Source organism: Manis javanica, chromosome 8, assembly GCF_040802235.1.
Source record: "Manis javanica isolate MJ-LG chromosome 8, MJ_LKY, whole genome shotgun sequence".
Classification (NCBI taxonomy): Eukaryota; Metazoa; Chordata; class Mammalia; order Pholidota; family Manidae; genus Manis; species Manis javanica.
In genome coordinates this window covers 108557761-109134476 of record NC_133163.1, presented here as the reverse complement: position 1 = coordinate 109134476, position 576716 = coordinate 108557761, and the positions used below count along the sequence as shown (strand labels likewise).

Below are 576716 nucleotides of genomic sequence, written 5' to 3'. Positions count from 1 at the left end.
TTCCTATACACTACACTAACAATGCACTAGCAGAAAGAGAAATCAGGAAAATAATTCCATTCACAATTGCAACAAAAAGAATAAAATACCTAGGAATAAACCTAATGAGAGAAGAGAAAGAACTATACTCTGAAAACTACATGACACTCATGAGAGAAATTAAACAAGATACCAATACATCCCATGCTCATGGATAGGAAGACAATATTGTCAAAGTGGCCATCCTGCCTAAAGCAATCTACAGATTCAATGCAATCCCTATCAAAATACCAATAACATTCTTCAGTGAACTATAGCAAATAGGTCTAAAATTCATATGGAACTACAAAAGACCCTGAATAGCCAAAGCAGTCCTGAGAAGGAGGAATAAAGCTGGGGACATTATGCTCCCTGATTTCAAACTCTACTACAAAGCCACAGTAATTAAGACAATTTGGTACTGGCCAAAGAACAGAACCATAGACCAGTGGAACAGACTAGAGAACCCAGATATAAACCCAAGCACATATGGTCAATTAATATATGATAAAGGAGCCATGGATATACAATGGGGAAATGTCAGCCTCTTCAACAACTGGTATTGGCAAAACTGGACAGCTACATGCAAGAGAATGAAACTGGATTATTGTCTATCCCCATACACAAAAATAAACTCAAAATGGATCAAAGACCTGAATGTAAGGCATGAAACCATAAAACTCTTAGAAGAAAACATAGGCAAAAATCTCCTGAATATAAACATGAGCACCTTTTTCTTGAATGCATCTCCTCAAGTAACGGAAACAAAAGCAAAAATGAACACATGGGACTACATCAAACTAAAAGCTTCTGTGCAGTAAAGGACAGCATCAATGGAACAAAAAGGCATCCTACAGTATGGGAGAATATATTTGTAAATGACATATCCAACAAGGGGTTAACATCCAAAATATATAAAGAACTTACACACCTCATCAACCAAAAAGCAAATAATCTGATTAAAAAATGGGCAGAGGATATGAACAGACAAATCTCCAAAGAAGAGATTCAGTTGGTCAGCAGGCACATGAAAAGATGCTCCACATCACTAATTATAAGAGAAATGCAAATAAAAACCACAATGAGATATTACCTCACACCAGTTAGAATGGCCAGTATCGATAAGACTAGGTACAACAAATGCTGGGAAGGGTGCAGTGAAAGGAGAACCCTCCCACACTGCTGGTGGGAATGTAAGCTAGTTCCACAATTGTGGAAAGCAATATGGAGGTTCCTCAGAAAACTAAAAATAGAAAAACCATTTGACCCGGGATTTCCACTCCTTGAAATTTACCCAAAGAATACAATTTCTCAGATTCAAAAAGACATATGCACCCCTATGTTTATTGCAGCACTATTTACAATAACCAAGATGTGGAAGCAACCTTAGTGTCCATCAGTAGATGAATGGATAAAGAAAAGATGGTACATATACACAATGGAATACTATTCAGTCATAAGAAAGAAACAAATCCTACCATTTTCAACAACATGGATGTATGTACCTGGAAGATACTATGCTCAGTGAAATAAGCCAGGTGGAGAAACACAAGTACCAAATGATTTCCCTCATTTGTGGAGTATAAGAACAAAGCAAAACTGAAGGAACCAAACAGCAACAGACTCACAGAGTCCAAGAAGGGACTAGCAGTCATCAAAGCGGATGGGTGGGGGAGGGCAGGTGGGAGAGGGAGGGAGAAGGGGATTGAGGGGTATTATGATTGGCACACACAGTGTGGGATCATGGGGAAGACAGTGCAGCACCGAGAAGGCAAATAGTGACTCTGTGGCATCTTACTACGCTGATGGACAGTGACTGCAGTGGGGTAGGGTGGGGACTCGATGATATGGGTGAATGTAGTAACCACATTGTTTTTCATGTGAAACCTTCATAAAAGTATGTTTCAGTAATACCTTCAGAAAAAAAGAATAATTAAAAATACTAATAAGACTGAAATAATTAGTAGTATTGCCAGAGTACACAATATCTCATTTAGCAAACTCTAAAAGAATTTAAGATTCTTGTAGAATACAGCATTGAAAATGTACACAAAGTGCACTTTTTTTTTGCATGAAACCTTAAAAAAAATCCCTGGGTCAATTAAGCTGAAAAAGAAAATGAAGAGAGGGCCTTTGCGATCTTAACCCTGGATGCACACGTGTATCTCCAATTCACTGAAACAGGAATTCCCAGCATGCTTGAGTGAAGAAGATCTTTAATCATTTCATTGTGTTTTGGCAGGTTTTTTTAACTACGTAAGTCAGAATGTTATATTGTGAGACCAGAAATGTTAACAGCAGAGACAAGTCAGAGATACAGAATTCTAATATCCACTTTAACACCCCCTCCCTGCATAGGTCTCTAGAGCACACTCTCCCCTTACTTGTCAGAACTGTACAACAGAAGCAATATTAACCTTGTGCAGTGAGAGAACCAGTTGAACTTGGCTTTTAAAAATTAAGTTATATATGGCACATAAGCACACAACCCAATAATGCCTCTGCTACACCAGATAGCTACTCATCTCCTACACTCCTCAATCCAAAGTCTCAATCAGAGAATGATGCTAGGTGAATGGAGTTGGTCTTACAAATACCAAGAGCAATAATAGACTAAAGCCATGAATTTAAAGATTATATTTAAATTTAGGATTATGTTAGCTGCAAATATAGAAAACCTAACTGAAAGTGACTTAAGAGATCATTTATATCTCACCTACGTGGTGTAAAGGTAGTGGCTTTAGGGAGGCTACAATAAAGGTGAATTCAGTACCTCAGCAGTGACATCAATGACCCATCTTTCCATCTTAACCCTCAATGATCTTAAATGTGTTGTCTGTCATCCTCAGGCTCATCCCCTCATTGTAGCAAGGTGGCTGCTGCTATTCCAGACATCAAGTTGGCAACCATGTGCAAATGCAAAAAGGACAACGTTTCTCTTTTTATCAGGAGGAAAACATCACTAACTTACCAGCAGACTTCTCCTCAGGTCCATTGATCAAGACTTAATGGGTCACATGTCAGTGTCAGCTGCAGGGAAGCTGAGAAAGTACCTTCCTGACATGGCAGCCTCTGAAATGAGAATCAGCTCTGCCAGCAAGAAAGGGGAAGATGGAATGGCTTTTGAGTAGGCAACCAGTAGGGTCTACTGCACTATGAGCTTTCTGGGCAGAGTCTTTTCTTTCCTTTTTAAAAGAAAAATTGGACTTTTTATATAGCTTCAAGTAAGCATTAAGTAAACATGGCAGTTGTAATTTATCTGCTGCTGAATATGATACATTTATGAGACCTTGTTTCTTCTTAACTTTGCAACTATAAGGAGGACTTTTTTAGTGGCACCCTGCGTTTTCAGTGGACTGAATAAAGAGAGCTGTATTTCAGCACCTCTTGATAACATCTTGCGTGTATACCTGGGGCCCTATCTTCTTATGATAATAATTAGCATTTATATAACACTTTATAAGTGGAAGAGCCACCTGCTCATGTATCTTGCAAACCTTACTGTCTACTTGCAAACCTTTCTATGATGTCAATGCTTGATATGTATGTCAGTTGAAATCTCTCCCGTTTAAAATTAGTGCTGTCACTGGAAATGACCACTTTTAGGATGCTCACAGAGAGTGACTTACTGAAGAAGTTATGATTACTCACCAGCTTAATGCCAAATGATTGCTCCCATTTTTAAATGGGAACTGGGGGCTGAATGGCTCTATAATTAGGGATCAAATGCACCATCTTGGGAATGAAGGCAGAATGAAGCCAACTGGGACTTTTATTAATTCAAAGTTTACTGAGAATAAAAGTTATCTGGGAAGCTTCCTAGTTATGCAGATTCTCAACCACCTCCCTTAGAAATTCTGATTCAGGAGGTCTTGTGTTGAGCACAGAAATCTTTAACAAGTACCCTAAGGTGTTTCTATGGTCAGTAGAATCATTTTATATTCTTAATTAAACAGTAAGCCCCCTAAGAACCCACAGTATGCCTTATATTCTTCTTGTATCCTCCATAGGTTCTAACTTTATGCTGTAAATGCTTAATATACATGTCAATTGAAATCTCTCCCATTTAAAATTAGTGCGGTCACTAGAATTGACCACTTAGGATGACCACAGAGAGTCACCTACTGAAGAAGTTATGATCACTCACTAGCTCAATGCCAAGTGATTACCCCATCTTTAAGGTGTGAAACAGTGTAAGGGAAACAGGTAAGCAAAACACAGAGCCTGCATTTGAGGTTATTACAATCAAATGCAGCAACAGATTTTGTCCAGAAGTAACGTAATACAAAACAGAAGGAAAGAAGGAAGGTAGGAAGGATAGAAAAAAAGAAGGGAGGGAGGGAGGAAGGAAATCAATGGCTATTAGTAGTTGATTCTAAGCCAAATTTCTGTGAATGCAATCACCTTGAATATTCCAAGGGATTTTACTAATGTTTGATATAAACATGTTTGGTGTAAAATAATGGGCAGGCTCTAAAAAAGACCAGAAATTCTCATTTACTGAAATGTTACTTAACATTTTACAGATGATAATGTACTTTCACACATATCTCACTGGTCCTGAAGTTTAGCTGCCAAGAAGCTAATCCTGTAATACAAGATTGCTATTACCTTGATTTTTACAGATCAAGAAACAACTGCATGAGGTCAAGGGACTTGCCCAAGGTGATACTACTTCGATTGCTGGGCACAAACTCTAGGTTTATTTCTTTAAATCCCTCTAAATTAAATTTCTAAAATGTTTTGATCTTTTAAAATGTCCTTCTTCCCTCCCTTATTTATGTGAATAATAAATCTCAATTTGTACATACTGAGTGTGCTTAATGCTAGACACAACTAATTTTCATATAGATAATTATCTCTTCACAGTACCAAAGGACTTTCTTGACAAATATACAGCTGGCTGTGTTAATAAGGAGGCTATGCCAAGAGGTTATTGACAAGTTAGTCAAACAGTTTTCACACTATTCAAGCATGCCTTTCTTTATACATGATTTTCCAAAATGCACGAGAGGATTTTGTTATTTAAAGACATCCTCCTTTCAATAGTGAATTCTTTACCTAAGGAAGTAATCCTGGATAATGTTATAATTACATTGCCTCCATGAAGGTTTTCAGTTGTAAGCCATCAAGACCAGTGCTAGATATCTTAAGCAAAGAGAGAATATAGTGGGAGGGTCTTTGGGACTCACTTAATCAACAGGAGGCTAAAGAATCATGGTGGAAAACTGGAATACAAGGGAGCCATACAAACCAAGGCCACCCACAGGAACAGTCTGGCCCACTCATGAGAAGGATCCTGACTGCCAACCTTCCCCTTGTCTGTGTGGCACTTGGTCAGGATCCAAAGTCCTGGGAGTAAATGCCTGACTGGCCGAGCACACCATGGCACTACCAGGAAATGAGTTGAGGAGGAATCTGGTTCCCTTAATTTCTGTTCATGCTCACCGGTGGGGTGGGGGGAAGCCCTGGGGGTCGACCTCTCACTAAGACTAGCAACAATGTTGAATTCCCCCAAAAGGAAGCTCCAGATACTAAAGGAGGAGGGGTGGGAGTGCTGAATAATGAGGGGGGGGAAAAACCCAGCCCAAAACTGTTGATCACAGAATTGTTTATCATATTTAGAAGAGGCAGGGGCATGGGAACAACCTTCTCTGACAATAAGAGATTTAGTTAAATAAATCACAGTTTGATTTATAAAATGAAAACCCAGAAGCCATGAAAATGATGTTAAGGAAAAATAATGACCTGAGAAGATAGCTATTAAATATTATTAAGAGAAAAATAGATTATAAAGCAATATTTAAAACAGGATCCTACTTGGAAAATAGGAACAATAGAAGGATTTGTGCCCCAGAGTTAATAGTTGTTATCTCTGGGTACCAAAATTAACAATGATGTTTATTTCTTTTCAGCGTTTATCTGTACAATAGCATTGTATTATTTAAAAAAATTTAAGAGCTAGTTTAACGTGTGTATTCTTTCATTAAATAGATAATTCTTAATTTCTTTGCATAAATATTAATAGCTATTATTTGTATTTACTTTAAATAATATGTGTGTATGTGAATATGTGTGTGAATATATATATATTTATGTATAAAAATGGGTGTTTGGGGGTGTATTTATATTCCATAGCTTCATATTCTTCCTGCCTTGCAAGATTTTACTAAAACTCCTCAGTTGTAAACTCCCCAAGGAAAATGGCCAAGTCTTTAATCCTTTGTATTCTATAAAGCACTTGCCACACACATTGTACATATTTAAGTACTCAGTTATTTATTATTGATGAAAAATCTTATTAGCCAGTAAGAGCAATGTGGAAATTTACAAAAAAAACACAAGTGCTGTTAGAATCCTGACCTCAGTGTTTAATGACTATGTGTCCTTGCGTGAGTCACTTCACTGCTCTGAGCCCTCTTATGTGTGAAATGGTGCTGTGGTTGAAAATGACCTGTGGGTGCATATACTCTGACCCAGGTAATGCAGTTCTCAGAATTTTTCTTACAGGTAAACTTGCATCCTTAAGAAATAATTATTTATAGGTTTATTCATTGCAGCATTCTTTGAAGTTACAAAAGATTTAAAATAATCTAACTGTCCAGCAATTAAGATCTGATTGAATAAATTGCTACATGCGTACAATGACATCGTAAAAAAGATTGCAAAGGATCTTTTTTTATTGATAGAGTACAATCACTAAGATATACCATTAAATGCAGAACCATTATCTTTAAAAGGGTAGGGAAAGAATGTAATCATTTACATATATATATATGCATAAATTATCTCTAAAGAAACTGATAACACTAAGTACCTGTGAAATATAATATCACAAGAAACCGGTAACATTGTTGCCTGTGGGAAGGGTAGCTAAGAGGCTGAGGGACAAAAGTAGCAGGGAGTTTTCACTGCATACTCTTACGGACTTTAAAAAGTTTGGAACTTATGAATATTTTTAAACTTAAAAATAAATTTAAACCTCAGGGATTAAAAATAAAGAAATAGTGTCATAAATACCTAGCTGGCACTTAGAGATCACCCTCTAATAGGTGAGGTCTCCCTCCCGGCTGTGAGGTTTGACAAGGCTGCTTGCTTTTTAGCTCCCAACATTAACCTTGATCACTCTGCTGGAGAAGCCGAGGAGTGACACTAAGCGGGAGAATAAAAATTGATTGAATTGTTGGAATACCTACCTTCATCTTCCCTAACCAGTTAGTCCGCGCCTTTCTAAGGTAGTAGCTCCAACTTACCTTGACACATCTGAGTGCTTCCCCATGGCACACACAGTTAAGAATATAGGTGATTGCAGAGGCCAGGGGATGTGACTCAGTTTACACAAACCAGCAGATGCATCTTATAAAACTCTTAAGGCAGCACATTTTACTAGAAATAAGTGTCCAACTATTGTCCAGTGATTGAGGTAACTCAACTACCACTGTTCAAACCAAAAGCATGATCTTTGATGAGGATAACTAATTCCAGTAGCTTCCAAAATTCAAGAAGTCCAAGGCAGTTGTGCTATTCTGTATTAGCTGATATTTGTGTTGTGACAAGGAGTGATATCTCCATCTATGTCAAAATTTTCCCTACCATGGGCCCCAGTGAAACCTCAGGAATGTTTACATGCCATTAGAACTGCCCCCACTGGAAGAGCAACTTAATTAATTGGGTATCAGTACACATTTTACTCCTCTTTGGGAGAAAAATCTCAGGACCTGGGTGTGATGAACAGAAACAGCTGTGTGTAGCCTATGAGGAATGATGAAGCTATAAATTTCACCTTTGTTTGCAAAATGAGAAACGCTGTTTTCTTTTTAAATGTGATCCACTCTTTTCCCCCCAACATTATCTGTCTAGGTAAATATAATTAGGTAATGGATGATGGTTTGTTAGCATTTTATTTCCTGTGTTTGCAAGGGTATTAACAGTGATCATAAAGCTCACAACAAATATGATCAGTTTCTGATTTTCAGAGGCAAGAACGTGACTTTTGAGAATCCGATGGGCCAGAAGCAGGCATCCTTCCAAATTAACTCTTCCTGTATTCTGAACAGGATCAGAGACTTTTGTCTTAGCTGATTTGCATGCACTAATTGCTAGTTCTGAGTAAATGTGGAGTGATCACCTACACAATTACATTCATAAATTAATACTTTTACTTCCGTTATTTACACACAGGAAGAAACAGTACAAATAATTTGAAGGCTGTGTCTACACTTACATAATGAAGTGGTTAATTAAAGTAATGAGCTAGTTAATGACAGGCCTAGAAATTTTTCATGAAATATCCATATAAGGGAGGAAGAAATGTCTCTGCCTGAATAATTCTCATAATTGCCTCAACATTTGATTTCACTTTCTACACACACAGAGACATGCCCTAAAGGAGACTTTGGTAGTGAATCTGAATTATCCTTCATTTTCTCCTGGGTGGTATGGATGGCAAAGCTAACTGCCAAGGGTAACAGGGTTAAACCAGGGATATCACACAGAAAAGAGATAGCCCTGCCCCCGAAGAAGTGGACACAGGCTGATTCAGGTAAGCAGGTATCACTGAATACACAGAAACAGAGGCTTAAGCTGAGTCTAGAATAAATCAGTCATCAACCCTCAGTATCAAGAGGCTCCTTTATCACCCCCAGCCCAGAGGGACATATTTCAATTTTAGAGGGGCTTCCTTTTAGGGAGCTCTATCCTTTGGTGCTATAGACCTCTGTCCTTAATGTTGGAGACCAACTTCCCTCTAATGCTTGCTTCAAATCTGGAGTCAAGGGCCCTGCAACAAACCCAAATCACCTAGGTTTGGACCTCAATCATTTAGGAAAAGATCTGACTTTTTCCCTATTTCAGTGAATAACATCCCTGTCCACTCAGCCATTCAAAGCAGAACGCTAGCAGTCATTTGATGCGCTGCTTTCCCTTGTGTTGGTCTGAGCCACCATCCTCACTGACGGGGATCATTACAACCGCTCGTCCCAGGTCTCCTTGCCTCCACTCTTGTTCCCCTCAGCTATAGCACCAATCCCCAAAGCTTATTCCCAATGAAGTAGCCAGAATAATTCTTTTAAACATATATCATGTCAATCAACCCTCTGCTCAAAACCCTGCAGTGGATGGGGTGAAGCTGTAGATTACACTCTGGGTCTGGAAGATACATAGAGCAGGTCAAGAGTTCAGCTTCTGAGGGACAACAGGGAGTAAAGAACCCAAGAAGAGGTGGGGGACTAGAGCCCCTCTTACCATTTGGAGTCATGAATACGAGTGGAGCTCTTCTACTTAAGCTCAAAGGAGCTTTGGCACAGGTATGTGTTATGAGAAAATGAGCATCTAGGGAGATGGAAGGCTACAGACCTTGGCCTAACCCAATATTACCTTGGATATTATTAGTATCCCCTAGGATGGGAGCTACAAGCAGCTGACAAGGATGCAGATGCAGCTTTATTTGAAATCATCAGACAATGGAAACAACCCAATTATCCATCAACTGATGGATAAACTATGATATATCCATACAATGGCATTCTACTCAGCAATAAAACAGAACCAACTTCTGATATTTGCAACAACATAGAAAAATCTCAGAAAGCATTATGCTAAGTAAAGAAGCCAAACTCAGAAGACTACATGCTGTATGATTCCATTTGTATGACATTCTAAAAAGGGCAAAATTATAGGGACCATTTTTCAACCATAGGTCAATGGTTGTCAGGGACTAGGATGGGGCAGGTAACAGGGAAGTACTCAGTATAGTAGAAATATTCTGCACCTTGTTTGTGGTGATAGTTTCAGGACTGTATATATTTGTCAAAATTCATGGAACTGTACATATCAATGGAGTGAATTTTAATATATTCAAATTATACCCTGATAAGCCTGACTTAAGGAAAGAAAGCAAAAATTACCATACACCAAGAAGCACTCTATAGTAGCCTTATTACCTTGTGAAGTAGGCCCCCATCCAGCTCGTTAGAGCTTTTCAAGGCTGTTGGCCAAGCACAGTATCTAATACCCTTCTCCCAGTTCCCCCACAAACCACCTGCCTGCCGACCTTGGCAACAAATATATATGTATAAAATTACGTAAAATAATTAATATTTACACAGAGAAATCTCACATAAAAAGCAACAGTAATGGTTGTAATAGAGGGGGAAAAGAGAAGAAAATATTTCAGTAGGTCATGTTTAAGATGATGAAGAGGTCTGAAAGCAGGAGGGCCTGCCAAACCCAGATAACATAAATGCAAATGTGTACTAGGGCTTCCACTCTGATTTAAGCACCAGCTGGTAGCATTTCTCCATCCCCCACTCTCTTTGGTACCATGTAGCAACAGCTGAAATCCTGAAAGAGTTTAGAACCACTCTAAACACAGTACTCTGCGCAAGTTTATCCCTACTTCCCAGACCTGAGAGAGGTCTCTGCCTATAGACTTACACAGGTGTCTGTCTACGACAGGTCAAGTCTTTGGAAGGTCTGTGCAGCATTCTCATGTTCATATATCTACTGATACAAAATGCAGACATAACTGGTAGTTTCCTATTATGATTTGACCTGACTTGAATGTAATTTCTGTATGACCAGAGGGAGTAGACTACTGAAAAACCCATCCCTAATCCTAGGGAAAAGGGGGAAGATTTACCCTATTCTCTTCTTGTAATTTCATACACAGACACACAAAGCTTCCCCAGGCACCCAAATGACATAGTTTAGGAAAGCATGTCAAATGAGAAATTGATTTGTGGTAGGACAGGAAGGAACAATAATAGTACTAGAACTGGTGAAAGCATTAATTCTGAGAAGACATCAGAAATGAATGGTAAAAAAGTTCTCTTTTAGCATGATGGCATTTACACCTTCAGAGAGATGTAGGCATTTCTATTTTACTATATTGGCTGTCTTTCTTGAGTTTCATCTTTAAATTCAAAACAGGGGTATACATTTACTAGACACTGCTCCCTTTGAGAACAGAGGAATTTGAATTTGAAATTAACAATATTTCCAGTCTGTTAAAAGTTAACTATATCTCATGTTCAATATTTTCTTAGATAATGATTGCATATAGCAGGCCATTCTAAAGTATAATAAATGATGTCTTCTAAATTCTAATAATGGCTGATATTACTTATGACCCTTTCTATAGCAATAGCCAATAAAAAAGATCATATTTTCAGAATATACATATCATTTTGAAGACCCTTACATGCAGAAGTGAGTCAATTTATTTAATTTATAGGAATATGAAAGCCATTCTAGGAATTACACTTTATGATTCTACTCTCATCAATATCTGTTACTCTAAATTTTCTTTTAAAGCATCTCCATTTTCTATTGTCATGTCTGAATTACTTTTATTATTGTATTTTACCTATTTCAATGTCTATTTCTTTTCTTTAATAAATGGATTTAGCAGTTGAATTCAAAATGAGTCTAGAGACTTAAGATTTAAAACATTTTAATTACCGTATATTATGCCATTAAGAAAAATCAGATATAGCTTGCTCTCTGATAAGAATTGTGTTTACATTTATCTCATCAATGACTTACTAAAAATAATTTTTAACAGCAATAAAAATGGAAACAACATACTAAAAATCGACTTATTTTATTGTCTTACATTTTTTAAACAATTGAATGCTGCTATAATCATATTTCCATCATTCCCTTTGCTTGTTTTACTTAAGAAAAAAATGTAATAGAACTTATACATAAATATATATATAATGAATATATATACATATGTATATCAGCAGACAAAACTGTAAAATGATTCTGTAAAGCCTATATACTATTAAAGATGCTTCAAATACCAACGATCAGAAAATTATCAGCGATTTCTTTAGTTTAGAGACCAGCATAATTAATTTCATATAAGCCTTGTCTGGTCAATTAAGTCCATGAAAACCTCTTCTGGTTTTCCATTCATCATTTATGTTTCCCCATTTGGCATTTTATAACAAACCAGAAGAATAAATCCTGTTTGTTATGATCCAAGCATTGTGAGTATTTACAGTATCATATTTAACCCCCACACATTTGCATTCCATTTGAATTTATGCTGAGAAAAATGAGAAAGAGAAATATGGCTTTGTTTCATAAAGACTAAATAACATCTAAAAAGTTAGTTTATTGTCTGTGGTTAAATACTTGACCCTCATAAAGAAATTACATAATATGCTTTTGAATCACTCTGTATTATTAATTGCATTAAACCTGAAGGAAGCTTTCACTACTGTAATTACTTTCAATTCTCACCTATCCCTTCAATTACTTTGTCCCTTTTACTAGTTTATTTTAATCATCATGTTCACTTTTCCCAAACTAAATTTGCATTTTCCGTTATAAATTTTGTATGTCCATAGAATAAATAAAATTATTCTTGCCTGAATAACCTAAATATGTTACAAGGGCAGATATTATTAAATGTGTTGTAGAGTTTTTAGGATTAAATTTCAGAAACAGAAATTGATGACAAGTTTTAAGAATTTTACTGGGAATTTTTGTGACACTATATTTTGGTCCTAACTTAGGGTTAGGAACTTACAGCAAAATAACCCAATGTACATATCAACAAATAAATAACCATGCCTGACGTAAATGCCTTATTTCTTATTAATGTGTCTCATCTCCCCTACTAGATGATCAACCTTTCCAGGAGAGACCCAAAGTAATGCCCCAAGCATCTAGCATATATCTAGAAAATATTAGGAAATACATGTTTGAGTTGGTTTTGCAAAACCAGTGAATCTTGGTCATGTGTATTTATTTATCCCAAAATGAAATCTTATGCCATTTAATATGTACTGCTACTAAGGTACTTACACATCTTACAAGTTCTGCACAAGTCTAACAAATCAATTAACTTCATTTTCTATTGAGGTCCTGAGTTTACATTTCTTCAATATACCAATCATTGGGGATTGTATTATTGCCCTTTTCTTAGATTTTATGTCAGTCTTCACAGTATTGTACAAAGCAGAACATTTCTTTTAGAAAATGTTTGTTTCTGACTTACCCTTTTAGCTTAGGACATTGTTTGACATTTTATGCTAGTAGAAAAAATTAAAATTTAATCGTGCAAATGAAATAAAGGCCCACAAAAAAACTGTTCTCTGCATTGAATAATAGAGTTTTAATGTATTTCTGCTGTCGGGTTGGTGTATTTATGTGATAATTTCATGTGACAGTGTAATTAAATTGTAAAACAATTCCCATTTCCTATGTATTTTATCTATTTATCATCATTTATTTCTTTACCTTCTTTTTCTGCAATAAATATTATTGTAAGGAGAGTTAAATAAGTTAAACCAATGCAATTACTTTTACAGATTGAAATTAACTTCATATATCAATTTGTATACATTTATACAAAGTACCTACAACTTGCCTGGTATAAATAAATGTGTTTATTGCAGTATATTTATGATGTCACTGTGGTTTCCATGTTTGCCTTCCTTTTGAGTAATGATCTATATGTTTAAATTTGACAGTTTAACAGTATTTTCAAACAATTTCATTCATTATCAAATAACCATTTATTACACTATGGCAATTTCATACCATTTACTGAACCCTTTAGACACTCCTAAACAATGATTTATCAACCAATATACAGATTTTAATGCTTATCACAGCAAACATAGAAAATAACATTAAACAGTGACTTAACAAGAGATAACTAAATTGTCTTTTTAAAAAAATCTTGATGAGTCATGTTTAGTAATAGCCAATGTGTATTTATAGCTGCACTAGAAATTAAGTAGATTGTCATATTCCTCGTGCATTAAAATGGTTAATTATAAAACCTTTATGGACGTCAACCACATAGCCACAAATGGTGATTTTAAGGGAATGAAAGAAGAAAAGGTATTTTAAATGTTTTGGATGCTGACCTGCTTGGTAGCTTTTTGTGTCTGGGCTTCTCAAAAGGAGGCACATTTCTGCTCAGAAAAGTCATCTCTGGGTGACAAAGCTGGGAAGATCCATGTGGAACATGTTATATGAAACCAATGGCTACTTCAAATAATCTTATATGCTTGCTGCACACAAGACATATTCAGGTCATCCTCATGAGATCTGACCACATCATCCTCGCTGGAGCTGAAGTTATATGGTTGTGAACTTTATTAGGGGAGAAATTTAATGTCTCCACCCAAAAGAGTCAAATGAATGGCAGAATGTTATCTTTAGAAGATCACACATTTGATCCAGTAGAAGACCATAGTCCTCACAGAAAGTTGAAAGTTTAGGTTTAAAAACAAACAATTAACAAGGATGGAAAGGGAGGAGGTAGAAACAAGACAAGCTTCCTTTCAAGTAGGATCATTTCCATAAAACATTAAACCTGATAAAGGTTTCTGTCAGTGTGTGGGAGGGTCTGTATTTCTTTAGTTATCCACATCCGGAATGAATTAATTTGACACTAATTGCAGAAGGATTAAATTTATTCCATCTCTATAGACTGCTCCTTGACTATTAAAATTAAATGAAGATAAAAATGAATTATTATTTCCTAGATCAAAAATTAAACACCAAACCAATTTATGAGGATGTGGGGGAAGATGGGCAGTATGAAGACCACAACCTATGACTTTTTTTCTAAAGTTGAAATAAAATTATTTTTTGAGAGATTTATTAATTTAACAGAAAGATCCCTATTTAGGAGGTCCCTGGAACACCTTTAGAAAATATACCCTAGCTTATACTAGAACCTAAAAGTGTTGCCGGACAGCTGCATCTGGGGAGGTGTCTCCCTGCACACTAGGTGAAACCGCAGTTTGGATGGGGGAGAGTTCTTTACTATGGACAAGAAAGAATTCTTGAATAGGTCACACAGGTAAGGGAGGAGTTCATTAAAGGGAGAATAGCAGAGAATGGCAGCTGTTTTGCAGGCAGCAGAAAGCAAGAAAGAACAGAGGGAGGAAAGGGAAGTTCATTGGACTCCTGCTCCGCATAGGGCAGATCCCTTGCCAACTCCTAAAGCCAGGGTCACCTACCACCCGAGGATTTGGGGGAGCCACAGAACACTAGATGGAATGAGATTATGTTCTGAGAATTTCCCAAAGGCAAAGAGAGGTTTTCAGGCAGGCTACTAAAGAGCATGATCCTACAGCTGCAGTCCTGTCTGGGTCACCCAGGTGATGGGAACATGCAGGCCCAAATCAGAGCCCTGGGTATCCCCTCCCTACTTATCTGGAGTAGAACAGAGACAGAGTGAAGACTTGTGCTTAAGTCTGAAAAATAGAATGAAATAGCAAAGTGACGAAGACACAACTGGAAGAGCACAGAGACAAAACACAGTAAGTTGAGCAGGGAGAAGGCTTTATTTAAAAAATACACACTGGAAGAAAGGGGAGTGTGGGCAGCCTCAGACAGGAGGCACACTTAAGGGCTTAGGAGTGTCTCTTTTAAGGCTTTCAAGAATGGGGCAAAAAAATTAAAACCACAATGAGATGTCACCTCATACCAGTTAGGATGGACAACATCCAAAAGACAAGAAACAGCAAATGCTGGTGAGGATGTGGAGAAAGGGCAACCCTCCTATACTGTTGGTGGGAATGTAAATTGGTGCAACACTTGTAGAAAACAATATGGAGGTTCATCAAAAAGTTAAAAACAGAAATACCATTTGACCCAGAAATTCTACTACTAGGAATTTACCCAAAGAAAACAAGATCCCTGATTCAAAAAGACGTATGCACCCCTATGTTTATTGTCGCACTATTTACAATAGCCAAGACATGGAAGCAACCTAAGTGTCCATCAGTAGATGAATGAAGAGGTGGTACATATACATAATGAAATATTATTCAGTGATAAGAAGAAAACAAATCCTACCATTTGCAACAACATGGATGGAGCCAGAGGGTATTATGCTCAGTGAAAAAAGCAGGGTGGAGAAGGCAAATACCAATCATTTCACTCATTTGTGGAGTATAACAACAAAGCAAAACTGAAGGAACAAAAAAGCAGCAGACTCAAGAGACTCCAAGAAGGGACTAGAGGTTACTAAAGGGGAGGGGTTGGAAAGGGTGGGTGGGGAGGGAGAAGGGGAATAAGGGTCACACAATATAGGTAGGTCAAGGGGAAGGCAGCACAGCATGGAGAAGACAAATGATCACTCTATAGCAATGACTGCAATGAGCAGTGAGGACTTGATAATATGGGTGAATGTTGAAACGACAGGGTTGTTTATGTGAAACCATCATAAGATTGTATATCAATGATACTTTAATAAAAAAATAAAATAAACAAAAGAATGGGGCAAAAGGCAGGGTGGAGAGGTTGTTGGGCATAGGCTTGACTTGTAGTCTCATGATGTCTCTCTCCAGTGAGAGACATTATGTCACTATCCACAGTCAGTCCTCCAGATAATTCTATGAGATAAAATTAACACAAGGAATTTATTAATCCTGTTCTTCTTCAAGATAATGATTTCCCTCAAGCACTGGGAACAAATCAGGACTGCTTGCCCTGCCCTAAAATGGGAGCATTATTGTCTGACTACCAAAGAATATGTTAGGAATCTTACCTTCTAACTCCCTGGCTTTTAAAATGGAATCTTAGCCTTAGGGTGGAGTCCCTCCTGTTACTATACTGCTTATAGCTTCTCATTTTTCATCATAGGCAGGAAAAGTTAATCACGATGCTTGTCCCATGTCCCTGCCCTACCTCAAAAGTATATACATTTTTTATCAATACTTAAAAAATATGTAACTCCACCAAGAAATTGATTTGCTGGAGAACAGCTTTTTAATTATCAAAACACAAGAATTATTAAAATGAAAAAGAGGAAAGAGTTTCAAGGGATTTCATTTCAGCGCATATCCTTTATACCTCCAGGTCAGACAAAGAATTAAGCACAAACCATTATAAGAGGCCTATCATAAACTAGACTTTGAAGGAACTCATCATTTTCAGAATCGTATTTAAACAAAAATGATCAATTCAGCACAATCCTTGAGACTCCCTTAGACTGCCATCTGTTTCTTCATTTAACTGTTGCCTGTTTCCTGGTGTTAGAGAATGCATGTTGCATATTGGAAGTGGAGAAAGTGGGGAGATCTATAAATTCAATGGTCAAGTTGGAATTTTAAAGGAAATTTGCTGATACTGAGTTCAGGGCTCTATTTACTGTATTGTGAATACAATACAAACCTGCAAAGTGGGAATACGAATATGCCTGGTAAACACCCAGATTCTTTATCTTTCCCATTACCTGGCATGGATCTTACGTATGTATTTGGATTGTTCTATTTTTTATGCCATTTCTTTTAAAGATAGGTGATAACATGTAAGTCATGTTATTTTCTGATGTTTGTACTTAAACATCCATGTAACATTTTAGTGAACTCCTAAAAGTTAAGGAAATAATGAGGCCTGTGTTAGGGAAAATGCTAAATTAGGTAGAGTCTTTGGTACTTCATGAATTACTAACAGAGAAACTGTAAGTCTGGTGAAGCTAGGTAACTTGTCCAAGGTCACAGAGTTTATAAAGACTACCATCCCCTAATCCCAGTCTAGTCCCCAGCCTTCCATGTGAGAATAAGGTTTATGCGTTAAACCCATCTGTAAAAAATAATTGCATTTTAACACAATCAGTGTCATAAGCTAATTAAGGAAAGACTAATAATGTAATTTCAGATATTAGTCCCTTTATTTATTCAAATTCACCCCCACGCTCTCTCATATCCCAAACTACACAAAAGGCATATAGTCCTTAAATATTAATGCATATCCTGCTGAAGAGTTAGTATTCCACTTAAAAAAAAATCTAGAATTCTAAAGATTAAGGATCTTTTAAAGATGATAATTCATGCTTAATTTCTGTCATTGCCTCTCTTTCCATTACATAAAAACCTGAAACTGGAAAGTGCTCTTTTATTTAGTAAGTATAATTTGGGGCTTTAGCAATTACATTTAAAAAAACTGTTTGTCTTTAGATATAAGGGAACCATGCAGATGAAAAATAATGTTACAATATTAAATATTTTCTCCTCACTTGCACTGAAATTCATTTAAAAAGAATTAGTATATTTTACCTGTGTATGAAGTACCAGTAATCCCCTAGATTCTCTCATTTAAGGTCGTTATTTTTAGGCACTGAAGTATTTTTGGAATTACATTTGTAGAACCTTTAGTGCATTGGAGTAGTGACCTATATGATATCACCTTTTAATTTTTATATGTGCATTAAATAAAAATGTATTTGGCTTACATAGAGCCATGTTAGCACTTTGTCTTGTTAAACAGAATGAAATTCCCAGTTGACTCAACAACTGCTTGTGTATTTGGAAATGCACTTGTTTTCCTGAAGCAAGTTTGTACTTTAAAGATGCAAAATAAAGGGTTAATGCTTTGTTGAATGACAGCGTTACATCTAATGTTGTGTTAATCTGGATGCAGGGACTATAACTGACTGCAAAAGAGTTCACCTTAACTAATCAGTTCTCATTTTTATTTATCCAAACCAGGAAGAATCAAAAAAGCATTATCACTGATAAAAATCATCATCATTATTACCAATCAAACAATCAACAGCTTTTTCCTTTTTTTTAAATTAAAGTTTCATGGACATACAATCATATGTTGATTTCAGATACACAACACAGTGATTCAACATTTACCCTATATTATCAAGTTCTTACTCCCTGCATTGTGGTCACTGTCCCCCAATGTAGTAAAATGTTACAGAATCATTAACTGTATTCTCCATGCTGTACTACCATCCCCATTACCAACCTATATTGTGATTGCTAATTATTGTGCCCCTCAATCCTCTTACCCCTCCCCTCCCCTTTGATAACTTTCTTGATATCTGTGAGTCTACTGCTATTTTGTTCCTTCTGTTTTGCTTTGTCTTTATACTCCACAAATAGGTGAAACAGTTGGTATTTGTCTTTCTCCACCTGGCTAATTTCATTGAGCCTAATATCCTCTAGATTCATCCACGTTGTTGCAAATGGTAGGATTTGTTTTCTTTTTATGGCTGAATAATATTCCATTGTGTATATGTACTATCTCTTTACCCATTCATCTATTGATGGACACTTAGGTTGCTTCCATGTCTTGGCTATTGCAAACAGTGCAGCAATAAACATAGGGGTGCATATGTCTTTTTGAATCAGGGATCTTGTTTTCTTTGGGTAAATTCCTAGGAGTGGAATTACTGGGTCAAATGGTATCTCTATATAGTTTTTTGAGGAACCTCCATACTGCTTTCCACAACTGTTGCACCCATTTACATTCCCACCAACTGTGTAGGAGGGTTGTACTTTCTCCACATCCTCTCCAGCATTTGTTATTTCTTGTCTTTTAGATGTTGGCCATCTTAACTGGTGTGAGGTGATATCTCAGTGTGGTTTTGATTTGCATTTCCCTGATGATTAGTGATGTGGAGCATCTTTTCGTGTGCCTGTTAGCCATTTGTATTTCTTCTTTGGAGAATTGTCTGTTCACGTCCTCCACCATATTTTAATCAGGTTGTTTGTTTTTTTGAGTGTTGAAGTGCATGAGTTCTTTATGTATTTTGGATATTAACTCCTTATGAGATAAATCATTTATGAATATATTCCCCAAACTGTAGGATGCCTTTTTGTTCTGCTGATGGTGTCCTTTGCTATACTCAATCTTTTTAGTTTTAAGTAGTCCCACCTGTTCATTTTTTATTTTGTTTCCCTTGCCTGAGGAGATATGTCCAGGAAAAAGTTGCTCATGTTTATATTCATGAGATTTTTGCCTATGTTTTCTTCTAAGTGTTTTATGGTTTCATGACTTACATTGAGGTCTTTGATCCATTTTGAGTTTACTTTTGTGTATGGAGTTAGACCATAATCCAGTTTCATTCTCTTACATATAGTTGTCCAGTTTTGCCAACACCAGTTGTTGAAGAGGTTGTCTTTTTCCCATTGTATAGTCATGGCTCCTTTATCATTTATTTACTGACCATATATGCTTGGGTTTATATCTGGGCTCTCTATTCTGTTCCATTGATGTATGGGTCTGTTCTTGTGCCAGTACCAAATTGTTTTGATTACTGTGGCTTTGTAGTAGAACTTGAAGTTAGGGAGTGTAATACCACTAGCTTTGTTCTTCCTCCTCAGGAATTGGTTTGGCATTACAGGTCTTTTGTGGTTCCATATGATTTTAGAACTATTTCTTCTAGTTCGTTGAAGAATGCTATTGGTATTTTGATGGGGATTGCATTGAATCTGTAGATTGCTTTAGGTGGGATGGCCATTTTGACAATATTGGTTCTTCCTATCCATGAGCACAGGATAGATTTTCATTTATTTGTGTCTTGTTTAATTTCTCTCCTGAGTGTCTTGTAGTTTTCAGAGTACAGGTCTTTCACCTCCTTGGTTAGGTTTATTCCTCAGTATTTTACCCTTTTTGATATAGTTGTGAATGGAGTTATTTTCCTGATTTCTCTTTCTCCTAATTCATTGTTAGTATATATGAATGCAACAGTTATCTGTGTATTAAATTTGTATCCTGCAACTTTGCTGAATTCAGTTATTAGTTCTAATAGTTTTTTGGTAGGGTCTTTAGGGTTTTTTATGTATAATATTATGTCATCTGCAAACAGTGACAGTTTAACTTCTTCCTTACCAATTTGGATGCCTTTTATTTCCTTGTGTTATCTGATTGCCATGGCTAGGACCTCTGGTACTATGTTGAATAAAAGTGGAGAGAGTGGGCATCCTTGTCTTATTCCTGATCTTAGAGAAAAAGCTTTCAGCTTTTTGCTGTTAGTATGATGTTGGCTGTGGGTTTGTCATATATGGCCTTTATTATGTTGAGGTACGTACCTTCTATACCCATTTTGTTAAAACTTTTTGGATGTTAAATTTTTTCAAGTGTTTTTTCAGTATCTATTGAGATGATCATGTGATTTTTGTCCTTCTTTTTATTGATGTGATGTATTATATTGATTGATTTTTGAATATTGTACCATCCTTGCATCCCTGGAATATATCCCTCTTGGTCATGATGGATGACCTTTTTGGTGTATTTTTGAATTTGGTTTGCTAATATTTTGTTGAGGATTTTTACATCTGTGTTCATCAGGGATATTGGTCTATAATTTTCTTTTTTTGTGGTGTCTTTCTCTGGTTTTGGTATTAGAGTTATGCTGGCCTCATAGAAAGAGTTTGGAAGTATTCCCTCCTCTTCTACTTTTTGGAAAACTTTAAGGAGGATGGATATTAGCTTTTCTTTAAATGTTTGATAAATTTTAGCCGTGAAGCCATTCTGTGCCAGTGGGGTTGGTCTTAGGCAGTTTTTTGATTACCAGTTTGATTTCATTGCTGGTAATCACTCTGTTCCTTCCTGGGTCAATCTAGAAAGGTTGTATTTTTCTTGGAACTTGTGCATTTCTTCTAGTTTGTCCAATTTGTTGGCACGTAATTTTTCATAGAATTCTCTAGTAATTCTTTGTATTTCTGTGATGTCTGTTGTGATTATTCCTTCTTCATTTCTAGTTCTTTTTATGGGTGTACACTTCTATTCTTGATATATCTGCCTAGGGGTTTATCTATTTTGTTTATTTTCTCAAAGAACCAGTTCCTGGTTTCATTGATTCTTTCTATTGTTCTATTCTTCTCTATTTTGTTTATTTCTGCTCTGATCTTTATTATGTCCCTCTTTCTACTGACTTTGGGCCTCATTTGTTCTTCTTTTTCTTATTCCTTTAATTGTGAGTTTAGACATTGATCCACTGATTATTTAGAAGCGTGTTGTTTAGTCTGCCTGTGTTTGTGGGTTTTTTTGTTTTCTTTGTATAATTCAAAACATACTATTGTAGTCTGAGAAGCTGCTTGATACAATTTAATCTTTTTGAAATTATTGAGGCTCTTTTTGTGTCCTTGTATGTGATCTATTATGGAAAACATTCCATGTACACTTAAGAAGAATGTGTATCCTGCTGTTTTTGGGTGGAATTAAACAGCTTTTTTCTACTTGGAGGCTTTTATTGGTCTGTTTCTAAACATAGATGGTCACACTGCTACTAATATTTTATATTTTAAAGGAAAAAAGGAAGTGTGAAATCTATATCCCTCTTCAAAATTAATCTTTATTTTAGTAATAAACCAAGTGTGGTGATATCATGTCTCAGTAGTATTGCAAGAGCATCAATTAATAAGTGATTTTTTTGTAATGACTCCTATCAGGGTAGATGGATCTGAACATCATCTTCTTTCCAAATGATAACCATGATCTCCAATCTACTTTTTGCTATGATTTTGCCACATTTTGTGCTTTCTTATTATAAAATGTATAGCCTCAGATAGTTTTAAACTCATATGTGTTGTATTTTACATGACATTGCAGAAATATGTTCAGAGAGGACTTGAATATGAACTCTAAGACTTGTTCATAGTATTTTTTTGCTAAGAACTCTGAGGTAGTATTGGTCTTTCCTAACTTCTATTGAATGAAATGCACAACACCTCTAGTCCTCACCAAACATGGTTTTCTCCAGATCTGAACTCTTGTTCTCACATGACTTCAACCCAAAACCTTGCTATTTCTCAGAATGAGTTGAATCCTTAAAGTCCTGTGGACTAAAATTCTCCACCAAATAAGCCTGGTTTTCCTCCTGAATCGCCATAATCTAACTCTGCATATGGAAATTTCTTAGAAATGTGTGCTGCTGTTTGCTTCTATGTACCTTGTGGAATATGCAAGCATCACACAACAGTGATGTGCAAAACATGTGCAGCCCAATTTGATTTTCTGAAGGAGGAAAACAGAAATTCTCTCTGTAACAATTTTTTGTATCAGTTCATTGTAGGAAAGAAATTGTCATCATGCCAAAGATGAAACTGTTGCTGGGTTTAGCTTTGAATTTTATAAAGTGAATAAGTGAAAAATATATATACATTCATTCCAGACTCAAATTATGAATAATTAAGTGAATATATAATTGTATCCTGTTTTATCCTCAAGCTGAACCAACAAAGACATCTTAAGCCCATGTAAAAAGGATATGTCACATTTTTTTCAAAAATTATGAATGAGTTGCCAAACATCACTGAATTTATATGCTCATGAACGAGAACAGTAATCTGTGCATAAAAATATACAGTGGAGAGTGCAGAAGCATTCAAGAGTTTAGTTTAATGTACTTATGTTTCTGAAATTTGAATTTACACGGGCATTTTCTTAGAGTTGTCTCAAATGTCTTCATCATCTGTCATTTACCTCTAATCCAAGGTTGGGGTAGGATGAGGAGTAGGTACATACTCAACACCTCTTCAATTCTGTTTTGGCTAAGTGCTTTTGTTTCAATGTATAAAGTATGACAAAGTAAAATGAATGATTTAAATACACATATTGAAGCATATATTCAAATGAACTTTGTTCCTCTCAAAGTTGTTCTCTTAGAACTTATCCTAATGATGGAGTTGTACAGGGCATGTTTAAATCTCTTCTTTTGGAGCATGATTATAAAGTAATAATTGACTGCTTTTCTGTGTTGCTCATTATATTGGCTCTGATGAATCCCTGGCATTAAAAGAATTCATTTTAATCTGGCCTTGACTACCTATTTTTGTTACTGGCTGTTCACACTCACTTATCCCTCCACTGCTTGTGCTCTAGTCATGATGAACAATCTGTGGTTCTCAGAAGCCTCTGTGCATTTGCATATGCCATTCCCTCGCCTTGGAAGATCCTCTTACTACTCAGCTCCAGATCACCTCCTTCAGAAATGCTTCCCTTATTGACCCCAACACTTCCCCCAACCCCAGACTGTTTAGCTCCCTTCTATTTAGCTGTACCTTGGAAGTACCAAGGTCACCTCAATCCACTAAATTGTTTACTGCCTTTATTTGCCCCTCGCCCTGACTAGTCTGTGAGCTCCTTGAAGGCAACATTGTCTTTTCATCTGTACCCTCAGAGCCCAACAGTCTTGACTCATAATACTACTTAATCAAGGTTTGCCCAATGGTAGTTTGTGATTAGAGTAAATAGATACAAAGGTTTGTCAAAAGATTTGTGAATAGAGACTTGAAGGAAGTGGATAACCTAAGATAACAACTTTGAAGGTAAACATTAATTTGATTGTATCCTAGTCAAGTTCAAGAATTACTGGATTATTCAATAAATGTTAGGTAAACTGTTTCACCAGTTCAGTAAAATCATAGTCTCTGTCTCATATCATAAGCATATACAGAAAATTCCAATTGGATTTAATGTTCCTATTTTTAAAAAGATGAAATTATAAATAATTATGACTACTTGTATAATTTTAGAGTGAGGAGGGCCTGTTTAAACATAACTCAAAAACCACAATGAGATATCACCTCACACCAGTAAGGATGGCCAGCATCGAAAAGACTAAGTACAACAAATGCTGGCGAGGATGTGGAGAAAGGGGAACCCTCCTACACTGCTGGTGAGAATGTAAGCTACTTCAACCATTGTGGAAAGCAATATGGAGGTTCCTCAAAAAACTAAAAATAGAAATACCATTTGACCCAGGAATCCCACTCCTTGGAATTTACCCAAAGAATACAACTTCTCAGATTCAAAAAGACATATGCACCCCTATGTTTATTGCAGCACTATTTACAATAGCCAAGATATGGAAACAACCTAAGTGTCCATCAGTAGATGAATGGATAAAGAGGTGGTACATATACACAATGGAATATTATTCAGCCATAAGAGAAAAACAAATCCTACCATTTGCAACATGGATGGAGCTAGAGGGTATTATGCTCAGTGAAATAAGCCAGGCGGGGAAAGACAAGTGCCAAATGATTTCCCTCATTTGTGGAGTATAACAACGAAGCAAAACTGAAGGAACAAAATAGCAGCAGACTTAGAGACTCCAAGAAGGGACTAGTGGTTACCAAAGGGAAGGGATGTGGGAGGGTGGGTGAGGAGGGAGGGAGAAGGGGATTGAGGAGTATTATGTTTAGTACACATGGTATGGGGGATCACTGGGATAACAGTGCAGCACAGAGAAGACAAATAGTGAATCTGTGGCATCTTACTACACTGATGGATGGTGACTACATTGGAGTATGGGTGGGGACTTGAAAATATGCGTAAATGTAGTAACTACATTGTTTTTTCATGTGAAACCTTCATAAGAGTATATATCAATAATAGCTTAATAAGAAATTTTTTTTAAAAATATCACTCAAAAGCCAGAAACCACAAAGGAAAAATTGATGGTGGCTCTGAGCTAATGTATCTTTTTCCAAATGATAGCTTCTATTTAGGGTCTGCAAACCACACTTTTGCCCCCCTCTGAATTATTTTCCAATTTTTAAGAATCTAAATATCTGCCTATTCAAGGAGATACATAAAAGAAACGAGTGATTGTAAAAATACACTGAAGATTGTCCAAAAAGTCTGGGAACACAGGGAAAACAGTGTCTTTGTCACACTTTTCCAGATTAACAGTTGGACCCATTGTTCAGAGGTACTTCACCTAAAAATTTAAGGAAAATACATTGAGTGTATTATTTGAAAACAAAACTAGTATTTTATTTGAAAGTAAGTCCTGTGTTTCTGACATTTTGGACAATCTTTGCAGTGTGGTTCTTAACTACAAAAAAAAATGGAGCAACCTAAATGTTCAATAAGGTATTGTTAGTACATAAATTATCCATAATAAAAATGATGATGTCAGAACATACTTATTGACCTGAAAAGGAGTTCATGATATTTTTAATGAAAAAAATTAGATCATAAGCAATTAGGTACATTATTCCATTTTATAGAAACATATATGTGCTATTATATTGTTATATGTGTACAAAAATCTTAAAAGGATATACATAATGAATTAATAGTGACTTTTTTTGCCTGATCTGTAGTTTTTAATGTTTTGCCTTTCCTGTAGTATTTTAATGTTTTAACGTACAGATAATTCATGAAACGGGGATAAAAAGACAAATAGTAGAATGGTTTATTCAAACCCAAAGCAACCACTGATCCAACTTAATAAATTTACTGATATGAAAAAGAAACTAAAGATTACACAATCACATAACTGTATATGATTTCAAATGATATTCTGCCACCCTGTGGGGAATACTACTCATTGCAGGACTGAAATAAGCAAAAGACGGAACTATGAAAAATCTGTAAGTGAATGTAAAATTGTTTATGGGAACATGGCCCAAGAAGTTGTTTAGCTAAAGCTCAATTTATCAGTTGATTAGTTTTGTTTTCTCTGCCAGCTATTTAACAAAAGTGTTAGACTGGGGGGAAAACAATACCAAACGCACATCTGATTACAATATACCAAGCACTGTTTTAATACACATACGTGACTTTACCTCACAAAAGTTTTCTACTTTTTCCCTATTTTATAAATGAGACACAGAGTTTAACCCCTTGACAACACTGAATAAATGTTGCCAAAGCAATGTCACCTCTGGGAGCTGCATTTGGGGTCAATTGTTAAAATTTTGAGTTTTTCAAGCCCTACCATTCCCGAATGCATTAGCTAAATAATTGACTGCTGGGCTTTTGTATGAATTGAGTGGATGAGAATTCTTAGAGGAATTACTGCGTTCTCCAAACTAATCTCAGTTCCTTTAAGTTGTAGGGCAGCATTGCTACTCAAAGTGTGGTCCACAGAACCGGGCCCTTCAGAAAACTGTTACTGGTCCATGGTGAGACAAGTCGAGAAATTAGGAGTAACAGTTCACAAATCTTTATTGCAATGTTCTGGTAATTTTATGGCTGTTGACTCTAATGATAAAACGTTTCTAGTATTTTCATTCTATCTTACCAAGCATAGTCCACAACTTATTGGAAATTTTAAAAAATAGTAGGTTGATCGTTCGTTCCCTCGTTTGAGAAGCACTGCTGAAGAGCTAGCTATTCACCATCAAGAAACCCAGGATTCTTCTCAGTTTAGCCCCCCAAATTGAGGCCTCGGGTATTTTTGTTACCCTCTTTTCATGCATTTTATAATACACAATTATTGTAATGATGAATGAAACCAACACAAAGAACGTAAAAATGGCTCTTGGAGACTCGAGGGCAGCGTCCGAAGCGGAGGGAGTGGAAGCACCTGCGGCCTCGGAAAGGCCGCGGATGAGGAGGTCGACGCGCCCCGCCAGCCACGAACACTGGCCGGCCCTCGCGCGCATGCGCGAGCCTCCGGCCCCCGCCGGCTGGAGGAAAGAGGGAAGGGACTCGGGAGTGTCAATAAAATGCCACGCCTCCGCCCCGCCCCCGCCCGCTGCCGCGCCTGGGAAACTCGGCCTGTTGTCACTTCCGCCGAGGCAGCCCTGTGCATCCGGGTCACCTGCTGCGGCTGTCTGCCGCTGTCGCTGCCGCTGTAACCGGGGTCCTGGGCCTGGGTCTCCACCGCCGTCCGAGGGGAGCGGGCTCCGCTCGGCGCTACTTTCTACGACCTGGCCGTCAGCCCCACATCGCCAACCTGGAGGGGCGAAGACGACGAGGAGGCCAAGGGTTCCTCCGGGGTGAGTGTTGCTCGGCAACGCCGGGCTCTCTGGGTCTGGGCTGGGGGCAGGCCCGGGGCGGACGTCGGAGGGTCGCGGGCCCCCGGCCGGCCCGAGGGAGGAAGCCCGGACGCTCATCCGTGTAGGGGGCGCCGCAGAACCTGCCCGGCCGGCGCTTGCGAGATCCCCGCCTAGTTTAGGCCCCCGCCCTTGGCTTGGCTCCCGTTCGTATTTGCCATCCTTGCCTCTGTACTCCGCCCCTTCCCCTTTCCCGTCTGTGATGGTTGTGCTCGGGGTGGAACCGGCCCCTCTTCGCCCCCCTGCACACACCCCGGTCTGGGTGCGGTGACTGGGCCACAACGTTGGTTTCGCGTTTATGGCAGCGTCCGTCCTGATGCAGAACAAAGAAACTTGGACGTTTGAAGTGCCTCATACCCTCGGGGAATAGACAGGGAAGATGCATTCGTAATGAGAGCTTTAATAGACTTTGCCAAGTTGCAAAAAAGCCAAGCTGCGGCCTGGATTCAGACACTGCAGTCTGTCTGCTTAAATACCTGGCAGAAATGGTTTGAATTACCTGGATGCATCTGATGCCACTGGAGATACAGATCGACCCATGTTAAATAAGAAATGTATTTGGTTTTATTAAGTTGTTTTGAAACTTCCCTTGTGTGCCTGTTCCGGGAGTTAGGGGCATAGTTTCTGTCGCGTTCATTCAGGTCGTCCTAGCACCTTCCATGTAGTTAGTTGAGTGAAGTGTGTGATTGGATTTTAATGTTGCTTTTTTTCATCATCACCTGTTTTGATAGGATCCTTTTTTTCCAAAAACTTAATAACTTTTAAAAAATTGAATGTGTTCTTTCTCTCAAATTTTATTAGAATTGCTGCAATTTGTGAAGGAATGTTCCTCAAAATTATGTACCCAGTTTAGTTACCCTGCAGACTATTTTCTTGATGAGTTTGCACATCTTAATTCTTGACATTTTACATTTTCTCTAAAGTCCCTGCTTAGTCTTCAGAATTTCCTCTGTTGCAACCTAATATTGTAGGACTCAGACAGCCAGTTGACAGATCCACTTCTGCGAACACAGAACTTGAACTAGATCACCTAAGTCAGGCTATTGTAGACTTTAGCCATTACAGGACCTTTGAGGCTAAGCAAATCTGGTATTATACAGGCTTACTCTGTATCAAGTTGCCAGGGAACTGGAGGCAGTGTGCTGTATTAGAAACAGTCTGTGTCTGGGAACCAGAATGTAGCGTCATTTGCCTCATATGATAAAATGGAGGTAACACCCATATTCTAGACCTCACAAAATTCTTGGTTGGAACATGAGATGGTTAGTGTACAAGTGGTTAATATGAAAAGCATTCTTTGGGAAAGAGTTCTCTTTTTTTACAAGGTTGGCAGCTCTAGGGGCAGATACTTTAGGCCAGCCTGTATGTTTATGAAGATCACCAAAACACCTCCGGAAAAACCTTTAGAGCAGGGTCATGTAGGCTTTTAAGAATGAAATGACACAATGAGCTACACACCTGTTACTCCATTTGGAGTGATGCTGGTAAAAGGAGCAGCAATGGAGGAAGGCATCTAAGAAATGAAGTATATCTAGCGATCTGATAAAATCACCTTGGCTGTCAGCGAATTAAAAGATGTCTTTTAAACTTACATCCTATAAAGCAGAATAGTAGTATAATATGATGGTAATGATCCAAAATTATAATTTTGTTACAACAAACATTTGTAACTCTATACTAAAGTGTTAGAGATCAGTTATTAGACTTTAATCTTTACAAAGGTCTCAGAGCTTCTCCAGTATGTTCTGCATACTGATAGTAACTCTACCTTTTATAGGTAGCATAGCTATCCTTTGCTTTGTTTTCATAATTTTGAGAGAAGTCAGCACCATTTGTAATTTCTCTTGAATTTTATGTTAAAATTTCTGATAGAGTATGTCATTTCATTCTTTTTTAAATTGAGGCATAACTGATGTATGACATACTTGTTTCAAATGTACAACATAATGATTCAATATATGTATATATTGCAAAATGATCACCACAAGTCAACATTCATCACCACATATTGTTAACAGATTTTTCTCTTGTGATGAGAACTTCAAACATTTATTCTCTTAGCAATTTTCAAATATGTACTATAGTATTATTAACTGTAGTCACCATGCCATATATTACATCCCTAGAACTTATTTTACAAGTGGAAGTTTGTACCTTTTGACTTCCCTCTTATTTCACTGCCACTGCCTGTGGCAACCAGCAGTCTGTTCTCTGTACCTATGAGCTTGGGGTTTTTTGTTTTTAAGATTCCACATACAAGTGAGATCATAATGGTATTTGTCTTTGTCTGACTGACTTATTTCACTTAACATAAAGATGTCAAGGTCCATCCATATCGTCACAAATGGCAAGATTTCATTCTTTGTTATAGCTGAGTAAATATTCCACTGTGTGTATACATCACGTTTTCTTAATCCTTTCATCCATGAATGGACACTTAAGATTGCCTCCATATCTTGGCTATTGTAAATAATGCTGCAATGAGTGTGAGGGTGCATATATTTTTTTGAGATAGTGATGTCATTTTCTTTAGGTAAATACCCAGAAGTGGAATTGCTGGATCATATGTATGGTAGTTGTATTTTTAATTTTTTGAGGAATCTCCGTAGTATTTTCCATAGGGGCCACACCAGTTTACATTACCACCAACAGCGCATGAGGATTTCCTATTTTCCACCTCCTTGCCAGTGCCTGTTATTTCTTGTATGTTTGGTAATAGCCATTCTAACAAGTGTAAGTCTCGTTGTGTCATTTCATTCTTAAAAACCTGCACAACCCTGCTCTGAAGGAAACAACACAGGCAAGCATAAGGATTTCTCTGGAGCTGTTCTGGTACTCTTCATAAACATATAGGCTGGCCTGAAGTATTTTACTGTAGCGCTGCCAGTGTTGCCAACCTAATAAAAAAAAGTCGTCATAAATGTTTAGGATGAAGCCCTTTTGTTTAAATAGAGAAATGAAAGCCTTGCCTGGGCATTTCCTTCTGCCAACTGTAATTGATTTCAGCATGGGTAGTGGTTACTAGCACCTACTCCTGTAGCAGCATTGACTACATAATAGTAAAGTTGTCCTGTAAAGTTGTTAGTTATTTAAATATATATAAATAAAGAGAGGTTGTAAGTATAATTCAGACAGTCCTAAATATGATCCTAATTTTTGCTTATATTGCTAAGCTGCATGGGGAAATCCCCTTCTTATCTTGGTTGAATTTATCACCACACCTCCCTTCTGAAGTTATGTCAGGAGATCCGTTCTCCTTGATTTTTAACCTCGCTGAGATAAGTGACTGTTTAGAATTGATTCTATGTCCTCCACCGATAACTAACATAAGTAATGATGTGCCACCACAACACGTCTGTTGAGAAATCAGGTTATTCCTGTTGCATTAAGCTATTTTAACAAGTAACATCTTAAAGTGTTATTTCCCCATTCTAATGTACCTAATCTATGAACAAAAAATGGGAAACAGCCAGTTTACTTGTGAGTCAGCACTATCCTGATTTCCTCCAAAGTGGTTGTGCTTATACTGCTCCTTTCTTGTTTGTTTCCTGTTCTTACAGCTGCTGCTGATAAAGTGCTTCCAAGAACAGTACTCTCAATTGTTTAAAATTTTTATCTACCTAGTGTACTTTTCCCCTTAAAATCCGTAATGAAATGGTCAAAACTGAATCAAACTTAATTTTTCCTGCTAGGTTTTGTTTAACTAGCTTAATTCATTGTCCTCAAACTAAATATCCATGTCCACATACTGTGGTGTAATAACATCACATGATTCAATATGATATTAAAGTAAAAATTGAGTGAATTAAGCTAGAGAGCCAAAGGACTTGGGTAGGCCGTCTGTGTTTAAAGGAGCTATTTTTCAATTGATAGACTTACTCAAGTGGTAAAGCAGCTAAATGACATGGTTTGTCTTCTAGAATTTTACCAGATATACATTTTTTCTTACAGATAAGCAATAATTTTACCAAGAGAAGTTAATATTGCATGCATATAGGTTGCCCCAAATATTTTCATTATACTTTTTGGGGATAAAACTAACAGGAAGTCCATTTATGTAGCTTAATAAGAAAAATAAGCCTTAAGAGGTTGAGTGAAACAAAGGTTTGCTATCTAGTGTCATACTGTACAATTAAATATTGATTTGTTTAACTGATGTTTACAGGCCTGTAATGTCCCAAGCCCTGTGTGAGATGTTGGCAATAGAATAGTAGCAACTTTCAGTCACTGCTTCTATTTTTTTAATTTTAAATACTTTCTGAGAATGTAGGATATTTGAAAAAGACACCCAGAACATCCTGGGTTTCTACAACACTCAGTATAAAGGTGAGACAAAATAATGGAAAGCTTTTCTGATTATTGAATTTAGGAAAATATGTTAGTTCACTTTAGAGTGAATAGCAAAGACTTGAGAAAACACCAAGGTATGGTGAATTAAAAAATTTGAAACAGATTTAGTTCTCAACCTGCAATAGCAGAATGTATCAGTTTCACATGAGCATCAATTCTAGAGTAATAAGGAATCAGCAGCTGGGTTTGTTGGCCATAATTTTGGGATCTTTTCTACTAGTTCTGTGTTCTAAATAGAAGATGTTTGTCAAGGTAAGTATCTCCTTTTTTTTTTTCCACTCTATAGAGAGGAAGAGTTGCTGCCAGAGAAGAGTCTGTGGAGTGATCACTGAAGATGTTTGTTAATTACTTAAAAATATAGACTATGTATTAGAAACAGAGGTGTTAAATAAGTCAAGATTATTGTATTTTAAGTGTGTTTTCCATTAATTTCTCTACATTGTCTAGCTTGTGTTTTTCCAGATAATTAAAAATACCTTACTCCTACATACCAATTAACTGACTTTTCAAAGCAAACATGTTTGTGAGGAAAAGACAGCATTTGCCATTTATTCTGTGCTTATGTAAGTGGGTGCTCATAAGTTTAAACCTTTTGAGAATGTTTGAAACCTTTTGGGTATAAGAGAATACAAACTGGGAAGAGAGCTTTCCAGTTTGGGGAGAGATACGAATTTAGTTTACCTTGTGAAATCTAATAAATTTGAAAAGTTCCAATGTGATTTTGTTGTTCTAGAACATTAATGCTTTTTTTGTACAACTTAGTGCATCTTTTGAATATAATAACATAGCAGATAAGGCAACCATAAAACAAGACCATGTCTTTAGAAGACTAGCTGAAGTAAATGTGAATGACTGATACCATTTGTTTGATTTAATAAGTATTTCCAAAACTTATACATGCAGGATTTTAAAATCAAATAGTTGAGAAGGATTTAATGTGAAAAGCATTAGTCATTCTCCCCATCCCACCCTCTTTCTTCTTCTACTGGGGTCAACAACTTGTAACTTTTAGATTTTAATGCATCCAGTGACATCTAGTGATACTTTCTTAAGAAATATGTTTTAACTGCTTTTCAAAAAAATAACGTAAGTCGTCTATTAACTTACTGTAATGTAAGCAAGCTAAATATTCATTTATACCTCTTGCCCCCTAAAGTTGTCACAATTTTTGTTACATTGTTAACAGGTTGATTTTTCATGACTTCTTAAAAAGTATTTTAAAAAAAACCTCTCTTTCTTATCCCATCAACCAAACCGATTTCTAGATTCTTCATTTTCTAAAATGAGGATATTGTCATCCACACCCTTCCTTGGAACAACTGAAATTTATAGCCTAAGTTAAAACATGTAGTTTCATTAATAGAAGTATTCACTAAGGTCAGTGTCTGAACACTTAATGCTGAACTTTATGAGGAAAGCCTGATATAGATATGAAGTAAATCAAAGTAGCATAATTCATTTACTGGACAATTGCTGTATAGCCTTTTTTAAATGGCTTAGGAATTGTGGCTCTGAAACTGTAGAGAAGGAAACAAAAGTACACCATTTGCCTGTGCTGAAGCTTGATAGTATAAATACTATTTACTAGTCAATTTCTAGGATCAACCTCTGTCCAGAGGACAGAATATTTAATTATGGGTCTAGAGTAGAGAATATATTTATTTGCTTGTATTCCTAATATACACCCCTCCCAAATTGTTCTACATAATTAGCAATAACAAATTTAAAATCACAACTTGGGAAACACAAGCATATATGCAAATAAAAACATACTTTCAATTGCAAAATACCCTTCCTACAAATAGTACTTAACTTTACTGAGAATGTATGTATAGTTTACCTTTGAATAACACAGGGTTTACAGGTGCCTGACCCCTGTGCAGTCAAAACCTGCATATAACTTTTCACTTCCCAAAAACTTAACTACTAATAGTCTACTGTTAACTGGAAGCCATACCTGTAACATAAACAGTAGATTAAAGCATTTTGTATATTGTATGTTTTATATATTGTCTCCCTATAATAAAGTAAGTTAGAGGAAAGAAAATGTTAAAATCATAAAACAAAACATTTATTGTACTGTATTGAAAACAAATCTGCTTATAAGTGAACCCACACAGTTCAAACCTATGTTGTTCAAGAGTCAACTGTACTGTTTTTTTTTACAATTCTTTAAAAAAAAAGTGGTAGTTGCAACTCAGTAAACTGATTTCATGACCAGTGTGGAGGTGTGAACTAAGGTATAAGATCAGTACCTTTCAGCAGATAAGAAGTAACATAGAAAGTAAGTTGTTATAAATTTTTCTCTTTACATAGGACATTGGCTCTTTGGATTATCAGCAGTTGGTAGTTGACATTGAGTCTAAACTGAGGATGGAAGGTGTGGAACTTAAGGAAGAATGGCAAGATGAAGATTTTCCAATGTGAGCAATACTTTTAAATGAAAACAAATTTAAAACAAAACATCAAAATTTCTTTATCAAGGTGTCACTTATTATATTGGGCTTTTTAAAAGAACCCAGTATTGCAAGGTATTCATTTGATACTAGGATATCAAAGTTCCTTTCCAACAGCTAGACTAATTATCTTGTATCTTACTCTCCAACCAAATATATGCTTGATCTTCTGTAATCTTTCATTTTGATTTGAACATTTAAGTTTCACAATTTTTGCTGTTACAGTGTTTTAATGTGCTATTTCTTAAAACTAGAGTCTGAGGGGTTCCTGGGAGAAAGGGACCTTTATGTGTAAAGATTGTTAAAATTTTGTGCTTTTAAGAAAAAAATCTTATTGAATGAATAAGCAAGGATTTCTAGATCATCTGGCCAGCTACCCTGACATATTTGCATATATATTTACAATTTTGTTGGCATAGTTGACTTAAGAAAAAGAGCAAAGGCGGGACTTGTATTTAAATGATGCTCCCATGCTACCATGGTCAGAAGACCATCAGAGTGCTCAGGAATGCCCCTCAGCACCTGGAATGTGGACAGCTGGTGAGAGTACTGAGTCATTGCATAGCACATGATGATAATAGTAATACAGAAATGCTGAGGTCCAAAGAATTTTAGTCATCATAACTATATTACCATTGTGAGGGATAATTTACCTTCCTTATACACCACATTAAATTTGTGCATTTTAATTATGTTTGCTTTGTAGGTTGTTTATAGTTTCTATATTTGTTTTCTACTTGTACTTAACAGCATTTACATAAGGAATTTTTATTTGCTTTTAGTTGTTACTTATAAGAATATGTAAATCAACTCTGATAGCCTGAAAATTTTTTCTTTAAAAATGGCTTATAAATTAGTAAAGCTTCAGAAACACTGCTTTATTCAGTTCCACATAACTGTTTCTATAAGCTATTTTTAATAGATATTTGAACATCAAAAAACTTTTTTTTTAAATTTCTGGGTTAAAAAGTATGTCTATATCTTTTAGACCTTTACCAGAAGATGATAGTATTGAAGCAGATATATTAGCTGTAACTGGACCAGAGAGCCAGCCTGGTAAGAATTTGACACTTTTAGTTTTGTTGAAATAATAGACTTTGTACTATTTTTTAACATATTTCTTTTCAAGGAAAAAAATAATACTGTTTTCATTCCATTGTAGGGAGCCAAAGGGTAAGTTGAATGTTTAGGAAAGCATTTTTTGAAATGCTTTGGAAATTTTTGGAAATGTAACTTTCCGAAAATATACCATTAGTTTTTGCAAGTTTCTGTAATAAAAGGCCAGAGAGGAGATCATTTTTAGTAGTAAGAGGTGACTATAAGGTCTACCTCTAATTATTAAAAAAGACATATTCTTTCTGGGATACATCATCTTGCCATGAAGTAGAAGCAATGGTGATTAGAATCAAAAGTTTCTAAATTAGTGCTTTGGGTTATGTTTAATTAATGTTACTTTTCTCAAGAGTAAAATGGTTAAACTTTTTTTTAAATTCAACCTGAGCATCTAAGCATTCCTTCAGTATATCTTTCACTTTGTTCACTCATTCCAGGCTCACTAGAAGTTAATGGAAATAAAGTAAGAAAGAAACTAATGGCTCCAGACATTAGCCTGACCCTGGATCCTAGTGATGGCTCTGTGTTGTCAGATGATTTGGATGAAAGTGGGGAGATTGACCTAGATGGCTTAGACACACCGTCAGAGAACAGTAATGAGTTTGAATGGGAAGGTAAAAGTTCATTGTGTTTATCTGACCTTTATTAATGAATGTTTGTCTTTATATACATACATGTTTTTACAGTGACATTCTCATATTAGGATAATTGAAAAAACTTAAAACTTATCATGAAACCAATTAAAATCAGTAATTAAGGGATGTTGAAATATGTTATTCTTTCTAAAGTTTAGATATTTGTTACTCAGATATGAAATTCTGGTAACACTAAATATTCTCATGGCTTTCAAAATTGTTTATAGTAGATTACACAGGTGGTTTTATTTTCTTAATTGCCTAATACTCTTAAATATGTCCTTTCATATTGCTTCCAAAATACTACTTGATAGTTATGGCATGTTCTTTTATTCAATTCAGTCAATCAGCTAAGAAAAAAAAGCTTTGAAAAGACATATAGTTTAGGGAATGTGCTAAAAGTAGTTAAGGGTTTGCAGAGAGGGAGTTCTGGAGGTAGGGTTTTTTTTGGTATCATTAGTATACAATTACATGAGCAACATTGTGGTTACTACATTGGAGGGAGGTGTTTTAGGGTGATTTTTTTAAGTAGGTTTGCCTGAAAGTGCTGCACTTTGTAAACAACCAACTTGAATTAATGTATACTCTTAACCCCAAACCTTATATTCCTTATCATTAGTTGTTTGGAATTCACAGGAATTGGCATATGTTTTGCTTTGCATACTTTCTTTACTTAGATAGTTGCTGTCAACAGTATCTTTATATAGTTGTTAATAAGTTATATGTGTGTGTGTGTGTGTGTATATACATATATATATATATATATGTATATACACATATATATGTATGCATATATTCCCATCTTTAAAGTGATTTTTAATTCAAAGCAGTGTTTAGCATTAGTTATCTTTCCTGCAGTAAAGACTAAGGTCCTTAATATGCTGTATCTTCTGTTCATTTCCTTTTTCCCATTTTACCAGTTCAGTAAGCAGTCCAGTAATGAGCAATATTTTATAAAGATACTGAAATAGTTTTCTGCCTATGTGTTTTGTCTCTCCTTTCTTTAATGCTGCTGTAGTCATTTCCTGGAAGGATATTTTCCGTTAACAGCTTTGTCTTGGAAACAACTAACATGCAGTAGGTTTCCCCTCCCCCCATCTTTTGGTAAGACTATGATACTAAAATTTTGAAAATCATTATTTCTTAAAAATCAGCTAAAATGCGATCTTGAAATATAAATTACACCTAATCATTGGTGCTTATGCTTTGGTTAATGACAAGTTAAAATAGACTTTTGCATGTACACTTCAGAATATTATTAATAAGTTCCTGCTTTATAAAACTGATCAAATGAGGAATAATCATTGACTCGTTAACCACTTTCTATCTGGTATTATAATGTTTGGGGAATAATTTATGTGCTCAACAACAACAAAAAGCAATTGGCTCCCAGATACTTATTATTTAGCCTATGGTGGTAAAAATGTTGTTAAAAAAAACCTGGAAAGGCATTGTAGAGCCAATATAGTAAGATTTTGATGGCTGTATGTAGTATCTTTTCTGGATACAGGGATGTACATTGCACTATAATTAGATGCTATTTGAACTAGGCAGTGCAATCAAAATTAAAGAACCGTGATTTCCAAAAACATAAAATGCCTTAATATCAAGAGCAAGCCTTTTCTTCTACTATAGAAGAAATATTTAAAATCCACAGAAGATACAATAAAAAAATTCTCTAAACAATCTAATTAGATGGTAAAGTGGTTAACATGTAATTTGATTTTTATTGTATAAATAACAGTTTGATTCAAAAACCTCTTATTTTCACAGATGATCTTCCAAAACCCAAAACTACTGAAATTATTAGAAAAGGTTCAATTACTGAATACACAGCAGCAGAGGAAAAAGAAGATGGACGACGCTGGCGAATGTTCAGAATTGGAGAACAAGACCACAGGGTTGATATGAAAGCAATTGAACCATATAAAAAAGTTATCAGCCATGGAGGTAAGAGTTACTGAGGATTGTTCAGATTTTTTAATGCAATATCTGAAACCATTTACTTAAAGAAACTCTCCCTTGAGATACTACATAATTTGGAAAGTATGTTAATTAGGTTATTTTAGAAACATAACAGGTTTGAAGTAAAAGGATGAACTCAGCATTTAAAAAGTCATTCATACGTGCATACATTATGTTCAAAAGGTACAAGAAGGTGCAGTGAAAACTATCTCCTTGCCCCTATCCCTTAGCCTCCTAAAACTAGGACTTTACTTTGTCCCCTTTTTATCCATTTATAGTTTATATAAGTAAAATGATCTAATCCCTTTTTTTAATCTATCTTTAAAATCTCTATCTGCTTTTTTGTAGCCATTTGCAAATTTCTTTCTTTTCCAGCTTCATTGAGATATAATTTATATATAATATTGTGTAGGTTTAATGTGGTAAAATATGTTGATCTGTTATGTTATATATTGCAAAGTGATTACCATTATACTGCTAGCTAATACCTGCATTATGCCACATAATTACCATTCCTTTTTTGTGGTAAGAACATTTAAAATCTACTGTTAGTAACTTTTCAAGTATGTAATACAGCATTATTAACTATAATCACCATGTTGTATTCCCAGAATTTATTCACCTTGTAACTGGAAGTTTGTACCAGACCTTGGTAACCACCATTCTAGTCTCTGTTTCTATGAGTTTAACTTTTATAGCTCCCACATAAAAGTGATATCATATAGTATTTATCTTTCTTCTGACTTAATTTCACTTAGAAATGCTCTAATCTTAAGTGTATGGCTCAGTGAATTTTGACAAGTGTCCGTATAAATATATATATATATACCCATGTATTCTACACTACTAGACACAGCATGTTTTCACTGCCCCCCTCAAATTCTCCAGTACTCCCTCTCAGTGGATACCCCCTCTCCAGTACTTCTATTCTAATGTCTACTCCCATGATCAGTTTTACCTGTTAACAGGATTTCATGTAACCAGAGTCATAGTACACAGACTTACCTACTTCCTTTTGCTCAGCTTAATGTTTTTGAGATTAATTCATGTTGTTGTATGTATCTGTAGTTTATTCCCTTTGTTGCTGAGAGGTATTCCATTGCATGGATAAACCATAATTTGCTTATCCATTCTTCTTTTGATGGAGATGTGAACTGTTTCAAGTTTGGGCTAGTATGATTAAAACTGCCATGTACATTCTTCTACAAGTCTTTGTCGATATAAGAACTGGCTTTTTAAAAGGTGGCTCTTAACTTACCTTAAACCCTGAACAAATCACTTAGCTTTACCACAAAGCAGAGAACTAACTCATTTCACATTTTTATGGAGCAGCTACAATGTGATTTATCCCTTTCCCTAAGAAATTTACAAATCTTATAGGAAAAGCTATGAAGTGCAATTATATCAGTCTGTGCTGTGTATAGAAGCTTATCCAGGCACTATATAAATAGTACCAGAATATTAATGACAGTCAAAGCGCAACTTACTCTGTAGAGCACGTTATATTACCTGAAATCCTTCTAACACAGGACAGGAGACCAGTTTGGCCAAGCAGATTGGTTTTTTTTCCATGTACAGTCATTTCCACTTACTTTACTCTCTGTCAAATGCCTTCACTGCTTATTGCTATAGTCTTAATTCATCTGAAAGCAAATCACTTGAATATTTGCAGTTACATTATTCCACCTAATTTAATCTTATTCAGATGAAGAAAACAGGATAAACTGGATCAGGAAGTCCACAGGCACCCATTAATTCAGCTAGTTCATAGGAAGCAAGTTGTGAAACCTGCCTCATGGTTTAAACCTAATGTCTCTCAGGAATAACACTTTTTCTTAGGGAAATATAATTAGGGCCATTTTAGTCTATGGAATTATCACAGTATGTTCTGTGACTCAGGTATTAAGAAAAATAGTAAAAATTTTAATGTACCTAAAATAGTTCAAACCTTTTCAGTGCATGTTTATAAATAATAGAAATGAAAAGTTAAAGCAAAATGGTTTTTTACTGGATACAGCTTAATATCTAGAGATTATAACTGAAGCACACATTTTAGCACTGTTTTTCTTCACTTAAAATTAATGTCAGAAATGTAATCTTTTCTTAGTTTTTAGTACTGTAGTATCTACCAAATGTAGGCATTTTGAATGTAAAACTTTTTTAAAAAGCACCCACTTTAACTATAAATTGCACAGGAATATTTTTATTGTAGAGGTTGTATCTGCTTTAATTATATAACTGTATTTGTCTACTTGCTAAAATAAGGCCAGCTTTCAGTTTAAGTGGCTTTCTGGTTTTTATGCCCACCATTTACTCTTCAAAATTTATTATTCTCTTTTTGAGAAGAGAGGATTTAAAGATCTCTATATAAGGCAAATAAAGCTTAAAATAATACTCTGATCAGAAATTTGTAGAAGATAAACCACTATAATCTATCAACCATACAGATGTCCTTTGAAAAATCTTCAGAGTAAAATGCTGGTGATTTTGTCTTTGGTTTCCTTTTCAGGATATTATGGGGATGGATTAAATGCCATTGTTGTGTTTGCTGTCTGTTTTATGCCTGAAAGTGGTCAACCTAACTATAGATACCTGATGGACAATCTCTTTAAGTAAGTATATCTTCACAAAAAGGTTTGGACAGAATTCTGAGTTAATTAGATCTCTAATTTAAGGAAGTACACTTTAGTTGGGTAAAAATGATAAATATCCCAGTTCTGGGTCTCTTAGTCCTTACTATTTGGCATTATGAAACTATCCCATTTTTCCACTCAACAGAAAAATTGTCATTTTAAAAATGAAAGGGATATTTCAGATTATCTGTTCCAATTTCTTTATTTTACATTTGAGAACACATTAAATGTAAAGAGTGACTGTATCTCAAAATCATATGGCAAAGTCACATTTGCTCCCAAGAAGCCAAATATAACTGAGCTGATTCAGTTCTGTTGTATTTCCATGGTCATTAACTTAGTGCAGCTTTTTAAAACTTTATTGTGGAAAATTTCAAACATACACAAAGGTAGAAGTAAGCTGAATCTTTATGTACCAATCACCCACTTCCACAATTATTGATTTGTACTTCATTCCCACAATTTATATCCCTCTTCAATTTATTTTGAAGCAAATCCCAGGCATCATGTATCATTTCTTCTAGAAACATTTCACCAAGTATTTCTAAAAGATAGGCACTCTTTTTTCTTTAAATAATCATAATACCAACTAATGCAGTTTTAAAATGTTAATTGCTCTCACTGAAGGAGAGAGAAGGGAGTTGCATGCTTTGGATAACCTAGTTTTGTTCTGCAAAGTGATATTTAGTACTTAAACTTAATTTGTTTTTACAGGTATGTTATTGGCACTTTGGAACTATTAGTAGCAGAAAACTACATGATAGTTTATTTAAATGGTGCAACAACTCGAAGAAAAATGCCTAGTCTGGGATGGCTCAGGAAATGCTATCAGCAAATTGATAGAAGGTATTGTAAGTACAAGTTGAAAGCTAGGCTGAATAATTTTTACAGTGACATTATAAATCAAGTTTTATTTTCTATTGCCGCTTTTAAAGGCACCATGTGTCCACTTAAATTATGTTAATTTTGTAACAAATTTCTATTTTCTCAAGACTATTTTAAATGTCATGAAGGAAGTCAGCTTTGATATTTTTATAAAAAATAACTTCAATTCCTTAAACAAGCTTATAAAATGGCTTTTTTCCTTACTTGCACATTTTCTTATAATTTACATTTTAGGAAAGGATGGAGGGCTTATTACATTTCCTGTTTTATTACATTCTGAATTTTGCCTTGTTTATAATGCTTAGCATATTTTATATTTCTTAAGATGCTTAGGTCATCTTTCTTTGGAATAAGCTCTAGAAGTGTATTCTCCTGGGAGGTAGTAGTCATCCATGCTAATGGAAGGAACTTTAAACTTACAGTTGGTCTGGCTTGACTATAGATAATTTGAACTAGTTTAATCAACTCAGACCCATTAATAGGTTTTTCATTCATACCTAAACATGACACTGAGTAGTTCTTATGATTTAAAAATAAAATCCTTAATCACTTTATTAATTGTAAAATATGTATGATAAAACAGCAGCTTTTATTTAGTCATTGTAAGTTATGTAGGATGATGCCTTTAATTTTTATTTAAAATTTTAGACTGTAGGAATGCATTAGATCTGATTTCTGTTGCCTGATCCTGTGGTGATCTCCATGGCTACTCTTCTGCCTGCGCGGTGCCTTTCATCATAATGAAGAAATTAGTATCAAAATGAAAATAGTTTACTTCTATATTCAGTATTATCCTCTACTGTTGGTTGACAGGGTCCTGAAGACAACTGAATGTATGCCATCACACGTTTAATAACAGGTTATACAGTGACATAAATTTAACCAAATGAATAAAGTTCATTTCATAGCAGTATGAGGGACCATTGGAATTCAAAAATGCATATTCTTGTCTATAGGAATATCACATCCAAGTGAGAACTCTTGGATAAGAGTTTTTCATTTAGTTTTTTGCTTAACCATGCACATACTTATTGATGCCTTAACTTCTAACATTAGAATTTGTAGAGCTTTTTAATGTTTTTTTTTTTAAACTCCAGGTTACGGAAAAATCTAAAATCTCTAATCATTGTACATCCCTCATGGTTTATCAGAACACTTCTGGCTGTTACAAGACCCTTTATTAGGTAATTTTTTGAGAGCCATTGACTTCTAAGAAAACAAAAATACAAACTCCTTGTTTGAATTTCTTGTCAGTTCTGTTGGTCACAAACATTAAGGTAATTATTTTTATTTTCTTCCATAGCTCAAAATTCAGCCAAAAAATTAGATACGTCTTTAACTTGGCAGAACTAGCAGAACTTGTCCCTATGGAATATGTTGGCATACCAGAATGCATAAAACAGTATGTTTTGTTTTATTTCTTTAATTATATTGGATCTTTATATTTTGATGTGCAAGAGGTAAATATTTTTCAATACTTAATCTTTCTCAACTCATACGTTATAAATATTTTGTAACTTGTTTTTGTAACAAAAACAAAGGGGAAGAAGCCATTTTCCAACACTTTCCCCATTAATCACCATTTTCATGAGGCTCGCAGTTGAAGGAATAAAGGAATTATTTCTAGTTGTTTCATTTATATTGTTGAAGACTTGTTGCAATTTAAGATAATTTCACGGTTGGTATATACTAATAAACATTCTCCAAACTTAAACATGCTGCTCTCCAAATTTGAGTAAGCTCATCATGACATCAGATAGTCATATTACTAGAAAAATAAAATACTATTTATAGCAGCCTAATCTTAATACTTTCCAGTGACTGGAATTTGTTGTGTTTATCAAATTTACTTACTTCCATTGAAGGACTTGGTAGAAGGGTATTAACAAATACTTGAATATTATAGTGCTGTAATACAGAAAAAAAGTTTCTTTGTTAATCTGAGGTTTTCGTCTGTTTAATGTGTCAAAGCCAGATTTCTTAAGTTGGTTTTGACTTGCTACATAGTGTATTAAATAGTTTTGATTTGCCTACAGACTTTATGAGTTTATTTTTAGTGCCTTTTTTCAAGTTTTTGTTCATCTTCATAACATCTATATTTACTGAAATAACTCTTCCCTACCAAGGTATGAAGAAGAAAAGTTAAAAAAGAAACAAAAAAGGTATATGCACACCTTGACTGGGTTGCATCTAGACTAGTCCATTTGCATTGCACAGACTAACTCTTCCTTATTGGTTGGTTAGCTTGTAGACAAAGATAATAGCATTTGTAAATATAAATATACCCCAGAATCCAAATACAGAGTGAGTCCAAAGTTCCTGATGCTGAATATGGCCTGGATTCACCCTGTTTCATCACCATGTATAATGCTAATTAGGAATTAACAGCCACAGCCGCTCCTCCCTCCTTTCTGATATAAAAAACAACCGATGGTTAAAACCAGAGAAATTACTAAAAATGCTATTTGAAAAACCATTTACGTTTAAGACTTTGTTTCACCACATTCTTTATTAAAGCTCTAACTTGTGCTTTTGAAATATTTATGCACTTTTTTAAGAAATCAATTAATTTCCCTGGGGTTGATTATATTTGCAGTGCACATATTCTTTGGCTAACCAACATTGATTTCCTTATTTGCTTAAATGGCCTGCTAACCAGTCAAATTCTACATGTGGAAAAATACCTAAAAGTTCAATGTACTATTTAATAATTAAACACTGCTTTCCATCTTAAATTTAATTTTAAATACTTCTGCTTTGAGCATAACAAACTATTACCTATTAATGTCTTGGCATAGAAGATGAAAGGCAAGGGTATAAAATAGTTACCATTTCATATAGTAATTTAGAAAAGCATGGGATTTAGATCTAACTTATTAATACATTTTAAAAATATTGACAAATGAGCAAAAACAGTTTATTAAAGTCTGAAGAATTAGGGTGAAAGGTTTATGTGCAGTTACCAATTTTGACCATTCTAAGGAGCAAATTGTAAGGTACTGAATTTGGAACATTCTTAACTGTGAAAAGACATTTTGGCTCTGTTAATGATCAAGAATTCAGTTGACCGCGTGATAGAATCATAGCTTTACATTTCTGTATTGCACTTTACAGTTTAACAAACATTTTTACATGGATGTGGACAGTGATTTTAACTCTTGCTAATTTCTCATTCCTTTGTCACCATTGGTGTGCATTTGCCAGACAACTGTCTGAAATTAAAAATATGTGTAATTATAGAATATTTTGAAGCCAGCTGCTTCATGGATTTCAGAATGCCTTTACTGATAAAATTGTGCCTTTTAACAAAGTTCTTAGTGTTTAATTACCTGTTAAGTAATTTAGGCATCAAAAAAGTAGAACTGTACTTTTCATTTAAATGTAGTGTTTGCAACCTACCACAACTGTTTTATCTTGGTTTTTTTCCTAATTTTTGTTCACTTTTGTTTTACCTTGAGTAGATCATTATGTATTTCTCCGAGGCACTTCTTAATTTTTGTACAAAGTTTCTTTAGCCTTAAAAAAAGAAATTTTTTTGATAGCTTTAAAATGAAAGCATTATGTTTTAAAAATAGAGGGACATGTTTTTCAAACCAAAAGTTAACAAAGGCTGCATGTAGAGGAGCTTACTTAAAGTGAAGTCTCTATAATGAGCACTGGTCATAAGGAGGACACGGAACTGTCGGAAGTATAGCATTTTTAAATATTTTAGGTGTTTCTTTCAAACAAGTCAGTTCAAGTGTGGCTAGGCAGATAAGGATTGTTAAAATGTTTGCAGTTTAAAAATGAAGTAATTGTGTAATTCGTTGATAAGGATATTTCAGATCTTGGAAAGATTGGATGTATATTGCATGCCTTGTCAAGAATATCTACCTTTCAGATTTTTTTATACCAATATAAGAAATATTTTAAATGTTGTTAATCAGGCTTTACCACAGGCCAGAGCTTTTAGGTTTGATTTACTAATGTTTAGGCGATCATAGTATCTTCATACCAAATTGTTTTAAGTACCCTCCATCAGTAATTCAAATTACTACAAATATAATAGTAATAGACTGTATTATCTTTGACGAGTTTTCTGTAATTGTGATAATTACATAATTCTTTAATTCCCTCTTGCCCAAATTTTAATATGATCTCTGTACAACCCACTACTAATCCAGTTGCATTTTTAATCCACATCTAGATATTCCTGATTACTAAGTTCTGTGGTTTCTTACTGTCAAAGTAAGTGAAGGGCATTCACATACTAAGTGTACCAGTACATTTTGGAGAATAATATGGTTTTAGTAAATTTTTATCACTGAATTTAAAAAATACTAATTGATCAATTGGGGCATTATTGGCATTTTAATATTTCAGCTAACAAAAATCATTTTTAAGGGAGTTCTTCCTGTCAGCTCCTCTCTTATCACTTAGAGCCCTGCCCCAGCCATGCTGCAGTTCAACATTTTTGTATGCCTGTTGTAATTTGAACTTTTTGTAAAATTTATGTGTGCATTCATATGTAAAGTATACAGTCATATTTCTTGCCAGTGTCCTCTTGTCTTTAAAATTTATCTTTTCTGGTTGGGAAAATGTTTGGTAATCTTTTTACTGTGCTTCTTTGCAAAGCTTTGTTTTTAACAATAATACGCTATCCTAAAAGTAGTCATTATTTTTAGAAAGAAAATGGTGCAGTTGCTAGTGTCTTATTTTCTATGTTGTTTTTCATTAAACAGAGTTGATCAAGAGCTTAATGGGAAACAAGATGAACCAAAAAGTGAACAGTAAGTTTGGCATCTAGTCCAAACAAGACTGAAGAATGTGCTGATGAAGCAGTGCTCTTTTTTGCATTTGTATTGCATTATTGGCTCTGATTTTTATGTAACCTGTTACAAAATTGATTTGGCATTTTCTTAATGGACTTTTGTATAAGGGACTGTTCACTGCTGTATTGGTTTTCAAAACTCATGAATTTAGCTCTTACTAGCTAATTATATTGTAATCATTTTATATTTTATATTGCTAAATAGAGAACCATACTTTATATAAAACAGTTTTTGCATTTGTTTATTGAATGATGCATCTTCAGTAAAATATTTATATACCTAAATGGTAAAGGAAAGAGATAATATATATTTTTATGTTTTTGAGCAATATTGTTTAATGTATACCTACCTGTCTTGTGGAAGAATATGCAGGTAAATAAGACCATGATTTTGTAAAGTGCATGTTAGAACTTTTGTTTTTGTAAATGGTTAAATACATTTCCTGGGTAGCTTCCAAAATAAAGTTGCTCATAAGATGAGGAACAGTTAAACTGGTTCTCACGAATGCCCAGAGGTCATGTACATAGTCTAAGTAGACTAGTGCCATCCTATGCTTTTTTCCCACTTAGCATATGTTGTTTCTTATTTCAGAAGTACAAATATAAGTGTGTTGCACACTTCTTCCTTTTTAAGCTTAAAGACAAGTCAAAAAGCCATTTTTAAAACTAGGGTATTTAAGAAGTTAATAATTGCTATTTGTATATGTATATATATGGGACATTCTATCTTCTGGCCTAAAGTCAGAGCTTTATAAAAATCTTAGGTTTGTTCACTAATGTGAAATAAGCTATGTAAGGGTTTCACTCTCCTGTATCTGTGTGAGTGCAGGGTAGTATTTAGAGAGTATGATGAGTTACTCACTGTCACTACTTTTCTATAGAAAACAGGATGCTTTTTAAACTGTTCTCAGTGTGGGCACCTCATCAGAATATACCTCCCTGTCAGTTATTTGAACTTGGTAGGTATTGACCTAGTCAGATATGGTTTGTGTTCACATTTTCTGTTGAATCGTTTTACAGTGCTGTAAAGGAAGTTATTTTGTTAAGTCTCAGAGCATCATTGGATTACATTGTTTTACATGGCACATTTGATATGAACATATAAACTCCTTGTTTAATTTGGTAAGTATCTTGACTCTACATTAAAATAGAATTTACTCATTCCTCAAACAAAGCTTAATTACCCACAAAGTCATCCTAATACAACAGATTGGTCTAATATTGTATCATATACTTGTGTGGCTCATATACATTTAGTCTAATATTGTGTCATATACTTGTATGGTTCATATGCATTGTTGAATACATAATTTGAGGGTCATACCACACTCCAGCCTGTCCTATAAGGTAATTTACAAGACCGTCCCAGAGTGGCAAAATTGAAGTGGATGAGAGCTAAACTTACACTGAATACACATATGGCTTTTACTATTGACATTTTTAGTATAAAGTTTCTATTACAAAAGAGAATTCACACTGAATACACATATGGCTTTTACTATTGTGAGCAAGACATTTTTAGTATAAAGTTTCTATTACAAAAGAGAATTTTCCTTTACCTTTTATCCTCCTCAGTCATTAACCTAAGTGCAGTTATGGAAGGTGCTAGAGGATTCCCAGGATGAGATTTCCTCCAGTAGCCTCCTGAAGTCACTTGGATCCAGCAGCTGTAGGCAGATCCTGAACTCATGTCATTATAGCAAATAAAGCCAAAACCATTATCGCTTCCTCAAATCTTAGAAACACTTTGTGTTGAAAAAGCAAACTTACTATAATAACTTAGGCATTCCTTCTGAATTTACCATATGGGGATTATGGATATTAAATTGAATTGTGATTAGAGTCTATATGTGTAGAGCTCTTTAAGCAGTCTTTCATCTGTAAGTCTGTCTTGCTCACAATGGGCTGAGCTTTTTAAATAGGTGGTTTCTTCCACATAAAGTACCCAATTCTTTAGTTTCAATGCTTTATTGTGTTTGTTGACTTTTGCCTTTGCAAGCGTTCTTCCTAACAAAAGATGTAACTTATTGCAAAAGCGGTTCATTTTCCTAATTTTTTTTTTAAGTAGAAGTAAGTAGCCTATATTTTGTTAGAACATTAAAAGTCAGAGGAAATAGTTATAACACTTAGGATATAATGAAAAGGATGTGCTTTGAATCACTAGATTAAAACATATGTGCCCTAACCTATACCTTAACAGAAGCTGGTATAGGAACATGTCCCATAATAAATATTTCATAACTGTAAGACTTAAGATCATAACTAGTAGGTTAGAGGGAAGGGGCTTATTAAGTTTGTAATTTGTAGCTATGTGACATTTTCCCCATATTCAATTTAATTTTCTATTACTGGTTGATGTGAAAGTGCTTATAATTTTTATCTTTCTGCTGCGGTCATGAATCTAACAACTGATTTGATGCTTCTGTCACTTTTTTGTTATACTTGGGCTCTGAGTGCCTCTTTTTAATCACAGGTTACTTGTATAAAGTAATTCGATTGTGTCCTGGTTAGTCATATTCCCAAGTAGTACCAAGAAAAGACTCTTGACTTCATAGTTTAAGCCTAATAGTCTTTAACTCGGGATGTGGGAGGTGGGGTAAAGAAATAGGATTCTAAGTACGGCCGAGAAGCGTAATTGTAAAGGAAGATAACAAAACAAGAAAGTAAGAGAAAGAAAACTACATAGGGATGTCAGCTGTTATCTAAGGTACCACTGAACATGTCTCTGTTAAGGGAAGGGCTGTGCATGGGAGCTTTTGGTACCATTTCTTGTATCCAGCAGGAAAATCTGCAGGCTATACACACATTATGTAAGGAGACTGTGGAGCGGAGGGAGGAAAAGCTGATAATACCTATAATGAGAATTCATATTTTCCTCTCCTTTGTCTCTTCATACAGAAGCATGTTTCAACAAAGAGGGTCAGCAATTAACAGTGCTCAGATTAAAGTTTAGGGCTAGGTTATATCTCATATATCATGGTTGGTAAACATTAATGTAGTCTTCCAAAGTAGACATCATTATTTGGTGACTGCACTGAATGCTGGTATTTGCTAACTGACGAGTACATGTATCTAGCTAGAGTTACTTCAGCTGCAGTTCCAGGGTTTAAAAAAATAAGGAATCTGCTTTTTTGTTAGAGACTTCCTGAAAATGACTATATGGCATTACTGTTTGGCTGTTTTTATGTGAGTGTTTACGAATTTGGAAGTGTTTGATTTAATGCAGAAGTGGCCTTTTAGATTTCTTCAGTTGATAAGTAATCATTGGGATATTTTGGGCAGAAAAGGCCGGTTTCCTGATGAGATTGGTAAGGGTGTATATAAGGTGACAGTAGTTTCATCCTACATTTTTTCCTATGTTGTATGTGGAAAATTGCTAACATTGCTCAAACAGAAGGGAGGAAGAAAGAGGCTGAAAATAGAAATTGCTGCCCCATTCCATTTTGTTTTATGCCTGTTTTATCCTCATCCTATATATAGATCACAAATCTCAGAAAGATGGGAATAGAGGAATTAAAGTACTTATGTTAGACCAACTATTCTGTTTATCGTGTCATAGTGAACAGGAATTGTATAATTGCTGGGAAAAAGAGTCAAAACAGACTTGCATGGGAAGATCAGCTGGCAAGGAAGTGGGAGATTGTCTACTCAGTATTCTAGTAGTGCAGAAGAATTACCTAGGGAGCCTTTTATCTGCCTCTTCCTGTCTCAGGAATCTGAATGGACTAGGATCAGATCAGTGGTGAGTCCCAACCATGTAACGTTCCTTTAAAGTTTTAAATGATAACTGAAAGTAAGGTCATATGTTGAACAGTAAGGAGTGACACTAAAATTGGAACAGAACTATTTATTACTTTGTTGCAACTATATGTGATAGATGTACTTAATTTCTTATGTTTTGAGAACTACTTTGAAAATGCTATGAAGAGCTCACATAAAGCACTTAATAACATTGAACACTAGATGAACAAGGTTTAATGCCTTCAAGTTAGTAAGAGTTATATTAAGCTGTTTGCTTCTGGTGTCTGAGTCTCTTAAAAGATATTCTACAAGGAGTTAAAACATTTGCATTTAAAATTTTTTATGTGTTTTTACATTCTGTGTGGCTAAAGAGGAACTTGGACAATATTAACTACTCCACTGCACTTATTGTATATGGGCTTCGTAAATCATGTTCCTTACAGTTTATTTACATAAAACTAGCCGGTAAATATTGGTGGTGTTCAGGGCCACTGATTTGCACAGCATTTGGAGCATCATTCACATAGAACACAATTCAGAGTTTGTTAGACACTAACACTTTGATACATGTTTCAAAAATTCAAATATTTTTATTACCTTAAATTCACACACTGCCATTTGGACACAGTTAATGTACTGTGGTCATTTCACGACTATTCAAATGTTGCCTAGTGCTCTCATTTTACAGTGTGCGAAATTCAGTTTGGATGACTGTGTGCAAGACGTTATGTGGTCCCTGTAAGAAATACTAGTCATAATTTACCATTTCCCCTTGACTTATTAGGAATATAATAACTATGTCTGGATTTGTTGCATATAGTATTTTTGCAACGTTAATGAATTAAAATAAATTAATTGGAAAGTTTGATTTTGACTCATTTTATCACATTCTCCCATTTCGCTATTAAATTTTTACACTGTCATCTTGTCTTTCACAGTTTTAGAGCTTTACTTTTATTTCTCTTCTATAGGTGCTGCTTCTTGTTCTTTAAGGAGTGAAGAGTTCATCCTGCTTTAGTTTTAAACATCCCAACTATAATCAAACTTTTAATTTTATAGTTTAGTTATTTTAGTTAGGGGGAATCCATTGGTGAAATCAGTTAAGTGGCTGAGAACGGCATAAATGAGAACCTGTTTATAGAGCTGCTCAGAGGCTCTAGTTTGTAGCACTTGTTTTTGCATTTACTCCATAATCACTATTCAGCTATTTAATGGCAAACAGCTATACACATTACTGCTGCCTTTAATCCAGTTAGAATACCATTTGGGATTATGTACACTTGACGTACATATTAAATTGTATTAGGCATAAATATTAGGTAAACTAAATTAAAATTATTCATAAATCAAACTAAAAGGTTTCTGGGCTAAATGAATTGCAGCCCTGCATTTAGTGGTAAAGAAATACTTGTTGTAATCTCTTCAGAATTTGTCAATTTAGTATTGCAGGGTCTTAAGTATCAACCCGAACACAGTCAGGCATAAAATGTGACTGTCCGACATTTCTTAATTGTGCATTTTACGGTAGAGAAGATGAGTCTCTAAATTATCGTTTCCTTATGAGTGACTTAGTAAACCTGGTGAGTCACTGGAAAAGTGAGGCTGTGCACGGGGTGGGGCTCGAAAGGCCGGGCCCCACGCCCCTGCGTTGTCCACACCTTCCCTGTCGTGGTTTGAGTGACGAGGGAGCAGGGGTGGGCGGAGCCGCCGGCCCACTGGCGTGTTGTCACTTCCAGGTTCTGCGAGCACTTCCGGGTTGTGGGTCGAGCTTGGCGGGTTCTGCGGCGCCCGAAGAGCCAGTTGGGGAGGTAGGCAGCACCTTCAGGGCTGCTGGCTGCACCCCTTCTGTCCGCTCGGCGGCGGGAAGCACCTTCCCCAAAGGTACTGGGTGAGCGGGGCCCGCGCCGCTTCCCGCCCCCGACAGCTGCGGCCGCAGTCGCTCGGGTCTCCTCCGAGGCCTGAATGGACAGTGAGGCCCCTTCCCTCCCGGCGCCCGGGGTTGGCCCGTTACCGCCTCCGCCGCCGGGATGGCCCCGCGGCTGGTACTCGGGAAGGGCAAGCAGGCGGCGGGAGATGGGTGCGGCCTGTGGCGGGAGGCTTGACCGCGGGGCGCCACCGGAACGGTCCTAGGGGGAGGTCCTCAGCCCAGCCCCGTTTTTTTAGCCAGGTGAATTATCTTAAAGTGTCCAGGGATTGTTTTGTTGTGTTTTTGCTTATTTCTGAATATTGGGGAACGCATTCCTTAAGTGTCTCCTTCTTGTACTGCTTTGCTTTTCTGAAGTCACCCCTCCAACTTAACGCGAACTCCTAGGGAACGAATTTAAACTGAATGGTTTGATAGAGGAGGAGGATCATTGAGTTACTTCCGAATGTGGACCCTTTAAAATTTCTAACCTGCGGAATGGAGTACAGAATCATATGGATGATACCACATCTAACAGATTTGAATATTTCACAAGGAATTTTTAAGAGTATCTTTAAAGCAAGTTATTTCAACAAACATTTAAAAAACAGCTATTTATTTTAAACTTACTGAGGTATAATTGACACGTAACATTTCAGTTGTACAGCGTAATGATTCGATATTTGTATATACTGAATAACGATCACCACATGTCTAGTTAATATCCGTCACCATACATAGTTTTTTTTTCTTGTGTTGAGGACTTTTAAGATCTCTGTTAGCAACTTTCAAATAAGCAGTACAGAATGATTAACTATAGTCATCATGCTATACATCTCATTCCCAGGATTTACTAATTTTATAACTGGAAATTTATACCTTTTGACCCCCATCTCCCATCCTTGCCTTCAAACTCCCAATTACCAGTCTGTTCTCTGTATCTATGGGCTTGGGTTTTTGTTTTGTTTTTTAGATTCCACATACAAATGAGATCATAGGGTATTTCTCTTTCTCTAACATATTTCACTTAGCATAATGCCCTCAAGGTCCATACATGTTTTCTCAAATGGCAAGATTTCTTTCTTTTTTGATGGCTGAGTAAATTCTATTGTGTACCTACCACAGGTTCTTTATCCATTCCTTAATTAGTGGACACTCAGGTTATTTCCCCTATCTTGGCTATTGTAAATAATGTTGCAGTGAACATAAGGGTGCATATATCTTTTAAAGTTAGTGTCTTGGGGTTTTTTGGATGAATACCCACAAGTGAAAAGCTGAATCATTTGGTAGTTCTATTTTTAATTTTTTGAGAAACCTCCGTACCAATTTCCATAGTGACTGAACCAATTTGCATTTCCAGTAACAGTGAACAGAGGTCCCCTTACTCCCACAGCCTCACCAACACTTGTTATTTCTTGTCCTTTTGGTAATAGCCATTCTAACAGTGTAAGGTGATATCTCATTGTGGTTGTGATTTGCGTTTTCCTAATAGTGATGTTGAGCACCATATCCTGTCTTGTTGGCTATCTGTATGTCTTTGGAAAAAAGTCTATTGGTCATCTGCCATTTTTTTAATAAAATAGTTTCATGTTTTGCTGTTGAGTCGAAGGAGTTCTTCATATCTTTTAGATATTGGCTCCTTATCAGATAGGTGATTTGCAAATATTTTCCCATTCAGTAGGTTACCTTTTCATTTTGCTGATGCTTTACTTTGTTTTTGTGCTGAAGCTTTTCAGTCTGATGTAGTCCCGCTTCCGTATTTTGCTATTGTTGCTTTTACTCTTGGTGCTAGATTAAAAAGTCATCACCAAGACCTGTGACAGAGAGCTTCCCATCCTAGGAGTTTTATGGTTTCAGGTCTTATGTTTAAGTCTTTATTCCACTTTGAGTTATTTTTTATGTGCAGTGTAAAGTAGTTGTCCAGTTTCATTGTTTTGCATGTGGTTGTACAGTTTCCCAGCACCATTTTTTGAAAAGACGTCCCTCAATTGTCTGTCCTTGAGTCCTGTTGTGAGTTAATTGACCATATATGTTAGGTTTATTTCTGGGCTGTGTATTCTGCTCTGTTGATTTATGTATATCTATTTTTATACCAATACCATAATATTTAATTACAAGAGCTTTCTAATCGGTTTGAAGTCAGGGAACATGATGTAGAGAAATACAACAGACTTCTGTGTATTTTGTATCCTGCAATTTCACTGAATTTGTTTTAACAGATTTTTGATGGAGTGTTCAACATTTTCTATATATAATACCATGTCACCTGAAAATAGTGACAGTTTAAATTCTTCCTTTCGATTTAGATGCCTTTTTTTTTTCCTTTCCTAATTGCTCTGGCTGGGACTTAAAACTACTGTGTTGAGTAGAAGTGGCAAGAGTGGGCATCCTTATCTTGATCTTAGAGGAAAAGCTTTAGCTTTTCACCATTAAGTATGGTGTTGACTGTGGGCTTATAATATATGGCCTTTATTATGTTGAGTTACATTCCCTCTATACCCACTTTGTTGAGTTTGTATCACAAATTTATGTTGAATTTTCAGATGCTTTTTATGTATCGAGATGATCACATAATTTTTACCCTTCATTTTGTTAATGTGTTACATCTCATTGACTGACTTGCAGATATGGAATCATCCTTGCATGCCTGGAATAAATCCCACTTAATCATGATGTTTGAGCCTTTTAATGTATTGTTGAATTAGGTTTGCTAATATTTTATTGGGCAGTGTTACATCTGTCTTCATCAGGAATCTTGGCCATTAATTTTCTTTTCTTGTGCCTCCCTTAATTTTTGTCTGTGGTCTAAGATAGTAGTCTGGTTTGATTTTTGCATGTGGCTTTCACAACATGTTTATTGAAGAGACTCCTTTCTCCATTGTATATTCTTGGCTTCTATGTCATAAATTGTATACATGTGGGTGTATTTTTTGGTTCTCAATTCTGTTGCACTGATCTAGGTATGTTTTAATGCCAATACCATACTGTTTTGATTACTGTAGCTTTGTAATTAGGTTGAAGTCAGGGATCGTGATGCCTCCAGCCTGTTCTTTCAGGAAATTACTTTGGCTATTTCAGGGTTTTGAGGTGGTCTACATAAATTTTAGGACTGTTTGTTCTATTTCTGTGAAAATTGCCTTTGGAATTTTGATAGAGATTGCACTGAGTCTGTAGATTGCTTTGGGTAGTAGGGACATTTTAACAATATTGTTCTTTCAATTCATGCACTTGGAATAGCTTTCCATTTATTTGTGTCTTCAATTTCTTTCAGCAGTGTCTTGTAGATTTCAGTGTACAGGTCTTTGACCTTGATTACATTTATTTGTACATATTCTTTTTGATGCAATTGTAAATGAGGTTGTTTTATTAATTTCTCTTTCTGATAGTTAGTTGTTAACATATAGGTATTTTCTAGATAACCCTTAAAGTTTTGTTAAATGGATATGACACAGATTCTGTACTCCTACTTTGTTAAGTTTATATCTCTCTATAGAGACTTCTCCTTGCCCTTTTTAAAAAAAAACCTGCAAACCCCCTTCCCCCCCACACACAAACACATCATATTCAGTGGTTTTTGCTTTCATTAATTCAATGAAGAAACATTTATTTGACTCCTATTATGTGTCAGGCACTGTTTGTTCTAGATCCCTGGTTTGCCTCTGTGAACAAAACAGACAAAAGACCCTGCTCTGTTGGATCTTACATTCCTTTTGGAGGATGCAGAAAATAAACATAAAATAAGGAAATTATATAATGTATTAAAAGGCACCATCAAAAAAACATAGAAGAATAAAGAGGACTGATAAGTTCCAGAGTGGAGGTGGGAGTTCTTTTGTAAATATAGAGGTCATTTTAGACCTCACTGAGTATGTGCTATACTTGGAGGAATTAAAAGAACCAGCTGGATATCTGGGGAAGAGCATTCCAGACAGAAAGAACAGCCTCTACGAAGACCTACATAGACCGCCAAGGAAGCTAGTTTGGAGAAGGGCAAGAGTAAGGCAAAGATAGTAGATAAAGTTGGAGCGATAAAAGGTAGCCAGGTTATTGTAAGGACCTTAAGAAATAGAAACCATAGGAGGTTTTGAGCTGAAAAGATGTATGTTCTAACCGATGTTGTAAATATCATCTGGCTGCTGGATTGAAATGAGTGTAGGGGCCAAGTGTTGGAAGCAGGAAAACCAGCTATGAAGCTGTTCCCTGATGCAAATGACAGATGATAGTGGCACAGAACAGGGTGATAACAGAAGGAATGGTGAGAAATGGTTGGATTCCGAATGCATTTTAAAGGAAGACTCTACAAAAGAGTGCTAGGGATTGAAGGTAGAGTTTATAGGAATTGCTAAGGGTAAGACTGGGGGCAGGGGAGAGTGGCTGATAACTTCGAAGGTTTTTGCTTAAGCCCAACTTCCAAGTGAGACAGGAAAAAGAACAATTAGAGATGTTAAATAAGTGGTTGAATTCAGGATTGAGTTTAAGTGTGATGTCTGTGCTAGTATATGAATTTGGGGATCATCAGCAATGGTATTAAAAGCCATAAGACTGAATGTTATTACTAAGGATAAGCATAGACAGAAAGCAGCAGAGGATCAAGGAGGGTGTCATATGACATTAAGAGTTCAGGAAGAAAAGGATCAACCAATAAATGATACTGAGAAAAATGAACCAGTGAATTTCAGAGAAGAACACAAAATATGGTGTTCCAATAGCTAAGCCAAGATCCTTCATAAAGAGGGTAATCAGCTGTGTCAAATACTTAAGTCTGGTAAGGACATTAGCTTTAGCAATGCCATTGGTGACCTTTATCATCTGCCTCATTTAAATGAGTGCAAACTCTTACGAGAAGTGAGTTTAAGAGAAAATGGGAGAAGAGGAATGAGACAATGAGTTGTCTGGACTCATTAACTCTTAGGAGTTTTGCTTCAAAGAGGAACATAGAATTAGAGTATAGCTGATGAGGGGAGTAGGTTGAAACTTTTTTCTTTTGAATGGAAGAGTAGCCACCTGGTTGCTGATGGGAATGATCCATAAAGATGGGAAATTTGATATAAAGGAGAGGAGGAATAATTGAATTGTTGGAACAATATCCTTGAGTGTATTAGAGAGGATAGGACCTGATGCGCAGGTAGAAGGATTGTACTTAGACAAGAGCATGGATAGTCTGACCTATAATAATAGGGAGGCCAGAGTATAAAGGTATAGCTATATTGGTAGGTGGCTAGATGTAGTTTTATGAGTCTAGAAGAAAATATTCATTACTTTAGTTGCCCCAGTACAGTAGAAAACATTGTATTACACTTAGATACTTTTGTAATATTTGATACTTGAGTTTGACTTCAAATACTGTATGCCTGCTACATACTAGATGTTGTTTCAGATATAACTGAACAAAAGTCCCTACCTTCATGGAACATCCATTTTAGTGGATGGAAACAGAATAAACATTACATGTCAGCCTCATTTAGTGGTGTGAATGGAAATAAAGCAGTATATGGGAGAAGGAGCTAGTTCCTTTTTATAGTTCAGTCACAAAAGTCCATTCTGATGCAGTGACATTTAAGCAGGGGTCTGAATCAAGTGAGGGAGGGAACCCTGCAGGTAATCTAGGAAAAACATTCAAAACAAAAAGAAAAGCCATTGTAAAGGCAGGAAGGCAAGAACTTCTTGCCATAATGAAGAATATCAGGGGTGAGAGAGAAATAATGAAGAATAACAAAGTGAGAGAGAAAGTAAATGGAAGAAGATAAGTTCAGAAGGTAGTGGAGCACCCTGATCATGTATGTAGGCCTTGTAAACCATTAGAAGGACTTTGTTTTTTACTCTGAGATAAGATGCTGCCATTGGAGGTTTTGAATAAATGAGTGATGTGGTTTGCTTTATATTTCAAAAGGCTCAATGTGGCTACTCTGGGAGTGGGAGTGGAGTGAGTGCAGGAGACCCCTTACTGAGTATTCACAGTAATTTTGGTGACAAAATATGGTGGCTTAATGCCAGCAGTGAAGAAGTCAGATTCTGGTTAAATGTAGGAGTCACTGAAAGGACTGGCTGACAGATTGGATGCAGGGTGAGAGAGAAATTAATATTGACTAAGGTTTTGGGGCTGTCTTACTGGATGACTAGATTTACTGTTTACTGAGGCTGAGGACAGAAAAGATTTGGAGGGGTTGTATCAGGAATTTGGTTTTTGACAAATTTAACATGAGCTGCCTACTTGGTATTTCCCATCCAATGTCAAGTAGGCAACAAGGGGAAAAGTCATGAATGGAGATATAAATTTGGGAGTCATCAGCAGATAGTATTTAAAGTCATAACTCTGGATGAGGCAACTAAAGGAGTAAAGCGTATAGAAAAGAGAAGAGTAAGAAGTCTTAAGGCAACTTATGCAGTTAAGAGTGAGGTTGCTGAGGAGGAACCAGCAAAAGAAAACAAGAAATGGAGTAATATCCAGTGAGTTGAGAGAACTGAATGTGGCGTCCCAGAAGCCACAGAAAATGTTTCAAGAAGGCAGAAATGATTGACTGCATCAAATTCTCACAAGATGTGTAATGTGAAGACTGATGACTGATCATTATTTTTTTGAGCTTTACTTGATGATTATTCCTTGAATGTGTGTATTTCTATCCATCTCCCAGTGGAAAGTGTCATGAGGTCAGAGATCTTGTAATTGACATATAGTAGAAGCTCAGTAAATATCTGTTGAATCTGTACTACTGCCACCCTCTTCAAGCACTCATCCATCCCTTTCTAATCTCGCACTCAAGTACATTCTTCACATTGCTGCCCATTTGTCTGAGGTTTCCTGCCTGGAATGCTTTATTGACTCCCCATTTAGCTGTACCATAAAACCCTCGCATCTCTCCTGAGGGAACCAAACTATCCATGCCATCTTTTTCAGCCACATCTCACACCATGTCCTTTTCATACTTACACCCTAATAATATGGAACAGCTTATGATTCTCTTCACAAACTATGTTATTTCATCTTTCTTTGGCCTTATTCATTCTGTTCTTTCAGCCTAAAATGACTTTCCTCCTTTGCTTGGCTAAAGTCTTGCTTGAGAACTCAGAAACTTTTTGTGAGCCAACTCATACAGTCCACAGGCAACCTCCATCATACACTGTGTATATCTCTATTACGGTTATTATTTTCTGTATTTAACTTGTTTTGTATGTTTGTTTCCCTCTTTAGAGTATAAATTTTCAGGGTCAGGAGTGTATCTTCATCTTCCTCTCCCTGGTAATACCTATCACAGTGCTATCTTCTTCGTATGCCCTCTATAAATACTGAATTTCCGAGAATAGGAAAATGAAGGGGAAGGCATTCATGTTTTGAGCTGCAGATTGTCTGATTCATTGACTTGAAAATAAGTAGAAAGAATTGGTACCTGGTACATTCCAGACCAGGTCAAAGGCAGACTTTGAAAGAAATGATAAAGATGTGCACCTTAATAAATATATCTGCACTTTGTGTAAAGGAGTATAAATGCCTATGCCAAAATAACAAAAATAGAAAGCTCATTTTTAACCATTCCTTGTAATTTTTCCTTCATTTTTCTTTTATTGAAGTATAGTGGATATAAGTCTCAGGTGTACAACATAGTGAATTGACATTTATATGCATTAGAAAATGCTCACCACAATAAGTGTAGCTACCATCTATCTGTCACCAAACCAAATTATTATAATATTATTGATTGTATTCCCCATGCTGTACCTCTTATCCCCATAATTTATTTCCTAACTGGAAGTTTGTACCTTTTAATCTCCATCTATTTCATGTACTTTGTTACCCCCTTTCCGCCCATATTCTCTGGTAGTCACCAATTTGTTCTCTGTATTTATGAGTCTCTGAGTTTTTGTTTGTTTTTTAGAATCCACACATAGATGAAATGATGTGATACTTGGCTTATTTTAGTTAGCACCATATACTCAGGGTCCATCCATGTTGTTAGAAACAGCAATATTTTATTAATTTTTATTGCTGAGTAATATTCCATTGTGTGTATGTACATCTTTTATCCAGTCATCTGTTGATGGACACTTAGATTACTTCCATATCTTGGTTACTGTAAATAATGGAATAAGCATAGGGGTGCATATATCTTTTCAAATAAGTGATTTTGTTTTCAGGTAAATACCCAGAAGTGGAATTACCGAATCACATGGCATTTCTATTTTGAGTTTTTGAGGAGCCTCCATACTGTTTCCATAGAGGCTGCACCAATTTACATTCCCACCAGCAGTGCACAAGGGTTCTTTTTTCTCCACATCCTTGCCAACATTTGTTATTTCTTGTCCTTTCGTACTAGCCCTTTTGATTGGTATGAGGTGATAGATACCTCATTGTGGTTTTGTTATGCATTTCCCTGACAATTAATGATGTTGAATAGCTCATGTGTCTGTTAGCCATCTGTGTGTCTTTAGAAAAATGTCTATTCAGTTCCTCTTCCCAGTTCATAAATTGGATTTTGAGGGTATTTTTTGTGTTGAGTTATATGAGTTCTTTGTTTATTTTGAATATCAGCCCCTTATCTGATATATCATCTGCAAATATATTCTCCCATTCAGTAGGTTGCCTTCTCATTTTATTGAATAGGTTTCCTTCATTGTGCAAAAACTTCCTAGTTTGGTGTAATCCTACTTGTTTATTTTTGCTTGTGTTTTCCTTGCCTGGGGAGATATATCCAGAAAAAAGTTAGTAAGGTCAGAGTCCCAGTGTTTAATGCCTAGATTTTCTTTTAGGATTTTTTTATTTCAGGCCTTACATTCTTACATTTAGGTATTTAATCCATTTCAAGTTCATTTTTCTATATGGTGTAAGAAAAATGTTCCAGTTTCCTTCTTGTGCATAAAGCTATTCAGTTTTCCCAAAGCCATTTATTAAAGAGACTTGTCTTTTCCCTGTTATATATTCTTGCCTCTTTTGTTGTAGATAGGTTGCTCATATAAGTGTGGGTTTTTTTTCTGGTCTCTCTGTTCTCCATTGATTTGTGTGTCTATTTTTGTGGTAGTAACATAGTGTTTTGATTATTGCAGTTTTGTAGTAGTTTGGAATTGGGGCACGTGATACCTCCAGCTTAGTTCTCTCTCAAGATTGCTGTGGCTATTCATATCTTTTGTGGTTCCATACAGATTTTAGTATTATTTGTTGTAGTTCTTTAAGAAATGCTGTTGGTATTTTGATAGGGATTGCATTGGGTAGTATGGCCATTTTAACAATATTCTTCCAATCCATAAGTATGGTATATCTTTCTATTTGTATCATCTTCAATTTCTTTCATCAGTTTCAGAATACAGGTCTTTGACCTTCTTGGTTAAATTTATTTCTAGGTAGTTTATCCTTTTTGATGCAATTTTAAATGGGGTTGTTTTCTTTACTTCTCTTTCTACTAGTTCATTTTTACTATATAGAAGTACAACAGATTTCTCTATGTTGATAATTTGGGTCCTGCAACATAACTGACTCACTTAAATTCTTAAAGTTTTTTATGAAGTCTTCAGAGTTTTTTAAATATAGTATCATGTTACCTGCAAATACAGTTTTACTTCTTTACCAGTTTAGATGCCTTTCATTTCTTTTTTTTGGGTCTCAATCCTGAGACTAGGGCTTCCAACACTGTGTTGGATAAGAGTGGTGAGAATGGACATCCTTGGCTTGTTCCTGAACATATAGGAAAAGCTTATAGCTTTTCACCATTGAGTATGATGTTAGTTACTGAGTATGATTTGTCACATAAGGGCCTTCATTATGTTTCCTCTAAACCCACTTTGTTGAGAGTTGTTATCATGAATGGATATTAATTTTTGTGAAATGCCTTTTCTGCATCTATTGGGATGATCGTACGGTTTTTATCCTTCCTTTTGTTAATGTGGTATATCATGTTGATTGATTTGTGAATGTGTTATGAGAATTTCCCAGGGAAATGTAAAAGAAATGTCTTTCCCCAAATTGTGAGGGAACCAACAGGCCAAGGAACAACTCTAGACAAGTCCAGCTTGACAAGTAAGTGAATTTCATTAAGGTTTAACTTACAGAACAGTGGATGGCATTCAGGCATCTGCTCAACTGAAGTCACTGTCTCCTGCCCATTTGGCTAGCTTTTATTAGTAAGCAGGAAAGGGTGCTACATGCAAGCAGGCAGGTAAGTGTGGTGGTCCTTTCTCTTATCTTGAGATTCAACAGACTCAGTAAACATTCTTGCAGTCGTAGGTCTCACACCTGCATCAGGAGGCAGAGGAAGTAGTCCCCCCTCCCTTTCCCTTTGAATGCAGCCTAGCAACTTGTTATAAAACGGCTACTTTAATCAAAATGGCTTTACTTTGGTCAGGTTTCAGAAGGTCATCTATATTATAGGATATTGCACCATTACATCCCTGCAGTAACTCCCACTTGACGGTGGTAAATGATCCTTCTAATGTATTTTTTAATTTCGCTTGCTAATATTTTGTTGAGGATTTTTGCATCTATGTTCATCAAGAGTTTTGGTCTGTAGTTTTCTGTTATGTCTTTGTCTGGTTTGTATCAGGGTAATGCTGGCCTTTTAGAATTAATTTTTCAAATTCCTTCCTCTTTTTGTTTTTTGAAATAGTTTCAGCAGGATAGGTGTTAACTCTTCTTGAAATGTTTGAGGTGAAGCCATCTAGACCTGCACTTTTGTTTGATAGGATTTTTTTTATTACTGATCCAATATCATTACTAGTAATTTCTCTGTTCAGGTTTTCTATTTCTTTCTGATTCAGTCTAATAATATTGCATGTTTCTAGAAACTTATGTATTTCTTCTAGGTTGTCCAGTATTAGTGTATAATTTTTCATAGAATTCTCTTTAAATCTTATGTGTTTCTGGTGTCAGTTATAATGTCTCCTTCATTTCTGATTTTATTTACTTGAGTCCTCTCCTTTTCTTGATGAGTCTGGCTAAAGGTTTATCAATTTTACTTATCTCTTCAAAGAACCATCTGTTAGTTTCATTGATCTTCTCTATTGCTTTCTTAATCTCTATTTCATTTGTTTCTGCTCTGATCCTTATTATGTCCCTTCATCGGCTAACATTGGGCTTTGTGTTTTTTCTAGTTCCTTTACCTTTAAAGTTAGATTGCTAATTTGAGATTGTCCTTTTTTCTTCAGGCAGGCCTGTGTTGCTGTGAACTTCTCTCTGAAAACTGCATTTGTTGTATCCCAAAGATTTTGAACAGTTTTCATGTTTCCATGTATTTTTTACTTTGTCTGGTTTGTTGTTTAGTAGTAGCATGTTGTTGAGCCTCCATGTGTCTGTTTTTTTTCCATTTTTTATTTTACGACTGATACCTAGTTTCATACTGTTGTGATTGGAAAAGATACTTCATACTATTCTATTCTTTTTTAATTGTATTGAAACTTTTTGTGGCCTAACATAACCTATCCTAGAGAAACTTCTATGTGCACTTGAAAATAATGTGTATTTTGCTGATTTTGGATGGAATGTTAAGATTATCTGTCTGGATAATCTATTCATTGATGTAAGTGGAGTATTACTGTCAATTTCTCCCTTTACGTCTGTTAACATTTGCTTTTTATATGTAGATGCTCCTATGTTGGGTGTATAGATAGTCACAGTTGTTACAACCTTTTATTTGGACTGAGTCCTTTTTCCTTATGTCATACCCTTGTCTCTTGATACAGTCTTTAAAGTCTATTTTGTCTGATGTAACTATTGCTACCCAAGCTGGTATATTTTTTTCCAGCCCTTCCCTTTCAATCTGTGTCTCTTTAGGTCTGAAGTGAGTCTTTTGTACATGGCCTATAGATGGGTTTTTGGGTTTTGTTTTGTTGTTCATCTGTTCAGCCCTCTGTTTTTTGATTGGATCATTTAGTCCATTTACATTTAAGGTAATTATTGATAGTTATGACCTTTTTGCCATTTTGTTGACTATTTCTTAATTATAGTTCCTGTCTGTTACCTCTCTTCTTTTGCTTTCTTCCCTGGTGATTTGATGACTTTCTTTAGGGTAATGCTTAGATTCCTTTCTCTATTTTTTGTGTATCTGTTACAGGTTTTTGGTTTGTGGTTACCATGAGCTTGACACATAGCATCCTGTATATATAGCAGTCTCTATTAGGTTGACGGTTACTTAAACTTGAACATATTTTAAAAGCACTTTTTAAATCTCCCCTCCATGTCTTATGTATGTTAAAATTTACAACTTTTTATATTATGTATCTATCCCTTGACTAATTTGTTTGTATATAATTGATTTGCTACTTTTGGCTTTTAAATTTAATATTAGTTTTATAGTGGTTTTCTACCTTTACTGTATGTTTTTACCACTAAATTTTTTTTCTTTTCTGGTTTTCTTCTGATTATGACCTTTTCTTTCTACTTAATCAAGTTCATATAACATTTCTTGTAAGGTTGATTTAGTGGTGATGAACCACTTTCAGTTTTGTTTGTCTGAAACTCTTTATCTCTCCTTCAATTCTGAATTATAACTTTTCTGGATAGAGTGTCCTTGGTTGTCAGTTTTTTTTTCCTTTCAGCACTTTAAATATATCATGCCAGTACCTTCAGGCCTGCAACATTTCTAATAAAAAGCAACTGATAGCCTTATGGGATTTCCCTTGTCTGTAACTGTCTGCTTTTCTCTTGCTGCTTCTAAGATTTTCTCTTTATCTTTAATCATTGCCATTTTAATTGCTGTGTGTCTTAGTGAGGATGTCCTTGGGTTCATCCTGTGTGGGCCTTTCTGTGCTTCCTGAATCTGGGTGTCAGTTTCCTTTCCTGGTTTATGGAAGTTTTCAGCTACTATTTCTTCAAATAGGTTTTCTGCCCCTTTCTCTCTCTCTCTTCCTTCTGGGCCCCCCTTTAAGCAAACATTGTTTTGCTTAAATGATCTCTTAGTGTCTTTTAATTATTTTTTTAACTCATTTTTCTTCTCTTCAGCTTGAGTGCTTTCCATTACCCTGTCTTCCAGATTGCTGATCTGTTCTTCTGCATTCCCTATTTTTGCTGTTTAGTCCCTCGTGTATTTTTTTCATTTCAGTAGTTGTATTCTTCAGCTCTGACTTACTCTTTCTCATATTTTCCATCTCTTTGTTGAAGTTGTCACTGAGTTCATCTACTTTTTTCTCCAGTCTGGTGAGTATCTTTGTGACCATTACTTTGAACTCTTTATCCAGTAGATTATTCATCTCACTTAGCAATTTTTTGGCATTTTGTCATGTTCTTTCATTTGGAATATACTTTTGTCTGGCTTTCTTTGTATTAGATAAGTCAACTATGTCTCCTAGTCTTGAAAGCATTGGCATTACATAGTAGGTGTTCTTTGGTGCCCAGAAGTGCAGTAACCTCTGATCCCCAGAACCAGGCTTCCCAGGGGAGTCCCCTGTATAGGCTCTGTGCACCCTCCCATTGTGTCTGAGCCACAAATGCTGCAAATGGGCTGGTGGGCAAGGCCAGCTCTCTGCCTGGCTGTCAGCAGTGATCAGTGTGACTACTGTGGTTGCACTAACTTTACAAGGCTCACTCCAGGTGTGGCTAGCTGACAGGCTCAGCTGCAGCCCCTGCTGGTGCACTGGTGGGCAGGCCACCATTAGCAATGGCTGACAGGACTATGGCAAGGATGCTTGTGGATTGAGTTATCTTCTTCCTTCCGAGGGATGTAGTTTTTTTGGATGGGCACCTGCTGGGCAGGGCAAGTCCCCAGTGTAATGCCAGTCCCCATAGATGGAGAGTGTCAGAATTGCCTCCCACAAGCCTTGGGCCAGCTAGGCTGAGTAGAGCAAGAAAAATGGTGTCTGCCAGGCTCTCCTCCCCCAGGGAAATCTGCAGATCCCTGCCCTCTGGCACATGTCCCAAAATTAATCAACAAATCTCCTTCACTTATAACTCAGGCACTTTTCAAACTGGCTGCTTCTGTGTTGAGTCTCAGAGCAGTTTACACAGTCCAAGAGTGGAGATCAGCCTCCTGCAGCCCTCTGGCTCTCCCAGCATTAAGCCCTGCTGATTTTCAAAGCCAGATGTTATGGGAGCTGGTATTCTTGGTGCAGATCCCCAAGACCAGGAGTGCTAAGTATGGGGCTTTACCCCCCCACCCCTTATAACCTCACTTCTACCCACTTACGGGGTGGGGTTTGGATCTCTCTGCCCTGTTGCCCTTTTCTCATTGTTGCCTTCTCTTTGGCATTAACTATTGAAGGTCTGTTCTGCCAGTTTTCAGAGTGAGTTGTATTACATTTAGTTGCTGCTTCAGTGTGTTTGTGGGAGGAGTTTTATCACAGGGATCTCCTATTCTACCATCTTCCCAGAATCTGTTTCTTGTAATTCTTAAATTCTCATATGGTAATTTACAATTAGTAAGAGTATATATTATATCTGGTAGTATATATTAGTATATATGAAGACTGTATTACATACGTGATTTGTAATTTTTCTTGTAACACTTTTATATTAAATTTTTAGGACATCAATGCAAGCCTGAATAAGAAAAACAATTTCTTCCTCCTAAGCCATGGCATATCAGTTATATAGAAATACCACTTTGGGAAACAGTCTTCAGGAGAGCCTTGATGAGCTCATACAGGTGAGAGACGAAAAATCAACATTTAGATGCATCTGTAATTATTATTGTTATGTCCCTTCTCCCAGGCAAAGAGATACAGTTAAATATCTTAGACTCTTTGACCCAGCAAGTCAGTACTCAGATAAATAACCTCAAAATCCTGTGCATTATCCCATCTTGACAATTGGGCAAAATATAATCGTGATTGAATGATATAGTTTGATATATCAAAATTTTCAGAGATTTTTGTTAAACATAAAAATTGAGATTTGTATATATTGTTTTCCCCTCACGTCTATAACAAAGGCATATTCTATGTAGCTTTAAGATAATTTTGGACAATTTAATAAAGTCTTGAAATTTAGAAATTTGAATTTATATTTCAGTTTCAAACTTTGTATATAAACCTCTCATCTAAGAACACTAAATTTTTCCATTTGTTTTCTTATACCTTATGAGTTTTAATAAGAGTTATTAGATTTTTTTAAACATATTTGTCCTATGTGTTTTATTTAAAGGAACTTGTTGGTTCCTTCAATTTATTGAATACCTCTGTCCTTGAATATCTTCAAGAATACATCTTAAAGAAATGATAGGAAAGTTTTGTCCTGGCATTCTAAACTCACTGCATATTTTCATTTCAGAATTATGTTTGTGTCAAAATAGTGAAAGAGTATTGCCAGGCTTTGCTTCTTAATTGTCAGTTATGGTAAAGAAGAATAAGGGATCCTGGTTTAGAGACTGTGGTTAACCTCAGCTAAATTTTAGACAATAATCTGTGTATATTTTTACTTTAATGTTCTTTCTGAAGAGGATTTATGACCTTTACTTTTTCTCAGTCTCAGCAGATCACTCCCCAGCTTGCCCTTCAGGTTCTACTTCAGTTTGATAAGGCTATAAACTCAGCATTGGCTCAGAGGGTCAGGAACAGAGTCAATTTCAGGGTAAGAATATTTTCTTAAATCTCAAAGTATGTGCCAGTAGTTGTTACAATAGTGCTCTTTTTTATTTACCAATAATATTTAAAAAAAATTTTTTGCATATTTACTAAGCCATTAAAGTAAAAGATGATTTAAACTTTGGAACTTGTTTTATAATAACTAAATTATACTTTACATTTAAGTGATCTACATACCAAGCTTATTTCCTTAATATGAGATATGGAGTTGTTTTCAGAATTTATTCCATTGTTTCACAAATCAGCCTATGTGTTTGGCTGCCTTCCTTGAAGAGTTAACTGAGATTTCACATGCCTAAACCATTATGTGCAGAATTGAAGGTAAAAAAATAATTCCTAAGGCTCAGTTATATTTTTCAAACTCTGACCTTCACCCTTTCTAGTGGTAGTCTGTGGTCTGTTCTGTTAGCTGGGTCCCATTTGAGTCATTTATACTTTGAACAGTCATCCAAAACTGAACAAAATTATCTTTTTCCATATGATGGTAAATTTAAATTAATAGCCTATTGAAAAGAAAGATCATGAAAGAAAAAATTTTAATATATCATGATATTGATGGGAGTCATTGAGGGAGTCATAAGTGTATAATGATGTCACTTGATATTTATGCTTATGCTATAAGGGATGACTATAAAATATAAATTAAAAGGCTAAAGTATGTGAAAATCAATATATGAAAACAACATAGAGGTTAATTTGCATTTAAGATAACCTCAGTGTTTGAGGATGATGAAAACACAATTTATCATTTATTCAGTGAACATTTCAATACCTATTACATACCAGGCATTGTTCTGGGTATTTGTTTTACAGAGGAGAACAAGACAGACAAGGCCCCATTTGACTTATTTTTAGTGAAGGGATAAAAGCTGCATGTATTTACATTCATATAAATAAGTCTTTTGTCAGTTTCTTGTGCCTAAAACTTATATGGGATAAAATGTGACTTTGAAACTATAAAATTTTATCAGTGCATTCTTGAATTTAACACTGTTGATTCTGGCAAAATTAGTTCGTATAACCATAATGTACAAATTTGCCCATCTTGTCTTTCAGAATGCGATCATTTAATTCTAAATTGAACTGTGTAAATACATAAGCTTTTGCCCATGCAGAAAATTTGTTTGACTGCTTATCAGAGTCAATAGGGTTGACAAGGCCTGAATGGTCTTCTAGTTGTATTTATTTTAGGTTTCTAGTTTGGATCTATTTGGCTAAAGTTAAATGTAATCTGACATTTGCATTTCTCTTGCATAGTGTTTTGTAAGTTTGACTATATTCCAAAAGCAAAAAATAATATACTCTCAGTCTTTGACCAGATCTGACTTTTCTATTCTTGCTTTTTCTTTTCTACTACTCCTGCTTAAGCTCAGGCTCTCATTACACACCCCTTCCCAAGCCCCATTACAGCAGACTTGATCAGTTTTAAGTTCAGAAAATGTTTGGAAATAGCTAAACAGAAGTTAAGTTTAGTGGGGCTGAGTATTTAGCCTTCCAAAGGCTCAGACCATTAGGCAGGGAGCTGATATAATTAAAGAAACCATTTTTTTTTTTACATTTACAATTGTGTGCTTTTTTCATTTGACAGTGTAAATGGTTTTCCATGCATTAATCTCACCACTCCACTGGAACTTCTTGCCAAGTTATTGCTAAATCTAATGCAGTCTCTTTTGAAACCCTTACTTCCCTTGAAACCATACTAACCTAGCTTCTTTTTTATTCTCTGGCCTCTCTCAGCTACTGCTGTCAGTTAATTTTGGTATTCCTTTAGGAATCTCTAGGGCTCCACAGAATCTCTTTGAATCGTCTCATCCAGCTACTTACAGACCAAGGTGACTTAGATCTCAGACTCAAGTTCCAAATTTAACTTGCCTCCCAAACTAGCTTTTTCCATGAATGACATTGTTACTTAAGCTAGAAACTCGGGTGTTACCAACATTTCTCACTTCCCACCCTGCCCTACCCTACCCAGTTGGTTGGCAAGTCCTGTCAGTTCTGCATTGTAATTCTGTTGACCTTGCTACTGCTTTAGCAGAGGTTCTTTCACCTCTGACTCAGCCAGCTAAGAGGCTTTGGTCAGACTCCCCTCTAATCCGTTTTTCGTGTCATCATCAAATATGCAAATTTAATTGTGTTACTCCTGTTGCTTAAAAATCCTTTGTTGATATCCTGATACGCTTAAGATAGGGCAAAGCTTTCTCCAGGATCTCCTTCACCTTCTGTTTTTCTGGAACTTACTATCCCTTTCCCAGTATTTACCTTACTTTCCATTGTCCCCAGTAACCTACTCTTTCATGGCCCCGTAATACTGCGTACTTATTTTAATGCTCTTTCCTACTAATCAAAGCTCATGATGGCAGGGATCATATGTATTGCTAACCATTATATTCCCAGAGCCTAGCACAGTCCAACAAATAGAGATTATTCATATTTACTAAGTAATCCATCTATAGCCACAGTTTCCCTAATGATTCTCATTTGATAGAACATTTAGATAGATCCCAATTTTTGCTGTTACAAGTAACTACAGGGAACATGTTTGTGTTGGATGCTTTTTTTCTGAATTGAAAGCTTTAAGCATATAAAATGTCTTATCAGATAACTCAGTTTCATATGTGAAAATGCACGTGTATATATCTCAGGTTTTGTTTTTTGTTGGTGTCTATCCTTACACCGTCACCACTCTTCAGAAATGTCCTTCTAATGTTCAAGAAGCATTATTGCTCTGTAAAAAAATATTTTTTTAATAAGAAGAATTTAGCTGCACAGAACAATAATGCTGTTCTTAATACCTGATACAGTAATTCATCTGAGCTAAGTCACAGATTAAAATTAATTCCCAATTACTTTGAAAAATGTATTTAAAATGAACTTCCATAATTTAGCCACATGAGGGCAGTAAATACACAGATTAAAATTTCCGTTCAGCTTTTCTTCAGATTTCAGGTAATTTGCAGAATCTTACAGTGTTGAAAATAGTCTGCTAACTACATATGTTTTAATTCTTCCCTTAGCAAATTTAGCTAAGACTTTCTTTAATGATAAGATGAAAGTTAAGAGAAGTCTTAAGCCAAGTTTCAAATAAATAACCCATACCATTTTAAGAATTATATACTTGCTAGTGGAGTTCTCAATTGCTTTGGGGGAAAGAATGACTTTTCATAGTATGTCTAAATGTTTTGTTTTAAAGGGCTCTCTGAATACATACAGATTCTGCGATAATGTGTGGACTTTTGTATTGAATGATGTGGAATTCAGAGAGATGACAGAACTTATTAAAGTGGATAAAGTGAAAATTGTAGCCTGTGATGGTAAAAGTAAGTGTTCACCTAATTACTGTGAAAGCAAAGCTATTTGAAATCTTGTTATTGTGAGTCTAGAAATTTTTCATCTGAAGTTAAGGGGGAAAGTGGCCACTGATCAACCAGATGGAGGTCTGGCTTCTATCTGGGCTAGGTAATGAATTCCAGATCTCAGACAGTCCTCATATTGACTAGGAATAAACATTTCGTAGGATTCAGACTATTGTCACAGATTGGATTTGTGTGAGGAAAAATTGTAAGGAAATTAATAATTTTTCTTCCCTGTGCCACTTGGAGATTTTTCTCTAAGGAGGTGGTTAACTTTAAGAAGTTATCCTATAGTTTCTGTGTTACTGGGGTCACCTATGCATTTTCAGTTTTAGAGGTGATTATTTACAAGAGTTTAAGTGTTTCAAAAACTATACATCTCTGCTTTTAGTTCCATGATTACTTATTTACTTTTTGATAATTATATTTTAAATATATACTCTTGACTATATGGTCTCTACCATTTGTGTTTAAAGCAGCTATTCCTGAAATTAAATAGAGAAGACCATCACTCTCCACAAAGGGGAGTTTTGAAAAAGTGAAAGACAGAAATGTAGGAAGTAATACCCTTAACTTTAAACAGAAATGACTCTAACGTAGTCATCAAATACTTTGTTCCTTACTGTAAGAAGACAGGTCTATGTTTTATAGTTTATGGTTCACTAGAAAACATTTCTGTCAAATAATGTATACTTGTTAAATATTTTTCTTATAATTTAGGCTAATAGCATCCTTATAACCCTTAGGTGTTTGAGTTTTTTTCTAGGCTGTGGAATTTGGGCATTAATTTATAGTTCCTAGATGTCTGTCAAAATGAGTTGATGATACAGACATGTACACCTTCAGCACAGTGTAGTAAAAAATTGTTGAGTATTCTGGAAAAGCATACAATCTTAGAATTTTTTCTTTCCAAAATCAAAATATAAATGGTTTGGTATTTAGAGGTAGAGTTTAAGTAATTAAGAAAATACCATTCCTTATGACCAGATAAATGCAGTGCTACTATTAAATAAGCCCATTTTTCCTGACAGTCAGCTTTCTGAAATAAAGTTGAGTTCCTCACATAGAAGCAGAGAAAAAGTAAAAAGTGGCTACAGTTTTGATCTGTTTCTCACCAAGAATTAAATACAATTCTATTATCATTATTATTATTATTATTATTATTATTATCATTATTATATGCTATGGGCTTTTGTGGTTTTTAAATTTGGGGACAGTAGAAAACCTGAAAAAATACGGTTATGTAGCAGGTACAGGAACCAAATGTAATATAACTTTTTTTTTCTCTAAATGAAAGCTAAGCATTGTCTTTCTACGTTGTAAGTTCTCAGGGTCTTTCCAAGGTCCGCCTTCCGCTTCAGCCCTGCTCCCTCTTCTCCCGCCCCTCAGCCAGCGCCGCCTTTAAGATAGTCTCAAAATATTTAACTTGAAATTTAAATTGCTCTTTGAATTTACTCTCTCTCTTCTGTTTCCTAGATACTGGCTCCAGTACTACAGAATGAATAGAAAAAAATGCCTTTTTTATGCCATCATGTTATTATTCATCACTTTTGAAGAGAAGCATTGAAGAGACTTTTTTTTATTTGTTGTAGCATTGCAGCAGTGACTACTGTGCTGTCAGAGAATTCCGCTAGAAAGAAGCTTGCAGCTTTGCAGCCTCTCACATTATCTCCACTAAACTGCATGAAGAAACAGAACTTTTTTTTTTAATGACAAATCAAACCTTGCCTAAGAACATTCTTTAATAAACTCATTTTAAAACTCAGTGTGAATGAATATTAACTGGTAGAGTTTTCAAACTAGCAATATGAAGACATTAGGTAATAAAATTAGAAAATATGTTCATCAGCTTTGACAACAGAAAGTACATCAGCAGGGGCAACACCAAATTCTGGATAGTAATTTTACTTAGAAAATACCTTTTTTAAAGGTACAAAACCAACCGTTGCTATGAAGAACCTATTAAATACAACTCAGGAAAAATTAGATACAGGCAGCTTCTACAGCCAAAACGAATTTAAAAATCTCTTTCTAACAATAGCTTTAAATGACATGTAAATGATTTGAGCCATATTACTCAACTTTCATACATTTTTAAGTGATCTACTTCTTACCAGTTATTAGACTTGCACTAAAAAATCCTACTAAATGTACAACATGCTCGAAGAAAAAATTTCCTTTGTTTGTCAATCTGAGAGTATGTAATAATGTGCCATTTCTGAAATATCAGAGGAAAGAATGTCAGGCACCAGGTAGTTGAGTAGCTAGAACTTCGCAGCTAATATAAATGAATCAAGACCAACTATTTTTAATAAGGACCTGGCCCTGTTTATCATTTAGTAAAACTCCTGTGGTTAACCCCTGTTCAACCCTAGTTCAGTGTAGTAAAGCTACCACATAAGGATGAAAAATCACCTTTCTCTCTCTCAAGGATCCTGCTACTGAGCGATAATAGAGTTGGTAGTAATTTCAGCAAAATGGCTTTTCTTAAGCCTATTAAAATGTTAAATGCCTTTATATTGCACATGGTCGCCCCCATTTTCAATTGTATAAGCATGTTATATAAATGTCATCATTTTTAAGCAGCCAGTGCTCACGTTTGATGCTTTTAGCAACACAGAAATGAGACTTGTTTATAAGATAACAGCCAACATAACTATATTATGGGTGAGACCAAGTGCTCTATGTGTGACAGATATTCTGGATAATCCTCACAACAGCCCTGGATGAAGTTTCTTTCCTTTTACAAATTAAGAAATTGAAATTCAACTACCAAAGGTTACATAGTTAAGATTTTTCTTAATTGCAATTAGTCAAAACTGAGGCCACCCTGCTTTGGGGATTCAACATAGCAGCTAGGAGACAACTGTGTTAAGATAATCAAGTAAACCTAACAATGGTTGTAGAAATTTATATTTTTTCAGGAGTCATAGTCTAAACTTTTTACCTGTTGCTCACAGTCACTGAGCTCTTAACAGAAGCATAGGGCTGGAGTTGTATACCTGTTTTTGTCAATTTAAAATTCTGTGAATGATGTCAATACATCATACTTGAAAAAGACACAGAAGCACGGTACCCTAAAAAGACAGAAGCACGGTACCCTAGGTGAGGAGTTTGTTATAAGGTGGTTGGCATGACCTCCTACCTTGACCATCTACAGACTGGACCAGTAGTGACTACGCCATTCTGTGGGTGATCCTGCAATGTTGCCTCAGCATGTCAAGTGTAGTCCTGGGTGCTCACATTAAAACTCATCTTTGCAACCCATTTTGTGTGATCTATTCTGGTGTTCTCTTCATAACCTTCCCTACCAACCGTCACATAGTCTGCTCTGGTTAGGTTTGAGAAAGAAAAAGTCAAGAGACCTAAGATTTCTGTTCTTTGGTTATGCTGTTTTCTCCATTTCTCATGCCTTTCCTTTCAGAATCAAAATCTTACCCATCCTTCAAAACTTAAACCCAGTTGTATCTGGGTGTAACACGAGACATTTAAATACATGAGAAAAAAACAGCAAAGGACAAGAAGGACTTAGGTCAGTTCCAATTCTCACTCATGCTCATACAGGTATCGGTTAAGAAATGCCTAGGATTTATGCCAGTAGTTGAAACCAGTTCTTGTATTAGATTAGCCACCACACACACCTCCGCTGTTGCCTGGCGGGGAGCACAGAAGTCACAGCCTGATGTTTCCTCCTGGCAGTTCTAATTACTTGCATACACATCACACAGCTGTCGATTGTGGTGGAAGTGTTCTAATCTTCCCATAGTGGTTCTTGGACTTGGCTGGAATTACAGAAAAGGATCACAGCAAGAGCTCACACTACTTTGTGCTCTCCCACGGGCCACAGGCTCCAGAGATGATAAACTGATGTGCCTGTTAGCGTGGAGGACCGGACATCCATTAATTCATCTACTGTTAACAGTAAAAGCTGGTATCTGTGGTGATAATGTAGTCAGTCCTCTCTAGATTTATTACCAAATGCTATGTTAACACACAATAGAAGACAGCCTCTGGATTTAATGCAATATTGGTCGTTGGCTGAATTGTGATCAGCTAATTTTGGGAAAAATTTTCTCTTAGTAGATATCAATCACCGTCACCCAAATTTTGAGTGGGTCATAAATTGCTACTAAAGCTTAAAATGCATATGAATATTTGAATATAATATATCTCAACAGTGAGGAGGCAATTAGTTTGAAAGCATAGTTATGAAATTTGGATTCACAGGAAAGTGGAAATACAATTGACATGGTAAAATGAGCATATTACCACAAGTCGTGAAAGCTGGGCAGGGAATTTTTATTGGGCCTTTATATGGTCTGTGAGGAGGGGAGACAAATGAAACAAAGCTGAAATATTCAGGAAAGATCAGAGTATCCAGTGTAGGAGTTAAAAACGACTAGAAGAGTAATTATGGGAATGAGAGAACCTCAGATCAGGGAAATTTCATTGAAAACAAAAGAGCCCGGAATTCAAGTTGTTAAATGTGGACATTTGTCAGGACCTGCTATCCAAGATGCCATCTCTTGGTCATGTGATGAGGCTTACAGCTCAGAAACATCAAAACTGATTGGAACCTCAAAGATGACCCAATAAATCCAAATTCATTCAATGCACAGGAAAGTTAAGACCCTAAAAGGGATCTACTTTTACAAGACTAAAAAGCAAGTTGGGAGGAAAGCTAAGTGTAAAAACCTATGAATGCTGTGAAACTAGAATGCATGAAAATACAAGCTTCCTTCATGGCACTGCTAATTATCAAAGCATCTTTGGATAAATAACTCCCCCAGGAGTGTATTATACTAAGTTGTCCAAGTGAGAACTCAGTGGATAAAAGATCCATGCTTCCTGCTAAAGTATTTGAATGAAAAGATACAGTGACTAGCACTTAGTTCAAAAATAAATGAAGAGGCTTATGGGGGAGGGGCTATTGATAAAATTGACTGTGCGTTGGTAGTTGTGATAAAAAGTAATAGGTAAATGGGATTCATTATATTCTTCGACTTAAATATGATACAAAATTTCTTATAAGTTTTTTTGACATGGTAGAATGAGAGCATATTACCTACCATTCAATGCCTGCAATGTGTAGTAGGATTTGGCCCGAAATGTATTTGGGACTTGTTACATCATCTTAACATCATGGTGCATGGGTCTCACATAGCAACCTCATAACTCAGTTTCAGCTGCTTTGGACAGTGACTTGCCATCTCCTGGTGCCTTCCAGGACTCCTCTTGGAGACGTTTAGAAAGTCTTTGTCTTGTTAACCCATTTTAAAGATGCTCTCGAATTTGGTGAAAATTAATCCAGCTTTTTTTTTACATGCTTTATTAATAACAACCTTATTTTCCTACTGCATAGGTACATAGAATCTGCAGGGGTTTAGGGAAAGGCATTTCACCTTCTAAGAGGTACAGGAAATTGGCAACATGCAGCAAAGGATTAAGTGGGATTAGCTCAAGGGATCATTGTGCAGAAAGACTGTCAACAGTAGTCTCTGTTGAATGTTCCAACTCATTCTTTCCTAAAGTTCTGTTCCAGCATAAATTAGCTTCAAAAGTGGCTCTTCTACCGTTGGACAGAGATCTGGAATTATTCTTTCCAATTCTAGAGGCACAGGCAGCACTGATCCTTTGCCTGAGTTAACAGACTGGACACACATGCTGTATGCTTTTTCTGCCTCAGCTTTTATTCATTCTGTTCCACAAGATGAAGTACCACAAAAGACCCCAAAATAGCCAAAGCAATCTTGAGAAAGAAGAACTAAGCTAGAGCACATCACACCTCTGGATTTCAAATGACATTAAGAAGCTATAGTAACCAAAACAGTATGATACCCTTATAAAAACAGACACAGACATCAATGAAACAGCCCATGAATAAACCCATACATACAGTCAATTAATTCACAACAGAGGATCCAAGATACAATGGGGAATGCATTGTCTCTTCAATAAATAATGTTAGGAAAACTTGTCCACCATCTTACACAATACACAAAAGTCTACTCAAAATGGATTAAAGACTTGAATATAAGACCTGAAACCATAAAACTCTTAGAAGCAAACATAGGCAGTAAGCTTCTTGACATCTGCCTTGGCAATGATTTTTTGGATCTGACTCCAAAAGCAAAAATAGTAAGTGGCACTACATCAAACTAAAAAGCTTCTGTACAGCAAAGGAAGCCATCAACTAAATGAAAAGGCAACCTATGGAATGGGAGAAAATACTTGCAAGTCATATAACTGGTAGGAGATTAATATCCAAAATACATACAGAACTCAAGCAACTCAATAGAAAAAATCACCCTATTATAAAATGGACAGAGGATCTGAATAGACATTTTTACAAAGAACATGTACAGATGGCCAGCAGTACATGAAATAATGCTATATCATTAATCTTCATGGAAATGTAAATCAAACCCATAATAAGGTATCATCTCACACCTATTAAAATGGCTGTCATCAAAAAGACAAAAAGCATTGGCAAGATGTGGAGGAAAAAAAACCCTTGTTCCCAGTTGGAGGGAATGCTAATTTGTGCAGCCATTATGTAAAACAGTATGGAGGTTCCTCAATTAAAAGCATAACCTTAGCAGTTCCTCAAAAATTAAAACTACAACTATCATATATTCTAGCAATTCCACTTCTGGGTATTTACGCAAAGGAAATGAAATCACTATCTCAAAAAGATATCTGCACCCCCATGTTCACTGCAGCATTATTTACAATGGCCATGACATGGAAATAACCTACGTGTCCATCAGTGAGTGAATGAATAAAGAAAATGTGACATACATACACACACTGGATTATTATTGTCATTCAGCCATGAAAAACAAGGAAATCCTGCCATTTTTTCGACAACATGGGTAGATGGATCTTGAGGACATTATGCTAAGTAAAATGCATAGAAAGACAAAAATCTTTTCGTTATTTGTTATGGTGGTCAGTGGTTTCTTGAAATGAAATCTGCTCTGGGTGAAGATGGCTGTGAAGACTGTTGAAATGACAACAAAGGATTTAGAATTGTACTAAACTTAGTTGATACAACAGGCAGCAGGGTTTGAGAAATGGACTTCAATTTTGAAAGACATTCTACTGTGAGTAGAACACTATCAAACAGCATCACTTGCCGAGGAGAAATCATTGATGAAAGGAGTTAACTGATGTGTTAAACTTCATTGGTCTTACTTAAGAACTTGCCACAGCCACTCCAACCTTCAGCAACCACCACCCTGATCAGTCAGCAGCCATCAACATGGAGGCAAGACCCTCCACCAGCAAAAAAGACTGACTCACTGAAAGCTCAGATGATTAGGATTTGTTAACAACAAAGTTTTTTAAAATTAAGGTATGTACATTGTGTTTTTAGACATATTGCTATTGTGCACTTAAGAATACAGTGTACTGTAAACATAACTTTTCTATGCCCTTGGAAACCAAAAAATTTGGCTCACTTTACTGTGATAATTTGTTTTATTGTGGTGGTCTGGAACCAAACCTGCAATATCTCCAAGGTATACTTGAATATGCAATGAAATATTGGATAAATTAACAGGTTTAGGACCAGAAGGATTCACCACTGAATTTTAACAGACATTTAGAGAAGACATAATACCCATTCTCCTTAAAGTTTTCCAAAAAATAGAAGAGGAGGGAATACTTTCAAACTCATTCTGTGAAGCCAGCATCACTCTGATACCGAAACCAGGCAAAGACCCCACCAAAAAAGAAATACAGACAAATATCCCTGATGAACATAAATGCAAAAATACTCAACAAAGTATTAGCAAACTGAATTCAAAAATACATCAAGAGGACCACATACCATGATCAAGTGGGATTCATCTCAGGGATGCAAGGATGGTACAACATTTGAAAATCCATCAACATCATCCACCACATCAACAAAAAGGACAAAAACCACATGATCATCTCCATAGATGCTGAAAAAGCATTCAACAAAATTCAACATCCATTCATGATAAAAACTCTCAACAAAATAAGTATAGAGGGCAAGTACCTCAACATAATAAAGGCCATATATAACAAACCCACAGTGAACATCATACTTAACAGTGAGAAACTGAAAGCTTTACCCTTAAGATCAGGAACAAGAAAAGGATGCCCACTCTCCCTGCTTTTATTCAACATAGTATTGGACATCCTTAGCCACAGCAGACAACACAAAGAAATAAAAGGCATCCAGATTGGTAAGGAAGAAGCCAAACTGTCACTGTTTGCAGATGACATAAAAAACCCTAAAGAATCCACTTCAAAACTACTAGATCTAATATCTGAATTCTGTTGCATTCCTATACACTAACAATGAGCTACCAGTAAGAGAAATCAGGAAAACAGTTTCATTCACAATTGCATCAAAAAGAATAAAATACCTAGGAATAAACCTAACCAAAGAAGTGAAAGACCTATACCCTGAAAACTACAAGACACTTCAAAGAGAAATTAAAGAGGACACTAATAAATCAAAATTCATCCCATGCTCTTGGGTAGGAAGAATTAATATTGTCAAAATGGCCATCCTGCCTAAAGCAATCCACAGATTCAATGCAATCCCTATCAAAATACCAACAGCATTCTTCAACAAACTGGAGCAAATAATTCTAGAATTCATATGGAACCACAAAATACTCTGAATAGCTGAAGTAATCCTGAGAAGGAAGAATAAAGCAGGGGGTATCTCACTTCCCAACTTCAAGCTCTACTACAAAGCCACAGTAATCAAGACAATTTGGTACTGGCACAAGAACAGACCCATAGACCAGTGGAACAGAATAGAGAGTCCAGATATTAACCCAAGCATATATGGTCATTTAATATATGATAAAGGAGCCGTGGATATACAATGGGGAAATGACAGCCTCTTTAGCAGCTGTGTTGGCAAAACTGGACAGCTACATGTAAGAGAATGAAACCGGATCATTGTCTGACCCCATACACAAAAGTAAACTCAAAATGGATCAAATATCTGAATGTAAGTCATGAAACCATGAAACTCTTAGAAAAAAACATAGGCAAAAATCTCTTGGACATAAACATGAGCAACTTCTTCATGAACGTATCTCCCTGGGCAAAGGAAACAAAAGCAAAAATGAACAAGTGGGATTATATCAAGCTGAAAAGCTTCTGTACAACAAAGGAGACCATCAGTAGAACAAAAAGGCATCCTACAGTATGGAAGAATATATTTATAAATGAAAAATCCGATAAAGGGTTGACATCCAAAATATATAAAGAACGCATGCACCTCAACAACCAAAAAGCAAATAATCCAATTAAAAATGGGCAGAGGATCTGAACAGACACTTCTCCAAAGAAGAAATTCAGATGGCCAACAGGCACATGAAAAGATGATCCACATTGTTGATCATCAGAGAAATGCAAATTAAAACCACAATGAGATATCACCTCACACCAGTTAGGATGGCCAACATCCAAAAGACAAACAACAACAAATGTTGGCGAGGATATGGAGAAAAGGGAACCCTCCTACACTTCTGGTGGGAATGTAAATTAGTTCAACCATTGTGGAGGGCAGTATGGAAGTTCCTAAAAAAACTCAAAATAGAAATACCATTTGACCCAGGAATTCCACTCCTAGGAATTTACCCTAAGAATGCAGGAGCCCAGTTTGAAAAAGACATATGCACCCCTATGTTTATCACAGCACCATTTACAATAGCCAAGAAATAGAAGCAACCTAAGTGTCCATCAGCAGATGAATGGATAAAGAAGATGTGGTACATATACACAATGGAATATTATTCAGCCGTAGGAATAAAACAAATACTACCATTTGTAACAACATGGATGGAGTTTGAGGGTATTATGCTCAGTGAAATAAGCCAGGCAGAGAAAGCTAATGATCAAATGATATCAGTAATCTGTCTAGTATAAGAACAAAGAAAAAACTGAAGGATCAAAACAGCAGCAGACTCACAGAACCCAAGAATGGACTAATAGTTACCAAAGGGAAAGGGACTGGGGAGGATAAGTGGAAAGGGCGGGATAAGGGGGAAAAAAGGACATTGCAATTAGCACACATAATGTATGTGGGTGGGGTTGGGGAAGGCAGTACAACACAGAGAAGACAAGTAGTGATTCTATAGGATCTTTATGCTGATGGACAGTGACTGTAATGGGGTGTGTGGTGGGGACTTGATAATGGGGGTAATCTAGTAACCATAATGTTGCTCATGTAATTGTACATTAATAATACCAAAATAATTTTTTAAATTAACAGGTTTAGACACTGTAGAAGAATGGCTAGTGAAAGTTAAGACGTAGCAATAAAATCTATCCAAAATTACAGCATTTTTATCCTCACAAAGGGGAAAAATTTTGAGGAGCTAATAACCAAATTTTTCTATCTTTGATGAAAATTACAAATTGACAAGCTTAATAGACTCCAAGCAAGGTAACCATGCACATATAAATCTAATTGTTGAAAACCAGTGTTAAAGAGAAAAATTTTAAAGCTTCAGAGGTAAAAGACACTTTATAATCACAGAAACAATGATAACAAATTCCACAGATTGTTAGAAACAATATAGGTAAAAGACAAAGAAACAAAGTCTTTACAGTCCTGAAGGCTACCTAACATACCTCACACCCAATAAAATGACTACTAACAAACCCTAACAAAATAACAGGTGTTGGTGAAGATGTGGGAATTGAAATGGTACAGCTGCTATAGAAACCAATATGACAGTTTCTAAAAAAAAAAAAAACAGAATTACCATATGATCCAGCAATTCCATTTCTGGGTTTATACCAAAAAGAAAACAGAGACTCAAAGAAATGTGTGTATACACATATTCATAGCAGCATCATTAACAATAGCCTAAAGGTGGAAGCAACCCAAATGCCTATCAATGGATGAATGGATAAGCAAAATGTTACATATACATAAAATGGGACATCATTCAGCCTTAAAAAAAAAATTCTAATAGATGATACAGTATGGATGAACCTTGAAGATATTATGCTAAATGAAATCAGCAGAAGTAGTGTATGGTTGTTTTTATATGAGATGCCTATAACAGTCAATTTTAGAGAGACAGATAGTGGAATGGTGATTGTCAGGGGCTGAGTGGTGGGAGAACTGAAGACGTGTTCTTCAGTGGGTACAGAGTTTTGGTTTTACAAGGTGAAAAAAGTTCCAGAAGTTGGCTCCACACAATGTGAAATAAGATGAATTGTACACTTTAAAATGGATAAGATAAAGATGGGGTAAATTTAATGTTAATCTTTAAAAAAAAACTGCTAAGGAAAAAATGTGCCGCCTTCTCCCATCCTACCCCAGGATATCTGCTCCACTCAAGCCCCACCACTGTTCCCTCATCCTTCCTATTTCCCATGTTTCTCAACCTTCCCTGAACTCCTGTACCACCCCAACTTAGTAATGAATTTTCTACTTCTTTTGACATTTAATTTGTAGGGCCGTTGAAGAAAGGATTGTTTTCAGCTTGTTTGGGTCCCTTTCAGTGCCTGCCTTAAAGTATTTCAGTCAGTATCTCAGGGAAACCACACTAAGTATTTCAATACTGGGAGTTTGTTACAAAGACATTACAGGCGCAAAAGAGGGAAGGTAAGTGTATCTAAATAGTGACTAAGGAAGCAGCTGGCATCCCTCCTGCAGGAGGGAGTGAAGAGGAAATGGCGCGGCTCAGAGCCCGCGGTCGCTGCTGTTGACAAACTGCCTGGTGGGAACCCAGCCGGGCCGCCCTGTGCTGATGGCTGTCGGCGCTGGCGGTTGCTTCAGCTGATGTCACTGTCATCGTTGTAACACTACCAGAAGGTGTACGAAACTGCTTTCTTCATCCCTCTCCCCTTCACTATCCCAGTTATGCCTCAAAAGTAGAACTAAACAGAAATCCAGTGTCCGAGAGTCTGGGAAGATCTTGCGGATCTCCTGCCACACCAGTGAAGCGGGAAATGCAGAAGAGTTGACACGGAGCTAAAAGAACAGAGGATTTCCAGCCCCCTCCTTTGGCTACTTGGGGTATACACCGATTCGCCCACTTGGAGATTTACATGTAACAAATAACTACCTTTTGTACAAAGTATGCTTAATCTCCTCCCCAAAAGAAAGACGCAAAGTCACACCAGTCACTATGAGCACCTGCAGGATGTTAATTCGTCTTCTAGTTACGTCAAACACCCTGGATAATTTGTGATCTTCAGACTAAATTGTAAAATTTGTTTTCTTACTAATTAGCTTTTTTTTTTTTTACTAGTTTTTTACCACTTAAAGTTTTATATATCAGAAGACAGAGAGGGAAGTTATTAACATGTAAAAATATGTATATAAGAAAGGAAGAAATAAACAGCTGGCATTGTCCTTATTTTTATAAATCAAATGGTCATCCGTGATCTTTTTTTCACAGCTCGTCTTCATTTTCCTGTTAGCTGACTGGAGTTCTGTACCGGTTGGGAAGATCCTAAACTTCATTTCTGAAGTGTGTAAGTCCTTAGTGATTCTCCCATTAGTGAGTTGCTGTGACCTTTCATTAGCTTCTACAACTGAACGTGGCGGCACTAACGAGGCACTCAGAGAGTTCCACCGTCGCTCACGCTCAGCAGCAGCCAAGCTCCCCTTGATAACTGGAATCCAGCACCCAGTCACTCCAGTAACCCCCTTCTTTTCCCAGTGGTTCTGTAGCACAAGAACCATAAGTGGCTAAATGAGAGCCTCAGTTTCCAGGTCAGCAGGAGCACTGCTGGTTTCCTCGTGAACACATTCTTCCCTTGGGACTCAACCAGCAGAACCCAGCAGAAGCAAAATTCTATGAGTGGACTATTGGATGTAACACTGAGAGACACATGCTCACCCTGGCCTTGATTCCTGAGCCCTTTGATTCAATGGCAATCCATTAGCTAGGAGCACCCCTAAGGCCCAAACTGTAGTTTATAAATACCATTCACTCTTAAAAACAAACAAACAAAAACTTGGAGAATGGCTAAACAGAGGTAAGGGATGAGAAATATAACAAGCCTGGAAAGGTTTCTTGTTTCAGAAAGTAAGGAAATTATCAGAAATTAGTCAGGACACAGGAGTAAGGACAGAGGAGCCAGCTTTAAAGGGCCCTCACTAGCTGTAATAAACTGAAAAATGGCCCCCAAAGATATCAGGTCCTAATCCTTGGAAAATACGTATGTTTCCTTAAGTGGCAAAGATTTTGAAAATGTGATTAAGTTAAGAATCTTGAGGTGGGGTGAGTATAAGATAATCAGGGTGCATCCTGAATGCAGTTCTTTGTAGGATGCAGATTTGACACACAGAAGAGAAAGCCAGGTTGTCCTCTTTCTGCAAATCCTTTGATTTAAAATTTTCTACCCCATCAGAGTGAGGTAGCTACAAGCCAAGGAATGCTGGAAGCCGTCAAATGCTAGAAGGGACAAATTCTCTCCTAGAGGCTCCAGAGGGAGCACAGCCCTGCCAACAACTTGATTTGGGGCTCTGAGCCTCCAGAACTCTGAAATGATAAATTAAGCCACAAGGTGTATGATAATTTGGTGCAGCAGCCATAGGAAAATGATACAGTAGCCAAAGATGGAGCATTTTGAGCATCAAAATAAAAATTTCAGTGAATCCCAGAATATAAATTACATTTTTAAACAATTCATGAGTTCAAAATGATACTAACAACCCTTCTACACACATAAATTCATTTTAGATAACCAGTTCAATGTTCTGAAAATTGATACAGGGAACTACCTATACTTCAGTGTTAAAATACAGTTGATAAACGTTTTGTTTTATAGAAAATTTTAAATAAAAGATTTGCAGAAAGAGGACAACCCCATTTTGTAAGACACTTTGAAATAATAAAACTAAGCAATATCATAAATGGCTACTACTAAAATGATTAGGTAAAAAGGTTATGGGAAATTTGTAATTAGTCTGACAACCTCTGACCCCTAGTCATTCCCAACATTAAAAAAAAAAGAAACAGACATATGTACCTCCCGATCAATAGGAAATGCAAAATACCAACTAAGAAATTTTTTTGACAAAAATTCAAACCTGAATCTGATCAAGCATCTAGATCTAAGTACCAGTTTAAAAGAAATATTGGGGCCATTTAACAGAGGATATGTTAAATGATACTGCTGTGATCCTATCAGCAGAATCCAAAATATAGAGAACTGGAGAGGAAAAAGACCTACCTTCTCCAGTAAGGAAATTGCCAAAAAAAAAAGGGTAGAGAGATGAATCTATAATTAAAAGAGATTTAAGACAGTTTTCAACCCAACTGTTCCTGATCCAAATAACCCAATTGTAAAACATAATTATGATGCAGGAGGGAAATTAAAAACTGATTTGGTATTTGCTTAAGGGATTATTGTTACCATTTTAGATAGGATATAGTTGGCTGTATTTAAAAAATGATATATATTAGCTCTCTTATTTGAGAGATACACACTAAAGAATAAAGAATAAAATAATTAGGATTTATGAAATGAAATGTGAAATATAACTGGGATTTATTTCAAAGTAGCTGCTCAGCTGGGGTTGGAAAATTAGTAAGAGTGTACATAAAACAGGATTGCTCAGAATTAATCATTTTTGAAGCTGGATGATGGGTACATTGGAAAACCATTATGCCATTCTTTCTCTAATGTTTGAAGATTTCCTTACTAAAGGTTTCTTTTATAAATATCCTACAGATCCTCACTAATTACAGATGAAGTCCAAACTCCCTGACAAAAGTGGAACACCAAATTTTATGCAATCTGACCATCTTCCCAGCTCATCCTCACCTCATTCCCAGCTACCTCTTAGCTAGGAGGAGCTACCTTCTGTTCCCTGAAATATACCCCACACTTTCATAAATTTGGCAATCCTATTTGTCTGCTTGGAAACCCTTCTTTCTCACTTTCATTATTTGGTGAACTCCATGGCCCAGTGTAATTGTCACTTTTTGTCAATCTTTAATATACTCGTTGAAATAGAACTAATCCGTCACTTCAAAGCAATCCCACACGTTGTGGACGTGACACTACCCTAGATTCCTTATATCATCTCTGCATCATTCCCTCCCCTCTCCCCTTATCCAGCTTAAATCCCAGGGCCCATCATTATGATCGCTCCCTTGCACGTAACTTCAACTCCTTTGCTCCATCAGACTGGCTTGGATAAATCACAAACCTGAGTGAATCCTCCTCTGCCCATACCCCTGCAGCTGAATGTGGATGAGAGGCTGATTTTTTTTAAAACTCACTTTCTCAAATATCAATAGATCCTTAATGCTGCCTGGCATCGTTTTTTTCCCTCTTGGTCTGAATTCTTTTCCAGTTACCGATCTGCAGCAATTATTTTTCCTTTCTCCTCTTCCCAAACCTCCAGTGCTTCCTCCCGCTTCATCTCATAGAGTCCTCTTGCTCTTTATTTCGCTGAACAAAATCAAGGTGATCCCAACAGATAATAAGTATATGAAAAGCTCTAAACAATCACTAGTCCTCAGGGAAATGCAAATCAAAACCACAATCTGAGAACCACCACCAACCAGAATGGTCAAAATGACAGACAGACAACAGAAATGCAGGCATGCCTCAGGAGAGTATAGGTCTGGTTCCAGACAACCACAAAGTGAATATCACAGTAAAGTGAGTCAAGTTTTTTGGATTCCTAGGGCATATAAAAATTACGTTTGCACTGTAATTATACTGTAGTCTATTAAGTGTGCTTTATGTCTAAAAAACAACATACATACCTTAATTAAAATTTTTAAACAGTTTTTTTCTAATTCTTTCAAGTAGAATGGCAAGAACTTAAAATAAGACAACAATGAAGTTTAGCCACAATGATTGACTTTTCCTTTCAACAATTTCGCTCTTGCAGGTAATGCTGTTTGATAGCATTTTACCCACAGTAAAACTTCCTTCAAAATTGTAGTCCATCCTTTCAAACCTTGGCTGCCTGCTGTATCATTTCAACAATCTACACAGCATCTTCACCAGGAGTACATATCATCTCAAGAAATTACTGATCACCAGAACAAATAATGAAAAGGTTTAAGATTTGGCAAGAATTGGGAGATGGGAAAAAAGATGACAGATAGGAAGGCAAGGCAAAAACCTCCGAAAATCACATAAATCATGACAATACAGCAAATACAACTAGGCCTGAAATCAACCTGAAGATGGCAGAACTGACCATCTACATCTGGGGAAGAAGAGAAGACCCTACAAAAAAGAGTAACGCAGCAAAGATATGATCTGGGGGGACCCAAGCCCTCCATCCACCCCAGCCCACAGGCAGGAGGAAGAGGAATAGAGTAGACAGGGAGTAGGACTTCTGAACACCTGGCCCTGGAGATCTGCTCCAGGAACATAAGCCCACATTGCATGGTGCCCTGGTGATTGGTGGGGCTGGACAACAGACACACGCAGAACACTTAGGGAGGCTGCGGTCCCAGGCCCCTGTGGAGAACAGGCACACTCAACTGGCCCCTGAGAAAGAAAGCAGAGCAGGCAGTTTTAAAGACTTCCCAGCAGTGAGATGGGGGCCAGAGAGGCAAGGATCGCACAGAGCTCTCTGTTTATGAGAAAGTCAGGTGGACAATACCTCCCCAGCCTGCCTTCAGCTCAACAGGTTGGGAGCCCTCAGGAGATTCAGATGCTCCATTCCCCTCACTGACAACACAGCCTAGAGACTCCTCAGTAGCACAGGGCCTGCCAGCCAACAGTAAAATCAGAGTTTATTCCCAGGTAGGCAGGGGGAGAGCACCCAGCCTGCTCAGCCCTATTTTGTGCCAGCCAGGCAGCTGCATGCAAGCCAGCCCTGGGAGCTTTCCTCCTGATAGTCACCTGCCATGTTTTCCAGTGCCTCCATCATTGCAGGAGGCTGGATGGAGGGCAGCTCTGCCCACAGCAGCTCCAGAAAGTATTCTCCCTGCTCCTATGATCAGCTGACAGCCCACACAACTCACCTGAAATCAGAACACTACGAGCAGGGCAGACAGGTGCTACACCCACTGCTCGCCAACAGCTAAGGCTCTGGCACAGAAAATTGAGCTTCTGGGCACTAGAGGGCTCCTCCTACATAAGTCTATTGTCCCATAAGAAACAAAAAGAAATGAAGAAACAGAGGAATTTGGTCCAAACAAAAATTCAAGAAAAAACATCATAAAGAGAGCTTAGTGAAACTGAAATCACAAATCATCTTGATAAAGATTTCAAAATAAAATTCACAAACATGCTCATGATTTACAGAAAAGTATTCAAGATCTCACAGAGGATTCAACAATGAGAGAGAAATCCTCAAAAAAAACCACTCGGGAGCTGAAGAATATGGTATCTGAAATGATTAGATGAGGTAAAGGAGACAGTAAATGAAACAGAAATTAGAGAACAGGAAAACAAAGAAACTGAGGAAGAGAGAGAAAAAAGGGATCTCTAGGAATGAAAGAATATTAAGAGAGCTGTGTGACCAATCCAAACAGAACAATATTCACATTATAAGGGTACCAGAAGAAAAAGAAGAGAGAGACAAAGGGATAGGAAGTCTTTTTGAGGAAATAATTGTTGAAAACTTCTCCAATCTGGGGAAGGAAATAGACACTCAGATCATGGAAACACAAAAGAACCCTAGGAAGACAACACCAAGACATATAATAATCAAAATGGCAAAGATCAAGGACAAGGAGAGAGTACTGAAAGCAGCCAAAGAGAGAAAATAGATCACTTATAAAGTAAAGCCCATCAGGCTTTACTTCTCAGACTTCTTACTTCTCTGCAGAAAACTTATGGGCCAGAAGGGAGTGGTAGAATACATTTAATGTAATGAAACAGAAAGGCCTCCAACCAAGAATACTGTACCTGTCAAGATTATCATTTAAATTTGAACCAGGGATTAAACAATTGCCAGATAAGCAAAAGTTGAGAGAATTCACCACCACCATACCATTTCTGCAAGAACTCTTAAAGGAACTGCTCTAGATGGAAATGCTCCTAAGGCACCAGAGAAAATAAACCCACAGTAAAGGTAGTAGACAAATTAATTACTAAGCAAATGAAAATTAAATCAACCACTCACAAAGTTAGTCAAGGGATACACAAAGAGTACAGAATATGATACCTAATATATAAAGAGTGGTGGAGGAAGAAGAAGAAGGGGAGGGAAAAAAAAGAATCATTAGATTGTGTCTGAAATACAGTAATAAGCAATTTAAGATAGACTCTTAGATAGTAAGAAAGCTGTCTGTGAACTTTTGGTAACCATAAATCTAAATCCTACAATGGCAATAAGTACATATTTATTGATAATTACCCTAATGTAAATGCACCAATCAAAAGACATAGAGTTACAGAATGGATAAAAAACAAGACCCATTTAAATGCTGCCTACAAGAGACTCACTTCAAACCCAAAGACATACACAGACTAAAAGCGAAGGGATGGAAAAAAATATTTCATACAATAGGGAGAAAAAAGCAGGTGTAGCAGTACTTGTATCAGACAAAATAGACTTCAAAACAAAGAAAGTAACAAGACAAAGAAAGACATTATATCATGATAAAGGGGTCAGTCCAACAAAAGGATATAACCATGATAAATATCTGTGCAACCAACATACAAGCACCTAAATATGTGAAACAAATACTAACAGAATTAAAGGGGGAACTAGAATGCCAGATATTCATTTTAGGAGACTCCAACACACCACTCACACCAAAAGACAGATCAACCAGACAGAAAATAAGGAGACACCGAACAATACATTAAACAGACAGACCTAACAGACATTTACAGAACGTTCCACCCAAAAGCAGCAGGATAAACATTCTTCTCAAGCGTACATGGAACATTTTCCAGAATAGATCACATACTAGGCCACAAAAAAGGGAGCCTCAATAAATTCAAAAAGATTGAAATTGTGCCAACCAGCTTCTCAGACCACAAGGTATGAAATTAGAAATAAATTATGCAAAGGAAACAAAAAGCCCTCAAACCCATGGAGGCTTCATAACATGCTCCTAATTAATCAATGGATCAGTGACCAAATAAAAACAGATCAAGCAATATATGGAGTCAAATGAAAACAACAACTCAACGGTCCAAAGCCTGTGGGATGCAACAGAGGCAGTTCTAAAAGGAAAGTACATAACAACACAGGCCTACCTCAGGAAACAAGAACAATCCCAAATGAACAGTCTAAACTCACAATTAATGAAACTAGAAAAAGAGCAAATGAGGCTCAAAGTCAGTAGAAGGAGGGACATAATAAAGATCAGAGCAGACATAAATAAATTTTAGAGGAACAAAACAATAGAAAAAAATCAATGAGACCAGGAACTGGTTCTTTGAGAAAATAAACAAAATAACCCCTAGCCATATTATCAAGAAAAAAGAGTGTACACACATAAAAAGAATCAGATATAAAAAAGGAAAAACCACAACAGACACCACAGAAATACAAAGAATTATTAGATAATACTATGAAAAATTATGCTAACAAACTGGACAACCTAAAAGAAATGGAGAACTTTCTAGAAAAATATAGCCTTCCAAGACTGATCCAGGAAGAAATAGAAAATCTGAACAGACCAATTACCAGCCATGAAATCAAACTGGTAATCAAAAAGCTACCTAAGAACAAAACGCCTGGACCAGAGCTGAATTTTATCAAACATTTAAAGAAAAGTTAATATCCATCCTCCTTAAAATATTCCAAAAAGGAAGGAATACTTCCAAACTCATTCTATGAATCCAGCATCACTCTAATACAAAAATCGGGCAAAGATGCCACAAAAAAAGAAAATTACAGACCAATATCCCTGATAAACATAGATACAAAAATACTCAACAAAATACTAGCAAACGGAATTAAAAAATACATCAAAAAGATCATCCATCATGACCAAGTGGGATACATTCCAGGGATGCAAAGATGGTACAATATTTAAAAAATCAATCAATATCATACACCACCACATCAACAAAAAGAATAAAAATCACATGATCATCTCCATAGATGCTGAAAAAGCATTTGACAAAATTCAACATCCATTAATGATAAAAACTCTCAACAAAATGGGTATAGAGGGAAAGTACCTTGACATAATAAAGGCCATATATGACAAACTCACAGCCAAAATCATACTTAACAGCAAGAAGCTGAAAGCTTTCCCTTTAAGATTGGGAACAAGACAAGGATGCCCACTCTCCCCACTTTTATTCAATATAGTACTGGAGGTCCTAGCCATGGCAATCAGATGACACAAAGAAATAAAAGGCATCCAAATTGGTAAGGAATAAGTTAAATTGTCACTATTTGCAGATGACATATTATACATAGAAAACCCTAAAGACCCCACCAAAAAACTTTTAAAATAACTGAATTGAGTAAAGTTGAGGGATACAGAATTAATATACAGAAATCTGCTGCATTCCTATATACTAACAATGAACTAGCAGAAAGAGAAATTAGGAAAACAACTCCATTCACAACTGTATTAAAAAGAACAAAATACTGAGGAATAAACCTAACCAAGGAGGTGAAAGACCTATACTCTGAAAACTACAAGACACTCATTAGAGAAATTAAAGAAGATACCAATAAATGGAAACACATCCCATGCTCATGGATAGGAAGAATTAATATTCTCAAAATGGCCATCATGGCTAAAGCAATCTACAGATTCAATACAATTCCCATGAAAACACCAACAGCATTCTTCAATGAACTAGAACAAATAGTTCTAAAATTCATATGGAACCACAAAAGACCCTGAATAACCAAAGCAATCCTGAAAAGGAAGTACAAAGCTGAGAGGATTATGCTCCCTAACTTCAAGCTCTACTACAAAGCCACAGTAATCAAAACAAGTTGGTACTGGCATAAGAACACACCCATAGATCACTGGAACAGAACAGAGAGCCCAGATATAAACCCACACATATAGGGTCAATTAATATATGATAAAGGAGCCATGAATATACAGTGGGGAAAAGACAGTCTCTTCAACAACTGGTGTTGGCAAAACTGAACAGCTATATGTAAAAGAATGAAACTGGATCATTGTCTAACTTCATATCAGAAAAGCAAACTCAAAATGGATCAAAGACCTGAATGTAGGTCATGAAACCATAAAACTCTTAGAACAAAACATAAGCAAAAATCTCTTGAATATAAACATGAGCACCTTTTTCCTGAAAACATCTCTTTGGGAAAGTGGAACAAAAGCAAAAATGAACAAGTGAAACTACGTCAAACTAAAAAGCTTCTGTACAGCAAAGGACACCATCAGCAGGACAAAAAGGCACCCTATAATATTGGAGAATATATTTATGAATGACTTATCTGATAAAGAGTTAAAATCCACAAAATATAAAGAACTCACATGCCTCACCACCCAAAAAACAATAATCTGATTTAAAAATGGGTGGAGGATCTGAACAGATACTTCTCCAAAGAAGAAATTCAGATGGCCAACAGGCACATGAAAAGATGCTCCACATCACTAATCATCAGGGAAATGCAAATTAAAACCACAATGAGTTATCACCTCACACCACTTAGGATGCATGGAAAAGACAAGAAACAAATTCTGGCAAGGATGCAGAGAAAGGGGAACCCTCCTACACTGCTGGTGGGAATGTAAATTGGTTCAACCTTGTGGAAAGCAATATGGAGATTCCTCAAAAAACTAAAAATAGAAATACCATTTAACCCAGTAATTCCACTCCTAGGAATTTACCTGAAGAAAACAAGATCCCTAATTCAAAAGGACATAAGCACCCCAATGTTTATTGCTGCACTATTTACAATAGCCAAGAAATGGAAGCAACCTAAGTGTTCATCAACAGATAAATGGATAAAGATGTGGTACATACACAACAGAATATTATTCAGCCATAAAAAGCAAAAAAAATCCTGCCATTTGCAACAACGTGGATGGAGCTAGAGGGTATTATGCTCAGTGAAATAAGCCAGGCAGAGAAAGACAAATACCAAATGATTTCCCTCATTTGTGGAGTGTAACAACAAAGCAAAACTGAAGGAACAAAACAGCAGCAGACTCACAGACTCCAAGAAGGGACTAAGAGTTACCAAGTGGGATGGGATGGGGAGGGTAGGTGGGGAGGGAGAAAGGGAATAAAAGGGCATTATATTCACAATCACAATATAGGCAGGTCACAGGGAAGGCAGTACAACACAGAGAAGACTAGTAATGACTCTATAGCATCTTACTACACCAATAGACAGAGACTGTATTAGGGGTGGGGGTGGGGGTGAGCAGTTAATAATATGGGTGAATGGTGAAACCACAATGTTGTTCATGTGAAACCTTCATAAGATTGTATATCAATGATACTTTAATAAAGAAAAATATAGCAAAAATTACCAACATGTGATACAGAGACATGAAGTGAGCAAATGCTGTTGGAAAAATGGTACAAATAGACTTGCTTATTCAGAAGATTGGAGACTGACGAGAATTAGGCTTGAGATGGATTAATGATTGTACATTGAGCATTGACCCCCCTATACTGAATTTTATTGTTGTTAACAACCATTTGATCAATAAATATGAGAGATGCCCTCTCAAAAAAAAAAAAAAAAAAAGCCATAAGGGGTACATCTAAAACATATAAAACAACCTGTTAAAAAGTTTAAGATTATTTTTACCCTGCCTGCTTGTTAGGCCATCATACATAGCATCGTATAATGTCAAGTCCGAAGCTCTGAGTGTGACTTAAGTTCCCCGAAATTAAATGACTGTACTTATTTAAAATAAAAATAAAAAAAAATAAAAAAAAAAATAGACTTGCTTAATGCAAGGTTGTCACAAACCTTCAATTTGTAAAAAATGCAGTATCTGCAAAGCACAACAAGATGAAGTATACCTGTATTAGGAAGGAAGCAAATGGAACTCTTACACTTTGCTAATGGCAGTTAAATTGGTATATTTTAAAACTACATGACAATATTCACTAATGGTGAAAACAGGTACACCTTATGGCTCAGCAAGGTCACTCCTGAACCCAACTGAAGTGTGTGTGTGTGTGTGTATATATATATATACACACACACACACACACACACATATGTTCCCTATAACATAGGTTCAAGAAGGTTCACAGGAGCACAAGTCATAATAGACAAAAGCTAGAAACAACTCAAATGTCCATTAACAATCAAGTGGGTAAACAATGGTACATTCACACAGTGGAGCATTACACAGCTGTGAGAACCATTGAACTGCTACAGATGACCACAGAGATGAAACTGAATGCCGAATTGAAGAATCCGTAAACAAAAGGGAATGTGATGCTTATAAAAAAAAAATGAATAGTATCAGGACAGCAGTTATCTGTGCAGCAGCTTGGGACATTATTGGAAAGGGATACAGGGGCACCCTGGGTTGCTGGTAATGTTCAATTTCTTGATCTGAGTTCGTTACACAGGTGTTTTCATTTTGTGAACATGACAGAGTTACGTATTTGGGGTTTTTTCCTTTTCTATATATATCTCCAATGAAATGTTAATTTAAAAAAAGAAAGAAAAGAACTCCACCAATTCCTCTGTTGACCCATCTTTGTACATTGCGCCCATCCACCCTGCCTCACTCCTGTCACTGTGGGTAAACTGTTCATGCTTCCCTCAAACACAGGCCCTTTCTCCTGTGTACTACATAATTATCTCTCTTCTTCACAAGGTTGTCACTCTAGCACATCTGCCATCTCATTCCTACATCTTTTCTTCTTGACTAGATCTCTCCCATCAACCTACAAACATGCTATCATTTTTCTAATTTTTAAGACAACCTTCTCCTAACCTTCAGTTACTGTTGTTTTTCTCCTCTGGGCTTAAAGCAAAATGCAAAAGATTATACTTGCTAAATCCAGATTCGTTCTAATATTGTTTGACCCCACCTCTGGTCATGTTATCTCACTTCCACACTTCACAAAAACTGATCTTACCACATGACTTCCTGCAAATGCAGCCGTCATGCTTCACCCTCATCTTCTGTGATTTTCAGTAGCTTTCGATGTCATCATCAACTCCCTCTTTCCTGAATTACCTTCTCCTCCAGGCTTCCTCTCTTTCACAGATTTCCGGTCTTGGTTAATGCTGACCCTACCCTTCTAACTGATTATGAGGACAAAACATTTGGTGTCAGTCTTGACTCTGCCAAGTCTCCCAAAAACAAACTCAATCTGTCAACAAATCCTCACACTGAACCTTCAAAACACTTTCACAGTCTGACCACTGTCACCATTTCTCCTGCTGCTACTCCAGTGTAAGTCCCCAGTGCTAATGCCGGGGCCTCCTAACTGGCTTCCTTGTTCCCGCCCTCACCTCCCAACCAGCCTGTTCTCAACGCAGCACTACAGTGTTAATCAGATCAGCCCTCTGCTCAAAACCTTCTGGTGGCCTCCTATTTCACTCAGGGAAGACTAAGCCCCTGTAATGGGTTACAAGGACTCCCCTCCCCAGTGCCCATCTTCCCTCCTTTGTTCCATTTACAGTAGCCTCCTTGCTCCTGACTGTTCTCAAACATGGCAGGTGTGGTCCTGCTTCAGGGCCTTGGAAGTTTTCCTCTTGACCTAGAATGCTCTTGCCCCATTTATCTCCATGGATTATTCCTTAAAATTTAGAATTTTAACTATTCTCCCTCCCCACCCTGCTTTCCTAAGGTCTCTGTTGCTTCCTTCAGTTTCTCTGTTTCTGATACACGTGTCTATTACTTATCTATTTATGGTCAGTTTCCTGCTTGCACGTGAACGTGAGCATGGGAATTTTTGTCTGTTTTGTTGATTGCTATTTCCCTAGTGTCGAGATCAATGCCTAGAAAATAGTAAGAGCTTAGTCAATAGTTGTAGAATGAATGAATGAATGAGTTATTTTCATTGCTGTCATGCACTCAAGCCTTATAGAGACAGGAACCATATCTTAATCATATTTGTAATAAAGCACTGACTAAATAGAAGAACAGACCTTTCCATTCAGTTAAGGAACTCAAGGCAACGTCTTTAATATTCTTTCCCTTTTTAATCCAAATGCTTGATCTCCCCAGATGAATTATGTCATCTGTTCCTAAACAGGTTATCAACTACCATTTCTTTCTTTCTTAAAAAATTTTCAGAATAGGGAGCCAAGATGGCGGCGTGAGTAGAGCAGTGGAAATCTCCTCCCAAAAACACATAGAGCTATGAAAATATAACAAAGAAAAATCTTCCTAAAATAGAGACCACAGGACACAGGACAACATCCAGACCACATCCACACCTGCAAGAACCCAGCGCCTTGTGAAGGGGTGCTTTTTGGAAATCTTAAAGGGGCAGGACAGGTCACTTAGACCAGAAGCAGGGAATCTGGGGATCTCTGGGCACTCTAACCCCCTGGGCAGCAGGGAGCACAGAGGCCCCTTACGGAGATAAATAGTCTCCTGGATGCTCCCCCTCTAACGGGGCTCCACCATTTTGGAGGAACAGCCCCAGCCAGGCCAAGCCCACAGCAACAGTGGAGATAAACCCCAAAGCAACTGGGCAGGAAGCAGAAGCCCTGTCTGCGCACAGCTGCCCAGCACAAGCCACTAGAGGTCGCTATTCTCCCAGGAAAAGGCTACAAACCAACAAGAAGGGAAGCTCTTCCAGCGGTCACTTGTACCAGCTCTGCAGACTATCTCTATCACCATGAAAAGGCAAAACTACAGGCAGACAAAGATCACAGAAACAACACCTGAGAAGGAGACAGACCTAACTAGTCCTCCTGAAAAAGAATTCAAAATAAAAATCATGAACATGCTGACAGAGATGCAGAAAAAAATGCAAGAGCAATGGGATGAGATGCAGAGAAAAATGCAAGAGCAGTGGGATGAGATGCAGAGAAAAATGCAAGAGCAGTGGGATGAAGTCCGGAAGGAGATCACAGATGTCAGGAAAGAGATCACAGAAGTGAAACAATCCCTGGAAGGATTTATAAGCAGAATGGATAAGATGCAAGAGGCCATTGAAGGAATAGAAGCCAGAGAACAGGAACGTATAGAAGCTGACATAGAGAGAGATAAAAGGATCTCCAGGAATGAAACAACACTAAGAGAAATATGTGACCAATACAAAAGGAAAAACATTCGTATTATAGGGATACCAGAAGAGGAAGAAAGAGGAAAAGGGATAGAAAGTGTCTTTGAAGAAATAATTGCTGAAAACTTCCCCAAACTGGGGGAGGAAATAATCGAACAGACCATGGAATTATACAGAACCCCCAACAGTAAGGATCCAAGGAGGACAACACCAAGACACATAATAATTAAAATGGCAAGGATCAAGGACAAGGAAAGAGTTTTAAAGGCAGCTAGAGAGAAAAAGGTCACCTATAAAGGAAAACCAATCAGGCTAACATCAGACTTCTCAACAGAAACCCTACAGGCCAGAAGAGAATGGCATGATATACTTAATGCAATGAAACAGAAGGGCCTTGACCCAAGGATACTGTATCCAGCACGACTATCATTTAAATATGATGGTGGGATCAAACAATTCCCAGACAAGCAAAAGCTGAGGGAATTTGCTTCCCACAAACCACCTCTACAGGGCATCCTACAGGGACTGCTCTAGATGGGAGCACCCCTAAAAAGAGCACAGAACAAAACACACAACATATGAAGAATGGAGGAGGAGGAATAAGAAGGGAGAGAAGAAAAGACTCTCCAGACAGTGTATATAACAGCTCAATAAGCGAGCTAAGTTAGGCAGTAAGATACTAAAGAAGCTAACCTTGAACCTTTGGTAACCACGAATCTAAAGCCTGCAATGGCAATAAGTACATATCTTTCAATAGTCACCCTAAATGTAAATGGACTTAATGCACCAATCAAAAGACATAGAGTAATAGAATGGATAAAAAAGCAAGACCCATCTATATGCTGCTTACAAGAAACTCACCTTAAACCCAAAGATAAGCATAGACTAAAAGTCAAGGGATGGAAAAACATATTTCAGGCAAACAACAGTGAGAAGAAAGCAGGGGTTGCAGTACTAATATCAGACAAAATAGACTTCAAAACAAAGAAAGTAACAAGAGATAAAGAAGGCCACTACATAATGATAAAGGGCTTAGTCCAACAAGAGGATATAACCATTCTAAATATATATGCACCCAATACAGGAGCACCAGCATATGTGAAGCAAATACTAACAGAACTAAAGAGGGAAATAGACTGCAATGCATTCATTGTAGGAGACTTCAACACACCACTCACCCCAAAGGATAGATCCACCGGGCAGAAAATAAGTAAAGACACACAGGCACTGAACAACACACTAGAACAGATGGACCTAATAGACATCTATAGAACTTTACATCCAAAAGCAACAGGATATACATTCTTCTCAAGTGCACATGGAACATTCTCTAGAATAGACCACATACTAGCTCACAAAAAGAGCCTCAGTAAATTCCACAATATTGAAATTCTACCAACCAATTTTTCAGACCACAAAGGTATGAAAGTAGAAATAAATTCTACAAAGAAAACAAAAAGGCTCACAAACACATGGAGGCTTAACAACATGCTACTAAATAATCAATGGATCAATGAACAAATCAAAATAGAGATCAAGGAATATATAGAAACAAATGACAACAACAACACTAAGCCCCAACTTCTGTGGGATGCAGCGAAAGCAGTCTTAAGAGGAAAGTATATAGCAATCCAGGCACACTTGAAGAAGGAAGAACAATCCCAAATGAATAGTCTAACATCACAATTATTAAAACTGGAAAAAGAAGAACAAATGAGGCCTAAAGTCAGCAGAAGGAGGGACATAATAAAGATCAGAGAAGAAATAAACAAAATTGAGAAGAATAAAACAATAGCAAAAATCAACGAAACCAAGAGCTGGTTCTTTGAGAAAATAAACAAAATAGATAAGCCTCTAGCCCAACTTATTAAGAGAAAAAGAGAGTCAACACAAATCAACATAATCAGAAATGAGAATGGAAAAATCACGACAGACTCCACAGAAATACAAAGAATTATTAAAGACTACTATGAAAACCTATATGCCAACAAGCTGGAAAACCTAGAAGAAATGGACAACTTCCTAGAAAAATACAACCTCCCAAGACTGACCAAGGAAGAAACACAAAAGTTAAACAAACCAATTACAAGCAAAGAAATTGAAACAGTAATCAAAAAACTACCCAAGAACAAAACCCCGGGGCCGGACGGATTCACCTCGGAATTTTATCAGACACACAGAGAAGACATAATACCCATTCTCCTTAAAGTGTTCCACAAAATAGAAGAAGAGGGAATACTCCCAAACTCATTCTATGAAGCCAACATCACCCTAATACCAAAACCAGGGAAAGACCCCACCAAAAAAGAAAATTACAGACCAATATCCCTGATGAACGTAGATGCAAAAATACTCAATAAAATATTAGCAAACAGAATTCAACAGTATATCAAAAGGATCATACACCATGACCAAGTGGGGTTCATCCCAGGGATGCAAGGATGGTACAACATTCGAAAATCCATCAACATCATCCACCACATCAACAAAAAGAAAGACAAAAACCACATGATCATCTCCATAGATGCTGAAAAAGCATTTGACAAAATTCAACATCCATTCATGATAAAAACTCTCAGCAAAATGGGAATAGAGGGCAAGTACCTCAACATAATAAAGGCCATATATGATAAACCCACAGCCAGCATTATACTGAACAGCGAGAAGCTGAAAGCATTTCCACTGAGATCGGGAACCAGACAGGGATGCCCACTCTCCCCACTGTTATTTAACATAGTACTGGAGGTCCTAGCCACGGCAATCAGACAAAACAAAGAAATACAAGGAATCCAGATTGGTAAAGAAGAAGTTAAACTGTCACTATTTGCAGATGATATGATACTGTACATAAAAAACCCTAAAGACTCCACTCCAAAACTACTAGAACTGATATCGGAATACAGCAAAGTTGCAGGATACAAAATCAACACACAGAAATCTGTAGCTTTCCTATACACTAACAACGAATCAATAGAAAGAGAAATCAGGAAAACAATTCCATTCACCATTGCATCAAAAAGAATAAAATACCTAGGAATAAACCTAACCAAGGAAGTGAAAGACTTATACTCTGAAAACTACAAGTCACTCTTAAGAGAAATTAAAGGGGACACTAATAAATGGAAACTCATCCCATGCTCATGGCTAGGAAGAATTAATATAGTCAAAATGGCCATCCTGCCGAAAGCAATATACAAATTTGATGCAATCCCTCTCAAATTACCAGCAACATTCTTCAATGAATTGGAACAAATAATTCAAAAATTCATATGGAAACACCAAAGACCCCGAATAGCCAAAGCAATCCTGAAAAAGAAGAATAAAGTAGGGGGGATCTCACTCCCCAACTTCAAGCTCTACTACAAAGCCATAGTAATCAAGACAATTTGGTACTGGCACAAGAACAGAGCCACAGACCAGTGGAACAGATTAGAGACCCCAGAAATTAACCCAAACATATATGGTCAATTAATATTTGATAAAGGAGCCATGGACATACAATGGCAAAATGACAGTCTCTTCAACAGATGGTGCTGGCAAAACTGGACAGCTACATGTAGGAGAATGAAACTGGACCATTGTCTAACCCCATATACAAAGGTAAACTCAAAATGGATCAAAGACCTGAATGTAAGTCACGAAACCATTAAACTCTTGGAAAAAAACATAGGCAAAAACCTCTTAGACATAAACATGAGTGATCTCTTCTTGAACATATCTCCCCGGGCAAGGAAAACAACAGCAAAAATGAGCAAGTGGGACTACATTAAGCTGAAAAGCTTCTGTACAGCAAAAGACACCATCAATAGAACAAAAAGGAACCCTACAGTATGGGAGAATATATTTGAAAATGACAGATCTGATAAAGGCTTGACGTCCAGAATATATAAAGAGCTCACACGCCTCAACAAACAAAAAACAAATAACCCAATTAAAAAATGGGCAGAGGAACTGAACAGACAGTTCTCCAAAAAAGAAATACAGATGGCCAAGAGACACATGAAAAGATGCTCCACATCGCTAATTATCAGAGAAATGCAAATTAAAACTACAATGAGGTATCACCTCACACCAGTAAGGATAGCTGCCATCCAAAAGACAAACAACAACAAATGTTGGCGAGGCTGTGGAGAAAGGGGAACCCTCCTACACTGCTGGTGGGAATGTAAATTAGTTCAACCATTGTGGAAAGCAGTATGGAGGTGCATCAAAATGCTCAAAACAGACCTACCATTTGACCCAGGAATTCCACTCCTAGGAATTTACCCTAAGAACGCAGCAATCAAGTTTGAGAAAGACAGATGCACTCCTATGTTTATCGCAGCACTATTTACAATAGCCAAGAATTGGAAGCAACCTAAATGTCCATCTGTAGATGAATGGATAAAGAAGATGTGGTACATATACACAATGGAATACTACTCAGCCATAAGAAGTGGAAAAATCCAACCATTTGTAGCAACATGGATGGAGCTGGAGAGTATTATGCTCAGTGAAATAAGCCAAGCGGAGAAAGAGAAATACCAAATGATTTCACTCATCTGAGGAGTATAGGAACAAAGGAAAAACTGAAGGAACAAAACAGCAGCAGAATTACAGAACCCAAAAATGGACTAACAGGTACCAAAGGGAAAGGAACTGGGGAGGATGGGTGGGCAGGGAGGGATAAGGAGGGTGGGAAGAAGAAGGTGGGTATTAAGATTAGCATGCATGGGGGGGAGGGAGAAAGGGGAGGGTGGGCTGCACAACACAGAGAGGACAAGTAGTGACTCTACAACATTTTGCTAAGCTGATGGACAGTAACCGTAATGTGGTTGTTAGGGGGGACCTGATATAGGGGAGAGCATAGTAAACATAGTATTCTTCAGGTAAGTGTAGATTAAAAATTAAAAAAAAAAAAAAAGAAAGAAAGAAAGAAAAGGGGGATTACTCCTTAACAGGATAAAACTATTGGTAAATCAAAGATCAACGCATGCTTTAAATATCCTTAATGTTGATCACTTAAAGGGTGTCAGATGATCAGCTATGGAGGTACTCTTTTCTGATAATATTCCTTTCTCTTAATTAAAAAAAAAAAAAAAAAGCAGTTACTGTGTGCTGACCTCCAATGAGTTCTGCACAGTGGTATAGAGGGCATGTCAAAGTGTGGGCAAAGGGTCTGTTTGTTTCTACGCAGAAGATCAAGGCCTAGCTTGGATACCCAGAAAATGAACTAAGATACGATATGAGGAGGAGCTTCCGGCATCAGCACTCTCTGGAGGACTCGTGCCGGGGGATGATCATCAAAAAGCCTCCACAGGGATCCGGACGATGCTGCGGTTGTGGCTGCATCCAGCCCACCATCTCCTGGACTTTCCATGAGAAGGAGGAGGGAGATGTCTAGGCTGGCATGTGCATACAGTGAGACAACGAATTTGACTGGATCTGTACTGTTGGAACTCAACCAGGAGTTGGGAGGGGTGCAAGTTGTAGCACCCCAAAATCTCATGACTATAGACTATCTATGGTTAAAAGAACATATGGGATGTGAACAGATCCCAGAAATGGGCTGCTTTAATTTGTCTGATGGTTCAAGTACAGTTGGAAAATATCCATCATATCATAGATAAATTTTCACAAATGCCTAGGGTGCCTAAATGGTTTTCTTGGCTTCACTGGAGATGGCTGGTAATTATAGATTTGCTTTGTTTATGTCACCGTATTCCTATTATGTCAATATGTGTGTGCAAATTAGTTAGTAGTTTAAAACCTATACATACTTAAGGTACTATACAAGAAGATATGTCAAAGAAATAATCAATCCTCCCAAGTTTCCTTCATATGCTACATCTATAGCTTTTCTTCTTCCTTCCTAATTACAAACTTTAAATAGAATTCGTGCCTCATATCGAATTTACCAAGTATCATAATTCCTCCAGGTGGTAAAGATACCTCGAGACAAGTGCTGGGCATAGAAGCCACAGGGCATAAATCTGCAAAGAAGTAAAAAGCTAACCTTTGCAAACAATATGGCTTCTCTCTCACTTACCAACTTTACATTTCCCTGTATGGCCCCGGAAGATGACTGGTTAGCCAGAGACGGGTAAGATTCCTCAAGGGAGGAACAACCTAAGACAGGCACAGTCGCAGGGGGGCCATCAGGTGAGAATTTGGGGATCAACAGAGGTGAGGCTCAGAACCTCACCCCCCCTGCTTTGAGAGAAATCTTCTGCATCCGTGGATGTCTTGCTGCCCTTGTCTAGCCTGGATTAATACTTAGTCCATAGGCACACACCTGATCATCTGATCATCTACATTTGCCTTCTTACAGCACTAAACTATGTTTTCTACCTTTATCTTGCATCTACCTACCACTTCAGCATTTTATTAAAAATAAAAATAATAATAATAATAGGAGAAATGTGGGATCAACATATAAATCAAGTACAAAAATCAAATGAATATTCATATTTGACCTGATGGTTTATAGGTCATATTGCATGATCAAAACCGAAAGTTTCTGTGATGAATGCCCTTGTACTGTTCACCATGTAAGAACTTATTCACTATGTAAGAATTCATTCACCATGTAAGAACTTGTTCATTATGCTTCAGAAGATTGGACACTGATGAGAATTAGGCTTGAGATGGATTAATGATTGTGTATTGGGCATTGACCCCCTTATACAGAATTTTATTGTTGTTAACAACCATTTGATCAATAAATATGAGAAATGCCCTCTAAAAAAAAAAAAAAAAAAAAAAAAATTTTCAATCAAGAGTAAGAGTACAATAGGCAGAGTATGCAACAAAAATTTTATTATTAAAACTTACCCATGCAGGTATATGGCTATGTGAATGGAAGGGTCATTCTCTGTGTGACACACACAGTCATCCCCCCACGAGGAAATGCATAAGCCACAGAACCATAGTGACCTTTCCATTCACATAGTCACGTATTTGACTATGAGGCCCAATACCAATGTTTAGCAATAGTCCACAAATCAAAAGAGGAAATTCAAACTGTGAGAGGTAATATGAACATAGTTACTCAATTCATTTATAAGATTTTTTTTCTGTCCAGAGAAAGGTTAAAGAAACAGGTATTATTCAGAGGGAAGGAAAATATATATTGGTTTAATTGTATGATTTCTAAAATGTACTCAACAAATAAGGAAGAAATTGGACCCTTCTGTTATGAAGAGCTTATATTATTACATAAACAGCACTTCCTATTCACCTGAATCTATTTCTAGATAATATTTCAATGCTTGGAAAATTCCAGCAACCTGTTCCCCCAAAAGGACAAGTTCTCATTTTAATCTTTTTAGTTTAATTATGTAAAAATTATAATGTATTTCACATGAAAACTAACAGAAGAAGTGACTATGAGTCCAAATTCTGAGTTTTTTCTCAGAACCCTTACAGTCAGGGAAGCTTCTCTGCCCACCTCCAACAGCTGCTGTGTGCCCCTGTCCCCACCCTCTCAGGAGCAGGACCAAGGACAGTCCCAAAGGCCAGCAGACAGAGAGATCCGTGGCCACCACTGCAGGGAAAAGGCCTTACAGGGCTCCTCTGCTGAGCACATGACTCCATCAACCATCTCCCTGTAGGGCTGGGAGCCAGGCGGAGAGAGCTCACTATTTACAGAGCAGGGCAAGTGGTGGAGGCACTGCCCGTATCCTGAAGGAGTGCATGCAGTCTTACGACAAGCAATCAGGGACTCACAAATAGAAAATTCTCTGTGTCAGACACAGTGATAACTATGTCAGAATACACAGGCGGCAGGGAAAGCTGATGTGAGGGACAAGTTGGCTAACTGAATCACAGTCAGAAATGAAGAAACATCTCAATGACATCAACATGTAGTGATGGGAACATCACTCATATGAGTGCGGAGAATGACTGAACTATACAAGATACTCCTATCTTGTTTACATACCTTGCCCATCACAGATGACTATGACTAATAGCCAGTTACTTTCCAGCTGTCTGACAATTATTTCTAGAACTTCAGAAAGGAACCTTTTTCACTGGCTAATATTTGTTGAGGGGTGGGGAGAACACACACACAAACTCACAACTGTCCCTCCATGAGGAGATGTATAGGCCACAGAACCACAAATAATGACCCTTCCATTCACATACTTCGAAAAGAGTTTTGACCCAAGAGTCATAACTGTGGGATAAACAGACTTCCTGGTTGAGCTAGACAGTCCTAGTTTATTCCTGTTTTCCGACATAATTATTAACAGCACTGCACTCACCTACACTAGAATGTGTTTCAGTGTCAACAAATTATATGGTAACCTTACCTAAATGGCTATTATCTTGGTTACAGAACATTAAACTTCGACTATGAAGCTGGCAAAACAGTGCTATAATTTTCCCATAAGGACATGGGTGGTCAAATTGGCTAAATCACCCTGCTTTGTCCCTTACAGAAAAGTACTGAATCTGGCAATGTAAACAAAATGAGGAGGGCTTTCACTAATGAAAGAAGCAGCTCTGTTCTATATTCTTTTGAATTTCTCATTTATACAGGCTGCCATGATCATTTTGGAATAATGGAGATTCTTTTCCTATATCTAGACAAAAAGTAGAGGTGTGGCTTTGTGTCAGTAGTATTTATTTAGTTAATAGTACAACAGAGAAGGCTCTCTTTCCCCACTACCAAGCCTAAAATTATTAAGAACAGCATTTATGGAAAAGCTGATACCAAGCATTCAACTGAGATCCAGGTTCTCCCACCACGCTTCCCTCCCCTACTCTCCCCAATAACTGGTTCTTGTTTTCACTCCAGGAGAAGTCAGCGGAGGAGCTCTTGGAGTGGAGTAAGAGAACAGTCAGTGTTCACCCAGGGCAGCAGGCCTACTTACCCCACTCTTAATGGCAGGCCCCTTACCCTGAGGCCGCCATGGATTCCAGAGCCCTGGTCTCCCACCCCACACCACCCCAGCGCATCTTGGACATGTTTGCACATTTCCTGCCCCACAGGTAGCAATTCTGTCACAGTGCATCTCAGAGTTCTGTCCCATAGACAGCCTTATAACGTAGGTGCTCCTCTAAACACTGAAGAACATTATCATCCACCTTTGGGTCAAACTTGTTGGCCAACAGGTGATGGTTCTGAAGAATCCAGCTCAGGTCCCCAACCCCATAAATACAGACAGACCGCTGGTGGATTCCAGAGCAAGGTGCATAAGGTGCCCCCATACTGAGATCTCCCTCGTGGCCCTGCCACTTGACCAGCCTGGCAATGGCAGCCATGTCTGAGATGTGAAACTTAGGGTGGTAGGGAACAGAGCCAGGCATCCACGGAACACGCTGGAGGGTGGCCCAGAGGTGTTCATCAGGGCTATAGGTGTCTTTTACCCATTCAATCAGCCGTTGGGATTTGGGATTCTCTAAGACATGTTGGACAAAGCCTCGAGAAGCCACAATATAAGCATTCCCTGTAAACATAGGTAAATTACCAGGGGGAGGGTCCTTCATCTTGCTGGTTTGGGACAATGTGTCTGTCACCTCATAATGATATTTCCAGCGAGATTTTTTGTACTCAGTAGGTACCTCTGACTCCATACTGTTCTTCCCATTCAACAACTTGAGGGCCAGGACCATCTCTGCATTGGTCTTTATAGGAAAGTCTGTCCCACATGTATTCAGTAAGTATTTCCATGGCACTGAGCTCTGGAGTAAGTCCTCCATACAGTTTAAGTCAGCCTGCACCCTGGACCAGGAGGCATAAATCACCCGAACCAACTTACTGGCCATGAAGACATTTGGGAAGCATGAGATAATTGCCTTGACTGCCTCTTTGAAAGTGTCTGTGGACTTCTCATCCACATGGATGCAGTATATGTTCTGGGGGGCATACACAGCTCGCAGCAGCCTTTCAAAGTTTTCAATCTTCTCGTGGACCACCATAGAGTACGCAATAGGGAAGTCTAACTCTTCTTTGCTCAGTGGGAACTGGATGAACTTCCTTTCAGCCTTAAAGTGCTCACAGTTGCTCGTCATGTTAAGATAATCTGTGTCTGTGAGAAGTTCCCGCTGCTTCTTGCTCTCCAGGTTGTCCAGAAGGGCCTGGACCACTGCTTCTCGGTCCCCTCGGATGATCCCAGAACAGTTGATGGATCTCTTTGCTGGCAGCTTCAGGGACTGGTACAAGATGTCCTTACAGCGTGGGCTTCGAAAGTCCCTGAACTCCAGATCCAGGGAACCAAAGTTACATTTCAATCTGAGAGAAAGTTTCAGAGCAACAATGGCCAGCAGCATATAGCAGCCCAGGGCCCACAGGCAATGCCGCCGGCAGAGCTTCTTCCGCCACCAAGTCATCTTCATGAATGGGAGACCCACTGGGGTTGGGGCACGGGGAAACAGGAAGAGGATGGAATCCTTAAACAGAACAAAACGCCTTCAATTACAAACTGACTTTGAATGTATTCACAGGAACATCATGTTCAACTCCAAAGTGATGGCAAAATATATTTCTTCTCTAGACATATGTTCTCAAACACCTGCCTAGGAACTTCTTACACTGGGCTTGCTGATAGAGGTCTAGAAACTGACCCTACAAACCAGCCGGCACATGCTGGGATTGGGATCTGGCTCTTACTAACGTGCGATTAGTAAGAGGAAGTCCCCACCTTTCACTCTTTCCTCATTCTTCCCCCCATCCCTTACCTCTCTGTTTCTAATGTAGCTGTTACCTGGGGCTTAGGATTTCTGATCAGTCTGAAGCACAATCCATGAAATTCAGAGTCTCAGTATCAGTTGTAGAAATACAAGGGCTCTTTTAAAAGAAAGTATATTTCATGCCCTTATTTGGCAATTTGTATATTAGGATGCTTTCACCACACATGATTCATTAGTTACATGTGGTATCAAGCCACTCTTAAACAATAAAGTTCTTAAAGAAGTACAAAAAATTGGATATAATAAAAAATGCATTGTAATCATTCATATAAATAACTCAGTCTACCCAAATTTAAAATATATACACAGAGACATACAGAGCTATGCATATATAAGATTTAATGAGTGCTTTCTATGGGCCAGAAATATTTCTTCACATTTCCCCATTTACCATTCACAACATACCTGAAATGTAGTGTTACTAAGCCTCTTATAGATCGGAAAACAGGCTAAATAACTTGCCAAATACCACAGGCATTATAAATTGGACTCCCCACAACTCCCCCTTCCCTCCAGTTTTTTTATCCACAAGCCTAAAACTTGTTCCTCCAAACCACAGCTGCCTTTTAAATATGATACAATGTACTGAGTACCATCAAACAAAACCTGATGATACAGAAAATTCCTAAAAGGACACAGAGTCACATCCTGCCAGCACTGACTGTGCCCCTTGTTGCATCCTCTTTCCAAGCATAAACTAGTTTCCTCTTTACTAATAACTTGTATGGGAATCTAAGAGGAAGAAAAAAGTTTTTTAATTCTCACCTTTAGTAGCTTCTTTCCTTACTGGGGAGGTCCGCTTGCCATTACGTATTTGTTTCCGGGAGAAGGCTGGTTGAGCTCCAGGGAAGCGCCTGTGAGCACCATATCCCCTGGTCTTCTCTTAACTGCTCCAAATTCTATTTTCTGATATTCACAGGATGTCCAAGAAACTGCCTCAGGCTCCTCCTTAATCTCTGAAAAGAGAGAGCAGCAGGTGGCTCTATCACCTGCCTGATTTCCTGCTCTCACATAAGAGAGCAGGCTCAAACCTACCATTCAGGAGCCTATTCTCAAGCAAGCGTCATTCAGGGAGGTGAGAGAGGCAGGAAAAAAATCCTGGTAGTATCTGAGAAGACAGCAGGTATTGCAGCCAGAACAACCCAGTTTGTGCCCATGCTGAGCTGCCCCAAAACCATTCATAAAAACCCATCAGGGCTCATACAAGTTGAAAGCTTTTTCCCCCCCTTAACAAAGAACCAAAGAAACATACAGGTGAGCCCATGCCTTCTTTTGGCCTGGAGTCCAAGGGTCACTCCTCTTTTGTTCCCGAACATTACAAGAGCAAAACAATACTAGTAACACCCTTCAAGGATTGGTTTGTCTTTACAAAAAAAAAAAAAAAAAAAGTCAATGGAAACCAGTTTGTTCTTCAAGTGGCAAGTGCTTGAAAAAATCCATTTGCCTGTCTTTCCACGACTTAATCATCTGTAGGTTGCAGAAACACCCACAGGGTTCCAGCTGGTAGATCTTCCTCACTAACGTCTGTGAGTCTAGGGTTCTCGGCAGTCGAAGGAATGGATGTAACACCACGGGCGGCCAGACTTCGCTGAGAGCCCCGGGGTGGTTTGGCAACAGTGTGGGAATCCCTTCCTCAAAGCCGCGGGCATTGTTTGCCTCCTCCCCCAGCTCCTCCCAACCAAATGCATTAGCTTTCCTGGCCAAATACTTGAAAGGGCAAATTTAATATAAAGAACTTAACTAGGTATAAAATTAAGTAAATAGCTGAATGGGGGGAGGGGGGTGGCACCCCTAACCTGGAGGAATAAAGAAAAATAATAGGAATTAAAATTTGTTAATTTGGAAAGAGGGGTGCAGCAGGGTGAAAACTCAGACCTCTGAGATGGGGGCACTACTTAGTTGGTGCTGGGGTCTCTCAATCAGTGGAGGGCCCCCCCATGCTGAGATGAATATCCGAGGAGGCTGAGGTCTCTGCCCGCCGCTACTAAAAACCGGATTCAGTGCAGCTACACAAAGGAACCATCCCTGTGAGGTACATGGACGTTGACATGGTAACGCTCATAGAGGAAGGAAGTAGACGGGAAGCAAACAGGAAGTCCTGCCTCCAGCCTCGCTGTCTCCTTTTGGCGCCCCCTGTTGGCAGAGTCCAATAGGGAGCAGCTGGCAAAGCAGCTTGCCGTTTGTCCGGTTTCCCTCATGCTGAGTATACATATACTCACTCTTATTTGCTAACTACATGCTAATATAACATTAACAAATTGTGGATGTATTTTACATACCAGTAATACCAAATGAGTAGTAATTATGCGCATGCCTGGGATTTGGCAGGACAGAGCTGGGTCTGAGTTTTGGCCCTCTTGCTTTCTAGGTGTGTGACCATGGGCTAATTCCTTAATCCTCTGTGCTTCAGTGACTTCCTTCGTATAATTGGAGCCTACGCTAATACCTATTTTACAGGATTGTTATGAAGATTAAATAAGATAACACATAGGAGATGCTTGGCTTGGTACTTGGCATATGCAGCCCTTTGATGAAGGTTATTGCGAATAGGCTCCAGCGCCAGCCCACAAAGGCCTATTCACAGCACAGCTCAGGGTACAAACAGCATTCTTTAACTCTGGACCAAGCGGAAGTATTGATGCTGGAATGCGGCCTAATGGGTAGTCCAAGGGAAAGAGCTAGAATGGTTCCCCTGTTTGAGCTCTAGAAAGAGACTCATCTGTAAGTGGTCAACGCTAGCACTGCAGAGTTGAGGGATGGGCTGCAAGTGACCCCAGGCAAGTGCAGGGGAGGGAACAGAACGCTGGGGAGAGGCACAGAAAGATCACGAGCCAGGCAACCTGCAGAGATCACACAGGCATTCAGAAAGATGGTCGGCAGGTTCCACACCTTCACTGCATGCTGGCCTTGAGGAGATGGGGCACTGGCAAGAAGAAGGCAGGGCCCAATCCCAGAGCATCTGGGAAGCAGGCAAGTTTCCAGGCACGAACCCACACCTGGGGCACGGGGCCTTCATTAGAACTTCTTATACCCCTGTGAGGCCAGATGAGCCTGAGGCAAATGCATCCATGCATCCAGAATTACATGCAGATACTCAGAAGTCACAAGCCCTGAGAATGATGAGGGCACTTACCTCTCTCAAGTATTGAAAATAAAAGCAACTTTAAACCAGATAATAAGTACAAGAGAGTCCACACAGTCCTGAGCGCCCACAGTAAGTACTGCTATGGTGCAGTTTCTGAAAGAGCAAACTCTTCCTGCCCAGAACCCTCAGTCCTTTTCTCCTCATCGCCAGTTTAGCCTGCTTATTGGGCAAAAAGCTTTGCCTGCATCCCTGAGTTTTAAACAACAAACTCTCGTATGTTTGTGGGAGAGGCTAGGAGTTCCAGCATGGGAAACAGAGAAATTAAGCCAGGCTCATCAGGGTAAAGCTGGAAGAATACAGTAGAGCTTAGTGCTAATGTCAGTGCAGGTTCAGGGGACCCCACAGTCCCAACACCAGAGGATGGTCCAGGCAGCAGGGGTCCAACCATTTTAAGCTGAATTTACAAATTGGCAAATATACCCTTTTACTTATTTTATTATGTGGCGTTTACCTCTAGTGAAGTGTCACCTTTGTCCTCTCATTAGACTGGCAGCTCCTGGGAGTCCTGTTCTTTCTCTCAGTACCCAGTGCGGTAGAGATGAGCAGAATTCTAAGGCGCGCAGAGTAAGATACGTTGCCTGCGGTCATGAATGGCCAGGGCAGCCCCACTGACTGACAAGAAGAGACTATGACGTAGTAGCAGGAAGTGAGAATAGATGACCAGACTTAAGCCAAGTTAATGTGTTACTGGATGCACTGGAGCTGGAGTTGAAGGGACGGGCGGGACTGAGGAAGGCAGGGTGGAGGAGCTTTGAATCCCAGCCTTATTTGATGAGCTATGTCAGTGAGCTCTGGGCAAACACGGGCCTACGACCTCTGGCCACAGAGAAGTGGTTAAAAGACCCAGTATGATCAACCTTACGTCCCATCAGGACTGAGTCAAGCTCATGCTTGGCTGCAAGATGCTGGCTGCAGGGCCCTCGTTAGCCCCTCCTGAGAGCTCCGCGGCTTCAATGCACCCACAGCTCCCTCTCCCCGTGGACACACTCCACAACCTGGAGTGAAAGGGAGGAGAAACTCAAGAAAGAGAAAAAACACACAGAACTCAGAAAGTAGTCATTCAATAATGAGAGGGAACTTCTGAAGTAGGAAAAGAAAGGATCTTCTCAAGCAAAGTAATCCGACTTGGTCTCCTTTCCCCTCCCATTCCCAGGGCAGGTCGCTGGCTAAGCGGTAGAGAAGCCTCATTTCCTCACGGCCGCCCTCTCCCTTTGGGCGGTGCCCCGCTCTCTGCAAGGCGGGGCTGCCTGCTCCTGGGCACCACAGCCGACAGGACAGCCAGGGCACTGCTTTTACTATCCCTGCCTCATCAACCTGTCCTCAGGGTTGTGTCATGAGCTCTTGAGGGTAGGGACCATGACCGATTCAGCTTTGCCTCGTCACAGCCGCTGGCGTGACAACTTGCAGATTGTAGACTCACCACGAACGTTTCCTGAATGAACAACTACCTCGGGGCCCCCGGGAGGGCCCTGTAAGTCCTGCCGTCTTGGAACTGTGATTGATATAAATAGTTACTGGAGTTTATGGCAGAGGCTCCCTGAAGGTATACACACCAAATACAAGGCTGGAGAGCTAAGATCGCTGAAATCCACACGGCATTAAAGCGATTAATTTTGCTTAACAAACTTTCCAGAAGTAACCTTCCAAAAATGAGATTTGAAGGTATGGTAACAATGAGATTAAAGCTGCCTCCTATTATGTCATTAGGGAGTAGCTTTCTAGAAGGCACCAGTTACAAATGGCATATAACATGGCGGTGTTTCATTCATTCATTCACTCTGACTAACAATTGTTGATTAAGGAAGCTGTTAAGTTTAAAATGTTAGATATGCAAAGTTGATTGAGACAGTCCCTACTCTCAAGGTGAGCATGGTCTCATGTGGGAGAATATTTGAAAACAGATTATAATGATATGCATTTATGCAAAAAGAGATATGCTTTGGATATAATGGAAGCCCAGAAATTGAAACAAAAAAGAAAATGGTTAGAAATGCAAGTGCAAACAAATGAGCATGGACCTTAAGGAAATCGTGAAAAAGCAGAGTAAGTTTTTCTTTACCTCCTGCATTGTCTAGGGAAGGAGTCTTGGCTAGTGTCTACAGGAGCAACAGAAATATGAGTTAAAGAAAATGTCCCTTTGGGGCAGTCATTTGGAAAAAAAACAACCCTACCACATATTATAAACATAAATTTCATGTTTAAACCTAAAAAGAAAACACAGTTCTAAGATGTGCAGAAACACATAGAATATTTTTATGATACTTAGGATGGGAAGGTCTTTTTAATATCACACCAAGATCAGAAAATTGTAAACAAAAAAAGACAGATTTGACTATATGGAAACCATACACAAAAATACAATTGAAAGTGTGAAATGGGACTTCTGAGAAAGCTCCTGAAAAAGAAGCTAATCCTTTCTTCCCTACTGTCTTTCATTATTATAAATGCAGACATAATGGTTGGCACTCCAGCAGCAATATAGAACCTTGAGGCAACATTGAGAATGGAAGCCCTATGTGGAAAGTAATACCATAGAGCCATTTCGCCAGTTCTGGGCTGCCTAATTCTGGGCTTCATTTGTATGAGAAGTAAATTTCTACCTTATTTACCCACTATTTTTTCAGGGCTCTGACATAAGCAGTCATTCACAAGTTTCTAACTCACATACAAGCTGTTTCCTAATTCAGAGACATTTAAAATCATACATGAGAAAAAGGCACATGTTTCAGGGGAGTAAAAAGAAGTTATCCTGAAGCCTGTAGAGAACAGAACAGAACAGAACAGGAACTCTAATTCCCATTCCCTCTACCACCACCTCCTCCTCCAATTCCACACCACCACCATCACCTCTTGTTTCTTTTCTAAAAACACATTTCAGGGAAAAATCTGGAAGTGAATATACCAAAACATTAATTACAGTATTCTGGGTTGTGTTGTTAACTGCTGGTTTTCAGTTTCCTCTTTTTGTTTCATTGATTTTCTAATTTATCTAGAATTCACATGCATTATATATTTTTAATTTTTTTTTTAAAGCTAATTTAGAATCATCTTAGGAAACAAAATAAGCAGTGCCCTCTTTGTAGAAATCATGTCTTTTCTTTATTGCACCCTTTTGCAGGCTTGTGTGAACAGATACAGGCTTTATTTTATTGGGGAAAAGTAGGACTCATGTCTGTGTGTGTGTGTGTGTGTGTGTGTGTGTGTGTGTGTGTGTGTGTGTGTGTGTGTGTGTATTTATGTCCATGTCCAACTGGATACTACCAGAAAAACCATCTTATAAATGTAAAATTGGACATTTCTATAATAAGAGCAACTTCAACAAGGTAATTCAAACACTCGCACCACCTAACACTTGCAGAATGCCACCTTACTTAGTCATGTTATCTTCTAAAGGAAAATAACCACCATGCCAACCATTATATGAAAATTCATTCAATGACAAAACAACATGGAATACAGTTTAGTTCTATATTCCTGATCTTAAAAAGCAAAACAAAAACAAAAAAACTGGTGGCTCTTCGTGCTATCCTTTTTGGGAGTAAATGAGGAAAGTATTTCTAGCACCCTTTCTACACTGTCCAAGCCTATCAGGTCCCAGCAACTGTGTACACTCTGGATTCCTAGCAAGTTTCATGTGTACAGTGTGGTCATTGCCATCTTTCAGGCATGCCTCATTGAGACATGGTGCTGGGCCCTGGCCAGGGGAAGTCTTTACCTTCCTGGGTGGGGAGCAAAAGAAGGGAAGGGGGTGAACACAGGCCTGTAGGAACCAGAGGTGAGTCTCTGACTTCTCTCCCTCACACACATCTGTCAGGAAGGCACAGACAGACACCTGAACAGGTGGGAGGCCAAAGGGTCAGAAGCTGGGCCTCAGTGCTGTCCAGGCCTCAAATACCATAGCTCCAGGTCATCAGAGAAGAGCTCTGCCTTTGGGCTTTGTTTTCCACAGCTGCAGCCCGCATCTGGCCTTTGTACATACCTGCTTCGGGTGATTGACAGTGGATTAGGACCTCTTGGGGAGTGGTTGTGGAATTCAAGAACCTGAGTGAAAAGTCAAGCCTTTTATCCTTGGGAGGCTCCTGGGTCCTCTCCCTGCCTCTGTTATCCCGTCCACAGCTTAAGCACACTTATAGGTGTGCACTGGTACCAAGAGCCGTGCAAATGCAACCGCATAGGAGTCCCTAGTTGAGTAGAGAAGAGCTGCAAAGAAGCAGTGAACAGGAAAGTGTGACAAGGACCAAGAGCATCTATAGCAAGCAGACCTCGAGTTCTGTGGGACGACATCTTCCTCTAACTCTCCTTCCTTCCTTCTTCCTTTCTTTCTCCTTTTTTTTTCTTTTTTTAAAATTTTGTAACTGGAAGGTTGTACCTTTTAATCCCCTTCACCTCTGTCTCCTGCTTTTCTTTCCACTTCTGGAAATAACCTGGCTTTCTCTCACATCTGGACTTTGACACAGGCTGTTGCTTCCTCCCAGAAGGAATGTCCCCTCCTGCCTCCTCTAGGTCCTGTCTTCGCTGTGACTTTCCTTAACCCTCCAGCCTGGGTTAGAGGCCCCTCTTCCCTCTCTCATTAACATCCTGAACTGTTTCCTCATCACTGTTTCCCACACTCTATTCACTACGCTGTAAATTCCTTCAGTACAGGGACTACACTTTCTTGTCCGCATTCCAACCCTAGGCCCTTGCAAACAACAATAACCAGCATATACTGAGACATTTGCATGCCAGGCACAGTTCTAAGCACCTTAAGTTTAATCCTCCCAACAAATCCGGTAAGCACAGAAACACCGAGTTAACTTTCTCAAGATTTTACACTGGTAACTGGCAGGGGCCAAATTTGTGGCCTGGCAGTCTGGCCCCAGTCTCAGTCCCCTTCTACTCCAACTCAGCTGCCCACAGTAGGAGCACGATTCCAATGCAAGCTACAGGTACAACAGGGCAGCCTCTACTACTCCCTGTCTGGGAAGCCACCTAGGACGCCGCTGCTCTCTTCCCTGGGCCTCAGTTTCTCCACGCATAAAAGGAGATAGAATAGATCAGGTGTAAGGGAAGAAAGTAACTTGGCCGAGATAAGAGCTGCCTGTGCTGGCTGCACACTCAGGCTCAACCTCACATTCACTGCCTCCAATGCATGACAATGTTTGTGGAAAGAGTGGGGGCGCACGTGTAGTTGGGTGGATGAACCCTGCCCAGATTTGAAGGGACAGAGGATCACTGGATTCAAAGAGATATTAATCCAGAAACCTAGTGATTGACTCCTCCTTGTAGGAAACTTCAAGAAGAATGCATATCAATAGCAGTCAACATATATTACTTTGCAAAGAATTGAATGGTTTATCCGCCCTTTTGAAACTTGCTTTTACTCTTTACAATTTACATGAAAAATCATTCAATGATAGTACATTTTTATCAATGTAAATGAAGTTATGATGCATTTCTAATTATAAAAATTGCTGCATTAAGAAAAGTATACATAACTTTGTGCATTTATATAACCATTTTTCTAGTATAAAATTTAACATTTTTTTAATTGGCCTCACTCAAAGGGTTTCATCCATTTACAACAAATATACCTTCCTCCCCCTTGTGCTCACCTGGTATTTTATCTTTTGTTTTTATATTTTCCACAATCAATAGATAAAAATCATATCCCACTATGGTTTTCATCCACATTTCTTTGATTATTAGTAAGCTTAAGTCTCTTTCCTATATTTTGGCCACTCGCATTTCTTCTTATATTTCTTTCCTATTTATTTTTTCTATTGGACTATTAGTTTTTCTTATCAATTTGTAAGAGCTCTTTGAATTAACAGTGATTTGCCCTTCATACTGGTTTCGTGGTTCTTTCATCCAGTGTGTTGTTTCACTATGTGTTACTATGTCTTGAGGGGTTAGGAGCAGTACTTGATAGAAGTTTGCAATTATTTCATGGAATCAAATTTATCTATATTTTCCGAGTCTTAGAAAGCCCACCTCCACTCCAGGGTTATACAAATAAATATTCACTCATATTTTCTTTTAATAATTTTTACAGGTTTTTTTACATTTAAAGTTTGGGTCCATCTGGAATATATTTGCACATATAGAATGAAGTAGGGAAAGCCTACATTGATACCTGTTTTGCCAGCTGAAAGAAACCCAAAGAGGATTTTCACTTTTATTTTTAAAAAAAGCTGTTATGGTACTAATGTAGGTTTTCTGTGAAAATAAAGTGGAGTGACATGAACTTTCAGGAAACGGGGCATATTCTTTGCTTTGTGCTGCCTCTGTTTACAGAAGAACTCAGAGGAATGCTGTTTTCAGCTAAAAGGAAACCTGTACTCTGGCGGGCTCTCAGTTCCCATTCACAAGCAAATTGCTATGCTACTTACCATAGTCCTTGCACTCATACAAAGATGATGGCATCTAACATCAAGCTGATCCAGTTATACTTGTGGGGAAAATGTTTTTAATTAGGGAACTAACTTACTGGTTGGTTCTCTGCAGAAGAACCAAAAAAGAAAAGGAGAGGTTAGAAGGTGGTGTTTAAAGAGAAGATGGAAGTGCCAGTAGGAGGCCAGAAGGCTGGAAGAAAACATAAACAGACAGTGAAAAATCAAACAGAATTAATTATGGGAGTGTCAGGAAAAACTAGCTACACAATCAAATGAGTGGCAGAATAAGGAAGCCAGACCTTTAAAGCAGGCAAGGTACCAGTGCCAAAGGAAAGGCATCGATACAGCCATTCCGGAGGGTGTTGATTGAGGCCTGTATTAATTGGCACACTATTCTCCATGCCCACTAAGGGAAACATTTTCTACCCTATACTTTGCAGTGGAAATGAATGGGGAACAGGATAATAACCAGGATATATGCACAAAGTCAATTTCCAGGGACTGTCCAGGGCATAACCTGATACAAACCTCTTTAAAAACATTCGTCTCCCTCCCTGTGTGAATTTAATCATCCACTTGGTTTCTCTGGGCCTCAGTTTTCCTCACTGTGTCAGAACACCAACCTTAACCCAAACCCCTAACCCTAAATCGGAAAGTCCAGTTCTTTCAATTCAATTCAAAAATTATATAACCCTGCTGCTTGGTATCTTTGTCCTGGAAGTATCATGTCCAAGCTTTGGTTCAAGAATCCTTACTAGGAGGCAGAGCTCACCAGAGATAGAAGGAAGGAACAAAAGACTAGAAGTGAGGGGCCAGCTGGGAAGATATTGTAATAGTCCAAGCGGAAAAGATAGGACCCACCTAGGTCAGTGACAATGGGATAAGAAGTCAGGGCTCTGAGAGACAGGGAGAATTTTAAAGCACCACAGAGATAGATTTAAGATTTGGAAACCAAATCTGAAAGCTAGGAGCCTTCTGACCTAAAGTTCCCAACAGTGACCCCAGGTCATGCCAGCCCAGAAAGGAAAAGTCAATCATATGAAAGTATAATTGTCACAGAAGTTAAAAGCATGTCTTTCCACAGCACATACTTAAACAAACTAACTCAACTCAGTAATTAAAGAGAGGGGCAGTGAGACGGAAAAGCTAGAACATCTTAGAAGATTGGCTACTTGTTGACATTTATAAAGGAATGTTAGAATAGAATTCCTGGGTTAGATACAAAGCTGGTCAATGCCCTACAAGATGACACAAAACCATAGCGTTTGGATATCTCTTCTAACTGGGCCAAAGTTATTTGCACCTCTACAGAAAAAGAACTGCAAATTACCACCTTAATTAGTGGCACATAAAGTCAAACAAATATTCATTCTTCTAAACCAGTGGTTCTCAACTAAGGGCAATTTTGTCTCCCACGAACATTTGACATTATGTGGAGACATTTTTGGTCGAAACTCAGCAACTCAGAGATATGGGGAGGATGAGCATCTGACAAGTAGAGGCTAGTGATGCCACTGAACATCCTACTGTGCACAAGAAAACTTCCCACAGCAAAGAATTATCCCACCCCAAATGTCAATAGTGTGAAGTTGAAAAGCCCCACCTAGATCATTAACTAACCCTTGGAAGGGCTTGTTAAAGAATGCCCTTGTACGGTAATGTTATCATTGCAAGGAAATACTGCAAGCCTTTTTTTTTCCTTATTTCCAAGTTTTAAATAATTTTTCTTAATGTTAACTGTGAACTGTCTGCTTTCAAAGAAGTAAGCTTCTTTACACAAATAATTACCCAAGTAATTAAAAGAGGTTTTCTCTGTAACCTGAAGGACATCAGAAAAATTCAATTAAATGAACACCACTCCCTGTCATCCTAAGTGAAATAAGTCGGACAAAGACAAAGGCCGTATTGATTTCCCTTATATATGTGTTTAAAAAAAAATACAAATAAAACAGAAATAGACTCATAAATACAGAGAACAGACTGGTGGCTGCCATAGGGAAGGGGGATAAGGGAAAGGACAAAATAGGTGAAAGGGATAAAGAGGTATAAATCTCCAATAATGAAATTAATTAGCCATAGGGATAGAAGTACAGAAGGAATAGAGCCAACAATATTGTAATAATTTGTATGATGACAGCTGGTAACTACACTTACTGTGGTGAGCATTTAATAATATATATAATTGTCAAATCACCAAGTTGTACACCTGAAACCAATATAATATTGCATATCAACTATACTTCCATTAAAAGACAAGGAAAAAATGTGTATGATAGCTATCACCAATTTTTCTTTAGGAATTTTGCACCAATTTATACTTCCATTAATAGCCTAGAAGAATACGCATTTCCCAGAATCCTCACCAGCACTTGGTATTATCAAAACTCGTTAGATTTTGCTAACCTGATGAGTAAAAGTATAAGTTAATATTTTTAAAATTCCTCACAGAGTCTGGTAATAGTCTACATCTATCTTAGATGGTAGTCACACAAGTATGCACACACGTAAAACTTAATTGAGCTGTTCACTTAAGATTTGCTTAAGTTTACACAAGAGAAGAAATTTAATCACCATGAATGCCTTTGCAGAAAGACAAGAAAAATCACAGGATGGTTAGCTATTCCTCAAGAACAGAAACCAGAAATAAAAATCAAGCATCTCTCCATCATGCTAAATGAAATAAGTCAGTCACAAAAAAGACAAATACTATATGATTCCCCTTATAGGAGGTCCCAAGAAAAGTTAAATTCAGAGACAGAAAGTAGAATGGTAGGTGCCAGGAGCAGGGGAAGGAAGGTGGGGAGTTAGTGTTTCTTGGGGATAAAGTTTCAGTTTGGGACGATGGGAATGTTCTGGAGATGGATAGTGGGGATTGTTGCAACACAGTGGGAGTATACTCCATGCTGTTGCATTGTATACTTAAAAAGGGTAAATTTTATGTTACATTTATTTTACCATTAAAAATGTGGGGGTGAAGAAAACACCACTCCTCATTTACTGAACATTTTGTCTTATTAAGATATTAATGCACTTGTTGTCCAAAGACTATGGGATTTTTCCAGGGAGAATGGAAGCACACATAAAATTCTTAAAAATGCAAATACTCAACTAATAAGAAAGCAAAAATAAAAAACCCAAAAGATGGTCTGGTGTAATTGAGGGAAGCTGGTAGAAGCAGCCAGAGATATAAGTCACAGGAGAAACAGAACTGAGAGAAGACAGACATCAGTGACCACCTCAGCTGACCCAGTATGAACACATCTTCTTTCCTATGCCTGTGCCAGCAGTGTAGTCCTGAATGTCTGCCAGCATGTCCACCCAGGAACCCAGGACAGACTTTTCAATGAAATCTTAGTCTCCTTTTCATTCCTTCCCATCTACAAGAATGCACTCATTCAGTAAAATATTTATGGAGCAATTATTGCCAGATCTTGAGTACATACAGAGCAAGGAGAAAAACTGTTTTAGCTTGTTGCCAGGTGCTTAGATTCCTTCTCAATGAGCTCTCTATCCTCAGCATGAACATAGAGGCAAAAATCCTCAACAAAATATTAGCAAACAAAATTCAACAATACATTAAAAGGATCATACACCATTGTCAAGCAGGACTTTTCCTAGACATGCAAGAATGGTTCAACATATGCAAATCAATCAGTGTGATATACCACATAAACAAAATGAAGGATAAAAATCATATGATCATCTCAACAGATGCAGAAAAAGCTCTAGACAAAATCCACCATCCATTCATGATAAGAACTCTCAAAATATTGGGTATAGAAGAAAAGTGCCTCAATATAGTAAAAGCCATATATGACAAACCTATAGCTCACATCATGTTCAATGGTGAAAAGCTGAAAACTTTTCCTCTAAGATAGGAACAAAACAAAGATGTTCACTCTTGCCACTTTTATTCAATATAGTAATAGAAATCCTAGCCAAAGCAATCAGGCAAGAAAAAGAAATAAAAGACATCCAAATCAGAAAGAAAAAAGTAAAATTATCACTATTTGCAGATGACATATTATATATATAGAAAACCCTAAAGATCCCACCAAAAAATAACCCTGTTAGAATAAACAAATAAAGGACAGGATATAAAATCAATATATAAAAATCTGTTGTCTTTCTATATACTAATAGCAACTTATCAGAAAAAGTGATTAAGAAAAGAATTTCATCACAAAGAATAAGAAGCCTTGGAAAAAAAATTAACCAAGTAGGTGAAAGGCCTGTATGCTGAAAACTATAAACACTGATGAAAGAAACTGAAGACACAAATAAATGAAAATTTATTTTGTACTTACAGATTGGAGGGATTAATATCATTAAAATATCCAACTACCTAAAGCAATCTGTAGATTCAATGCAATCTCTATCAAAACTCTAATGGTATTTTTCAGAGAAATAGAATAAGCAATCCTAAAATTTGTATGGAACTTCAAAATAATCCAAATAGGCAAAGCAATATTGGGAATGAACAAAATTGGAAGCATGGAAGCATCGTGCTTCCTGATTTCAAACCACACTACAAAACTATAATAATCACAACTGTATTGTGTTGGCATAAAAAGTGACACATGGGTCAATGGGAGAGAATAGAGAGCCCAGAAATAAACCAACACATATGGTCAATAAAGGAGCCAAGAATATACAATGAGGAAAGGACAGTCTCTTCAATAAATGGTGATGGGAAAACTGGAGAGCCACATGTAAAAAATGGACCACTATCTTATCCCATATACAGAGATTAATTCAAAAAGAATTAAAGACTTGAACATCAGACCTGAAACCATAAAATTCCTAGAAGAAAATATAGGTGGTGAGATGATTCTTGGCAATTTTTTTTTTGGATTTAACACTAAAAACAAAGGCAAGAAAAGCAAAAATAAACAAGTAGGCCAAATCAAACTAATAAACTTCTAAACAGCAAAGGAAATCACCAATAAAATAAAATGAAGTGAAAATGAAAAGGCAACCTACTGAATGGGAGAAAATATTTGTAAATCGTGTACCTGATAAAGGGCTCATATGTAAAATATATAAAGAAAGAACTCATACAACTCAATAGACAAAAAATCCAATTAAAAGTGGACAGAGGATCTGAATAGACATTTTTCCAAAGATGACATACTGATGGCCAATAGGTACATGAAAAGATGCTCAACATCATTAATCAATAAGGAAATGTAAATCAAAACCACAATGAAATATTGCCTCATAATAGCCTTAGAATGGCTATTATCAAAAAGACAAGAAATATCCAGTGTTATGAGGATGTGGAAAAAAGGGAATACTTGTGCACTGTAGGTAAGAATGTAAATTGGTGCAGCCACTATTGGAAAAGGTATGGAGGTTCCTCTAAACTTAAAAATAGAACCACGGTATGATCAAGAAATTCCACTTATGGGTATTTATAAGAAAACAAAAATTCCAACTTGAAAGGATATATGTGCACTTCTATTTATTACAGCATTATTTACAATAGCCAAGACAACAAGAACCAACCTAAGTGTACATTGATGAAAGAATGAAGAAATTGTGGTACCAATGAAATATTACTCAGCCATAAAAAAGAATGAACTCTTGCCATTTGTGACAACATGGATGGAACTCAAGGGCATTAACTTAAGTGAAAAAGACAGAAAAAGAGAGACAAATACCATATAGTTTCACTTATATGCAGAATCTAAAAGAAAATAAAAGCAAAAAAAGCCAACCAAACTCATAGATACAAAGAACATAGTTGCCAGAAGAAGGAGGTGGGGGTTTGGCAAAATGGGTGAAGGTACTCAGAAGGTACTTATCTTAGACAAAACTTGCACTTATAAAATAAATGAATCATAAGGATATAATATACAGCATGGCAACTATAGTTAATAATATTGCATTTCTGAAAGTTGCTAAGAGAGCAGATCTTAAAAGTTCTTACTACCAGAAAAAAATCTGTAACTATGTGTGGTGATGTATGTTTACTAGAGTTATTGTGATGAACATTTTGCAATGCAAATATTGAATCATTTTGTATACTGAAATTAACATAGTTATATGTCAACGATATCTTAATGAAATAATAGCACCCAATCTCCACTTCCTAGCTGTGAGATCCCAGGCAAGTTGCTTACCTCCTCCAAGGGTCAGTTTCCTCTTCCCCAAAATGTAGGGGTAGGGAGTAAAATAGAAACTCTTCATAGAGTTTTGAATATTAAGAAGATCCAATGTCTTGAGCGTCATAGAGGCTTCAATCAATAAAATGCAAGTGTTGATTATTAAAAAAATAGTATCTAAGAAGTTCAGTCTAATCATTATCTTTACTTATTTTTTCCCCACTCAGTTGATCTTAATGAAGACAACCTTTCCACAGGCAATTGCCAGTTAAAACTCTCTATAGTACCATAGGCCCAGAATAAAGCAGGATTAAATGAACCTACATATTTACCATCTCTTTCTTAAGAGCAGAAATGAGCAAGGCACCAAATATTTATGGGTGTATGAGGAAGACTGAACTTCTACACAGCAGTTGAAAAGCATGAAGACTTGCTTCTTTCATTTCTGGGAAGACCCACAAAATGTTCCAAAACCAGTTCTCAGACAATGATTTGTACCCGTGAGAAATAAACAAGAAAGTCTCAGCTACAAGTGTCCTGATCACTCAGGTGTTCCTCTACCTACACAAGGCAGGCAAAAAAGTACCACAAAAGGGAATGGTTTAAGACAAAGGAAATTGTGTAAGTGAAGTCTGAAGTGATAGCTCATATGTATTTGAAATGTATCAGCTCACACTAGTAGTAAAATACAAATCGGACTGTTTAGAGCTGGTCGACCAGGTGAATGAATCTTCAGCCCAGGTGGGATCCCATTCTGCTCTGGCTCTGGCCTACTTCTCCAAAGACCCAGGGGAAAGGGACAAATGTGTCTCAAGCAGAACCAGAAAGATCTCACTTACAAGCTTGAAACTACTTTCCACATCTCTTCCTAATCACCACATTTCTTCAAATCTAAGATGTTATTGATCATAAGGTATACATCATTGCATTATCAGCCACTAAGGAAGAAGAAATACTGCCACCTCAATCTGGACACAGCACTTTCTGTCACTGAGAATATTTGTGCTTATTGAAGGAGCTTCTTCAGACTTAGACACATATGACCTACAACCTGTGCTCAAAATCTTGCTCTCTCAAACTTCTAACACTGACAGTGTAATTTTGAGGATGTTGAAGAACCGTGGAGTTTAGTCAGCATTTCGTATTTGGCTACCTTTGTAGGTTTGATTTTGGCTCTACTGAATCACCTGTCTCTAGAAACTGAACAGCGGCTGTTCAATCTCAGTAGGAAGTTTCTAGCAAATAAATGATCAACTCTAGAAATAGTTAAGCATGATTCATGAATCAGTCCATAGACACGTCAGAGCTTTGAAATTTGTTTTGAGGAATTTGGAAATTCTTCCTGCCTTCTGGACCAGGGCTTGGCCTATGAAATATCAGTAATAAAGTACATGTTTTTATGGCCATATAGCTAACTTGCTTTCCTACCTCTTGTAGAATAGAGTTCATTGGTGTTTTGCAAGAAATACAGATTTATGGTCATTCCTCCAACAAGGGACATTTTATTCTCTAATATGTCATCAATGCACTTCTTGTACTTTTTGTTTTAATGCCATATCATAAAGTAATTTTTTATTGTGATGATGATTTTATGAAGAATGAAAGAGAATATAGTTGGAGTACGTGCAGTTCACCGTACGTCAATTAGACCTCAGTCAAGCTGTTTTTTTAAAAAGCATTGTAAATTATCAATGGATGAAGGGACAAAGTGTGGTATGTACATACAATGGGCTATTATTTAGCCTTAAGGCTGAAGGAAATTCTGACACATGCTACAACCTGGATGAACCTTGAAGACATTATGCTAGTGAAATAGGCCAGACGCAAAAGGACATAAATATATGATTCCATTTGCATAAGGCACCTAGAGGAGTCAAATTCAGAAGCAGAAAGTGAACAGTGGTTACCAGGGGCTGGAGGGAGGAAAGAATGGAAGAAGTTCATTGTTTCATGGATAGAGTTTCCGTTCGGGAAGATGAAAACATTCTAGAGATGGATAGTGGTGATGGTTACACAACAATGGGAATAAACCTGATGCTACGGCACCATACACTTAAGAGTGGTTAAAATGGTAAGTTTATTAAACTCAACCGTTCTAGCAGTGCGCTTATCTGGGTTGAAAGAACAAGTTGAATAACGATGCCCATGTTCATCTGCATATGTCAACAATGCCAGCTCTATCAGGACCGCAGCCAGGCCAACAGGAATCAACAGATGCTGTTCCTGGTAAGAGATCTGACACTGGGAACAAATATGCATCTTAGAATTAATTAAATAGGATTTTTAAAAGTGCAGTGGTTAATATATCTTATGTGAAAGAACTGTTGATCCCCAGTTATTTCAAATATTTCTGCAAGATCTGGTCCAGCCCCTTGCACACAGTACACATCTAATTTATATTGGTCGAATACACAAAGGAAAATTTGTTAACACTGCCAGAAAAACATCTTACACTGCCAGCATATTTTTACCTAAAATTTTTATGGGTTTTCCCAATTCGTGACTGCAAATAGTTATTGACAGCTTAGGGATATGTGAAGAAGGCAACATTTTCCTGCCTTTAACCTGATGTTTAATACTAGATCAATATAATGTATGTTCTATTATTTTCTCATAAAGATCCCCAAATTAACAAAGACAATTCTTCACAGTATCCCTGCTACTCATGCTTGTCTATGAACAACAGAAGGAGGTTACTGCTTGAGAGGAAGAAATTTCCCCTCTACAATAATACAGTGGCTCGAGTAGCTAAGAGTAGTGAGTGGTTAGAGAAAGCAAGATAAACATTTAGAAATACATGGATCCTTAATGACTTAATTGGATAACACTTGAACTTTTTCAAATGCATGTTAACTGCTTTTTTTCAAAGAGCACTTCTGAAGTTTACTGACTCAGAAATATGTGGTCTGCATTTCCCTGCCCTATGGTGCTGACCCATCCGGGCTGGGCTGGAGGACAGGCACTAAGGGTCAGTCAAGGAGTCCGTTTGAATCATTGGAGAGACTCAGGAGGAGGAATAATTATCCTCATGGAAGGTGGGGAGAGGGACAGTTATGCTTTGGAAAGAAAGTCAGAGTGAAAAATGACATGGTTTCCAGCTGGAGCCATTTTAAGTAAAGAAAAGAATCAGTTGGTCAGTTTCAACCACCTCAAATGTTAGTTCAGTTCCTCTAACAGTTGCAGGCACTAAATGAGGCTGAACATGCAAGGTGACTACTGGGAAAAGTACCTGTGGAGGATGAAGGGAGAGAGTGTGAAAGTGGACAGGGGTGCTTTCAGACAGCAACCTAGGTCTGGCAGGGGAGCAAAGGAAGGACTCTAAGCCTGCAGTGCAGTTCCAATGAACTTTCAGCCAGGATGGTAGTGAGTCCCCAAGCCAACGTTGCTGGCACTCACCAAGAATGGGGGGCACACATAGCCCCATCAAGTTGGCTGGGAGCAACTACGGGGAGGTGTAGCCTCCGTGTTCACAGGGTAGCGAGGCTGCCAGTTAACTATGCTCCCGGCACCTTCTCTTAGAGGTGATGTGAGTGGGGCGCTCATGGCCACTACATAGCTACTTCTTCAGTTTGTTCAGGAAGCAGCCTTCCCAGTTTCCTGTGGGCCTCTCTTCCTGAGGGGCAACTTAGAAGAGAAAGATTGGTGGAATGAATTATAGCCCTGCTTGGGCTCAGAGGTGGACCTGGTACTCACTGTCTCCCTTACCTACAATTACTCTAAATTATCTTCACCCTTACCTATCAACTCATAGGCATTGATGGCTTATTGGTGTGACCCAAACCTTCACTTTTGAGGGTTTGAGCCCTTAATAATCAGACCCTTCTGTGCACATGTGGGTTCAGTTTCAGGGAGGCAAGGGAGTACCAAGAGTTTCCACACATATTTCTCCCTGCCTGCATTGTGTGAAAACAGTCCTAACTCCTTCTGACAATTAGGGTCAATATCCCTGCTAAGATAATGACTCCTCTTCTTACCTACGGTCCTTGGATGTGAATAATTCAGTGTCCTGGTGACAGATGTAGATTATAGGCCCTGTCTCCTGGCAAAAGTATATTGCCATTGAGAACAAGGACCACCAGCCCGAAGAACCCAGAATTGTGGGGATAGAAGCACTGTTCCACTGCTCTTCTGTTAATACCTATGCCAGTTGGAGTCCATCAAGAAACTGAAATAACACAAGATTAGACACAGAAGAGCTTCACTGGAGGAAATGCCTATAAAGCATAAAGGGGGAGGAGACAGAAGTAGGCAGGAGAGCCTTCAGACCACAAAGCAGGTCTGATACCATTGAAAAGACAAGGTGATGGAAATCATCTGTGCCTTGATATACATTTATCAAAGTTGATGGAATGATACACTTGAGAAGTAGGCATTTCACTGTATATTAATTATCCCTCAATAAAATAGTTTTAAAATATAAGATCTACTTGTGAAGAAATGAAGCTATACACATGGTAAAATATGGATGAATTCTTCTACAACCTGGCTATACAGAAAGACTTTCTAATAATAACTCAGAATCTAAATGCCATAAAAGAAAAGACTGGTACATTAACTACATAAGAATAAAAAGGAAGGGGCGGAGCCAGATGGCAGCATGAGTAGTTCAGTGGAAATCTCCTCCCCAAAAACATATCTATTTATGAAAATATAATAAATACAACTATTCCTAAAAGAGACACCAGTGGATACAGTACAATAGCCAGGATACATCTACGTCTGCAAGAACTCATCATCACATGAAGGGGGTAAGATACAAGCCACAGCCCAGCAGGACCTGAACAACCCCCCCACTCCAGAACCCAGAGGGAAGAAAGGAGTCAAAACGGATATGGAGTGAAAGTCCAGGACTGCTTAACAACCAGCTCTAGAAATCCGCACCTGGAGCACAGACACAAGGTGCATGGGGAGCTGGATATTAGAGAAACGGAAAAGCAAAACCTGCAGGCAGGTCCCCGCAATCAGCACTCCTGAGACAAAAGAAAAGCAAGTGCTTTTTGCAAGTTTTAAAGAGACAGGGACCCCACAGCTGTACGAAGTCGTCCCGGCACACTTAGCTAGCAGCTGGGAATCCCAGGGAACTTTCGGCGCCCTAACCCCTTGGATGGCAGTGCAACTCTGAAGCCCCTCACTGCACTAAGCAGCCTGCCAGTTGTTCCCCCAACTGGCACGGACCCCAACACACTGGCCCAGTAGTGGGAGAGCAGCAGCGTGAGCAGGGGGCGGCAGCGCCGGAGGGGAACGGGAGCAGCCTGTGCAAGCCCGCTGTGGCAGCGACTGAGCAGCCCGGGAGCAGCCCACATGTACAGGTGGGAGCAGTGACAGAGGGGCACAGGAGAGGTCCATGTGCACCTGCAGCGGCACCAGAGGGGCCTGAGTGAGGCCCGCGTGCACCAGCGGAGGTGGCACCAGAGGGGCATGGGAGCGGCCCACGGGAGCCAGTGGTGGTGGCAGAGGAGCAGCCCAGAAGCAGCTGCACTCCCAGAAGTAGACCGAAATCCCAGCCCAACGTGCAGCCGCCCAGGCCAGACCCAAAGACCGCTGCTGTCACACAGCTGCCTGGCAGGGTAGCTGCTATCATGGAGGAGTGCACCCGGTGTGCCTGCCACTCCCCGCAGGGCTCTGTGCTGCTCTGACGGTGACCCTGCCCATAGCAGCTTAGGGGATTAACCCGGTGGCTGCTCCAGGAGTGCGGGTAACCAACACAGGCAGTGCAGAAGGGCAAGGCATACAGCAAGCAGGAAAGGACTTCCTTCTCCCAGCTGGCACACCCACAACCTGCCTACAGCCACCTCTATCACCATGAAAAGGCAGAAAAATTTAGTCCAGTCCAAATTAGTCCAGACAACCCCTGAGAGATGATCTGCAGAGACAGATCTAACCAGTCTCCCTGAAAAAGAATTTAAAATAAAAATCATAAACATGCTGACAGAGCTGCAGAGAAATATGCAAGAGCTAAAGGAGCAAGTACAGAGGGAGACGACAGAAATAAAACAATCGCTGGAAGGACTTAGAAGCAGAATGGATGGGATGCAAGAGGCCATTAATGGAATAGAAACCAGAGAACAGGAACGCATAGAAGCTGATGCAGAGAGAGATAAAAGGACCTCCAGAAATCAAACAATATTAAGAGAACTGTGTGACCAATCCAAAAGGAACAATATCTGCATTATAGGGGTACCAGAAGAAAAAGAGAGAGAAAAAGGGAGAGAAAGTGTCTTTGAAGAAATAATTGCTGAAAACTTCCCCAAACTGAGGGAGGAAATAGTTGCTCAGACCACAGAAGCACGAAGAACTCCTAACAGAGGGGACCCAATGAGGATAACACCAAGACACATAATAATTAAAATGGCAAAGATCGAGGACAAGAACAGAGTTTTAAAGGCAGCCAGAGAGAGAAAAAAGATCACCTACAAAGAAAAACCCAGCAGGTTATCATCAGACTTCTCAAGAGAAACCTTACAGGCCAGAAGAGAGTGGCATGATGTATTTAATGCAATGAAACAGAAGGGCCTTGAACCAAGGATACTGTATCCAGCACGATTATCATTTAAATATGAAGGAGGGATTAAACAATTCCCAAGCTACAGGGTATTTTAGAGGGACTGCTCTAGATAGGAGCACTCCTAAAAAGAGCACAGAACAAAACACCCAACATATGAAAAATGGAGGAGGAGGAATAAGATGGGAGAGAAATAAAGAATCATCAGACTATTTTATAATAGCTCAATAAGCAAGTTACCTTAGACAGTAAGAGAGTAAAGAAGCTCACCTTGAACGTTTGGTAACAAACTAACCTAAAGCCTGCAATGGCAATAAGTACATATCTTTCAATAATCACCCTAAATGTAAATGGACTGAATGCACCAATAAAATGACACAGAGTAATAGAATGAATAAAAAAGTAAGACCCATCTATATGCTGCTTACAAGAGACTCACCTCAAACCCAAAGACATGTACAGATTAAAAGTCAAGGGATGGAAAAAAGATATTTCATGCAAACAACAGGGAGAAAAAAGCAGATGTTGCAGTACTAGTATCAGACAAAATAGACTTCAAAACAAAGAAAGTAACAAGAGATAAAGAAGGACATTACGTAATGATAAAGGGCTCAATCCAACAAGAGGATATAACCATTCTAAATATATATGCACCCAACACAGGAGCACCAGCATTTGTGAAACAAATACTAACAGAATTAAAGGAGGAAATAGAATGCAGTGCATTCATTTTGGGAGACTTTGACACACCACGCACTCCAAAGGACAGATCCACCAGACAGAAAATAAGTAAGGACACAGAGGCACTGAACAACACACTAGAACAGATGGACCTAATAGACATCTATAGAACTCTACATCCAAAAGCAATAGGATACACATTCTTCTCAAGTGCACATGGAACATTCTCCAGAATAGACCGCTACTAGGCCACAAAAAGAGCCTCAGTAAATTCCAAAAGATTGAAATCCTACCAACCAACTTTTCAGACCACAAAGGTATAAAACTAGAAATAAATTCTACAAAGAAAACAAAAAGGCTCACAAACACATGGAGGCTTAACAACATGCTCCTAAATAATCAATGGATCAATAACCAAATTAAAATGGAGATCAAGCAATATATGGAAACAAATGACAACAACAACATAAAGCCCCAACTTCTGTGGGACGCAGTGGAAGCAGTCTTAAGAGGAAAGTATACAGCAATCCAGGCATATTTAAAAAAGGAAAAACAATCCCAAATGAATAGTCTAATGTCACAATAATCAAAATTGGAAAAAGAAGAACAAATGAGCCTAAGGTCAGCAGAAGGAGGGACATAATACAGATCAGAGAAGAAATAAACAAAATTGAGAAGAATAAAACAATAGAAAAAATCAATGAAACCAAGAGCCGGTTCTTTGAGAAAATAAACAAAATAGATAAGCCTCAAGCCAGACTTATTAAGAGAAAAAGAGGGTTAACACACATCAGCAGCATCAGAAATGAAAAAGGAAAAATCATGACAGACCCCACAGAAATACAAAGAATTATTAGAGAATACTATGAACACCTATATGCTAACAAGCTGGAAAACCTAGGAGAAATGGACAACTTCCTAGAAAAATACAGCCTTCCAAGACTGACCCAGAAAGAAACAGAAAATCTAAACAGACCAATTACCAGTAACAAAATTGAATCGGTAATCAAAAATAGACCCAAGAACAAAACCCCTGGGCCGGACGGATTTACCTCGGATTTTATCAGACACACAAAGAAGACATAATACCCATTCTCCTTAAAGTTTTCCAAAAAATAGAAGAGGAGGGAATACTCCCAAACTCATTCTAAGAAGCCAACATCACCCTAATACCAAAACCAGGCAAAGACCCCACCAAAAAAGAAAACTACAGACCAATATCCCTGATGAACATCCATGCAAAAATACTCAACAAAATATTAGCAAACCAAATTAAAAAATGTGTTAAAAGGATCATACACCATGACCAAGTGGGATTCATCCCAAGGATGCAAGGATGGTACAACATTCGAAAATCCATCAACATCATCCACCACATCAACAAAAAGGACAAAAACCACATGATCATCTCCATAGATGCTGAAAAAGCATTTGACAAAATTCAACATCCATTCATGATAAAAACTCTCAACAAAATGGGTATAGAGGGCAAGTACCTCAACATAATAAAGGTCATATATGATAAACCCACAGCCAACATCATACTGAATGGTGAGAAGCTGAAAGCTTTTCCACTGAGATCGGGAACAAGACAGGGATGCCCACTCTCCCCACTGTTATTCAACATAATACTGGAGGTCCTAGTCATGGCAATCAGACAAAACAAAGAAATACGGGGAATCCAGATTGGTAAAGAAGTCAAAATGTCACTATTTGCAGATGACATAATATTGTACATAAAGAATCCTAAAGACTCCACTCTAAAACTACTAGAACTAATATCAGAATTCAGCAAAGTTGCAGGATACAAAATTAACACACAGAAATCTGTGGCTTTCCTATACACTAACAATGAACTAATAGAAAGAGAAATCAGGAAAACAATTCCATTCACAATAGCATCAAAAAGAATAAAATACCTAGGAATAAACGTAACCAAGGAAGTGAAAGACCTAACCCTGTAAACTACAAGACACTCAAAAGAGAAATTAAAGAGGACACTAACAAATGGAAACTCATCCCATGCTCCTGGATAGGAAGAATTAATATCGTCAAAATGGCCATCCTGCCCAAATCAATATACAGATTCGATGAAATCCCTATCAAATTACCAACAGCATTCTTCAATGAACTGAAACAAATAGTTCAAAAATTCATATGGAACCCCCAAAGACCCTGAATAGCCAAAGCAATCCTGAGAAGGAAGAATAAAGTGGGGGGGAATCTCGCTCCCCAACTTCAAGCTCTACTACAAAGCCACAGTAATCAAGACAATTTGGTACTGGCACAAGAACAGAGCCACAGACCAATGGAACAGAATAGAGACTCCAAACATTAACTCAAACATATATGGCCAATTAATATACGATAAAGGAGCCATGGACATACAATGGTGAAATGACAGTCTCTTCAACAGATGGTGCTGGCAAAACTGGACAGCTCCATGTAAGAGAATGAAACTGGATCACTGTCTAACCCCATACACAAAAGTAAATTCGAAATGGATGAAAGACCTGAATGTAAGTCATGAAACCATAAAACTCTTAGAAAAAAACATAGGCAAAAATCTCATGGACATGAACATGAGTGACTTTTTCATGAACATATCTCCCCGGGCAAGGGAAACAAAAGCAAAAATGAACAAGTGGGACTATATCAAGCTAAAAAGCTTCTGTACAGCAAAAGACACCATCAATAGAACAAAAAGGCATCCTACAGTATGGGAGAACATATTCATAAATGACAGATCCAACAAAGGGTTGACATCCAAAATATATAAAGAGCTCACACACCTCAACAAACAAAATGCAAATAATCCAATTAAAAAATGGGCAGAGGAGCTGAATAGATAGTTGGCCATTCAGATGGCCAACAGACACATGAAAACATGCTCCACATCACTTGTCATCAGAGAAATGCAAATTAAAACCACAATGAGATATCACGTCACACCAGTAAGGATCGCCATCATCAAAAAGACAAACAACAACAAATGTTGGTGAGGTTGTGGAGAAAGGGGAACCCTCCTACACTGCTGGTGGGAATGTAAATTAGTTCAACCATTGTGGAAAGCAGTATGGAGGTTCCTCAAAATGCTCAAAATAGAAATACCATTTGACCTAGGAATTCCACTTCTAGGAATTTACCCTAAGAATGCTGCACTCCGGTTTGAAAAAGACAGATGCACCCCTATGTTTATCGCAGCACTATTTACAATAGTCAAGAAATGGAAGCAACCTAAATGTCCATCAGTAGATGAATGGATAAAGAAGATGTGGTACATATACACAATGGAATATTACTCAGCCATAAGAAAAAAGCAGATCCTACCATTTGCAACAACATGGATGGAGCTAGAGGGTATTATTATGCTCAGTGAAATAAGCCAGGCGGAGAAAGACAAGTACCAAATGATTTCACTCATCTGTGGAGTATAAGAACAAAGGAAAACTAAAGGAACAAAACAGCAGCAGACTGACAGAACCCAAGAATGGACTAACAGTTACCAAAGGGAAAGGGTCTGGGAAGGATGGGTGGGAAGGGAGGGATAAGGGCAGGGAAAAAGAAAGGAGGCATTATGATTAGCATGCATTGTGCGGGGGGTGGGGGCGGTACGGGGAGGGCTGTGCAACACAGAGAAGACAAGTAGTGATTTTACAGCATCTTAGTAAGCTGATGGACAGTGACTGTGAAGGGGTATGTGGGGGGCACTTGGTGAAGGGGGGAGCCTAGTAAACATAATGGTCATCATGTAATTGTAGATTAATGATAACAAAAAAAATACCAATAGTATTTTTCACAGAACTAGAACAAATAATCCTAAAATTTATATGGACCCACAAAAAACTTTAAATAGCCAAAGCAATCTTGAGAAAAACACAAAGCTGGACTTTCCATACTCCCTGATTTCAAGCTGTACAACAAAGCTATTGTAATCTAAACAATATGATACTGGCACAAAACCAACACATAGATAAATGAAACAGAATAAAGAGCCACCAAGTAAGTGGTCAATTAATCTATGACAAAGGAGGCAGGAATATACAATATAGAAGAGACTCTTCAATAAATGGTGTTGGAAAAACTAGACAGCTATATGCAAAAGAATGAAACTTTTAATAATTCTTACACTACACGCAAAAATAAACTTGAAATGGATTAAAGACCTAGATTTTACCTGAAGCCATTAAACTCCTAAAAGAAAACATAGGTAGTAAACTCTTAGACACTGGCCTTAGCAACATTTTTGTGAATATGTCTACCCAGGCAAGGGGAACAAAAGCAAAAATGAATAACTGGGACTACATCAGACTAAGAAGCTTTGCACAGCAAGGGACAACATCAATAAAACAAGAGGCAATCTACTGAATAGTAGACTATATTTGCAAATGATATATCCTGTAAGGGGTTAATATCCAAAATACATGAAGATCTCATACAACTCAACATCAACAAACAAATAATTTGATTTAGAAACTGGGCAAAGGGCCTGAATAGATATTTTTCTAAAGAAGACATGAAAAGATGCTCAACACCATTTATCATCAGGGGAATGCAAATCAAAGCCACAGTGAGGTATCTTGTCACACTAATCACTAATCAAGCTAGTATTAAAAAGACAAAGAAAAATAACAAATGTTGGCAAATATGTGGATAAAAGAGAGCCCTTGTGTACTGTTGGTGGTAATGTACATTGGTGCATCCATCATGGAAAACAATACAAAGGTTCCTCCAAAAATTAAAAATGCAACTACCATATGATCCAGTAATTCCACTTCTGGTATTTCACCAAACAAAATAAAAACACGAATTCGAGAAACATATGCACTCCTCTGTTCATTGCAGTATTATTACAATAGCCAAGATATGGGAGCAACCTGATTGTCTGCTGATAGATGATGGATAGATAAAGAAGTAATGTGGAATATTACTCAGCCATTAAAAAGAATGAGATCTTGCCATTTGTGACAACATGAATGGACCTACAGGGTATTATGCTAAGCAAAAGACAAATACCATAAGATTTCATTTATATGCGGATCTAAAAAACAAAGCAAACAAAAAACACAGAAACAGACTCATAAATACAGAGAACAGTTGGTTGCCAGAAGGGAGGGATGTGGGGGATGAGTGAAATAGGTGAAGGGGATTAAGAGGTACAAGCTTCCAGTTGTGAAATAAGTCACAGAGTTGAAAAGTACAATACTGGGAATATAGTAAAAAATATTACAATGTTGTTTGGTGACAGATGGTAACTACACTTATCATGGTGAGCATTTTTTGAAGCATATTGTTGTCAAATCACTATGTTGTACACTAGAAATTAATAAAATACTGTATGCCAACTATAATTAAACATATATAAATAAAAATAAAAATGGACTTAAAATATGTGAAAAAGTATTTAGCTTCACTCATAATAAGAAAAATACTAATTAATAATTCTAAGCCTTGATAACACATATATTGTTGAAGCTCTGGGGAAACAGGGCCTCTCAAACATTTCTGTTGGGAATTCAAAATCCTGTAGCTTCTACTGGGAATTTGGTGATATCTAGTGAAACTGTATATGTATTTGTCCTTTGACCTAACAATTCCACTACTAGGAATTTGCCGATGTTATACACTCAACAATTCAAAAATACAAATGTACAAAGTTATTCAATATAGTATTATTTATAACTGCAAAACACTTGAAACTATGTAAATGACTGAGCAGGAGATTTTTCCTCCTGTGGTACATAAACAAGATGAAGTACTCTGCAGCTGTCAAAAGGAATGAGGAAAAACTCCCTGAACTGATATGAAATGATTTCCAGGTTATACTGCCAGGTAAAAAGCACAGTACAAAGGAGTATATAATTGCATACTACCACTTCTTTGTAAGAAAGAAAGAAAAATAAGAAAATATACACTATCTGCTTTTTTATTTTGCAAAGAAATACAGAAAAGACAAACCAAACCAGGAATTCCACTTCTAAGAATTTACCCTAAGAATGCAGGAGCCTGGCTTCAAAAAAACATATGTACCCTTATTTTTATCGCAGCACTATTTACAATAGCCAAGAAATGGAAGCAACCCAAGTGTCCATCAGTAGATGAATGGATAAAGAAGATGTGGTATATATATGCAATTGAATACTACTCAGCCATAAGAAGAAAACAAATCCCACCATTTGCAACAACATGGATGGAGCTAGAGGGTATTATGCTCAGTGAAATAAGCCAGGCAGAGAAAGACAAGTATCAAATGATTTCACTCATCTGTGGTGTATAAGAACAAAGAAAAACTGAGGGAACAAAACAGCAGCAGACTCACAGAACTCAAGAATGGACTAACAGTTACCAAAGGGAAAGGGACTGGGGAGGATGAGTGGGAAGGGAGGGAAAAGGGGAAAAGGGGGCATTATGATGAGCACATATAATGTAGGAGGGGGGCACAGGGAGGGGTGGGGAGAACTACTATAAATACAGTACTGTGACTACCTACCTTTAGGCAATCTACAGCTATTTTATGCAAATTGTAGGTTTGAGCAACTGAGCAATATGAAAGATATGTTGAAGTTGTTAGGAGCCAGTGTTATTGCTGTGGTAAAAAATGAAATATAAATGTGGAATGAGAGAAGACAAAGAAGAACCCTGTGGGGTAAAATTGGAATTGAAGGTATCAAAGTGAACTCATGGCTTCTAAAATTTTGTATAGTTGATATGTTTTATATATGTATTTTACATATAACACATAAATTATATATTATATATAAAATATGTAAAATACATAAAAATTTAGAAACTATGAATCAAATATATATATACATACATACATATACACATATTGATGTATATACATATGTACATGTGTCTACCTACATATATTTCCTCTAGCTCAATCCCCTGACAGAGCCTAGGAACAATCACACCTGAAGAACTCTAAGCACACCTAGTCACCAGATTTTGGCTTCTAAGTGTCATTCTCCCCTAAAAGGAATCAGGGCTCCTTGGAAAAGTGGATAATTCTAGGGCTGGGTTAAAAAACGTACAAGATGAGACTGGATTGTCTTGCTATGGCAGAAAGGAAGTGCTCCAAAAAATGATGGAAGCATGTCAAACGGACACAGGAGCCAGCTTACAGGGACTGATCTAAAACAATTGAGCATTCAAATATATTAGAGCAGTAATAGGTCAAAACCAGTTAATTAAAAAAGGGATCCAAAGGTTCATGCTGATAAAACAGATAGATGATATGATAGACGAATCAATAGATGATGGATGGACGGATGGATAGTCACAAGTATGAGAAAGAAGGGAGTGCCCTTCCTTACAGCAGAATACCTGGTAAGTGGGAAGGAGGTGGTGGAGTTGGAAAATCATCATTTCACAAACATAGTAAAGACTGGTTCTTGCAGGGGTCATCAATGGATTCTAAATGCAGCATGGAATGTTTGACGAGGGGCAAGATACCTGTATGATCGTCAAGTGCCCCCACAGATTAGTTATGAACTGCAATGGGTAAAATACTAACAATACAGTGGAGAAACTGGACACCACCTTCACCTAGTGGTTAATGATCGTTTCACCAGTGAGGGGCAGACAGACATTATGTGCTTGAAGATGTCACAACCTGGAAAGGACACATACTTTCTTGTATTAAGTTCCAGCCAGATTTGAATCTAATGATAAGGAAATATCAGGCAACCGCAAATTGAGAAAACATTCTATAAAATAGACTGTGTTCTTTAAATATGTCAGTGTCTTGGGAAATCAAAAAATGGCTGAGCATATATTCCAAATTAAAGCAGGCTAAAGAGACAGGACTGGGACAGGAGAAATGCTGCATCAAAAAATGTACTATAAATAAAAACATGCCACAAAGAACGCTACATTCTTTTTTGTCAATTGACCATCAACAAAATTAGAATGTGGACTATAGGTTAGATTAAAGTGTGGTATCAAGATCAATTTCATGAATTTGGTAACTGTAAGAGAGAACTGGTCACATAAGAGAACATGCTTATTACAAAACACACACTGATGTCTTAAGGGGTAGAGATAAAAGATATGAATATGTAACCTAAAAAGGATTCAGAAAAAAAAACCTGGTTTGAGGGAGTTGGGGAGAGAAAGGGAGGGAGGGAAAATGAAAAGCAAAGTGGTAAAATGTTCACATTTAGAGAATCTGAGTGAAACAAAAGGGGATATTTTTGTACTGATTTTGCAATTTTTCTGTTTCATCTGAATATATGTTTTATGGAAAGATAAAAGATGTCTAAAATCCAGTCAGTAATACACAGTGAGGAGAGAGAAAGTGGGGAGGAGAAGCAGCAGACGGGGGAATGGCACAGACCCCCACAGAGTCTGGAGAGAGCCCCCCACTCCTGCCTACCCTCCAGGCCTCTCTCACGCAGAGGGGCAGAGGGACAGTGGGCAGTAGCAGGACGGGGGAATTGTGAAACCACACAGTTTGATTTGATGATATTGGTGATAATTTATGAAGAAAAAGGAAAATGAAAAAATTATGCAGTTCTAATAAGCTGTGCATGAATTTTTACAAAACTCTTCACAACTTAAAAATATAGTGCTTAGTGAGGGCTTCTTTCATCTGGGCTGTGGAAACCCAAGGTTGTCCAACTTTGCTCTCCAATACGAGAACCTAAAAAGGCTGTGTGCAAAGGCATTGGGTAGAGCAGGGCATTGGAACCCAAGATTTTGGAGCAAGGATTTACTATTCCTAGCATTTACGCCAAAAGCAGTTTTGTAAATGGAGTTGGACCTCCAGGGCCCTGCCAGCCCCAGGCAAAGCTTCAGAATTTGGCCTCACAGGACTGGGGGGCAAAGCGGCTGGCTGTTGGCCTCGGTGCTTCAATTCCAGATTCCTCCATGGGTTTCACAAGCCCTCGTTCACCCGGCTACCCACTTCTGAGAAGGGTGAAATTCTTCCTGGAGTGATTTATCAGTCCCACGGGGACGGCAGGTTAGGCCGACCGAATAATCCCTTCTGTGTGTGTTCAGTGCTTGCCTGCCCTGCAAGTTGCCGTAATCCCTGTGAGATGGTGACACCACCAAGAGGCCGAGTGGCTAAATGCCACCGCGCTGGTGGGCTGGAGTGCCAGCACTCGGCCAGAGGTTTTCTGGCTCCGGTCTCAGTGGTTTTGACCTCTAAGGTCCCTTTAACCCTTTCTACTTCCGTTACTATCCACGGAGCACCTACTTTTTCCGGCTTTACAGAGGTGGGTGGGAAGTTCGCAGGCATTTTCCCCATCGATACCCCTTTCCTCCCTTTTGGGATCCCTACCCATTCCTGGGCTTCTCAATTCCCTCTGGCACACCTGTGCAAAGATGTAGCCTCTCTGCAACAGCAGTACGCTGGGAACAACCTAAATATCTCTCTACATCTAAATGTCTAAAACAACTTAAATATCTACAGAGAGGTTAACAAATTAAGCTACATCATTATGAAATATTAAACAACTGAAAATGATCATTGTGAGGGCTAATTAGACTCAGGAAAGTGTATATGATAATTAGAAAACAAAGAGATTACAGGTAGAAAAAATACCTATTATAAAATTGTAGGCACACTGCAATTATGACAATGTAAATTGCATACATCTAGGCAAGGTCAGGAAAAGAATCTGAAAAAATGAGAATCATTCCCTTTTGTTATTTATTATTGTTTACTTGACTCTTGCCATGTGCCAGGCTCTAAGGGCTTTAGAAAAATTACTTAATCTTCATAACAATCTAATAAGGTAAGTATTCTCATTTCCCCTGTTTTATGGATGGGAACACAGAGAGGTTAAGTGGCTGAAGGTTACGCAGCACCCTAGTGATAGAATCAGAACTTGACCCGCATGTGATCTGGTCCCATATTTCCCTTACTGCTCTAATTCTTAGACTATTATAGAGTAGTTCCCCAGAACATTCTGGTCTCTCTCTTTAGTTAAGTAACTGAGATAATTTCCTTTTTCTGTCCCCCCCCCTTTTATTACCCTTATTCTTTGTTACATACAAATTTAAAACAACCAAAACTTCAAAATCATAATGACCATTTTTGATGTCACATGTATATGTAATGCATGGTTTTAATATCATGTCCCTTTTAAAAATTAATGAATTTTTGCTAGGCAGTGTTTTCTGATGACAGTGAGAAATATTTTCATGTCATGACAATAAAAGGACATTTAGCTTCAACTGAGAAAACTTAACTCTGTATGTGATTGTGATTATTTGATCTATTTACAAGAAATTTCCCCCCAATGACTTGATTAAGAATTCATGTTTTGCTTATGTGTTCTAATTTAAGGATATATTTATAGATACATAATATGATGTCTTGGAATGCTTCAATTTAACAGTAAGTGTTGGCCAATGGGTTAATCATTATTGAAGCTGTATGATGGGTTCATGGAGATTCATTTTACTATTCTATCTACTATTGTATATATGCAAACTCCTTCATAATGAAGATAATTTAAAGTACATTTACTATGAAAAATAGTGACATCCAATGCTACTAATGCAATACTGATGTGATCATAATCCTTAAAAGATTCTTTCTTGGGAATTTATAATCATGTATCAGAATAGAATAGTAAGGAACAAATCTGTTTTTTTTACAGTAGTTGTTGCATTTTTTTAAAATCCAAAATGTAAAACTTACTCCAACTGAAATGTTCATAATATAGGTTTGAACTACCAAACCATAGGTTTCAAAAGCTTAAAATATGATTCATAAATTTACAACAAGCTTATATCAAAGATGTACTTAACTCACCAATAAGGGAATCAGCAGGACATCAGAGCCAGTTCTAAGGAAGGAAGGAAAGTTGAGTAAATATATAACTAAAGGAAAAAAGAATACAGAGCTAGACCCTGGCTAATGTTCTACTCAATAAGTTGTAAGCTTTCAGGTTATCTTTTTCTAAGGGACAGAGTCTTTTGCATCTATTCAGGACAAAAATCCACAAGTTAACATTAGCTTTATGGAGCCTGGCCCCTAATCAAGTATAAATAATAAGCTAAGATCACATCTCTTGAAACCAGATAACCTGGCAGGTGTGTGAGACAATGATTTAGTATCTACTATGATTTTGACTTATTTCCTCATTTCCGAGTCTCAGATAGCTTTAGGTAGGAATTTCTTCCCCAACAGCCATGAAGCATTACAGTTCTTTGTATTGTCAAGTCTACTAAAAAATTATGTATTGGCTTCTACATGTTATCACTTCACTTAGAGCTGAGTGAAATTGGCAAGGATTTCTTAAATGCCTTCTTTGTGACCCAGGTTTCTACACTAGGTTCCAGGTTGCCAGAATAAAGAAAGCACTTCCTTAATCAGTCCTGCAAGGCCGGAACATAGACCCACAAACCTTCTACCTGCAGTGTCCCAGTATGCAGCTCAGTTGATGTCTTCAGTCTCATTGCTTTCATCTGTAAAGGGGGAATAATTCCTACCTGACCTATCCCCTAGATTCATTCTCTTGCTCACTTAAGTCAAAGTATGTGAAAAACACTTGAAGCAATAACAACGTATTTAGTGTAAATGGATAATCACTCTTGTCATTTTTCATTTTGGCTTAGAGTCTAGACCTATGTTTATATCCACTTTTACAAATTACAAAATTACAAATACAGGAATTGGATCTTAGGGTTCCAACCCTGACCTAGGGTTTTACCTCAACTGCAGGATTTGGTGAACCGATCGAATTGCAATCTACACTTTTCATGGATAATCTGTTTCTTGAGCTGTACCAGTCTTGAAGGAAAAGTAAAAAAATCAATGTCTATATCTGGCTCCAATCCCCACAGGATTTGTGGACCAAGACCACCTCTCCTGTCCTTTAAAACCAATCATAGAAATGTCTCCTGTGCTCACTGGAATGCCATACTCTCTTTTCCTCAGTGGCTCTTTTGAATCCTCTGCCAGGTGGAGAGCTACCTGAGGGAACTTCCCAGCTGCCACTGAGCTGGTGTCTGCTCTGAACAGCAGTGTTATCCATGCCAAGACCATGTCACCAACTGCTCCTAAAGTTATTTGTGCAAATTAGAGCCATAGATGCCTTGGTGGTGCTGAGCTGAAATCATGCCGAGCCATGATGATGCTGTCTGTGGCTGGAGTTTCCAATATTCCAAGACAGCTCATGCCCGCTGCAACTCGCAAATGGAGTGACAGGTACCATCTCTTATTATCTCTCAATGACACCCAGGACTGGCTACATAATTTGCTGGGCCCAGTGCAAAATGAAAATACAGAGCCCATGTCAAAAAATCAAGAATTTCAAGATGGTGGCAAGAGAGCATTAAACGAAGCACAGGGCACTTCTGAGTGCAGTGCCCCGTATGATAGCAAGTCACATGGCCACAAGACTGCCAGCAGTTTTATGTTTAAAGGAGAGCAGTCTTCAACTTCAGTGCTAAAATTATTCTTTTATTTTGGAATACTTCATGGCTGTTTTGGAGTTGCAAAGGAAAACAGCCAGAGCCTGTTATGAATCTGAAGGGGTGTCATCCTCTAAGATGGAGATACATATCTGCAGCGATGCTGAGGAGGTGAGGGGATGATTTCCTCTTTCCTGGGTGTGAGACTGTGATTTATAATAAGAAATATATATTTGGTCTTTATCCCTGTTTCTAGTACCTAGCTCCTAAAACCCTTGGAATTTTCTGAGTTATGAGAGCCACAAAGGTGTCTTTTGATACATTAGCAATGTGACTTTGGAATACACCTAAGATTGAGGGCTGGTTGCCAGGAGAACCGACCATATTATTAGAAGTTAGGAACTTTCAGTCCCACCTTCTAAACCTCCAAGAAAGGGAGAGGGGCTGAAGGTTGAATCAATCTCCAAAGCGGATAATTTAATCAATCATACTTACGTAATGAGGCCTCCATAAAAACCCAAAGGACAGGATTCAGAGAACTTCCAGATTGGGGAACACATGAAGATTTGGGGGAAAATGGCATACTCAGAGAGGGCATGGAAACACTGTGCCTTTTCCCCATATCTTACCCTATGCATCTATTCCATCAGGATGTTTCTGAGTTATAATTCTAATACAGACGTAATTCTAATAAATTGATAATCAAGTAAGTAAAATGTTTCTGAGTTCTGTGAGCTGCTCTAGCAAACTACTCAAACCCAAGGACACGATCATTGGAACCTCCGATCCACAGTCAGTCAGTCAGAAGCACAAGGCTTGTGATTATCATCTGAAGTTGGGTGGCAGGGAGAGGATTGCAGTCTGGTATGACTGAGCCCTTAACCTGTGAGATCTGACACTATCTCCAGGTAGGTAGTGTCAAAATTGAGTTGAATTGTAGGACACCTAGCTGTGTCTGCAAATTGCTTGGTGGTGTGAGGAAGAAAACCCACACATTGAAAATTGGCATCAGAGTCATTACTGGGCAAAAGAGAGATGAGGGACTGGATCCAAGGAAGCAAGCTGGCCCCCCTGTAGCAAAGCGGCAAGCAGGAGGCAAGGGAGAGAGTGAGTCTTCAAGTGACCCTTCCTATTATTCCCAAGGTTTTATTTATTAGGGGAAGAGCCTATGTCCTTGCTTGGGGGCAGGGGTGGCAACTGCTTAGAGGGCTTTTAAGTGATGGCTAGAGTTTCCTTCTAGGGAGTGTCTGAAGCAAGAAGCATGGATGAGGCAAGCACAACCCCATGATAGACAGGGAGGCTGGTTCACATTTTCTGGGTAGTCTCTGAAATAGTTGCAAGTGAGAGATTGCGTCTCCCATACAGAGGTGAGAACTGTATTATCTGGTGACCCCTGCTAACTGGAGAAGTTGGGGTATTTGGATTGCATGTGTTTTACCAAGCTCAGACGTCCCTTTCAAGGTGGTGCCTACTCCCTGTCCTAGGATTTCTGGCCCCAGTTCTCTTGCTTTTCCAATCACATAATTTCTGTCCAACATAATTAGGAGAGACCTCCAGAGCAATGGCAAGTAAGTGAAAGCTTCAGATGATTCTTCTCTTGAGATCCTGTTAAAATTCATGTGTCCATTTCTAAGATGAAAATATTCTGCTCACAGCACTTGAAAGAAATGAAGAGGTTAAACTGAGAGGAGATATTACAACCATACCACAGAAACACAAAGGACTGTAAGAGACTACTATGAATAGTTTCATGACAACAAATTGGACAATCTAGAAGAAATAGATAAATTCTTAGAAACACAACCTGCTAACAGTGGATCTTGAAGAAATAGAAAATCTATACAGACCAAGTATTAGTAAAGAGATTGAATCAGCAATCAAAAACCTCTCAACAAATGAAATCCCAGGACCAGATGGCTTCACCAACCATTTAAAGAAAAATCAATGCCAATCCATTTCAAACTCTTCCAAAACACAGAAGAGGAGGGAATGCTTCTAAACTCATTATAGACCAACAATTACCCTGATACCAAAACCAGACAAGGTTACTGTAAGAGAAGAAAAATATAGGCCAATATCTCTGATGAACATAAATATAAAATCCTCAATAAAATATTAGCAAATCAAATTCAAAAATACTTTAAAAGTGTCATACACCATAATCAAGTGAGATTTTTTCCAAAGATGCAAGGATGTTTCAATATTTATAAATCAATCAATGTGTTATGCCACATTTAAAAAAGGAAAGATAAAAAAAATCACATGAGCATCTCAAAAGATAAAGAAAAAGCTCTTAACAAAATTCAACATCCATTTATGATTAAAAAAGAACTGGGTATAGAAGGAATATACCTCAACCAAATAAAAGCCATATATTACGAGCCCATAGCTAACATCCTACTAAACAGTGAAAAGCTGAAAGATTTTTTTCTGAGATCAGAAGAAACAAGGATGCCCACTCTCACAACTCCTATTTGACATAGTATTGGAAGTCCTAGCCAGGGCACACACCAACATTCCCCTGGTCTACACCCCTTTGGCCTTCAACCACTCTGCTAAGGCCTCTCCCAAGCCTAGGACACACTGGGACTTCCCTGACTCACAAGCACCTGGCCTCCAACCAGCAAGAGGCACCAGGCACACAGACACTACAAAAGGGATGTTCCTACACCCGGCTACTCCTTCAAGACTGGGTGAGGTGGCTGGATCACCCAATTCACTGAAACAAAGTCCAGCAAAATAAGACAAAGATGTATGTTCCAAACCAGAAAACAAGACAAACTTCAGAAAAAAGATCCAAATAAAACAGAATTAAGCAATCTACTTAGTAAAGAGTTCAAAGTAACAATTATAAGGATACTCCCTAGACTTCAGAGAAGAATGGATGAACTCAGGGAGGACTTCAACAAAGAGATAAAAAAATTTTACAAAGAAACAGAGTTGAAGACTATAGTAAATGAAATTAAAAATGCACTTGAGGGAATCAACTGCAGATGGGAAGATGCAGAAGAATGGACCAGCATTCGGGACAACAGACTAAGGGAAAGCATGCAAGCTGAACATCAAAAAGAAAAAAGAATTTATAAAAATGAGGAAAGGTTAAGGGATCTCTGAGACAACATCCAAGATACTAACATTTGACATAAGGAGTCCCAAAAAGAGAACAGGGAGAGAAGTATGGAAAACTTATTTAAAGAACTAGTAGCTGGAAACTTTCCTAACCTGAAAAAGGAAACAGACATCCAAGTCAAGGAAGTACAAAAATCCCCAAGTGATATGAACCTAAGGAAGTCCACACCAAGACACATAATAATTAAAATGTCAAAAATTAAAGAAAAATAGGGAAGCATAAACACAGCAAGAGAAAAGCAGTGAGTTGCATACAAGGGAAACTCAATAAGGTCACCAGCTGATTTTTCAGCAGAAACCCTACAGGCCAGAATGTGGAGCAGGGCTGGGGTGGGTGGGGGTCAATATATATTCAAAGTGCTGAAGGGAAGAAAGCAACAACCAAGAAAACCCAGCAGGATATCATTGAAGGACAGACAGTTTCCCAGATAAATAAAAGTTCAAGAAATTACCACACTGAACCAGCCTTACTTAATGTTAAAGGGACTTTACATTTAAGAGGAAAAGAAAAGGCCATAACTAGGAGCATGAAAGTTATGAAAGGAAAAAAATTCACTGGTAAAAGTAAACATAGAGTAACAGTAGTATGAATATACTAGTATACTTCCTACCAGTATAATGCTAGTATGAAGGTTAAAAGACCAAAGTAGTAAAATCAATTGTACCTTAAAAAAATCAGTTAAGGGAATCAGAAAATAAAAAGGTGTAAAATAAGACTCATATATGTAAAATGTAGAGAAGGAGGAGTAAAAATGTAGTGTTAGAATGCATTTGAACTTAAATGATCAATTTAACATAGACTGCTACATATGTAGGATTTCATATATAAAACTCATGTCCCCACAAGCCAAAAACCTATACACAAAAAATAAAGAGAAAGAAATCTAAGTAAAACACGAAAGAAAGTCATCATTCCCAAAGGAAGAGAGCAAGAAAAGAAGAAAGGATCAGAGAACTACAAGAACAACCAGAAAACATTTAATAAAATGGCAATAATTACATACCTTCCCATAATTACTTTAAATGTAAATGGACTAAATGCTCCAAGGTGCATTTAAGGAGGCTGAATGGATTAAAAAAATAAGACCCATCTATATGCTGCCTGTAAGAAATTCACTTCAGACCTAAAGACACATACAGATGGAAAAAGATATTCCAACAAATGGAAATTTTTAAAAAAATCTGGGGACACAGTACTTATAACAGACAAAATAGACTTTAAAACAAAGACTGTAACAAGAGACAAAGAAGGACATTCATAGTAGCAAAATTTTCAATCCAGCAGAAAGAGATAACAATTGTAAATATCTATGTTATCCCACATAGGAATACCTAAATATATAAAGCAAATATTAATAGATATAAAGGGGGAAATTGACAGTAATACAATAATAATAGGAGACTTTAACACCCCACTTACATCAATGGATAGATCATCCAGACAAAAAATCAGTAAGGAAACAATGGCTTTGAATGACATACTAGGCCAGATGCATTTAAAGTTTATATACAGAACATTCCATTGAAAATCAGCAGAATACACATTCTTTTCAGGATAGAATAACATTCTTCAGGATAGAAAACATGTTAAGCTACAAACAGTCTCAATAAATTTAAGATTAAAAACATATCAAGCATTTTTTCCAACAAAAGCAGTGTGAAACTGGAAATCAATTACAAGAAGAAAACAAACACATGGAGGTTAAACAACATGCTACTAACAATCAATGGGTGAATGAAGAAATCAAAGAGGAAATCAAAAAATAACTGGAGACCAATAAAAATAAAAACACAATGTTTCAAAATCTTTGGACACAGCCAAAACAGTTCTAACAGGGAAATTTATAGCATTACAGGCCTATTAAAATACCAATGGCATTTTTCACAGAACTATAGCAAATAATCCCAAAATTTGTTTGAAACTAAAAAAGACCCTGAATAGCCAAAGCAATGTTGAGAAAGAAAAACAAAGTTGGAATTACCATGCAACCTGATTTCAAACTATACTACAAAACTGTAATAATGTAAACAGTATGATACTAGCACAAAAGCAGCACATAGATCAGTGGAACAGAATAGAGAGCCTAGAAATAAGCCCATGCTTACATGGTCAACTAATATATGAAAAAGGAGGCAGGCATACACAATAGGGAAAAGACAGTCTTTTCAATAAATGATGTTGGTAAAACTGGGCAGCTACATGCAAAAGAATGACACTGGATCACTGTCTTACACACAAAAAAAATAAGTTCGAAATGGATTAAAGACTTAGATGTAAGATCTGAAACCATAAAACTCCTAGAAGAAAATATATGCAGTAAACTCTTAAACATTGGCTTAGCATCTTTTTTCTGGACATGTCTCCCCAGAAAAGAGACAAAAGCAAAAATAAACAAGTGGGACTACATCAAATTAAAAAGCTTTTGCACAGTAAAGGAAAACATCAATAAAATAAAAAGGCAACCTACAGAATGGGAAAAATATTTTCAAGTTATATATCTGATAGCAGGTTAATACCCAAAATAAATAAAGAACTCATACACTACAACACCAAAAAATATCCCAAATAATCTGATTTAAAAATGGGCAGAGGACCTGAATGACATTTTTCTAAAGAAGACATACAGATGATTAGCTGAAGGATGAAGAGATGCTCCACACCACTAATCATTAAGGAAATAGATGCCAAAACCACAGTGAGTTACCACCTCACACCAGTCAGAAAGGCTAGTATCAAAAAGACAAGAAATAACAAATGCTGGTGAGGATATGGAGAAAAAGGAATCCTTGTGCACTTGGTGGAATGTAAATTCATACGGCCACTGTGGAAAACAGTATGGAGGTTCCTTAAAAAATTAAAAGTAAGAATATGATATGACCCAGTAATTCCACCCCCAAGAAACAAAATCACTAATTTAAAAAAATATACATATACATCCCTATGTTTATTGCAGCCAATAGCCAAGATATGGAAACAACCTAAGTCTGAATGATGAATGAACGTGGCACCTATATATGATAGAATATTACTCAGCCATAAAAAAGAATTAAAGCCATTTGCAACCACAAGGATGGAATGTGAATACCTTACACTGAGTGAAATAAATCAGAGAAAGACAAATATCATAAAATCTCTCTTATATGTGGAATCTAAAAACAAAAAAAAACATATATACAGAGAAATTCATTGATACAGAGAAGAGACTACCAAAGGTTCAGGGGAGGCGCATAGGGAGGAATGAATGAAGGAGGTCAAAATGTTCTTTAAAAAGAAACTAAATAACAAGTGTTGGTGAGGATGTAGAGAAAAAAGAAACCCTATGCATGTTAGTGGGACTATAAATTGGTGCAGTCACTATGGAAAACAGTTTGGAGGTTTCTGAAAAAAATTAAAAATAGAAATAGCATTATGACCCAGCAATTCTACTTCTAGTTATTTATCAGAAGGAAACAAAAACTCTGACTCTAAAAGATACCTGCCTCCCTGTGTTCATTGAAGAAGTATTTACAGTAAGCCAAAACATGGGGACAACTTAAATGTCCATTGACGGATTAATGGATAAAGAAAACACGTGGGGCAAGTGCATGTGTATGTGTGTGTGTGCATGTGTGGACCTAGAGGGCATTATTCTAAGTGAAATAAATCAAACAGAGAAAGACAAATACAATTCTACTTACATGTGGAGTCTGAAAAAAAAAAAAACCCAAACTCATTCAGAGAACAGATTGATGGTTGCCAGAGTGGGAGGTGGGGGTTTGGCAAAATGGGTGAAGGTGGTCAAAAGGTCTAGACTCCTAGTTACAAAATAAATAAGTTCTGGGCATGTGACGTACAGCATGGTGACATAGCTAATAATACTGTATTGAATATTGGAAAGTTGCTAAGAGATTGAATCTTGGAAGTTCTCATCACAAGAAAAATATTTTGGAATTATGTGTGGTGATGGATGTCAACTAGACTTACTGTGGTGATCATTTTGCAACATTACATGTATCAAATCAATGTTGTATACATGAAACTAATATAATGTTATATCTCAAATTAAAGATAGGTTTTTGTGTGTCACTGGATCCTATGAGAGCTTATTTAAGTGTTCGGTTCAATAGAACAGGATTTGGAAGTAGCACCGATGGCTGATCTAACTTTGGATGGGGGAGAAAACAGTAAAACTATTTGCCCTCCATCTTCTGTTAAGAAAAGGCCATATCCAGGAACATTATGAATAAACAAATAGTTATTTTTGATCAGGTAAGTTACTTATATCCAAATTTTGAAAGTTAAACTCTAAAGTACTCCATGGTGATATAATAAATGCAGACTCTGCTAATCAGTTAAACTTTTTACCAAATTTAGCCACTTGCTTGAGGATGAGATGGCAGTGGGATGGGCAGAGAGCAAGGCTGGGCCCTGAGTCTGGCCTCTTCTCCTGCCTTGGAAACATCTCTGACGCCTGTCTGCAGTCCTTCCAGATGCCAGGCCAAACCTCAGTGGGTGCCTGCCAACCCCAAAGAGGGTTGACCAGACCAGGAGATGCACTTGCCCACTCTCTTTCCACATCAGCAGATTCATGCTCTGGTGATATTTTCTGCAACAACTGTGGTACAAGTGCCCACTCGTACCTGGGAGTGCTGTCTTCAGACCAAGCAGAGACTCAAGGACATCACCAATGCTGCCTCCAGCACCCAACCGTAGCCCTCCCCAATGCCTAAGCTCAGGGACTGCACATGTGGTTCTTGGGCACCCAGAGAGTGGCATGGGCCCCATTACAGAGCTTGGGCTTGATATGGCTACCCTAACTCAGTGCCCCCCTGGCTGGCCTGCACCAACAGATCCACACAAGTTCTAACTCAGGACGGAGAAGGAAATCAATCTCAGGTGAGCAGATCTGCCCTTATATTTGGAAGCGCTACCCCTAGGCCAAGCTGAAGTTTGGGCTCAAGAAACTGACAGAAGAGACATTCAGGCTGTCTGAGCTGCAGCCCTAGACTCGCCCACCAAGCCAGCAGTACAGGACCAAGATATGTGCTGGCTGCTGTGCGTCTGTCAGAAGGGAAGCCAACAGCTTCCTATTAAAGAGTGGATCTCCAAAGAGTGCCCAGGTAACTGTGAAGAAATAACCTGGCCTGTCAAGTTCTACAAGAAAAGAAAAAAAAGAACTAAGAAAAGACAAGAAGGTGAAAGTCATTCCTAAAGTAGCTCTTCAGGACACACATCTTGCAGGTGTAAGGTGGATAAGAAGGCGGTGTTGCCCTCGCTGGTGAGGAAACTCTGCTCCCCTACCTAGGCTGCATTGGCAAGCTGGCTTTTGCTTGGAAGAATAGGGAGGTCTGGGAAGGCTTCCTGGGGGGAGCTGAGACCTGAAGCATTGACCAGGTAAAGGAGGACAGGGGAAGAGTTTTTGGATAGAGGACAGCACATGGAAATCTTTGAAGGTGAGAAGAGAAAGGGGAGCCACCAACAGGACAGAGTACAGGATATTGCAGATCTCAAATTGGGACAACAGCAGATGAGGCTGAAAAGGTGCATAGGTGGCCAGTATATGAAAAAACCTTTCTAAGCTAAGCTCAGGAGTTCGAAGTTTCCTCGCTGCTGAGTGCAGTTAGAAGGAGAGTGACACAATACAAGCTTTAGAAGTATACGCCTGTTGGCTGGGTGGGCTATAGCCTGGGGTAAAACTAGAATCAGGGTGACCAGGGGTAAGAGTGTCTTAGACTAGCTCACAGTAAAACAAAATGACATGAAGAGCAACTCTATCCGCACTTGCCTGACACTTAACACTTGCATAGCCAGCCACGGTTGCACTTGACACGTACTGATCATTCACTTCTACCGCAAGCCCATGAGGAAGTCACTATTACTACAGCTGCCCCCTGAACAACATGGTTTGTACTGCACGGGTCCACTTGTATATGGATTTTTTTTCAATAAATATATTGGAAAAACTTTTGGAGATTTGCAACAATTTAAAAAGGCATTTTGTTTAGAGAAACTACAGTCTGTGTGGCAATAGATCAAAACATAGATAGGTGAGAGGGAAGGAGGGAAGGAAGGAGACAGACAGGCTTGTAAAAACTTGGAAAGGACAATTAAGAACAAAATTCACCCACCTCCTCATACCACAAAATCACACTGGTCTTTTTTAATGCATAAAAAGTCCTACTGTGTATTTATTGTGTATAATACTTATGCAAAATATGTGTCTATTGACTGTTTATGTTATTGTACTTCCAGTCAAGAGTAGGCTATTATTAGGAGCTAAGGTTTTGGGAAGTCAAAAGTTATACACAGATTTTTCAACTGTGCAGAGGTTGGCACTCCTAACCTCTACATTTTTCAAGGGTCAACAGTATTTTTCTTTTATATTTGAAGCAGTAAGAAGTTGAAAAATTTGGCTGGAGCTAAAGAGCAGTGAGGATAGAGCCCTGATACATCCATTGTGCTCTTAACCATTAATGTCTTCTCTTGAAGTTGGAAAAAGAGTGGACAGCAGGTTCTGGAGACAGTTAGGAGGCAGGATTGACAAGACTTTGTGGTAGGCTGGGTATGAGAAATGGAAGATCAAGAATGACTCCCAAATCTCTAGCTGGGGTAACTTGATGGGTGGCAATGTCTCTCACTGAGGCAGATGACACAGAAGATGGTCAACATCTTGTGGCAGGGATGGCAAGCACTGCTTTGGACGTGCTGAGCCTCCGATGACTGTGGAAAATCCAAGTGTAGATGATGCTCAGTGAGTGATTGGACATACAGTTTTGGAGTTCAGGAGACGGATCTGGACAGGAACTGTAGAAATGGGAGCCACTGGGTAAGAATGCTCAGGGAGAGTGTGAGAGAGAGTGAGAGAAAATGGCATGAGGTAGAAGGAACACCAACTGATTTGAAGAAGGGCTGAGAAAGAGGAGAACCCCAAGAAACTTCTGAGAAAGTAAGAAAATCATGTGATGTCATGGAAGCCCAGAGAAGGCATTTCAATGAGGGGATGGTCAAAACAGCAAATGCTGCCAAATACTGGCAAAAGTCACTAAAGAAAGTCTGAAAGGTTTGTGGATGATCTCAGACCAGACATAGTGGATTCGTTAGCAGTAGTTTAAGGGGCCAAAGCAAGGTAGGGAAGTAGAGGTGTGTAGACAGCTCCAAACAAGTTGGGCTGCGACGTGGAGGAGGGAGAGAAATGTCCTCTCAGAAAGGATTTTGGTTTTGCTTTGTGTTAATATGACAGAGACCCGAGCAGCTCCTACGACGTGACAGGAGGGACTATGAAGAGGGTAGACTTGACTCTAGGTCACTGAAGTGGGCTCAGTAAAGAGCTATGGGATTTGGTAGCTGGTGGCTCCTATTTACCTGGGTTGTGGGGCGGGAAGCAGAAGAAACAGAGCATTTCACAAATTTGTTAGCTGGCCTGCTCAACAGGATGCAGGCTTTCACTGGCCAAGTCAGAACTTGGACCCGGAGCTCCCAGCTTCTTGTCCTGTTTTCTTTCTGTTGCACAACTTTTTAAAAGTATTTTTCTGCTTTTTCTCAAACAAATAGTCTTAAAATGTCATTTTTTCTTAAAAGGGAAATTACAGTAGTCAACATTTAAGTAACCCTGTTTAATAAAGTGCCCTCTCTTTCAACAGAGGACTTTACTTGATAAGGATTTGTAGAGAAAACAGTATTGGGCCGTATTTCCTCGCCACCTGCTTGTTTGCACAGTCAGGCAGGGACTAGGGGCTTGGAGCTAAGAAGAGAGGGGCCTTGTCTTCTGGATAATATAATTTCTTTAACTGGCTGGTCTTGAATTTTACTGTTAGAGCAGTAAAATAATCAACCAGCAGGGAGGTGCTAAATTTGATCATTCAAGGATTACAGCTTCTCTATTTATTCTGTTTTCTAGGTGTCTGAGACAATTACTTGTTTAAGCTCCCTTGGGCTTGGCTGGGAGTTTTGGACAAACTAAGGTGTTTCACTTCACAGCCTTGAGCAAATAAGTTAATAGGCTAAATGTGTTTCTGTTGTCCAACAGGAAGAAGATAGATGGACAGGCATTCCCTGGTCAAATAATAAATTAAAAGACACTCATCAGATGCCACCTCCCACAATGCTGTAGGAATTCTTCCCTATTCCCACCCAAAAGAACAAGAAAGGCTATGCCTAAACCATCCTAACCATTCAGGCTATGATGCCAGCACTGGGCTGTGGACATGCTTGGCCACCCTTCCTCTCTCTCCTTCCTCTCCACATCGCAGCCTTCCTGAAAGTCCAGCTGAAGTCCTCCCAGTGCAATTCCCCCCAGTCCAAAATGTCATCTAATGCATTTCTGGGGAGGAACTTCAGCTTCTTAATCTGTAAAATGGGGAGAATATTACTTAGTTACACAGTTCTAGGGGATATCTGAAATATTGTTGACTTCAGCCAAAAAGAGAAGTAAAGATCATGAGAAGTAAATGTTTCCACAAAGAAGTGACCTTGATGCTCTCAAGGGAAGGAAGCTGATGTATCTGGTCACGTTGGTTTCAGGATGCTTTGCTTTACAATGCTGAGTAAAGGCCCTGGACCATTAAAAAAGTCATTCAGCATTAGCTAGAGGGCCCCGCCCTTTATCAGGAGTGAGTAATTCCAGTCAGGAAGGAGCAGTAACTTCTGATGTAGCAACTGCAGGGACTCCAGAGCCCTGGCCACCCAGGCCACCACAGTGCTTGCACTGCTTGCTCAGTACAACACAGTCTCACAGGCACTGGTGCAGGAGCAGGAAGCCTGGGTTCAAATCCCAGCCCTGCTACTTCTCAGCAGTATGACTTAATTGGATGAGTTATTTAACCTCCCTGTGCCTTGTTTTCCTCATCAGGAATGAATTCCTATTTCATAGAGTTTTAATAAAAAATTTATGTAGCAGCAGCCCAGTTTGAAAAAGACATATGCACCCCTATGTTTATGGCAGCACTATTTACGATAGCCAAGAAATGGAAGCAACCTAAGTGTCCATCAGTAGATGAATGGATAAAGAAGATGTGGTACGTATACACAATGGAATATTATTCAGCCATAAGAAGAAAACAGATCCTACCATTTGCAACAACATGGATGGAGCTAGAGGGTATTATGCTCAGTGAAATAAGCCAGGCGGAGAAAGACAAGTATCAAGTGATTTCATTCATCTGTGGAGTATAAGAACGAAGAAACAAAACTGAAGGAACCAAACAGCAGCAGAATCACAGAACCCAAGAATGGACTAACAGTCGGAAAGCGACTGGGGAGGATGGGTGGGAAAGGAGGGATAAGGGGGAAAAAGGGGGGGAGGGCATTACTATTTGCAGGCATAATGTGGTGGGGACATAGGGAGGGATGTGCAACACAGAGAAGACAAGTAGCGATTCTATAGCATCTTACTACGCTGGTGGACAGTGACTGTAATGGGATTTGTGGGGGGGACTTGGAGAGGGGGGAGCCTAGTGAACATTATGTTACTCATGTAATTATAGATTAATGATACCAAAATAAAAATAAATCAATATATATATGTATATATATATAAAGCCCTCACAGCAGGACAACCGGTACCTAGACAAAAATAATCCTCTATAGATTTTGTTATTAATCAGATGCAGTTTTCAGACCTAACTCAACTCTTTTCCTTTCCCTTTGAAGAAACTTCTGATGCTTGGGAAGAAGCAACATGTGAACCATTGTCCCAGAGAAACCACCATTTATTCGGTCATTCAACAAATCATTGCTGAGTGCTGAGTGCTGAGTGCTCTCAAAATCTGCATGCATGGAGGGGACTACTGCCCTGCTAATAAAACCTGCCCTGTTAGATGACACTTGCTTGGTGCTTTTTATGGGCTAGCCATGTTAAGTGTTTCACTCATTTAGTTCCACGGCAATCCCATGAAGTAGCTGTCATTATTATTCCCATTTTACAGATGAGAAAACAGAGGCTTGGAGTTACAATTGCCCAGGTCAGCAAAGGAAGTGAGAAAGAAAGGTACCTAAAATTGCATACCCATCTTTAGCAAAGGGAAGCACACTTTATCCCTGTTTGTATCCTTCACAGAGCCTTGCATTTAGCAAGTTTTCAAAAGTATTTTGAGACTAATTTGTTAGTGTGCAGTTTCATGGACCTTGACAAATATCTGAACTTCAGTATTTTTCACTTATGAATAATACAGATCCATAATTCCAGTAAGACACTTATTTAATAAATAGCTCTGGCACAACGGGCTATCCACCTGGAAAGTTAGATCTGTACCTCACACCATACATTTTTTATCTATTACAAAATAAATTCAAGTTGACTAAAACTTAGAATTATTTTCTGCTCCCTCCCTGCCCTCCCAGAGGATTTCTATATCTAAAACTTAGTTTTAATATAAAAGTATTAGAAAAATAGAGGATAATATTTGTATTGCTTAAGGGGAAAGGTGACCTTTTAAAGCAAGACAAGAAACACATGCTGGGAATAAAACAAAAATCCTTGAGAATTATCAGCCTAAAAATTAAACATTTCAGCATGGCAAAAGATGCCACAAGCAAGGTCAAATGAGAAACAGTAACAGGGAAAATAGGTGTGCTTAGTATTCATAATAAACAGAGAGGTTCTATTTGGCAATCAGAGGTGAGTGTGTTCTGCTGAAATTTGCAGGGCTATGTCTTATGACCTGCCCATGGGGTCTTATCAGGCGGACACAGGGGTTGTAGACACAGTCTCTTACTTTAGTGAATATGTAAGTAAACAGAATAAATCAATTCTATTTATTTTAAATAATTCAGTAAGTTAATTCTATTTAAATCCTTTTAGCAGCAACTGGGACTTTTGAAGTGCTGTCCTTAGTCAGGACAATAGGCCCAGCTGGGCTCCTCTGGCCAGGCTTTCAACAACATTCTTCCTGGTCCTTACTCTGCTGCTCCTTCACTAGTCTCCTTGCTATTATTCCTCAAGCATTCTAATACCTCCTGCCTCAGGACCTTTGCACATACAGTTTCTTTCCTTTGGACCCTCTTGCTCCATACACATGCTCCATATACCTCATGCTTGACCCCACATTTCATTTGGGTTTCTCCTGGAATGTCCCCTCCTCAGCCAGGCCCTCCCTAGCCATAAGCTCAGGGACTCAGTTTCTCCTCTCCAGTGTCCTCAGAGCCCAAAGCAGCACTCTGCCCAAAACAGGAAATCGAAAATCTGTTGAATCATAAAACCAATTATTTCATTTGAGTCTCATAAATATACCTGTTTATCCAGGATATTTACATGTCTTGATTTGAACACAATCCATGACTTTTGTTTTGTCTGATATCTTTCCAGCTCAACACACTTGCCTCCCTGAAGCAGTTAAAGGTTCATCCTTTCCAAATGTGCTAACATATTCCCACTACAGAGATTTCTGTCTAAACAACTCTTGTGAAATGAATGCTTGCAACAAAGAATGCTGCAATATGATTCATTCCTCTTTCCTCTGACTAATGACAAAAAGCAGTCAGCATAGAAACTGATAGCCGTCTCACAATTTGACAACAGTCACCAAGTCACTCTGCAGCATTCCTGTCCTGTGATGCTTCCAGGTTAAAGCAGCACTTCATTTCAGTGCCCTGCAACAATTTCTACCCAAACATGAAGCTGTCCTGCTACTCGATGGGCAGGTCTCAAGTCAAAACTCAGCAGGCTCTGGCAGGACACAGTGACCTGACTGTTTTACATCAGGGCCACACTCAATGGTTCAGTGATTCATGGAGAAGGATAAATGTTATTTCCATCACCTAGTATGGGGTAGGGGAAGGGGTGATAAATAAAATACAATGTTGATTTAAAATCCTTGCACTCAGTAACCTAAAATATGAGATTAAGGCAGGAAACTAGCTTATTGTAATGAATAAACTTTTGAATGAAATAGGTATTAAATAGAAGTCCAAGCAATGTGCTGTGGAAAGGCACATTAAGAGGAAAACAAGAGAAAAAGGTGCTTCATTTGTGTTTAAGAATGAGGACGTTTGGATTAAGTTGTGGCCGACTTAGTGGGGTGGGAAGGAGTTTGAGATAAAATAGAGACGGGAGGGTTATTGGTGAAGAGGATGCTAATGAATGAGTGATTCGGATGGTCTTACTGAGGGCCAGGGAAGTTTATGCCACAGTCTTCACAGAGAAGTAGAAGGCTAGATGACTGAGTGAGGAAGGCACAGGGGGGTTTGAGGTTTCAAATGAAAATAGTTCCAAACAGCTGGAGGGAATGAGAAAGACAATAACCAGGGGTAAATTAAAAAGCCATCAGACAGCATTTGGGGGCCTGCTATAGGTGGATCACATAAATTTGTAATGAAGTCAAGCAACGCGGTTCTATGTTTTTGTTGCTATTGTTTTAGCAGCGCTGTTTTAACAGCTTGTGTGCACTCATACAGGAAATGCGCAGCACGGTTTACCTGCGGTGAGAAACCGAATAGGCTTCTGAAAAGAAAATCAAGAGTAGGAAGAAAGGAGGAGAGCAGAGAAATAGTTGAACACATGGTCCGCCCTGGATGGGGACAGCCATGAAGCCAGTGGGACTGAGGCATGGAAAATAAGTAAAAGTTGAGGAACCAGAGGTTGAAATGCTGTCTGTATAGAGCAGGTGTAAGGGGAAGGAGGATATAGGAAAGGTAAAAGGTCACCACTGAAAGGTGAGGAAGGAACTTCAGGGTTTATCGTTTCACGTTCTGCACAGGCACCTGTCCAAGCAGACTACAGAGTGGAGAGGAAGAAGACACAGGGGGGCCAGATGCTGGATGAGTCACTCACCCTGATAACAGAGGCGCCCTGGCTGCCTGCCAGGGACTGAGTGCTGGGCAAGCCCGAGGCTCAGGGGCCAAGATACGAAAGTCATCTCGAGGAGACCTGGAGGACCAAGAAGCAGGCAAGCTGGCTGGCAGGTGGAGGCTTAAGGGGGGTGATGGAGAAATGCAGAAACGGAGAGCAGAGCGGTGCCCTACTCCTGGCTCCAGCACGCAGGGATTATGAGGGTGTGTGGAGGGATGTTAAAAAAATAAAATAAATTTTTAGAAAGCTGAGCCCATAGGGAAGCGTGAGGACGATGACAACAGCAGGGCTTCCCAGTGCAACTTCAGTTATTCCTTGCTGCATGACTTAAGAATTGCTGGGCAACAGTTCTTAAGGAGTTGACTTTGAAAAGGAAATGTTGGTGAGGATAAAGCCGAGTCAGGAAAGAATCTAAGAACCAATTCTCAAACCCCTCTCTCCCCTCACTCCTCTTGTCTCCCTCCCTTCTCCTCTCAGTCCCCATAACCAAGGGCTGGAATCCAACACAGTCAAGGCACTACTAACAAGCTCAAGGAGGCCACATTGGTGGTTATAAGCACCAGTTTTGGTCTCAGATGCAGTGGTGCCCAGTCCAGCTCTACCACTCCCCAGCTCTCCAGCAATGACATCATTTCTATAAGCTTCAGTATCTGTACCTCTAAGATAAGATGAGATTATTACTTATGTCATATAATTTTTCCACTCTTAGTTAAGTGCACTTCCAGAGCCTGTCATATATATGGTAAATATTTAGCAAATGTTAGGTATTATTAGATACTGATGCTAATCATATTAATATCAGCATTGCTAATATTAAAGTATTATACATAATACATATTAATATATTATGCATATGTCTATATGCATTATATCACATAGCAGGTCCTCAGGAACTGTCTGTTGAATGAATACCCATGTACTTCTCCCAAGTTTCATTCATTTAGTTAGAGATACATTAGAGATACTGAGAAATTTGGTTTCCTCCTTCTTGCATATGAAAATTAAAAGACGACAGATGACATTTCTCTCTTGGATGGAAATGTTGAATAGGTCTCCCCTATTTGCCCTTACAACTAAGATGTATAAAGTCCACCACAGTTGCCTGCTGCCTCACTTTCAATACCTCTGGACTAGCCACCATTCAGCTCACCTTCCGTGCTGCTCAGGTACCAGGGCTTCTTTCTGAAATGGCAGTGGTCTCAGATATTTCTCTCCAGTTCAGTGCTGAATAAGAGCAAATACCCTTGACTTGTTCCTAATCTCAAGACTAAAGCATTCAATCTTCCATTACTGAGTATGATATTAGCAATAGGTTTTTTATAGATGTTCTTTATCAGATTGGGGATTTCTACTATGCTTAGAGTTTTTAAACAGGAACAGATGCTGGATTTTGTCAGATGTATTTTCTGCATCTAATGAGATGATTTTGCTTTTTCTTTAGTCTTTTAATATAGGGAAATAGGTTGATTTTCAAATGTGGAACCAATCGTGAATTCCTAGATAAAATCACATAGTCACAATGTGTATCCTTGTTAGTCACTGTTAGATTTATTTTGCTAAGAATTTTTGCATCTGTGTTCATGTGAGATATTGCTGTATAGCTTTTTCTTGTAATGTCTTTGTCCTGTTTTGGTATCACAGAAATGCTAACCTTATAGAAATGGCAAGTATTGCCTCCTCTTTAATTTCCGTGTTTGTGTAGAGGTGTTATTCCCCTACATGTCTGGTAGCATTCACCAGGGAAGCCATATGGGCTTGGAGATTGCTTCTATGTGTAAGAGTTTTTAACTACAAATTCATTTTGTTAATACACGCAGTGTTATCCAGTTATTTATTTCTCCCTGAGTGAGCATCAGTAACTTGTGTTTTTCAAGGCATTCATTCATCTTGTCTTAGTTGTCATATTTATTGGCATAAAGTTGTTCGTATAATTCCTTTATTCTCCTATTACTATCTGTAGAATCTGTACTGATGTCACATTTTTCATTCCTGATTAGTAATTTATATCCTTTTTTCTAATTTGTCTAGGGGGTTAAAAATTCTCTCAGTCTCCTCAAACACCAGTTTTTAGCTTTTCATTTTCTGTTATTTTTTGGTTTCCTCGTTGAATTTTGTTTTGATAATTTATCACTTCCACCTTTATGCATACTTTGAGTTTCATTTCCTCCTCTTTCTAGTTTAAGGTGGAAGCTAAGGAAATTGATTTTGTGACCTTTGTTCTTTCCTTATATATAGATGCTTACTTACAGCTGCAAATTTCTCTGGAGTATAACTTTACATTCCAGATGTATTTATATGCTATTTCCATTTTCATTTACTTCAAAAGTTTTAATTTTACTTTTAATATTCTCCTCAACCCAAGGATTCTTTAGAAGTGTTTTATCTACTTTCTAAGTATTTGCAGATGCTCCAGTTGTCTTTCTACTGGTTTCTAATTTTACTATCATCAGAAGACATACTTTAATATTTGAATTTTTAAGTATATTGAAAACTTTTATGATCTAGCCTATGGTCAGTCTTGATAAATGTTTCATGAACACCTTAAAAACAATGTGTATTATGCTGTTGTGAGGAAGAGAATCCTATAATCATCAGTTAGATCAAGTTGGTTGATAGTTCTGTCACAGGGAAGGGAGAGCTGTGGGGTCCTATGCCAGTTCTTAAATGCTTAGACCATTACATAATCAGTTCACTGACCAGAACTGGTCATATGGGCATAATTAACAGCATGGAACTGGGAATTGTTGGAGACCACATGGATATAACAGTGGCCTTGCACATTTCTTAGAATGGAGGCAGAAATGACCTCCCTGAATGCAAACCCAGGAGAGAAGATCTGGAACCATAATGTAAATGCACTATCTCCTGAAATTTTTTAGAATGAAAGTGAATCTTGGTTTGCTATAAAGGATGACACCCGGGAATAAAATGTCAGTTCTTTCGGTCTTTAGTTCCTGCTCATTTCTAGTGTATGATATCTAGTACAAATTAAGTAGAAATATTTTACTATTTCTTAGACTGGATTTTGTTTGTATATGCTTTAGTGATCCATCTGTCTGAGAGATTACAGCTATTATGTCATCAAGTATACTGAGTTAATTGGGGGCAGAAAAAATAGTAGATGCCTCAGAGCAAAGATCATTGCCTTTTATTGGTCTTACTTTAGATAAGAATTTCTGATAATGAAGAGATGCTTATTATCCTTTCTGGTAAGTCTTTTAATATATTTGCACATGTTCACTTTGGGATATTGACCTGGGTGCCTGATATAGACCAAGATCCTGCCCTCTATCACAAGTTCAGCAAAGTACAAATTTATGGCAACTGCTGGGAACCTGCTGCCAAAAATCAGTTTTGCTCCTGTGATTCTCTCCCTTTGACCCTCCCAAAGAGCATCCCAGGCCTCAGTATAGAACCAAGGGGGAGATAAGGACACAAGGCTGCCCCACAGAGCTGCAGTCAGAGTACTGAATCCTTGAAAACCTATCAATTGGAACAATGGACATTTACCACAGTGTTCCATTCTTCTTTGTTTCATGACACACAAATACACCAAGCATTCTGTGACTAGGTAAGAGACAAATTTCTTCAACTTGAACCTCTGGAGTTCAGATCTCCATGTTCCTCTCCCCTCTGATGTCAGATTTAAAAACACCTATTCAGGCTCTTGATATCTCCTCCACTAAACAGCCCTGCTCCCAACCACATCAGCTTCTCTGCCAGCTCTCCCTGCAGTAAATGGTACCAGCAGCTCTCATGAAAAGCCCAGGAGTCGTTCTTGGCACCAGCTTTTTCCTCGGGCCCTTATGTCACCAGATCCCATCAATATCAGTGCCATATTTCCTTAACTCTAAAACACTTAGATAGTCCCCAAAGCAGAACTATTTTATGAAGGTTAAACTAAATAACAGAAACTGTTTAACAAGGTAGGTGCTCAATATCCATGACTATTATCTTCTTACAATCTACATCAAATGGCCATTAGGCAAAGAGGTGGAATGTGGCACAGATGCTGTCACATTTCTGCATGTATAAACTTGGCTGGGTGGCACAGGAGTCCCTACATCCATTGCCGCATTTGTGGGACACCTCACATGGATTTTAATTTGGATTCTTCATTCTTTTCTAAAATACCTTCAAAGGGCTTACATCATAATGCAGTTTTCCTTTTAACTTTTTATTTTGACATAATTTCAGACCTACAGAAAACTTACAAAAATAGTGCAAGGAATCCCTTATATTCTGCACTGAGTCCCCAGATTTAATATTTTGTCTGTCTTCTGAACCATTTGAAAGTCAGCAACGTAGTGCCTCTTTATACCCCTAAATACTTCATTTCCTAAAAATCAGAATACTCTCTTAAATTACCAGAGTACAACTACCAAAATCTGAAGACTAACATTGATACAATGTTAAGTTTTTTTATTTTTGAGAGGACATCTCTCATATTTATTGATCATATGGTTGTCAACAACAATAAAATTCTGCACAGGAGACTCAATGCACAATCACAAATCAACCCCAAGCCTAATTCTCAACAGTCTCCAATCTTCTGAAGCATAACGAACAAGTTCTTACATGGTGAACAAGTTCTTACATAGTGAATAAGTTCTTACATGGTGAACAGTACAAGGGCATTCATCACAGAAACTTTCGGTTTTGATCACGCATTATGAACTATAAACAATCAGGTCAAATATGAAGATTTGTTTGATTTTTATACTTGATTTATATGTGAATCCCACATTTCTCCCTTATTATTATTATTATTATTTTTTAATAAAATGCTGAAGTGGTAGGTAGATGCAAGATAAACGTAGAAAACATAGTTTAGTGTTGTAAGAGAGCAAATGTAGATGATCAGGTGTGTGCCTGTAGACTATGTGTTAATCCAAGCTAGACCAGGACAATAAAACATCCACGGATGCAGAAGATTTCTCTCAAAACAGGGGAGGTGAGGTTCTAAGCCTCACCTCTGTTCATCCCCAATTTCTCACCTGATGGCCCCCCTGCAACTGTGCCTGTCTTAGGTCGTTCCTCCCTTGAGGAATCTTACCCGTCTCTGGCTAACCAGTCATCTTCCGGGGCCATACAGGGAAATGTAAAGTTCGTAATTGAGAGAGAAGCCATATTGTTTGAAAAGGTTAGCTTTTTACTTCTTTGCAGATTTATGCCCTATGGCTTTTATGCCCAGTATTTGTCTTGAGGTATCTTTACCACTTGGAAGAATTATGATACTCGGTAAATTCGATATGAGGCATGAATTCTATTTAAGGGTTGTAATTAGGAAGGAAGAAGAAAAGCTATAGGAGTAGCAGATGGAAGAAAACATGGGAAGATTGATTATTTCTTTGACATATCTTCTTGTAGAGTAACTTAAGCATTTATAGGTTTTAAACTACTAATTAAATTGCATACACACATTAACATAATAGGAATACAGCTACATAACCAAAGCAGACCTATAATTACCAGCCATCTCCAGTGAAACCAAGAAAACCAGTTAGGCACCCTAGGCATTTGAAAACTTATCTATGATATGGTGGATATTGTCCAACTGAACTTGAACAGTCTGAGAGAAATCACACGTATTAAAACAACCCATTCCTGGGGACTGTTCACATCCCATATGTTCTTTTAACAGTAGATAGTCTGTAGTCGTAAGATTTTGGAGCGCTACAACTTGAACTTCTCCTAATTCTTGGTTGAGTTCCAACAGTATAAATCCAGTCAAATTTGTTGTTTTACTGTATGCACAGGCCAGCTTAGATATCTCCTTCTTCATTCCAATGGCAAGTCCAGGAACCGGCAGGATGAATGCAGCTACAACTGCAGCATCACCGGATCTTTGTTGAGGTTTTTTGATGATCATCTTCTGGTATGACTCTTCCAGAGATTGCTGATGTTGGAAGTTCTTCTTCATATCGTATCTTAGTTCATTTTCTGGGTGGCCAAATTAGGCTTTGATCCTCTGTATAAACACAAACAGACCCTTTGCCCACACTTTTATATGCCTTTTATACCATTGTGTAGAACTCATTGGAGGTCACCCCACAGGAACTGCCTTTTTTTTTTTTTAAGGGAAAGGAATATTATCAGAAAAGTGTACCTCCATAGCTGATCATCTGACACCCTTTAAGTGATCAAAATTAAGGATATTTAAAGCATGCATTAATTGTTGATTTACAGTTAGTTTTATCCTATCAGGGAGTAATCCCGCTTCTCTTTCAGTCTTTTTTTTTTGTTATATTTAATCTACACTTACATGAAAAATACTATGTTTACTACGCTCTCCCCTATACCAGGTCCCCCCTATAAACCCCTTTACAATCACTATCCATCAGCATAGCAAAATGTTGTAGAATCACTACTTGTCTTCTCTGTCTTGTACAACCCTCCCCTTTCTCCCTCCCCCCATGCATGCTAATCTTAATATGCCTCTTCTTCTTCCCCCCCCTTATCCCTCCCTACCCACCCATCCTCCCCAGTCCCTTTCCCTTTGGTACCTGTTAGTCCATTCTTGGGTTCTGTGATTCTGCTGCTGTTTTGTTCCTTCAGTTTTTCCTTTGTTCTTATACTCCACAGAAGAGTGAAATCATTTGGTATTTCTCTTTCTCTGCTTGGCTTATTTCACTGAGCATAATACCCTCCAGCTCCATCCATGTTGCTGCAAATGGTAGGATTTGCCCTCTTCTTATGGCTGAGTAGTATTCCATTGTGTATATGTACCACATCTTCTTTTTTTTTTTTTTTTTTTTTTTTGAGAGGGCATCTCTCATATTTATTGATCAAATGGTTGTTAACAACAATAAAATTCAGTATAGGGGGGTCAATGCTCAATGTACAATCATTAATCCATCTCAAGCCTAATTCTCGTCAGTCTCCAATCTTCTGAAGCATAACGAACAAGTTCTTACATGGTGAACGAATTCTTACAGAGTGAATAAATTCTTACATGGTGAACAGTACAAGGGCATTCATCACAGAAACTTTCGGTTTTGATCATGCAATATGACCTATAAACCATCAGGTCAAATATGAATATTCATTTGATTTTTGTACTTGATTTATATGTTGATCCCACATTTCTCCTATTATTATTATTATTTTTATTTTTAATAAAATGCTGAAGTGGTAGGTAGATGCAAGATAAAGGTAGAAAACATAGTTTAGTGCTGTAAGAAGGCAAATGTAGATGATCAGATGATCAGGTGTGTGCCTATGGACTAAGTATTAATCCAGGCTAGACAAGGGCAGCAAGACATCCACGGATGCAGAAGATTTCTCTCAAAGCAGGGGGGGTGAGGTTCTGAGCCTCACCTCTGTTGATCCCCAAATTCTCACCTGATGGCCCCCCTGCGACTGTGCCTGTCTTAGGTTGTTCCTCCCTTGAGGAATCTTACCCGTCTCTGGCTAACCAGTCATCTTCCGGGGCCATACAGGGAAATGTAAAGTTGGTAAGTGAGAGAGAAGCCATATTGTTTGCAAAGGTTAGCTTTTTACTTCTTTGCAGATTTATGCCCTGTGGCTTCTATGCCCAGCACTTGTCTCGAGGTATCTTTACCACCTGGAGGAATTATGATACTCAGTAAATTCGATATGAGGCACGAATTCTATTTAAGGTTTGTAATTAGGAAGGAAGAAGAAAAGCTATAGATGTAGCATATGAAGGAAACTTGGGAGGATTGATTATTTCTTTGACATATCTTCTTGTATAGTACCTTAAGTATGTATAGGTTTTAAACTACTAACTAATTTGCACACACATATTAACATAATAGGAATACGGTGACATAAACAAAGCAAATCTATAATTACCAGCCATCTCCAGTGAAGCCAAGAAAACCATTTAGGCACCCTAGGCATTTGTGAAAATTTATCTATGATATGATGGATATTTTCCAACTGTACTTGAACCATCAGACAAATTAAAGCAGCCCATTTCTGGGATCTGTTCACATCCCATATGTTCTTTTAACCATAGATAGTCTATAGTCATGAGATTTTGGGGTGCTACAACTTGCACCCCTCCCAACTCCTGGTTGAGTTCCAACAGTACAGATCCAGTCAAATTCGTTGTCTCACTGTATGCACATGCCAGCCTAGACATCTCCCTCCTCCTTCTTATGGCAAGTCCAGGAGACGGTGGGCTGGATGCAGCCACAACCGCAGCATCGTCCGGATCCCTGTGGAGGCTTTTTGATGATCATCCCCCGGCACGAGTCCTCCAGAGAGTGCTGATGCCGGAAGCTCCTCCTCATATCGTATCTTAGTTCATTTTCTGGGTATCCAAGCTAGGCCTTGATCTTCTGCATAGAAACAAACAGACCCTTTGCCCACACTTTGACATGCCCTCTATACCACTGTGCAGAACTCATTGGAGGTCAGCACACAGTAACTGCTTTTTTTTTTTTTTTTTTAATTAAGAGAAAGGAATATTATCAGAAAAGAGTACCTCCATAGCTGATCATCTGACACCCTTTAAGTGATCAACATTAAGGATATTTAAAGCATGCGTTGATCTTTGATTTACCAATAGTTTTATCCTGTTAAGGAGTAATCCCCCTTTTCTTTCTTTCTTTCTTTTTTTTTTAAATTTTTAATCTACACTTACCTGAAGAATACTATGTTTACTATGCTCTCCCCTATATCAGGTCCCCCCTAACAACCACATTACGGTTACTGTCCATCAGCTTAGCAAAATGTGGTAGAGTCACTACTTGTCCTCTCTGTGTTGTGCAGCCCACCCTCCCCTTTCTCCCTCCCCCCCATGCATGCTAATCTTAATACCCCCCTTTTTCTTCCCCCCCCTTATCCCTCCCTGCCCACCCATCCTCCCCAGTTCCTTTCCCTTTGGTACCTGTTAGTCCATTTTTGGGTTCTGTAATTCTGCTGCTGTTTTGTTCCTTCAGTTTTTCCTTTGTTCCTATACTCCTCAGATGAGTGAAATCATTTGGTATTTCTCTTTCTCTGCTTGGCTTATTTCACTGAGCATAATACTCTCCAGCTCCATCCATGTTGCTGCAAATGGTTGGATTTTTCCACTTCTTATGGCTGAGTAGTATTCCATTGTGTATATGTACCACATCTTCTTTATCCATTCATCTACAGATGGACATTTAGGTTGCTTCCAATTCTTGGCTATTGTAAATAGTGCTGCGATAAACATAGGAGTGCATCTGTCTTTCTCAAACTTGATTGCTGCGTTCTTAGGGTAAATTCCTAGGAGTGGAATTCCTGGGTCAAATGGTAGGTCTGTTTTGAGCATTCTGAAGAACCTCCATACTGCTTTCCACAATGGTTGAACTAATTTACATCCCCACCAGCAGTGTAGGAGGGTTCCCCTTTCTCCACAGCCTCACCAACATTTGTTGTTGTTTGTCTTTTAGAAGGCAGCCATCCTTACTGGTGTGAGGTGATACCTCATTGTAGTTTTAATTTGCATTTCTCTGATAATTAGTGATATGGAGCATCTTTTCATGTGTCTGTTGGCCATCTGTATTTCTTTTTTGGAGAACTGTCTGTTCAGTTCCTCTGCCCATTTTTTAATTGGATTATTTGATTTTTGTTTGTTGAGGCATGTGAGCTCTTTATATATTTTGGACATCAAGCCTTTATCGGATCTGCATTTACAAATATATTCTCCCATACTGTAGGGTTCCTTTTTGTTCTATTGATGGTGTCTTTTACTGTACAGAAGCTTTTCAGCTTAATATAGTCCCACTTGTTCATTTTTGCTGTTGTTTTCCTTGCCTGGGGAGATATGTTCAAGAAGAGGTCACTCATGTTTATGTCTAAGAGGTTTTTGCCTATGTTTTTTTCCATGAGTTTAATGGTTTCATGATTTACATTCAGGTCTTTGATCCATTTTGAATTTACTCTTGTATATGGGGTTAGACAATGGTCCAGTTTCATTCTCCTACGTGTAGCTGTCCAGTTTTGCCAGCACCATCTGATGAAGAGACTGTCATTTCCCCATTGTATGTCCGTGGCTCCTTTATCAAATATTAATTGACCATATAAGTTTGGGTTAATGTCTGGAGTCTCTCATCTGTTCCACTGATCTGTGGTTCTGTTCTTGTGCCAGTACCAAATTGTCTTGATTACTATGGCTTTATAATAGAGCTTGAAGTTGGGGAGTGAGATCCCCCCTACTTTATTCTTCTTTCTCAGGATTGCTTTGGCTATTCGGGGTCTTTGGTGTTTCCATATGAATTTTTGAACTATTTGTTCCAGTTCATTGAAGAATGTTGCTGGTAATTTGATAGGGATTGCATCAAATCTGTATATTGCTTTGGGCAGGATGGCCATTTTGACGATATTGATTCTTCCTAGCCACGAGCATGGGATGAGTTTCCATTTGTTAGTGTCCCCTTTAATTTCTCTTAAGAGTGACTTGTAGTTTTCAGAGTATAGGTCATTCACTTCTTTGGTTAGATTTATTCCTAGGTATTTTATTCTTTTTGATGCAATTGTGAATGGAATTGTTTTCCTGATTTCTCTTTCTATTGGTTCATTGTTAGTGTATAGGAAAGCTACAGATTTCTGTGTGTTAATTTTGTATCCTGCAACTTTGCTGTATTCCAATATCAGTTCTAGAAGTTTTGGAGTGGAGTCTTTAGGGTTTTTTATGTACAATATCATGTCATCTGCAAATAGTGACACTTTAACTTCTTGTTTACCAATCTGGATTCCTTGTATTTCTTTGTTTTGTCTTATTGCCATGGCTAGGACCTCCAGTACTATGTTAAATAACAGTGGGGAGAGTGGGCATCCCTGTCTAATTCCCGATCTCAGAGGAAAAGCTTTCAGCTTCTCGCTGTTCAGTATAATGTTGGCTGTGGGTTTATGATATATGGCCTTTATTATGTTGAGGTACTTGCCCTCCATTCCCATTTTGCTGAGAGTTCTTATCATGAATGGATGTTGAATTTTGTCGAATGCTTTTTCAGCATCTACGGAGATGATCATGTGGTTTTTGTCTTTCTTTTTGTTGATGTAGTGGATAATGTTGATGGATTTTCGAATATTGTACCATCCTTGCATCCCTGGGATGAATCCCACTTGGTCATGGTGTATGATCCTTTTGATATACTTTTGAATTCGGTTTGCTAATATTTTATTAAGTATTTTTGCATCTACATTCATCAGGGATATTGGTCTGTAATTTTCTGTTTTGGTGGGGTCTTTGCCTGGTTTTGGTATTAGGGTGATGTTGGCTTCATAGAATGAGTTTGGGAGTATTCCGCCTCTTCTATTTTTTGGAAAAGTTAAAGGAGAATGGGTATTATGTCTTCTCTGTGTGTCTGATAAAATTCCGAGGTAAATCCGTCTGGCCCGGGCGCTTTGTTCCTGGGTAGTTTTTTGATTACCATTTCAATTTCTTTGCTTGTAATTGGTTTGTTTAACTTTTGTGTTTCTTCCTTGGTCAGTCTTGGAAGGTTGTATTTTTCTAGGAAGTTGTCCATTTCTTCTAGGTTTCCAGCTTGTTGGCATATAGGTTTTCATAGTAGTCTTTAATAATTCTTTGTATTTCTGTGGAGTCTGTCGTGATTTTTCCATTCTCATTTCTGATTCTGTTGATTTGTGTTGATTCTCTTTTTCTCTTATTAAGTTTGGCTAGAGGCTTATCTATTTTGTTTATTTTCTCAAAGAACCAGCTCTTGGTTTCATTGACTTTTGCTATTGTTTTATTCTTCTCAATTTTGTTAATTTCTTCTCTGATCTTTATTATGTCCCTCCTTCTGCTGACTTTAGGCCTCATTTGTTCTTCTTTTTCCAATTTTGATAGTTGTGATGTTAGACTATTCATTTGATATTGTTCTTCCTTCTTCAAGTGTGCCTGGATCGCTATATACTTTCCTCTTAGGACTGCTTTCGCTGTGTCCCACAGAAGTTGGGGCTTTGTGTTGCTGTTGTCATTTGTTTCTATATATTCCTTGATCTCTATTTTAATTTGTTTGTTGATCCATTGATTATTTAGGAGCATGTTGTTAAGCCTCCATGTGTTTGTGAGCCTTTTTGTTTTCTTTGTAGAATTTATTTCTACTTTTATAGCTTTGTGGTCTGAAAAATTGGTTGGTAGAATTTCAATATTTGGAATTTTGCTGAGGTTCTTTTTGTGGGCTAGTATGTGGTCTATTCTGGAGAATGTTTCATGTGCACTTGAGATGAATGTATATCCTGTTGCTTTTGGATGTAGAGTTCTATAGATGTCTGTTAGGTCCATCTGCTCTACTGTGTTGTTCAGTGCTTCTGTGTCCTTACTTATTTTCTGCCCAGTGGATCTATCCTTTGCGGTGAGTGGTGTGTTGAAGTCTCCTAAAATGAATGCATTGCAGTCTATTTCCCTCTTTAGTTCTGTTAGTACTTGTTTCACATATGCTGATGCTCCTGTGTTGGGTGCATATATATTTAGAATGGTTATATCCTCTTGTTGGACTGAGCCCTTTATCATTATGTAGTGTCCTTCTTTATCTCTTGTTACTTTCTTTGTTTTGAAGTCTGTTTTGTCTTATATTAGTACTGCAACCCCTGCTTTCTTCTTGCTGTTGTTTGCCTGAAATATGTTTTTCCATCCCTTGACTTTTAGTCTGTACATGTCTTTGGGTTTGAGGTGAGTTTCTTGTAAGCAGCATATAGATGGGTCTTGCTTTTTTATCCATTCTATTACTCTGTGTCTTTTGACTGGTGCATTCAGTCCATTTACATTTAGGGTGATTATTGAAAGATATGTACTTATTGCCACTGTAGGCTTTAGATTCGTGGTTACCAAAGGTTCAAGGTTAGCCTCTTTAGTATCTTACTACCTAACTTAGCTCGCTTATTGAGCTGTTATATACACTGTCTGGAGATTCTTTTCTTCTCTCCCTTCTTATTCCTCCTCCTCCATTCTTCATATGTTGTGTGTTTTGTTCTGTGCTCTTTTTAGGAGTGCTCCCATCTAGAGCAGTCCCTGTAAGATGCCCTGTAGAGGTGGTTTGTGGGAGGCCATTTCCCTCAGCTTTTGCTTGTCTGGGAAATGTTTAATTCCGCCATCATATTTAAATGATAGTCGTGCTGGATACAGTATCCTTGGTTCAAGACCCTTCTGTTTCATTGCGTTAAATATATAATGCCATTCTCTTCTGGCCTGTAGGGTTTCTGTTGAGAAGTCTGATGATAGCCTGATGGGTTTTCCTTTAGGTGACCTTTTTCTCTCTAGCTGCTTTTAAAACTCTTTCCTTGTCCTTGATCTTTGCCATTTTAATTATTATGTGTCTTGGTGTTGTCCTCCTTGGATCCTTTCTGTTGGGGATTCTGTGTATTTCCGTGGTCTGTTCGATTATTTCCTCCCCCAGTTTGGGGAAGTTTTCAGCAATTATTTCTTCAAAGATACTTTCCATCCCTTTTCCTCTCTCTTCTTCTTCTGGTACCCCTATAATGCGGATATTGTTCCTTTTGGTTTTGTTACACAGTTCTCTTAATACTGTTTCATTCCTGGAGATCCTTTTATCTCTGTCTATGTCAACTTCTATGCATTCCTGTTCTCTGGTTTCTGTTCCATCAATGACCTCTTGCATCTTATCCATTCTGCTTATAAATCCTTCCAGAGTTTGTTTCATTTCTGTAATCTCCTTTCTGGCATCTGTGATCTCGCTCTGGACTTCATCCCATTTCTCTTGCATATTTCTCTGCATCTCTGTCAGCATATTTATGATTTTTATTTTGAATTCTATGTCAGGAAGACTGGTTAGGTCTGTATCCTTCTCTGGTGTTGCCTCTGTGATCTTAGTTTGCCTGTAATTTTGTCTTTTCATGGTGATAGGAATAGTTTGCAGAGCTGGGATGAGTGACGGCTGGAAGAACTTCCCTTCTTGTTGGTTTGTGGCCTTCCTCTCCTGGGAGAATAGCGACCTCTAGTGGCTTGTGCTGGGTAGGTGCACGCAGACAGGGCTTCTGCTTCCTGCCCGGCTGCTATGGAGTTTATCTCTGCTGTTGCTGTGAACATGCCCTGGCTCCAGCCGCTGCTCCAAAATGGTGGAGCCACGTTGGACGGGGAGCAGCCGGGAGGCTATTTATCTCCGTAAGGGCCTCTGTGCTCCCTGCTGCCCAGGGGGTTAGAGTGCCCAGAGATCCCCGGATTCCCTACCTCTGGACTAAGTGTCCTGCCCTGCCCCTTTAAGACTTCCAAAAAGCACTAGCCAAAACAAAACAATGACAACACACACACAAAAAAAATGGCCGCTCTTTTTTCTTTATTCTCTGGCACCAGTCTCAGGCACCCGCTCACTGGTCTTGCTGCCATGTTTCCCTAGTATTGGGGTCCCTGTCCCTTTAAGACTTCCAAAAAGCACTTGCCAAAACAAAACAACAACAACAACAACAAAAAATGGCCGCTCGCTTTTCTTTTGTCCTCCGGCGCCAGCCTCCGGTACCCACTCACCAGTCTTGCTGCCCTGTTTCCCTAGTATCCAGGACCCCACGCATGCACTGTGTCTGCGCTCTGGTCCAGATGGCTGGGGCTGGGTGTTCAGCAGTCCTGGGCTCCCTCTCCCTCCCTGCTGACTCCTCTCCTCCCGCCAGGAGCTGGGGGGAGGAGCGCTCAGGTTCCACCGGGCTGGGATTTGTATCTTACCCCCTTCACGAGGCGCTGGGTTCTCGCAGGTGTGGATGTGGTCTGGATGTTGTCCTGTGTCTTCTGGTCTTTATTCTGGGAAGAGTTGTCTTTGTTATATTTTCATAGATATATGTGGTTTTGGGAGGAGATTTCAGCTGCTCTACTCACGCCACCATCTTGGCTCCGCCCCCGCCAATGTTAATTATTTTTAATAAAAGAGATTTTTTCTTCAGAGAAAAGGCAAAGGTTTGTGCCCAGCGTACCTCCCGATGGGCCCTCATCTTGTTTTGACATCAGTTGTAATGCTGTCACTTTGAGGCAAAGCAGCATGCTATGTTGTCAACAGCTACCATGGAGAGAAGACTGTGTCACTGATGTGGGAACAGAACACTAAGGGTTGGACAGGTTATTGCCCACATAACCCTGGCTGTGGCCCAGTCCAGCCTCTCAAGAACAGGGTGTGATGTGGCTCATGTCCAGCATGGAGCTGGGCTCAGCAAGGAGGAGGGGCTTGGTTTGACTAAGTGCATGTAAAATGCCTCCCCACCAACCAGTCTGAAACAGAATATGGCAATACTCAGATTTTTATTGTCTATAGACCTTATTCACATTTTGCCAATTGTCCTAATGAAGACTTTAGCAAAGGAAAGTTCTGGATTATACACTGAGTTAAGTTGTCACAGCTCACATCTCCTTCCATCTTAAGCATTTCTTTAGTCTTTTTATTTAGTGACACAGATATGTTGGAAGAGAGCAGGCCTGTTACTATCTTCACCTTAGATTTACCTGATGTTTCCTCATGACTGCATTCACATTAGGCACTTATGTTAGGAATGCCACGAAAGATTGTATTCTTCTCAGTAGCGAAACAGTTATAAAATGAAAACCTAGTAGATACATGGAAGATCACCTGCCCATGCAAAGAGTAGAAATTGTCTGTTCTTTTCAGGCGGGTGTAATTGGAAAGATCTTAAAGGACTGTCACTCAGAGCTGAACATCTGTTTAAAGGATCCAGGTGACTTTGAAGAGAGACCATTCAATTTTCAGTGTTATATAATTCAGTTAGAGATAAAAACCAAATCTGACATACGTCAAATAGAAAATGCAGATGACATCCCCCACACTTTTCACTATCCCTTCGATTTTATACTTTTGATTCATAAAGGTGCTAAAGAGACCAAGATCGCAAGCATGGGTATTTTGGTGGGGGCTGGGACGCAGTGACAACCTGAGCTGTTAATGGCTGAAAGTGACTAAGCATCTTTAGGCTGTGAATGTTTTAAAATCTTCAACTCAGATTTTGTGATACTTAAGAAAATATTTGTAATTATGTGAGTAAGTGTATGCTACTGTCAATGTATAACTGGTACATTTAATGTGCAATCTCTTCTGCCCATACAAGCATACCAGTGCACTTATATGCGGCTCACATTTGTACATGCATACATCTAATCAATAAAAAAAATCATTACTATACAACTTTAGATAACTTTTAAATTTTTATATTTTTACAAATAGTATTACTAAATACAGCTAGCACCTTTTCCTAAGTTCAGACAATTGACATAGTCCTTAGAGAACAACAACAAAAAATCAGAATGAAGTGGCAGAAAAAAACCTGTGACTATCTCCACTGAACCAGGAAGTTTACCTCCCTAAGGTAACGTTTCCAATATAGAAATTTGAAATATTTCCAATATAGAAAACAATGGTTTATTTTCCAACTTCCAGGAAATTGCCAAGTTCAAGGTTTATTGTGAAATCTAAAGTTCATTTGGCATCAGTAATGTCAGTAGCAAGGTAATACTCAGATTTTTATCATCATGATTATCAGCTCAGCAGCCATATAATATTGATTTTTAAGTTGGCACATTCTCATTTATTTAGAATAAAATAAAAGGTAACATTTCCTCTCCCCTGCACTTCCCCTCTCCACAGCCAAACCATGTTCTCTATTCTTTTAAGATATAACAAATGAGAAGATGATATAGGGATTTTTCTATGAATTAAAAAAACTCAGCCATGTCATTAGGGCAGAGCTCATTCAGCCCAATCTCCTACACCATTTTCAGTTACAGCTTATATGATGACAGTTGATTTAACAAAGATTAGGATACATTATCAAATTCAAGGAAAGCAAGTTATATGCCGTGTAATTTTATTGTAGTGTCATTTTATAGTTACAGGTTTATTGCTTGAGAATAAATTACCCATGTGTAATAAGCATAGAAAATCTCTATTAAACAGAATTTTCAGTAAACCAAGCTATACGTGGTTTCCTGACCTCTTTGAATAAACAGATTAGTGTACTTACAAAGCTATGCACCGAGCAGAGATGAATAGGGAAACCTATTCATTTAGTGTTTCCAATTTCCATCATGTAAATACTCCTATCATGTCCCATTTCAAATTATCAGCGGTTTAACATACAACTCATAAATTTCCTTCATATACAATTTAACAGTAGGTTCTTGTAAGTGGGTGCTAGCTGGCTCCAGAACACTAGCAGTTCTGAAGAAATTATCTAAATGGAGCACAGAGTCAAAGAATCTAAAATGCAGATGGGAAGAGAAAAGGATATAGTAAAAAGTCTCATTTGTTTAATTGCAGTCCCAGAGGAGAGAAAACAGGGAACAATTAACCTGTGACTAAGAATCCTCCAAAACTGAACAGTCTACAGATAGGAAAAGACTTATAAACCCCAAGCAGAGTGAATTTTTAAAAACCCTTTCTTAGACACATGATAGGAAAACTGCAGAGAACCAAAGGTAAAGAGAAAATCCTAACATCTAAAAGCAGCCCAAGGAAAAAAGCTTATTGCTTTCCAAACAGTTAGACTAAGAGCTAACATTTCAAGTGATAGAAACCAGAAGATGAAAGATAGCACCAAACTTCTGAAGTTATTTTCTATAACTGCCAAACTATAATTCTGTAACAAGGAAAATTGCTACTTTCATTCATGAAGGATATGTAGACAACCACTACGAATGATACCATATAACCACACAAAAGGAAACAGGATGATCTTCACCCTGGAGAACTCAGTTACAGGTGGAAATGCAGAAACGCAGGAAGGAAGAACAAAAACAGTAAATCTAAATGAATATAAAATAACAGCAATGTCTTCTGCGGTTTAAAATGCATATGAACTAAAATACTTGACGACAATGTTAACAGACTCAAGAGTGTCCTAAGGTCCTAAGATTATCACAAAAAATGTAAAAGCACCAATTAATATTAACTTTTTCCAAACTGATATATAGATTTGATGCAATCAAGCCCAATCTACATCTCAGCTGCTTTTTTTTTTTTTTTGAGAGGGCATCTCTCATTTATTGATCAAATGGTTGTTAACAACAATAAAATTCTGTATAGGGGGGTCAATGCTCAATGCACAATCATTAATCCATCTCAAGCCTAGTTCTCGTCAGTCTCCAATCTTCTGAAGCATAACGAACAAGTTCTTATATGGTGAACAAATTCTTACATAGTGAATAAGTTCTTACATGGTGAACAGTACAAGGGCATTCATCACAGAAACTTTCGGTTCTGATCACGCGTTATGAACTACAAACAATCAGGTCAAATATGAATAATCGTTTGATTTTTATACTTGATTTATATGTGGATCCCACATTTCTCCCTTTATTATTATTATTTTTATTTTTATTTTTAATAAACTGCTGAAGTGGTAGGTAGATGCAAGATAAAGGTAGAAAACATAGTTTAGTGCTGTAAGAGTCAGCTGCTTTTTTTGTAGAAATTATCAAGCTGATTCTAAAATTCATACAAAGGACTCAGATTAGCCAGAACAACTGAAGAAGTAAAGGGCTACACTATCTGGTTTCAAGACTTATGAAGCTACAGTGACCAAAACAGAATATTGGCATAAAGATAAAATCAGTGGAACAAAATGTAGACCAGAAAAACTCCATATATATATATGAACTAATTTTAAAAAATCCACACAACATGCCAGACCAATGCATTGGAGAAAGGATAGTCTTTTCAGCAAATGATCCTGAAACAATTGCATGTCAATATGCAAAAAAAAAAAAAAAAAAAAAATACTTTGACACATACTTCAAGTTAACTCAAAATCATAAATTTTTCATTTAGTTCTGTGCATTTGTTCTAAAACTATCATGTCTAGAGGAAATAATAGAAGAAAATCTTAGTGACCTTGAGTTGGGCAAAAATTTCTTAAGTATATCAAAAGTACAATACATGAAAGAAAAAAATTGCTTAATTGGACTTCATCAAAATTAAATGGCCCTGCTCTTTGCAAGATACTGGTAAGAGAATAAAAAGACAAGCCACAGACTAGAGGGAAATCTTCACAAGTCCTTTTCAAATAAATTCTTTGTGTTCAGACAGAGAACTATCAGAAAAGCATTAACAAAACAACCCAGTTTTAAAAATGGACTAAAGATTCAAACACACTGCATCAATTAAAGTATACGAGTGGCAAAAAAGGACATGAGAAGACGACCAGCATCATTGATCATTAGAGAAATACAAATTAAAACCACAAGGTACCCCTCTATATCTATTAAAATGGCCCAAACTTAAGAAACTGGCCATGCCAACTGTTTTGAAGAATATGGAGAAATTGGAACTCTCACAATCTCCTGGCGGGAATGAAAAACCATATAGCTACTTTGGAAATTTTGGCAGTTTCTTATACACCCATGATGTAACCTAGCCATTCTATTCCTAGGTATTTACCCAAGAAAAAGGGAAATATGTCCATACGATGACTTGTGCATGGATGCTTATAATAGCTTTTTTGTAATAGTAGAAAAAAAGGAGCCTCAAAACAACCCAAATGCCCATCAGCAGGTAAATGGACAAATTAAAAAATGCCAACACCCTAATCTAAGGTAAGAGCAAAGAGGTAACTGGTTGCTTAGGGAAAGGAGGGGAATGATGGGGAGAAGAACAGGAAACAGAATACAATGGGAGAGGAGGGTTTCAGGGATGATGGGTATGTTTGTTATCTTGATTGTCATGGTTTCACAGATGCATACATACGTCAATATCAAGTTGTGTGATTTAAATATGCACACTTTTATTTTGTGTCAATCATACTGCAGTAGAGTTTTTTTTTTTTAACTACATTGAGGCACCACTTGCTGCCTATTAGATGTGAGAAAATTTAAGTCTGGTAGAACCACATAGGTGAGATAGTGCAGAAAAAGGCATTCAAGTAAATAAGGCAGCCTCTATGGAGAGAGATTTGACACTATGAAAAATAATGTCAAAAGAGCACCTGCTCTCTGACCTACAATGCTACTTCTAGGAACTTATCCTACAGAAGTACTTAAATCTGTACAAAACCATATTAGGATAGGATTATTTCTTGAAGCACTGTTTACAAGCAAAGTAGTAGAAATAACTTCAACACCCACCAATAGGGTTCAATTAAAGCTAATTAAAATGAATTATGCTAAGTTCATGTAACAGAACACAAGATACTATGAAAAGGGGGAAGAGCTTATCATGTACTGATAATGGAAAGAATCCCAGGATGTATTTTTTTGAGGGTGTTGAGCAGTATGAATAATATGCTACTACGTGAAGAGAATGTGAGTGAGAAAGCTGACGTGGAAAAGCTGGCCAGAGTGTACACATTTGTAACAGGCATGTTCTCTCTGCAGTAAGAAACAAGAAACTAAGAAACAAATGACAAGAGACTGAGACGTTTATGAGAGAATACCCCAATGGCTAATAAACATGAAAGTGCTCTGAACCTTATTAGTAATGAGGAAAATGCAAATTAAAAGCACCACGAGATACAAGTACTGATCTGCTGAATAGCTAAAGTTTAACAATACCAAGTGTTAGTGAGGATGTGAGGTAACAGAAACTCTCCTGTACTACTGTTTGGAGTATAAATTGGTTCAGCCGCTTTGAAAACAATTGGGTAGTGTCTACTGTCTTTAATGGCCCCTAGAAGTTGCACCCACTCAATCTCAATGTGTGTGTGTTTGTTAGGGGGTGGGGAGGTTCCCACCCTACCAAGCAGTTCACCAGCACCAGCTGGGTATCCTACAATTCAACTCAATTTTGATACCATCTCCCAGAAACAGCATGAGATTCCACGGGTTAAGGGCTCAGTCCCACAAGACTGCCTACTCACTGCTTCAGATGCTAATCACGAGCCCGGACTGTCGCCTGTGCTTCCGCATCAACCGCCACAGATGGGTTCCCCCAGGCCCCCCTCCTTCGCCTTCAGATGCCAGGGCTGGTGTTACCTGTCTTACTGACAGACCAGCTAGAAATCAGAGGTTCCCACTCCAGTAATTGGGTTTGATTAATTTGCTGGCTCACAGAACTCAGGAAACTTATTTACTCACTAGAAAACTGGTTTATTACAAAGTATTTTAGAGGAAACAAATCAATAGGCAGATGAAGAGATATGTAGGGCAAGGTCCTGTACAAAGGAGCTTCTGAATTCATGGAGTTTGGGGCCCCCACAGTGGCATGTGGAGCATTCTGGTTCCCCAACCTGGAAGCTCCCCAAAACCCCTCCCTTTGGGTTTTGTGGGGTTTTTTTGGAGGTTTCATTATATAGGCACAACTGATTAAATCATTGGCTATTGGTGATTGATTCAACATCCAGGCCCCCCTTCCCCTCTCTAGGAATCAGGGGCTGGGACTAAAAGTCCAACCCTCTCTGCACAGTTGGTTTCCCTGGCAACCAGGCCCCATCCTTAAGTGTTTTCCCAAAGTCACCTCATTAACAAATCCAGTTGTGGTAGAAAGGGGCTTGTTATAAACAAGACACCCATTTCACTATGGCTCTGAAAAGATTTAAGGATTGGATGTCAAGAGACAAAATTATAACAAAAAATACTCCTATTGCTCTCATCTCTTAGGAAATTCTAAGGGTTTTGGGAGCTATGAGCCAGGAACTTTGGACAAAGACCAAATATTTATGAGAAATACATTCTGGTCATCTGAATGACCAAATACGTATTTCTTACAAATCACAATATTGCAGCCCCACACTGGAAGCAATCTGAATGTTTGCCAACAAGAGAATGGATATATAAATTGTAGCATATCTACACAATGGAACAGTACTGCCAGGAATAAAAATGATGAACAAACTACATACAATAACATGGATGAATCTAATAAAATGAGCAAAGACGTGCATTACAAAAGGATATGTAAAATATGAATCCAGTAATATGAACCCAGTGAATTCTGGGACAAACACCAGCACTTAAGAGATACATACTTAAGTGAAAAACTAAAGTGAGGTGGGGGTGGGGAGGTTGACCATAATAATCCAGGTAGTGGTTACCTTTGGGGAGAAATCATGATGGGGAGGAAAGGGCTTATGGTACGATACAGCGTTCTGTTTCTTGACCTGGCTGATAGTTTCAGTGCTCACTTTAAAATTTATTGAGCAAAGCAGTGATGGCCTGTTCTTTCCTATGTGTTCTATTTCATTGCAGAACTGTTAAAGGTATACAATGAAAAATCCTGCTCCTACCCACCCTTTCCCTCTGCCACCCAGTTCCCACATCTTCTCTAACGTAAAGCCACTTTTTGGTTTCCTGCATATCCTTCTAAAATGTTTAACGCATATACAAGAACATGTCAATATATATATACACACACACACACACCCTTTCTCTGACAGAAGACAAGTATATTGTTGCTTTCCACCTTGCTCTTTGTTGGATGGACATCTTTGTCTATTAGTTAACAACGGATCTTGGAGATCTTTACACATAAATATGCTCTTCTACAGCTTCATAGTTTTCTATTATATCTATGCAACATGACTAATCCTCTACTGGAAGACATTTATGTGGTTTCTAATCTTCCATTGTTGCAAAGAATATTACACCAAACAACCTTGCACATATATAATTTTATATGAGCACACATATCTGTAGGGTGAAGCCCTAGAAACTGGATTACATAACTAAATGTGCATTTGTAACTTTAATAATGTCAATATAGAATCAATTTGCACTTTACCAGCCATTTAGAAAATGCCTATTTCCGACAGCCTTGCCAACAGTATGTCTTATCAACCTTGGCAATTTGCCAATCTGATTTCTCAAAGAGTGCTAATTTACATTTCTTTTACTATGTGTGAAGTTGAGCCCCACCTTCCCATTTTTAAGAGCCATTTTTGTTTCCTTTCCGGTAAACTGTTTGTTCATGTTCTTTGCACATTTTCAAGTTTTAATCCTTTTCTTCTCAGTTTCTAGGAGATCTTTCCATATTAGAGATTAGTCCTTCACCTCCTCTGTGATAAGAGTTGCATAATAGTTCTGATAATCTTTTCTCCTGAATTGCCACTTGAGTTTTTTCACCTTTTCTTATGGTTTAGGTTCTGTTTTGCCAATTGGAGGACTATTTTGTTTTTTAAATGCAGTCAAACTTATATGCTTTCTCTTTTGGGATTCTGACTTTTGAGTCGTAGTTAGAAAGGCCTTCCCACTCTAAGCATATAGAGGAATTCTCCCATGTTTTCTTCTAGGACTTTTATGACTTCAATGTTTATACTTAAATCCTTGATCCATTTGGAATTGACCTTGGCCAACAATGTGAGATGTGGATCCAACTTAATACTGCTTTCTGACCCTTTATTGAATAGTGTGCGTTGTTGCCTATTAATTTCGATGAGTACTTTAAATTGAATTCCCCAAGAGCAGGATAAAGAATTTGTTGTCCAGAGGAGAGTATTCCCAGTTATCTTCATCCTGTACCTATTATTAAAGATACAAACAGTATCTCTCCACAATTGCCATGAAGTCTGCTTTAATGAAAGGAAGGAGAACCACACTAGTATCCTTGTTAAATATCAGGAAAGGTGTAGCCCAAGTAATACATTAGCCTCCAAAGCCCTAACAGTGACAAGTCAGTACCCTGTTCCTGGCTCCCAGATTAGTCAATGGAGCTTGCATCTTCCTTTCACCAAAAAGGCCTGCTTGTAAGGTTCTACTGAATTCTAAGATTATGTTAACCAAGAAACTTGTTGCAAGTAACACCAAACGACTTGTTTGTTTTTTTCTTGCATCACATCCCTTAACCTACACTGAATTAATTTGCCCCAACCAAACACAAGGGCCACATATTTCAGTTGAAAGTACAGGTTATTAAGAAAGATTGTGATGGCATTGTGAAACATTTTCCCAGTGAATTTGGTGGGCAAAACCAAGTAACAAAGGCATATAAACAGGATCAGATGTGCAGATTGGGAAGGAATGCAAGAAGCACACAAGTTGTAAAGAGGCTAGAGAGACAGGTGGTTTACTTTCTCCAAAAAAATTTTTTTTCACTATCTCCCTCTCACTTAATCCACAACGTTGAGTACCTCCTATGGGGCAAACCATGCCAGCACCTACTTGGGTGTGGGTAGATCTCATTACAAGGATTTAAATTAAACAGATAGCTGAAGGGAAATGATTTTCCTTCAGTGGTGTGGTGTAGGAAAGGGTACTGGAATAGGAGTCCAAAACTTGGGCTTGGCTCTTTACTCATTGAGTCATCTAGACAAGTCATTTAATCCTTCGCTAAACCATCACTTCCTCATCTGTAACATCAGCTAACATCTCTTCCATCCACATTCACAACTGGGTTAAGAATTAAGTGAGCCAGTATGTACAAAAGAGCCTTTCAAAAGGCACAGAAGTGTGATTCAGACCGCCAGGGTGGGCAAAAACAAGCCATATACTATAATCCAACATCTTCAATTTACTGCATGGAAATTGCCAATCTGGGATCGTCTGGAAGCCTCAGCGGGGGGCAGAGATGGAAATGGAAGCCTGACCTCCCAATGCCAAGCTCAGTGCTTTTTCAAAGCTGCCATGGTGCAGGCCGCCAGCAGGTTGACAGTGAGACTAGAGTATCATGCAGCCCCCTGGCGCAGGTGGGTGCCCACAGCTGCAGGTACCACCAGCAAGGCTTCCCCTCCCTCCAGCTCTTGGTCACATTGTCAAACCAAATTCACTGAGCTGGATGAGTCTATGTGCTCTTGGCAGTTATATTCTAAGGTTTTCAAGGCAAATTCAAAAACATACACACACACACACCTACGCCTTATACCTATTGTGCAAACCAGCGTCACAGAGCAGGCATTTTGATTATACAAGGCCTAACCCCACCCTCATCTTCCAGAACTTCTCGTTGCCTTTGGATCAAGTCCAAATTTCTTTCGACATTTGAAATCCTACCAAACTGCCTACTTCTGTCGCTAACTCGCCTAAACTTAACCCACTGTGCTCCTCACTGTCCCCAAATGCTCCTGCTACTTTCCCACAGCTCCACTTTCGTTTATGTGGTTCCTGAATGACCTTCCTCTTTGTCAAAACCCCACCTGTCTTTGGGGTGGGAGGATTCCCCTGGCCTACCACCAGGAGAACGGGCCAGGCCTCCAGTTCTCATGCTCTTCGGAACGAGGTCCTTGGTTTGTTCTTGTTTCCATGATGTGCTCAGTGATGGGTCCATGCACGTAGCAAGAGCCCCACTACAAGCTCTTTCTGCTTGTGAGTTTGTTTTTAAGTTTTCTGTGTACCTGGGAAAAAAAGTTCCAGAGAGGTGAAGGGCTTGGTCTTACACCACATAGCACAGTGAAGACACGAAAGACAGCAGAGCAGGAAAGGAAGCCTGGCCCCCCTGCTTTCTAGCTTACAAGTCTGATCTAATTTTCCCCAAAGGGATGAGTTGAACCACAGAGTATTTAAAATGTGTGCATGTATGTTTGTTCAGATTCCACTTTTAAGAATGAAAAATTGAAACCACCGACATAACCATGAATATATTACGGCACTTCCATCCTGTAAGAGATTTAAAAATCAAAGAATTATAAAGATTAAAGTAGCCACTAAAACATTTTAACGGAGTCATTCCAAATCTTTTAAAAAATGAGTTAGAGCATAGAAAGATTGAGATAGCCTGGAAAACAGCCATGACAAGTTGTCAGTCAATGAGAACCGGAGTGAGGGAATATGAATAACAATTCATTTTATAAGAAAGCAGTACATACACTCATATACACTCACACATGCAGACACACATAAAAAGCTTGGAAAGCTAGACCTACACTGTTAACAGTGCTTCACTGCACTGGGAGAATGAACATGAAAAACTTTCTTTTTATATTTTATATCACATGTAGTATATGCATGCATGTGTTTATAATGTAGTATGAACATGCACTGTCTTTATAATCAGAAAAAAAACAGGATCCATCCATCTTAAAAATATAAAATGTGTAGAAAGACGAGAACTTCTTTGCCAGGCACCTTCCCTTCTGCAAAGGAAGGCCACTGTGGCCAGCACATCCCACTCAGCTGAGGGATGACACATTGAAATGCAAACAGGGGAGTGGCTCAGGATTGTGACTGTAGGAATCCTTGAGGAGGTGGTCCCACACCTGACAGCTTAATAGTTCTGGTTGAAGAGCTTCCCCATTAGAGCCTTATCAAGCGGATGAGAAGATAAAAGCAAGTTATTTATTGACAGGAACCTGAGGATGGCAAACAGGAGAGGCTGCAGGAGATTTTTCTGTGTGGCCCTGCAGTGGTCTCAGAGCCCATCCCACCCCGTTATGAAACAGCTGAACTTGCTTTCTCTTCCTCTCACTTCGAATGCTTTCTTGATTATGGTAGAAATAAGAAATGGAGCTAAAGAATAAAATGAAAAAAAAACCCACCCAGAAATAGGCTCATAAATACGGAGAACAAACGCGTGGTTGCCAGAAGGGAAGTGGTGGGGAGATGGGTGAGGTAGGTGAAGAGGATCAGGAAGGGAAAACTTCCAGTAAAAGTAAGTCACAGGGATGAAAGTACAGCATGGGGAATATAGTCAGTAATATTGTAATAACTTTGTATGGTGACAGGTGGTAACTACCCTTACATACGTTACAAAATGCTCTCCACGGTCATGGTCAAGTCACCATGCTGTATACCTAAAACTAGTGTCAACAATACCCCCAATAAAAAATATTTTTAAAAAGGAGCAGAGACAGAAGACCTGGAGGGCTTAGCTTGGTTCTTAGCAAGGTATACAAGTATAAGAATGCCTTGTATTACTGGTCTTAAAGCATAATAAATTAAAATGGAGAATGATATCTACCTCATGGGCTAGTTGAAAAGACTAAATGAAGCAGTCTGTACAAAACATTTCCATAAAGGGTGACACACCTCACTGACAGTGCTTTTATTATTCTAACCAGAGCCAAACACCCATTTATTGAATATACCCTAAAATAAGAATCACCCAATTTAGCTCTTCATCTTTACTATTTCTGGTGGTTTGAAATGAGACCAGCCACCTTCTGAGGGTGCAGTGCAGGCCACCACCCAGAGCTTCGCCCACCCCTCTGTGTTGCGGCCCTGAGGCTGTGCTGCCATTTAACAGAGGTCCTTGCTTCCAGCCTTGACCCTAGCTGTTCCCCATGTTGCAGTTATATGGAACAAGCAAAAATATAAGCTGGGTTATGTCATTCTCTGCTCATGACTTTCTAATGACTCTTAACTCAACTAAAGCCAGATTCCTTACAAGGCCCTTCGAGGCTCCACAAAACTTTCCCCACCTGCTCCCTCCCGGCCACCACCTCCCTTCCCCAGGGCCTCTGCACTCGCTTGTATTCCATGACCTGAACACTCCTCCCCCAGTTATTCACATGGCTCATTCCAAGTCACTACTCAAATGTCCCCTTCTCAGGGGAACCTCTGCTGATCACTCATGTTCAGGTTACGTTTCTCCACAGGTACACACATCCTACCCCGCCCTTTCCTAGCTGATTTACCTCCACAGTGCTGGGCACCATATATTTGACCTATTTTGCTTATTTCCCATCTACCCCCAGTGCAAGGCTTGCTCCATGAGAGCAGGGAGAGTTCATTTCGTTCACTGATGTATCCCCCCATCCCTAGACTAGTAGGTGGCACATAGAAAGTACTTGATAAATATTTTTTGACAGAATTCTGGTACCACAGAGATGGAATAATGAGTTGAACTAGCTTACTCAGGGACCTTCCAAAATGATAAGCAGAAAGGTAAGCAGGTGAGCCACCCACCTTTTGGGGGTGCTTCTTAAAATTGGAGGGGTGCGTGTAGGGAAAACAGGAAGGAAACCAGTCAGCAATGGAATCATTCACTTAAATTGACAGGAATTTACACATTGACAGGAGGGGTGCAATTGCTCATTTTCATGAAGGGCTTCCCACTGACAGGCAGGGTTCAGGGTTACAGCCCTCCAGGAGGGAGATAAGAGAACTTCCAACAACACAGGCTCAACATGGGTATCAGGATACAGACAATGATAAAGCAGGCAAATAATACGTGCTTTCGATAAATGCATTCGATCGTGGAGCCTGGGAGACAATGGGGCATTTCCTGGGTAGATTCAGATAAAAAGTAGGAATGACTCTCCACTGATAACTCCACGGGGCTCTACCCTAGTGCTGGGGTTGCTATCAGTCTCACCACTGCTTACCCAGCTTGAGACTCAGGCATGTGCTTGCCTTTATCTGACCACAGAAATTCCTGAGAGTTAATGGGTGGGCCTATAAGAATCAATAAGGAGTTACTGGAATGGCATAGTCAATAAACGCTGGGCGGGACCCTCACTCTTCTGTGAGTCATGAGGAAACCAGAGGGGACCAGAGCCTGAACATGAGAAAGGACCGTTTCACCCTCCCAAACAACCAGATAGGAGAGGCTGAACTTCCTCCAACACACCTGTGGTCAGCCAGGTCACTCTGGGAATGCTCTTTGCATCACGTGAGGTCTGCTCTTCTAGAAGAAGAGTTGGAGGCTAGTTCTTGGAGAAGAGAGATTTCATTCTGCTTTGGGACGAGCTCTGCCCCTCTCTCACCACCTATTTCCAACTTCTCTTCAGCCTCTTCCCCTTCCCTCCTCTCCTCCCCTCCCTCCATCCCAGATCCCAGTTGCGTTTCTCCCCCAGTCTCCAGTGACTATGACAGCCTGTGATGCCTTCAAGTAGGGGGGTGTTATTGAGGGGGTCGGGGGAGGAAACTTTTCACTTTCTCCTTGGATGTGTTTCGTTCCTGGAAGCCTGAGCAAGTTGGTATTCATTTCTTTATTTACTTACACCCACACCTATCCTAAAAAATATTCACGTAACATATTCTAAAGTAACAAAAATCAAGAATAAGTAAGAAAGATGAGGCAAAGGAACAAAAAGGACAGGATGTAAAATGGAGTCAGGGATGTACCAGGTAGTCTTGGTCCTATAAGAGGGTTACAAATTCTCAATGTTGCTTTTTGGCTAGAAAAACTATCAACAACATGAATCCCAGAGGTCTGATTCAAGAAATAAAGTGGTTTGAGACACACATGCCTGACGTGATACCAACAGGCAAAGAGGTTTCTTCTACAGATGTCACGCAGGGAACAATGTCTAAACAATATCTTTAGAAAGGACAAAATGACGGTTTCACAGAACTACTTCTTTAGAAGCTCCCTCAAGGAAAATCATGAGCATCTCTCCACAGTCATTTATTGACAGCTGCTCCAGGGAAGTCCAGGTCCCAGACATCTGGTAGTCCGGCAGACCTCGTTGCAATTTTGTACCCCACAGATGAACTTGGTTTAACTGGGACTGTTGTGTGATCGTTATTGCTATTGTTTTAAAGTGAATGCCTTTAGGAGGGGCGTGCCTGCTCCACTTCTGCCCTCTGTTGTTTTTACTCCAGGCACTTCATGCATCTGTGTTGCCTAACTGGCCCCAGAAGGCATTGCCTTGGAGAACCAATCATTCATTTACTTATTCAACAGATATTTTCTAGCACCTGTTATTGCCTGGCACTATTCTCTGCAAGCAAGCAAACAAAAGACATGTTCCTGCCTCAGGAAGCATAAATCCTAGTGGAAAGAAATAAGCAATAGAGAATTAAGGAGAAGGAGAAGAAGAAGAAAAAAAATATATATATATATATATATATATATCAGGTATATCACATGGATAAATGTTATGAAAAATAAAGCAAGAAAGGGAGAGGAAATGCTGGAGGAAGGAAATTTTTATGGAGTCACCAGGGAAGACCTGCCTGCAAAGGTTACATTTGAGTAATGACTTGAAAGAAGTGAGGAAGCTGTGGATACCTGGGGGCCAGCAAGTGCAAAGGCCCTGAGGTAGGGAGGAGCTGGTCTTGTTGGAGAAACAGCACACAGCTAAGGGTGGCCAGAGCAAAAAGCAAGGGTGAGCCAAGAAGCCATAAATGGTGAGAAGAAATGGTAGCACTAGGCAGAAAGGGAGACATGAGTGGGGCTGGAGAGAGAATCAAGTCAATAAACCCTCTAAAAGGGACTCAAAGAGTTAACCAGATAAAACCCAGAGAGAGGACTCACAGAGTTAATTAGTTGGAGTTTCAATGACCAGGAGTGACTTGGAGTTTTGTCCAGACATTTCCCAGAAGAAAAACAGCTCCCTAGATAATAAGTTTCCAAGCACAGGCACTCCCCAGATAAAGAAAACATCAGAGCACAGGCACAGCAAACATCAGAGCGCATCCCATGTCTTCATTTACCAGTTAGATTAAGCTTCCAAGGCCAAAGATTGTCAATCAAGGACTTCTCTGCCCTGCCAAAACCCCATAGAAGAAGCCCCAGAGTAAACAGCCTGCCTGTCTGACCTCAGGCAGGCCCGCTCTGTTACTCTGATACAGAGTATGATAAAACTTTGCTTTCTTGACTTTGGTTTCATGTCTCACTCTGACTTCCCTGCAACTCCAAACCGAGTTCCTTCCCAACAGTGGAAGGGCAGGGCAGATAACATAGGACCTGGTAGATCACTGTAGGTACTTCAGAGGAAGTGATGGAAGGGTTTTAAGTGAAGAAATGACATATCTGACTTAAGTGTTAGAAGGACTGATCTGACTGCTGGGCACAGTGGGAGATCAGACTATTGCAATCATCCTGATTTTGAAAAGGGAGTTACTATATATTCTTCAAGATGTTCCCTGTTAGCATGGTTTCTTGCATACTTTGCCATGGTATACCTGGCAAATAGCAGGCATGCAGCCAGTTCAGGGTGAGCCATGGGATTGAACGTCAGCAGAACTGAGAGCAAGAACTAAAGAACCAGGCCAAGATGGGTCGGGAGACAGTTACCACTCCCTATCAGAGGTGAATTGACAAAGTCCTCAAAAGTCAGTTTGATTCAGCTCAAGACCCAGGGTGGACTAACATCCCCCAGGGCCAGGCTACAGCACCTGTTGGCTGGAAAACAGTCAAGTAGCAGGTACAACAGAACTTTCATCTCAGTCATTAAAAAAAAAAGTCATTAAAAAACCGTGGAACACTTCCCTGTGAGCCAAGTCACTTCCTGGTGAGTCCTCCAAGACAAACGGCCACAGACCAGGCAGGAAGGGACCTGGGATCAAAGACCTGCTTCCTGGGATGACAATCAGCTAAAAAATGATTAAAAGCTAGGGGGCCCAGAACATGGGTTAAGGGCCTGGAGAACAATAGCCCTTTTTTTCTGGTCTGAAATGAGTGTTTCCCCGTGTCCTAGCAGTTAGGGGCCCCTGTGTGCAATGGAAGACAGCCCCAGGGACACCCCAGCTCTGCCGTTCACTGGGTGAGCAACCTGGTGCAAGTCACTTCTGGGAGCCACAGTTTCTCACCTCTAAACTTAGAGTTTTATGAGGCTTCAATGAGATTATAAATGTGAGGAACGTAATGTAGTTCAAATATGGACTTACTCAGAATTCGTGCTAGTTCCCTCCCCCTCCCTCCCTCTTCCCCCATATAGGACGGCCAGGACAAGGTCCCAAGCAAGTTCCCCTACATTGCTCTGGCGGTTTTGACTGCTGTTTTGTGTGCTTTCCTTTTCCCAGGTGTGACACTAAGGGTGTCTGAAGCTCTCCTGCCTACCAGTAAGGCCTGAGAAACCTGCCCCTTATACTCCTCCACGCACTGCCCTTGCCCAAAGGTCCCTGCACCAAGGAGGAAGCCCTGGGCAAGCCTCCATGGTGGAGGGTGGGAAAAGCTCCACAGACAGGCTCAGCCAGCCCAGCTTCAGGAGAACCCAGGCTCCTGGAAACTTGGTGCAAATTTCTCTCTGAACGTCTTACACCACCAAATAAAGAAAAGGCAAGGTTGCCCAAGAGGGCTTCGTGTTGCAAGAAGGATAGAAAAGAGGAAGTTCCTTTGTGGAAGAGAAGAGTTTCCCTAGGTGTCCATTATGTAAATGAAGTCTGTCCAGTTTGAAGGAATGCATCCTGCCCATGGTCTACATCTGGGAGAACTAGGAATTAGCTAAGGTCCAAACACAGGATCCTGACACTGCAGCCGGGCATACTCTGCTCGCCCGTGTCTCTCTCCCAGCTTCCTCTAAGGACTGTGGAAGCTGCAAAGAGACTGGGAGCCAGCTGACAGCCACAAGAAACACACAGATACAAAGAGGGGAACTGAGTCACATCAAAGACCTAGCGTGAGAAACAGGGGCTAGAAAGTCATGCTGCTGGCATCTGTGGAGCCCCCCGGGGCCCAGACCTCTCCACCCAGCCCTCCCTGGGTGGTGTTGCCCAGATTCTCCTTGATTCACAGGCCCACATCCTCAACAATAAATCCACATGGCTTGAAATAACTGGACTCCAGTCCTTCCACCTATGGAGGTCACAGGGCTACTGTCCCCACTGGCCTTTCTAGATTTGTTTCTGTCTAAAGGACCAGCACCAGGCCACCCAAATCTGAGCTCCTCTCCTCTGGCTGGTACAAGATAACTGAGGTAGAGCAGGGACATGGGACAAACATCATGATTAATTTTTCCTGCCTATGATGAAAAATGCTGAGCTACAAATAGAATAGTAAGAACAGGAGGAACTCCATCTTAAGGCTAAGATTCCATTTTAAAAAGCAGAAAGCTAGCAGGTAAGATTCCTAAGATATTTTGTGGTAGTCAGCCAATCACTTATTCTATCTTAAGGCAGGGCAAGCAGATCTAAATGATATGTTTCCACTGCTTGAGGGTAACAATTTATCTTGGAGAAGAACAGGACCAATACATTCCTTGTGTTAAGTCTATCTCACAGAATATCTAGAGGACTGATCACGTTATGTCTCTCCCACCAGAGACAGACATCCTGAGACCACAGGTCAAGTCTAGCTCCCCTGGCCCTTTACCCCATTCTTGAAATCCTTAAAAACCCAAATCCTAAACCTGTTTTAAACGTGCTTCCTCTCTCAGGCTGCCCACACTCCCTTTCTCCAAGTGTGTACTTTGCCTTAAATTAAGCCTTTTTGCTCCTCAACTTGTGCTTTGTTTCCATGCTCTTCTAAGCCTCTTGGGAGATCAAATAAGAAACATCTTTTTCCAGTGTTGCATCTCTGTTACTTTGGTATTTCATTCAACTTTTTAGACTTAAGCACAAGTCTTCTCTCTCTCTGTTCTACTTCGAACAAGTGCCTGGGGAGGGAAGGGCTACTGAGAGCTCTGATTTGGGCTTGCAAGTTCCCATCTCCTGGGTGGCCCAATGGGACTGCAGCTGTACAATCATGCTCCTTAGGAGCCTGCCTGAAAATCTCCTTTCTTTGCTTTGGGCAAATTCTCAGAACATAATCTCACTCCGTCCAGTGCTCAGTGGCTCCCCCAAATCCTGAGGTGGTAGGGGCTTAGTCTCCACACCATGCAGATTCCAGTAGACACTGGGCACCAGGTGACCCTGGCTTCAGGAGTTGGCAGGGGATCTGCCCCACGCTGAGCAGCAGTTCAACCAGCTCCCCCTTCCTCCCTGTGGTCTTCCTCGCTTTCTGCGGCCTGCTCGGCTGCTGCCACTCACCGCTACTCTCGCTTTAATGAATTCTTCCTTACCTACACTCCGTGAACCTGTTCTTGAATTCTTTCTCTATCAGAGGCAAGAACCCTCTCCCAGGCTGAGGCCTCCCCAGGCACACAAGGAGATCTCCCTACCCTGGACTGCCCAACAACATAACCACCCTCCTCACCCCATCGAGTCCTTGGCCTTCTCTCCTGTTTTCTGTCTCTTCACAGCCCCCCAGTCTTCTGGTCCTTACTTCAGATACCAGATCTCAGCATGACATATGAACTTCTGGGTCATCTCTGTTAGATTTGGGGCTTCCAGTCTCCTCCCATACGTGCTTGTGTGAGACACACGCCTGCGGGCCCCATCCTGGGCTATCCTGGGTCAGCTGCAGCCCAAGGCTCTGCACCCACCCTCACCTTGACATGTTTCATCTCAGCTCCCCAGGCACGGACTCCAGCCCCGGGGAGCCCACAGTCCTGCCACTTCACCCGAATAGACTCAGAAACTCAGAGTAGCAGGAGAGCTCAAAAGCCCTTGAACCCTTGCAAAGCTTGAATGCCCTCTGCTGCAGTGGCGGCACGTGTGTTCCTTGGCGGGAGGAGAGGCGTAGGCAACACAGCCCCCAGGAACCCACCGGCCCCTGCCGGATGGAAGGGAGTCCTCCTGACCCCTGCTTCTTCCCCTGGGGCAGCGCTTCTGGAGTCAGGCCCTTACCTGTCTCCTCTTGCTCTTTTTTTCTTTCCTCCCAACTAAACGTCTTCAGTTTCTCCTGCCTGCTCAGATGCGTCACGTTTGAATCTCCTCACTAGCTGAATGGCTCTTACTTAAACATGCTTCTCACACCTTATTGTGCACAAATGCCACCTGCGCTCTCACCATTCCTTCTTGGCGCAGTCGGTCTGGGGAAACCCGCGAGTCTGAGTTTCTAAGAGGCTCTAGGTGATGCTGACATTGCTGGTCGCCTCTTTGGGTAGGACGACTTCCACCTGGATGGCCTTTCCACTTGGGATCCCCCGGAGCATGTTAGAAACATGACTCTCAGGCCCCATCCAGATATCTTGAATCAGAATCTGATTTTAACAAGATCCACAGTTGCATAGTGTCCCCTTTAAAGTTCAAAGAAAACAGAAGCTGGTGACCATGGCTGCACATTAGAATCACCTGGGAAATTGGAAGATAATCCCATGGCCCAGAAGCACCCCAGACCAATTATACCAGAGAATGGGATCCAGGCATCAGCAGTTTTAAAGCTCCCCAGGTGGTTGTAGTGTGCAGCCAGGGTTGAGAAGTCAGCTGTTGAGTGTCTTAAAAGCAGGCCCTACCTTGGAGACCACTGCCAGACAAAGGCAGGATGTACTCTGTTGCCTTTAAATTCTCAGGCACAGCCAAGGTCCCGTTCACTCTGGGCAGTCATCCACAGTATTAACTCCTTTTGAGGCAGTACAAAGCAATTAAAGCAATGAGCAGGAGCTCCACTCTGGAGTCAGGCAACCTGGATTTGAATACTTATTCTAATATTTGTTAGCTGCATGACCTCAGAGAATTTACCTAATTTCTCTGTTCCTCATTCCATTGTGTGTAAAGTGGAGCCAAGATAGTAACTACTTCCTAAGGTCATTGTAAGGGTTGAATGACATGGGAAGAAGCATATAGAGTTCTTATCACAGCACAAGCCCCACGCAAGTGCTCTTTGATGCTGAACCTTCAGGTGTTTTTCAAGTGCAGCTGCAAACCCACATTGACTCATTTTATCAGTTGAGGCTTCCCTTTGCAAGAAACTCTTCTTTATCCAATTCTGGCACCTAGGCAGAAAAGCATATTAAAAGATCGTGCCCAAAAGTAAGCACAGAAATGGGGCCAGCTCCAGGGATCACAGTTAGACACTTGCAAGTGCTGTCCTGGGAATGAGTCACTCCCAGTACCTTCTATGAGCCCCTTAGCTCAGGGTTCAAATTGCCAAGCCAGAATCAGAACTGGCTCAACTGAGGTCATTTGCCCCCTTTGTGGAATAACACTTCCAAGAGGACCACTAGCAGGAAGCTAGTTCTCCGGAGAAACCAGAGGCTGTCCCCTAAAAGAAGGTGGAGGCTACCCCACATTTATTACTCATTTTTAAATGCAAGTTTTTATTTCTTCTTTAATGACAGCTTTATGGAGATCTAATTCACATACAATAAAATTTAACCTTTTAAAATGAGCAATTCAGTGGGTTTTGATATATTTACAGAGTATCATCCACCATCTGATTCCAGAAAATTTTCATCACCCCAAAAATAAACCCCATCCCTACTCCTCATTCCTTCCACCTGAGAGCCCCTGATGACCACCAATCTGCTTTCTATCTCTATAGGATCCACCTACTCTGGAAATTTCATATAAGTGGAATCATACAATACTTGTCCTTTCATATGTCAAAATTTCTTTCCCTTTTATGGCCAAATAATATTCAATTTATGGATATAACACATTCTCTTTATCCATTCACCAGCTGATGGGATTTCAGTTGTTTCTACCTTTTGGCTATTGTGAGTAACAATGCTATGAGTACTCTTGGACAAAATTTTATGTGAATATGTGTTTTAAATTCTCTTGGGCATATACTTAGAACTACTGCGTCACCAGGTAACTCTAGGGTTACCTTTCAGGAACTGCCAGACCGTTTTGGCTAGCAGCTGCACCATTTTACATTCCTACCAGCAGTGTAGGAGTCCCAGATTTCTTCATACCCTCATCCATACTTGTTACTGTCCATCATTTTTACTTTAGCTATATTAGTGGGGTTGAAGTATTTCATTTGATTTGCATTTCCCTGATGCCTAAAGATGTTAAGCATCTTTTCATGTACTTATTTCCTCTTACATTCCACTCCCTAAATTCAGTTGATCATCTCAACTGATCACACATTTGGATCATGCACCTAACTTTGCAATTCTTTCAGTTCCCAGTCAACTACAGATATCATGGGAGTGCCCTCTAGAGATGTTCTCCAAAAAATATAAATACATATTGAACCTCTTGGGACAAGTGACAGAACCCTGCAGTATGCCACAAAGGATCTCTTAGGTTGGCATTGACGTGGTGAGCCATCTCTGAGTAAGAATGAGGTCTGCCCTAACCCCAGCTGGCTATCTGCAAAAGTTATAGGATTCTTTTGTCACCATCTGCACTGGGGCTGCTTCTCTGCCCCTCTGCACTGTCAGCAGGTGCTCTGTCCACCACCGGGGCCTCTTCTTTCCTACATTTGCCAGCCTAGCCCTCAAACTATGAAGCCTCAAGACCACATCCATGGAGAAGAAACCATACCTGGTTTCTCCAGAAATACCCAACACCTCTCCTTTTGTTTGGTTGGCCTGTTGCTCCCTAGGTTCTTCCTTTTCCAAGGAGGTACGGTGCTAAGGAAGGTGAGAAGACCGTTCCTCCTCCCAGGCCAACACTGGCTTATTAAGTGACAGGGGCTCCCGAATATACAGCCACTCCAGCACCTTGCTTGGCCAGGGCCCAGCTGAGCAGCTGGAAAGAGGATCCTCAGTTGGGATGCACTTGTCTCCTGTTTTTAGTTCCTTCATCCAGAGCAGGGAGTTTTAAGATGTAATCCATGGACTGAGTCAGACTCACCTGGGTGGCAGGGAGACCTCCAGAAGTCTAAAGCTGAATCTCTGGGGTGGATCCTGAAAAGCCTTCATTTGGAATGCCCTCAAGGATTCAAACATACACCAATGTGTGAAAGACAGACATCTAGAGGTATTCTTACTAATTTATTGTTAATCAACATACATGTATACATAGAGATCTTTAAAAACTGGTGTTTCAGTCCCAGGACACACATCCCGTGATCCACAGTGTGAGGACTAAGCACAGGCCTTCTCACTCTTCGTCCTGCACCCCTTCCCCTGTGTGTCAGTTGCCTTGTCTTGTCTGTGGAAGTCTAGGGCTAAAGCCTGACTCTATAGGACCTACCAGGTCCTAGGGAGTTTTCCTGGGAGGTAAGGGGTCCCTGGAACTCTTTAATTTTCTCTCCCAGTCCCTTCCAAGACATAGGTTTCAAATCACGAGTCCTAGAATGTATGCTAAGCTTTAGGATAAATATCCACGTAACCCAGATACAAACTAATGTATGCCAACTTTCCTCAGCACCTCATCCCCTAACAAGCAGAAGGGACTACATGCAAGTTTAAATAACTATAGACACAACTCAGTTTCTGCACCAAATCATACCAGAGATTACTAGCCCAACTATGACTGGCTGTCCTTGACGGGGTGTCCACCTTGGTCCGATTAGCTGTGAGCAGGGTCATTTAAAGAGTTGTGGGCAGAAGTCACCATTAGTGATATATCTAGAATAGTCCACAAGGTAGCCCAGTCACAGAAGGGCTACTGCAAGTAAATTTTATGATAATAACTAGTGTGCCATATAGTTTAATGTTCTTTGCTGGTTCACTGACGCCTCAAATAGAAACGCCACACTCCTATATTTAATACATGTTCAGGAATGATCATTGTTCGATGATACTTATTAGTTACCTGTTAACAATTGGTCTCTTGTCTAAACATTAGAACACAGTTTATATTTTGAGAGGGATTCAGCGTCCAGAGGGGTCACAATGTAAAGAGAGAACTCTCACCACCAACAACCATTTTCTCTCAGAGAATAATGAACACCCATGGGGCTTTATTCAAAGGGCCCGGGAACCTACAACTGCCTGCAGTAGATGAGAACTACTAAAGGAGGTGTCACCAAAACAAGGTGGCAAGAAAAGCTATGAAAGGGAAGAGGGATTTTTTTTCAGTCTGAAACTAATGAGTCTTGTACACTGATGCTGTAATGCCAGCTTCCACTCCTCTCTCACCCTCCTTCTTCCCCTTCTGCAGCTTTAAAGGTCTGTGAAATGCCCACCTGCATGGATCTGTGCAAAGGACGGCTCTGGCACAGGAATTCCTTCCCAGGAGTTTTAGGAATGTTATATGGTTGTAGCAGGAAATGAACTAGAACTGGAAATCAAAGAATCTGGGTGCTTGGCCTTGCCTCCCCAGCGATAGGACCTTGTCCAAACATGCTTGAGCCTTAGTTTCCCTGTTTGCAAAATAGAAACACTAATTTCTTACTCACTGGGTTGTCCAAATTAAATGAGAAGAATTTTTAAGTGTCTGGCACGTAATAGGGGTTCAATGAAAATTGGTAACTTTGGTTTCTTCACCTGAGAATGAAAATAAGAATAACAACATGGGGTGTTATAAGGGCCGAATATTTTTGGTAAAAGTAGTTTGTTAATTATGAAGTGCTATACATGTATCGGATCATCGTTATTTAAGAAATTGTAAAGTGGGTGTGGGTAGGAGGTACATATAGGTTTTTCTTCAATCTGTCAAAAAAATCTAGCGTATTGCTCCATCTAGTGGTAGAATTTATAGTTCAATAGTTTAGTTCAAAAGCCAAAATGAGGTTAACTGAAATGACTTCTTCCTGAATGTTATGAAGCCAGAGAATTCTACACCATCTAGCTTTTAGAACCCCCGTTGAAAAGAGGTCTGTCATGAATTTTATTTTTCACACTGCCCAGAAATAACATGTGCATAAAAGAAAGAAAGGGCATAAAAGCTCTTGGCAAAGAGTAAGTGTTCCATGAATGACTAATTCCTGGTGCCTGATATTTTTACCCTCCTCTTGGCATTTTATCCCCAAACATAGACCCTTTAGAAATATTAGTTAATAAAAGTTCATTAATTAAACAATTCATTTTACTTGTCATTAATCAAAGACAAGTAATCAGGAACTATTAATTAGAGCTTCTAATTAATCTGGCACAGGAAGCTGCACTCGCAGGAGCTGTTACAATATAAGACAATAGAAGGAAACCTGAAATTTTAGTTCATCCACCAGTCCCTTTATGGTTAGCATCTGACTTCTGTTAGACATTTTTGAAATATTTGGGGAAATGTGACCATGCCTTTAAGTAGGTCACAGTCTCAGGATGTGCAGGTATACGCAATGGGGAGAGTATTTTTTAGAATAATTTGCTTGTGTCATTTGTATTTGCATGTCCCTGCCCCCACCTGCCCCCTTACCCTGCAGAAGCATCCATTTGCCCAGAGAGAGAATTAGAATGGTAACAGCAGGAATGCCAACAGAAGGCAGTCCCCATTCAGTTTTGAAACCCAGAATAGATATCTTGAAAACATAGGAAGACAAATCTTTAAAGTCAGGCTTTGTCAGGAGAAAAAGAATTTTCTAAATTCCTTTAGCTCCAGCCACTGTCAAAGGCCACCGACTCCGGGCCAGGGCATAAACCTGCGTCCACCGCACAGAGAGAACTCCCCTTCCGCCAGCAGGGCTAGGCTCCCCCATCCCCAGGAATGAGGAGGAGAGGACTGAGCCGACTGCCGCCCCAGAGAGGAAGCAGAAAGAGCCCAGCCCCTTGACCCCAGTGGGGTGTGAGGAGGGGAAAGAAGCTGACAAACTTGGCCCCGCTTTCCTTCCTCTTGGGGTGAAATCTGGAGCTGGAAAAACTGGCAGGAATGCCCGGGTAGGTTTGAGGAAGCTGAGAACAGTGTGGGGAGGGGGGAGAAGGCTGAATTCTTAAGAAAGCAGCATTCCTTCCTGTCCTGCAGGGCTTGCGCGCCAGCACAGCAGCTGTGAGACATGTTAAGGTCCTGGCCAGACTCTAGGGAGCCCTCCTGAGGGCCCTGCGCGGGCCTGCGCCGTCCTGGGCTCCGGCGGAAGCGGGCATCAGCGCCTAGCACAACGTGAGGCACCCTCAAAAATCCTTGGCTAGAAGGGGTGCTTCTGGTCAGTAGAGAGCGCTGGCAGGAAGTTCCAAGGGGCGCGGACCACAGGCAGGTGTGTGGATGGAGAGTGATAATCGTGATAATCCCAGGTGCACTTCATCTCCTTAAGCATTATGTAAATTGGGGTCCATTCTGGAAAGCAGAGATCTCCCTGGTATTTCAAACAGCTATTTCATGCAGGGACTATGGGTATGGAAACTGAGAAGCCAACTAGGGACCACGAGGCTTTCAGATTCCAGGAGCAGGAAGCCCCTACTGACCGTGTAGCTGGAAGAACAACACATTAGCAACGAGATGGACACTGAACGCCAGAATTGTTAATAGCGTTATTTCATAAGGACAATACGATGTAGGGAATTCTTCCCCCAGATCGCCTGGCTCCCCCTTAACTCATTCAGGTCTTTGTTTCTCAGCAAACCCTTCGGCCCTCCGGTGCTGACGGGTGCCTCCGCCCGGGGTTCTCCCAAGCCTCTGCCTCTGCTTTACTTTCCTTCAAAGCACTTACCATCAACTGACCCCCCTGGTCATTGCTTGTTTTCTCTCCTGCCCCAACACACACTACAATTAAAACTCTGGACAAGGCAGAAATCTCGATCTGTTCGTTCACCTGCTGCACCCAGCCAGTGCCGAGCTGGCACTAAATCACTGTTATGGTCACAGTCTGCCTATCATACTATCGTGAATCCTCCCCTGCAAGCCCGCTTCTAACTTCTCTGGCGCTCAGTTTCCTGTTCCAGAAAATGCGAGGATTGAGCTCAAAGATCTCCAAGGCCGCTTACATTGAGGCACTGCTCCCTTATTTTGGGTTCTTCCTATTGAAGCGGATACTGTAAGAGTTTCTGCTCTCTCCACACGGGGGCAGCAAAGAACAGTGAAGCTCAGAGGGCTGGCCCGGCGTTGGGGAAAACACTTCGGGGATGGCAGCAAGGGAGGGGAACACGCAAACCCCTTCCTCCCCTCCGTCCCTGCTCCCTGCGCTCTTCCTCCAAGCCTCAAAGAGGCGTCAGATCTTTGCCTTGTGTCCCAACCTATTTCCAAGAAGAATCGAGTCACAAGTTTGAAAATTAAACAAAGCATGGCAATTAGGGATTAAAAACAGACCAGAGACCCTCTGAAACGAGACACGCCTGAGATAAGCTAATTACAATAATCGAGTACTTCGTTTAGCTCCAAATATCTAGACATGTGAACAGGGCCGGTATTAGGGGGACTGAGGCACTCACCTCAAATGCTGAATGTAAGGCGAGGAGCAGCCAGAATCTTGTGAAGATAATACTTTTGAGCAACGTTTCTAAAAATCTCAACCAACCAAATGAATAAAAAGCCCTAATGAACAAAATATCAAAATTTTAAATGAAATTACACAAAACACGTATATAGGGACACACATTTTTCTCTTCACCTCAGTTCCAAAATGGCCCCACACAGAACGGCTGGATCTGGTCTTTTTCTAAGGTTTGATATGTTGTTCATCATGCATTTCTGTACAGCTTGCAGTTTGTACCTCTTTATGCCCTTCACCTTTTTCACCCATCCATCCACTCCACCTCCCTATGGTAACCAATAGTCTCTTGTCTAATTTATGTTTACATTTAAATGGCCACCTGTGACTAATGGCTACTTTAATACAGTGCAGTTACAAGTCAGTGATTTCCAAGTTTAACTTGCACTAGAAACTGCAGGACTTGTTAAAGCAGATTTGCTGAGCCAATCTCGGTTTCCGATTCAGTAGGTCTGGGATGGGGCTGAGCGTTTACTTTCAAGTTCCCAGGTGATAACGATGCTGCTGGTCTGGGGACACTTTGAGAACCACTAAGCCGGACAGTATTGATTCCAAACAGCGGTAGGGTATTGAACAAATCACTCTATGTGTTGGGCATTGGCTTTCTTATCTTGAAGCAAAATGGCAGCCTGGCCTTTGGAGACAGATAAGGATTCCTGCATTAATTAGCTATATGACCTGTGTCTCAATTTCAACTTCTTTATAATAATTAATGCAAAATGGAATAGTACTTATTAAATAGTGTAATACAAAATCAAATGTGATATGGTCTATATGCCATTTTGTACAAGTTTTTAAAGTAATTTCCTGCTTTAATAATGTAATATTAAATTACATTATATATGAACATGTAATTTGTAACACAAGAAATGAGCATTTCCACAAAATAATTCAGTCAAGATTGCCCAGTGTCAGTGATTAGTTATCTATTGCTATGTATAAGGTTACCCCAAAATGTAGTGACTTAAAACAACAAATATTTGTTATCTCACAATGTCTGTGGGTCAGAAATGTGGGCATGGCTTAGCTGGGTGTCTCTGGCTCAAGGTCTCTCATGAGGTTGCAGTAAAGTTGCCAGGACTGTGGGCTCATCTGAAGGGCTGGCAGGATCCACATTTTTTTTTTTAATTGTAGTATGATATACATCAAATTTGCTATTTTAACTATTTATAAGCATGGGTCATTGAGTACATTCACTCTGTGCAAACATCACCACCATCCATCCCCCCAACTTTGTCATCTTCCCCGACTGAAACTCTATACCCATTAGATCCTAATCCCCCATTCTCTACCCCACCCACCAGCCACCAGCAACTATCATGCTACTGTCTCTGAACATGACTATTCTAGGTAACTCTTGTAATTGGAATGATACAATAGATGTCTGTGAGTGGCTTATTTCACCTGGCACAATGTTCTCAAGGTTCATCCAGCCTATATAGCATGTGACAGAATTTCCTTCCTTTTTGTGGCTGAATAGTATTCCATGGTGTGTATATACCACAGTGGCTCATCCATTCATGTTGATGGACACTTGGGTCACTTCAACCATTTGACTATTGTGAATGCTGCTGCTCTGATCATACAACCATCCAAGTTTCTGCTTTCATTTCTTTTGGGTAAGGGGATTCACTTCCAAGGTCACTCACATGAGTGCAGAAAGGGTCAGTTCATTTCACGCTGTTGGGTTGAGGGCCTCAGTTTCTTGCCACATCACACAACCCTCTCCATAAGGCTGCTTATGACAGGACAGCCTGCCTCCCCCAGCACAAGTGATGAGAAAGACCAAGAAGGAAGCCACAGTGCTTTTATAACCTAACCTCAGAAGTGACAACCCATCACTTTTGCCATTTTTCACTACTTGATACCCAGTGCTGCAAACACTAGCATTTTGAAAATTATAACCTAGACCCTCTTTTAAATTATAGTCTCCATTCTACAGATGAGAGAACTGTGACTCAGAGAGGTTAAGAGGACTTCCCGAGGTAACACAGCTAGAAGAGGGCAATGTCAGAAAAACTCCATATAGTTACAGTTGAGTTTCCTGGGAGTCACGAGTGGTTTGTGATTTGTTTCAGGCTGAAAGCCTAGTGGGTTAACCACAATTTCGAGGGAACCATATTTTCTGTTCTGCTATGGCCTTACATGCATCTCCCAATTCACAGAACCACAGTCCACTGCCTAGGACAGCCCAAACCAGGGATGCAATGCCGGTAACCCTACAGCCCTGAGACACTGACTGACCTGCCTCCCTTGCCTCCACTGATAAAACCAGAGAAAGACATCCGACTTAAGCAAGGCCGATATGTTTGCTTCTCTTAGGTACTTGGAGTTGGGGCGTTAAAAAGCAAAGGGACCCAGAGGGGGCCACTATGCAGCCATGCAGAGATGGGTAGGTGTCAGTGGCATAGCAAGTGAGTTAGGTGGGAATTAAAGAAGGTATCTTCAGGGACAGCATGGTGGACTGGGTGGGCGCCCCGACTGTGGAAGGAAGCTGCCTGTTTCACCATGGCTCCCACGTACTGGCTGTGGCATTTCAGGCAAGTTGCTCAACCTGTAGGTGACGCAGCTTTTTCATTTGTAAAATGGGAAAACAAACAGTACTTAAGTCACTGTTGTAAGGAAATGAGTTACCACACACCAAGGCTGCGGCCTGGGCACCCAGCACTCACTAGGAGCCACCAGCTGGCATTGCTCCAGAGGCAAGAAGGTGCTCTTGGCCTGGGAGACCCACCGAGGGAGCAGCTCCCTGTGGCTTCTCAGGCCCCAGCAGTTCCGCCAGGACTTGGAGCACTTTATTCAACCACCAAAGGGTTTCCACGCAGACGTAAAAGGATTTCCCATGGCATCTTGCCAAATTAAATTTTGCCTCATGCTTAGGGTCTTGAAATTTAAAAATCATACACATTTATTTGGAAGCTTTATTCTTTTTATTGAAAATTTCTGGTAATGGAAAGACCATGGCAGCTGATCCTCATTTAAACTTAGGTGATAACAGTGCGCTGAAGCTCAGCGGCACGTGAATCACCCAGGGGCCTTAACGCGAACTGATGCCTGCGTCCCACCACCCAGAGGTTCCAACCTAACTGGCTTGGGGTAGTCCGGGCATCAGCAGCTTTTTGGGCACCCCAGGCAATTCCCACATGTAGCCAGGTGGAGGCCCCCTGCGGGAGCTCATGATGTGGGGCTGGCAGAATGGGAAGCACCTGAGCAACGCAGCGGACGGCTCCCATCCCAGACCTGCTCACGTCACCCTCTCGGCCCGAGCCCAGCGTGTGTCCGCTGACTCCCTCTTCCAGGTTGTCACCCGTCCTGACTCCCTCCTCAGAAATCACAGAGGGGAGAGACGCTGCAGGGGCCGCAGCGCTCTGTGCTGTGGCTTGTGCCTAAACGTGGAGACCTATACTAAACATGGTTACTCTATCACAAAAAGAAATTCCCTTTCTGATTGCAAAAGAGCATAGTCTTTTTCTTCAATTATTAAGTGGAAATAGTCTTCCTATATAGAGTTGTGACAAAATAAGGAAACGTGTTGGATGACTATTCCTTACATAACTTCTCAGGTTTTAATTTTGTCAAGCCATTGGAGGTCAAATATATACTTTAGCAGCATATTTTATATGGGTAAACATTAACAGCCAGTTAGATAATTCATTTATGATTTATCCTAAAAATAAAAAATGCTTTAATTTTCCTGAGTCCTTGGCAAACAAAAAAAGAACTTTGTATGGTTTTAAAATGTTTAAAGTATTCCCGTTTTCCTTTCCCTGGGTACCCTCACAGTTTAGAACGGTGTGTGTTGCACTTTCCATTTTTACATACATCGGTGAACAAAACAACACTGGTGCCAATTTTCAATGTCCACTCAAATATGGCAATTGAAAATAAAACACCTATCAACCATCTACAAAGTTGCTCAAAGTGAGTTTCTTGACAGTGTTATAAATGCAATATCAATTTGCTTCTCCGTCCATACAAAAGTATGAAGGTCTAGTCCATTAATGATACTGAATGAGGAGTGTCTTAACAGTGATAAAATTCTTAGAACGTCTAAAAAATACATAGGATCCCATTTTCACATCATAATTCTGATGTATTTTCATGCCTTCTATTTTGTCTGCAAAATTGTATAGGGTACAGTGCACCAACGTTATAAAGCCAAGGCACAGAATACAGTTACAATAAGTATATGCAAACCGTAGCACTTTGTGCCAATTATGGAAACATTTAGAGAGGAGATCATAAAGTTTTGTGAAAAACTCTCACATTCTAGTTTGATTAATGAACTGTTAATTACACAATAGACTATTAACCACCATACCATTATTAAATATATGGCTATCACTGCACAGGCTGTGGATAATTGAAACATTTTCAATATTAAAACCTGGTGTAACTAGGTGGTCAGTGTAGATGTTGTGCCTTGCGTTATGTAGATAATTGTCTTGAGTTTCCATTTGAAATTATAATCTATATGGCAGTCATCAATTTTAAAACTATTTTCATTATATAAATGATGGGGTTTTTCCCAAATGTTAAATCCCTTCCCCCTACAAAAGACAGATTACAAGAAGATAAACAAACAAGAAATGTACAGATAACAATAACAATAATAAAATCCAAATATGGACTCAAAGGTTGAATTTTAATCTAGCCGGACATTCTCTTAATTTAGGGTAAGGAGCAACACATTCCTGTGACAATTTATTATTTTCTTAATTTAAAAAATCACCATGACATTATTTCGGAATAGTAAAGTCTTGGCTAGAGCGTCAAGCATTGAAGGAAAATTGTTAAGTCTTTTCATTCATAAAATGAAGGGGACAGAAGCCTTTCAAAATCCAGGCTGGTCGGGGGTGGGGCGGGGCAGGGGGGTGATTCCATTGAATTTAGAGAAGTGGAATAAAGTGATAAAAACCGTATTTAATACTTTTAAAGAAAGAGTGTTTTCAAGACTCAAGGCAAACATCAAGACCCATGAAAACACATTTCCTGGCACATGCAGCCATGGCGAGAGCCATCTGAATGCTGCGGCGGCCTCGCCACGGAGGCATCGGGCTCCCAGTCCCACCGGCAAAACCACCTCCGAGGTCCTCGTCGCCCCCTTCACAGGGGAGCTTCCGGCTTCTGCACCTGCTGGATCTGCTTCTGTAGCTGGTCCTTGTCCAGCTTCATCCTGGCTTCAAGAACTTGCCTGAGGGATCCTATGCTTTCATAGATGGCTGTAAACCCTTGAACAAGAGGTAAATTTCACACAAGTTAATATTAAAAAATAATGCTGTGTCAAAGTCTACAGCATAGAGTAATAGTTACTTTGGACAGAACTTATCAGTAGATACTAAAGGTACTGAAGTAATAGTTTGATGGGAAACAGGGTAGTTGCATAGTTTCACAGTATCTCCCTACAGACTTTTTTTTTTACAAAGGAGGAAAGGAATTATTACAACAGAGACTCTGACAGAAGCACTTTAACCAAGTGACAGAACTAACATTCAGCACCAGGAGACACGGACATCATGTGCCCGATAAGGCACCTGGGAAACACCAACACTTCTGCGCAGTCCTGTCCAACATGCACCACCTGAATCTGATCAAGAGGAAGGAAGCACAGACTACCCACAAAATGCTAGCCTGTGTTCTTTAATGGTGTCAGTATCACCGAGGAACTGATGCAGATTAAGAGGCTAAATCAAATAATGTTAACAAATATGATCTCTGATTCTGGATTAGAACCTAAAGCAGGGAAGGTTTGCTATAGAGGAAACAATGGCAAAACTGAAAAGTGGACATTGAAAAATATTTCACTGATACTACACCATACTGTAGTTGTTGGAGGATGTCCTTGATCTTTGGGTATATAGAGTGAAACTTTAAAAAAGGGGAAAAAGGCATCATGAGTTCTGCAACCTACTCCTAAATGATTTAGAAAAAAAAACATATTCACACCCACACACCCACACACAAAAGGATTAAACAAATTTCCACAATGTTAACAATTGCTTAATCGAGATGGAAGATATATGAAGTTTGGGGACTATTCTTAAAGTTTTCCTAAATATGTAATTATTCCCAAATAAAAGGCTAAAAAAAGAAATAATTCCCCATCAAAACAACATTTCATATTATTCTGTATCCCTATTGGTTTCTAAAATAAATGTTTAAAAGGTCTTCATTAGTAAATTCAGAATTTTCTCTCACGAAATTTTCTTTGTATGATAATTCATGAAAAAATTATTAAAATATAATGATCTTATTGAATGGGAAGATAAAACATATTATTAAATAAAAGAGTATATTACAAACCATCATGTATAGCATGAACTTTCATTTGAAAAAGCACATATATATCCTATATGTATAGAAAGATAGAAATAAAAGTGACCACTGGGTGAGAAACTTTCTGGGAATTTTTAGAAAATATTTTATGCCTTATGATTTTCCATTAAGAAGTGTATTGTTTTTGTAATAAAAACTATAGTTGACCCTTAAACAGCATAGGTTTGAGCTGCACAAGTCTACTTATATGCAGATTTTCTTAAATAAAATACATTAAAATTTTTTTGAAGATTTGCAACAATTTGAAAAAATATTTTCTTTTTTCTAGTTTATTGTAAAAATATGGTAGGTAATACACATATGATACAACATATGTATTAACTGTTTATGTTATCGGTAAGGCTTCCAGGCTATTCATGGATTTTCAACTGCAACAGGGGGTTGGTGCCCTTGATCCCCAAGTTGTTCAAAGGTCAACTATATTTGGCATTTTAAAAGGGCTCATATACATTTCTTAGTAGGTACTAAATATTAACAATATCAATGGTATGTTGAATAGACAATAGGAAATCCACTCAGGAAGTGATGCAAAGTTAAATATCAATGAAATATTAAAATACCATATTCTAACAGCCCACAGACAGAGAAAGAAAATTCATTTTTATCTTCACAAGTTCTTCAATTCATAAATTTAATCGTGGCTTCCAGTTAAATAAAATAATAAACTTTTGGTAGTAACAACAAAACTCTTCTTGGCATAAATATTTTTTTTCCATATGGCCAAAGTAGAACAATTCCACAAAAGAAAATGATGGAACCACAGAATTGGAAAAAGCTGGGAGAGAATTTCATCTCCAGTCTCACACTATGTAAGACTGTCTTCTCTTCCCTGACCATGGTCAACCAGTCTCTGCTTGAATACTTTCAGTAACAAAAGTTCTCAAGCTCAGAAAGCCACCAGTGTCTTTTTAGGACCCATTAATTAAAGATACTTCTGCCTTATATTAAGTCGAAAATATTCTTTGGGTAACGTCCACTTATTGGTCCCAGTTCTGTATTCCTGAGCTCAGAGTATAAACCTAATCTGTCCTTCATATGGTAGCACGTCAGAACTGGAAATCGGCTTTAGCTATTTCTTCTGACCAAATGTGAATTCATGAGCCCTGTGGACTTCTGATAGAGGAAAATCATTCATTACCATGGTGGAATCCTGCCAGCAGCCTAAATAAGCCTGCATAAGCCCCTCAAAGATATATGTTTATTTCTGAGACATAATGACCTTGGCTACAAACAGGAAAGAATCCACAGATGGGACTAAAGAAAATGCATTATCAGTTGCAAGCTAAGCAATTCTAGTTTTGTTTGCCTGTGCCTCATGGTGGCTTTTCATGTCCTAGGAACTGAAACATTTAGCTTCATACAGCACAGCTACTTAGAAAACCACCTAAGGACATGTCACTGTTACTACCATTAGCCGGGTTCATAGGTAGTTGTAGGGCGGTACTAATTAATTGGGCTTTGGGTCAAATAGAATATAAACCAAGAGAGCTGTTTCCTTTTGGCCTACCAGCATCAACTTCTGCTTTCATTTCCTTCATGTCCTCGTTCATCTGTGATTCCAGCTTGGTGATTCGCCCGTGCACCTTCTCCTCTTCTTGTTTTGCTCTCTGCACTTCCATAGTCTTCTTTTGACTCTCTTCTATTTTGTCAAGTCTGGCTGACATCTGGCTGAGTTTCTTTTCCACATCCCTTTCACTGGCTCCCTGAGATCCATGATAAGAAGTGCACCTGATTACTCCGAAAACAAAGCCTGCATTGCATTTGCATCGGTCATATCATTTAACAACAATCTGCAGAGAACAGAATCACAAAGGTTGCTTGTTGCTCACTCAAATATCCATTCTCCCTTTCTTCCTTAACAGACCCTGATTTTCAGCTGGTATCAGGTTCATCCAGACTAAAGACTACCTTTTCTACCGTCTGCTGAGTATGGTGTGGCTGTATGATTAAGTTCCGGCCAATGAGATGTAAGTACAAGTCTATGTGGCAGGTTCTAAGAAAGGTTAAAAGGCAGTTGAGGCATATACTCACTGCCTTCCTTCCTTCTTCCTCTGTTCCTGGAATTCATTCATAATGGCTGGAAGTCTAGCAGCCATCTTAAACTATGAGGACAAGGGTCACTCTCTAGGACTGGCAGAGTTAAGGCAGAAGGATCCTGGGTTGCTGAGGTTAGACAAGCTAGCACATCAGCCCTGCATTCCCTACACCCAGACATACGTGAAAGAGAAACAAGATTCTATCTTAAGCTACCATTATCCTGAGATGACTGTTAGTGTTCAAACCAATCCACATGCAAAAGTAAACAGGGATCTAAAGACCCAGAAGCCTACAAATGTAGTGGTATGAATCTAAGTAAATCAATCAGTAGATGTGATAATATAGAACACTTAAAGAAATATTTGGAATATTAAAAATTTCCTTTCCCTTCCACCATGCTTGGTTTACGGGTCTATCTGTCTGCAGGCAGCTCTGGGGGCCAGGACTATAAACACCAAGCTGTTAGTAGTCTGTGGAATAACAAAGCTCCCTTGATGTTTTTTAATGCAGAATCTGCTACTCTACTGTTCAGCAGTAACAGAGAGGCAAACTGCACCAATCACTTCTGCTCCATCAAAGTGCAACAGGAGAAAGCAGTGCAAAAAAAAAAAAAACTGAAGAGAGAGTAAAACGGCCAGACTAAAAAACCAAACCGAAAAATCTGCTTGCCAAGTACTGGTTTCAGAGCCTGATTGTGAATTATTATATATGCAGAGCTTTCCTGATACGGGTTTTAAGCAGTTCTGCAAACCTCAGTTCTATGGGAGAGTGGGGTAAAAGGAGAAGGAAGATGGAAAAGGGAATGGTGGATTTTGTTGGCATTTGCACCACGAGTCCTCATACTGTGGCTACAGTATGATGGACGGACCTGGAGGGAGAAATTTAGCCAACACTGTTAACTAGATCATGAAATTAAAACAAACTAGGGTGAAGTTTGTAGTTGTTAGTTTTATTTAGAAATGCAGATGGACAATTTGGTTCATTTTTAAGGTCTTGATTTAAATTCAACACAGCTGGATGTATTATAATTTTCTACTTAGCCTTTGCTAACCAAAACAAGTCCAAGTGCTGCATCTCTTTATAATGAATACAAAGAATCAATATAACCATGGAAATGGATTCTAAGGCAAGAAACAATTGAACAGCTTAATGTGGTACTAAATAAATCAGTAATTAGTTACTAGGTATTATTCATCCATATTGCAGGTCCCCACTGAATAACTTTACTGTATTATTGGTAAACATCAATACCTACACTGTTTTCTTTAACAATCAAGGAAAGCTGATCAATTTTCTGTAAAAGTTCTTTTTCTATCCGTTCTTGTTCCTGTTGCAACCAATTCCGTGCAGATAAAATCTCATTACTGAGTTCCTCAACTGTACCTTTAAATCTAAAATAAGAAAAGTAGTAAGTTAGACACGAAACAATTTTTAAAAGACATCAAACAATCTCAGTCTCCAACTACCAAATTTGTCATAAACATGTCAGCATTAAACTCAGCTCACTTGGAATTACATGTTTTATCTTTTCTTAGAATTGCAGTTAGCACTAGGTCAGGAAGGTGGGGTGGAGGATACAGCAGAAAAGCACCTGATACTATTTCCTACGCATGAAGAGCTGTGTGGGGGTGTTGTGTCACACAGTGACACAGAGCCATGCCATTTGCATATCTTTACAGTTCAGAGGGTCCAAAGCACTCCCAGCTCTTCAGAGGACACGGTGTCTTGACTCCCGTCCATGCTGCCCTCTTTCCCTGGGCCCTTCCTCCTTCTCCCTTGTATATCCTAGAGCTGCAGCCTGGATCCCATTCCCTCTAATGTTCTCCATACTGCTCTTGCCCCACATAGATATTTCCTTATTTAAGTCAAAAAGAAAACTGAAAGAAAAAAAACCCCACCATTCCTGTAGTCCTCTCCCTTCTAAATACCTTCAAATAATACTCCATACTTACTGCCTCTCAATTACTTTTTTATTATAAAATGTAATTAAAGTATAAAAGGATATATGCAAGTTAAGAGTAATAATAAAATGAACACCACTAGTAAAATCTCCTAATAATCTGCAATATCTGTTCTCCTCTCTTCCTCCCTATTAAGAAACCCTCAAATGTGATCTGATTACATGACTGTCTAGCCAGAGACTACGTCTCCCAGCCTCCCTTGCAGCTAGGTGTGGTCATAGTATTAAGTTGGCCAATGTAGAAGTAATAAGTACAACTTTCTGGGCATATCATTCAAAACAAAGCTTCTCAGCCCTACCTGGGCAGGAAGCCAAACCAGAAGTCCCACACAATGGTGGAGCTCAGCCCACAGCCCTGTCTGACCAGGGCAAGTGACCACAGAGCATAGAAGCTTTACTGAATTTATTCATTCCAACAGTTTTTGGTGGAGCCTTTTAGAGTTTTGCTATATAACATTATGTCATCTACAAATATCCACAGCCAGGTGGGGTTACTGGCTGGGCTGCATGATCCAGTGGAACCACTAAGGGGGCTCTGCAATTACCTGTGGTAGGTGGGGTATCAGGCTGTGTTCCCTGGCACAGTGATGCTACTGGCTGGACTCCATGACTGGACAGGGCTACAGGCTGAGCTCCACAATTGCACCTGACTGCAAGGCAACCCAGGCTGTATTCCCATGCCAGCTGCTGCCACTGGCTGGACTCCAAGTTCAGGCAGGGCTGCAGGCTGGGCCTCATGATCAAATGGGGCTTCAGGTTACGCTCCATAATTATACAGGCTGCTGGTTGTGCTACACCATCACCAGCTAGGCTTCCTGGTCAGATAGGACAACCAGCTATACCTTGCAATTGAGTGGGACCGGACACTGTGCTCTGTGATCAAGCAGAGTCACCGTCTGGCTCTGTTTTGGAGGGGTTGTTAGCTGGGTTCACTGCTTGGTCATAGGCTGTGTTGAATGAGGTTGGCCATAGTCTGCGCTCCACTGCCTGGCAGGGCTGTAGGCTGGGCTCCAAGGCTTCCTGGGGTCACTGTTCAGGCTCCCTAGTCGGGCAGGGTCTGAGGATACAGCTTTTATTTTTGGTTATTACATTTTCTAAAAGTTCTATTTAGTTTTCAATTCTGATTGGTCTTTTTTGAGGATTTCTTATTCCTTAGTCTTACTTTCAAAATGTGTATGTGTGTCTATTCACACATACATATACCTACATGTATACATATTTTATCCAATAATTCCCATATGTGCAGTATTTAGAAGTCTGATTCTGCTTTTTGTTTTTTTTTTTCTGACTCTATCACATTGTAGCTTTTTTCTTGTGTTGTTTTACCATTTTTGATTGTACATTCATGTTCCTTAGAACTTTATTTGTTTGTGGGAAGACTTGAAGGCTGAGTATTTGCATTTGCTTCTGCCAGGCACCTCAGGCCACTATCAAAACAACACCATTCTAAGATGAATTATCCACTATAGTTCTCTTTGAGCTGCTTGGGTGATGTGAATGTCAGCTCTGAATCCATATAAAGGCTGTACTGTGGTCTTGACTTTTCAAGGAAGATCTTCTATCCCTCAACTCTTTGATCCCTCTGCTCAGAGCCAAGATTTAGAGAGGTATGCTTCCTCACAATCTCTTAGTGGAATGTTTTTTTTCCTAGTTCATCCAACCAGGGTTTCACTTTTCAGGTCTCCAGTCTGACCTACCTCATATTGGCCCCAGGATCTGTCTCCTTTCCCCTATGAACAGCCTTATGTCTAGACTTCTAGACTATAAATCATAGGAAGAAAAATAAAGATGTTCATGTCTGCTGACTAGTAATATCGCCTAAGGAAATAATTCACAGAGAAAAAAAATAGTAAGGGGTTTATTTTCTTCCTCTGTGATGGAAGGAAGAGGTTTGGAGAGATCTTTCTGTACTTGGCAAGCCAGTAGGATCTATGAGAAATGGTGATATAACCCAATAATTATATAAATACAGATAATTAGAGGAAAGGAAACATGATTTTTCGTAAGAAAATTCCTGTTAAATTGGCAACAACCCTGAAATGGCATAAAGCATGGAGGCAATGAGATGTAAGAAAGAGAGGAATAATTAACTTTTCACAAGCCTCTAACAAAGTTCCATACTGAAATTATCTTTAAAAAATATACTGTCATATATTTATCACACACACACACACACACACACACACACACACACACACACACACACGTATACATATATAGTCACACTGGCTTGGCTTTGGCAGGAAAATGCCAACCAAGCTCATGAAGATGCGTGATAGGAAAAGGTATGGTTTGGTGATTGAGCAGAAGAGCAGCAGAATAGCATCACTGCAGGCAAGCTTAATGTGTCACTAAAACAAATGGGCAAGTATAATGCTGTATAATGGACACAAAGCCCTAGTGCAGTCCCTACCTAATCTACTGCAAAATACCCGCTAATTGATATCCCCATCTCAGCTTTGGACCCTTAGGATCCATCTTCCAACTGCAACCATGGACATTTACAAAATAATCTATATACCAAATTATATAACCGTATCTGCTTAAAATACGTGGCTCCTTGATGCTGAAGGAGGTCCAAAGGCCCTGCTAGCTTGGCCTGCCTCCTCTCCAGCCCTCCTTCCCACCTGCACCCTGTTCCAGCCACCTTTGCCACCTTCCCATCTCTTGCATGCCCCATTGCTCCCACAACAGGCTCTGCCCTCCCATATGTTCAGACCTCACTCTTTACCTAGTGAATTCCATCCCTCCTTCAGGTCTTCCTTCAAACATCACCTCCCCTGGAAGGCCCCACAACCTGGCCTGCTCACAGCACCATTATATTATTTTCCTGCTGTAACAAATGACCATAGAATTCAGGGGCTTAAAACCACACATTTATTCTCTTATGGTTCTGGAGACCAGAAGTCTAAAACCAGTTTCACTGGACTGAAATGTAGGCATGAGCAGGGTAGTTGTTTCTGGAGGAGCTGAGGGGGGAATCATTTCCTTGCTCATTTCAGCTCCTAGTGACCACCTGTGTTCTGTGGCGTGGGGCCCTCCTCCACCCTAAAGTACATCACTCCAATCTCCACTTCCGTCATCACAACCTCCTGCCTCCTTCTTACAGAGACTCTAATGATTACATCAGACTTACCTGATGTCCCAGGATAACCAACCCATCCTAAAATCCTTAACATAACCTCATCTGGAAAGGCCCTTTTTGCCACATAAGGTAAAATATTCACAGGGATTAGGATGTGGCGATATTTGGGGGGCCATTATTCAGCCTACTGCAACTATGTACCTTTCCTTCAAAGTATTTTTCACCATTAGTAATAACATAGCATATGCCTATTAAAGTCACTATTCAATTAAAGCTCAACTCCCTCTACCATAAGCTCCACAAGGATGGGAACAGAGCCTGTTTCTTTTTCATTATTGGCTCCTCAGCAGCTAGGCCACTGCTCAATACATATTTATTGAACGAATAGACTCTTAACTAGAAACAATAATTAGGAATGTAAAGTGGCAACATGCCACAAGAAAACTCTTCCTTTTAAGTTCCATTATTGTTTTCACCCAATTTGGGGCAATAAATAAAAATGAAGAGGGAAAAAAAAAAACTGTAGTGTTGAATAAGCTTATAAAGAACTTCAACCAAAAAACTATGCTCATACATTGACCACTTACTTCGTATCCAGAAGCTGAAGCTGGTGGTTACTATCTCTGTGAGACATCTTCAGTTTGGTGCTTTGCTCTGATATTGACAAGTCCACTCTGTTCAAAAGCTGAGAAATCTGCCAAAGAAATTTTGTGTGTAAACAGCACATCTAATCTTTTCAGAGGAAATTTCAGATAACATTTAGTACACTATATTCTAGACGATCGCAGTAAGATTCAGTCTAATTTAATAAATTCATTCAGGAGTTCACGTCATCCTTCCACTTGCATTTTCCATCAGGCACACCCATCAAAACTCAAGACTGGAAGCACTTCCAAATACTCACTACGTACAGAGCGTTGCGCTTTCCCCTCCTCTGATGAGCAAGCCTAGTTCCTGTGCAGGACCATGCTCCACATACTGACACAAATATACTCATTTTTACCTTGGAATTTCTACTCTTAATGTGGCTACTAGTCACAGGCAATGGAATTCTTATTGGCCCATTAAGGTCTGGATTTACCTCTATATCAGTTAAGTTACCAGAAAATATAATTTGTAAACTATATCCTTCCTATTGCTTTCTCCCACTACCTACCCATTTCCCTTGTCTTTTTGCTAAAGTTCAAAATGTACAACTAATCCTGTATAAAATGTCTTCATTTTCTGCAAAAAATATGATGCTCAATGTTTCTGATTTAAAGATTTGTGGAACAAATATTTATCAGATCCGGAACAAAGAAATGTATGTCTCTTTTTATAGATTGCCGTATGTATTTTACTTGGCTTAGCTACCAGGAAACGTAATATTTCCTTAGCATCTATTTTCTGATGTGATAATTCTGTCTTTATGCATTCTTTAAAAAAAATTATTGGACTTTTCATTTTATTCTTTTCTCATGGCTTTATAGTATCTGTATTCTTCACATAAATAGATTTAGATCCTTACTGAATGTAATTAGGACACAAATATTTTTAATCCAATAAATTGACCAGGTGCCCCATTTTCCTGGAATAGTTTCTCTTTAAGTGGAGACTAGCAAGTAGGGCAGATACTGCAGGAAAAGTCCTAGAAGACAGGCCCCATATGGCAAAGGAAACTTTAACTGACCAAAATACAAACTGTGAAGTACCAATGGTTTTGCTTTGTGAAATTAATCTGTGAATTTCAAGGTGGAATACTCTACGATTCATTAGCCAGCGGACCCTAAGCTTTGTCTTAATTTTTTCCCGCATACAGACTATGGGATGAGGTAACCTATGAGCTCAATAATGATTTCCTGAGCCAAAAGTTGGGATGAGTCGCATGTAAAACAGTGCTTGATCACTGACCTGCGCAAGGTATAGCTTTGGAATTGTAATTTAGAATTTCTGGAATATATTAATTGTTTTAAGAATGAGGGGAGAGAATCTTTAAAATTAAAGCTATCTCAAAAAATCTTGGTGGTCTGGTTGCCATCACACAGGGCCACTCCAGTGAAACAGAAAGAAGTAAGGAAAAGAGATGCTTATGCTGGATGCCCGGCTAGTTTCTACTGTACGAAATAGCACCATGTTCTTATTAACAAGGAACAAACTACCCACTTTTAAAAGGCTGCCTGAAAGAGGTCATACCTGTCCCTCTGCATCTTTGATTTTTGTTTCCAAGATAAGTTTCGCAGCTTGCTGTTCTTTGTTCAAGTGCTGGAGACCCTCGTAGGTCGTCTTGTGCTCTGCAGAGAGTCTGGCTATGCTGGCGTCGCATCTGTCCAGGCAAACAACAAAGCTGATTTTTATTAAGGTTTAAAAACAAGTGCTAAAACTTCTTTACATACTGTAAAATGCATGACCCCACTCAAAGACAGTGCACTGTGACTCATTCTTTTACACAGAGGTTTCAGTGAGCTCAAAGAGTTGGCCTCATTATGGTTTTAAGTTAAACCACAAGGATGTCACTTAGTAAGACAAGAGGTGTAGCCATCCAAGTAGTGAAGGCTTTACAATGATCGTGAGTACAAAAATGTATATGCAGTGAGAACCCAAATACAAAAAGCTTATATAGTGTGCCAGATGTAGTCTGACGCTCTTTGGCGCCACTTCTGCCCTTTCAAGGTCAGGGCCTCTTTGGATCTTAGAAGCAACTTTTATCACATTTGTGTACTATTGCTAAGTACTACTCCGAAGCTTGACTAAAGCGCCTATAAGACTGTATACTTTGAGTGGTGTCCAGAGAAAGAGAAGGCTCTGCAGCTGACCCAAGCTGCAGGGAAAGCTGTTCTGCCCCTTTGGCCTTAAAACGTGGCAGTGCCAATGGTGCTCAAAGTATCTGTGTCACGGTGTTTTGAAAACTAGACAGCTACACACAAAAGAATGAAACTGGATCACTGTCTTATACTATACATAAAAATAAACTCAAAATGTATTGAAGACCTAAATAAAAGACACAAAGCCATAAAACTCCTAGAAGAAAACAAGGCAGGAAACTCTTGCACGTTGGCATTAGTAATTTTTTTCTGATTCTGTCTCCCTAGGCAAGGGGAATAAAAGAAAAAGTAAACAAGTGGGACTACATCAAACTAAAAAGATTCTGAACAGCAAAGGGAACCATTAAAAAGAAAAGAAAGGGCAACCTACTGACTGGGAAAAGATATTTGCGAATGATCTATCCAATAATGGGCTAATATCCAAAATCTACAAAGAACTCATACAACTCAACACACACACACACAAAAAAAAAAAAAACAGTGGGCAGAAAACCTGGGTAGACATTTTTCCAAAGAAGACATACAGATGGCCAATAGACACATAAGGGGATATGAATATCACTGATCATCAGGGAAATGCAAATCAAAACCACAATGAACTATCACCTCACACCAGTCAGAAAGGCCAGTATCAAAACAACAAGAACTTTCAAGTGTTATCAAGGATGTGGAGGAAAGGGAACTCTTGTACACTGCCAGTGGGAATGTAAATTGGTGCAGCCATTATGAAAAGCAGTATAGAGGTTTCCAAAGAAACTAAAAATACAAATACCATACGACCTACAAATTCCACCTCTGGGCATTTATCCCAAAAAAACAAAATTACTAATGCAAAAAGATACATGCACTCTACTTATGTTTATTGCAGCATTATTTACAATAGCCAAGATATGGAAGTAATCTAAGAGTCCATCAATAGATGAATGGGTAAAGAAGATATGGTACGTGGGAAAAAGAGATGGCAGAGTAGGAAAGCAAGGTGGAAACTTCCTCCCACAAACACATACCAAGGAAGCAACTATGACAAATACAAATAACCCTGAAAATGACCTACAGACTGCAGAACAGACCACCTACACCTGGTGAAGAAGAGAAGACCACACAGAGAAGGATAAAGTGGCAGGGCCACAATCAGTCAGGACCCCAGCCCTTGCCAGCCCACAAACAGGAGGAAGATAACAGAGTGGGGAGAGGATAAGCACTCAGGAGCACTGCACACATGGCCCTGGAGATCTGCTCTGGGAACACGAGTCCACAGTGCACTGGTCTTTGGTGATTAATGGGGCTGGACCTCAGGGGGAGGTGGAGCACTCTGGAACTCTGGGACTCCTACCACTTGTGGAAGACAGACACACTCTGGTAGTCCCACTAAGACCCAAAACAGAGGCAGCAATTGGGAAGATTTACCAAAAACAGGTGGGGGTGCCAGAGGGGCAAGAGTTGGACAGATCTATCGCCACAGGAGAGAGGGCTGGTGGACACTTGCCCAGGTCTCCCTCAGCCCAACAGGTCAGGCACTCATGGGAGCCCCGGGCACTCCATCACCCTCACTGCCTCCTCAGTCCCAGGGCACTTGCCTGAGAACCTGCCTGCCTGGCCATCTCAGCCCAGCAGCAACAGACTTTGCTGCCTCGCAGACAGAGGGAGTTTTCCTAGCTTTCACGGCCTCATCTCAGCCCAACTGGAGAGGCACCTGTGGGAGCCAGCTCCAGGCAATCCTTTCTCCTCAGGGAGGCCTCATCTGCCTGTGCATCCAGCCTCCGGTCATCTGCCCCACCCACCCTGTTAGCCCAGCAGCACTGCCATCACTGCTGGACAGGCAGAGGGCACCCTACCCACAACAATCCCAGCAGAAACACCACTGCTCAGCTCACAAAGGGCCAGCTGTGGCAAACTACCATCCTTGGCAGACTGAGATATCTGACAGCTGCCAGTAGACAGACAGAAACACCGCTCCATCCATAGCCCATCAACAGCAACTGGGGCTCCACCACAAAGGAGAGCAAGGCACTGGTGACACCACAGGATGCCTTCTTCATAAAGCCTTTACAGAAATTAATGCTCTCTATAAGAAACCAGGAATTATAGCAGATCTATCTAAAACAAAGAAGAAAGACAAAAACCCTGACAAAATGGGGAGGGAGAGGAACACGTTCCAAACCAAAGTACAGGATAACACACCAGAAAAAGGGCTAATTGAAATGGAGATGACCAGTCTTCTTGATAAAGATTTCAAAGTAACACTCATAAATATGCTCACTGATAGGCAGAAAAGTATTGAAGAACTCAGGCAGGACTTCAACAAAGAGCTAGGAGAGCTGAAAAAAAGCCACTCAGGCTGAAAAATACAGTATCTGAAATAAAATATATAATGGAGGCAATGAATAATAGATTGCTGCAAGTAGAAGAGATAATCAATGAGCTGGAAATTAAAGAACAGGAAAACAACAAAGCTGAGGAATAGAAAGAAAAAAAGAATCTATAAAAACCAAAGGATGCTAAGAGAACTTATGTGACAACTACACACAAAACAATATTTGCATAATAGGTGTACCAGAAGGAGAAGAGAGAGACAAAGGGGTAGAAAGTCTCTCTCTTTGAAGAAATAATTGCTGAAAACTTCCCCAATCTGGAGTAGGAAATAAACATCTAGGTCCCAAAACACAGAGAGCCCCTAACAAAAGGAACCCCAGGAAAACAACCAAGATATATAATAATTACAATGACAAAGATTAGCAATAAGGAGAGTGTTCTGAAAGCAGCCAGAGAGAGAAAAGATTACTTAAAAGGGAAACCCCATCAGGCTATCAGCAGACTTCTTAGCAGAAACTTTAGAAGCCAGAAGGTAGTGGCATGAAATATTTAATATATTAAAACAGAAGGATCTTCAACCAAAAACTCCTCTACCCAGCAAGATTACCATTCAAATCTGAAGCAGAGATTAAACAGTTCCTAGATAAACAAAGGCTGAAGGAATTTAAAACAACAGAACCAGCATTACAGGACATGTTAAAGAGACTTCTGTACATGCAAATGTTCCTAAGCCTAAATAGTTTTCACCAGTGAAAATAAACCCACAGTAAAGGTGGCAGACCAATTACTTACCAAGCTAGTACGAAATTAAAACAAAGCAAGTAGTAAAATGAACTAACTCAAAATCAGTCAAGGGATACACAAAAAATGCAGTTATGACATCTAATATATAAAGTGTGGAGGAAGAAGAAGAAGAAAAAGAAGTACTTTTAGATTGTGTTTGAAATAGAGCAATTATCAAGTGAATACAGTGTTATATAGTTAGGAGGCTATCCTTGAACCTTTTGGTAACCACAAACCTAAAACCTATAATAGGCACACAAAAAATTTAAAAAGTGAACTCCAATGACAACACTAAAGAAAACCATCAAATAACAAGGGAAGAGTATAAGAGAAGAAAGGAACAGAGAGGAACTACAAAAACAGCCATAAAAAAATTAATAAAATGGCCATAAGTACAGACCTATCAATAATTACCTTAAATGTAAATGGACTGAATGCACCAATCAAAAGACACAAGAATTACAGAATGGATAAAGCAACAGGACCCATCTATACACTGCCCACAAGAGACTCATTTCAGACCCAAAGACATACACAGACTGAAAGTGAAAGGATGGAAAAACATAGTTCATGCAAACAATAGGGAGAAAAAAAATAGGAGTGGCAGTACTTGTATCAGACAATATAGACTTCAAAACAAAGAAAGTAACAAGAGACAGAGAAGGACATTACAAAATGATAAAGGGGTCAGTCCAATAAGAGGATATAACCATTATAATATCTACACATCCAAAATAGGAGCACCTAAGTATGTAAAATAAATATTAACAGAACTAAAGGGAAAAATAGACTACAACTCAATCATATTGGGGGACTTAAACAAACTACTTACATCAATGGAGAGATCATTCAGACAGAAAATAAATAAGGAAACAGAGGCACTGAACAACACATTAGATCAGATGGACTTAACAGATATAACAGAACATTCCACCCAAAAAGCAGCAGGATATGCATTTTTCCCAAGTGTACATGGAACATTCTTCAGAATAGACCACATACTAGGCCACAAAATGAGCCTCTATAAATTCAAAAAGATTGAAATTGTATCAAGCAACTTCCCAGATCACAATGGTAGAAAACTAGAAATAAATTAAACAAAGAAAGCAAAACAGCCTACAAACACATAAAGGTTAAATTACATGCTTCTAAATAATGAATGGATCAATAAACAAATTAAAACAGAAATCAAGCAAAACATGGAGACAAATTAAAAAAAAAAATACAACAGTCCAAAATTCATAGGATGCCATAAAAGCACTTCTAAAAGGGAAGTACACAGCAATACAGGTCTACCTCAAGAAAGAAGAACATTTCCAAATAAACAGTCTAAACTCACAATTAAAGACACTAGAAAAAGAAGAACAAATGAAACCCAAAGTTAGTAGGAGGGACATAATAGAGATCAGAGCAAAAATAAATAAAATATAGAAAAAATTGAAAAATTGAAAAAATCAACAAAACCAAGAGCGGGTTTGTTGAGAAAATAAACAAAATAGACAAACTCCTAGCCAGACTTAACAAGAAAAAAAGAGCACAGAAATAAACAAAAAGTAATAGTCACAATGGATACCACAGAAATACAATGAATTATTAAAGAATTCCATGAAAAAATATATGCAAGTAAGTGGGACAACCTAGAAGAAATGGACAATCTCCTAGAAAAATACAACCTTCCAAGACTGACCGTGGAAGAAACAGAAAATCTGAACAGACCCAGTAAGAAAATTGAACTGGTAATCAAAATACTCCCAACAAATTAAAGTCCAGGAGCAGATGACTTCATAGCTAATTTCTACCAAACATTTAAAGAAGAGCTAATACCCATCCTTCTTAAAGTTTTCCAAAAAGGAGAAGAGGAGGGAATACTTCCAACCTGATTCTACAAGGCCAGCATCACTCTAATACCAAAATGAGACAAAGACACCATAGAAAAGAAAATCATAGGCCAATATCACTGATGATGTGAAATCCTCAACAAAATATTAGCAAACTGAATTCAAAATTACATCAAAAGGATTAACCATCACAATCAAGTGGGATTATTCGAGGGATGCAAGGATGGTACAATATTTGTAAATCAATCAATGTCACACACCTCATTAACAAAAAGGATAAAAACCACATGATCATCTCAACAGATGCTGAAAAGCATTTGACAATATCCAACAACCATTCATGATAAAAACTCTCAACAAAATGGATCAGTTGATACATACTTCAATATAATAAAGGCCATATATGACAAACCAACAGCTAACATTATACTTAATGGTGTTAAGATCAGTAACAAGACAAGGATGTCCACTGTCACCACTTTAATTCAACAAAGTACTAGAAGTCCTAGCCAGCGGTCAGACAAGATAAAGAGATAAAGGGCAATGAAATTGGTATGGTAAGGAAGAAGTTAAACTGTTACTACTTGCAGATAATATGATATTATACATAGAAAACCCTAAAGACTCCACCAAAACACTATTAGAACTAATAACTGGATTCAGCAAAATTGTAGCATACAAAATCAATACACAGAAATCTTTTGCATTCCTATATACTAACAACAAACTAGCAGAAAGAGAAATCAGGAAAACAACTCAATTCACAACTGTACCAAAAAGAATAAAATATCAAGGAATAAGCCTAACCAAGGGGGTGAAATACCTATACTCTGAAAACTGTTAAGACATTGATGAAAGAAATTTAAGAAGATACAAACAAATGAAAATCTATCCCATGCTCATGGATAGGAAGAATTAATGTTGTCAAAATGGCTATCATGCCCAAAGCAATTTACAGATTCAATGCATTCCCTATCAAAATATCAACATCATTTTTCAATAAATGAGAGCAAATAACCCTAAAATTCACATGGAACCTCAAAAGACCCCGAATAGCCAAAGCAATTCTGAGAAAGAAGAACAAAGCTGTGGGTATTGTGCCCCCTGACTTCAAGCTATACTACAAAGCTCATCAAAACAGTATCAAAACAGTAATCAAAATAGTACGGTACTGGCACAAGAACAGACTCACAGATCAATGGAATAGAATAGAGAGCCCAGATATAAACCCACACATATATGGTCAATGAATATATGATAAGGAGCCATAAATAAAAAATGGGGAAAACACAGCCCCTTCAATAACTGGTATTGGGAAAACAGGACAGCTACATGCAAGAGAATGGAACTGGATACTGTCTAACTCCATACACAAAAGTAAACTCAAAATGGATCAAAGACATGAATATAAGTCATGAAACCATAAAACTCTTAGAAGAAAACATAGAAAAAATATCTCTTGAACATAAGCATGAGCAGTTTTTTCCTAGACACATCTCATGGAAGGGAAACAAAATAAAAAATGAACAAATGGGATTACATCAAACTAAAAATCTTCTGTATAGTAAAGGATACCATCAGCAGAACAAAAAGGCAACCTACGGTGTGGGAGAATGTATTCACAAATTATTCATCCAATAAGGAGTTAACATCTAAAATATATGCAGAGCACAAATGCCTTAACACAAAAGAAAGAACGAACCTGATTAAAAAATGGGTAGAGGACCTGAATATACATTTCTCCAAAGAAGACATACAGATGGCCAACAGGCACATGAAAAGACGCTCCACAGCACTAATCACCAGGGAAATGCAAATCTAAACCACGATGAGATATCACCTCACATCAGTCAGAATGGCCACTATCCAAAAGACGAGAAATAACAAGTGTTGGTGAGGATGCAGAGAAAAGAGAACCCTCTTACACTGTTGGTGGGAATGTCAATTGGTGCACCCACTGTGGAAAGCAGTATGGAGGTTTCTCAAAAAACTAAAAATAGAAATATCAGTCAACCCAGCAATTCTACTTCTAGGAATTTACCCAAAGAAAACAAAATCCCTTATCCAGAAAGACATATGCACCCCTATGTTTATTGCTGCATTATTTACAATAGCCAAGATATGGAAGCAACCTAAGTGTCCATCAATAGATGAATGGATAAAGAAAAGGAGGTACATATACATAGTGGAATATTATTCAGCCATAAAAAGAAAAGAAATCCTGCCATTTGCAACAACATGGATGGATCTAGAGGCTAAGTGAATAAGCCAGGTGAAGAAAGACAAGTACCATATGATTTCACTTATCTGTAGAATATAAATAGCAAAACAGAATGAACAGAACAGCAGTAGACTCATAGACACTGAGAAGAGACTGGTGGTTACCATGGAGGAGGGTTTAGGGTGGGTAGGCAGCAATGGGGATAAAGGGGCACAAAAATTCTCAATCATAATGTAGTTTGGTCACAGGGATGGTAGTACAGCATGGAGAATATAGTCAATGATTCTGTAACATCTTTCTATGTTGACATAGAGTAGCTGCACAAGTGTGGGTGAGGATTTAATATGGGTAACTTTTGCATCACTTCGTTGTATACTTGAAACTAATGTAAGATTTTATATCAATAAAAAATAAAAAGGAAGATTAAAAAAAAAGAAATCTTGCCATTTTCAACTATATGGATGGACCCAGAGGGTAATATGTTAAGCAAAAATAAGCCAGGCAGAGAAAGACAAGTATCATATGATTTTACTTATTTGTGGAATATAAAGCAAAGCAAAATAAAATGAACAAAACAGGAGTATACTCATAGACACAGAGAAGTGACTGGTGGTTACCATGGAGGAGGGGCTGGGTGGGTGGATAAAGGGGCACAAAAATTCTTTATCATAATATATGTTGGTCACGGGGATAGTACAGCATGAAGAATATAGTCAATGATTCTGTAACATCTTTCTGTGTTGACAAATAGTAACTGCACTAGTGGGGGTGAGGATTTAATAATATGGGTAGCTGTTAAACCACGGTGCTGTATACCTGAAACTCATACAAGACTGTATATCAACTATACTTCAGGAAAAAATAAAAGAACCAAACCATGAGGATAATTTCGCAGCTGTTGCCCCTAAGATAATAGGTCTCATTTGCTGTATGTTCACTCCATCCCGTGCCCTGCACCCAGCTGCTTACCTGTATTCCCTCACTTAACCTTCATCTGCAACTGACGTGAAGAGGAAGATCCTCAAAGGTTCCTGAAGTCCCTGCTCTGCCCTGTGGCTCTGAAGCTCTTCTAAGTTCTCACTATCCTGAGAGTCCTAACAGTGAAGTTTCTTTTAAGCCCATCTCCACAAAAAGGCTTGAAGTTTTTCAGTCCTATTACAGTGACTTTCTAAATCATTGATTCATCCAAATGTTTACTGAGTATCTACTGTTTTCCAGAGACTGTTCTATGCATTCAGGTTACAAAAATAAAAGATATGGTCCCCTACCCCAAGACACATAAGACACAATAGAACAGAGAGTGCTCGGGGAGCTCAGGAGAGTGAGGCATCAGGGAAGACTTCCTGGAGGAGGTGACATTTGAGCTGAACTTTAAAGGTTGACTAGAAGTTAGAAAAGAAAGGGAAAAATGCATGCTGTGCAGAAGAGAAACATGTGCAAAGACACAGAGATAGAACAATCTGGAGTATTCAGGGAATAGCAAGCAGGTGATCACTGCTGAAAGGTACAGTACAAGGGTAGAGAGAAGTACGAACAGTGGGGCTTCTGCCACCAAGGGTCATAATAAGGAGACTGGAGGTCCTCTGCTTGAGGACAGAAAACCACATAATAGTGGCAACCATGGAGCCTGCACTATTAGGCTGATGTTCACCCAGAGGATCCAAACACACATGCCCAGCATTCAATGCCCTTCACGTGTTGCCTGCCCCAATAACCCCTGACGCTACCTCTCTCTCCTTCAAAAACACCTTGGATCCTTCTCCCACTCCCACCCTTTGCAGACCACCCTCATGTTCACCTCAGACTGACTCAAACTGCCTATTTGTGCGACAGCCCCTCTGCATATTTGTGCTTGACTGTTAAAAGCAGCAGAGGGCAGAAGAGGCCCAGAAATACTTCAGAGATGTGCCTCTCTAACAAGTCCTCTGGGGGCATCGCTGCTGCTGGTCCACTTTGAGTAGTGAGGGGCTAGAACAGTAGTAAAAAGGCTCTTTTTTAAATCTCCAATCTATCACAGACCAATATTTTCAGAAAGTAAAATAAAAATGAATTACGAGAAAAATGAAATTATTAATAAAGACACAAACTGTTAAGTCCTAACTTTGTGTCACTGGATTCACCTCCTCCCTCAAGCACAACTCCAGTTGCAGAAACACCAGAAATCACGGCATGCTCATTATCAGGTCTAACTTCTACCATGAGATTTTATGGGCAAAGGAGGAGATGTACTAGAAGAATTCAAAGAATTTGCTTCCGAGCTTCATGAGTATCTCCCCCTCTAAATGGAGTTGATGAAAACAGCTTTTGATGAGTACAGACCAAACACTTGCCCACCTACCTTGCCACTCTTCCCCGAAGATCTCCCAAACCGGAGAGCTGACGCATCTCCAGAGTCTTTAAGGCAGAATTAGTTCCGTAGCTAATGTTGTCCCGGGCACGGATCTGCTCCTGCAGTACCTGGGCAACACAGAAAACCACAAAGGGGGTCATCTGAGAATGTACATGCTGCCACAGGAGCACTTTCTACCCTTGGCAAAAATAAGAATGTTTAACTCCTAAGAGGCTCTTTTTAACAGCCACCTGATACACATATCTACACAGAACCAGGGGTTTAGAACAAGAAGCCTCAGAGATCACATCCAGACCAAGTTCTTTAATTTATCAATAAAAACACAGAGACTCAGAGGTCATGTGGCTTGATGGAGGTCCTGCTGCAGGAAGAAGCAAAGCTCAAGACCAGGACCCTGGACTCAGGTGCAGTTCAGAGCTCTTTCCACCACTCCAGGTTGTTTGTGGATAGTCACTGTTTAAGTGAACAATCCCTAAATCTATTAGGAAGTAATGAATGAAGAGCAAGCAGGACTGGGGATGGGGGTGGGGTGGGGTGAGCATGAAAAAAACAGGTTCAAATTCCAGTTCCTCCAGCTATGTGACCCTGGGCAAGTGAGTAAAGTTCTCTGAGCTTCCCTTTCCTCACCTGTTAACAGTAATGGTGACAATGCTCTTAAGGCCATTGTGAATATTACATAAGATAATACATATAAAGCACTTAACAGAATGCCTAGTACACAGTAAATAGAGGCAATGCTAATCTTTTTTCTAGCACTTATTTAATAACACTATTTATACTGGAATAGCAGACTGGTGTCTCACAGGGATTTTAATGGAAGTGGAACTTTCATTTAAGCTCATAAAGTTTTAGTAAGGATCAGGTAACCCAACAAAGGTATGACCTCGTGGAGCATCCATCCTGGGAGATCTTCAAGCACTGATGGAGACACTGAGGCCACACCTGTTGTTCACTGAGCATGTACTAGGGGCTGCAGGGGCTGCACTACACATGGACACACACCAAGTCTGCATTCTCAGGATCCCCATGTTACAGACCAGGAAGTAAGATGAAATGACACAAAGTCCAAAGTCACACGGGGAGCAAGTGGCCAGCCGGGACTGACCCAGGCAGCATGGCTCCAGAACCCAGGCTCGTAACCACGCTGCAGTACCCTTGCCCAACTAGGTAAACAAGATGAAGATGAAGCACTAAAGATACACAGACAGAGACAGGCAAACTAGAAAACCTGAGCCCGCGGGAGCAGGAGAGCACTCAAAAGGAAAAGGTTATACCAGGTGTTGCTTTTTGAGCACGTCCTTCCTCTTTGGCACAGCCCTTCCTCCCCCCCCCTCCACCTCACTCCAACTTCCACACCCCGTCACAACCACAACTCTCTCCTTCTCTAAGAAAAGCTGCTGATTGCTTGTAGTCTTTCCCTTTCACCCATCTTTTAATTTTTGTCCTGTTTGGTCAATGTCAGTTCAAATACTTGCTAATTTTTTTATTTCTTTTGGTCTTATTCTTTATTTAGTAATTTAAAATACTAAGTTCCTTTATTTTTATTATTGCTTCCTTAATAATGAAGACTTTTTTGTATTTCTGGTGTCCACAGGTTGGAAGTGAATTGTTTTCTTTCTTATTACTTTAATATCAATTTTGAATTTCTCTTAATCTAAGGACATATAGGGTCTAAAGATTACATGGGGAGATTCTCAAGATGGCGGCATGAGTAGGGTGGTGGAAATCTCCTCCCAAAACCATACATATTTTGGAAATACAGCAAAAACAACTATTCCTAAAAGAGTGACCAGAAGATACAGTATACCAGCCAGGCTACATCTACATCTGCGAAAACTCAACAAAAAAGGTAAGATACAAAGCTGTGACCTGGTGGGACCTGAGCACTCCCCCCACCCCAGGTCACCAGCAGGAGGAAAAAAATCAGAGTGGGGAGGGAGTGGAAGCACAGGACTGCCAAATAACCAGGCCTAGTAATCTGCCCCGGGAGCACAGACACACATGGCATGGTGTGCTGGATATTAAAGGAACGGAAAAGCAAAATCCAAGACTAAGACTGCAAACAAGTTCCCACAGCTGGCTGCCTTTGGACAAAAGAAAAGTGAGCTCATTAAAAATCTTCAAGGGACAAGGGTTTAATAGGTGGACAAAATCATCCTGGCACACTCAGCCCAGCAGGTGGGGAACTTTAAGGAACTTCAGCCATCCCCTGGATGGCAACACAGCACCAAAGTTCATCACGGTGATAAGCAGCCTGCTGTTCATTCCCCACTGCTGGCACTGCAAGCAAACGGGCTGACCCACCATTGCTGCAGAACAACTGGGGAGCAGTCTCACCCACAGCAACCACACAGGCTTCTCCCAGAGTGTGGCTAACTGGGACAGACCAAGAAGCTGACCCCTGCCCACAGTCAACCAACACAGACAGCAGAGACTGGCACAGAGCCTGAAAGGCACAAAGGGGCTTTATTCACGCAGTGAACACGCACTGCTCGCTTGCAACCCCCACCAGTGCCCTAGGGCATCCCGAGGGATGCCCCACCCACGGCAGCTCAGGGGATTAACCCAGAGGCTGCCCCCTGCGAGAGGCTGACTGGCACAGGTAGAGGAAACTGGCATGGAGTCGCAAAGCACATAGGGGCTCTATTCTCACGGCAAACATGCGCTGCTCGCCTGCAACCACCGCCATTGCCCTCCATCATCCCAAGGACTGCCTGGCCCACAGCAGCTCAGGGGATGAACCCAGAGGCTGCTTCCTGTGTGTGGGTGACTGGCACAGGCAGGGGAGGTGGGCATGGTGACCAGTAAGCAGGAAGGGACTTTGTTCTCCCAGCTGACACACGCGCCACTCGCTGGCAATCACTTCCATCACCATAAAAAGGTAGAACCACCTTGTTCAACCCAAAATCCCTCAAACACCAGAGAGAGGGCTTGGTCAGACCAAAATCACCAATCTTCCTGAAAAAGAATTCAAAATAAAAATCATAAGCATGCTGATGGAGCTACACAGAAATATGCAAGAGCTGAGGGATGAATCCCTGGGGGAGATAACAGAAATGAAACAACAATGGAAGGACTTAAGAGTACACTGGATGATGTGGAAGAGACTGTTAATGGAAGAGAAATCAGAGAACATAAATACAGAGAAGCTAAGGCAGAGAGAGATAAAAGGATCTGTAGGAATGAAAGAATATTAACAGAAATGTGTGACTAATCCAAACAGAAAAATACTTGCATTATAGGGGTACCACAAGAAGAAGACAGAGAATAAGGGATTAGAAGGTGTCTTTGAAGAAATAATTGCTGAAACTTCCCCAATCTGGGGAAGGAAATAGTCTCTCAGACCATGAAAGCCCAGATCTCCCAACACAAGGGACCCAAGGAAGACAACACCAAGACATATAATAATTAAAATGGCAAAGATCAAAGACAAGGACAGAGTATTAAAAGCAGCCAGAGAAAGAAAAAAGATCACCAACAAAGGAAAACCCATCAGGCTATCATGAGACACCACAACACAAACCTTACAGGACATAAGGGAGTGGCATGATATATTCAATGCAATGAAACAGATGGGCCTCAAACCAAGAATAGTGTATCCAGCAAGATTATGATTTAAATTTGAAGGAGGGATTAAACAATTTCCAAATAAGCAAAAATTGAGGGAATTTACCTCCCACAAACCATCTCTACAGTGTATTTAAAGGGACTGCTCTAGATAGAAGTGCTCCTAAGGCTAAATAGCTGTCACCAGAGAAAATAAAACCACAGCAAAGGAAGTAGACCAACCAAATAATAACTAAATGCAAAATAAAATCAGTTATTCACAAAATCAGTCAAGGGATACACAAAAGAGTACAGAATAAAACACCTAACATATAAAGAGTGGAGGAGGAAGAAATAGAAGGTAGAGAAATAAAGAATCATCAGACTGTGTTTATAATAGTGTAATAAGTGGCTTAAGTTAGACAGTTAGATAGTAAAGAAGCTACCCTTTAACCTTTGGTAACCACGAATCCAAAGCCTGCAATGGCAGTAAGTACATATCTATAATCACCCTAAATGTAAACATACTGAATGCACCAATCAAAAGACACAGAGTAACAGAATGGATAAAAAAGCAAGACCCATCTATATGCTGCTTACAAGAGACTCACCTCAAACCCAAAGACATACACAGACTAAAAATGAAGGGATGGAAAGACATTTTATGAAAACAAAAGGGGAAAAAAGCAGGTGTTACAGTACTTGTATCAGACAAAATAGACTTCAAAACAAAGAAAGTAACAAGAGATAAAGAAGGACATCACATACTAATAAAGGGGTCAGTCCAACAAGAGGATATAACCATTATAATATCTATATTATAGGAGAACCTACATATATGAAACAAATACTAACAGAATTAAAGGAGGAAATAGAATACAATGCATTCATTTTAGGAGACTTCAACACACCACTCACTCCAAAGGACAGATCAACCAGACAGAAAATAAGTAAGGACACAGAGGCACTGAACAACACACTAGAACAGATGGACCTAACAGACATCTACAGAACTCTACACTCAAAAGCAGCAGGATACACATTCATCTCAAGTGCACATGGAACGTTTTCCAGAATAGACAACATACTAGGCCACAAAAAGAGCCTCAGTAAATTCAGAAAGATTGAACTTTTACCAAACATCTCAGATCACAAAGATATAAAACTAGAAATTGTACAAAGAAAACAAAAAGGTTCACAAACACATGGAGGCTTAACAACATGCTCCTCAATAATCAATAGATCAATGACCAAATTAAAACAGATCAAGCAATATATGGAGACAAATGAAAACAACAGCGCAATGCCCCAAGTTCTGTGGCACACAGAGACAGCAGTTCTAAAAGGAAAGTATATAGCAATCCAGGCCTATTTAAAGAAGGAAGAACAATCCCAAATGAATAGTCTAAATTCACAATTATTGCAATTGAAAAAGAAGAACAAATGAAGCCCAAAGTCAGCAGAAGGAGGGACATAATAAAGATCAGAGAAGAATAAAACAATAGAAACAAATGAATGAAACCAAGAGCTGGTTCTTTGAGAATATAAACAAAATAGATAAACCCTAAGCCACACTTATTAAGAGAAAAACAGAATCTACACACATCAACAGAATCCAAAATGAGAAAGGAAAAATCACTATGGACATCACAGAAATACAAAGACTTAGTAGAGAATACTATGAAAATCTATATGCTAACAAACTGGATAACCTAGAAGAAATGGACAACTTTCTAGGAAAATAAAACCTTCCAAGACTGACCAAGGAAGAAACAGAAAATCTAAAGAGACCAATTACCAGCAATGAAATTGAATATGTAATCAAAAAACTACCCAAGAACAAAATCCCCAGACCACATGGATTCATTGCTGAATTTTATCAGACACTTAGAGAAGAAATAATACCCATTCTCCTTAAAGTTTTCCAAGAAATAGAAGAGGGGGGAATACTTCCAAACTCACTCTATGAATCCAGCACCACTCTAAAACCAAAACCAGGAAAAGACATAAAAAAAAAAGAAAACTATGGACCAATATCCTTGATGAACATAGATACAAAAATACTCAACAAAATATTAGCAAGCCAAATTCAAAAATACATCAAGAAGATCATATACCATGATTAAGTGGAATTCATCTCAGGGATGCAAAGATGGTACAACATTTGAAAATCCATCAACTTCATCCACCACATCAACAAAAAGGACAAAAACCACATGATCATCTCCATAGATGATGAAAAAGCATTCAACAAAATTTAACATCAATTCATGATAAAAACTCTCAACAAAATGGGTACCGAGGGCAAGTACCTCAACATAATAAAGGCCATATACGACAAACCCAAAGCCAATATCATACTGAACAGCAAGAACCTGAAAGCTTTTCCTTTAAGATCGGGAACAAGGCAAGGATGCCCACTTTCCCAGCTTTTATTCAACGTAGTACTGGAGGTCCTAGCCATGGCAGTGAGACAAAACAAAGAAATAAAAGGCATCCAGATTGGTAAGGAAGAAGTCAAACTGTCACTGTTTGCAGATGACATGATATTGTACATAAAAAACCCTAAAGACTCCACTCCAAAACTACTAGAAATAATATCTGAATTCAGCAAAGTTGTGGGATACAAAATGAATACACAGAAATCTGTTGCATTCCTATACACTAACGATGAACTAGCAGAAAGAGAAATGAGGAAAACAATTCTATTCACAATTGCATCAAAAAAATAAAATACCCAGGAATAAACCTAACCAAGGAAGTGAAAGACCTATATCCTGAAAACTACAAGACCCTCTTAATTAAGAGAAATTAAAGAGGACACTGATAAATGGAAATTCATCCCATGCTCTTAGGTAGGAAGAATTAACATTGTCGAAATGGCCATCCTGCCTAAAGTAATCTACAGATTCAATGCAATCCCTATCAAAATACCAACAGCATTCTTCAACAAACTGGAACAAATCATTCTAAAATTCATATGGAACCACAAAAGACCCCGAATAGCCAAAGTAATCCTGAGAAGGAAGAATAAAGCAGGGGGGATCTCGCTTTCCAACTTCAAGTTCTACTACAAAGCCACAATTTGGTACTGGCACAAGAACAGACCCACAGACCAGTAGAACAGAATAGAGAGTCCAGATATTAACCCACAATATATGGTCAATTAATATATGATAAAGGAGCCATGGATATGCAATGGGGAAATGACAGCCTCTTCAACAGCTGGTGTTGGCAAAACTGGACAGCTACATGCAAGAGAATGAAACTGGACCATTGTCTAACCCCATACACAAAAGTAAACTTAAAATGCATCAAAGACCTGAATGTAAGTCATGAAACCACAAAACTCTTAGAAAAAAACATAGGCAAAAATCTCTTGGACATAAGCATGAATGACTTCTTCATGAACATATCTCCCCGGGCAAGGGAAACAAAAGCAAAAATGAACAAGTGAGACTATATCAAACTAAAAAGCTTCTGTACAGCAAAGGACACCAGTAGAACAAAAAAGCATCCTACAGTATAGGAGAATATATTCATAAATGACATATCTGATAAGGGGTTGACATCCAAAATATATAAAGAGCTCATGCACCTCAAGAAACAAAAAGTAAATAAGCCAATTAAAAAATGGGCAGAGGATTTGAACAGACATTTCTCCAAAGAAGAAATTCAGGTGGTCAACAGGCATGTGAAAAGATGCTCCACATCACTAATCATCAGATAAATAAATTAAAACCACAATGAGCTATCACCTCACACCAGTTAGGATGGCCATCATCCAAAAGACAAACAACAACAAATATTGGTGAGGTTGTGGAGAAAGGGGAACCCTCCTACACTGCTGGTGGGAATGTAAATTAGTTCAACCACTGTGGAAAGCAGTATGGAGGTTCCTCAAAATGCTCAAAATAGAAATACCATTTGACCCAGGAATTCCACTCCTAGGAATTTACCCTAAGAATGCAGCAGCCCACTTTGAAAAAGACATATGCACCCCTATGTTTATTGCAGCACTATTTACAATAGCCAAGAAATGGAAGCAACCGAAGTGTCCATCAGTAGATGAATGGATAAAGAAGATGTGGTACATACACACAATGGAATATTATTCAGACATAAGTATACCATTTGCAACAACATGGATGGAGCTAGAGGGTATTATGCTCAGTGAAATAAACCAGGAGAAGAAAGGTAAGTATCGAATGATTTCACTCATCTTTGGAGTATAAGAACAAAGAAAAAACTGAAGGAACAAAACAGCAGCAGACTCACAGAACCCAAGAAGGACTAACAGTTACTAAAGGGAAAGGTACTGGGGAGCATGAGTTGACAGGGACAGATAAGGGGGGAAAAGGGGCATTATGATTAGCACACATAATGTAGGGGGAGGGGCACGGGGAGGGCAGTATATCACAGAGAAGACAAGGAGTGATTCTACAGCATCTTACTACACTGATGAACACTGACTGTAATGGGGTTTGTGCAGGGGACTTGAATATTGGGGGAGTCTAGTAACCATAATGTTGCTCATCTCATTGTACATTAATATCAAAAAAAGATTACTTGGAATTGTCTTCTTCATTCTCTAGTATGAATGAAAAATAAAATGACTTTTTGTCATTTTATTATTTATTTCTAATTCTACTGGCTTATGATCAAAAATATGGTCTGTAATATATTTAATTTTTTTAATGTATTCAAGTTTGCTTTGTGGCACATGACTGCTTTTTGTAAATGTTCCATGATGAAAAGTATTTAAGGAAGTATTTACTCATTTTTCTTAGATCTTATTTTTGTCTACCAGATCTTTCCAGCTCTGAAAGAGGTATTATGAATTCTCTGTAAAATATTTTCATGAAGTTTTCCTTATACTTTCAACACTTCTTACTTTATATATTTAGCTTTCATTTTATTTGGCACACACAGATTTATGATAAAGTGGCCTTTGCCACTATATAATAACCTTCTCTGACTCAGTGCTTTTAATACTGTTTCACCTTACCTAATATTAACATTGCTACTATGCTTTATCAATATTAAAGCAACCACTTGCTTGGTCTAACTGTGCACCAGAAACTGTCCTAATTGCTTGAGGCATGTTAACCCATTTAATCACAGCACCCTTTGAAGGAGGTACTAGCTATTATTATCCCCGTTTCACAGGCGGTGAGTATTTAAGCAGTCAAGTTGCCCAAAGCCACAGTCAAGTGGCTGCGCTGGGATTTGAACCCAGGCATCTGACTCCATAGCCCATGCTCCCGGTCATGACAGTAGGCTGACCTACTTTGTCCTTTCATTGCACTTGGCATTTACAATTTATGTTGCTTTTTGTTGCTGTTATTTCCTTTCTCCTTTTCCTTATTTTGACTGGTTTAACCCAGTCACTGTTTGTCACCTTTCCCCCCTTGTGAACAGGGCACTGCTGTTCCATGAAAGCTGCCTTCCCTTTGGCAACCTCCACCATGACCACGTCTGTGCAGACTCCAGGCTCCGTTCTCACGCAGCCTTGCCTCCCCTCCGTGAGACACTGAGCGCCCTTCACATCACCCCTCCTTCATCCTCCAACCCAGGGACTTATTTGGAAGGATTTTACTATCCTCCCCTCTTGCTCTCCCCTGACCCCAACTAGGCTTTGCTAAAATAAGGCAATACTTCTAGCTATAATTAGAATTGGCTATAATTAGAATTTTGCTCATAAAATGTCTCTTCTATTTCAAATTTTCTTTTTCCCTCTTGAAGCACTTCCATTACCTAGTCCCAGGCATCTCTCCGTATCCATGTACATGAAATGGCATGGGTCTTTCTTTAAGGATCGCCGATCTCCTTTGTACTCCCTTTTCCCCTGTTTTAGGGTCTCTGTGCAGACTCACTGTGTTTTTGGTTAGAGTCTTCTCCCTAGCATTTTCCTCTCAGGCACCTGGATAAAAGACTCTGAATCCCTGCCCTGTGAATAATCATCCTTCCCTCACCCTGAAGAGCACGGCATAAACTGAAAGGGTATAGAATTCCTGCCTTAAAGGCTTTTCATCCCAGTGAACTTCAAGGCTGACGGGAATCTGATATTTCTTCCTCTATGCAGACCTTGGCTCCTTATGCCTAGAAGCTTGTAAGATCTTGTTTCCTTCTATTTGGAGATCAGGAGTTTTATCAGAATGTATCTAATTGTGGATATTTTTAAAAATTCAATTCCACCTCAGTGAATTATTCTATCTATAGTCTCAGATTTTTCTTCAACTCAAGCAAATGTTCTTCTTCTAGGTAACTATTGTTTCTTCTCCATCTGTTTCTTTGACTCCCTCTGGAGCTCATATTATCCATATGCTGGGTGTCCTGGGTGTGTCCTCCAAGTCTAATATCGTTTCCCTCATGGTTTCTCTCTGTATTTGGCTCTGATGTTTCCGGATTTCTTCTACTTTGTTTTGGGGGTAACATTCATTTCATAAAAGGAACCATCCTTGCTTCTGGTTCATCTGCTGACTTTGAAACATTTAAGTTCAAGGAAGACATTTTATGTTGCACCTGGACCTCCTTAAGTGCCCTGTCTTAGCTAGCTGGGTCTGCTACAACAAAATACCACAGACTGAGTGGCTCATCAGACGTTTATTTCTTACAGTTCTGAAGTTGGGAAATCTGAGATTAGGGCCCCCATAGGGTCATGTTCCTGTGAGGACTCTTTTCCTGGCTTGTAGACAGCTGCCTTCTCACAGCATCCTCACATGGTGGAAAGTGGCTCTGGTCTCTCTTGCTTTGTTTGTAAGAGCACCCGTCCCATCATGGGGGTTCCACCCTCAGGACCTCATCTAAAATGCCCAAAGGCCTCAGTTCTAAATAATTATCACACTGGGGGTTAGATCTTCAACATAAGAATTCGGAGATGGACAAAACAGTCAGCCCATAACATGCCATGATTATTTTTCACTCAGGGTGCACCTGTTTCCTATTTTATTTGGTCTGTTCTAAGGGCTGTACTTATTCTTTCTCCCTCTGGTGGCTGGGCATCCTTAGGTGTGATGTTCTTTTGGCTCTCTGCTCACCGGAGTGAGATTAAGTAGGTGGTGTTGAGTGTAGTGGAAGGAGCTTATGGGCAGCCAGTGAGAGCTCAGCGTCCGTGTCCAGTGAGGCACCGAGAGGAAGCTTCTCTGAGTCCTGCTCTCAGCAGCTCTCCCAGCCCGGAGGCAGCGGGCACACAGCCCGCCTCTGTGGCCCCTCCTTTGGCTCAGTCATGTGGTGTGAGGCAGTGAGAACGGCCATCTCTCTGAGTCCCAAACCAGAGTGCCCAGGACCTCACTGCCAGGCTTTCTCAGGCTGGGTCTCTGCTGGCTCCCAGGCCTTTCTGCCTGCCCACCCCACCATTCAGGAAGATGGCACTGGAAACGGGAACAGTGAAGGCAGTCATGCTAAGCCACCACCTTCCCTGCACCAATCCAGGGGTTTCTTATGGATACATTCATGTGTATGTACTTGTTATTATTTGTTTCTAAAAATTTGATGATTTCTGATAAACTGAAAAATCTGTGGTCCAATTTGCAAATGACCAGGAAAGCCTATATGAAATAATGTAATTATGCTTACATAAATTGTTTTTGTGCTTCCTTTTCTCAACCTTTTTTAAGTATAACATACATACAGAAAGTTGCGCTTGTGTACATTTTTTAGGATTTTCAGATTTCCTGTTAAAAAGCAGAAGTTAGCAATATGAAAATTCTGTGTTTTCTTTATTGAAGATCTGGTTGGAGCCACTGTAGATGTAGTCACAGTAACAGTAAAAAAAAAAAAAATTCACTGCAAGGAATTTGGAACTACTAGACCTGTTATCTGCTGTAGTCTCCAGCTTTTTCTGAATGAACCTGCTCTTAAGAAGAATGCAAACCAGTTACAATACCTGTGAATGACAAAACATTAGTCATCTGAACACATTCTCGTAAGAAAACTTCAGATCTGACTAATCTGGTTCTGACACTCTCCCACTGATAAAAAAAAGTGCTGGTGTGTTCACTCTCTTTTAAAAGGAAGCAATACTTACTAGTTATAGTTAACATAAAGTAATACTTAGTTTTCTATATGTAATGCTTCAAACCTTTGTTTAAAATAAGGCTTAAGATCAGGGGTTCTCAAACATCTTCGGAGTGGGTAAAGGATCCCCAGGTGGCTTGTCAAACACACACATTTCTGGGCCCACCCGCAGAGAACCAAAGGGAGGGAACAGGCCCAGAAATGTTCATGCTCCAGGTCCACAGACCCCTCCTGGAGAAACACTGCATTGGACACTATTGAAATGACAAAGGTATAACTAATCTCATATCATCTGAGTTGTTTCTCAATCCAAAAAAATCACTAAGCAAGTAAAATGAACAGTAACTCACAGAGGCACTAAAAATAATGAACACATTTTTAAAAAGGTTCAGTCTTTCCAGTAAGCAAAGAAACAGGAAGTGGGAGTCACACCATTACTGTGCCCGCTGTGGTGCAGAAACTGACAGTCAGGGAGGCTGTGCATGTGTGCAGACAGTGGGAGGCCTGGGGAACTCTGTGCTTGCTGCTCAGTTTTACTGTGACCCTAAAACTGCTCTGAAAAATAAAGTCTATTTAAAATTAAAAATTAAAAACAATACCATTTTCATCTATTAAAACAGCACATATTTTTAGTTCTGTATAAGATATACTAAATGTACATACTAAGATGGATATCAGAAATCAAAAATGCACAGTTGGCTCTACCTGACATGTCTTTCTGGAGTTCCATCAGAATATATTCCTAATGTTCATAACCTTTGACCCAGTAACTCTAGGTCTTAGACTAATCTTATAGGAAGTAAAAAGAGGAAAAATGAACAAAATGTAGGCACAAAGATGTCTTCATTATGCAACACATATACCAGGTATCTACCCAGTACATTATTATGCAACCAGTGAGAGGTTCATGGAGGGCTTTTAAAACAAAGGGAAAATGTGTACAATTTAATATTAAGCAAAAAGAACCATACAAAATAAATATATTGCATGATTCTAGCTGTGTATAAGATTACATATGAAATAACACTAGGATATTAACATTTTGTTTATTGCTGGGGTGGAGTTACGGTTCCTCTTTTCTGTATTTTCCACAATGGCTTTACATCGATTTTATAACCAGAAAAAGAAAAGCCCTTTTAACTTTCAGAATTCTTATGCAAGTGATTAAGATATTATATTAGAAATGCTTTCTTTGAATAATACAAAGAAGAAGTATACCTGACCTTAACACCATATTCATGTTACTGAAAAGTTATGTGAAAACAGAAGGCATTAGAGAGCTTTCTATTTAAAGGAACTCTGTGATGAAGCCTTAGAAAAACAATTCCTCTGCAAAGCCAGTAATGTTCCCTAATTTGTCATTTTTGGAACAATACATTATCATGATGTATTTACTTTAAAAAGGTTACACTCCTAAGTATATCATCAACTCTCCATTACTGTTGGTTCAATTCAAGAAATTATTTTCTGCAGGCAGGGCATGTGATGTGCACCAGGCCTGCCCTCAGGAAGCTCAGTCACAGCAGGAAAGACTATGGGGTGCTAACTGTGTAACCTGATAAATCCATACAATAACATGTTTCACACAGCAGAGAGGAAAGACCAGGCACCTTGGAAAAGTGATGCCCCAAGTCTTCATTTATTTTTTTCTAAGACATGGCCTGTCTTTAGAGAAGACCCCTGCCAAAGACAGTAGGAAATGGCACCCCCACCCCCTGCCACCACCCCCTCCCCCCACACCACCCCTGGAGCTCCACAGGCCTACATCACGCTGTGTATGCAAAGCTGATGAGGACCCGTCCCTGGGGCCTCACCCACCCAGGCAGACTAGTAACACCTGGGAGCGCTAGGCATGTTTCTCCTTCTCCAGCTCTCCCTAGATTTATGAGGATTTGGAAATGCAAGTGTAACTGCAGTATCACCTGGAGAAGGGCCCGACCACGGCAGGACATTCCCTCATAAGATAGCATCTCTCTCTGTGACTTTTTATCTTCACACTAGGACTTAAAACTCTCCAGAGTTCTAGTCTCGGTATCAAATGTCGATTATCAATACCAAATTGCTTTATTGGACATTCAATTGGTCCCTAAAACCTGCCAACTCCCAAATGGAAATCTCTCCACCACGCACATGCAGGAAGTCCTGTCAGCTCTACCTCCAAAACAGATCCAGAAATCCAGCTACTTTTCTCCGCCTCCACTCTGACTTCCCTAATCCTGATCACCTCGACCTAAACTGCCTCAGCAGCCCCCAACCCATCTCCCTGCCTCTATTCATGCTCCCCTACAATCCCTCCTCCATGCAATAGCCAGAGTGATCTTTTTGCAACACAGTATCAGTCTGTAAGCAACAGGAGGGCAAGGGTTTTTATCTGTTTTACTCACTAATGCATTCCCAACACCAAGAGTGTGAATGTATTATTTAAACTCCTTTGCTTAAAATTAAATAATGGCTCCCATTTGTAAACTCTAAACTTCACAGCCTTCAAGGCTTATGAGATGGTTCTGTTCCCCCAGGCTCATGGCACCTCCGTAGCACTGGGCCTTACTGCTCCTCACACATGCCAAGCTTCTTCCTGCTTATGGCCTTGGAACTTGCAACTCCCTCTCTAGAATGTTCTCTGCCCTGTGTGTCTGCTCCCCGACCACCACCACCTTGGCTTGGCTAGCTGCTTCTGTCATTCCGGTCTGAATGCATATGTCACCTAATTCCCCTACCTGTTCTTAAAATAGCCCCACAATCACTCTCCATCATATCATCTTATCAAAGCACTTGGTTTGAAATTACCTTGGTTACTTCTCAGTTCCTGCCTATAAAACCCACTAGAATGTGCAGCAGGCCTCACAGCAAGGGCCTTGCATGCCTGGGTCACCACCATAACCCCAGTCTCTAACAATGCCTGGCTCCCAGAAGGTAGCTGAGTCATTTATCTATCAATGCAGCCCAATAGTCCAGTATTTGGTCTTCCACACTGAAGGCTCAGAGACTATATCTAGCTGGTGCCTGGAGGTTCTCAAAGATGAACTCAGAAAAGCTAAAATGTATTAAAGACAAAAGCAGACACCAGAACACTAATTTGTTATTTACACTGAAAAAACTTCTATCAACAGAAATGAACAAATAACTCAAATTATATTTAATTCACTACCTTCTCCCCCCTAGAGTCAAACTACATGACAAGCCAAGTCTAGCTCGTAGACTGAAAAAATGAATTTGAATGATGTGATGGTTAATTATATGTTAACTAGACTGGGCCAAGGGATGCCCGGATAGCTGGCTGAACATCATTTCCGGGTGTGCCTGGAGGTTAGCATTTGAATTGGTGGACTGAGAAAAGCAGTTGGTCCTTGCTATTGGGGGCAGGCATCATTCAATCCCTTGAGAGTCATAATAAAACAAAAAGGAGGAGGAAGGACGCATTTGCTTTCTGCATGATGGAGCTGGGACGATTCTTCTGCCTCAGCATTCCTAGTTCTCAGGCCTTCACACCTGGACTGGAGGCTACACTGTCAGCTCTCTGGCTCTCAGGCTTCCACACTACACTGGCCTCCCCTGGGTCTCCAGCTTGCAGTCGACAGAGGGTGGGACTTGTCAGTCTCCATAAAATCACGTGAGCCAATACACACACACACACACACACACACACACACACACACGCCCTATTGGTTCTGTTTCTTTGGAGAACACTAATGCAAATGACATTCCCCAACGTCCCTCTGCTGATATATCTGTTCCAATAGGACACAATCACACAGCTGTAGGCTGTAATTCCCTTTTCAGGTAAAATACATGAAGTCCAATAGCCAAGACTCTCTTCTCAGTGACAGTGCCAGATGCACAATAACCAAGTTCCTATCTGTTCACTCAATCATATGTTAACATCATTGTCCACACCTCTGCTGAGACATGCTAAAAAGGCCCAACTGCATACTCATCACCTGGGTTCAGAAAACTCTTCAGTAGCCCATTTGCAAATTATTAAACTACAGAATTATGTATAATCTACTCATTTAGACAAAGACTTGATACAGTTTCCCCTAACGCAACTAGGTCAAAGCCAACACTCCAAGTCTGTAGGACACTATGAAGCCTGAGCACATTGGAAACTGAGTAGGTCTGCAGATTCTAACCACCCAGGTAGCAGATTCCACTGCCCAGTTCCCCAAAGGCCAAAGGCACAGCGAACGTCCTGAGGGGACATGGAGGTCCCACCAACTTTCTCGAGCCATCAGACTTGGGGAAAGGAAAAGCTGACCATCAACAAAGAGGCCACGGTCCACTGACCGGGACTTGGCTTCCAGCGACTGATACAAGCTTCAATCAAAGACAATATGGATAATCCAGATATGTATAATTCATGGCTGACTACATTACCTCTTCTAAATTTATGATGATGATGACAATTCGTGGAAAGTTTCTGAGAAATAAATAATTGATAACATCACAAGGCAAACTGCCAGTGGAGACAATGAGTGGGGATGTATTAAAACAATAGATCCTCTCATTCAACATTTATCAGCACCTACTGTATACCAGCACACAAGGGTCATCTGTTTGACACTGGAATCTGCTGATAGAATATGGGCAATAATTACAGGGTTCTGGAAGAGCCAAGGACACCAGAGCCTTTGATTATAAAAGAGTTATTGAGCTCCTACTATGTGCTAGACACAGTGGTAGATGTTAAAAATGGAAAAATTAAGACTCAGGTCTAGCTTTTGAGATCACATAGGCTAGTGGTTTGGCAATATACTATACTTTTTTTCCTGTGTGATGTGTTCAGATCCACATGATAATCTTACAGACTTATAGAGGCAAATTTGCCAAGATGTAGTATTAACATATATCAATTTGATTAGCTTAATCAGGATCCTGGAGTGAGCTTTACATCTTGAGAATGTCTTCAGCTTTAGTTTTTAAATACATAATCACCTGCGGGCACAAATTTTTATAAAACCAGTACCCAGTAAAATTTTATTGAGTGAACTGAGAAACAAGTGTAAACCAGTAATTAGTTAAAAACTAGGCAATTTACATAATGAATGAAGAAATTCATTAAGAATCTATAGATAAAAATATGCCTATCACATCATTTAAATACAATTTTTTAGTATCTTTACACCTCTTTGCCTTAATTGTGCAAATATCTCCCTTACATAGTACCTATCCTCCCAATTTTACATTACTTCTAAATAAAGACTTCCTTATTACTTTTTAAAGTTGAATGTTCACCATGATTCCATTTTAACAAAGTTTGGCTACAATGTGGCAGTTCTGATGTTTCATCAAGCATCCTAATTTTGGTCATGTTTGGATAAACATGCGTAAGCTCATAATATATATATAAAACCATATGACCAAATACAGATAACCCATATAAAACCATAGAATTAGTTTCATATTGGAGTTTAGTAAATTTCCAAACTTCCTTCTGTTTATGATATATGGTTATTAACAGTTATGGCAAAGTAAATGCTCATATGTACAAAATAAATTTTTACCAAAATTAGTTTTTATTGTTTTCCCTCTCTACAACAAAAATCATCTTTTCATTTGCAAAACTGCAAATCCAAAAATACATGTAACTGGAAAAGAGTTCAATCTGATTACTATAAAAATGTGTTTCAGATGGAAAAACAGCAGAATTGAAATTACTTTAAAACTTGCTACATTGCATACTGTTCTTAAAATTGTCTTAAATAAACACATGAAAGAAAAATCATATAAAAGGACATCTTAAAAAAAGATTAGGAAAAGCCTAAATGATTGGTGATTTTGGATTCCTAAGTATGCTGCTAGTAACTGTAATTAAGCAGTTCAATGAACTCCTTCAAAGGAATGATGGGCAGGGAGAGTTCAAGAAGAATCAAAGCTAGAATTACTAGTTTCATGGAGAAATTCTTCCTGAAGAGGGAGAAATACTCAGAAAGCAAAGAATGGATAAAAAGCACCACCTCTCAACATTTGACAACTGGTTACCTGAGATCCGGGTCCTATTAGAGCTTTCAAGGGGCAAAGCAGAAAAACAAAGGAGCATATTTTTGCAGTTTAACAATCCGGGTTTAGTCTCAGCACTGCCACTTACGGGCCTTGCGATTCAGACAAGTCCCTTCCCTTCCCTGGCTCTCAAATGCATCATCTGAAGAGGATGCAGTTCACACAGGTGACCTTTCCGTATCTTCTAGTCCTTTTTGCTACCAGCAAATTAACAGCTGGCTTCACTTTATTCACTTAATAAGCATTCAGTTGCTCCAAACATTGTCCTAGACAATGCAAAGATGACTAAGACAAGGTTCCTTTCTTGTTGAAGAGTTCAAAATCTATCCGGGGAAACAGACTTGAAAGGAAACAATGACAATCCTCTTCAGTAAATGCTATGGTAACAGTGCTGGGTGCTCCAGAGACATTAAAGGAAAGGGGATTGGGGGCAAGGATGGAATTGGCAAGGGAGGGCTTCCTAGAATGAAAAAACTATTAAATAGCATTGAGGGCTCAGCTAAAGTTGGAAAATATATGTTTAAAATGGTTCTGATAATCGGATTAGGACACAGCAGCAACCAAAGGGGAAACTATGCCCCAGGCCCCACAGCTGCAGCTAAGTACTATCACCTCTAATGGTGACAGCAAAAATTAAGTCCAGGGTTTTCTAAGGGTAGGTACACTCTGCTTTTACTGGAGGACAGTACTGCTGGAACAGACTGGCTTCAGTCTCTTATCTGTCCACCATCCACATGAGCAAAGGAACCCAGCTGGGCATCCACAGGGAAATGCTGGGCATGGAAAGGATGGGGAGGTCACACTATTTCCTCACATGAAACATAGGAGTGTATTTTTTTATGAAACACTTATTCACCTTTGGTTGAGGAGATGGGAACCTCAGAATTATTTATCCCCATTCACTTTAGTTTTCCCTCTTCCTCTCTAGGTTTGGGAGCAAAAGGGCTATGTACATATCCCTAGTGTAGCTCTAATCCCTAGTGTATCCCTAACCCTTCTCAAATTTGAAACATGTAAATAGGGTTCTTCAATTTTGGGAAGGTGCCAACTTGGGGCTAGCAAGCTGTTCAGCCTTTGGGATGAAATTGCTCTAGCACTCAAATATAAAACTGGAAAGACCATTCTAAACACAGACATCATCTTCCAAAAACAAGTAAACTGTCTACAGCAATCTCTTAAACCTTCTATGCCCCTCTGGTGTTTAGAGTTCTTTGATTTCAGGCAGTTGTGCCTGACTCCGGCTAACTTAGGGGGAAAAAATGGAATTTATTGGAAGAACATAGGGGAGAGATGCACACAGCCAGCAAGGCAGCTAGGGATCCAGACTGAGAAAAAGACACAAAAGACATTTCCTAGGGTCCAGGCAACAGGAACCACTGGGCAGTGCCTGCAGGCACAGCTGCTGCAGGGAGGGGTCCAGTCACTTCCAGTCCTTGGATCACTGTGCTCAGGTTTCAAGCTCCAGGAAGTAAGAGTTATCTGCACTCTGGCCTGAGTTACAGCCTCCAATCCTTTGTTGCTAAAAAGGTGATAAGCTGATTAATAGCCATCCAGTCTGTATCCAATGGAAGAAAGGGAAACCTCAAAAGGAAATCAAAGTGCTGTGACCAAAAGAAATTGGAATGGCTGCCATCAGTCACCATAACAACAAAGACCCACTAAGTCCCTCAGGAACAAAGATAGTCCTTTTCATTAAACACAAGTGCAGACCAGAAATTTTAAAACCCGGAAGATAAATGTACTTCAATTAATGTGCAACTCTGAGTGAGCTCTAAGCAAAGATATATGAGGCTCTTGAAGAAAGTGGAAGTCGGTCACCATGTGATATACCAGGACCTCACTTAGGTATAAGCTAAGTGAGAATTATCAAAAAAAGAAATTAACTATGCAAACAGTGGCCATAAAAGAGCTAGAATACCTGTATTAACATCAAATGAAATAGACTTTCTGACAAGAAATATTACAAGATATAAAGAAAGACATTTTACAATAAAAAGCTAAATACAATAAGAAGATATATATAATCATAAATATATATGCACCTAACAGTAGAATCCCAAAACACATGAAGTAATCACTAACAGAACTAAAAGGAGAAATAGGCAATTCAACAATGAGTTGGAGGTTTTAGTTATTGATAGAACAGGAGTCTGAATAAATTTAAAGAGATTAAAAATATACAAAGTATGTCTCTGCCCACCTGGAATTAAATTAGAGATCCACAATAGAAATAAATTTGGGAAAGCCCCAAACCTTTGGAAATTAAACAGCACATGTCTAAGTAACACAGGAGTTCAAAAGGGAAACCACAAAGGAAATTTAAAAATTTTTGGAACTTAATGAAAACAAAAAGACAACATACCAAAATTCATGGGAAGCGGCCAAAAGAGTGCTTAGAGGACACTTCATAACTTTAAACACCATTATCAGAAAAGATCTCACCAATTACGTAAGCTTCCACCTTAAGAAACTAGAAAAAGAAAAGCAAACTAAATCAAATGGGAAAAAAGTAAATAATACAGAATTTAAATCAATGAAACAGAAAAGCAATAGAAAAAATGGATAAAACCAAGAAGAAATACAATATTGTTAAGACGGCAATTCCCCAAACTGATCTTTACATTCAAAGCAATCTCTGTCAAAATCTCAGTAGAATTTTCTATAACAACCAGCAGCTGACCTTAAAATTTAAATGAAAATGCAAAGAACCTAGTATAGCCAAAACAATTTTAAAAAGAACCAAGTGGGAGGACTTACACTGCCTCATTTCAAAATGTACTCTAAAGCTAGAAATTAAGGCAGTGTGGTATTGGCATAGGAAAACCATACAGATCAATGGACTCAAGAAATAAACCCTTCTATGTTATGGCCAATTGACTTTCAACAAAGGAACAAGTGGGAAAATGGTAAGATTTCCCTTGGATACCCATATTTTAAAAATTAACTTAGACCTTTACCTCACTTTGTACAGTGGATCACAGACCTAAATGTAAGAACTAAAACTAAAACATTAGAAAAAAACATAAAATTTTTGTAACCCTGCATTAAACACTTAAGACACAACACTGAAAGTAGGAACTATAAAAGAAAAAAAAATGATTAAGTTGACTTCATTAAAATTTTTGAATGTTGCACTTCCAAAGCCACCATTAGGAAATGAAAATGTAAGCTGCAAAATGGGAGAAAATATTTGCAAATCATGTATCCCATAAGGGGCTTGTATCCAGACTATATAAAGAACTTTTACTACTCAATAATAAGGCAAACAGTCCAATTTATAAACGGGTTCTGATGCGTGCTACAACATGGATGAACTTGAAAACTTTATGCTACGTGAAATAACTCAGAAACAAAGAACAAACACCATGTTCATTCCATTTATATGATGTACCTAGAATGGGCAAATTCATTGAGGCAGAAATACTTTCTAAAAATAATTTTTTAAAAATGGGTAGAACACTTGAGTAAACACTTCACCAAAGAAGACATACAAATGACCAATAAGTCCATGAAAAAGTGCTCAGCATCATTCGTCACTAGGGAACGGCACGTTATAAGAACAGTGAAATACCACTACACATTCACTCAAGTGCTAGAGTCAAAAGGATAGAAAATATCAAGCACTAGTGAGGATGTGGAGAAACTGGCAACCTCAGACTTTGCTGGTGAGATTGTAAGATGGTATAGCCACTTTGGAAAATTATTGGGCTAGCTTTTAAAAAGTTAAACATAAGCTTACTGTAAGACCCAGCAATTCCATTCCTACAAATTTACCCAAGAGAAATGAAAACATAGGTACACACAAAGACATACACAAGTGTTCATAGCAGCTTTATTCGTAATAGCTAAAAACTGGAAACACTCTAAATGTCACCAGCTAATGAACAGATAAACAGAATGGGATATAATCCATACAACAGGATGCTACTAAGACATGCAAAGAAACAAACTACGGATACATCTTAGACCATGGCTGAACCTCAGAAAGATTATACTAAGTGAAATAAGGCAGACGAAAAAGACTTCATTTTGTAAGATTCCACTTACATGGAATGTCCAGAAAAGAAATTTATGGAGACAGAAAGCAGATTATTGGTTGCTTGGGGCCAGGGTGGAAGTAAGGATTGACTGAAAACAGGTTTATATAAATTTTGGGGGGTGATGGAAATGTTTAACAACTGAATTGTGCTGATGGTTGCATAATTCTATAAATTTACTAAAGATCATTACATTGTACACTTATAATGGGTAGATTTTCGCAGCTTTTAAATTATACCTCAATAAAGCTGTTAGAAACAAACACTGAAAAAGAAAATGACGCTTAATTCCAGGGAACGTAATAAAGATACAATCTCCATGACTTAAAGGTTTTCCTTAATCTAGCCACATATCTTTTATTCATATATTTTAAAATTACACATGAAGGATATTACCATGGTTCAACAATGGAAGCCCAGGCTCTAAACGATCTTAAGCTTTGGGAACTAAATTGTGTCCTTCCCATGATTGCTCAATAAATAGCAGTAAATTTAAAAATTCTAAATATAGACAATATGGCCTTTTGGGGGGCTAATTTCAGAGAAAATAAAATCAATAAAAGGGGAGTCTAAGAAGCAATTTAGATTCCTAGATTGTTTGGGTAATAAACTGTATTATATATACGATCATTATAACCTAGAAACATTTCATCTGAAGCAGCAAAGGCTGACCTAGTAATTGATTTAATAGCTGTCTTCAATGACATGAAGGGTTTTACAGGAAAACTATTTAACTAGTTCTCTCTTTCCATTGAGACCGGAACAAAACAGTGATTTAATAACCAGCAAGGTAAATTTAGATTAAACATAACACTCACAGTAACTGCTATCAAATACTGGAATAAATTTAATTAAGACACCTGTTAAAGCTGTTTCCGTGGCCATCATTAAGAGCAGCTTTGGTCTGAACGCATTACGGCCTGGGAGGTGGAAATCGGACTTGCTGACCACCTGATGGGGAGCCAGTGGGAAGGAGCACAGCCCACCTGACTTTCACACACCTTACCTCGATATCGCGATTAAGTTGCTTCACTATGGCAGTTATGTTTCTGATGTGCTCCTCCAAGAAGAGCCTAGCCAAGCGGTCGCCTCCCCCTTTGTTTTGCATTTTCTGCAAACTGTTGACGATGTCGTCTTTAATCCGGAAGGCATGCTCCACCAGGGCAGCAGTGGTTTTCTCGTGGCAGAGGATCCTGTCTTCCAGCTGCTCCACTAGGCTTACTGATGAGTAGGGTGCCATGGTCAGGGACTGGCTGTGTCTGGGCATGGTTCTAACTCGCCTGTGGGAGGAAGCCACATTACTAGGGTTGTTAGTTGGAAAAAAAAATGTCTAAAGCTAGATTCAAGACATCCAGAAAAGGAAATGCAAATTATCTATCCCTAACAAGCTAAATGGGGTTTGAGGCAGAGTTTTCTTCATGACCCAGGCACTATCTTTAAACAACTGTATCCAGAGAGTTAAGTGTACTAGTAGCAGGCTCCATGACCTCCAAAAGTAAGAGGCCGATGGAACTGGGCACACTGAGATGTCTCCCCAGTAGAAGCTGTTATTGAAGTCTGGCTTGTAAACAAAACCTCCTGAAGTACCCTCCTCTCCAACACCCCCTTAAACCAGAGGTTACAAATCCAAATGCCTACAGGGGTCAAGCAGGGGACATACATGAGTGAAGCATACCACACATGATGCAATAGGGAGTAGTGGGGAGTTGAGAGAACTGGAAAGGGCATTCGTCAACTACAGGCAGCCACAATTCTGCTCCATGCATGAGTGACCATAGAACACAGGCCCATTTTTCCAGATGATCTGATATTTCAACAGCCAGGAAATTCAGACTTGTATGTGAAATCACCTAATTTTTAAATGATAACAACTCATTTAAGAAGTATTTAAGATGATACAGGCCAAACAATGTACTTTCCTGGGCCAGTTTTGGCCCATGGGCAGCCAGTTTGCACTTTCTGATTAAAAGGATTAGCAGGGACATTAGCCCCCAAGTCTCCAGAGTTAAGATTTTACTGTTGACCAGAAATATAACTGTCCTGCAGGACTACTGTGAAGTCTCCACCTCTTGCAGCCACTGAGGGGCCAACAGTAACTACAAAAGGGAAGCTAGAGTGGGGGCACAACAGCACTTCTCCTGCCCTTGAACAAAATCATTGTTGGATAATGTAACAGCCACAAAGCTTCATTATGTAATGACTATGTCACCCACTAGCAGCCCTCATGGGATTGGTGGAAAGGAAAAGTATACCTTAGATGCATATTTTCCATATATTATACCTTTCCTCGGTGACAAGAGAAGGAAATACAGTGCTCCTTTGGGCCATTTTCTTTTTAATAATTCACATCTGTTGAAAAAATAAATATTAAATTTTTTAAGTTTAGAACTTAAATGACCTCTGAAACTTATTACTAATTGCTAAGAGGATCATAAATTACCCTCAGTTAAATCATTAAATGCCTTATATCTTATATATGAAATAAATAGCAAATGTTTCCAAACAAGGATCAAAGAATCAAAATGCTTCTGAAATTAACACCACTAAGCCCTATTAGACAGTCAAGCAAAGACTATTGCATGGAGTTTTCTCAAGTTCCTTCATCTGAAATGTGCATTTCAAACTTGAGACTGCTTTTACAAACACAAGAAAACTTCTTTAACAGGCTTATTTAATCTTGTAAAGTAGGTAACTACCTTAGTAAATTTGACCTCAGCAAATTTAGAGAATTTCATAGCAAATTAAGATCACTTGTTTCTAAGCTAATCTTAAAACAATGCATAATCAATGGGATCTGACTGGGGAGAACCTATCTATCCACTAAGAGAATGAGAATGATACTCTTCATTAAAACTTTATTCTAAGATATAATCATTCATAGCACACATAATGTAGGGGGGTCATGGAGAAGGCAGTATAGCACAGAGAAGACAAGTATTGATTCTGTAGCATCTTACTTACACTGATGGACAGTGACTGCAGTAAGGTGTGTGAGGGGGGGAACCTGATAATATGGGTGAATGTAGTAACCACAATGTTGTTCATGTGAAACCTTCATAAGATTGTATATCAATGATACCTTAATAAAAAAGATATAATCATTCATATTACATCTCGCATATAAGAAACATTTTGATCATCACAATGCATTAGAAATCTGAACGAAACTGGAGGGTTTTAAAAATATCTCATTACTTAGGTTTCTCAATAATGCTGTTAATTGCCTTAAAACAAAGAATGCCTAGTAACCAGGATCTGATTCAGTAATTTGTTCTCATTTAGATGCTGGATTCAGAAAGCAATTCTGATTGAAACCATTGTTTTGGCGTCATCTCCTCAGTGTTATTTTTAGAGTTTCAAAATGAGAACATTTCATTTTCCTAGACAAAGAAATTTGAATTTAAACAAATTACATTTAAAAAAAAGTGATTCATGCCAAATAAGCTATGATGCCAAAGGAATCTTCGGAATCAAAGATAATAATTTCTGCCATTTAGACTATATAAAATGAAGCCAGTATGGAAGATACTAATATTTAGAATCATAGAATCTTCACAATTTTTAAGCTGTAAAATACCTTAGTTGAGATATTAAACTATAGAACAGCCTAGCCTAAGATATGCTTAGTTGGCATCAATCATGCAGCCAAATAACCTAAACAGGTCAGACAAAACTCCCCTCCCTCAAGGGCTTCACCGCTTATGAAGAAAGGCAGATGCCTTAACCACGAAAACAATGCGTTAAGTGACTACTATCCATTCAAACAAAAACCCATAGGGAGGGAAAAAGGAGAGGGCTCAGTTTTTCCTGGATAGCAGCTAGTTCAGGGAAGAACTAATGAGAATGAGTAGGATTTCCCAAAGTAGAGAATAGAGATTGTTCCACACCTGCCTCAACACTCCAACACTCTCTCTACTTCCTTCACTCTTGACACACTAGATTAATCCATTGTCCAGCCCCAAACTTGGGCACTCCTCATATTCACCTGCTCCAGTCAACAATAACCCTCCCCACCGCCACTCCTGCCACCAGTGTCCTTGGAAGTGTCATGCTCTCTGCTGCCATCAGACCTTTGACGTGTACTCTATTCAAAATGCCCTTCCCATCCCTGCCTATCTAGAAAACTCTTATTTACCCTTTAAGGCCCCACCTGACTCTCAATTCATTTGTGTTTCTTCAGCTCTTTATTCTGGATATATTATACAACTTACTATGCCCTATTATTTTGTTTAATTGTTTAATTGTCTGCTAAACTACATGCTCCTTAAGGGCATGTCTCAAATATTAATAGCCACAGAACTGACCTAGAAGACTGCACACATTTGTTAATGAGAGCCTGACGCCTGACTTGTATTTCACTATCAGAAATTGCAGCAATGAAGGCATTGGAAAATATGTTCTAGTTAAAAAGTATAGTTCTTTATAACGACTGTATTCCAAACATTAGCCTCTCAACATAACATCTGTGAGCGAATGCAGACTTTTGGAATCCCCTTTTCTGAAGGTCATTTCATTCATCCAGAATTATTCTGCCTGAGCTACAGAAGCCCAACCACATCATCTTTCTGAGAAAGGTCTATCAACCACCACTCATTGCCTCAGACTGCTTTTCAGTAACTAACCTTTGTATTACCAAGTGCTACGTGCTCTCTGAGACAGGAAATGTCACATGGCATGAGTTTGGAGCTCACACTGAAGTCTGTTCAGAATTGGTGCCCTTTTCTTGAATGTGGTGGGAATCTTTCCCTGTTAGGCTGCTTGCTTGATGCGTATGACTTTTTGCCAGAACAATGGGATCTATATTGCAAACTAATAAGAATTAAAAATAAGTAAGTCACTGAATTAAATACTTCTCAAAGACCATTTCCAGATCTTTCCACTGTCAATTTTGGCTTATCCACCCAAGGTTATCAGCTCCTGGACATCAATAAATCTGATCTCTAGCACCACAGTGGGCCTACAACATTGGTAGCCAAATCTGAACCATATATTTTGATTGTGCCACATTTTCCTGTTACAGTATTATCTCCAATTTATGAGTTTAAAAAACTTGGGCAAACTAGGGGAAGGGACAGGTAGGTAAAGCAAGGAGAGAAGTATTGAGAGAAATGAGAAAAAGCAAAATCATAATTCCCAAAATACGTGATATATAATATAGAATTTTGGGGTTCACACAAGAGTAAAGGGAAATGTCAAACCAAAATAATTATTTGTGATTAGAAGAATTCTGAGCATTTACATAAAATATATTCTCAGATATACATTTGAATATATATTTTAATGACAAAAGGAGACATTAATGTCAACCAATATTTTTATAAGATAACATTGAGTAGAAACACCTGATACCATTTTAATGTAAAATGATACATTAAATAAAATAAAATTTAACAAATTTTAGTTAATAAAAAATTAAAGTTTGAAACTTAAATAACAGTCACTTAAAGTTAATTCAGTTTTTCAAAGCTTACTATTTAATACAGTATTAATGTGTTCTGCTGAGTGTCATAATAAAAAAATTGGCAAGGCATTTATGAATAAAGTGGTTGTAATTGGTTTTAGGGGAAAAAAATTCTATTTCCTTGTAGTTAAAAATAGAGTGCAAGGATGCAGGGCGAAGAGCAGCTGGAGGTGCATCTACAAAGACTGGTGGGAGGGATTCGTTTCAGGGAGTCGCTCCCTAACTCATCACTTACGCCAGGCTCAGGCCGTGGACTTTGCCCTGGGGCAGTGAAGTGCTATCAGGGATGCGAAGCGGAAGGCAGGCTGCCTGCGGGTCTCAGATCACCAGCGGCAGGAGTTAGAAGGGAGAGATCACAGCGGTAGACCGAGACCAGGGACTCAGCCAGTCAGGGATGTTCCTCGGCCTGGGAAGGGACAGCAGCTTGGGGCTCACTCAAAGCATCATTTCTCCCCCACCGCTGGCCTCTTCTGCTCCTTCCCCCACTTTTCACTGCCTCCTGTCTCTCAATTGCCTTTTTCTTTTCCTATCACTGATCACTCACCATTCACTATCCTTTGCTTTTTCCCTTTTCTTAACTTCCTAGTTCACTGTCCATTACCTGCCTTCTACTCTCTCTCTTTTCCCTCCTACTGGTCTCCTGTTTCACAGCTATAGTCTGACATACTTCTCTTTCATGGAAAACAGGAGGCGGGGTCAGAACGACCCTTATTTGAATCCTGGCTTCCAGCCAAGTGTATGATCTTACCAGGCCAGCCTTAAGTGTGTGGGGTCAGTAAGAACATAAATAGCTGCTCACTCTTACCAAGTCGTTTACCCTGGGGCAGGCACTCAGGAGCACATTTCAGTAAAGGGATTGCTCTTATCTCCATTTAACCAGAGACTTGTGGCAACTGGCCAGAGGTCATATAGCAGGAAAGAACAGAGCAGGAATTTGAACCTAGGGCCTTAGCCTCTTCTACACCAGACATTACTCCCAGGGAGGCTATGGGGTCTCCAGAAGTGCCTTAGGACACCTGATATGATTCCAAAAGGGCTGGTTCCCTCCCCCTCCCTGGCTAAAGCACATCTAATAGGAAATATATCTATTTTTTAAATAAAACTTTATATAAAGGATCCAACAAGAAGTATTCATTTGTTTAAAGAGTTATTATATTGTTTACTGCGTGGGGTTAGTGGTGAAATTATTAGGTACCTGCTCTAACTCCTTCATTCAGCCAGAGCTGCTCCTCCTGGCATCAGCATGTGTTGCGGTTACCGCTGGACAGAAGGCATACTACTGTCACTTGTGTTTTTTAAACCAGAGTACATACATGAAAAGAACAATTAGCAACATGTATATTTTGCATGAAGGAATTTGCAATGTTTTAAGAAACACCTTTTCTTAGACCAAAAAATTGCCTTTTGTGATTAATGAGGTAATATAATAGTAAAATTTAGGCTCTACATAAAGGCATAAAGAATAAAGTAAAAATCACCACTCAGAAATTGCTGATGTTAATACTGCAATTTACATTTCAAGCTCTCCCTCCAGGATACATTTAATTTTCCTTTTTGAAAAAAATGATATCATACTCTATACTATGTATACCCTGCAATTCGTAATTGACACTATATCATGAACATCTTCCCATGTAAATATATAAACCTACACATCAGTTTTTAATGCCTGCATAATATTCCACTGAATGGATATACCATTTTTGTTAGGCAGTCCCAAACTAATGGGCATTTACTGAAATATCACTTATAATCGTGGGATAGTTTGATTTTTTGTTCTCTTATTTTCCTTTCCTTTGTTCTATGAATGATGAAGGTCATATGAAAAGTCAAAGGAGCAGCATACTAACTACTTTCAAAATTGAAGTTAAGGTGAGATGCTGACAATGAAATCTAAAGAATCAAAAAGGCATGAAATCAGTGGACTGTAAGAATGATACATGAGACAAATGGAAGAAGGCAAGTTGCGAGTACCAGTTCAATGTCAGTCTTTGGCTCTGTACTGTGAGCTGCATGAGGAACTGTATTGTCCACAGCTATACCCCTGCCACCTTAGCTGATCAATATTTGCTGGGTAGATGAATCTCAAGGAAAAATGGCTGAAATGGAGTCATTTTGTAATGTTTAATTTAATCATTTGAATTATATTCTGACTAGAGAATGCACAGGCAATCACAAAAGGGGATGATACACTCAGCATGTCCAGTAAAAACAGAGTCTACAGAGGCAAAATTTATTAGTGTTTCCAAGAACCTAAGAGTCTGGGGCAGCAGGAAGAGTTCTGTAATGGAGAGAGATGCCTTAAGGCTCACGGTCCAATGACATTAGCCCCTGAGCCCCCATCACCAAGCACGTCATGAGCTTTCATGTGGGTGTGCGTACAAGGAGAACACACAGGGAGCAGCAAACATGAATCAAGAATTAGTATGTTGGAATTACACTCTGATGATCACATGATACCTCTTGAGGGGAACAGACCGTATGTAAGGTGGCCCCCATGATCTCTGCCTCCTGGAGTTCACATCCTGTATGATCCCCTCCCCCTGAGTGTGATGGGACCCATAATTGACAGAACACAGCAGAGACCAGCCAAGTGGCAGTTGCCTATACTCAGTCAGTAGTTGTAGTCAGCTGGGATTCTGACTGCAAATCATGTAGGGTATGGGTCTGCTCACCAGGAACAGAATATTTATTTTATAATCTAACTTTTAAGTCACTTAATAGATTTCTCATGGTTGTCTTGCTTAGGGAAAAATCTCAAAAGAATACTGAAGAGTTAAGAACTTTAACAATTTTTTTCCCTAACATTAGCTCTGTTCTGGCCAGTGGCAGCAAATTATAAATCTAATTCGCTGCAAGAGATAAAAATCCCAAGAGATACCATTTCATCCCATCAGATTGGAAAATATCAATTGTAGCAAGATCAAATATTGACAGGAATATAAGTGGAACAACAAGTACACCAGGTGGGGATGTGAAATCAATACCACCACCCTGGAGAGCAATCTTCAATATCTAGGAAAGCTAAAGAGGCACAAACCCCATAACCCAAAAAATTCCAGTGCTAAGAAATACAAAAAAACTTCCCCAGTGTGTTTACCAGCAGACATTTACAAGGATACTTAAGGCAGCATTGCTTCTAAGAGCAAAAAAAGTGGGTGGCGGTGGGGATTGAACAACCACCATTAGGCAAAGGGATGAAAAAACTGTGATCTACTCAGGCAATGAAAGAACAGTTATGGACATAAATGGGTTAGAATTACAAGTCCCAATGTGAATGAATCTCACAAATACATTAGTCAAAAAAAGCACATTGAAGGAGGGCAGGGACACTATGAGGACGTTTTTATCAAGTTTAAAATATGCCAAATAACATGCCAAACCTTTAACATCTAAAGATAAATATGGAAATGACAAACACCAAACCCGAATTATATTTATCTCTGAATGAGGGGGAGGATCAGACAGAGGAATAAAGGGGGCTTCAACTAAACGGAGGATGTTTTACTTCTTAAACTTAATTGTTCATTATATCATTTAAAAGACAAGAAAATTACTTCTTCCAGTCTCCACTTAAAAAAATGTGTAAAAACGCCAGAAGTCAGATTGCAAGTCTCTCCAGCGCAGGCACAGAACTCAGTCTTGCCCTATATAGTCTGAGGACACGAAATTGGACTTAAAAGGCAAGAGTAACTAATCTTCATCAAATCCCTGTCCGTTAAGCATTTTATCCATATTGAACACGTATTCTTATCTAGATATTAATATTTCTATAAATGGCTACTGGTTAAATGCCTTAATCAAAACATGGCACATCCACTCGAAAGAACATCAACAGCTATTTTAAACAATAGTTAAAAAGATTATGAAGGAAATAAATTTCTACATAGCTATAATGTTAAGGTTTTGTTTTTTCAAAGAACAAGATTTAAAAATGGGTTTATAATACTATATAAAACCACAGCCAGGGCCTGAAAACCAGAGACATGACATGTTCCATGGCACCACAGTTTTAGGTGGTACAAACATTTTGAATTTAAAAGACCTGCAAATTTTTAAGTTCCACCGCTGCACTGCCTGCCGGTCCTCTTCTCCCTCCTCCTCCCTGAGATGAGGAGATAACCTGACCCCAGGCCAGCAGAGATAGATGGTGAGGTCAAGGACAAGGCTCCCAGTGCCCTTCTGTGTGCGCAGGCTGCCCCTCACCTGCCAGCACGGGGCCCCTCTCTCCATGAGTGGATGCCTGCTGGACTTGCAGCTACCTTTAACGCTGCTCCCTACCCAACCCTGGGCCAAGCTGCTAGAAATGCTCTGTGGTGTGAGCAGCTGGTGTCTGGGTAGATCACTTGCTTTCAGTACAAGAGGCGGAAGAGCGCTGTGTAATCAAGGCCAGGCTGACTAATTCCACAGGCGAAGCACCTAGATTGGTAAGAAGGTCAAAGGAGCTTTCCATAAAGTGACCATAGGGCTCCAGTTGGAGGAGTGCCTCCAAATTATTGCAAAGAAAATGAAACAGCACAAATAAGCACACCCTGTCTCCTTTTTTAATAGGCAGCTCCCCATTTTCTATATCGGGCCAGAATTTTGGACAATGAATGAGCCATGCTTATAAGAACGCACAGGGCTAGCACTGGGCTAGCATATTTGGGGATATAGATGGCATTATAGTTACGAAGTGGATCAGTGGGGAATCTGGGTAAGTCACCAAAGGAGGAAATGTTATAAAGGCCTTACACACCCTCTAAGATGTTGGGCATCCTCACACCCAGACATCCTTCCTTGGACACATTAGGTCAATGGCACATGAATCTTACTTGATATACACCTTGGCATTTCTTTGCAATTGTAAATTACCCCGGAAACCCAGAAACCCCCAACCATCCTGGGGTAAGTGTAATGGGGGCTCCAGTAACAGAAGCACTATTCTGATTATATAGTTCAAAACAGTGGAGAAAGAATTCAATCAAAACATAAATTGTGGCATTGGGTACATTTTTATTCTACTTTCCTTATTTTCATAAAACTTTAATTGAAGTGCTATTTTCACAATGACAAAAACTTAAATAAATGAAAACTTCTTGAATAAAAGAATGAACCAATGAGAAAAAAAAAACACAAACAGAAATTGCCCTTTTACAGCTACAAAGCAGGGACAGTTTAAAAGATGTTATGGTTCCATGAAAATAAGTGTGCTATTAACTCTTTTCCCGTGGTTAAAAACACGTAAAATTTACCACCTTACGCATTAAGTGGGCAGTACAGTAGTGTTAACTATATATCACATTGTTCTGTAACAGATCTCTTAAAACTTTTCATCTTCCCAAAATGACACCCAAATTGAACAACAACTCCATTTGCTGTTAATGTTTCTCTGAAACCTCAGTCCCTTGTGGGCACCTCATGAAGGCTGAGCCCAGCGCCCCCAGTGAAGCCCTGGGCTGCCCATACATCAGGGCATCAGGCACCATGTACAGGTCCCCTGGCTTGGAGCTGCCATCAGTGGGGGCCACCAGCACAGCATTCCGAAAAGCTTTAGGTTCCAGGGACAGCATGAGTCCCTCCACAGGGTCCTAATGCAACTATTTCTAGTATTGTTTTGTGAAAGTGGGCTTGATTCCACTTTGCAAGATTTGTTCTCTTTCCCCTCCCCTCTACCGCAGAAGGGGAATTCAGTAGGAGGACGAAAGGTGAAGCGTGGCTGTATTTCTGACCCATGTAAAACATACTTCAAAATGCTTAAAACATTTATGGTAGCTTCCAGCCAGTGTAGGGATTACTGCATAACTCATGGGATCCACTAAATCTGCAGCACACCCATGGCCTCTGTCAGGTCCACATGGATTCACAAATGGACTGGAATCATCTGGGCCCCTAGGACCCAAGGGGTGGCCACCAAAGTTGCTTTCATCCACTCTCCACAGCGTAGAATGATGTTAACATTTTTAGGAGAACCCCTGCAAAAACAGATTGGTTTTGTTCCCATCTATTAATAACAGCTATTTTGAAATGCTATTTAAATCTCCTATTGTTATTTGAAATTTTCACAGATTATGTCTCCCCAGCTGAGCTGCTTTGGGGCAGCAGGGACCACATACCAAAGGAATCTGTAACCCCTATGAAACCCAGCACATGCCTCCTATTTGCTTGTTTTTTGAACTTGGTAAGGCCCGTCATTTTAATTATTGAGGTGCCCTGCCCAAATGACACATCGATGGCTGACTCAAGGCCCCTTCCAGCTGCGAGCCCAGCAGACTGCTTCAGGTCGCCCTACAGTATGCCCGGGCGCTCACACATACACGCACCCACACTGAAGAAGCGGTGTCTCGATATTACTTTCAGGGTGTTTTATTATGATCAACAGCTATATTTGGCAACTTTTCTTTCCAGCATTAGAGAAGACACATTACCAAATGTTAAAAAGGGAATCTGCCAAATGCAACAGCTAGAACAGAAAAAATATTATTCAAAGCTGGTGTAAACTCTCTACCTACTAAACGACCTACACCTCCAGATGCACCGAGGATCATATAGAGGCGGGGAAGGCATGACTGTATACTCTTGCAGAGAGAATGCTAGCTGTGACTTTGGGGTTCTATCCTCTATGAATCCCTGACTGAAAAGATAAGGATTTGGCCTGGAAGAAAAGACCCAGCCTCCAGTCTCTGCCTTTTCTCTCAGACGCAGTAGGAGGAGGCTGGACTTCTCTTGTGAACATGGGAGTCTATGAGAGACTCTTTTATTTGGAGGAACAACTAGAGTGCAGCACATTAATTTTATAACTATTTTAGAGAGAGCAGGGGAGGACTCCTGAGCTCTTCCAGAGATAATTAAAAATGGGGAAAAAAGAAATCTGCAATAAACAAAAAACAAGCTGAAGGCACCAGGGGTTTCTGAAAAACATCTTCCCGGTTCAACAATTTTAAGAATTCCATAATGTGAAAGCAACCCCCACACATTCTCTCCCACATAAACACGCGTTTTATTTAAGCCCCGCTCAGCTAAGCAGCAAGATCTCTTGTCTTCACTTCTGCAGTGACTTTATCCAAAGAAGATGTCATCTGCACAAAAGCATTCTTAAGAGGTAAAAAAGCTGCCTGCCAGCCAGCAGGGGCAGGTATACCTGGAGGAAGGATCCTATTGTGCCAATAACCTCAAAAACTGACCACCCTAAAATCTCATTTCTGACCTCCAACACCAAGTTTGTCCTAACAGACGCTGAGAAATCCAGGCCTTTTGATGTGTGCCAACCAGTACCTTCCCAGTAATTTTCCTGGGGTAGCAGAAAGGTAATCAAATAAACTATTATATTATCACTGATAACCACATTTTAAAAATTACAATAACTGCTGAACCATGCAGGGGGTGCAGGCGATGGCAGGGGGACTCAACAAAAGACCATTGAGTAGTAAAAAGCAATTTCTTTATCTTTTTTCTCCTGATTTCATATTAAAAATCCATGGAACGTAAAACCACATCTATTAAGTCCAGAAAAAAAAACCCACCAAAATAATCAATATAGGGAGAGGGAGGAAAATAGAAGAGTTATTAAGTGAAAAGAACAGGCATAAAGAGGGAAGTGAGGACGAAGAGGCGAAAGTGCAGGAAGGGAGGCAGGGCGGATGGGAGCAGAAGAGAATCAGCAAGACAATGAAGACAGAGGAGCAGGTGGCTGAGGGCTCGCACAGGAGGATGTGAGCTGGAGAACTGCTCCTCACACATTCAGCTGCTCATTTGGGGTGTGAAGAAATAGATGGGCCATTTTTAATATGCTATTTTAGGTCTCTCTACTCTTTTTTTTTCCTTTCATCAAATATGCCCTTTCTTTGCCTTGACACATATACACAAAGTTAAGATGTCATCAGTGGAAAATCATGGATTCCGCTTACAACATGGAAATACCTTTTTGAATCACCCATTATTTTAGTAAAAGTTCTATTTTGAACCAATATCCACCTGACTCTTGGGAGTGCGGTCTCACACCCACTATCATGTACCAGATTCCAACTGACAACTCTAAGGCCATCCTGGGCATTCGCTTCCAAATTTTAAGCTAGAAATTTAGTCCAGTTAACAAAGGACTGAGCCTCTACAGTGCTGAACAAGACAAGTCACAGCCCTCCACTCAGGAGCTCCAGTTCAGTAGGGGGCTATGCGGACGAGCCACCATGCAAGAGAAGAGAGGAAGGTACGTGCACGTGAATGGCAGGAACCATGCGCTGCTCGGGGTGGAAGGCAGGATCGTTTTGAACTGGGCCACCGGGAAAGGCATTTGAAGAGCAGGCATTTGAGTTGCATATTCAAAGGGGCAGCTCAGTGAACACACAGCAGCATGAGAAAGGGTGGAGGGAGGACAAGGCAGAGGCAGCGCTGACTAGTGAAAATCACTGGACACACAGGTTCCTGTTGGTAAGCAGTGGGAGATAAGGCTGGGACCACGTGTGGAGGCCTGGACTCTGCAAACAGGAGACAGTACAAATGGAAAGGAAGGGACCTATTGAGGGAGACTGTGCAGGGCGCACCTCAACACTCAAAGGCCACTGATGCAGGGGTGGGAAGAAGAGGAGAAATGTCAGAATAACCCAAGTGACCAAGAGCAGGTTACAGAGAGGGTGATGGCAGCATGGAAGTCATTACTGGGAGGGACATGCTGTCTCCCCTGTAGGGTACCTCCCCAGTAACGAACAGATAACCTGAGTCTATGTTAAGAAGACACCAGGCAGATCTACTAAGTATATTCTACAAATCACCTGGCCTGTACCCTTCCCCAAGCATCAAGGTCATGAAAGGCAACAACTGAGAAGCCTCCGAACTAAAGGTAACTAAAGAGGTGTGACAGCTGACACCACACTGGACCCTGGGCTGGATCCTGGACCGGGAAGAAACTAAAAAAATGGCTCCCCCTCTTTCTGTTATTAGGACTGTTGGTGACACTTGAATAAGATCTGTTGATGAGACAACAGTACACAATCAATGTTAATTTCTTGATATTGGATGCTTGTTGTGCAAGAAAATATCTTGTGTTTTAGGAAATATACACTGAAGTGTTTGAGGGGGAAGGTTAAGGAATATCAGAGTAAGCCTACAACTTAACTGTGAAATGGTTTGGAAAAAATTACAATGTGTGTTGGGTGGGGGAGAGAGTACGATAGAGCAGGAAGAATAAAGCAAATGTAGCAAATAGTTCATGTTTATCGATCCCGGGAGAAAGGTATGTGAGAATTGTTTATTCTCACAACCTCTCAGTAAATCTGAATTACTTCAAAATTAAAAATTTAAATAGGTAAAAATGACTAAAGAAACCAGGATGAGTGGCTGTTTAGAGACAAAAGAGTCAGACTTCTGGGTATCCAATTCCATACAGGATTTTGGAAAAGGCAGGACAGAACACACCTTGAGCAGTCAGGAGCAAGACGGAGGTTCTGAGTTGCACCTGGGTAACCAGCGTCATGGAGACAAGGAACGAAAGAGGCTCAGGAGGGGATAACTGCCGGCAGCAGGCACAGGGCAGAACTTAGGGAGGAGAGAGACAGTGGACAGGCCTCGGCTCTGCAACCAGGACACCTCTGCGGGAGCCCAACAGGAAAGCAGTTTCAACTGAAAGGTAAGGATGAGACTATGAGTGAGTGGGGGGACAAGAGAGGAGAATGTGAGGCCAGTTCAACACAGCAGCAGGGCACAGAACTGCACTACCAGGTAGAGTGGTCATCAGCCCCAGGTAACCATTTCAATTTAAAATTAACAAAATTTAGAAATGTAGTTCCTCAGTCACACTAGCCACATTTCACACGCTCAGCAGTCACATGTGGCTAGTGACTACGACACTGGACAGCACAGTTAGAAAATAATTCCATCATCACAGAAAGCTCTATTGGACAGGGCTGGCCCTCTAGCATAGTTTCTTTTATTATGAGAGGATGACTTGAACATATGATGGGGTGAGGGTTGGGGTAGGGGAAGGAGGGTCCAAAGAAACTGGAGAAAGGGGATGACAAAGTCCCAACGAGACAAGAAGGAAGGGGAAAAGTCCAGAAAACAGAGAGTGTGGAGTATATGTGTGTTAATCTTGGGGGAAGGACTTGTAAACAAAGGTGGGTTAAAGAAAAATGCTTGGGGTGGTGAGGAGGGTCCCCTGGGAGCTTACGTTGAAGTAGAAGGCAGTAAACTAGGACATGGGCATCCTTAACTTTATTAACAAAAAAAAAGGCTATCTCCTGAAAGGAAACTGTCTGAAGTTGAAGGAATGGAAAAGTCTAGCATAACTTCTAAAGGAAGGCAGTCTGGAGTTAATAAAAGATGGATTTTTCTTTTTTTTTCATAGAAAAGCAAGACCTAGGTGAAATTAAAGCCAGCATAAATTTGCAATGGAACTGTCTGAAGGTCTTTGGGACTTTCTCCTGGAAAACTCGGCAGGCTGGGAGAAGGAAAAGCAGATAATGAGAGTGACTTTGGATTGAGGGCAGAAATAGGAGAGTTCAACAAGTTAAAGTAAAAGATTCTGGGACTCCAGACAGAACTGCAATGGCTGGCAACAGAGAGACTCCAAGTGGAGAAATGGAGCCATAACGGGATTAGAAAAGCAAGCGATTAAGGGGCGAGCGTTCTCAGGGATGGGTAAAATCTGAGGCAGAGAGTGAATAGAATCACATAAGCAGGCTGAAGTCCAAGTTGACGTCCACATCTTGAAGGTGGAAAAGTTTCCAAGACTAAACAAGTGCAAGATGTGAGTCGCTGACATAAACTAAGGCCAGAAGAGCTGATGTGAGGATCTTGAGGAACTTCAAGGTCAATGAAATACACCCTCAATATAAACCCAAAGTCAGTTGTCAAAGACAAAGCAGAGAAGAGAACCAAACTGTTTGCTCACGTTTGTTTCCTTTTTGTAGCATCAAGTGAAGTGATCCCCAGTTCCGGAGGTACGTCAGCATCACCTGGAGAGTTTTCTCTTCCCCTCTTCCCTCCTCCTCATCCTTCTCTTTCTTTTTGGATTTATTTTTAAAATAAAGATTTGTAGGTCGTGTCCACCTTGATGATTCTAATTTGGTATGTTTCGGAATCTCAAGAGCCACATTAAAAAAAAAGTGCTCCAGGTGATTCTGAGGAACCACGAGGGTTGTCAAGCACTGATCAAAAGAAAGACGTATGGGGTACAAGCAGACAGACAGCGTGACCCTCTCACGAGAAGACTTTGTTAGTGCCAGTTAATAATTTGGAGGTGACACTGAGAAGCCCGGGGAAACCCAATGCCTGCTCGGGTGAGATGTGAGAGGGCTGTTCTGAGGGCAGCTGTTCGCTCAGGCTCTGGTGCTAAGGGAGGGACAGGAGATGGGCTTGGCTGCAGAAAAAGGAAAATACAGGAGTATGGCTGCGGGATGTAAGAAACAACAGACAGAAAACCAGGTTGGAGATACACAGGTTAGTGGCCTAGGGAGAGAGGAGGCAGAGTAGTGTGTTAATGAGGGTAATGTGTGTAACGAGGTGTGATTCATTTAACGAGGGGCTTGGTGGCTGAATTCCTGCAGGAAGGAATTTTCTATCTGAATGTGATCAGATTTCTAACATGTAAACCTTTACAGATTGTTAAACCCTCAGGTAAACAAGCTTGCAGAAGCTTATTCATTAACATTGAAAATGTCTTCCCAACCCACATTTTTGTACAGATGAAATCAGACTGGAATGAATATCAAGGGTAACATGAGAGCAGAAAGCCAGAAGGGGCAATCCTAGGGACCTGCGAGAGGGATAAAGCATTTCCTCCCTTCCCTCTCCTTGGAAGCAGAAGTTTCTGAACTAAGAGTATAGAAAGAGGGCCTGAGTGTCTTTTTAGCACCAGCCAAAGCTAAAAATAGAAGAGGTGTCACAGCCCACTGGGTCTCCGGAGAACCCTCCACTCACACACACACACACACACACACACACTCCAAGACAGAACCCTACACACACACACACACACACACACACACACTCCAAGACAGAACCCTCCACCCTCCACTCACACACACACACACACACACACACACACACACACACACACACACACACACACCAAGACAGGGCCCAGAAGGCTGACACAAATGTTCAGTAAGAACAAGTTGCAAATGTCTGCCCCTGCTTTTGAGAAAGCTGCACTTCTGTGGATTCAAATCATTACTTAACATTTTTCTGGTTACTCCTATGAAATAATTTCGAACACTGACATACACAGACTTTAAGATGAGAGCGTGAGCGCAGCCAGGCATACAGGCACACGCCCGCACACACATATACACACACACACACACACACACACACCCTCGTGCATACTGAAGAAATGACTCACTTAATTTACTGCTGCCTGCCCCTATTGGGTTTTGATTTTACCTATTCAAATACAAAGTTTCCTATTAGATTAACTACACAAAAGAAGAACTCAAGACATATTAACCCTGATTTTGTTCGTGACTCTAAAGCACCCAAGAGGTTTTAACCCGGGCATGTGGAGAAGCCACTCTCTGGACCACCCACTGTTTTCTCTCCGTAAACTTCCATAAAATGAGAACATTTCTTGCCACTCTGAAAGCCAATTAATGGAAACCTCCTGTAGACTAAAGATGGTTAAGTCTTGTATTCCTGTTATCTGCAGAGCTGTACTTGGCTATTTCTCAGCTCACAGTTCAATGGACCACCACCACCACCAGGGAACTGCAAAGAACCCCAACCGCTCCTTTCAGAGATGAGAAGGCGGGTGGGGGGAGCCAAGAGGTTAACCGGTCCAAGGTCACTCAGCTAAGTAGTGAGACGGCTAACTTACCACTAACCCCTGGCAATTTGTGCACCACCCCTGCTCGCCCAAACAGTCTCTCGGGGCTTCTGTGGGGCTTCTGTTGGTTCACTAGCATGCAAAATACCCCCCACCCCCCGGCCCCCGCAAAAATGCAATGCCAGTTGCGCTCTGTGCACTTCATCCCTTCGCGTTGGCATGCAGTTAAGCCTCTCGCCAACAGCATGTCACATGGGCAACGCACAGCTCTCTCCCCGAAGCCTCTCACCCCAGCGGCTGCCCCAAGGTCACCGGCGGTCCCAGGGACCTCCCGCCGCCGGGCACCGGAGGAGGCCGGGCTGCGGGCCCGGGGCACGGCACTCACCGGCGCAGGGGGCGGGCGCGCGGCGGCTGCCCATGTCCTCGCCGGCGCGGCTGGGTGCGGCGGCGGCTGGCTTGGGCTGTGCGGGACGCCCGGCTGCGGGCCCGCGCCGCGGGGAGCGCCGTCCAATCAGCGCGCGCCTGCCGCCTGGCCCGGCGCGCGGCCCGGCCGGGTTCGCGGCTCCCAGGGGGCGCGAGCCGCCGCGCGCCGCCCGAGCCGCTTCCGGGCGCGTTGCCTGGACGCGGTTGCCGTGGCAGCCCGAGCTGGAGGCTTCCCCGCGAACCCGCGCCCAGCCCGGCGGCGCCGCCCCTCCTCCCTCCGCGTTCCCACACCCAAAATAGCCTCTCCTCGGCGCTGCTGTTTCCCACAGCGCTCGCTTCCCAGCCGCTCGGAGTTGGCGGGCGGGGATTTCTCCTACTGGGAAACAGATCCCGTTGTAGGGCTAGTTGACTTGAAGAGAGAGGTGTTGAGATGGTGCCTGATTAAGATAATAGCCTTGGTGATCGCACTGTAATTCTCTTCAGAGCCCTAACAGCCCTTATTCACTAAATGTCTTTCCCATAAAAAACGTTATTTGGCTCCCCTACCACTTCCAAACTGAGGAGGAGTTATTTTGTTAGGCCACCGTCTGGTAAGCACCTCGAGCGTTGGCGCCCCACCTGCGCAGGTGAACTAACCGTGGCTGCCAAGTGGCGCTGGATGAATGAATCACCTTGACACCCGCCGCTGGGACCAAGGATCTTGTCTCGCCGCAACAGACACGACGCAATACAGAACTGCTACCACTCCTCTTCCTCACACCCCTTTCTTCTCCCTTCTGCCTCATTCCCCTCCCAGGGCGTTCCCTTTCCACTTTCCTCTGAATTGGGATTCTGAGCAGATTGCACAAGTGATCCACCCAATTCTGCTTCCTCTCGGTGGGCGGGATTTAAGCAGAGTTGGGGACCCCCACCTTTGCCCCCCTCACCGGGTTCATACCCCTTTCGTGTCGCTAATATTTATCCAGTATGCCTGTTCCTCTTTGGCTACCCCACCAACCTGAGCCACTCCTATCCAGGGGGAGAATCATGACATGGGAGACTCTCGTAGTGAAGTGAGATGAGCTGTTTTGAAATCTCTTTCCAGCTCATCTGAAAATCACTTCTGTGTGGTCTTGGGTATCCTATGGCTGATCCCACGCCTATAAAATAGGCTAATACGCCCCACAAAGTGTTAATGCATCGGTAACATTCAGGCAATCAACAGTATTTATTGGATGCCTGTCAAATGCTAGAATCTATGCTTAGCTCTAAGCCACAGCAGTAAAGAGAGACACTCCTTTCTGCTCTCATAGAGCTACCAGCCTGAGGCACAGTAATCAAATAATCACAGACACATGTGGAACTGCCATTGGTGATAAGGAGTGCATGGCCTTGCATCCTGTGAGGTGGAGATCTGACTGAATAGCATCCCTTCATCACTGCAAAGGTTCAAGGAGTATTTTCTTCCTTAGTTTCCCACTGCCTGGCACATGGTATGTATTCAGTAAATACATAATGAATTGAAGCCTATGGCATAGTGATACCAGTATCACCGGGTTTCCCAGGGCCTTTCTCATATGATTGCCACTATGTCTCGAAGGGTGTGCAGGTATGACCGGAAAGTGCCCATTTAAACCAAGAGCCCATCATCCACAGTCCTGACGGTGGTTCAAAATGTTTCTTGCTTGTCCCCATTAGGGTGTCTTCCAGTGTGTAGGGCATGTATCTCAGATAGGCACGTGAAAGATCCTGCTTTCTCATCCCCTCTGCTAACTACTCCACTCTCTCTCCTGGCCCCATCTCCACCCTGCCACCCACCTTGAGTCAGGGCCTCGGGGCAGCCATTCCTGGCTTCCTAAGAGGGTGACAGCGGACCCTTACATTCTTCAGACTAGAGCACCTATAAAATAGAAAAAAACTTCCTCCTGCTACTTCTGCTGGCCTACAAAGCATAACTCTGATACTTTATTTGCTGCAAGACTCTATCACTCTCAAGGGTAGAGAAGGGGAGGAGCTGGGAGGTGAGAGGCCCTTGCCACATACATACACCCTTCTATTTAGGTTGACTTTAATTTCCTTCTAAAAAGTCATATCAATTAATATAAGTAAAACTAAATATTAAAAAAGCTACACTAACGAGAAAACAAATATTTTTAGTTTTTTCAGTCTCTGAATTCCGCAATAGGAATCCTGATGTTTCCCAGTACCCATGACTCAGACCCAGGACTTCCCACTTCTTTTTTTTTTCCTTTCCTGGTTACTGATTTTGAATCCTGAGGGGACGAAATTTAGTGCACAGTGATTTAAGCCTACCTTGGTTCTTTTTTTTTCCAACTTACACTATTTCTGTGGTATAAATTTCAAAGAACTATCCAGAATCGTTTGATGGTGACTCATTAGAGGAAATAGATTTTTTGCACTGCTTTAAATAAAAAGCTATAATTTATCACAAATCATTTTACACTAGGCAGAGGTTACCAAAACTAGCTTCATCAAAGAAAACAGTATTAGTAATTGATTACAAATTGATGGCTGTCATGCTATTTACCAACCAATCATTAACACAAATAACCATGCAGTATTTTGTATATTATTCTCTATACTGTTCGGTTGGGTACTTTGTTCGTTTGTTTAGTGGTTAACTGCACAGCTGAGTCCGACCTGTGTCTCAGCACCACCACTAGTCATGAAGATATGATGTATAGGGCATCTATGAGGCAATTTAGGTAAAGGTCAAGGGCTTGTAAAGGACAAAAGTGGTATTTGTAACAAGGCTGGAAAGCAGGCCAAGAACATCGTGAGCCCTGCAGGGTGGATAAAAAGCATTTTTATCTTGTAATCAGCAATTCTCAACCAAGATTTATAATCCAGTGTGGTGTCAAGACCCATTATGAGGTGTGTAACACAGTGTTACCTGGTGTTCTTCACTGATAAAAAGGTGCCAAAAGGGCTGACCTGCAAGGAATGATTATATATAGGGATCAAAAAGAAGAGGATTCCCACAAAGAAAACAAGGAGGAAGAACCAAAGATGTAAGGATAGGGACCAGGGTAGAGAATCCTCAGGTGGAAAGGTTTAAGGTGACAAGTCCTGCAGAAAGTCAGGAAAATTTATTGAGTAGGTCACTGGTGACCTTCATGTATATTTCTTAGTTATCAGATTACTGTGGGTTAAGAAAAGACTGGCTGCTGTAGAAATGCAACAAGTGTGAGCCACTCTAGTTTGGCAGTATAGGGAAGGTGAGAAATAAGTTCAGTAGAGAGATTTCTACTGCCAAGTGAACATGTTCAGCATAGGAGAAAGAAATCTCTGCATTTACATGTAATGTTGTAGTGGTGAAGAAATGGGAGAGCACAATGCATCATTTTGCACTAACTCTAAATTCTGCCATTAATTTCATCATCACCAAATGCATTTCCTTTCTTATTTCATCAAATAAGAGAAATCTTGTTACAGGCTGAGAACGCTGCTCTTTTCCCAGGATTTTGTCCTGGAGGCGATGAAGAATGTAGCCCTCTTTATGAAGCCACCAATAAGGCTCTTTCAGTGAGTAGAAAAAAGAAAGCTTTTACTACTGGGAACGAGCTGCAAGGGAGAATACTGTGAGGGCTGTAGGGGTCAACAGCTTATACTGCCTCCTGAGAAGAGAAAGTTCCACCCTTCCTAGACCAAAGAGAGAACTGAACTGATAACATCACAACCCACTCCTGATTGGCTGAAAGTACAATGCTTCATTTGCACAGGGCATAATCAATAAGCTAGCATACGGCATGACCAATCAGAGTTGAGGTCTATCTAAGTGTGCTTTTTGTGTGGCTGAGTTTGATTGGAGCTTTTTGAAACTTACAAGGTCCTTGAAACTTACAGGGGTCCTGAATTCTATCTGCCTGCATCCCTCTATTACCTGCCTCAATCTTACATTGAGCAAAAGTGGGGTTCAGGCCTTAGGATTTATTCTCTTAAAAACCAACTAAAAACTTGGGTTAGCAACCAGTTAACAGTATATATGTTACTCTTTATGGCTTTTCTTTGTTGATAATGGTAACGTGATAGAATTAAGGAAAGTCCTTTTTTCCTCATTTATATGTAAAAATAATGGATTTTTCATTTGCTTTGAGCAACCTGTAATTTAGCTACTGGTTTTGCTAATAACTTCCCTTTGTGTATAGGCAAATTCTCTCAAATATTATGTTTTGTGTATGAACTTGTTGGTGTCTATAGATCTCTCAAGGATTTTTAAAAGTATTATAATTAAGGCACAACCAGCAGAGAAAGCATAAATATTATGTTTATATATTAAAAGATTCTTCCTCACAGTGTTAACTTAGGTAATGTTATCTGTGTCTTGACTTAGATAATTGCTGGTATACATAGGAGGCACAGTCAGCCTGGGTTGTGTTGAAATTGCATACAACTGAGCCTTAATGTAATATTGCTAACTGGGGAGAGAAATATGGAATAAAGGAGAATTTGTCCACAAAGCTTATGGCCAGAAATTCTAGAGTGATGAAGATAAATAAATTTTTTTTTTTTCTTTTTCTTTATTTTTTATTGAAGTAGAGTTGATATGCAATCTTATACTGGTTTCAAATATACAAAAAAAATATTTATTTCTTTTTAAATTATTTGTTTATTGAAGTATAGTTGATATACAATCATATTGGTTTCAAGTATACAAGAAGATTTATTTATTCTTTTTCTTATTAAATAAGAAATATAGTTAAAATATTATTCAATAGTTCAAATTAAAATAAATTGAAGTATAGTTGATATACAATCTTATGTTGGTTTCAAGAATACATAAAGTATTAATTTTTTGAAGATAAATAATATTTCAATGCAATATTTTTAGGAATCAAAATTAATGCAAAAAATCCACAATGAACAAAATTAAAATAACGAAATTTTCAGTAAGTATAAGACCCACTGTCCTGACATTTCTTTCATCTAGCTTCACCATGGCTAGGCATGGCACTGTCTACAATAACATGTATGTTGTGAATATTGTCATTAGTAGGGATTGTTGTTTCTTTCTTGTTGAACAGAAGTGCAAGTTGTCTTTTAATTCTCCCACCTATGAGGATCATTGTCCAGGAATGTGCTACTTGGCAGAGAAGCTGAAACAAGAACATCAGCTTATATGGGCCTCCATTGTCTAAACTGTAGTGTGTAGTGTCATGGCTGGTTAATACCAGGTAAGTAAACATAAATGTTTGCTGAACTATACTGAACTGGGCCATTGTGGCATGAAACTTCAGAATAGGTTAAAGACCCTGCAGAGTTTTTTGGTCTATTTTCTGAAAATTGTTGCCAAGAAATATCTTCCACAATCAGGGTGCCATGCAATTTTCTGTGATGCTCCCCCTTGGCCTGAACTGGGTTAAATAAAACTGGATCCGTTTTATTATAAAGTTGCTGTTCTGATGGTATAACAGCCAATGTTTATGTGTCAGGCCCTGTGTTAAATGCCTTACCATAGTATTTCATTTCCTCCTTGCAACAATTCACGAATAAAACTGAGGTTTAGAGGCATTACATGCTTGTCTAAGGTCCCAAAGCTGGTAGGTGCTCCAGCTGGAATTTGAACGTGGGAGCCTCTGAAGCCGCAGCTTGTGCTTTAACCAGGTGCTAGATGGCCTCCCAATGACCACATGAGACCAGAGAGGAAAAATGCATCACAAACATCAGTATGTAAAGTGTGTGGCATAGTAAGACCTAAATAAATGTTGTTTCCTTTTCCCTTTTCTTCCCCCAAGGATAGCACATATCAAATACGAATAGCAACATACTAAAAAGTTATTTCCACTGACAGCAAATTAATTTTCACACTCTCTCTGATTTCTTACACCTTCATCCCAGGTCTACACAGTCAAAAGACTGAAGATTCAGTGGAATTTCTCAAGTGAATCTGGTTAAAAAAATGGTCTTTAGTTTGAAATATACAGAGCCAAGAATGTTTTGAAATTTGAGCATCTTCTTAAAGAAACTACAGCAAGTTCTTTGTGAATGCATGCTTGTCAGCCAAAGATAAATGGTGTGATATACATTTTAAAGATCCTAATTAATAGACAATATATTTCCTGCACTTAAAATAAAATTAGTATTATTCAATTGTTTTTAAAAGAGAAATAACAAGTATAATCCTCTTTATTTCCCTTCCAGTACTTGGATACACTTTAATCATTTTCATGCACATGTAACAGATTTTCCAAGGTAATGTGAATAGGTTGTAGGCTTATCTTTCAGGAGCTGGAGCCCCACTTTGTCATGTGGCAGGTTATCATCAGTATAGACTCAGGAAATAGACTTCTCTTCCTCCTTAGAATTATAAATTATAAATTTGACACATTTGTTTCTTCATTGCTGAAAACTATTGGTATGTGCTTGGGCAAGTTACTTAACCTCTCTTTGACACAGTATCATCATCTGTAAAATGGGGGTAATGTAGTGCCTACCTCGCTGGGTTCTAATGGAACCAGTTCTAATTCAAAAGCACCAATTCATTTTAGTTATTATTTATCATTATTATTTATTATATCTAATGTCATATAAATTTTATTATTACTATTTTCTCCCAAGACCCAATCAGAAAGGTGGAGGTTCTAATTAATATTGGCTTAACTGTTTTATCTTATATATGGAGACAGAATTTGGTGATCAATTTAGTGGCCTGACTCTTCACACTATTACTGATGTTGCTTGTCTTGGAACAATTCTAAGCATCCCTCTGGTGTCAGCCACACCCAAAACTGTGTCTTTCTCTTGCAGGTAGTTATCAGTGTCCTCTTCAACATACCTACAGCTCCTAAAATCCTGGATCATTTTTGGCTGTAAAACACAGCTGAATGCGAAAGTCTCTCTTCTCCAAGAACAAGGGCTGAGATTGTCTCAGTATGACTTTTGCCTTATTTATCTAAATCCTTCCTGCCCCACCTATGTGATTCAACTGAATTAAGTACCCAGCCAGGTCCTTTAAGAAGGAAAGAGGCCTGTGTATTTGATGCCATGGGAAAGGTGCAAATGGCGTTACTGGCCCATCCTCCCCCTTCCTACTTCCAGTTGAAGTCATTCTCCTCACAACAGACACCTTTGAGGATGAATGTAGCCAACAATGACTGTGAAGTCAATGACTACCACCACCAGACAATTATCTGGTCCCTGATTTTAGTTGTTTGGTTTATTCTCATGTACTATAAGGTAGGATTTCAAAACATCACGAGAACAAGGAAGACTTTCACTTCCCTAGTCGAACCACCACTTGATCTGCACTCTGGTTTCTGTGATTCTTTCCATTACCTGCGTACTCTGTTCTCAGCATCAGGCATGGATGTGGTCCTGTTCCTGAGTATCTCTGTCCCAGTCTCTCACATCAGAAGTTAGGGCTTAGCTTTTATTGGCTTATTTTCTCCAAAATCCAGTTGGAAGAGTGAACAACTAATTAATATTGGTTCAACATGGAGACAGAATTTGGTAATTCCAGTCCTTAAAAGTCAGAACATCCTTTTTAGACAGGTCTCAGTAACAAATACAAAATTATTGCTAGTTCATTGTAAGTTTAAAGCATGCCCAGAATCTAATCTTAACACAATCAGTTTAACATTTCTTTTTCTAAGGAAGAGTCTATCCTTTTCCAAGGGGAGAAAATAATTATGGTATCTACAGGAAAATTTCTGTAAGATATGTCAGCTTTCCTTTTACTATTAAGTTTAAAGAAATACAATTATAAATAACAGCTTTAAAAAAATCTTCAACACAGGCATTTTTTATGAACAATACTGAAGGACAGGACAACCAATAAGACTGCCCATACTAAGCCCCCTAAAGTTACATAAATTATACAAAAAAAAGTCTTATAACTGAAGGATCTAGATTAACAGAACCACCCAGTACCTGACACAGTGAATGAAAAAATACCCATACCAAGGCAATTCATTTTGACATTTCAGATCCCTAAAGTTAAAGAGAAGGTCCTAAAATCTTCTAGACAGCAAGTATATCACATACAAAGAATCAAGAGTCAGAATGACAACAGATTTCCCAGTAGTAACACTGGAGGAAACATCAGCAACTTTAAAATTGTGAGAGAATCTTATTTTCATTCTAGAATTCTACTCCCAGCTAAACTATTCATCAAGTCTGAGGGCAAAATACATTTTCATACATGCTAGTCCCTAAAAATGTATCCTATATGCACCCTGTCTCAGAAATCTACTGAAATGTAAACCATATAAGAAAGTAAAATAAAAAGAATAAACATCCACTTCAAGATAATAGCAAAGGAATTCTGAGGGATTGGATAAAAGGAATCCCAGACTGATGTCCAGCAGGTCTTGAGAGCAACCAGTGCAGCCTAAAACAAGAAGTAGAGCACACAGGGAGGATACTCCCAGGACAATGAGAGAAAGAGAGAAATAGATAACCTGATATGTTTGATCATATTGAGGAAAATCATATAGTTCTATTGGAAGTTTATAGGTGAACTAGTGACAGGTGCAAAAAGAACTACACCAATGACCAGAAGAGGCAATTATTAATGCCAAGAGTAAAAATAAAATTTGTACAACCATACTTGGCTCAGCTGTGAACAACAGACCTAACATAAACATCGATTATTAATTTAATAAAAAATTGCCATGTTGCTATATTGAGCAGGTAGGGAGAAGAGAAGTGTTCATAGCAGACGGTGAATAGAGACATCTAAGAAAGTTAAATTCTCATCTTGTATATAGACATAATAATGTCTAATGGTGAAAGATTAAGAAACATCAGTATAAGTCTATTTAACTTTATAAACTAAAAACATGTATTTCTTTGATGCAGAAAAATTGAAAGAAAAATCCAGGCTTATGAGAAAAAAATCATGGAGTATTTTTAAAGTACATGTACCTATTATTTTTTAAATCCTCAGGTTATTTATTTAAGTCTTATTGCTGCCTTTCTTCCTGCTACATAATTTTTGTATTTCTATTTTAGGCATGTTCAAATGTGCGGTTAATAAACCACAGTTCTTCCATTTGAGAATGGCATTATGAAACCTTTTTTAGAGGGTTTAAGACACTAATTTAAAAACTAATGCTCTTCAAAAGAACATAAATCCATTGAGTGTAATAAGTTGTTCCAAATATATTTTAACAACTTTCTGACAAAAAATCAGTATATAGCCTTTCCTGTTAGTTTTAGCCCATTAAAATAGAAGAGTTGAGATTAAGCCTATTTTATTCAGACAAAAATATTTTCCAGGAGGGAGCCAAGATGGCGGCGTGAGTAGAGCAGTGGAAATCTCCTCCCAAAAACACATAGAGCTATGAAAATATAACAAAGAAAAATCTTCCTAAAATAGAGACCACAGGACACAGGACAACATCCAGACCACATCCACACCTGCAAGAACCCAGCGCCTTGTGAAGGGGGTAAGATACAAGCCCCAGCCCGGCGGGACCCGAGCGCCCCTCCCCCCGGCTCCCAGCGGGTGGAGAGAAACCGGAGCAGTTTTTTTTTTTGGCGAGCGCTTTTTGGAAGCCTTAGAGGGACGGGCCCCCGTTGCTGGGGAGGCGGGGTGGCGGGACCGGTGAGGAGGTGCCTGGGAACGGCGCCGGAGGACAAAGAATATCCCGCGTTTCTCCCTGCGAGACCTGGGGGCGGGTGCCTGAGACCGGTGCCTGAGGACGGAGGAGGTCGCGCGTTTTTCCCCCTTTTTTTTTTTCTCTTTTTGGCAAGCGCTTTTTGGAAGCCTTGAAGGGACGGGGACCCCAGTGCTAGGGAGGCACGGTGGCGGGACTGGTGAGCGGGTGGCTGGGACCGGCGCCTGAGGACAAAGAATATCCCCCGTTTTTCCCTGCGGGACCGGTGGGCGGGTGCCTGAGACCGGCACTTGAGGACAGAGGAAATCGCGCGTTTTTCCCCTTTTTTTTTTCTCTTTTCTGCGAGTGCTTTTTGGAAGCCTAAAAGGGACAGGGACCCCGGTGCTAGGGAGGCAGGGCGGCGGGACTGGTGAGCAGGTGCCTGGGACCGGCACCTGAGGACAAAGAATATCCCGCATTTTTCCCTGTGGGACCGGTGGGTGGGTGCCTGAGACCAGCACCTGAGGACGGAAGAAATCGCGCGTTTTTCCCCTTTTTTTTCTCTCTTTTTGCCAAGTGCTTTTTGGAAGCCTTGAAGGGACAGGGACCCCGGTGCTAGGGAGGCAGGGTGGCGGGACTGGTGAGCGGGTGCGTGGGACCAGTGCCTGAGGACCAAGAATATTGAGCGTTCCTTCCCTGCGGGACCGGTGGGTGGGTGCTTTTTGGAAGCCTTGAAAGGACAGGGACCCTGGTGCTAGGGAGACAGGGCAGCAGGACCAGTGCGCGGGTGCCTGGGACCGGCACCTGAGGAAAAAAAAAAAAAAATCGCGTGTTTTTTCTTTTTTTTTTTCCTTTCTGTTCCCTCTCTCATTGTTGCTATTGTTGTTTTGGTTTGGAGAGTGCTTTTTGGAAATCTTAAAGGGGCAGGACAGGTCACTTAGACCAGAAGCAGGGAATCTGGGGATCTCTGGGCACTCTAACCCCCTGGGCAGCAGGGAGCACAGAGGCCCCTTACGGAGATAAATAGTCTCCTGGCTGCTCCCCCTCTAACGGGGCTCCACCATTTTGGAGGAACAGCCCCAGCCAGGCCAAGCCCACAGCAACAGTGGAGATAAACCCCAAAGCAACTGGGCAGGAAGCAGAAGCCCTGTCTGCGCACAGCTGCCCAGCACAAGCCACTAGAGGTCGCTATTCTCCCAGGAAAAGGCTACAAACCAACAAGAAGGGAAGCTCTTCCAGCGGTCACTTGTACCAGCTCTGCAGACTATCTCTATCACCATGAAAAGGCAAAACTACAGGCAGACAAAGATCACAGAGACAACACCTGAGAAGGAGACAGACCTAACTAGTCCTCCTGAAAAAGAATTCAAAATAAAAATCATGAACATGCTGACAGAGATGCAGAAAAAAATGCAAGAGCAATGGGATGAGATGCAGAGAAAAATGCAAGAGCAGTGGGATGAGATGCAGAGAAAAATGCAAGAGCAGTGGGATGAAGTCCGGAAGGAGATCACAGATGTCAGGAAAGAGATCACAGAAGTGAAACAATCCCTGGAAGGATTTATAAGCAGAATGGATAAGATGCAAGAGGCCATTGAAGGAATAGAAGCCAGAGAACAGGAACGTATAGAAGCTGACATAGAGAGAGATAAAAGGATCTCCAGGAATGAAACAACACTAAGAGAAATATGTGACCAATACAAAAGGAAAAACATTCGTATTATAGGGATACCAGAAGAGGAAGAAAGAGGAAAAGGGATAGAAAGTGTCTTTGAAGAAATAATTGCTGAAAACTTCCCCAAACTGGGGGAGGAAATAATCGAACAGACCATGGAATTATACAGAACCCCCAACAGAAAGGATCCAAGGAGGACAACACCAAGACACATAATAATTAAAATGGCAAGGATCAAGGACAAGGAAAGAGTTTTAAAGGCAGCTAGAGAGAAAAAGGTCACCTATAAAGGAAAACCAATCAGGCTAACATCAGACTTCTCAACAGAAACCCTACAGGCCAGAAGAGAATGGCATGATATACTTAATGCAATGAAACAGAAGGGCCTTGAACCAAGGATACTGTATCCAGCACGACTATCATTTAAATATGATGGTGGGATCAAACAATTCCCAGACAAGCAAAAGCTGAGGGAATTTGCTTCCCACAAACCACCTCTACAGGGCATCCTACAGGGACTGCTCTAGATGGGAGCACCCCTAAAAAGAGCACAGAACAAAACACACAACATATGAAGAAGGGAGGAGGAGGAATAAGAAGGGAGAGAAGAAAAGACTCTCCAGACAGTGTATATAACAGCTCAATAAGCGAGCTAAGTTAGGCAGTAAGATACTAAAGAAGCTAACCTTGAACCTTTGGTAACCACGAATCTAAAGCCTGCAATGGCAATAAGTACATATCTTTCAATAGTCACCCTAAATGTAAATGGACTTAATGCACCAATCAAAAGACATAGAGTAATAGAATGGATAAAAAAGCAAGACCCATCTATATGCTGCTTACAAGAAACTCACCTTAAACCCAAAGATAAGCATAGACTAAAAGTCAAGGGATGGAAAAACATATTTCAGGCAAACAACAGTGAGAAGAAAGCAGGGGTTGCAGTACTAATATCAGACAAAATAGACTTCAAAACAAAGAAAGTAACAAGAGATAAAGAAGGCCACTACATAATGATAAAGGGCTTAGTCCAACAAGAGGATATAACCATTCTAAATATATATGCACCCAATACAGGAGCACCAGCATATGTGAAGCAAATACTAACAGAACTAAAGAGGGAAATAGACTGCAATGCATTCATTGTAGGAGACTTCAACACACCACTCACCCCAAAGGATAGATCCACCGGGCAGAAAATAAGTAAAGACACACAGGCACTGAACAACACACTAGAACAGATGGACCTAATAGACATCTATAGAACTTTACATCCAAAAGCAACAGGATATACATTCTTCTCAAGTGCACATGGAACATTCTCCAGAATAGACCACATACTAGCTCACAAAAAGAGCCTCAGTAAATTCCACAATATTGAAATTCTACCAACCAATTTTTCAGACCACAAAGGTATGAAAGTAGAAATAAATTCTACAAAGAAAACAAAAAGGCTCACAAACACATGGAGGCTTAACAACATGCTACTAAATAATCAATGGATCAATGAACAAATCAAAATAGAGATCAAGGAATATATAGAAACAAATGACAACAACAACACTAAGCCCCAACTTCTGTGGGATGCAGCGAAAGCAGTCTTAAGAGGAAAGTATATAGCAATCCAGGCACACTTGAAGAAGGAAGAACAATCCCAAATGAATAGTCTAACATCACAATTATTAAAACTGGAAAAAGAAGAACAAATGAGGCCTAAAGTCAGCAGAAGGAGGGACATAATAAAGATCAGAGAAGAAATAAACAAAATTGAGAAGAATAAAACAATAGCAAAAATCAACGAAACCAAGAGCTGGTTCTTTGAGAAAATAAACAAAATAGATAAGCCTCTAGCCCAACTTATTAAGAGAAAAAGAGAGTCAACACAAATCAACATAATCAGAAATGAGAATGGAAAAATCACGACAGACTCCACAGAAATACAAAGAATTATTAAAGACTACTATGAAAACCTATATGCCAACAAGCTGGAAAACCTAGAAGAAATGGACAACTTCCTAGAAAAATACAACCTCCCAAGACTGACCAAGGAAGAAACACAAAAGTTAAACAAACCAATTACAAGCAAAGAAATTGAAACAGTAATCAAAAAACTACCCAAGAACAAAACCCCGGGGCCGGACGGATTTACCTCGGAATTTTATCAGACACACAGAGAAGACATAATACCCATTCTCCTTAAAGTGTTCCACAAAATAGAAGAAGAGGGAATACTCCCAAACTCATTCTATGAAGCCAACATCACCCTAATACCAAAACCAGGCAAAGACCCCACCAAAAAAGAAAATTACAGACCAATATCCCTGATGAACGTAGATGCAAAAATACTCAATAAAATATTAGCAAACAGAATTCAACAGTATATCAAAAGGATCATACACCATGACCAAGTGGGGTTCATCCCAGGGATGCAAGGATGGTACAACATTCGAAAATCCATCAACATCATCCACCACATCAACAAAAAGAAAGACAAAAACCACATGATCATCTCCATAGATGCTGAAAAAGCATTTGACAAAATTCAACATCCATTCATGATAAAAACTCTCAGCAAAATGGGAATAGAGGGCAAGTACCTCAACATAATAAAGGCCATATATGATAAACCCACAGCCAGCATTATACTGAACAGCGAGAAGCTGAAAGCATTTCCACTGAGATCGGGAACCAGACAGGGATGCCCACTCTCCCCACTGTTATTTAACATAGTACTGGAGGTCCTAGCCACGGCAATCAGACAAAACAAAGAAATACAAGGAATCCAGATTGGTAAAGAAGAAGTTAAACTGTCACTATTTGCAGATGATATGATACTGTACATAAAAAACCCTAAAGACTCCACTCCAAAACTACTAGAACTGATATCGGAATACAGCAAAGTTGCAGGATACAAAATCAACACACAGAAATCTGTAGCTTTCCTATACACTAACAACGAATCAATAGAAAGAGAAATCAGGAAAACAATTCCATTCACCATTGCATCAAAAAGAATAAAATACCTAGGAATAAACCTAACCAAGGAAGTGAAAGACTTATACTCTGAAAACTACAAGTCACTCTTAAGAGAAATTAAAGGGGACACTAATAAATGGAAACTCATCCCATGCTCATGGCTAGGAAGAATTAATATCGTCAAAATGGCCATCCTGCCGAAAGCAATATACAAATTTGATGCAATCCCTCTCAAATTACCAGCAACATTCTTCAATGAATTGGAACAAATAATTCAAAAATTCATATGGAAACACCAAAGACCCCGAATAGCCAAAGCAATCCTGAAAAAGAAGAATAAAGTAGGGGGGATCTCACTCCCCAACTTCAAGCTCTACTACAAAGCCATAGTAATCAAGACAATTTGGTACTGGCACAAGAACAGAGCCACAGACCAGTGGAACAGATTAGAGACCCCAGAAATTAACCCAAACATATATGGTCAATTAATATTTGATAAAGGAGCCATGGACATACAATGGCAAAATGACAGTCTCTTCAACAGATGGTGCTGGCAAAACTGGACAGCTACATGTAGGAGAATGAAACTGGACCATTGTCTAACCCCATATACAAAGGTAAACTCAAAATGGATCAAAGACCTGAATGTAAGTCACGAAACCATTAAACTCTTGGAAAAAAACATAGGCAAAAACCTCTTAGATATAAACATGAGTGATCTCTTCTTGAACATATCTCCCCGGGCAAGGAAAACAACAGCAAAAATGAGCAAGTGGGACTACATTAAGCTGAAAAGCTTCTGTACAGCGAAAGACACCATCAATAGAACAAAAAGGAACCCTACAGTATGGGAGAATATATTTGAAAATGACAGATCTGATAAAGGCTTGACGTCCAGAATATATAAAGAGCTCACACGCCTCAACAAACAAAAAACAAATAACCCAATTAAAAAATGGGCAGAGGAACTGAACAGACAGTTCTCCAAAAAAGAAATACAGATGGCCAAGAGACACATGAAAAGATGCTCCACATCGCTAATTATCAGAGAAATGCAAATTAAAACTACAATGAGGTATCACCTCACACCAGTAAGGATAGCTGCCATCCAAAAGACAAACAACAACAAATGTTGGCGAGGCTGTGGAGAAAGGGGAACCCTCCTACACTGCTGGTGGGAATGTAAATTAGTTCAACCATTGTGGAAAGCAGTATGGAGGTGCATCAAAATGCTCAAAACAGACCTACCATTTGACCCAGGAATTCCACTCCTAGGAATTTACCCTAAGAACGCAGCAATCAAGTTTGAGAAAGACAGATGCACTCCTATGTTTATCGCAGCACTATTTACAATAGCCAAGAATTGGAAGCAACCTAAATGTCCATCTGTAGATGAATGGATAAAGAAGATGTGGTACATATACACAATGGAATACTACTCAGCCATAAGAAGTGGAAAAATCCAACCATTTGCAGCAACATGGATGGAGCTGGAGAGTATTATGCTCAGTGAAATAAGCCAAGCGGAGAAAGAGAAATACCAAATGATTTCACTCATCTGAGGAGTATAGGAACAAAGGAAAAACTGAAGGAACAAAACAGCAGCAGAATTACAGAACCCAAAAATGGACTAACAGGTACCAAAGGGAAAGGAACTGGGGAGGATGGGTGGGCAGGGAGGGATAAGGGGGGGGAAGAAGAAGGGGGGTATTAAGATTAGCATGCATGGGGGGGAGGGAGAAAGGGGAGGGTGGGCTGCACAACACAGAGAGGACAAGTAGTGACTCTACCACATTTTGCTAAGCTGATGGACAGTAACCGTAATGTGGTTGTTAGGGGGGACCTGATATAGGGGAGAGCATAGTAAACATAGTATTCTTCAGGTAAGTGTAGATTAAAAATTTAAAAAAAAAAAAAAAGAAAGAAAGAAAGAAAAGGGGGATTACTCCTTAACAGGATAAAACTATTGGTAAATCAAAGATCAACGCATGCTTTAAATATCCTTAATGTTGATCACTTAAAGGGTGTCAGATGATCAGCTATGGAGGTACTCTTTTCTGATAATATTCCTTTCTCTTAATTAAAAAAAAAAAAAAAAAAAAGCAGTTACTGTGTGCTGACCTCCAATGAGTTCTGCACAGTGGTATAGAGGGCATGTCAAAGTGTGGGCAAAGGGTCTGTTTGTTTCTACGCAGAAGATCAAGGCCTAGCTTGGATACCCAGAAAATGAACTAAGATACGATATGAGGAGGAGCTTCCGGCATCAGCACTCTCTGGAGGACTCGTGCCGGGGGATGATCATCAAAAAGCCTCCACAGGGATCCGGACGATGCTGCGGTTGTGGCTGCATCCAGCCCACCATCTCCTGGACTTGCCATAAGAAGGAGGAGGGAGATGTCTAGGCTGGCATGTGCATACAGTGAGACAACGAATTTGACTGGATCTGTACTGTTGGAACTCAACCAGGAGTTGGGAGGGGTGCAAGTTGTAGCACCCCAAAATCTCATGACTATAGACTATCTATGGTTAAAAGAACATATGGGATGTGAACAGATCCCAGAAATGGGCTGCTTTAATTTGTCTGATGGTTCAAGTACAGTTGGAAAATATCCATCATATCATAGATAAATTTTCACAAATGCCTAGGGTGCCTAAATAGTTTTCTTGGCTTCACTGGAGATGGCTGGTAATTATAGATTTGCTTTGTTTATGTCACCGTATTCCTATTATGTCAATATGTGTGTGCAAATTAGTTAGTAGTTTAAAACCTATACATACTTAAGGTACTATACAAGAAGATATGTCAAAGAAATAATCAATCCTCCCAAGTTTCCTTCATATGCTACATCTATAGCTTTTCTTCTTCCTTCCTAATTACAAACTTTAAATAGAATTCGTGCCTCATATCGAATTTACCGAGTATCATAATTCCTCCAGGTGGTAAAGATACCTCGAGACAAGTGCTGGGCATAGAAGCCACAGGGCATAAATCTGCAAAGAAGTAAAAAGCTAACCTTTGCAAACAATATGGCTTCTCTCTCACTTACCAACTTTACATTTCCCTGTATGGCCCCGGAAGATGACTGGTTAGCCAGAGACGGGTAAGATTCCTCAAGGGAGGAACAACCTAAGACAGGCACAGTCGCAGGGGGGCCATCAGGTGAGAATTTGGGGATCAACAGAGGTGAGGCTCAGAACCTCACCCCCCCTGCTTTGAGAGAAATCTTCTGCATCCGTGGATGTCTTGCTGCCCTTGTCTAGCCTGGATTAATACTTAGTCCATAGGCACACACCTGATCATCTGATCATCTACATTTGCCTTCTTACAGCACTAAACTATGTTTTCTACCTTTATCTTGCATCTACCTACCACTTCAGCATTTTATTAAAAATAAAAATAATAATAATAATAGGAGAAATGTGGGATCAACATATAAATCAAGTACAAAAATCAAATGAATATTCATATTTGACCTGATGGTTTATAGGTCATATTGCATGATCAAAACCGAAAGTTTCTGTGATGACTGCCCTTGTACTGTTCACCATGTAAGAATTTATTCACTCTGTAAGAATTCGTTCACCATGTAAGAACTTGTTCGTTATGCTTCAGAAGATTGGAGACTGACGAGAATTAGGCTTGAGATGGATTAATGATTGTACATTGAGCATTGACCCCCCCTATACTGAATTTTATTGTTGTTAACAACCATTTGATCAATAAATATGAGAGATGCCCTCTCAAAAAAAAAAAAAAAAAAAAAAAAAAAAAAATATTTTCCAGAGATCTAGAATATTCATTTAAGGTGTGGTATGGTGTGTGTGTGTGTGTGTGTGTAGCTGTAATAACGTTTCAGAGCAAGGAAAAAGAAAACATTTTTTAATTTTTGTTAGCTTTTTATAAGCATTACAAATAACAAAAAGTTCAGAGATTTTTTTCTATAACTCAGATAATGATAGATAATAACTTGCCTCATGAACATAAATTACATGAATTATCATGTAACAGAGGCCTCTAGAGTTCAGAGTCAAAAGATTTGGGTTCGTATTTGACTTCATCTTTTTTACACCTGGATAGTCTAAAGTCAGCTATGTGAAGATCCAGGAGACGAGAATTTCAGGCAGAAGGAAAAGCCAGTAAAGAAGGGGCTTGGCATATTTGGGGACTGGGAAGAAGGCTGGTGTGGTTAGAGCTTAGAAAGAAAAAGAAAGAGAGGGGTACAGTGTGAATTCAGAGAGCAGCATACGTACAGACTTGGAAGCCACAATAAAGAGCCTTGGTTTCATTTAAGATGAGAACCAAAGGAGAGTTTTAAGCATAGGAATAAGCTCATCAACTCTGCTCTGGTGGCTTTTAAAGAATGAATTACAGGAGTGCATAAGAGAAAGCAGAGAAACTATTTTTAAGGCTCTTGTAGTGGTGAGAAATGATAATGGCTTGGATGACAATGGTTATAGGGGAGATGGAGATAGAAGTGGACTAATTTTGAATATAATTTAAAGGTAGAGTTAAGCCAACTTGTTAAGAATTAGAGTGGAGGAAAATAAATCAAGGTTGTGGTTTATAATCTGAGCAACTGAGTCAATTAAGATGCCAGTTCTGACATGGAGAACCCGGTAGGAGCTCAGTTTTAGATATATGAAGTACAGAGTGCCTATTAAACCTTAAGAAAAAATGTGAATGAGGTTGCTGGAACTACAAGTCTGAAGTTTGGGGAAGAGTTTGAGCAGAAGATATCATTTGATCAACATTAGCACATAGGAGGTACTTAAAGCTGGGTGACTGGATGAGACCATCTAGGGAAGACGGGTAATTGGGGAATTGCTTGGGTTCTGGTGCCAAACCCTAGGGCAGAGAAGCAGGAACCAGATGCCCAGAATCAAGAACCAGGAACCAGGAAAGGAGACTGAGGAGGAGGAATCTGCTGAGTGGAGGAGGACCATGGCGACACAGAGGGCAAAAGCATTGTTTCCGGGGGTGTTACCCAGTGGTCAGCTGGGCCAGAGGCTGCTGAGAAATTGAGGCTCAAAAGGAAATGATGGATTTAGCAACACAGAGGTCATTGGTGACCTTCCCAAGGGCTGTTTTAGTGGAGTAAGGGGACAGAATCTCTATTGGGGCAGGTTGAGCTAAAAATGGAAGATGAATGAAGAGACAATTAGCATAGATGATGCTTTCAAGGACTTCTGCAGTAAAGGTGAGCAGAAAGAGGGGAAAGCAGCCAGAAAGACATGATGAGGGGTCAAAAGTGGTTTTTATGTTTTGTTTTGCCTTTTAAAATTGAAGACGTTAGGGTAGGTTTCTTTCCTGTAGTAGTGATCTGGTAGAGGGAGAGTAACCAGGGATGCTGGTTGAGGTATCCAACTTTTTGCTTGTTGAGTGTTTAACTTTCTCCATAATTCATACATGTCACAGATAATAAGCGTGTGTCCAAATGAGTGATTATTCTATTGTGATTAAAAGATCAAGTCCTGGACTCAGAACAGGCTTGGATCTTGCCTTAGCTCTGTCACTTGGTAGCTGTGTGGCCTTGGTCAAGTTAATTAAAATCACTGAGCTTTGGTGTTCTTTCCTATCAAAATTTAACAGTAATACCTATTTTATTAAGCATTCCATAAATAATAGCTGATGTTATCATTATTATTATCACTACCAAATACACAAATAAAAAACAAAGTGAAGATATATTCATATGCTTCAAAATGTACAGTGGTAAGAGTCAATAACTGCTTAGTGAGTTCAATAATGACAAAAATTTCTTCTGAATCACAAAGTAGTCTTTGCTTTCATACAGCTTTCAAAAGGTATGAATTAAATATTTTATGGAACTAGATACAGGTGCTGGTTGCACAACAGTTTGTATTTACTAAATACCACTAAACTGTACACTTTAAAGTGTTTAATTGAATTTTATTTGACTTTTACCTCAATAAAAAAAGGTATGCATTTAATACTTGCTATGAGCAGGGCACATATTATACAGCTCTGCCTTATTTTGTTTATGAAGATATGGGCACAATAAACTTTATTTTCCTTTTCTGGCCCAGAGTATCAAATTATAGTAGCAATAGACAGACAGACAGACAGATAGAGTTTGACAGTTTAAAAAATCTGTTCCTCAGGAAAGAGATTAAAGTACTCAATACTTTTTCCCAGACAGGACCAAAGGTTCCAGGTATCAGTCAGTAATAAATACTGGGTATAGTCATGTATCAAAGTCCATGTAGGGCACATTTACAAGCAAGAGATTTAGACTGATGTTTTAGACAAAAGAAACTCAGGAGAGGCTCCTGCAAAGAAAGCAGACTTGGAAGAAGTCTTAAGCAGCACCAGGGAGAGCTCCCAGCCAGCAGCCCGTTCATACTACGCCCTAAGAAGCAGCTGCCCATAATCCTTCAGAAACCCAGGTCATCCCCAGTTTGTCCTGCTTTTAAAGCAACGCCATCTAGGACTTAAAGATCTTTCTGACCCCCAGTGATGGAGACCACAACTGCTTCCACACCAGAATCCTTGGCCAAGTTCTCGGGGACCTAGCTCCCCACTGATCCCCAGTTCTACCTAGAACATTGCCACCCAACGTGCAGTCTGTGGACCAGGAGCACCAATACCACTTCTGGGTTTAAATGCAAACTCATAGGTCCCACACCAGCTCCATGAAACAGAATCTGCCTTTTAATAAGATCTCTAGTTGATTCATATGCACATTAAAGACAGAGAAACTTTCACGTGGGGAACATGACCACCTCGGAACTTGTCTTCTTCACTGGATAAGAAACTGCGGTTCAGGTCATAGGAACCTTGTCCAATGGAATCACTGGAAACAATCTGGAATTTTGTGTTCTAAAAGAACCCCAGCAATGCCTAACCACTTAGAATTTATAAGGAATGTCTACTTGATTATATAATCAATCATATAAACAACCAGCAAGAGATATGATAAAAAGAAAGAAACAAAAGAGAAAATTCTCTCTAGGCTGATACTCAGTTTGCAACAATAGGCAACAGATACTCGGTATGAAACATGTTTATTTTTCCATTAAACTCAGCTGTCGTAATTTAAGAGAGCCTCCAAAAGTATCAGTTGCTATTTAGCCTCCCTCAGTAAAGAGCTGTTTAATATTTTTAGACAATGAAGTTAATTCTCATCACTGCAGGAGGGGGAACAGAGTGTCATAAAGACACAGAAGGATGTCCCTAGCCACACATGATCAAAGTAGCATGTCTGGGGGCACTGTGACTAAAGGCATGTCCTGGTCATGTAAACGAATGAGCATACATTGGGGATTGCCAGAATCAGCACTAGAAGCTGCATATAAGTGATGGGTTTCTTGATCATGTTTGCTTTTCGCATTTCAATTTCCCAGCAGGAAATTTTTGTCCTGCTTCTTAGACGGCAGTCCCTAAGAGGTGATTCTCCATTTTGATCTTGCAATGGATTTTCTAGGCCATCATTTCAAGTAAATTCTCTGGGAATCAATCAAGCATACATCAGGCACTTGCTCTGAGTCCAGTTCTGGACTGGAAAGTATGAAGAGAAAAGGGGGCTGGGTAGTGAGGTCCAAAATATTTTCAAGTTGCCCTACCCTTGAAAGCCTTCATGTTTTGCTGGGAAGACTTAAAAAATAATAATGATGATGAAAAGCAAGAAACCATTGCAAAGAAAGGGAAGACAGAGTAATTGAGTGCTGAATTACACGTTTCATACTGAATTACATGTTTCATTCTGTTGAGTGCTATAGGAAGTCAGAAAAGGATGAGTTCTTTTCCTTTGCTAAGAGGAAAGGAAAGCTTAAAAGGGATCTTGGTGAGTGTGTGACATTTTAATACACAGAAAAGGGATTAAAAGATGAAAAAGGGAAAGCAAAGGCACAAAATGGAGAGGTATTTAATATCTCTTAATCTTACTGTCTACTTCCTAAACGGGAAGAAGAAGAGTATTTGTTTTGGTTGTTGACACATGGGTTTTTATTGAGAAAAAATGAGATGATGTTTGTAGATGTCCTTTCACCTAAAGGGCTAATAATCAAGCTGATGACATGATTTCAGTAACCAAACCTACCAGTAGTGATTGAAAACCAGAATATCAGTATCTGATTTTACCACTGTAGATAAAACCAGCCAAAAGATTTGCATCAGTCTTCAGCATAAGAATTTTTCTGCCCTCAGTCTATTAAGAAGCCAAGTTATAGATCAAAAGGATAACGATGATCATAATAACAGTAGCCGCCACTTACTATGGACCAGTGTCCTGGGCTCTTTGCACACGTGGCCTTGTTGTTTCCACATACGTCTACTCCAGCCAAGCTTCACACCTAGTAAGTGATGGAATGAGGAACTCATGCCTTTCTGGTCTCCAAGACCAAACTATTAACCCTATATTACCAGGTTTGAAAAAGGAATCAAAGCAAGAAAATGTGTCCTTCAAGGCTTTTTCTACGAGCCTATTGTTTTCATGAACAACATTTGGAGGAAAAAGTAGCTGAATAACAGAATGGAGTGAACATTGCACTAACCTTGAGAAGCACCCCTGCAGTTTTGGTTGAAATGATTCTAACATCCTCTAAACCTCTCTGAGCTTTCTCGACTCACTCTTGGAGAGAATAGATTTATAAGAGACCACAGAACTAACCCGCTTGTCCTTGTAACTTTGAGAGTGTTATTTTCTGAAAGGGGAAACGTAGGGTTACAGCTAGTGAATTTGAGTGCTTGTAAAAATCAGTTTGGATAAATTACATCCAAGGCATCACTTTTCTGCATAAAGTAGGTTTCTTTTGCCACTGTTTGTTGCCCTCACCTCTGCCATTTGTGTATCCGCACAATCTCAGAATCACCTCACAGCTTAATGTGCTTGTGCCATCAGTCTTACACTATGACGCTATTTGGTTTGGGAGGGAAAAACGTCGTCTTGCTTAATGCACTCCTGGGGAAGTAAAATGAGGCTTTTGTCCTATTTTTTTGCATCATCGTATTGATTGTGGAGTAAGTTTAACCCTTAGAACTTGAGGAGGCAGCATTAAGATCAAGCAGACAAAAAAGGGGAGATGATAGGTTGGAATGGCACTCATGCCACTAACTCAGCGTCCATAGACTCTGGCAGGAACCCATTGAATCAGGATGCTGGAGTGCACAGCCTGGTTATTCAACACTCATCCATCCCGTCCTTCAGTGAGCTGAACTCACTTTCTATCTATAGAGTCTCTGGTTTTGATTTTCCTTTATTTCCCAGGATTCTTTCAAGGTAATGACAGAAGCTCCCCTAACTGCTTTCCACACACCCCCAACCTCGCCATCAACCTCTCTAGTGACTCAGGGCACATCACCTGAGAAGACACACCTGCAGAAGTCCAGGATGGTGATTTACAAACTCTTTAGCTGTTTATCTGCAGAAAGAGTTTAGAAAAACTATGCACCCTCATATACATTTTTAAACTGACATCTCAAATTTTTCACCATAAATTCAAATAGTTGCAAAGGGTGCAAGTTCTGGCATAACAATCTTTTTAAATTAAACTGTTCCAACACACTTTGAAATGATTCCAAAAGCTTCTAAGCCCTACAGCTAATTAAAAGCCTACCCTATTGGGTCATTATGAAGACTCAAGGACTTAATAGATACACAGTGCCCTGTGCATGATAAAGACTGTTTTTGCTGTGTATGTGGGTGGATGGAGAGAGAGGTGAAGGGGTGGCAAGATGTTAGCAGTAAATCTTAGGAGGACTGTAGCAGATACACTGATGCCCCCCACCATATCCACTCAGCTCAATTTGAGCTTGCTCACAGCTGTGGGTCACATGCTGAAGAGTCTACACCTCAAATGAGACATCACTCTTGCTGCCCTGCTTTCCGGCTTTCCTGGCACAAAGGAATATATACTAACTGCTGTGTAGGCACAACCTGGAAACTGAGGCAGCTGACTCCCTCTCAGTCAACCCTCAACCTAAGGGGGGACAGAGAGCAGTGGAAAAAAGCCCCAGTTTCCACATCCTCTGGCGAGACAATTATGAAGCTTGTACTGTTTCCCAAATAGTCCCCAGCAGAACTGAGCCCTGTAGCCTGCAGTGGGGACCGCACAGTGAAGCACACATTATTGCTGTTTTTCCTTTTCCTGTCTTTTTCAAAGTAAATAAACAGATTTTAAAAAGGGTTTTAGAAAAGCAGCCCTGTGGTATGGTTGGGCATTATTCCTGGCTGTGTGTGCCCAAGTCTCCTCTATGGCCCTCCCACAGATTCTGTAAGCTGCCGGATATCCTTTAATAAGTCCATTTCTGCTTAAAAACCAATCTTTGGTATTGGATGTGTTCTATAGCGAGAGGTACAGCAGAGTGGCTCTGCATGGGGAATCCCCTGTCACTCAGGGCATCTAATCCCCTCAGTTGCTGCCATAAAAGATTACTATGAATTTTGTGGCTTATAATGGTACAAGTTTATTATCTCACAGTTTTTTAGGTCAGAAGGCCAATATAGGTCTCACTGGGCTCAAACTGAGGTGTTGGCAGGGCTGCATTCCTTTTCAGAGGCTCTAGAAAAGGCTTCCTTTTCCTTGCCTTTTCCGGCTTCTAGAAGCTGCCCACATTCCTTGACATGTGGACCCTTCTTCCATCTCAAAGCCAGAAACAGCAGGTTTAGTCTTTTTCACATGGCATCTCTTTGATCCTCTCTCTGTCTTCCTCTTCTACTTTTGAGGAATCCTTTGCTTAGATTGGTCCCATCTTACGATCACCTGATTAGCAACCTTAATTCCCTGGGCGATGTGAAGTAATACATTCATAACTTTGGGGTCAGGATGTGGACCTCTTTAGGAAAGCCATTATTCTGTCTACCAGAGCCTCACAACTGTTGATCCCCCATCTCTCCCTTCTCTCAGGATGATAGGGACATCTGGCAGGAAGCTGTGGCTTCCAAGCAAAGAGCTTTGCAGGCCCTTTCCAGAGAAATGGAGACAGACATTTATTAATGACCTAAACAAGAACTCTTGCCTGAGTATAAAGGACAGCAAGTAATGGCTTACAACTGCAAATTTAGGCTTAAGTGCAGAGACTATGATATATTCCCAGGTTTAAGTCCCCTAAAATAAAGAAATGAGGCATACATTCCTAAAGTCAAAATGCCATCTTGACTCTGTTTGGGGGCCTGTCTAGAACCAGTCAGTTCCTCTTCTCGAGCAGCCAATTAAGACCACACCCAAACCACCTCCCTTATCAAATTGTCACTGCTACACTCCTGGCAGATATACACACTGTAGTGTTCCCAGGGTGAGGTACCAGACACCAAGGGACAGCCCCTATGCCCCACAGCCCCCTGAGATTATTCAAATTAGCCAATCTTAAATCTTGCTCCCCTACCTCACCTGTTCCTTACCATAATAAGGAACCCCAGTAGGTGCCCGCCCACAGTTTCTCTTCTTGCCTGTGTGACTGGCCCAGGGGCTTCCCCTGAGTGGCCTTGGGCCCTGGGCTGTTTCTCCCCAGGGAGCTGTGAGTATAACAAAACTCCAACACTCTTTCCCATTGCTCTTTCTTAAACTGAGTCTGACCTCACCCAGGGTAATACAGTTAAAACACTGTTAAGTGTATTTATTTTCCTCACTTTTAAAATTTTGATTGATTTTTTCTCTCCACAAAGGGCTCCGGAAGACCTTTCTCAATAGCCTCAAGGCTAATTTTAACACTAACAGAGGAAAGTCCAGAAAGGCCTGAAGTGACTGCTGAGGGCGCCCAGCTTCCGTCTCACCCCTGATGCAGTAGCTGCTGCACCGTTTCCGTAGAACTGTCTTTTGACTGGTGCGGAAACCAGCGTCAGGGATAGGAACCTGAATTGAGACCGGGAGAAACAGCTGCTTCTTCCCAAATATCTCCAAACTGTTTCTCAGACCCACAATGTTCCTCCAGCAAGTCTTTCCTGTTTCCAGCAAAACTCCTGAATCTCCTTCGCCATGATAAACACCACACCGTCTGCCCCAGACTTCCCACCTGATCTCTCCATCTTTCGAACCACAGACCCCTTTCCACTCATGAGCCCTGACTGTCCGGTCTGATCTCCACACTCAGGAAGGAACAGGGACGCTGGACCCAAGAACACATGTGGGGAGCCAGCCCACGGGTCGGAAACCCTCCCCCGTGGCATTCCCCTCTGCCCCCCTCGCCCTCTGCGCCGCTCCCCCCTTTCTCTTCCCCAGGATTGGCTCTCTGCCGCAGGTCTCCTACCCACTCAAGCACAGGCTGCGGGAGATTCCACCTGGAAGCATGGACCTGGGAGAGATACAGGCAAAGCCTTTATTCCTCTGGTGGAGGGAGTTGATTTCACTCCTGGGAGGGAAAGAGGGTAGAAACTTGTCCTACTAGTGTGTTTCTTCCCTGCTCTGAGCAGTGACACTGTTGGACTGGGTCTGTTGGTCTGAGGATGGCTGTAGAAATCCCCACTAACACTCTGAGTAATTTCCTTACCTTGGTCCTGCTTCCAGCTGAATTGTTTGTCAGCGTATCTCAGTGAGAACTCTAGCTCTGGAAGATGCGTGCATGCTGCTTTGTTTCTGCTACAGATCAAGGTTCATCCTGCTTCTTCCAGCTCATGGAGTCCAGCTCTGGACTCCCCACAGCCTCCCATAGAAAGGGCACGTCCCTCCAATGCATCTGCTGCCCTGGGGGCTGTTCCCAAAGCAAACCCCAGCCTATGCTCTGAGCTCTTGTCCACCCTCCTCCTTGACCTGTGAGGCTGAGATTTGGGCTCATTCAGTTGAGCAAAACCCCAGAACAAAGTAACCGTAAAGCTACTGTAATTCAACATACCTGTCAAAAGTCAAAATGAATAACCTAGTGTGAAATCTACACTCCAGAAATACCTGTTGCTTGAGATTAATTTAAAGGCAACATTGTTTCAACTCATTTCTAACTTTTAAAATGGTTTCTTTCTCCTTAACACAGGATGTGGGAATGTTCCCAAGTTAATTAGTCACCCATGGCCCTGCTGGTTCTGGGTCACTAGAAAGTACCTGGAGTTCTTTGTCCTTCCGTCATTGAAATTCTTTCTCAGAGTCCCAGCTCCAGTCCCCATTCTTCCCATACTCATCCCTGCCCTGGGGGCAAGCTGGAGTTACGTATTGTTTCATGGTTAAGAGCTGAGTAAATTCAGCTCCACTAACTTGGCAACCTTAGATAAGTTTCCTTTACCTCTCTCAGCCTCAGTTTTCTGAAAAATGGAGCCAATAATAATAGTACTGGTGCTATTTTCTGTAATACTGTACAATAATTTCTGTATTATAATTAATTTCTGTATTATGATAATAGTACTGATACTATTTTCTGTACTAATTTCTATACCATAATAATAGTATGGAACTATTTTTGTACTACAATAATAATAATTTATGGTATTAGTACTGATACTATTTTCTTTAATAATAATTTCCTCACTAATAATTTCTGAACTAATAATACAGATATAATAAAAAGTCTGTGATAGTAATTGAAAGGAAAGGAGCGACACACAGCAGCAATTCACCAGAGAATTCCGCTTTATTAGGGAAAGGTGCTGGGTTATATAGGAAGGGGCATAGGGTGATTGTGGTGTTACTTCTCCGGGGCTGGTGGCTGGTGGCTAGGTCCTGGGATTGGGAGGGGGGCGAGAGGTGATTGGGCTTCAGGTGGCGCCGGCGGGAACCGAGGACCCCGAAGAGAAGCCAGAAGTTTGCCATCTTACTGGTGGGGACCCTTCATTCCCCCCTTTCTCCTCTATGGGGTTGTGGACGTTGCTTTCTCTCTGGCTGCTTCCTGCTGAACAGGGGCGGAGAAGGGAGTGAGGGCTTGAGGATTGGGAGGAAAGGGTTGATAGGATTCCCCACAGTAAGGACGAGTAGATGTGGACTTCTTCAGGTTTGGAAATCAATGAAGGTTCCCTGTAACCATAGGTCGAGGACCTGTTGATTCCAATGGTGCCAAGAGGATATGGGTGTCAGGAGCCAGGCGTCTGCGGCCATTGTTTCCAGGAACAGTTTCCAGCGGAGAGAGGGGTCCATCTCAGCGTGTGGTGAGGAGGTCACGTGAGGGTGAGGGATCTTCTGTGGCCAGAAGCTGGTAGTTCCTGAGTAAAAGCTGGTTGAAAGCTTGATTAGAGATTTTTCCGACTTGGGATTTGATGAACTTTATTATACAGGGTAAGAAGAGACAAATGAGAAGAATGACTATTATGGGGCCTGCAATGGGCCAGACCCAGGTAAGGAGGGGGTTTGTTAGTATTGAAGAGAATGGGTTGGAATTGGAAGCAGAGTGGAGACTGGAGGCAAGGTCGGTGAGTTTGGTGATGTCAATTTCTACAATGCCAGATTCGTTGATGTAATAGCAGCACGCTTCCTGGAGGAAGAGCAGGTGCCGCCCTTCTCGGCTGTAAGCAGATCTAGGGCCTGCCGGTTTTGAAGGGTGACTTTAGCTAGCGAAGTGACCTGTCTTTGGAGAGAGGCCAGGGAATCGGCAGTGGATGTCAGGGCTCCCTCAAGTTTGGTGTCGAGATCTCTAACTGCCCATAGAGAGTGACCCAAGGCTCCTCCCGAAAACCCTGCCCCAATGGCTGAGGTGATCAAAGAGCTACCGACCATGATGGGAAGGAAAGCAGCCCTTTTTGTGCGCGAGGGCAAGGGAGGTTGGAGCTCCAGAAATTCTGCCATGCTGTAAAGTGTAAACTGTGGGATTAGGGTGACGAGAATGCAGGGTGTATCGGAGTTGAGAGGCAGTGAGTTGAAAAGACTGCCATTACACCAAAAGAAGTGTCCCGGTTGCGTAAAAGTCTTAGAGCCGGAGGTAGGGGTGTAGATAGAGAGGCAGTGAAGTGCGCTGGAGGGGGCTGGAGTTGGGCCTACACAGTGGTGGATGGTGAGATTATCTGCATATTCTGGTTCACATAGGGGTATGTCTGCCAGGGGGCGGAGGGGTTGTCCTTCTGCATGGAAGGAGTAGTTGGAAATATTAAGGGGCACAGCAGCCAGCAGTGGGCGCTGTAGTGATGCACACAAGAAACAGTTGGCGGTGTTGAGGGTGTGGTTGAGAAAGATGGTGGTGTCCTGAATGAGCTGTAACCAAGAGTAGGAGGAATAAGAAGATGAAGAGGCACTGTCAAGAGTTTGGATAATGACTTTTTCGGAATGTCTGATATCTGATGCAACTTGAGAGATCTGGGAGTGAGAGGGAACATACTCTCGAGAGATATGAAGGGTACCGTGTGGGGTCGAGAACCCCCCGTAGTAAACTGAGGCTGTGACTCCAGCAGCCCATCGAGAGTTCCAGGGATCTGGGATTGATAAGGAGAATGAGCCGTTGGGATATTTCATGAAACGGTTGGAGGAGTAATACTGTGGGTACTGGAAGTCACACATGTAGTGAATGGCACAAGACCAGTAGGGACATCCCCCGTAGGTGTCTTGCCATCGCTTGCAATAGGCTTGTCTTTGGTCACAGAGGAAGCAGAGGTAGGGAGAATAAAGGTAGCTGCTAGTGAACACTTCAGTGGAGGGAGAAAAGTGGAGGTACAAAGGCTCAGAGCAGCCTTTCAGAGGGCAGTCTGATGTGGCAATGAGGGCAGTAACTTTTGTTTGATGCTGTGTGTAAGTCTGTCTGACTTTGAATCGCCATACAAAGGAGGGTGGGGTGGCAGGGAAGACAATAGGAATGAGGAAAAAAAGCGAGAGAGCAGTAAAGGAGGAAAAAGTCATGATTCGGGTATGGATGGCAAAGGGGGTGCATGGGAGATGCGGAGCTTCAAGGGATCAGAGGGATGAGGTGTGGTAGAGTAGACAGCGTCTTGGGCTGTATCCAAAGGACTCTGGATTGTGACTGATGGGTCTTGGGTGTCCAGAGAAGGTGGGTCCTGAGTATTTGGTTTCAACCTGGAGATATGAATCCAAGGGGTGACAGAGTTATCAGGCAGTGAGAGCTTGGCAGCCGAGGGGGTGCAGAGAATAACTGGGTGTGGACCTTCCCATTTTGGGGTGAGAGAGGGCCGATCCTCTGGTGGCTTATAAAACACTAGTTGGCCGGGCTGTAAGACAGGAGGATTTTGGGAGGCGGATGGATCAGGAAGGATCCAATCCTGATATTTCCACAATTCAGTGCAGAGGAGAGAGTAGTGGAAGGGCCATATTGGGAGGAATTGGTTCCTTTGTGGGAAGGGAGCCCCGGGGTTAGAATCGGGCAGCCATACATAATCTCAAAGGGCGACAAGAAGGAAGGTTTCTTTGGGAGGGCCCAAATGCAGAGTAGAGCTAAGGGAAGTAAGCGAACCCAGTCAAGGTGTAGTTCTAGAGATAGTTTGGTCAGGATGTCTTTTAGAGTCCTATTGACTCTTTCTACTTTTCCCGAAGCTTGTGGTCAATAAGGACAATGTAAATGACAGAGGAGCGAGAGCGACTTGGAGAGGTTCTGGATAATTTGGGCAGTGAACTCAGGGCCGTTATCTGATTGGAGGGAAGTGGGCATCCCGAACCTAGGAAAGATCTGGGTGAGGAGGATAGAGGCAACCGCAGACACTCGTTTGTTAGTGGTGGGGAAAGCTTCGACCCATCCTGAAAATGTATCTACTAACACAAGTAGGTATCTGGTACGCCGTACAGGAGGCATGTTAGTGAAGTCTATTTGCCAATCTGCATCAGGGACATTACCCCTCGCTTGATGAGCCGGGAAGGGTCGGGCCTTGAGGGGGGTATTAGGGTTAGTGCATTGGCAGATGGTGCACTTGCAGGTGATTTGGTTAAGTAGGGTTTTGTCTTCAGGAGAGAGAGGAAAAAAAGATTGTAAAAAATGGATCAAGGATTGGGGGCTGGGATGGAACAGATCATGTAAAAGGCAGAAGAGAGACTCTTTGTCCTGGGAGCAGAGGGTGTCTTGTGATAAGGCTAAAACCGCAAGGGCAGATGGATTGTTGTCTGGTGTGTCTTCTGACAGGGCAACTGACCGGGTTACTCTGTCGGCTTTGTTGTTACCTCTTGCAATGGGGGAGTCATCCTTTTGATGTGATTTGCAGTGGACTATGCCTAGTCGGTGTGGGAGTTGTGAAGCCTCTAGAAGTTTAGTAATTAAGGCTGAATTAGTTATGGAATTTCCTTTTGTGGTGAGGAGGCCTCGTTCTTTCCATACTGCCACGTGAGACAAGAGAATGTGGAATACGTACTTGGAGTCAGTGTACAATGTGAGAGACATGACCCGGGCCAGAGTGCAAGCTCGGGTGGCTGCAATGAGTTCAGCCTGCTGATTGGTTGTACCAGGGGGTAGGGCTCGTGCCTCAATGACATCTTCGAGGGACACTACTGCATATCCTACGTAGTGGGTGCCCTCATGTTTAAAGGAGGACCCATCAGTAAACCAGATGAGGTCGGAGTGTGAGAGGGCTCCTTCGGAGATCGTGGAGTGGCATGGAAGGAAGTTGTGAAGGGCTTCCAGGCAATCATGCGAGGGAGTATGAGGAGAGTAGGGTAGAGGAAGAAGAGTGGCCGGATTCAGGGGCGGGCAGGGGAGGAAAGAAATGTTTGGATTTTGGAGGAAAGAGGATAGTAAGGTCAGGAGTCTGGAGGGAGGGTCTGTAAACTTTTGTAGGTTAAGAGATCTTTTAGGTAATGTGGGGACAGAATGGTAAGGGGCGCTCTGAATGTTAGTTTATGAGCTTCTTTCTGCAAGAGCTGTCCAGCGGCAAATGCCCGTAGGCAGGGGGCCCATCCCCGAACTGTGAGGTCTAATTGCTTGGAGAGATAAGCTACTGGGGCAAAGGATGGGCCATAATATTGGCCTAGGACTCCTAGAGCTTGACTGGACCTCTCATGAATGTATAATAAGAAGGGTTTTGACAAATCAGGGAGATGGAGAGCTGGAGCTTCCACAAGGGCTTGACGGAGCTTAATGAAGGAGTGTCGGGGTGAGGATGATAATGGTTCTTCAGGGGGGCCCTTGCTGAGGTCGTATAGGGGTCTTGCCAACAGGGAGAAGTTAGGGATCCACGCTCTAAAATACCCAGCCAGGCCTAGAAAGGAAAGGATTTCTGTCTTGGTTTTGGGAACGGGCAGGTCAGAGAGGAGTCGTTTTCTGTCTAAGGTAATGGACTTTCTTTGCTGAGACAGAAGGAATCCAAGGTAAGTGACAGAAGGGGAAGAGATTTGAGCTTTGACGGGGGATACCCGGTAACCTCTGGAAGCTAGAAGGTTAAGTAGAGACGCAGTGTCAAGTTGAGACTGTTCCCATGAGGGACTGCAGAGTAGAAGATCATCTACATATTGTAATAAAGTGGACTCGGGGTGATCATGATGAAACTGTTTGAGGTCTTGAGCTAGGACTTGTTCAAAAATATGGAGACTATCTCGGAAGCCTTGTGGCAAAACTGTCCAAGTAAGTTGTTCAGAATGTCTGGTGCATGGGTCCGTCCAGGTGAAGGCGAAAAAATCTTGGGAGGAGGGGTCTAGAGAAAAATGCATCCTTGAGATCTAGGACTGAGAAGTGGGATGCCAAGGCAGGGATCTGCGATAAAAGGGTGTATGGATTTGGAACTAAGGGATGGATAGGGACAACGGCCATGTTGATAAGGCGAAGGTCTTGGACAAGGTGGAAAGATCCGTTGGTTTTTTTAACAGCTAATATGGGGGTATTAAATGGGGAGTGAGTGGGTCTGAGGTAATTTTTGTTTAAGAGATCTTGAATGATGGGTTGGAGGCCTATGAGGGCTGAAGTGGTTAGGGGGTATTGGGCCTGACAGATATACTGAGAGGGGTCACATAATTTGATAGAGGCAGGAGGACATAGAGCCATGGACGGGCTTGTAATGTCCCAAACTTTGGGATTTACAGGGTGTATGAGGGCGGAACTGGAGCTTTCATTGGGTAGAGGGGGGTCGTCGGCTATGAGGGCAATCAGAAAGGGAGTACTGGGGGCTGTGGGAGTGGATATAGTTATGGAAACGTGGAGGAGGGAAAGGATGTCCCATCCTAGTAAAGGGATGGGACACTGGGGCATAACCAGGAAGGAGTAGGAGAAAGGTATGGGATTGTCTAGGATTGTGCATAAAAGGGGGGGGAGGGGTTTAATGGGAAAATCTGTTTACCTCGTACCCTGACTATAGGAGTAATGGCTGGCGTGGTAGGGCCCCAGTATTCTCGCAAGACTGAGAAGGTGGTTCCTGTATCTAGGAGGAAGGAGATGGGGCGACCGTCTACTGTTAAAGTAACCCTGGGCTCCTATTTGGTGATGGAAATGGTCGGGCAAGAAGCCCCCGGGCCCCATCAATCTTCTTCTGCCAGCCCCATTACAGCGGGCTTAGGATGGGGGTTGTTCATCCAGCCTCCCCTTCTGGTGGTTGGGCAATCAGACCCCCAGTGGCCCTTTTTGTGGCATCTGGGGCATGGGGTGGTAGGAGATCTGGGGGAGGGGCACACCTTGACCAATGTCCCTCTTTTCTGCACTTGAAACAAGCTCCTGGGGGGGGGGCTTGTTTGTAGAGGGGTGCCCAGGTTGTGATTTTATCAGCTGGGCCAACATCTGGAAATTGGCCTGATCAGTCTTTTGTTTATGGCGTTCTTTCTCCTCCTCCCGGTTATGGAAGACTTTAAAGGCCACTGTTAGGATCTCAGTCTGTGGGGTAGTGGGGCCCTGTTCTAACTTTTTGAGTTTAGCTTTAATGTCGGGGTAGCTTTGAGCTAGGAAGTATGTCATAAGGACATGTCTTCCTTCAGGTGTTTCTGGGTCCAGGCTGGTATACTGTAATAGGGCTTGAGTGAGTCTGTCTAAGAACTCAGAGGGGCTTTTGTCTCTTTTGAATTATGTCTTGGAGCTTTTGAAAATTGACTACTTTACGAGCTGCCTTTTTCAGACCTGCTATTAAGCAGGAGGCAAAAATATCTTGAGAGCGGAGACCCACGGCGGTGTTATAATCCCAGTGTGGGTCTTGTTCCGGGACAGCAGTGGGGCCAGGGGAATAGGTGGGGTCAGTCCTGTGGGTTTCAGTAGCCTGCGTTTGGGCGAAGTCCCAAACTCGTCTACGCTCTTCAGGGAGGAGAGTATTGGCCAGGAGCATGAAAATGTCATGATGTGTGAGGCTGTAAGATTGGAGGGTCCATTGAAACTCCCTGATGTATGTCGTGGGATCAGTGGAAAAGGAACCTAGGCGTTTCTCTAGTTGGGCTAAATTTCCTAAGGAGGAAGGGACGTGAACGCGCTCGATGCCTTTGGATCCTGCTACTTCCCGGAGGGGGGCGATAATTTTGGGAGGCCCTCAGGACCGGGTCTGAGGGGGACTGAAGGGTTCTGGCTCAGTCTGTGCGGGGGAAACAGGTGATGGGGGCAAAGCCGCGATAATTTTGGGAGGCCCTCGGGACCGAGTCTGAGGGAGCAAAGACAGAGGAGGCTCCTGGAACTTAGTTAGAGGGGGGCTGAAAGGCTCAGGCTTGATCTGTGGGAGGTGGGGAGGTGAGGGGGAGGGAGGAAGAGGGGGTGAGGTGGGGGAGGAGATGGTGGTGGAGGGAGGGGAGGAGGGGGAGGGGAGGGGACGGAAGGCTGCTGTGGGGGTGGAGGCAGCAGTGGCGGCGGCGGTAGAGGAAGGGGAAGGGGCTGTTGTAGGAGAAGAAGGGGAAGGGAGAGGACGGGAGGCTTCCGCAGGGAAAGAGGCGGCGGCGGCAGCGGCGGGTGGAGGGGTTGTAGGAGGGGGAGGGGCCGAAGGGTGAAGCCTGTATGGCGGAGGCTCATCGGCCAGGTCAAAGGTAATCGAAGAGGGACTGGGAGTGTGGGGAGGGGAGGGAGATGGCTTGCAGGCTAGGAGAACTTGGGGCAGGGAGCAGGTGGTGCAGAGCTGGGATTTTGAGCTAGGAGGTGAAAAGCTTCGATATAGGGAATCTCCTTCCATTTTTTCAGGCGCTGGCAGTAGTTAAAGAGATTGCGAGTGATGTTAGGATCAAGAGTTCCCCCTGTGGGCCATTGGTTGTTATGGTCTAGGGGGTATGTCAGCCAATCTTGGGAGCAATATTTACGGAGAAGTTTTGGTTTTATATCAGGCGTCAGGGAGAGGGTAGCCAGATGCTTAAGCAGGCATTCAAGAGGTGAATCCTTAGGGAGGGATAAGGAGGCTCCCATGGCTAAAGGACAGAGAAGGAGACAAACAGGGGAAGATGAACGGAGATCCTCGGACTGGAAGCAGACCACAAGGAGACAAAGGGTGTCCCCGATGATCCTTGGTGGTCTGTGGAAACTCGTATATGAGTTGGAATTTCTTAGGAACTGTGGGTCGTCACCCAGACTTCCCTAAGAAAGCAGTTTGCCGGAGTCACAAGGTTCCTAGCACTAGGAATTTTCGGCGGACAGAACGGATTTCGGCGGATGGAACAGAAGGAGGAGGTGGGGGGGAAAGGGAGCGTTCTCATCCGCAAAGGAGTCACCTCGTTTATGGCTGTTGGAGGGGGGCCTGAGGGTCTGCCGCAGCCGTGAAGGCCTGAGGCGGGGATTTATGACTGTCGGAGGAGGGGCCTGAGGGTCCGCCACAGCCGTGAAGGCCTGAGGCGGGAAGAGTTCCCTCCTCGTCCCCTAGCGTCAGGGCCTTGCCAACGATCACGGTCAACGGCACTGCGATAGCTCGGATAAGAGTGGCCCACCCCGGGGAAATTTTGCTTAAAAAGTTTTGGCACTGATGGAAGGGACGGTGAGTGCGTTTATGACTGTCGGAGGAGGAGTTTGAGGGTCCGCCGCAGCCGTAAAGGCTTGAGGCAGGGATTTATGGCTGTTGGAGGAGGGGCCTGAGGGTCTGCCGCAGCCGTGAAGACCTGAGGCGGGGAGAGTTCCCTCCTCGTCCCTGAGCGTCAGGGCCTTGCCGGACAATCACGGTCAATGGCACTGTGATAGCTCGGGGAAGAGTGGCCCACTCTGGGGGGAAAACTTTCCTAAAGGCCAGAGAGGAGTGGTGAGTGTGATGAGCCAGCACCGGAAAAAGAGGACGAGGGCAAGCTGCTGCTGGTGTCGGGGGGAAGACGGGGCCCAGTTGGGGTGTTCCGTCTCCCGGGTTTCGGCACCAATGAAAGGAAAGGAGCGACACACAGCAGCAATTCACCGGAGAATTCCACTTTATTAGGGAAAGGTGCTGAGTTATATAGGAAGGGGCATAGGGTGATTGTGGTGTTACTTCTACGGGGCTGGTGACTGGTGGCTAGGTGCTGGGATTGGGAGGAGGGCGAGAGGTGATTGGGCTTCAGGTGGTGCCAGCGGGAACCAAGGACCCCGAAGAGAAGCTGGAAGTTTGCCATCTTACTGGTGGGGACCCTTCAGTAATAATTTAGTAAAAATAATTCTGTATGGTTCTATGTTAATATCTGTACTAATAAAACTAAGAGTTTTCTGTAAAATGAGGTTAACGATACTACTGATTTGATAGTTATTTTGAGCACTGTAAGAGAAAACTGGTATTACATACAGCCCATGGCACATAGTATGTGCTTAACAAATGCCAGCCATTATTGTCGTGCTGTTAGGCCTCAAGCCAGGCTTCCCCCTGGCCCTTGCATCAGAGAAACTTGTGAGTAAAACTTAAAACCAGCCTGTTTGGGGGTCTGTCTTGGTAAAGAAAAAGCCCCTGGGAGCGATTTACAGGGAAGGAAGACCATCCTTTGCCCTGGGGCTTCTTCACGAGCTGTGTGGACTTCGCTGCCTGTGAAGATAATTTGCTCCTGGTAAGAAGAGAAACAGAGGTAAGAGGGGTGGGAATGGACTGCATGACCCCCACGCAGGAGTTTTGTTCTCACTCTGGGTGGGATGGTAATTTCATTTAGAGGAACAGGAATGATAGGAGGAAGGAAGGCTTCAGCTCACCTGTTTGTCTCTCCACCCTGGGGAGATAATTTCAGCCTTTGCTGCTGAGAAGGGTGTCTCAGGAGTACTGGAGGGCCCCGAGGCAGGAGAGCATGACCCCTAAAGAGCGTCAACTGCACTGGCCCCAGCTCTGGGGTGGAAATGACTTTCGCAAACCTTCTGTGGCCATAATGGGTAGTATTTCAGGGAAAGAGCAAAAGGGAGTGGGCCCTTCTGCTATTGTCTTCCTCACTTCCCCTTTTAGTGAGGCACTTCCTTACTGGATAGGAGTGGCTGAAACTGCTTTAGTTTGGCCCTTTAGATAACATTTTTTCAATAAGATTTGTACGGCTTCATTTTGCTCTCTGTATTTGATTTAAAGTGGAGCCATTCCTGAAACTATCTGCACTAGAAGCCCATGAATTAAGATCATCTATTTCACATGTTTTAAGAAATACAGAGCAGAAAAATCAACATGTATGATTTCACCTTGATTCTCTGCTTCCAGCCTGGCCATGCCCAGGTCACAATCATCAAAAGCCCAGACTAGTTAACTCACAAACAAAAATGTTCTCTCCAGGCCTCCTGCAGAAGTGGAAGTATAACACCTTCTGGCTTGTGTTCTTCCAAACACCTCAGAACTGAATGTTGAGAAATGAGCTAAATAGTCCTCACAAAATAAATGCAGTTTTTCATAAAATAAAGATAATGCAGGATGATTTCACTGATAGAGACAGAAAATAGGTAGTGATTGCTTAGGACTGAGGGTAGAAGAGGAGATTAACTGCTAATGGGCATGAGGAAATATTGTGGAGTAGTGGAAATGCTAAAACTGGATTGTCGTGATGGTTGCACAACTCTAAGTTTACTAAGATCATTGAAGTGCACACTTTGGTGAATTTCATGGTAAATTATGCCTCAAAAATTTTTGTTTTAAGTTAGTGTAAGTAACTGGTTTAAATTGGTGTGCGAAACAGCATAGTGGTTGGTATGTACATGATGGTCCTGACCACTTGCAAACCATGTGAATTGGAGAAAATTACTTCACATCGCACAGCCTCAGTCTCCCCAGTCTCTCCAGCCTCAGTCTCCCCAGGCGGGAGATGATAATGCATATCTGAAATGCAGAATGCAATTAAATGAGATAATTAGAACACATTTAGCTCAGCAGTTGGCACAAAGCTGCTGATTCTTAAAGTATATATTTTTTTCCCTAGAATTAGTCATGTGGGCATGCCCTGAAGGGAGGTGTGAGTGGTGATTTTCTACTTGGGAAGGGAAGTTCATTCTGGATATTTCAATGAAAGAACATGCTGCTGCCCTGTTTCCAGCCTCGCAGGCCCACCAATACCCCTGTGCCCAGTGGCTCCACAGCTCCATCCTCCCTTTTCGGGGATCCTTGGACATTGACTTTCACCTCTTCCTAGTGAGACTGTGGGACTTAGTGGGACTGTGGGTTTAGACAGAATAGGGTGAGGGCCTCCGGAAAAAAGCAAGGCAGGATATTAACAGTCAGAGCAATGTAACTACATGCAAGGAAACCCCCTACCCAAACTCTGTTAAACATTAAGCTCTAGAGTCATTCTTCAGTGAGATCAGTTGATACCCCCCAGATAAAGGAAAGTAGCAGATGTTTTTATTATGCTAATCATTTGTAATCATGTCTAACAAGTCCACATCCTAAGCCCTTTATCAGTTCCCCAAAAATCCTCAACTCCCTATAAATCCCCTAGACAATGCACCACCCTGGGCTCTCTTGTCCCTTCCTGGCGTGAGCCAGGAGCTCTGTCCTCTCACTTTCTCTCTCAATAAAATCTTCTTCCTGGCTCTCCTGCCTTGAGTGTTTGTTAAGCTCATTCTTTGACTCTACAAACAAGAACCCTGGCATCACTAGGTCAAGTTGTGATGATCAAAGAAGTGGGCTTTTTTCTCAGGCACATGGAGAGAGCTGAAGGCTGCAGTGCTACCACCCCCTTGGTGACTGTCCCAGGCTGGCTGCACTAGGAGATGATCTAAGGTAGAAACAATCCAGGAAACTAGATGGGCACACAGGTCCCTGTCTCCTGAGAGATGCCCAGAAAAGTCAAGTTTATCCAGTGGGAGCAAAATAGGATAACTGGAATTTCCTCTAGTAAGAGGCAATGTAGGAGGAAAGGGACTGGTCTCTCCTTGTGTGGAGGGGATACTTTATTCTGAAGCTTTTAAGGGCATGGATGGACAGAATGAAGTAGGCATCATTCTTGGAGGAAAGAGACCTAAATTGCATCATTTACACCCTCATAAACCCCATTACCACTCTGTCCTTGGTAGGCTAACCTGCTCATTCATTCATTCAACATACACCTAACTAGCTCCTGCTATATGCCCAGGGCTGTTCTCCACAAGGTTCTTGCCCTCACAGACCATGTGCTCTGATTGGAGACACTGACAATGTGCAAGGAATTAAAAGAATCCATCCCTATATGTTGACTGGGGTAGTGCATGTAGGAGGTAGGGTGGCTGGTTTAGATTGGGTGGTCAGGGAAGACCTCTCTGCGGAAATGACAATTTAGCAGTGCTGAGGAATCAAAGAAGCAAAGGTCTGCAGGAAGGGCATTACTGACAAAGGGAAGAGAATGTGCAAAGGCCCTGGGCCAAGAGTGAGTTCTGTGTGCTCAAGGAGCAGTAAGAAACCAGCGTAGCTGGAGCGAACTGAGAGGAAAGGGATTAGTTCAAGGCAGTGGCAGGGCCCAGACCTGGTGGCCTTGCTGGCTGTGGGAACATGGATTTCATTCTAGGGGTGATAGAAAGTTGTTTGTAGCATTTGGGTGGGGAAGCAGGTGATCTGATTCATAGAAGATTATTCTGGCTGTCAGGAAAATAGACTTCTGGGTGCAGGAAGTTTCTCACTAAACTACTAAGACAGAATACCACACCAGAGTAAACAGCCCCTTCTACCTGAGAAACCCCCGTGCTCTCTGAAGTGGGAAGAAATAAAGACTGTGGACCTCACATTGCTGGAATGAGGACATGGGCCTCTCCTCCCATTTTCTCTCCCCAATGGGTCTTGTCTTTCCTGTTTAAGATCTCAAATAGATGTTTATCCTCTCTTCTTTCCAGCCCCAAAAATACATAGGTTTGTTTTTGTTTGTTTGTTTGTGGAGCTTTACTCAGAAACAATTCAATTCCCATTAATTCTCTGATATCGAGTCTTGAAGGCATTGAAGAAAAGATTTATTAAATTTGAAGGAAATTTATAAAGCTTTTTAACATGAAAAGAATCAGTTATGTCTCTGAATGCCACTCGTGCTAATCTTTTCTTTCTTTTTAAAACGTCTCTACAACTCTAACAAGATCTCCATTGGACTGAAAGAAGACTCTAGATGAGGCTTCCTAGCCAGAGACACCTTTCCATAAAACGACACAGAGCAGCCAGGGCAGAGAAAGGTAGTACCAGTCTGCTAGGGCCGCCATAACAAAATACCACAGACTGACTGTCTTTAACAACAAAAATGTATTTTCTTGTAGCTCTGGAGGCTGGAAGTCCAAGATCAAGTTGCCAGCATGGTGGGGTTCTAGCAAAGCCTCTCTCCTCTGCTTACAGAAAGCCACCTTCTTGCTGCATGAGACTGCAGAACAGTAAGGGGAATGAGGGTAACACTACTCTACCCACTCATCGTCCACCAAAAAGAATGATACCTTGACATCATCCATGGCTGACCACTAACACATGGGAGGGGAATTTAGGTTTATTACGTTATGTCAGCAGAAAGCAATAGCAAAGCTAACAAATCATTACAGAATAATGACCTGTTAGGACTCCATCTTAAAATATTCTTCTTATCTAAAAATATTAGAAAAGATCATTTTCCTTTAAAAAAAAAAAAGTGGAAATGTTTCCAGAATGAATCAAAAACCTTTGTAGCTCTTTGGCTAGAAGGACCACCAACTAAAAACCCCAGTGTTGAATTTTGACATCGTGGACCTGAAAGGCAAAACTGGAGACCAGAGACCTGGATACAAGGAGCCCAGACAGCTGATCACACCCCCAGGGACAGTGTCCCATTGGCCCAAGAGACCCGACACAGAAGCCTCCATTGTCTGGCTAGGGTTAGCGGTTGAGATGGAAAATTGGTCCGAAGCCCTTTCTTAGGTGTCTTCCTTAAAAGAAGCAGATTTCAGGTTTTTTAGGTTTATCTCTGTCTTTACAATATTAAATTCCCATTATTCCCAAATATTTCCATCCTTCACTGTGGCTACACATTGAGAGACAGAGTAAACTACTTAATGAAAAAGTACGTTAGGGAAAATTTCCCCCATTTTAGGGCTTAATAAGAAAGGAAGCAGAGACTTTATCTCATTATATTTTACCAGTAGTACAGAGCATAATTGTGAGTCCTGCTTCCCGTGTCCTGAGCTCCTCCTGCTTAAGCACCTGGTTTTGGAGCACAGGGATCTGTGGACCCTGAGAGGTGATCCAGCAAGGGAGATGCTAATCAAATAGCAGTGCATGTGAAACCACAAGGCAACATTACTAAAAGAAAGAAACATGGGAAATTTGCAATGGGGGGGTCTGAGCTGAGGGGGAGTTGAGGAGCAACTTCCCCCGGTCAGCAACGGGAGTGGAGCACAGACGGGAGACTGGTCATTCAGAGGGAAGGGAAGAGCGCTGCGGCTTGCAAGAAAGCCCTGAGACAGAAGAGCCCAGAGCACCGGCAGAGCCAAAAGTTGACTAAGGCGGCTGAACTGAAGGGAAAACGGGAAGGGAGAAAGCAGGAGAGGCGTGCACCTGGCAGCTCCCCACGGTGTAGGCCACAGAAAGGCCCCCCACGGGGTTGTAAGTGGTAAGGGAGGGAAACCAGGACATCTTTTGCTCTGAAATGATGACACTAGCTGTGTCATGATCAGACAGCAGAGGGGTCTGAGCAGGTGCAGGGCAACCAGACTGGCGACCTCGGCTGTAAGGCAGGAGAGACGGCAGCAGCTTGGACTAGCATGGGGGCAGTGGAGGTGGAGGGCGGAGGCTGATATGAGCTAGAATCACTAGACACGGGACTGGATGGAGGTAAGGGGTGAGAGGGAAGGAGATGTTTCGCTAACTCCTGGAATGTATAGCGGTTTGAGGAGACAGGGAATACTGGAAGAGGACTGACTTGGGTTAAGAGCATTAATCAGTCTTGGACAAGTAGATTTGGAGGTGCCTGCGCGTCTCCCAGTGACCCTGGTCTCCCTGTTCACAGATCTTCACCCATAACAGTTAGCATAGTAATGAAAGGAGGTTATCTCCCAGGTATGGAGGGAAGAAGGCAGCTTCTGATGTGTTCTGACCATTTCCTACCAAAGTAGGTAATGTTTGCACTTCTGAGATGTGGTCTTACATGGATGGGACGTGCATTTCTTCTCCTTCCTCCACTGAATATGATGGCTGATCCTCTAGTCACCAACTTGGACCATGAAGACACAGGCCAACCCCTAGGGATGACGGTGCCTTGAACTGGAAAGAGATTAGGTTCATTTCCTAATGACTTCATGGAGCTAGTATACATTCTGCACTGCCCACTTCCTGCCTTTGTTTTTACAGAGAGAAATGAGCCCCCATCTTGTGTAAGGCACTGTGATTTGGGGGTTTTGGTTACGTGCAGCCAGATTTAATCCTAATTTATCCAGTATCCCTCCCATGTGTTTATTCCCAGGAAAACACACCCTGCACTATCATTGCAGTTACTTATTGGAGTGAAAGAAAACCTGCCCTGACCGAGTTAATACTCTTCTCATTCAGTTGGCTCCAAAGTTGCCCCCATATAACACAGCCAATCGCCCACATAACTGCAAGCGTTCAGGAAGAAAGCCAGGCCCATTTATCCAAAGGCAAAGCTGTGGAACCACTTCAAATGCTGCTTTCCAGGCTCAAGGTTTACAGCCTCTAGATGATGGATGGGAAAGACTGTGTCCACTTCTCCTCAAATGCCGTTTCTCTCTCTTGGCCTGAAAAGTCAAATAATACCACCAAGAAGCCCAGAGAAAACTACAAGGCAAAAAATCACACACACACAAATGTCTTACAACTGGCATCCCCTCGGTGACATGTCCTGACGCTGTGGCCTCTGGCAAATCTAAAGTAATTTTGAAAACGCTGACAGTTTGGTATTTGAAATACTGAAAGCAATCTGGAAAATCCTGAGAGCCAGCATTTGTGTCTTCATTGCTAGCTGCCAAAATAGATTGTCAGCATGGCTTGCAGGAGGATCAGGTAAGCAAGCATGTCTGGGCAGATGAGCTCATTTGTAGCAGCATTCATGAATTTTGGTGATGCGCTCTTTAACGGGCTCCAGCAGTGAGTCTATGCCAATTAATTCACCTTCCCCAGAGCCTTTCAAAGGTCAAATACTGTGTGATGGTATTTTACACCCTTACACCAGGCGTTTCTGCTTTTATTGGCTCACCTGCAATTGATGGAGGCTTCAAAGTATAAGCAAAATAATAATAGCCAAGGGATATATAGAAGCACAAAACTTGGACAATATCTTAGAAATCTGATGTACAAATAATTATATGTTATCAATAGAAAACTGTCAAATGTCTGGACAAATCTGATAATCTTAGAGGGTTAAAGTCCCAAATATACTGGATGTTTGGACTTGCACTGTTGTAAGCCAGCAGAAGCTGCAATAACAACTCTTATTGGAGGAAAAATGTTTAATGATTAAAATGATTAATTGGTTGTGTAATAGTCCATCTGATTCTTCTTTTCCAGCTCCAAAACCACAGTCACATGCCGTAGCCTGGAACGAGAAAGAATTCCTTGTCTAGGGTTTCTGACAAGGAACTCCACAAAGCAGTCTCACTCCCCAGAGTATGCCCACGAGGGTTCATGCAAGTTTAGCTTCCACCACAGGGGTCAGACAACCAAACGGGGCAATGTCTAGTCACGTCCAGTCATCAGACAATGAAAGTAAAAATGATAATGCAGCCCAAATAAAATGACTTCTCTCCTTTCTGTTACACAAAACCTTCTTTCCCCCCTGCTATTGACTGTGCACGTATTACTCAGGTTAACAACTTTTATCCACCTGGCTTCAGGCATCACATAGTGACCAATGTGGCAGGCCTTACCCCCGCCCCCCGCCACAGATTCTGGGCAGGGAAGGGTGGTACTTAAAGGAGGATCCCACAAGGACTCTTGGCACTCAAGTGCCTTCTCACACACTGTTAACATTGATTAAGTATTTTGGGGTGCTTACTATGTACCAGGCATCACGGTAGGTACTAGAGATGCAATGGGTTTTTTAAAATGGGGTCCCTGCACTCAGGCAGTTAATGCCCACTGGATGATATGACCTACTGACCAGCTGCTATATGCTTTCTATACATTACCTCACTCAATCTTCAGCCCAGTAAAACAGATGGCTATTATCATCCCCCTTTTATGGATGAGGACGACAAGGCAGAGAAAGGGTTAAGTGCCGAAGTTCACAGCAAACACGGGCTAGAGCTGGCTGTGACCACTCTACCCTGTTATGGTCAGCCTCCTGTCCGCTGCCTTCCGATGCGGCTGCTCTGGACGCAGAGGGAGAGAGGGCCTGGGCAGTTGATCCACAAGACACTCCCAGAAACATACTACCTTTTGAAACCAGAGACAAGGATGAGGTAAGAGAAATGTTTTTCCAGGTGAAGAAGCCCAGAGATGACAATGGGCTTCTGAGATGTTTGGAATTTTATCCCTTTCTTTGAAAGAAATTGTATTGCATAGGCTGATAAGGAAAAAGTGAAAGAGTGGAAATTTTGTGCTCATTCCTCCATTTGTCTCTCCAACTTCGAACTTGCGTCTATGGGCATTCACAGAAGGAAAATGCATCTTGGGGTTTATGCTCCAGTATGAAGGCCGTAGAGTAACTTCCTAAGGCTTTTCCTCTTTAGGATTTCCAGTTACTATCGGTGGAGTGCAGGCTCTCCCTACATTACCCTTCCCTAGCCCTACAATGTTCCCTTTCTTACCAATGGAAACACTACAGGCTCTCCAAGGGGCAAGGGACAGAGAGAACTGGCTTCCTAAGGGGATGTTATGACAACCCAGTGTAAACCTGGCCTTCCAGGCTCCATTTTGTTCAACTCATAATATTCAGGAGTTCTATCCTCTTTTCAAACTCCAGTGCCATTTCTCAGTGACTTTACTTTTGAAATGGAAATGCAGGTGGCAGAGGAAATAGCAAGTTAATGACAGTTAGCTCAAAGCCAGAGTGGTATACTTACTTCTAAGTGTGTTTTTGGTGGAGTTGAGAGGAGTAGACTTCAGAGAAAGATGGAGTACTGTGGGCTCTCATTGACATCTCACCAGCTGCCTTACCGTAAAATGTTTTCTTCCGTAATGGAGGCCTTGATCTAAAGCTTTATATGTATGGGTATCAACCACTCTGGAGTTTTTGTGTCCAGACCTGACGCTATGACTGTCAGATAGCGCATGGAGCTAGTCTTCAAGACAGTAACTTTCAGAGCCTGGTGGCTAAGATGGGGGAGGAGAGGCCTGACACCCTCCTGGCCGCAGAGCACACTCATGTCCCTCCCGGCTGGAGTCAGGGGGACGGATGACGCTGTATCAGCACATCCAGTCGCCCAACACCATGCTCAGCCTTGAGGCCCCTTCCATCCCTTCATGCTCTGAAGTTCTGAACTCATGGTCCTGAGCTGTGCTGCCTCCTGGTTGGGCCCACACCCTCTGAAGGAATCAGAAGGCCTTGGGCTGATACAGTTTGTCTTCCTGCCTCCGCACAGGACGGGCTGCTCCTGAACTCGAGGTGCAGAGATAGGATGCATGGTGGCCCTTCTCCAGTCCTTGGTCACCTTTAACCTTCCTTATACTCCCCCTCTCCCTTCTAGCCTAGGTATCAGGAAAGGTTGTTTATAACCAAATCAGGGAAATGAAAAATTCCTGCTAATATGCTCTGCCTTTAAAGATCTTTCCCCTTGGTCCCCACCCCCCATAGTACAGGGAACAGAGGGGCACTTTGCTTCATGTTAGAAACTGACCAAAGAGCTTGGGGGTGGACCATGGTGCACTGAGCTCCCTCAGTACCGTGTTCAGCACAGGAGGCTAAGGTAGCATAAATAACCTTTAGAAGGCATGACATCCATTCCCCTGCCCCACAGCAATATTAATAGTTAGTAAACAGTTACCTTGACCTTGAAAACCCCCAGATCATCTGGTGGAAGACCTACAGAGATTATCACTTAGGAGTGGACTGTTTGACATCCGTGCCCCCTTTTTTTAGACAAAGCATGAGACCCCAGAATTCTCTGACCAGACCTCCCCAAGCTTGCCTCCAGGCCCAGAGCGAGGCTTTTCCAGGGCAGTCTCTGTACGCATGACCCCAATGCGTGTGTGTGTACCCCAGGCTTAAGGAGTCAATTAAGAGTAGGCATTAGGGGAAAGGAACTTGGATATATGAACTGGGGAGTCCATTTGGGTAAATAGGGATCTCTGCTGAGGCAGGAAGGGCGGGAGCTAAGAGTGGGAAGAGAAAGGAAAGAGGGATGAAGGCCAAAGCAAGGGCCCTCCGAACGCACCATGCTCCAGCATGGGACTCTAAGGAGTCCAGGATTCTAAATCCAAACCTGAACTTCCAGGTTATGAAGGTAATTTTGTCAAGGTAGGACAACAGAACGTATTTTATTTAATGATTTGTTAGCTTTATAGTATTTAGGCATGGTTTGTGGCCTCCATTTGTGCACTTGTCTTGGGGCCTACGGCACCCTGCACCTCACCCTACTTCCTGGGAGAGACGGCTCCACAGGCCACATGGCTCAGTGGTCCAGCTGAACCCACATGCCAAACAGTCTCGCATCTCTCCCACTCTCCAAACTGCCCTATTTTGGCTCCTAAGAATGGTTAGATCTCACAAGGCATTGAGTTAAGGATTCATCCTTATGGCCATTTGTTTTGCACAAACCCTATACTAGTTTTTATGTCTGTGTTGCTTAGGACATTAAATAGGATATAAGTTTTATCTATTTTCCAGGGACCATTAGCCTTAATTCAGTTGAACCGTGGGCACTGGAGACACACCTGAAAAAAATGAGGTGGTTCAAATTTGACTAACGACTCTCATTTAATGGGTGGTGTGCGCCAGCTGAGTTGGCAGTCTCAAAGGTTCCAGACTGTTCAGTATGTGGGTTCTGCTGGACCACTGAGCCACGTGGGCTGTGAAGCCGTCTCTCCCAGAAAAGAGAGTAATGTCAGGTACAAGAGGCCCCAAGAGGCACTTTGGGTGGAAAAGGGGATGAAGCAGCTGCTAAGAGAGGGACTTTGAAGAGTGGAAGTGTATACAGGTATTTTTAGGGAAGTTTTACTGTGTGGTATGAGGAACTTGCCTCACTTTCCCAAAGAAAAGCCAGTAAACCCTGCATTAGTCAGGACTGCTAATGGATTTGGATTTATTTGTTTGTTTTGGAGAAGAGGGACTGAGGCATGGGATCCAGTGCTGAGTCTGGCCTGGAGGTGATCTTAGAGTGACAGTAGGAGCTACAAAGAGCCCAGGAGCATTGAAGATCACTAAGTGAAAGGAATATGGGGCATCTGCTTTTCTTTCCCCGTAGCTGACCCTGTGGAGTCTTCAAAGTAAATGACCAAATATCTGAGAGTGAAACAAGGGGCCCTGGCAGCAGGCTCACTCGGGGCTTCCTGGAAGATGAACTAAGCTGCACGCTTGGCCTTGGTCCACCACACTCTGCTTTTAAACTTGTGCTTCAGTTGTTTTTCTTTTCTGTTTTTACTATAAAAGTAGTTCATGCTCATTAAATATACTTTGGGAAATATAAAAAAGTTAAAGTAAAAGAAAAATCATTCACGGTCTTACCATCTGAATCCCATCAATGTAAACATTCGCTATACTTTCTTCAAGGCTTTTTTTGTTTGAGTAGATTGTGTGTGTGTGTGTGTGACAGAGATTGATTTAACACAATTGGATCCACTTCCCTAAAGCACTATTTTCAAGGCAACAGGATTAATGTGATTTTAGAGACTAAAATGAGTCATTTGAGGATTGTTGAGCAACTTCATGAGGTTTGGTAAAAACAAAGTTGACTTTCCTTTATTCTGTCATCAGGAATCACCTGCTCTAACTCAGCTGTTCTTCTCATGGCTCATGTTCAGTGGAAAGGATAATAAGAAATATATCAAGAGATGTAAAGATAAGATATCTAAGAAAGGCATATGCTATTATTATGACTTCAATACTCAAATGAATTATTACACAAACCCGAGTTCCTTAGTCACAATAGATCTGTTTCTAAGGTGAAAAAGGTTAAAAATCAGGTTTAATCATTTGAATTTGCTGACACGTCCTGTCCTAAAATGGTTTAGGGTTCAATTTTCATGGCATAAGTAACTTCCATTTACTCGATAACTTTTCTCAGAGATGAGAAATGGATGAGATCTGACATATCTGAGGATGGAATACCAACAGTATATAAGAGTTGTCAGTATTAGCTTTTATGTAGAGCAAAGACTGGAGAACCAGATTCATTCCACTGCAGTCCCAGAGACAAAGTCCACTCTCAGCTCCTTACTTTTCAGTGAGTTTCAGAAAGTGTCCTGGGAAGAAACATTTCCAGTCAACTCTAAGCTTTCCTACCCCTGGGCTCTTGTTTATGCAGATCCTAAAACCTGGAAGATCGTCTGCTAATTCTCGCCCTTTCTAAATCCATCTTTAAGGCCAGCCAGCTCACAAGCCACAGCTCCAAGAAGCCCTCCTTAACGCTTTCAAAATCTTTTCTTGCGTGAGACCTATTTAGTCTTTGTATATTCTGCCATATGTAAGATGTTTTGCTTGATTCTAATATTTTTTAATGATTGTGAGTACGGTATATACAGTGGTTCAAAAATCAAGCAAGATAAAACACATCCAGCATTCAGTCTGGCTTCTCCCCTCTTCCCACTTCTCACAAACACTCCTCATGTTTGAGTTTCTTGCGTCTTTTCCAAAGTTTCTTCATGCAAACATAAATACAAATCTGTTACTTCCCCATCCCTGTTTTCTTACATAAAAGGTAGACATACATGCCATTCTTGATATACGTACTATTGCTTAATGTATGTACTAGTCTGCACTTTGCTTTTTTTGTCTTACTTGTCAGTACATCTTGAAAATCTTTCTATATCAGTTCAGAGAGAAACTTCTCATTCTGTTTTAAAGCTTTTTAAAATCTAAAAAATTCTATTATATGTTGTCTCCTAATATATTTCACCACTTCCACTAATGATGGACTTTTGGGTTGTTTCCAATCTGGTGCTGTGCCAGTGATGCTTCGTAGACATATGTTAATTTGCATTGTGCGTATACATCTTTGAATAAACTCCCCAAAGCAGAATGGCTGGGTCAGAGATTGCACAATTCTGTATTGTTGCTAGATAGTGTCAAATCACTTTTCACAGGGTTTCTACCTATTTATATTCCCACATAAAATTTAGAAGAAACCTATTTTCCCACACACTTGCCAACAGAGAGCTTAGGAGGGAGAAAAGGCTTAGGATGGAGTAGTTCAGCACCAACAGCAGAAGGAGGTTAACTAGATGATGCAAAGGGCACAGACAGTATCAGATCTGACGTCTCCCCTGCAGTTCAGTCAGCCTCTCCCACAGATGCCTGGAACCTCTGTAGCTCCCACTGAACAGTCTAACAGAACTCACTGAAACTGGGGCCTCTTTTTCTCATTTTCTACCAAGAGAATCAACATTTCCTCACTTTTAAAATTGTGTGGGTGAGAGTGTGAGCAGGTCGACTTTCACTTTGTATTTTACAAACTCTTAATTCATATGCTTTATTTTATAACAAGAAGCGTATATTTCTTTTGTAATTAAAAACCAATGATAATGTACTGCAGAAAATACTGGAAATCTAGCGACTTCTCTTTTGGTTTTTATTTATCCATTCAACCACTTTTTATTCTGTTAGCTGCTTTTTTCTTTTTTCTTTCTTTCTTTTTAATTGTACTACCTTAAATTATAGAAGCTCATAATTGTCATAGCTCCTTTTAGAATCACATTTTTGGTCAAATATATAATTAATTGGTTACCAATGCCTTATTGGACATCCTCTTACAGGAAACTCTTGTCAAGTTTATCATGTTTGGTTTTATTTTGGGACTTTCAGGAATTTAAAATAGTAAAAGGGAGGGGCCATTTCCTGGTACCCTTGACCTTTACACAGATAAAGACATTATATATTAATGCACCTAAGCCATCTTTCCTATTGGCATCAGGCAATAAGCCAGGTAACAAAGGAACATTTTGATCGATCTCATGTGGTTGCTGTCTGCCAAGTCAGCTTATGGTTTCATTTCATCCGTGCCATCGTCCCTGTCAACCTAGCAATATTTATTTAACTATGTTCCTAGCCTTGTTCCTTTATCAAAATTAGTGAAATAAGGGAAAATATAAATGCAAAAATAGTAAAAAGAAGTGTAGTTCTCATAAACTTAGAACAACTGAAACAAAGAAGAAAATGATAAGGTATGCAAAAGATGGTGAATCTTTAGTCTCAAAAATGCCAAATCATACTGAAAACTCTTATGTAACCATCACTATTCTCATCACTTTATGTGACTTCATTCATTGAATTCTCAAAATACTATGTGAGAAATGAATGATGGAGGTATTGTCACTCTCTGTTTTTACAGCTAAGAAAAACAAGTCTCAATTGATAGGTAAATAGTCTGAGCCAAACTGGAAAGCTACCTTTTAGACTTTAGATGGTCAATTCTTCACAGCAACACAAATCTGGTTTTGAATTTGATATATCTGACATTGGTGTGTATTCTCAGGAACACGTTGCATATGAAAGTAGGAAGCTCTGGGGTTGTTGTATATTTGTTTTTGTTGACGTATAGTTTATACACAATATTATATTAGTTTCAAGTATACAACATAGTGGTTCAACAGTTATCCACATTATTAAATCCTCACCCCAACCAGTGCAGTTATTATCTGTGAACATAAAAAGATGCTACAGAACCGTTGGCTGTATTTTCTATGCTGCACTTCCAACCCCACAACTAGTGAATACTATGATTGAATGATTGATATTTTTGTGCCCTTTTATCCCCCTCATCTTCCCTATTCACCTATCTTAATGCCTTCTCCATGGTAACCACCAGTCACTTCTCAGGGTCTATGATTCTACTGCTATCTTGTTCATTTTTGCTTTGTTTTTAGATTGCAGAAATAAGTGAAATCATATGGCATTTGTACTTCTTTGCCTAGCTTAATTCACTTAGCAGAATACCATCCATGTTGTCACAGATGGCAGGATTTCTTTCTTTTTTATGGTTGAATAATATTCCCTTGTGTATATACACCACATATTCTTTATCCATTCATCTGCCAATGGACTTGTTGGTTGCTTTCATATCTTGGCTATTGTAAATGATGTGGCAATAAACATAGGGGTGCATGTATCTTTTCAAATCAGAGATTTTGTTTTTTTCAGGTAAATTCTCAGAAGTGGTTGTTGGATCATATAGTATTTCTATTTGAAGTTTCTTTATACTGCTTTCCATAGCAGCTGCACCAATATACATTCACACCAATAGTATAAGAGAGTTCCCTTTTCTCCACATCCTCGCCAACACTTGTTATTACTTATCTTTTGGATAGTAGCCATTCTGACTGGTGTGAGGTGATATCTCACACCTGTGGTTTTGATTTGCATTTTCCTGATTAGCAATGTGGAGCATCTTTTCAGGTTCCTGTTGGTTATCTGTATTTCATCTTTGAAAAAATGTCTGTTCAGGTCCTCTACCCATTTGTAAATTGGGGTTTTGTTTTTGCTTTGAGTCATATAAGTTCTTTATATATCCTGGATGTTAACCAGTTATCAGATAGCTTATGAATATATTCTTCTGTACTGTAGGTTGCCTTTTTGTTCCACTGATGGTACCCTTTGCTGTACAGAGCTTTTTAGTTTGATGTAGTCCAATTTGTTAACTTTTGCTTGTATCTCCCTTGACCAGGGGGATGTGTACAGAAAAAAAATTGTTCATGCTTATGTTCAAGAGATTTTTGCCTGTTTTCTCCCCAAAATTTTATGGTTTCATGTCTTGCATTTAGGTCTCTGATCCATTTTGAGTTTACTTTTGTGTATGGGGTTAGACAGTAATCCAGTTTCATTCTCTTGCATGTAGCTGTCCAGTTTTCCCAAGACCAGTTATTGAAGAGAATGTCTTTTCCCCAGTGTACATTCATGGCTCTTTTATTTTATATTACTTGACCATATATATATGGGTTTATTTCTGGGCTCTCTATGCTCTTTGATTGATCTAGGGTCTGTTCTTGTGCCAGTACCACACTGTTTTGATTACTATAGCTTTATAGTATAGCTTGAAATAATGAAGCATGATATCCCCAGCTTTTTTCTTCTTTCTCAAGATTTCTTTGACTATTGGGGATGTTTTGTGGTTTTATGTGAATTGTAGGATTGTTTCCTCTAGTTCACTAAACATGTCATTGGTATTTTGATAGGCATTACATTGAATCTGTAAATTGTTTTGGGCAGGATGGCCATTTTGACAATAATAATTCTTCCTATCCATGAGCATGGGATTGATTTTCATTTATTTGTGCCCTTTTTAATTTCTCTCATCAGTGTCTTAGAGCTTTCAGAGTACAGGTTTTTCACCTCCTTGGTTAGGTTTATTCCTAGGTATTTATTCTTTTTAATGCAACTGTAAATATAATTGTTTTCCTGATTTCTTTTTCTGCTAGTTCATTGTTATTATATAGGAATGCAACATATTTCTGTGTATTAATTTTGCATGCTTCAACTTTGCTGGGTCCAATTATTAGTTCTAATAGTTTTTTGGTGGAGTCTTTGGGGTTTTCTATGTGTAGTATGTCATCAGCAAATAGTGACAGTTTAATTTCTTCCTTACCAATTTGATTGCCCTTTATCTCTTTAGCTTGTCTGACTGCTGTGGCTAGGATTTCCAGTACTTTGTTGAATAAAGGTGTTGAGAAAGGACATCCTTGCCTTGTTCCTCATCTTTGAGGAAATGCTTTCAGCTTTTTTGCCATTGACTTTGATGTTAGCTGTGGTTTGTCATAGGTGGCCTTTATTATTTTGAAGTATGTACCTCTATGCCCATTTTGTTGAGTTTTTACCATGAATGGATGTTGAATTTTGTCAAATGCTTTCTCAGCATCTATTGAGATGATCATGTGGCTTTTATCCTTCTTTTTGTTAATGTGGTGGATGACACTAATTGATTTATGAATATTATTACTTCCTTGCATCCTTGGAACAAATCCCTCTTGGTCGTGATGGATGATCCTTTTGATGTATCTTTGAATTTGGTTTGATAATACTTTTTTGGAGATTTTTGCATCCATATTTATCAGTGAAACTGGTCTATAATTTTCTTTTCTTGTAATTTCTTTGTCTGCTTTTGGTATTAGAGTGATGCTGGCCTTATAGAATGAGTTTGGAAACATATCCTCCTCTTCTATTTTTTGGAATACTTTAAGAAGGATGGATACTAGCTCCACTTTAAATGTTTGGTAGAATTCAGCTGTAAATCCATCTGGTACTTGCCTTTTTTTGTTGGGAGTATTTTGAATACCAATTCAATTTTGTTACTGGAATTTCATCTGTTCAGATTTTGTTTCTTTGTGGGTCTATCTTGGAAAGTTGTATTTTTCTATCAATTTGTCCATTTCTTCTAGGTTATCCAATTTATTCGTATGTAATTTTTCATAGAATTCTCTAATAATTCTTTGTATTTCTGTGGTGTCAGTCATAATTTTCCTTTTTTGTTTCTGATTTTGCTTATTTGTGTCCTTTCTGTTTTTCTTGATAAGTCTGACCAGGGGTTTGTCTATTTTTATCTTCTCAAAGAACCAGCTGGTGGTCTCATTGATATTTTTTTCTATTGTTTTATTTTTCTCTATTTTATTTATTTCTGCTTTGATCTTTACTATGTCTCTTCTTTTACTAACTTTGCTTTTCATTTGTCCTTCTACTTCTAGTTTTCTTTAGTTGTGAGGTTAGGCTTTTTATTTGGGAATGTTCTTCTTTCTTGAGGTAGGCCTGTATTGCTATGTACTTCCCTCTTAGAACTGCTTTTGTGGTGTCCCACATAGGTTGAACTGCTGTATTTTTGTTTTGATTTGTTCATATTATTTGATTATTCATTGATCATTTGATTCTTTGATTTGTTCATTAATCCAATAATTATTTAAAGCATGTAATTTAGCCTCCATGTTTTTGTGGGGTCTTTTTGTTTTCTTCATGTAATTGATTTCTAGTTTCTTATCATTGTGATCTGAAAAGATGCTTGATACAATTTCAATCTTTTTAAATTCATTAAGGCTCTTTTTGTAGCCTAGTGTGTGATTTATTCTGGAGAATGTTCCATGTGCCCTTGGGAAAAATATGTATCCTGCTGTTTTTGGATGGAATGTTCTGTAGATATCTGTTAAGTCCATCTGATCTAATGTGTTGTTCAATGCCTTTGTTTCCTTATTTATTTTCTGTCTGGATGATCTTTCCATTGATGGAAGTGGGGTGTTAAAGTCTCCTAATGTTATGGTATTGCTATTTCTCCGTTTAGTTCTGTTAATATTTGTTTTATATATTTAGGTGCTCCTATGTTGGGTGTATAGATATTTACAATTGCTATATCCTCTTATTGGACCGAGCCCTTTATCATTATGTAATATCCTTGTCTTTTGTTACTTTCTTGTTTTGAAGTCTATTTTGTCTGATATAAGTACTAGGTACTCTTGGTTTTTTCTCCCTGTTATTTGCATGAAATATCTTTTACCAACCCTTCACTTTCAGTCTGTGTATGTCTCTGTGTCTGAAATGAGTCTCTTGTAGGCAGCCTATAGATGGGTCTCGTTTCTTTACCCATTCTGCCACCCTGTGTCTGTTGGTGGGTGCCATCAGTCCATTTATATTTAAGGTAGTTACTGATAGGTGTGTACTTATTGCCATTTTATTGTTTTCTGCTTATTTTTGTAATTGTTCTGTTCCTTTCTTTCTCTCTTGTACTCTTGTTATTTGAAGGTTTTCTTTAGTGTTGTGTTTTAGATTTTATTTTTTTAAAAAGTTTTTGTGCATCTATTATAGGCTTTAGGTCTGTGGTTCCCACAAGAATATAAGGTTAATAGACAGTTTCCTAAATACACTGTAATCTATATTAAGTTGATGGTTGCTCTATTTTGAACACAATCTAAAAGTACTTCATTTTTCTTCTTCCTCCTCCACAGTTTAGGTATCAGATTTCATAATCTACATTTTTTGTGAATCCCTTGACTGATCTTGTGTATAGTTGGTTTTACTATTTTTCGTTTTTTAAACTTCATACTTGCTTACTAATTGATCTGCTACACGGTGGGTTTATTTTCACTGATGAAAAATACTTAGGCTTATGAGCATTCAATATACAGAAGTCTTTTTAACATATCCTGTAAGACCAGTTTAGTGGTGGTAAATTCCTTTAACTATATCTGGGCAACTTTTAGCATCTCCTTCAATTCTGAATGATAACCTTGCTGGGTAGAGGATTCTTGTTTGCAGAATCTTCCATTTCAATACATTAAATATTTCATTCCACTCCCTCTGGGTTATAGATTTTCTGCTGTGAAATCTGCTGATAGCCTGATGGGGCTTCCCTTAGAAGTAATCTTTTCTCTTTCTCTGGCTGCTTTCAATACTCTCTCCTTATTGCTTATCTTTGCCATTTTAATTACTGTATGCCTTGGTATTGTCTTTCTGGGGTTCTCTGAGCTTTCAGGACCTGGGTGTCTTATTTCCTTCCCCAGATTGGGGAAGTTTTTGGCCATTATTTCTCCAACAGGAATTTCTACTTCATCTTTCTCTTCTTCTGGTACCCCTATTATACGAATATTGTTTCATTTAGAGTTGTCACAGAGGTCTTTTAACATCCTCTTATTTTTAGAAGTTCTTTATACTCTGTTCCTCAGTTTCATTGTTTTACTGTTCTCTAATTTCCATCTCATTGAGTGCATCCTCTACTTGCAGCAATCTATTATTCATTCCCTCCATTGTATATTTCATTTCAGCTACTGTATTCTTTAGCTCTGAGTGGCTCTTTTTCAAATCTCTTTTTGTTGAAGTCCTCCCTGAGATCAATTCTTTTCTGCAGGTCAGTAAGCAACTTTATGACTATTATCAAATCTTTATCAAGATTGGTTATCTTCATTCTATTTAGCCCTCTTCTTGGTGTCTTATCCTATTCTTTTGTTTGAAACATGTATTGCCTCATTTTGTCTGGGCTTCTGTTTCTTCCTTTGTATTAGGTAGATCAGCTATGCCTTGTCTAGAAATTAATGGCTTTATGAAGAAGGTGCCCTGTGGTGCCCAGAAGCTGCAGCCTCTGCTCCCCAATGCTTGGTTCTCCTTTATGGTGGAGCTGCAGTTGCTGTTGATGAGCTGTGAGCAGTGCCACTTTTCTGCTTTGAAGACAGTGTCTGATCTCTGTCAGCGGTGGCTGACAGCTTTTGTGCCCTTGTGAACTGAGTGGAGGTACAGTGCACTTCTGGGATGTTGTGGGTTGGGCTGCCCTCTGCCTGCTGATCAGCAATCGTGGTGCTGCTGAGCCTGTGGGGCAGGTGCACAGGGAAGTGCCTTGAGGCTAAGCCCCCAGCAAGGGGAATGGAGCCCTTGGGGCTGGTTCTTGGGAATGCCAAACCAGTTTGGGCTGAGGGAGGGCCAGTGTTGTTCATCCTGCCCTTTTTCCTCCAGAGAGCTCCCTCTGACCCCTGCCCCTCTGGCACTCTTCCCTGTTGCTGGTAAATCTTTTAAACTGCCCCCTCTGTGTTGGGTTTGAGCAGGACTGATTTAGTGTGCCCATCCTCCCCAAAGGGCAGGGATCTCAGCCTCCAGACTGCTTCAACTCTCCCTGGTGTCCAGCCCTATTAGTCACCGAAGACCAGTGCAATGTGGACTCATATTCCCAGACCAGCTCTCCAGGGCCAGGTGGGCCAGATTCCTGAGTGCTCCTCCCCTCCCCACTCTGTTCCTCTTCCTCCCACTTGCAGGCTGGGGTGGGGTAGGAGCTTGGGTCCTGATTAAGTGCAGCTCTGACACTTTGCCTTTCTCCATGTCATCTCTTTTTCACCAGGTGTAGATGGTCTGTTCTACACTCTTCAAGTCATTTTCAGGGTTAATTGTTATTTGGTGTGATTGCTTCCTTGGTGTGTATGTGATGTGGGGGGAGGTTTCTACCTTGCCTTCAGACTCCACCATCTTTTCACAAGCACATCCTTATTGTATATATTTTTGATGTACGTGGAAAGACATGAGTCCTATGGGGACATGGCACTTATTTACACTTCTCCAGCACCTATAATAGTGCTCAGCAAATGCGTGTGTCATAGTAGAGAAAACACTAGTGATTTGGAAACCATGCTGCCAACATATAGAGTCACCAACACTAAGTAACGCTATTCAAAGTAAATTCCCCTGTTGGTAGTGGCAAAAGCTATGCATGTGTGGGGGCAGAAAATATATGAAAAATCTTTGTATTTTTCTCCTCAATTCTGCTGTGACCCTAAAATTGCAACTCTGGCCCTATAAAATGAAGTCTAAAAAAGTAAATCCTCCCAGGTGTTTATAACAATATCTTGAAAAAAAATATGTCATTTAAATACACACATATACATATCTTTATGTATATACAAATATTTATAGACATATATATATATAAACACACAAATAGTGCATAATAAAGGCAAAACATATGTCACATCTTAAATAGAAATATATAAAGACATTTATAGGTGTATGATGGATAAAGCTGAACTGACAATGATTGTTCAAAACCAATGCATTTTTTTTGCTGTTGAAGAGCTGAATGGAATTGGCCCCATGGCCTCACCAAGAAAACTGTGTATTAATTAAAGCAGCAGACAGATGCAAGTGGCAAACTGCTGCATGCCCCAAATTTGGAGTGCCTAACGGGTCCCCTCCTCAGAGACTGTCCCCATTCCTCATATCTCCTTAGTGGGACAGTAGCTTTGAGACACCACCCATGACAACATTTGCTTGGAATGTGACTGTAGAGACACCTGGTCTAAGCAGAGCCTTCCATAGGCTTTCCAGTGACCTATAGCCTGGGTGGCGTGGTTTGGAAGCTTGAACTGGGTGAGTCAGATTTTCTCTTTCTCCCTCTCTTTTTTTGCTCTGGAACTTGAATCCAAGTGACCAAGAGGGAAGTTTCCAGTGAGCTGTGGGCAGCATTGCTGAAATGTTGTTCAGGGTCCTGAGTTGGGATCATGACAAACGGAAGACAATGCCAGCTGAAATTATGGGGGGAGGAGTGATTGTAAGTGGGAGAAGCTTGAAGAAACAGAAGGACATCCACCCATTTAGAGAAGCCAGGCATCCAGGAAAGGCCAGAGCGAGTACAGACCTACCCTGGGCTTTCCCTAGGCTCTTCAGCGTATATACCTTTAACATTTCTTTCTCATGATGCAAACCATGTGCTTGTTTTGCTCTTTGTTACTAAAGACACTAAATTGGAACAGTATATAGCAGGAGAAAAAAAGTCTCTGGAAATGGACAATATAAACTTTAAAAAGCCAAAAATCAAAACCCATAAAAGGCAGGAGAATTGTGCAAGCACAATGGTCCACGGCCGTGAGGTGTTGTGGTAATGTCATTCCATTCAATGGTCCCCAAGAACCTCAGCTCAGTACAACCCTGTGTGATGATCTAAATTTATAGTGATGACCTTGAGTCTTCAGGCACGAGCTATTTGACATTAAGCGCATTTTCAAAGGCAACGAAGCATGTAGTTTATTTCAGAAAAATTTTCAAGTTAAAAAAAGTATTGGTGCTTTAAAAAGGCAAGGTTCATGTAGTTATCTGCCATTTTTTAGTTTTTTAAATGCATCTATTTATTTCTACAGGCCTTGCCAGGTTCCGCCCAAGATTAAAGATGACTTACAAGAAAACACAAAATCCAATAAGATAGCATAAATTGACAGGAAGGAAGGAGAAGAAAACCAGGGTGTGGACAGAGTTGATTCAGAAGATTCAATTATCTGAAAAGCTCACTTCTGTGGAACACCTCGCTCCTGGTCAGATCATGGAACCCCACAACTAGTATTACTAATTACTCAGTCATTTTTAAATCTGGAGAAAGGTCAATGTTTATCTTCTGAATATAAACATCAAATTGAAACTGGAAGAGAAAAAAGAAAACATTGGTTTAAGTCAGAGAAAATATAATAATAAAAACATGCATTCAATAAGCTGTCAGTTCAAACTTTTAAAAATATTTTGTTCCTTTATTTTTATATAGTAACTCCTTTATTTCAGTAAAAATAATTGTTACATTATAGCAAAAATTTTAAAATCAGAAGTAGCATCTCATTATATTATCCAACGGTGGAGAAATTCTCTGCAATAACCTTTTCACAAATCAATATTAACATTAGGAGAAGCTTAAAGATGTTTAAAGTTGACTATACAAATGTAATTGTTATGTCCCATTAAAAAAAGTACTTTTTTCCAGTAGCCCTGCTTTGGACAGTCTCCCAGGGTTTTAATAAATATGTTACTATTCATATTGGGCCTGCATTAGGGAAAATCTCTTCTGATAGGCAATCCTATTACAGAGTCACTGCTTAGAGGGTCAGAGTGTGAGCTTCAGAGGCCAGCAAATATATAGATCTGATTCATGGTAGCTGAGTGTTAGCTTGGGCAAATTACTTCAAATTCTCTCAATTTAATTTCTATTCTTTTTTCAATTTTATAATTTTATTTGGTAATCACTGGTTAGTTCTCATCCACACTAACTGTCTTGCAGAATTTTGAAAGAGGTTACAGGTACATAGGTAACCAACATACAGAGCTTATTTGGAGAATCTTCATTCTCATTACATTTCCTGGACGACTGCACGTGGATACAGCTGGACATTCCTTATTCCTCCGGGCCAGACAGCTTGGTTGAGCCTGCTATCAATGCGCACATCTGGAGTTCCCATCTCCTTCCTGGCACATACCCAGTTCTCTCTGAGTGATTGAGAGGCCTGCTTCTTGATGCCCACTCTGTGCATCTGCTTGCCAGTGGTGATGGGGCACACCCTGGTCACTCCTCCCTCTGCGATAGCAGGACGACCGTTCTTCTCCTTCATCTTCATGGGAGCTATTCTTCCCAGACCCAGGTTGGGAAGCTCAGTTTAATCTCTTAAATGTGAATGAAGTTAATATGGTTGTATGGAAGATGAGATAAGATACTGTACAGTAAGCACTTGGTTCAGTAGCTGTTACATACTGAACCCAATAAATGATGTCTGTCCTGGTAGAAACAGTGATTACCCAGGACATTTCACATTGCTCTGACACAGGCTCTTTCTCATTAGTGTCTTGTTAAAGATTTCTAGCCTAGTTTTCCTATTAATAATTTTTTATTTTTATTGTTGTGACTGCATGCTGATGTTCTTTTATGGTAATAACATGGAACTTGTTTCAATTCTCACTGATGGTTTTCCAAGGTGGATAAGCAGTGATTTTTTTTTTCACCGACAGGTTCATGTGGGAAATTGTGCTTTCAGTGCATCTTGATTTTTTTCTTTTGGTCCTTTCATTCAACTCTAGATTAAATGCAGTTAATCATGCCAACATAGGTATAAAGTCCCATCTGACTAGCTCCATCAAGTGTTTAGAATGAGTTTTACAATTTTACAAGTTGCTTTCACTTCATTGCTACTGACCTCAAAGAAGTATACATATCTGCTAATATATTACCGAGTCCTCTGAAAAAATAGGTGTAAATCAAGAAAATTGGAAAAACTTTCATTTTGAAAAGAAAGAATTTTTTGGGAGGTGCAATTTGACCAAACATCTACGCCAAATAATTTATCATTCAAACTAGGCCTTTTTGGGAATGCAAGGGGTTACAATTAATCATTTGATTGAGATAAAGGCATAGCCAGGACTCTCCCAGGTAAACCAGGATGTGTGATCACCCTAGCCAAACTGACAGTGTACCTTTCTAATATTAGGATGGACCAGGGGCAGGGCTTGAAGGAATTCTTCATGAAATTATAGGCTCTATTACATGATCACACACTATTCTATGTTCAAACTGTGAGTTAGTGGGTTCTTCTTTGAGGTCCAAGCTGAACCTCTGTCCTTATACTATCAGACTCATTTCTAATTCTTATGCCTCAAGAAAACACGATAGAGACAAAGACCCAGAGAGGTATAACTAATATAATCAAGAGCTGTGGGTCTTAATGTTTTGACAGCTATGGCATCTTTGAGAACTTGATGAAAGCTATTAACTCTCCCTGAAGAAAAGGGCACACAAAAAAGCCCCAGGACTTGGCACACAATTCAGAGGGTCACACTCTGTCTGATCTCACTCTGGATCTCAGGTCTGAATCCCTAACCTAGAACGCATGGTATAGGTGCAGGGAAAAAAGGAACCAACATTTGTTGACCATCTACACATATTTCTTCTCATATTCACATCAATGTATTTTATAGAAAAGGGATCTAAAGTTCAGAGAAATTAAGATCTCACAGCTAGTTAAGTGGAAAAACCAGACTTCAAATTCAGGGTTACATGACACTAAATCTTACAAGTATTACTTAGGCATAAATGTGTATGTTTGTATTTCAATCTAGAAAGGAATTATATTACAAAATCCTGAAAAATGAACACAAGCATGTACCTTCATCAAATCCCACCTGCTAGAGTTGAGAATACCTCTTGAAACTGGAAAGAGACTCTTAGGGCAGGTATAAGTATGCATTTTTAAAAAACCTCAAATGTTAATACAACTGACCAATCATGTTAAGGTAGTTTTAGAAACCCAAGATTGATAGGTTGTTGATGTTAAGAGATTTACAGTGTCTGGCATCCCTGGGTTAACCTTGGGGCAAACAACTGTTTTTGCTTGTGTCCCTCGAATGAAGCCATGTCAATCCAACTGCTAATTAAGGTCGACAATGGATGGGATGGTGGCTTAGGCAGTGTGTGTCTTTTCCAAACAAAGTAGTGTTTCCTGTGTTACTGGTAAACTCAAATTTTCCTTTTGGTAACCTCTATTCATTAGTTTCTAAAATACCTGGTCATATTCTGAAGAATGACATACCCTGGAGACATGGACTCAGACTGACCTAAGAATTTGGTGAATCAGGTTTGTGTAACTTTTTCTTCCCTAAAAACTTAACTACTAACAGCCTACTGTTGACCAGAGGCCTTACCCATAACATAAACAGTTGATTAATGCATACTTTGTATGTTATATATATTATATAGTGTATTCTTACAGTAAAGTCAGAGAAAACAAAATGTTTTTCCCAATTGCTGTATGTCTCCAAAACTTTGTCCAACATATTTATTGAAAAAAATTCACATGCAAGTGGAACTGCACAGTTCAAACCTGTGTTGTTTAGGGGTCAACTGTACATATAACATACAAAATATGTGTTGACTGTTCATGTTATGTTATGGATAAGGCTTCCAGTCAACAGCAGGCTATTAGTAATGAAGTTTTTGGGGAATCAAAAGTTATACAAGGATTTTAGATTGCATGGGGCTCAGTGCCCCTAACCCACACATTGTTAAGGGTCAGCTGAACTACATTTTATTTACTTATTCTCAACAAGATGATTTTTAACATCCATTTCAACTCAAGATCCTATATTCAAGTAAGGGCTACCACTTTGGTTCATAAAGTAAATCATCATGCTTCATACTTTTTCTATGCCCTAAAGTTTTCCAATCTTACCATGGACTCCAGGAGGGCAATTCTGTTTTGACCCACCAAGTTTACTTCCTGAACCCTTAAAACAATAAAACCAGACTCCCTACCTTTATTTCAGGATTCAGCTTTCCCCCAATCTTCCCCTCACGTTCCATCTGATTTATTGAAATTGCACATTCTGGAATAATGTACAGTTCTGATTGTACTGCTGATTGTTCTCCATGCACGTGTGATGATTGAGGGTCAGACGGTGCTTCCTTCCCACTTACCTCTCCTCTGTCCCTTTGCTCAACGCAGTGCAACTTCGCCATCAAACGTCCAAAAGAAAAAAAAGGCCTTCCTTTGTTTTCTTAGGAAATTCAGGTAAAAGGAGGGGTACGGGGGAAATGATATTTTTGACTTTCCTCACAATCCAGACGTTGGAAAGAAAAAGGATTTCCTTTGGGCTGCTGCCACGACTCTGATCTTTTATGCTGATAAAATACTTCCTTCTTCTAAAAAAAAAAAAAGTCAAAAAAGTCATGGGAAAATCATACCCCTTCAGCTTGGAAGCCCCATCTACTCTAACATATGCATTAAAAAAAAAAAAAAGTGAGAGGTTTACATCTGTTTCCCAGAGGATTTCTTCCTAGCAGTTGAAGTCTTGGAACCGGGAGCCGGCTGAGCAGCGCTCTTCGGTGGCTGGCGTGCAAGAGGACTACAGGATCCAGAGGTCTTTGGAAACTCCGGCAGCTCCAAGCTTGTTGGCTACTACGGGTTCCCTGAGGAGTGACGCTATGAAAACAAACTCTGATTGGTCAGGCCTGAGGTGAATTCTCCATTTATGGACAGATTGCCCAGCCCGAGCCGAGGCTCAGCCAAAGGAGTACGGAGTTAAGTGCCCGAAGAAAGAAGAGAGAGGTAGGGCAGCTAGGCAGGGGAGAGTATCAGACTTACCTAGGCAGGCGCTGAGCCCCTGGTCTGAGTGGACCCCTGCCCTCTGCAGCATGCACCCCGCCTGCTGATCGCCTCCTTCTCGCCTCACCTAGCGCTGCGGATCCCGCCTGGATGGAGTCCCCCCAGGGTTCCCATTGGCTCCTGTGAGTGCTTGGGTGTCGAGAGCCTGGTTTTGGCGAAGGGAACCAACTTTTGAAGTTCGCCCAGGAGTCTGCGTTCCAGCCCTAGCTCCCCGGCAGCGGGACCCGGCGGCGGCGCGACCGCGGCGCGAGTCACCATGGTGAGTTGGCCGCGCCGCGTCCCTGGACGCCTGAGCCCGGGATGGGGCGGGAAGCCGCGGCGCGGGGCACCCACTTTGGGCGCGCTGCCCAGGCCAGGGTGGAGAAGGTGGACGCGGGAGGCGGCACGTCGCGAGCTCTGTTTCCTGCTGCTTTCCGTAATCTGGGGCTGGGGGAGAGGGAGCGAGGGGCCAGGGAAAACTTCTTACAAGTCGCTCTCGGAGCCGCGAAACTTTCGTGGCCGGGTTGCTATGGCTGCCAGCTGTCGGAAGCCAGGGCGTGGGTAGTCTGGGTTCTGGGCACGGCCGGCCGCGGGGATCCTTTATCTTCCCACTGGGGAGGTGGGGCAGCCGCGCGCGCCGCTCTGGTCCTCCGGGCCGCGGCGTCCCCTCCGCGCCGACCCTCCCCGCGCGCGGCACCGGCGCCGTGGGCTCCTCTCGTCCCCTGCGCCGGCCGGCCGCCCGGCCCGCGCCCGCGGCTGTCCCGCCCGGCATCGGCGCGCCGGCGCGGGCCGCACAAAGGCCGGAGGGGGCGCCAGGTGGGGCGAGCACCTGGCGGTGGGCCGCTCGGGGAGCGAAGGTGGCCGGCTGCCGTCCGGGGCCGCGCTGGCCGGTGGGGTCCTTGCGCCGAGAAGCCGAGTAAACACCCCCGGCCCCCACCCTTTCCCCAAGTGCGAGGTGCCTGGCGGTTTTCGAGAGAACAGTGAGCGGACCGCACGGGAGGAAGTCCAGTGTTTTGTCCCTGTTCCTCCGGTACTTGGGAATGTATGGGAGTAGCTGGCGCTTTCTCTGACCTGGTTCCGACTTTTCTTCCACACCGACCTCCCCGCCCCAGCCACCCGCCCTCAGTGACCTTAGCCACATCCCTTGAGCTTTGGTGTGGTGTACTTTTCCTTCCGAAGCACAAATGCGAGGACTATTTTGAAGAGAGTGGCAGTCCATCAGAAAGAAGGAAAAAAAAGTTCCACTACCAGGTTTCTAGCTTCCGCACTTGCTTCTTTTCAAGTAATCCTGCTTAGGTGGACGACCGATCGTCTTCGGGTTTGTTTTGCTGTGTTCTGATGACTGTGAATATGGAGCTGAGTCAAAATAATAGTACAGCACTCATTTAAAGCTCTAACTCGCCTGGCCAGCCTGCGGGAAATGTAGCAAAGGCCCCTCCCAACCTACACGCAACTCAAAAGCAGCAGTTGACCCAGTGCTGTGTTTATTCAAAAGAATGATGGAAACAAACAAAACAAGCTTTAAAAGGGCGTCCTTGACCAAAGCTTTTTTTCCTTTTTCCCTGACCCAAAATTATATTACCTTTGCCTTTACTAAGATGACACTTTTGTCTGTAAATAAATGTCTTCTTTCCGTGTTAGGATTTAAGAAGTCAGTCTACTCTACATTATTTTTGGAACCCCTATAGAGAACCATTAACTTACATTACACTGAGTATGCTTGGCTGGATCTGCCTAATTGGTTACTTGAACTTAAGCAATGTGATAGTCCCAGTACTTTAGAATTGCTATAATTATATTCCATGGTTCAATATTTCTAAAAAAAAAAAAAAATCAATGTGTTTATGGCAAGAGCTTAAAGAATCCTATTGAATTAAGGTACCTTAACTTTCCCTTAGTTAACTCATTTTTTCATGCTGGACAGACTACAAAGGAGTTTTGAATGTCTTTTCTGGAGATCTCGGAGACTCAATGCGCTATTTGGCCCCATTACTGTTGAAGTAGATGGTTGGTCAAATGGTCAAACGGTGTGTCTATCAGAGCACAGGTGGTGACTTACCTGTGGATGGGTTCCGACCAGCGCCTGCGGGTACCAGAAGACCATCAGTGTCCCCAATAAGGCTGCTGAGGCTGTGATTCCCTGATGGAAAAGTGGAGACAGCTGGGTGTCCTGAAGTAGAAGATCGGCCATCACTGAGTCCACTGGGTCTAGAGCAATTTGTCAAAAAATTAAGTGAATTATTTCTTCAGTGGCTTGAAAAATTAAGTCTGTTCATTAGATAGGTGAAGTTTTCCTTAGAACGGAGCATCAGCATCTTAGTCAGAAACCATCATTATAATGTTTACTGCTTATAAGATCCAGCCAAGCCAAAGGAGCCCTCATGTTGGGTCGCATCTGTCGGGTCCGCCCAGCTGCATCCCTCAGCTGTTAGGGCAGGAAGAGGGAGCGCTGCCTTAGGTGTGTGTGGCCAGCGTTAGCTTGGGGAATAGAAGTCATCAGGTCCTTGGCTGGGCTGTAGGGAAAGCACCTGTACTCCTGTTGTGTGTGTGTGTGTGTGTGTGTGTGTGTGTGTGTGTGTGTGTGTGTGTGTGTGTGTGTGTGTGTGTGTGTGTGTGTGTGTGTGTGTGTGTGTGTGTGTGCGTGTGTGTGTGTGCGTGTGCGTGCAGTCTTTTAGGAAGTCTGGCAGCATACTAGGAAGGCTCTCCATCTGTGTCCAAGGCCCTACCAAGACTCATTCAATTGTGACTCATAAGAAAGATGGCCATTTTCTGCCTCAAGTACACAGTGTGCAGTATGGTTCACCTCATGTCTTTCTCCTGAAAACTCACTTTGGGACAGTGTTTTCCATTTCCAAAGAATCAGGAACACTACCAGGCAATAGTAATTTGTATCTTTTTTCCTTAGGAAACTTGAAGAACTGGGGGAAAAAAATCTCTGCATGTCTTTATAATTTAGTGAATGTTGGTTAGAGGGTACAATAGTTTCCTTTGAATTGAATTAATAATCATACCTAGGTTTTTCTCTGTGGAATCTGACTCATCATCTGTAAAGGAAGTTCTCCTTCTGTGGTACTGACCAGTGTGGACTGTTTAATGGGCTGGAACTCATGTCTATAGTTCTGCTATATACTTTGGACCCCGAAATTAAGATTCATAGGGCTTATGTGATTTAGATATACTGAAATATTTAAGTAAATCTGAATTGGCCATCACCTTAGAATATATTCACTTTCCCTTACTTGAATATTACTTAGGAGTAAAGCTGTAGTGATTATGCATACAAATACACAGGAATAGACTTAGGAACTTAGAAATCTGATTAGCTAACTACAGGTAGGTAAGTTCTTTGGGTGAAGGCATGGCATGTATTTAGAAAGTCTGGAATCCATTTCCAATATATTTTCTGGGAAGACGACCTAGGCCATTTTCACTGATTAGGTTATCAGATTGCTAGTAATCTCTTGGGCAAAGCAATACAATATAAAACCGAAACCGAAAGGAGTGGATTGGCATATACAGAAAAATTTTAATGGAGGCAAAGGGGTTAGGAAAAGATCTGGAGTCCAGGGCATGATCTAGAGGCCAGTGTGGTTGGGCCAGCCCAGGGCAAGTAGGGAAGCCCAGTGAGGCAGCTGATAGAGAGGAATGGAGACCTGGAAGATGCAGTTTCAGAAGCTGACAGTGACTCCTGCACAGCTTTGCCAAGGATTTCAGCTCTATCAGTAGTTGAAAACTCAGTGTCTATGGAGGACAGGGTACAATTTTTGATGGGGAGAAGCTGGCCTCTGGAGAGTCAATACAGAACATACATGCCCATCTAAATACACCATTACTTGAGCCTAGGCCATGGTTAGTTACATCAACCCTTTTAACATCTTTCAAGAGAAGCTGGAAATCCAGATTTTTCTGCCAGGCTTGCCAATTTTAAAAGCATTCCAGTTATTGCTGAGAGGCCAAAACACACACGTGTAAGTTGGCTGTTTGCAGCCACTGTATTGTAAATCTCAAAGTAGTGTCCTTTCAACCACAGTGCTTCCTTCCTCACCAGCAGGAATGTCTAAACTTCAGCCATACCCAGTAATGGTGTTACATTTTTACTGATCCACGCCTTCTTACTGGGTTTCACGTAAGAGGAGTCACCTGGTATTTTATGCCCATGGCATCTCTAAGCTATTATATGGAAAGTCTTCATTCAGTGGCTGTGTTCTGAGCTATTTAAACACTAGTGTAGATAGCTCCACTGTGGTGAAGCTGTAAATTGAACTTCTTTCGCTTAACCCTTCAAAATGTCCTTTTCCAATGAAAATGTCTTCCACCCCATAATATTGCATGAGGGACCTATTGTTGCTCTCTCCCCCCATTGAATCTCATCTCATGAATTTGAGGTCTGGTTTTGCAGGTTATCCTTGGAGCTAGAGATTGAGCATTTTGGCAAATATGACTTGGAATATATGATCTTTTGCTTCTTGTACTTAGTGTAAATGTTCCAGGATCATGTGAGATAAAATGAGAGAGCAGGTAGTATTCTGCATTTCCTGATGAGGAGAGGCCTGGGTCTGATTACCTGGTAAGAACTTGTGAAAGCTTTTTTCATCAGCTTCAAAAAACAGAAATATTTTGAAACCTCTATACACATGCATACTATTGTGAGCTTCATTATGGGATATATCAACATTATGTAGACATGATTTTCCAAGTTTGTGTCATCTCCTGTTTTCTTTTTTTTACAAAGATGCAGCAACTTTGTGTTTTTATCAATATGGGATTAAAGTGAGTTTCTCCATGGTGAGTTTTTAATATTTTTATTTATTTATTTTTTTACCTTGCTGGGACTTCATATTTACAGAGCAAATAAGTTCAAGGTTAAATGCCAAAGGTATTAAAAATAAACATCTTGGCCTTATAAGCACATTCTGTATTAATGGTAAACAAATTATGTTTGGAATTGCAGGTTCAGAATTTATTTTGGTGGAGACGGAAGGTTTTTGGGCATCCTAGTGAAGTATTTTTTTACATATCTTTATGACAGCCACCCTTGAGAGAAATAGAACTGTAAGAGCTATGCCTAAAATAATGACAATGGCTTTGACAAGCCATGGAAGCTGCACTGTACCCCCGTGTGAAGTCAGCCCTCCCTTCTGAGTTGCCATCATGCCAACAATGTCATTAACGTTGTTCAAAGCACTTCTGAGTGGGTATTTAAGAAAATCTATTTTTTTACTTCATGACATAAAATGTCACGTCCAGCCCGACCATCCATCTTACCAGACTTCACACCAGGTCCCTCTCAGCTATTTTCAGAAGTTATATTCTGCCTCGCAGGAGGAAACATTGGCCCTACTGATGATAAGTATTAGCATATAGAACAGGCTCTGGGGGCCATAAAGGAGGCGGCTCTTTCTAGGGACAAGTGAAAGAATTGCTCTGAAGGTGGCTATAGTCCTGGGCGTTTTGAGTTCTGATTTGTCCCTAAAAAATGCATTCATGGACTTTATAATAATATGTTACACGGGAGAAAATAAAACAGAAAATACATTGTGGAAGCTACATGGACTTCACAGAAAGGTCTCGAGGGATTAAATGACCTCCAAAGTCTCCGAGCTAGGTTTTGGCTGAGCTGGTACCAAAATTCAGGTTTTCTAGTCCCAGTCTAATAAGGCTTTTCCCACCAAACCATGGTAGTTGGATTAGAGTCTATTTCCTCAGAGTCTAAATATGACCAGGTGGTTTTCTTTCAGGAACCCTTCAGAAAAGCGTGCTTGGAGATAGAAGCTTGTTACGTATTTGTGATTGATTTCTGTATAAATTTTAAAAGATTATGGTAAATAAAATTAGAGGAATTCACCCATAATACCCCTACCCGAACAGTAATTATTTTCATGTCTTTGGGTTTTCTTCCAGTCTATCCAAACATACAATGTTTTTTTTTGTAGCTGTAATTGTGGGGCAAATATACAATTTTTGCCCTGTATTGTCCTACTTATTTTATAAATTCTTTGCTAGGTAAGAATATTTATCATATTTTAGTGGCAGTTTAATAATCCCACATGGCTTGATTGGCCAGCCAGACTCTTAAATATAGAGAGACCTCTAGTCCAGAGCTGTTCACTGGGAAGGGTTTCTGCACCCACTAGAATCTCTCTGCTCAGTACTGGGCTGCTCAGCCTCCTGGCCTGCCTGAGACATGGAGCTTCCTCTGAGGTCAAGAGTCTATGGCAGGACAGGTGGCTTAGGGTACACTCCACACTCTCAAATCCTGGCCCAGAGGTGGCTACCACTGGTATTCAGTAGTTTAGTTCAGTGTGGGCACTCAAATGTGTGACACCAGTGGGTACTCAGACCTCCAATTTGGCAGATAAGAGTGTTGCTAGCAGAGAATGTGAGTGGTTGGAGATGGAGAGCTTTGGACTCCAAAGTAGAGAAGATACAGCCATTACAGAAGAGGATAGCATCCTTGTTTAATATGTAGCAAATACGGTGGCAACCACTGGGAAATCAAAGATCTGTTAAGCACTGCCTCTGCTTATGAGCTGACAGTCTAGTGGAGAAATGAGAACTGACAGAGGGGTTTCATACAGGTGATTTCATTTTATGCTGCACCAGTGACGGTTTTTATTACCAATTTACTAGTAAGAAAACCTGAGGGAGGCAAAGGAAAGAGAATTGTTCAGGGCCATGCAACTTACGTGTAATGAACCAGGTCTGCCTACTTCATGTTCTTTCAAAACTGAATAAATTATTTCTAAACTTGAAATTTCTGAAGGTAAGTATCTGTAGAACATTTCATCATTTCACACACTCCTGTGGGAGAGCAAGGTTGATTTTTTTTTAAGTCATCTATTTTAGTTAATTTTAATAATTGCCATGGGTGGGATAATTTATACCTGAAAATGTTTTCTACTTTGAGTAATAAGGATATGGGCTTTAATTTCTCTTTGTATATTGCAAAATTGGGAACTAGATGATACCACACTGGGAGCAAGTATACAAGTAAAAATGATGCTAGAAAGCTCTCTGATCTCAAGTAGGCTAAAAAAAAAAGAAAAGAAAAGAAACAAGATAACCTCAAGAAATTTAGCCCATTAGCCCTTATATTATACGTGACAGAAAATGAAATAAAACAAAAAATAGGATACTGTATCATTAGTCTCTTGGCAATTTAATTGGCGTGACCAGCATTTGATGCTGACAGCAGTTTAGCATAGTATTTCTTGGTAACAGAATGATTTGGACAGTTTCATTGTCTGATTCTAAGAAATTTTCAACAACAGTAAAAAAGGTTTGTTTTTAGCGTCCCAAGTAGATGTAGACCTTTGTTACAGGAAATTTTGGATTTAAATGTAGAACCATCTATTAAGCTATTTTAGAGTGTAAATAAAGATGGCTTCCTCTAAGACTTGGGAGTGATCTAATGCAGAAATATGTCTGCAAAATGATAGCAAGTTTCTTCCCCCACATCAGATTGTCAAACAAAGATTACTAACACTAGGGAAATGTCTTGAGGGCCTCTGAAAATATGTTAGAAGCTATTGACCTATTCCCTGCCAGTGTTTGTAAAGTCAAAAACAAAGAAACAGAAACAATCTAAATGCCCATTAGTAGAGAAGTGCATACATATATATGACTTATTGCTAATAGAGTATCAAATATGGATAGATCTCACAAAGGTAGTGCTTGGTGGAGAAGCAAGTTGTAGGAAGATGCGTATAATATAAAATCATTTAAGGAAAAACTTAAAAACACAAAAGACGATTGGGGGGATGTGTGTGTGCTAATGTATATATTCTTTTTAAAATATAAGTCTGAACTAGAAAAATACTACTACTGCAGTGGGGAAGAGAAAAAGGGAGGGGACTAGGGTCAGTGGACTAACTTTAACACTATCAATAATGTTTTATTTGTTTTATATAATGTTTGTTTTTAAACTAAATTTGATAAAAATAGTATCATTATAAATCTGGGCAGTCTGTACATAGATATTTACATTATCCTCCAGAGTTTTAACATCTTTTTCCAATTAAAAAGAAGAAAAACATACAAATATACAGTTCTTCATTTAATTCATGTAATTTTAAGAGTTTTTCATAAACTGCCAGGACCTGCACAGTATCATCCCAAGAACCGCAGCAAACCTTGCCTTGTGATGAATGTTAGGGAGTATGATTAATTTTGGAGTTATGGCAGGTATTTTAATGACAGCTGACATACAGTCAGATGAATAGTAAGTCCCACTGAGTGTTAGGTAAAGTGTCTGTAGGGATTACAGCTCAGGAGACATGTTCAGTACATTTTAGCATCTCTTAGTCACCTTTTCTTACCCTGTTGTGCCTGCTAGCTTTTAATGTAACACACCACCTCCAGTGTGGGGGTTTAAGTAATGAATACTTATTCTTCTCGTGATTTTGTGCATTGACTGGGTGGTTCTGGGCTGGATTGGCTCATCAGATCCCTGAGGTCAGCTGGTGGCTTGGCTGGGGATGGATGATGGAGGATGGCCTCAGTCAGTGTCTGATAGTTGGCACAGGTTCAGTTGGGCAGTGGATGTGACTTGGCCATGTATCTCCTGTCACAACTGGCTAATCCCAGCTTGTTTACAAAGCAGTGGTCACAGAGTTCCCAGGAACAACAGAAGAGAAAGCAAGCCCCAGTGTACATGCATTTTTTTAACTTCTGCTGGTATCACGTTTTCAGTTGTCCCACTGGCCAAAGCATGTCACATGGCCAGTCTCACAGTGTGGGAGGGAGAGGACTGCCTGAGGGTTCAGATATAGTTCCCCAACCTCCATCTTTTCTTTCAGTTTGCTTTAATTGGGTACATACACTAAGGCAGGAATAGATTCAGTAGCAACTCCAGGTTTCCCTGGTGACCCTCTGAACTCTGTAAGATACAAGTCCCAGTGGCTCCCAGTATATCCATTGCTGGCTTCCCAAAGTGAATGGAATTGGAACTGCAGTGCCTCTCATTACGGAGACTCAGAATGAACTTTAAATTGCTGTTTTTGCTGGGAGAAAAAGTAAAAGCAGGGGCTAACAAGAAGAAAAATCAATTTCTATCTGTTAAAAGGAACTTTGTGAAAATAACAAAGCTTTTACAGTTAAGTCCAAACAGAGAGCAGTGAATCATGCCAAACCAGACTGGGCTGGATGGCCTGTTGGACAGAAGGGTGGAACAGCACTGGAACAGGTGGGGACAGTACTTGCCTGCTGCCTAATCCTGCCTTTTCAGCCAGCGCTGAGCTGTCCACGTGGAGAAAGACATTCCTCACACACACAAAACTCCTTTTGTCATGGTTGAAAGTCATGTCTTTTGGACTGTAAGATGGCTCCCCAAACAATCCCACACTAGTTTCTTCTTCTGTGATCCACAGACTATGTGTGGGCTCCTCTACAGGTTGTGAGTTGATTAGGATTAATTTAGCTTGTGCATAGGTCTCAAGAAATCCACTAGCTGATGGATCTTTCACCTTTTTTTTCTCTCTCTCTCTTTTTCCCTTTCTCTTATTAGTGGAAAGTTTTAAGGTACACAAGTGCGGAGAAAAGCTCATCTCCCAACTTCAACAATTGACAACACACGGCCAGTCTTGCTTTGTCCATTTTGTTAGAGTGGTGGATCGCACTAATTTGTGGATGTTGAGCCATTCTTGTGTCCCTGGAACAGATCCCACTTGATCATGGTGTTATGAGTCTTCTAATGTATTAAATTTGGGTTGCTAGCATTTTATTGAGGATTTTTGCATCTCTGTTCTATCAGGGACATGGGCCTGTAATATTTTTGCAGTGCCCTTGTCTGGTTTTGGTATCAGGATAATGCAGGCCTTATAAAACGAATTTGGACGTGTTCCTTCCTCTTCAATTTTTGGAAAATTTGAGGAGGATTGGCATTAATTCTTTAAATGTTTGGTAGGACTCAGCAGTGAAGCCATGTCATTCTCGACTTTTCTTTGTTGGGAGGTTTTTGATTACAGATTCAATCTTCTTACAAGTAATAAGTCTGTTCAGATTTTCTGTTTCTTCATGATTCAGTCTTGGTAGGTTGTATGTTTCCAGGCATTTATTCATGCCTTTTAGGTCATCTGATTTGGTGGCATACAATTATTCCTGTCTTGTTTTCTCTATTCTTGTCTTTGGTTCATTTTAAAGCAATCCTAGATATAACTTCATCCTAACTGTTTCTGTATTACACTAGCTTGTAAATAAAGCAAAACTCAGAAAACCAACTACTCTTTGGGGTTAAGAAGGGTTGCCTCTCAGAGAACCAGAACAAGTAGCTTCCCTTTGAGTTTTAATAAGTAGGTGTTTTGTTTTTGTTTTACAGAATGACGTAGCCATCTCTAGTCACCGGGTGGGCTTCTGAAAGTTTGACTAACCTCCTCCACAGGAGTTCCGGCATCTTTGTCTAGGGTGGCTCCCCACCCTGTAGTCTTAGCCCTACTGAGATAATACCTTTAGGTATTACTGGGAGAGCCCAGTTTGTGGTTATCAGTCTGTTTATTCTTATATGTCCCTGTGTCATGGTGATAGCTACACAAATAATATTTACTTATTTCAATGATCAGATGCCATTAAACATAGAATGTCCAGGTAAGAAATATCTGGGAGACTATGTGGGGGTTTCTGTGAAATTGTGTGCTGAGGTTTTGTCTGTGTTCCTATGTGCATTTTTTTTCCTGGGAAGAAGACCCATAGACTCCCAAAGTGGCCATGGCCTACCTAAATGATGCTGTAAGGTCCAGAGAATTTAGTAGCCTGACCAAGGTTACCTGGCATGTTATTAGAAGAGGTGGCCTTAGAATACAATTCTCTTCACTTCTTAGTCCAGAGATCTTGGTCCTAAACCTGCCTTTATTGGAAATGTTTGAAAATCAAACATAATAAAGCATTAGAGAAAAGGGAGGTTGGAAGTGGTAAGTTAAAACAATTTTTTGTAAGTTACCATGAGGTAGTGGTAGGTATTGTTTGTTGAAGACTAACTTAATTTTTCAGAATCATAATAAGGCATAGTAACAGTCACAGCATAAACACAAGGGCTTGTATTTATTATGTTTTAAAATTGTCCTGTGGTCACAGAGAGAAATATGTCCAATACAGATTTCGAATATAAATAAAAGGCATAAGGTTTTGACTTCATGTAAGTAATTGAAAGGTCATTGTTTCCCAGGTGAGGATTTATTGTTATTAATCATAAAATTGATATTTACTAATTAAGAGTACCTAATAAGTAAATTGCTGGACTCCAGTAACTGGATTCTGGAGCACATTTCTGTACTGTTTCTGTTATCTAGGACTAGGGCTTGGGATGTGGGTAAAAATTATAACTGGGAGAGCCCCTTCCTTCTAGCTCTTTCTCTCCCTTGCCCCCAAGCCCCAACCACATTCTCCATCTATCTAGTGTTTGTTCTTTCCCCACAGTGTCTTGCCTTCGAAGGCACAGAGGGATGAGGGCAGAGGGTTGGAGAAGTCAGGGAACAGTGTGTGCGGGTTCTGCAGTGAGGACACATAATTAAGGCTGCCCAGAGTAGGGGAGCATTCTCCTCCTGCACCTCTTTCCACTCCTGTATGGACACTGCTTAGCCACCTGGTGTGGAGCACCGATGTGTCAGGTGGTGTCATCTCTACAGGCACAATAGGTACCGTCATATTTGTCTGGGGCTTGGAAGCAGTCTTCAGTTTTCGAATTTTTGTGTTTAAGTGTCATCTGGTATAAGTCCAGGGAGAGGAAATCTAGGGACAAAATACCTCTAAAATCGAAATCAGTCAAAGGGTGAAATAAAGTTTAAAACCCATTTATTGCTTATAAACTGCAATCCGGGTCATCTCTTTCCTGCTCTGGTCAAGTAAATCAGACCGCCCCCTAACCCCTCAGGTTCAGATAAGCCCCCAGTTGCCCAGGTAATTACCCAACGATATGGAACTATTGCTCTCCATCTCTGAGGAACGCCTGTTGATATGCAGATGCACTAAAGCCAGGCAAGGTATTCTGGAAATATTAGTTTTACCCATAGTCTCTCATGTGGATGACCTAGCCAAGTTCAACTACTTGCTGTGCCCCTTCCCCATCCTAGCAATCTAATTATTGATTTAGGCAGTTCCACCTTCTTGAGTCTCATAGTTGGAAGTCATCTTCAAAATCCCCTGACTCATTATCTGCGATCAGTATGATCATCTATGCGCATTTTGTCTTCCCTTCTGATCAGTTACTTTTCAGGTGGAGCCCTTTGTTCTTCATTGTATCCCAGCCCCGTTTAGTGACTTGTCATACTAGGTACTATTTTCAATTGTATAGAGGAAAAAATGCTTGCATTTTTCTTCTGTTGTGTGCGAATATACATTTTTAAAAACTGTCCTCTGGGACTTTAACTTGAGGGACTGAGCATGCAGAACTGCTAGCACAGTGAAGCACTCTTAAAACCCACTCCAATAAACTGCTGCTAATGGAAGGAAATGGGAGGAGGGAATCGGGGAAAGCGCCCTGTGGTTCACATGTCATCATGGCCTTGAATTTTAATGGGAATGATGGAGTTAATCTAATGTGGTGTCCCTCCTCACTTCATTCAGCTTGCCCTTTGGAGAGATAGAATGGTGAGGAAAGAGAGGCAAAGAACGATAAAGATATTTTAAAGGGCACTGAAAGCTGAGCAGCTCTCACGTAAGGCAGGAGAACCACTCTGCCCACCATCATGCCTTACTTCACTCATCAACCAGTGATAATATTGAAACCAGGGCAATCCCCGCCCCCCGCTCCGTTCCCAGCTGTTTGAGAATCAGTGAAAGATCTTCACAGAAAACAATCCATTGTGTATGTTGCTGGTGATTTTCACAAGGGAAGATGTTTAAGGAATGGGCAGAGATAATAGGTGGAAGAAGGGATTGATAGGGAATTCTGAAGCAAGACCATTTACTTTTCTATTGCACGTGGTTCTGGAAGACAGGTTGAATTCAGATGTTCAACACTGATGGGTAATCCAGACACGGTACTTTCAAGCTGTCTTTGCGGAATCTTCATCCTGCAGCTCATCAGCTAGCGATGGGCACATGTGCACTTCCTGAGCTTTTTGGAGTGTGTTTTCCATGCTCAGTTCTAGGTGGATGGGGTGAACTCTTGGAAGCTGTGCATACTGTGAAGACATGGACGCCAAGGTGAGGCCTTAAGGGAGAAGTCCAGGAAGCTTATGGGGTCTGGGAAGACATGTGTGATTCCCAGTTTGGAACATTTTGAGTGGCTTGTAGTCCAGGAATGCCAGAGCTGAGACAGGCAACTAGGTTGGGGCCTCCTACCAGTGGGAGGTTTTCGAGTGATACAAATTCATTAAACTCTTGTTTATTGTTCTGTCCTACTAGGCTGTAACACCTCTAGAGGGGACACAGCATCATGCTCATTTTTGTATTTCTACCACGGAGGGCAACCTCAGGCACGTGGTAGACTCAGTGACCTGGCTGGACTGAACCACACACACTGTGCCCCACAAGAGCAAAGTGCGGGGGTGGGTGGGAAATCTTCCCATGTGATTCGGTTGTAGCTGCGCAGTCTCCTCCGAGTGAGCAATTGATGAGAGTCAGTGGATTAAAGTAGGCAGTTAACTAATTGTAAACCGGAAATTTTTTCCCAAGATAAAAGTAGCCCCCACAGATAAAACCAATAGGGCTTCCTTTTGAGTTTTCTTTTAATAGAGAGGGATATTAGCTCAAGGTCAGCTCAGTTCCTGCCGAGGGACTGGGATGGCTTCTAAAGCTGACAGAAATCTCTCTCCTTTCATTCCAGCTCTCCTTCAGTTGAGATTTGAAGAGGCTAAAAGATTGCTGGAGGCCGCACAACCAGTCCCAACTTGTCCCCTCAAGGCAGGGTGCAGCTCTTTCCAGGCAGAAAGGGAAATAAAATTCACCAGGGCTCTTTCCAATGAGAAGTTCCCAACTCCAAACGGAACCGTTCCAGACCAGGTGTTGTGGAGTAGTTAGACTGTTCTTGGTGATACAACAGATCACCAGATTAACAGGTAGAATAAGAAGCTTTTCCTTGTTCAATTATGTGAACCTTGAGAATATAAGATTTCCTGACAAAGTTTGCGTCTGTTCTGGTTTAAAGAAGAGAATTTACTGCCTGCTTCTCCTTCAGCCGACCAGCCACTCACCGGCCCAAGTGGGAACTGGTTTTGCTCTCTTCCGAAGGCCAGACTGTCTCCTAGGAGACAGGTAATGGCTTAATTGTTTTGTTTATTCTGCTCCTCACAAATTCTGGTGGGTTCGTTTGCATTGAGAGAGAACTTCTTTGAGTGTCTCGGCATTTCTTTTGGTTTTGAATAGCTCTTAATGTTTTTTTGAAAGGCTAGTGATAGGTGTGGCTTTCTTGAAATAGAAGTTTTGCTGGGTGTGGGATGGAGAAAGTGAGGGAAAGGAAGAGATTTTAAAAAATTACATATACTATGCCTATACAATAAACTGTGCATTATTTGGGAGCTTGATATTTATGTAGTTATGTTTGTTTGACTCATATACTTTTGTTTTGGGGGTTAAAAGATAACATCCAAGGGAATGTTGATACTTAGCCTGACAAAAACTGCACTGGCAGAGCTGTGATTTGCTTTTCCAAATGTAGGAATATAGAGAAGGTTTGTTTCTTCATCCATGACCAAGACTTCCAAGTATAAAACCATTCCAGTTCATGTAGTTAATGCATTTTTATAAGTTCAGTGTAAATGACCCATTTTAGATCATGTGGCTTCGTAGTGCACTAGGACAGTAATTCTCAGTGCAGGGTGAAATCTGACTTTTTGGAAAGGGAAACATGAAGGTTGAAGAAGCTTTAAATATACTGGTGTTAGCTGAATCTAGGCATACAGGCCTCCTTAGAAAGTAAATGCTTGCTTTCGCTGCATATTGGAGTTTGGGAATTTCAGAGCTGAGAAATTATATAGTAGATCTTAATGTTATAAATCACTCAGATAAATACAGGATAATGCTATTTTGGGATGTGTTTGCAATTATGCAGGGTTACACGATGAGGAAGAGTTTTCAATAGCTTCTCCAGTTTCTGAGGGTGTTCTGTACTTTGCATTCTCAATAATTCTCTCTGGAGACTTCAGCCTTTGTGGGGGAAGAAGACATACTTCTGTGAATTTAACAGTTTTCCACACCTTTGAAGGGAAGAGAATCTGCTATAGGTATTAACAGTTACTGGGAACCCGCTCTATATTGTCCAGTATTTGTAACTCCTTTGAGGCAGGTATTACTTTTCTTGGCTTGGAGTCAAGGAAACAATGCATGAGTCAGGTAACTTGCTCAAGGCCATCTGTCTGAAAAGTAACAGAGGAGGGATTTAAATTCAGGGTCATTGGAATCTAAGGTCTGCTTTGCAGAGGAGCTGTCTATTCCTACACTCAGACATATTCAAGTTGGGGGTCCATGGGCTAGCAGTAGGGCATCACCTGGGATGTTATTAGAGCTGCAGAGCTTCAGGCCCAAACCTGCTGATTCTGAGTCTGCGTTTTAGCAAGATCCCCAGGTAAGATTGCAAAGCACTAGTATTTAGAAGCACTTTGGTCAAAGCAAGGTAGCAGGATTCCAGCCACATCTCCAGAGGAAGCTTACGGTTGCCCTTCAGGATACCGTCTTCCGAGGACAGGGATGCAAGGAAACATCCCAGGCTTACAGGAATGCAACCACTCAGTTGTGTCTGTTTTGCTGAAGCAAAAATGACAGGGCAGTGCTCAAGAGTCAGACTGAAGGAAAGTTTTCTTCTAGGCAATTCTGGGGTCAGCTGGCCTTAAGTAGATGCACCTAATAGGTGGTTGTCTACAGCATGCTTGGAAAGCTGTTCATCCAGAATGTTTCCTCTGTGGCTGCTGCTCATGCCCAGCTTTCTTCCTACCATTACTGATCCTTCTGAGCTGCTGCATTGTTCTTGATAAAATGCTGCAGTTAATAACACCTCACTATGATCTAGTCTATGGAGTCTTTCTCCTAAAGCTGCCCAAGAGCAGATTTTGTCAAGCTGGGGAAGGAAGGGATCCAGACTGGAGAATAACAATAGCATGAACATAGAGAACACCGTGAAAAGAGCCCTAACTCCAGACATCCCAATCCTAGGGCTGGAGAAAGTGGGTTTTACGAGTTCTCCCAGACATTGAGGCTGGAGACATCAGGGTCATTTGTCATTGTCCTACCTTCCAGACCTCCACTGTGGTCCCCACCAGTGGTCCCCAAACCCTGTGAGTATGTCCTTACAGCACTCTCCCTTCCTTCCTGCGGCGGCCACCCTGCCCGGATCCGCGTCATCGCACACTGACACCATCACAGAAGTCTCTTAGGTCATCTTCACTGTCTTCCCCTGTGATTCCCTGAAACAGCATTGCCAAACCATCTTCTGATAATACTCTTACTCAAAAACTTTTAGCTCTTACTTAGAATGGGATGAAGCCCCCAGATGCGGTCTGTCTGAAATATTTTCCAGGCTGTGTCTGTCTAAGCCTGATTTTCCAGTAGTGCTTCGGGAATATGGAAACTCCGTGAAGGTGGCTTGAATGCCTTGTCCCCACTATTAGCTCCTAGCATAGTGTCTGCACTTGTACAATAAGTTCTCAATGAACATTCATTGCATGAATGAATTAGCTGATTCTCATGTCAGTGTTTATTGGTCAGGCCATTTTCCATGATTGGACTTTCCTTCCTTTTCTTGCCATTTTATCAAAATCCTTTGAGGCCCAAATAAAGGCTCATTTCCTGGAAATCTTTGATTTAGCCCACTGAGTCCATTCCTTCTTCCTTACCATGGAGTTATTTATTTGGTTCTTAATTATTATGTAGTCTTACATTACTATCTGTATATGAGTCATACTCTAGATAGACTGTAAACCTCATGAGGTCAGAAACGATTTACATTTGTAAATACTCTTCAGGATTTGCCATCTTTCCCTTTGGCCTTTCCACATTCCTGTAAGCCCCCCTCATTCCCAGGCCATTGGCTGCTCTTTCACACACACACACACACACACACCAACACTCCGGGACACACACACACACACACACACACACACACACACACACACACACACACACACACACACACACACCAACACTCCGGAATGCATATGGTCCCTGGGGCAGGCTCAAAAGTAGATCATACTGAGTAAAAGTTAATGCTGCTATGACTGTATCTTCCAACGAGGGCGTGAAGGTGAGTCAGGAGCCATCTCAGACGGCAGCAGTGGGCCTGGCCACCGCCAGAGCCTGCCTGGTAATCAGGAAGGAGGTTTTTTTCCCTCTTATTGTTTTCTAGAACTGAGTAGAACAGATTATTTAACTCTGTACTTCAAGATCATGTTTTAAAACAAGGAAAAGTCATTTGCATTCTCTTCTCTCAGTGGTGCTGCATTGAGTTGTAATAATATGATAAAATCTTTGAATCCAGTCATTGAGACATGTCAGATACACAGCCCTGTCACAGCTAAAGCTCTGCAATGAATGCCCCTCCTTTCTGACTCTCCAGCCTCATCCACAAACTGGAGGCAACTATCCCCAATACTTTAACTACATTAGCATTTTTCTAAAGAACTTGTTCAAATCCTGCTCACTGAACTTTAGGGAAACCCTACCATTTACCTCCAATCTTCTCAACAGATTTACCTGTTGCCTCTTCCGGAAATACATCAAAATTGGAATCAATTGAGTAAGGTTAGAGATTTTTAAAGACCCATCACTGCTTGACCTGCTCAGCCTCAAACTTTCACATCTGCTAGTTTGGGGAATGATGGACAGCAGAGAAATTGCAGAATGAGACCAATATGTAGTCATTGAATTTGGGCAGAGTAGCTTGCTTTTTTGAAAAATTCTTGGCAAAATTTCTCATCACCCTCCTCCCTAATTGGCTGGGTAATTTAAAGAAGGCTTATTGCATTTGAATTTTCTGAATAGAGTGAGTTCAGGTCACCCTTTCAATTGTTGGAAGTCCATCACTAAGAGTGGGGAAGACTCTCTTTTCTGCCTTACTCTGTGGCTGGAGGAAGCATAGCCTTGTCTAGCAGCACGCTACACACACGATTATATCCATTTCACACATGATAAAAACTCCTGTTAGAAAACCATAATTGCAAGTAGAAATTATAAAGGAGGTATAATTACTACCAAATAGTTAATTACTAACCAAAATAAGGTTTCTAATGATGTGTTTTTTTCCCCCACCTCTGCCTGGGTGTCATCCCTTCATGCTGAAGTCTTAGGTAACTTTCTAGATCTGGGCTTAACCAAATCCCATCCCTCAAACAACCTTCTCAAACTCCTTCCTCTAACATATGCCCATGTCACTTGTTCGAAATGTTCTTACCTTATACACCGTGGTCCAACTTGTATTAGAACAATTACAATTCTGTGTCTCATTAAGAGAATAGGAGTTGTCTCTGGACATTAGCCAGGGATATTAACCTAGTTTAGAAGCACATGTGGAGCTTTTAAAAAATGTCAGTCCTTACACGTCATCCTAGACTAGTTGAAATCAGAGTTCCTGCTGATGGGACTCAAACACACTGTATTACTTTTCAAAGCTTCCTGGGTAATTCCTAAAAGCAGTCACAGTTGAGAGCCATGGTTAGTAACAGATGTTTAAGAATTGTTGACTATGCCATAAAATGGTGCAATATCAAATGCTAACTGATCAGAATGTATTTCTCTCATGCTGCAAGCATATGAGGTTTGGGTCTTTATTTGGCAGGGGTGTGGGGGAAGGGATATATTTGGTTAACTTATCTGACTTGTGTAAAAAGGAGACTAGTTCCCGGGGGACTTCACAAAAGAGGAACCTTTGTGTGAACAGCCCCTGGGGGGCCCTTCCATGATGGCAAGGCTGTGGCGGCCTGGCTGATGCCTCCTTGCAACCCAAATCCTCCTGCGTCCTCCCCACTTCGGTGTTGTACCCTAGACCCAAGGCCTCCAAAACATGGTGAGTGTCATCCACCTGGGAGCGCACTTGAGGGGGGGCAATCAGGAACCTCTCTCCGACAAGAGCCAAGAGCAAGGGCTCCAGGTGATAGCTGACAGCCGAGAAACACTGTTCTACACCTCTGTGGAGCTGAAAATGATGTGGGTTTTATATAATAAGCATTGAGCCTTCTTTTTTGTTCTTTCTTAAATTGTCTTTCTTACGACAAAATATATATTTATATTTTTTCTAAAATTTTAATGTATTTTTAAAGTTTAGCTCCATCATCTAAAATTTACTTGTCTCAGAGTCTCCACCACATAACTTTTTCCAAATGAATATTGAATAGTTCTAAAAATAATTTATTAAGTAATGCATTCTCCATCTTCTGTTCTGAAGTGTCACCTTTGCCCTATATTGAATTCACATCTGTAATTTGCTTCTGGCCTCGTCTGTTCCATTGATCCTTTTCTCTATTCTCGAACCAGTGACCAATACCAAACTGTTCAATTACTCTAGGTGGTTAGGCAAAACCTCCCTCATGACGGTCTTTCTTAAATGAGCTCTTGGTAAGTGAGTGAGTTCTTCATTTATTCTTCCAGATACAATTTCATTGCAAAGCGTCCCAAACAAAATCTCTTTAGAACTTAGATTGGAGTTGCATGGACCCCCTGTAGAGCAACTTGAGAAGTTGGAAAATTTTTTAATGGAGTCTTTTTATCCACAAACATGGTGTCTGTTTCTATCAGCAGTTCTTCTAGGGTCTTCAGTAAACCTTTATGCTTTTCCTCACACAATTCTTTCACATTTCGTATTAAGTTTATTCCTGGCATTTTATCATTTTTGTTCCTAGTTTGAGTGGGATCTTTTCTATAACATTTTCTTTTTAAAATATTAATCATTTTTTTCATATTTTGTCCTTATTATTTAATGGGTAGCATTTCACAACCCACAGAATTAATAAAAATCACTGTCTGAATATGAAGGGATTGCAACATTCTGGTTCATTCCATTAAAAACAAAGCAACTCTCCCCGCCAGATGTCCAAGTGTATTCCCCCTAGTCCTGCTTCTTTGTTAATAGAGTGGCGTAGACCGCTGGGTCATCATGGTTGCTGGATGGCCCATGGGTGCGGAAGGGGCAGAGGCTGGAGGTATTGCAGCAGGACACCCCCTGAAGCTTTGCTGCTAAGAGACCCCTGGTAGTGGCCAGATGTTCAGTGACCACCTCCTCTTTCTAAAGGCCAAGAAAGCAGTGTTAGATGTGAAGAGGGGAGAGAAGTGTTTTAATTCTGCTTAGCAGAAAGAGGGATTCAGAAGTGGGAGCCAGGCTTTTGCTTAGAATCTCAGTAGGAAAAAAGAATGACTCCAGGAATCAAATGGTTCTAAGAAGTACCGTTGATCCTTGAACATCTCGGGCGTTAGGAGTGTTACCACCCCCCAACAGTTGATAGTCTGTGTATAACTTTTGACTCCCCAAGATACTTAACTACCTCATAGCCTACCATTGACCAGAATCCTTACCTATAACATATACAGTCAGATAACATATACTTGGTGTGTTATATGTATTATATACTGTATTCTTACAATAAAATAAGCTAGAGAAAAGAAATGTTTTTTCAAATTGTCTTAAATTCCCCAAAACATTTTCCCAAATATTTATTGAAAAAATCCAGATATAAGTGAACCCATGCAGTTCAGTCAACCCACGAGCTGTTGAAGGATCAACTGTAATTGTGTTTTGCAGCCAATAAAGTGATATTCAGGTGTATTAGGAAGTACCAATTCCATGTGTTTTAGTCACATTTGAAAGACTTCCAGAAAATAAACAGCGCCATCGCTGGATAAAACCTGGTCTATTTACCCCAGGATTCTTGTCATGGCTTTAGAGGACGTTTATGTGAAAGCAGAGGAAACTATAAGATAACTCCTTAATCCAGACATGTGTATAAATCATGAGTAACACAAAGAAAATCTTGGGGCTTCTAGTAATTGGGAATGTGTTATCTATTCTTAGCATCTACTGGCTAAGTACCCCTCCATTCCCCAAGAGGATTTGAGAGAATAATTCCCATTATTAATAATTAATAATGTCCTATTCCTGGTACCTCTCTCTTTGCATTTCCCTGTCTTTCCTTAATCATCTGGTATTACTGAGAACATAAAAAGTAGTTAAGCAATCCTATTTTCTGATATTAAGGTAAAAGTCAAAGTTAAAGATGAGTGCCTAACCAACTGGGTTCTAGCAAACTAGGGAATCAAAGAGTTCCAAGTATAAGAAGTAGATACTGTGTATACCAAATAATTAAATTACCTTTCGTATCTTCATATTTTCACATTGTTTTCTGCTGTAGTGAAATAAGCAGATGTCAGGTGTTTTTGAATGTTGATTTTCTTTATCGAGAAAAGGTTAGGAAATCATTAGGAAAACAATGTATGTATCAAAAACAAAATCTGTCCATGAAACAGGACCTGTTTGTTATTACTGGGAGGTATAAGGAGAGGAGAAAATAACAGATGCTTCCGAATGTAGAAATGACTAGGAATTCCTGGAACTGTTATTTAGGATCTTTGGTTCTGTACTAAGGTATATTTCTATACTGTGGTTCTACAGTTAAGTGAATTTAGATGTCAGGATGGTTTTACTGGTGAATTCTATAACACTTTTAAGAGATTCATAGTTTTTCTAATAAACAGTCTCAGAGCAGAGGAAAAGAAACATTCTGAATTTTTTCTATGAGGCTAGTAAACCGCAATAAAAACAGTGGACAAGGATGGCTCCTTGGAAGGAGCTGGAAGTTCCCAGAACCGCCCATCTGTGTCTGCCAGGAGGGGCTTTGGACTGGAGGTCAGGGGAGGCTGGCCCCTCTGGGTGTCAGGGAATTGGACTTGAGAAACACCAAGAGTACAAAACAGGTCTTGTCAAAGGTGTTCACCTCAAGTCACCCAGTTACCTTAGATCTTTGGCTCCTCTTGGGAACCGGAAGGTCAGTTGAACATTCAGTTAGATAACCAGACGCAGGGAGACAGATGTCTCTTCTCAACATATAAAATCTACATCTGAGCACAATCAGTTCAAAGCCACTCATGAGACCCACTGGAAAGGAAGACCCTGAACGAGTTCTAGCAAGGGATGGTAAAATGGAAGGTAAGAGTTTAGTACTGATTATTGCTAATTCAAGATGTATGAAATGCAGGCAATTTTCTTTATAGGTACTGTACTTATAAGCGTCTATTTAAAACTGCTGATCAGATTTTTTAGTTTTCACCCCTGCTTTTGGACTTGCATGATTTTCTCTCTCCCATCCTAAATTCTTAGCCACAGGGGCTTTGGGGAACCTGGTTCCTCCTGCCAAGTGGGCAGTGGTTATAGAATAGAGAGGGTTGGGACTCCCCCGCTGTCCTTCTGTGGTCAGCAGGGCCCATCACTCCTGCGAGCCCCGAGGAGCAGTCCTGGGCAGGAGCCGAGGACAACTTGGGGGGCAGGATTGGCTCAGTGTTTCATGGAGCAAGCTGAGGGGAGTTACTCTGAAACCATAGAGGAAATGATTTTGTTTCCCACTTCACAAATCGGGAGACAACGTGCCGTCCTGGATTGATAATATAGTCGTCTCACTGACCAACAGGTTGAAAAAGAAAATTGGCTCGGCGCGGATCAGGGAGTCGGGAATGTGCTGTGCACTGCGTAAAACATTTCAGCTCCTCTCTGAAGCATAAGGAAAGTTTCCACACTGACCGAGTTTATGTGGCTATTACAGAGAAGATGCCTGTTAATGAAAATGGAAATTCAGATGTAAATAGAAGAGGCTACCAAATTCCTAAGCCGTTGTGAATTTTGTTTTTCAAACTGAATTCCAGTTGCTTTGCCTCACCCTGCAGTCGTTGCTACAGGGCCACTGTAGGTACACCTAGTAGCTGAATCTGCAAATACCACAAAGCTTTACTTCCTGCAGAAAGATGCAGTTTGATTAATTTACACTCGTGGGTGACATTTCTCAGTTGAGTAGGAGGAAAAAACCCAGCTTAATTTAACCACATTAGCCACATCATGGATGGGGAAATGTAGGGAGTGTGTGTAAGTGATTTATTTGCCTTTTTACTTAAGTGAAGATGTTTCTAAGCTTAGGTTTTACATTGTCCTATAAGAACTTTATGAGCAAGGTATTTTCGACTGTGGTAGCTTGAATGTTCTTTTAAGTCTGGTACTGCAGGCAATGCTCTATTTTCTGCCAAATGTGAAATAGTAGAGCAAAATAAAACCATGTGCTTTACATCATAAAAATTATGTCTGATGGGTGTTCATGTTTAGAAAAATCATAGTCAAGCTCACCATTTGTAGATATTGTAACGTATCTCCTTTGCCACACGAAGTTGGTTTCATCCTAATTGTCTTTATGTGTTCTACTTTCAAATCTGTAGTTAAGTGGATTTGCTTATACTTACAAACTATTTAGTGGAAATTTGTAGTATGGAGCCTGGTTTGAGTCCTGGCTCATACAATTTTAGAGCAGTTCTCTCAGTTTTCACATCTGTAAAGTGGAAATATTCATAATATTCATAATAATAAATCACTTCCTAGAATTGTTATAAGAATCAAATCAAATAAAGTGGAAATATTTTATAAACTGTAAATAATTTAATAATTGTAAGGAAATATTATGTAAGCATAGATTTGCTTTAAAACTAGGGAGTTCTAAAACAGCAGCAGATTCACAGACTCCAAGGGGGAGGGAGGGAGAAGGGGATTGAGGGGTATTATGATTAGTACACATGGTGTGTGTGGGGTCACGGGGAAGACAGTGTAGCACAGAGAAGACAAGTAGTGACTCTGGCATCTTCCTACACTGATGGACAGTGACAGCAATAGAGTATAGAGGGGGGACTCGATAATATGGGTGAATGTAGTAACCACATTGTTTTTCATGTGAAACCTTTGTAAAAGTGTGTATCAATGATACCTTAATAAAAAAACAAAAAGCAAAACAAAACAAAAAACTGGGGAGTTCTTAGAGGTATGAAGTGTGAAAACCTGGTGGTACCGAAGAATTTCCCAGATGGCCCATCATGTGTCCACAGTTCAAGTCCCACTACAAACACATATTTTAAATATAAAAAACTTTTGTCATGGCATTCTGAGCTCTAGATTTAAGAGGACATAAATAAATATTAAACAGTTTTGTTGTTTTTTTATATCCAGGATAAAAGCTTCAAGATTTTCTTTTGCCTTGGGTCTTTGCTGGGTGTAATGGGAGAGAGCGAGAGCAAATAGGAGTCACTGTGATCCTTGTGAGATTCCTGTACCAAACAGCCAGGAAGTTAGCCCCCTGAGAGGGCATCAGAATCAGAAGCCTGTGTACGAATGGCATTGCATATATGCTGAATGACACTCCTAACATTCCTCCACATAAATAGGGCCATGCAAGGTTTCGAATGATAAAGATTCTTTTCCACCATTCACAAGGGGAGTCAAAGTTTTTTATTCCCCATCATGCCTGCCAAAGTTTATTGATAAATAAATACTCGGGCTGCTTAGCAGTGGCCGTTCTCTGGGGCATGGTGTGTAGCACAGTTGAAGTGCAAGTCCATCCCAGCCTCCAAGTAGCCAGGAAAAACAGGTGCTGGATTTCAGAGGAGTCTGAGGAGAGCCTGGCCAGCTCTCCTCTGCTTTTCCAACGCTGACGGTCATGTGGCAAGTGCATGGGACAACAGTGGAAAGCAGCCCTTGATGCAGAATCAAGTGGGTGTTTTATTATTCATATTCGTCAGAGATCTGTTGATGCAAAAAACATGCTCCCCTGATGTGGCCACTGAGTCATCACTTGCATCTTTCAAAATCCCTAAAATCTTGTATTCTGATGGTATTTGGCAGATCACATCTCATACTGTTGCAGCCTATGCTTGCCAGTGAAGTGTCTGAAAGTGGTTTCAAGTAATTTTAACAAACTCTTTGATGATAGTCCACCTTTTAATACACTCTGAGACTAGTTCATTTATCCACCAAGTTGTACCAAGGCTAGTTCTTTATTCTTTTTTAATTTTAACCTGAATGTGCACTTTATTGAAGAATAAAAGTATAAAGTCATAAGTTATGTAAGGAATGAATAAAGATTATTCTGAGTAGTCTTGCGTCCCCCATGAATGACCTTATTTTTCTCTTTCAGGATTTGACCCATTGTAGTGTGAATATTCTTTGATAGTCTTTTATTGTATTACAATTTTCTTATAAAAATATTAAAGACTGTTAAATCTTTATATTAAAATCATTGAAACTTCCTCAGCAATATTCACAACAAGGAGGGGTTGGTGGACATGGTTTTGCAAATAAGCTTTCTTTGTCTGCTCAGCAATTTCCTTCCAGGTATCTGAAAGTGTCACCCATAAATGACACATATGGGTGGATGGAGCAAAATGATGGCAACATTCATGCTAATCTGATAAGTAAATAATTGTAATAGGATTAAAGAGTTGGCAAGTTACTCTCAGATTGCCTATTATTTTTGACCCTACCGACTGAACCAGAAGACCTGGCAGTGTGATGAGAAGGGACTGCTGAACTCTGCCAAGTGATTTCTGTATAATCATCTTACGGAGATTTAGCAGAACATTTGGCTGGAGTTGGTGGCAGTTTTATTACTACCAGCTGATTCTGCTTTGGGCCTGTGGCAATTGCTGCCACTTTATCACCAGCGTTACCATAGTGGAAAAAGATGACAATCAGTAACATTTTCCTGTATTCATCTCAGAAATCATCTAGAATGGTCATATTTTAAAGAGCGAAGCATTTTGTTGTTGATTGCTTTGAGACATTGATTACTTACTCTCACTTGAAATGATGCTGGCCATCGTGAGAATGAGCAAGATGAACTAACAGAAGCAAGCAGTGGGGATATGTTACGGTCCTCTTGGCCCCAACTCCCAATTTGGCCTTACAGTCCTGCCAGGCAATAGGGCCCTTTTTTCCCCAGGACTCAGCACAGTGCCCGGCATGCAGTCGAGTTCAGTTTATTGAATTAATTAATTAATTAACTGGTGAAAGAAGAGAAAAGGAGATCCTGGGCACAGCTGCAAGAATCAGCAATTTCTCTAATGAATTGTATTTTGTGTCGGTTTTTTGTTTGCCTGGTTGGTTGGTGTTCACAGGCTGCCGAGACAGTCCCGCCAGACTGGAGTCTTCACCTGGTGGTTTGTTCTGATGTAGCGGATGGAATGAGGCGTCCTCCCCCTTCTCAGCAACAAGCCCTCTGGGGTCGTGTCTTGGGTGTCACCACCAGCCACCACCTTGTCTTCTTGTTGCTGCTGTTCTCTGCCACTTAAAGATACCCAGGATTGATGGACATTGAGATTTTTTTTTCCATTTTCATCAACTACTCCTGCTAGTATTCTTGTCAAGTAGATTCTGTAAAGCAGGATTGCTGATTGATTCACAGAGTAGATGCCTATGACACTTTGAGAGGAACTTCGTAATTGGCTTCCAGAAAGGTTTGGCTGTTTACATGCTCACCAAGGGCGTAAATGCATGAAGAGATATGAAAATAAAGTAATAAATATATTGGAGTTACTAGAGGATAATTCCAAGTAACTAAAACTAACTGCCTGTAAGCTCACAAAAATTTGGAGGACAAGAGAGTCTATATTTCTTTTATGTCCCCCACCACACAGTTGTCTGATGAATGTAATGGATCTATTCACGCAGAAAGTCTCTTGCCTCTTATACTCTTCCCCATTATCTGGGCATATTTCCAGGGGGCGTCAGAGGAAGAAAAAGTAGCTCTTTCCTGTAAGGATATGCTGGTTCCAATGTTCTACTTAGATACACAGTAGTGGAAGCTCAGCAGGTATTTTTTGAACTCATTCTTGTGGTTCAGTTTTGAGCTATCAACATTGTAGGAATAAAGAGAGAGAGAGAAAAGACAGGAAGAGAATAGGTCTAGAAGGAAATGGGGAATCAGTTTCCTCAGGGGAAGAAGGTCACACCACCAATGGGAAGTAGGTCTAGTGTGTGTGTGGGGTGGGGGGTAATAGCAGGAGGGTTTACAGTATATGTAGAAGGTTGGTAAGTGGATGGACCATATTAGAAAGTAGACAGCATTGATGCTGGACAGTTCAAGCAGCAACTTGAAAAGAAAGATGTGGAAGAGGATTGTGTCTGTAGAATTTCAGAATTTAAAGGAAATATGAAGTAGATTTTATGTAGGTTGTGTTTACTAAGCAACAACCAGCTAGTGGGGTTACTATGTATGGCCAGTCCAGATAAATAAGAATGCCATGTCTTCATGAAAAGAAAAGAAGAATTTGGGATTCATACCTTTTCCCAGCTCTACTTCTTTTTTCAGGAGGTATAGCTGAAGGGGGTGAGTGGGAGAATACTGTTAGGTTTGTCTGTGTAATAGGAAATAGCTGATTACAAAACAATATGGAGCCAGTCTTGACAACCTAGTTGCTAGATACATCCAATAGAATGCCAACAAAGTCAATTCCTGAAATCTCTTCTGTTCATTGGTAACAGAAAGATGTTAGTTTATGTGGTTTTAGTATTAGACAGGTCAATGCCGATTCTGCTGTGGATTTGTAGGACAGGGAATAACTTCAACTAGAAATACTAGGAACCAGGCTCCTTGTGTCATTCAGATTAATCAGTATTCTAATGAGGGTGATGGTCACCTCCCCATGACAATTGAATAATTGAAGGTCAGTGTGATTACTCATTCTGGCCTATTACAATTACGAGTTGTAGTTTGGAAATATTTGGTTAACTTTTAATTTTGAGAAGGTAAGTGTGTTTGTAAGAGCTGTAGAAGAGCCTAGAATTCATTTCCATTAAATTGGCTGCATTCTTGGACATTGTAATCCTGTTACATACTTAGTCTCACAAGAGAAATAGCAATTAAAGGACTTTGACCATGACTTTGAGCAGGTGATTTAACCTTTCTGAGGACATAGTTCCTGCAAAATGGAAATAATGTCTGCTTGCAGTCACAGGGTTGTTAGAGGGCTCAAAATTGTAAAGGAGGTAAAAGCTAAAGTACTGAAAGCTTGTAGGGTATCTTTGCATTTAAATGAATTTGCATTCATAGGGCAATTTTTATCCAGGGCACAGGTCCCAGGCCAAGAGTGAGAGCTTTCAGGCATCATTTCACATGAATTAGCCCTACTTTACTTATCCTTACTTTAAAACAAGTCTATTTCCTTTCATCTCTTTTGAACATCATCCTTATCCTTCAGCAATAAAATGGAGCTGCAACTAATGAAATCAAACTGTGAAATTATAGAACTGTAAAACTAGAACTAGCTACAGGTAAAGAGAAAAGCAGTCTGAATAAAATAACCCTCATCAAGGGGGAAAAATGACCAACAGGTATAGTGCTAATGGGATTATTTACATTTTTTAGAGATGTGTTACTGACAGTAAATCTATATACATTTCAAATTGTGGAAAATGTGAGGAATTGTAAATTTGGGATTTGGATTTCTTTCTAGCTGAGTGTTTTTGGGGGAGTGACATGTCTATGTAATTTCCTGTTAAGAACAATTTGGGGCTGACATTGACAATCAAACTGATCGCAATCCATAGAAGGAGCCTGTCCCATCTTTTTCTTCTCATTCATACAAATTTTTCCACCTCCATCTCATTCTAAAATAAGGGGTGATGACTGGGTTCTAAAGTGTTCCTCTTCTGACATGTTGCTGACCTCTAATTCCACAGGTCAGTGTTCTCCCTTAGTTCAAGGATGTGCTTCTTTTGATTGTACATTAAAGATTGAAAAGAAAGGTAGCTGTGATTTAAGAGGCTTGCCGCTTCTCCAGATATTTCAGTCTCTCCACTGTGCTTCCACAATATAGGGAGCACAACTATGGGCTATGCAAGTTGCTCTGCTGGGATTTTGCTCAGTTTGTTCTTCTACATCAGATCAACAAACTTCTGTGAAGGACCAGGAGTATTTTAATAGATCACACAGTCTCTGTCTCAATTCCTCAACTCTGCAGTACATGAAATCAGCCATAAAGAATACATACATGAACAAATGTGGTTGTGTTCCAATAAAACTTTATTTACAAAAACAAGCAGTGGGCCAGATTTGGCCCACAGACTAGAGTTTGCTGACCCCTGCTCTACATCATTTCCATAAGGATAGGACGGATGCACTTACAATATTAAATGGAATTTATTTCATTAATTTAGGGTATTAATTTGTAAATATCCTTAAGTTGAGTCAATGGTAGATTTTTCAAAATTTGCTTTGGAATTTACCCACAAAAGACTGTTATCACAACTTTCAGTTCTTTATGCTATGTACCTATAGATTGAATTAGGCTAAGGCCTGGTGAAAAACTTGGGGATATTTACTTCAAGTGTTTATTTTTTCTCAGATACTCAAATATTTACTTTTCTACACATTTCGTCTGTGGTTTTTCACATTGCACTGCCATTTTAAGTCAATGCCAGTGACCTAATGCCAACCAAGTACAGCTCTTAGAGCTGGAGACTGACAGGGGGAGCAAGAAAGGACGAGGAGAGAGAAGTTTGCCTTAAATGATCCTTGAAGTCAACATCAGATAACTTGAGAAGACAGTGCTGCTTGATTTTTAGATCTTCAGTTACAGTACTTTGATTGTGAACCTTAAAACCCTCCTTCAACCATTTCAGGTCATGTGGAATATCTATTACTGCTTAGGAATTTATTGTGGCTTTTCATTGATCGTGGCCCCAGACTCTGGAATATGTATTAATTTATTTGGGCAGAGAGTACAGGAATCCACATGCAGAATAAAGTAAACTTTATGCTGAAGCAGAATATGGAAGCTGGGACTGATTAATTCTCAGAAAAAGAACCATCAACATTAATAAATATTGAATTCTGAGAAGGTAATTTTGCAGTTTGCTTTTTAAAGTACTGAGGTAATTTGACTGACGTCCCATTTAAAAGTGAGGTTTTTTTTTCCATGAACAGTATTTGTTTAGAGTCACTGGTAAATTATTAATCTGCGTTCCAGTGTTTCATGTTTGAAATACCAGTCCTCCCTGTCCATGGGGGTTTGATCTCACGCTGTAATCAGCAAAGGGTTCTGGGAAGTGGGAATGGCTGTGGTTTGCTCTTTAAAAGACTTTAAGAGAGAATCAAGAAGCCGAGGTTATACAGGAAGGAGGTCTGCCCACTGTTTGACAGCTGGCAGTTTCCACATTGAGTCATAAGATGCCACCAACTTGGAAGGAACACTAAGTTGTGGGGAAGTTTGGGTGGGCTTCCCCCTGTTCTTGATTTGCAGAGGTCCTAGAATGTCCTTTCAAGTGTTCTTGCAGCCCTTTTGAACAGATGTCAGAATCCCTTTTGGTTTGGAGTTACTCCAAATGTTTATATTCTGAGGCTTGGTCCATTTTCCTCCAACAACACACATTTAGGATCGCTCCTGGGGTGTCTGAGCCAGCGGGTCATAAGATTCTAGGGAGTTCTGGCCCTGGCTCCACACCACTTTCTAGCCGTGGCATGTTAGGTAAGTCACTTAACCTCTCTGATTCCTGCACTGACTGGAGGTTATAACAATACATGCATCATAATGTTGCTTGAGGACCAGGAGGAGTAACTGTGGGGCCTGGTATGTGGTCTCCTGCAATGAGTTATAAGCTCCATGGGGAAGCTATATTCTCAGTGCTTGTAGCAGTGCCTGGCACCTCATAGAAGCTCAATAAATACTTGTTAGATAAATTAATGCCAGGCACTCAGTAAATGTTAGTTATTACTGTCATTATTAATATTTGCATACTTATTAGTTATGTTACTCATAGACTCAAGCTCCATTCTGAGTTCCTCTCCTTGCCTTTTGCTGACAACAGTTATTTTTATGAAGCAGCTGTGGTGTCAGCAGCCTACTGGGTTCAAATCCTGATCTGACCTGATAAGCTCTGTGCACAGCTGCTACTCTCTCTAAGCTAGTTTCCTCATCTGTGAGTTGGCATGATAGTGCCCTCTCCCAGAGTAGCCCATGGAGCCCCTTGCAGATTGCCCAGTAGGTCTGGTGAAATCCTCTCCCCAGGGAACAGCCGTGTTGAAAAGGTTCATTGCAAGTGGTCACATTTCCTCTCCACATTGCTCAAAATATCTGTGTTTTGATCTGGCTCATCTCTGAACAGTTGGAATTGTGTATGTCCCTTAAGTTTCCATGATTTGTCTTCATAGCATATGAATACTACTATGACTTCATGTCGTATGAATTGGAGAGATGCAAAAAAGCAAAAACATACCAGGGGTCCATAGAGGTTGTGAAATGAACTTTCTGCACCCTCCTTAATACCCCTTTGGTTCAGGGTCAGTCACCAACCCAATGCAGATGGGTGCCTTTTCAGAGCTTACAAAGTCTTGACGGTTTTAGCCCGGAAATGGATTGAGTTCTCTTTCCTCCTGCAGTCTCTCATCCAGTCCCCTCTGGGAGGTAGCGCAGGTCCAAGTAGGAGCCACTTCCCCAGGGCAAGAAAATGCACTGGTCCACTCCCACCTCCTATCTTTGGTTTGCGCAAAGGCCAAATTCCACAAGGCCTTTTCCTGCCCAGTTAATACCCAGGGTTGAACTTTCTCTCACTCTCTCTGCTAATACCTTTTTCACCTGGCCCTGTGCCCACTGGGTGTAGTGCTGGCATCAGAAACCGTCACCACCACAGCTGCTCCTGCTGGTCACAGCCCCACTGTCCCCTCAGCCCCACCACCAGCTCCAACTCCTTTAGAGGTGGAGCCTCCGTGAGGCTTTGGCGTACCCTCCTGTGACTCCTTTCGTTAAGGCCTGATAAGCTATGCTCCTTGCATATGACCAACCACTTGCTCCTACTACCTTCTTTCTCAGGACACCTCCCATAGTGCTGAGGAGGGAAGGCGGAAGAGGGTGTCTGTGTGGCTATTGCTTGCTTTGCCCACTGAAGGACCAGCGAGTCTTGGCCTTGCCCAGGATGTGTCTGGAAAAGGCAGCCCAGCATAGCCTTTCCTTCGCTTTACTCTTTCTCTCACCCCCTCACCCCTGCCCCACCCCAGCCCTCAGTGCATCTTACCATTCCTACCTAAAAAGATAATGGAATCTGACAGCTTTACATCATTCCATAGCTCCAGCCTAATTCAACAACCGCCATTTCTCACCCTGCATGTCGTAGGATATTCCTAATTGGCGTCTTTGCTTTCATGCTTGCCCTCTTGCCTCTCCACAGAATGGTGCTGTTTTTAAAGTAAATACATGAGTATGTTTATATAAGCTTACTATGTGCCAGCATGTAAAGTATTATTTAGGGCTCTGTCTCCTGAAAATATTTACAAAATGGCATAGGTATTCAGAAAGGCATGCGGGCATTGAGTCTGGCCGCACACAGTGGTGACCTGGAGCTGCACTTGGTTGGGTGTTTGGGGACAAAAGGCAAAGTCTTGTCCTTGACAAGGTAGAGGACCAGATTGGAGATGCCTGCGTCAGAGTTGTGTGCTCCATGAATGAGTCAAGTAGGGAAATACCTTCCCCATAGGGAGATGATATCATTGCCATGTTCCTTCTCCTGCTGAGACCCCACCCATTAAGCCCCACCCAGGTTCCAGCTCCTAGGGTGCATGTAGCTGATTGCTTGAATCTTGGGACTCAGGACCTTCCTGCTTTCCTCTGACGAGTTCCCTGACTTGCTGTTTTACAAATCCTGTTTACCTGAGTGGAAGTGGGTGGGATCTTGGCCCCTCAGCCAATAAGAAGTAGACTCTGAACTGGATGTTTTTGCATCACTGTCCAGTGTCCTTTTTGTTATATTGACAAAGGGAGGAATCTGTTTGGTGATTTCATCATCTTGCATTAAACCATAGCTATAAAATATTCAAGTAGCAATGCATGTCCACACAGAAGGAAAGCCCATAGACAAAAACAGGATAAACTCAGGAAAATGTAAATCCATTGTGTAGGAGTCATTTAGGCTCAAAGGATCATTTAAAAGCCAACAAACATTGCCAGTTGATGTGACATTGAGAAACATCTTTTAATTTTAAATTGGAAAGTGAGTTCCAGGCAACCACTTGACTAACTCTACTGTGTAATTTTCCAGAGGAAGTGAGAATTATTTGTGTATTTAGAGAAATGTATAGCTGCCAGTGTTTCTTTTCTTTTTTTTTCATGTAAGCACCTGATGATAAAAAAATGTACCGAAGAGGAACTGAACCTTTGAGCTTGATTAGAGTTTAGCCTCTAAAGTATCCAGACCATAAAGAATGTGTGGTGACTTTCCTTTCCCCATTACTTTGAAAGTTCCATTTGTTGCCTCCTGTGCTGTGAGAAATTCTTGACACCTCTACAGTTTGGTTCACCGGACAGCTCTGATTGTAGGTCACAGAGGTCAGGGCCAGAAGGGGCTGTGGAGGTCAATTCATGCCCCTCATTTGACAAGTGAGAAAATCAGGGTCCAATATTGAGAGTCCAAGGACTCACCTGGGCTAACAAAGGGCCTCTGCAGATGCTCTGAAAACAGACACCTTTTCCCACAGAACAGCATTCCTAAGCCTGGATCAGTTTAAAAAGAAATGCTTGCTTAATTTTAACTAACTTAGTTAATTTTTTACAATAAGAAATGCTAGATTAATTTTTTGAAGTAACTTTGAGAATGCCTTCATGGAAAAAAGCTAACAGTGATTGGACATGTACATTTCAGTACTTTTATTTATTTATTATTTTGGTATCATACTCTACAATTAAATGAGGAACATTATGTTTACTAGACTCCCCCCATCACCAAGTTCCCCCCACATCCCCCATTGCAGTCATTGTCCATCAGCGTAGTAAGATGCTATAGAATCACTACTTGTCTTCTCTGTGTTGTACAGCCCTCCCCATGACCCCCCACATTATACATGCTAATCATAATGCCCCCTTTCTCCCCCCACCCTCTTATCCTCCCCAGTCCCTTTCCCTTTGGTAACTGTTAGTTCATTCTTTGGTTCTGTGAGTCTGCTGCTGTTTTGCTCCTTCAGTTTTTCCTTTGTTCTTATTTAGTACTTATTTTTTAAAGGATATCTTACTGGATTGTACTATCAAACTCCAGAAAATCCTGGGTTGGAATATGTAAATTCTCTCATCCAGCAGTTTATCATGGAGCTGTGTGCTAGTCAGCTGATCTCACGCCCTGCTGACTGGGACTCACTACAGGAATTTAAGGCCTTCAGTCAAGCTGTGATCATTTCCACAAAATCCCTGGTTATATAATTTGGAGATTTTTTTTTTTTCCTAATAGAAAAGGAAAATTGAATTAGTTTGGGTTGAATGTAAAGCCCTGGTGAAGGGAGAGATAGTTCTTTAGGCTAAAGTCATTTCTTTCCAAAAAGCCTTAAAATGCTAAAAATAAAAACAAATCCAACTTATTATTTTAAATTTGTAACTTGGAATTGAGATAATCTGGCTTCTCAGTGCTTCCCTGCTCCCTGTTAGAAGTAAGGCCCCTGGAGTCACGTAGCATCCTGGACACCAGACTCCATTTAACTGCTCGAGTTCATTTAACAGCCTGAGAGAAGCAGGTGGGACACTTGGGCCTTTGTTCTGAGGCTCTGCTGTGTGCGAGGTGCTTGGACAGGGACAGACACAGCCACGACGCAGCTCTTTCCTGCCTGGGCTTTGGGGAGGAGGATGTCACCTTGCACTTTGGGAGCTGCATCTGTCAGCAGCTCTGGAAGGCTCCTTCCCCACCTCTCCTTGCCTTGAACCAACAGCGTCCTGGTTGCTCTTCAAAACCTGCCCGGCTCCCAAGACAGCCTGATTTTCTAATGTTCTTTTTTTTTTTTAATAATTATTATTTAGAAACAGACTATTCTCCTTTATATAATTTGGGATTTAGCTGAATTGACCATTACTTGCTCTTTTGTGTATTTAAGGACTAAGGACACTGTGTAGCAGAGTTAAGTCGGGGTTTGCAAACATTTCGATGTCATATACCCTACCTTGTTGTCCATTCAGATAAATGTTCTTGTTTAACTTTATGCCATGCTCTATGACCCCAGAAAACTCTAGGTACCCTGTCTTCTACCAGCTAAATCTTCTTTTTCCTCTTTATGATTTGTGGCCAAAGTGAGTCCTGCCCTCTGGGACTGAGGGCATATGGAAAGATGCACCACTTCATTCATTCAAATACACAGCCAGGGCAAGGAGAGATTCCCTCTCCCACCCCCTTAGGTCCTGAACCTCAGATATCTCTAGGGTTCTGTTTTCATCTTGCTTTTTGAGGCTTCCTTTGTCTCCAGGCAGCTACTGTGGCTCTTGGGGCTGGAGAAGTCATAGTGGGCACATGGAAAAGTCTTTGTAAGCTCTTCATTAAGAACACCAGAATCCTGAAACTATAGTAATAACAGAAGGTGACAGCTCCCCAGATACTCTTAAGGACCAGTTAGACCCAAACCTGCTGCTTTCCCTTAACCTTGAGGCCCTCCCCCCTCCAGCACAGGGGGAGCCCTGCCATGCACAGTAACATCCATACAAGCATCAAGCAAGGGTACCCAGTCATTCTTCAGCTCATCTTTAATTCTCGGGTCTGAATTTTAATTCTCTGGTTGAAATTGTTTCTTTATGTATCATGTTCACAAATTACCCTATTTCATTAAAACTAAGACTATTGGTTTACTTGTTTATTTCTTTAAAGAAACTGATGTTTATTTCTGTCAATTTTATTTTGTTTTGGTTGCCATTGATTTTTAAGAAGCACCATTATTTTATGTACCTTTAAGAAAGAAGAATTCTAGTTAACTACATTGACATGTCATCAATTGCAAGATTAAGTGTGATTTCAAATATGTTAAAATGCAAAAAGAAAACCACATGATTGCCCCCCAGCACCCTATGTGCTTCTTAGAATCGATAAAATCTAGGTCAGGACTCAATTAGCTTTTACTTTCCCTCTGACAGAGCTACTTACGTTTTTAAAATAGCCAGGTAAGCAGGACAATTTCCTTTCAACCCATCGCTACCACTCAGCTGCCTTCTTGCCCATGCTAGCCAAGCACTTTGAACTTGAAACACACTTGATTGTACTCTCAAATGGTCTGGATTGTTTAACCACAAAAGGTTTGGGCTTTTATGTCTGAAAATGCTGTGGGTTTCTTTGTTCTCCAAATTTCACTTTTCAAAACTGAGATGTAGCTTGTAAGGTCAAAACTGTCAAAAGCCGTCTATAGGTACACATATGACTTTGCTGTGACAGTTTTTTTGTTGTTGTTATCATTAATCTACAATTACATGGAGAACATTATGTTTACTAGGGTCCCCCCTTCACCAAGTCCCCCCCACAAACCCCATTACAGTCACCGCGGTGACAGTTTTTTAAGTTACAAAGGTGACACCAAGGACACCTTTTCTCAGCAGAGTCCATTAACATCAATCAGTCAGAAGGGTGACATTGAGAAGTGGCCAGTGAGGGAGAAAAGGCAGGAAGGATCCTTTAGCTGAGAGAGGTAGGGTTCTTAAGTTGCAGCTTTGCCTCGGCCAGCAATCCTTCTGACAGCTTCTGACGGCATTCTTGATACTTCGGTCATTAAGAACTCACTGTCTCAGAAGGGAGCCTGTTTATTTTTTAACAACTAAACTTATTAGAAATGTGAGGGTGATTGTGTTTCTTGTTTCAAAGAATCTTGTATAACCCATTTATTTTCTTTTGAAATCAGAACAAATACAGGTTACTACAGAAACTTCATGTTTGAGGTAAAATTTATTTTTTTTATGACATTTAGCCCTTCATACTGGTTCTGCTTCTCCAGAATTACCCAGCCACACAAGTCTTTCTAACCCATTATCATTATCTCCTGTCTCCCTTGAGACTTACAGGCAGTGTCTGGTTCCTCTAACACATAAGGTTAAACAGACCTGGGTTCAAGCTCAGCTCTGCAGTTTGCATACTGTGTGATCTTGGGTGACTTGCTCTTCCTCATCTCTGAAATGGGGATAGTAAAGAATTTTGCAAGAAATAAATTAGTTTATCTCATGGTTGTGAGAGTGAAACCATGTTAGTTGGCACATGTAATGCTGTTAGTACAATGCCTGATCGATAATAACTGCTCAATAAATGTTAGTATTTGCGGTCACTTCTCTTAGCTTCTTCTACTGCTCCCTACCTTCCAGTCTCAAGTGAAACAAAGACATCTTACTCCTCTATAACTTCCTGATTTCTGTGAGTGGCACCACATGTGTTCCAGTGTCATAATTGTGAAATCCTCATGTCATTTCTCGTTTTTTTTTTGTGGGTTTTTCTTGCTGCAGTCTTTCCCTTGATTTCGTCTCCAATCAGTTAACCATGTCTTCCACCCACTCCTTCCTCTATTTCGCATGAACACTGATTTTTTTTTCATTAAGGTATCATTGATATACGTTCGTATGAAGGTTTCACAAGAAAAACAGTTTGGTTGCTACATTCCCCTGTATTATCGAGTGCCCCTCCCATAGCCCATTGCAGTCACTGTCCATCAGTGTAGTAAGATGCCACAGAGTACTTGTCTTCTCTGTGCTACAGTCTTCCCCATAACGCCACCAACACATCATGTGAACTAATCATAATACCCCTCAATCCCCTTCTCTCGCCCTCCCCACCTGCCCTTCCCCACCACTCCCCTGTGGTAACCACTAGTCCCTTCTTGGAGTCTGTGAGTCTGCTGCTGTTTTGCTTTGTTGTTATACTCCACAAATGAGGGAAATCATTTGGTATTTGTCTTTCTCTGCCTGACTTATTTCACTGAGCATAATACCCTCTAGCTCCATCCATGTTGTTGCAAATGGTAGGATTTGTTTCTTTCTTATGGCTGAATAGTATTCCATTGTGTATGTGTACCACATCTTCTTTATCCATTCATCTACTGATGGACACTTAGGTTGCTTCCATATCTTAGCTATTGTAAATAGAGCTGAAATAAACATAGGGGTGCATATGTCTTTTTGATTCTGAGATATTGCTTTCTTTGGGTAAATGCCTAGGAGTGGAATTCCTGGGTCAAATGGTATTTCTATTTTTCATTTTTTGAGGAACCTTCATATTGCTTTCCACAGTGATTGAACTAGTTTACATTCCCACCAGCAGTGTAGGAGGGTTCCCCTTTCTCCGCATCCTTGCCAACACTTGTTATTCCTAGTCTTTTCTATGTTGGCCATCCGAACTGTTGTGAGGTGATATCTCATTGTGCTTTTAATTTGCATTTCCCTGATAGTTAGCAATGTGGAGCATCTTTTCGTGTGTCTGTTGGCCATCTGAATTTCCTCTTTGGAGAAGTGTCTGTTCATATCCTCTGGCCATTTTTTAATCAGGTTATTTGCTTTTTGGGTGTTGAGGTGTCTGAGTTCTTTATATATTTTGGATGTTAACCCCTTGTTGGATAAGTCATTTACAAATATATTCTCCAATACCATAGGATGCTTTTTTGTTCTGCTGGTGGTGTCCTTTGCTGTACAGAAGCCTTTTAGCTTGATGTAGTCCCATTTGTTTATTTTTGCTTTTGTTTCCCTTGCCCGGGGAAATGTGTTCATTAAAAAGTTGCTCATGTTTATATTCAAGAGGTTTTTGCCTTGTTTTCTTCTAAGACTTTTATGGTTTCATGACTTACATTCAGGTCTTTGATCTATTTGAGTTTACTTTTGTGTATGGGGTGAGACAATGGTCCAGTTTCATTCTCTTGCATGTAGCAAATTTTGCCAACAGCAGTTGTTGAAGAGGCTGTCATTTCCCCATTGTGTATCCATGGCTCCTTCATCATATATTAATTGACCATGTCTGCTTGGGTTAATATCTGGGCTCTGTAGTGTGTTCCATTGGTCTATGGGTCTGTTCTTGTGCCAGTACCAAATTGTCTTGATTACTGTGGCTTTGTAGTAGAGCTTGAAGTCAGGGAGCATAATCCCCCCAGCTTTATTCTTTCTTGTCAGGATTGCTTTGGCTATTCGGGGTCTTTTGTAGTTCCATCTGAATTTTAGAATATTTGTTCTAGTTCGCTGAAGAATGCTGTTCGTATTTTGATAGGGATTGCTTTGAATCTGTAGATTGCTTTAGGCAGGATGGCCATTTTGACATTATTAATTCTTCCTATCCATGAGTACGGGATGTATTTCCATTTATTGGTATCTTTAATTTCTCTCATGAGTGTCTTGTAGTTTTCAGGGTATAGGTCTTTCACTTCCTTGGTTAGGTTTATTCCTAGGTATTTTATTCTTTTTGATGCAATTGTGAATGGAATTGTTTTCCTGATTTCTCTTTCTGCTAGTTCATCGTTAGTGTATAGGAATGCAGCCGATATCTGTGTATTAATTTTGTATCCTGCAACTTTGCTGAATTCCAATATTAGTTCTAGTAGTTTTGGAGTGGAGTCTTTAGGGTTTTTTAAGTACAATATCATGTCATCTGGAAACAGGGACAGTTTAACTTCCTCCTTGCCAAGCTGGATGGCTTTTATTCCTTTGTGTTGTCTGATTGCCGTGGCTAGGACCTCCAGAACTATGCTGAACAAAAGTGGGGAGAGTGGGCATCCTTGTCTTGTTCCTGATCTTAGGGGGAAAACCTTCAGCTTCTTGCTGTTAAGTATGGGTTTGTCATATATGGCCTTTATTATGTTGAGGTACTTGACCTCTGTACCCATTTTGTTGAGAGTTTTTATCATGAATGGATGTTGAATTTTGTCAAATGCTTTTCCATCATCTATGGAGATGATCATGTGGTTTTTGTCCTTTTGTTGATGTGGTGGATGATGTTGAATTTTCGAATACTGTACCATCCTTGCATCCCTGCAATAAATCCTACTTGATCATGATGGATGATCTTTTTGATGTATTTTTGAATTTGGTTTGCTAATATTTTGTTGAGTATTTTTGCATCTACGTTCATCAGGGATATTGGTCTGTAATTTTCATTTTTTGTGGTGTTTTGCCTGGTTTTCGTATTAGAGTGACCTCATAGAATGAGTTTGGAAATATTCCCTCCTATTCTACTTTTTGGAAAACTTTAAGGAGAATGGGTATTAAGTCTTCAGTAAATGCTTGATAAAATTCAGCAGTCAAGCCATCTGTACATGACCACTCATTTTGACAGTCATAAAAACCTACTACCTGGACCGTTGCCACCAGCATTTCTACATCAATGTGGGGGTGGGAACAGCAGGGACTTTCACAGTAGCCTCACTCGGGTTCAAAATCTCATCCCAGCACAGAATAGGAGTGAACGGGCAAGTTATTGAACCATTTTGAGACTTAGTTCCAGTGTCAGTAAAATGGGAATCTGCCTGTCCCAGACTGATTGTTTGCTAATGAAGAAGATATAAGATAATGGCTGAAGGGGTTTAGGCACACCTGAGGCATTCATTAAATACCAGTTACCTTCCCTCCTCCCCTTCAATTAATTCTGTTTTGTGTCTACATGGATTCCTGAAATCAGTGTTTTGATTACATAGTACCTTGCATAAAAATCCTTGTCTTCCCATTTCCTACTAAGGTGTGTCTAAAGTCTGTATATTTGTCATATGGAAGGCTGAATGGGCTTGAATCCTGGCTCCAAGAGTTGCTAACAACCTTGGACAAGTTTTGTCACCTCTATGCCTCAGTTCCCTCATTTGTAGAATGGGAGTGATAACAGTAGAACCTACTCATAGGTTATCATAAACATTGAATTGTTAGCCCATATACAGAGCTTGGAAAACTCCCTGACTCTAACTCCCCGACACCTTCCCTGACGTCCCATCGGCATTCTTCCCTGGCACTTCTCTTGTCTCCTCTTAGTCCTTGCAGGCTTCTGACAAGCCAAATGGTTTGTTCTTCCATATCTGCCCCTCACTTTTGTCTCCTCTTCTTTTTGAGGGTCTTTATTACTTCTTTCTTCTCAAATTATTGCCTCTGTTGATTTTCCGTGGTCATTGTGAGTTTAGAGCTTGCTCCAAGAATCTTGACTGTTGCCATGTCCTGTCAAATTCTCTCAAACCCTCATTCCAGGCTTTTTGGGGGAGGAGAAAGAGAAGGGCATATCTTCCCATACATGACTCTTATCAAACTGTTAGAATTGCTTGTTATCCTCTTTGTCTCACTGGACTGTAGTTCTGAGAGAGCAGGCAATGCTCTTATCTTTGCTGTCTTGGTCTTCCAACTCATAGCAAGCTTTTTTGGCACTTAATAAGCATTTGATAAATATTTATTGAATGGAGGGATGGATAGAGCAAGATTGGAAAGTATAGTGCCCCTTTTGGTATTTCCAAATTGCAAACATCAGGTGCACTTTCTTCTCTGACTAGGAAGGCAATCACTCCCAGCAGGAGTGCAACTCAGTGCTCTAGGAGTCCTCTTGGCCTCCTAAGGTTGTCTGGGCTTGGAAAGCTGTGGGAAGCTAGTCATTAGCGTGTTATGTGTGATAGCTTAATTAATATCAACTTTACAGGTACTGGGACTGAATCCAGATTTATTTTCCTAGTATAATTTCAATGTTGAGTATGCATTATTTGCTTTGTATATCTTCCTTCCATAGCATTTTTTTCATAGAAATAATGGAAAAGAATTGCTAACAAACCCAGAAGACTCTGAGAAATTCTCTGTGAAGTCTGTTATGGAAAACAGCAGAACCAGTATCCAGTCCTTATGTGATGAAGTGAATTTTGTCCTTGAAAGATCAGTTTATGTTGGCAGAAAGTGATGAGAAATTCAGTAGGATGGACAAATGTGAAAAAGCATATGTGATCGTTTGGTCTTAATACCAGAATTCTTTATGGATTTTATTAATTTCCATTCCATTTCTTTCTCTTCTGTCTATAGTCCTGCTGGAAAGAGAGTCCTACCCACAAAATTTTTGGCAGACTTGGGTGTAAGTTCATTAGCATTTTGGCCTCCAGTCTGGAGAGCAGACCCTATTCTATTCATAATGGGTGCTGTCAAGGAAGCTTTTCTGAGGCAGGGAAGAAGTGACATCCACTCCACTATCAAGACTTTTTATGAGGGTCAAATACCCCTGGCAGGAATTCAGGCCAGAATGAATTGGCTGTAGCAGAGAATGCCACAGCCCTTGTGATAGGTTAGATTTGCCATAAACCTGAATTCACTAAGTTCTTGAGATGGGGAGAGGCTGTTGTACTCAAGCCCAAGAATTTCTTGTCTACTTTTTTCCCTATATTTTGCTAGTAGAGGTTGGATGGTTTGACAGCCAGCCTCCCCTTGTTTGGCTCTGTCCTCTGCTATTCATGCCCCTTCTCAGCATCGCCATATGGCAGACCATTCTAGAACTTGTTGGTCCACCATGCATCCACGCACACGATGTTCTTCAGCATCTGCCAAGTTTCAGAAATGTGTGGAAGTAACCGATGAGACACAGCTTATTTGTTCTGGGAAAGTCTGATTTCATGTTCACGCTCCACCGTGTGAGTGTTTATGCTAAGCTTCAGACAAAAGTAACATTGATCTTGGTCTAAGTGTGCTGTTTTATTATTTTTAACAGCAGCAGTAGCCTTGGATCATTATTTCCAAAGGCAAAGGAGTCTACAAGGAGGTTAGGCGGTAGGTGAACTCATTCAATCTTCCCAGCAGCCCAATGAAGTGTTATTGTTACCATCTGCATTTTACAAACGAGGAAACTGAGGCACAGAGAGGTTAAGTAATTTGGCAAATATTCTTCCAGACAGGTCAGGACTAGGCTATTTCTGAGGTCTCTTCCAACCCCGAGTGATTCAAACTCTGTGTGGATGGAGATGGCACATCAGGTCAGAGATGCAGCTGAAGAAGTGAGAGAGAGAGAGGCAGGGGTGTCTTATTGTTAAGGCTTTTGGGGGTCCCTGTAACATCTGGGCTGCCTCACACCATCCAGGGAAGTGGAAGAGCTAGACAGCATCAAGGAATCAGTAAAGGAGACTTCGGATCTCCCCCCCCGGATCAGAGGTTGCAAACTGGTGACTCCCCAGCCTCTACGAGGCACAGAGATGTATTTATTTGTCCCATACATTAAAAAAAATTTGAGCCAGCATTTAAAAATTAAAGATTTCACTTGAAAATCTACATTTTCAGCTTCTCTAGAAAACTCAGACCTGACAACCCCAAGGCCTCATTTCCCCCTGGTAACAACTGGAACTGCATTGCAGCTGCCCCTTCCTGAGACCCTCCGCCGGCAGTCAGCTCAGCTTTCCCCTGCTGCCAGAGTCCTCCCTTTGTTATCCGACTGGACCCTGGAGACGTTTGCCTTACAGCCACTTCTCTAGTGCTGGGTTTCTCGTCCTTGACACTGCTGACATGCGGGGCCAGGTAATTCTCTGTTGTGAGGGACTGTCCTGTGCAGGGAGGATGTTTAGCAACTTCCCTGGTCTCCACCCACTAGCTGCCAATAGTAACCCCTCCTCGCTCGGTGTGCCCACCAAAAATTGCCAAATCCCCCTAGGGAGTAAAATCGGCCCCAGTGAGAACCATGGGGGTAGTGCAATGAGCCTAAGCCACTGACGGGTCTAATGTCCGTTCCTGGGAATGAAAATCTGTTTGGTCTGGCTTAGGCCCGTGGGTCTTCTCCGGTGGCCAGGTGGCACTGACGATCATGACTGCCCCCTTCTGCAGAAAAGGAAGCAGCGTGGGCAGTTCAGTAGGTATTCATCATAAGAAGAGGATGCAAAAGATACTGTGAGAAAATCCAGGAATAACACAATAGCATAATAATCTTAACTTTCCAAATGATGTTCTTCGTATTTATGTTCTCATTCCATTCTCTCACCATCTGTGAGATGGACAAGGCCCACAGTTCGCTTTTCTCATTCAGTGGAAGTGGAAATAGAGAAAAGTTGAACTTGCTGCCCAAGTGCACATAGCCACCACATAGAGAAAGGCCTAGAGTTCAGGCTTCCTGGAGCCCACGCTGCCCCTCTGGCTACTCCTGAGACGGCGGCCCGCTGTAACGTGCCACCCTGTCTGCTCTGGGGAGACCGAGGGAGAAAAGCAGAGCCAGCTGCCAGCACCCTCAGCCCATCACTCCTGTTTGCAGAGCAGGTTTAGCTGGCAGGAGGCCCCCATCTCACTCCTGCTCCAGTCGGCCTGGGTGTAACCCAGCCATTATGGTCTCTCTCAGGTTTCAAATGCGCAGGAACAATTAAGTCATTCTCATAATTTCATGTGGTACAGAAAGTCCCAAGCCAAAAATACCATCCTTGGTTCCCACTTTTAGACTTCCAGGGAGCTTCCCTCTCCCTCCCTCCCTGCAGTTCACTTTGATTCCTCCTATTTTTCCTCTTCTTGAGTGCTAGACATGGAGTCCTAGTTTATTTAACAAGGAGCTGCAGACCCAACACAAATGAAAATAAACCCAACTTTCATTTGGCAGGAGTGGTGAGAGTACAGAATTATTGGTGGTCCTCAAATACGGAAGCTTAAAACACGAGTGTGCAGACCGTATCTTCAGTGTGTGGAAAGATGAGAACTGCCACCAAGTGATCACAGAAAAAATGTTGGGATGACGAAGGAAGTAGTTGTATCTATTCTGCTGTTACCATGCCTGTGTTCTAGGTAACCAGGAAAACCACTTTTTCTTTAGTATATACAATTGTCCCATCAGACCTGTGTTGCTTCCTTAAAGAGTTAATTTTATCTAGATCTTTCTCAGATGTATATTAACAATTACTGCCTGGCAGCCAGATGATTAATTTGTGCACACCTGGTTTCTCTGCCCTGGTACCTGGCACTTGTTGCTGGACCACCCTTTAGGTTATATCAAGAACTAAATGAAATGAATTCTAGTTAGAGATGATTGGAATGTTTCTTCTGTAGGAATAGGTATTGTAAGTTTATTGATAAAATGTTTTCTCCCTAGAGCCATGGTTCTCAGAATCACCCAGAGAATTTGTGAAAACACAGATGGCTGGGCCCCACCTCTGTGCCCAGAGCATCTCATTCAGTGGGTCTGGGGTGGGGCCAAGACTCTTCATTTCTAACAAGTTCCCAGGTGTTGCTTATGTTGCTGGTTGGAGGCCCCCTTTGTGAACTGGACTAATCAAGAATGGTGCTTTAGACACTAGGTTTCCCCAGCAGTAATGGTGCCTGCTTCTTCTGCTTCTCTGCCTTCGTTTGCATTGTCCCTGGAAAGCCCCTCTCCTGCTGGTGGCCAGCTACATCCTCTGCCTCTGCCAGACCCAACCTAAGTTCCCATTCCTCCACTGCCCCTTTCCTGACTGCTCCACTCCACGCAGGTCACTTCCCTTCTCTGAACCTGTCCAATTTTTAAACTAGCCCTAGGATTGGATCCGCTGCCTTGCATTATACGCACCTTGCATGCTAGTCCTTAGCCCAACGAGCCTGAAAAAATTTGGTTAGTGAACTTAACATGCCTTGTAGACTCTTCTATCTCTCACTGCACCTAGTACGGGGCTGAGCTCATTGTAGAGAACTCAATGTTTGATTAATGGAGGTTCCAAACAAATTCACAGAGGATATAGAATAATGCATAGGTACCCACCAAATTATGCTTCTGATGTGTATGAAAAACCCCTGTGGCTTCTGTGCGCAAAGCCACCCATCCTTCTGCCTATTCGGCATTGCCCAGACTACGGTCTTCTAGAGAAAGGATGCCATGGTCTTGCTCAGTGTGATGGACACCGAAGCCCACTCTCAGGTGACCTTGGATGGTTGCCGTCGCCATGTCTGTTGTCTACACAGCATGAGAGTCAGTCGCTGGACGCCAGGGCGGTGTGATGGCTGGAGGTCAGCATGCAAAGAGAGAAGTCGAGAGGATGGGTAGGGTGGCAGTTAGACCAAAAAGGTAGGTTGGGACCGGATTGAGAAGGCCTTACAAGGCATACTAGGGGCTTGGACTTTGTCCTTGTCCTATGGAAAATGGAGGGTGTTTTTTTAAAAAAAGGGAGCCTCATAATCAAGTTTGCTGTTCGGAACTGTAGTTCTGGAGGCCACTGGCTTCTTATGGAGTAGGTAAGAAGCCCGCAGAGGCAAACTGGTGAAGTACGGGAGTTTTGATTTGAAGGCTTCTTTCTTGATGGTCCACTCTTTGGCCTTTTTAAGATACTATGTTGCCGAAACAAATTGCCACAAATGGGGTGGCTTAAGACAACAGGTTCTTTCTCTCTCACACTTCTGGTGCTAGAATCCAAAATCAAGGTGTGAGTGGGCCCGCGCACTTTCTGAAGGCTCTGGGAGAGAACGGGTCCCGGGCCGGCGCTTGGCTCAGGTGTTGCTGCCCTCCTTGGTTTATAGGCGCATCCCTCCGCTCACTGCCTCTGCCGTTACCTGGTCTTCCTGTGCATCTCTCTCGCCTCCTTTTCTTACAGGGACATCAGCCTTAATGGCCTCAGGCCTGTCCTAATGACCTCCTCTTGATCACATCCACAAAGACCCTATTTCCAAATAAGTTCACATTCACAAGTACGGGGGTGTTAGGACCTCAACATTCCTTCTTTGGGAAGGGGACACGGCTCGACCCATGACACGCTCGGCTACACCTCATTCGAGGGCTTGAGGGGGCAGTGGGCTTGGTACTCTCTCCAGCTTGTCAATTCACCTGTGTCCTGTTCCTGCTGAAGGTTAGGAAGCTGCCTCTACTCAGCTCACTTAAGTAATTAGGGAGGGATGGGGCCCAGGGCCAAACCAGCCGGAGGTGGGGAGCTGACCAAAAAGACCAATTAGAGTGCAGTTGCTGGTAGGAAGTCCTGAGAACCTCCAGGTGGTGGCTGTGGGAACCGAGAGGAGGGGTGGAGTGGAGGAACAAGTCCGAGGGAAACCGGCAGGACAGGACTGAAGGTAGGAGGAGGAAGGACTCGAGGGCTGTTCTTAGCCTGTTGAAAAATGTGAGTGGCAACACGGACCTGCTCAGTGGGCCAGCACAGCCCTGCAGGCCCTCTGCCACTCCGGTGCTGGGCCACCATCCAGCCTGCCTGGGCCACTGGCTGAGCTCTGGGGAGACGCAGGCGTTCTTAGTGAACCGAAGCCACCAGGTCCTGACATTACCGTCCTGACATCCTCCCACCCTTCAGCGGCCAGCTACTGCATCTGTTCTCTCATTCGGTTTTCACAGCCTTGGAAGAATGGAACTCCCTTGGCAGACTAGAAGAAGCAAATTCAAGTCCTGTTGTTTTTTTTTTCTGGTGGGGTGGGTGTTTGGACCAGATGCCAAACCTCTGAAACTTCATTTTCTCATCAGTAATGGACCAACACCGCCACCCCCAGAGGAGTCCTGTGAGGTCAAACCCAGTTAACGTGTAAAGTGAGGCTTGGAGCGAGCAGTTAGTACATATCCATGCCCTTTCCCCCTCCTCTTCAGTTTTCCTTCTCTTTCTTCTTCTACGTTTTCTGACCTACAAGGCCAGGGCTTTTCCTGCTGTTCTAGCCCTCTGGAAATAAAACATAAATAAACAAAACTTAGTAAATGATAAACAAATTCTTGTAGAGGATTCATTTTAAACTCGTTGGAATCAGTGATAAACTGCATACTCACTCACCCAAAGGGCTAGATTAGGGCTCTTGGAGTCTATGAGGCAAACCCTGAGAGTGAAGGTGAGGGGGAACTGTCAGAATTACAGTCGGGATTAGGTCAAGTGTGAGAGGCAAAGCCTGGTGCTTGCTCTGTGCCTTTCCCGTGCTGCCTGGTCCCAGCTGCCCAGCTGCTGTTACCTCTCTGCTGGGGCTCCTGCTCGCTCTCCTTCCAGGAGAGAACAGCTCTGCAGAACTTCATCCTCCTGGGACCCGACGTGTTGATGCAGCTGCTCGCAGATCTGGCTGGCTAACGCACGCTTAAATGCTCCCTGAGACGCTGGCGAGGGGCCACTGCCCAGGCCATCCCAGCAGCTCCCCCTGGGCAACGTCCACTTGGACTCAGTTTCACCCTGAAGTTAGAAAGCAATGGCCTACATTTCCAGCCAAATGAAACTGGGAACAAAGATCTTGTCAGGCTTGCCTCCTCGACCTCCTGTCTCTGTGCTCTCCTTCATTTCCCTGCCAGAATGCTCTCCCAGTGCCGCCTCTACCTGCTCACGTCCTGTCCTCAAATCCCTGGCCCGCGGTTCCACCTCAGGGTCCTTTCCACAGAAATGTCAGCCCAAGGTGCAGTGATAAAGGTACAGGAAAGCTTACCTTAGCATTGCTCGTAGAGAAACCAGGCAAGTAACCCAAAGCTCCATTCACAGGGTTTTTAGATGAATCTAGCTCCGTGTTTATAACACGATCAGTTACAAATGTCCAGCCTGACTGCAGGGACAATGAGTGGATAAGTAGGAAAGCATTGTGTAAATCGCAAATGGTTTTACAAATAAAGGGGTATGACAGATCAACAGTGAAAAAAGTCCTTTGAGGCCTTTTACAAATAAAAAGCTATTTTATATATTTGAACTCGTGGCACTCACAAATTTAATGTTTAAGGCTTTGCCAACCTGGGGAGCAGTCCCATAGCAGTCTGCAGTTTAGCTGAGTTGTATGTTTTCATCTATCCATGAACGCAAATATCTCGCATAAAGATGGCAAGTGATAGATGAAAGAGTAGAGGTTAAAATATGACTACATTATTGAGTATTTAAAGGCTCATTAAAACAGTCATTTGCTCGATATCTTTTATGCCCCTTTCACTGGGTTCTGGGTTATTGGGAAAGCAAGAGACAAAAAGGTAAAAATTAGAAACATCCTGTGTGGATAAACCTGTGTAAGTACACTCATAGCGCAGTTAGTGAGCCCAGCAATACACCACGTCAGAAATAAATTCTTACCCGTATTGTGCGTTACTGAGAAGGAATGAGGACTTGCGCAAAGCAAGGGGATGCAGGTAGGGAAAGAGTTGTGTAAGCCTGGTGTTGGAAGTACTTCTGGGATTAAATTTAATTTTACCACATTTAAATGGAAAAAATTTGCACCTGATAATATGCAGCTGCAATTGTGAGTTTTTATTGATCATTAGTGTGGTTTGTGTGTGTGCTTATGTAACTCTCCCACTTAACATTCTAGATGGAGGCAGTACAGGGTTAGTATGGAGTCCTGCCCTTGCCTGCAGGCTGCTTCCCATTTTCTGCTCTGCCACCTCTAGGGTGTGGCACTGGTCCTTAGAGGCCTCTGGCCACCACTTGCCAAGTCTGATCAAAGCCAACCCCCTTCCCCTTATGGTGCATGCTAGAACTTGCATATACTGCTTTCACTTACATCACCTGGCCACACCTAGCTGCATAAGAATCTGGGAATGAATTCTTCATTCTGAACAGCCACGTGCCCAGTTAAAAGCCAGAGGTTGTATTTTGTATTACTCAAGGAAAGGAAGCATAGATGTGGGGGACAACTGGCAGGTGCTGCCACGGTTCAACCTACAGTCTGCCCGTGGGGAGATCTGAATGGAAGACAAGTCCACACAGGAAGACTGTGACTCAGAGCTTACTGCTTCTGTGAGGGAGTTCCTGGGACAGGTTAGTGCTGATTGTATTTTTGGTTTCACTAAGTTAATTAGTGAATGATCTCCCTTGACTTTCTGGTGGATGTGAAGACTGCTCAGAGGCAGATGTTTGTAAAGAAGAGAGCAAGTCGTGGCAGCCTCTGGTCTGACACAGCTGGGCCTAGGCTGGTCAGGAGCTGGTATGGTGCTCACAGCTAGGCCCTGTTGCCCTCCTTCTGGACCCGAGCAGGCTCGCACATTACCCATCTCAGACAGGCTCTCTCTGAAGCCATGGTCAGGTGAGGCCAGGCAAGGTCACTGTGTGACTTTGTCTAAGCCCAGACCAAAAAACGGCTTTTGTACAAGCCACAACACCTCCCAGACATCTCACCAGCTAGGAGGAGTGGCCACGGCTTCCTTACCATGGATCTAGTCAGCTCACCCTGTAAATGACAGTGAGATACGCTGTCATAGAATTGCTCCACTCTCTGACAGTACCCAATCTGGAGCAAAGCCTGCCTTTCTAGACCTCCCGACATCCACCCAACTAAAGCCCAGAGAGGTTCTGACACCCTCTCCTGAGGGCCCTCAGTCCCATGGTGCACACTTGCCCGCGCCACAGTGATCCGCCAGCTTGTGTGACTCCGAGTATCTTCCTGGTGGTCTTTGGCTGGAAGACATCGACATGTTGCATGGAGTGAGAGGCAATACTGTCCTATGAATTCAGAAAATCCGGGTTCATTTAGAGGAAACTTCAGTGCAACCTTGGGCCAGTTTCTTAACCTCTAAAAGCTTGGGTTTCCTGGTCTATAAACCAAGGGTGGTAATACCAACTTCAAAGACTGTGAAGGTTAAATGAAAGAGTATACGTGGAAGTGCTTTTTTAAATTACAATGCACTTTACAAAAAGGCATTTATTTTTGCTCATGACAGGAAGAATAATGATCATCTATTTTTCTAAGATCTGATTTGAGCCAAGGTCAATGAATAGCTCAATTTATAGCATAATTTACAGCAGTAAGTATTTTTCCATTCATAGTCCCCACTTATCTGTACCTGGGAAGGAACTTTGAACTAAGAGCCTGATCCCTTAGCATTTCTACCCAAACCCGAACAGTTTATAGTTTCCTTTCATTTTACCTCTTGAAAGGAAAATACTTCTTATTTTCCCAAAACATTCATTGGAATGGAGAAAACAAAAATGGCGAAAGTCATATTATGACTTACTTAGTGTCATCCCTAAATAATTAGAAGATAGCTCCTTTTCCTAACAACTCCTTGTAAAATTGTTGGTGGGCTTCAACAGTCCAAAGGAAAACTCTAGAACCAAGGCCTATTTCAGCTCCAGTTACTTCTCAGGGTCACTATGAGCCCAGTTTTGTGAAAAGATGCAAAAAGGCTATCTGAAGCCTTGGCAGAAGAATCCAGCCCTGCCCTTTGCTTTATATGTGACCTCAATCAAGTGCCTGAACGTCACTTTCCTCATTTAGAAAATGGAAGGAGGGATGGCTGCCTTATGACCACTGCTTTGGGCATCACTCCTATCGGATTCCTAACTGTGAAGTGCTGGGCATTCAGGAAAGGAAGCGTTGTGTTCCTGGGGTTGTTAGTTTTATTAGAAGGTCCTATACTCACCTGTACTGCTTCAGTATAACTATCTGCTTTGAGCCCCAACTTTGTGCCAATTGTGCGTATGACAGTTTGTGCCACTGCCTTTCACTGACCACTTGTGAGAGCTTTGTAGAGGACAATGTAGAGGCGATGTATGTACCTCAGTGCCACTATCTGAGGACACCACCTAGCTGTGGGGTGAACACTGCTTATACCAAGGGGAAACCCAGAAGGCACTTAACCTTTTGCTTTTGTATTTCAGACAGTGGGTTTTATTAAGCTTGTAGCTGTTTCTACTGTCACATTTAGAATTGACTGGGATCTCAAATTGAAGGCTTTATTTGCAATGTGGGGCTCACCCATCAAGCTGGATGGCTTCTAGAAAATACAGCGAGGGCATCTCATTTTCTTTTATGTGGGGATCAGTTAATATGGTAGGTAGCTTGGAGTGAAGCTAAGGGATATTCTCACTGGACAGCTGTCAAGAGAGTCACCTTGCCCCACTCTAAAGATGTCCCAGCCGAGCAGACTGAATTTATAGGCGACCTGCTATGTGTCATTCTCTCCTGGGCAGAAGTGGAGATACCACCGACCAGTCTTTCACCTTCCAACACCATTTTTATATTTGAAGTTGGCAAGAGTCTTTTATTTGCCTTCAATACCTAACTTTCACATGTATAGACTTTATATATTCAGCTTATATGCACTTCACACCTCATTCAATTATAAATGTAATAAAATTGATCAACCCCTGAGGAGTGCCACACATGGTGCCGGGTGGGCTCTGGGAATTCAAAGGAAAAAGACAGGTTTCCCTGCCCACAGGACACTCAGGGTCTAGTCAGAGAGCCAGCTGTACTTAGATCTAATTAATGTCAAGACAGCATGTCAAATCCAACCAACGAGACAGATCCCAGGTGTAGCACATTTTCCTTAATGGCCCTGAGTCTGTGGTGACGCCCTCTTCATGGGTGAGGAAGGTGAGACCAGGTGCCTTGGTAGCTGCTGTGGCCTCCTGGGAAGGTGGTGTGACTTCTAGGCACGGCTTGTCCCACCCCAGCACCCTGCCCCGTCACTCCTGCCTTGTGAGCATTCTTCCATAGCATGTTGCCATGTCAGGATGACAGATCAATTTCTGTTGATTATATAGAAATCATCCTTTGGGTTGGCTGTGCTCTCCATCCAGATGTTTAGGAGAGGGTCTTAGTCATTTAGCCTTGTCCCCAGATCCTACTTTGGAAGGTACCTGAGCTCCTCACTGGCATACTGGTTGCTGTCGGCTGCAAGGTGTCCTGTTTCTGTCTAACCTTTTCTTTTGCTTCACCTTTTCCTGTGATGCTCACCCTGCCGGGGACATCACTGGTGTCTTAGCCAGGGCCCATCCTCTCTTCTTACCTCCAGTGGAGGCTTTGCCCATCCCTGCCAGGCAGCAGACAGGTTCCCCTTTATTCAGGTACTCCCCTTGTGCTTTTTTGGAAACAGGTTTGAGGATGAGGAAAGGTTAAGTTCTGTGAAGTGTTACCACAATTTGTGTGAGGGCATACATTAGGAGAAACTGATAAATTAACTATTTTCTCCCATTCTCTCTTGATGTTATCAAAATAACTCGTTAAGATGACACCATGTAGTTTACAAAGGACTTTCCTGCCCTTTACCTCATTGGCTCCTCGCTCATGACCCTCACAGGTTGGAAACAAGGGAGTTTAAGCAAATCCCCTGGGCCATCCAGTAAGTGGCAGAAGAGGAAATCTGAGTCTGTCCCTCAGCCCTGATCCTTTGCTCCCTGCCAGGTCATGGCAGAATATGGACTTAGTGGTTCCTCACTTTATTCCACCCAGCATCCAAGAGGTTCTTCTCAGTTATGAATTACAGCCTCTCACACCAGCCCCAGAGACACTGCTCAGTCCCAAGTGTCCCAAGTGCTTTCACTAAACGCAGGGCTTCTGTTGGTGAGCTTGAGGACAGTGAGTGCCTCACAAACGAAGGCTGGCATTGGGGATTGCAGCCCCCTGGGGCAAGAATTCCTAGGAATGAGGACAGTTCTGAGGACAGGGAGGTGAACTCTGGTGTTCGGTATTGCCACAGTGTGAGTGGGGAGTTTATCTGTTTTAAAGAGGGTGCTTGCTGGGCTGTGGGTACATAAGCTAATGTAAGCTGTTAACTATGGAGACATTTTCAACAAATCCTGAAGATTCGTAGGCTGTCAGTGTTAACATTTGAAAAGAAAAAAAAGCACAGAATAAGCCTGCTCAGAGTTTGTTTCTATTACTCTTGTTATGATTATGATTTTATCATTTGGATGTTCTCTTAGAGCTAGTCTGTGAGTCCTTCCAGACGGCCTGCCAAAACTCCTCATAGCCACCCCTCCAGCCAAAGAGGGGTATTTTTGGAATGTCCTGTTCGATTAGAGCCCTGGAAGATCTATAGCTAGAAGGCGTTCGGTCTTCTACATGTGTCCCAGCTCACTGACTTCAACCATGTTCAGCCTCCTTTTATATCATGTGACCCACTTCCAGATTTGAAAAATTGTGACAGCATCAGGGGTAGACTCACTTCCTCCTGTGATTAAGTCCGAGAGCGAGGAGGCAGTGGGGAGGATGGGTGGCCGAGAAGGGTGGTGGAGACTGGAATGGTTCGAGTGCTGGTATACTTTGCCAATAAAGACGTCAGAGAAGGGATGGCGTTCAGCGTGGGCCGGCAGGCAGAGCAGGAAAACCCAGTTCACCCCAGCCTTTCTCCAAGGACTGGTCTTGCCAGACCTACTGGTGGTGAAGAGCTGCCCTAGATTTTCTTCTAGAAAGGAGACCCAAGAGCCTGGGCATTTAACACTTAGCACTTTACCTAACGATACGTTACAGAGTAGCTAAGTGGTCTGTAGTAAACAGTTGGCTCAAATGCCCTTTCAGCTTCTCCTCACTGGCAACAAAGGGTATCTTATAAAGATCTTACATGACATTAAAGATTTAGGGATTCCGGTTAGGATATTTAAAACCCCTTGCCAGGTGGGAAATGGTATCACATACCTCACACCAAATTTATGAGCCTCACAGCTGGACAAATTAGATTTTTGAAAAAATAACACTTGAGGTGGAATACAGTTTTTTAGACGAAATCTAATCACATTTAATGTAAATGGAATAAATGATGATTAGAGCTGATCATCATTAGCCAGAGCTTGAACTGTCATTTCTAAAATGGTTAACTACAGAGTTCTTAAAATGGGGTCCTGCAGGTTGGAATTCAGTTGTCCATGAAGATCCATGATTTGTGTGAACTCAGGGTCTTCTCAGCTTACCTGGCAGCCAGGGGAAATATCTTGCAATTAAATGTGAACTGCATTTTGCACCAGCGCATTCTGTAATTTTATGTGATGAACGAACTGAACCTCAATGTCAACCAAATTCATTCTTCATACCAGAACTACAACATACTTGAGTAATTCATTTGTAAACCTCTATCTATTTTTAAAAAAATCACTTTATCTCCAGGGCCTGGCACAGTACTGCACAGGTTTCTTGACTGGATTAGATGGCTGAATCAGTGAAAAACAGGGGATGTGGTTCAGGAAAAAGAACCAGAGAGTGCAGTTATTAAAAGGCAACCATCCCTGAATTTGCTGTTACTGTTGTCAGCTCCTGTCTGCGTTTAAGAATCCTTAGGAAGTTTGGAGTATACACTGCTGATACTTCACATCTCATTTCTCTAGCTAGGAGAGGGAAACTCAATCTTAAATGTAAACGTTTCACCTACAAAGTTTAAAGCTTTTATTTTACTGTTGTTTCAGTAGTAGCAATTAAAATCACTGACCTACATGTGTCTTTCAGGCTATAACACATGTGGCTGTAGTAGTGACAGGGCAAGCAGAATCTTTAGTCACTAAATAAGCACACTCATCTTTATCTCTGCGGTAATTTTCTGGAGAGACAGAGCGTCTTTCTAGAGTTCTGTCCCAGCTGCTCTGGTTGCAGAATTGGCCATCTACTGGTGGCTCTTGGATAATAAAGTCATCCTCTGAGGTAATATTTCCACACCATAATTTTTAGCAGAAAGAAAATGTTTTGTGACTCTCCCAAGTGGTAGCAGAGTCTCTTGTGGAAACAAGAAGGTCTGGAAACATAAAGGTCGGACTTAACGGTCTTCCCCCTTTGTGGCTCAAAGCAATTGTTGGCAACCTCTTTGAATGGACTGACTGGACTTCAGCCTTTTCACACACATTGTTCTTTACTGCCAATCCACCTGTCCCCACCTGGCTCTAAGCTCTGTGGTCCAAAAGAACTTCTTCATGTGCCCCTTTGAAGTGGATACACGTTCTGCAGCACTGGAGCTAAAGAAGAGGGGAGGGACGGGGTTAGGGTTGGGAGAAGGGTCAGAGGCACACTGGTGGAGAGAACCCAAGACAAACATCCCACAGGTAATAGCTTTGTGAATGAACAGACCTGATTCCGTTTATGCCTCGTTCCACACGCTGTCACTCTGTCTGGACCATAAGGATCACCTTGACTCATACTTCTGGTGTTTAGTTCAGCTTCTAGGAATGCATTAGTTCACGGCTGTGGAGGTGGGCTCCATGTCAGAGAAGAGGGGCTCAGCCATGAGGCATCCTTATACTGTCTGGAACCCAGCAGGTGTGAGGAAACCAGCCAGCATGTCTCTGTGAAGCCTGCATAGATGCCCCACAGCCCTTGTCTGTCTAAACACTCAGCTTCCAAGAGTAATGTGTTTGTTCTGAAAGCCGAGTAACTGGGTTTTAAGTTTTAATTCTATCATAGTTGGTTGTCAAAGTGTGATGAGGAAAAAGATATTTACATAGTCTCAAAGTTTCTCCTCACCAATTACCTAACAGTTTCAACAGGAAAACATAGAAGTTACACAGTGGAGAAATGGGACAGTACTTGACCAAGTGACAAGAATTTGTATCCCCATCAAATGTCAACAAACCATGCACCTCCAGACGAGATACCCTGAGAAGGACACAGAATCCCTTGACTAGATTCTAGCCAGAAATGCAAAAGCTGACTTTAATTATGAGGAAACAGCAGACAAACCCAGACTGAAGGAAATTCTGTAAAATACCGGGGCCTGAATTCTCTAAAATGTCAACATCATACAAGACAAGAAAAAGCTGAAGAGTTGTTGAAAATTAAAGGAGACTGAAGAAGTTCGAGAACTAAAAGCAGTATGTGATTGTGCACCAGGGGGAAAAAAAAACCAAACCTTGTCAAAGGGCATTACTGGGATAATTGATAAAATTGGAAAGTTTACTTGCATAAAAAGTATTGTATCAGTGTTATATTTCCTGAAGTTGTTTACTCTGATTATATAAGAAAACTCCCTTCTTAGAGGAATGCACACTAAAACATGAGGGAGTAAAAGGGCATGATGTATACAAAAACCAGGGGGTGCGGGAGAGCAGGGGGGCAAATGTGGCAAATGGTTACAGATCGGTAACGAGTGTAAGAATTCTTTGTGTATTTTTGGTAGCTTTTCTGAAATGGTGAAATTATTTCAAAATAAAAAGGTTAAAAAAACCATACTCTCATTATCCTATGAACAAAAAACCCAGTTGTCTACTCGGTGCTGGGGTGCGTCAGCAATTAGCTGAAAGGGCTACGAAAAGATTTCTGTCCCCTTTGTGCCCCTCATCCGACTCCTAAATCAAATCAACCCCAGGTGGGTGTGGATGATTCCTGCAGACACCCACCAGCAGCTCTGACTCTATTTGTAGGGCAGAAGGCCGGGGTAACTGCTAGGCAAGGTCACTGTTCCCCTCATCTTGGCCCCACAGAGCCAAGAATCTCTCAGCAACAGTAATGGTCGCTGTAAATTGAGGTCAGTAGGAAAACAGATCTGTTTTGGGTTGAAGCGTTGCACATAATGCGATGAGTGGACAGAAAAGAATGCACCCCAGTGGAGGGACGGCCTGTGAACTCCGGGTCTGGTTCTCAATAGCCTTACGATGCCCAGCATTGAAAACAGGAAACATCAGTTAAAATGGGAAATTGCTGAGGGCTGAATTACTGTAATCCTCATCCTACTTAGAAGTTGGCACCGAGTAGAGCCGTCATCCACAGCCTGACCTCTTTCTATGCCGTGGTGATTCTGCCCTTTCCGTAGAGTGGTGCATTTCCAAGCTGAGAGGCTTTTAGGCTGGAATTGCTACCTTTAAGTAAGCTTGAAAATTGTGTTTTTAAAGAGCTGTTTGTTTTTTCCCTGTCTCTAGGTTAAAAGCAGTCTAGCTCTGCCAGTGGTTCTGATTCCCTCCTCTTGCCCCCTCTGTGTTTCTAAGTAGGCGAGATCCAGCACACAGAGACTCACAGCCCAGCCTAATAATAACCCAGCAGCAGTAAGTGACATAGCCATTATCATGCTAGGTGGATAAACAGAGAGACATTCCCCAGAGCTGAAGAGTCCAGCCAGAAATCTCTTCTTCAGGCTTCCCCACATTCGACTGCTCCGTCAGAGTCCTCTAGACTGGGGGAAATTTTGCCAGCCTGTCCAGGCTGAAAAATGGAGATAATTACACCTGCTCCCGCCTGCCTCACCGAGTTGCTTTTAGGACTCACATGAGATGATGAATAGCTAAGTAACGAGACACTGGAAGTAATATACAAATGAGAGGTGGTGCTATTTCTCTTACTGGGTGGGATCTGGATCTGACTACAGTAGCTTGCACGAGTTTGCTTTGGAAGGAAGACAAGTTTCCTCTGTGACCTGGGCTGCACCCTCTGATGGGGATTCCATCTTGGCTGCCTGCTTCCTGTGTCCAGTGCCAACTACTCAGCCATACCCACTGTCCTTCCCTCGACTGTCTGTCTTTTTCCTATCCAGCTATTCTGTTTTCTGCCTCACCAGTGAGAAGGTAAGCTTGGTGAAAGCAGGAGCCTTTTCTGTGTGATCTGCAAGTATTTAGCAAACCTGGCACCTGGAACAGTGCATGTCTCCTAGTGGACACATGACTACTGGGATCAGTGAATGGATGGGTGAGCAAATGGACTAAATGCTTCCCATCCTTGGTTTCCTTATCTCCTTTTTGCTCCCTGTTCTGCCCAATTTTGCCCATGCTTGTGGAACAGCTTCTTAGTACCTAATGGAAGACTCAAGCTGACATTCCTGGCTCACTCCTTGCTCCTAAAATGCAGAGCTCCAGATCGGAATACCCAGTGCCTAGGTGGGAAAGCTCATTCTGGAAGCAGAGTATTTGCTCACTGGCATTGATCTGGGGCAGGGATGTAACTTCTCTGTGCTAGAGCTTCCTCATCCTTAAAATGGAGGTGAATAATAATGCCAACCTTACCGGTTTGTTGGGACAATTAAATGAGTTAATCGATGGAAAGAGCTTAGAGTGTTGCTTGGAACCTAGTGAGTCCTCACTGAGTTCACCAGACAGGGGTTTAACTCTGTCTTACTGTCCAGCTGGTAAAGTGAGGTGTTGTTGCTTTCTGCTTCTTTCGACTGAAAGGGGTACTCCACTAAATCCTGAACTGTTTTCTCCCGGTGACGTGCACACTCAGTCTTTGCTTGTGGATTTGAACCATGGGTACCCACGCCTGTCTGCTGAGCACCAGAAAGGTGGCTTTTCCCAGCCCAGCAAACATGATGGCTGAAACTGGTCATAAACTGGGAGTCCCTTCCCTAGTCTGTAAACTTCCATTTTTCCCACCACCCACAACTGTACAGAAGAGAGCCTTCCTGGTACTGCACAGGTTCCCTTCTCCAGCTCTGGCTCCTAGAAATGCAGTCCCTTTTTTGTCTCTGTGAATGATTTAGGCAGAGGATGGTGAGTTACATTAAGACAAGAAAAGACCCCCTAAACGGGCAGGCCACCGCTCATTTTGCTGTCTTGTTTGTAACTATAGTAATGTCACAATTCAGTCGAGATTTTCACCACTGCTCAGGAAATTCGTAGTAAAGGTTACTACAGCAACCTTAACTCTGCTCTGGAAAGCATATCCCTTACAAAGGGGCCTTTGAAAGGCTGGGCCCTGAAGCTGGGCAGTGATTCAGTCTATTCAAAACACAATGGGGCAAAGCAGAATGGAAAGGCCTGCACGTTGTCGCGGGCCTCCCGTTGCCATCTGTAGCCCTGCACAGCGTTGTCTGCCCTTGCGCCCCACTTCAGTTCTGTTTCTCCCGTAATACACTTTTAACTTCATGACTCACATGCCTGCCAGTTGAAGTGTGTTTCATGGAAGTTTAAATAATAGCAATGATTCTGTAGCAGTGTATAAGCTTACACAGAAGATGCTACAGAAACACCTTTAAGGAAAGGTGGTATAAACTTGTGATTTGGAGATGAGGGGAACATCAACTGGATACGTTTAAAAATATTCAAACCACTCTTCAAAACTGGTGAAGTTGCCATGGAGTCCTGTAAGGCAACCATGGATTCTTTTTTGAAAGGGTACAAATTTTAAATGACAAAAAATAAATCGACCAGGTCTTTGTTCACAGCCACTCAAAACAAACCCATCCACCCAACAGAATTGACCCACCCATGAGAAATGATTGGTTCACTTACATGTTTTTCAAACTAGAGCATGTCACATAGGATTTTTCAAAGCTGGATTTAGACATTTAGCTTGTGAGCTGTAGTTACACCAAGCAAGAGAGCTGTGGTGTCCTTACGATGGGAGTTGGAATGAAACTTTTTTCTTGTTTAATTTTTTTCCTTTAGCACATTTATGATATTTTGTTTTCTTTATTCACACAGCTTGCCCTAGGATCAAAGAACTTTTCTTTGTTGTATATTTAGATCTCTAGGGTTGTTTTTATGTCCTTCCCTTCTTTAATGTTTCCTGTGTGTTTAATTCAAATCATTTGCCTTTTATCTCTCTCACGATCTCGAGCTATTTCTCTCTTTTCTAACCTCTATATTCTTCTTGCTCCACTAAATTAAAAAAAAATAAGTTGAAATGAGCTTTTCTTCTCAGTGCAAAGCTAGCAGCTACTTGTGTATTTTAAACCCAGCCAAACTCCACCAAACAAAGAGCAAAATCTTTTGCTTTTAATTCCAATGAACCTTAATTGATGTGTGGTTTCCCCCCAGGTACCCTGGGATGTTGGCTATTTTGATCAGTAATACTATACTTTCGGCCCCAGGAAGAGTAGGGGTCACAGCCAGGGAGCATAGTAGGAATGCTAACACCACTTTACCTCAATGTTTAGGGGCTCCAGGCTCAGGTAGAAAGGGACTTTTGTGCACTTGGGAGCAGAGTGTAGTCAGAACAAATCCTTTCAGCATCTTTGCAGCCAGAAACAAAGCAAATGGTTTTGCAAATCCGTGTGTGGTCTTGCTGGCAGTTTTTTGAGCACAACGCTCTTTGTGAGGAGTGAGGACCTCTGCTTTCTATTCACTGTTCCACCCAGAATTGAGCACACTGTTTTCTACACAACTGGGTGGACCCACTGTTTTCTACCTAACAGAGAGAGCAGGTCTCCATTTGTCTCAATGCCTTGCATAAAGTGATCTCTGTCATTACTGCCTTGGGATCATTTGGGTGTCAGTTGCGCTCTCATTTCTGTCCATACTACACGGAAGACCAGAGTGGACCACCTGCCCTTGACTGCAGGGCTGAGAGCATGTGCTTAGACTTTGGAAGCTATGTAACAAGTTCCTCCAGCCGATCCCTAGCTGGGACTGTCTGGGCAATTGATGTCTATCTTGTCTCTTTCTGTGAGGTAGTTTTTAACATACTTGAGTGTCCTTATTGTGCTAAAAGGCACCTTTGCCACAAAGGGAAACCATCATCTATTCTCTGAATGAGAAGCGTGCATCCTGAAGACTAGGGTGTGTGGCTCTTTGACACTGGCTGCAAGGAGTACTTTGAGGAGACGAGCCCAGGGTCTCAGAGTGGCCCCAACCCTCTGGTCCCAGCTTCACTGAGCTGCTCACATATCTTTCTACAAGTCAGTCATAATCATCATGACTATAATACCCTTCTGTAGTGGCATCTGTGTTCTGTAGCCAAGGCAACCTTCACCCACTGTGCCCTGTGGGAACTAAGTCAGCTTAAGCTGCCACACTTGAAACCTTGCTCCCTTGAGACATCTTCACAAGTGGAGAATCCATTTCTTTTGTCTTCCACCATAACCTCTGTGGAAGCTGCTGTGGGTTCCTAACCCCCCACAAGCCAGTACAGATGTGGACTCCATGACTCTCTCTCTCTGGCCAGTGTTTCATCTGTTACATGGGGATCATATACCTCCCTGCTTCTACAGTTCTTCTGAGACCAAATGAAACAAAGTATCTAAAATAGTGTTTGGCCCACAAAAGGTGCTCAAGAAGAGCAGCATCCATTCGTTCTGGAACTGTGGAGCACACCTCTTGACGGGCGTTGCCTTTTCAACGCTGTGTTACATTTCACTGAAGTGAGTGGGCAGTGGCACCAAAAATGTCTTGAATTTTCTATGGAGTTGTGAGCTTTAAGCTGGTGTGACCCACTGTAACTCCAGGGATAGGAAATCCCGGGACAAAACACCTCTAAAACCAAAATCAGTCAAAGGGAGAAATTAAGTTTGAAACCCGTTTATTGCTTACAAACTGCGATCCATGGCCGTATCTCTTCCCTACTCCAGCAGAAGCAAGCAAGACCTCCCCCTAACCTCTCAAGGTCAGATAAGCCCTCTGTCACCCAGGTACACACCCACTGATATGAGATGGACTACCGCTCTTCACCCCTGAGGAACACTTGTTGATATGTAGATGCACTAAAGCCAGGTGAGATATTCTGGAAATATTACAATTTTACCCACAGGCCACCCCTCCAGAAATCTCATCTTACAATCTACTTGTGCCCCCTCTTCCACAGTGGTCCCTGGGTGAGAAAACGAGCTTTGTGACCAGACTAATGATATAACAATAGCAACAGCAATAAAATCATGATAATCCTCAAGTTGGAGGATTTAGCTAGGTTCAAAGTCTTATGCAGATTAAGTCCAAAACTCGTTCATTCCAGCAGGCAGTAGATGAAGAGGTAAAGTTCAGAGCAATCATTACACAGCACCTGCAGCCAGGGGACGCATCCAGGCCACAAGGACTGTAGAAGAAAATAACCTTAAGGGCTATGTGATACATGTTTTAATGACAGCAGCATAGGCAAATCTTGTCCATCAGGTAGGATACATGCAAGAGAATGGTCCTGTGATAGAACAGTGGCAGGAATCGGATCTCGTCCTGGTCTAGGATACCAGACTTTCACAGCCTCCCTGTGGGAGTTACAGATGGGTCAATATATAGGGCTATGGGAGGTACATGCACTGGCCATGAAGATAAAACAAAACTTCCCCATAAGATTCTCTTACCTCCTGGATGTTTTGGGTACACTGCTGTGATCTATGGGGGCCACTCTGCTTTTACTCAAGGAACACACACAGGCCAGCTTCCAGGCCTTTTCTCCAAGGTGCCAGAAGGGCCAGCCATCACTGGTCCATGTGTTGAAATGTCCAGGGACAGGTCCACTCAACAGTGTCCCCAGGGCTTAATGCAGTTGGGGCTGGCAGCAGGATGTTGCTCTGCTGGCCATATCCTGGCTTCAATAACTCTTCTTTGGTTTGCACATACAGTTGAATAGGAGAGGCAGCAATGTGTGTTAGCGTATCCATAGGCTCAAAGCTCCTTTTCATGGCTTTCATTCAAATGCCGTAGCACTGTCCATAAGCGAACTGACCAGTCCTGTAGACTATTGGTGTCTGACTTCAGGCCAGATTTCAACAAACCATTGTACCTCTCTATCAAGCCTGCCCTACTAGGTATTATGGTACATGAAACTTCCACTTTATTCCAAATTCCTGCACCCACCCTTGTAATGCATGTCCAGTAAAGTAGATACCTTGATTGCTCTCAATCACCTGCGGCCGGCCATAGGCTGCAAAGAGACTCTGTAGGCCCCTTTTGGTGGTTTGCTGATCGGCACGACATGCAGGAAAAGCAACCAATAGTTCAGTAGCTGTGTCCACACAAGACATGGCATACCGATATCCCTCTGATAGGGGCAGAGGCCCAGGATAGTCTATCTGCCACCTGACAAGGGGTATTGGCCCCCTTACTCTTGTCCCATGTTGCTGCAGGACTCGGCATATAAGTCCCTCTTAGAGCACACAAGGCACTCTTCTGGGTTCTGCTGACTTCTTCAAAGGTCAATGGCAAGCCCCACTGATAGGGTACAGCTCACATTGTCTTTTGCCCCGTGTGCAACAAAAGCTGGTGTAGGCCTTGGGCAACATCAGAGGCAGGCTTTCCTTTTGCCAGCACACGTGGGCCAGTGTGTCTGCTTCATCATTTCCTGGGGATGCCAAAGGCAAATGGCCAGTCACATGATATACGGTAACAGTCTTAGTCTGACCAGAGGCTCATAGGTCTTGCCACATTCTTGACCCCAAAGGTGCCAGTGTCCAACCATTCAGTTGGCATGGTACCATGTCGGTAGCCACAGGGTCAAGCCCCAGTAGATGGTCCAGCTGTCAGTGCAGACAACTAGGGGGGAAGGCTCCTAGGTAATCATGGCCATACTGACTGCAACTCAGCCCACTGACTGCTCTTCCCCTCTCCATCCTCCATCCATATCATTTTAATCTTAGGATGGAAAGCCACAGCCCTCCACTTGGGGGGCTGCCCACAACTGGAGCCGTCTGTGTACCAAGCATCTTCAGGTATAGGGGCTTTTCCCTCCTGATAAGGACTCTCAGCTACCAATGGCTCAAAAGCAAGTTTTTCCTGCTTTCCACTGGTATAGGTCACTGGCCCCAATAAGCGTTGGGAGTTCTCCACTTAAGGGGCTAGTTGAGAGGGCGCTGCGCTGCTGTAAATATGCGCCACATTTGTCCAGTGTAGGTGTCTGTGCCATGCCACTCTGTGGCCTTTGGGTCTAGTCTCCTACCCACCCCGCAATGGGATAGGTGGTTATTACTCTGGTCAGAGCTGTTCCGGGGATAGGCTCTGTAGCCAGCAAGGCATGGTACACAGCAACCAGTTGCTTCTTTATCAAGGCGTACTGGACCTCTGCTTCTTTCCGTAGTTGTGACCAGAATCCAATAGGTTGGCGTGTCTGTTCAAGCCGCTACCAAAGACCCCATCCATAACCATCTTCAGTTACATGAACATTTAGCTCACAGGGCCTTGATGAGTCTATTACACTCAAGGCCTGTACGGACTGCTCACTCAGCAGCAGTAAAAGCAGCTGCACATTTTCATCCCAGTCCCACCTGATGCTCTTTCATACCAACTGGTATAAGGGCTTCAGAATTTGTGCTGAGTGTGGGATAAACACTCTCCAGTAGCCTGAAAGACCCAAAAACTCTTGTAATACTGCCACAGTGGTAGAGGTGGGGAAAGCCTGGACCTTGTCTATAACTGCTTCAGGAACAACTTCAGTTTTACCTGACCAGACAACCCCCAAGAACTTCACAGACAAACCAGGTCCCTGAAACTTGGTGCTGTTCACAGCCCATCCTTCTTCCTGTAGATGTTACAGCAGTTTAGAAACTGCCCCTTCTAAATCTGAAAGAGAATCAGATGTGAGCATAATATCATCAAGGTAGTGATACAACCGCACTGTTTGCAGTTTCTTCCAGGTGGCCAAGTCCTGGGCTACAAGTCCATGACAGATGGTGGGACTGTGGAGGTATCCTTGTGGAAGGACAGCTAATGTCCATTGCTGGCTTTCCCATGTGAAGGCAAACTGTTCCTGGCTTTCCTGTGCTATGTCAACAGAGAAGAAAGCATTAGCAAGGTCTGCAACATAATGATACATTCGCAGTTCATGGCTGAGGGTGTCCAGAATGTCTGCTATAGAGATGACAGCAGCATGCAAAGGGGGTGTGACTTTATTCAATTCCCTGTAGTCCACGGTCATATGCCAGGAGCCGTCTGGCCTTTTCACTGGCCACACTGGGGAATTAAAAGGACTATGAGTGGGCTTTATGATGCCCACCCTCTCCATCTCCTGTAGAGTTTCTCCAATTTCCTTGTGCCCCCCAGGCAACTTATACTGCTTAGTACTTGTCATCTGCCAAGGTATAGGCAGAGCTACAGGTGGGTGCTTAGCATGTCCCCTCAGAACTACCTTCACCACACATACCCTCAGTCTGCACTCCCCTGTAGTGGTCTGTAACCACAGGCCCTGCAGGATATCTGCCCCCAAAATTAGATTCAGGGATGGGAGAAATGTACACAAATACTCCTTTGGGGGTAAACACCCCATCACCGATGGGATTTTGGCTTTCTTCACTCTAATTGCCTTAACTCTATAACCCTCTATCACAGCAGGGGTCCCAGGAAAACGCTCAGGGTTGCTATAAATCAGAGAACATTCAGCTCCTGTGTCCACCAGTGCCGGGGACCAATGAATTGCTAATTCTACATGTGGCCTCTGGTCCCCACCATGTCTCCCAAGGTGGGGACCTTGACTCTCCCTCAGTCAAACTGCAATGCCCAATCATCCTCCTGTGGGGGTGAGGGCTTGGTCGAATCCTGAGTACTGTCTCCCAGGAAGTTTTGCAGGGACACAGGCTGGGCCTGAGGCCTTGACTCCAATTTCTGTGTCCTGGACCTCAGTGGCTGGAACTGCTGCTCTGGCTTTACTTGGTGCCACAGTTCTGACAATATTGTATTGGGCTGCCCATTGAGTTTTTCCTTCACTACCCCGGCCTTTATCAAATCAACCCACATCTGGGCCCTCGAGACCTTCACAGGAACTTCTGCACTTCTCCTCTCAGTCATAGCCCGCACTTCCCTCCGTGCCCTTACTGTTTCAACCTCCCCCAGATCTGCTAAAGTACGAATAGCCTCACTTATGGGTTGCCCTAGGTGGGGGGTTAAGAGTATTCACTAGGGACCCAAAGAGAGATGTGGGAGCTGTATGAAGCACTAGATTTCTCATTCCTATAGTGTATACCTCATCAGGGCCCTAGGGGTCCATATATATATTTTTTATTAAGGTATTATTGATATACACTCTTATGAAGGTTTCACATGAAAAAACAATGTGGTTACTACATTTACCCATATTACCAAGTCCCCACCCATACCCCGATGCAGTCACTGTCCATCAGTGCAGCAAGATGCCACAGATCCACTATGTCCCTTTTCTGTGCTACACTGTTCTCCCTGTGACCCCCACACCATGTGTACTAAACATAATACCCCTCAATCCCCTTCTCCCTCCCTCCCCATCCCCTCTCCCACACCCCTCCCATTTGGTAACCACTAGTTCCTTCTTGGAGTGTCTGAGTCTGCTGCTATTTTGTTCCTTCAGTTTTCCTTTGCTCTTATACTCTACAAATGAGGGAAATCATTTGGCACTTGTCTTTCTCCGCCTGGCTTATTTCACTGAGCATAATGTCCTCCAGCTCCATCCATGTTGTTGCAAATGGTAGGATTTGTTTCTTTCTTATGACTGAATAGTATTCCATTGTGTATATGTACCACCTCTTCTGTATCCATTCATCTACTGATGGACACTTAGGTTGCTTCCATTTCTTGGCTATTGTAAAAAGTGCTGCGATAAACATAGGGGTGCAAATGTCTTTTTGAATCTGAGAAGTTGTATTCTTCAGGTATATTCCAAGGAGTGGGATTCCCATATCAAATGGCATTTCTATTTTTAGTTTTTTGAGGAACCTCCATATTGCTTTCCACAATTGTTGAAACTAGCGTACATTCCCACCAGCAGTGTAGGAGGGTTCCCCTGGGTCCATATTATAGATGATATTTTTCATAGCCAATTCCTGCAGTACCTGTTGGGGCTCTGCATACATTTTCCAACTACTGGTAACTCTGGTAAATCACCCTGATTAGGCCAAACTATCCTGATGGCAGCTGTCAGCCATTCCAGGAGGGTCTGATTCCCTGAGGCATGACAAACATCTTGCCGCTGCTGCTGGAGGGAAGAGTGAGTCCTCAGGGAAGCCATTCTACTCGTCTCAGTACCCGACACAACAATGTTTTCCACCCCCATATCCCAGAGACGTAAAAGCCATGTAGGCAGAGATTCTGATGGCTTCTGCCTATACCAGATGCTCATGTCCACCAGCTCATCCTGGGTGTAGGGGCGGAGCATGGAGTGCTGCACAACCTGGGGAGGAGGCTGCTCCTCCCCCTAAGGAGCCCGCCGTTGTTTCGTTCTTCTTTTCTTAATTACAGTCAGGCGGGCCTTTAATACAGGAGAGGTCGGTTGCTTGGGTGATGGCCTCAGTAGCAGATCGCCAATGGCCCTGCCTCCTCCCCTTCTCCATCAGGCTCCTCTTCCATCACTGGGGCTGAAGGCACCAGTCTTCCCTCCCCCTCCCCCATGGCCTCCTGCAGCAAGGCTTTTCCTGCTACCTCCCCCCTTGCAGCTACTAAGGAATCTTCCAGGAGCACGACCTGTCTTTTCAATAACTGTCTCTCTTCCTTAATGGCATCCCATAGGTTATTGCCCAGCTTCTCCAAGCGATGCTGAAGTGCGTCTTTTTCCATCCTAAGTCCCTCTCTCTCCTCTCTAACCCTCTTGATAATCCTCTCTTTCTCCTGAATAACATTTTCCACTATTTCAATTAAAAGAGACCCTACGATGCCAGCCATTACACGGTCACTCACTGCCTCTAAGCAGCCTTCTATCTCATGGAGGGTTATTCTGCAGCTTCTGGAGTCTCCACCCTTCCCCGGTTCTGGGGCAGGCCCCACCCCTCCAGGAGTTACTTCACTCAGACGAATTCCTCACTAGGGGCTTCCAAATTGGAAGCCCCACAGATTAGGGGACAATAACAGGTGAAGCTGCACCTTCTGATGCCACATCCACTGGGACCTCCCCACTGTCCCAGGGAGGTTCTGGGCATCTCCCCACCATCTCTAGGGGCAGCCCTCCCAAACATCACACCCATTATGGCAGATTTCAGGTTCATATGTCCTGCCAACTACCACCAGATATAACTCTGGGGAAAGAAAATCCTGGGACAAAATACCCCTAAAACTGAAATCAAAGGGAGAAATAAAGTTTAAGACCGGTTTATTGCTTATGAACTGCAGTCCAGGGCCGTTTCTTTCTTCTGCTCTGGCAGAAGAAAGCAAGACCTCCCCCCAGCCTGTCAGGTTCAGATAAGCCCTGGTTGCCCTGGTAATTACCCACTGATATGGAGATGAACTACCATTCTCCATCCCTGAGGAATGCCTGTTGATATGCAGATGCACTAAAGCCAGGCGAAATATTCTGGAAATATTACAGTTTACCCACACCCGCCCATGCTCCATAATCACATCAGACATAGTTAGCTTGTTTTTTGTATTCAATTTTAGTGATTCTGATGGGAGAAAGTTACTGTGGAAAGAAGCACCATGGGATTCTACAACCAGGGAACTCTAGTAAGATTACAGCTTTCTCATTTCTGCTGGCATTTCCCCCATCTTCAGGAGGTTGCCACTCTCCTTTACCTACATGTTGCCATGTTTTTTTTTTTTTTTTTTTTGAGAGGGCATCTCTCATATTTATTGATCAAATGGTTGTTAACAACAATAAAATTCAGTATAGGGGGGTCAATGCTCAATGTACAATCATTAATCCATCTCAAGCCTAATTCTCGTCAGTCTCCAATCTTCTGAAGCATAACGAACAAGTTCTTACATGGTGAACGAATTCTTACAGAGTGAATAAATTCTTACATGGTGAACAGTACAAGGGCAGTCATCACAGAAACTTTCGGTTTTGATCATGCAATATGACCTATAAACCATCAGGTCAAATATGAATATTCATTTGATTTTTGTACTTGATTTATATGTTGATCCCACATTTCTCCTATTATTATTATTATTTTTATTTTTAATAAAATGCTGAAGTGGTAGGTAGATGCAAGATAAAGGTAGAAAACATAGTTTAGTGCTGTAAGAAGGCAAATGTAGATGATCAGATGATCAGGTGTGTGCCTATGGACTAAGTATTAATCCAGGCTAGACAAGGGCAGCAAGACATCCACGGATGCAGAAGATTTCTCTCAAAGCAGGGGGGGTGAGGTTCTGAGCCTCACCTCTGTTGATCCCCAAATTCTCACCTGATGGCCCCCCTGCGACTGTGCCTGTCTTAGGTTGTTCCTCCCTTGAGGAATCTTACCCGTCTCTGGCTAACCAGTCATCTTCCGGGGCCATACAGGGAAATGTAAAGTTGGTAAGTGAGAGAGAAGCCATATTGTTTGCAAAGGTTAGCTTTTTACTTCTTTGCAGATTTATGCCCTGTGGCTTCTATGCCCAGCACTTGTCTCGAGGTATCTTTACCACCTGGAGGAATTATGATACTCGGTAAATTCGATATGAGGCACGAATTCTATTTAAAGTTTGTAATTAGGAAGGAAGAAGAAAAGCTATAGATGTAGCATATGAAGGAAACTTGGGAGGATTGATTATTTCTTTGACATATCTTCTTGTATAGTACCTTAAGTATGTATAGGTTTTAAACTACTAACTAATTTGCACACACATATTGACATAATAGGAATACGGTGACATAAACAAAGCAAATCTATAATTACCAGCCATCTCCAGTGAAGCCAAGAAAACCATTTAGGCACCCTAGGCATTTGTGAAAATTTATCTATGATATGATGGATATTTTCCAACTGTACTTGAACCATCAGACAAATTAAAGCAGCCCATTTCTGGGATCTGTTCACATCCCATATGTTCTTTTAACCATAGATAGTCTATAGTCATGAGATTTTGGGGTGCTACAACTTGCACCCCTCCCAACTCCTGGTTGAGTTCCAACAGTACAGATCCAGTCAAATTCGTTGTCTCACTGTATGCACATGCCAGCCTAGACATCTCCCTCCTCCTTCTTATGGCAAGTCCAGGAGATGGTGGGCTGGATGCAGCCACAACCGCAGCATCGTCCGGATCCCTGTGGAGGCTTTTTGATGATCATCCCCCGGCACGAGTCCTCCAGAGAGTGCTGATGCCGGAAGCTCCTCCTCATATCGTATCTTAGTTCATTTTCTGGGTATCCAAGCTAGGCCTTGATCTTCTGCGTAGAAACAAACAGACCCTTTGCCCACACTTTGACATGCCCTCTATACCACTGTGCAGAACTCATTGGAGGTCAGCACACAGTAACTGCTTTTTTTTTTTTTTTTTTAATTAAGAGAAAGGAATATTATCAGAAAAGAGTACCTCCATAGCTGATCATCTGACACCCTTTAAGTGATCAACATTAAGGATATTTAAAGCATGCGTTGATCTTTGATTTACCAATAGTTTTATCCTGTTAAGGAGTAATCCCCCTTTTCTTTCTTTCTTTCTTTTTTTTTTTTTAAATTTTTAATCTACACTTACCTGAAGAATACTATGTTTACTATGCTCTCCCCTATATCAGGTCCCCCCTAACAACCACATTACGGTTACTGTCCATCAGCTTAGCAAAATGTTGTAGAGTCACTACTTGTCCTCTCTGTGTTGTGCAGCCCACCCTCCCCTTTCTCCCTCCCCCCCATGCATGCTAATCTTAATACCCCCCTTCTTCTTCCCCCCCCTTATCCCTCCCTGCCCACCCATCCTCCCCAGTTCCTTTCCCTTTGGTACCTGTTAGTCCATTTTTGGGTTCTGTAATTCTGCTGCTGTTTTGTTCCTTCAGTTTTTCCTTTGTTCCTATACTCCTCAGATGAGTGAAATCATTTGGTATTTCTCTTTCTCCGCTTGGCTTATTTCACTGAGCATAATACTCTCCAGCTCCATCCATGTTGCTGCAAATGGTTGGATTTTTCCACTTCTTATGGCTGAGTAGTATTCCATTGTGTATATGTACCACATCTTCTTTATCCATTCATCTACAGATGGACATTTAGGTTGCTTCCAATTCTTGGCTATTGTAAATAGTGCTGCGATAAACATAGGAGTGCATCTGTCTTTCTCAAACTTGATTGCTGCGTTCTTAGGGTAAATTCCTAGGAGTGGAATTCCTGGGTCAAATGGTAGGTCTGTTTTGAGCATTTTGATGCACCTCCATACTGCTTTCCACAATGGTTGAACTAATTTACATTCCCACCAGCAGTGTAGGAGGGTTCCCCTTTCTCCACAGCCTCGCCAACATTTGTTGTTCTTTGTCCCTTGGATGGCAGCCATCCTTACTGGTGTGAGGTGATACCTCATTGTAGTTTCAATTTGCATTTCTCTGATAATTAGCGATGTGGAGCATCCTTTCATGTGTCTCTTAGCCATCTGCATTTCTCCTTTGGAGAACTGTCTGCTCAGTTCCTCCGCCCATCTTTCAATTGGGTTACTTGTCTTTTGTTTGTTGAGGCGTGTGAGCTCTTTATATATTCTGGACGTCAAGCCTTTATCAGATCTGTCATTTTCAAATATATTCTCCCATACTGTAGGGTTCCTTTTTGTTCCATTGATGGTGTCTTTCGCTGTACAGAAGCTTTTCAGCCCAATGTAGTCCCACTTGCTCATTTTTGCTGTTGTTCTCCTTGCCCGGGGAGACATGTTCAAGAAGAGATCACTCATGTTCATGTCTAAGAGGTTTTTGCCCATGTTTTTTTCCAAGAGTTTAATGGTTTCGTGACTTACACTCAGGTCCCCGATCCATTTTGAGTTTACCTTTGTATATGGGGTTAGACAATGGTCCAGTTTCACTCTCCCACATGTAGCTGTCCAGTCCTGCCAGCACCATCCGTTGAAGAGACTGTCACTTTGCCACCGTATGTCCATGGCTCCTTCATCAAATATTAATTGACCATATATGTTTGGGTTAATTTCTGGGGTCTCTAATCTGTTCCACTGGTCCGTGGCTCCGTTCCCGCGCCAGTACCAAATTGTCTTGATTACTATGGCTTTGTAGTAGAGCTTGAAGTTGGGGAGTGAGATCCCCCCTACTTTATTCTTCTTTTTCAGGATTGCTTTGGCTATTCGGGGTCTTTGGTGTTTCCATATGAATTTTTGAATTATTTGTTCCAATTCATTGAAGAATGTTGCTGGTAATTTGAGAGGGATTGCATCAAATTTGTATATTGCTTTCGGCAGGATGGCCATTTTGACGATATTAATTCTTCCTAGCCATGAGCATGGGATGAGTTTCCATTTATTAGTGTCCCCTTTAATTTCTCTTAAGAGTGACTTGTAGTTTTCAGAGTATAAGTCTTTCACTTCCTTGGTTAGGTTTATTCCTAGGTATTTTATTCTTTTTGATGCAATGGTGAATGGAATTGTTTTCCTGATTTCTCTTTCTATTGATTCGTTGTTAGTGTATAGGAAAGCTACAGATTTCTGTGTGTTGATTTTGTATCCTGCAACTTTGCTGTATTCCGATATCAGTTCTAGTAGTTTTGGAGTGGAGTCTTTAGGGTTTTTTATGTACAGTATCATATCATCTGCAAATAGTGACAGTTTAACTTCTTCTTTACCAATCTGGATTCCTTGTATTTCTTTGTTTTGTCTGATTGCCGTGGCTAGGACCTCCAGTACTATGTTAAATAACAGTGGGGAGAGTGGGCATCCCTGTCTGGTTCCCGATCTCAGTGGAAATGCTTTCAGCTTCTCGCTGTTCAGTATAATGCTGGCTGTGGGTTTATCATATATGGCCTTTATTATGTTGAGGTACTTGCCCTCTATTCCCATTTTGCTGAGAGTTTTTATCATGAATGGATGTTGAATTTTGTCAAATGCTTTTTCAGCATCTATGGAGATGATCATGTGGTTTTTGTCTTTCTTTTTGTTGATGTGGTGGATGATGTTGATGGATTTTCGAATGTTGTACCATCCTTGCATCCCTGGGATGAACCCCACTTGGTCATGGTGTATGATCCTTTTGATATACTGTTGAATTCTGTTTGCTAATATTTTATTGAGTATTTTTGCATCTACGTTCATCAGGGATATTGGTCTGTAATTTTCTTTTTTGGTGGGGTCTTTGCCTGGTTTTGGTATTAGGGTGATGTTGGCTTCATAGAATGAGTTTGGGAGTATTCCCTCTTCTTCTATTTTGTGGAACACTTTAAGGAGAATGGGTATTATGTCTTCTCTGTGTGTCTGATAAAATTCCGAGGTAAATCCGTCCGGCCCCGGGGTTTTGTTCTTGGGTAGTTTTTTGATTACTGTTTCAATTTCTTTGCTTGTAATTGGTTTGTTTAACTTTTGTGTTTCTTCCTTGGTCAGTCTTGGGAGGTTGTATTTTTCTAGGAAGTTGTCCATTTCTTCTAGGTTTTCCAGCTTGTTGGCATATAGGTTTTCATAGTAGTCTTTAATAATTCTTTGTATTTCTGTGGAGTCTGTCGTGATTTTTCCATTCTCATTTCTGATTATGTTGATTTGTGTTGACTCTCTTTTTCTCTTAATAAGTTGGGCTAGAGGCTTATCTATTTTGTTTATTTTCTCAAAGAACCAGCTCTTGGTTTCGTTGATTTTTGCTATTGTTTTATTCTTCTCAATTTTGTTTATTTCTTCTCTGATCTTTATTATGTCCCTCCTTCTGCTGACTTTAGGCCTCATTTGTTCTTCTTTTTCCAGTTTTAATAATTGTGATGTTAGACTATTCATTTGGGATTGTTCTTCCTTCTTCAAGTGTGCCTGGATTGCTATATACTTTCCTCTTAAGACTGCTTTCGCTGCATCCCACAGAAGTTGGGGCTTAGTGTTGTTGTTGTCATTTGTTTCTATATATTCCTTGATCTCTATTTTGATTTGTTCATTGATCCATTGATTATTTAGTAGCATGTTGTTAAGCCTCCATGTGTTTGTGAGCCTTTTTGTTTTCTTTGTAGAATTTATTTCTACTTTCATACCTTTGTGGTCTGAAAAATTGGTTGGTAGAATTTCAATATTGTGGAATTTACTGAGGCTCTTTTTGTGAGCTAGTATGTGGTCTATTCTGGAGAATGTTCCATGTGCACTTGAGAAGAATGTATATCCTGTTGCTTTTGGATGTAAAGTTCTATAGATGTCTATTAGGTCCATCTGTTCTAGTGTGTTGTTCAGTGCCTGTGTGTCTTTACTTATTTTCTGCCCGGTGGATCTATCCTTTGGGGTGAGTGGTGTGTTGAAGTCTCCTACAATGAATGCATTGCAGTCTATTTCCCTCTTTAGTTCTGTTAGTATTTGCTTCACATATGCTGGTGCTCCTGTATTGGGTGCATATATATTTAGAATGGTTATATCCTCTTGTTGGACTAAGCCCTTTATCATTATGTAGTGGCCTTCTTTATCTCTTGTTACTTTCTTTGTTTTGAAGTCTATTTTGTCTGATATTAGTACTGCAACCCCTGCTTTCTTCTCACTGTTGTTTGCCTGAAATATGTTTTTCCATCCCTTGACTTTTAGTCTATGCTTATCTTTGGGTTTAAGGTGAGTTTCTTGTAAGCAGCATATAGATGGGTCTTGCTTTTTTATCCATTCTATTACTCTATGTCTTTTGATTGGTGCATTAAGTCCATTTACATTTAGGGTGACTATTGAAAGATATGTACTTATTGCCATTGCAGGCTTTAGATTCGTGGTTACCAAAGGTTCAAGGTTAGCTTCTTTAGTATCTTACTGCCTAACTTAGCTCGCTTATTGAGCTGTTATATACACTGTCTGGAGAGTCTTTTCTTCTCTCCCTTCTTATTCCTCCTCCTCCCTTCTTCATATGTTGTGTGTTTTGTTCTGTGCTCTTTTTAGGGGTGCTCCCATCTAGAGCAGTCCCTGTAGGATGCCCTGTAGAGGTGGTTTGTGGGAAGCAAATTCCCTCAGCTTTTGCTTGTCTGGGAATTGTTTGATCCCACCATCATATTTAAATGATAGTCGTGCTGGATACAGTATCCTTGGTTCAAGGCCCTTCTGTTTCATTGCATTAAGTATATCATGCCATTCTCTTCTGGCCTGTAGGGTTTCTGTTGAGAAGTCTGATGTTAGCCTGATTGGTTTTCCTTTATAGGTGACCTTTTTCTCTCTAGCTGCCTTTAAAACTCTTTCCTTGTCCTTGATCCTTGCCATTTTAATTATTATGTGTCTTGGTGTTGTCCTCCTTGGATCCTTTCTGTTGGGGGTTCTGTATAATTCCATGGTCTGTTCGATTATTTCCTCCCCCAGTTTGGGGAAGTTTTCAGCAATTATTTCTTCAAAGACACTTTCTATCCCTTTTCCTCTTTCTTCCTCTTCTGGTATCCCTATAATACGAATGTTTTTCCTTTTGTATTGGTCACATATTTCTCTTAGTGTTGTTTCATTCCTGGAGATCCTTTTATCTCTCTCTATGTCAGCTTCTATACGTTCCTGTTCTCTGGCTTCTATTCCTTCAATGGCCTCTTGCATCTTATCCATTCTGCTTATAAATCCTTCCAGGGATTGTTTCACTTCTGTGATCTCTTTCCTGACATCTGTGATCTCCTTCCAGACTTCATCCCACTGCTCTTGCATTTTTCTCTGCATCTCATCCCACTGCTCTTGCATTTTTCTCTGCATCTCATCCCATTGCTCTTGCATTTTTTTCTGCATCTCTGTCAGCATGTTCATGATTTTTATTTTGAATTCTTTTTCAGGAGGACTAGTTAGGTCTGTCTCCTTCTCAGGTGTTGTCTCTGTGATCTTTGTCTGCCTGTAGTTTTGCCTTTTCATGGTGATAGAGATAGTCTGCAGAGCTGGTACAAGTGACCGCTGGAAGAGCTTCCCTTCTTGTTGGTTTGTAGCCTTTTCCTGGGAGAATAGCGACCTCTAGTGGCTTGTGCTGGGCAGCTGTGCGCAGACAGGGCTTCTGCTTCCTGCCCAGTTGCTTTGGGGTTTATCTCCACTGTTGCTGTGGGCTTGGCCTGGCTGGGGCTGTTCCTCCAAAATGGTGGAGCCCCGTTAGAGGGGGAGCAGCCAGGAGACTATTTATCTCCGTAAGGGGCCTCTGTGCTCCCTGCTGCCCAGGGGGTTAGAGTGCCCAGAGATCCCCAGATTCCCTGCTTCTGGTCTAAGTGACCTGTCCTGCCCCTTTAAGATTTCCAAAAAGCACTCTCCAAACCAAAACAACAACAGCAACAATGAGAGAGGGAACAGAAAGGAAAAAAAAAAGAAAAAACACGCGATTTTTTTTTTTTTCCTCAGGTGCCGGTCCCAGGCACCCGCGCACTGGTCCTGCTGCCCTGTCTCCCTAGCACCAGGGTCCCTGTCCTTTCAAGGCTTCCAAAAAGCACCCACCCACCGGTCCCGCAGGGAAGGAACGCTCAATATTCTTGGTCCTCAGGCACTGGTCCCACGCACCCGCTCACCAGTCCCGCCGCCCTGCCTCCCTAGCACCGGGGTCCCTGTCCCTTCAAGGCTTCCAAAAAGCACTTGGCAAAAAGAGAGAAAAAAAAGGGGAAAAACGCGCGATTTCTTCCGTCCTCAGGTGCTGGTCTCAGGCACGCACCCACCGGTCCCACAGGGAAAAATGCGGGATATTCTTTTTCCTCAGGTGCCAGTCCCAGGCACCCGCTCACCAGTCCCGCCGCCCTGCCTCCGTAGCACCGGGGTCCCTGTCCCTTTTAGGCTTCCAAAAAGCACTCGCAGAAAAGAGAAAAAAAAAAGGGGAAAAACGCGCGATTTCCTCTGTCCTCAAGTGCCGGTCTCAGGCACCCGCCCACCGGTCCCGCAGGGAAAAACGGGGGATATTCTTTGTCCTCAGGCGCCGGTCCCAGCCACCCGCTCACCAGTCCCGCCACCGTGCCTCCCTAGCACTGGGGTCCCCGTCCCTTCAAGGCTTCCAAAAAGCGCTTGCCAAAAAGAGAAAAAAAAAAAAAGGGGAAAAACGCGCGACCTCCTCCGTCCTCAGGCACCGGTCTCAGGCACCCGCCCCCAGGTCTCGCAGGGAGAAACGCGGGATATTCTTTGTCCTCCGGCGCCGTTCCCAGGCACCTCCTCACCGGTCCCGCCACCCTGCCTCCCCAGCAACGGGGGCCCGTCCCTCTAAGGCTTCCAAAAAGCGCTCGCCAAAAAAAAAAACTGCTCCGGTTTCTCTCCACCCGCCGGGAGCCGGGGGGAGGGGCGCTCGGGTCCCGCCGGGCTGGGGCTTGTATCTTACCCCCTTCACAAGGCGCTGGGTTCTTGCAGGTGTGGATGTGGTCTGGATGTTGTCCTGTGTCCTGTGGTCTCTATTTTAGGAAGATTTTTCTTTGTTATATTTTCATAGCTCTATGTGTTTTTGGGAGGAGATTTCCACTGCTCTACTCACGCCGCCATCTTGGCTCCCGCCCATGTTGCCATGTTTTAAGCCAGTGATTTGACTCTTTTTTTCCTCCCCTTAAACACTTAAACAGAGGCCTATAGTTGGGATGGAAGACGTAGGCTTCTAGGAAAGTGGTTTCCAAAGTGTGGGGTCTGTGTACCTTTGCATGCAAGATAACCAACCCCCTGGAAAGTAAATATTAAGGTTTCTATTTATCTTAATAGCAAAAACTAGAAAGAAATTTTGCTCTTAAAATACTTAATATTTGGATGGTCACCAGGGCCCTCAATCTGATTGCCAGAGGGTCAAGGTATACAAATGAGAATGTTTATTATTTGAGAAATACAAGATATTTAAATGCCTAGACTCATTTGATTATTCTTCCCAGAACCTCTGTGGCTGATAAAAACCTTTGCTACAGGTTTGCTCAGCAGAGAGACTGGGAGCTGAAGACCCAACATCCAGTCCCAGTTCTACCTCTAAGTAGCTGGCACCGTGGACGTGCACCCCTCTTCAGGCCTCAGAGTCCTCATCTGTACAGTAAGAGCTTTGGGCTGGTTGAGGGATCAGCAAGGCCCCTTATAGCTATAAAGGGTTGGGATTCAGAATGTAAATATAGAAGCATTCTGCCCCTTCCTTAGCCCTCTTCCTTTGTAGTTTTCATAAATACCTTCAATTTCTTGCCAATAAGGCACCAATGTGTTATTCAAATGGGCCTTATTGTATTTCCTCATTATAGACCTAGTTCATATATTAAATTCCCTACGTGTCTTCTCTGACAGCGACTACCTTTCTTCCATTCTGCTGAACTCAATCCCTATTCTCAGAGAATCCCGGGTTCAGATGTCTCACATATCTGCTATAATGCGCCACTTGAGTGTCACGAAACTTCAAGCCTTCTGTTTTTCTTTATTAAATCCTGCCTCTGCTCTTACCTTCTTATCAGCCAGATGAGATGCCAGTACTCTGATTTTTTCTTGAAACATCAGACATCCAGTCACAGCACTCACTATTCTGGCTACCAGTGTTCCTAGTTCACTTACTATTATTAACAATTTTTCTTAGTTCTCAGGGTCGGCCAGACAGTGTCATATAAACTCTCCACGCATTATGTTACTCAACACCCTCAAAAGTCCTGAATGGTACATACTGTTTTTGTCCCCATTTTACAGAAAAAGAAACTAAGGGTTAGAGATTGGAGTTCTTGCAATGCCACTTTAACTAAATGTGCTCAAAACATTTTTCTTCACGAGCCTTTTTAGTTGGAGGGATACTAAGACGCTTATTCAGTTAGAATCCCTTCCCTTCAGAGAGAGGATGTCTCCTTTCTCCTCTCCCTAACTCTCTCTTTACCTTCTTTCCAAATTTCTGTATTTTAAAAAATCTGTATATGCTTACAGTTGATCGTTTAGTAAGGATTTAAGCTGGATAAAGGAAGGCAAACTCTACCCGTTGGTAGCTTCCCCCAACCCAAGAAGAACACAGTAATGAGGGTCCTAGGCAGGCTCACAGTAAAGCTGTTCCAATCTCTCGACTTGTTTTTATTGGAAATTCATCCCCATATCCTGCTGACTGAGTTGGGTGGGGGACGGGGTGTGCATCAGGTAGGTGGTAAGAGCCCCTAGGCAAGGGGCACATAAACACAGGAGAAGTGTGGAGTTTCTGCTTTCTTGCCGCACCGGCACTGACACCCACCCCGGCCATGTGGGGCACCAGTGCCGACCAGTACTGGCTGTCTGCAGTCCGGGTGTGGCTCTTAAGAGAGAATCTGCTAACAGGAGCATCAGGGAACAACTCGTTTTCCTGTCTACCTCAGGACTTCTAACTGAATTATCAAGTGTGTATGTGATTCTCCCCACTCCCCTCCTAGATTCCTTCCGCCCAGTCCCGTTTTTGTTCCATTCCTAAATCCAAGGTGCTGGTCATGAAAAGAAATGGCAAGGTGGGCCCTGTGTCCTCCTCCACCAGGTGGTGGAAGGGAGTGAGAGGATGAACCAGGTGTGTATCTTTGCACAAGGAGCTGTCGTCCAGAGCTTGCAGGACCATTGGTGACACTGACCTGCAGTGTTGACGAGTGGCTGCTCTGTTGTCTTTCCCCCGAGATGGGCTCACAGAAGCCCCCCTCTCTGCTACTCTGTCAGCTAGTGTCTCTGTGGCCCAAGGTCTCTCTCAATAGTCTCATTTATTACCCTAAAAGCTCTCTGTACGCCATGTGGCCACATTTTGCCCCTAATGGAACATGGCACCTGTTGCTCCAGAGAGGGTCAGACCAAACAAGCAAGGGAGCCAGATGGGTTATGCCAAGAACAAGAGAAGGTATGGAAGACTTGTGACTGCTCAGGGGACGCCCCGCACTCCTAAGCGTGGCTTCTGTCCTGAACTCAGTATCCCCAAGGCTAATGACAAAGACTGCCCATTCCCCTGAGACACCCCTGATCACATTCCAGATCTTTCTCCCCACTTAGCCATCCTGAAATATCGCCCCTAAGTAACAGATGACACAGCAGCCCCTTACCTGTTACACCCCCACTTAAAGTCCTACTCTGTCTATACCCTACTGGTGTTTCCACACTGGCTTCAAAAAAAATCTGTAGCTAAGAAAGGAATTCCATCAACCTTAATTAGCCTTTTTTTTTGTTTTGCTTTGTTTTCTCCATCTATGCCAAGCAGTTCATTTTTCAGAAAAATTAAATACTATTAAAACAAAATGAATTGGTTATCTTGTGTTGTCATACTGCCACCATTTTGCATGACATAAATAATGTGTATTTTGCAATCAATATAGAAAGAGGCTGTGAACAATAGCAGATCCTAGGAGACTGTTTTTAATCAGGTTGATGTTAACTGCTGCTGTCTGCTGATAAGTCTTTATTTTTTCTTTTTCCTCAGAACAGCATTTAAATTAGGATTTCTTTTCCCCATGGTACAGAGCAGTAGTTCATTTTCTATCACAAGGAATTGTTCAATTACCTCCCTGTTTTTGCTTCCATTTCCATCAAGAATATGAACAAGAGCCATTGGTACCAGTATTTCTAGCTAGTGTCCCTGCGTCATTACTTTGATTTCTTAGTTCAATTAGAGAAATTTACTGAACAGCTACCATGGCTTCAGGGACTATAATTTTCCGACCTATAATTAGGACACATAGTCCCATAGGATTTTGTTTTCTTGGTTTATGAATCTATTAATGAAAGTCCTGTCAGTAGAGGTGCAAAACCTGTATCACATTTAGGTCTATATCTAACCTATTGCCTTACTTGTAAGGAACAAAATTCAATGAAACTGACTTTACTCTAGTTTGCAGAGGTAGAACAACCACGTCCATTGTTTCCAGACATCTGTTGGATTAGCAAAAGGAATTACATTCCCTGACCTTTGTACTTGAAGTCAGAAGTGATGACAGGGAGGTCCCTGAAGGGAATGATAAATGTGTGACAATGTTGTCAAGCTAGCAGAGCCACAGCTGAAAAGAGGCTGACATCAGTGGTAACTCTTCATCATTTGTTTAATTAAAATATAAACAGAGGCAGAAGTAAATGGGCATTTGTCCTAGAAAAGGATTTTAACTATTTGATTCATTTTATTCTGCAGCTTGAAATGCTCTCATCCTGTTGTTGAGGTTAGCCTGTTTTCCTTACCTGGACGGCAGTTCACAATTCCGGGAAGAATTGTCTTCAGAGGCAGCATCTCTTCCCTTTGATCTCCTGGGCTGGAAGCAGTAGGAAAGCTTTAGAAACCCCTTTCTTCCTTGGGGCCGACTCTGGGCCCTGGGTCCTCGTTTTCCCCTCTGATAGCTGCCACAGTGTGATACACCTAGTTCCGAGTGAGCCCAGGCAGCCTGGAATTCCTTTGTCTGACTGGTACTTAGCATGATCATGTGCCAGGCACTGTCCTGCATGCATGCTGGGGTCATCGCAGGAAACAGATGTGCTCCCAAGGCCAGTTTCATGGCACTGAGCTTTCTCTGACTTGTGCAAGGCCACGTAGAGCCAGACTGCTTACTCTGTGGGCTCCTAGGTGCACAAGAAACCCTACAGAGCAATAATAAAAGTATCTGTTTCTTGGTAGTGTGCAAATAAAATAAGTTGATACATGACAGGTAATAACCATGCAATAAAACAATTGCTATTAACTTTAGGATTATTGCTGTTTCCAACAGCCACTTAAACTTTATTATGAGCAGTAGTAGGTATACAGTGGTGAAACAGGAAGATTGGAGAGATGGACTGCCTGCGTTGGAAGCCCAGTTGTGGAGCTGGGCAAGTTACTTTACTTCTCTGTGCTTCAGCCTGCCTGGTAAGGTTGTGAGGATTAAATAAATTATCCTGTAGAAAATGGCTAGGACAGTGCTGATGCGATGAGAATTCAGTGTTATTTGAGAAGAATAATATTCTCCCAAAGGGGAGAGAGCTTCCATTCTAGATTTCCCAGGGATTGAGTGGGAAGAAGAGAGAACAGTGTGGATGATACTTGTAAGAAGTGCTTCTCTAGAAAGAAGGAATAAATTGCAGGTGCCCAAGGGAAAATTTCCTCTTCAGCCTCAAGATAAGCCCTCACCCCGGGGAATGGAAAAATGTCTCATGTGTGCCTGGGAGGGCTTCCTGAGGAGGTGTCTTGGGACCCCCAGATGGAAAGTGTGGGGGATTTGGAACATGAACACAGAGTAGTTTCTACTTGTAAAACGGAAGTCTAGACTCTCACCTCCTATCTAAAGGGGGATCTGTTTTGACCATGTGATATTTTCCACAGCAGAAAAAAATACGTCTGGGAAATAGAATAGAAGTCGTTTAAATTCTCGATGGCTGGACTTGAAATTGGCAGGAACAGGCCCAAGAGAGAATGGCAGCAGGTCCCCATGCAGGCAGGAATATGGCACCGAGGTGAATGGGAAGATCAGTATGTACAACCCCGCAGTGGGTATTTTAAATCACGTGTCATTATTTTAACACATATCAAAGAAGTAAAACTGACACATCAAACGCGCAGTTCTATGGAGATGATTGTTTAGGATTTAGTCAGATTAAAAAGTACAGTTTATAGAAAAACCTGAAGCATTAGAAGTGGTGGAGCTTGGATACAGAAGTTGTAGAAGTAGCTGAAAAGGACTGGGGTTTAGGAACCCCTGGAACACTGTGTATGTGAATAAAGGTCAGAACACGCTGTAATCCCCGGGGGGAGGGGGGCCATGGACACACCGCACCAGTAGGGGAGGTGTGGGGTGGGGAAACGGGGGAGGGTGGATAGAGGTGGTGAGGGTGAGGTGCCTTCCTGCATCGGATGGTCTTAAAGCTGAAGGATCTTTTAGGTTAAAAGGGGTACAAACCCAAAAGTGCCTTTACAAATTGAAGAGGAAATTCCCTCCCTCTGCGAGCAGCTTGTCAGCCAGGGCACTCACCCTCATCGTATTTGCAATGGGGGTGGGGAGCAACAGCTACAAAAATGTTCATAGAAGAGCATCTGAGACTGGCCAGTCATCAACCTCACCAATAAAGCAGTTCCCGAAGTGACATTAATATGTGGTACAGTGCATCCCGAATAGTCAAAATATTTATAATAGTTTGTATCTTCCATGCTATTAAACAGTGACAATATTTGTAAAATGCATAGAGCAGTGCCTGACTGCTGCTGTTATATGCCATAATTCATCAAGCCTAAGATGGTACTGGTTGTTAAAGAGAAACATCATTGTTTTATTTCCCCCTAAATACTTTAAAGTAAAACTGCAGCCTGTGAAGCTGTGACACAACACTGATTATAAAACTCATCCTAATTTCAGAATGTTAGAATATGAAAAAGAAATGCATCTTAGAATTGATGGAATATGTTAAATGTCTGTTTTTAGCGTCTTAGATTTGAACCATTCCTTGATATAGAAAGTGATCCTTTGGGGAGTGACACTGCTTTTCCTGTTGGGGGCCCATTGTTACATATTTCATTTCACTTTACAGAGTACTGTCACATCTCTTACCTTGTTTGATCGAGTTTTTCTCACTGAAAACAGCTATATGTGTGTGCACATCTAAATATATGCTCAGTAGAAAAATAAAACCATACAGATAATGCTCTTAGAGATAAACAGCATTTTATCAACCACATTTCTATGCAGAGATATCATTGTACATTAATAATATTTCACATGCAACTAAAACAAACTTTGGGTGCGGTACTATCTTGTGACTCGTTTTTACAAATAATCCCTTCCCACCCACCCCTTAGTCTAACCACTGTTGCCGTTTGGTGTGCACCATCCAAACTTTGCACATGATCATGTCATTGTATAAAACCAACTCGACCCCTAGAGGGATTGGGGGTTGGTGTGACTGTCTTACTGGATCTTCACAGTGGCCCCTGGGGGCAGTGTAATGTCAGGAACCTCCTGCTGAGCAGGAATTGAGAGGCTGGAGTGGCTCCCAGAGCTGAGTGATGTTTCCAGACCCTGAGGTTAAGTAACACACAGTTTTGGCTGGGAGGGCTGGACTTAGAGAGCTGCCCGTGACTTATCTGAAATCGAGTTGGTCACAGGTACAGTCATGTGGCCTGAGACAGTCTCAGTTGATGCCTCTTGTTCCAGCTTTATTATTAACAACACTCCCTTCTGCACTCAGAGTGTCTAAGTTTGGATGATAAATTATGTTTGCTGTAGTTGCTTCCAGGAAGGGTGACTCTGGCCAACCCTGACTAAGAAACCACTGGACGTAGTGATCCCGGAGCCAGCGTCTACACCTGCCTTAATGATAGTATTGGAAGTGAGTTGTGGTGTAGCAGAAAGAGCAAAGAGGAAGTCAGAAATCCTAATGACAAGTCTCAGCGCTGGCCCTTTGCATGGGGATTAACTGAGATCATGGATGTGGAACTGTTACACAAATACTGAACTTCTAGTCAGGTCACATATATTTACATGATTGGAGCTAAGGAGCACATCCTCTGTATTCATTGAGCCCCACCCCTGCACCTTGTGTGCAACCCCACAGTGTACTGCCCCAGCCCCAGCCCCTCCCGGCAGAGGCAACTTGGTTATGACTTGGTTATAATCTCAGACCTCACTTTACACATCTGCAAAATAGTGACAAAGGGATTGTAGTAGTCATGTCTTGGAGGTGGTGTGAGAATTAAATGAGGTATGTTAAGTGTCAGGACATACTTACGGGTTCAGTGTGAGTGATGAGTTAGTTCGTTACCCCAAGGACCGTGGGGAATGGGCATGGCTACTGACTGCCCCACCCCCTACTCCTCCAGAAACATTCCTTCCTTGTAGGAATGCCTGCTTCAAACATCTTCACACCACCAAAATAGTGGAGGGTCTGAGTTCCAGGAAGTTGAAATGCATTGCAAGTCCAATGCTGGTTTACTGTGCCTGTCTCGTAAAAGACAAATATTTACGGTCGATTTTTCCATCATATGCTGGAAATAAGTGTTTCATTCCAGTCAAATAGCAGAACTACAAAAGGTAGACTTCCCAGACTGTCAGTTAGAGGATTAACGCCCAACAGACAGTTCTGTTCCTCTCCTGTTAGTTAGTCCTGTTCCTCTCCACTGGAACAGAAAAGTCCCATCAAAAACCAAGCTCAGTTTACCCAATGTCCATCGTTCACAATAAGAATATGGTTAATCAGCCTTTCAGGGTGATACGCTTATAACATCCAGGGGCATTCTAGTCCCAGGTTTTCTGGAAATAAGATCTGCTGTCTTATTGTGCTCATGGATCAGCTAAACATCCCAGACATGATAATATCTTTTTGTCCACATTTCCCAATCTACTTTTCAAACCTAGACACAGCAGGGAACCTATGATTGTCTCGGCTTTGGCACATGGAAAATGCTCGATTGTACTGGCATCATTTCCAACATTTCCATTTATTTTTAAGTTTTACTGACACATGCATATGGTTTTTAAAAAATGTAAACTGTGCAGGGAAGTTTAAAATGGAAAGTAAAAGTCACCCTTCTCCCAAAGCCCCAGCCTTCTCTGCAATAGAGCCCAGTGTATCTTTCAAGAAAATAGTTGTAACACATCTTTTAAAAAATTCAGACAAATGCAGTCATTCTACACTCCATCCACAGAGTGATTGCCCTTTTCATGAAACTGTATCTTGAAGACATTTCCATGTCTGCACAACCAGTTGCCTTTTGTGACTGCATAGCGCTCCTTGGCCGGCTGTGCTGTATTTGGACCAGTCCTTGAACCATGGGTCCAGTTTTTCCCAGCACGAACTTTGCTACAGTGAACAACCTTGCGGTATGCCGTACTTGGTATACCTTGAATAAATTCTAGAAATACGATTGCTAGGTCAACGAGGGTGTGAATTTTATTTTTATTTTCATATTTATTTTATATGTTTTTAAAATTTGTATACTGGTCTGGGTAGCTAAACTTTTGATACCTATTTCCACAGTGTTCTCTAAATACACTGTTCAGTGTACTCTTCTAGAAAAGTGTAAGAATATTTATGATCACCCGTCCCAGTCAGGCCCCGCCCAACACTGGGCATATTGTATGTACACAGCACATTAAATGGCCACCCTTCTGGGGTGTCTGAGGGGCACTGAAGCTGTAGTCACCCAGTACTGGTCTCCTCCTCTCCCCTGGATGAACCAAAGAAGAAAAATGCCCCTTGAGACATTAGGAAGGTGTGTGCCGATGCTCGGCTGGCAGGCAGGGGCTGTTGGGGGGCTCCCCCCGCGGGAGTGAAGACGGGCTTTCAGGAGGGAGCAGTTCCCATCCTGCCCTCACACCAGTTAGGGACGCGCCGCCTTTAAAATCAGAGAATCGTGAGCGGCACTCTTCCAACCCCCGAGGAACTCCTGGGTCTCGGTGCCACCTCCTAAACAAACAGGCCGTTACGTGGACAGGGCGTACCCCACTTTCTAGAGTTTGTGTGTGAATCGTTGCTTTTTAATAAACTCATGTGTCATTAGAAATTAAGCATGGACCCCGGAGCGTCTGCCCTCAATCCTTACTTAAGGGAAAATGTCTCCCGCATAACTTGCAGTAACCGTCGGGCCGAGAGTGAGCCCTCCTTACCGGCGCGGGCGTTCCCGTTCCCGTCCCCATTTCCTGGCCGGCCCCTCGGTAGTGAAACCCTCCTTTGCAGCAGCGCCTCACCCCTAAGAACCGTCGGGTATGAACGTGCCGAGTCCCCCTGCCTGTCTAAACTGTGACCGTTTTGAGTGAGGAACCAAAAAGGAGTTACCCACCCACGAAGAAGCCCGCAGGAGAGAAGGAAGCTGACGCCTGCGGAGGCGACGGCCTGGCCAGCCGGGCCCCCGCCGTCTGAGGAAAACGGTCCCCCTCACGCGGATGCGAAGCCCCCGTCGTCACCCACCGCCTCTGACCCCCGCCCGCGCGCAGCCGGTCCTGGTGGGCGGGAGAGGAGGGGGGCTCCCGGTTACCTGCCCCAGGGATGCAGTTCACGTCCTTGCAGTTGCAGGGCGCTCGTTTGCCGTCGGCTGCACCTTTCAGCCTCTGCTTCCAGCGGCTCGTTTTCGGGCCGAGAGTAACGGCTCATCTCGCTGTCGGTTCCTTATCCTTTTGTGGACAGAGGTCTGGAAGGGACTCCTCAGGGTCCAGGGATATTGAGACCAGAGAATCAGTGAATGTCACAAGAAGCCCTGTTTTTACTGGGGAACAACTGCCATTAGAAGAAGGAGCGGACAGGCAGAATGCATCACTCTCCAGTGAGACAGAAAAGACAGTTGGATTGGACACCAAGACCAACCTGGGGCCCCTTGAGCAGACAGTTTCTGTGGATCAGTGCAAACATGCGCGCTATGCCACAGAGCCAGCCGCTCCATTTCCTGTCATCCGCAGAAGCTAAATAGCAGCTTATTAACAGCCATTCTGTTCTGTTCAACTCTGCTTACATTTTTTTCAAAGAGAAAATAACGTTTTTGGTCTCTTTGAAGTAGGTGGATATTTATTGGGGTTAAAAACAAGCAGATAAATGTACCTCCTGGGGCCCTAGTTTTCTATGCAGAGTAATTTTTGTGGGCTCCCAGAAAGAATAATCAAGCTGGACAAGGAGGGAAGGCGGAGGAGGGAGGAGCCTCCAGCAATCTTCATCTGGTTAGAGGGAGACGGTAGACATTTGATTGAGCTCCGGTGAGTCATGCTGGGCCAGTGCTTTTTCTCTCTGCTTTGCCACAGAGGAAGAAGGAGTGGTGAAGTCTCAGTTATTTTGTGGAACTGATGCTGCATGTGGTTCTGAGAAGGCCAAATATATCACACAGTTTCCCTCTGGGAGGCAGCAAGGGTGGCCAGCCTCCCAGAACCCCTTTCTGGGCTTGAGCCCTCGGCACTGCTATGCTTCTGCGGTAGCCCCTTCCTGGCTCGTGTTTTTGAAGTTGCTTTTCCCAGAGCTTCTTAGAATCGCTCTTATTAAAGTACCTGTGTCTCCTGCAGAGAAAACAATAAACAGTTTTAAAAACTGAAAATCGATTTGGTGTTTATCTTGTTTCCTTCTACCTCTCCTCTCAGAGAACCTCCTAGGATATTTTCTCATCCTCGTTTTGACGTCTGAGTAGGTGGCCTTTCTAGGTACCCTTATTCAGAATTTTTCTCTCCTTTATCCAAGCTCCCCTGAAAAGGGAACTCCCAAGAAGAGGGCAAGAGCCAAATCTTGCTCAGTTCAGTTCAGTGCCTCGCACACTTGTCCAGCATTTGACACATCCAGTAGGATGCACGAAGGGTTGGAAGGGAAGGGACAGTCTTCCAATATCTTATCATGTATTATTTGCCGTTATTTTGTATGTACTAGCCTTGCCCTGGTGAGTGTAGATTATAATGAATATCCTTCCTTGTCTAGTCTTCTCTGGCAAACTCATTCAGATCCACTTCTCTGGGAGGTATTTCTGTCTCTCGGAGGACAAAGTCTCTCCCTGCTCCTGGAACACCATTTTACATGTGTTTACATACTGACCATTGCTGATGCATGAAATGCTTCTGTCAACGTCCAGGTTTCCTTCGATGGGTGGTGGGCTCCCCAAGTGCAATCCTGCCGTGGTGTTCCTATCTGCTCCAACCCCAGGACTTGGCACATAATTGAACACACAGGGGACCGCACTGCAGACATGCCAAATGAAAGGAAGCCTTATAGGCTGCGGGGTGTCCAGAGGCCACCCCTGGTGTTAGGTTGTAAATTCAATAAGCAGACAAGGGCTATAGTTACATCTCCCCAGGAGGCTGTGAGGCCAGATGAGCTCCTGTCCATAGCATCATGTTCTGTGATCATGCTTAGGCTTTCCTGTCCATTTCCTCATTAATGCAGCAGTGGTCAGTCATCAAAAGATAGCTTATCTTTTGAATGTGGAAAGCCAATATTACTTTGACGGTGGTAAGTTTTATGGAGGGAGTATAATTTAGATGTCTTGACATGTTGACAGTGTAACCTAGCCACTGTGTGAAACATATTCTTTCCACTTTTGAGTTTGGTCATTTAATTTGCAAAATAAGTCTAGAAAGTTTCTATTTCATTGCTTATTTTACTGCTAAGTTTTTAACAAAACAGTTAGGTCAGAGGGATTATCAGAGCCATTGATCCCTTTTTGTGCTGTCCTCCAGATACTGTTCAGTGCTTCACATATGTTATTTTGTTTAATCCTTACAGCAGTTTTGTGAAGTGGGTCTTCTCCCGTTTTACAAATGAGAAAAGAGAAGCTTAAGTGACACGGAGAGCTGAGTTAAGTTTTCCCACTTCTTCTAGTCTGTAGGAGGCAAAGCTGAAATTTGAATCCAGATCTATTGATAGCAAAATCTTTGTACATTCTGCTGCATTTGATATGAGGAATATTTGGAAACTTTGTGGCATTTTTTTTTTAATTCCAGGAGAAAATAAACCGTCCTAAAAATTGTGTGTTTTACATTCACAGGGTAGCAAAGGTGCCTACCGGTACCACTGGCAGAGCCACAATGTCAAACACAGCGGCGTAGATGACATGGTCCTGCTCTCCAAGATCACAGAGAATGCCATCGTGGAGAATCTAAAGAAGAGATACATGGACGACTTCATTTTTGTATCCTTTATTGGTATCTTTGGACATTTCTAAGTGAGATGACAATGTCCATGGTAAAAACATGGCTTTATTCCTAGGGCAAGAATAACTGTCTGAAATTCTGAGCCGACCCTATGTGCTCCTGTCATTTCCACCATTTCAGAACATGGTTTTATACTTTTCTGTCTCTTGATTCAGGCTGTGGGAAGGGCAGACAGGAGGCTAAATTACTTTTCTGACATTTCACAAAGTCAAGATGCAGCCAGTATTCATCTATTTCAATCCCTCTCACTGAACCTTTGACGTGCTTGGCCAGGCGCATGGCACCTAAAACCCTGCTGCTCCTATGGAAAGTCCTTGTCCGCAGAGTTGTGTTAATAGTACTTGCTAATTGCAAAGCAGCGACAGTGAAGACCAGACTTCCAAGGGTTAAGGGAAATTGCCTCGTGCACGTAACACACAACTTGGCCAGTTTTTCTGCATCCTTATGTTTACTGAAGGAAACAGGAGAGGTGGTGATCAACTATTGAAAATGCCTGACATTCTTGAGTTGTTCTTTATGTGTCAATTTTAGCTTGCCAGATGCAAGTTTTTATGGGGCTTTAAAAAATTCAGAATGGAAATTTGATTCAAATGTGTGTTGACTTCATTATAAACAGAGAACTGCGATATTTGCTTAAGTTCCCACAGGATTCAGTTTTGTCTGGTACAACTGCATAAAGATCTTTCAGTGGAATTATTGTAGAGTCAGTCATAGACATGCAAAGATCAGTGAAAATCTGTATAATAGTATCACAAAGGTTCACTTTATGGTGTGACCGTTAAAGGTGGTCATATATTTTATTTATTTAAAGTAAATACATTTTATTTCAGATTTTGATAATTATAAATTATCATAAAATGTAGACTTTCTAATAAATGTATTTTAGATTTTAACCCCCAAAGCTTGGGGAGGTATAGTTTTCACATGAGAAGCTGCTGCTTGTTATTTATACCACTCATTTGACTATTAGTTAAAAGCACTCATACCTATTGCAACAATACTTTTGCAGGGACTGTCTATCCCATCATTGATGATGGGGGAGTTCAGCTCACCAGATGTTTATCCATCAGCACTAATCACAACATTATTTTAAAGCCCTTGGTGGTTCTGTCCAAGACTATGCTGTTTTTTTTATTTACCATAGGAAATTATACCAAATATCTGGGTAGTTAAGTCTCTAAGCACCCCCGCTTTTAGGTGTTAACAGTTGTATGTGGATTTGTTAGCTATGTTATAATAGCCTCTTGATTAGGGGTGTGCAGACAAAACCCTACCCACTGCCTGTCTTATCATAATGGTTTTTACTGGAGCATAACCATGCTCATTTGCTTAGTTTTATCGTCTACGGCCACCTTCATGCTAAAAAAGGCAGAGGTGAGTAGTTGCCACAGACCATATGACCTGTAAAGCCTAAAATAATTACTATCTGGCCCTTCATAGAAAAAATACTTGCTGACTTCTAGACTCCTGTGTAGAGCTACTTTAATGTAATTGGACAGAAGTAGTTGAACTCAGCTGCAAGTTTTTATTTGATCGAAACAATTGAAATGGGCTCACTTGATCTGGGCTTATCATCATCAAAATACTTGAATCACTTTTATGTGCAAGATTCATGGCACATGGAAACTGGCAAGTGATAGACTAGAGAGTTGGGTACAGGGTGTGGATCTGGACACAGGCCTGGCTTAAAACTTTTTTCTGCCTGGGCTTGGTAACCATACACAAGCGTTGTGATCTCTGTACCTTGATTTCCTTACCTCTAAAAAGGGAACAATAAGATCTCCCACATGAGGCTGTTACAGGGTAAAATCAAATAACGAAGGCAGTAAGTATACAGTTAACATTAGTTACTGCTATCATACATTAAGGCAAGTGTATAAATTCTTCTCATATTTCTGAGTCATGTTCCAAAAATTCAACTGCAAAGTTGCTTACTGGACATGCAAATGCTTTTTACCATAGAAACGGTTTTAAAGGAAGGATTGGTTTATTGATGAGCCTTTAAAGGGCTAACTTCCACTGAATGTAGTTGAACAAATTATTTATTGGAATGTTCATAGAACGTGGGCTCAACTTATTAATTATTTACATAGGAAACGCAGGTTTAAATAAGCTGGGTAAGAAAAGGAAAAAAAAATTATGTCAGTGATTAGTAGCAGCCAGTCCATCATCAACCCAGACAGACTCACTTTTCCCCATAAAGATCATTTATCCCTGAAACACCAGAAACTCCTCGAGGTTGGGAACTGTGTCTTACATACCTTCTTTTAAAAAAATGCTTAAAGCAATACATGTTCATTTAACATGATTTATAAAGTGCAGTCAGCCTTGAGAAAAACACTAAAATTACCTGGAACCCCACCATAACCATCATAACCTCTTGGTGAGTGTTTTTCAGTTTAACCCCTTATAGACATGCATGTTTTTATGTATCTATGCACTTTTTAAATTTGAACAAATACACAAAAGAAGCCATCAGTGTTGCATCATGAATTTCTTTCTTGCCTGCATAATTCTTGGCATGGTACATTAAGTGTTCATTGAAAATCTGTTGACTATCACAACTTACTTTTATTATTCAGACAGCAGAATTTTTAAGTGACTCAAACAGAGGGGGCTGATTACAAGCCTGTGAATTGATGCCTTTGAATCAATGACTGACTTATCATGTGTTCTACCAAGGAAATGAGTTAGTTGACCACTAATGACTTCGTGTTTTAGAAATCTCTACCCACTCAATATATGAGAAAGTCAGCATCAGTGTGTTTTCTGTCAATAGCACAGAGCAGCTTTGAGAAAGCTTGCTGGCTCTGTAGGATGTTTATGAGATAGTACCAAGGGTCTAACTGCAAACCTTTTCCTCTGATAAATGATAAAAAGCCTCCTTTATCTGTTGCAATGCTAAAGGAATATTGTGACAGAGTAGCACTATCTTAAATAGTAGGGCTTTTCCCCTCTCTCTTCTAAACTTAATAATTAGGCAAGAAGAGATTCGATTTCATATTAAGTCATAAAATTGTTCATTTTACCTCTTCTACATCTCATGCCAGCACAATGTTTTATATTAAAGGTCAGCCTTTGGAACAATTAGCTGTTAGTGCATCAGCCTGAATGCACATTTCTTTGTTATACATCAGAAAAAAATATATATTTATAAAATGCTAACATTGTGACCAGTAAAAATCCTTATTTTTCAGTTGTTAATCCTAAAACAAGGAAGGTTTAATTTACCATTCATTTTTCCAGAATTTTGCCACACATCTCAAAAATATATGAGGAAAACATTGCAGTATTTGCTCTTGTGCTTGGCGAGACAGCACATATAGCCACTTGGCTGACAGAAACAGTTCCTGTGCAAAGCACTCCACTCACTTGGTCCAACTTTCTCCAAACTTGTTTTTAACTCAAAGATCACACTCGAGTGTGTTTGGCATTTTCAGCCCTTGAGTTAGTTAAGACTTCTGTGCCAGACCAATCGGAGCCCCAGGCAACGCATTTGTGAGGGAGGTTTGGCCCTGGCAGGCAGTTCACAGGGAGGGGGCAGTGCCCTGCAGGGATACGGGTGTGGGTCTTGTGGGTCTAGCTAGAGGCTGAGGTTCTAGCTTCACTGTTCTCCATGTGTGTGACTTTAGGCAAGTAACCTCAGCTCCGTGCCCCTACTCAGTGATAAATCCAGGGAAGTGACTAGGTCAGTGTGGGTGGTTTGGGGGAATAAACTGGCTGTTGAAATGTTGTTTTTTAAAGTTACACTCATAGCTGACCTAATAAGACCATTAAAAACAAACTTACAGAACCTGTACTTCCATCACATTTCATAAAAGGAAGAATATTTTAACACTCAAAAAGTGGAAAGGAGATAATTAAGAATAAAGGACCATCTTTATATTGAGTAAACTACACTTTGTGAAAAAGGGCATCACTTCTCTTTTTGAAATTCTTGCATCAGGTCAATGAAAACTCAAATCTACAACAAACATTTGGGAAACAATCAGTTAAAGATCTCTTGGTTCCCTTTTGTCTCAGATGTCCTATTAAATAAGATGGCCTTTATTTGCACTTTTCCTTTTTTTTTTGTATTATTGCCTTGTATCTCCATACATTTTGAACAGTGACCTTGCCGCACCTTTACAGGCAGATACCAAATGGGTAGAGACAATGCTCTAAACAGCTGTTTCCAAAGGAACACCTGAATTATGCAGTAGGGAGTGGGCATGAGCATTTGAATTACCTGGAGAATGACCCAACCCAGCTGGAGACCTGTGCTCTTAGGGAAGTGGCTGGGGTCTCTGCACATCAGCCAGGTAGGGAAAAGGGGCAGTTAGATAAACAATTAGGTCAAACTCACCCCAAATATGCATGTTTCCTTTAAATGTCAAATTATTTTGTCTCAGTGCTTCTGAGTTAGGGAGGTTTGTATGTACTTATAGTAGATGTGAGCTACATTATCTATTTCAAACCACACTGTTTTTCAGGAATCCACCCAAATAATATTGCCCTGATGAGACCCTTCTGTGAAATTTAGGGAACAGCTACAGTTTTCTCTCTTCTAAGCCAAGTCATTGATTGAGGATTCATGTAGGGTAGTCTGAAAGAGCTTTGTTTTTCCTGAGTGTCTCCTTACCAGGTCCTTACCAAAATTTATATAGACCACACAGTGAAAGTCAAGACTTTACAAGATGTCTTGCACATAGTAGATTATTAGTATTAAGAAAAAATTAGTATTACTGTAGGAGCTTTTAGTGCAACCCAGTCCATATTTATTGGATAACCAAGGGGGGAGGTGATAATCTTCAGCTCATGTCCTCAGGCAGGTCTTTTATTCTTTTTTTTTTCTGGGGGGGTTATCATTAATCTACAATTACATGAGGAACATTATGTTTATTAGACTCCCCCATCACCAAGTGCCCCCCACATACCCCATTACAGTCACTGTCCAGGTCTTTTATTCTTGTATATTCTTTGTAGGCAGCGATGGATTTGTCTAGAACAGGTGGCATTCACATTATTCCCTTTACAACTAAGGGCAGAAACACCCTGGCCCAAGTTTGTTTTTACCTGGAGATAAATGTAGATAGACCCAGACAACCTCCTCTTCTGAAACATGAATGAATGGAACACTGCTGTGTTGCATTTCTTGAAAACTTTATTTACTGTAAGAATTACTCTATTTTTTAGCATGAGAATCAGAACTTCATTCAGTTTTGATTTGGTCCCTACTGTGTGGAAAGGATACTAAAAAAAAAGAATCAAGGGATATGGGGTTTTGAGTATTCAAAGAATCACAGAATCTAAGTTACAAGAGACCATGGAGTTCCTTAGGGAACCCCTCCTCCATCCTGCATTAGATCCTTGCACGGCTGACTTAAGAGTGACAGATAAAATACAGGACATATGGTTAAATTTGAATTTCAGATAAACAACAAACAACTTTTAGTCTAAGTTATGTCCCATATATTGCTTGGGGCATACTTAATATATTTACAGAATTGTTTGTTTCCCTGAAATTCAAATTTAACTGGGTAGTTTGTATTTTACATGCCAAATCTAGCCACTCTACCGATCATAATAGTGGCAATAATTACAGCTGCTAATCTTAGATATTACAGCTTCTTGATCCGGAGTATGGACTCTACACCCAGACTGCCTGGGTTTGAATCATTTACTGGTTGTGACTTTGAGCAAGTTTTAAAAATTTCTCTATGCCTCAGTTTCCTCATAGGAAAATAGCATTGAAAGAGTCACATTGTTTTCATTAGGAGCTTAGATTAGCACCATGTAAACATGTATGTGTTCAATCAGTGTTATTTTTATTATTAATACTTACTGAGTCTTGGCTACGTTATCATGGGCATTTCTTATCTGCTTAGTAATTTTAATAATAAACTGATCTGTTCTAAATTTTGCCTCAGAAAAAGCAGGCCACTCATCTATCACGGGCCTCGTCTAACTTTGCCACCTGGGGCTGCATTTGCTCTGGCCCTTCTTCCACGCTCTGGAGACGTTCCGTTGTGATGCACCATCTTCTTCGAATTCACTCTTGGTGGCCACAGACCGGCCCCAGGCTAGCACGGGGTGCCCTTGGGTGTGCTCTTCAAACGAGCCTATCTTCTCCACTGCCACTTCCTGTCTCGAGGTTGTTCTGGTCATTGAAAAAGGAAGCAGAATTGCAGCTAACTCACACTACAGTCTTACCTTTGTGTATAACCACTAACTTTTAAGTATTTACCCGTCCCACACATGGCTCATGTGTATTGAGTCATCACTCCAAAACTATCTCTGAGGTGTTAACATGTGACAAATGTGGGCCTTGAAGTACATGAATTAAGGAAATCTCATCTACTATGTGCTGGGCACTGTGCTGTTCTTTTTATACTGTTTATTTCATCTAGTTTTCATAGCAAGCCTATCAAGTAGGTCCTGTTTTACACCATCATCCATTAACCGCAGCTTAGATGTGTGACTTGTCCAAGGTCGAACAGAGCTCGGTTTGGGGAGCTAGGCAGTCTGACTGGATACCTGTGCTGTCTGAACACCTGAGTCCTAACACATACATATATAAATGGCCCCATGGGGGAAGGAAATCTCACAGCTTTACACATTAAATGGCAAAATGTCTAAACATTTTGAACATTGATTAAAAGAAACATTTTGAGTATGTCAGTAGTTTTGGTTTGTTTTAAATGATTTATTTCCCTCCATGAAGATAGGGAGTTTTATCTATTCTATTTTATTCACTGCTGTATCCCCAGCATCTAAAACAGTGCCTGGCATGTCTGTAGACAGCCATTTCAAAATAGTTGATTATTGAATGAATGAATGGAAATATTTTTATGTTTAATAACACTTCATTGATTTCGGCCCATTAAAATGTGTTGTATAAAAATAGTTAAGACTCAGTATGAACACTTTCTGTTCTGAGAAGTCTTCTTGAATTCCCCATGCAGAAATAACACCTTCTTCCCCTAAGCTCCATATCCCTGTATTTGTTTATTTAAATGAAGAAACGAATAGATTTTTACTATGTAAGAGATACGACAGTTCCAAGGAAAAAATAGTATCATCTGAGAAGGGAAATGGTAGCTGCTCTTCTCACTCCTTGGTCATTTCTGTTTTGTTCTTTTCCTAGCCATGCATGTCACCAGTCTTGAAAGAATGTGCTTCAATTCATTAAAAATAATGATTCCTTTTTATAGAACCTTGGTAATTAAGTTCATTACTCTTCCTGGACAGTAACAAACCCTGAGCTAGTTGGTAATTGCTTTTGTCTTTATTTGCAATCTTTTAGAAAACATGAACATGAGCCTTTCTTTTGGACAATCATTATGAATGCTTGGTGACATCTGGTTACTTAATTTAGGAAATGGGTAGCTGTGATATAAATGATGGACCTTAACTAGATATAAATTCAGACATACATAGGATCTGTATTAATCTCAGTCAACCCATTCAAGCAGATGCCGTATTTTGGGGAAAAGGAAATCGAAATGTACCAGGGAGCGGTAAGTCACACGCTATGTAAATTACTGTAGTATTGAGGGGATTTTATGATGCATGGGTAATTTTTCTTGAAGTTGGCAATACATTTACATTTTCATATTGTGAATTATTTATTGGGGAAGCTCAGGGAAGTAACATCGTTTGCTTTTTAATGATGTGCTGCTCTTTATAGAGTATAGAGGACTATCTAATATTTGAACATTACATACAAAATTCGTTGAACAGGATGTAGAACCTAGAGCTTGGGGAATCTTCCTTCTTCCATACCTGCCACAAAATCCTAAGGACTGAAAAATCAGTAATGAGTAAAAAATAAATAGAGCGAGGAGACCCATTCTCTCCGAATCAGAACCTTATTTACGCTGCGGCTATGACTAGAACATGAAAAATGAATCTTTATTACTTCATTGGTTAATGTGACTCTATGCAGACCCAGCTCCATAGCCATTTCAGTTGTGTGATCAAACTAGAAACTGTCGTCCTAATTAATCTATTTTGTTACGTGCCTCATCGCTTCCCCAGGCCTCCCCGTCCCTGCATCTTTTTCCTTCCCTCTTTCCCTTGCAGCAGGAGTACAAGGGCGTCCATTAATCCTGACCCCTGGAAAACAAACAAAAGAGAGCCCACACAGATTCATCAGCTGAAGTGGAAGGCAATTTACCCAGAGCGAGAGCCCACCCCATTGTTGCCAGATGAATGGTGCTGGTAGCTGGAGCCGAAGGAGGCTGCCACGCGAAAGACCTTTGATAATGCTGCCTTTATGGGAGCCCAGCACAAGGGAAACACTGTCGGCAGAGGCTGGGCCCTGCCCTGGTGCCTTGATCAGCGGGGCCCCGGGGCAGCCAGTGCGGAGCGGGCTCCGTGTCCTCTGACAGCCAGGGCGGTGTGGGTGGAAGTGCTGTGCATTCGGGTTGTTTCTCTTCTGTTCTCTGAGAAGCGTAGCTACATGCATCCCTGTTAGACCATTCATCTTTTGAAGAGTTCTCTTTAAAGGAATGCCCTAGAATTTTAAAAGATACGTTTATTTTGAACTGCTAAAGTCGGTGTTTTTTAAGCAGGTACTATGTTAACACTTGCAACAATAATATAAGGGCCCTGGATGCTGGCTGTGTATTACTGTCCAACCCCATTTCACAGATGATGAAACTGAGGCTCAGGGAGGGGTAATCCTTGAATCTATTTTGGAGCTAGGAGTTGATGCCAGCTCTTCATGACTCAAGGTTTTCAGATAAGGGAAGAATCAAGTAGAGGAAATGCCTATCCTGCCATTCTTATAGGTAGCTGAGAGGTCCCATGAGACCATCAGTGGAAAACCAATTTGAAAAATGCAGCCACATGCAGAGGTCAAGTATAACTACTAGTCAAGCAGCCTTGAAGCCTTTTTGGGCAATCACTTGCCCACACCTTTTCCTTCACCACCCACAGCTTTCTCTCCATTCCATTTCCTTCCATTTTCCACCCTCTTTGCTTTCTTAGAATCTTCTGTTTCCCTGTTTTCAAAGAGCTGTTCAAAATAGTCCTGCTCAGCTGTATCCTGAGGTCCCTCCACAGATCCCCTTCTGACCATAAGGCGAAGGAAGGGGGCACGTACCATTCTGGTCTCCCTACATACAGAGGGATTCAGTCGGCCAGTCCCAGAAACAGCCTTGACCCTCACTGAGCATACCCTTGGGAGCTCCCTGCTCACGACATGTGGGGAGCTGTGGGCACCAGAGACACCAGTGCCAAATCTGTGTGCAGGCATCAAAACGCCCTCTCATTTTCCACCTCCCACCACTCAGATTTGCCAGAGCTTGTAGCCAGTGGCAGGGTGTGGGCTGGGCCCCTTTTTCTACAGTGAGTCAATACTTAATAAGGCTCACAGCTGGATTGAGTAAATCATGCTTTACATTTGCATATTACCCTACCTTTCCAAATGACTTTCCTATCCATCATCTCAGTTACCTTCGGGGTTTGAGCCTAGACATTATTATCACTACTTTAAACATGGGGAGCAGTGAAGGGAAAGAATCTAAATGTCTTCTCATCCTGGATCTGCCATTCTTTTCACTCTTTTATGTTCAACAGCCTTAAATTTAAGGAGTGTTCTTTCTCCAGCTTTATGCCACATGAAGTATTTATCTTTTTAGTAATTTTTGAAGGAGGGATGGAGGTGGGTGCCAAGAAATTGAAGCAAGCAGGGCTGAAGTTGTCCTGACACAGTGTATTTATTTATTGGTGAATTTGTATTTATGCATAGCTAACATATCCCGTAAGGCTAAAGCACAAATCCAGGAGAATGTCTTGGTGTGGTAGGATTTTTTTTTCCCTATTGAGATGAAACAAACTGGTCAAACCAGTTTATCCCTTAAAAGAACCACACCTGCTGCCCTCTTCTTATGGGAAGTTTTTAGGTTTTCTTCTAATTCATAAATAATTTCCTCTGGGGCCCCAGAATCTCCAACTTGCCTCTTAGAAAAAAAAAATGTAGGAATTTAGGGTTCTAGTACAAGTCAGATCTGGGTGTTTTAGTAGACCTCTCTTAAGACCTGTTGCCCAAATGTCTTCAGAAACATTTCGAAATGGAATGCTGACTACAAAGTATGTTTGGGTGGAAGGGTGTGGTGTTGGAGTATCAGAAGACATGGGTCATGTCTGCAGGCTGACTCACACATGGGTCTGGAGAGGAGTGCTTCCAAATTCCACACTCAGTTTGTAAGGTATAACTCCTGATGACTGGCAAGTTTGTGAATTCTGGTGTTATGCAACCTTTAAAATTGGAAATGTATAGTGGTGGATTCATTTTCAAGGCCAAGGAAAGAAATGCAGTGTGTTGTTTTGTCTGACCATGGTTTTGTTTTGTTCTTTTGCTTTTCTAGGCACAGTATGAAAACCCACCACATATCTATGCTCTTGCAGATAATATGTACAGAAACATGATCATTGACAGAGAGAACCAGTGTGTCATCATCAGGTATGGGAAAGAGAGGACATGAGACCATGCTCTACTTAGGATTCTCTCCAGGAAAAGGGCTTTTGCTGTAACTGCGTATGTCAGAGGCTGGCTAATGCATCTGAGTAACAAGCAGGCTGTCCACCTACTCGGTTTATTTTATCACTCCAAATCAGAAACGCTTTGAGCTTCCCTAGGGTTGCTATTTAGACCCCCTGTCCCTTAAGGCCTTAAGGCTTTAGGGCACACTGTTCTAGCCAGATCTTTCTCCGACCAACATCAAGCAATGAACTTAAGTCACAAAACATCTCCCCTGATTGTACTGTGGCTTTACTCAGAATTGGAGATACTTTATGTCAGAAGTATGTTTCACTACTTTGTTATCTGGAATCCTTTTCTCTAATGTCCCTGTTTTTCCTTTCTTAATAATTTAGCAGTTCAAGGTTGACCTTTTTTGGTGTTCTTTGTCATTTGCTTTTAATTTTCTGAGGGCATTACTGGTAAATACCAGCATTCAATATCTGTAGCTACATTTCAAAGTCCTTTGTAACCTGACCCAGCTCTGAGTCTTTGCTGGGCTTAAGTGCTTTACAGTTTTGTTTACTATCACAAACATTTTCAAACACAACAGAAAACATAAGCATCCATGTTCCCATCACTTAGACCTTGACGGTTGTTAACATTTTACCATATCTGCTTTCATCTTTTTTAGTTCTTTAACTTTTTCATATGAAGGAATTTTGAACATTTTTTTATTATGGATATTTACAAACATACACAAAATTAGAAAGGGTGTTACAGTAAGTTCCTGTATATCTATCATACCACGTGCATAGTTACTCATATATGGCCAGTGATGTTTTTCTTTGTTCTCCCAAACCGCCTCCTCTTGATTGTTTAACTCAAATCCTAGGTTGCAAATCATTTCATTTGTTAGTAATTTAGTAAGTATCTCCAAAAGATCATTCTTATCACACCTGAAAAATGAATAATTCTTTCAAAATCATCTAACAGCATTCCATCTCTGTGACTGTCTTACAAATTCTTTTTTATAGTTGGTGTGCTTGTATTTAGGTTCCCAAAAAGGCTCACATTGCACTGGGTTTAAGTCTCTCAAGTCTCTTAATTGTGGACAATTCTCTCTTAATCTTCTTGTTTTCTGCGTACTTATTTCTTAAAGAAAAAGGCCACTTGCCCTACAGAATTGTCTGCAGTCTGGGCTTTGTTGATTGTATACCGTGATGTTGCACTGTCCCCATATTTCCTGTAAATTGGTAGTTAGCTCTAAAAGCCTGTTCGAGTTCAGATTAAATTTTTTGGCAAAAATGCTTCATCATTGCTGCTGTGCCCTTAATGCTGGCTGATCCCTGTGCGGCCAACAGAGGGGCCATTCATTATAAATTCTCATTTCACAGTCATTGCTTAACCGATGGTTGAAAAAGAGTTATTTTCTAACTCTGTTATTCCTTCTACATTTATTAGTTGGGATTCTTTTATTTGGTAACTTTCAAATATAATCTATATGGGGAAACTAGATAGAAAGCTTGATTTGTTGTCTTTATTTACCAACTTTTAAAGGAGTGAGTTGATGCTCTCAGAGCAACCTCCCAAGGTAAAATCCTTTATTTTCAGTTGCTCACCTCTCTCCCACTCTCAGGCCGCCTCTGTCTGTCACCGCAGGACACGTGCGCACGGCAGCAGGACCTCTGCCCACTTCTAGGATCCTTCTTCCCAGCTGGTCAGGAGGCAAAAACTTGAAGGCCCTGCTCCCAGGCTTCTGTGGTGGTAGCTGTGCTGTTTAGCAGGTGGTAGAATCGGGAGCTGCTTTGACTTCTGACCCTAACAACCCAGAGTTAAACCAGACTCCATAGGTGAGGGGCACAGTCCTCCATGAGACCACCTTCCCTCCAGACACCAGCTGCAAATACAGGATTCCCTAGGCCACCCTCACTTTGACCCATCTGGCTACAAATTCAGGAGTTCCTACCATGCTCTTAGGTTCAGTAATTTACTTGAAGGCCTCACAAAACTCACAAAAGCACTATACATATGATGACAGTGTTATCACAGTGAAAGGATCCAAATCAAAACCAGAAAAAAATAAGAGATGCATAGGGCAAGGTCTGGGAGGGGTCCCAATGTGAAGCTGCTTGTCCTCACGCCCTGGAGTCGTGTGCCGTGTTACCACCTCCCAGTTATGATGGTGAGTTGGCAATAGTATTACCAGCTAGCGAGGCTCACCCAAGCTCATGATGTCCAGATTTTTTGTTTGGTTTCAGCCACTTATGGCCTGCATGGCTAACCATTAGTCTCCAGCCCCTCCTGAATGTTCTAATACCTATAGTGTCCAGTTCCTCCAGGGGCCAAAGCCCCTATTGTAAATCTCTGTCCACATCCAAAGCTTCCAGGCAAACAGCAGCCCTGTCAGGCAGGACTTCCCAAGGCCCCAGAGATTACTTCCCAATAGCAGAGCCCAAAAGCCTGACCTCTCTTGACCACCCAAGAACTGTGGTTCATGGGCTTTGATAAAGTAGATTTGCTCTCTCTGGGATGCTGCGGTTCACTCTTAGCAGCTTTGTGATTCTGGGCAGCAAACCCAGCACTTGCCTTGGGCCTCGGTTTCCTCATTTGTGAGTGAACTGATTGACCAGGTGACCTCTAAGATCACTCCCAGTTTGGAGCTCTTTATTTCTGCCAGAGGCGGGGAAGGCAGAGAAATGCTGCTCTGGGTAGAGGGGTCCAAGTTTGCAGCCGTTGACACTGGGAAAGCTGGGTGCTGCTTCAGTCAAATGCTGCCTGCCTGAATGCTTAGTGGACAAACAGAACTATTTCCCTGAAGGCTGGTTCTCCTGCTAAGGGCTGTTGCCATAGCTGGAAAGACTAGGAATTTTTAGTATCATTTAATTAGGAAATAAAAAATTAATGATGACCTGATCTCTCTGGTGCTCTCTTAGACCTTCACTTCCCAATTTTCCTGCTGTGACCTTGTCTGCATGAGGAAATGCATATTCTTTAGGTGTGATCGTGCAGCACCTAGAGACAGTATAACCAGTTTCCTTCCAATCTTACTTAAATTTTCCAAAAATACGGTAATAGGATGGATTGGCAGCTGACCATTTCTGGACTAGAAATCAGTATTACAAATTTAATTTAAAAAGAAAGGGATCCAGAAAGAAGACAGGGTGCTTTCCCAAGTGCAGGCCTCCATCAGAGCATTGGTCCTGTTTTTGCAAACATCTACAGACTTGATTTGTGAAAATAGTTGGAGCTGAGCAGCCTCAGATACTGACTCTGGTCAACCAGACTCAATAATGAGTGTGAATTAGACCCCAAGTCATGATTTTATCAGGAGAATTCTGCCTCTGGACAGCTCAGTTGATTATTCCCTTGGAACACAGTCCACAGGGGAGCCAGATTAGAGGACTGAATTCAGCAGGGGCATTGATCATACTGGCTGATGTCATCATATCAGGGCCACCACCATCTCTACCTGGAGACAGTGAGCTGAGGGTGTTGCTCTACTCAGTAGTCCATTTACCTGAGAAAACCCATCACTTCTCCTGCCAGCCCCTGCCAGCCGCTAGGTTACATTCTAGTGAGGAATAAACACCAGGATTTGCCCGAGATGTTTCCCATGTCTTCCCCAACAGCAGACAGGTCATGGAGAATAACTGCTGTAGATGCTAACTCATCTACCATGCCTTGATTCGTTCATTTAACTCTTCAGGGATAAATATTTCCAATCCCAGAATTGCCTTGTCAGCTCAGTGGCTATAAAGATATTTAGACTGCATACCTCGAGATGTTATTTCAACTGATATATATTGGGCACAGAGCATCAGTTTCTTTTTTCAAGCTCCCCAGATTTTTCTGAGAACCAAGATGAAAGCTTCCGGTCACCTCTTGTCTCAGCACCATTAGTGCAGGCAAGACGCACTTCCTGAGTGCCTGCCCTCTGCTGGGCACTCCCATATAGGTTCTCTTTTTATTCTCAAAACCATTCTGGTTGTCAGCACTATTGTTTCACAGGATTTCATCCGAAAAATGAGGCTTAAGAGGATTCTAAGATCCTCAGGCTAGCAACTGGTGAGCCTGTATTTGAACTTAGCCCTGTCTGACTTCAAGCCTTACACTTCCTCTGCACTCTATTGATAAGTGACACCTCTCTATTTCACATGTCCCACATGTCAGTGGAGGTTGTTAATAGCAGCTGTAGCTATTTATAGCTGTACTATAAGATGAGGTCAAGGCATTCAACAAGGTTAGTTATCCTAGACTTGAGCTCCTAGAGTTAAGTTCCTCTCATGACACAGGTGCCTTTTTAAAACTAATCCTTAATACGTTGTTGACCATGTTGCTGTGCAACCAAGGGGACTGATGAAAGTGCTTGTTGTCAATTGGAGGACAGACAGTTGACACACAGATGGACTTAATTGAAGAACATGACCTTATTGATTTGTTTATCTTAATTTTTTACCAAAAAGTGAAGATGCATTTATACACTACATGGCCACACCTGGCCCTTTCTTTATTTTAATTGACTTGCCTGGACATATGTGAGGGAGTGATGGATGTGTATTCATCTATGCATTTGGAGCCTTCTGTTACCGAAGGCTTCATCAGTGAGGAACCAGCAGGTCAGCTTTATAGACAGCCCTGCTTTTCACCCCCTAGTATGTGCCTTGCAGGCACCCTACTGCGCTAAATGAAAGCATGTGTATTTGGCACATAAAAATTTGGCATGTATCATAAAGTTGACCTATATGAAATAAAAGAATTTTAATAAACATTGGATAAAATTTTTAATAAGTATTAACTGTGTTAATCATTTCAAAATTTAGAAAAATCTCTTGATGATGTACATGGTTAATAACTGTTTAAGAAGTTATTTCAAAAAGTTTAAATGGGTATATTCTTTTGATAAATTTAAAGAAGATGTTTTTAAATTTAAGTTTCTCAACTAAAAGTTGAGATCATTCTTAATCAAATGGGCACTGCACTGTCATATGATGTGAGGACGTCAGAAGGAACTCCAGTTGCGAGAACTGAGAGAGCCTGTGTCTTAAGTGTAGGCCTTCTCCCAACCTGGGGGTTCACAAACGATGGCCCACTGCCTGGCTTTGTAAATAAAGTTTTATTGGGATAAAGCTACACCCATTTCTTTCCATACTGTCTGGCTGACTGCACAGTTGAGTTGTAATGGATAGAAACCATATCTGAGCCATTACAGGACAAGTTTACTAACACTCACACAAATTGTCACTGTGATAACCCCACAGATGTGATGTACCAGCATCGGAGACTTAACAATTTCTTAATGCTTTTTTTTTTATCTCACCTCAAAGCTTATTCCTCCACCAACCCTTTTCTTCCAAGTATAGTGATAGATGAATGCTCCTAACAATTATATCATTTAGCCTGTGTCCCACTTCTGCTAAAATATCTCTGTAGCTCTCCATTGCCCAGCAAAGTCCTAACTCCCTAGCTTGAGACACCTATAACTATTTTCTGCTACTCAAACCAAATTGCTCTACTCTTTCCCCTCAAACAGGTCATGTTCATTTCAAGCTCCAAGTCCTTGCTGAGGTTTTTCTCCCTGACTCGAGTTATTCCCCCACCCAAGCATTTGTCATCTACTTCAACCCAGTGATCTCTCCATTCTCTGAATTTCGATAGCACCTCATATACAATTCATTTTCATCACCCACTTAATATTATTATTATTATTTTAATTTGCACATGCTCAGTTTAAGTAATTTTTTAACTCTTGATGACTAGAAACGAGTTAGGCTTCTCAGTTTCTCTAGTACACACAATAAATGTGTGATGATAATTTTAAAGCTGAGATACATGAAATAAGCTGTAAGTGCTATTTGCACTTAGAAGACAGATCAGTTTGGACTGAAACACTGAGCAAAGGTGTCACGGAGGTGGTGGGGCTTGATCTGAGTCTTCTCTTCAGGATGTTTGGGAGGAAGGACTTGTGAACGGCTTGAAAGCGTCTGCACAGCACACGGTGATAGAGACCTGGGAGGATAGAGACCTGAGGTGTTAAAGGAGATTTGCATTGACAAATGGTCCTTGTAAATTACTTGGACCAGAACTGGGTCTTCCGCTTCTGTTTCTGTATTACAGCCAGATAGCATTTATGCAGCAGTGCATAAATTGATTTGGGGAGATATAGTTGACCAGGCAACAGGTACCTTCTTGAATAATGGGCTTTGGGTATTTTCAGATACACCTGCATGCCTTGGTGATGTCTTGCAGATCTCCAAGCAGGGACGTGATACCTCAAAAGGCTGGCTCAAAGATAAAGTCTGTGGGTAGAAAAGAGATGGAATCTTAAGAGGATACTGATATCTCATGAGATTAGGAGGACCTGACGGGAATTGGAAATGCAGAGGAAGCTGATGTGTGATATTCAGTAAGCCTGTGAAGGAATAAAGGGATAGGAAGTGGATGCAGACTTGGACAGTGGCAACAGAAAAATGCAGTATCTTGAACTACATTAGTATGATTGACAGTGATAAGCACCAGAAGACAAACAGGTAGACACCTGTGAGCCCAGTACATGAGCAACGTGTATCTGCTTAGCTCATTTGTCTTTGGTGTTCCAAATCCAGAATTTGGGATTGTGCTTTAGGATTACCTATGTGACAACTTTGGCTCTGTCAGACATCTATGCTGTGGGGTAAAAGAGGCAGGAGATAGGCTACCATCTCTGTTGCCAGACAAGATCTTGGCGGTGTGGCTAGAGGCATATCTGAAGCCCTTGCCATCCGACCTCTGTAAGGACTTACAGGGCCTTGGAGAGCGGTTATGTGGCAGTTTTATTGCTGCCATCAAAGTAAGTTCCTATCATCTTGGCCCACATCAGCTCTTCCTGTCCTGGCCTGTTTAAAATGTGCCGTCAATTTGAAAGCATAGCAGTTGGTGCTGTTTCTAATTTTTCAGCTTGAAATGCTCTGAAGCAGTTGTTTTCTGAAGAGTAGGGCATTCTGTCCTTAATGTGTCCAACACCAGTTTGCGAAGTCTTGGTTTGCAAAGTCTGGGTTTGCGAAGTCTTGTAAGTTATATCCTGAATATATGCCAAGAAAGTGTTCGAAGGAATAAATAAAGATGTGAGAGAGATTTAGCAAGTACATCAATAGGATCTGGTGACTGGTAGAGTATGAGGATTTTCATAGGGGAAAAGGAGGTGGTTGTCACTATTGGATCTAAGATGTCCGAACTGTCTGCTTCAAGAGACGTTTTGGATTTGGAATCCCTAAGATTTGCAGATAGTAAAGATTAAAGATCTAAAAAATCAGAGCACCTCTAAAATATGTGACTTTTGTCCCATCTCTGCTCTTTGCCTCGGCACCATCAAGTGTTTCATGGATTTTCAAGCTGTTTTCCTGCCTTTGATGTATTTCAGGAACCCTTTATTATTAGCATTGGAACTCGTTTCTGTTTCTGTTGGTCCACCCAATTCCTTGTTTATCCCAGCATCATGGGCCTTTGAGGCTTCCTGTTCCTCTAGCCTGCTTTGGGAGGCCCTGTCAGCTCACACTCCTGATGTGGGGTCTACGTGAGTACTGACCTCTGGTTGCAAATTTGAAGAGCAGGGACTCTAGTGCACCCTTTTCCCCCAAGCTCACTGCAAGCCTGTGTGATTGCTGAAATCCTTATCATCAAAGAGTATTATTCAGGAAGGCTGTCTTGTTAACCAATGTATTAACCATAATAGTAATAATGGCCCTTTTTTGAGTACTTCTTTTGTGTCTTGGCATCTTTTACTTAAATCATTTATGATCTGGCAGCTAGCTTTTACTAAGCTCCTCCCCACCTTTTGCAGATCAAGAAACTGAGTCTCAGCGAGGTAATGAAACCTGTTAAACATCTCACATTTGTAATGTAGCAAAGCCATGCTCCAAGCCAGAGCTGCCTGGCTCCGCTGTTACACTCTTTCTACTTTTCTCTGCTGCTTTGAGCCAGGAGGTGTCTGGCTATCAGGTTAATGATCCACTACCACCCACAGTCATGGGGTGTAGTGGAAATACCTCTGGGGTTTAGTCACATGGTGGGCTTTTTATTCCATTCTGCCTGAAGTGTGTGACCTCTGCAAGCCTCAGTCACTTTTTCTGCAAAATGGGGGTGAGTATCTTAAAGGAATAGAACGAAATGCTAATAAGGCAATAGACATAAAAAATTTTTTTAACTATTAAGGAGCGATGTAAAATATCTACTATAACATTAAAAGGAATTTCCGAGCTAATAAGTAGCTGAGCTGGGGCTCAGTCTTGGTCCTCAGACCAGACACTGGGTTCTCCCTACTGCGTAAGGCTGGGCCAAGGTGAGCGTTGCCAAGGGCTCATTTTCTTGGCAGACAGTAGGTGAAAATTTGCTTGACAATACTCATTGATTGGGAAGAAATAACACTTTCCTCATTATGCCAAAGAAGGAATTTTTACCATTTACTCAGTTTTTGGTATGTGTATTTGGTTTTGTATTTCATACATGTAACCAAAGCATGTCCTTGAGGATTTAATTTTCAGTCTGACAGACAGGTCACCCCTTTCTCTTCAGCCCAGGAACCCCCCAGATGGGCAAGAGAGGCTTCACCTCAGACTTATTTCTTTTCTAGATACAGTAGGGCTGCCAGGACAGGAGGGTATGAATTGAGTCTTTGGAGAAGGCTGTTCAGAACCTTTCTGATACGTTTCTCTTTCTCAGTCCCATCTTGTCTTGTGATCCCAGTGATGTGGGCTGTTATCTTGTTATGTTCAACTGTGTGTCAGATAATAAATGTTTCTGGCAGAAGCCTTACTTGCAGAGGTGTGTGCCATTCAGTAAAGACTCAGGAGTAGTTAAAAGTTTGATTATGCTATGAACTGTGCTATTCATCAAGTTACTTTGGGAAATATTGTTGATTTTAATGGTCTATCCAACCCATATGAGGATCTTAAATACATACCCTCATCTAAGCAGGCTCCTGAGTCAGTCTGTCTCCAGGCCCTTTTCCCAGCAACGCCACTCACTAGCCAAGCGTGTCCAGTTTGCATAGTGGATTAGAATAGTACCTACCTCACAGGGCTATTCAGATTTAATGATTGCTGTGTGTAAGGTTCCTGTGTGTATTAACTTTCCCAGTGGACATGCTAAAATGATTACACCAAAGTATATTCCTTACAAATCTCCTGTGGAACTCATGTTGATCATTTTTCAGTCATTAATATGTTCAATTTTTTATAATTCTAGAATTAGAAAAAAAAATTTAACCATCCCTGTCCCTGTATTTTTTCTCTAGGTTATACCTTTTGAAATAAGAGTCAAGTTCAATACTAATATCAGAAAAAGTAGAGTCTAGGACCCTATATTCCAGTGGGGGTTTTCAGGACTTCATTGCCATACCCACCTTCTGCCATTGCTGCCACGGTGACCCCAGCTCCCTCGGCTCCCGTGGTGCTCCGGGTGCCCTCCTGCTTCTCGTGCATCTCCAACATTGCCACCTCGTTCTCCGTGGGGAGCTTCAGCCGCATGCTCCTGAAATGTCAGGCATCCCATTTCATTTAACATGAGCTGCCAGCAACAGAAACTCTAACTCAAACTGGCAGAGAAATTAAGGAAATTTATAGCTCACATGACAGAATGTGCAGAGGTTGTGCCACCCCGGAGCTGTTGACGTGGTGGCCCAGTGATGCCAACAGGGACCCAGGTGCTCTCCACCTCTCTGCTTCATAGTCCAGACATCCTAAGATCGGTTCCCTTGGCGGTTCCAGGTGACTGTCAGTGGCAGTCAGAGTCCTGTACTTTCTCACTCACGTCCTAGAGGAGAAAGAACCCCTCCCATTAGTCCTTCCCTTCACTGGGCAACTTCTTTAATATGGAGTCTTGAGAGTTGCTCAGGGGGATCAGGCATAGATGGGCTCAGCTGAGGATGGGACCAGCTGCCCTGTGCCTCGTGTGCCAGGACAGGTACCCAAACCTGAGGATATTGTCAGGAAAGAGCAGGTGGGGAAGAGAGCTTGAGCGGAAACAAACGGGCCCCTGCTATTTCCGAGGTCCGCGCACAACCTGTGTTCAGCTACATTTCCCCTTGGTGATCTCACTCACCACTTCAGCTCTCCTGTAGGCGGGTCACTCACGTCTCTCTGTCTTCATCCTGAACCTTTCCCTGTGCTTCGGACTCAACATTTTCAACTGTTTGCTGACCATCTCTGTCAACCACTGATCAAGACAGCTTAAAAGGGGGTGGAGGAATGTATGTAAGTATGTATATATATATATATAAAATATCTACATGTACACGAGTGAACAAATACTCCATTTACTTCTTTCTCCCCTATTGTCAGATTTTTAACTTTTCCCATAAGCTCTCTTTTAAACAATTTATTGTGAATTCCAGATACACAGAAAAAGCACCACCAGAGTAGTTCAAAGAACTCCTTATCCTTCACCTACTTTCTCCAACTGGTAACATCTTACCACATTTTACCACTCCCTCCCTACCTCTCTCCCACCTTTTCTGATATTATTACCAATGATAGGAGTCTTTCTCTGAACCTTTTAAGGTCAGGCTGTGGATGTGATAACTCATCACCCCTGCAGTGTGTATTCCCTAAAAACAAGATGCTCCCCTATGTAGCCAGGTAAAATACTCCACATCAGGACACTGGCACTGGTGCCACACTACCATCTAACCCACAGACCCCATTTGCATTTTGCCAGTCCTCCCAAAGTGGCTCTCTTTCCCTTTGCTCTGGAACCCTATCCAGGAATATATGTCTCTTCAGACGTCTTCATTTTAGAACAGTTCCTCAGATGTCTGCTGTGTTTTCTGCCCTTACAGTTTTAAAGAGTTTAGGCTCTAAATTCAGCCTAGGGTCTGTCTGATGACCTTTCCTTACCAGGCTTGGGGCCTCCATCCTGAACAGGGACGCCATAGAGATGATGCTATGCTCTTCATCACCTGACCCATCGTGCAGGTGTCTGTTTCTTCTGATTAAATTCACTATATTTTCTTACATGATGTGTCAGCATTTTCTGGGGACATAGCCTCAGGTTATCACAGCACCTTCTTCCGCATCAAACCTCCACCCACCAGCCGTAGCATCCACTGGCCTCCGGCACGAGTCAGTCACCTCACGAAGTTACCAAGTGGTAAGGATAGATTTCTCTTCACTCCCTCCACATTTGTTAGTTGGCTCTCTGCTATAAGGAAGAGTTTTCCCTTCTCCTCTATTTATTTATTTGGCTATTAATTTTTATGGTGGAATGGGCTTAGGACTTCCTGTTCTATTTAGTGAGTCATAACCCACTGTTACCATTATCTTGACTTGGCCAGTGGGACCCTTTCAAACCGGCTGTTGTATGCTTGATGTCCACATCAGTCACTGTGCATTTCTTTACGTTTTAGCACAGCTGTGTGTTTCAGGCTCAGCTTGTGTTTTCTCTGGCCCAGCCCTGGGATTGGCCATTTCCCCAAGGAGCCCTGGTCCTTTTTATGGGAGAAATGGCAGTTAGAGGCCAAGATGTGGTGGTCAGTGCTTATGGGTCCTGCTGTGTCATTGCTCTCAGGCCTTCTAGGTGGTGGTGCCAGGACATGTGTATGTGTATGTGTATCATACATGACACACATGTGTGTGCACTGAAATGTATAACTATTTTCATATCTGTGTGTGTGTGTGTGTGTGTGTACTGATAACTTTAATTCCAGCAGTTTAAATTGATACCTTTAATTCCAGCCCAATCCCTCAAGGTTCTTCCTTGCTTCTTTCAAATTTATTAATGCTTTGACCGTGAGAGTCTGGTGTCACATTATATCAATATATTTATCTACTGCTCAATCTACTTACTTACGTGGTCTGTCTAGTCAGTGTCCCAATCACCTGCCATCTCTTCCGCCATTACTGCCATGTTCCCCTCCTGCTCCATGGCTCTAAGGCCTGGCCCCCTAGACCCACTGGCCCCACACCTCTGGGCGGGCCCTCGAATACCCTTCCCTGCATCTTTAGTCTCTAGGCTCCTGCCACCACATGATTCTCCATTCCCTGTCCTGCAGGTTATAAAATTCTTATCTTAATAATAAGATAGCTACCAGCCAGTGAGGTACAAAACCAAGAAGCCAGTCTTGACTTCTTACCCCTCTTCTGCCATAACAGATCCCTTGGCAAGTTCTACCAGTTTTACCTCCTACCAGGGCAGGGGTTTATCCGTGTATCTCCTTTGCCACCAGCACTGCCCTGATGGAGGCCAACCTCCCTCACCTGGACTGCACACACACCCTTTTAACTTGGCTTCCTCCTTTCAACCCAGCCTCCAAGCTCCTCAGGCGCTTCTCACTGGGGATGGCAGTGCCCTCCAGCTGTAGGCTGGGCATCGCTGTCGTACAGCAGGCGACAGTAGGTGGCACACTACAGGGTTACCCACTATTAACGTGTAGACAGAGGATGAGCCCCCGTTTAATTTTACTTCAATTTTTCTGCTTCTGTCAAGGAGTAAGTCTGTTTTTGGTGGTGTTTTAAAACCTCTGTAACACTTGCTGCTGTCTTTATTAAAGAGAGCAGGCTTCAGACTTACGGCTTTTGACAGACCAGCCAGAACCGAATAACCTCAAAAATGGTTCACGTTAACCCTTGAGTAGATAAAAACTATTTCTATTAAAATACATGTACAGTGAAAGAGTCATGACCCAAAGATCACTGGCTGCTTCACTTTTAAGGAAAACAAGTGGCCCTTCCCTCTCAACCCATCCTAGCTCCTTCCTTTCCCAGTTCGCGGGTGAATAGCCATTCTTCTAAATTTTAACTGCGTCCTTTTTTCTTTATGGTTTTACTACTTGCATTTGCGTCCCTAGCCAACTTCTTGATTCATGTGTAGTGCTTTGGAACTCGGTGTTGATGGAATCACACTATCTGCATTCCACATATTTTTCTGCAACTTGCTATTTTTCACACAATGTTCATGTTCTGAAATTTATTTGGAAGGGATACTTGTAATTCTTCTCTTTTTTTCCACCACTGTTTCCTAGAATTTCACTTCTGAATATGTCACAATTTATTTATCTAGTCTAAGTCAGTGGATATTTTCATTATTTTCACAATGACTATTTTATTTTCGTTGTATTTATTTTAAAGGTTGCCAATTTGGGGCACGTGATAGTGGTCTTCTATTTATAGTAGTTATATAGAGGTTCCTCTTTAAATAAATTTAAGTAAATTGAGTCAGTTAGAAAAAATAGTATAAGTTAATAATAGGTCAAGTGTGGTGCAGAAAATACTGAAGTCTGAAATCTGTAAAACGCTCCACTGGCCAGAACCCGTGGTCTTTCCCCAAACCTGATACTCAAGGCCACTGTCATGGACCTTTCATTGCTCCCTGGCCCCTGCCTCACCCCTGTAGCTCCCCACTTTACACTAAAAGTCCTATTCAGCTGCTGGCAGTTCCTTTCAATCTACTTCATGCGGCTTTTGCCTCCAGCTGTGGCATAGGCTTCACCCCACCCCTGACCGAAGCTCACCTGTGCGTACTCACCCCACTTGGGTTTCTTTACCTGTCTTGATGAGACTTGAATAGTTGTGACTTCCTTTAAGAATCTTTTCGTAACACACAATCCTATCAGGGATAGATGTCCCCCAGGAGTCCCTAAATGCATACACACATCCCCACAGTGTTAGAGCCTCTGTGCCTTTGTCTTCCCCAGGAGGCGTGAGCTCATTCCAGCCTCCAGCCCAGAGCTGGGCACATGGAGGATCTTAAATGATGCATTTGAATACATACAATTTTTGTATGTATTTGTGTTTTATATTTTAATCCTTCCTAAAGTGTGGACAAATTCAAGGTTGGAAAGGCAGCATTTCACATTGTTTGATCAGTTAACTTGATTAGTCCACTTGATCAAGTGGACCTGGCATTACTTATTTTAATATATGAAGTGAGTTACTTTCCATTCTTCTTCTTTTCTTTTGCACCCAACAAAAGAGACAAAATATTTCATGTCTCAACACACTATTAAGCAAAGACACAGTGGGGAAATCAATGTACTTTTATCTCATAATTGTAATTAAGGGAATGACAGTTACTGTTCTAAGAACCATTGGAGGTGTTTTGAGTCTAGGAAGGGGCAGATGGGAAGAGACTGGTGAATCTTCCAATAGTAGGAATGGTTGGTAGTGCTTATTCTGTGGTGTATCTCCCAAAAATACATGATTCAAGTGTGTTTACATTTTCTAGAGTAAGTTGAGTTGAAAGGAACTATTGATTTTTAATTGAGGAATAGCCTTCAGGCTAAGAAAAACAATTACGGTCCTTGAATCCAATTACTAATATTCCATTGTAAAAAACTCCACCCCAGAACATTCTTTCCATTTCTTTGAAATTTTAGCATATGTTTCCATTTCTATAGCCAATGCACATAGAAACATTACATTTCCTATTTGAATTGATATTTCCTATGAAGTCTGTCTTGGTTTTGTTTTAAATTTGCACAGCTGGTTCCCAGCTATATAAGAATGAGGAAGTTTGTTAAAAATTCTTATTTTTCAGCCCTGTCCTTGGAGACTGGGATTCAGCAGGCCCGAAGAGGGGCCCGAGCATAGGCATTTTTAAAGTACTCTGAGGATTCCAGTAGGCTGCTAGATTTAGGGACCAGGAGGACATTTTTCTAATGTAAGGTACATAGACTTCTAGAGCATTTTTTGGTCTGCTTTGAAAAGTCAAGTAAAGGCAATTAACTTTAGAAAGGCTGCCTACAGCCATAAACCAAGTAAAGTGCACTAACTGCTTTGAGATGCAACACAAATAATCTCTGGTGCACTGTTTGTCTGATACCTTCACATTCTTTTGACTTGGGTTTTAATCTAGGGGAAGAGACAATATTTTTCCATCCTGAAAGGGCCAGTGAAATTATCATTGTATATACTGTAAGCTTCAGGTAATCATGAAACATTACGTTATTTACCATATTCTAAGCAAATGACCTGTCTGTGATTAGTAAAATTTTCTTAAGTATTTGTAAACTCAAACCAAGAAATTAAAATACCACTTAATATTCAGCCAGAACTAATTTTAAGTCTTCTGAAAAAAATACCACAATTCCTGAGAATGTAGACATCCTAATTTTGGACCTGGCATACTTATTTTAATATATAAAATGAGTTATTTTCCATTATTATTACTCTGCTCTTGCTGCCAACTAGAGACAGAATACTTCATATCAATCACACTATTAACCAAAGTGGGGGAATCACTATACTTTTATTTCAAAATTGTAATAGGATTTGAATTTTCTTTTTCTCTCTCTTTCACATATACACACAGCTTGCTCTAAGGAATTCTAAATACGAAATCATCATGAAATAGGAAGTTGAATTATAAGGTAAAGATATTGATCAGCGTTGGTTATCATTGTGATGTATGATCCCACTTTTCCTGGAAATGCTATTTTAAAAAATCTGAAATATGTGGGTAATTGCCTGTCTAAGAAACTTAAACATTAAGAGAAAACACATCAAAAAAGAGAAGAATCACCTAACACCAGTCCTCCAACAAATCAGAAATAATTTATTTTTCCTTGTTCTATTTTTGATCTTATCCATACCTTATTTTTAGTTGTAATCACATGACAGATACAGTGTCTTCTGCTTATGTTTCCACCTAGCATTAGTTGCTTTCTTTTTGTTGCCACATGGTTTTCTAATTATTTTTTTTTTTTTTTTTTTTTTTTTTTTTTTGAGAGGGCATCTCTCATATTTATTGATCAAATGGTTGTTAACAACAATAAAATTCAGTATAGGGGGGTCAATGCTCAATGTACAATCATTAATCCATCTCAAGCCTAATTCTCGTCAGTCTCCAATCTTCTGAAGCATAACGAACAAGTTCTTACATGGTGAACGAATTCTTACAGAGTGAATAAATTCTTACATGGTGAACAGTACAAGGGCATTCATCACAGAAACTTTCGGTTTTGATCATGCAATATGACCTATAAACCATCAGGTCAAATATGAATATTCATTTGATTTTTGTACTTGATTTATATGTTGATCCCACATTTCTCCTATTATTATTATTATTTTTATTTTTGATAAAATGCTGAAGTGGTAGGTAGATGCAAGATAAAGGTAGAAAACATAGTTTAGTGCTGTAAGAAGGCAAATGTAGATGATCAGATGATCAGGTGTGTGCCTATGGACTAAGTATTAATCCAGGCTAGACAAGGGCAGCAAGACATCCACGGATGCAGAAGATTTCTCTCAAAGCAGGGGGGGTGAGGTTCTGAGCCTCACCTCTGTTGATCCCCAAATTCTCACCTGATGGCCCCCCTGCGACTGTGCCTGTCTTAGGTTGTTCCTCCCTTGAGGAATCTTACCCGTCTCTGGCTAACCAGTCCTCTTCCGGGGCCATACAGGGAAATGTAAAGTTGGTAAGTGAGAGAGAAGCCATATTGTTTGCAAAGGTTAGCTTTTTACTTCTTTGCAGATTTATGCCCTGTGGCTTCTATGCCCAGCACTTGTCTCGAGGTATCTTTACCACCTGGAGGAATTATGATACTCGGTAAATTCGATATGAGGCACGAATTCTATTTAAAGTTTGTAATTAGGAAGGAAGAAGAAAAGCTATAGATGTAGCATATGAAGGAAACTTGGGAGGATTGATTATTTCTTTGACATATCTTCTTGTATAGTACCTTAAGTATGTATAGGTTTTAAACTACTAACTAATTTGCACACACATATTGACATAATAGGAATACGGTGACATAAACAAAGCAAATCTATAATTACCAGCCATCTCCAGTGAAGCCAAGAAAACCATTTAGGCACCCTAGGCATTTGTGAAAATTTATCTATGATATGATGGATATTTTCCAACTGTACTTGAACCATCAGACAAATTAAAGCAGCCCATTTCTGGGATCTGTTCACATCCCATATGTTCTTTTAACCATAGATAGTCTATAGTCATGAGATTTTGGGGTGCTACAACTTGCACCCCTCCCAACTCCTGGTTGAGTTCCAACAGTACAGATCCAGTCAAATTCGTTGTCTCACTGTATGCACATGCCAGCCTAGACATCTCCCTCCTCCTTCTCATGGCAAGTCCAGGAGATGGTGGGCTGGATGCAGCCACAACCGCAGCATCGTCCGGATCCCTGTGGAGGCTTTTTGATGATCATCCCCCGGCACGAGTCCTCCAGAGAGTGCTGATGCCGGAAGCTCCTCCTCATATCGTATCTTAGTTCATTTTCTGGGTATCCAAGCTAGGCCTTGATCTTCTGCGTAGAAACAAACAGACCCTTTGCCCACACTTTGACATGCCCTCTATACCACTGTGCAGAACTCATTGGAGGTCAGCACACAGTAACTGCTTTTTTTTTTTTTTTTTAATTAAGAGAAAGGAATATTATCAGAAAAGAGTACCTCCATAGCTGATCATCTGACACCCTTTAAGTGATCAACATTAAGGATATTTAAAGCATGCGTTGATCTTTGATTTACCAATAGTTTTATCCTGTTAAGGAGTAATCCCCCTTTTCTTTCTTTCTTTCTTTTTTTTTTTTTTTTTAAATTTTTAATCTACACTTACCTGAAGAATACTATGTTTACTATGCTCTCCCCTATATCAGGTCCCCCCTAACAACCACATTACGGTTACTGTCCATCAGCTTAGCAAAATGTGGTAGAGTCACTACTTGTCCTCTCTGTGTTGTGCAGCCCACCCTCCCCTTTCTCCCTCCCCCCCATGCATGCTAATGTTAATACCCCCCTTCTTCTTCCCCCCCCTTATCCCTCCCTGCCCACCCATCCTCCCCAGTTCCTTTCCCTTTGGTACCTGTTAGTCCATTTTTGGGTTCTGTAATTCTGCTGCTGTTTTGTTCCTTCAGTTTTTCCTTTGTTCCTATACTCCTCAGATGAGTGAAATCATTTGGTATTTCTCTTTCTCCGCTTGGCTTATTTCACTGAGCATAATACTCTCCAGCTCCATCCATGTTGCTACAAATGGTTGGATTTTTCCACTTCTTATGGCTGAGTAGTATTCCATTGTGTATATGTACCACATCTTCTTTATCCATTCATCTACAGATGGACATTTAGGTTGCTTCCAATTCTTGGCTATTGTAAATAGTGCTGCGATAAACATAGGGGTGCATCTGTCTTTCTCAAACTTGATTGCTGCGTTCTTAGGGTAAATTCCTAGGAGTGGGATTCCTGGGTCAAATGGTAGGTCTGTTTTGAGCATTTTGATGCACCTCCATACTGCTTTCCACAATGGTTGAACTAATTTACATTCCCACCAGCAGTGTAGGAGGGTTCCCCTTTCTCCACAGCCTCGCCAACATTTGTTGTTGTTTGTCTTTTGGATGGCAGCTATCCTTACTGGTGTGAGGTGATACCTCATTGTAGTTTTAATTTGCATTTCTCTGATAATTAGCGATGTGGAGCATCTTTTCATGTGTCTCTTGGCCATCTGTATTTCTTTTTTGGAGAACTGTCTGTTCAGTTCCTCTGCCCATTTTTTAATTGGGTTATTTGTTTTTTGTTTGTTGAGGCGTGTGAGCTCTTTATATATTCTGGACGTCAAGCCTTTATCAGATCTGTCATTTTCAAATATATTCTCCCATACTGTAGGGTTCCTTTTTGTTCTATTGATGGTGTCTTTCGCTGTACAGAAGCTTTTCAGCTTAATGTAGTCCCACTTGCTCATTTTTGCTGTTGTTTTCCTTGCCCGGGGAGATATGTTCAAGAAGAGATCACTCATGTTTATGTCTAAGAGGTTTTTGCCTATGTTTTTTTCCAAGAGTTTAATGGTTTCGTGACTTACATTCAGGTCTTTGATCCATTTTGAGTTTACCTTTGTATATGGGGTGAGACAATGGTCCAGTTTCATTCTCCTACATGTAGCTGTCCAGTTTTGCCAGCGCCATCTGTTGAAGAGACTGTCATTTTGCCATTGTATGTCCATGGCTCCTTTATCAAATATTAATTGACCATATATGTTTGGGTTAATTTCTGGGGTCTCTAATCTGTTCCACTGGTCTGTGGTTCTGTTCTTGTGCCAGTACCAAATTGTCTTGATTACTATGGCTTTGTAGTAGAGCTTGAAGTTGGGGAGTGAGATCCCAGTTTTCTAATTATTTTTAATGCCTATTTAATATTATAGTGGGTGGCTGTAACATTGTACTCTTGGACCTTACAATATTCTTGAATGTTCACATTATTTGCAACATTATAAAACGGAATTTCATTGTTGGCCAAACCTATGTGTCCAGTGAACAAGGGTGTATGCTGTGACCCTGGATCTGACATACAAATCATCTCATGAACCATTTAAACATAATTTCCTCGTGGAACTGAAATATATACTATAACTACTTGTGTGTGTGAGTAAGCATGTTCTCAGTGTAAATGGTGTGACACCTCATCCCAGACTCACTAGTTTTCTACTTGCCACCATATCTTCCTTATTAAATTTCAGTTTGGTTTCCCTTTTCGTTTGACCTGGAAACCAGAAGCTTAGTATGACGTTGGTGAATGAATTGCATAGATGAATTCAGACCTTTTGAGGTCCTCAAAGAATACTGGCTCCCTGTTCTTCCCCATAATTTCTCAAATTTGAACATATATTAGTTCAAGGAAAATCAAAGTTCTGAGTTCTTCTATGACAGCTACTTTAATCCTTTGCTTTCTTTTGTTTTAAAATATCAAACCGATTTTAGTTACCTTTTGGAGGTAGGCCATCATCTGGCTTACCCCCTAAGTAAATGTTTCCTCCTTTCTTGAGTGACTAAGAATTGATAACCGTTCATTAGATTGGGTGTTCTTAGAAGAACATTTTCTTTGTACCCCAGAATTCTTGATCACCAAGAGCAGGCACAAATATTATCTTAGTAACTTACAGCAGACTGAATTTTTCATACTAAATTCCACTGTTATTTCACATAATAGGAATTCCTTTAATCAGTTCTGTCATGGTTACACAAAGGCTACCAACAGAGAGGTGAGAAATCTGACTGATTTAGACATGTTTTGAATTGAGATCATCATCATTTCAAGGGGATTTTGAAGGAAGAATGGGTATTTTGAAGAGCAGACTGTATGCTGTTCACAAAAGGGCTTCCCCGTGCAGTAAGGCCACCAAACGGAAGGTAGTCTCTGTTATTCAGGATGTGATTAATATTGCCTCATCATTTAATTTTAGAACTTCTAAAATAAACTTGCTTGCATCAGTTCAAGGCACATGGTTTGAAACCTGGCAGTGCCTACTTTTTCGTGTTCTTAGTTACAGAAGTAATATATGCGTTACTAAAAGTTTGGAAAATAATGCACTAAAAGAAGTCTCCCATGGTATCTTTTCTTTTATCAAAACTTTTGCTAATATTTTGTGGTAGTTCTAGTCTTTTTTTTATTTACCTTTTTTCTTTTCATTTTTGTAGCCATGCTTTATATGTAATTTGTATCTGATTTATTCCTTTTCATATTACCTCATACGCTTTTTTTCCTCTGTTGACTGTCTTTGTGTCAGTTGTAATTTCTGCATAATATTCCTAATCATCTTCCTTACTATCAGGCATTTGGAAAGCCTGTCTGTCCTGTACACCTTGATGATTGTGAAAAGCCTGTTCCCCACACAGTGTTAATAGAGCTCATACTAGTCAGGAAGGTGACCTGATCTTGCTGTGGTTTGCCTTTCTTAACCGGTGTCGTGCATTTTTTACTGAATTCCTGCCTGCCTATTTTCTGGGTGGTTTTTGGTTTTCGGTTTTTTTTAATGGGGAAGGACCTGGTCATGATCTATTTCATGTATGGGTATCTTTGTCTTTCTTTTCTCAGCGGTGAAAGTGGTGCTGGGAAGACAGTGGCCGCCAAGTACATCATGAGTTATATCTCCAGAGTGTCTGGAGGGGGCCCCAAAGTCCAGGTGAGTGCTGATATGGCCCATTTGAGACCCTCTGATGTGAAATGTAAGAGGCTGCATTTGCTGTTTAAAAGAACTTTTATTCCACAGAAAAGACATTGGTACAATAACCAAAAAACTTGAAATCTTCAAAGAAATAGCATATTATGAGATAGAGATGCCTAATATATAATGAGCTCCTTCAAATCAATTAGAAGGTAAAAAATCCAAAAGGAAAATAAACAACGGGCATGAAAGACAACTCCCAGAAAAGGAAATACGAAGACTCATAAAACATGAAAATATGCTCACCCTCATAATGGAATGACAAGTGCAAATTAAAACTACACTGAAAAACTGTTTCATAATAAATATGGCAAAAATTTTGCAGCGTTTTAAATACTATTGGTAAAAATATAGAGACATAGTCCCTCTCATAATTACTGGTAGGAGTATAACAAGTGCAAGTATACTTTCTGGTGGACATTTCAGCAAAATCTGTCATATCAACATGCCCTTGGTTCTGTTTAAGAGAGTGTATCCTTTAGATATGCTGAAATATATGCAAATGATATAGGTATAAAGTTATTTGAAGTGGCATTTCTAGACAATGTAAAAGACTGGAAACAACTTAAATACTCATTATTTGGCAACTGGTAAAATAACTTAAGGTTTGTAGTGGAAGAGAATATTAGCCATAAAAAATGAATCTTCATGTGCTGATAGGGAATAATCTGCAGATCTAACATGAATTGCAAAAAAGCAGGCTTAAGAACATTGTGTATAATGTGTTCCCACTTGAGGGAAAAAGAGAACATGTATCTATATTTGGATATGTATAACATTTCTACAAGGATGTATAAGAAAGTGATCATGATTTCTTCAGGTAAGGAAACTGGGAGACTGAGGGAAGGGCATACTCTCAGTGTATATACCCTTTTGAAACCTTTTATGTTTTGAACTATGTGAATCAATTTCCGATGCAAGAAATGTGCAAAAATTTAAAATAGAGCAAGGAAAAGAAGGCAAAGAGAGAAAAAACGAAGGAAAGGTTAGGGAGTCAACAGTCTGAAAGTGGGAAGACCCAGAGAATGAGGACACGGGAGACGGAAAAAAAAGGAGAGGAGAGGAATGCAGTAAGGGCAGAGTTGCAACACGTTCAAGAGGAGAGCGTGAAGAATCGGGTAGATTCAGCTCTTACCTGCCTTTAGTTGTTTACTTATTGTGGTAGCAGAATTGGCATTCACGGGAATGGGTGAATGGATGATGGGGATGGGGGGCTAAAGTCCACAGGGGGCTGCCCAAAATCATACGTTCATCCCTTGCACAGAATGCTGGGGGCTTTTTAAAACTGAAACTCACGGTCCCAGTAGATTTTCACCACGATGATTAATGGTTTAGTCAGTTAATCAGCAATATTATTGCCAAAGTCCGCTGAAGACCTTTAAAAGACACATCTTAAAATTCTCTTCATTGGGATTTTTGTCTACCAACTACTTGTTGCTCCATCATGTCCTGGTGAATCAAAGATTTAAGACATTGTACAAAATTCCTTTCACAGAATGAAAGTGTCTTAGCGTCTCGCCTCTTAAATGGAATAGAAAGCAGATCTCGGGGAGCACTGTCCAGTCACATAACTCATTTAAAAATTTCAAGTAGCCACATAAAAAAAAATAGTATAAAGAAGCATATGAAATTCATTTTTAAAGTACATTTTTTAACCCAACATATTCAAAGTATAAAGTATTATCATTTTAGCAGATAAGCAATATAAAAAATTAATGAGGTGCCTTGCATTATTTTTGGTATTAAATCTTTGAAATCCAATATATAGTCTACACTTAAAACACAAATCGGTTTTGCCAGCATTTTGAACAACAAAGGCCAACCCTGGATTATACAGAAGAATTTCTGGCCTACTGGAAGGGAGTAATTTGGTTTTCAAATATCCCAGTCCTGTGCCAGACTGAAAAGTGTACAGAACACCCCATGGGCAAGACAGCTCAAAAGATAGGAGTTGATGTTGGAGAGGTCTTTCCGCAAGTGAGTCATTCCTTGAGCAACATGTGGCTCATGGCTTTAATGTTGGACAGTGAGTGCAGCTCGAACCTAGGTTGGGGGTTGCAGTCCACTTGATTTTCTCCATTCATGTGCTCACACCTATCCCTAGAAGACTGACATGGAGATAAGAATCCAGGATGCTGTTTAGGAGGCTCCTTCACCTTCATTTGCTCTTTGTCTTTTTCCCCATTATGTTTACCACATGCCACAAAATTCTGTTGGACATGTTGATAGTTGATGGATGTATGGTGGCTGAATGAGTAAATACAGGCAGAAAGATTCTCAGTTTAAAAGTCAGTAATTAAAGAAGGGAAGAGACAAGGAAGAGCCTCTCTTTTGTTCCATCCCCGTGAGAAGCTGAGTGTTGATAAATCAGGTAGGCATGTCTGGCCAGCAGACAACAGATAAAAGGATTAATGAAGAGCCACACAGTCAAATTTTACAAAGAAAAGCAAAGTTTGTATAAATCCATGAGTTCTTCAAGGAGAGTGGGTAGCTTGGAAGTATGTTTCTGAGCTTCAACACTGACCCCATGGAGGGACCACCCAGACTTTGCCTTTGATGCCATTGCCAATGACGTAATTTCTGTTCTCATTCTTCTTCTGAATTTTCAGGAGGGTGCCAAGGGAACATGTTGGCTGTTAAATAGTCGATTAGTAGTTAATGCCTCAGTCTAGTCCTATTTGCTGCGGACCACGACCTAGTGACCAGACTGCAGATGGTTAATGTTGTCATTTCTCTTCCTGTTTTCCTATGATGACAAAGATACAGAGTTCTTGGCTTGAAATCAGTCAGTAGCTGAAGAGCACAAACCAAAGACTTGTTATTCCTGGAACACGTTTAACCATAGCATGTGAATAACTGGAAGAATAAGGAATGACTCCCTTGAAAGACCTCTGCAACATCAACTCCTATCTTTTGAGCTGTCTTTCCGATGGGGTGTTTTGCACACATTTCAGTCTGGCACAGGACTAGGATGTTTGAAAACCAAATCATTCCCCTCCAGTAAGCCAGGACGTCTTCCACACAATTGAAGGTTGGCCTTTGCTGTTCAAAAGGTTGGCTCTACCAGTAGCACCAGGTTGCTGGTTAGAAATGCAGGTATTCGGGCCCTGTCTCTGACCTGCTGGGTCCACATCTGCGTTTTAACGAAGTCCCCAGGTGGTCCCCACTGTGATGTTGGGGATGAATGAGACGTTGTGTCCAAAGCCTTGTTTGGAGAGGAGAAACCATTTAATTTCCCTTAAGGTACCTCTCTTGTTTACAGTGAAGTGGGTGGAGGTGGGGATGTGATAGGCGGGTACAGAAGGGGTAGTGATTGTAAAACTCTGATCAGAACAGTAAAGAAATACCCCTCCTGTTTTGCTTTCCTTCCCGCTGAGATTCCCTCACTGTGGGAGTGCAGGATAAGGCGGCAGCCGCCAGTTTGGAGACTCAGGCCAAGAACATTTGCAGATCCTGTTTGACTAGTGGCACCTGGCTCCAGGGAATCCTGCATCAAGTCAGGGGAGTTGGAAGACACACACACAAACAGGTTCAGGTCTGTTGAGAAGAAAGAAGGAATCCTCCAGAAACCTCAGAGACACAAGGATTTGAGGCCTCTCACGTACTGCATTCAGAAACCAGTCCTTAGGGAAAGCTTGGCTTCACCTTGTGTGTAGGTATTTGCAACTTCCTAACATCTGGTCTGTTTGCTGTGACAGCACGTCAAGGACATTATCTTGCAGTCCAACCCACTGCTGGAGGCTTTCGGGAATGCCAAGACGGTCCGGAACAACAACTCCAGCCGATTTGTAAGTCTCTTCCCAATTGCGGAAAATGTCACCTGACTGATGACGTTGATACTCCTTATTAAGTCCAGTGTCTCCCAGGAAATGGGAGTTTTCCACATACCATCAGGAGACTGCCTTTTCCATCTTTCAACTTCTAAAGCAGCGTGCTGTGCTGTCAGGCTTCAATTTGCCCTTTGGCTGAAGGTATTTTTGAGCCTTGGGATACAAATACGGTAATTTTTTAAAACAGTTCTCAACTTGAGTTGCCTTACTGAGGAAAATAAAAATTGATGGAAGGGGTCAGCTTCCGTCTTGGAGGAGTATGCTTTGTGTCCAGGAGAAAAGACCTTCCCCAAAGAAATGAGTCGGCTAGACCCCAAGTCTTGTTGCCCTGCCTTTGTTTGCTTCATAGAACTTGGTCTGTGGACCCTGAACGGAGCAGACGTTTTGATCCTACACCTTGGAGAGAACGCCATTCTGTCAGCCAGAGAGAACTGACTGCTTACCCCACCCCTCATAGCTTTGTGTTATTTGTTTTCTATATATTCATGGAACATGATAACATCTAAAGGTGACAGAACTGAGCCTGAGAGATCTCAGCCTGAGAGTGTCTCCTGAGGGGGTGAATTTAAAGGCTAACAAGGATGAATATAAATATATATTCCTCTTGACAAAAAGCCACATCTACAAAGAAATGAGTATTTGCTCAGTAGCTTTGATTTATGTAGATTTTGCATCTTATCTCAACCATAGATTATGTCTGGCAGTGAAGCATTTAAGGAGCCATCTGTGAAGCTGATTCTGGACCATTTTAAAATAAATAAGTGGGAATTTGGGGTTGGGGACAGCGATACAATTTCTTTTTCACTCTTTTCTGGAAGGGAGCTTCTATTTCCAAGAGGATTCTTACTAAGTTCGCGAGCAGTAATTGTTAAGTTCCCCAGTGAGTTATATCTGTCAGAATTGCCTTTGCTTTCCTTGCTGTTCAGTGTTATTCAGACTACTTACTCATTCATTCATCTTTCATATTTTTCTGTTCAATGCCTGGGTTGTATAATCTTGAAGACATTTCTAGGTAATGAAATAGAACAGATGCGAATGAATTTTCCACTTGACATTTTTCCCCTAATTGTCACTCCATCTGCCTTCTGAAAATGGACTGGACCAAAGTTAACTCTCTTGCTATGTCCCCCCTCCACTTTTATCTTCCTTGAAGAGAAGAAAAATATTTAAATCCATATTTCCCTTGATTTTTCCAATATAAATTATCCTTTATCCTTGGACAAAGAAGATACATCAGTCAATTTTTGTAAAGCAAAACAAAAATACTCAGCATTTGTAGTTTTTCTGATTACAAAATATCATACAACCTAGATGGAAAGATGGGAAAGAGTGTGGCTGGATAATTCACACACATGTGCACACACACAGAAAAATATCTGATGGGGCATCAAAAGATGAGTTCATTAATGAGAGAAACAGATTAAAATCATGTATCATTTTCTGTTTCTCAAATGGGTGGACATTAAAAGGTTGATAATACCAGAGATGACACTATTGGTTGAAGACTGGTACATTCCACCAGGCAAGCAATTTGACAATTTTTATCAAAATTTATAATGCTCATTATATGACCAACAATACTTTAAAGATATAATATCTAAGTTCCATGTTAATGACTTATTTTAAAAGATACCCATAATACATAGTTAAATTTTTAAAAATCAGGTTACAAATCAGTGTATACAATATGGCACTATTCTTGTTTTCAAATGCATATCATATAAAATATCATTAAGGTGTTTGTAAATCAGTTTGAATATATTATTACAGTGATTATTTAGGAGGAGGTGGAAGTAGCATCAGGGTGGGGCAATAGGTATTCTCACTTTTAAAAATGAACATGTGGCATAAGTCATAAAATGTCATATATTTCCACTTCTAAATCTTTTCATGTTTTAAGAAATACATTGTGAACCACTTCAAAAACTATTCTAAAAAAACGTGAGTACTGTGTACCCAGAACCTACCTTATGAAATAAAACATTACCAGGAGTCAAAGTTTCTTTCCATTTAATTATGCAACACCCTTTCCTCTTTCCAACCAAGCTGCTCTACAGCAAAACTAAGCTTTTTGATCCTTGCTAGGGGTCTTAACTTCATATAACAACTTTTGAAATATGTGTAAGTATTTCTGTTACACTGGAGCAATGGTTCTCAATCTTGATCACCTATAAAAATCACTCAGGCTCTTGAAAGAGTCCCTGATTAACCCGTCTGGGGTGGCACCAGGCAACAGCATTTCTTAAAGGCGCCTCGGGTCTTTCTAACAGGCAGCAGTTTCAGAGCACTTCTAGAAGAACTTGAGAGTTTGCTGTGAACTACATCTGCCCTTCCTGGATGTGATGTCCTGTTTCATTTCATCCCCACCCCCTGACTGATGGGAAATGGTGCTGTGGGTTGGGGGACATGGAGAGACTGAATTATTCCCTCCAGATCCAGAACATGCCAGAAGGAAATGTTGTAAGGGATGGCCACAATAGGAAGCTCGGGGAATCTAATATTGCCTAGCAGGCTTTTCTCTGAAACTGCTATAAATTCAGGATAGCAGTGGTTTGTGGTCCTTTCTGTGCCTGCTGCTTCTGGGTGTTGTTTTTGGGTTTATTTGAGGGAGGAGTCATCAGATTAAGATAAATACACAAGTAGAGGCTGTCCGTCTTTTGTAGCCCCTCTGAAAACTGGCATCAGCAGGTAATGTAATGGAGAATGCAGCAGGTACTGGGTGCGTAGTGTGCAGGTAACAGGATGGCCATCAGCGTGCTTTCTTGTCTTTAATGGATTTGTGCTTCTAGTCGCAGACTTGCTGCCCAGCAGGATTCAGCCCTGAGATGGGTGGTTTCATCAGCATACACATTTAAAAAATACTAATTGTGAAAACAGTTCGACTCTCCAGTTTGACCCTAAGCCACAACACATCTCAGCTTTTCCTTCATTTAAGTTTAGCCACCTGGATGTTTCTGAGGACTGGAGAGATTCTAATTAGAAAAAAAAAATGTCATTTACCTAATAATCTTAATTCCAGCCAAATTCCGGGGTTTTAGTCTCCTTTGTTCCCTACTAGCAGTAATGTAAAAGGAAGTATTAATGACAGCAGCAAAAATCCACACCCCCAGCACTAGCTGGAAAGAACTTTGTTTATAATCAAGTGTTTTTATTATATGAGAATTTCAGATGCTCCAGAGGTAAAGGGGATTACTTTTGCTCAAAGCTGTTAAAATAAGTCTGTCAGAGGGAAAATTTGCTTCCTCTGCAAGAGGCTGGTTAGAATTAATTCACTGTCCTTAGATCAAGGGGACCACATGACTTTCTGTCCCATTCTTTGCAACTTCCCTTGCTTAACAGGCAAGGACCAGCACAGAGAAAATAGGTGAGGACTGTAGTATGTCCTTATTTAGTCAGGCTAAAACGATAGATTCTTCCTCTCAATATAGAATCTTGTGATTGGACAAAAGCATGGGTTATTGTCTGATAGGAAAAACTCAGGAAGTCTAGACCAGAACTGGGAATAATTGAGAACGTACCTTTCATTAATGAATTTCCTTGAATTATATTCTGTATCCAAAGCCTGTTTGGAACATCATGTTTTTTGTTCACCAACCATTGAAGGAAATCCCTAACTTTCTTGCAGGGAAAATACTTTGAAATCCAGTTCAGTCCAGGTGGGGAGCCAGATGGTGGAAAGATCTCCAACTTCCTTCTGGAAAAATCTCGGGTGGTGATGAGGAACCCTGGAGAGCGGAGTTTTCACATATTCTACCAGGTCTTCTTCATAGTTTCTCTCTGTTACTTCCTCATTCCTTCTCCACATGTACGTTCTTTTTCCTCTCAGCCCTCAGGTTTAGACGATCTAGTCAGCGAGCCAAGGAGCATTTATTACTAGGGTATGTGTAAGTCAGTGTGCCCAGGAATGGTGAGAATATCCCTCCCCTCAAGGAGAGTGTGTTCTCTTTGTGGAGAGAAGACAAAAATCCCCCAAAAGTTAAATGACCAAGGAAGTGTTGATACAACTTCAGAACAAACGTCGTATATTCAAAAAGGAGAGTTTGGGCCTCTGCCAAACAGGAATTCATGTAGGGAGATGGGGCTGGGCTGGTGAGAGAGATTGAGGAGGCCCCCCAGACGCAGGGAGGGGGAGGTTGCTCAGGCAAGTCGGGTGGCCGAAGCACGGCCGTGGAGGTGGGAGCCAGGCCTCGGCCAGTTGGCAAGGGGCAGAGGCCTCAGCAGGTCCACTGATGGAGGAAAGACTTGAAATAGTCTAGGAATCTTTAACGCCAGGTCACAGGAGTTTTGACTGAAGACCTCCAAAGCCAGGGAGAATCTGGGGCTAGGGCAGGATGCTTTTAAATTCCAAGGCTTGATCATCATCTGATTAGCCTTTTTAACAATTTTTGTATGTATTTCAAGAATATAATGATACCATAAACTTTCTTTAGATAGGAGTTTATATATTAGAATTTATATTATATATCGGGGATCCACATTAGATTTTCTTTGAAGAAATGCCAACGTTTTTCTGTTTTAGTTTTGTGTTGTGACAGTTGGAAGGTTACTGGGTTAGAAGGACGTTAAACTGTGTTGGCAGCTCACATTCAGACTTCAATTACATAGATATCTGAGGTGATAGCAAATAATTCTTCCAGTCAATATCTGTTGGCTGAAAGAATACAGAAGTGACCAAGAGCTTCAGTGAATTCAGTCATGCTTTTAATTATATTCATCAAAGCAGCATTTGCAGATGATTGAAAAGTACTTTTGTATGTCATACATACTATATTATTTAGTAAGCATTGGAGAAAAATTCATAATTGTTCCCAGGACCCTTTTCAATAAATGCCAGCCCCACCCTGCTCCAGAAGTCATCTGCCCATGGGTAGGAAACCACCAGACTAGAGGCTGGGGAACTGGTGAACTCAAGAGAAGACAGAGTTCAAGATTCTGACATAAAAGTAACTGTTGAAGCTATGAAATAGATGAGACTCCTGTGGGAGTGTGCCGAGAAAAATAATGCTCATTCAGAACTTGAGGACTGGGGGACTGTCCGTGGGATGCGGATGCAGTGAGGAGCCAGGAGGTAGTCAGAGGAGGAAAGCCGGACCCCACAGTGTCACCAAGGCCAGGGGGAACCCGGGGTAGTGTGGGCACTGCCCTGATCAAATGCTCAGAGCTCTAGGGGGAAAGGGGTGGGCAGGGTCCTGGGGAGCAGGAGAGGGCAGTTGGATTTAGCCCCTGGAAAGTAGCCTGGAGAGCCATCTCATCGGAAGGGTAACAGGAGAAACCAGAGGGCGGGTGCATAAGCTGCACTGAGGAACTAGATTGTGCAGTTTGAAGAAGTTCACAGAGTCCAGGAAAAGCTTTAAAGAAGGCAAAGAGCAGCAAGAGTTTGTAGATAGGAGAGACTTAGAGAAAGGGGGAAGAAAGAAAGGCTGAAGATGCAAATGACAGGGCTGCATGATGTGGGTGGAGAGAAAAAAACAGAAGGGGGGAAATAGGAAGAGGATGGTAAAGAGATTTTGTAGAGACCAGGAAGGGAACTAGGGAACCTGATGTCATGGAATGACCTAGAACTTCTCTGTAATGGACATGAGGTTCCCTATTCGGGGGAATGGAGCTGAGATGACATGAGGAACTTGGCCACATGGAGAAGTCTCTGTTTCTGGAAATGCTGTTAGGTTGCAGGCAGGTATGCTGGAGCTGGCTTGCAGGGGGCTGGTGGCATCTCTTCCCCACTCTTCCGGCAATGGCTTTTTTTCTTGATGGTTTGAAATCGGTCATCGTGCAAGTGTTTACACCATGAAAACCAGCAAACACTACGAATCCAAACCCCCAAGTACTGATTGTTAATGTTTTCCAGCACACCTCTGGTGTGAGCCCTTTAAGAAAGGGTCTTGCTGAGACTTGAGGCAAGTATCAGACATGGAACAAAAAGCCAAGGGTCAGTGGTGAGGAGGGTTCAAATACCAGAGTGCATCCTGCAGTGAGAAGCCTGGGGGGCAGCTACACTTGAAAGTCATCAGCAAATTGAGCAGGAACAAGATCATAATTTGGCTGGCTTTTGCCTTTTCCAAGGGGCCTCGCCAGAGCAGCGCTATAGTTCTTTTGATTGAACAAGAAACATTCTCAGCTCTCGCCGGTCTTACCAGAGTTAAGAACTAGAATTTGCAGAGATGATCTGGGGCCCCCACAAGCAGAGCAGATACTCTGAAACCTGTGTTTTAGAGGTGAGGACCATCCACCATTTTAGAAAGTCCTCATTGCCGAGGTTCAGGAATGGTGGTGGCAGAAACTGAGGTGTCTTGGATGGCTTTGTGGGCCACACAACACACACCCCACTTCCTCTTGATGCAGCTCATCGAGGGCGCCTCTGCAGAGCAGAAGCACAGTCTCGGCATCACAAGCATGGACTATTATTACTACCTGAGCCTCTCTGGGTCCTACAAGGTGGATGACATCGACGACAGGCGGGAGTTCCAGGAAACTCTGGTAAGTGCTGGCGCGCGGCCAGGCAAGATCCGCTCTGCAGACTGGGTGTTGCCTGTAGCAGAAAAGGGCAGGGAAGGTTCACAGAGCCAAGAGCAATGTGAAGTTGCCGCCTCATTCTGCTGTAAGCACTCCATTTTCTAGAACACGCGTCTAAGCACCCTCAAACAGCCATGGGCTCAGCTGCCTGAAGACTCACTCGGTGAGTGGAGACAGGTTTAAGAAAAAGTGAGTTCATTCTTAACCCCCTGCAGGAGGCTCTGATAAACAGGTCAAAACTATTGTAGCTAATACACTTACCATACCTGTTTGCCGGTAGCTTACACAGTTGCTGAGCTGTCTCTTTAGAAGGTTAAAAAGCACTCAGACGCTGCTCATCAGGTTTGAAAATTGTGGAAAAGCCTCCTCCCACTTTGTCGTCACTTCTCTGTTGTGCAGACCAGAGGACAGGCCTCTTCCCCCTGCTCTTCATACTGTATGTGTGTACAAGGTGTGAGTCCAGGAGGATTACTGATAGGTCGCATCTTGGGAAAACAACTTAATAAGTCAACCTAGCATTAAACAGGCTGTTCACCTATTTAGCCTCAAAGAGCTGCATCGCCCACTGCCTTTTGGTGGCCCATCGCTAGGCGCAGATCCATAACTTAGCGGGGACCCTGCATGGAACTGGAGGTGCAGTCCGAGGGGAGCTGGCATGTGTGCTTGAAAGGGACAGAAAGTTCAGGAAGACTGGGCCCTGGATGCCAGGAAAGAAGGTGGCATCAGGGGGCTACATGCCCTCAAAGGACTAGGGTATGGGCATCGCAGACTCGGGCATTTCCACTGCTTTTGTTGAATTTAATGGACATCAGAAATAAGACTTTTCTAATCATAGTTTTATTTGATTCCCTGGAGATTTGTAATCAAGAGGCTTTTACAGGCACATCTATTCTCAGCCCTCCTTCAAGTGAAAGGTCTCCAAGTCTGCTTGGAGTGGCTGCAAAGAAGGGCACCACTGCCCTTAGGAGGGGGAGAGGTGACAACAGCACAGCAAGGGCTGAGGACAGGCTTTTGACTTGGTGTCCAGCTGCTGCTCTGAGTATCTTTCATCCCCGTGCTCTCTCACCTTATTCCTAGGGGACTGCATGCCATATTTAAAGACAGAATTGCCTTTCCAGCACAACTCCGGGACTGGAGAAAAATGTGTGTGATTGCATTGGCCAGCAATCATGTCTTCCAGCGACTTGAGCTGCCCTTGCCAGCTGAGCCCCATGTAACTGAACAGCCCAATCTAAGCTTTGGCTTCTTTGTTATTGTGCTCAAAGAGCTAGGGACCAGCTTGTCTGGATAATTTCTCTTTTCTCTTGTAGCATGCAATGAATGTAATTGGGATCTTTGCAGAGGAGCAAACGCTGGTGCTGCAGATGGTGGCAGGAATTCTCCACCTGGGAAACATCAGCTTCAAAGAAGTGGGCAATTATGCAGCAGCAGAGAGTGAAGAGTGTGAGTAGCCTTGGCATACACTTGCTGCATGAGGGTGAACGATTGTTCGCCTCCGTCGGAAGTGACCCACCACTTCCCTCTGCTTAGGTCTCAACCAGGGTATTTGGGGAAGAGGTGAGTAGCATTGTGCACCCCACAGTGGCCGGACTGAGAGTCCAGGCCTCCTCCTGCCCCTCTGCTCACAACCTCCCACACCACAGACCATTAATGAAAGTGTTTTGATTTCTCATAACCTTGGGGGAATCTGCAGAATTTCACATTTCAGTTTAAAAATGAAGTGATACTTTAATGGAGATGAGAGTAATAGCTAAATAATTCAAGAGGTGTGTTTCCTAATAAAAACGTCTTCTGTAACTGATCTTTAGGGTCTTCATCCACCTAAAGGTCCTGAAGAGCAAGAGACAGGATGTGGGCAGATCAAAGACTCACTTTGCGCCATGGGTTGGACTAGACTGGATTTCTGAAAACAGGAGAAGCGGACATTGACTAGTGTGTTGATAATGCTGATGATCACCTTTATGGTCGCCTCTCGGAGCTGAAAGACCTGAGTGATCATTTTCACTCTTTGAAAAGAAATCAGGTCCTCCCTGCAGAGAGGCACGATGGGTATGGCTGCTGCAGTGTACCACAGCCACTGTGGCGTGTGGCTAGCTTAGGCATCAGGCGGCCTTCCAAGCTGCTCTAAGAACCCACACATCCTTTAACCACCCAGGAAGGCATTTCTGCCTTTCTCAGCATTCTTCAAGGATGATAAATTTAGACACTTAGTAATAAATAGTATCCCACTCATTGCTGACAATGCAGTGAGGCTATTTCCATTCCAAATAAGGCTCTTTCTTATATTTTTGTTTTCTTTTATGATAAAAGAGGGAAGTTCCGCTAACTTCTGATGTCTGTCTGATAAAAAGAAAAATAATGATGTTTACCAGGCAGGGCAGGGGGGGTGGAAAACAATAAATACACACAGTGTACATAAAGTCTAGAAATAGAGTTGTTATTGTTAGTTGTTTCTAGACGATATGTACATTACCCTTCACATTTAACAAATGCACATATGTAATTGGGAGAGCCATTAAAACTTGGCCTTTTAACATTGACAGTTTGGGTTTCTTGGTGGTTTCTGTAAAAGCAGACTGGATTTCTTTTGCCTGCTTGGATAGTGCAGTCCCTTACTGCCTCTTTATGCCGGCAGTATTTCCTGAGAACAGAGTCATGACTCGACACAGCAGGCATCCCTCCATGTGCTCAAGCCAAACAGTGGCTCATTGCACATCAATGTCTGGGGGAAGCAGACTCCTCAGGCACCTGGGTAAGGCCCACGGGTGGCAACTGCCTGTGAAATCCCCTGACCGGAGGTGGGGAGTGGTGGAGATCTGGAAAGGCTATGCTTCAAACCTAAGGTCTAACAGAGAAGTGTGTCCTCTTTCTGCTGATTTGTGTTCTGTTCAGTTGATAATAGCTTAACATGGTTCCGCTAACTTCTGATGTCTGTCTGATAAAAAGAAAAATAATGATGTTTACCAGGCAGGGCAGGGGGGTGGAAAACAATAAATACACACAGTGTACATAAAGTCTAGAAATATACACTGCCCAAGTTCTCCGAACTTTCCTTTGTCAGTCAACTTGTTCCCTCCCCAAAGAGAACCACGGTTTCCAGTCTCTTGTATTCCTTTCAGGGGGTACGTGTTCCAGAGAAACTACACACATCCATTCTTGTTTTCTCACTTTTATGAGTTACTGGGAATGTATAACATGATGTGCTACAGGACCTTTTTCACTTAACAAATGCATCTTGAAGATTATTCTATATCAGTTAATTAAGGAACTTTATCCTTGTTATAGCTGCATACCATCCCATTCTCTTGCTTGGCTATACCTTAATTTATTGAACCAAACATTTGTTGATGGACATTAGGTGGTTTTGGATTTTCTGCCATCAAGGTACTGAATGAACACAACTAAAATGAATGACCTGATTTGTGTCATCTTTCTCATGTTTGAATATACCTGTGGAATATATTTGTAGAGAGAAATGTTAGCCCATGTTTTTATAATGGAAGAAAGCAGACTTTCTCTAGCTATTATGGAAAAAAAATGGTAAGATGGTACGATTCCCATCACAACTGGCCTATTGAAGCAAAATAGCAGTTAGTAACAAATTTTGTTGTTACCTGACCTTAGACTCGTGGAGCTATAGATTTTCCTGAATCAAATCTTTACACTGGTGAGAAGTCAGAACAAACCTCAAGGTAGGCACATATTGTGAACAAGTCTTGCCCAAAAGATGTTAAGTACAAATTAACCTAAGAATTTTGCTGAAGTAAAAAAATACTCTGTAAATACCAGTTGGAAGTATAAGCCACAATGCCCCCTCCTTTACCCTGTTAGGAATGGATTAGAAAACACAGAACCTCAGCATCAAAGACAGAGAAGCCACATTTACCTTGCCATTCCTTCTAAACTTGTAAGGTGGAATTTTTTTGCTACATCTTTTTCAGTTTCCCTGTCTTCTCTACACTGCAGATGTAAACAGAAAAGTTAAACCCAAGTTTGCTTTTACACTTTAATGTAATAATAGAAATCTGTCTTCCTTATCAAAATGTACTGAAACATTACTTTCAGCAGGTTAGTGTTTTGTTAGGTATGTATAGCAGAGTTACACAGCATTTTAAAATTGATCAGTGCCTCCCCACAGCCTCCAAGCTTGCTTGCCATCGCCACTCTGACCCAGGCACACTCACAACCCTCATGGAAATTCACAGCCTGAAGGAAGGCGACATGAGCGGCCCTATCATTACAGCACCAGGGCAGCCACTGGAGAAAATACAAGGCCGTAAAAGCTTATACTTGAAAAACATGGCGTGGACTTTTTTCAAAGCAAGTACTAGACTTCCTCTCTAGACTTCTTAGCTGGTTCCCTAAGCATGTGGCTCTGAACCTGAACCTTAGCCAGTTCCCACGCCTTGTCTTTCAAGTGCCTGTGGTCCTTCCCTTGTGCCCTCTTCTGCAGAAGAGCGACCAGACATGGAAGTGTGACGTGTTTCTTTTTCAGTCTCACCTGCCTGTTTTGTCTCAGAGACCGAGGATTAGCCCGCATTGTTTATTTCTTCAGCTATGGCCGTAAAGATAATGGCATAAACGTTTATACCAAATATTTTAACCATGTCCCTATTTTAATATGGTTAGGGGCTTTGGAGAAACCCATACTTGCAAATCACACAAGTTGAGGCTAATTTTTCATTGTATCAAATTATTCACTGTGCAGTTACCATGCAGAACAGTGAGGGGCCCGGTGAATTTACTATAAACCACTGATAATGACGTTCTTTGTACCAAGTGAGATATGCATGTACCTCACTATCTGCCTGGCAACAGTGATAATCGCCAACATGTTAGCTTCCGCTTAGTGAAGGTTTCCTACAGATTAAACACTTTGGTAAATGTCCTTGATTCTCCCAACAACCTTACATGTGTCCTATCTGATTTACAAGGGTCTTATGTCTTTGCTCTGTGCAGAGGTAAGTTTTGCCTTAGTAGAAGACAATTTCAAATTCCTAAGCATATGTGTTAAAATTAAAACTAAAGGAAATGGTCGTTGACAAATTAATGCATTTGATTTTGTCGCATGCCCTTCGTAAAAGGAAGCCCTTCTACTAGTCAAAGCATTTCTGTGGAATACACATAAATAATAAGTACTTTATTCTGGCATTACACTTTTTCAAAATGCATTCACTGACTCAGTCTCCTTGGAAGGTATATGCTGAGAAATGTCAGCCCGTTCATTCTAACACCATCTGTGAAATTCAAACAGATGATCCTTTATTGGGAGGCTTGCTGAGCATTGTCATAAGGTCTTTAACAAAATCCTTTTATCAGAGAATTTTGGTAAAGCTTTATGCTGAAAAAGAAAATTCATATCCAAGTTTAGAATTTTGACTTGTGTCCATAAAAATTTTCCAGTCATATTGGAAAAAATCTGAGCGTTCTTTCATGGCCCAGGAATGGTGCCATTTATTCAGATTAGAATGTTTTGACCAGAAGTCAAGAAAATCCATTTATATCAGTAGCCCTCCACTGGGCAAGTTCATGGCCTGAAACAAACTGCTGAGCCTCAGGTTTTCTATGTGAAGACCACAAACAGTGCCACTACATGTCCTCAGGATGGGACGGGAGTGCAGTCCTCAGTAACACAGATGCTCTGTTTCACTCCACACCCCCAGAGAAGTCTTGGTGCTCCCTTCTCTTTGACTCCAGCTCAAATAGCTCATCCCCCTCAAGGACTCCACCACTGGAATCCATCATCTACCTTACCGTTCAGGGGTAGCCAATGCTGGGCACTCGCTCTACCTTAACCGCGGCACCCTGCACGCCCTACTGCCCTCTCCCCTGTTCTACTGCATCTGCATTAAGTGTGTTCCTCCTCCTAGGCCCCACCCAAATTCCCCACGCCTTCCTCAGCTACCCCAGCAAGCAGCAGTCTCTTCCTGTTCTAAATTCCTCCGGGACTGGATTGTCTGTCTGTGCTTTCAGTAGGCCTCTTTGTTTAGTAAACTATGTTCGCCTTATTTAGAGTGTCTTCAAGATTTCTTAAGTATTTTGTGTCCTTTTCTCTCTTTAGGAACCCTACACGTGGTTAGCACTCAACAAGTATGGAATTGGTTGTAATTATTAGGTCAATGATACCAGGTTCTCTCTCAAGCTCTTTGAGAATGATGCTATGAAAATACCAAAAAGGAAGGAAATAATATTTGGAGCCAAAGAAATGTTTCTTGATTTAGTTCCTCCTGGGCTGTCTTGCTGCAGACTTGGAGAGATGTCCATTTTAGGCAGCAGCTGTGATCTCAGAATGGGGGGATTGGTTTGCCGTCTTTCTTGGATCACTGATTTGTATTATTGGAAATCTCAGTCATCATAGGAATTGACTCATGTAACAGAACAATTGGAACTAGGAAAATGCATGGCTGTGTGGGGGATTGCTGATAAGCAGTCTTCCCAAGAGTGAGAGTTCTTAGTGGCTAATGATGGTGCCCTGTGTGTGCACACATGCGTAGACACACACACAAGTGCCTGCACATGTTGTGAGATGAATTGTTAAATTCTGAAAGACAATCTTCTATTTTGTTTTCTATAGTTTTGGCTTTTCCTGCTTATCTCCTGGGGATAAACCAAGACCGGTTGAAAGAAAAGCTAACAAGCCGGCAGATGGATAGCAAGTGGGGAGGCAAGTCGGAGTCCATCCACGTGACCCTCAATGTGGAGCAGGCCTGTTACACCAGGGACGCTCTGGCCAAGGCCCTGCATGCCCGGGTCTTTGATTTCTTGGTAGATGTAAGTAGACACACAGGTTGACATTGGTGATGCTTCATATTTTAGCTATCAGGAGTCAAACTATGAAGGACTTTGTTTTCATGCTTTGGCTTATTCCTTATAACCAATACCTTACTCTTCCACTATTAGCCTCTCACCCTGGGGTCACTGAATCCCACGTTTACTTCTAGAATTGTCCATCAAGACACTAATATGGTAACAGCTTCTTGTGGACAAAATATTTAGTAAAGCCAGAAAAAGAGGAGACCCTGGTCATGAATCTTTCTTGACCTTTTTTAAAAAATTAATTGTTTTATTTTTTATTTAAGTATAGTTGGTAAATGATATTACACTGGCTTCAAGTATACAACATAATGATTTCAACAGTCATCTGCATTGTTAAATCCTCACTCCAACAAGTATAGATGCTATCTGTCAACCCAGAAATATGTTCCAGAGCCATTGACTGTATTCTCCATGCTGCACTTCCCTCCCCATGACCAACTTACATTGTTGGAGAATCTGTGCCTCTTTATCCTCTGCACCCTCCCTACCCACCCACCCCAACCCCTCTACCACAGTAACCACCAGTCACTTTTCAGTGTCTATGAGTCTACTGCTGTTTTTCTCATTTTGTTTTGCTTTCATATTCCACATATAAGTGAAATCATATGGTATTTGTCATTCTTCTCCCATCTTATTTCACTGAGCATATTACCCTCTAGGTCCATCCAGTTTGTTGCAAATGGCAGGATTTCCTTCTTTCTTATGGTCGAATAATATTCTGTTGTGTACATGTATCACATCTTATCCATTCATCTATTGATGGATACATTGGCTGCTTCCATATCTTGGCTATTGTAAATAATGCGGCAGTAAACAGAGGTGCATATATCTTTTCGAATCAGAGATTTTGTTTTCTTTGGGTAAATTCCTACAAGTGCAATTACTAGGTTGTATGGTATTTCTCTTTTTAGTTTTTTGAGGAATAAACTCCATACTGCTTTCCACAGTGGCTGCACCGATTTCCATTCCCACCAACAGTGTAGGAGGGCTCCCTTTTCTCCACATCCTCACCAATACTTGTTATTTCTTGCCTTTTGGAAGGTGACCATTCTAACTGGTGTGAGATGATATCTCCCTGTGGTTTTGATTTGCATTTCCCTGATGATTAGTGAGTGACATTGTTAAGACTTTTGAGCCTAAAAGTTTAAAATGTTGCATTTATCATCTAGTGCTATGTGACAAATTAACCCAAAACGTAGTGGCTTGAAGTGTCTGTGGGTCAGGTATTTCCAAGTGATTTAGCTTGGTGACTGTGACTCAGAGATGAGATTGCAGTCAAGACACCAATACAGTCATCTCATGGCCTGACTAGGGTTGGGGGATCGGGTCCCAAGATGTTGCCCTCAGAGCTACTGGCCAGTGCCTCAGTTCCTGGCTAGCCGGGGTTGCTTTGAGGATGTCTGAATATCATAACATGGCAGTTGGCTCTTCCCAGAGTGAGTGGTCTGAGAGACGGAGCAACGAAGAAGCCAAAGAGCTTTTAATGTCCTAATCTTGGCCTCAAATATTGATACTCTGCCATATTCTATTCATTAGAAGCAAGTCCCTAAGTACAGCCCACAGTGAAGGGGAGAACCAGGTCCATTATTTGAAGGGACTAGTATCAAAGACATTCTGGGTGTTTAAAACTACCTTAGACTTTTTAAGTGATGGCATAGTCATATACACACTTATATATACATATGCGTGTATATACATATTTATATATGTATACCACGTGTAGATGCTGAAAATAAGTCTCCCAGCAGAACTGCCAGTGACAGTCTATGTTAATCACCGTAGCCTTTAAATGGTAGAATAATAATAGCAAATACTAATTTAGCACTTACTATGTGCCAGATACTGTTCTAAGTATTTTAGACAAAAATAACCCACTTCATTCTTCCAGCAACCCTGTGACTTAAATATTATTATCTCTATTTTATAGATAAGCGAACTGAGGCACAGAGAGGTTAAAGAACTTATCTAGAGTCACACTATTGTTAAGTGAAAAACCTAGGATCAAACCCAGGTGATTTGGCAGCGCTCCAGCTGTTCACTCCACTGCCTTTTCTGCATCAGAAAGAGCTCTAGGGGGACCCTAGTCAAGGGACAACAGCATGGCCATGTGATCAGAAAGTCTGTCTTTGAGTCCCGGCAGCAACATCTCTAAGACTTAAAGAATGGCTGCGTGTGGTTAGGGTGGAAGAGGCCAGTGCAGGACAGGATAATTATCCAGTGTACTTCTCGTGGCTGTTTTAAGGGTAAGATTGCTTGGGAAGATCAGAGTCATACTAAACATTAGTCATGCTTTTAACTTGTCCTCCAGACCCCTCATTTTACTGACAAGAGAATCTTAGGACTGAGTAGTAGCGTATTTGCCCAAGTCTGTTGAGCAGAACTGGGCCAGACCCCAGATATCTTGTCTCATTGTTCAGTGTACCTTCGAGCACTAGACTTCCCACCTTGTTGCCTTTCTGTCTTCCCTCAATTTTTTGTGTGGTAAAAGGGGATCGATGCCCCATGTAAGAGGTCTGCCTGAGAGCTGACATTGACTGGCACTGGCTGCAGGCATGGGGCCAAGCACTGTGTTTCATTACCCATTAGCTCCCAAAACTTGATGTGCCATTTTTCTTTGCCTGGGAAACTCCTCTGTCTTCTGGTACTTCCGAATTCATCCAGGTATTCAGCACCTCCAGGAATTTTTCTCCTGTGTTCCTCCCTCCCCTGCAGCCCTCTGCAGCCTCCTCCAGCCTGCACCTACCCTCCTCATTAAGTCCGTTCCATTGAATTGCGCATTTCTTCTCACAGTGATCCAGAACGCAGATGGGAGCGGCATATTCTGAACCCCAGACCCCCAGACCCTGCCCTTGATAGGGATTATAATGTTATCACTGCCTTATGAGAATTAAATGAAACAAGACATGGAAAGCACTTAGCAGAGCCTTGCACAGGTGAAGGTCAAGTCTGCTAAGCTGCTTTTGTTATCATCACTTTAATAATGATGACTGGCATTACTATCCATAGTCGGCTCACCTTCCTTATAAGCTCCAAGGAACAGAGATGATCTTCCGCTTGACATCCCTAGCAGACTGTCTTAGATGATCACTAAATGACCACTGAATGGGGTCAATGAAAATATACGTATCTTCTCATATTGGTTCTTTATGTAAAATAGGTTTTACTTCAATCTTCCAAGATGATCTCTTTCAAATTCTCAAGACTTCCTCAGAAAAACTAACTCTGCCGAAATTAATGGCTGCCATCATGAAGCGCGTTTTTTTTTCTACCGTACTAGTTTTTTGGGGTCCTGGTGGTTTCCCAAAGTCCTTCACCTTGCACTGAAACTTCTTAGTCACCTGTCTTCTTGTCATCCTCTGCTTCCAGCAAGCAGTAGTAGTTGCTGTGTACAGTCTTGCTACCCTGTTGGCTATGCATGTCCATTTTTGATACAAAAGAAAAGTAAATAGAAAAGAAAAGTTAGTTACCAGGCTGGTCTTTCTCCTAGTCCATCAACAAAGCGATGGAGAAGGAACGCGAGGAATACGACATCGGTGTGCTGGACATCTATGGCTTTGAAATATTCCAGGTAAGACTGGTTTTGAATAATTAGGAGCTAGGGAGGGTGATGCTTTTCATCTGGCTTGAAAGGAATAATTCTAGGCAACAACAACAACAACAAAAAACCCACTGTGCTCATCTTTGCCTTTGTAAGTCCTTCCTGTACCTTTTCCAAATTAATTTCTCCTAAATAAAAACTATGCTGCTTTCTTCTGGTGCCACTAACCTTTCTGTTGAGGCTTTTTACTATATCACCTAAGAATGACTTCAGAATGGTTTTGCAGAAATAATTCATGCAAGTCACTTTTTTTTTCCAGAAAAATGGCTTTGAACAGTTCTGTATCAATTTTGTTAATGAAAAATTACAGCAGATTTTTATTGAGCTGACCTTAAAGGCAGAACAGGTAAGCAGTCCCTCTTCCTTCAGCTTGTTCTATTTCTAATTTCTTTTGTTTAAAAGGTATTGCTTTCTCTCTTTGGGTAATAGAATCGGGTTTTAATCTTGTATTAGGAAATGTTCTTAATAAAGTCAGGCGGAAAAACCATATGCCATTTAGATGCAAATACCATCTGCTATAGCGTCTTTATCCTTTTAAGCAAATGATGGTGTGAAGTTGGACTTAAGACTAGCTACTTTTACAACACTCTGACTCATTGACCAAGTGGTAAATGGAAACCTGTTTCCAACCTCAGTGTCTATGGCATGTACTGTGTTCCTAAGGAAAAACTTGGTTTTCTCGGATTTGTTCTACTCAATCTTCCTTAAGAATAAATGTATCTTTAACAAAGCAGGTATTTTAATTCTGACTTGAGGTAATATATCTTGCTTACAGTTTCTTTTGAAAGTCTAGAGCAGATTCTTTTCTATTCCACCTACCATATTGTTGTCAGTTCCTAGAGTCTGTAACAATATATCAGAAACTGTGTGGCTTAAAACAACAGAAATTCACAGTTCTCGAGGCCAGAGTCCAAAATCAAAACGTCACTAAGACCACAGTCTTCCTGGAGGCTCTCGGGGAGAATCCTTCCTTACTGTTTTGGGGACATTTGCTCATGAAAGTGCTCATGCCTCTGCTTAGGAACACCAGTGACCAATGCTTTTCACATAAACCTCTGCCCTGGAATTCTAGCCTTCCACCACCTCAAAGTAGCTAGAGTTAAACCATCAAGGCAGAGCGTGGTAGGAACTGAGGCTGGACCATATAGGAACTTTGTAGGGCATGGCAAAAACTTCCCATTTCACAGTAAGTGTGATGGGAAACCACTAGTGAATTTTGAGCAGAGTGACACGGTCTGAGTGTTTTGTGTTTTTGAAAAGGTTACTCTGGCCTGATAGACTTAGAGAGTGGTGAGACAAGGGAAGGCAAAGAGGACTGGACGATCAAAAACCAGTTTCAAGACTGGGCAAGAAGTGGTGGGGGCGCAGACAACGATGGTGGCAGGGGAGGCAGTGACACGGTGAGAGGTGGTCAGATGCAGCACATATTCTGGAGAGCAAGACAACATGGCTTGCGCAAAATAATTAACAATAAGCTAAGAAGGAAAGAGGGATCAAGGATGATTCTTACGTTTGATTCTTACCTTGAATATCAGAGCCTGTTTCTTGAAGGGTAAGATAAGAGAGCACCTACTTGGAGATGGCAAATGTGGAGTCAAAACTTTGCTGAACCCGTTACGGTTGAGAGGCAGGCCTGTTACACATCTGAGTGGAGATTGCAGTGTAAGGAATGTGTGTGAGTGTGGAACCGAGTGGGGAGGTCTAGACTAGAGGAGTAAATTTGAGGGTCTTTAGCCTATAGGTGCTACTTAAGCGTCGTGTGGGATGAGTGAAATTGCCTAGAGAAGGAAGATTGAGAAAACAAGGAGGCTAGAGGGTTGAGCCCTGAGACTCTCCATCATATTAAGATCTGGAAAGACACTAACGAGCAAGACTGTTGAGGCAGAAGGAAAATCAGGAGAATGCGGCTGTGTTCCTCAAGTCAAATAAGCAGCTGACCTGAGGCAGGAGCATTCCTCTGATGTGTCTAGGTGCTAATCTCTACTGCTGTTCTGTGTTGAATTCAAAGAGATTATCTATACCTGGACCTGTAAATGAAGCCATATTAAAAATTTCCATTTGCATATGTCAAAAATGATTGTGTGGTAACAATTTCATGGGATTCAAGCTAAGTATAAAAATCACCAGGCAGTGAAATGATTCTTTTGTAATCCCTCTGAGGAAAAAAAAGAAATTCACGTTCCAAGTTTTTGTCAAAGGGCATTTGAATTTTTCTTTTATAGTGATTTTTTGCATCTTTGATAACCATCCGTGCCGAGCTCCATCTACTGGGTGTTAATGTGAATCCTGCTTTCTCTCTTTCAGGAAGAATATGTTCAAGAGGGAATCAGATGGACACCCATCGAGTACTTTAATAACAAAATTGTGTGTGACCTCATCGAGAACAAAGTCGTGAGTATCCGGCAGGTGTATCTCTTTACTGCTCACAGTGGGACACCATGGAAGCTTTTGTTCTCTGTGTCATTGCTTTAGGGTAGGCTGAGTGGCAACTGTGATTCGCAGAGAATTTTAATAGTAAGATCAATTCTGTGTATATGTGTACGTGTGAAAATCAGGAGTAGGGTTTTATTCTTCAGTAAATCTGAACCTGTGTATATGAGTAAAATGTCACGTACAAGTGGAAGTTGTTACTAAATTCCAAAGAAGGCAACTGTGACTTACGCTGACAGCATAGCAAATGAAGAGACACAAAATTGGCCCTGCCTTCTAGACCATTTATACAATACAGGACAAAATTCAAAAGAAAATAAGAGGGACGTAGGCAGAGATCTCTACAAAACTGTTTTGTTTTTTCATAAAGGCCCAAAAACTAGCAACTGTAAAAATATCTGTAGTTAATTCTGTCATTAAATAAACTGTAGCATATCGGAGCCGGGAAATTTAGCCATTAAGATAATAAGTATGAAGGTCATGTAAAACATGAGAATAGATTATAAAAGAGTACTATGTGGACAAAAAAGTAATGCTTAGTAGAACGTGTACATTATGTAACTGTATAAACCATGGCTATATGGGTAAAAGCAAGTATTAACAGATGAGTTAGGGTCAAAGAAAATTATTCTGTTTTTCTTTTGGGTTTTTAGAATCAATTTAGTATGATTAGCAGTGAGCAGATAATAATCTGTGTGTGACTTTGTATAGAAGTACAGGGAGTTAAACAATTTTTTTTGGAAGATGGGCTTTGCTGCATCGTTAGATCTAAGATGTGATGCCCATTTGGGATTGTCAAAGGCCTTCTTGCTTAAAGAAAAAGACTGACTTTCAAGGTGATAGCTTGAGTCCAGGTTGCTGTTTCCTTTCTGAAGACTGGATAAGCATTGTATATTTGAGAGCAGCCACTGAACTGGGGCTTTGCCTTCTTGGGCCCACCAGAACCCTCCTGGGATCATGAGCATCCTGGATGACGTGTGTGCCACGATGCATGCGGTGGGCGAGGGGGCAGATCAGACACTGCTGCAGAAACTTCAGATGCAGATCGGGAATCATGAGCACTTCAACAGCTGGAACCAAGGCTTCATTATCCACCATTATGCTGGGAAGGTATGGCCAGGGAGCAGGGATTTAACAGGAAAGGGCAAGTTAACCTCTTCAGTGTCTACTGTAATTGTTTCCTCATGAAGCAGCTGAGAACAATATCCATTGTAGTTTCACCTGCCTCACTGCATTTTATTCATTTAACATCCATTCATTCAACAACATGGAACCTATGAAGTATTTGGTAAGGCCATGCAACAGATAGTATACACTGCAGCGTATTTTTAAATCATGAATCACTCTGGAACGTTTATTAACTGCTGAAGGGATGGATATTTGTCTTCCCTCTTGCTGTAGTCACAAGCCTGCATTCCTAACTTGCCTATGCCCTCTGCGATTATAAATAAGGACCAGGGACTCACTTCTGGTGTTTGTTTTCATAAAACACATGATTACTGGGTTCCTACTGAGTACCAGGCTTTATCTGTATGCTGGGGATAAAAGATAAGTAAGTTGAGGTCATGACATTAGGGACATACTAGTCATGCGGAAATTCACTGGTCTCACCTTTCATCCCAACTAATAATGTCTTGTTAACCAGGGTCCCTGGGCATGAGTTATTGGCCGAATTGATCCCACTCTGACACTATTTTTAGGAGAAATTGCAATGGGTTAATGAGTATAAGGGTTTTTTTTTTTCCCCCTGTGTTATCTAACATTTAGGCAAAGAATTGAGTTTATTATGTAGACACCCCTAACAATCCCTGGAAGAAGGGGCATGTGATCATGGGAACTGGGGTCCTGATCACATCTGGGTCATCGAGGCACCCGGACACCAGTCATTCACAGGCCATCAACAACTAAGTCAGTGAACAAGTAAAATATGCGCAGCCTTCATGGCACAGTTCACGATGAAATTCCAGTCACTACCTCTGAAAGCATACATATTCTGCTGAGAATAGCCTTGCCAAGTTGAATTTTCTGTTGAATGTAATACTTCAAGGATAAAATAAGATTTCTTTCCATTCTTGGCCAGGTGTCCTATGACATGGATGGCTTTTGTGAAAGAAATCGTGATGTGCTTTTTATGGATCTGATCGAGCTTATGCAGAGCAGTGAACTGTAAGTGTGTTTTGCTTTATCTGACATAGGATATAGGTTTGCTCAACTTTTCATTATAAAAACAAACTTGTAGTGCTTGAGTGGTTTGTGTTTTGTTCCTTTGAATTAACACTGGGTCTGGGTTATCACTGGACAATTTTGTTTTTCGAAACGGTTTTTTCCAGTCCACTGTACCCTTAACCCTTCCCACCCCCAAATTCCAAGTGCTGTCTGCATGCTCTTCTGGGCCCCTGGCTTCTTCATTGTCAGCACGATGATCAGAGACAGGTGGCCTTCCTGGGACTGGGTTGGGATGCCATTTCTGACCTTCTAGGAGTGGAAGAGTCTGGTTCTGTGATGCTTTGCCCGTGGAACATCATCCTAAGACTATTCCATGGTCACACAGTTTTTTAAATGGCTAGTGGCTTAGCAAGACCCAAATCAGTGTGACTCCCTGACACACTTGGGAAATAGCTCAAGAACTCTGGGAGGGACACCTGGAGAGGAATCACCTCAGTTCCCTTTTAACTCCTAAGACCCAGTCCAAGCCGTATGGGTGGGAACAGTAGGGGCATCCCCCTTGTGAGCTGCTCGAACTCTCAGGACCGGCTCTGTCCTTTCCTGCCCTCTTCCCTGCCAAGCTTCCCAAGATTCTGGGTAATAGATATGAGACGTCATTTACATCATCAGGCCTGTCCATGCCAGGCAAGCACAATATTGCAGTGTCTTCCAGAAGTCACAATTTTTAGAGCTGCCTCCAAGTAATAACTGCCCTTGTAATCACTGTTCTTAAACTGTCATAATATCCAGGGTACCTTCCTTCATCAACAGCAGCAAGGCTGACAATTTTCTAAGAAAGACTTACTTGGAATGAAAGCAATGCTGAGCATCCTTTCAGGCCCTGGTCAGAAGCTGTTCTGCTCCCTTAGCTCTCTGCCCCTCCCTTCGCCCTCCCACCCCTCGTGGCCCTCCTTTCCCCAGGCCTGCGTTTCCGTGCACTCACACCCCTCCACTTTGGAGAGTCCGAATTTCTTTTCATTGAAAGCACATAAAACCTATTTGCTCCTCTCTTAGAATGTCAGGTAAACCACAAGTCCTGGCCTGTGGGTTTTACGGCAGGTATAGGCATGCTTTCAGGAGATTAAAAAAAAAATTATTACAATAACTGCCAAGATTGATAGCTATTAATGCTTCCACATAAACTCCTGTCCTGTAATGGGGTCTTTGGTTTAGTAAGCACATTTGCTTTACATTAAAAAAAAAAATCCATAATCGTGTCTGGTCAAGTAAAAAGTAGATTGTAAGGGAAACCTCCTAGAAAATTCAAGATGCCCAAAAAGCCATTTAAGAGAAATTGAACTTGAGTGTCAGATTGCTAATTTACATGGATTGCTTTATTCAGTCAGCCAGTAAGCATGTATTTAGTGAGCACTTACTGTGTACCAGGCTGTGTTTTCCAGACACCAGGGGCATGAAGGTGACTAAGACATTGCTCCTGCCCAGTGTACTGCTGAGGTAGGCATATAAACAAAAGCAGCTCTGTTAGAAATGAAACCATATTCAGCAGGCAGAGCATTAGTGCGTTACTGCTGCTTCGCTTAAAATTACTCATACTTAAAAGTTTGTCAAGGTTTTTGCAGGGGGTGGTGAGAAGGGGGAGGAAGACGCTGGCATCTAGTGGACAAAGGCCACAGATGCTCTAAAATATCCTATGACAGGGTAAGACAGCCCTCCCTCTCCGCCCTCGCCCCACCAGGCCAGCAGACAGTACGCAGCCCTAAATCCCACCAGGACCATTAGTGCCTGGCTTGGGGAGCCTTGCCTTAGATGCAGTAGAATCTGCACTGGATCCAGACAAGTCATATACTCTGAGCTCTCGTCTATCAGTTCACTCAGCAAACCCGTACTGACCTGCCTCTGTTGTGTCCTGGTGTCAAGGCGTAACCTCCATTCCTGTGAGTGGGAAAATTCGAAAGGCAGGGTTTAACATTTATTTTTCAGGCTTAGACTCCAAAATGCGTATGTCTTAGATTTTTTCTGTGTGTATTTTGCCCGTTGCTTATTTCCCTGGGTCACATCTTGATGGCTTGTGCTTCAATTCAGATGGCCTTTCTGTGGCCAAGGTTATATGCTTTTGGGAAGCCCTCCTTTCCATTTTCTCCGGAAGCAGGCCTTCGGCCCCCAAGGTTCTTACTGCTGGCTAATCCAGTCTTTTTCTCCTTTTCCAGACCTTTCATAAAATCATTATTTCCAGAAAATCTGCAAGCGGACAAGAAAGGGCGCCCAACTACTGCCGGAAGCAAAATAAAGGTTTGTTCTATTTGGGGAAGTTTATAGATTCCTAAAGGAGGCAGGGTTCTCTAGGAGTCAGGAACTGCATGCCCTTGGGCCAGGATGAGGTCATCAAATTGTAACAGACTGGTTACAGAAGATGCCCAGAAGTAATGTTGCTGCTTGAAAAAGGGGTTACAGGATGCAAGCTGTGTTTGACTTGGTACAGAAACCCCCAGTGAATATTAAGTACCTCATAGCTTAATAGTCAGCAGATAATAATCAGCTGCTTTCTAAGAGGAAATGACTTTAAACTGAAACTGGAAGAATTCACATTAAACTATCAGAGAAATTTATATGATTGAGAGCTATGTTTTAGATTTTGATAACATTTTCCAAAGCAGACCCTAAAACTGCCAATTTTAGAGCTTCCATACGTGGAATTCTCCTGGGCCATATAGGCAGTCTGTGCACCCTCCTCAGTGGATCTCGTAGACCAATCTTTTCTGCGAATTACAGGCCCATCTGGCACCACAATGTCTCAAAGTCAGAAAGAATTCTTGGAATTTTTGGTGTTTCTTGGAAGCCCCTTACGGTGATTGCACCATGTCACCTGAGCCATCGTGTGACAACCTTCTTTGTTCCTAATCATGCTCTGAATTTAGAAGTTGTGTGAAACACACTTTTTAATCATGTAATTCCTTGAGAAATAGTCACTGAACTATTATTTTTAATCATGCAGTTAAAAATGTTTGTTCAAATAAGTCATACCAGTGAAATACCACCCCGATTTTATAACCAACAGGGTCACAGAGCAATTAGCTGTAGGGCCCTGGGTCTGAGCACCTGGTTCGAATCCAAGCTTTGGCTTCTGCCAGCTGTGTGGCCACTGCATGCCACCCCAACTCTTAGTGGCTCTTTTGCTTTACAAAGAGTGAAAGAGAGAGATTTTGGTGCTTATCTCAGGAGGGTGCTGTGATGATTAAATTCAGTAATCCATCTAAAGCATTTAGCACACTGCCTGAAACATAATACACATGAAGTATACGTGAGCTATCACATCTGCTTCATCAGGCCCCTCCCTGTGGGCCATGCTTACTCCTCTCTCCTGAATTCTTAGTGGATGCTCGTATGGATATCTGCTGGCTCCCCATCTACGCTCTTCAAATCCTGCACGTCCTTCTCACAGCACCTGCCTCGCGGACACCATCGTTGTTGCCCTTTCTGATCGCTGGCTCTTTCTTCTCTGAGTGTTTTGTGTATGGAAGCCTACCTCCTGGCCCCTGAGGGTGAGGATAGGATACTGGCTGGAGTAAAGGAAACAGTCCTTGGAACCATAGCTCTGACAAGACTCCAGTCAAGAGAAGCCTTTGGGTTTTGTGGAGGAAGTCAGGTGCAGGCTGGGTTTTGAGCTGGAGGGTAGAGTCCTCTGGGATCAGGGACAATCATGTTCAAAGAACTAGAGAATGTTGTTGTCCTGAGTCTCTGGATTGTGTTCCCTGGGCAGAAAACAGATGGAATCCTCATAAGGCCCAGATATTAATGTCTGCAGGCAGCTTCTGACTCATGCCTTCACTTCAAGGCCCTGGGTAAGGATTAGCTCTGGGCTGGAAAATCTAGTCACAAGACTGTCACATTCAGATCCAAGGGGCCCAGAATCATTAAGGTTGCAGTGACTCACTTTCAAGTGGTCTGGATTCTCAGTTGAGCTTATTCCATATAAAAAGGGAAGGTGGGGGTAGGGGCATTTTTGTCCTTAGACTTGACCCCCTTCTTTCCTCTATATTCTTTGTCTACTTGAATGCTCAAAATTGCCACCTTCTGGGTATACTCAAAATGTTCAGAATTATAAGGATTGCTGTCATCTAAGGAGGTCAACCTGAATCAGCCAGCTTACCTGGAGGAACCATACAAAGCATGTTCTTAGCCCCAGTGAATAGTGCCTTCCTTGGTGGACCGTGTGACTTTCCACCTCCACAGAGGAGTGAAATTCTCCCTGTTTTATATATCCCCTCCAAAACACCTCTCAGAGATGCATAGTCATCGGCCAGTCTCTTAGCCACATTGTTTTGCAGATATTAAGTATCATCTTAATGATATCCCTGAGGTGTACATGTTTAAAAGGATTCTGAGTTCCTTGGAAGAAAAATTAAATTTATGTTTAAGACAGTTTCAGTGTTGAGTAGTTTGTTGTATTGTGATTTTTTTTTTGAAATTTAAAACTAATCTATAGGTTTCAAGTAATAGAATACTGGTTTGGTGAGAGCTCCCACTATCTTGTGTATAAATAGTAGTGTTATATACTTAATGACACTTGATTTTGAGGCTTCACTAAATACTATGTTGTTGCGGCTGGAAGGAATCAGTGTTGAAATTAGAGCCAAAGATCGATGCCACAGGTAAATGCAATGAAGCTCAGAGCTGGCCAAGTGGAGAGGGTGGCAGCTTTATGCAGTGGAGTGGACGGACATCAAAGAGTGGGCATGGAAGCACCAGGCAGTGAATGGACTGGTTGACTTTTATCATCTCTTTTGCTCGTTCGATTAAGATATTAGAGGTTTTCTGGTTCAACCAACTTAGTTTACAGATGGGAAACTGAGTTTCAGAACAATTTAGTGATTTGTCCTGTAGCTTGTAGATAGCAGAGTCAGGCCCCCAACTCAAGCTTGCCTAATAATCTGTGTTGAAGGTAGAATGGTGGCCTTTCTCTCTTAAGCCTTTTCTCTGTCCCGTCTGCCTGTATCTTGACTACTGCTTTTGCTGGGCCAGTACCCTTGGCAGCTTTCTGTCTTAACTCATGGACTCTTATCTGGAGCCAAGGAAAATCCATTTGCTGCATCCCACCCACCTAAGGAGACATCCAAAGTTGACCCATAGCTAACTTCAGAATAATTTTGAAGGTTAAGATGTATTCCTGTTTGTGGAATTACCCCTAGCCTAAATAAAGGCTCCTGTCTGATCCTAGCTCACCTAGTTAACTCCTTTCATATCACACTAATGTATTTTAGGAAGACAGGATAGCATTGTGGTTAAGAAACAAACTTGGTAGCTCACAAACTTGTGTTCAAGTCTCAACCCTGTTGCTTACTGCCATCTTGTGCAGTACTTTCTTTCATAATTTCTTTTTTTTCTTTAAGGTCCACTTTCTCATCTAAAAAAAAAAAAACTAAGAATACTAACAATAGCAGCTACCCCTTACAACTGTGAGGCATAAATGAGAAAATGCATGTTTGTAGCCCCTGGTATGTCTGCAGTGAGTGTCACCCGTCGCTATTCTGAACTAGAGAGGACTGTGTCAAGTGGCAGATAAACTCAAGTCACACTTGCCCCTGTGTTTTCTTATGCTAAGTTGAAAAGAAGGTATGCTGTTACATGCTTAGGACTAAAGAGTCTGCCAAGTTACTTCTTAGAAGTTGACAGGTTTTAATAAGATAAGAAATTTCAATTGAAAAATATTCGGAGTCAGGGACTTATGAAAAGCTTTGTGATGAGCAGTTCCTGCCCAGCTTCATCTTAGATGCTGCAAAGGCCGTCAGATTCGTTCCCAAGTACAGTTTACATCAACGAGGCAGAGATGAGCCCCTCTGCTTTTTCACTGTGGGGCTTTGTTTTGGTCATGCAGCCTCTTCAGCCTTGTCCTTCATTCTAAGCACTGAAAAACAACAACAACCAAAAACTACATTCTGCACATCTAAACAGAGCACATCTTGCTTTGAAAATACCCAAGAGTTTTTCTCAAAAGTTTCAGATTTCCCAAACCCATGAGAACCTTAACTGAAAAGGGCAGTTCCCTTCTGCTGACTTTGTAATGGTTTTCTGGCTTCAGAGATCCATTTTCTCTATTTTCCTTGAGAGGTTTTTCTCTTTTTGTCCTGATTTGCTTAGAAGGAGAGTTTCCCTGTGCCCCATCCCTGGACCCCCAGTGCTGGACCCACATGTGCTCAGCTGTGTGGGGCAGAATGCTGCTGTGGGCTGGGCTTCTCTTTCTTCAAACGAAGTTTTGAGATACTCAGGACTTAATTATGTCTTAAGTGGTTTCAACTGTATTTATGTGCCTTTTTCTACTAGAACCCAGTTCCACTCTGGGTACCCCATGTACAGGTAGGAAGTGATGGTTTTAAATTGAATACTTTGGCTTTGTGAAGAAGTAGGGCGCCTGCTACACTGACAAGCTGAGTCTGCAGGCTGGTAAAAGGACACGCTGAGGAAGAAGGTGAATGAAATGGCGTGTAAAAGGTTGATAAATTCTGAGAGTTTTATGGATCTCTCACCCTTTCATGAATTTCCCATAAGGTAGTTCTTCGTTACTTCAATGGCCAGGAAAGGGTGTACAGGGGGTTTTGATGATTTATCCTTGAAGATAATTTGCTGTATCACCACCACCACCACCACCCCTGCCCTCAGAAAAAAGCTTGAGAACAATGTATTTGCAGAGGCCTCCAATCAATATAAAAGTACCTTAATTTGTTAATAACTGGCATGCTTCATTTTTTCTCATAAAAAGACTTGTATGTGAAGATTTACTGGGGGAGTGTTGTTTTGGGTTATTAACTATACTAAAAAGGCCTAGTTGCTTTCAAAAGTCTATTTTCAAACTCATTTATGAGTGTCAGAATCATAAAAACCAGTAGAGTTTTAGGAAAGTTCAGTAGACCTGAGTTAAGCCTCATGAACAAATTGTCGTGAAGATTAACTTCCAACTGGATTATCTACACACTAGAGTTTCACAAGTCACCTTTGAAAGTTGTTCTGCTAAGAAAAAGTTCCATGTTTCTAACTAATGTTCTTCTTCCTTTCTAGAAACAAGCCAATGACCTTGTGAGCACTCTGATGAAATGTACACCTCACTACATTCGCTGCATAAAACCAAATGAAACCAAGAAGCCCAGAGACTGGGAGGAAAGCAGGTGTGACAGTGGCAGGCGGGGAGATCAAAGCCAGGTTCCTGTGCCTAAGATGGGCCATCCCAACCCAAAGGCAGAAGCGATTCAAATTGCATTCAGATGTGTTTCATATCCGTGTGTCTTAACTTTTTCAGGACGACATTTATGTATGTTTTTTTCACTCCGTATCTTTTCCTAAAATGTTAGCAACAGCATTCAGTTCAGAATGAGCAATTTATAATGTTGATCTTGGCTAGTCTAGGGGTAGATGGAAAAATAACCCGCAGAGTCAGGATGGTTTTAAAATTACTTTGAGTCTCCATGTAGATATTCTTGGTACACTCAGCTGCCCATCAGCATGCACAGGATGTGGCCTAGAATGCTTAGCTTGGTTTGTAAGTAAGTGAAGGTCCAAAGAGCTGGCTAGAAAGCTCTCTGTCATTTACTGACGCTCATGCGGGTACCAGAGCATGCAGTAAGTTCTATGACCCCGCCGAAGGACTGCTGTGATAAGCAGAGTAGCTCTCTGGGAGGGAACAAGCCGAGGGGAGATGCATAAGCCTGTAGTGTGCCCTCTCTGATTTCTGAGGAACCCTGTGCCCTGACATTTAGGGATGTGTTCTCTGCAGGAAGGAATGGGGCTGTCAAGTAGGAAAATGATAAGATGATGACTACAGAATATGGTTTTTGTATCCAGCTGGGGGAATCCAGATACACATTCCTATGAGGCCTGACTGAACTGTCCATACGAACACGGGAAGCAGGGCTGGGTAGGGACCTTGCAGGTGACTTGGACAACAGAGAGGAGCCTGTCGCTGTCACCAGATAATCAAAGCTCTGTAGACCGTAGACATGAGTACACCAGAATTACTACCTTTTTTCTTCTCTCTCTTGGAGAAAAGTAGAAGACTTTTCTTGGTATCAAGTGACTTAGTCAAGGTTAAGCAAGCTCCAACAGGAAGACCTGGATTGAAATTCATAGGTGCCGATTGCCTCCTCAGATAGACATGGATAGATCCATTTCCCACCCTGCCACCAAGATCCTTTCTAACCAACCCGTGGTGGACAGACAATATTTGAACCTTTTCGGAGAGGAAAGGGTGACAGTAAGGAAAATGCCCAAGCTCAAACAATCTGCAAGTTCTTTGCGTTTCCACGCTGCGTGGTGCAGGTGGAGTCTGTTTTCTCACCGTAAGAGCTGTTGGGATGTAGCAGCCTTCCATTTCGTCAGTCCACCATATTCTGAACAACCTTACCAACAGATGCTTATTCCTAAACCATCTTCTGTATTGAATTGCTGGAATGTTCCAGTCTCAGGCAATCTAAGATTCCTCTGACAATTATTATCTGTTAATGATCCTGAGGCTCTCGTGAGGAGCTCGCTCCTGCCGGGTGGTCTCTCCTCCTTGGTGACTTGCTCTCAGCAGGTTCCACAGCCCTCCTCTAAGTCGGTTTTACCCTAGTCCTCCATCTCGAATCTGCCATACGAATTATTCACCTCTTCACACCTGAAGATAGAAAACATCTTTGCCTTCCTGCACCAGTTCCCAGGCCTTGGAGGTTTTGTTAAGACTCAGCTTGCTGGGCCCACTCCCCGAGCCGCTGGCGCCCAGTCCCCTGCTGATGCCATGATGATGGTAGAGGCCTCTGTCCTGGGACCACAGACCTCTAGACCTTAGCTGGTCTAGAGCAAGCTGCTGGCCTAGATTTGAAAGAACTGTATCCTGGTGCTGGCCTGTCCCTAGCTAGTTTGACATGAATCTCCTCGATTCTCAGTTTCTTCCTCTTTAAAATAAGAGGGTGCACCCAGAATGGTGCCTTCAGTCTTAGAGAGTGATGTCTTCTACACCTGTTCCCCTGTGTCTGTCAGCCTGCCCCTGCCTCTCTTCCTGGCCCTCCTACCCTTACCTCGACGTGGTCACATATATCCACACCACATTCACATCCCGTGCACATGTACATACCACACACACACATGCATACACATCTATATGCATATGCCCAATAGAAAAGTCATGTCATAGGCAACCTCAGAAATAAATTACAAGATACTTGGAAGCACAGATATTACTAAGGGATGCTTTATGCCATCTTTCCCCCTGCTCCAAGCACCATCCAGCTTCCCCTCCTAGGCCTTCCCAACAAACATAATCCTAAATGAAAACATCTCACTCGCCCTCTGAATGCAGTATCTCCCCAGCACACTGTCCCCTACCCCACATAGATTGCTCTGCTAAACGTCCCTCTAATATAGACATTTTGTGACAAGACTGGTTGGAAGTTCCCCAACCCTGATGCTTCCTTCCCACAAAATCCAAATGGATTCCCTGGAATATCAGAAAATGAAGCAGTTAAGATAGTGGTACATTTATTCAGTAAATTCTCAAAGGATTTCTCCATAGTGTTTCCTTTTTTTTACCCATTCCTCATTTGAATTGTAGGAACTTCAAAGCATATATTCATGTAAAACTGGCTTTCGGAAGTCTGAGCTATTTGTTGATCATGTGTTAAGCTATCTATTTCCAGTTAGATCGCTCCCTGGGGTTCCTGCCCATCCCGCCCCTCCTGAGCCCCAGTTTGGGTTTCTTGTGTGGCAGGTGGTGTCGCTCCGTGGGAGTGTGGAGCAGAGGGTCTTTGCAAGGGCCAAGTGCTTCGTTCGTGGGGATTGCTCGGTCCGTTGAAGTTCTTGGTGGACAGCGTTACTCATTCCACAAGTTTATGGGGTGTGGTTTATTTTTCTTTTCCTGTTGAAAATGTGTTTTTATTTGGCTCTGGCAAAGTCGCCTGCCCTGGATTCTGAACTGCTGCTCTAGCAGAGTCCTCAGGTCCTGACCCAGTGCGTTAATGGCTGAGGGCAGTCTTAAAGAGGATGCCCCGCAAAGGGCACAGTGAGGAACAACTGGGCCTGGCCAGCCTGGCTGTTTACTGAGGAGGGGACGGTGCTCCAAGGAGATGCAGAATGCAACTTGGATGCTTTGGGTACATGAAATTTTAAACATTCGAGGATTAGCTGGACTGATTGTCTTGTTAAAGAAAATTTCCGGAAGAACATATCCTGAGAATGAAAGTTAGAATGAATGACACATTGTTTTAACATGACGCATAGGCTTTCCTATGTGATTCATGGGAAAGAAATGTTTCTACTTAAATCAATGGGTGATACATTCCCTGCCTCAAAAGCTTGGGGTGAAGCCAGTATTGACGAAAAGTACTTAAAATGAGCAAATATTTCTAACTGAAAACCTCATGTGTATTTTCCTTAGTAGAGAAAAGGCCAGTGGTAAGTTTTAGGTTTGGAGGGCGGGAGAAAGGAAAATTATTTATTTTCCTGAATCAGATTTTTACTCCGTTAGTTAACTAGATATGTGTCACAAACCGAATGTGTATATTGAATATTAATTCTTACAGAAAGATTTTTTAAATTAATTATCTTGAAGGGGTTGGCCTTTCTGGATGCTGGTTCAAGTAAGACCAATCAGACTTGAGACTTTAAACACCCTTCACTATGTGCCACATCCTTCCTGGGTGGTCCCTGCTGCCCGCCTTGTTCAGCTTAATTTTTCCACCTGCTCCTGTCCCACCAGGCTCTACACAGCCCTTTCCCATCTTCGTGCCTGTGCTTTCACTGTGTCCCCCGCCTTGCCCTCCTCTGTACCTGATGGATTCAACTCACCCCTCAGGCCCAGGTCCCTGTCACCATTTCTGAGAACCCTCTCATGAAGAGAAATCTGTTTATTTCTCTATTCTGCCATCCTGGTTTACTTGTTATAGTTGTGAACGTGTTAGAATAATCACAGCTCTGTGTTGTTTATGCCAGGGGCCTGTGCAGTGCTTTATGTGGAGTGTACCCAACTAGGATGAGGGAGCTGACGTCACCAGCCCCATTTTGCAGAAGTGGAGACTGAGAGGCAACATAGCAGAGCCGGGGTGTACTGGGAACCCAGCTCCAGAACCTGGTTCTTGACCACTGTGCTGCCTATGAGGTCTCTGGCCTCCCTAGCACCTTGCACAGGGTGGTGCCTAGTGGCACATAGTCGGTGTTGGCAAGTGAGGGGCTTCATTGGCAATGATGGGTTTCATGAGAGCTTTGCTGGCGAGGCAGCTGTCAGAACTGATGTGAAGCCGTAAGGAGGGTGCTACCCATTGCCTCTTCAGCACAGCAGGTTCACGGGGGGCCCAGTCCCAGAGCCCATGTCAGTGCACTCAACCCCAAATGTACCGAATGAGGAGAATGGTGAACTGCCTCCCTGCCACAGCACAACTCTGACATGCCATCTTCAAAGGCAGAGGAAGTTTACTTGGTTTCTCATTTTCCTCCGTATCATGTTTCCAAGTGTCTGTATGCAGCCAGCCGGCATAATATGCCACAAAGGCGCTATTTATCTTCCCGGAGTGGACAGTCAGAAGTTTGTGTCCAGGATCCATCAGTCAGGACACTGCTTCTCAGCGGGAGTGAGTGGGGGGTGCTTTCATGATTCACATGTCTGCGAGCACCCCAGGGGCACCGGGCCTAAGCCAGAATCTGCAGAGTGCAGGCACGGGGCATTTTCTCTGAGGAAGATCCGTGTGACTCAGCCCAGCAGTACCCTGCATCCATTTCCAAAATAGACTGACAGTTTTTTTTTTACTATTGTAAAACCAATTAAAACTATAAATAACATATTTTTAGAACATTTTAAATTTAGGTTTTTGAAATAAAGTTTTATATATGCTCTCTCTGGCCCTTGGAAGTAATCTCATTGGGTCTAGAATTACTATTAAACTTAAGGTTGGTAACAAAACAGCTCTAGGGTCTTTTAAACCAAAACTTAGAAGTCCTTTCCTTTAGTGTTTTGAAAAACCGGATTCATAATTTGGATGATGGATATATATAGCTCTTTGTTTTACTGCTTTTTAAAATAGACAGGTAAAGTGTCTGCTGTAATCGGTATCTTTCATAATAAAATGTTTTAAAATTAACAATATATAACCTGAGGGCCAGCTCAGACTCTGAACTGTAAGTTGTAGTCTTTCTAATATGTATCCCTGCAGCTTGGAATTGCGGCTTTGGGGGTTTGTGGGTAGAAGAGTGGGTTGAAAATCATCCAGTAATGTCCCGGCTGTGTTTCCTCCTTTCTAGGGTAAAGCACCAAGTAGAATACTTGGGTCTGAAAGAAAATATTCGGGTGAGAAGAGCTGGTTATGCCTATCGGCGCATCTTCCAGAAATTCCTACAGAGGTAATGACTGGTGACTCTGGACTCTTTAAAGCAGATATATTGAGATGTAATGCATGGACCACACAATTCATGCATTTAAAGTATACGATTCATTGGTCTTTAGTATTTTCATAGAATTGTGCACCCATCACCACCATTAATTTTGGTGACTCTTCTCTTCATCTGAAAAGAAATCCCACTTCCCTAGTCGTCAATCCCCAGTTCTTCCATGTAGGATTATGTTTTCAAGGGCCATCCATGTGTTGCATGTACGTGCACTTCACCTACTCATTCCTGAATAGTATTCCATTGCAGTGCAACGGAGTAAACTACAATATTCCTAGCTAACACATTTTATTACTTGTTCACTCATCAGTTGATAAGCTTCAGTTATTGCCACATTTTGGCTGTTCAGAATAACAAATAGTGCTGCTATCAACATTCACATATGCAATTTTGCATATGGACATATGTTTTTATTTCTCTTAGGTGCATTCCTGAAAATGGAATTGCTGGGTCTGATGGTAACCTTTCTGATGAACTGCTGGATTGTTTTCCAAAGTGGCTGTTCCATCTTGCTTCCCCACCAGCAGTGTTTGAGGGTTCCCATTTATCTGCATCCTTGTCAACCTAGGTTATTATCTGGCTTTTATTCTTAGCCATCCTCGTGGGTATGAAATGGTACCTCATTGTGGTTTTAATTTACATTCCCATGTTGGGAAATGATGTTGAGGACTGTCTCAAATGAATGTAGCCATTAGAAAAATGCCTGTTCAGATCCTTTGCCATTTTTTAATTGAGTTATTTGCCTTTTTAGTTAGGTTGTAACAATTCTTTTTACCATGATTCATTGCAGAATAAATCAGTAGCCACAAATATTTGGTCTGTTTCATGTAACACGTACATTCAGGAATTCATAATTGTGACATGTGAAGAGCTGAGGTTTAACTTGACTTGAACAAATTAATAGGTTGAAGACAGGTTCAGTAAATATTTAACCTACTTAAGAAAACAAGCTTGAAGTATTTAACCTCAAAGCTTTTGTACAGTCCATGTATAAATTTAGACTGACTTTTATATTTCCACTGAAGTGTATTTGGCAGGACCTATACTTTAAATTGTTCTGTGTTATTTGTTTTTTTAAAGGATGAAATTCAGTGTCTTTCTAACATTACATGACTTTAAGTTTTCAGTGGAGTACCACTGTATCTTCTATATCTATTTAATTTCCTTTAAGACAGAAGGAAGTCATATTTAGCATTTTCATCAGAAATAATTATGTCTTCCTGGTACATGATACCGGAGCCGAATATAAGGGACTTTTTCTAATTCAAATTTTATGTAACAAAGAGGTAGCAGATGAAAGAGCTTTATTACTGTTTTTGAAATCCACTACTTTTAAGAAAGTAGTTTTTCCTTTGGGCTGTTGCTGTTCCTTATGCCCTGAGATTGGGATGGCTGACCCACAGGTTATAAGTGGTGATAAATGCTCTGAAGGCAGAATACTGTTTTTATGAGAGAAAATAGCCAGGGGGCAACTTCTGCTTATATGGAACAAAGGCCTGTCTGCAGGGGGTCCCCCTAGGTAGGAGCCAGCCACATGAGGAGTTTGGAGAACAGCATGTCAGGTAGAAGGAACAGCATGGGCACAGGCTCTGAGGAGGGAGCAGGTTCAGTGTGCATGAAGAAGAGGTCATCCTGCTGGAACATGGGGCGCCAGAGGGGAAGTAGTTGGAGAAAAGCCGAGAATAGCCAGGGACCAGATCCCTGGGGCCTCATGACTCAAGATGCACAGAATTCCAGTGATGAAAGTGGTCACATAGTAATAATAACAGCTGCTATAGGGAGCTTTCTACAACTGAGTCAACTATTCAGTGCTCTGAGGAAATCAGGGCAAATACTGTTTGATTTTGCATGAAGAGTGTCATTGCTGACCTTCAGCAATGCTATTTTTAGACAGTGGTAGAAAGGAAAAGCAGATTTTCACCAGGGCGTTAGCATGGAAACGGTTGGTTCGGGAGGGAGGGGGAGGCAGCTCCGAGACGGGCGTCCCAGACTCAGTGGATTGCTGCAGTCCTGGAAGCCGTCCCTAAGCCTGTGAACAGAGTGAACAGCCAGGACGCCCGCAGTACCAGGTGCCCGCGGGAGGCTGAGTCCGAGCCCTTTCTCCGCAACTTGTCCCCACAGGTACGCCATTCTGACCAAAGCCACCTGGCCGTCCTGGCGAGGAGACGAGAGACAAGGTGTCCTCCACCTGCTGCAGTCTGTTAACATGGACAGCGACCAGTTCCAGCTCGGGAGGAGCAAAGTGTTCATCAAAGCCCCCGAGTCCGTGAGTGCTCGGCCCGCCCCTCCCCGCCTACCCCCGCAGCCCCTCTCTGGGGGCACCTCCACACAACACACAGCTTCTTTCCTCGCCCTTTAGTTGGTGCCTTAAACGTCATCTCCAGGTGGGCTTCCGTTGCCCCCAGTCCGAGTGTGGGTCACTCCCCGCACCCCTGTTCCCTCATAGCCTTCAGAGCACTCAGCTTGTATATAAAAAGATGGCATCATACAACGGTTTCTTTTCTCACTCACTTTCTCTCTCCCAGCCTAGACGGTCATCTCCTTGAGGTCAGAGGCACCTGTCTGTTTTGTATGCCTTGTAGAGAAAGTCGCTCTTAGGAGGGGCCCAGATGTTATTTATAGTGTCCAATAGTGTCCAATAGTTTCTAAGCGGAGGCACTTGTCTGTCCCACAGAGGAGGCGTGGGTAAACCTGCGTCCTCACCCGGAGACACCAAGCGGGTCATAACGCACAGGCTCGGGCTCCCGGCCCCGGGGTGGAGCAGAGCCGGGGGAAGAATTTCCAGGACGGTATCCAGGCCATCAGGGAGCCTGGAAAAAAAGTTTGAGGAGATGAGTGGGTAGGAGGAGAAATCTCTGGGTTTATACAACGTGAGTATTTACATAAGTTTTACAATTCACAAACTTCTTAGAGCTCCACAGATTAACTAGAGGAACCTCTTTGTCTTTCCCGAGGAGGGTGTGGTTCCTGTGAGCCTCAGATGTCCTCAGGCTGTTACGTTCTCAGGTGGAGCAGGACCGCAGAGCCCTGAGGTCCGACCAGGGATCTCTGGGGCTGTGGAATGAAGACATTACTTTTCCGGTTAGAGAAACCGCTGGAACTAACCAAGGGTCAACATCATCTCCTGAGGTTCCTCTAACGATCACAAGATGCCATTTCAAGAGGCGCTGCTAAACTTGGCAAGATTAGTCACCAGGTCAAAGAGAATAACGAGAGAAGTTGCAGTGTGGGTGATGGGGAAGCGCTTGTTTGAGGCAAATCCCCGTCTCGCAGGGAGTTTTCTTCTCTGGAGTGGCCCACCGCTGCTGTTCTGCTGGCCTGCGTGGGCCAGCCTGAGACCCAGAACTGATCAGGGCTGGAGCTGAATGGCTTTGTGAACCATAAAAAGTATTAAATAAATCAGTGGCACACAGCGATAGGACCCGTGTATGAAAAGTCTGTGGTAGCATTTTCCACTTGGAGTTATTTGCAGCTTCACAGCAATTGCATTTCCAAATATAAAATGAAAATGTTGTGTCATACACCATTAAGCAACCCACAGAACAGTTCCTGTTCTTTCTAAAACGGGAGGGAGTGATGTATCAGCACGGTGCCGAGCTCCTCTGTTGTGTTATACCCGTTCTTACTTTTTTGACTTGCTAAATTTTCACATACAGGTAAAATAGCCTTGGTATTTTTCATACTTCTTTTTTCTGATTTAGTTGAGCTGTGGGGTTCTACTTCCAAAATAAGATTTATTTCTGGTCTTTCTTTTCCTTGTTTTCCTCCCAAATGCTTTATTACCATTACTTGTCTCTCTTTTTGCCCCCATTTTTTTACACACATGCACACACCCACCATCACCACTACTCTCTCCCCTCCCTCACTGCTCATCCATCCACATCTAGCCCCTGATGTTACAAATTTTACAACGATTGGTTTTTAAAAATCCACCTCGTGATTTTGACTCCTATAGTAATGTGCTGAATATACAAAATAACCCATTTGCTTGAAGAACCCACATCAGACATCAGGCACCAGAGGCTTTGGTTTTGCCTATTTGCTACATGTGTACATGGTGGGAGGGGGCAGGGTTCCTCCCTGTTCTTCTTGAGCCTCCCCAATTTCTAACTCCCGTGCCTTTTGGAAAGAACCTAAAACCCAGCTAACCTTTGATAGTCTATAGGAAGTTGGGAATTGGTTGCCTTTTCCTTTCTGGGTCATGAGTGTATGTTCAGTGACACTCCCAAAATAGTTCTGGGAAAAACAAAACAAGGCTTACTCAGAAACTCCACACACAAGATAAGAAGCGTTAACCAATATTCTTACATCAGGCAGCCACAAGGCTTAGATTGTAGACATTCTGTCCAATGAAACTGTGTATTCCCTTTTGTTTTTAGAAATAAGCTCCTCCTACCTGTTGTATATGGCCCTGACTGCGGAATGAGGTGGCCCCTTATTTTGAGTTTGAGATGTTGTTTTGCATTGCTGGGGCTACAAGAAGGAGAAGTTGAGTGACAGGAAGGGATAGATGTGGATCCTGACTGAGACTCAGATAAGCAAACAAATCAAGCCCAGCTGTCCTTCAAGTCGCCTGTTTACTGTTGGAACATTTTTGCAATGACTATTCATCACTTCTACTTTAGGTTTTTGTTGGTTCGTTTTATTTATTTTTTCCTAGGGAGTCATGTAAACCACTTCCTAGGTGAGTGGTTTCCCACCATTTTACAAGTTGACCACGTATAGATTTACAGAGAAAGGCTTGTATGTCAAAGTGAGGAAGAGGCTGGCAGAGCCCGGAAGACTTTGATTCATTTTTCAGCCCCAGCCAATCTTAGTTCCAATTTTCTGCTCTGTAAAATGGAGAAAACAAAGATAATATGCTCATGTCGCTGTTGAGGGGCTGACTGAATGAAATCATGCATGTAAAGTGTCTAGAATGATTCCTGGACTACAGTGCACACTTACTACAGCTCCTTGCTCTCATCTGCATTGTTGCTGAGCTGCTTTGAGTGGGGTGCAACAAGCAGTATTAGTCTTATTTATTCAAGTATAGTCTTACATTGGTTTTAAGTATACAACATAGTGGTTCAACAATTACCCATATTATTAAATCCTCACCCTCACTAGTGCACTTACAAAATTACTGGCTATATTCTCCATCCTGTATTCTCCCCATGACCAACTTAGATCATGATTGAGAATTTTTGTGCCCCTTTATCCCCCTCACCCTCAGTATTATTAATATAGCCTGAGTCTCAACACCTGCCAGTTATGGGCCCTTAACAGCTTCAAGCCCCGTTTGGTGAGTCCAGTTCTTGACTAGCACATCTAAGCCCAGCTCCAGTCACTGTGCATATTATCCTCTGTCCCAGAGACTCCTTGGAGAATTCTGTGAAGCAGGAAATCTATACTTCCATGGAACTGGAAGTAGGGCAGCCTCTTTCCATGGCAACACAAGCTCTGCTCCTGCAAAAAGCTGGAAAATTCTATTAAGAGGCTGTAAACAGCACAGAACACGGCCTCCAGCAATGCACCGGCTCTAGCCTCCTAGTGTCCTCTTGGGGCCATGGTGGGGAATAAATGGATACATGTTGAATCACTCATTTGAGTCTCATAGAGATCATGTGCAAAGCAGGGCAGAGACCATTATTAAGGTCCAACTGAATACTCAGGTCCAACTATTTTCCATTATGTTTTGTTAAAAGAAAAAAATACAGCCCCCCATAACAACAGCCCTCCATAAACAACAGAGTAATCCTTTTTTCGTATTTGTTCATGAGTCTGAGAAGCTGCTTCCCCATATGTCCTTGACTAGACTGAGTGTCCCTGAAGTAACAAAAAAAAGTGGTGCTCAGTCTACTGAACAGGCTCACATTTGTCTTCTGTACATTCACAGCTATTTCTTCTAGAAGAAATGAGAGAGAGGAAGTATGATGGGTACGCTCGAGTGATCCAGAAAACATGGAGGAAATTTGTGGCCCGCAAGAAATATGTCCAAATGAGAGAAGAAGGTACTTTAGTCCTTTTGCTCCATGCTTCTAGCATATTAATCTCAAGAATAAAATTGAACTTTCAGTGAAGTTACAAGTTCATTTTACTTTGCATATAATGTCATGTGTTAAAAATCTTGCATTCATTTAGAGTTTCTCATTATGTTTCCACACTCCTTCTCTCCTTTTTTCTGGGAGACTGACCCTTCTCCCTTCTCTGCCCTTTTGGGAATTGCAGCCTCTGACCTCCTGCTGAACAAGAAGGAGAGAAGGAGAAACAGTATTAACAGGAACTTCATTGGGGATTACATTGGCATGGACGAGCATCCAGAGCTCCAGCAGTTTGTGGGCAAGAGGGAGAAGATTGATTTTGCAGACACAGTGACGAAGTACGACAGGAGGTTCAAGGTACATGCTGGCCGCCCACCTCTGAGAGTCACCAGATTCCTTAGTTTAAAAAATAACTCATAATTTTGCTTTTCTTACTACCAAAACAGACTGTGTTCTTTGTAGAAAAATTGAGAAAATACAGGTGAGCCCCTCAAAAAAATAGCTACCTATACCCAGAAACAATCACTGTTAACATTTTGCATGTTAGAACTTTTTTAAAGAGACATGCATGTATATAGTTTTTTAAAAATCAGATCTACATTACATGATAGTTTATGTCCCTTTTTTTGTTTTTTTCCTTAAAATATGTCCAGGAGAACTTTCCATATTAATAGTGCATCCATATAGATCATGTTGTTTAGCTGCATAGTATTCCATTCAATGGATGCTTCCTTGTATTTTTTTTTTTTTTTCCTGTTTTCAAGACTTTTTTTTTTGTCATCATTAATCCCCTTTGCGAGGCACTGGGTTCTCACAGGTGTGGATGTAGTCTGACTGTTGTCCTGTGTCTTCTGGTCTCTCCTTTAGGAAAAGTTGTATTTGTTGTATTTTCAAAAATATATATGGTTTGGGGAGATTTCCGCTGCTCTACTCACGCCACCATCTTGGCTCCGCCTCTGCTTCATTGTATTTTTAACCAATTTCTCCTCAATCCATTCATAGTGGGCTTTTGTTTATCATTAAAAAAAAAGAAAAAACAACCTAGTGAGCATCCTTTCAGACTTTGTGCATTTGTCTGCTGCTGCTTTTAGAATGAATTTTTAGGAATGGAGTCATCAGGTCAAAAGATTCCGAATATCAAGCAGGATCACAAAGTGTTCTTAGCCATTTTCCCTGAGAGAATGATTAAGGCTTTCCAGTTACCTCTGGAGGAACCGCTGATTTTTCTGCCTTAGACAGTTTCTTTCTTTGCCTGATAAGAACCTGGCCTTCATAGCGAATCTACAGTAGCTACAGACCTATGAAGAGCTTTTTATGTTTGTTTTCCTTTTTGGCGAGGAAAAAAAAATGAAATAAGTAACACTATTAATTTAACAAGGATGGTGTTGTTTTGCTTGAAACCAGATCATTCCTACAAACTGAATATGGTGCTAGCTGCTCTGGTGGCAGATTTGAATGCAAACCTGCAAGCTTAGGTCTCTCAGTAGTGTTTGGATATAAGGTGGTCGGTAAGCCACGTATTCAAAAGTATGTTTACATTCAATTTTTTAAGGATTATCATTGAAATGGAAATTTATCAATTTTAAAAAACATTGTTTCATGGACTTGCAAAAAATATGTATGCAGACAGTTGAGGGGTTCCTGTTTGAGAAATACTAGCAGGTTACTGGTAGGGTCACCGTATGTGCTGCTTGTCTGAAGCTGTCCCTTCGCCCCTTATAGTCCTGATTGATACCTTAGTGGCTCCATATGAATTCAGCATTTTTGTAAGAGAGTCAAATATGAGCAATTTCATATGTGCCAGTCTAATTATCATTAACAACGTCCCCTTTTGCTCTCAAGGGTCCCACTTAGATGATAAATGAGTGACACCCAGTGGTAGAAAAAATTAGTTACATAAGGCAGCTCCCCTCCATCTGGTAATGTCGTCGCTTTGACGTGCCTATCCACCTTCTTAAAGCACATCTCTTTCCAGGGTGTAAAGCGAGACTTGCTTCTTACTCCAAAGTGCTTGTACTTAATTGGACGAGAGAAGGTCACACAGGGCCCAGACAAAGGCCTCGTGAAAGAAGTGCTGAAGCGGAGAATTGAGGTGGAGAGGATCACGTCCGTGTCCCTCAGGTAAGCGGCGAGGGTGTCCAGGCAGGGCTGCCCCATCTCTCCTCAGTGTCACCAAACACTGTTCAAGCGCAGCCTGGAGAAAGTACAGGTGAGCCCAGCTGTCAAACTCATGACGAAGAAAGCTGCATTTCCTCTTCTTCCCCAGAAGACCTGAGGTCACAGGTCTTGGGGAGGCCTGCCCCGGCAGGAACGGGGCACCAAGGAAAGGTTGCCTCTGAGCAACTCCTCTCATCGAGGGATGCGCACATCCTTTGTTCCCACAAAACTTGAGAAGTAAACCTGCTACAGAAGCAGAGTGAAACAGAAGACAGTTGTTCTTACTGAGGTGAGGCCGAGGGTCCAGGGCCCTGTCCCCAAGCCCACCTCATCCATGTTGAAGGCTCAACCCAAGTCACCAGCAGAGGTCCCAGCAGAGGTGGCCAGTAGGTCATCAGTGTTTTTAAGTTTGCTGCAACTTCCGAATGTCCTGGAAGGAAAGTCTCTTTGGACTCCTGAAGGTCCTCTCTGCCTGTTCAAGCAATGGAGGGAGTACAAACTGGTCACCATAATATGCAACCCTGGAGTCATCGCCAGCTGCTCCCCTGAACCCCAAGTTGCTGGGCAGGGCCTCCACTCTTGCTGTCAGCTCCTGGGGGTTTGGCAGAGGGGCGCCTCTGCGGTAGGAGACTTCCCCAAATCTTGCAATGCTCAGAACTCTCAGACTGAGTTCCGTCTGTTGAGAGGTAACCCTCCCAGTCCACAGAAAGCCAAGAAGAGGAAGAACAATCCCCTTTGAGCCCCAAAGCTTCCTCCTGGAGTCGTGCCCCTGGGCTCTCGGAAGATAGCGCTCCCTCTGCTGGCGCAGGCCTCGGGCCACCCTTGGTTGGCGTAGTGATGTTCTGGCCGCTCATGAACATGTCTTCCTGGAACTGGGACACCTCTGAACTTACTCTGCATGGAAGACAGAACTGCTGCTCTCAGGAAAAAGCAGGCTTTTTTGTGCTCAGGCTCCAACCTAGCAGCTGGCAATCCTGGCTCCAGTGTGAGCATCCCAAGCAGAGTTCAATTCGTGTTCGTTCTTGCTTATGTCCCAGTGTTTTCTGATTCTATTGGAAAAATGTCCCCAGTTTTCCTGAGAAAGGGCCAAGCGGTACAGTGAGGTGAAGTGTTTAAAACATTTCGACTCAAGACATGCTAAGACTTCTAAGCAGATTAGTCCGCAGGCAGCCTTTCTGCAGCCCCACCTCGGGTAGGTTTCAGTGCCATGGATTTCAAGGAGAAGCCCTGGGCACTGTCTGATATTCAGAAGGTCTTCCTGAGTGTCCAGCTCCTGGGTCACAAGCTGAGGTGGGCAGCGTTCTGGCCACACTCGTCCTGCCTAGCTGAGCCTTGAGACTGCCCTTCATGTTCCAAGGAACCTACCTGGAAGCCTCTTCTTTTTTCTTGCATGGGGACCAACGATACCTGGGCCCAGCTGGGTCAGCTGCAATGTGCTGTGTACCCTTGACGGTAGCTGCTCATGACTCTTGAGACTGATTCTTCTTATTGCCCAGTGTGTCTTCAGCCCGGAGACCATTCAAGGAGCACTTGGCCATAAATAATCATATGGTATCTATGTTTGTCAAGCACTTTGATACTTAACCATCTTGATAAAATTCTTGAGGCTTATCAAGGTGTGGGATATTCATACTGAAAGATTATTTTCCTTTCATTTACTGTATCTTCTCTGGCAGCCTCTTGGGGGTACAGTGTCTCATGGTAAAACCAGCTTCGTTTTCTGCTTCCTCTTCCATATTCATGGTCTTGGACATTTGCTTCACTGTGGCCTTTCCCTGTTGGAGGATGTGATAAAATGACGTACTTAGCCTGAACGTTGTTCTGGCTCAAGGGACAAGAGCCTGAATCACTTTAACTTGTGGTCTCTGCGTGATGCAGTTACCGGGCCTCACACTTAACTGAGATTAATGCTGTTCCCTCATTTCCTTCATCCATTGCGTTAGGCCAGTGCTCTGGGTCAGTTTAGGAATGCAACTAGCTGGCTGGCAGTATGTACAGAATTGAACCAGAGTAGAAACTGATTGTGGTACCAGACCACGAAATGTGAATGTGTGTGTGTTTTCTCAAAATATTTCAACACTGGTATAACCTTCAGGGAAAAAGTTGTAATGTGTATGTGTTTTGCAGACTTGGAGCCTTCCTGCTTGACTGTTAGCTGGAAAGGTCACCTAATGGCTTTCTTCTAGTTAGGGCTGTCAAAGTGTCCCACAGGCTTGGTCTTTCAGCCCATCTCTAACTCCTGCAACTACTGTCAAAGCAAAATGGGCTCACAGCTCCATATTTGCACAAACCAGCCATACGGGAACAATTATGAGACATCTTGACAAATGGGAGCATGACTAAATATTTGATATGAAGGATTTATTGTTCATTTCTTTTAGAAGTGATCGTGGTATTGTGGTTATTTTTATTTAAAGAGGCTTTATCTTTTAGAGAAACACACTGAACTATTCAAGGATAAAATAATAGAATATTTCTGCTTTGCTTTAAAATGACCTAGTTTGTGTGTGGAAGTAGGGGCAGTGGAGTGTAGATAAATAATTTATGGATTGATAATCTCTGAAGCCTCTTGACATGTGGAGGTTCCTTCTGCTATTCTATTATATGTTTGAAACTTTCCATAATAAAAAGTTTTTTTCTAATCTTCCAGTAGATGTAGCTTTAGAAGTCTTTATTTTGTATAAGCATGCTGAAATATACCTAGTTGAATCATGAGTGGAATTTTCTAAAAATTTTTAACTGCTAAAAAAAATATAGGATCGGCCCAATATCTGAGAGATCTGAAGACTGTGTTGCTCAAAGGGACTCTAGGATAATGTGAACAGGAAAATTTACTGAAATAAAAGTTAGACTAATACACTGATGCCTGGCATTTCTGCCTTCCCTGGAGACTTGGTGGAAATAGCAGGAGTTGGCACACCCATGTCTAGTTGAGGCATCGGATTTCTGAGGCTTGAGGTATCTGCCGACAGAAGGGCGAGCCTACGTCCTTGAAGAATCCTTCAAGGGCTGCTTCTTTCCAAGTACTGACCTGGTCTCACTCTTATTTGAAAAGCTCAGTGTCCTGGAAGGGTGGCCACAGGTGTAAGAGCCTGTGTTACTGGCTTTCCTACTGTAGGTGATGAAATTGGTACCATGAAATCTCCTATTTGGGGCTTTCTCTGATGAAGCTTCTAAGAGTCCTCTCACTCCAAAAGCTGACCACCAGCGGCTTCAGACCAAAGCCACATGGCTGCCTGTCTGGATCAGTAGATTTTCCAATGCTTGATGGAAAGGGAAAAGCAACCTGTAAAGAGGGGGGCTTAGACAGAGGCTCCAAGTTTCCCTGGTCACCACATTTCTGCCCAGAATATTTCATTGCCTACTTTTCCTAAACCTCTGGCACTAACAGCAGCCTGCTTCACTACCTGCTCAGCTGACCTGAAACACTACTGAAGTCCTGACAGTGGCCTTTGAGCTTTGAGAACCTGGAAATAGTCAACATTTTTGGACAGACAGACCACCTGTGATATGTTCATCCCTGGGATTCCAAGGGATGAGACATAGTTGGTGCCCCAAGGAATTCCCTCCCATTCTGAAGAGGGAGCAGATACCCAAGTAAACCTGTGCCATACAGGTTGCCAGTGACCAGAAAGGAAAAAACAAGATCCTCCTGGGATACAAAATGTGATGGATTGAGCCTTCTCGGCTGGAGGTCAGGAGAAGGTTCTGGAAGTCCCGCATTGAGGCCTGACAAAGCATGAATCAGTGGGATCCCAAACTGGGCTCATTGGTTTCTCTGAGTGGTAGACTTCTGGGAAAGGTTTATTTTCTTCTTTATTCCTCTCTGTACTTTCCAAGTTACTAAAAGAAGCTTGTGTCTCACAATCAGGAAAAATTTTTATAAAGGCAGGGCTGTCCTAGGAAATTGCTTTTTCAGTTTAAAAAAAAAACTCCTTTAAGACTTTACTCAGTATTTTGTAACTAACATCTTTGTGAAAGGAGCTCTTGGTTAAGGGAGCAAAACAAGGCTTTTCTAGTGTCAGCAGTACAACAATAAGCCACAAGTGTGAGGGGATAGGAAACAAGTAGAGAGCTGAGCCCGGGCCTGGTTAGTAAAGGGTCTTTCAACACAGGGCATGATGTCAAACATCTGTAAGGAATTGCAGCTTGAGTGTATGAATAAGACAGAGGTGAAGTCCAAAGATAAGTCTGATTTTTTTTAGAATAAATAAATGTAAAAGCTTTGTGTTCAGATTTGGGAGCAAGGGCTGAGGAGATGGGAGAGAGCTGGAACTGCGGCTCCGGTGAGGATAGTTTTGCCAACTGTTGCCTGTGAATTTGACAGTTGAAGTCCAAATATCCAGACACTTTTTCTTATTTCCAGGCTCATGCTGATAATTGACCTTGAAGTCTGGCCTCCTTGCTTTTTTTCTTTATGGTAATGAAACTCCTAATAAATTTAAGCACATCAAACCACTCAAGGGTACTTGCGTTAGGCTCATTTCCCCCTGCTGAATAATGTCTGTCCCGCCTTAAGTACAGCCAGGTAAAGACGCATGCAGACGGGCAGCTGAAACTGGAGTTTCATTCTTCACCCCACACACAAAAAAGGGTGCTGCTTGTCCCAGTCTGTCACCACTGCCTGCCCTCCTTTCCCAGTACAGCAGTCTTATGTCCATGCCAGGATGCTCGGAGTTTATTTCATTAATTCCAAATGGCTTGGGAGAGCCGTTCTCAGCAGCTCCTACATACGTGCCTTTTGTTTGGAGTTTTGAATTGCTGTAATTAAAGTGATGGAGACAATTCCTAAGTTTTCATCTACCTAGAAACAGGACAATGATGTGGCCTGTTTGTGGCCACACCCTTTGAGGTATACTATTTTCAGATTTTAGGAAGGGATTCCAATTCCTAGTCTGAAAAGATTTGTGAACCAAGGTGGGGGTGGGTATAGAGGAGGTTGTGAGCTCTCCTGAATACCCATTCTCATATTAATAGCGGGCATTCTACCCATAGACTACATATCCCAGGCTTCCTTGCAGCCAGGTGTAACCATGTGACATACTGCTGGCCAAAGAGGTGTGAGCACAAGGGGCTTGTACAACTTCTAGTCATACCCTTAAAGGGAAAAGAGTAGATGCCTGGCTCCCTGACATGGCAAAACTGTCGGGGTGGCCTTGAATTGCTTTTGCACATGCTGCTGAATGACAGATGAAAAGGCTGTGTTTTTTAAACCACCAGTTGTCAGAGTTGTCATCACAGCAGAAAAGCCTATATCCCAACTTTCACCAGAGTGTGCAGGAAGCTGGCTATGATGTAGTGAGTTTGGAAACAAACTCCTGAGGTAATAATAATGCCCAAGTGCTCCACCCACATGGCCACTATGTGCCCCGAATGCCTGTAGATGGGCTGCCTTCACGTCCAGGAGGAGCTCCTCGCACACTCATGTTCAGTGAACAGGCTGTGAAGGGCAGACTTCTTCCCGGGGCCTGGCGCGGGCTTGCTCCCTTCTTCCCCATGCTTTGTGCTGCCATCCTGTGCCTTTGAATTCTGCCTGTGCTGTGGTCCTTCCTTAGACCTTTTTTATCATGGATTTCTGAACCCCTCTCCAGGAGGAGGACTTCGGGGCTGAGGTTTCAGGGGGCGAGGCTGTGGCTCCTGGTTCCTTCCGGCACAGGCCACTGGCTCCCTGCCTCAGCCAGAGAGGACGTTCCTGAGCACCGAGATCGTCCCCCAAGGCTCCCTCTGCGCATGGAAGACCTCCGGGCCTGCAGACTACCCACCCCACCCTTGTCCTAGTCATGGGACAGAGAGACCACAGGAGTTGCCATTTAAATGGAGCGGATTTTACATGGAAGCAGAATCCGTTGTTTCAAAGGGACTTCAGTCCTCTGCCCTTGCCTCACTGTCTGGCTTTGTCACGGCACATTTGCGACCCATTGGTGTGGTGGTGTCAGTGGCCCCGGGAGCAGGGCACAGCTCCTACGTGACACAGCTCATTTTCTACACCTGGAGAGATTGTTACTGTAGTCAGTTCATTTGAAACAAGTTCACTTTGTTTTTTAATACTTGGAAAAACACCATCCTTAATGAAATGTCGTTCTTTAGAGCGTTGTCCTAGATACTTGACGGTACTGCTTGGAGGGAACTGTAACCTTGTATATTATGAAGCCTTTGGACTGATGGCCTCCTTTTCAACCAGACTATACATCTCACAGCTGGGAATAAAAATTCTCAGTTGTATGTGTGTTGCAGTTTCCATAAAGCCTAGTTAGCTTGGCCTGGAGACAGAACTGTGTCTTGCCAGTCCCCCTGCCACTAAGTATTTTGCCCGGGACTTGGTCTGCCTTGGCCTCTGCTCCAGTCCTCCTGCAGCCCCTAGTTTTCCCTCTCCTTCAGGCATGAATTTCCCTCAGCCTTACCCTGTCCACACCTGCCGCTCCCCCGAAGGTGTGTTCCTTCCCTGCCACACAAAATTCACTAGCTTGAAGGTGTCGGTTGTGTTTGCCTGCTGTGTATGCACCTGTCTTGTGTATCTGCTCTTTGGTGCGTTTGTACACTGAGCAGCACCTGGCTCACGGTAGCAGCAGAACACGGAATACCCCGCGGCTGCTTGTAAGCACGAATGAAGCCCAGGACTGGGGTTTCCCTTTTGATAACTGAGCTTGCAGCTCTTCATGTTAGGGCTTATGACAATAGCTACTATCCTACAAGTTAGGGTTTATTGGTTACAATAGTATCATAAAGTCTACTGCCTTTGAACTTAGGTGGAACTGTTTGTTTTCAGCTATGTTCATTCTGGGTTTTTATGATTTTAAGAATACAGAAGTTGAATTTGAAAATGGACTTTTTTTTAGTACAAACTAAATTGTCCTTAAATTCTTGATTTTAAAAACCATGTGGGAGAAGTATTTTGATTATGCTTTTGGTGGGCTATGTAAACTTTCTAGAAGCAGATTTCAGCAATTTCCTTATGTTATTCATTGTGTTTTGTTTTCAAGATTACTGCTTAGACAAAACTGAAGGAACAAAACAGCAGCAGACACACAGACTCCAAGAAGGGACTAGCGATTACCAGAGGGGAGGGGTGGGGAGGGGAGGTGGGGAGGGAGGGAGAAGGGAATAAGGGGCATTATGATTAGCACACATACTGTAGGTAGGTCCCGGGGAAGGCAGTACAGCACAGAGAAGACAAGTAGTGACTCTAGCATCTTACTTCACTGATGGACAGTGACTGCAATGGGGTGTGGAGGGGACTTGATAATTTGGGTGAATATTGTAACCACAATGTTGCTCATGTGAAACCTTCATAAGATTGTATATCAATGATACCTTAATTAAAAAAACAAAAGGTGACTGCTTACAGAAGGTTTCTTGTAGAAACCTAGAGCTATCTTATAGGATTGAAAAACAGAATGGAAAAGAATAGTGGAGTAAACAAATGTGCAACTTCAGTAAGTCTTTCCATCTCTTTGCAGTACCATGCAGGATGACATTTTTATTCTCCATGAGCAAGAGTATGACAGTTTGCTTGAATCCATCTTCAAAACCGAATTCTTGAGCCTCTTAGCAAAGCGTTATGAGGAGAAAACCCAGAAGCAACTACCTCTGAAATTCAGCAACACGTAAGTTGGAATCTGGGGTTCAGGCCTCTCAGTACAACTGGAGGGAGCCTTGATCTCACTGCTGGGGTCCGGCTGAGAGGAGGGGAGGCCTCCAGGGCGGGGTGGGGCCCTGACTGGCTCAGGTGGCTTCAGTGAAGCCCAGCCCTGGGTGCCTCTGTTCCCCATGGAATCTTACGGCCTACAGGAGACAGTGTCCCAACAGTAGTCAAGGCTTCGAAAAGGTCGTTTTTGCATTTTTGTGAAATAATGACTTCATTGAATGGTGTAGTTTATCATTTGGACAGTCACCAGAGTGAGACAGGAAAAGGCAAATTTTTATATATCACACAGAAAAGAGTATCTTCTTTAGCAAAACAGACGGAAGTAGAATAAGGCTGGAAGCAAACGAAAGGGATTGCAGTGGGAACGTAAGTTCCCAGAATCAATGCAAAATATACCTTATGGTAGAGCATTTCGGCTTTAGTGAAATGGGAATTGCCATACTATAGAGCTTCTCATCTCTTGTTTGCAGAGTGAGAATTACTTAGTTTTTTTACCTATAAAAGTGGGGATGTCCTCCATCTCTTCCTGCTCCCACGGATGAGGCCTTAATCCCACGATGAGGGAAACACTATCGCTAATGCTGCTCTGGTTGCAGGGAAGCAGAAACTGGTAGCAGTGACTTCATGACAGCTTTTCCAAGGAACGATTTTGCCATCCGTACCAAGGGAAATTATTTTTGTCTGGAAATTTGTGATGAAGGAATATCTCAAAAAAAAAAAAGGAAGCAAATGTATAGCTGAGCTACTCAACAGAATAATAGGCAGCTACTTAAAATTATGATTTTTCTGTTTTGCAACATGAGAAAATACAAGTTTGAGAAGCAAAATATAGAATTGGATGAGGTAGACATATAGGCAAGATGAAAAATAAGAACTGGCTGGGGAGTTTCAGAGCTGCAAGTACTCCTCTCTGCTGTTCGGATTTGGTGGCTAGCATGGGCTTCTCCCTGCCTGCGGCGGGGTGATGGTGGACTAGAACTTCCCTAAGGAGGAACACCTGCCGTGCTCAACAGATGTGGGCTATCTTGTGTCTGGCATCTCTCAGTCCTCCACAAACACAGACCCAGGGAAATCAGAGAGAGGCACAGTGACACACCACAGCAGGTGGCCTGGAAAGTGTCCCCTTCCTTCTGTCCCCTGGGCAGCCCCATCTGCGTGCACCTGACAGAGTGACACTGGCACCTGTAACCACCTCCCTCACCACCCAGCTTCTCACAAGTGCTGGGCCCCAAATGCCTCTGGGTGGGTGGGTTGCCAGCTGCCGTGCCCACCCTCAGGCCCTGTGCTGGCCTGAATGATCCAGTCTTGCCTTGATTACAGTGTGTTTGCCCCACAGCAGAGTTCCATGCTGGGGCCTGTGGGTGCCATTTTCTCACTGCTTCATTCTAACTTATTAATTCCAACAATTTTGCTTGTCACAGGCTTGAACTCAAGTTGAAAAAGGAGAACTGGGGTCCCTGGAGTGCAGGGGGCTCCCGGCAAGTGCAGTTCCACCAAGGCTTTGGTGACCTGGCCATCCTCAAGCCCAGTAACAAGGTGCTGCAGGTCAGCATCGGCCCCGGGCTGCCCAGGAACTCCCGTAAGTGTCCGTGGGCCCCTCGGGCAGAAGCGCCGCTGCGCTGCTGGGCTCTCCCGCCCGGCCCTCCTCCAGCCGCTCTCCCCAGCGCGCACATGTGCACAGATCTGCTCCCGGTTGCTGCATTCTTCAGAGTGACATGTTTCAAAGGAAACCAACACCGAGGCAAATCAGGCTAAACCTTGTTCAGTGATTTAGCTGCTAAGTGTCGTGTGTCTGGCATTACAATATTAATTGTGTTTAGAAACAAGTTAGTTTGTTGGCTTCAGATTTCCTAGGCCTTTCCAGTCAGATGTGGTTAACAGTACAAACCTTACCCTTTCTGCCAGTTTTGAAGGAACTGACCACATTTACCGACTCCCCAGTTTCACTATGTCACTCACGCACATCAGGTCCGGCCTTCCCACCTCCCCTTTGGAGCGCTTCCTTAGAAGACACATGCTCTAACTCACGCCCCAGTCTGACTGCTTCACTGGCTTGTGGACCTTTTTCTATGTAGAAGTGATGTTTATAAAAATTACAGTGCCTGGCACAGAGTAGTCATATGTGCCCTGTGGATGTCTTTATAAAATCCAGCCCACATGTGGGATAAGGACGCGTGTGCCAGATACAGAATGGGCCTTCATGCTGTCTGTCTACACAGGTACACGTAGGCTTGCACTCTGGCTAATACAAAACAGATGAAGAGCCACTCAGAAATGCTGGTGTGTGTCTGTGTTACCAGTTGCTACTTGAGAAAACAGCAATTTTTGAAGAGACTTAAATAAAAGAGATGTGGGCAGGATTAAGGGAACGAAGCGGAGACCCAGAGACCAAGAACAGCAGGCCACCACTGTGACCCTGAGCCTGAAGGTCAGAGGGAGGGAGGAGGAGTTGAGCTGAAGGTGCAGGCAGAACAGATGCCCCCACCTTCTCTTTCCTCTGGGCCTCCAGTCTCCTGCCAGCGCCTCCCACTGGCCAGACGCAGCTGGCATGCAGAGGCCCCTGGCCCAGGGGAAGCCATCCCCTGGGCTCAGACCCCAGGACACAGCAGGGCAAAGGAGGAAGAGGACGGTCTTCCACAGGCCCCACACTGTCTGCTGCCGTGTTTTATTATACCTTCCTGAGGGGCAGGGATGTAGGTACTAAGAGGGAAACCCCCCCAGGCCACCTCCCCTTGGCAGGCTTGCCCAAAACCCCACGACCCAGCTGCTCCGCTGCATGTGTTTGTGCCTTGTCGCTTCCTGTCCCTTGTCTGTTCTCCAGCGCTCCTCTTTACGAGGAAGTCCCTCTGTACCTTCTTCCAGCTGGTTTAATCCTCCTCTCTTTCATGTTCCACTTGACACCTTCTTTAATGTTCCCTGTCGAGCACATACATCTCTGCAGAGATCCCTTCTGGCTGCCACAGCCCTGCCCTCTGGTCCTAAGTCGGGCACATGGTGAAGTTTCATTTAGCATGAGCTTGTTTTCCAGTTCTTCATGCCTTTGCAAGGGTAAAAATCTGCTACTACCTTTCATGGTCTCTGCTCAGTTGGAAGCCTGCAGACCATGAACTTTCGCACGGAGGTCCTTGACCTGAGCAGATAGGCAGTTTGTGCAGAGGTGTGAAGTGTTCTTGCCAGAGACCATGATGTGCCTCACGTGTCTGGCTTCTGTGCTGTGTCCAGCATATGAGGTCAAACATTAAAATGTGCCATCTGCCTCTTTTGAAGGCCTGCAGAAATAGAACCAGCTTTGTGAGATTAACACCTCTTTGTAAAGCCACTGTCTCTAACATTTAAAAACCCTATCTCTGTTAGAACATCCTCTAGCCCTTTACCATCCATTCACTGCCAGGATAGTCCCTCCCTCAAAAATATCCCTCTCCCACTGCAGCCTGTCTCCTGCAGATCCTGCAGACCATGGAAGACCTGGATTCCCAACTCAGCAGTTTTCCATAAACAAAAACCCATCAGGAACCATAAAACAACCAGTAATGGGGATTTTAACTTTGTCTTGCTCGTTTATTTCAGGTCCTACCAGAAGGAACACCACTCAGTACAGAGGTTATTCCAGTGCGACTCAAAATGCCAACTACCCAATGAGAGCTGCCCCTCCCCCCCCAGGTGAGCTACAGATGGACCACTAATCTGGACCCATACTTTGTAAAATATATTTGGGGAGAAATCCATTAGCCAGCAAACGCACACGACTTAGCCAGCCACGAGCCACTCCAGTGCCAGATGCACTGCTGCCAGCACAATGGCCCTACTCTTGACCCTAAAATTCAGAGAAAGTACGAGCTAGTGAGTCAGAACTGCGGCTGAGTTAATGATCGGGATTTCACTACCTTGCAGCATTAGTCCCTTAGGAAGACTTCCTACATCAGCAAGAGAAAAAAGAGCTCCTTGTCTATGACAACCAGTATACTGTCAGCTTGTAAGTTAACAGGATGTTGCCTTCATGGAAAAAGGAGTTTCCCAGGGGTCCCCCCACCACCACCAGCTCTAACAAAAAACCATGACGATAGACTCTTATAAACTAAGGGTTACCCCACCTATGCCAGAGTTCTTCTCTTAATTTGGATGGAAGAGGAGTTTTTGTGGGTTCACCAAAGTGTGCCTTGGGGAGACTTGTTCTCCTTTACTTTTGCCCAGATCTGTCGGTGGGAAAAGAGATAAGGGCTTCTTCATACATGGCATGAAATTATAATGCTCCTTTCAGCCAAGGCCCAGTGGTTTGGAGGCCAAACCATAATCTGGTACTTGCCAGACAATGTGACCTTGACTAGGAAAAGTTGTTTGGCTAAGAGAGTCTGCTCTATCCAGATTGATCCAGTCAGTGGTCGTATTTCCCCTACCTGTGTGGAGCGCTCCCTCCACCAGTAGCTTCTGCAGAGGGCTGTCCAGACAGACCCCGTGAAAATGAATCTCCAGCTGTTTAACAGCTGTCTGCCAGCCCTCTTGAATCATAACCTCATAATTTTTCTTAGACCCAAGAATATGCCTGCCACCTAGTTGCAGGCTTACCTTTCTTTGACTATGAGCTTTGAAACCCTTAACATCTGGCGATTCTAATGTCAAACTGAACAAGCATGGGTAATTGCCTGCTGGGTTCCGGACCCTTGCTGAACCGTGTATTAGCTCTGGTCCTCAAGAGTATATTAGCAGTTATGTCCTCCATTTTTTCAGATGGAGAAACTGAGGCCTTGGAAAAGTTACATAATTTGCTCTTGGCTAATAGACAGAAGAAATTTGGAGAGTCTTTTAGCAAAGGATCCGAAAATTTAAGCCTTATTTTCTCCTCTTTTCCTCTAGGATACCATCAGAATGGAGTCATCAAAAATCGGTTTGTGCCCCAGCCCCATGCTCCTGGCAACCAGAGGTCCAATCAGAAAAGCCTGTACACCTCCATGGCCCGCCCACCCTTGCCCCGACAGCAGTCCACTGGCTCAGACCGGGTGTCACAGACGCTGGAGAGCTTGGATTTTCTCAAGGTCCCAGACCAGGGTGCTGCAGGGTAAGACTACAGCATCCCGTGAAGCTGGCGGTCCCCGTTGCCATCAGCCACACCCAGGTTCAGGGCTCTCTCTGGGCTGTCTAAGCCTGATCGTGAAGTTCAGAATACAGCCAAGTTGATGGTACATGACTCCTTTTCCAGAGAGGGCTTATCTTGGGAACATCAGAAGAGGGGTCCCCTTCAGCCCCTGCGAGTACATTCCTGGGTGACCTTTTCAGCTCTCTGGCATGGTTGAGGGATAATGGAGGCTTTGATTTATGTCTGTGCCTGCAGTTGCATAAACACAACAGCTCAGAGAGTCATCAGGAACATGAAGGATGACATCCCAGCATTCTCTGAGATGTAGGTGCTCGTTCATGAACATGGATCTTCAGGGCTTTGAAATGAGAGCCTCTCTGCGTTTGTAGAACAGAAAGTGGAAGGTGACAAAAAAGAAACCCAGGCTTTTTAGCCAGAGGAAGTAAAGGTTTCTGGGACACTGTAGCCATTCGGAGAGTTACCAGTGTAGAAAGGGGTCCTGTGGAGTCACCAGACATACAACTAGGGGCCAACTTCCAGACCAGTGAGTGAACTCTGCCGGGGGTAGATTCTGACACAAGTAAACAAAAGGATATTCTAGTAGCCCAAAGATGAACTACCCTAGGATGTAAGGAGCACCTTGTCCCTGGAAGTTTTCAGGAACCAGGTAGATGTAAGTCACCAGGCAAGAGTATTGTAGAGTGATGTCATCAAATATAAGATAAGGGTGAGAACCCTATTTCCACCCTTTATTACCTGTCTAAAATCAGAACTGCTCCTTACCCTCTCTGATCCTCATTTTCCTCATCTGTACACTGATGTAATACCACCAAGCTTGCAAGGTTGTTGGTAGGACTAGAAATAATACACATAAAATGCCTAATATTTCACTGGGCATGTAGGAAGTTCCTCAGTCAGCTATAGCTTGATGGTGGGATGGTGGTGGTGAGGGCAGTGGTGGTACGACCATTGTCTCGTGGTGGTTGAACCAGTAGTGGCTTTTATGGAGGCTTCCAACTCTGCCTGATTCTCAGTGGTGGAATGATTCTCTGCTGAACTTGATAATGGGCCTGCTCCAGTCTGCTCTTGCCCTCCCTCATGCTTACCTGCATTTTCCATTCTCTCCATGTCTCTAGAATGATGAAGAGGTTTCATATGTGTCAGGAGACTTGGGTACAAAATAGAGCAGAGCTGGGAGAGAGACAACAGCACCTCTTTGTAGGTGGGCAGCCATCCGTTGACCTTTGTGCCCCACTGTGAGGTCTTCTCCTGCCTTGTCAGGTTCCTTCTAAAGACCACAGGTGCTGGGGAACCCCACCCAGTTCTCTCCTGGTGTTCCTTTCCCCTGGCAGAGGGGCCTCATGGGGGCCACGGATAGGAAAGCACCATAGTTTCATACTGATGGCCATCAGTAAAGTGGAGCTGCCCTTTGTCAGATCTCTCTCCCGCCTCTCCCCCATCTTGGGTAAATGACCATATCACGCCAGTTCTAATGGCCGTGGTTACCCAGTTGCCTTGGTCTGAAGTTCACAGACTTTAATGTGTTCCAGAATCACCCAGAGAACTTACTAGCCCACTTACAGAACTGCTGATTCAGTACATCTGGGGTGGGGCCCAAGAATTTGTTTTCTTCTTTTTTTGTCTTTAAAAAATCCAAGTGAGGTTACTTTTTTTTTTTTTTTTTAAGAATGTCCATTTCTACCAAGTTCTCAGATAATGCTGATACTGCTGATCCAGGAACCACATTTTGAAAACTACTGGTCTGAAAGCACGTGTGCTTGGATTGAGAAAGCCAGGGAAAGTTCTTTGTAAAAGTTAGTCAAATACTGTTGAGGCAACAGGATTTTTACTCCATAACCCAGACCTACACTGTTCAGATGGATACACAGCAAGCACTAAAATAATCCAACCACCCTTCCTGGGCCCGATTTGATGTCCCGTAGAAGGCCAGGGATTAAAATCAACCAACAAAATGCACCAAATCTCTTAGCTCTGTCTGCTAGCTTCCTACTTGCTTTGGTTTTGGCAAGCAAAACCATTTTTCCAGCCTGCTTTGCAAGTTGCAGACTTGCGCACCAGCCAGCTGGGAGCATCTGTCAGCCAAAACCTGGCAATTTAGGAACATTTTGTCTTAACCGAGGCTGCTCCCTTCCAGCCCTCCTCAGTCAGTCTCTACTAACGTCTTATCACACCCTTTGCTACCTTCAGGCCTAAAGGTCAGCATACAGGATGCCTGCTTGGCCATGGCTGTGAAGGTGGAAGGAGGGGGGCTTTGACCTTCACAGCTGTTGAAGATCTCGGACTGTCTGTTGTGTGTAAAACTCTTGGGCACACGGTGTCTGGTAGCTGCAAGAATCCCAGCCAGCCTCTTCTCTGCTTACTTTAATCTTCTGTGGCACAAACATTCCTTAAGAATTGTACTCTGGTCAAAGGGCTGGGCTCTTTCTCAGCATTTGTTTGCTAAAACACATAAAAATGAAAATTAAAATAATTCCTGCTGTGGCCAGACACCTTAGGCATGCCTTAGACACTTCAGGAGCCTCATAGTTACCTACATTTAACAACTTCTCTTTGCCAAGAAAACATGAATTGCTATTGTTCCACAGGAGGATGTTGGAGCAAACAGGGAACCTGGGGAACCCCTAACTGGTATGTTTCCATAAACTGGAAAACTCCTATATAGATATCACAGTGCCAAACAGCAACTTTGAATTTATCAGTCTTTAGAAATAAGATTCCCGCAGTCTCCTCCTTCTTGGGCTTTCACACCCTTGGGTTTATCTTTCCTTTTCCCCTCCCACCTCCCAGGGCACTTGTCTTTATAGACATATTGAGCATAAGCAATCATTTCTTTTGGATCATGTAATGTGGATAAAATCAAATGGTGTAATTAGCACCTCAAGTTAATTCAGGAAAGTCTTTGTCGGTTTATTTTAGGTTCAGTCAGTTTTTTTTTGGAGAGCCTGAAGTGAAGTCTTCACTAAATTAATTAGCATCCCAGCTGGATTCTTTGCCCTTTTGCCTTGCCACAGCTGTGACATTGTAGCTATTCTCGTCACTGTCATTGTCCAAGAAAGCTAAGGGAAATGTAGAGGGCATCATGATCTTCCAGTACCTTAGCATACCCTTTGAAAAGTCTGATGCAAGTTAAAAGCCTTCTGTGATTCTCAGGGAAAGAGAACAGGTTGAGCAAGAATTATATAAGCAGTTCATTCATTAGCCTTTGCTCTGACTTCATAGGACCACTTGATCTGCCAATCAAGTGTGCTTTATATTCTCCCCCTACAACTGAGATGCACATAATCTACCTCCAGTTCAATACTGGAAGCCTTAAAACCCAGACTGGAAATGTCTTTTCTGTTGGCCTCTTTAACCCTATAGTACATTTCATGGAGGACTTCAGGAAATTTCAAGATACTCCAGAGACTAGTCCAACTAGGAGTTGGAGAAATAGAAAAATATCGGAAGTGTTTAGTGGTGGGGCTTCTGGCCGTGCCACAAAAGAGGGATCTAAAGAAAAATTTAAATGTTGCCTGTGTGTCTCTTGACAAGATTCTCCTAATGAAGTCGTATTTTCAAGGGGCTTAAATTTTCCAACAAGTATCCAATAGCAATATTTCTCAACCCATAATCTACAGGAGCAGCAGCCATGTCCTTGGCCAAGCAGACATGAAGCTGAGGAATTCCTGGCATCCATCCCCACATTTCCAGTAATGTTTATAGATTCAACCTTTTGGAACAGAGCATATTTTAAAGAGCCAATGAAATAAAATGCCATTATTTTCCTTCTTAGAATTTCAAGACATAAATTTTACGTCTGCAGAACAAAGAAGTGATATTTGAAAGCTTAGTCCTGGCTTGCCCTGAAATAGACTAGGCTCGGCTGGGTGCCCCAGATGTGTGGCTGCTGCAGAGGAGTTTGCAGAAGGTTCCCTGGCAGTGTGCAGAGAGCAAGGGACTCAGAGCTGCGAGGGCCAGGTGTGAGCCTCAGTTCAGCTGTTCGTTCCTCCACTGACCCATTCATTGAATATTTACAAGCCGCATGCATTCTCTGTGCCATATGCTGGGCACAGGGGTCGTTTCACTAGTTACCAGCTGCTGCCTCGTGTTTGTCACTTAATCCTTCTATACCTTGGTGTCCTCACCTATGTAATAGAGATAACAATATAAGTTTAGCCCACACCTCAGGGTTTCTTAAAAATGAAATAAGGTCTGTGTAAACTGCAGAGCGCTATGTAACTTGAAAGTTTATTTGGATGTTTAATCAGTTATTCAGGAGCTTTTGTCTTGTAGTGAAATAATAATATTATACCAATATTGCAAAGTGGGTTTACTCTTAAGAACTCAGATCTTTGGCCTGCATAGAGCTCTGGGCTCTGTGAGGCTCTAAGCCTCAGGCATTGCTGGCTTTAACGGCGCAAATGGGCAGCTGAGGGAAGCTGAGGCAAGGGGACCAGTCAGGGAGACACAGGGGATAGCTGTGCCCTGCTCTGGGGGCAGAGCAACAGCAGATGAGAGAGCTGGGAGGGGGTATTGCCACAGACATGAGCTGCCTTTGGACGATGTAATTAAAGTCCAGACTCCTCCCGCTGTACTATTCCACATTCTCTTTCTAGCTAAACATCCTTTGCTCCAATCATCCTAGTAACTCACATGGCATGGGAAGCAACAGGTATCAGCCGGAGAGAGCAGATGAACAGACCGTCACAGGAGAAAGCTTTACTGTCACTGGCGTCATCTGCGGTTTGGTTTCCTCGTGGACTTTTGGCCTCTTGTGAGATTGAGCAGCTGTCCGCACGAGTTCAACTCGGCATCCTGATGTTTCAGGACAGAGACACCCCTTGGTCTGCCCCAGTCACCGAAACAGGTCTTTTTCAGCAGTGCAAGTTCACACAAAACAAGCTGGGTATATAACATGCCTGGTTACTCAGGGAACTGTGAGCTGTGGGTTGTCAGGTGATTGCAGTAGAGGTCACAGGCCCCACTCAGGAGACACACCTGCTGTAAAGACAAAAGGTGTCACTCAGCTGCTTCTTGTGTCTGTTTTCTTAATGGGAGTAGACACAATAAAATGGTTAGTGTATACAAATTACCCCGAAAATGATGGCTCAAGTAGTAATGGGAAAAAAATGACATTGAGCCACACTTAGATCTAATGAAACACTGGATTTGCTCAGGGATGTGGAGTTTTAAAACTATGTATTAATATATATGAAGTGCCTTTATTAGTGAAAAGACAACAGAAAAAATAACTGTTATTTCTGTGAGTTTGAAATTCTATAACACAATTTTCAATTACGTAGGGTTTAATTAGGAAGGCAAATACCATAAAATACCAGAAGTACCAAAATTATCTAAATGCACATAGCCATTACAAAACAAATCTCAGCAGAACACTCCAAAACGAGCGAGTGAGTCATCACGAGGGCAGCATGGGACAGTGGTGTGCTGGGAACGACTGGCTCCCTGGCAATAAAAAGGCCTGAGTTGTAACTGTTTCCACCGTACACACATATGCAACAGACACTACTTAAATTGCAGTAAAGGAATTAGGAAGGGTTATTTATTGCCTTTGCTTTTAATAGAATTTGTTCAGTTGTACTGTGTTCAATTTAATCTTTACTAACAAACGACCCACAGAATTCCTGGAAGTGTAACAACCTGCCCTCATAGGCTGGACCCAGCCAGTTCCAGCTGCCTGGACGTGAGGATCTTCCTGGCTATGCACAAAGTCTGAATCCCTTCGTCACTGCTTTGGCTGGTGGCCTCTCGGCTGCCAGTGAGGGCTGCCAGTGAGGGCTGCAGGCACCTAGAAGACCTCCTCCTTCATCAGTCTCGGGCAGCTCACGGAAAGTCATTTCTCTGCCCTTTGCCGATTACACAGGATCGCCACCTAGTGATGCAAAGGAGATTGCCTGGGTTTAGGGCTGAGCCTGCCTACCCGCTGGGAAACTGCTTTCCTCACCCACTGTTCTGGAAGGTGCGTTCCAGGTCCACAGTGTGGTGAAAGATAGAGACGGTGATGGCTCCATTGGCACAGACCTGGTTCCATGATACATCTGACAATGGAGATTTTGTTGAAAGCACTCTAGAAAGCTTTCTGAGAATTAGTGAAAGGACTTGGGGCATTGCCTGAATCCTTTTTCTACAGATGAAGATACTGATCCCTAAAGAGGTGAAGTGACCACCCAGCTCGTGTGCCAGCCAGTGGCAGAGCTGGGCCTCAAACCCAGTGCACTGACTTAGGCCAGCGCCCCTTCTCCAGCTGTACACTGTCACTTCAGCAGAACATGCAGATTGAGGCCACACAGCATTCTTGGGCCTGCTGCCAGGTGCAGGGGCTGCAGTGGTGAACACTCAGGGCCAAGGCCCCACCCCCGTGGAACCTGCTGTCCTGAGAGGGTGTCAGCCACATAGTGATGCCAGTCCTTGTTCCCCTGCATTGATCCCTGGCTCTGAGTGGGCCCAGGCCACCAGACGGTGCGGCAGGCGGGTGGAAACGAGATCCGAAGGCTGAGTGGGAACTAACAGTGCTGGCCGTGGTGGGGTGGGGACAGGCCAGACCAAGAGCCCGGGTTGGTCAGTGTGGCTGGAGTTCCTGGGGCCGCATGTGGAGGCCGTCGTCCCGCCCGATGAGGAAACGACAGGGAGTCCCAGGAAGCAGCTCAGTCGCCTCCTGGGAGTGTCGTCAGATGAAGAGGAGCCACATATGTGGAGATGCCCAGCACAGGGCCTTGCCCAGTGCAGGCCAGCTGAGGCGGGGTGCCCTGTGTTTCACACAGCCCCGGGTGGTCCCTGGTGACACCCCAGCTGTCAGCGCTACAGGAAGAGTGAAGACGTGCCCGGCTGTGAGCAGGAGGCAGGGGAACTGGTGAGAAGGGTGCGGCTGTGGCCGGCTCCGTGAAAAGGGGCTGCCCAGCAGCAGCTTGTGCCTCACCCCAGTCACTGTGGACGTTCAAGCAGGGAAGAGCCAGACCGTGGAGACCTCGTACTTGTCCAAACAGATCCTTTCCTTCTGCAGATGCAAAGCTGTTCTCCGCCTCCACATCCATTCCCTGTCGGACACAGTCCCTCACCCAGGCTCTGTTCCCCAGCAAACGACACCCCACCTCAAAGCCTGGACTCTCCCCACTCCCCACTGTGGGAGGCGGTGAACAACCCCATTCAGCCAAGTGAGGGAAGACCAGGTGGCTTTCCGTTGCCAGCATGGTAGCAGTTACCCAGAGCCTGGGACAATCAAACCAACTGTTGTCAGCGGTCTACAGGGGAACCCAAGTTCCCCAGTAATTCCTGAGGTTTTACTGTGATTGGGATTTCACTTATTATCCCGAAGGAAATAACCTTTGATGCCATGGGATCAAATACCATGCAATGGCTGTGTTCACAAAGGAGCCTAAACAGTCCGCTCACCTCTGTCCCCTCCTCCATCTGCCCGGGTTCCAGGGACACCCAGCAGCGGAGGGCATACAGGCTGGCCGAGGTCTCTCCGGGTATCAACTGTGCACTGCAGAGCCCAAGGAGGCCCATGTAATTTACCTGTATTTTTTTTTCTAAAGCAGCTTTATTGAGATAAAATTGACATACCATAAAATCAATCCATTTAAAGCACAATTCAACAGATTTTAGTATAGTCACAGAGTTAAGCAACCATCAACATAATGCAATTTTAGAACATTTTCATCATCCCCAAAAGAAACCTTCCCATTTAGCAGTCATAGCCCCAAGCCCTCGGCAACCATTAATGTCAGTATAGATTAGCCTTTTTGTACATTTCACATGAATGGAATCATCCTCCTTTTGTTAAATTTATGCCTAAATATTATATTTTTTTATATATTGTAAATGGAATTGTCCTCTCAATTTCACTTTTGGGTGGCTATGTACAAGGTCATTTCATCTGTAAAGAGAAGTAGTTTAACTTCTTTTCCAATCTGTATTCCTTTTATTTTTCTTGACTAATTGCTGTGGCTAGAGCTTCCAGTACAATATTGAGAAGAAGTGGTGAGAACTGACACCCCTGTTTTGTTCCTGATCTTAGGGAGAAGTGTTGTCTTTTGCCAGCATATAGAATGTAAGCTAGGAGGACGTGGACAGTGGGTCCTAACCCCGACCAGGGCCCAGAGGCTCCCATGAAGAAAGGTGGGAAGGAGCCAGTGTGGCCTGCAGAAGGATGTCAGGCTGGGAGCAGGCAAGCGCCCACTGGCAGGGACTTTTGAAGGATTTGGGCTCATTTCCCAAAAGCAGAGAGAAGCTGCTCAAAGAATTTTCAGTGTAAAGTGAAGATAACTAATAAATGCTGAGCTGGGGTGATGCTCAGAGGGCCCAGAAAGGAAAGAGCTAAACACCTGGCAGGAAAGACATGAAGGAGGAGGAACTGACGGCTTAGCCGGGGGCAGAGGAGCCAGGGAGTGCCTCCCAGGATGGCTGGGATAGTCCTGCCTTTTAGGGGGTCACCCACCTGTGTCTCCCCATTAAGAGACCCCCCCATGCATGGGGATCACACCAAAGTTCCTATAGTCTTGGGGTTCAGACACCTTATCAATCCACACTAATGATGGTAGGTTTTTTCCTTTGGACATAAAGGCCAAATCCCCATCTACAAGTATTTGGGGAGTGTGTGTGAGAGTGAGACCTGCACGTGCCCCCCCAGTCCCACTCCCTGGAACTACCAGTCTGCAGGCTCTCCTCCCTCCAGGGTGTTCGAATACACACACACCACCCCCAGTCCTTGCTGCTGTGAAATCAGATGACTTCTGGTGTCCAGGCTAATGGCTCTTATTAACCAAATGCTGACACATCCCTAAAATATAGGTTGCTTAATTAAAAACCTGCTTGCCCAGCCAGCTTTCAGAGAAGCAAGCACTTCTCCAGCAGGGAATAGGGATTTCCAGTAGGCTAGGGAGGAGGTGATGCCATGCTATTTATTGATCTATGATAAAAGAAAAGTGCTTGGTGGGGGTGGAAAGGTGGGGCAGGGGGTGACCTGGGAAGAATGGCGCCTGAGTAACTGGGTTTGCTCCCTCCCACAGAGGGAGCCCCAGGAACACGCAGGGAAGCCCGCACCTGTTGGGGACAGTTCTGCCACCCAGCTGGCAGCAGGGGCCCTGGCCCCCAGCCGCACTCTCCTGATTGGATTTGCTCGGCGGCACCAAGTTAGCATCTACTACCCCAGGACCTCAAGGACAGCGGGACTCTGGCCTACAGAGAACAGCTCACAACCGGCTGTGCTTTTTCCTTCCAGAGCTCAGCCTGAGGAAAGACCCTCCCTTTTCCTCCTTCCTCCCAACAGGCCGCCCCACTATGGTGGGTTCAGCCTAACCCTTCTAGAAGAAACCTTAAGCTTACGTTTCTTTTGTAAGCAAGGAAGTGTAGGCTTTACTTTGGTTTGTCCTTAGTTATATGCCTTTGAGACAACGTGTTCATGGCGACTGCGGGCAGTGTGGTCTGTAGGGCGGTGCAGGGCGGTGGTCATTCTGGAAGGGAGAAGGCACCTGCCGGCTTCCATGGCCCTGGCCATTCTGTTTACAAAGTCCAGATACATGACTGTATGTACTATGATTTTTTTTAATGTGCAAGTATGCTTTATATGCTTTGATACAAATATGTATGTTTTCCATATTTCCGTCTGTGCTGGGGACACAGGAACAGCAGTTAATGTTTAATACGAGCTATGTGGTTTTACGATGACCTTGTCAGGAGGATATTTCTATTCTCAGAGAAAGTTTAGGGAGCAACATACCTTCTGAGGACGGAGCTGGATCTGCACGTGAGCAGGCCAGTGCTGGCCAGGGTCCAGACCAGCACTCGGTGCCGCGGCCCCCTGTCCCGCCTCTCACCTGCCTCTGCTCTCTCCGCAGCGTCCGGAGACAAACGACCAGCCGGCCTCCCCCAGCAGGGGGCAGACCCAAGCCGCAGCCCAAGCCGAAGCCCCAGGTGCCACAGTGCAAGGCTCTGTATGCCTATGACGCTCAGGACACGGATGAACTCAGCTTCAATGCCAATGACGTTATCGATATTATCAAGGAAGGTAAGGGCGTGGCTGGTGGCGGGCCGGGACAGCCTCGCAGAGAGTGTGCAGCCACATCCGCTCTCAACTAGTTTAAACACAAAGGAAATGGAGAGGATCCTCTAACTGAAGCTTGGGGCAGGCTCGGTTTGATCAAGACTCCAGCTTCACTTTTCAATGCTGCTTTCGGCTCTGCCCTCTTCTTTGTATCTGCACCCTTCTCGGGCTCTTCTCTCTTGTGGTAACAAAATGGCTACATTAGTTCTAGGCCAATGGATCAAACCATGTCTGCAATCTGATTTCTCTGAAACACAGCCAGAGGACATAAGTCCTAGCTTTTGCTCGGTTTGGAACAAATTGCTTGTGAGCCCATCCCTAGACCGATCTCTGGGCAAGACCAGGGCTGTACCTGAATGCGTTAGACCAGGCCGGGACTGCCTAGGGGACGGCTGGGGCGGACCCAAGCTAACTTCCTAGGCCGCAGAATGAAGGCAGAGCGGAAGCCCGGGAGGCAGCCCATGACATCCACTATAAAGGTGGTCTGTGGACTTGGCCGAATGCTTCAGGTATTTGCTGAAGTTAGAACATAATATACAAATAATCAAACAGTAGTGCTTATGGAAGCATAAAAGCAAGTATAACTCCTGACTTAGGGTGCTGGGGAAAGCACCATGAAGGAAATGGTGTTTGTGGTGAGGGGTAGACAGAGAGAGAAGCCGTGGAGGCCAGGAAGAGCAGGTGGTTTGAGAAAATGAGCCGCTGCCGCCCCGCAGTGCTGACTCTCCACGGGGAGGTCGTGGACATGAGAGGGAGCTCACAGTGGCCTGGCCCCAGAGGGCCCTGAACGCCGGGCTCTGGAGAACTTCTGAGGACAGCCCGGAGACATCTAAGGCTTACGAGCAGGGACAAGGATGGTTCCAGGAATTGTGTTTTCAACAGATTCCTTCACCCCATGCGCCCACTCTGGGGAGAATCCTAGGTGCCCGGACCCGCCTCCTTCTAGATGGCCTCTAGATGTTATTTTTATCTCCTTTAGCCATCTAGTTTTCTACAGCTTTCAGTGTTTTAATCTGTTCAGTATTCTTCTTCAAAAATGTTGAAGTAAAAATAAGTGTTGAAATAAACTCTTAGTAACACAAAAAAGGATTTTTATCCCTGGCTTTGTTCAGCAAAAATACTGGAAATTATCTAATATCCAATACATAAACTTTGCTATTTCCATTCAGGCAAATTTGATGAAGAAATTTTTTTTATTAAAGATAATCATGTGAAAGTACAGTATATGTTTGAAATGGAAAATGGTTCATAGGAAAAAGGTTATAAACTGGGGGCTGTAGTGCCGTTTTTGTAAAAATATAAAATGCATATGCTAGATGGCTGTATATATGTATTTTCATGCATGTATATAGAAAATGTTAAAGTGACCTTTGAAAGTGTTCGATTTTAAGTGTTACTTTCTTCATTTCTCAAAATTTTCAAATTTTTCTAGAAACAACATGTATTGGATATAATTAAAGCAATTATATATTTGTGTAAAATGTAGAATCCTAGAAGTTATCAAACCATGCTATAAATTATCACTGTAATTTAAACAGTGTGGTGTGGGTACAGGACTAGACACCCAGATGAATGGGATAGAATAGAATCCAGAAGTAGACCCATGTATGTATAGGTATTTTTTTTTTGGTATCATTAATCTACAATTACATGAAGAATATTATGTTTACTAGGCTCCCCCCTTCACCAAGTCCCCCCCATATACCCCTTCACAGTTACTGTCCATCAGGATAGTAAGATGCTGTAAAATCACTACTTGTCTTTGTGTTGCAGAGCCCTCCCTGTGCCACACACACACACACACACTATACATGCTAATCGTAATGCCCCTTTTCTTTTTCCCCGCCCTTATAACTCCCTTCCCACCCATTCTCCCCAGTCCCTTTCCCTTTGGTAACTGTTAGTCCATTCCTGGATTCTGTGATTCTGCTGCTGTTTTGTTCCTTTAGTTTTCCTTTATTCTTATACTCCACATATGAGTGAAACCATTTGGTACTTGTCTTTCTCCACCTGGCTAATTTCACTGAGCATAATACCCTCTAGCTCCATCCCTGTTGTTGCAAATGGTAGGATCTGTTTTTTTCTTATGGCTGAATAATATTCCATTGTGTATATGTACCACATCTTCTTTATCCATTCATCTAATGATGGACATTTAGGTTGCTTCCATATCTTGGCTATTGTAAATAGTGCAGCGATAAACATAGGGGTGCATCTATCTTTTTCAAACTGCAGTGCTGCATTCTTAGGGTAAATTCCTAGAAGTGGAATTCCTGGGTCAAATGGTATTTCTATTTTGAGCATTTTGAGGAACCTCCATACTGCTTTCCACAATGGTTGAACTAATTTACGTTCCCACCAGCAGTGTAGGAGGGTTCCCCTTTCTCCACAACCTTGCCAACATTTGTTGTTGTTTGTCTTTTCGATGATGGCGATCCTTACTGGTGTGAGGTGATAACTCATTGTGGTTTTAATTTGCATTTCTCTGATGACTAGCAATGTGGAGCATCTTTTCATGTGTCTGTTGGCCATCTGAATTTCTTCTTTAGAGAACTGTATTCAGCTCCTCTACCCATTTTTTAATTGGATTATTTGCTTTTTGTTTGTTGAGGTGTATGAGCTCTTTATATAATTGGGATGTCAATCCCTTATCAGATATGTGATTTATGAATATATTCTCCCATACTGTAGGATACCTTTTTGTTCTATTGATGGTGTCCTTTGCTGTACAGAAGCTTTTTAGCTTGATATAGTCCCACATGTTCATTTTTCCTTTTCTTTCCCTTGCCCGGGGAGATATGTTCATGAAGAAGTCACTCATGTTTATGTCCATGAGATTTTTGCCTATGTTTTTTTCTAAGAGTTTTATGGTTTCATGACTTACATTCAGGTCTTTGATCCATTTTGAATTTCCTTTTGTGTATGGGGTTAGACAGTGATCCAGTTTCATTCTCTTACATGTAGCTGTCCAGTTTTGCCAGCACCATCTGTTGAAGAGACTGTCATTTCCCCATTGTATGTCCATGGTTCCTTTATCATATATTAATTGACCATATATGTTTGGGTTAATGTCTGGAGTCTCTATTCTGTTCCACTGGTCTGTGGCTCTGTTCTTGTGCCAGTACCAAATTGTCTTGATTACTGTGCTTTGTAGTAGAGCTTGAAGTGGGGGAGCGAGATCCCCCCCGCTTTATTCTTCCTTCTCAGGATTGCTTTGGCTATTCGGGGTCTTTTGTGGTTCCATATGAATTTTTTAACTATTTGTTCCAGTTCACTGAAGAATGCTGTTGGTAATTTGATAGGGATTGCATCGAATCTGTATATTGTTTTGTGCAGGATGGCCATTTTGACGATATTAATTCTACCTAGCCAGGAGCATGGGATGAGTTTCCATTTGTTAGTGACCTCTTTAATTTCTCTTAAGAATGTCTTGTAGTTTTTAGGGTATAGGTCTTTCACTTCCTTGGTTTGGTTTATTCCTAGGTATTTTATTCTTTTTGATGCAATTGTGAATGGAATTGTTTTACTGATTTCTCTTTCTATTAGTTCATTGTTAGTGTATAGGAAGGCTACAGATTTCTGTGTGTTAATTTTGTACCCTGCAACTTTGCTGAATTCCGATGTTAGTTCTACTAGTTTTGCAGTGGAGTCTTTAGGGTTTTTTTTATGTACAATATCATGTCATCTGCAAATAGTGACAGTTTGACTTCTTCTTTACCAATCTGGATTCCTTGTATTTCTTTGTTTTGTCTGATTGCTGTGGCTAGGACCTCCAGTACTATATTGAATAACAGTGGGGAGAGGGGGAATCCCTGTCTTGATCCTGATCTCAGAGGAAAAGTTTTCAGCCTCTCACTGTTCAGTATGATGTTAGCTGTGGGTTTCTCATATATGGCCTTTATTATGTTGAGGTACTTGCCCTCTATGCCCATTTTGTTGAGAGTTTTTATCATGAATGGATGTTGAATTTTGTTGAATGCTTTTTCAGCATCTATGGAGATAATCATGTGGTTTTTGTCCTTCTTTTTGTTTATGTGGTGGATGAGTTGATGGATTTTCGAATGTTGTACCATCCTTCATCCCTGGGATGAATCCCACTTGGTCATGGTGTATGATCCTCTTGATGTATTTTTGAATTCGGTTTGCTAATATTTTGTTGAGTATTTTTGCTTCTACATTCATCAGGGATATTGGTCTGTAGTTTTCTTTTTTGGTGGGGTCTTTGCCTGGTTTTGGTAGTAGGGTGATGTTGGCTTCATAGAATGAGTTTGGGAGTATTCCCTCTCTTCTATTTTTTGGAAACATTAAGGAGAATGGGTATTATGTCTTCTCTGTATGTCTGATAAAATTCCAAGGTAAATCTGTCTGGCCCAGGGGTTTTGTTCTTGGGTAGTTTTTTGATTACTGATTCAATTTCGTTGCTGGTAATTGGTCTGTTTAGATTTTCTGTTTCTTTCTGGGTCAGTCTTGGAAGGTTGTATTTTTCTAGGAAGTTGTCCATTTCTCCTAGGTTTTCCAGCTTGTTAGCATATAGGTTTTCATAGTATTCGCTAATGATTCTTTGTATTTCTGTGGGGTCCATCGTGATTTTTCCTTTCTTGTTTCTGATTCTGTTGATGTGTGTTGACTCTCTTTTTCTCTTAATAAGTCTGGCTAGAGGCTTATCTATTCTGTTTATTTTTTCAAAGAACCAGCTCTTGGTTTCATTGATTTTTTTTCTATTGTTTTATTCTTCTCAAATTTATGTATGTCCTCTCTGATCTTTATTATGTCCCTCCATCTACTGACCTTAGGCCTCATTTGTTCTTCTTTTTCCAGTTTTGATAATTGTGACTATACTATTCATTTGGGATTGTTCTTCCTTCTTTAAATATGCCTGGATTGCTATATGCTTTCCTCTTAAAACTGCTTTCGCTGCATTCCACAGAAGTTGGGGCTTTGTTTAGTTGTTGTCATTTGTTTCCATATATTGCTTGATCTCTATTTTAATTTTGTCGTTGATCCATTGATTATTTAGGAGCATGTTGTTAAGCCACCATGTGTTTGTGAGCCTTTTTGCTTTCTTTGTACAATTTAGTTCTAGTTTTATACATTTGTGGTCTGAAAACTTGGTTGGTAGGATTTCAATCTTTTGGAATTTACTGAGGCTCTTTTTGTGACCTAGTATGTGGTCTATTCTGGAGAATGTTCCATGTGCACTTGAGAAGAATGTGTATCCTGTTGCTTTTGGGTATAGAGTTCTATAGATGTCTATTAGGTCCATCTGTTCTAGTGTGTTGTTCAGTGCCTCTGTGTCCTTACTTATTTTCTGTCTGGTGGATCTGTCCTTTGGAGTGAGTGGTGTGTTGAAGTCTCCCAAAATGAATGCATTGCATTCTATTTCCTCATTTAATTCTGTTAGTATTTGTTTCACATATGTTGGTGCTCCTGTGTTGGATGCATATATATTGATAATGGTTATATCCTCTTGTTGGACTGAGCCCTTTATCATTATGTAATGTCCTTCTTTATCTCGTTACTTTCTTTGTTTTGAAGTCTATTTTGTCTGATACTAGTACTGCAACACCTGCTTTTTTCTCACTGTTAGTTGCATGAAATATGTTTCCATCCCTTGACTTTTAGTCTGTGCATATCTTTGGGTTTAAGCTGAGTCTCTTGTAAGCAGCATATAGATGGGTCTTGCTCTTTTATCCATTCTGTTACTCTGTGTCTTTAGATTGGTGCATTCAGTCCATTTACATTTAGGGTGATTATTGAAAGATATGTACTTATTGCCATTGCAGGCTTTAGATTCGTGGTTACCAAAGGTTCAAGGTTAGCTTCTTTAGTACCTTACTAACTTAACTCGCTTATTGAGCTATTATAAACACAGTCTGATGATTATTTCTCTCCCTTCTTATTCCTCATCCTCCATTCTTCATATGTTGGGTGTTTTGTTCTGTGTTGTTTTTAGGAGTGCTCCCATCTAAAGCAGTCCCTCTAATATACCCTGTAGAGGTGGTTTGTGGGAGCCAAATTCCCTCAACTTTTGCTTGTCTGGGAATTGTTTAATTCCTCCTTCATATTTAAATGATAATCGTGCTGGATACAGTATCCTTGGTTCAAGGCCCTTCTGTTTCACTGCATTAAATATATCATGCCATTCTCTTCTGGCCTGTAAGGTTTCTTTTGAGAAGTCTGATGATAGCCTGATGGGTTTTCCTTTGTAGGTGACCTTTTTTCTCTCTCTGGCTGCCTTTAATACTCTGTCTTTGTCCTCAATCTTTGCCATTTTAATTATTATGTGTCTTGGTGTTGTCCTCTTTGGTTCCTTTCTGTTGGGAGTTCTGTGTGCTTCCATAGTCTGAGCAACTATTTCCTCCCCCAGTTTGGGGAAGTTCTCAGCAATTATTTCTTCAAAGACACTTTCTATCCCTTTTTCTCTCTTCTTCTTCTTCTAGCACCCCTATAATGTGGATATTGTTCCTTTTGGATTGGTCACACAGTTCTCTTAATATTGTTTCATTCTTGGATATCCTTTTATCTCTCTCTGCATCAGCTTCTATGCATTCCTGTTCTCTGGTTTCTATTCCATCAATGGACTCTTGCATCTTATCCATTCTGCTTATAAATCCTTCCAGAGATTGTTTCATTTCTGTAATCTGCCTCCGGACATCATCCCTTAGCTCTTGTATATTTCTCTGCAGCTCTGTCAGCATGTTTATGATTTTTATTTTCAATTCTTTTTGAGGGGGAGGGGTTAGGTCTGTCTCTCTTCAGATCCTCTCTCAGGGATTGTCTGAACTATTTTGGACTGGACTATATTTTTTTGCCTTTTCATGGTGATAGTGGTGGCTGTAGGCAGGTTGCCGGTGTGTCAGCTGGGAGAAGAAAGTCCTTTCCTGCTTGCTTGCATGTCTTGCTGTTCTCCGCTGCCTGTGTCGGTTACCCGCACTCCTGGAGCAGCCACTGGGTTAATCCCCTAAGTTGCTGTGGGCGGGTCTCCATCAGAGCAGCGCGAAGCCCTGCAGGGAGTGGCAGGCATGCCAGGTGCGCTTGTCCGCAATAGCGGCGCCCCTGCCGGGAAGCTATGTGCCAGCAGAGGCCTTTGGATCCAGCCTGCGCTGCTGTGTGTCGGGCTAGGATTCCTGTCGGCTGCTGGGAGCGCGGGTGCTCCCTCTGGCACTACTGCAGGTGTGCGCAGGCCTCTCCCGGGCTCCTCTGGCGCCGCTGCTGCCGGCGCATGCAGGCTGCTCCTGGGCTGTCGGTCACTGCCATGGTGGGCTCGCATGAGCCGCTCCCGGTCCCCTCCGTCGTGCGCTGCCACTCTCCCACTACTGGGCCGGTGTGTCAGGGTCCGCGCCAGTTGGGGGTACGACTGTCAGGCTGCTTAGTGCCGTGAGGGGCTTCAGAGCTGTGCTGCCGCCCAGGGGTTTAGGGTGCCTAAAGTTCCCTGGGATTCCCAGCTGCTGACTAAGTGTGCCAGGACTTCATCCAAATGTGGAGTCCCTGTCTCTTTAAGACTTGCAAAAAGTACTCACTTTTCTTTTGTCTCAGGGTTGCCAGTTGTGGGGACCTGCCCACAGGTTTTGCTTTCCCTTTTCTTTAATATCCAACACCCCGTGTGCCTTGTGTCTGCGCTCCGGGTGTGGATTTCTAGAGCTGGTTGTTTAGCAGTCCTGGGCTTTCACTCCCTCCCCGTTCTGACACCTTTCTTCCCTCCAGGTTCTCGGGTGGGGGAGTGTTTGTGTCCCGCCTGGCCGTGGTTGTATCTTACCCCCTTTGTGTGATGTTGAGTTCTTGCAGATGTAGATGTATCCTGGCTGTTGTACTGCATCCACTGGTGTCTCTTTTAGGAATAGTTGTATTTATCGTATTTTCATAAATATGTTTTTGGGAGGAGATTTCCACTGAACTACTCACGCCGCCATCTTCCCGTGATCCCCCCTATGTATAGGTATTTAATAAATGACAGATTTACTTGAAAATTTGAAATACTTCATTTGGCATTTGAAATCAATGGAAAACCAGGCAATTACTTTCCATTTTGAAAAGAAAGTTAGATCTCTAGCTCATACACAAAATAAATATCACGTGAATTAAAGACCTAAAAATATATAAATTATAAAAGTCTTAGAAGGAAACCTAGAATATCATATTCATCTCTGGGTGGAAAAAGTCTTCCTTGGGACATCATCCCAAATAACATACAGGATTTAACCTCATAAAAAGGCTAAATTAAAACCTTCTGTATCACGAATAGCACCAGGAGCAAAGTAAAATTATAGAAAACAGACTAGGAAAAAATGTTTTGTACCTGTATATAGCTTCTCTGCATGAATAATAGGATGGTCCAGTCCAAATGTGGACAGAGACTATGGAAGCAATGTGTAGGGCCTCTCTCTAATAACCAGTGACCTGCAGAACAAAACATTCCACCTGAGACACCAGCAAAGTTAAGGTGGGACACAGTCCACATTCCCTTTCCTAAACCCTGAGAGCTAAATGAATTTCAGAAATTAGAAATAGGAGTTTAATAATGGTGTATGGGATATATCATATACCACCCCTGTGGGTCCCAGGGCAGCAGTCTAGGGTAAGCTCAGTGTTTCTCCTGCAGTACTTACGAGCAATCACACTCTGTGGGAAGGGAGTGTTAATAAACAAACTCATGTCACTTCTGGCCAAGTTTTGATTTTTCAGAACTTTCTGAATTTTGTTATTGCAAGTAATGAGTGGACTGTAATACTGCAGTTAGTCAGGGAAATAGGCACCTTGTTTCACTATTTACTGCTGGAATAAACTTTTGGGGAGGAAGTTTAACAGTATTTATCAAAATGTTTAAATCCCCATGTCAAAAAATGTCTTTGGATTTATTTTAACCTTTTCCACCAAGGCAAATCCCAAATAAATAAATGTCTAAATGTATAAAAGAAACAAAAAGTTTCCTTTTTCGTTAAGATCAGTGTGGCAAAGGATTTCAAAAAGTGAATAGAAAGCCAAGAAGCCATAAAATAATTTGATGCAACTACGTAAATAGTAAAATATTATTAAAAGTTAATAAAAATGCAAGGAGTGTCTGCAACTGAGGTGACAAATGCGCTAATATATAGAGAACTGCTCTGTAAGATGAAGGCCAACAGCTGATAGAAAAGTAGGCACATGCCGTGAACAGTGGAATATATGCAGCTGTAGAAGAGAATATGGAAGTTCTGTATATACTGGTAGGAAGTGATCTTTCGTACATATTTATTAAGATTTTTTAAAGTGCAGAAACATGGTATGCATAGTATGCCATCAGTTGTGTACAAAAGGGAATAATTTTTATAAATACTTGCTTTTCCGTACATGATATATCTGGATGAAAGTATAAGAAATAGGTAATACGTTTGTCCTCAAGGAAGGGACTTCAGTGGCTCTTGTCACTGTTTATCCTTTTGTACTTTCAAACATACATATTAAAGCAAAAAATAAATTATATTTTCTTACAAAGGATAACAGAATGTCCATAATCTTTGACCCAGGAATCTAGCCTATAGTACCACGTGCATGTGGGCATGAAGATATATATGGACGTTTATTGCATTAATAGTGAAAAATTGGGAACAAATGTCCACCAGTAAGGGAAGAGCTAGATTTATTTTGGTGAACAATGCAGCCATTTAAAAAATGAGAGATGTGGAAAGATTCTATGTATCTATTAAGTGTCAAAAAGCATGATACAGAATGGCTGTTTCTGTTCAAAATGAATATATATATGTTTACAATCACAGAAAAAGACCTGGAAGAATATTTGCCCAGTACTTTCAGTGCAGGAGGGAATGGGAGATGGGAAGTGAGGCTCATGAAGTGTTGCAGGTGAGCTTTCCCTGCAGACAGGACCCTGAGGCGGAGCTGGGTGCGGGGACGGGCAGTGGCCGCGCCCTGCGAAGTAAAGGGCAGGCGGCGGGATTGGGAGCCAGCCGACCACGTCTGTGCCAACCTCGCAGCTGCTCCAAAGCAAGGACTGCTTGCTGAGGGGGCCCTGGCCCAGGAGTGGGCCCAAGGCTGCCTAAGGAGGAGCGACTGGCCTCCTCTCCGAGGCCAGGCAGTCATAGGGGGCTGGCTGCTCGCAGCTGTCAGCAAAACGTCACGGCCGAGCAGCAGGTTCTTCCCTGCAGGGGGCCTGAGTGGCGCGTCTGTGTGCCTGCCCTGGAGGGGAGGCGACTTTTCAGGACAAACTTTTTCACTTGAAAAGAAAGGAAAGAAGGGCAAAGAATGTGGGGGGAGCCAAATCACCTTTGCCCACGTGATGCACACTGGGCGCAGGGTGTGTGTGGTCCCAGCACAAAAAGCCTTGCTCACCCTCCCTTTCACCCTCTCCATCTCCCTGCAGATCCTTCTGGCTGGTGGACGGGTCGACTCCGAGGCAAGCAGGGCCTGTTCCCCAACAATTACGTGACCAAGATCTAAGGTGCCCAGAGACCGACGCACGGGGCCAAGGAGCTCCTGGCACAGACAGGGGAGGGGACTTCAGGAGCTCCCCTGATCCACAGCGAGCAAGGCTTCCCCAAGGCTTGGAGTCACTCTGGCACCTTCCCCGTGGAGGACACGGAAAAGCTGGTCTGGGAACACGGAGTGTCCCTCCAGAACTGACCCTAAAAGGTAGCCTATTCATAGGAACCCAGAAAGGCAAAACGACCACCCACTAAGATTTATTTATTGTATTTAAACCTGGTGAGAGGATGGACGAGGTCCGCCCAGACTTTGTTGGCCCCACAGCACAGCACCCCGCTCACTTGCTGGGCCCGGGGAATGGCTGTAGGCTAGCCACTGACAAGTGCCTTTAGTTGAAGAGCACATTTCTTTTATCTCCCTTTTCCTTACCTGATACACACATTCCCCTCTGCCACCTTCCCTCAGGGAGCACCCGCTCTCTGCAGGCTGGGCTTGGCCTGAGCGGGCACTTGCTGTGCCAATGCCAAGGGCCAGCGTGACCTGCTGAGCCCACAGGCACACAGGGTCACCGGTTACACTTGCAGGGACCATAGGGGCTGCCGGGCCAAGCAGGGGCTGGGCACTGGGCTGTCAGCCTGCTTTCTCTGGGTCTTCAGTTGGAATGTGGCTGGCCCATGTTGGTTTTGTGTTTAATGCTGTACCTATTCAAGGAGGATCTCTTTTTTTTCAAGCTGTACATTTATTAAAAATAGATCATAAACTGTATATATAAAAATCTCGATATGGTAGAAATCTGTATGAATGTACTAAGTAGTGTTCCACTGTGCTTGTTCATAAGGTAGGTTTTATTACAAAACTCGCACCAGGTACTTACGAATGTGCACTACTCCTTTCAACCATAGAATCAGCTCCTGCTTTCTCGCTCAGGCCCTGCTTTCTAGCTCGAACCCTCCCCGACCCTTTCTCCATAAGTAATTTCCTCTGCATCCCTCCCTGACCCCCAAAATAAATAAAGGAACCAGTGAACCACCTTGTTCTTTTGTGACATTTGCCATGGTTTGAACTGCGTCCCCACAAAAAAGTTTGTTGAAATCCTGAGCCCTAGTACCTGGGATTTGACCTTATTTGGAAATAGGGTCTCTACAGAGGAAATGGAGTGACAATGATGTCATTAGGGTGGGCTCTAATCCAATATGATAAAAAAGAGGAAATCTGGGCACAAATCAGCACATAAACAGAGAGAGGGATGGTGACGTGAGGAGTCAGCCATCTATGAGCCAGGGAGGAGGGCCAAAGAGCCTCCCTCCGAGCCCTCAGAAGGAATCACCCCTGCAGACACCTGGGTCTCGGACACGTAGCCTCCAGGACTCTGAGCAGTACGTTTCCATTAAGCCCCCCAGGCTGTGGTGCTGTGTTACAGCATCCCCAGCAAGCAGGTGCCCTGCTCGCTGCAGTAACCCTTGTCCACAGTGCCCTGTGCACCAGTGAGGGAGTGGTTCTGGAAGAAGACTCACTTTTCCACCTGCCCTCTCAGGTGCCACAGCTTTTCAGAAGCTTTTGGGGACATAGACTCTGGCCAGCACACACCTGTCTTGCCATTTCAGGATGCCCAAGTCCTTGGGGAAAAATGCTCAGGGGTTATATATAAAAGAAAACAATGTACCTGAACTGGGAACAAGATGAAGATGAATAATTTAATTCTGTTTCACTTCAAGAATGGAGCAGACTTCATTTGGTTTAAGGCCTATTTCAGTTCCATTTTGTGACCAAGTTGAGAGAAAGGAAAATAAAGCCATCAGGGGATGACATGAGGAAATGCAGTCCTATCAACACTAATAGTCTCTTCATATTTTGCAAAGAACTTGCACAGTCCTGAGTTCACTATAATTGAGAGGAAGCAGGTAGACCCAGAATGCAGCTGAGGAGATCCACAGGCCCCCACGCAGCTCCGTCCACAGGCTGCCCTCCTCGCAGGCAGGGGCAGGGGTGCCAAGAGGGCCTTTGGCTGTTACCAACCACCCCTGGCTGGTGAGGACAAGCTTGTGTTTTTCCTTCAAACAATCAGCCCTAGGATAAAAAAAAAACAACCCTCAACTTTAAAAGAATCTGGGGCCAGCTGACAGGACAAGTCTGGGTTAAGCATAGGTCTTTTTACAAAGGGCTATCTTGAATCTAAGTGTAATTCGGGCTTTGGAGGAATTAAGTGACCTTGATGGGCACTGCAAGAAATCATGTGAAATTCCTTAATAACAACATTAGCTTTTTTATTTTGCTAATATTTCTTTATTGTTTAATTTTTTATTTCATTTTTTAAAAATTTGTGTTTTTTTATTTTGGTATCATTAATAAACAATTACATGAGCAACATTATGGTTACTAGACTCCCCCCATCACCAAGTCCCCCCAACGTACCCCATTGCAGTCAATGTCCATCAGCATAGTAAGATACTACACAGAATCACTACTTGTCTTCTCTGTGTTGTACTGCCATCCCTGTGCCCCACCCTACATTATGTGTGCTAATCGTAATGCCCCCCTTATCCCTCCCTTCCCACCCATCCTCCCCAGTCCCTTTTCCTTTGGTAACTGTTAGTCCATTCTTGGGTTCTGTGACTTTGCTGCCGCTTTGTTCCTTCAGTTTTTTTCTTTGTTCTTATACTCCACAGATGAAAGAAATCATTTAATACTTGTCTTTCCCCACCTGGCTTATTTCACTGAGCATAATACCCTCTACCTCCATCCATGTTGCAAATGGTAGGATTTGTTTTCTTCTTATGGCTGAATAATATTCTGTTGTGTATATGTACCACATCTTTATCCACTCATCTACTGATGGACACTTAGGTTGCTTCCATTTCTTGGATATTGTAAATAGTGCTGCATAATGTAAACATAGGGGTGCATCTGTCTTTTTCAAACTGGACTCCTGCATTCTTAGGGTAAATTCCTAGGAGTTGAATTCCTGGGTCAAATGGTATTTCTAGTTTAAGTTTTTTGAGGAACCTCCATACTGCTTTACACAATGGTTGAACTAATTTACATTCCCACAAGCAGTACAGGAGGGTACCCCTATCTCCACATCCTCACCAACATTTGTTGTTGTTTGTCTTTTGGATGTTGGCCATCCTAACTGGTGTGAGGTGATATCTCATTGTGGATTTAATTTGCATTTCTCTGATGATTAGCGATGTGGAGCATCTTTTCATGTGCATGTCGGCAATCTGAATTTCTTCTTTGGGGAAGTGACTGTTCAGCTCCTCTGCTCATTTTTTAATCAGATTATTTGCTTTTTGTTTGTTGAGGCACGTGAGCTATTTATATATTTTGGATGTGAACCCTTTATCAGATGTCATATATTCTCCCATACCGTAAGATGCCTTTTTGTTCTATTGATGGTGTCCTTTGCTGTACAGAATCTTTTCAGCTTGATATAGTCCCACTTATTCATTTTTGCTTTTGTTTCCCTGGCCCGGGGAGATACATTCAGGAAGAAGTTGCTCATGTTTATTTCCAAGAGTTTTTTGCCTATGTTTTTTTCTAAGAGTTTTATGGTTTCATGACTTAAATTCAGGTCTTTGATCTATTTTGAGTTTACTTTTGTGTATGGGGTTAGACAGTGATCCAGTTTCATTCTCTTGCATGTAGCTGTCCAGTTTTGCCAACACCACCTGTTGAAGAGGCTGTCATTTCCCCATTGCATATCCATGGCTCCTTTATTGTATATTAATTGACCATATATGTTTGGGTTAATATCTGGACTCTTATTCTGTTCCACTGGTCTGTGGCTCTGTTCTTGTGCCAGTACCAAATTGTCTCAATTACTGTGGCTTTGTAGTAGAGCTAGAAGTTGGGAAGCAAGATCCCCCCCCCTACTTTATTCTTCCTTCTCAGGATTGCTTTGGCTATTCGGGGTCTTTGGTGGTTCCATATGAGTTTTAGAACTATTTGTTCCAGTTCGTTGAAGAGTGCTGTTCATATTTTGACAGGGATTGCATCGAATCTGAAGATTGCTTTAGGCAGGATGGCCATTTTGACAATATTAATTCTTCCTACCCAAAAGCATGGGATGAATTTCCATTTGTTAGTGCCCTCTTTAATTTCTCTTAAGAGTAACTTGTAGTTTTCAGGGTATAGGTCTTTCACTTCCTTTGTTAGGTTTGTTCCTAGGTATTTTATTCTTTTTGATGCAATTGTGAATGGAATTGTTTTCCGAATTTCTTTTCTGCTATTTCATCGTTAGTGTATAGGAATGCAACAGATTTCTGTGTATTAATTTTGTATCCTGCAACATTGATGAATTCAGATACTAGTTCTAGTTTTCGAATGGAGTCTTTAGGGTTTTTTATGTACAATATCATGTCATCTGCAAATAGTGACAGTTGGACTTCTTCCTTACCAATCTGCCCGCCTTTTCTTTGTTTTGTCTGATTGCCATAGCTAGGACCTCCAGAAAAATGTTGAATAAAAGTGGGGAGAGTGGGCATCCTTGTCTTGTTCCCAGTCTTAGGGGAAAAGCCTCCAGCTTCTCGCTGTTAAGTATGATGTTGGCTGTGGGTTTGTCATATATGGCCTTTATTACATTTAGGTACTTGCCCTCTTTACCCATTTTGTTGAGAGTTTTTATCATTAATGGATGTTGAATTTTGTTGTATGCTTTTTCAGCATCTATGGAGATTACCATGTGGTTTTTGTCCTTTTTGTTGATGTGGTGGATAACGATGGATTTTCGAATGTTGTACCATATTTGCATCCCTGAGATGAATCCCACTTGATCATGGTGTATGATTCTCTTGATGTATTTTTGAATTCAGTTTGCTAATATTTTGTTGAGTATTTTCGCATCTGTGTTCATCAGGGATATTGGTCTGTAATTTCCTTTTTTTGTGGGGTCTTTGCCTGGTTTTGGTATTACAATGATGCTGGCCTGATTGAATGATTTGGAAGTATTCCCTCCTCTTCCATTTTTTGGAAAACTTTAAGAAGAATGGGTATCATGTCTTCTCTAAATGTCTGATAAAATTCAGTGGTGAATCCATCTGGACCATGGGTTTTGTTCTTCAGTAGTTTTTTTATTACCGATTCAATTTCATTTCTGGTAATTGGTCTGTTTAGATTTTCTGTTTATTCCTTGGTCAGTCTTGGAAGGTTGTATTTTTCTAGATAGTTGTCCATTTCTTCTCGGTTATCCAGTTTGTGAGCATATAGATTTTCATAGTATTCTCTAATAATTCTTTGCATTTCTGTAGTGTCTGTTGTGATTTTTCCTTTCTCATTTCTGATTCTGTTGATTTGTGTAGATTCTCTTTATCTCTTAATAAGTCTGGCTAGGGGTTTATCTATTTTATTTATTTTCTCAAAAAAAATGAGCTCTTCGTTTCATTGATTTTTTTTTCTTTTGTTTTATTCTCAATTTTATTTATTTATTCTCTGATCTTTATTATGTCCCTCCTTCTGCTGACTTAGGGCCTCATTTGTTCTTCTTTTTCCAGTTTCAATCATTGTGAATTTAGAATATTCATTTGGGATTGTTCTTCCTCCTTTAAATAGGCCTGAATTGCTGTATACTTTCCTCTTAGAACTGCCTTCGCTGCATCCCCCAGAACTTGGGGCATTGTGTTGTTGTCATCTGTCTCCATATATTGCTTGATCTGTTTTAATTTGGTCATTGATTCATTGATTATTTAGGAGCATGTTGTTAAACCTCCATGTGTTTGTGAGCCTTTTTGATTTCTTTGTACAATTTATTTTTAGTTTTATACCTTTGTGATCTGAGAAGTTGGTTGGTAGAATTTCAATCGTTTTAAATTTACTGAGGCTCTTTTTGTGGCCTAGTATGTGGTCTATTCTGGAAAATGTTCCATGTGCACTTGAGAAGAATGTGTATCCTGTTGCTTTTGGGTGTAGAGTTCTGTAGATGTCTGTTAGGTCCATCTGTTCTAGTGTGCTGTTCAGTGCCTCTGTGTCTTTACTTATTTTCTGACTGGTGGACCTGTCCTTCGGAGTGAGTGGTGTGTTGAAGTCTCCTAAAATGAATGCATTGCATTCTGTTTCCTCCTTCAATTCTGTTAGTATTTGTTTCACATATGTAGGTTCTCCTATGTTGGGTGCATAGATATTTATAATGGTTATATCCTCTTGTTGGAGTGCCCCCTTTATCATTATGTAATGTCCTTCTTTATCTCTTGTTACTTTCTTTGTTTTGAAGTCTACTTTGTCTGATACAAGTACTGCAACACCTGCTTTTTTCTCCCTATTGTTTGCATGAAATAATCTTTTTCCATCCCTTTTAGTCTTTGTACATCTTTGGATTTGAGCTGAGTCTCTTGTAAGCAGCATATAGATGGGTCTTGCTCTTTATCCATTCTATTACTCTGTGTCCTTTGATTGGTGCATTCAGTGCATTTACATTTAGGGTGATTATCGCTAGATATGTACTTATTGCTGTTGAAGGCTTTGGATTCGTGATTAACAAAGGTTCAAGGGTCAGTTCTTTACTATCTGTCCAACTTTAACTCACTTATTATGCTATTATAAACACAGTCTGATGATTCTTTATTTCTCTCCCTTCTTTTTCTTCCTCCTCCACTCTTTATATGTTAGGTGTTTTATTCTGTGCTCTTTGTGTTTCCCTTGACTGATTTTGTGGATAGCTGAATTTATTTTGCCTTTAGTTAGTATTTGGTTGGTCTACTTTCTTTGCTGTGATTTTATTTTTCTGTTGACATCTATTTAGCCTTAGGAGTACTTCTAAGGACTGAATTTACAGTACACTGTAGAGATGGTTTGTGGGAGGTAGATTCCCTCAACTTTTGCTTATCTGAGAATTGTTTAATCCCTCCTTCAAATTTAAATGATGATTTTGCTGGACACAGTATTCTTGCTTCGAGGCCCTTCTGTTCCATTGCATTAAATATATCATGTCATTCTCTTCTGGCCTGTAAGGTTTCTGTTGAGAAGTCTGATGATAGCTGGATGGGTTTTCCTTTGTAGGTGGTCTTTTTTCTCTCTCTGACTGCTTTTAATATCCTCTCCTTGTCTTTGATCTTTGCCATTTTAATTATTATATGTCTTGGTGTTGTCTTCATTGGGTCCCTTGTGTTGAGAGATCTGTGGACTTCCATGGTCTGAGAGACTATTTCCTTCCCCAGACTGGGGAGGTTTCCAGCAATTATTTCTTCAAAGACACTTTCTATCCCTTTTTCTCTCTTCTTCTCCTGGTACCCTATAAGGTGAATATTATTCCATTTGGATTGGTCACACAGTTCTCTTAATATTCTTTCATTCCTAGAAATCCTTTTATCTCTCTCTGGCTCAGCTTTTCAGTATTCCTGTTCTCTGATTTCTATTCCATTAACAGTCTCTTGCACCTCATCCAGTCTGCTCGTAAGTCCTTCCACTGATTGTTTCATTTCTGTTATCTCCCTCCAGACTTCATCCCTTAGCTCTTGAATATTTCTATGCAGCTCCATCAGTATGGTTTTGACTTTTATTTTAAGTTCTTTTTTCAGGAAGATTGGTTATTTCGGTCTCACCAGGCCTTTTCTCTGGCGTTTGAGTGATTTTGGATTGAACCAGATTCTTCTGCCTTTTCATGGCAATAGAAGTGATCACTGGCAAGTGGCATGTGTGTCAGCTTGGAGAATGAAGTCCCTTCCTGCTTGCTGGTCACCCTGCCCATCTCCACTGCTTGTGCCAGTTAACCACACACAAGGAGCAGCCTCTGGGTTCATCCCGAGCTGCAATGGGTGGGGCGGCCTTCAGGATGGCCTATGGCACTGGCGGGAGTTGCCAGCAAGCAACATGTGTTCGCTGTGAGAGTAAAGTCCCTTTGTGCCTTCAGGGATCTGTGCCGACTCTCCACTGCCTGTGCTGGGCAACTGCACGCAGAGGGCAGCCTCTGGGTCTGGCCCGGTTAGCTGGGTGCTGGGAGAAGACTCTGTGTGGGGGGTGCTCCCTGCCTGCTCTGCAGCAATGGTGGGTCAGCTGGTCTGCTTGCAGTGCTGGCAGGGGGAATGAATGGCAGGCTGCTTATCACCATGAATGGCTTCAGAGCTATATTGCCACTCAGGGGGTTAGGATGCCTGAAGTTCCTTAAAGTGCCCAGCCTGCTGGGCTGAGTGTGCCAGGATGATTTTGTCTATTAAACCCTTGTTCCTTTAAGATTTTTAAAGTGTCTGCTCTTATTTTGTCCCAGGGCAGCTGGCTGTGGGGACCTGTTCGCAGTCTCAGTCTTGGATTTTACTTTTCCATTTCTCTAATATCCAGTACACCATGCAATGTGTGTCTGTGCTCCCGGTGCAGATTACTAGGGCAGGTTATTTAGCGTCCTGTGCTTCCACTCCCTCCCCACTCTGATTCTTTTCCTCCTGCCGGTGAGCTGGGGTGGGGGGAGTGCTTGGGTCCCACTGGGTCACAGCTTTGTATCTTACCCCCTTTGTGAGATGCTGAGTTCTTGCAGATGTAGATGTAGCCTGGCTGTTGTACTGTATCCTCTGGTCTCTCTTTCAGGAATAGTTGTATTTGCTGTATTTTCAAAATATATATGGTTTTGGGAGGAGATTCCCATCTCCCTACTCAATGCCACCATCATGAGAATCTCCCAATGTATTAGCTTTAAATAATTTTCCCTAATATCACGCATTTTAAAAAGCCTGCTGCAAGGAAAATCAGTTGCTTTAACTTTAAGGATTGGCATTAAACGTGTGTGTAACTGGGACCCCTCAGGCTCTAGCTGACAAAACAAGAACTGACTTAAATACCCCCACAGGCCTTCTCCATGGGGATCACAGAGCAAGCCCCCACCCCTGCACCCATGTGCCTCACCCAGTGGCAGGTTCAAGGAGGTGCTCAACAAATGCTTAATAGGTGGATGAATTCATGTTTTTAGGTGAAGAAGGCTTAAAGTCATCATCTTAGGCTTCCTCTAATCTTTGGGTCTAGCAAGGTCTGCTATTCTGTACACTGTCAGCTGAACATAAAGATCAAAGAGCCATCCTGCTTCAAAAATGGGCCACCCATCCTGCTGCACTGATGGACAGTGACTGCATTGGGGTATGGGTAGGGACTTGATAATATGGGTAAATGTAGTAACCACGTGTTTTCATGTGAAACCTTCATATGAGTGTATATCAATCATACCTTAATAAAAAATTAAAAAAAAAAAAAGAATGGGCCACCCTGTTTGGGATAAGGGGAGTGCATGTGCACATACACCACACATGTATAGCACTAGAAAATGCAGTGCAAAGATGCAACTGAACCAAGAACCAAGTGGGCAGGCCTGAATGTGGCTGCTAGGGCAGAGGTGTTCATACTAGTCAGAGATGAGCAGGTCTCAAACACTTGGGCCTCAAGGTCCAATTCCACTCACAATATTACTGAGGGCCTCAAAGAGCTCTGCTTTCATCAGTTTCATCTATCCGTATTTTCAAAATATATATGGTTTCAAAATATATATGGTAGTACAAACAAAATTTTGTACTACCAACAAACCACTCATTCCCCTAACTGCCAGAGTAATGACATCATCATGCCATGTAGCCTCTGGAAGATTCCACCATACACTACTGACAGACAAGAGTGAAAGAAAAGCAAATAATATCCTAGTATTAACCATTAAAATAGTTTTGACTTCATGGGCTTCTTGAAAGGCTCAAGGACCCCCAAGGGACCAGAAGCCACGTTCTGAGAGCCACCCGACGGGTCAGTACTAATCAGTAGAGGGTGCCATAGAGAGAGCATCTGGGAAGAGGCAAAAGGACCGTCTCTTCCACAGTGCTTCGGGAAGCCAGACAGACGCCCATGGAGAGGGCAAAGGATGAATGAAGCCTGTTTTATGAGTTTGCTCACCAACCAGTGGGTACAAACCACCCACACCCCAAGGTGTTGTCTCAGCCCATCTGATCAAATGTGACTTACCATTGTAACCAAGTCCAGCCCCATGAAGGTGGAAAGGGGATGAGGGACACAGATTCTCCGTAAAGGACATTCCCTGCCATGCACACACCATGTCCACTCATATTCTAATGGCTGCGACTGAAATCATGTGGCCAAGACTGCAAGGAGGGCTGGGCATCTCCTGCTGGGGACAGTTTGCAGAAAGCAGGCTGCCCAGGGCACCAGCGAAAGGGCTTCCTTCTCCTACAGACATGTCTCCTTTCCGGCAGAGATGCTCACAGGAGCAAGAGAGAAAAAACACTGTTGAGCCTCCACATATGTTACCATCTCCACTGGCTTGCCACACAGCAGGGCTCAGACAATCCAAAAGCTTTCCCTTCGTGACTCCCTCTAAACTCCCACCAGGCCTCCCGAGTACAGCTGCAGTGACTAAAGCTGGCCCTGTCTCTCCTTGTTTTTTCTTTTACAGGTGTTTTCTGGGTGGTTCCATTGGTGGGTGGGGGCGGAGTCCATTTCAGGAGCAGCGAATGCACACGCATCTCCAGCGGCCAGCCTGTGCCCCCCGCACACCTCCCTTTTGTGATCACAAGGAGGGGAGCCCTTCTGCACTGCTGCCCCTTCCCCTCGTTTGTGTCTTTCAAGGCCCAGCTCATGTTCACAGTTCCTCCTGAATGTAGGAACTCACTTTTACTCCTACCAGCTAATCTTGCTGCCTTTCCCTCAACTGTACTACACCTGCCTCCCTCTAGCTAGGATGGCCTCGTGTAAAACCTCCCCTCTGCAAATGAGAAGGCCCAGTCCAGTTCACTACCTTGCCCAAGGTCACACAGCTTTTAGGGAGAGGAGCCATATTTGAACCCTGATCTGACCCCAAGGCTCATGCTTTTAATCTTTGTCTTGAATTCTCAACACATGTTAAGGAGTTTGGTAGTCTAGTTGTCAACCTTTAAACTTCCAATATCTTTCTCTCAGAAATCAAGAAACCTAAGAAAAGAAAAAACTCACAAATAGGACTCAACAGCTATAAATTTGTAAATACCTTTAATGGGCAAGAGCTGTCTATCATATCTTTGAATGCCCAGGGTTCATCTCTTTTCAAGACCGTCAACCTCCTTAAAATAACTGCTGCTAATATTCGGCACCTCCATATGCGATATGCTAAGGGCTTGACATACTTTATTTAGTACGACATTATGAAGTAAGACACTTTTTTCCCATTTTACAGAAACGGAAATGGGCGCAGAAATCACACAGCTGCTAAGTACTCAGACCCAAGCAACCCAGCTTCAGGGCCTGTGGTCTTTACATACTGTGGTTACAATCATCTCATTTTCTAATTTCAGTGCTTTTATAACAGGATGACTTCTACTTTTATAGGTTATTTCACATTTATAACACTTTAGTTTTGGGTGTCTGCTGTGACACAGAAGGAAGTATATTAAAGGTCTTTTTTTATGACCTCCTGCAAGTATGAAGTTCCTGAGTCAGGCTATTTAATGTTTAAGCAAAATATGTAATAAAGAAGCTATATAATGTCTTTGGAATATTCCTACAAAACCCACCCTTTCTAGAAGAGAAGTTGGAGCTCAAGCATTCCTGGGAACTAACTGCCTTCCAGAGCCAGGAAAGCTCTTTCATGGCTTCACTTCATTCCCATTGGCACCTGTGACCTAAGTCAGCCTAAGGCTACCACAGGAACACGCGTCACCAACTCAACAAGGGATATTTATAAAACTTTATATTAGGACTTCAACATTTAAAGATACCCAGTTCCTCTAAATGCTGGAAACCTAAAGACCTTCAAGTCAGCAGCCCTGGCCAGCTCAGGGAAGTGGGGTGAGAAGTCAGCCCTACCCGGGCCCAGGCTCTCCCTGAGGTGCGGTGCAAGCCACAGCCGGGTCACAACCAGCACCAGAGGATTTCAGGGCCTCGCAGAAGGCGCTTTTACCACACCCTAGGATGGGGGAATCCTGAGGTCAGTGAGTTTACTGGGAAGCTTCTCAGTCTTTATGAATCTTATGTGACTTTGTGATGCTTCCCAAATCTATTTCACTAACTCCTTCCTCTCAAACAATGAAAGCTTGTTGAACTAATTGTTTGGGAAGCTGTTGCTATAAGAAACTCATTTGTTTCGTTTGGTTTTTTTAGTGGCTGGAGACTGAGAATGTATTTTCCCCTGGAAAACAATGTTAAATGTGATCAAATGCCTCCCCCCTCAACACACACACAAAATAACCCATAATGCAGTTGAATCAGGACAACAGGAAAATACATTCCAAGTTTCAACTTAAACAGGATGTGCCCATTTTCTTTTTCCAGCTGTGACCCCATAGGACTGCCATTCCTGGTCTGGGCCATGCCTTTGAGAGACATGCCATGAACACTCCGTCTGTGGGCCTTTGCCCCAGCGGGCCAGGTGTTCCATAGAGGAATTAGGTGAGAACAGTTAAGTAGGCTCTAGAAAGGGAATCATCATGGTTATCCTCCCATTTTAAATTTTCATAAAAAGAATCACTCTTTTTAAATTCACAAAGTTTAAGAATGGGTTAGAATTCACTGAGGTCATGTTCCTAGTTCTAGTTTTTTTTCATTTGAGAAAATGGTAGGAAGATCTTTCCTAAAGCCATGAAGGCTATTTACATACTATTCAGAACAGCTCAGAAAGCAATCAGTCCAAGCAAATTTCTACTGGATTTCTTCAGTTACGGAACCCACAAATACAGAATACCTTAAGAAAAATCATTAGCTTTATTTTTCCTCAATATACATTTAGAAAATAGGTCTAAGAGAAGGTTTCATGAAATAGACCAGAGGACTATATACAAAGTCAAGAATTCCACCTGAGCAAGGCCAGGTGCACAGAGGAAGCCCTCTTCCCTGAAGGCCACGGCAGCCTAGGCCCGTCCCGTCGGAGGGGAGGCAAGCTCCCGGATGACTTTTGAGTTGAGCTGCGGAATTGTGCTGATCTTCAGGAGCTTACTGCTTGCGTACTTATTCTTGATGGCCTGCAGAAGTCATCTGTGGTTAAGCACGCCTCCGGATCCCCGCACACTCCCTGCACCTTGTTCCTAGTCTAACTCACAAGGATGGAAGGGCCAGACCCACAATCTCCAGACAGTAGGATGATGCCAAACCACTAAAGCCAGGGAAGGCTGTGGGGCCAGTGTGTTGTGCCTGACAACTTCCTCCCACATCTAGTGCTGGATAAAGCCTGGCTGGTAGCATAGGTGATGGGGGAACAAATGATTTCAGGGTCCAAGGAGCAGGCTTTCTCTCATAAGCTACCAGAGCAGTGGGAGGTGGAAGCTGGATTGATCACACCTACGTGCCATTGGGACATAATAAATTCACTAGGACTGGCAGCAAAAATTGGCAATAAAAGCGAGTGGCAACTGGTGCCTAGCAGATCCCAGACAACACCCTCAAACCTGCAAACACATCACACTCCCACAGTGTGCTGGATCACGCCAGAACTGCACGTACAGGAGGGCTCAGGCTATGAGGACAGCTGGTACACACAGCTGGCTCTGTCACCAGACGCTTGGTGAGCTCTGATAGTCGGTGTCACACAAGCACAGGACACCATCCAATCTCCTCTGCTCCTCCTCTCAGGGGGCCACACAGAGACAGACCCCAGGCCCCCAGGAGGCTTCCTGAATGGGCTTCTTGCCTCTCCTTCACCAGGCTTGCTATTTGGGTGCCTTTCAGGCATTGTCCCAAAAGATACTGGACCAAGGTCCAAAGACCCTGGATAAAAATGGTATTTACTATATTACCTGCATACCCTCAGCTTCCGTAGGGCCTCCGAGGTGGGCCCTTGCTGTCCCAGACTATATGCCAGCCAGCACCCTTCCCAGGAGGCTGGGACGAGCATCAGTGAACAGCCGCGCAGCTGACTATTCTGGGCCTAGACACGGTTAGCCTACAGACCTTGCTTTAAAGAGAGTCTGCTTTCAGGGTTGACCAGTCTACTCCATCTCACACTGTGCTTGAAAAATATAAAGAGTTTGTGCTAAAATAGACTCACAAATGCCAATAGTACACTTACATGAAAAGGTACACATGCACACATACACATACTCTCATACACAAACCCACAATCTAATGTTCTCCACAGCTTAGGGAAGAATACTTACGATGAATTTTGTTAAGTTTTCATTTACTTTCACTACGTTTTTGGCCATATGCTGCATGACTTCCAATACTTCATTCTCTGCGTACCCAGTATAATACCGCTGCTTTAGGTTCTGGAGTGCGATACAAAGAGAAGGGGCAAGATAAGGCCTTCACTGCTTTAGAAGAGCATGTCTTACATATGCTGACACTACTTATGTAGAAGCTATAAAATAATATTCTTATTTTCTAGAAATTTCATCACAGACCTAACCACTACCATAATAACAACAGAGCAGTCAGCAAATGCAGGATGCCTCTGGCTCTGAGCACAACTAAATTAAGACATTGTGTGCAGCTCTCGGCTAAATCAAGTGACAAAGGTTCCCTATTATTTTTTTTTAAAGAAAGTTGCACAGGACTTTCAAGTACCAAAGCTTTCATGCTTACCTCTATCAACCACTGGAAGGAGATACGGGCATGGTGGGGGACAGAGCAATACAAAAGCCAAGAAGGGAATGCCCCTTTACAGTAACAGCAGGGACCTGGGACTAACACGCCTCACACGCGCCCCCAGCAGAGCCCTGCCCAGCCGTGGCTGGTAGGGTGCTCAAGGGCCCAGGTATCCATATTGTCACTCATGGAAAGAGGTTCAGAATTAAGAAATAAACTGGGCCACAGGCAGCAATCTAACCTACCAAATCCAGATGACCTAAACTACCCAGCATTCTCTTGGGAGGCCCTGTGTAGTCAAGCACTGGAGAGCAGGGGGCACTCAAGAAGCCTCCAGGCCCAGCCTCATGACCTGGCCTCCCAGAAAACAAAAACCAAGCAAAGGGACACTTGTTGACTGATGAGACTTATCATGAGGGAAGATAGGTAACCTGACTTTATTTCAGTGTAGTGGTAAAATTCTAAAACCTAAAATGCATCTCTTTCATAAGCTCAATATCACTGAGAAAATAAACCACCATTTAATTTAATCCTAAAATACTTTCAGGGGAAATAAAGAACTAAGCAGGAGTGAATTCTGAAGTAATACATAACTACGGGTGCTTTGAAATCATTTCCCAGAGAACTGGGAGACCTATAGATAGTAGGTTTAGAGCCCAAGGAAGCGTGCCTAAAAGTAATTTGGCTAAAATGAGCCATTGGTGCCAGGTCCACGTATCATTCATGTACCCATGTTTTAGCTTTAAGCTTTTTATTTCAACAAAATTTCAAATCCACAGAAAAATTGTGAACATCTGTATATGCTTTGTTTGCTCCTTTCTCTCCTCTCCCTCTCACAGTGTCTGAAACTCCCTTTCAGATGGTTCAGCCACACACAGTTTTTGCTGAACCATTTGAAAGGGAGTTTCAGACACTATGACACATCACTTCTGAAAGTTTCAGAAGTATCCCTTAAAAAGTAATTTCCTACCTACCCACAATACCTTTATCACATAGGAAACATTATCAATAATTCCATATCATCTAATATGTAATCAGTATTCAAATTTCTCTAATTGTTCCAAAAATATCTTTTATAGGTTTTTCTTTTTAGACCTAGGGCCAATTAAGGTACATGCAGTATATCTGGCTGTTGTTGTGTCTTTAGCCTTTCTAAATTAAAAAAAACCCCTATGTTCTTGGTTTTAAATGATACTGACTTTTTTAAAGGACTCAGACCAGTTACTTTTAGAACATCCACATTTGGGATTTGTCTAGGTGTTTCTTGTTGATTGCATTTGTGTCAAACATTTCGGCTCTGAATTCTGTGTTCGCGATAATGTATATACTTCTTACTGCATAGAAGGCAGGTCAAGTCGGATGGTCCCAACAATTGGTGATGCGAACCTTGATCACCAAGTTAGGTAATAACTGCCAGACCTCTCCATCACAAAGGTAGTTTCCTTCAGAATTATTACATTTTTATCTGTGGGAGGTATTTTGAGACCACGTGAACCTTACTCCAAAATTATTTCACCAGAGATATAAGTATCAATTGCTAATCCTGGCTTGAATCAGTTACTACATTGGGTGTTAAAAACTGGTAGATTTCCATTTGCCTTCTTACAGCACTAAACTATGTTTTCTACCTTTATCTTGCATCTACCTACCACTTCAGCGTTTTATTAAAAATAATAATAATAATAATAATAGGAGAAATGTGGGATCAACATATAAATCAAGTACAAAAATCAAACGAATATTCATATTTGACCTGATTGTTTATAGGTCATAATGCATGATCAAAACCGAAAGTTTCTGTGATGAATGCCCTTGTACTATTCACCATGTAAGAATTTATTCACTATGTAAGAATTCGTTCACCATGTAAGAACTTGTTCGTTATGCTTCAGAAGATTGGAGACTGACGAGAATTAGGCTTGAGATGGATTAATGATTGTACATTGAGCGTTGACCCCCCTATACTGAATTTTATTGTTGTTAACAACCATTTGATCAATAAATATGAGAGATGCCCTCTCAAAAAAAAAAAAAAAAAAAACTGGTAGATTTCCAACTCTCCCATTCTTCCTACTTTAATTAGCGGGCATTCCACTGATTTTTTTCAAAAGACCCCCTTTCTTTCATTCCTTCTTTATTTTGTATCATTATGGACTCATGGATTTTTTAAAATGCATTATGATATACTAATGTCACTCTTGTTTTTAATGCTCAAATTTAGTCTAGTAAGAGCCCCTTTGAACCAGTTCCTCTTATCCTTTTGATGTGACCCCATTGATCCTTGAGAATTTGCTTGCTATCTGCTACAAATTGATCCAGGCTCAGCTATTCCTTGAAGGAGTCCTGTTTCCTAGCAGGCAAGTGGTATTTAGTATCCAAAGTGTGGGCACTAAGTATGTGCATTGTTACCAGGTTGTCACTGTGTCCAGGCCTTTTCATTATGCATTTACTGACATTTCCAAAGTAGATTTAATATTGTAGCATTTTTCCTTTTGTTTTCATTGTTAATGATATTTTCTCTTTCTTCTTATAGTCTATCCACAGTTCCACTTTCCCCAGGTTCAGTTACCCGCGTTCAACTGCAGTCCAGAAGCAGATGATGCGCCTCCTGACATATCAAAATGACAATGCCTACGTCACTCACCTCACCTCACACAGACATTTTGTCATCTCGCGTCATCAGAGGGTTGAGTCAGTACAATAAGATATTTTAAGAGCAAGAGAGGCCACATTCATATAACTTTTATTACAGTATATTGTTAGTAGTTATTATTGTTGCTTATCTCTGTACCTTATTTATAAATTAAACTTTATCACAGGTATGTATATACAGGAAAAGACAGTACAAACAGGGTGTGGTACTGTCCATGGTTTCTGGAGCTACTGGGGGTCCTGGAACATATCCCCCAAGATAAGAGGGGACTACCATGCTGAAATCTAAGCCCTTAATAACATGAATATGTATATTTGCCTCATCCTTTGATATACATGAATAGTTTCAAAAGTAGAACAGATTACTATTAACTTTCCTAAGAAAACTTTAAGTATGTTACTTTTTTTGGCTCTTAATCCAACATCAAGGCCCATCAGGGATGCACAGTCAGAACCCTTTGCTCAAGTTATTTGAATTAATTCTCCCCACTGTGTTCCGTTACCAATTTGATAGAGAGTAGCATTGTTTCTGCTTAATTCCATTATAGGGATTGCATAGAACATTCATACGGTTCAAAAGTCAAAAAACATACATTAATAAAAGGTTACAAGCAGAGTCCTGTCCCTACCCTCAATCTTTCACCCTGTTCCCACTCAACCCCATTTTCATTCATTTCTGGTCTATTCTTCCCATCTTCTTTGAAAAATTAGCAAAGATATAAACACACATACATACACTCTCATTTTCCCTCTTTCTTACATAAAATGTAAATGATACACCCTTGTGTTAGAGGGACAGCTCCACCGTGGTGCCTGGAAATCTTGGCCTCAGGCCACACATGCAAAGGCGTAAACCGCAGCTCATCTTCACGGGCAGCGTGCTCTGTGGTCCTCCTTGAACACGAGGGGACGGTGGGCTGGGGAGGAGCTGTCTCTGAGCCCTGTGCCATCACCTCCCTCTCTCCCTTAGGAGGCTGTTAGGAGAACGCTTCTTATCCCCTCCTGCGGTCTGCTGAGGCTTGTGCTCCGCTGCCTCGGGGCACAGCTCTGGGCTCTCAGACTCCTCAGTGCGGTCTGACGTTGGCTCATCCCCCACGGGGCATCCTACGACCCGCACTGCAGTCAGCTGGCCCCTCTTGTCTCGGTGTTGTCATTTTTTGTGTGTGAGACAAGGACCCAGGGAGCTGGTATCTGTGGCTACTTGTATGAATCCAGAACGGCACTTACCTTTCCTGGCCAACCCTGACGAGCCATGGCTTTGCTTTGACTTGTGTGCTTGACAGCTTGCTTGTTTCACTTACCAACGTGCCGAATTTTAACACATCAGTTTTCAGGGGCCTTCCTTGTTCTTTACAACTCTATCATATATCTGCCCACCACAGTGTAGTCACCTCGTCTCCATCTGAACTGTTCTGAGCAGCTTTTTTTTAGGCCTTTGGACGTTTAACAATTGCTTCAAGGGCAGCTGTGAAATGCTAAGACCTTTCATATCAAGAGGGCCTAAAATATAACCTAGCTAATTTCTTAATACAGCACTCACCCATTTTCCATGGCCTAGAACCTTCTGGGACAGGCAGGAAGCAGCCGCTGCCACCTGAGAAGGGTGATAATGCACCATGTCATAGTCAATGAGAGTCAGCTCCATCAAATATTTGGCTAAAGTGTGCTGTTCCACATCAACCTACAAAACAATAGCCAGGGGTGTAAGGAGCACAGCTCTTATTACTCTCCTGCAAAACTATGGGTGAAGGCCTAGGAACCCAAATCCATTGAACTCACTTATCCTCCCCAGGAACTACTCTATTCTTCAGTGAGTTACAAACAAAGAACTTGAGGTATTTTCTCTTAAAGTCTTATCTATGAAACATTAAATAAACATATAAAAGATGCTTCCTATAAATTCATATGCTCTCCTTGAACCAGAGCAATTTCTGGGATGAGACAACAAGCAGTAAAATAAAGCCTCCTTTGGAACTGGAGGCACTTACCTCCCCAGCTTTTGATGCCCGCCTTAAGAAATGTAGTGGCAGGGGTCGACCCAACTCAAATTTCAGTTCTTTCAAAATCAGAGTTTCCATTTCTCGGATTTGGGAACTGGTATAAGCATTGTCTGTGATGTAAACAAAGTCTTCAATATTTGGAGAAAACATCTCTTCATATTTGGAAGCCAAGAGCAGAGCCGTAATCCCAACCAGCTGAAGCTTCTTCCGAGAGACTGGCTGAACCTGATTGAAGAAGGATGTGTCAAAAGTCATACCTAATGAGAGACCTGGGGCCCAGGGTGCAGGAAATTGAGAGGGAACCAAGTGCTGGAGAAGTGCATGTCACCACTGCTCACACCCCTCTTCCAGGCACAGGAAACCTGGCTGTGCTTTCCTGCCCACCGAGGACTGTATCATGAAAACCACTGAACCTATGGTGTCTTAGGATTTTGGAGTATCTCAGGGTCATTATTATGAATACAATTATTATTGTATTGTTTCAGCAGAATTTGTACTTGACCTAAATCTGTATCATAAATGTTGACTTTAAATAAATAGTTATCTGCAGGGCTACAGTTTAGTGGATAACACACGAGTGGTTTGTCTGGCATTTATTCTAACCACAGTGTTTCTGTATTACAAGTTGATAGGTAGGCTGATCACTTCTGCCTCTCAGCTTATCTTACATTCCTCTTTAGACCTCGCTTTTTCTCAGTGCACTCCCCAACATATACCCTCTGACCTTTAAAAAAAGTTCTCCCCGTCCCCTTCTACAGTGATTCCATGCCACAGTCGGTTTGGGAACTAAAGTTCTCTAGCCAAACTCCTCATTTTCCAGCTGAGGAAACTTAACACCAAGGAGTTCTGAACTATGTAAACTGTGCAAGCAGACCTCAAAAAGGTCTAGAGACACCATAGGCTTCAGACTGACTTTCAGACCATCTGTTGGTATATTTCCTTTGATGGGTGACCATGGCAGTGCGGTATTTCCCCCTGAAGGTTTCCAGCCGGCTGATCTAACAGAGAGGGGCAGCACTGCTCTGTATCAGCACACATTTGCACACTTGGACTACTGCCCTTTCCAGCACCTGAAGATCTTCAACTTCTTATAGACTTTCTTTTAGTCTTTTCTTCAGAGGCATCACATCTTGGCGCTGCATAAATGCGATGTTCAATGAGTCTCTGGCACACAGTCCGTGAGGTCACACTTACCTGCAAAAACCGATCCATGATGGCAATGCACATGTACAGCGTTTCCTGCAGCAGCCTAAACTTGGAGTGGACTTGCACCAGCCAATCCACCAGGATGGCACGCATACGGCCATTGACCTCTCTTCCATCTAAGAAATGTGGATTGATGGATTGCAGAACCTGTTAGTGGAATTAAAAGTTGTAAAAGATGACCTCATTTTTCTTCCCAGCTATGTGGTAAATTTCATGTAACTTGTACAACCCCAAAGGCCCAGTCACCTCCAGCTGCCTCAGGTACTGGTAGATGTCCTTAACGTAGTCACTGCAGAGCTGAGGGTTCTCCCAATCTTCATGATCAATATCCTCGATTTTGCAGAGCAAGGCATCAGAGAAAGCTTGGCAGAGATCCCCTTCTTTCATGGAGATATCCTCAGGTGTCGGAGAAGGACCCTACATCAACAAATTATAGCACATGTGTCCCTACCGTAAGGATTAAGGAGGAGCCTTAATCACAAATACCTGCAGAGCCACCTGGTTTAAAAGCATCACATGCATTTTTTAAATAAGTATATTAAAGCAAAAACAAATTTCAGAATAAAGGTGAATAATTTAGTATGTGGTAGGTGAAGTTTTAAGATATACTCTACTGTTTAAAACTAATTTCACCCAAAGTGAAAACCTAAATCCTCAAAATGATCTATGGCCTCTGCATGATCAGGCTCCTGCCCCTTGCCCTGCTGACCTGTCTCCTACTTCTCTTCAGTTCGCTTCACTCCAGTCCAGCAGCTCCCGGCTGGGGCTCCCTCTTCCAGAATACGAGTGTCCCTGTGTCCACGTGGGTAATTCCCTCACCTTCCTCAGGTTTTGTTTAAAGGTTTCTTTCTCAATCAGCTCTATCCTGATTCCTATTTTAAATAACCATCTCTCCTATCGCACCGACCTACACATTTCATTTTTCCTACTGGGTTTTTCCCCATACTACCTATAACTACTAATATACTATAGGGTTTATTTATAGATGATGTATATTACTTTGCCTACCTCTGATAAAATGTAAGCTCTATAAGCTTACAATTATTTAAATGGATTTATCTCAAATACCTATATTATCCCTGACACATGGTAGATTCCCAAAAAATATTTATTGAGTGAAAAAAAATTTAGACACCTGGACTCAGAGATTCCTCGAGGGGATAGTTCATTTCGGTAGTAGCCTCTTCTACAACTGTAATACTTTCTTCTCATAATTTATTCTAAATTGAGATATTGGCAACTAAAAAGCAGAAAAGCACATTCCAGCCCATGAATAAAATAAGAGGAAGCAAAGACTGAACAAGCATAAATTCAGTATTTTTTTCTTTTCTTGACTATTTATAAAAATCACACAAATTAAAAGTTAACAGTTGTTTTTTTTTCTTTTGATACCATTAATGTACAATTACTTGAACATTATGGTTACTAGACTCCCCCTATTATCAAGTACCACCCACATACCCCATTACAGTCACTGTCCATCAGCGTAGTAAGATGCTATAGAATCACTACTTGTCTTCTCTGTGTTGTACTGCCATCCCCGTGCCCCACCCTACATTATGTGTGCTAATCGTAATGCCGCCCCTTATCCCTCCCTTCCCTACCATCCTCCCCAGTCCCTTTTCCTTTGGTAACTGTTAGTTCATTCTTGGGTTCTGTGAGTTTGCTACTGGTTTGTTCCTTCAGTTTTTTCTTTGTTCTTATACTCTACAGATGAGTGAAATCATTTGGTACTTGTCTTTCTCCACCTGGCTTATTTCACTAAACATAATACCCTCTAGCTCCATCCATGTTGTTGCAAACAGTAGGATTTGTTTTCTTCTTATGGCTGAATAATATTCCATCATGTATATGTACCACATCTTCTTTATCCAGTCATTTACTGATGGACACTTAGGTTGCTTCCATTTCTTGGCTATTGTAAATAGGGCTGCGATAAACATACGGGTGCATATGTCTTTCTGAAACTGGGATGCTACACTCTTAGGGTAAATTCCTAGGAGTGAAATTCCTGGGTCAACTGGTATTTCTATTTTGAGTTTTTTGAGGAACCTCCATACTGCTTTCCACAATGGTTGAACTAGTTTACATTCCCACCAGCAGTGTAGGAGGGTTCCCATTTCTCCACATCCTTGCCAACATTTGTTGTTTGTCTTTTGGATGGTGTCCATCCTAACTGGTGTGAGGTGATGTCTCATTGTGGTTTTAATTTGCATTTCTCTGATGACAAGAGACGTGGAGCATCTTTTCCTGTGTCTGTTGGCCATCTGAATTTCTTCTTTAGAGAACTGTCTGTTCAGCTCCTCTGCCCATTTTTAATTGGATTATTTGCTTTTTGTTTGTTGAGGTGTGTGAGCTCTTTATATAATTGGGATGTCAATCCCTTATCAGATATGTCATTTATGAATATATTCTCCCATACTGTAGGGTGTCTTTTTGTTCTACTGATGGTGTCCTTTGCTGTACAGAAGCTTTTTAGTTTGATATAGTCCCACTTGTTCATATTTGCTTTTGTTTCCCTTGCCCAGGGAGATATGTTTATGAAGAAGTTGCTCATGTTTATGTCCAAGAGATTTTTGCCTATATTTTTTCTAAGAGTTTTATGGTTTCATGTCTTATATTCAGGTCTTTGATCCATTCTGAGTTTACTTTTGTGTATGGGGTTAGACAATGATCCAGTTTCATTCTCTTACATGTAGCTGTCCAGTTTTGCCAACACCAGCTGGTGAAGAGGCTGTCATTTCCCCATTGTATGTCCATGGCTCCTTTATTGTATATTAATTGACCACATATACTTGGGTTAATATCTGGACTCTCTGTTCTGTTCTACTGATCTATGGGTCTGTTCTTGTGCCAGTACCAAATTGTCTTGATTACTGTGGCTTTGTAGTAGAACTTGAAATCAGGAAGCGTAATTCTCCCTTGCTTTATTCTTCCTTCTCAGGATTGCTTTGACTATTCGGGGTCTTTGGTGGTTCCATATGAATTTTAGAACTTTTTGTTCCAGTTCATTGAAGAATGCTGTTGGTATTTTGATAGGGATTGCATTGAATCTATAGATTGCTTTAGGCAGGATGGCCATTTTGACAATATTAATTCTTCCTACCCAGGAGCATGGGATGAGTTTCCATTTGTTAGTGTCCTCTTTAATTTCTCTTGAGGGTGTCTTGTAGTTTTCAGAGTATAGGTCTTTCACTTCCTTGATTAGGTTTATTCCTAGGTATTTTATTCTTTTTGATGCAATTGTGAATGGCATTGTTTTCCTGATTTCTCTTTCTGCTAGTTCTTTGTTAGCATATAGGAATGCAACAGATTTCTGTGTATTAATTTTGTATCCCGCAACTTTGCTGAATTCAGATATTCGATTTAGTAATTGTGGAGTCGCTTCTTTAGGCTTTTTTATGTACAATATCATGTCATCTGAAAACAGGGACAGTTTGACTTCTTCCTTGCCAGTCTGGATGCCTTTTATTTCTTTTGTTTTGTCTGATTACCGTGGCTAAGACAGTTACAACGAGTTTAGCAATAAAAAATAAAAAAACATTACTTCCTAAAAGAATAAGAGGTACTTCTCAAAGTAAAACCTAACAGGACTGCTAGGCTATAAAGAAATGAAAGAGAAGCCTGCATAATAAACAATTCAAACTTACATTAAGGGTCAGTCATCATAGTTTCCAGTCTTAGATAAGAATAAAACAATAACAACAACTAAGTATATATATACTGCAGTTCAAAACACATCCTTACTCTTACATCAAAGGTCTTAAACTGAGGAAGGTCCAGGGGAACAAGATGTATGCAGGTATGCATGCCACTTACTCAAGAATTTAAGAACCTCAAGGGACCAGAATGAATAAGAACTGCTTTGGGTGCCTAGATAAGGTGACCAGGGAGGGCAAGACCTCAGGGAAATGGGTAGGTGAAGGCACACCATGCTGAGTCCCAGATGAAGCCAAGAAATAATAAAGGCAAGTCTGGGGATGGCATGTTGATTTGCGATGGTGGGAGGTAATGCATAAAGTGTGACAAGATGGGCTGGAAAGGTGAGCAAGAACCTGGCTAAGGAATTTATATTTTATCCGGAGGTAAGTGAACCCACTGAAGGAATCAGGCAAGAGTGACTAGAATCAGATGTGCATCTGAATATGCACAGGTAGAGGTCATTGCCATGTGCTTCCCAGGCTGCCTTCGAAGCTTAACCTGTTTACCTGTGTCGGTTCCGAAGTACACCTGAGTGTAGCCATATACAAAATCTTCCAGGATAACGCAAGGATAATTGCTCTAGCCCTTAATTCACAATTTCTTCTGAGCATTCCTTTTGGACTCCAGCATAATTCAATCATTCTAAAATCCTTCCTAATATCCCATTCATCTGTGCAGGTCATAGCCTAAGACCTATGAATGTCTCAGTCCAGGGTCTGCTGCACACACAGTTTAAAAACTGTAGCAGCTAATAACCATCACAAACCTTTGACTGACAAAAGTGGTCTGAGAATAACACCCTTCAAGTGAGATTAATGAATGACTTCTGTGGGTTGTCAGAGACAACTGAAAAGTCATACCAGCGACAATAAACTTATGAGATTTTGCTTAAGTTGAGAAGTTCCTGTTTGGTAAGAAGATGAGTGGAGTGTGAGTAAAAGTGACCACTTCTCCTGATGCCAATGCGTACTGAGTTGGTCCACTGAGAAACGGGTTAATATTCATATGCAAATAAATAAATAGGGATTTACACAAGTTTTGGTAAAATACGGAGTTCCTTTATTTGCTAAATTTATGATAAGCAATGTCAATTAAGTGCAACATGCAAAAGGACTCCCAGAAAACCTGTTGATGCGCATCAGACAGTTGATGATTTGTGGAAGTGTGTACACATGACACGGGCGCACACACAGCTGCAAAGGCAAAATCAGCTCCCATGATTAGCTCTTGGGAATGCAATGGGAGGGAATTTTGGGGGTCCAGAGAGGGATAAACATGAACTAATCTTTTATTCTACATACTCTATGTATTCCTGTGCTTTGCTTTCTTATGACTTTTTTTATGACTGTGCAATTAAAAATAAAAGGCACCTTTAAAAATGTGATAGTGTGCTTATTTCCCTTTTATATATAGTTTCTGTATTAGAGAAAGTTATATCACATTCTTATACTTCAATAATGACTCTCACTGAATTTCATGTCAGTTAAATCTGTGAACATGTAATTTCCACCTGTGACTTCCCAGTACATCTCCTAATCTTGCATTTATCTCCTTAACACATACAGTAACACATGCTTTTGCTCTGACTCTCCCCAACTTGATTGGAAGCTACTTGAGGACAGAGTCAGTGGTTCATTCAATTTGTTTCCACAGTGCCCAGCAAACAAGGGGCTAGTAAAAATCAGTCTCCTTCTCTTTCAAGCAAACTACTCAGTGTTTGTGGAAGCCTCATGAGTCAGCAAAAAAGTTTTCTCCAAAAATTGTAAGATAATAAGCTTCTGCAGACACCTGTGGATGGTCTCAGCCAGGGCTCTTTGTGATTCAGTTGCATCACTGCTATAAAGAAAGAAACCTGCCCTCCAGTTTCACAGATAGCATGGATTTGGTTAGAAGTCTGGGAACATCCACATGCATGAACACATGGCTTATGTTATAAACCATGAAACACAAGTCTTATTGCTGCGAGAAACCCTGTACTCAGCTGGCATTTCCACACCTCCAGGACTGCCTGTAAATGAGAAGCAATGATTGCAGATACAGCAAATGACAAATAAAAGGCAGAGTTCCGATCAGAGGCAGGCAGAGGGGTCAGCTGCCATGAGGTAGGGCATCCCCTAAACTGTGGACTTAATGGTCTCTTCGCTACCGTGTTTCTCAGAGAAAAGTGTATTTGAAGTGGAAATAATAACTGTTGTTTAATCCCTGATGTCTCCCAAAGCAAGAAGCATGTTTCAACCATGGGAGTGATTTTGATATCAGTTGAACTATAGGTCCACAATTTTTTTTGTCAGAAATGCCTGATTTGTCAAGAAGCTAGAGAAAAAAGGAATTAGACAAGGAGATGTGGAGTAAAGGGAACTCAGCAGGAATTACAAAGGTCACACACACATGGATATTTCTCCTTTGTTTTGTTCATAATATTTTTGGTTCTTTGCTTCTTTTTTTTAAGTTGCCTTTTTAAGTTCTTCAATTTGAACATGGCGGTAAGTCTGAAAATTTTATGGTTAAAAGTCTGAAAATTTTCAGGAAGGAAATGAAAGTGAACATTATTAAGCCGAACACGATATTCAAAAATAACCACCACCAGGATTTTGCAAACTTTTACACACTTTTAAAAGCAAATCTGGGTTCCACTGCATTATATCGTGTTATAATCTGATTTTTCCATTGATGTGATAATGCATTTTGACCATCTTTAAATTCTACTAAAACATGTTTTGGGTTGCACAGTATTTCAGTAATTGAATTTAACCAATCTTCTAATACAGAATATTTCTCTTTTATATAAGAGATGTTCATGACAGCACCATTTAAAAGTCCTCAACTGTCCTTCTGATCATTAACTTAGGATAACTTTTGAAAAGAGACTTACTGGGTATGGAGAATAACCATTTGAAATATACTGCCAAACAGCTCTCCTGAAATGTGGGTGGAACCACATTCAAACAGTCACCCATATAAAATGCAGCTTAATGGTCAAGACATCAAGGTCTGAAAAGTTGCTTTGAGTTTGGCCTTTAGAAACCTCCCTATTAAAGAAAGGCCAATTTTGAGTATTTGTTCTGAGCTTTAGTTCTTGCTCTGAAGCCTGTTTCCTCTTGTCTTATAAACAGCAACATGCTGCAACCCTCACCTCTAAGTAGAAGGCTCCCGAGTCTGTCCTCTCCCTTCAGATGCTGCTGGCTCATTTCCAAGTGCCTTTCCCGGTGGATGTCTGTTACCTCAACGAATCTAAGGCCAAATGAGACCCCTTCCCTAAAGCTACCTCCCACTCCTGACTCCTTTTTATAAATTTATTCCATAAATGGGTTCTTAAAAATTCAAGTGTTTAAGGGTCTCACTCCTCCACACCAAGCAACATATCCAAAGAATTCCTTCTAAATGCAGGCCGGTGTCCCTGAAAGGCGTCTGGCCCATCCTCCCCTACTGAGTGTTGTCTCGGCACCTGTGCACATCGGCGTCTGGGTGAGAGCTGACCGTCATCAGCCCTCAGAGAACGGCAGTGCCTCCTAATCGATGTCCCTTCCCTGGCCACCCTACACTGCTTTCGTCACTTCTCAAACTTCTCACAGGTTCTTCACTGCCAAATGGGGAAAAATCCTCATTCCGAGGCCTTCAAATCCAACTGCAACCTTCTTCCCAACTTTATCTTCTGCTTCCTCACACAAACCCTGTAAGCCCAATGTAGACCTGCTGACTCCTTGCACAGGACAGAATTATAAGCTTATTTCCACTTTGTTGCCTTGACTTCTGTTGTGCTTTGTTCCCTGAAAAGATGCTCGTTCCAATCAGCATCTCCCCATTCTTACAAATCCTACTTATTCCATGAAGTTCCCCCTGACTCCTCCATTCCTGGGCCTTCTTCCCTCCCTAACATATACTTTCGGAAGGAGGGCACGTCCATCTGCCCTAGTCAGCCGCGGCACAGGGCCGTCTACCATCATTCCCAGGATCACTAATGTAATTTCCAGGTCTGTCCACCCCTTCTGGAGGAGTCTCCTCTAGGCAAGACGTCTCCTTATCAGCCTTCGCACAATCAGATGTGTATATAAATGTTCAGTATATATACATACATACATACATATATATGTCTCAAATATAGCCAATGTTTAATTTAAAAAATTTTCAAACATACAGAATATATCTACTTTTGAGCTGGAAAGAGGGAAGGAGTTGTCACATCCTCGGCACCTACAACAGTGCCCGTCTCATAGTAACCGCAAGAATGTATGTAATCCACGGACGAGAACATGCCTGAGCTTGGACAAGGTGGGAGGTGAATGGGCTGATGGTTCCCTTAGCATTCTAACTTGGACTGAGCTACCCACTCAGAGACTACAGTGTGTTCACACAGAATATCGGCATTACTTTGTTCTTACATGAGTGTGGGTCTCAGAATTGTGAGCTTCCACAGCCTCCCTATGCAAGTTTATTCTTACAGCGGATTATTTTAATCAAGCATGCCAAATTTCACTCTGAGACCACTGAATTCATTTGGGTATTAAGGTAACTGACTTTGTTATTCACGATCATAACATTAAGGGACCACACTCTTGTTTCAAAGGAAGGCTCTAGCTGTGACTCTTCTTCAAAAGTAGCCGTGACGATAAAGGCACGCTTGCAGTCAAGCTAAAAACAGGTTATTTCCCTGAGTTTGATTGTAAGTTTAGACTTTCCTACCTTTGGAGCCAACATTTCCCCCTGTACTGGTTTCACAGAAGTGGTAGGTTTCAGCGGTTTGTTCTCATTTGTTTTGGTGGGCTGCGCAGGTACTTTGGTGTTCTGAGCTTTCTACAGAGAAAAAGAAATGTGATCCAGGGGCAAGAGAGCCAGCGTCACCCCCAGTACTATACAGAACCAGCCCAGTGTCCACACATACAGTCTTCAGTGTTGTTACCTTAGCTCCTGGTGCGGCTCTGGTTGTGACTCGATTTCCAATTTCTTCTAAAACTGCCCGTCTGATAGTCACATGACTCTTCACTTTTGAATTCACTCCTGTGTAAATATTCTCCAAATCAGTGGGCACCTTAAAAAAAATATTAGTGAAGAATTGAGACAATTTCCAATACTTTGCTAAAGCCAGATACCCAAAGTCAGAATTAACTTGGAAAAAGTGAGTAAGCCGAAATGTATTTACAAGGGGAAAAACTACATTTTAGGAAGTCAAAAAATGCTATTTGTGGTTGATAACACCACTCTAAATCAGGCAAATCATATATCCACCTCATCTATAAAATAATCCCACTAAGAGCTTCACAAATACGCGATGATTTCATACATAGCACCCATGTCACTTGTTAGAGAACCTTGTATACTAAAGGCATCTATTAAAAAACTTCCTTTACAGAGCTGAGTAGCAAGTACAATTAAGACACAATATTAGAAAGCTATAATTGGTCTGGCTGTTTAAAAATCAGATGTTTGAAACCCAAACTGCCTTTGACTCTTGCCATTCTAGAGATGAGAAGTGCTTCTGTAGAAGTGGTCTTTAGATACATAGCCTTTGAAAATAAGGTTGCATAACATGGACTCTCTTTTATATTAAGGGTACTTAGAAAGGAAGTGATTTTCATGAGTAAAATAGTTTTACTCTCAAATTCAGCAAATGTTGGAATTATGTGAAATACAAAGTTAGCTGACGTTAACTTGCTTTAGACAGAATGTACTTGGAGAGAGAACTTGCCGGGAAAACAAAAAATTTTCATTTTATTATAGAATTGATAAACATTTCACGAGGACAAACATCATACCCCAGACCTGGGAACTGGGGGTTGTAATCCTAAAAAAATCTCCTAATCGCAGGGCAGCCCTGAGCCACCCAGGGGCGCCTCTCCAAGACCCAGGCCAACCTAAACTCCCAACTCCAAACTTCCGGAAGAGGAATGATGCAGATACGGCCTTCTAATGTTTAGTTCAATACCATTGGTGTTGAACGAAACGACCAAAATAGACAGAGGAGCAAAGGAAAAGTCAAGCCTCTCCTGAACAGAAAGAATTCAACTATAAAAGAACTTTACGGAACAGATTAGGCAAAAATTACTTGTCAGTTTGACTTCGAGCTGCACAAAGATAGGAATTAAATTCTGAATGTATTCAAATTAGGATTCTCAAAAAAAATTTTCCAGCAGCCATTGCCAGTTCTGAAAAGCGTTTGAAAATTAATTGTTTATGAGTTGAAGCCTGGTAATCCAAGTTTCAATCCATCTTAGATTGATTGGGGAAAATTGCCAGTTTCTAACGAGCGTCAGACAGGTGGACGGAACTCAGGTGTGTCAGGGTCCTCTATTTTCTCAGCAAAGGAAAAGTAGATCCAGGTACAATTTAAGCTCACAGAAAAAAATACCCAAAAAGCCAATTAACACTTTGATTTTTGCAAAGATGAAGTAAATGAATTTGGCCTCTTCTCTTTCCATCTGCCGTATTGTTCCAAATTATGTTCAAAATCTCTATTACATTGGAGTTAAGAAGTTATTTTTTTTAAAGACAAATCTATACATTAGTGAATTCCGCCTGGAAGACTTCGTGTGCAGAAATAATTGGGAAACTTACACAAAACAAAATGTGAAACATCTGAAAAGCAGCCACGGCGGTTGTTGGTCAGTCAGCACACTTTACTGCCTACGGAGTTCCCTCCAGGCCCCTCTCCTCCGCATCCCCACCACGGATCCCCTGGCCGCCAAGGAGTTGAGAGCAGAGGCAGGAAACGCCAGGAACCTGAATTTGGACAGCTCTCTAACAGCGAGCCCTCGGGACCGCTCGCGGAGCGCTAGGCCCCGGGGCCGGGGAGGCCCACGTGACCGGCGCCGCCCCCGAGGAGCTTTCCTGTTCCTCCCCAGCCAGGGCAGGGCAGGGCGGGAGCGGGGACCGGACAGCGGACCCGCGGAGGGCGGAGGCCGGCCCGAAGGGACAGGAGCCAGGCCCCGGGCGCGGGGGAACGGGCAGCCCGGAAGAAGGGGACACGGGCGCCGGGTGGCAGCTCAGAGAGAAGGAGGGGCGAGGCGGCCGGGGGGCCGCGTGGCAGAAGCCCCTGTCCGTGCTGGGAGTCGCTGGGCCCACTCACCGCCGGGCGTCGGAGCAGCGCCATGAGGATTGGGGCAGGCGAGAGCGCCAGCCCGGCCCAGGGCAGGACGCGGACTGGGGAGGCAGGGCACAGACTTCCGCGGCGCCGTTAGGGCTACGCTCCCGACCCTCACCGCTGGAGATTTTCGCGTTGTATCCTTGATCCAGGATTCAAATACCGCACCGCTCGCGCCCCCATTGGGCAGCTGTACGTACGACGCGCTCTTCCCATTGGCTAGGACGGAGGCCTTTCGGCAAATTGATTGGCTGAATGTTTCAGACCCGTTTAGTTGTCATAACAACCAGTCGTTTTTTTCTTCCCTGTCTTTTAAAAAAAATCTCGGCCTCGAAGATAAACAAATTGAAGTGGCTCATTGGGAAAGCAGAAACGGGACGCCTCCTCTGAGTTTTGACAAGGCCTCAGCCACGGATGCCTCTCTACGTTTGTACTGAGTGGGCGGAAGCTGGTTCTAGGGAACACCCCGGGAAGGCCGTATCTGCATCATTCCTCTTCCGGAAGTTTGGAGTTGGGAGTTTAGGTTGGCCTGGGTCTTGGAGAGGCGCCCCTGGGTGGCTCAGGGCTGCCCTGCGATTAGGTGATTGAGCTTCAAACGTGTGCTAAAGGAGTGAAATTGCGGCGTTTACTCAAAGGCTGAGAGTCCCAGGAGAGGGAAAACAAAAACAAAAAAGCAGTAGTGGGATTTGTGTGAATCATGTAAACTCTTGTGTTGTACTGCGGGCACCTAGCAATTGTTAGGTATGTGTTGTGGTGCGTGCTTAATAAATATTCCTCGAATAAATGATTTTTACATAGGAAGGAAGGTGTGACCCAGCCTTGGGTAGAAGAGTGAGAGGATCAAGTCAAGATAAGAAAAGAGGAAGGGAAAAAGTGAGACGAATGGAAAGGGGAAGAGGGAAGGAAAGGTCCAGGGCCCACAGTAAATGTAATGGATTGACTCCTAATAACGATCCATCTAAGGATTTGCGCAAGCTTCCCTATTACTCCTATCCTACTCTTTAAGTTTACCTTTCTGTTACTGAGGTACTAATGAGCCCAAAATGAAGTTAATAATCTAAATGATCTGTATTAATTTTCTTCTCTTGTCCTTGCTCTTGCCTCTGACATTTCAAATTTGTTTCCTCTTCTGTAAAACTGGAACAATTGCAGCTCTTGTGTGGCATGGAAAGATGTTAGTGTAGCTATCGTCCTTGAACTAAACATTAGATAGCCAGTGAAAAAGTCTTGGGAAGGAAAAACAGATGTTTAGTGCAATGCAGTTGTGAGTAAAATTGTATTTTTTTCTTTATTATAATATTGTAGTGTTATCAAAATCTACAACTATAAAAGTAACAATCTTCACTGACTCACAGGGCTTTGTAAACACAAGTGTTGTAAGTGGCTCAACATTGTCAAAATTAAATAATTTAATCCTTATTAGACAAATTATATCTTCATTAAAAATAGAAGTAATGTTTCTTTTGTGTCCCTCAGCGCAACTAACCTAGAACCCTACAAATAAATTTTTGTATTCAACCTTGTTTAATGCTTTGTAGTCCTCACACTTTTATTTCCTGTTCATTCCAGTCTCAGGTAACATCAGTCACCCTTCCCATACACTAATTTACATGTACTTTCTCACTGAATGTGCGTAAGAATCCTTATAAAGGAGTAGTATCCCAATTTTTAGATGTGTAACTGACATATACCATTGTACTAATTTCAGATGTGCAACATAATGATTTGATATTTGTATGTAGTGTGAAATGATCACCACAGTAAGTCTAGTTAACATCCATCACGTGTTATCCTAATTTAACAGATGAAGCAACTAAGGCTCAGAGCAGTAAAACGTGTTGGCTACCAAACATAGCACCTAGGAGTTTCAGGCCTAGAGATCAGTGCTCAGGTCTGATTCCAAAGCCTATGTCCTTTCCACTATTTTTGCCATTGTCCATTCTATTTACATTTGGCAGAAGGAGCAGGAAAAGTTTGAAACAGTCAGAGAAGGAAACCAAAGAGTAAATTAACCAAGGATAAATTTATTGAAGGCCAATGGCCCTTTACAGTATGGTAAAATTCTACATCATCATTTCACTTTCTTTTTGTTTCTTGGTCAAGTACTGCTTCAAAACGGTGTGCACATGAACTTCAGCAGACATGGGGTGAAGGGAGAATATTGCAGGGAGAGGGAGTTTCCAAAGAAAAGTACGGAGCCCCAGTAGTGGACTGGCACGACTGGAGACAAGGTGAATGACTTGGTTCTGGGGGAGCCACTGGACTTCAAGGCAGCTGTTGCCAAGTGTCCTCCTACCCCATGAAAGGGAGTCAGAGGCAGAGAGATTCTGAGATTCTAACACAACTGTTTAGGTCCTGGAGTGCCAAATGTGACACAATTTGACACCAAAATCCTCCAGTGTGGGGTGGAGTCTTGTGGTCTTGGCTGTCAGGACTATACTTCTGAATCACCAAAGATTTGCTTGCTGTTTCTCAGACCCTCCTGGCTTCTGATTTCTTATTCAAATACCCATTTCCGTCTCCTGGTCTTGGGATTTATTTTTTTTTCCAGGCCCTTCATCCACTAGAAGTCCTTCAGTCAGATACGCACTTTTGATGGATAGCTCAAGAACTTTAGTTAGCAAAAATTTCCCCGAGTCAGGTCAGGGCAGGTCAGCCTACTCCTGGAGGTCCCGTTGGCAGGCCACTTGGACCGCATGTCAGGCTCAGCCTGAGGTGCTGCTTAATTTAAACAAATGCATGACTGTAAGCTCCATGAGAAGGGCTGCTGGTTTGGGGACTCATTCTGTCTCTAGAGTCTAGAACAAATGAGGTGATTATTTCTAGCTGAATGTTCACCAGGGTTCATTTGGGGCAGGTGCTCGTGTGTCGTAGAGGACAAGTCCAGACGCTCAGCTCATGGTCATGGCTGCTGGATGTTTGAAGAACGATTTTCCACTTGTGTCCTCGGTAACGTTCAGTAGCCATCCTTCCAGATCACAATGAGGTCATCAAGACCCAGCTTAATTTATATATCATTCATTTGTGAATGAGACAATTGGCAAACTGTGATTTTCACCGGCTGAGTTTTACCAGAACACTTCCTATAGTTTTATGAGCTATCTTCCTAATGTACTACCATGTTCACTCCCTCACTCTTATCTCATCTCTGTTTTCCACCACCACCCATTTCTGCCTACTTCTGATTTCTTCTTTTCTCTCTTAACTTGCTAGAAGACAAAATGTATTTGCTATATTAAAATTAAAACATCAGTGTGCACAAGGTACTGCAGGGCAACTAGAGAAGAATGAAGTATGACCCATGCCCTCAAGTTCAAAACAAGGAAAGGGAGAAAATTATTATAAGAGGCAGAACCCATACAATACTGAGGAAAAGGGGAAAATTAACTAAAAACCAGGGCAGATGAAAGAAGGCTTATAAAAGGAGGCATTTGAGCTGAACTTTGAAGGAAGGGTTAGATTTTAGCCGGCAGCCATGGTTAAGGGTGTTCAAGAATTGGAAACAATGAGAATACATCTGTGGAAAAACAAGTTAGTCTGAGGCATTAGGATCACAGGAATGTTAAACATAAAGTTGCAAAAGATCCAGAAAATGAGGAATCTGAATTTCTTAAGACAGATAATGACTTGGTCACAACATTGAGTTAGAAAGCTGACCCCTGGGGGCAGCATGAGGGATGGATTACAGTGGATTGGAAAGCTAAAGTTTTCCCAAGTGAGATGTAACAAAAATTTGACTCAGATGAGTATAGAGAATGAAAAAGAGGGGAACAGGTATAAGTGGCGTTTTGGGAGAAATTACAGAATGTTGACAAATGACTGAATGTAGATGATCAGCTTAAACACTTGAAAGGTAAGCTTTCTTTTCTCCTCTTTTTTTTTCTTTTAGTATCATTAATCTACAATTACATGAGGGACATTATGTTTACTAGGCTCCCCCCTTCACCAAGTCCCCCCACAAACCCCATTACATCACTCTCCATCAGCATAGTAAGATGCTGTAGAGTTACTACTTGTCTTCTCCATGTTGCACAGCCCTCCCCGTGCCCCCCCACATTATACATGCTAATCATAATATCCCCTTTCTTTTCTTCCTGCCCTTATCCCTCCCTTCCCACCCATCCTCCCCAGTCTCTTTCCCTTTGGTAACTGTTAGTCCATTCTTGGGTTCTGTGATTCTGCTGCTGTTTTGTTCCTTCAGTTTTCCTTTGTTCTTATACTCCACATATGAGTGAAATCATTTGGTACTTGTCTTTCTCCACCTGGCTTATTTCACTGAGCATAATACCCTCTAGCTCCCTACATGTTGTTGCGACTGGTAGGATTTGTTTTTTTCTTATGGCTGAGTAATATTCCGTTGTGTATATGTACCACATCTTCTTTATCCATTCATATATTGATGGACATTTAGGTTGCTTCCATACCTTGGCTATAACAAATAGTGCTGCAATAAGCATAGGGGAGCATCTGTCTTTTTCAAACTGGAGTGCTGCATTCTTAGGGTAAATTCCTACAGATGTAATTCCAGGGTCAAATGGTATTTCCATTTTGAGCATTCTGAGGAACCTCCATACTGCTTTCCACAATTGTTGAACTAATTTACTTCTCCACCAGCAGTGTAGGAGGGTTCCCCTTTCTCCACAACCTTGCCAACATTTGTTGTTGTTTGTCTTTTGGATGGTGGCCATCCTAACTGGTGTGAGGTGATATCTCATTGTGGTTTTAATTTGCATTTCTCTGATGATTAGCGATGTGGAGCATCTTTTCCTGTGTCTGTTGGCCATCTGAATTTCTTCTTTAGAGAACTGTCTATTCAGCTCCTCTGCGCATTTTTTAATTGAATTATTTGCTTTTTGTTTGTTGAGGTGTGTGAGCTCTTTAAATATTTTAGATGTCAATCCTTTATCAGATCTGTCATTTATGAATATATTCTCCCATACTGTAGGATACCTTTTTATTCTATTGATGGTGTCCTTTGCTGTACAGAAGCTTTTTAACTTGATATAATCCCACTTGTTCACTTTTGCTTTTGTTTCCCTTGACCAGGGAGATATGTTCATGAAGAAGTCACTCATGTTTATGTCCATGAGATTTTCACCTATGTTTTTTTCTAAGAGTTTTATGGTTGCATGACTTACATTCAGGTCTTTGATCCATTTCGAATTTACTTTTATGTATGGGGTTAGACAGTGATCCAGTTTCATTCTCTTACATGTAGCTGTCCAGTTTTGCCAACACCAACTGTTGAAAAGGCTGTCACTTCCCTATTGTATGTCCATGGCTCCTTTATCGTATACTAATTAAACGTATATGTTTGGATTAATGTCTGGAGTCTCTATTCTGTTCCACTGGTCTGTGGCTCTGTTCTTGTGCGAGTACCAAATTGTCTTGATTACTGTGGCTTTGTAGTAGAGCTCAAAGTTGGGGAGCGAGGTCCCTCCCGCTTTATTCTTCCCTCTCAGGATTGCTTTGGCTATTCGGAGTCTATGCTGGTTCCATATAAACTTTTGAACTATTTGTTCCAGTTCATTGAAGAATGCTGTTGGTAATTTGATAGGGAGTGCATCGAATCTGTATATTGCTTTGGGCAGGATGGCCATTTTGACAATAGTAATTCTTCCTAGCCAGAAGCATGGGATGAGTTTCCATTTGTTAGTGTCCTCTTTAATTTCTCTTGAGAGTGTCTTGTAGTTTTCAGGGTATAGGTCTTTCACTTCCTTGGTTAGGTTTATTCCTAGGTGTTTTATTCTTTTTGATGCAATTGTGAATGGAATGTTTTCCTGATTTCTCTTTCTATTAGTTCATTGTTAGTGTAAAGGAAAGAAACAGATTTCTGTGTATTAATTTTGTATCCTGCAACTTTGATGAATTCAGATATTAGTTCTACTAGTTTTGGAGTGGAGTCTTTAGGGTTTTTTATGTACAATATCCTGTCATCTGCAAATAGTGACAGTTTGACTTCTTTACCAATCTGGATTCCTTGTATTTCTTTGTTTTATCTAATTGCTGTGGCTAGGACCTCCAGTTCTATGTTGAATAACAGTGGGGAGAGTGGGCATACTTGTTCCCAATCTTAGAGGAAAAGCTTTCAGCTTCTCACTGTTCAGTATGATGTTGGCTGTGGGTTTATCATATATGGCCTTTATTATGTTGAGGTACTTGCCCTCTATGCCCATTTTGTTGAGAGTTTTTATCATGAATGGATGTTGAATTTTGTCGAATGCTTTTTCAGTGTCTATGGAGATGATCATGTGGTTTTTGTCCTTCTTTTTGTTTATGTGGTGGATGATGTTGATGGATTTTCAAATGTTGTACCATCTTTGCATCCCTGAGATGAATCCCACTTGGTCATGGTGTATGATCTTCTTGATGTATTTTTGAATTTGGTTTGCTAATATTTTGTTGAGTATTTTTGCATCTACATTCATCAGGGATATTGGTCTGTAATTTTCTTTTTTGGTGGGGTCTTTGCTTGGTTTTGGTATTAGGATGATGCTGGCTTCATAGAATGAGTTTGGGAGTATTCCCTCCTCTTCTATTTTTTGGAAAAATTTAAGGAGAATGGGTATTATGTTTTTTCTGTATGCCTGATAAAATTCCATGGTAAATCCATCCTGCCTGGGGGTTTTGCTCTTGGGTAGTTTTTTTATTTCTGCTTCAATTTCGTTGCTGGTAATTCAAGTGTTTAGATTTTCTGTTTCTTCCTTGGTCAGTCTTGGAAGGTTGTATTTTTCTAGGAAGTTGTCCATTTCTTCTAGATTTTCCAGCTTATTAACATATAGGTTTTTATAGTATTCTCTAAAAGTTCTTTGTATTTCTGTGGGGTCCATCGTGATTTTTCCTTTCTTGTTTCTGATTCTGTTGATGTGTGTTGATTCTCTTTTTCTCTTAATAAGTCTGGCTAGAGACTTATCTATTTTGTTTATTTTCTCAAAGAACCAGCTCTTGGTTGTATTGATTTTTTCTATTGTTTTATTTTTCTCAATTTTATTTAATTTTATTTATTTCTTGTCTGATCTTTATTATGTCCCTCCTTCTGCTGACTTTAGGCCTCATTTGTTCTTCTTTTTCCAATTTCGATAATTGTGACTTTATACTATTCATTTGCAATTGTTCTTCCTTCTTTAAATATGCCTGGATTGCTATATGCTTTCCTCTTAAAACTGCTTTCGCTGCATTCCACAGTTGGGGCTTTGTTTAGTTGTTGTCATTTGTTTCCATATATTGCTTGATCTCTATTTTAATTTGGTCATTGATCTATTGATTATTTAGGAGCATGTTGTTAAGCCTCCATGTGTTTGTGAGCCTTTTTGCTTTCTTTGTACAATTTAGTTCTAGTTTTATGCCTTTGTGGTCTGAGAAGCTGGTTGGTAGAATTTCAATGTTTTGGAATTTACTGAGACTCTTTTTGTGGCCAAGTATGCGGTCTATTCTGGAAACTGTTCCATGTGCACTTGAGAAGAACATGCATGCTGTTGCTTTTGGGTGTACAGTTCTGTTGATGTCTATTAGGTCCATCTGTTCTAGAGTGTAGTTCAGTGCCTCTGTGTCCTTACTTATTTTCTGTCTGGTGGATCTGTCCTTTGGAGTGAATGGTGTGTTGAAGTCTCCTAAAATGAATGGATTGCATTCTATTTCCTCCTTTAATTCTGTTAGTATTTGTTTCACATATGTAGGTTCTCCTGTGTTGGGTGCATATATATTTATAATGGTTATATACTCTTGTTGGATTGACCCCTTTATCATTATGTAATGTAATTCCTTATCTCTTGTTACTTTCTTTGTTTTGAAGTCTATTTTGTCTGATACTAGTAAGGCAACACCTGCTTTTTTCTCCTTGTTGTTTGCATGAAATACCTTTTTCCATCCCTTGACTTTTAGTCTGTGCATATCTTTGGGTTTAAGGTGAGTCTCTTGTAAGCAGCATATAGATGGGTCTTGCTTTTTGTATCCATTCTATTACTCTGTGTCTTTTGATTGGTGCATTCAGTCCATTTACATTTAGGGTGATTATTGAAAGATATGTACTTATTGCCATTGCAGGCTTTAGATTCGTGGTTACCAAAGGTTCAAGGTTAGCTTCTTTACTATCTAGCCATCTAACTTAACTCGCTTATTGAGCTATTATAAACACAGTCTGATGATTCTTTATTTCTCTCTCTTCTTATTCCTCCTCCTCCATTCTTTATATGTTAGGTGTTTTATTTTGTGCTCTTTTGTGTTTCCTTTGACTGCTTTTGTGGGTAGTTGATTTTATTTTTTGCCTTTAGTTAGTATTTGGTTGGTCTGCTTTTTTGCTGTCATTTTATTTTCTCTGGTGACATCTATTTAGCCTTAGGAGTGCTTCCATCTAGAGCAGTCCCTCTTAAATACCCTGTATAGGAGGTTTGTGGGAGGCAAATTCCCTCAACTTTTGCTTGTCTGGGAATTGTTTAATCCCATCTTCATATTTAAATGATAATCATGCTGGATACAGTATTCTTGGTTCAAGGCCCTTCTGTTTCATTGCATTAAGTATATTAGGCCATTCTCTTCTGGTCTGTAAAGTTTCTGTTGAGAAGTCTGATGATAGCCTGATGGGTTTTCCTTTGTAGGTGACCTTTTTTCTCTCTCTGGCTGCCTTTAATACTCTGTCCTTGTCCTTGATCTTTGCCATTTTAATTATTATGTGTCTTGGTGTTGTCCTCCTCTTTCGGTCCCTTCTCTTGGGAGTTCTGTGTGCTTCCATGGTCTGAGCAACTATATCCTCCTCCAGTTTGGGAAAGTTTTCAGCAATTATTTCTTCAAAAACACTTTCTATCCCTTTTTCTCTCTCTTCTTCTTCTGGTACCCCTATAATGCAGATATTGTTCCATTTGGATTGGTCACATAGTTCTCTTAATATTGTTTCATTCCTGGAGATCCTTTTATCTCTCTCTGTGTCAGCTTCTCTGCATTCCTGTTCTCTGATTTCTATTCCATTAACGGCCTCCTGCACCTCATCCCGTCTGCTTTTAAGTCCTTCCAGAGATAGTTTTATTTCTGTATTTCCCCTCCTTAGCTCTTGCATTTTTCTCTGCAGTTCCATCAGCATGGTTATGACCTTTATTTTGAATTCTTTTCAGGAAGATTTGTTAAATCTATCTCCCCAGGTTCCCTCTCAGGGGATTTCTGTGTGATTCTGGTCTGGATCAAATTCTTCTGCCTTTTCATCGAGATAGAGGTAGTTGTGGGCAGTTGGCGTGTATATCTTCTGGGAGAACAAAGTCCCTTACCGCATGCTCATCGCCTTCCTCTCCTGTGAGAATGGCAACCCCTAGCGGCTTGTGCTGGGCAGCTGTGTGCCAACGGGGGTCTCTGATTCTTGTCCTGGTGGCTGCGGGGGTTCTGGGGTTGGGGGCGGATGCTCTGTGCGGCTGCTGTGAGTGTGGCCAGTCTCAGGCTGCTGCTCCACTATGGCAGGGCTGTGCCAGATGGGGAATAGGCGGGAGGCTGTTTATTGCCGTGAGGGGCCTCAGAGCTGCGCTGCCACCCAGAGTGTTAGGGCGCCCAGAGTTCCCCGGGATTCCCAGCTGCTGCGCTGAGTGTGCCAGGACACTTCCGTCCAGCTGTGACGCTCCTGTCCCTTTAAGACTTTCCAAAAGCACTCGCTTTTCTTTTGTCCCAGGGGCGCCTGCTGTGGGGACCCACTCACAGGTCTTATTGTCCTGTTTCCCTAGTATCCAGTACCCCACGCATGCACTGTGTCTGCACTCTGGTGCGGATGGCTGGGGCTGGGTGTTCAGCAGTCCTGGGCTCCCTCTCCCTCCCGGCTCCAACTCCTCTCCTCCCGCCGGGAGCTGGGGGTGAGGGGCACTCGGGTCCCGCCGGGCCGGGGCTTGTATCTTACCCCCTTTGCCAGGCACTGGGTTCTCGCAGGTGTAGATGTAGCCTGGCTGTTTTGCTGTATTTTCTGGTCTCTCTTTTAGGAAGAGTTGTATTTGTTGTATTTTCAAAAATATATATGGTTTTGGGAGGAGATTTCCACTGCCCTACTCATGCCACCATCTTGGCTCCTCCCTAATTCGACATAAAAGTTTTGTGTGTTTAGGTTAAAATGATCTCTCAGAAGTTACCAAACTTAGTTATAAATAAAAATATTAACTTCCATTGCTAGTATTCTAGTATCTTTGGGGGAAGGGCAGGCCAATCATTTCTCTTACAAAAAGAAAGCCTTTTCCTCTGCCTTGCTTTTGCATCTGTCTTGACACCTTTCATCCTGACCGAAAGGTCAGCAGTATCTACACCATGAAGGTAACCAGGTAATCCATGGCTAGCTGGGTAGGGCACAGGGCCATGTACCAGTCTAGGGCTTATAAGCTTGCTCAGGAGCAAGGACCCCCAGAAAGTGGAAAGAAAGCCCTTTCTAGTGCCTTCTTGAGCCTCCGTTGAAAACAATTCTTTACAATCTAGACCTAGCTTGTAGATTATCCAAGTTTTTTTTTTTGTTTTAATAAACTTAATGCCTTTTATAAGCAAGGCACTGTGCATACTACTTAAATAGGGTGTAATATCTGGGTCCCTGCCTGGTGATGCTTTAAATACAGAGATAAGATGTATCAAAGGACAATACAATTTACTCATCCTTAGAAAGTAAAAAGATAAAAGGTCTTTTTAGGATAATAAACCATTGACTCAGGTTTTTAACTTATGCTGTTTGATTATTCATGCATTTCTTCTTCTCTATTACAACAGATCAGCATTGTGAGGAACTCTAATTTTTGTATCATGTCCTAATCCACTTGGGTGGAATACTGAGAAGCTGCAGAATGTAGAGAATGTCCCAACCGCACATCAAGTTGATTTTTCAGGACCAGCCCGTTCTGGACTAAGCTGTGCCTGTGGGGTGTGGGGAAGAGCAATTCCACTTTCACACAGATCAGAGTGAAGGCTGGGTCTCATTTCTGTTCAGTTTGTATTCCTTTTCCAATTCGTTCTTATTCCTTCCATTTCCACACACATCCTTTAGGAATTCTGTGCTCCCTTAGAAAATACCACCATTCCAAGACCATTAAAATGAGTGAGTTCAGGTAATTCCATACTTTTTAATGCTCTGGGTGTGGTGATCATTTATAGGTATTATACTTTGAGGAACATTAAATAGACTAGAAGTATTCAGAAGATGTTGACAAGAATAGCTAAGAAGCTCAAGGTCCACTTTAAACAAAAACAAGGATACCAAGGATATTTCATTTGGAGAAGACCTAAATACTTCAAGATAGGTGTCCTGTGATAATTGAAGAGCTAGCAAGAAACCAGATTTTTGTATTGCTCTGGAATGTAGAATAGGACCCTAGGATTGACAGTATAGGAATATCCACCAGGAAAAGAATTAATGATTGTTAACTCTTTACAAAAGAAATGCACTTCTTCAGTAAGTAGTGACCTCCTGATCACTGGAAGACTCTAACCCGAGGCATGATAATTGCAGTAATCAGGGTTCTAGATAGATAGATGATAGATAGATAAATTGTGTGGAATTGGCTCACTTAGGGAAGCTGACAGGGAGCACAACCTCCCTTCCACGTGCTGGAGATCCACAGGAGCCGCAGTGCAGACCCCGTCCACAGGCTGGTGGCTGAAGGCCCAGGAAGAGCCTGTGTCTCAGTCTGAGTCCAAAGGGAGGAAAAAAATGATACCCCAGCCTGAAGGCAGCCACACAGGAAGGATTCTCTCTCATTCTTGGGGCAGACTCGGAGGGAGAAGGGGAGTCTTTTTGCTCTACTCAGGCCTTCAACTGTTTGGACAGGGCCCACCTGCATTAGGGAGGGCAACCTGCTTCACAAGAGTCTACAGATCCTCATGTTAATCTCATCTAGAAACACCACCACAGATATACCCGGAATAACGTTTGACCAAAGGTCTGGGCGTCCCCACGTGCAGGTAAGTGGACACATAAAAAATCATCACATGACTGCCCTTGCACTGTTCACCATGTAAGAACTTATTCACTATGTAAGAACTTGTTCACCATGTAAGAACTTGTTCGTTATGCTTCAGAAGATTGGAGACTGTTGAGAATTAGGCTTGGGATTGATTAATGATTGTGCATTGAGTCCCCTATACAGAATTTTATTGTTGTTAACAACCATATGATCAATAAATATGAGAGATGCCCTCTCAAAAAAAAAAATCACCACCCTAATAACAGTGCACACATTCTCCCACATCCTTTTCAGTACCAGATACTATCAGTTAAAAATGTTTTGCCTACATAATAGGAAAAAATAAAGTCTTGTTTAAATTTCCAAAAAAATAAAAAATAAAGAAGTGAAAGCTCATGGAAAAAAAAATCATCACAATGGCTAAGAGATGTGGGATTTTTTCGGGGGGCTCATGAAAATACTCTAAAGTTGACTGAGGTTATGGATGCACAACTCTGTGAATATACTGAAAATCATTGAGTTGTAACTAACTGGTCGAATATATGAATTATATTTTAATAAAAAGGAGGGAAGACAGTAAATTTAAAAAAAACCATCACAATACTCATCCATGTACTGCAGAAAGAAGTTCTGAATTACACAAAGATATGGCAGTCACAGGAGCAGAAATACATAGCGACTTTCATCCTGCAAGTTTCTTTTTCTCAAATATCAGCATATGAAAGTTAAAGTTCCTCCAGAACTGATTCCTCTGTAATTATACTGCAGAATATAGATGACTGTGCACACATGGCTTCCCCATATACTCAACTATGGTTTGGGGTATGTGAGTGGGGGAAACGAGATGTGTTAAGGAAGTTTGTATTAGGAATTCTAACAAAGCAATGGGGCTGGTTTTACCTCCCTGTCGTAGGTTAAAGATGGCCACAACTTATTTGCTGCCAGTACTGTAGCAGGTGGAGTCTATCTCCCCTCCCCTTGAATCTGGGCTAGCCTCAATACTTGTTTTGACTAACAGAATATGACACAAATGATGCTGTGCCAGTTACACGCCTGGCAGTTTCTTCTTTATTGACATTTTGGGCCACCATGTAAAGAGGTCTAGCTAGAACTCACTAGGGAGAAATGCCTCATGGGTCCTCAGCTGACCCAGCCATCCCAGCTGAAGCATCAGACATCTGAAGGAGGCCATACTGGGCAGTCTATGCCAGTAGAGCTTGCAGCTGAATGCAGCCACACAAGGACATCAGGCATACCACACTAAGAGATGAAACTATTCCCGCCCAAACTGTACAACTATGAGCAAATAGATAAGCCAGTAAGATTTGGATGCTTTGTTACACAAGAAGTAACAGATACACTTGCCTGGGGCATTCCTTATCCTTATACCTAGTAAGTCTTTTCATTTGCTGGAATAGTCTTGTATCTTACTGGCTTCCTATCAGTCTCAGAAAACATAGCACAGTGGCTAGGATTTATAATTATTTGTAAACTCTGAATTCTCAATAGTGTTATTTCTGGACGATTTTTCTCATTGGGAACTTGAGTGCCTGAGCCATTTCCAGATGTTTTGGCATTCGGGTGGCCCCTGAGGGCACAGTAGCTTTGGTGCTGAACCATGAATCTGATGTAACCGAGAACCCTGGAGAGCACCGAAGCCAGTCTGATAGAATTTTTGGCCACAGAAGTCCAGGTATCTGGAGACTGGGTCTTGACATAGGGGATAAGAGAGTTACTGTGGTGTTTTAAAAATATGCACACAAATTCTTGCTATACTTCCTTCAAATGGTGAACCCTAATCAACTTCTGAGTATAGGCTGTATTTAGTGACTCTCGCTTCTAATGAGTAGAATGTGGGAGAAGTGAGGGAGTCTAACTTCTAGATAATAGATGAAAACTGCCATTGTGGTTTCCTCCTTGCACTCTCCCTGGGATCATTTGCTGGGGAAGCCAGCTATCCTGTTGTGAAGGTATTTGAGCAGCCCTATGGAGAAGCCCTCATAACAGGGAAGTGAGGTCTCTTGGCCAACAGCCAATAAGGAAGCCTTCTTACTTCCATGTGAGTGAATCAGCTCAGACGCCCATCAGCCAGACCCGGATCAGACGACTGCAACCCTCACTATCATCTTGACTGTAACCTCATGGTAGACCCTGAGCCACAAGCAGCAAGCTAAGCTGTTCCTAAATTCCTGACCCACAGAAACAAAGATGTTTGATGTCTGAGCCACTGAGTTTTAAAGTTACAAAGCAACAGATAATTATTTCACAGCAATAGATAATATAAAAGTTTGGGGAGTATGTGGCTAACAGTGATGTTCTAAGAACCCAGATATACCATAAGTTACTCTCTGAGCAAATAATTAGCAATGTATCTAGAGAGCAGTTTCATGAAAGGCATTCATTGCTTTCTAAAGGCAAGCTGGGATGCAGTAGATGGGAGTCTTACCACCTCTCTTCCAATTCCCTTGTCAAACACTTTTCTTACAAAGGCTCTTGAGAATCTTAAAAGAATCCCTAAGATAACAGGTTTGGAGTGTCCCATATTAGAGAGGAATGCCAGATATGTGAGAGGGGAGGGTCTCTGGGTCAAACCTGAATTGCTAGAATGGAAATCTGAATGTCCTGAGTTGTGCTACCAGCCACACAGTCAATGGCAGAAACCAGGTTCTTCCTTTCGAGAACACAATGTGTCAGTAACAATTTGTAGCATTTTCCATTTTCCGGAGATTTTCCCAACACACATAGTGAATATTATCCCCTAAAGCAAAACTGATTCAGCAGTTTATACTCAAGATTCAGCAGAGCCCACAACAAAAATGGAAACTTAGTGAATCTAGTCCACTCTCGGTAGTGATGACAAAGGATGAAAAGAGAAGTGCCATTTGTTGAGCTGATCACAGAGCCTCTCCCAGACCCCCACACCTGCTCCCGCCTCAGTTTAATAAGCCTAGAAGCAGCTAATACAACCCAGGCAGCCCGATGTGTGCTGAACCAACCCTTAATGGGCATCTCGCACAATTTGGTGAGGATTAAAATTAGGAAAGAATGATAAATTCTAGTTGTTAATTTCCCCATAAACTTTCTTTTAGGTCAGAGAGGGCCCCAAATGGTTTCCTACCCCGTGCCAATTCTGATCCAGCCGCAGGAGTCGCCGAAAACACAGCCCAGGTGGTATCATCGGGCAGTCGTGCCCCTGCTGTGACTGCTCTGTGAGGAGAGAAGGCGTGGGCTGGCCATCTTCCGTCCCTCCACTGGAGATTCCCACCCATCGGAGAACAGCTGGCAGACTGTTCCTTCTTATCTAATTACTAGTTGGCTGGACTCCATGGGAGAAAAGATAAGCAGCAAACACTGATCTGTGGGGTGTTTAGGGCGTGCGCGGGAGGGAGTGAGCATTGGGAAAACTTACATTCTTTACTACATACTATATGCAAGGCTCTTATACTCATTATCTCACTTAACTCTAATAACAACCTATTTTTACTTTACAGATGAGAAAGATGAGCTTCAGAAAGCTTAAGTTGTTTAAACATGTGAGGCTCAGAAAGCTTAAGTTGTTCAAACAACTACAATTCAAAGCCCCAGTCTGTCCCACACCAAAACCCATATTATTTTCATGAAAATCTGTTGTGTGGCCAATGAATCTGTACAGAATACAAAGGACACAGAGGAGATTGTCCCCTGCAGGCCCAACCACAAAACTGGTAATTTTTTTTTTTAGTGAAAAAATGTTTTGGACATAATTCTTAATTGAAGAAAATGATTGATAACTGTAATTAAAAGGGGACATTTCAACCTTGATATATCCAATACTGTGACAGATGAAGTCTCGAATAAGCAAGAAAATTTACCGTGTTTCCAGAGTTTTTAGAATATAAGTTAGAAATCATTACATTAGGATGTATTACCTACAGAATTAAACTATTCTCAATTATGAGAAACTAATAATGACTGTCCTAGAGTTTATTTAATTTCAGTGTTATAAATACCATTTCAAAACAGAGCTAGTTTTATATATGTCAAAACGTCATGATTCAAATGATGAAGAATGCAAGCAGCTAAAATAAAGTCACCAGAATAAGAAAAATGTTTCAAATATCAGTTTATCACTTGCATATAGGCAACAATAAAAGTAAGAATTTTCTGACAAAAGAATTTTAGTTTTGAAAGTATTTGGACAGCTGTCACTGCAATTTTCATTTTGACATAAGATGCAGCAGGATGTGACAGACACAAAGCAGAAAAAGTGAAAATATTAAAAAATTATTTTCTTCCTGCCTTGGTTCACTATTAATAATGGTTCATTCATTAATCACACTTTTTCTATAATTAACTGCAATAGCTTAATAAGCTCCTGCATTGACCATTCAGGTTTATATCACAAGTACTTGTATTAATATATTTTAAGGTAATGATGCTTTATCTATATGAAAAAAATCAGTAGCAATTATTAAACAAGTCAACAGGTAGTCATGCATCTAAATTTGATGTGATATTAAAAAACAGAGAAATCTATCTGTACTTGTGTTTTGAGGAACATCAAG

The 576716-nt window shown here is 41.2% G+C and overlaps 6 protein-coding genes and 3 long non-coding RNA genes across 27 annotated transcripts; 4 read left to right on the top strand and 5 right to left on the bottom strand.

Moving 5' to 3' along the window:
* The first annotated feature begins 27272 nt into the window (after positions 1-27272).
* BNIP2 (BCL2 interacting protein 2) lies at positions 27273-46778 on the top strand. Of its 3 annotated transcripts, XM_073211931.1 has the most exons (12): positions 27273-27473; positions 34197-34303; positions 35325-35392; positions 35887-36063; positions 37858-38034; positions 40559-40661; positions 41397-41528; positions 42665-42751; positions 42871-42969; positions 43694-43729; positions 45754-45794; positions 46289-46778. In XM_073211931.1, the coding sequence occupies exons 2-11, from the start codon at positions 34254-34256 to the stop codon at positions 45761-45763; spliced, it is 939 nt and encodes a 312-aa protein (XP_073068032.1). In that variant the 5' UTR covers positions 27273-27473; positions 34197-34253; the 3' UTR covers positions 45764-45794; positions 46289-46778. The 3 variants fall into 3 exon arrangements, with proteins under 3 accessions (XP_073068032.1, XP_017523897.1, XP_017523906.1); XM_017668408.3 differs by lacking the exon at positions 45754-45794; XM_017668417.3 differs by lacking the exons at positions 43694-43729; positions 45754-45794.
* Positions 46779-51810: 5032 nt separating this feature from the next.
* GTF2A2 (general transcription factor IIA subunit 2) lies at positions 51811-72631 on the top strand. 4 transcript variants are annotated; one of them, XM_037004220.2, is made up of 5 exons: positions 51811-51926; positions 66459-66579; positions 67398-67502; positions 70707-70833; positions 72343-72631. In XM_037004220.2, exons 2-5 carry the CDS (start codon positions 66508-66510, stop codon positions 72366-72368), a joined length of 330 nt encoding a protein of 109 aa, XP_036860115.1. In that variant the 5' UTR covers positions 51811-51926; positions 66459-66507; the 3' UTR covers positions 72369-72631. The 4 variants fall into 4 exon arrangements, with proteins under 4 accessions (XP_036860115.1, XP_036860114.1, XP_036860116.1 ...); XM_037004219.2 differs by having other exon boundaries at positions 51842-51999; XM_037004221.2 differs by lacking the exon at positions 51811-51926 and adding an exon at positions 52051-52285.
* A 32893-nt stretch (positions 72632-105524) lies between these two features.
* GCNT3 (glucosaminyl (N-acetyl) transferase 3, mucin type) lies at positions 105525-111385 on the bottom strand. Of its 2 annotated transcripts, none has more exons than XM_017668397.3 (3): positions 111207-111385; positions 108376-108566; positions 105525-107310 (listed from the first exon to the last, which is right to left on the bottom strand). In XM_017668397.3, the coding sequence occupies exon 3, from the start codon at positions 107254-107256 to the stop codon at positions 105934-105936; it is 1323 nt and encodes a 440-aa protein (XP_017523886.3). In that variant the 5' UTR covers positions 107257-107310; positions 108376-108566; positions 111207-111385; the 3' UTR covers positions 105525-105933. The 2 variants fall into 2 exon arrangements, with proteins under 2 accessions (XP_017523886.3, XP_073068031.1); XM_073211930.1 differs by lacking the exon at positions 111207-111385 and adding an exon at positions 109486-109659.
* A 93363-nt stretch (positions 111386-204748) lies between these two features.
* FAM81A (family with sequence similarity 81 member A) lies at positions 204749-292821 on the bottom strand. 6 transcript variants are annotated; one of them, XM_073211926.1, is made up of 10 exons: positions 266028-266176; positions 262297-262500; positions 249727-249794; positions 248452-248725; positions 225835-225953; positions 215713-215842; positions 214128-214234; positions 209751-209886; positions 207966-208161; positions 204749-205353 (listed from the first exon to the last, which is right to left on the bottom strand). In XM_073211926.1, the coding sequence occupies exons 3-10, from the start codon at positions 249771-249773 to the stop codon at positions 205229-205231; spliced, it is 1134 nt and encodes a 377-aa protein (XP_073068027.1). In that variant the 5' UTR covers positions 249774-249794; positions 262297-262500; positions 266028-266176; the 3' UTR covers positions 204749-205228. The 6 variants fall into 6 exon arrangements, with proteins under 6 accessions (XP_073068027.1, XP_073068029.1, XP_073068028.1 ...); XM_073211928.1 differs by having other exon boundaries at positions 249698-249794; positions 266028-266174; XM_073211927.1 differs by lacking the exons at positions 262297-262500; positions 266028-266176 and adding an exon at positions 292701-292821.
* A 17721-nt stretch (positions 292822-310542) lies between these two features.
* Positions 310543-325317, top strand: LOC108402148 (uncharacterized). Its single transcript, XR_001854371.3, has 2 exons — positions 310543-310670; positions 324949-325317. It is a non-coding gene; the product is annotated as an uncharacterized lncRNA (long non-coding RNA).
* LOC108402142 (uncharacterized) lies at positions 325087-329839 on the bottom strand. The gene is made up of 3 exons (XR_012120714.1): positions 329698-329839; positions 329031-329535; positions 325087-325223 (listed from the first exon to the last, which is right to left on the bottom strand). It is a non-coding gene; the product is annotated as an uncharacterized lncRNA (long non-coding RNA).
* MYO1E (myosin IE) lies at positions 329596-530205 on the top strand. Of its 4 annotated transcripts, none has more exons than XM_037004271.2 (28): positions 329596-329977; positions 418507-418650; positions 426082-426171; positions 429028-429122; positions 449918-450005; positions 453746-453835; positions 457503-457634; positions 460220-460354; positions 461701-461833; positions 466965-467161; positions 470694-470774; positions 471064-471150; positions 473109-473195; positions 474177-474344; positions 475315-475400; positions 477608-477689; positions 482451-482557; positions 487653-487751; positions 489918-490062; positions 493675-493789; positions 494007-494176; positions 495795-495940; positions 503434-503580; positions 505043-505200; positions 507189-507281; positions 508473-508674; positions 518550-518719; positions 529110-530205. In XM_037004271.2, exons 1-28 carry the CDS (start codon positions 329975-329977, stop codon positions 529184-529186), a joined length of 3327 nt encoding a protein of 1108 aa, XP_036860166.1. In that variant the 5' UTR covers positions 329596-329974; the 3' UTR covers positions 529187-530205. The 4 variants fall into 4 exon arrangements, with proteins under 4 accessions (XP_036860166.1, XP_073068022.1, XP_073068021.1 ...); XM_073211921.1 differs by lacking the exon at positions 329596-329977 and adding an exon at positions 334465-334482; XM_073211920.1 differs by lacking the exon at positions 329596-329977 and adding an exon at positions 378830-378944.
* On the bottom strand, positions 505210-513475 carry LOC140843170 (uncharacterized). Its single transcript, XR_012120715.1, has 3 exons — positions 513346-513475; positions 510895-511152; positions 505210-506890 (listed from the first exon to the last, which is right to left on the bottom strand). It is a non-coding gene; the product is annotated as an uncharacterized lncRNA (long non-coding RNA).
* A 140-nt stretch (positions 530206-530345) lies between the features above and the next one.
* CCNB2 (cyclin B2) lies at positions 530346-560821 on the bottom strand. Of its 5 annotated transcripts, XM_073211922.1 has the most exons (10): positions 560255-560520; positions 559744-559908; positions 558092-558220; positions 557875-557985; positions 549739-549909; positions 549481-549639; positions 548275-548511; positions 547827-547967; positions 543205-543315; positions 539716-542073 (listed from the first exon to the last, which is right to left on the bottom strand). In XM_073211922.1, exons 2-10 carry the CDS (start codon positions 559762-559764, stop codon positions 541963-541965), a joined length of 1191 nt encoding a protein of 396 aa, XP_073068023.1. In that variant the 5' UTR covers positions 559765-559908; positions 560255-560520; the 3' UTR covers positions 539716-541962. The 5 variants fall into 5 exon arrangements, with proteins under 5 accessions (XP_073068025.1, XP_073068026.1, XP_073068024.1 ...); XM_073211924.1 differs by lacking the exons at positions 539716-542073; positions 559744-559908 and adding an exon at positions 530346-531238 and having other exon boundaries at positions 560255-560818; XM_073211923.1 differs by lacking the exon at positions 559744-559908 and having other exon boundaries at positions 539704-542073; positions 547827-547880; positions 560255-560821.
* Between the last annotated feature and the right edge of the window lie 15895 nt (positions 560822-576716).

Bases quoted from the DNA above. Each gene is read 5' to 3' on its own strand.
- BNIP2 (XM_017668408.3), top strand. From the start codon at position 34,254: ATGGAAGGTGTGGAACTTAAGGAAGAATGGCAAGATGAAGATTTTCCA. The intron at 36,064-37,857 runs GTAAAAGTTCAT...TTATTTTCACAG, and splicing joins TAATGAGTTTGAATGGGAAG to ATGATCTTCCAAAACCCAAA. The intron at 40,662-41,396 runs GTAAGTATATCT...TTGTTTTTACAG, and splicing joins CTGATGGACAATCTCTTTAA to GTATGTTATTGGCACTTTGG.
- GTF2A2 (XM_037004220.2), top strand. From the start codon at position 66,508: ATGGCATATCAGTTATATAGAAATACCACTTTGGGAAACAGTCTTCAG. The intron at 67,503-70,706 runs GTAAGAATATTT...TTTGTTTTAAAG, and splicing joins GGAACAGAGTCAATTTCAGG to GGCTCTCTGAATACATACAG. The intron at 70,834-72,342 runs GTAAGTGTTCAC...TCTGTTTCCTAG, and splicing joins TGTAGCCTGTGATGGTAAAA to ATACTGGCTCCAGTACTACA.
- GCNT3 (XM_017668397.3), bottom strand. From the start codon at position 107,256: ATGAAGATGACTTGGTGGCGGAAGAAGCTCTGCCGGCGGCATTGCCTG.
- FAM81A (XM_073211927.1), bottom strand. From the start codon at position 249,773: ATGGCCCAAAGGAGCACTGTATTTCCTTCTCTTGTCACCGAGGAAAG. The intron at 248,726-249,726 runs GTATAATATATG...TTCCTCCCACAG, and splicing joins TCTCTTGTCACCGAGGAAAG to GCGAGTTAGAACCATGCCCA. The intron at 209,887-214,127 runs GTAAGTGGTCAA...TTCTTATTTTAG, and splicing joins CTTCAGCTTCTGGATACGAA to ATTTAAAGGTACAGTTGAGG.
- MYO1E (XM_073211920.1), top strand. From the start codon at position 378,873: ATGGAAGACAAGTCCACACAGGAAGACTGTGACTCAGAGCTTACTGCT. The intron at 471,151-473,108 runs GTAAGCAGTCCC...TCTCTCTTTCAG, and splicing joins TGACCTTAAAGGCAGAACAG to GAAGAATATGTTCAAGAGGG. The intron at 518,720-529,109 runs GTAAGGGCGTGG...ATCTCCCTGCAG, and splicing joins TATCGATATTATCAAGGAAG to ATCCTTCTGGCTGGTGGACG.
- CCNB2 (XM_037004275.2), bottom strand. From the start codon at position 560,278: ATGGCGCTGCTCCGACGCCCGGCG. The intron at 543,316-547,826 runs GTGAGTGCTGTA...ATCGCACTCCAG, and splicing joins TTCTAGGCCATGGAAAATGG to AACCTAAAGCAGCGGTATTA. The intron at 542,074-543,204 runs GTAAGTATTCTT...TGACTTCTGCAG, and splicing joins AAAACTTAACAAAATTCATC to GCCATCAAGAATAAGTACGC.